This window comes from Eretmochelys imbricata, chromosome 21 (genome assembly GCF_965152235.1).
Source record: "Eretmochelys imbricata isolate rEreImb1 chromosome 21, rEreImb1.hap1, whole genome shotgun sequence".
In the NCBI taxonomy this organism is placed as follows: Eukaryota; Metazoa; Chordata; order Testudines; family Cheloniidae; genus Eretmochelys; species Eretmochelys imbricata.
The window spans coordinates 7,723,459-8,294,125 of record NC_135592.1 but is presented as its reverse complement, the minus strand read 5'-3'; the positions used below and the strand labels follow the sequence as shown (position 1 = coordinate 8,294,125).

The 570,667-nt window shown below is 49.4% G+C and overlaps 11 protein-coding genes and 2 non-coding genes across 23 annotated transcripts; 5 read left to right on the top strand and 8 right to left on the bottom strand.

Annotated features, from left to right (window-relative positions):
- Window positions 1-5,403: 5,403 nt before the first annotated feature.
- Window positions 5,404-31,851, top strand: ZC3H11A (zinc finger CCCH-type containing 11A). 3 transcript variants are annotated; one of them, XM_077839457.1, is made up of 17 exons: window positions 5,404-12,558; window positions 13,058-13,245; window positions 14,501-14,620; window positions 15,367-15,490; window positions 16,329-16,532; window positions 17,246-17,362; window positions 18,460-18,537; window positions 19,160-19,267; window positions 20,422-20,484; window positions 22,508-22,600; window positions 22,760-22,825; window positions 23,375-23,896; window positions 25,139-25,218; window positions 25,790-26,114; window positions 27,449-27,618; window positions 28,096-28,163; window positions 29,600-31,851. In XM_077839457.1, exons 2-17 carry the CDS (start codon window positions 13,192-13,194, stop codon window positions 29,856-29,858), a joined length of 2,451 nt encoding a protein of 816 aa, XP_077695583.1. In that variant the 5' UTR covers window positions 5,404-12,558; window positions 13,058-13,191; the 3' UTR covers window positions 29,859-31,851. The 3 variants fall into 3 exon arrangements, with proteins under 3 accessions (XP_077695583.1, XP_077695582.1, XP_077695581.1); XM_077839456.1 differs by having other exon boundaries at window positions 19,157-19,267; XM_077839455.1 differs by having other exon boundaries at window positions 5,407-12,558; window positions 18,460-18,540; window positions 19,157-19,267.
- A 625-nt stretch (window positions 31,852-32,476) lies between these two features.
- Window positions 32,477-39,412, top strand: SNRPE (small nuclear ribonucleoprotein polypeptide E). The gene is made up of 5 exons (XM_077839162.1): window positions 32,477-32,657; window positions 33,361-33,387; window positions 34,362-34,424; window positions 34,787-34,865; window positions 38,976-39,412. The coding sequence occupies exons 1-5, from the start codon at window positions 32,604-32,606 to the stop codon at window positions 39,029-39,031; spliced, it is 279 nt and encodes a 92-aa protein (XP_077695288.1). The 5' UTR covers window positions 32,477-32,603; the 3' UTR covers window positions 39,032-39,412.
- A 49,217-nt stretch (window positions 39,413-88,629) lies between these two features.
- On the top strand, window positions 88,630-129,404 carry SOX13 (SRY-box transcription factor 13). The gene is made up of 14 exons (XM_077839297.1): window positions 88,630-88,677; window positions 109,487-109,694; window positions 111,285-111,390; window positions 112,168-112,254; window positions 113,337-113,509; window positions 115,152-115,220; window positions 115,426-115,540; window positions 116,452-116,534; window positions 116,630-116,789; window positions 117,468-117,577; window positions 118,279-118,375; window positions 120,140-120,283; window positions 127,755-127,971; window positions 129,125-129,404. The coding sequence occupies exons 2-14, from the start codon at window positions 109,488-109,490 to the stop codon at window positions 129,402-129,404; spliced, it is 1,848 nt and encodes a 615-aa protein (XP_077695423.1). The 5' UTR covers window positions 88,630-88,677; window position 109,487.
- Window positions 129,405-148,124: 18,720 nt separating this feature from the next.
- On the bottom strand, window positions 148,125-166,696 carry ETNK2 (ethanolamine kinase 2). Its single transcript, XM_077839407.1, has 8 exons — window positions 166,496-166,696; window positions 160,868-161,127; window positions 159,580-159,717; window positions 154,260-154,402; window positions 154,039-154,122; window positions 152,518-152,693; window positions 148,932-149,005; window positions 148,125-148,197 (listed from the first exon to the last, which is right to left on the bottom strand). The coding sequence occupies exons 1-8, from the start codon at window positions 166,679-166,681 to the stop codon at window positions 148,125-148,127; spliced, it is 1,134 nt and encodes a 377-aa protein (XP_077695533.1). The 5' UTR covers window positions 166,682-166,696.
- A 9,462-nt stretch (window positions 166,697-176,158) lies between these two features.
- On the bottom strand, window positions 176,159-186,878 carry REN (renin). The gene is made up of 9 exons (XM_077839327.1): window positions 186,825-186,878; window positions 184,286-184,442; window positions 182,780-182,903; window positions 181,876-181,994; window positions 180,445-180,641; window positions 178,710-178,832; window positions 177,824-177,968; window positions 176,985-177,083; window positions 176,159-176,320 (listed from the first exon to the last, which is right to left on the bottom strand). Exons 1-9 carry the CDS (start codon window positions 186,875-186,877, stop codon window positions 176,159-176,161), a joined length of 1,179 nt encoding a protein of 392 aa, XP_077695453.1. The 5' UTR covers window position 186,878.
- Window positions 186,879-194,472: 7,594 nt separating this feature from the next.
- KISS1 (KiSS-1 metastasis suppressor) lies at window positions 194,473-212,485 on the bottom strand. Of its 6 annotated transcripts, none has more exons than XM_077839609.1 (6): window positions 212,194-212,485; window positions 210,798-210,889; window positions 209,213-209,494; window positions 208,660-208,723; window positions 198,213-198,332; window positions 194,473-197,198 (listed from the first exon to the last, which is right to left on the bottom strand). In XM_077839609.1, the coding sequence occupies exons 3-6, from the start codon at window positions 209,264-209,266 to the stop codon at window positions 196,888-196,890; spliced, it is 549 nt and encodes a 182-aa protein (XP_077695735.1). In that variant the 5' UTR covers window positions 209,267-209,494; window positions 210,798-210,889; window positions 212,194-212,485; the 3' UTR covers window positions 194,473-196,887. The 6 variants fall into 6 exon arrangements, with proteins under 6 accessions (XP_077695735.1, XP_077695734.1, XP_077695737.1 ...); XM_077839608.1 differs by having other exon boundaries at window positions 209,213-209,391; XM_077839611.1 differs by having other exon boundaries at window positions 212,236-212,485.
- A 7,730-nt stretch (window positions 212,486-220,215) lies between these two features.
- Window positions 220,216-354,858, bottom strand: PLEKHA6 (pleckstrin homology domain containing A6). The gene is made up of 25 exons (XM_077839350.1): window positions 354,756-354,858; window positions 353,955-354,031; window positions 352,257-352,314; window positions 262,270-262,356; window positions 261,753-261,867; window positions 260,738-260,842; window positions 260,153-260,225; window positions 258,621-258,721; window positions 253,316-253,467; window positions 252,458-252,943; window positions 251,145-251,655; window positions 241,524-241,592; window positions 239,992-240,072; window positions 239,140-239,289; window positions 237,689-237,784; window positions 235,348-235,459; window positions 234,555-234,694; window positions 229,498-229,627; window positions 228,169-228,278; window positions 227,158-227,340; window positions 226,211-226,375; window positions 225,568-225,701; window positions 224,990-225,132; window positions 222,954-223,077; window positions 220,216-220,343 (listed from the first exon to the last, which is right to left on the bottom strand). The coding sequence occupies exons 1-24, from the start codon at window positions 354,836-354,838 to the stop codon at window positions 222,962-222,964; spliced, it is 3,477 nt and encodes a 1,158-aa protein (XP_077695476.1). The 5' UTR covers window positions 354,839-354,858; the 3' UTR covers window positions 220,216-220,343; window positions 222,954-222,961.
- Window positions 354,859-369,174: 14,316 nt separating this feature from the next.
- Window positions 369,175-377,612, bottom strand: PPP1R15B (protein phosphatase 1 regulatory subunit 15B). 2 transcript variants are annotated; one of them, XR_013348537.1, is made up of 3 exons: window positions 376,476-377,612; window positions 375,910-376,005; window positions 369,409-369,544 (listed from the first exon to the last, which is right to left on the bottom strand). XR_013348537.1 is itself a non-coding variant. In XM_077839394.1 (2 exons), exons 1-2 carry the CDS (start codon window positions 377,458-377,460, stop codon window positions 369,338-369,340), a joined length of 1,758 nt encoding a protein of 585 aa, XP_077695520.1. In that variant the 5' UTR covers window positions 377,461-377,612; the 3' UTR covers window positions 369,175-369,337. The 2 variants fall into 2 exon arrangements, 1 of the variants encoding a protein (XP_077695520.1); XM_077839394.1 differs by having other exon boundaries at window positions 369,175-369,544; window positions 375,910-377,612.
- A 10,225-nt stretch (window positions 377,613-387,837) lies between these two features.
- Window positions 387,838-462,328, bottom strand: PIK3C2B (phosphatidylinositol-4-phosphate 3-kinase catalytic subunit type 2 beta). The gene is made up of 33 exons (XM_077839430.1): window positions 462,235-462,328; window positions 437,715-438,735; window positions 432,563-432,663; window positions 431,047-431,201; window positions 429,974-430,094; window positions 421,626-421,737; window positions 420,665-420,744; window positions 420,353-420,416; window positions 416,921-417,067; window positions 416,005-416,038; window positions 415,290-415,485; window positions 412,013-412,135; window positions 408,111-408,278; window positions 407,365-407,470; window positions 404,424-404,572; window positions 400,488-400,676; window positions 399,706-399,799; window positions 399,497-399,591; window positions 399,065-399,245; window positions 398,320-398,427; window positions 397,514-397,606; window positions 396,549-396,678; window positions 395,932-396,068; window positions 395,056-395,225; window positions 394,540-394,696; window positions 393,801-393,910; window positions 393,337-393,538; window positions 392,617-392,741; window positions 391,841-391,958; window positions 391,278-391,359; window positions 390,771-390,877; window positions 390,534-390,662; window positions 387,838-390,062 (listed from the first exon to the last, which is right to left on the bottom strand). The coding sequence occupies exons 2-33, from the start codon at window positions 438,645-438,647 to the stop codon at window positions 389,874-389,876; spliced, it is 4,905 nt and encodes a 1,634-aa protein (XP_077695556.1). The 5' UTR covers window positions 438,648-438,735; window positions 462,235-462,328; the 3' UTR covers window positions 387,838-389,873.
- Window positions 462,329-466,605: 4,277 nt separating this feature from the next.
- TRNAK-UUU (transfer RNA lysine (anticodon UUU)) lies at window positions 466,606-466,678 on the top strand. Its single transcript has one exon. It is a non-coding gene; the product is annotated as a tRNA-Lys (tRNA).
- Window positions 466,679-466,995: 317 nt separating this feature from the next.
- TRNAK-UUU (transfer RNA lysine (anticodon UUU)) lies at window positions 466,996-467,068 on the bottom strand. The gene has a single exon. It is a non-coding gene; the product is annotated as a tRNA-Lys (tRNA).
- A 1,791-nt stretch (window positions 467,069-468,859) lies between these two features.
- Window positions 468,860-503,380, top strand: MDM4 (MDM4 regulator of p53). 3 transcript variants are annotated; one of them, XR_013348570.1, is made up of 11 exons: window positions 468,860-468,995; window positions 477,275-477,381; window positions 481,902-481,976; window positions 485,180-485,313; window positions 487,726-487,775; window positions 491,262-491,329; window positions 492,109-492,208; window positions 493,651-493,811; window positions 494,481-494,593; window positions 495,166-495,246; window positions 497,108-497,160. XR_013348570.1 is itself a non-coding variant. In XM_077839604.1 (11 exons), exons 2-11 carry the CDS (start codon window positions 477,307-477,309, stop codon window positions 497,666-497,668), a joined length of 1,440 nt encoding a protein of 479 aa, XP_077695730.1. In that variant the 5' UTR covers window positions 468,860-468,995; window positions 477,275-477,306; the 3' UTR covers window positions 497,669-503,380. The 3 variants fall into 3 exon arrangements, 2 of the variants coding, with proteins under 2 accessions (XP_077695730.1, XP_077695729.1); XM_077839604.1 differs by having other exon boundaries at window positions 492,112-492,208; window positions 494,456-494,593; window positions 497,108-503,380; XM_077839603.1 differs by having other exon boundaries at window positions 494,456-494,593; window positions 497,108-503,380.
- Window positions 503,381-551,396: 48,016 nt separating this feature from the next.
- LRRN2 (leucine rich repeat neuronal 2) lies at window positions 551,397-553,571 on the bottom strand. Its single transcript, XM_077839398.1, has one exon. The coding sequence runs from the start codon at window positions 553,569-553,571 to the stop codon at window positions 551,397-551,399; it is 2,175 nt and encodes a 724-aa protein (XP_077695524.1).
- Between the last annotated feature and the right edge of the window lie 17,096 nt (window positions 553,572-570,667).

The window sequence follows — 570,667 nt, the reverse complement described above, 5'->3', positions numbered from 1 at the left end:
ATTTGGTCTCTCTCCATTTCTTTATCTTTCAGTCACACCTTTCCCTGCTGCTGACCTGGGGGCCTAACCGGTGGTGCTTTGTGTTGCCATGCGGAGGCCCAGCGTTAGTTTTTCTGACACAGCTGCTTGATACCTCAGCTGGTAGCTGTAGCGTGGCTACACTTTGGTTTGAGGGAAGAAGAATCTTCGATAGCTCATTAAAAAATAAGGCTGATGAGTATAAGGAAGGGAAACCTATCCCATATGGCTCATCTGTTTGCACTCACAGGGCTTCAGCAGTGGATGTCAAAATGGAGGAGCCCCTCCAATATATCCGCTGTAGAGAATAAAACAATCTTTCCCTCGGTTCCAGTGCTTCCTTTTGTATCGCAGAAAACAAGCTCTTGTTAGGACCAGGGCTTTCTCCTCTAGTGCAAGGCAACCAGTTTAAATGCATTGCTATTTTTGTCATGCCATGGGTGTGCATAAGCCGGGCTGGGTCTCAGAGCCAGGTAGGCTTGCAAGCCAAGTTAGAGGTCGTGCAGACATACAGGCACGGTTGGCATGCAGAAGGCTTATAGCATCACCCTAACTAAGGTGATTTTTTTTTTTCCACATAATGAAAATGTGTGGTGGGGTAGGAGAAAGGAAGCACAATGGGAGGAGTGAATGACCCATTATGTAGGGGTATAGCCAAGAACTGTTCAACAGCAGGTGGGATGCTACACCCACCTGTGCAGGTTGAAAGGCTGGCTCCATGCTCTGCCGCTTTGCTGCCTCGTCTGTCAGAGGAACGTGATGGGTTTTAAGGTTAGAAGGGGTCATTCTGATCATCCAGTCTGAGCTTGTGCAGAGACTCATTGGAAGGCAGGGCGGAAAAAGACTTCGAGAGGCCCTCTAGGCCAGCCCTGAGGCATAGTACCGATCTCTGCCAGTCCCGTTCTGATGCAGCAGCTGGGTTGCCTGGGGTGAATGAAATATCCCACAGCCCTCCAAGAAAAAGAGGAGATAACCCTCAGCATGTGGCTCAGGTTTCTGCTTACCAAGCAGGTTCCAAGAACCAAAGCTGTCAATTAGGTGCTGTGTGTGTGCTACAGTAATGTCCTGTGTTACTGTGAGCTCCTTGAATTGATGCCCTAAGATTCATGTATTTAGATTGCAGCTCACCATCCCCATAGGTAAGCCGCTTTCAAGACACCGAAAGGACAAAAATCAAAATATTAAGGAAACTGACAACGGTGTCAAGTCGCCAGTACTCCAACACTGATGAGCCATTAATGCAAGAGCACCAGATAATGGCCATAATATCCAGCTCCTATTTCCTGCCCATCTCCTCCCCAATCACTCATGAAAAGTTTCCTGCACCGTTGCAGTGTGTGTGCGCCCAAGAAGTTAACAAAGGCTCTGACAGGCAAGGGGCAAACGTACAGGGAGGTTGTGGAATCTCCATCATCGGAGATTTTTAAGAGTCCGCTAGACAAACACCTGTCAGGATGGTCTAGATAATATTTAGTCCTGCCAGGAGTGCAGGGGACGGGATTGGATGACTCTCGTAGTTCCCTCCAGTGCTCCGATTCTATGTTCCAAGTCCATCCCAGAGAAGGCCCTGCCAGCGCTGTTTAACGTGAAGTGGGTCCAGCTCAACTGCTCAGAGTCACAGCAGTTTCACACAGAGAGGGAGGCAGGCAGGCAGGTCCCAAGCCATGGATACAGTTGTTAACTAACAGCTTTCTCCAACGGCATGGAGTTCATTGAAAGCTCCTGCTCTATTTGGTGGCATCCCTGCCTTGTGAATCTCTGTCACACACTTTAAAAGCCCCCTGTCGCTAATCCAAACTATGGCAGCTACAGAAATATTCCAGTACTTTGCTCATCTGTCACCACAGATGGAAAGCATCGACCAGGGTGTCAAGTCTAATGGCTCCCAAGCTAGGATCTGTTGACCACCATTGGCTTGCAGAGCATTCACTGATGGTCCATGGAAATCTGTCTGGTCAGTAGTGCTGGCGGCTCCTCATTTCCTGCTGCTCCGATGCTTTAGAAGAAGCTAAAAAAACCCTAAACTTTCCCAAGGATACTTTCCCACACAAGCAGTTGTTCTGGTCACTGATGTTATTTGATCATCAGTGGGATGGGAAGTGGGCTGCGTGATTGTGAATGGGAGGGAATGTGTCCACAGGACACCCACCCTCTGTTAAGCTATGGTCTGTGCTACGCAAGTGTTTGAGAACACCATGGCATAGTAGCTGACTCCAGCATTGTTCTCTGGACAGTATTTTTCTAAAGCTTTGTCCGGTCTAGATTTAAATGCCCCAAGCCCTGGGGCTCCTGTCCTTTGGAAGAAAGCACCTTCGCTATGAGCATCACAAAGCACTTTAACAAACAGTAATGAATATAGCCAAGTATCACCCCTCATTATACAGATGGGGAAACTGAGAGACGTGAGATATCTAAGGACACGCCAGCCCATGAGAACAGAGCCCAGGAGTCCGGAATCCAAAGGCCTGATTCTCTACTGCCTTGCACCTTGTGGGATCCTTTTCACCTGCGCAAAGTGAGTGTGCAATGCTGCCACATCAGAATTGTCCACACTCATGTTCATTCGCCTCTTACTTTGCACAGGTGTAAATGACAACACAAGGTGCAAGGCAGTGGGGAGGGCTTCTAGGCCTGTGCCTTCACTATGAGACCATACTACCTGCCACAGTGGGAGGCTTTAGGGAGTTGGGGATGGTGGCTAACAGCAGGCAGGCAGCTGGACAGTCAACATCTCTTGGCAAAGTTCAGTGATGGCAACTGGACACCCAACAAGGTCTGAGCAAGATTGGGAGAGGGCGGGTGAGGAGTTAACTGGGGGTCAGGTAAGGTAGAGGTGGGGGAGCACAGTCACACTTGTGAACATGAGGGAAAGAAAGAGACAGGGAGCAAAATAAACCAACAGGTACCAGGAGCAAGTGAGAGGGGAGAGAAAAACAGAGTGGGGAAGCCAGCCAAGGAGAGGAGGGAGTTCCTGGCTATTCCCTCTGCTTGCTTGGGTTTGGAATTGCTGTCTGACAGTTTGGATTTGACCGTTAGAATAACCATATTTGCTCCCATTCTCCCCCCGCTCCTCTCCACACACAGAGTGAATGCTTATCAATTTCTTCCAGCAAGGGAGAAATGGATTGAAGGCTGGGGGATGTGGGAGTACCAAGGGGATGCACAGGCATGGACCCCACGAGAGGGGATGCTGTCTCAGCCAGGGGAGAGGGTGGCTGTTTTATCCAGCACCCCTGTCTCCTCTCCTCCCAGATCCCTTTCTCCTTCCTACATTTCAACCTCCCTTTTTCCTTTCCCTCCTTCATCCTTTGTTGCCTTTTCAGCCTCCTCCTTTGTCGTTTCCCCCTTTCATTCTCCTTCCCATTCCCTCTTTCCTTCTTCCTTTGCAATTTGGCTAATGATAGTTTGAATTAGCAAAAATATTTTTCCAGCTTAAATCCTGTTCTAGTAGTATCAGAACATCCATGTCTATTTGGATGTGCCTTTGCATCAAAGCTCTACAGGTGAAATCTGGGCCGAGTGAAGTCAACGTGGCGACATGCAAGAGTACTTTTATGGCTTTATAAATCTATACCAGTAAGGTACTGTAATTAAATTATTAACATATTGGGCAGTGCTTAGGAGCCCCAGTGATGGCCCAAGACTCCATTGTGCTAGGCACTGTACAAACACAGAACATAAAGATGGTCCCTGCCCCGAATACATGCTAGGAAATCACTCTTTTTCCACATACCATTATACAAGGCCCTGGTTTTCAGGAATGCTCCACATCCCCAACCCCATTTGCAGTCAGCAGGAACTTCGAGTGCTCAGCACCCGTGAAAGTCGGTCTATGACGTTTTTGTTGTTTGGGGGATCTTCTGGTGGGATGCCAGAGACGACACAAGACAATAATATTACTGCCAACCCCAAACATCTAAAAATCAGAGCTCAGCCTCCACTTCAGAATCATGAGATTTTTAAAATAATAATTGTTTGGGTCCTTGATATTTGTCTTCCCTTGTCTGAGCCTTTGGGGCTGAATATTTACAAGCTTTTCGCCACAAACACAAGGGCTAGAAACTTATGTTAAAAATAATCACATGACCCCAAGGGCTGGGGCTTTTGCAACACCGCCAGCTACGGAGACTCACCATCCAACGGTGAGAGGCAGCAATGGTGCAGCAATCGTCGTTAATTAAGGGCCACATTATTTTCAGAATGGAGGCTCAGTGCCCATTTAAAATGCACGCCCATTTCTGGATGCTGTCCATTGCAATTGCCCAGGCAGACTAAGTACAAACTGGGTCAGCGGCCTACTTTACAGAGCCCAGCATGCCATACTCCCAGGCAGCCTACAAGCCCCAGCATGCAATGCTCCAGCATCCCTGTCCCCGCTCCCCGACTGTGGGGCCTACCGATCCCAGCATGCACTGCGCCACGGTGTTCTGACCTAGGTCGTGGAGACTACATCCCCCAGCATGCATCGACGACGCCGTTTCGCCGGGGCCGCACTGCATGCTGGGAGTCGTTTGGCGAGGGCAGGCGCAGCCGCAGCCGCGCCGGCCGCCATGTTAGTTGCGGGCGGGTCGAGTGCCCGTATGTTGGTGTTGGGTGCCATCTTTGAGGCTGGCAGCGGCAGCGACGGCGGCGGCGGGTGGCCCGAGCTTTGCCCCCGGCCCGGAGACAGAGGCGCCAGCGGAGCGGAGGCGACCGCTCCTTGGGATTCGGTAAAGTCCCCGCTCGCCGGTAACTAGAGCCCGTTAATCGAACCCGGGCCGGGGGCGGCCCCTCACCAGCCCCCGGGGCTGAGGCCGGGCCCCCCCCCGCTCCCCGGCCCCGGGGAGCCTCCCCTGGCCGCCCCCTCCGCGCCTTTTCCTTCCCCGGGCCCAGGCCCCGCGCCCTGGGCCTTCACGGGGAGGAGGGGTCCCCTCGCTAGCCAGCCCGCGGCGGGGGAGCAGGGCCCCCCGAGAGAGCCGCTGGAGGGGGGAGCCGGCCTCCCGCCCCCACGGCCTGGGGCCAAGCGCCCTAGAGAGCCGCGGCGGGGGGGCCCCGACGCAGGGGTAAATCCACCCCCGCCCTGGAAAAGAGGGAGAGTCGGGGGAGACCGCCCCCACTTCCGGCTGAAATTGACGGATCCCTGGGTCCAGCTCCTGGGGCAGCCCTTAGGGAAAGCTGCAGAGGGAGTTTCCTCCTCTTCCCTCCTGTGCCAGGCCCCCTGGGACTGCCAGGGCTCTGTCCCTCTCCTGCCTTGGGCACGGTAGGTTTTGAGTGAAGAATATTCTCCCCCCCCCCCCCCCCCCCCCCCCGCTTCCCATCCCCAAGCGCCCTGTGGCCTCCTGGGATAGGAGAGTCCCTGGGTCAGCCCCAGATGTCAAGTGGAGCAAAGAGAAGATTCCAGTGCAGGTGGCTCCCTTTAGAACAAAAAGGTCTTCAGAGTTGAAAGGCCATGCTTCCCGTTTCTGGTGGGACTGACAAGGAGCCTGCCGTCAAGTCATAATTTTGCGGGCTGCACACAGCAGTGCCCCCAAAGGGCTTGAAATCAGGATCTAAACTAACTCTGGATGCACCCAGTAGCTGACTTAAATTCTTCTTTAGCTCGTTTAAAAACAAAACAAAACAAAAAACACAAAATCAGATTATTGGTGGTATTGGCCTTGGCTGTCTAAAACCAACCAAACCACAAAGCCCTTCCCATCAGCTTTGATTTTTAATTGAGAATGAAAATACGAAAATAGTGCCTCATACCATACCGATCAGTATGTGGACTCGGAAAATCATTCCCAAAACTGGTGCTTTGGGGTGCACGAGTGCACATTGCACTCGGGGATTGAGCTGTGCACCTTATTTTCAGAATAGACTGCTGTGTTATTTGATTATAAAAATGAAATATCCTGGGAAGAGTTAATTTTGAAACAAGGGAACTTGGAACTACAGCTATGGCATGCAATTAAGTTGGATGTGTATACAACCAGTTAGGCTTAATAGATGGTACTAAATTTGGGGCTGGATACCTGAGCATTTCAGGAAAAAGTTGGTGTAGAGGTACTTCCTTCTGTCCCTTTTCCTCTTAAAATAGTACCCGTTCAAGCAACTGGTTCAAGAGGAAGTTGACTGCTACAGACACTCAAGAAAAGATCACTTAAGTGGGCGGCAAGATCAGCTGTCAATATTTCCATGGTAAAATTACTCTCAGTTCTGGCATAAATTTTGGAAATAGAGAATGAGTGCGTATTCTTTCAGTGTGCCAGTCTCCCCTGTCTCCCCCAGCAGTAGATGCAGCAGTTTTAATAGTGCGGGCAGTCTGGAATTTATTCCCAGTGCCCATTCTGGCACTGACGATGATGATAAGGTGGTGGCAGAAGGGTTGGAGCAACCTGCCAAACATAAAGGAAAGAAGGGGTTGCGGACTAAGGGAAAGCCACGCCATAAAAAACTGGTGCTGTCTAAAAAGTTTGTTAAAGATCTGGGACCGGCAGGTGCTGCAGCTGCAGTAGTCATACCTGGTGCTTCTGAGCAAGATGGAGAGAGCTTCTTTATCGAGAGCAATACAGTAAGACGGGTTCTATTGCCTGGTACGAGAGCAAAGACTTCCATCGTGTGGAACTTCTTCCACGTTGATCCCCAGTACCCCTGTCGTGCCATCTGCAGCCTCTGTAAAAAAAGCGTGAGCCGTGGCAAGCCAGGCACCCACCTTGGCACGTCGACGCTTCAGCGGCATCTCCAAGCAAAGCATTCTGTGTACTGGGCCATGGCTAATAAAATAAGTGCTACTGGTGGAAGCAGCGCAGGGGAGGAGGAATATGCCTTTAATGTGCCTGTGTCCCCAATCTCCCCTGACAGCAGATTTAGCAGTTTGAGCAGCAATGGGAGTTTGGAATATATTCCCAGTGTTCACTTTCACAGCGACAGTGTGGAAGAGGCACTGAGCCAGTTTTCCAGCAAAAAAAGAAGAAAGAAAGGACTGCAGGTTCATGAGTTATACCCAGGAAAGCCAGAACTTTCCAAAAAATTTGCCAAAGATGTGGGTCCCACAGGTGCAACGACCGCAGCCAGTGCAGCCGCAGCAATAGTCGTTTCTGGTGCATCTGGAGAAGACAGAGAGAGTTTTCTCATTGAAAGCAATACGGTCAAACGTGTCCTGATGCCAGGAACCAGGACCAAGACGTCAGCCGTCTGGAACTTCTTCTACATTGATCCTCAGTATACCTGCAGGGCGGTTTGTAATGTCTGTAAAAAGAGTGTCAGCCGAGGCAGGCCAGGCACTCACCTGGGCACATCCACGCTGCAACGGCATCTGCAGGCCATGCATCCTGTACACTGGGCCATGGCCAACCAATGGAATGGCACTATTGGTAACGGTGTAGATGAGGAAACAGTAGAGGATTTTTCTGTTGGTCCTAGGGAGATGGACTTGTCACTTCTCTGTCCCAGAAGCTTTTCAAGCTATTTCTCGTCTCGGAGGGATAAACTTACAGCCAGTTACAGTTTAACATCTCAAGGCCTGGGTGTCCATGCGCCAACTTTATCTCCTAAGCCAGTGCTTGGTAAAAGAAAGGTCATAAGTCCCAACTTTGGGACTCCGCAAGACTCTCAAACAGCCACTACTGAGAAGAAAATTAAATACCACGAAATTCCAGTTGCACAGCAGATAAATAGGGCTATTACAGAATTGATTATTGAGGATATGCAACCCTACTCATTTTTTTCTACCCCTGCTTTTCAGAGATTCATGAAGATAGTGGCACCAGGCTATCAGCTGCCTTCTAGAACTTACTTTTCCACAAAGGCTGTGCCCCGCTTATATAATGTTGTGAGAGAAAAGGTTTTCATGGCTCTGGAGAAAGCTGAGTGCAAAAAAGTTCACTTAACCATTGACATGTGGACCCATGAACCAACCACGGACTATCTGACAGTGATGGCACATTGGGTGTCTTTTGAAATGCTGTTGTCTTCCTCTCACAGTACCAGCAAAACTCCCAGTTGTAGGAAGCAGGCAGCTCTTTGTGTAACTGGCTTTGCTAAAGATTATGCAGCAGCCAGTATTTTACAAGAACTAAATTACCAAATCGGTGTGTGGCTTTCCCCCAATTCCCTCACCCCTGGCTTCATAGTTTCTGACAACACTGCCAATGTTGTGCATGCAGTGAGAGATGGAGACTTTACCCAAGTGCCATGCTTTATTCATTGTTTAAGTTTAGTAATTCAGGACTTCCTCTGTGAGCACAAAAGCACGAGGAGCATGTTAGTAGCTGCTCGAGAGATTTGCCATCATTTTAATCATTCTGTCAAGGCCCGTCAAATTTTGCAGGAGTTCCAGCATGCAAACCATCTTCCGCAGCACAACTTGAAGCAGGAGGTAGCCACCCAGTGGACCTCCACCTTTTATATGCTGAGGCGACTTTTAGAGCAGCAGAAGGCAGTGCATGACTATTCCATGCAACACCATGTGGGGAGGGTGGATGGGGTCATCCTCACCTCATTTCAGTGGTGTCTGATGGCTCACGTGTGTGATATCCTTGAGCCGTTTGAAGAAGCCACTCAGGAAGTGAGCATGTGCACTGCAGGTCTTAGTCATGTACTGCCATTAGTTCGCCGCCTGCTTTTGACTCTGCAGAACATGCGAAAAGACTTTCAAATCAAAGGTGCCACTGTAGCTCTCGGGCTGGTGGATGACTTGTCTCTAAGGCTCGAAACTGACTCCCGACTGAGCGCTGTGCTCAGTTCTGAGCATTGTATCTTGGCCACTTTATTAGATCCCTGCTTTAAAGACAATTTAGAAGAATTCCTTCCTCAAGGTACTGACTTGATAAGCTATAAACAGATCCTTATTGAAGTAGTATCTGAGTATATGTGCACTTCGGTGGAGGGTTGCTCCTTGGAAGCTACAGAACTATCAGGCCATTCATCCCTTATAGGAACCGATCCTTGTGCTCTTCACCTTAAGGAAGATTACTCTGGTTCAAATCCCTTCAGTGGCTTCTCTTCGAGTGGTGCAGCTTTAATAGGCAAGAAGAGGCTGTTGTGCCCATCAGCTGCAGCAGTAGTAGAAGAGTACTTTCAAGATGAGTCTTCAGGGATAACAGTTAAAGATGACCCCCTGACTTACTGGCAGGGGAAACTGAGAAGATGGCCTGCATTAACCCGAGTAGCTATTCAGTATCTCAGCTGCCCACCCTGTAGTCTGCACTCTGAATGTGTCTTCAGCACAGCCAGACACCTCGTTTCAGAACACTCTGCTAGTCCAGGTTTTGACAATATTGAACAGTTAATGTTCCTTAAAATGAACTTAAAAACTATTAATTATGACTATTCCACTCTGGCCTTGGGCTTTGACACAGAGGATGAGATCACTCAGAGTAGCGAGGATGAGATGTTTTAGCCAGTGTTGGCAGCTTCAGTTTGTTCCGCGCTCTGGACCATTTGAAGTGCTGGGACTTGTGCTGCTATGTACTGTTCTTGTACGGTTGTTAATATCTAGCACTTCTTGTGCTTTCCATCTTAAGAGCATTTTACAACATCCTCCAAATGCCCCCATGAAGTAGGTAAATTAAGCATTATGTCCATTTTGTAGACCAGAAAACTGACACCTGACTTAGTGCGAAAAGTGGGATTAAAATTTGATCTTGTGTTCAGATTGTCCTAATCACATTGTCCTAATAAACACCACCTAGGTTTTTTAATATAAATATTAATGAAAATATTTTTTTAAATAAAAATAAATATACAAAAACAGGTCAATAATAAAGAGAGAGCAAAATAGGATTCATGCTTTAAAATCATAAAGAGCACGAGGTAGGTGTTTGTAGTTGATAAGCATGGTGCTGGCAGCACTCACTGAATAGTGCTCCTTAATGACACCTATTAAGGTATAAAGATGTTCCCTCTCTGGACTTCTCTCCCCCATAACCCCAGCATACTGTTGAAAGGCCATGGACTAATGCTGGCTGGCTAACTGAAAAGATGGATGAGTGACTTGCATAGTTTTTCAGTGTTGAGAAAGACAGGGCTCTAAAATGAACTGGGCAAATGTTTACTGTATTCTTGTCTTCCTTTAGTGAGGGTGAAGTGTGTGACCCCCGCCTCTTATTTCTTCTCGCTGGTCTCGAATGATTGTTTTGATATAACTAAGCTCCTGTACAAAATGAAATTACAATGCAAACCACAGCTCAATCTCAATGTGAACACCAGTGTAATTCTCGGGATTTGATTGGCTTTGAAGTTCTTAATCAATTTCTGATGCAAGCTTGCTGAGTGCGCCAGAGTTGTTCACTTATTTTAAGCTTTAAGGGGTTAGCTCAGTTGATTTTCTGTAATATTTAAATTGCTGTTCTAACTAAAGTTGTTTAAAACATTTTTTTTTTTTACATTTTTTTAAAGTCTAGTTTCTGTGTTAACATTTTTTCATTGTGGTGCTTGTATAGAACTGAGAGACCTGAGTTGCTTAGTGGTATAATTTCAGTGAGGCTAATTCAAACCCTGGACTGTGTGCAAAGTACTAAGTATGTGCCAAAGTATGGAAGGTAATATGCAAATGCATTGAAAGAAATAATCAAAAATAGCACGTTATCAGACAGACCAGGAGGCATTGTCCGTTACTTGCCAAGAAATAAGTTTTGGTTTATGTGGAGGCATTTCACACTTTGAAATTGCATTGAATTCTGGAGGATATTAGTGAAAGTGAATATGGCAAAACTTCCCTGTATCTAATGTATGTTAATTGCACACTGAGGGAACATTAGTGTAGTTAGATACAGGTAGACAAAAGTTACCTGGGATACAAAATCCAGTTGTAAAGGCAACAAAAGTCAAAAGTGAGTAATTATTTAGATACTAAGGGAAGGACAGAGATTGATTCTTACCTTTTTTTAATTCCCCTTGTTAAGAGTTTAAAACTGATAACTAATACAAGAACCCAACATTTCCTCTCATTTTTTAGATTTATGGAAACTCCCTCTCTTTTCTCCCCTCTCTTCTCCCCCCCTCCACCCAAAAAAAAAAAAAAAAATCCTGGAAAAATTCACTAGTGCATGAGAATAAAAGGTCTGATCTTTTATTATTAATTTGTAAGAACTATTTCATTCAATTTCTTCTAAGGTAGAATTGGAAGAGAATTACCAGAGAAATGTTTCAGTGTTTTTAATGTAGGCAGTGTTGTTGAAGTCGTGTCAGTCCCAGGATATTAGAGAGACAAAGTGGGTGAGGTCATATCTTTTATTGGACCAAATTCTCTCACCAACAGAAGCTGGTCCAAGAAAAGACATTACCTCACCCACCTTGTGTGTCTCAGCACTTTTAATGACACAGGAACTGGAATCTCTTACGTTTAGATCTAATGGTCAAAAAGGCAGGTTTTATGGCATTCAGTAAAAATAAGAAAACTGAAATGTCTCATTTCACAGTGAAATTAAACTGTTTGTGGTAACTGGAAACACCTTTAGGCTCCTTATGGTGTCAAAGTCATTGGCTGCTAAGAATTGGACCCAAGCCATCCTTTCAGACCTTTGCCATCTCACAGCGATGGATAATGGTGGATATATGTACCAGGGAACAGTATATGGTCACAAACCAGTAGTATTTGAAAAAATCAAATAAATTAAAATTGGCTTCCAAAAATCAAAATTAAAATATTTCCAAATTGTGTCTCATGCAGCTGTGCCTCTTCAAAACTGAGCGTTTCCCTGCTTCTTACAGCTTGCTGTATTCTAGAACTGCTGTGTTTCTGCACTTGATTGCAACTTTAAATATCTGATCAGAGCTACAAGTTGTTCTTTACAATATGGATATCAGACTATGCATACTTTGTATAAATATGGATATACTGTATGCATGTACATACATGTGTATATTTATGTGCCCAATCCAAACTTGCCCATATTATAAAGCATTGGCCTGAAAGTGTATTTGTGACACTTTTTATAACCCCTCAATTTTTGCTGTTTCCCCCAAATTGAGACACTTTATGATGCATTTATGATGTCACTTAAGTGACAAATAGCCCAAATATATCATTTTTATTACCACATTTGAATATATTGGTGTGTGTGTATAAACACATTTGTATATATGTATATACATATGTATGTTTATACATACAGGTATGTTTTTGCTATACAGGTAATAAAGATGGGGGAAGGTTTTTGTGTTTTCTTAATAGGTGAAGAAATCTTGAAGACCAGAAATTGGAACTTATTGAGTTTTAAATTAAAAAAAAAAAAAAAAAAATTTAAACTGTCCGGCTGTGGAAGATGGATCTTCATTTTTGCAGCCACTTTGACTCACAAGTTCATCTTTAAATGAACTGTTTTTTGAAGAGCTAACTAACCCTCGCTGTCTCCAGTCTGACAGAGAGTATTTGAATGGACTTGCTTCCTCCAGTAGTTGTAAGATGTTTAAAAGCACAGCCTGTGTCTGAATTGTGGATGAGATTTCCTTGGCAATGTGAGGAGAAAATTCTTTCTATCCCTTTATTATTAATTCATGGATTGAGTGTTGGTTCGGCCTACAGGAGAAATTAATTGGAAGTCTTTGAAGACCAACGTTCTTGCCGAGGTTATCCAGGTATGTTAAGCTATAGATGTCTAATTTCCCCTTGGTATAGCGTAGGGGTGGGGAGGGAGGGCTCATAACTGAAACTGTATTTTTTTTACTTATTATATTATATAATAATAATATTACTTATAACAATAGTTAATCATCCAGAGATATTTCCCAGACACAATTCATTCCTTCAGAGGTAGGCCTCCCATCCTGCACTTACCTCTGTATGGAGCACAGTTTGTTCTATGTGAATAATACTTTTTAATGTCAATAAGGACATAGAAAAATCATTATTTTATTTTAAACCACAGAGAAAACTCATGATTTGAAAGTACTTCAGAACTGGGGGTTTTTTTGTTTTGTTTTTTTTGGAACTGATCGGTTTCAAGGTAGTCAAGTTAACACTGTCCCTTCAAACTCATTAAATGGCATTGGTGCAAGAAAGAGGGAAAGTTACTTGTCACTTGATGATGATCTGATTTTTTTATTTTAAAATTCCCCTCAAACCACCTTCTCCAAGGTTACTTTTTAAAGAAGATTTCACTGATCACGTCTGAAGAAGAACGGGTGAAGCCCATTTTCACTAAGAGAGGAAGAAGTCTGTGCGGAGCAATAACCCTGATAACTTAAGCTTGTTCTAACAATCTGTCCAGCATGTCTAAACAAGGAGATGATTGCTACTTCTATTTCTATTCCACGTGTACCAAGGTAAGACAACTGAGATGAACAGAGTTTCTCAGATAATTTAATACATGTCTCATAGTTAGATTTGAAAGTAGAATCTATCCTGAAATGTCCTAGCTGGTTTCATATCCTGTTTTCCAGTCTTGTTTTATTACACCTACCCATCTGTTATGGAAAGCAATAAATTTCAAGGTAGAAAAATAATGCAAGGTCATCTGTGTAGAGAATTAATCTTTACCCCTCCTCCTGTTTTTATCAAGCAGTAATACTGATTAACACTTTTCAAACAGTTGGTTGCTAATCCCTACGAATTGCTTGTGATGTTGGCATTAACTCCTTGTAAAGATAGGTAAATCAAGACATGGAATTGAAGCAACTTGCCCAAGCTGTGGAGGGAGTCAATGTCAGTGATGGATTGGAACTCGAGCGCCTGACTCCTTCAGTCAGCTAAACCATTCTGCTTCTCTTTAGAGCTAACTATTGCTTATTGGGCCCAATGAACCAGCTATGAAAAAAAAATCCATATCCTATTGTGTCTACTCTGTATGCTGTTTCATTGTTAAATAAATAAGATCCAGAAGTTATAGACCTGACTAAGGCCAATGAACAGATGCAGAAACATTTGTGGCTTTTTTTGTGGCAGGAGGGGAGTTTCTATTTTTGCAATGGCATGCCGTTTTTCAAGAGCTGCAGGCATCGTGCTTGGCCCACCCCATGTTGATTGCTGCCTAATTTTTGAATTTCTTAATGTGGCACAAATAGCTCAATTTAAAATTTAACACTAATAACTATAGCTCTTAAGGATGATACAGTAAACAGAATTCTATCAAGTGTAAATGCAACAGTAAGATGGTTGAGGTTGGCTGTAGGGAATAGGGATGTAGATGTTAATCATTTTTGTGTGGGTTTTTTTTTTTATGAAGTGGTTATTGATTTATCTTGTTCTTGTATCGCATCCACAGTATATCCTGACTTGTTTCATCGTGGCCACCTCTAAAGTGTTTGTCTGATGTTAAGACAGTGGTTTAAAATAATGTCAGGAAGGACCTTTCAAAATGTTTCCATAGAATTAATTATTTCTGCCTTCCTGAGAATGCACATCTCATCCATTGCTCCGTTTCTTCTTCTTGATTCATCTGCCTTTCCATTCCCCCACACTAGGATCAGTTCAGTCACTGAGCCTTTTTCCTTCAGTCAGAAAGTCCCACTTTTACAGCTGTCTTTGTACCTGGGTTTTTCAGATTGCAACCTCTTATTTGCTTTTGTCCCATTTGCATAGGGGGATGGTTGTCCCTTTCGTCACTGTGAAGCTGCACTCGGAAACGAGACTGTCTGCACACTCTGGCAGGAAGGGCGCTGCTTCAGGAGTATCTGCAGATTTAGGCATATGGAGATTGATGTAAGTGTTCATTTTGCAAGTACGTTTTCAGACCGTGCTTTTTATCTGGTGCTCGTAATTTGCTTTGAATTAGAGTGATAATTTACAGTAGCAAGCAAAGAGCATAGAGTGGGTTCGCTTTTACGTATCAGTTTTGCCTGCTCTAAGCAACACTGGCCTCCACTGATCAAAGTAAAGGGATGAATTTTAAGAAAATTTAAGCTTGTTAGAAAAACAACTCCTTGCTGTGATACCTACTAGACGCTGGAATAGTCTCTTCAGTGGAAGTGGCAGTAGTCACATTGGTTGTATTAAAATTGCGGTGGCCCTAGCACTCGGGAATAATCCTGCACTGGCCCTTTGGGAGATGAACTAGATGTGATTAATGTGTCTTTTCCATCTCTGACTTCTCCAGTTTTCTACACAGTTTTTGTCAGGGGCTAGGATAGGCTGGAAAGCGGAGAAAGGAAAGAGGAAGTGTAGTGACAAACAGATGCAAAATTGTCATTTTCATAGTTTTTGTAAAGATTGTATATGTGCCCAGAGCACTAGATCGGATTTTTGTTTCAGTTATGAGGTGATGTCCTAATGGTATATTGAAATATTTTATCTTTATGACATGTTTGACCTGTGAACTGAAGTCATAATATTGCATTGTGATTGTTCTGTGAGAGTTCTGTGCCACTTGGATGCCATCTGATAACTGCATGACTCTGTAGCTTTTCCAAGGTGACTTTAATGTGGGTCTTTGTTTTGTCTGTCTGAAGAAAAAACGCAGTGAGATCCCTTGCTACTGGGAGAACCAGCCAGTTGGCTGTAAGAAATTAAATTGCGCTTTCCATCACAACAAGGGACGCTACGTTGATGGACTCTTCCTACCTCCAAGCAAAAGTGAGTTGTTTCATTTTTCTCCTTTGGCAATTCTTCCCAAATCCCTGAAGGCTTGTAGAATTGACCTCTGGACTTTTACTTGCACAGATATTTCCGAGTGCTCCTGCTATTGGTAGTTGAAAAACAAAGGCAGCTCAATTGTTCATGATAGAAATTAAAATCTGTAATGGTTTCAAATGGAACACTGGTCTGACCTAAAATGTCAAAAATACTTATTTAAAAACCAATGTCGAGACCACTGCATCAAATATTACATTATTTGCTTTATTAAAAAACAAATACTGTCTCTTGAGGTCGATATTAAAACTTGTTGGCCCAATAGTCAAAGTATCCCCCACCTTGGTCAGTTTTTCTTTGTGAGACAAGAAGCCTTGATATTATCAAAATATGAAGTAAATTTGTTACTTATATAGCAGCATCGGTGCTGTACAACAGGTGACTTGTACCAGCCAGCTGCTGATCCTGAGCACAAGAAATGGGCCTCCAGCTGTAGTCAAGGCTGAAATGAATAGCAGTGGAGATTTCACCCAATTTTTTTATGCTTAGCTGCTTCTCTCCCTTTTTTATTAATATTTTCCTTCTGTTTTAGGCTACCCTCATCTCACTCAACCTTTCAATAGGTGCGAAGAGATATAGCTTTGTGGGGCTGTAAAAATAATAGCCAAACATCCATGCTCTCTCACCTGGCATAGCCATACTGATCGGAGTCTCTTCTCTCATAATGAAGGAAAGTTCAGCATGGCTGGAAGTTTATATGCATTGAGGTTTTGAAGTGAATGAAGCGTTGGATTCAAGGTTTTAAATAGGCAATTTACAGGTGTTTCTACTGTTCTTCTAGCTGTGTTGCCAAGTATGACTGAGTGTGTAGAAGAGGAGGTGAAGGTGACCCAGATCTCGCTGCAGCAGAATAAACTGTCTGTCCAGTCCAACCCCTCCCCCCAGCTGCGGGGGGTGATGAAAGTGGAAAACTCTGAAAACGTCCCCAGCCCCACTCATCCTCCAGTCGTAATCAATGCTGCAGATGATGATGAAGATGATGATGGTGAGCAGATTTTAGCTCCTATATTTAAATAAATACATACAGCACTGATGCATTTGCTATGTCCTAGTAATCAACCTTCAGTTTACATGGTCAGTCCTGTGGTGTTTCTAGTCTAGCATTCTGCACTGGGCTATGGCCAATACCTGGAATATTGAAGGAAAGCTTTTCTAAACTCTTGTTGTACAAGGAAACAGGAAGGGAATTTCATCCTTAAGCACCATTCCCCTTATAAGCAATCTAGAAAGTAGCCTTGTCGAGTGATTAAGAGCTAGGAACTGAGTCACGAGACCTAGATCTTAGTTCTGACATGGCCATACTTGGGCAAGTCGCTTAGGCCAACTTTTTTTAAGTGGCCACTGTTTGAAGTCAGAGGGAGCTGTTGGGTGCTCAAGTTGAGCACCCAAAAACCCTGGCCATTTTGGCCTTAACCTCCCAATACCTCCACTTTTGCATAATGAAGAGAGTACTCACCCCTTAGATGAAATGTGCTGCGTAAGTGCATGGTCTGATATCTGAAAACACGAGATTTGGTTATTAGTTATTTGTATTACCATTGCACCTAGAAGCCCCAGTCATGAACCATGACTCCATTGTGCCAGCTGCTGTATGCAACCAGAACAAAAAGGTTCCTGGTTTCCCTGCCCCAAAGTGCACACAATCTTGTCCAATTCCTGATGCTAATTGTGTGTGAACTAACATTTTGTCCCTTTCAGATCAGCTTTCTGAAGAAGGAGATGAAACTAAAACACCTGTTCAGCAGCCAGCTACAGAAACCCATAATGGATTGCGGATAATTTCTACTCGGAAATCCAGTGCTAATTCAAAACAAGGTATTTAATGTTTATATTGCAGGAGCTCCTGAAGTTCACAGCCAGGTTGGCTCTTGGACCCCATTGTGTTAGGCGTTGGTCAAATGTAATAAATGACCACCCCTGTGGTTTGCCTGGCAAAATCCTTAATTCTAGCTATTGGCTGAGCTCCTTAGTAAGGTGATCCTTGGGTATCAGCCACTCTTCTGCGGTCACAAACAGGATAGCTCAGTCAATGCTTAGCTCATTCTTTTTTCAAATGCTTTTGGTTTATGTTGAGCAATCCCAGAAGCCATTTAAACAGGCAATGATAGCGTGACTTTTCAGGTTACCTTTTTAAAAATTCATCTCGGTAATCAATGCTTACATTAAATCTTGCTAGCTTTGGGAGCATATGGAGTGGTCCATGAGTTAACATGTAGGTCATCAGGCTAGACCACCTTATGTTGACTGGGTAACTCCACTGATTTCAGTGGAGTTATTCCTGATTTACACCAGTGTAAGATGGCGGAAGATCACTCCCTAAATCTTTAAATTACCATGCAGGTGTAGTTTTGAGGTTCTTACTCCTTAAACAGACATCACCAAGGAAGTTCTGTAGGGAAAGGGGGTATTTGTATGGTCATGCGGTAGCATCTTCTGACAGCTGAAGAAATATACTGCAGCTAGTTCAGAAAGCCGCATATTATGGAAGAACAGTGAGGTGAGGGGTGGAAATGGGAACACAGAATGCCTCTGGAAGGTGAGCATCTCTGTGACTTAGCTGTCACAGGAGACCAAAGGGGAGTTCAAAGCCTGGATTTCCCCACACTGTTTAAAAAAACAAACAAACAAAACCCTCTTAAAAGTAAGCCAAGTGACTAATAGCGTAGATGTTGGTAATTCTTAAAAATGCAGCTTCTGCTCTTTTGTGAGACCAAGCAACCTACAAACTATCCCAAATTCTGTGGCCATGAACATAAGGTTGTTTTTTTTCTTTCGTGTCTGTTTTTTCGTGATTTTTTTTTTTTAATTTATTTTTTGGAAAAAGCAGTAAATGCTAAGAAGCTTGGTCTGTATTCATAGATATGCACCATTGCTTTTACGTTTTGGGTTCATTCACAATTCTGCATTTTCAGATAACAGTTTGAATTTTGGAATAAAAACACTTGAAGAAATCAAGTCCAAAAAAATGAAGGAAAAATCACAAAAACAAGGTGGTGAGTTACTCTCCCTCCCTCCCAAATTCAGTGGCCCTCCTGTTTCAAGAGAGAGAACAGTTTTTCCTGCATGGGAAATGCACAAGTTGACTTGCAGGGTTTTTTGGTTGGGATAATCTATTGGGATAATTTTTACTTTCAGAAAAAATGGCTTAAAAATAGTTCAGGTGTTAAAAGCAGAATCCAGATGGCACAAGCTCTCTCGTATTAGTCAGGCCCTCTAAAGCAGGGAGTAAAGTCCAAATGAGAAGGGTACAAGAATATACTCTCATGCTGTTGTGCATTATGTATCTCTCCCCCCTGAAGCATCTGGATAGCTGGCCAAGCGTAGGCTAGGACTATTCTGTGCAGTCTTTTGTATTTACTCTTCTCTTTTGGCCCAGATATGCAACTGATTGAGTGTGAGGTCTGTTCATAAAGGTGTTTTTACACACCCTCAATTGCATGATCTGAGCCTTGATTTCAATTTGCATATAAAGTTTTTGTTGAAGTGATTTAAAATCAGTTTGCTGGGAATAAAGTAACTCTTGTCTGTTTTTCCTCATGTGGAAAGGGAGTGGCTTTTTATAAACTTTTTTCCCCGCTAACTTAATATATTTTTGTTTGCTCTGATCAGAAGGCCCCTCTGGAGTTTCCGTTTATCCACTCCAATCCCAGACCATTCCTGGTCCGGAAAAGGAAAACCTACGGACGGTGATCAGGACTGTAACCTTATCTGCAAAGCAAGGTGATGATAACTACTGCCTGCTTCCCTGGTTCCATTTTAGTGGTTCCTTAGACTGTAGTGTCGGTCCAGATGTCCTTGCTTTCTCTGGCCAACATGGTATTCATCTGCTACTGATGGTGCCGAAAGGTGTTTGAAGACTTTATTTAAAGCTTCAAAACTCATGGTTTTCTCCTGAGGGAAGAGTCCCTGGATATATCGAAAACCTCTGACAGTGCTGGTACTCAGTGAAGCATATAGATTTCTGATTTTTGCATCAGGACATTCAGCATCTGGGCATCACCATTAAAGGGTTACAGAGAAGTGCTCGAGCTCACCATAACAAGCCAGTGTTACCAAATGTGACCATGATGCTGCAAACACTTGAACATGTGCTTGACTTTACTCCCAACGGGTCTGCTGCTGTGAGTAGAGCTACATATGTGCTCAAGTATTTGCAGAATCAGGACAAGTGTTTGCACAAGGATATAGCTGCAGAACGGAATAGCAAAAGGAGAGAGAAATGAATGGGTGCAAACAGGAGACAACTGGAGAACCAATGAAAGGAATCAGCCACAGAGAAGCTCTGTGGCACTGGCGAGGGGGCCAGCACTAAACAAGCAGAGAAGGGCGTGGGTGGGAGGAGAGTGCGTTCATGAGGTAGTCTGGAGTAAGACAATGCGAGGTTCCATTTTTTTTTCAGAGAGAGACTCGCTGCTGTTTGATAGTTGTTATCCTAGTAAGGAATAAATCCTCAAAGTGTCTTGTAGACTAGAACCCGAATATGGAAGTTGTGCTCCCAAGAGGCATTTTGCTTGCTTCTAAGAGTAAAACTTAACTTTGTGAATACTTCTACTGTAGGAGAACCTCCCTAACCAGCTCAGTATGTAACTTGCACACTTGTTATCAGAGCCTTAATAGCAGAAAGCTGAAGCAAGATCTCATTCTATGATTTTTACTAAGTATACTACAGTACACTTACTAGTAAGTTTCCAAATTGTAATTCTCAAAATGTTTTATGATGCAATATTATTGCATTTTTGTTTCCTCGCTAATAGGCAAAATCTCATGATTTACAATAGGAGTCTATCACTTGTGTAAACTGGCGAGATTATTTTGTATCTATATATGTCTAGAGCTTTTTCCAAATTAAAGATGCTTATGTTTCACTGTTCAAGGTGAGGAGCCTCTAATTCGATTGAGTCTCTCGGAGAGACTGGGAAAACGGAAACCCTCCATAGGTAAGAACTCATAGGCTAGAGAAATAATGCTGGCTAGAGTCAGCTTCCTCTGCATAGCTCTTGTAATGCATTTAAGTTGAAATCTGCAACACCCATCTGCCATTACAGCTGTAAGGCTCCATGCAGCTCTGCTAATGTGGTTCAAAAAAATATTTTATAGAACAAAATAAAGGTATAGGAATTTAGTTTCAGGAAAAAATGAATATGTATGAGACTCCCGTTACCTGAATGCTAGTCTGTAACAGGGTGGCAGTTTCTACAGCCCTGCATAAGGTTGCAGACTAATTACTGCTGTGACTCATGCTGACAGGTGGGTCCTTAACTCCAACCAGGTTGGAAAGGGGATGGAGTGTCTCTCTGGAAAACGGAGAACAAGGGACTGGGACAGGTGAGGATTTGCAGGGAAACCCTAGGAACAGCCAAACTTGAAGAGAAAGCTTTTAGGATAAGGTTTATAGTTAGATATTTATCTGAGCAACCCTCAAGAAGGGGAATTTTTTTGACACTATGCAATGTGTATACTCTGAAGCAGTGTGGGTACTCTAGCTGCTTACATACTCTGCTTCTTTAACTTAAGTCAGAAGCCATCAAGTCATCTATTTGGTAATTCCTGAGCTTGTGGCTTCTTGTATGTTTTACCAGAGAGATACGGTGCCTCCAAAACACCAAAGCAGATATATCGCATTCACATATCCCCCAGGCTTGTGCAAATGTATTGTTCTAGTGCCCTTCTCCTTAAAGATGTCTGCGTTTCAGGTACTGTAGGACAGCGTTTCTCAAATGCAGCCAATGTGGCTACATGCAGCCACCAGGGGCTTTTCTTATGACCACAGCCTCCTGGGCAGTGACTGGCGATGGGGGTGGGGTGCAAAGCAGTGGTCCCTCCCCCAGGGCCATCAGCAGGGGTTTGGCACTATCCCCCCTGGAGCCACAAACGCCAGAGGAACAGGCAGCCGGTGTGAGTTCCCCACCTTCCGTGGGGCAGTGAGGCTTGGGGTTCAGCCCTGAGGTGGCAGGCGGCAGGCTCCAGTCATGGGGCTTTGGGCTTCAGCCCTGGACCCTGGCTGCAGGTGCCAGCCCTCGGCTCACCACCCCCCTACATCACTCCTGGCCCCCACTGCCTCCCCTGCCCCCTACCATTGCCCCTGGTCCCCACTGTCTCCCTACCCACCTCTTATCCAGGGCTTACTGGCTGAGTAAGTCTGCTGTGAAAATTTATATTTGTATGTTTGTTAATATCACTTTTCACAGACCCCCAGCTAGCTAGTAAGTCTGCTGTGGAAATTGATATTAACAAATATACAGATATTACCTTTTTCAGCAGCAGACTTACTAGCTAACAAGTCTTTTTAAAAAAGCAAACAAAAAGCAAAAGAAACAACAACAACAAAAGACAAGAATGTGCAAAACACCTTATTTGTGTTTCTATTCTGTGTAGGTCCAATAAAGAATAGAGACAACTGTACATTGTTTTTAATTATTGAGTCTGCAAAAAACCTCTATATACATAAACTACAATGACTTGAACATGTATATGTTCATATTTATTTGTTTTTCCTAAAGTTAAGTATTTTAGGAAAAATTGTCAGAACGCCCCCCCAGCAAAATTGGTGGCCGAACTCTGAGGCCACCAAAAATGTATTATGAGAACCCCTATAAGTTTGTGAAGTGCTTTAGAACTTTCTACCCTGAGAGTCCCCGTCTTGATTTGGCAGTTGCTTCATAAGGGAGTTTCTCAGAGAGCCTCTTACCCTCCTGACATCCTTATCTTCTGCTGCTTGGGTTTCAAAATGCTTCTTCCACTGAGAACCATTGTGCTATTTGGGAGCTACAACTTCGAAGTAGAAATAGCAGATATTAGCAGCTGGAAGATAAAAACAGAAAAAATTAAACTCTGTGAAAGGTAAAGAGAGGAGAGCTTCTAGGCGACTCCCCTGTCTTCAAGTCCTCCGATGGACAAGCTCTTGTTAATATGTTCAGATATTAGCTGTTGACTTTATTTCCACCATGTTTGGCTTTACAGATGAAAGTGGCCCTCCATTGAAGCGTAGCCTTGCTGAAAGGCTTGGAAAGAAGCTTGAATCTCTGGAGAAGACTGACAAAGCACCAAAGAGAGGTACTGCTGCTTAAAAAATCCTTGGGTTTGTTACATACAGACTTCCCTTTTGGTTCTTTTTATGTTAGAAGAAGCCTCTCAAGATAACTTTGAATTTCCTGGAACCATGTGAGAGACAAAGGAGCAGCCCACCTAACTGCTTTGTGTTTGTTCTTGCAGTTCAAGTCCCCAAATCTCTTAAGGAGAGGCTAGGATTGCCAGCTGAGCAGGCTAGCACGGAGACAGGTAACAGCTGTTTGCTAAAGCTGATGCTTCCCTTTTTCCTGGACCTGCCATTTCTCAGCAATCTACATTACCCTTCTCGTAGCCATTAGAACTCCTGTATCTGCCAGCGTGAGAGTTCTGGCTCTTGACAGCCAATTTGTTTCCACTTGTGCCTCAGCAAGCTTCTCTCACCTGTCTATAAGCAGAAGAGTTTGAAACGTGCTTGGAGACAAGTGAAATAGAAATTGGAAACCAAGAGATGGGATTGGAAATGCCAGTGGAGGTACAAGGTAGTGGTAGAATGGGGCAAATCTACCTCTGTGCTGCAGTCATCGCAGTAGTAATGGATTGTTTACAGAAAAGGGATCAGAGTGTGCCCTACAATTTGATATACATGCTTCCCTAAACCACGTTCACAAGTATAGGTTATGATTTGGTTTCCTTTCTCTTTGACACACTGAAAATCACAGTTTTTTGGGGGGCCCTAAATGGCTACTTAATTTTTTTTTCAATGCGCAGGTCAGTCTTCTCTTTAAATGTTTTGGGTTTTTCCTCTTTTGGTAACAACAGAGGGAGCTGCAAAACAAGCAGGTGAGATCCGTGTGAAAACACTAGAGGAAATCCGTCTTGAGAAAGCCAGCCAGAAACGGGGAGAACCTCAAACCAAACCTAAGACTGAAGAGTCTTGTAGAACAGAAGATCCTAATCCAAGGGTGAGACCCTCCCCAACAATTCGAATCAAAACCTTTTCTGAGGTCCTGGCTGAGAAAAAAAACAGGCAGTTGGGGGAGGAAGAGCAGCTAAAAATGGAGGAAAAGCTAAAAGCGGAGGAAAGCCCTACCAAGCCGAAGACTGAGAGTGAGACCAAGAAGCAGGACACCACAGCTCCATCTATAGCCAGCAAAGGGCAGCTGGAGCAGTCCACAGGCAAAGCCATGTCAATAGGGGAAGTGCGCATTAAAACATTGGAGGAGATCAAGCAGGAGAAAGCCCTGAGGATGCAGCAGAGTGGAGAGAACACCCTAAATACGCCACCGCAACCTGAGCTTACTCCCATCGGCAGGAGATTACTGCGCATTACAAAGCTGACAGGTAACAAATGCTTTGGCTATTCCTATAGTACAGCAGGTTTCCCTGTCTTTGCTAGTATTTTCAGTTGACTCAGAATTCACTCACTCCACTACATATTACAGCTAGAAGACTGTCAACGTCAAAAGTTAGGAAGTGCCAGAATCAGGATTGCCCATATCAACCTTACTTGCTGCTTTGTACATATGTAACTAAAGACTGTCATGCATATCACTTGTTATGTCTTCTATGGGGCTCCTGCCTCATTCAGTGAATGCGTAGTTATTTAACGTGGAGGACAAAATGCAATATTGAATGTGTGGCCTCAGGCCTCACACGCGGTACTGAATACAAAATTCATTCCCTCCTGGGAGTTTCTGTGATCCTCTCAAAATAATATTGGAGTCAGTGTTTCATGAACATTAATGTTCATGATCTTCACAACACCTTTGTGAGGTAGGGAGGTGTGTTTGTGTGGTTTTTTGGTTTTTTTTTACAGCACGGGAACTGAGGCACAGAAAGAGATTAAGGCCAAAATTGTCCACTAATTTTGGGTGCCCAACTTGAAATATCTAGGACTTGCTTTTTTTTTTTTTTTTGGAACACAACCACTTTGCATGTTCAAAGCACAATTCCACTGATGTCTGAGTGTTCAGCATTTTTGTGTCTCAAACCACAGGTGTCTCATATTGGGCACGCAGAAAATGGGGAACACACAATTAGTAGCCAGCTGTTAACACTAGTTTGAGTGAGGTGCCCAGCATCACACAGGAACTCTGTGGCAGAGGCAGGCATAGAATCCAGTTTACTAGGCCAGCATTCAACCACCTAACCATGAGACCATTCCTTTTTCATCCTACAGTCCTCTGCCTCATTCACTATACACTTTCCAACCTCTGCAACAAATAAGGCAGGGGTCCTACAGACAACAGCCTCATTCATTCATTCCCTGCATACAATACATCATGTACACTGTACAAAGCGTCTTTCGGATGTAACATTAAATGGGGGTCTCTTTGGGTCATCTCAGTGCTTGGTCAGCTGGAAATAAAAGTTCTCTGGTGTATAGCGCAACCCAAACCTCATGATTACAGTGTGTACAACTGAATGGAAGATTGCAGAGCTCAAGCTGCAGCCAAATTCTTCGTCTATTAAACTGGTGCGTTTGCCCCAAAAGGTTGGAAACCAATAGTGTGAAATGCTATTCAGGAGATCTGTGGTGTTTCAACTCTTGGAATTAACATGTGGGTTTGGGATGTTTTAAAGCACCTGGAAGAGAAGAAAAGAAGTTGGTGGAGTCAAGCGTTCCGCCCCTCAGTATTGGCCCAGCAGACAAGGCTGCAGAGGTGAGTCCCTGGAGAATATAGGAATCACTATGTGTCAAAAGTAATATTCACATTCTGTTTACCAGCACGACTTGGCACATACCTCCGATACAATGGGGGTGTCTATATTTTTCTGCACTGAAGTGCTGGAGATTAATCCAGAGTCCTGTCTTCTGTGATAGCATTTCAAGACAACATTGCAATGATCAAATGGCTTTGAATTTCTTGCTATTTAAACTTAGCAATGAATAAGAAGCCAGGACTTTGTAATCAGAGGTAATCTGTCTGAGGGCAGCACTGGCAACTTGTGTTTCCCTTGGGCTCCTACTAAGAATGGAATAGATTTCAGCTAGAGTCTTTTGCTTTGATCAGGGGACAACCCATGCTGGGACTTTGTAGCCTCTGTGGGCTGCACTTCTGTGAGGGTGTTTGTGAGGTGTTTGTGAACCTTGATGTAGGTTGCCAAAAGGCAGCCGACTGATATTAGGGTGGTGCGGAGCTCAGAGTCCTCTCCAGAGGAATTGCTGATTAGGTTTTTGTTATGAAGTCTCCCTAGATTTGTCTCATCTTGTTCCTCGCTTATTTTGTCTAGTTTTCAGATGAGAGTGCAAGCAACTCTATGGCTCAAATGAAGAGTTCTGAAGAAATCCTGAGGGAGAAGCGGCAGCTGAAGCCACGGCAGAAGGAGACGCTCCAGAAGGAAATACCTGCTGTGTCGTCCCCTGGAGAAGAAACAATTGAAGAGAAGAGCCCAGTGGCTGGAAGTCCTGAATCCACAGTGACACCTGGGGCAACTCGTCGGCTGACAAAGAGACTGACTGTGAAAGCAGAGGAAGCCGTGATGGAAAGTCCAGGAACGGAGGGTTCAGTACTGCCAGTGAAACAAGCAGCTCAGTCTCTGGAGCGAAAGGCTAAAGGTGAATGTCATTTTGTGTGGTATTTTCTGTAGCAGGGATTTAACTTTAAGTACCGATCACTTAATCGGTTCCCAAAATCACTCAGTTATTTTGCTCAATATTGTCAGGGAAAGATGACCAGTGTCGTCGTCTTTAGACTTTTCTCATCGCCACAAGTGCAGCACAGTATGATGCATATTTCGTTCGGTTGGCAAAATGGCCAGACGTGAGTCAGAAGAATGGAGTAGTAAAAGGAAACGCTGCCAGTCTGGAGTTAGATGCATTGGCACAGTAGTGTAACAAGTTGTGCAGATCCTTGCTGTGGGTGGGAGAGGAAGCCTACACAGAATGTGCCTGTTCTGTTTCCTCCCAGCTCCAGCCCGTGTTAACCCTTTCCTCTTCGAGAGCCCTAAATAACTAGAAAATGGCTTTCATTGTAAACACTGAAATTTCAGGAAAGTTACCCTAGAAAAGTGGTGGTGTTGCTTAGGATCTCGATGCTGTCCAGATTTTCTCTCTATTCTCCCCTTCATTTCTGATTGGTTTACTAATTCATTCCTGACTGTTGGGTAGTGTTGCTCAACGGCTCCTACATTCCACCCCAAAGATGGCTGTGTTAATGGAGGTGAAGGAATTTCTCTGGAATGAGTTACAGCTGATAAGATGAGACGCTGTAAGTCTATTAGCATTTTTACAGATTGCTGACTACATAAGAACATAACGGCCATACTGGATCAGACCAAAGGTCCATCTAGCCCAGTATCCTGTCTTCCGACAGGTTTCAGAGTAACAGCCGTGTTAGTCTGTATTCGCAAAAAGAAAAGGAGTACTTGTGGCACCTTAGAGACTAACCAGTTTATTTGAGCATGAGCTTTCGTGAGCTACAGCTCACTTCATCAGATACATACCGTGGAAACTGCAGCAGACTTTATATATATATATATAAAGTCTGCTGCAGTTTCCACGGTATGTATCTGATGAAGTGAGCTGTAGCTCACGAAAGCTCATGCTCAAATAAACTGGTTAGTCTCTAAGGTGCCACAAGTACTCCTTTTCTTTTTGTCTTCCGACAGTGGCCAATGCCAGGTGCCCCAGAGGGAATGAACAGTCTCTGGCAAACAGAGACTAGGGACAGCAGTCCTGCCCATCCTGGCTAATAGCCATTGATGGACCTATCCTCCATGAATTTATCTAGTTCTTTTTTGAATACATGTATTTGAACTACCTGCCAAAGGGTTAATTGGGGGTTACCAGGTGCTGTGCCTTATACTCATTGCTGGCTTTACAGAGGAGGAAGGAAACAGCAACAATCCTAGGAACCAATCAGCTTCAGTTCTTTTCCTTTTATGTTCCAGCCAAACCCAAGGTGAATGTGAAGCCATCAGGCGTAAAAACGATCTCCCCTGCAAAGCAGGCCCTGAAACGTAAGGTGGCTGAAAGTCATCCTTCTGCCATAGCAGCTGTGAAACCACTAAGCACCACCAGCAGTGACTTGAAGGAGCTCCCGGCTAAAAAAGCAGCTATGGTAAGGAAACTGGCTTACAAGCTGGACAGCCTATGGTGAAACCTGAACAGAAGTGTTTCACCCTGCCCCTAAGAGAGGATAGATATAGGGATGTCTTATCTCTCTTATGCAGTTCTGTCCAGATCTGAGTCCCTTACCATACCATGGGATGATTTTGATGTATCTTCCTCCATCTTTTATTAGATGAGTACCAGCACTTCTATAATGTTCTTAGTTAGATGCCTTCTCAGTGGACTGAACTACGTACCACTTACATGCATTCCAGAGTGGCTAGTCAACTACTGCTGAAGACTTCAGGCCCTTGATAGGCATCGAGTTTTATGCTTGCTTTGTCTGGGAAGGCCCAAATTTGTTTTGGCCTGGAGCTCAGGGATGATATGGCTGTGCAAGGATGGGGCAGGCATTATGCTGGAGAAAGGAAAACTGCTGAGAAATATTTTACTTTTGTACCTTAACTTTCACCTTGCTTTTTCCCAGACTACTGTTCTAGCCCTGCCAGAGGATAGTCCGGCCACTGTACCAGAGAGAGCAAAATCCAGAGACAGGTAATGTCTGCAACTTACTCCTGTTAGAAAAGGTTTTTGTCACTGGGGTTTCAGGAAACTTCAGTACAGTGTCTGCCTGACATTTGGGAAGATGAGTTTGAGGTCATCAATGTTATAATATACCTGTTAAGCGGTGCAACATACCCTGCTTTAATTTTCTAACTATTTAGCAGACTCTCCTTTGGATTATCTTTTAAAACATTTGAGTTGTTTTTGTTAACGTCAGTGAATTGGCATCACTTGCAATAGCATCTTTCTGGATTCCTGTGAGTCCTGAAAGAGGCGAGGGTGGCGTAGGAGTGGGATGAAGATAGGGGAAGACTTTCCTGCTGGCTCCTCCTCAAATACTAACTAGTGGCTGGCATTCTCTGTGACCAAATGCATGTCTCAGCAGAAGGCTCTGTAAGAGAAGAGGGATATTAGGTGAAGAAAATAACGCAGAGCTGGGTGAGACAAGTTTCTGCAGCACCTGGCCGAATCAGGGCTGACTAAAATCCACTCTGTCAGCTTCTTAGTGTCAAGAGCACCAAATTCATCCAAACGTGTGATGGAAAAAGTAAATAGTTGATATCCATTTTAACAAACAGTTCACAAAATTTATCCATTCACATTTTTATAGTCAGTTTAGTAAATTAGTGTAAGTGTATTGTCTTTGGAGGTAGAGCATTTGGGGATCTAGCAAAAAGATTGGTTTAATTCTCATGGTTGTGTCTAGGTCCCTAAACTAAGCCTGGATTTGTGCTGGACATGGCCCACCTTGATTATCATGCACATTGTAGGGAGAGTGGTCACTTTGGATGAGCTATTACCAGCAGGATAGTGAGTTTGTGTGTGTGTGTTTTTGGAGGGGGGTGAGGGGGTGAGAGAACCTGGATTTGTGCAGGAAATGGCCCACCTTGATTATCATGCACATTGTGTAGAGTTGTCACTTTGGATGGGCTATTACCAGCAGGAGAGTGAGTTTGTGTGGGGGGGGGGGTGGAGGGTGAGAGAACCTGGATTTGTGTTGGAAATGGCCCAACTTGATGATCACTTTAGATAAGCTATTACCAGCAGGACAGTGGAGTGGGAGGAGGTATTGTTTTATGATCTCTGTGTGTATATAAAGTCTGCTGCAGTTTCCACGGTATGCATCCGATGAAGTGAGCTGTAGCTCACGAAAGCTCATGCTCAAATAAATTGGTTAGTCTCTAAGGTGCCACAAGTACTCCTTTTCTTTTTTGCGAATACAGACTAACACGGCTGTTACTCTATAAACTGAGAATGTACCTGTAATATTATGTTGGACTCGGGGACAGCCACTGCTTAGTTACACAGCAATTCCAAAGGATTGGAGGTGTGGGGGGGGGTAACACTGCAGTAAGATAGGGTGTTTGGCAAAATAGATATTTTCAATTAAGGAATGTCTAATTGCTCTCTCTCTCTCTTCTCCCAAGCCCTGAGCTCCACATAGGAAGCCAAGCAGCCTCTGTGGCTCAATCAGAGATGACAAGCCCAACCTCTTCACAGGCAGCGGTAAAGACCCGCAGGCTGAGTTCCAACGCAGCTGGGAAAGCACCCTTGTCCGTAGAAGATGACTTTGAGAAGCTGATTTGGGAAATCTCTGGAGGCAAACTGGAAGCAGAGATTGATCTGGATGCAGGAAAAGATGAGGATGACCTCCTGCTTGAACTATCTGAAATGATTGACAGCTGAACCAGACTTATACTTATCTTTTAAAACAAAAAACATTTTAAACTCTATTTTGTTGGATACCCAAGATAAACCTTTTTCTTCTATATGAGGCTTTGCCACAAGTCTTCAAGTACACTTGAACTGGTAGAAATTGGTAATATCTGCACTCAATTGTCGTTAATTTCCCTGCCGGTTAGAGTTAACCTGTATACCCATCCTGTTACCATACGTGGCTATTTTGAATATGTGAAGACAAAGCACTTCACAGTTTCAGGCCAGAATGATCCTGGAGCCCATCTATAAAGCCTGGGGGTATAAACTTCTTCCACTGATTCAAGGCTGTGAAGGCTTTAAAAAAAAAAAAAAAAAAAAAGTTTTTCTCAGCAAGGTGTGCAAAACTCAGTGAGTGTGTTTCAAAGCTTTCTTTTGCTTTGTTTTCTTGAATGGCCTCGAATTACTATGTCAACTCTTGAGTTGTATTTGTCCTTATCTTCTTGTTTTAAGATTCTAGGGAAAATTAATGAAAAGGATAATTACTACAGTAATGTGGGCCAAACGTACTGCCAAAGGTGCGGGATTGGGTTAGTCCATCCAGCCTTACTTCCTTTTACTTATCAGGGACAATACAATATCAGTATGAAAAGCAGCAGCATACAGTACATGAAGACTGCCTTTCTCCCTTTGAATCCTACTGTACTAAATCTTGGGGGGTTGGTACTTTTTGTTGACTGAATAAGGTCCTGGGGCAAGTGGTGTAAGCCCTCATGGTCTGCTGCACATCAGTAAATTGAAAATGGGTCTTAAAAGTGCCTCTCATTTCCAAGAATCTCTTCCTTCTTCTGCTGACTTTTCTTCTACTGGAAAGCAGTAGCTGCTGGCACTGATGGGAAAACACTTTCAGCTTTCTTTGAACCCCAGTTCGCTGTATAGGCTTGTCTGATTTGATGTAGCACTATGCTGGAATTCAGCCAATAAGAAGCATTTGTCAAGTCAGGCAAGTCCTAGAAAAGTGTTCTACAGCGGTCAGAGCAAACTCTGTGTCCTCCCCTGTCCTGTGGATACCTTTCTTTCTTCTCACCCTTCATTTCTCTATAATTCCATCCTCCTCCTCCTCTGCCTGAACTAATCATTTAGGAAGTACATACCTGGGGTTGGGATGTTAGGAAAACTAGTCCTCTGTGCTTGACAGTCCATTTGCCTGAACTGTGTACATGGAATCTTGCTGTGACCCCGCAGTAAACGGTTGAGATTGGGGTGTATTGTGTTTCCCATCACCTATGTTCATTTTGACCATGAGTTTTTTATTTTTTTTTTTTTAATTTTCTTAAACTTTCAACAAGCTAGTCCCTTCTGACTTTGAGCTGTGAGGATATAGGTGTGGCAAGCTTCTGCTGCTGGCAGGCTTAAAAAAAAAGTTTAATTGTATTGTAAATATTTTGTCTTTGGAAGAAAACACGTACATGATTTGGTAATCCACTGTGATGTCTTAGTTCTTATAGGGAAGATTTGAACCAAAACCAATTTTTAAATTAAAAAGCCCACTCCTGAAAAAACTGCTGTTATAGTTCTAGGAGGGACACCACGCAGGAAGCTTCATCCCGAAGAAGCTGAAAAGCAACAACCCTCCATCCTGCTGAAGGACTTTTCACAATGAGACTTCAGGTTGCTTGTGCACAAATGGAAGCAACTTTCAGAGAGAGAGAGAGATGTATGAGAGATTGTGATCTAAAAAAATTTTCCCTGCTGCTTGTTATCTCCCTGTGTTTAAGCAGAATATTCCGTTCCATTGTCAGCTTTGTTCACTTCCTTCTCTGGATGAGAAGTCCTGTCTACGAAGGCCGAATTTTATGTATGCCATTACTTCTGTAAATATTTTATTCTCTCATTTTCTATTTAGTTTGTATTTAAGGCATTGTCTTATATGTAATCTGAACCATACATGTTCACCATGAGTTGGGCTGTTCATGAAAAACATTACTCTTGTTTTTAAATAAAGCTGATGTAGGAAGTCTTATTTCAGATGTTCTCTGTGTAGCTGGGTAAGATGCAGAGGTGGGCATTAGGCGCAAACAAAAGGATCTTTTGGTTTCTACAGCCAATAATTTCTTTAAAATGTTACCAGTAGGGGAAACAGTATGTCCCCGGGGTAGGGGGTGCAGAGAGGGTCAGCTTGCAAACAATGGAAGAGGCAGTGTGACTGTGTGGGGAATTCATAATACTTAACTCCTTTCATCTCAAAGCACTTCACAAAACTGGGAGACCTAGCAAGCGAAGAGACTTGCCTGAAGTAACAGCAGGTTGGGGCCAGAGCTGGGCCTCCACAGGGAGGGGGTGAAGCCACGTGGAAAGGGGGTAGCAGGCTCACCCCGGCACCCGCCTGGCCCCACGCCTGTGTTGCATGCACCCTGCAGGCTCTGGGCCCGTGCTCTCGGCAGGGGCTCTGCACAGCCAGCGCTGACCTCCCAGGCTGGGCTGCTGCGGGGCTCGTGCCCCCAGCCCGAGGACAGCAGGCGCCTCGAACCCAGCTCTCTGAGAGGGGGGAGCAGCAGAGGCGGGACGGAGAGTCCTCCAGCGTGCCAGAGTGGCCGGGAAAGAGTTCCCGGCGTTCCGCGGGCAGGCCCCGGCGGCTTCCGGTCTGCACCGGAAGTCTTTGAGCTGGGGCGGCGCGCGCGTGCGGGCTGTTGGGGGTAACGGTTTCTTCCGTCTCTCTCTCTCTCTCTCTCTCTCTTCCCCCCCCCACCGGTTGGCTGAGGCTCGCTCGCGGCCATGGCGTATCGCGGGCAGGGCCAGAAGGTGCAGAAGGTGATGGTGCAGCCCATCGTATCCTGCCGCGGGGGAAATGGGGCTGGGCGGGAGGGAATGAGGGGGCTGGGCGGGGAGGGGGAAGTGGGGGGGACTGTCGGGCGGGAGAGATTGAGAGGAAGGAGATGGGGGGGCTGGCGGGTTTGGAGTGGGGGGGGCGGAAGGGGGAGGAGATGGGGGACCGGCGGGGGGGAGTGAGGGGGCCGGAGAGGGAGAGGAGGTGGGGGGCTGACGGGAGGGAGAGGGGGGAGTGAGGGGGAGGAGGAGGAGATGGGGGGCTGGCGGGAGGGAGAGGAGAGGGAGGAGTGGCTGGGCGGGATAAGGAGGGGATGGGGGGCTGGCGGGGGGGAGTGGGGGGGCCAGGGAGGGGGAGGGGGGGTGCCGGATGGGGGCTGGCGGAAGTGAGGGGGCGGGGGGGGGCAGAGATCGAGTTTGCCATGCAGCCCCTCACACGGGCATTACGTGCTGGGGGGTCTAGTGCCTGGGGTGGGGCCTGGGTGTACTGGGAAGGGGCCACTCTTTATCAGAGTCCCAAGGGGGAATGGGTGTGTTCAATGCCAGCTGGACTTCTCCCCCTCCCCTCCAAGAAACAAACCATGACTTGCCTCAGAATAAGGTGCTCTTACAATGGGAACTTTGGTTATAACCAGATGAGTTGTTACAGTGACACATGTTGTGTTAGGAGCTGCTTCTGTGCTTTTCCTTAAGTGCTGTGTTACAGAACCTCATCTTCAGGTACCTGCAGAATGTAAGTAATGCTGTCTAACTATCAACTCCTTGTGTGATTGTAAATATGATCCAAAACATATGATCCAAACAAAAACAGGTGGTTTTAGCCATGGTCATGTTGCTGAGATTTATATCTGATACATCCTGTCTTTGGAGTGGGGAAGGATTCTTTCTTCCTTCCTTCTTCAGCAAGGAGCAGGGATTCATAAACTGATCAGTTTCTTCCATCTCTAACTAATAATAGTACTGATAATATTTGACTTATTAGCTCTTAAGGTTTTGGGGGTTTTTTTTGTACTGAATAGCTTCCTGCCACCGAACTGTATTGTGGGTCTAAGTTTAATATTTTGTTAGCGTGCCAAGAAATAGTAATGCATACTAAAGGTTTGATCCTAAGGTAAAGTGTACAGTGATGTGCTTGTGTGTAATAACCCTGGCAGCCCGACAGGATCTGAATACAGGTGTCAGGTTCAGGTTAGGTTGGGTATTATTTGTATAGCATACATTCAGGCGCAGCTCAGATCGGATAGGCTCTTATCACTGATTGTGCTGACTGCCCTAGACCATTGCAACCTCACCTAAACCCAGTGGGACCTGACTACAAGTGTTGGGTTCGGGTATGAAAACAATGAAATACTCTCGGGGTTGGGTTAAAATTGACTGTGATCTAGTTGGATTTGGGTCAGGCTTTAAAATTAGTCCTGAGCAGACTTCTACTATTGTTTACATTCTACAATTTATTCCTTTACATGTTCACAAATCCTCAATAATTGGAGAGAAAACATGCCTTTTTATTTATAAGATGTCTCAGGGCAACATTAAGTTCTAATTTGGGTCTTCTTACAGAAACCGCAAAGAATATTTTAAATAATGACTTACAATGGGGCAAACAGATAATAATATCCTGTATACCAATGAGTAACTGTTGCTTGGAGTACCTGTGCTAATAATGTGCTTTCTTATCTTTTCCTTCCCCCCTCCCCGATTTTGCAGAGGTCCAGGATTCAGGTGTGGCTCTATGAACAGGTGAACATGCGCATAGAAGGCTGTATCATTGTGAGTGTCATGTTATATGCACTTTGCATCATTCATTTGTTTTTCCAGTTCACAAGTCCCATTTTCAACTCCTTAGGAAAAAGTAGTACAGTGAAGGAATAACACGCCACACTCCCACCCTCCCACCCCCTGTTTTCCAAGCAGTCGTCTTACTTAGATCCATTTAATCATAGCATCATAGGACCAGAAGGGACCTCGAGAGGTCATCTAGGTCAGACCCTTGCACTCATGGCAGGACTAAGTATTATCTAGACCATTCCTGACAGGTGTTTTTCTGTGTCCCCTTAGTGAAAGCAGCTCCTACTGTTGAGGCTTGAGACCAGGCGATTTTGTTCACTAACCACTTTGTTGTTGGTTCTTAGGGTTTTGATGAATACATGAACCTGGTTCTGGATGATGCAGAGGAGATACACTCAAAAACAAAAGCAAGGAAACAGCTGGGTAAGTCTGCATGGGTTAAATGATTTATGGCACCAAGCTGCATATATGAACCATGTGTGTGGCAGCAATATAAAATGCAGAGCAAATGAATAGCTTTGACTGAAGGATAGTGAAACCCATTGGTGAATAGCAAATGAATAGCATTAGTTCTGCTGTAGGTTAACTGTGTTGGGATTAGAGAGCTGATGAATGTTCTATTCTGATTAGCTGTATGTCAGAATCCAGCACTTCTCAAAGAGTGAGTGAGTCCTAAAATGAATCTGAATCTTTAAAAAGGTGGTTTAATAAACAGCAGCTCTCTGCCTTCTCTTGGGTGTCAGGGTGGCTGGAGGAGGCCAATCTAAACTCCAGACTCCCATATCTATTTCTGTACTGTTGTATTAATTGGAGGTGTAATTTACCCTTCATGAAACACTGGAGCTAGGGGTGACCCAGTAAAATTAATAGGCAGCAGGTTTAAAACAAGTGAAAGGAAGTAGTTCTTCACACAATGCACAGTCAACCTGTGGAACTCATTGCCAAGGGATGTTGTGAAGGCCCAAAGTACAGCTGGGTTCAGAAAATAATTAGGTAAATTCATGGAGGATAGGTCCATCAATGGCTAGTAGCCCAGATGGTCAGGGACAAAATCCTATTTACTGGGTGTCCCTGAACCTCTGACTCCCAGAAGCTGAGACTGGACAGCTGGGGATGGATCACTCTATAATTGTCCTGTTCTGTTCATTCCCTCTGAAGCCTCTGGCATCAGCCACTGTCAGAAGGCTGGATATTGGGCTCCATGGACCATTGGTTTGACTTAGTATGGCCATTCTTATGTTTTTAATTCATTTAAATACAACAGTCCTAGTACCCTCCCCACACACTCAGTTGTGTCTACACAACAAATTAAAACCTATGTCTGGCCCGTGCAAGCTGACTTAGGCTCACAACGGCTCAAGCTGTGGGGCTGTTTCATTGCTGTGTAGGCTTCTGGGCCTGGGCTGGAGCCCAGGCTCTAAGACCCTGCGAGGTGGGATGGTCCCAGGGCTCAAGCTGGAGCCTGAGCCTGGACGTCTACACTGCAGTGAAACAGCCCCAAAGCCCTAGCCCTCTGAGCCCAAGGTGGCTGGCATGGGCCAGCCACAGGCGTCTAGTTACTGTGTAATGACAGGTTTCAGTGTAACAGCCGTGTTAGTCTGTATTCGCAAAAAGAAAAGGAGTACTTGTGGCACCTTAGAGACTAACCAATTTATTTGAGCATAAGCTTTCGTGAGCTACAGCTCACTTCGTCGGATGCATACTGTGGAAACTGCAGAAGACATTATATACACAGAGACCATGAAACAATACCTCCTCCCACCCCACTCTCCTGCTGGTAATAGCTTATCTAAAGTGATCACTCTCCTTACAATGTGTACGATAATCAAGTTGGGCCATTTCCAGCACAAATCCAGGTTTTCTCACCCTCCGCCCCCCCCCCCCCCCCCCACACACACACAAACTCACTCTCCTGCTGGTAATAGCCCATCCAAAGTGACCACTCTCTTTACAATGTGTATGATAATCAAGGTGGGCCATTTCCAGCACAAATCCAGGTTTTCTCACCCCCCTGTCCCCCTTTTCCAAAAACCACACACACAAACTCACTCTCCTGCTGGTAATAGTTCATCCCAAAGTGACCACTCTCCCTACAATGTGCATGATAATCAAGGTGGGCCGTTTCCAGCACAAATCCAGGTTTTCTCACACACACACCCCCACACACACACACACAAACTCATTCTCCTGCTGGTAATAGCTCATCCAAACTGACCACTCTCCTTACAATGTGTATGATAATCAAGGTGGGCCATTTCCAGCATAAATCCAAGTTTAACCAGAACGTCGGGGGGGGTAGGAAAAAACAAGGGGAAATAGGCTACCTTGCATAATGACTTAGCCACTCCCAGTCTCTATTTAAGCCTAAAGTAATAGTATCCAATTTGCAAATGAATTCCAATTCAGCAGTTTCTCGCTGGAGTCTGGATTTGAAGTTTTTTTGTTTTAAGATAGCGACCTTCATGTCTGTAATTGCGTGACCAGAGAGATTGAAGTGTTCTCCGACTGGTTTATGAATGTTATAATTCTTGACATCTGATTTGTGTCCATTTATTCTTTTACGTAGAGACTGTCCAGTTTGACCAATGTACATGGCAGAGGGGCATTGCTGGCACATGATGGCATATATCACATTGGTGGATGTGCAGGTGAACGAGCCTCTGATAGTGTGGCTGATGTGATTAGGCCCTGTGATGGTGCTCCCTGAATAGATATGTGGGCACAGTTGGCAACGGGCTTTGTTGCAAGGATAGATTCCTGGGTTAGTGGTTCTGTTGTGTGGTATGTGGTTGTGGGTGAGTATTTGCTTCAGGTTGGGGGGCTGTCTGTAGGCAAGGACTGGCCTGGCCAGGGGTAGGCAAGGACTGGCCTGGCCAGGGGTAGGCAAGGCCAGGCCAGTCCTTGCCTACAGACAGCCCCCCAACCTGAAGCAAATACTCACCCACAACCACATACCACACAACAGAACCACTAACCCAGGAATCTATCCTTGCAACAAAGCCCGTTGCCAACTGTGCCCACATATCTATTCAGGGGGCACCATCACAGGGCCTAATCACATCAGCCACACTATCAGAGGCTCGTTCACCTGCACATCCACCAATGTGATATGTGCCAGCAATGCCCCTCTGCCATGTACATTGGTCAAACTGGACAGTCTCTACGTAAAAGAATAAATGGACACAAATCAGATGTCAAGAATTATAACATTCATAAACCAGTCGGAGAACACTTCAATCTCTCTGGTCACGCAATTACAGACATGAAGGTCGCTATCTTAAAACAAAAAAACTTCAAATCCAGACTCCAGTGAGAAACTGCTGAATTGGAATTCATTTGCAAATTGGATACTATTACTTTAGGCTTAAATAGAGACTGGGAGTGGCTAAGTCATTATGCAAGGTAGCCTATTTTCCCTTGTTTTTTCCTCCCCCCCCCCCCCCCCCCCCCGACATTCTGGTTAAACTTGGATTTATGCTGGAAATGGCCCACCTTGATTATCATACACATTATAGGGAGAGTGGTCAGTTTGGATGAGCTATTACCAGCAGGAGAGTGCGTTTGTGTGTGTATGGCGGTGGGTGGTGAGAAAACCTGGATTTGTGCTGGAAATGGCCCACCTTGATTTTCATACACATTGTAAGGAGAGTGGTCACTTTGGATAAGCTATTACCAGCAGGAGAGTGAGTTTGTGTGTGTGGTTTTTGGAAAAGGGGGACGGGGGGTGAGAAAACCTGGATTTGTGCTGGAAACGGCCCACCTTGATTATCGTACACATTGTAAGGAGAGTGATCACTTTAGAATAAGCTATTACCAGCAGGAGAGTGGGGTGGGAGGAGGTATTGTTTCATGGTCTCTGTGTATATAATGTCTTCTGCAGTTTCCACAGTATGCATCCGATGAAGTGAGCTGTAGCTCACGAAAGCTTATGCTCAGATAAATTGGTTAGTCTCTAAGGTGCCACAAGTACTCCTTTTCTAGTTGCTGTGTAGACATACTACTGTCACCTTGCCCCATCACCCTTCTGAGTCAATACAGGAAACCCTTTTGCCGCTGCCATCCCCACCATGTTTGGATTTGGTATTCACCATTTGCCAAGTACCAAAGATAAACAGTGAATCTGAAAACGGTGGTGTCTTCCAATTCCCAGCCAGGATGGCTTTTATTATGATACACTCTGGTTTATTGTAAGGAAGCAGAGTACGGGGCTCAAGATAGTGCTGATACCCTGCAACGCAGCGAATTTCATATATCGGTCATATACTGTGGAGAGAGAATCACCATAGATTTATAGGCTTCATGCAGAGGGATAGTCTGACTATGTATTAGCTTAATTTACTGTACTGAAAGGAAACTTCTGATCTGTACTGCAGTCTTTCCCATGGTAAGTGTTAATAGAAAGAAGCACTATATAGGCACCAGGCAGACTTCTTTTTGAAAGGTTTTCTGCAACAAAATTTTCTGCAAGTTAGACATTGCATGACCTGAGGATAATCTCTCTAACTGCCATTTCCGTTCTCCTTTGTGTTGCAGGTCGGATCATGTTAAAGGGGGACAATATTACTCTTCTACAAAGTGTTTCTAACTAGAACTTGTCATTCAGAGGGTGGAATACACTAAAGAGAGTTCCGAACTAGAATTTTCACTCAATGTGCGGGGTGGACTAAACATTATTATAAACAAGAGTCACTGTGCTGGGAAAGTGGATGGTGTTTTGAAAATAAAAACTCCAAATGCACTTGATTTGAAAAGAGTAAAAACAGTAACTTCACTGGTGTCTTGAGTGTGAGCCAGTCTGGCAATTCTTCTTTGATAGTAACATTTTTTACATTGGAGAACCAATTAATGTCGGGGGTAATTTTTATGTTAACTGTGAACTTAAATTTATTTGATCTCATGCCTACATCCCTCCCTCACAGTTTTTGTTGGGGGAAAATATGTAATCTAAAATAAACCTTTTTTTCTTAAAATGGATCTGTTCAATTTCTGATAGGAAAAAAAAATCTTTGTTCTGGAACAATACCCATGCACCATCTGAATTGTTCAGTACAATACCAGAGCCACATGCAGTCTCCAGACTATAGAGATCCAGTAAAATTAGGATGGAATTTGTCTAGGAACTTAGCATTACTATTCTCTACCAACATATCTCAGTTGCGTGAAGAGAGCTTTTAACTGATAAAACAGTATAAAATTTCTTGAGAATCTATACAGAAGTACTTGTTGGTAAAGGATTATTTCTACAGTTAAGTATGTTAATATGCTGGGAAGGACTCCAGGAATTTAATCAAAGCATTTAGCAAACAATGCTCAATCCTCATACTTGCCAATGTAATTAAGTATTATCCTCGTATTTGAGTGGGGAAATTTAAGCAGAGAGGCTAAGTAGTTGACCCAAGATCACAGAGAGGGAGTCAGTGTCAGAGCCAGAATTAAAACTCGAGAGTTCCTGTGGTCAGGTCACTAAACAATTTGGAAATATCTGAGATGTTTGGGTTTTTAATATTTTCTTCAATTTTTAATTTGGGAGTAATGTGCTGTTTGTATGGGATCTCCTGGATGGTTTGCTCAGGGATCTGTGAGATGGATGCATTTTCTTTTATTCCTATATGCTTCCTGGCTTAGATACCACTATTAGACCCCTTCTGCTCCTTTTCCAATTAAAACAAAAGAAATGTAGTTGCAGCCATATGTGTAGATTTGATACCGCTTTGATGGAGGATGTCTTGGTGCTGTGAAGACACACGTCTTGATTTGAGGGCTACAGTAACAATCGTTTAGACTGGAGTAATTTAGTCAGCATTCAGTTTTCAAAACATAGTTTTGCATATAGCTATTATCCTGCAAACCAGTGAATTCAGAGAAATTCAGAAGAAAAAAAATCTCCCCTGTTCATGGAAATCTAACACATGCAGTTCAACAGTGGACAGTTAAAATACCTGTAATCTATTTTGGTCCAGTCTACGGAAGGGACCATTGGGAAAAAATGTTCTCCCTTTCAAGTTTAAAAAAAATAAAACCCACATATTTTTTGTTGTTGCTGCTGCTGTCAGCTACTTCTCTCTCTCTCTCTCTCTCTCTCTCTCATTATTCATCCCAGACATGCAGAAATACAGCAGCTCGGGCTTTTCTGGATTGTGTACAATTATTTGTCTATCTTGTTTGCATCTGAAAGAATTTAGATGCAGTTCCAGCGTAGGTAACCCGGTGCACTTTCACCCATTTCACTGAGCTATTCTGCAGAGAAATTGTAACACCTCTTACCAGGCTTAAAGCTATGATGATCGAATGGGACATGTTATCACAATATTGTAGCTGAAACAAAATCAGGCATACTACCTGCTAACAAAAGAATTGGTATTTTTGTATCCGTTTTCATGAGTTCCAAAGCGTTCTGCACAAACAGCAACAGAAAGGTACATGTCTTGTGCTGACACAAATGTTAGACCATCTGTGGATGAACGCAGTTAAACATTGCCAAGGACTACGTATGGAAGGCATAGAATAGTCACTGGGTTCCCCTGTGTCTGCTTTACGTGGATCCTCAAGATGCTCACTGAAGTTTTACAGAGCAGTAAATAACTACGGGATTCTCTCGATTAATAGTGATGGGGCTACAATTGCTGGGTATTTATGATACCTCACGGTGCCTGCAAATTCCACCTGATGAACTAGATGCAGGTGCAAAGGCAAATCATGGCCTTGAGATTCATCCTTATGCCTAAAATATTTCAGCTCCGTGTTTCTGAAGCAATACTTTTTCTCTCCAAATATGTGAGGAAAATGTCATAGAAGGATAAAAGGGCAGTGAGAAATGTGGAGATCAGAAAAGGATATTTACTAGAGGGGGGAGAGAGTAAAGATGCATGCCATGAGTCCAATGAACATAAGGTCAATGAAATAAAAAATGTCTCCGTGCTCATAAGGGGGTCTGTCCCTTTCCAGTTGCTGTTGCACAGATGTAGACTGGTAGGAGAAATAGCTCTCTGTTACCAGCCATGCTGTTTCCTGCTCCAAATCACACGTTTCAGGGTGCTCTCAACGCTGCATACAGCTCCTCCACTGCTTGATGCTATCAGACTGATCCTGTATGTTGAATTCATTTGCAGTCGTCCAATGATGAGTGGAAGGAAGTTTAGACTAACCATAAGGCATGTCATAGCTGATGTTAAACAGTCTACCAAAATAGACTGATTGTATTGTAAGTGAGCTGCAGGGGTAATTAGCAACTTCCTCAGAGGGAAGCTGTGAAAGATGCAGAAACCCTGTATTGGAGCATAAGCTTGTCTGCACATAGGGCAGGGACTAGCACAATGTGGATCTGGTCCGTGAGTGGGGCTTCTAAAGCACTAGTGAAATACTTACCTGTCGTTATGAATAGAGCACTGACTTCTCCCCATCTGTGAGAATGGTACAAGTCTTCACAATTGTACCTTGTTTTTTTCATTGTATGTTAATTCCAAACCCCTCTTCTAATCTTTTAAACCAAGAGCTGTACACAGCAACAGGGTGGTGTCTGTGTCACAGAGTACTAGATTGCGTGTCTGGGGTTCTGTGATTTATTTTTGGGTCTGCTAGCTCACTTGCTGATGACTTTGGGCAAGTCACGTCTCCATGTTGTGCCTCAGTTTCCCCCTCTCTAAAATAGAAGTCCATAGTACTTCCCTTCCTCGAGGGGTGGAGTGAGGTATAATTGTAAAGTGCTTTGAGCTCTTGTAGAAATGAATTGGGAGAATATCTATCTCCAAGTGAGATTGAGCTCTTGAGGGGAAAACCTGCAGGTTGAAACGTGGCCACAGTCTTGGACTACAGAGGGCGCTGCTGCCCCTAGCAACACCATCCACCACGATTGCAAAGTGTCATAAGCCTCTGCTGGAACATAGAGTTCTCCAGCATTCATACGGCTGTACTGGCTCCAAAACAACCTGGAAGAAAGATAAAGCTGGGCTGTAGAGTGGGGGACCGTTCTTATTCAGTACAATAGCCAACAAGCAGGCCTGCCTATTTCTCACCCCTGCACCTTCTACGATGCCTGTGTTCCCTGAGAACTGACATAGCCCTGCCTCAGAGTAGGAGGAAGAACGGAAGGGTCTGTTTTTGACTGAGCGAGTGGCAGGCAGAAGGAGTAAGGTAGAGTGAACTCTTACAATCGGGCTCTGTGTTTAGAGGGCGCCTTTTGCTTGGCTTTCCGCTCTCCTGAAACCTGTTGTGTTTGCTTTGCAAGCTGTGTTTTTCCGTAACGTGCAAATTCCTTTCCACCGAGCAGAGGTGGGTACAGACGCCTTCTGAGGAGGATGCACTGAGTGGTGGTAAGGTTCCTGAAATGTACAGTTAACCCTGAGTGTGGTGGGATTGAGGGATTATTGCAGTTGAATGCCCCACTGCATGGAGCAATTGCGGTGCTACAGAGCACACAAATCTCTAGGTAGAAAAGTGCTGGGAGTGGAATTTGTCAGAGAAACTTTTCTTGCCCCAGCCAGAGCTCACATGCTACACCAGGAGGTGTAGAAAAATCCAAGAGCCGACCTCAAACAGCCTGGTCCCTTTGTAGAAACAGCATTCCCAATCTTTATGTGTTGGAAGCAAATAGTTCAGCGCTAGGAATGTAGGTGGCCTGTTACAAGCTAATTGAGAGGTGGTCTCTGCCCCACGGAATTTAACATCTGAGACTACAGCATTGACTTTACAGAACAAATTACAGCCTGCTCCCGGCAACCTGGAGCCACATTTCCTACCAAACACTCGGGCAGTGTGTTTTTATTAAAGATGAAGGTGGCACAGGTTCAGGTTAAATGTGAGTGCCCTTGTTTTGTCCATGGCTATGGTCCTGTGTACTGAAGTAATGAAATCAAAAGCATTCCAACCCTTCCATTTCATGGTCTAAACTCGATTACCCTAACACGGACCGTTCCTTTAACGGGCTCTTGTTTGCAAGATCTTTGCTCCCTTCTGTGATTACAAGGGGCTTCGGTGGACAGACGGCATCTTCATTTAACAGACCTTCTTGTTCCCAATTTCTACTGCCCCCCTTAAATTTCTATTTAACCCCTTGACTCAGGGGAAGTTTGTTCCTTTTAGGAACATGGTTTCTGTGGAAAGCTCTGTGTTTTCATCTAGTATCTCTAGTGGCACTATACTTACGGTTCTTCGTTAAACGCTGCTTTTTTCCAAGAGACTCCACTGGGACAAACGTTTTCCTGCCCCAAGTAAGTCAGAATTAAATCTGTCTGCCATGGGATGGGGGGGGACGGCGTTGTCATTTGTGTGAAGCATAAGCTTTATTTTCGCACAGACTCTCAGTGGGTCATTCTTTGCCTAGATGGTTGTTTAAAGTGAGTTTCACTGTGGCTCTTTGATATGATCCCTGGATTTGCACAGAGGCTTTCGTATGTGGCTGAAAACAAACTCATGAGCCGTTTGGATGCTAAAAATCTCATTAGCATCAGCGGAAAGACTCAGGGTTGTTTCCTAGAGTAATTGCTTGTTGTCCATATGCTCATATTTGAAGCCAGGAAATGAATGCCGGAGCACCATGCCAGTGGGCTCTCTGGGTCAGAGTGCATGCGGTGGTGCTTGCAGTGGGCTCAACCCCAAGGCACAAAGGCAGAGGCTTTGTGTGGCTGGCTGGCTGCCTGCTGATCTTGGGTTAGCGCCACCATTTACACCGACAGCCGCCTTGGGAAGAAGAATCAATGGGTTTAGAAACTGGGTTGGCATCAGAAGGTCAGAAAGGATCCTGAAGAGTCTGGGCCAGTGCTCTGTGCAGCCGTCTGGCCCGTCCCAGCCATGATGCACGTTGCAATGATGATTCCTGAAAGCCCCATGTGTTGTGTCCTAGGGCCTGACTCATGCTGCTTTGCCTTGCTGCAAACCCAGAGGCCTGATTTCTGCTCCTAATATGGGCTCGTTGTCCCAAAGAAAGGGGCAGCGGCAGTCGTTAGTGACCCCACTCTGTGGCTGGATAGACCAGGGGACCTGGGTTAAACAGTAGGGAGAATAGGTCACTTTTCATCAAAACTATGGTAAATATCATGCCTGGGGAAGTTTACTGGGGCCTTTATGATGGCATTGGCCACTGTTTCCCCCTTTTCTTCTGTCAAGCCCCCGGCCCAAGCGCTCTGACTGCAGGATGCTAAAAGGCCAGATTCAGCAAAGTTTATTAGCACAGGCAACCTGCCCCGAAAGCTGGCCAGGATGGAAGGTGGACAGTGCAGTCTCCTTCTTGTGTCATGTACTTTGACATTCACACCCACCAGAGCAAAATTACCCTGGCTGCAGCATTTCTTGGGAAAACAAGTCAAGGGCATGTTGCTTCCTCTCAGCCACACCGGCAAGAAGAACGGCCGTGCCCTGCTCCGACGCTTCACGTTCACATAAGCCCTTTGACGCATGGATCAAATGTTAGTTCACTGAGCCTCCCAAGACCCGGCGGGGAGGTGAACGTTAACTCTAGCTTCCAAAAGAACCATGGAGCTACTGTGGGACTTGGCCCAAGGAGTGGTAGCAAGTCAGTGGCTGCACCTGACTCCCAGGCCCCTGCAAGGGTGGGACTCAAACTTGGGGGACCTCAGTCACCTGCTCTAGCCAAGAAACTTCATTCCCTCCCACAGCTTGGGCTTGAAGTCTGGAGTCCTAAGCGTCACCTGTACTGATCGCTCTCCTGCACTACCATGGGTGCTAACACCAGCTGATTCTTATAGCAGGGAGGCCATCTGGGCAGCAACAAAAATGGACTTCTGTGCCCACCGCAATTGCCTTTCCACTCAACATTTCTGACTCCCATCTACCTGGATGCTGTGGGACAGAGATGTGGTGAACCAAAGCTAGAACAAGAGACTGCAGTGCACTGTCTTAGGCCAATCTAGCCTTTTGTACGTGTCCTTTATTGTGTTCATGGAGGAGCACTAACCAGAGTCTCAAAAGTACCTAGCAACAAGCAGATGCCATGGGGACAAGTCCAGGTTTTCCAAACGCTCTGGAAAATTCTGCCCTTAACATCTGTTCTTCAGTTCCCCAAACCGTAAATATTTCTCTCTGCCCAGGGGCTTTCATAATGGTTGATAAAGAACTCGGAGGTCCTAGGCTAAAAAGTGCCGTGAGGAGCAGTGTATTCCTGTTACTCCAGCTTTGCTGCCGGCGGGTAACGCATTTGCTCTGTAAATAAATCAAAGCTTTCTAGGGCGGTCCACACTGCCCCCTCTGTGCTGCACAGACCTCTCCGTTTTACCTGTGCCAGGCCCCGGAGCTGCACCAGTGTCAGTGAGAAGGGAACTTTGGCTTCTCTGTTGTGTTTGCCCACTGAGAGCAGTGGCTATTGAACAGTACAAAGCTGGTGCTTTGGAACCGAGCTGAGCTGTGTCCTGCTCAGATGTCTCATGGGTAGTGGTGGCTACAGAACTGCTACCACTCTCTCCTTTCCTTCCAAATTTCGGGGCTCGTCCCCTGCAGCTGCTGCACCACGGAGCAGAGCTCTAGGCTACCCCTGCTTGCCCAGGTGCAGATGGCTGAGCGGGATTCATAAGGCATCATCGGCGGGTACCAGGCTCCTAGTGAAGATGGCCTTTTAAGTCAAGGTCGCAGCAGGCAGCAGCATCCGCTCGTCTTTCAAAGGCTTTATTCTTGATTGGGGCACATCACAGCATGTCTCAAAACACTCCCCCCGAACAGTGTCTCGGAGGCTTATCCCTTTATCATAAATCAGCAGCAGAGCTAATATTCATGTCTAGGAAGTGAGATCGTATCAGAGCCCCATGCTGGGCTTCGAACTGGGTGCGTGGTGAGGCATGCATGGGTTTGGAGTGTGAGGCAAAGGGGGGGACTGCGGCAGGAACTCTTTATCAGAGAGGAAACTGTACTGTACTTAAACAGGAGAGAGAGAGTTCTGTGTATATGCAGCACCTTTGCCACGACCATTAAAGAACATCTGCTACAGGGCACGCTCTGCCATCTCATGTTAGTACCCTGGGCCGATCGATGTGTTGCATTCATGCAATAGTGTCAATCACATACCGGCTAGCAAACAATTAACTAATGGCTCAGATCATACTCAACGTTCAGAGGACAGGGTAATTGAAGAAGACAAAATACCAGAGGTTCTGAAATATAAAGCTACCTGGCTGTGAACTGAAATTTCCCTTAAAAAAAATATTTTTTTAAGCTGACATGATGATTGACTCCTATCACGCTTTTCATTCATAGATCTTGATGTGCCTTACAAAAGTGATCAAGTATCACTAGCCCCATTTTAAAGGGGGGGAAACCGAGGCATGGAGCGAGAGGAAGGGATTTGCCCCAGGTCAACCAGTGAGTCAGTGGCAGGGTTAGAAGTCAGATGTCCTGACTCTGAGTGTCAGGTCTAGCCCCTTCCCCACACTGCATCCCTTAACTTCTGATCATACTAATTCTGAAGGAAATTCCTCCTTTGAAACTAGAGTTATAAGCAATTTTGAGGCAGATTCTGCCCTGATTTTCACCCCAATGACAGTGGGATTGCTGTGAATAATGGCAGAATTAGGGGCTTACTAATTTTCTTAGCTGAAAATGTGTTCCTTTCCTTTAAACAAACAAACCAATGTCTCTTTGTGTTTGTGGAGCACCTAGCGCAACAAGACCTGATCCGGATAGGCGTTGCTATAATATAAATGCTTAATAATAATACATTAGTAGAGGTTCTGCCCAGATGCAATGGGCTGACCACGCAGAAGTTACAGATCCTCTGGGACATTTCCATAAAGGTAGGGGCTTATGCTTGCTAACTGCTTTCCCAGGGAGAGAGGCACAGATGCGTATGGCTGTATGTGAACAGCATGCATAGCACAGTGGACACCACTATAAACCGGGCATTTGTCTCCAGCGGACACTCCTAAACTGGCTACGCTGTTTGCAGCGGCCCCCATGCTAAGTACAGAGACCAGCCCGGCAAACAGAAGTACTATGGCTGGAATTTTCAGAAAGGTTCAGCCCCCTGGGAACGCACTGAAACAAGTTGTTAGGTGTTTTTTCGGAAGAGCTCATTCAGCACATTGGCAAATTCAGACCCAGCTGTGGGGGCTGAGCTTTTTGGAAAAATCTGGCCCCAGGAGATGGTAAACAGTGACATTTTAAGGACACCCACCGGAGCTGTTGTGTTTGCTTGCAGAGTTGGATCCAGTTCGTAGAGCCAGCCAGACGTGATCCCCCAAACTTTTTGCTTTCTACGCAACACTGAGAATGTGAGGAAACCATACGGACACCATTTGGTTCCCAAGACCTGTATTTACTGACGTTAGACAAAGCTACAAGGCCTAGCTAGGTAAGTACACTGCTGCCCTGTTAGCTTCTGATGGCTTTTGCAATAGGAGACAGAGGCCCACTAGAGAATCCCAAATTATCTAATGGAGGGATACTGCCCCATTCCTATAGACTACACTAACCCCTAGGAGAAGCACATTCACATCTCTAAGGTTATTTTGGGGAACAAAGGTGGCAGGATCGGTCCCATGGGTCATAAACACGTCAGTTACAGCCTCCACCCTGCCAGATCAATCAGCAGGGCCTGGAAAGTCCAGCTTCCCTCCAACACCAGAGTGACCCTAGGGGCTTATTGTGCATGGCCTTTATTGTTGTTTCCTTCACAGCGCCCTCCTGTCTGTGTCGCTAGGGGGCTTCACTCTGCCCCTGGAGCCAGCCCCAGACACCTTCTCTCCAGCAATAGGTGGGCCTAGGTGTGTGGTGGGTGGAGCAATGATGCTAGCCCTACCTCAGGTCACTATATAGATGGGGTTTCAGGCTGTGCCTGCTCCCTAAGGGGGGGCCTACCTAAGCACTCCCAAACACATGCCTTCCTGTCTCCAGGCTTTGTGGGAGCATCTGCTCCCCACCCAAGGTAAGCGCAGGGGAGAGGACTCCCTGTGTTCTCATCTGTATCGTGATCCCAGTGCGAAGGGGCTGGTGCTGCAAGGTGCAGGGCGCTGTCTGCACTCATGGAAGTTAGTGGGGATGGAAGGTGGATGACCAGGCACCTAAGCAAGGTCCAGGGAAGGAGTCCAGGACTGAGAATCTGAACGTGCAGTTCCACATCTCAGCTCATTAGTGGGCAGCGAGTCACCGAAGAGCTGCTGTTTTGGCAGTGTGTGCGGTGGTGGGGGCTGGTGGCTTTTGTTTATGGCTGTGTTACCCAGCTCCTCTAAAAGGGCCCCTTGGCTGCAGTGGGGGATGGAGTACCTCGGGGGGTCTGTATGTGTGTTACCTGGAATGCCATGTATGTTCCAATCCGATGGGGCCTATTGTTGCCCGGAGTCTGTCTCTGAAGTGTGTGGGAGGCTGGGGGTATATGTTACAAGGCAAGGCAATGAGGCCATCCCAGGTTGATCGAGTTTCACGAGACCTGATGTTCCCTCTTCCCCCTCAAGTTTATAGATTCGCTGCTCTGTCCCCTCATCCTGCTTCTCACAGCCACGGCTGAGCGTCTCCCCTTCCCCTGCAGTTGTGACCAGGCTGATGGCAAAATGATGTCTGCGAGGAGGGCAGTTTTCTCTCACTGATTCGTAGGCCAGGAGGGATCCTGGTGATGATCAATCCAGGGCCATCCTGCTCGGGGGCTGCTGTACAGGATGAGAGGCAGTCCTCACTCTGTGATCGGCCCCCGCCTGTTCTGTTCTGTTCAGGTTTTTGTCCTCTGCTCATCACTGGAGTATCTTGAGTTCCTGGAGGGACTTTTGAGCCTTTCGGGGTGGCGACAGAAAATTGCTCCTGTGTTTATTTTCACCCCTTTGCATAGGGCTCAGGTTTTTACATAGGAGAGAGCAATGCAAATAGGCCCTCAGCTGGGGATGCTGTGCAAACAGGAGGCAAGCGACCAGGACCGTTTCCTCCTTTCCCCTCCTGGGTGAGGCTGGGGCTATAGATAGGGCAAAGGCCCCTTTCTGGGAGGTGCTTCAGGTGGGTTGGTCTTCAGCAGCTTTTGTACCAGATTAGAAGAGGCGCCAGGGGAAAACACTGAAGCAGGTGTAAGGGGACATAGTTCCACCAGAATCAACGGAGCTGCGCTGCTTTACATCTGCTGAGGGTAGCCTGGTGCCACCAGGAAACTCCTTCTATGGCAGAACTCCCTCTTTTCAGACCTTCCCGGACACAGGCTCCCTGGGGTAGCCCCAAGAGAGAGGCATCTGGTTTTCATGAGGGTCGCTGGGAGACCACAGTCAGACAGGCCTAGTCCAGCACCCTTCAGTGCAGCCAGTCCGATGCTGGGCACTTCCCTGAGACAGCTGATAGTGGCACGAGCAAGCTCAGTCGCAGGTCATTGGGGGGAAAGGATGGCCTTGTGGTGAAGGCACTGGACTGAGACTCAGGAGATCTGGATGCAGCGTGCGGCTCTGCCACAGCCTGCATGTGTGGGCTTGGGCAAGTCACTCCATCTCTCTGGGCCTCAGTTCCCCATATGTAAAATGCGGATAATGATCTGTTCAGCCCTTCTTTGTCTTAGCTGTGTAGAGCGCAAGCTCGCCAGGGCAGGGGCTGTCTCGCACTGTGTGTGGTAGGTGCTACAGCAGGGCAAAAAGACTATTATTATTTGGAGGAGGAGGGATGGAGAAGCCGGTATCACCGTAATGTACCCCACAGGGCCAGATTCTGATCCCCTTAGTTCCATGGCATAGTGCCTTACTTCTCAACGGCACTGCTCGAGGCTAAGGTACTAAATGCCCCATGTGGTAGGAGATCAAGATCTGGCCCTGGGGGGTGTATTGGGGCAATCTGTGCTTCTCAAACTCTCTTCCTCCAAATAATAATCAGCCTTTGTTCTTGCGCCATTCATCCAAGGGGCCCGGTGTGCTGCCCGAATGTGCTTAAAAGCTTCCTGTTTTACAGTGAGTTGGCAAAATCTCACACTAGCTGGGAGTCCTGATTCCCAGCCCCATTGCTTTAGTCACTAGGCTCTGATACTTCGCAGTAAGCGTGAAAAATAACTGCTCTCTCTCCTCTTTCTTTCCACCTGCTGTTTCTGCTGGCTCCATCTTTGCATCCATTTGTTCTCTTCCCAGCTGGGAGCATGAAGATGCTCAGGGCAAGTGCGAGGAGTGACCTCAAGTGCAAGCCAGCCGGGGTTCCCCTGGATGTTCGCTTGCTCTGAGTTACTCCTTACTTCCTGGTGTCGATGGGCCTGGGCACTTCCTTCCAAGCTGTTACCCGGCTTCCTGGGGAGCAGAGGCCTGGCAGGAATCTATTCAGGGCAGGAAATGAGTCTTTTTCACACGTCTGTTTCTTTACAGCTCATGGCAGGAGGCTCTGTGATCTTTAGGGACTGGGTTTGGGTTGTACGCAGAGGACCAGATTCTGCTCCTGGTCACGCAGGGTGTCTCCACCCCGCCCTGAGATCAAAGGTGTAATGAAGTGCAGAGTGCAGCCTGGACCCTCTGTTCCTCAGCGTTTCTGAAAGGTGCCCAAATCCCTTTCGCTTCCTGGCGGTCCCTTGGAAACTGCCAGCCCTGCTCCTGGAAGGGGTTAATCTCCTGCGGGCTGTGAGGGAACTGAAAGTGTCTCTATCACAGGGGTATCCAGTCCCCTCCTTTAACAGGCCTTCAATGCAAAGGGCACCATTTGCATGTCTGTGGGTGTTTGCTTTGGTGCCTGGCCAAACTCACTGCGGTGAGGGAGGTGGGGAGCGGACCCCCTGCCAGTCACCAAGGGTAAGGAACAAGCAGGAGCAATTTCAAAGGGGCTTCCGCCTTTTCTTTGGTCCCCACACTCATCGGCTGCAGTCTCCCCTGGTGGCAGAACCATTCCCTGGCTGGGGGTTAATTTGTGAGCAGCTGTTGGGGTGTCTCACCCTTGCTAGGAAGGAAGGATTTTGCAATGGGTGGGAGGGGACATAAGAATCTCACTCATTCACACTGCCATGGAATACCTGCCTTGGCAATGTGCCTGCCTCCTTATTCCGCATCCCCCTCACAGAGCCTGCCTGGCCCTCAGGAAACCTCCGTCTACCATGTGGCTGGGCTCTGCAGTGAAAGCAAACAATGGGATCCCCAGAGACGACAATGCTCCATTGTCCTTTGAAGCCATAACAATGAAACAATAGCCCACAGTCTGCTTCGTTCATTCCCGGGCCCACCCCCTTTGCAGCAACGCCCTGTATCCCTGCTGCTGTCTGTATTCGGGGGCTCATGCTGTCCCCATAGAACCTCCCAGGCTCTGATTTGTCCTGGATGCCCCGGCTGACACACATGCACCCCAATTGTAGCAAGATGTCCCTCAGAGGAGAAGGAAGCAGCCTCTAGCTGGTCTTTTATTGTGATGGTTTCATTACTAGCGATGGAAAAGTCCTATTAAGTAATCCCGTCCCTCCCCACCCTGGAGGACAATGGGGCGTTGTTGTCTCTGGGGCTGGCCATTGTTTGCTTTCACTGTAGCTGTGGTCCCTCGAGGGTTGCTGATGCCTCATGTTCTTGATGATGAGGGAGAGGCTGTTATAACACGGACTCTTCTCCCACATGCCTGCCGCCCTCTGTGGAGGGGCAAGCAAAGCCGGTGCTGGTGACAGAGCCACGGGAGAGGGGCAAGGGGACTTGGTAGGCAAGGGAGAGCAGGGATGGGGCTTTAGGGGGCACTGCTACAGCGCCGTGCGTGCTGAGGGAGTTTCACCAGGTCAGGTAGCTGGAGCAAAAAGTGCCAGAGGGCTTTAGAGCAGAAATTGTAGGGGAAAGATGCTCGTGGACTGCAAAACCCCCGGAGTCCCCCATCCCAGCACCGCAGCCTTACTCTGCGCTGCCAGGCCGTTCGTCCGGTTTGAAGCTGGACAGCCCTCTTTTCCCATGGTTTTGTCCCCTGTCCACTACTGAGACAACACCAGATGTGGTTTTGTCCGGGATGGCGGACGGGGGAAGCCGTTTTGAAGAGCACGCCGTGCCACCCCGGCCGGTCTGACCTTGCACGCACCATGTGTGTGAGGTCACACTGGTGGGGTGGGAGGAGAGAGAGAGAGAGAGACAGTTCCTGGGAGTACCAGAACATCCAGTATTCTGGGGATGTGGCAGTGACCACCCTCCCCCTACAAAGTCCCCAGGAGCCAGAGCTGCAGGGAATGCCATGCTGTGATTTTTGCTTCTTTCATCGCACAGGCGTGAATTCCCTTGAAACATGCCACCCGGGTTGCAGTTGCCCCATTGGCCCTGTCTGCAGGTCCCGTGCACCGCAGCAGGAATTTGAATGTGCCAAGCACCAGGAGGAGCTGGTACTGTTTCAGGCCCTATGGAAATGCAGAAAGAAGACGGGGATGGAGGGCAAACAACAATGAAAATCTGCCACAAGGAAATTTAACTAGGTCCCTGATTTTTGCTGTTGTTAAAATCCCTTCCCCACTGGGTCCTGGCTTGCATACAGAAGACTGTGATGATTCGGACCAAGAATCCATTTTATCCAGAGATAAGCATGGCCTGAAATCTGAGGCATCCCTGGTATCCAAGGGTCCAGGTGTCCCTGGCTGGCATCAGGGCTCCGTGGCACCATTCAGATCCAATCTCTATAAAGGGTCAAATCAAAGTCCTGGACCCAGGTTGGCCCAGTGGACAGAGCACTGGGCTGAGAATCCGACCTGGGTTCTGCTTCTGCCATTGAGCCTGCTGTTTAAGCTTGGGCAGGTCTCGGTGCTCAGTTCTGCCCTCCGCAGAATGTGGGAAATGCTAGCTGTCCCCTTCTGGGGTTCTGTGCGATCAACGGATGAAAATGACCATCTGAGAATTTCTGTGCAGCTGAGTGACCCCTGATTGGCTAAGAACTGTGCGCACTCCAGCTTGTCCTATCTTGTTGATCGGTGCTTCCCAAACAGTTGGTCCCGACCCACCAGAGGATTACGGGAAGGGTCTAGATGGGTCACTACTTCCAGGTGGATTAGTCCATCACTCACGGGGCCCTGGCTTAGGCAAACACACACTTCTTCCGACTCAGTGTAGGGGGTTGGATAGTGAGCCAGCCCTGTTCTCCCCCAGCAGCAGCCGCTCCTGTCCCACAGGGCTGGGCCCGGCTCCCTGCTTTGGGCGTTGTGCCCTGATGCACAGTGTCGCAGCGCTACTCAGATTTGGCCGGGCCGCCCCTCCATGTCTGTACAGCACCTTGCACAATATACCACCCTATTGATTGGCCAGTGGATGCTACCACATGATAAGTGTTTAAAACTTCTATGACTATTTATTCAATAACCTTCACCTTTAGGGAGGTTTGAATCCAGCTCCGTACATATAGGATTGCTGGATCTGGGACCCTGCTGATGGCTGGGTTGTGGTAGTCAGCTTCCCCACCATAGCTGACATCCAGGTGCCATGTTCCCCCAAAGTTTGGGAGGGTTCATATCTGCAGGAGGTGGGGCCAGGCCCCTCTCTTAGTACCTATCAGCAGCCAAACCCACCTGAATAGGTAATGAATGGAGGAGAGAAAAGAGCCCTGAGTACATTGTGTTTCCAATGGGCCGAGAACAATTGCTAAATACAAATCACACAGAGAATGGAGAGAGAGAGACAAAAGAGAGAACCCCAGCACAAAGGAGAGGAATGAAATGGCAAGTAAAGTCAAACAAAAAGGAGCCAGGCTGAGACAAAAGAAGGGAACAATATCCCCGAGGCAATCGGCTCCCGAACAATAGGGGCAGTGACAGCAGCACAAAGGCACCAGTGTTTGCAAGTAGACGTTATCTCACACAGCCACTGGCAGGCCTGGCCGCGGCGCTTCTATTTTCAGGGTTGCTTTTGTGCGGCGCTGAACAATATTCCTTGCATGGTTGCAGATATAAAGATGAGGGGGGTTTGGGTCGCTCTTCCCTGCCCAGTGCCAGCTCGGTTATAAAACCAGGCTCAGCCCTTCTGAGGACGGGGAAAGGGGGAGAATGTTTGGCTCAGCGTAGCTGGTTCCGTTTCTGTTCCGATGCCGTGGGGGGCCCAGTTTTGTCGGGTCAGGGGTGAGCATCTTTCAGTTCCTGGCCTGTTCTTTTCCTTTCGCCTGTCTGGACAGTGCTAGCGAGGTGGCTATAGAAACACAGCTACCCACAGTGTTAAGAGTTCCCTGGCGGGGATGGGGAATGGGCGAGCTGGCCTTGCCTGCATGGGAGATTTCAGCCAGGGGTAGCGAGCCGCTGTCATAACTATGCTGGTCGCACTCTGTTCTGGGTCAGTTCCAAACTGATGCCTCAGCCACTATCAAACCAATGCCTCGGGATAATGCCCTGTGCCCTCAGGGGTAGGAGGCACTCATCATAGTCAGTATTGAACCAAGGCTATGGCTAATATCGACCTCATGTTTCAGTAGGGTGCTGGAGCTTGTGGTGCCGTTAAGCTTCCCATCTGGAGGATGTTTAAAATGGAGGCCCTGACTAACTGTGGTCATTAAAGAGCCCGTGGCACTTTTTGCCAGTTTATGGGTGTTAACCCCAGTGTCCTGCCCAGATGCCAAGGAAGGGGATACTTTCTGCCTTCCGAAATTCCCTTCTCCTCACCTTGCAATTTCAGTTGGACATGGTATTATTTTTGACTTCCTGAGCTAAACCACTGTGTTCCTGTGCATTGCTACGCAGCTGCTGCATCCTTTCCCAGAGGTGGCTGTCGGGCAGCGATTGGTTTAAGCCAGTCAGTAGTTTCTGCTTTCTCCATCAGGCAGTTTGGAGACTCCTTTGGAATGAAAGGCGCTGCCCTTCTTGGCTCCGCTCCCCAAGCTGTACATTTGGCCGAGTGCAGCTTGTGGCCTGGAAAGCACACCTGGGCAAACCAGAATGGTGGCTTTCAAATGTTTACGTCTTCACTTGGTTGGCGCTGACGGGAGACGCCTCCCAAGTCCTGCTGGAGTCAGCCTTGCTACCGGCAGGCTTGGAAAAACTCCCTGCCTTTGTCCCTCAACTTGCCCCCTCGCCCCCCGCTGCTTCCTGGTCCGTTACATCTGCGCTTTGCAGCCTTTCAGGCTAGGCAGGCAGCGAGCTGTACCCATGGTGCAAACGTCACTCTCTTTGCTGCTAGCGCCTCCTTCTCCTTCCCTCTCTGGGGATTTGTTTCATCCGCCTCTTGTGTTTCGTCACAGGGCACTAGACTGGGACTCAGGACACCTGGGTTCTGTTCCTTGATCTCCCACAAAATTGTTCTTCTGTGGATCCCATAATGCCCCCCACTTTCTGCTTCGTGGATGTGACCCAGTCTATCACTATTTGGCAACAGCCGGCCTGTTTTGCTGCATATTAGGTTACAGTAGTGAAGTTTTCTCTTCTTTTATTCAACAAACAAGTAGCCAAGTCTCCAGGACTGAATCTGTGACCGGGCCCAGCCATGAAATAACGTTCCTACGTACACTCCAAATCATCCACTCCCCTTCTTGGACCTCACACGGGACCTTCTTGTGTCACTTTCCCTCCCCTGGCCCTTTTCATGATCATCCCACACTTTGAAAACCACAAGCCTTACATTGCATGAAACTAGGCTGCCACAAACTGGGGAGGTTTCATCAAGCTACTGTAAGTCATGCAGAAAAAACGTCACCTTGTGGAAAGAGAAGTCAGGGTGTTGAGAAGAGAATGCTATAGAAGCCCCATATCAGTACTGATCTCCTAAGACACCCAGCTTTAGCAGATGGGTTTAGCTTTCACTTGAAAGGCCTTATTTCTGATATTGATCGTGTTATCTGAAGGATACATCCTGTTGCTAAATTTGGCTGTTTTCTTAGTTCAACAGCTGCTGTTGCAGTAAGCTAAATGGAGTTTCAGTGGAGGTGGGTTTTGCATACTACGAACTAACGATGAATCCCTGATTTCACATTGCACTGGAGAACAGGTTTCAGAGTAACAGCCGTGTTAGAGAACCAAGACTTTCTAGAGATGCTGAAGTAAGTGGTGTTGCACCATGCCACTTCCTGCCCCATTTGTACTCACAGCATGACCAGACTTCAGGACAAAATGCTTTCATGGGAAAATATTTGGGACTTTAAATCAAAACAAACTAGCAGCTGTTCTTAAAGTGGAAAGTGGTTCTCTAAAAAAGACAGTGAGACACGAACAGTGCTGTCCATGTAAGGGCCTGATTATGATCTGAGCTAAACCAGTGTAAATCAGGAGTCATTCTACAGAAGGCATTGGAATCAGATCAGTGTGAAACTAGGGCACGGGGGAGGAGAACCAGGCCTATAAAACAGTATCACTTTAAGAGTCAAAATATTTTTTTCTACCAGTCAGCACTGCGAATTCTCCACTGAGAAGCAAGCTGGGTTCTTTCTGTCCTGTGCATCTTCCAAGCTCTCATAAATAAGAACCCATTCCCCCACCCCCCTTTTACAATGGTTGTTTGGGATAAGGGAATATGCTTGTTGGAGATGATTGCTTAGTTCAGGTTTCAGAGTAGCAACCATGTTAGTCTATATCCGCAAAAAGAAAAGGAGTACTTGTGGCACCTTAGAGACTAACAAATTTATTCAAGCATAAGCTTTCGTAACAAGCATATTTCCTTGTCCCAGACAACCACTGTAAAGGAGTTGTGGGGGAATGGGTTCTTATTTATTTATTCCTCCTCTATGATGGATAGGGAAAACCACTTTCTTTCTGCTTGTTTTTTACATGAGACATTCAGGTCTTACCTACTCAACAGACACTATGGAGGTCTAGAGAACTAGTGACATTACAAGAGTGAAAGTTGAGCAACTGAGATGGGAAGGGATTTGTGGGGAGACTTGTTAAAACTTCTTGTTGGTTGTTTACTTCAGTTAATACCCATTTAACGCCTTGACCAAATAACCTTTTAGATAAAGGATGTCTTTGTTAAAGATTTAACAGTGAAGGTGTGAGAGCTTGGAAGGTGCACAGGACAGAAAGAACCCAGCTTGCTTCTCAGTGGGGAATTCGCAGTGCTGACAGGTAGAAAAAAATATTTTGACTCTTAAAGTGATACTGTTTTTATAGGCCTGTAGCTCACAAAAGCTTATGCTCAAATAAATTTGTTAGTCTCTAAGGTGCCACAAGTCCTCCTTTTCGTTTTGCTTAGTTCAGGTTTCACTGGCTGTGTCAGTGTTCTGAATAGGTTTAATAAAAGAGATGACCTCACCCACCTTGTCTCACTAATATCCTGGGACCGACACGGCTACAATAACACTGCATGTATCTACATTTGCAAGTTAATTTGATCTTGTTCTACAAGCCATGGAGAGAGAGAATCTGGCTGTTTCTGATATTATTTTGCTAGGCAAGCACTCTGTGCTACAGTTAGCTAGTATTTAAATCCTCCCTAAGCCTTAATATAATAATAACAATAATAATAATTAGCAATAATACTCTGCACTTCTCTAATGCCTTGCATCTAAACAGTACGCATGCTAATTAATTAAAGCCAGGCAATCCTCATCTACCTTCCACAGTGAGGGAAAATCATTGCTAAATAAATTCTTAAGAAAGACCACAAAGGCAGGGAAATCCAGGCACTGAAACAAGACAAATGCGGATTTAAAGACAATCAGGACCAAGACCATGTGACACGAGAAGTGGACAAGGCAGGAGAAAAGATAAAAACCCAGGCAAATGGCAAAGGCAGGAAACAACCAAAAGCTTTAAAAAAAAAAAAAAAACGAAAGAAAGGAACCAAGATGAAGGGAGCAACAAAGGATCAAAGAGAGGAGTACCCAGAGGCTGAACAAAGACATCGGAACAAAGAGCGAGCTGGCACAAAGGACCAAAGAAGGGAGAACAAAGAATGGAGAACAAAGCAACTAAAAAGAAAACAAAGACGCTGGACAAGAAAAGCCCCTCTGTTAGAGCTGAGCTTTTGAAGGGGTCCCAGGACACGTGGGGCTGGGTGGGTGGGTTAGATGTGGGGGGATACACTGATTTATGTTGCGTTACTGGGTGAAAGGTGCTGTGGTGTCCAATGTGGGTGAGGAGAAGGGTTTGTTATGGGATGCGTTGGGAGTGGGAGCAGAGGACCCAGGAGCATTTGATTTGCTTTTGAATCAATAGGCCCAAACCAGAGCCCATGTGAATTTAGGGGGAAAGGCAGATCTATGTCGAGTCTCTATGGCTCTGCTTTTCTCTGGGCGCCTTTAGCTGCCTTCTAGACTGCTCTTGACGCCGAGGTGAATGACTCTGTGATCACATCCTTTGTCTGGCCCAAGCTGCTCACCGGATGTTTACAACTATCCAAAGAGTAGGTTGGCTTGGATCTGAGCTCAGAATTGCCCCCTTCTCTAGAGTAACCGTTTCCAGCCAGTTCTCTCTCCCCATCTCTTTCACGAAGATCACACCACTCACAGATCCAAAATGGTGGTGTTTCAACCACGCCTGCCTTCCACCCTGCCGAGTTCCTCATGCAAAGTTAATGCAGCCAACCCACCTGCCCCATTATGTTGAAAGGGGATCCCCAAGCCAGCTGGGGCTGAGCGTCCTGCTGATACAGCCCAACTAAGCCACGGGACGCATGAATGGCTCAGGTCCCCCTCTGGTCTGTTAGACTCTAGCGGGACCCACAGGATTTATGGACTTGCTGCAGGGACTGGCCTTGCCCTGCAGCAGAACAACTGGGGGGCAAATTTCTGCAAGGATTTCTTTCCATTTCACCCCTCCCAAGGGTTTTCTTTGGGGAATTCAAGGCCCTCTAGTCAGGTGTATTATTACCAGGTGAAAACCCATTCTTTCGCCTGGAGCTAAAGCACATTGTTATCTTTAACCGGGTGATAAGACAGTTTGGCCTCACCCATATGGGTCAGACCAAAACATTTTATCTTGTTTCAGCCAGAACAGATTTTTGACAATACTTAACTCATTTCTTTGGGCTGTCCAGAGAGGGGCAAAATGCTGTCACAATAAAAAGCATAAAGGAGCAGGGAAAGACCCCTTAAATCATCAAATCTACCTCTTTGCCATGGAGGGCTCTAGTCCCCTGATAGGGGACAGATCAGATATTCAAGATCTCGGTGGATCTTGTTCTAACCTGGGTTAATAATTTCATCTCTGGTTATTAAGACTAAGTCTACACTAGGAACTTCCGCAAGTATAATAACATTGGTTAAGAGTGTGATAAAAATGACATTTTTTAATACTGGCAAAACTCCTAGTGTAGATGCAGTTGTACCAAAAAACATTGCTTTTGCCAGCATAGGTTATTTTCCTTCGAGAATCGGTATGAGCAACACCATCAAAAGCCCATCTGCATCTACACTAGGAGGGTTTGCCAGGGTAGCTATACCAGCAGAACTCTTCTAGTGTAGCCCTGTCCTAAGGTCTGGACAGGCACATAACCCCAGTGAAATCCGTGTGGCCACAGTGTCTGATCCATCCAGAGCAGCTTTCAGAATCAGGGTCCAACAGACAGAATTCCTAAAACTCGCCTTCATTTCTCCCCATTGATGCTGTTGGTTTGCTTTACCTTGGTTTGCATTCTTGGGAGAGTGAAGCTAGCCTAATCAGTTTCACTTTCGGAGGGCCTGGGGGGGGCTAGCATGAATCTAAGGATACAGCCACTGTCTGGTTCTCCTGCACTTGCTAGCGCTGATGTCTGGGTTCCTAACACTGTGGGAACATTTACATTTTTAAAAAAAAACTGATGTAATTGGAAATGACAAACTAACCATGGAAACACTTCAGTTCGTAGTGGCCTAAATTTGTTCCCTATCAAGTCTAAATTTGGAACCAAATCTTCTTGACGGCATTAGTGTAACCCAGTGGTCAGTGTGTGTTATGTGTCCCACTCTGTATCTCTTCGTAGCAGATGTGAGTCTGTTGCAGCTCCTAGCCTACTACACAGCTTGGCCCATTAGCATAAGCTCTAGAGACTCATGCTTTTAGTTCTGGAGAGCTTTCACTCACCTCTCCCCCGCTCCCCGTGCCAGACGAGATGATTGCTGACTCATTACCTTTAAGGAAAACTAACAGCAACGAGCTCTTCTGATGCCAATGGCACCAGGGCATATCTGAACCACTCCATGGAAGTAGGTGGCGTTACACTGGTGGCTGTGACCACAGAATCTGGCCCAGACACATTTTGGTTGCTAATGGCCAAGGTTTTCCAGAGCGCCTGGTGATTTTTAGATGCTTCTGTTTCTGTGGGGTGCCCAAGCTGAGATGCCGCAAAGGGTGTTTTCACAGGTCAGGACCTTGGCAGTTTCTGCAAACTGGGCTCCTTTAAAGTATCTCTAGTAGGGCCCCCAAAATGGGAGGCACCCCTAATTCCTAGTCACTTTTGAAAATCCTGCCTACAAAGCATAGGTGATCCTCTGAGGTGCGTGACTTTGTCAAGAATTTGACTTTCTGTGGCAATCATTTGTATGTAATGCTAAGGAAGCCCTCCCTACCTCCAGGTGATGTATGGCTAAACAGTGTAGTGCTTGGTAGAAAAAGGATTATTATTTGATTGGTTCCTGCTGGTCTGCTAACCACATGTCGGGTGGGGGAGGGATAGCTCAGTGGTTTGAGCATTGGCCTGCTAAACCCAGGGTTGCGAGTTCAGTCCTTGAGGGGGGCTGTTTAGGGATCTGGGGTAAAAATTGGGGATTGGTCCTGCTTTGAGCAGGGGGTTGGACTAGATGACCTCCTGAGGTCTCTTCCAACCCTGTGATTCTGTGACTCGCTACAGGTTACCACCACTGGCAGGAAGGCGCTCACAGGTGACTGGAAATGACTCTTAAGTGGCATGTGTAAAATGCATCAATGAGAGGGGAAGTACTTTGCAGTGGTACCTTGTTCAGGGTGGCTTCCCAGACCTCACCCATTTCACCGCCGCCTGAGAGTTACATGGTGAGACCGAAGCCTACTGACATGCAGTGTGGGGAATGAGATGCTCCCATCTGGACTGAATGTGTGAACTCACCTGATGTAGGGCCTTTGTAAATGGCCCTGGGCTGCCCACGTCACATGCTCAAACAGAGGGGATGGGCTGAGGGCGTGGGAGGGTTGGTCCCATGGCATGTGGCACTAAGGAATTCTTCGCTACCCCATGGCAGCTGTAAAATTAGACGACCCCGGGGCTGCTTACATTTACCCCAAGGGCCACTTCTCAGCCCCCCAGGGCAGTCTGGAACTGAGACGGCCCAGAGGTGGCAGAAAGTCACTTTTCCGCCTCTTCCTCAAGCCGCACTTTCTAAACGGAGTCTCCAAAAGGTGCGGCACAGAATCGGACTCGTTACACCTCAGGAAGATGCTTCCAAGGAGATGATGCTGGCGATCTCAGGTTGAGTTCTTGTCGCGTAAAGGAACCCTTTACTCCCCCACCCGGCAGCAGATGTGTGTTACCGTTAACACGCACACAGAAAGTGCATATAAATCGCTCTTCAAATGATGGCAAAGATTAGATACAAACTAACATGAGCCAGAGAATTCTTCTTTATAGAATGCATCCGACGAAGTGAGCTGTCGCTCACAAAAGCTTATGCTCAGATAAATTTGTTAGTCTCTAAGGTGCCACAAGTCCTCCTTTTCTTCTTTATAGAGGTTACCCTGCTTTTAATTTAGTAGTTGTCTTAGGACTCTGAACGTGATGGGCCAAATGCATTCCTGGTGTAACTCTATTGCTTTCAGTTGGCTTGTACCAGGAATGAATGCGGGCTTGTGTGATCCTTCATACCATATGTGCTGCAAGATTTATATACAGTAGGGTGACACTGAATTTACAGACACTACAGTAGCGTTGTTTTACTATATTTAATATGTTACGTGTGTGTGTGTATACATTTTACACACCATATACTGTAATCTATTATATGAATGTGTAAGTTTCCAAATGCATCACTAGAAATGTATTCATATGGCTTTGATACGGCTCTTCTATGAGACTCTCTAAACTCTTTACAGAGAGCCAGAACATCATAATCTCTTCCCCCCAATGAGAAAGAAGTATCCTGTTTTACAGATGGGGAAACTGAGGCAGGGCTACGTTAATGGTCATGCACTAGTTTGGGGGCATTTGAGTATTTGAGGACTCAGTCTGAGACAACCAGGGCCTGATTTTCAGAGATGCTGAGCACCACCGAACCCGGTCAAAGTCAATGAGAGCTGGGATTGCTCAGCATCTCTGCAAATCAGGCCAACAGTGTTTCCATTTGGACACCTAAAAATTGAGACACCCAAAATGAGGGCCACTTTTGAACATTTTGTCCGTAGAGACCTGTCTAAGGTCACATATACAGTCAGTGGCCAAGCTGGGAAAAGAACCCAGGAGTCCTGAATCCCAGCCCCGAATTCTACCCAACAGAGCACACCCAATACAAACCTAGATTTGGTGCTGATTATTAATACTACTAGGCTAACTCCTGAAGATATTGCTAGCTTTTTTATCCGTCACTGATTTGGGTAAAGCTGCTGCTGAAGTCAGTTGGAGTTCTATAATAATAATAGCTAGCTCTTTTCTAAGGAGGTCAATATCATTATCCCCATTTTACAGGTGGGGAAGCTGAGGCATAGAGAGGTGAAGTGAGCTGTCCAGAAGGCAAGTCGCAGAGCTTCAAATTGAACCCAGGTCTCCAGAGTCCTAGTCCACTGTCCTATCCATGCCACGCAGACTGCAGAATCTGGTCTATGTAGATTAGAAACCCATTAGATTATAAAGTCCCCAGGGGTCAGGGCAGGAGAAGCAATGGAAGGGGCAGGAGAAACAATGGAAGCGCTATCAGTTGCTCACTTCATCTCTTTGCACTCAGTTTTGTTTCCAGGATTATGCATTGAAAGAAAGGGTAGCTAAAGCAATAAACAAAATCTGTGTGAGCTCCTCCTGGTCAGGGAATTCTGCTTCTGCTTCTGCAGCTTCCCCACAGTGGGTGAGGAACTAAGCCCATGCCCACTTCCAAACAATGGTTCACTTCCTCGCAGGAAGCAAGGTTTGAGTTCTTCTCGCCCTCTCAGACCAGTGACAAAAGGGCCAGGCCATTGTCTGAGCCATTCCCATGACTCAGTCAACTGTATCCTGAGATCTGGAGGCTGGAATATTGCAGCCGGCGCAAAGGGGAGATGCATTCATCAAGCTAGAAAGACGGTGTTAGGCTCCCTTGTGGGGGCTCGGGAAAAGGAAAGGAACTGGCTGTCTCTTTCCATCCATATCCCCTGCTCTGGAGACAGCAGAATCCTTGCCCCGCTAAACCTCCTCATCCCTCCTGATTGTCCCTGGTTCCTTCTGCTGTGTAAAACGGAACACTGAAATGAACCGGACTCCAGCTCAAAGCAGGGGGTCCAGTCCTACCTCCTTGCTCAGGCTAGATGCTGCTGATCCAAGAGTCAAAGACTAAGCAGAAGCTGGGTGACAGCTTCAGGCCTAATGGTATTTGATTTAATGAAGGAAGAAAATGTTTGCTCCAATATGTCCTATCTTACTCATGCAGACAGGTCTGCTGATTTCTAAGTAAGTAGAGCAAGGTTTGTCCCTGGTTCGAGGGACTACTTTGAAACAGAAGGTGGAAAAACATTCCAACAGGGAGCAGTCCTTAGCAGGGGTGTCAGTTCCTTTGGGTCCGGGGGCGGGGGGTAGTTGCTCCCCCACAGATCTTGGTGTCCCCCCTAACTTTTCATAGGTCTATACGCTCCACTTTTTGCCCCTGCCCCCAACTTTGCAGGATATGATATAACCATATATAAAGTTCTTTATGCCCTCCCTCCTCTGGCCTCTGAATTTTTCTAATCATGACACCACTGGTCCTTAGTTTCGCCCATGTATCTGAATCAGAGGGCATAACAAAGACTGCAGTCTGCTATTGAGAATCAGAGCCAATAAGGAGAGATTTCAGAGTAACAGCCGTGTTAGTCTGTATTCGCAAAAAGAAAAGGAGTACTTGTGGCACCTTAGAGACTAACCAATTTATTTGAGCATAAGCTTTCGTGAGCTACAGCTCACTGCATCCGATGAAGTGAGCTGTAGCTCACGAAAGCTTATGCTCAAATAAATTGGTTAGTCTCTAAGGTGCCACAAGTACTCCTTTTCTTTTTGCAATAAGGAGAGAGGCTCTTGCACAGAGAGGCTGCAACTACCTTGTAACATCAAGGACAGGAGCAAAACCTTAACCCAAGGCACAGTGAGTTGTGTACATCAATTCCCACATGGTGAGTGCCTGATCCAAAGCCTTTCCATTGACACAAAAGGGCTTTGGATGGGGCCCATGGTGTCCAGTGGGCTTTTGCCAAAATCTGAGGAAGGTGGAGGAGAAATGAACAGCGCTAAGAGCAGGAATGTGCTGCAAAATACCTGAAAATGCCATTAGGAGGGAATTTAGGGCCGGATTCTGATCTCACTCATGTTGGCTGGCAGTGCCACTTACTGGCTTCAATGGAGTTACTCCTGATTTACCCTGTAGTATGGGCGCCGGGAGTCAGATCCCTAGTGCGGAACTGATCAGCTTCTGTTTCCTGGGGCAGGCAGGGCAGACAGAGTCAGTGCTGGCTACACAGAACATCACCAAAAACACAAATCCTGCTTTCATCTGGAGCTCCCTGGACTGTTCCCTGTTGTCTGTTCCTCGTTCTGAGGCCTTGGCTACACACACAGGTTGCATGGCTGTAATTGTAGCCGGATAGTTAATACAATTAGGCTGCTGGTGAAAATATCCTTTGTGGGCACTGAGTCTCCATCCCTGTGCCTGTGCGGGGGGAGCCCGCACTCTCGGGGTGGGGGGATGTAGCCCTGCGCCTGCTCCTTGCATACCCTGCAGCTGTGTTTTTTGTCCCTGCTGCTGGGCCCCGCGCCAGCCCATTGGTTCTTGCTGATTCAGAGGCGCCTGCCACAACATCACTTGGTGCGTCCTCCCCCGACGATGCCCCACCCTGCCCCCTCCCTGGTGCCGCCAGATGTGGGGCTTTACCTGCCCAGCCTGGCATGCGTGCGGGCAGCAGGGTGGATGGCGGAGAGAGATTTGGAGGGGCTGATCCCTGTCCAGCTCTAGCCATGTGCCGCCTATGGGGTACAACTCTCTAGTGTGGATGTAGTTGTAGTGTATACCTGGCTAACTTATTCTGGTGCAGGAAGGGGAATAAACTATGTTGGTATAAGGCACCTTTTTACCCATATAACTGCATCCACACTAGGGGTTCCACTTATATAACGAGACTGGTGAGAAAAATCGCACCTCTCATTGGCATAGTTATACTGGCACACGATCTATGAACAGACCAGCTCTGACCCACGCAGGGAACGAGTCCGATCCTTGATAGCTCGTCCTTCTGTAAAGTGAGTGGGAGACACCATCAGCTCAGAACGGTAGCGCTTGACATTCCTCAGGCCTGAGTGTCGCCACCTCTCCATTTTTGCCAGGATCAGCTGTCTCGGGGAATCTGTAAGGATGCTCAGTACACACTACCAGCTGTCTAGTCTGCTGGGCTCAGATCCTCCCAATGTCCTGATGTTTTGTATCTCAGAGGAGGCATCCCTCCTTCTCCACACTCAAGGCACAGGGGCAGTGGAGGGCCAAGCCCTAGCATCCTTCCCTCTACCAACCCTTAGCCACTTCTTCAGTAAATCCAAGGGAGAGGGATTGAAGGGAAAGTGAAAGTATAGGGAGCGGACTTTGACTCCTCCCTTGGCCCTAGTTGTTGCTATGGAGACTGGAACAAAGCCTTTCTCAGCCCTCTTTTTGGATTGTCAATGGCTATTGTTCCTCCCTGGCCCCTTGGTTAATTGTTGTCTGTCCAATTTGTTCTTTTTGACTCTGGGTGGGTGTTTGGCCCCCCACCTCACCCGGCTTCCCCTTTCCCATCAAGGCAGGATCAAAGGAGTGATTGTTAAATGCTGGCAGGCTAAAGGCGATGGTGGAATTTGCAGGGCTGGCCCCCAAAAGGTGCAGGGGACTGTTAGAAACAAAAGCCAGAGGAATATTATGGGGGAGACACCCTTCAAAGAAAGGGTATTCCAGAACCAAACATTCCCAATGCCTTTACCTCTCGGGCCTTTTCTCCCAGCCTTGAACGCTTTTGGCTACAGCCAGCACTTGTTTGGTGACCCCCACTAGCACTGGGGTGGCCCCACTGATGGGACGTGGTGATTAAAAACTACAGCAGCGCCTGCTGGTGGAGCTGCCCAGTGGGACAAATACAGTCCCAGAGGGATGCAGTCAAAGTTACCTGCAAAGGATTTTGCAAAAGTTGCCTCGGTGCCCTTTTTTCTTCTTCATGATGGAACCAGAAGGCATGAAATATGTCTGATTTTTATGTGTTACCTGTCAGCTCTGTGTTCTTGGGGAACCAGGGCACAGTATCCAGCCTGTCTGACTCACGAAGGACACCCTCCACCCACCCACCCTCAGCCTCTGCTTGAGCCAAAACTGATCAGAAGAAAGACTTACAAAAAGCAATGAAAAGGCTGCGGGAGGCAACTAAACCCTTCTGGATTTTCAGGGTGACAGGATTAAGGAAACTCCCCTGGCCTCATTTGCATCAAAGATGGGACAGGGAGGCATCTCCATTAGCATACAGAATGGGAACAGAGATTCCAAGGCAAGAACCGCACTGAACTCTGGGACCAGAAAAGCAGGGAAGCACTGCATGATGGGGGATCTCTGCTCCAAATGTTAATAAACCCACGCCTGCACACATCCAGCTCAGTAGTTATCAGACCAATTCTAGTAATAAATCCTTTATTGGTATCCAAAATACTGAAGCTGCCTAACTGCATTGTGAGCTCCCTCGAAGGAACACTGCCTGTAGCCAGGAATGATCAGTTCCTATTGTCTAGCCTGAATAAAACAACTTTGGTATCCTCCCCTAAGCCATCAGTTTACACATAAACAAATCTAGTGTTCTCCCTTGAACCATTGTTGTTTCTCTACAAAAACCCCAACTCACGCTCAAGTAAGTGTTCTGATGCCTGGATCCAAAATCTGCATCAGTTCCACTGGGACTTCATCTTCTCCTGACTGATCGTGCTGGGGGCTCTGCCTGTTTCCAGCACTCTGGACCCTCAGCTACCACCACCACCACCTGGGAACCCCGCCCGGTTCAAGCTTCACAGAGTGGTGAGAACCCAGCTCTCTCTCTCTCTCTCTCTCTCTTTTTCCCTACTCTAGGTATCGCTTTCTAACCCTGACTTGTGATCAGGTATAGTTTTCTAAACCTGACTTTTGTAATTAAATTTAAGCTAGATTTAATATTGTAACTGTTTGGTTTGTTTGGCTCTCCTTGTATGGTTATTACCTAGCAATAAATAACTTTTATGGATGAGCTAGTTGCTTCCCTCCCTCTCTCTCTCTTTTGTGTTTTTGGCTTCCCCATTTGCTCTGCAGCAACGCTCCTCTTACCTAAGCTAAAGATCCCTGCACCACCCAAAAATCCTGTGGGGTTTGCTCATCAAGTGGGTTACGACCAGAACAATTTTCACATGAAAGTGGGGAGAGGGACGTGCTGAACCTGTGGCATAGGAGGGTGGCAGCTTGGAAGAGCTGTTCGACCTGGCCTGCTGAGTCCAGGGACATATAAGGGGTCAGCTTGGGAGTGCTGATTGACCCGGACCGCTCAGACGTGCTCTGTTAATGTGTGTGTGTGTGCGTTCATCTGATTCTGGGGCTGGAGGAACCCAGCCCTGGGGAACTTAGGTCCTGCCGGATAGCTCCATTGGAGGGAACTTACAGGAGGGGGAAATAGAGTGCCGTATGAAACCACAAGTGACGCAAGCAGTACATTGATAGAATTACAGAACTCCCCACCCCCCCAGAAGAGTAACCCTAAGAAATGAGCATACCCCAAAGCAACAGGCAAATCTGGTAATAGATATGCCTGTGTTTTTTAACTTTTGAAATGTTAGGACAGTCAAGTCTGCTCATCCATGGCTTGGCTAGAGGACTTGTTGGAGGTCTTGCGGGATGCTCTTTAATTGAAGGAATATACTGAATCATTAACAAAGACTTCTTTTATCCCAAATGTTAATTAGGCATTGATGTGAGGTGTCAAGAGAAACAAACAAAACCAAAGTTAGAAACACCCTGACTACAGTGGAGTTATTAGACTGTAAACTCTCCATGGCAAGGAGTGTCTCTGTTTGTGCGGTGCCAAGCACAATGGGATTTTGATTCTGAGTGAGGCCCCTGAGTGCTACTATGATAGAAGTTATTATTATTAACAATATTAAAGGGGCTTCCCAGAGCCTGGTGGGAAGGTAGCACAGTTTGTTGTGGTTGGAATTTTCAAAAGAACCCACTGAAATGGGATTTAGTTCTCAAACTGCCCTTGGCTCATCCCAGCTTTTCAGGTTAGCATGTCTAGTGCTGGGGAATGGTATTTGTTTGAAAGCAACGCAAGGAAAATTCTGCATGTTCAATTCCCCCCGCCCCATTCTGAATGAAATGAAAATTTTTGCAATTTCTGATAATCAGAAGTCCGGGGGGGGAGGGAGGGGAATAGGTTTGGATCAATCAAAATGTTTTGTTTAGATAAAATGTTTCATTCCAATTTCAACATTTTCATTATATATATAAACAAAAATTCTCAGGGAAAAGATTCTCTGCTCTGAAAAGGTCGAAACAGAATATTTTTGACATTAACAAATTTTTTTTCTTGATTTGCCCCCCTCCCCCCCATGAAATTTCATCAGCAACGACATGTTTCCGCACTTTGCATCCCTGTGGAAGCCGTGTTCGTTCCGCAGCGTGTTTTGTTTTGCACGAATTGGCATTTCCAGCACAAAAACGTTCAGTTGGAAAATTTCCAACCAGCTCTATTTGATAGCTCTGGAGATGGCAATCGAGCTAGAAAACAAGCAGCAGGAGTGTAGGCTTCCCCCACAGACAGGCCTCACCCCTGGCCTAGAGGGACCACCTCTGAGAGTCAGAGGGCAGTTCAGCCTGACCAATTTAATCCTTGGCGCCTTCGCTGAGCCTGAAAACAGTAAGAGCCATTTGTGGTGGTGTGTCCTGTGATGTGGATACCTGTGTGCTGCAAATGAGGCCCGTTTTGAACGGGCCACCCCACCGTCTTACAACGGTAACACAAGAGTGTTTTACTGGGTGCTGCTCTTTAGCCTGTTTTATCGACTCGGTGAGCAGAGTGATCTCTGCTGGCCTTGAAATCTATGTATCTGTGCACGCTTTACATCTGGCTAGGAGACAGAATTGGAGATTCTATGTTTTGGTATCTCGCTCTAAATAGACACTGCCTTTTAGCAGCAAGGCAATCCGATGAAGTGAGCTGTAGCTCACGAAAGCTTATGCTCAAATAAATTTGTAAGTCTCTAAGGTGCCACAAGTCCTCCTTTTCTTTTTGCGAATACAGGCTAACATGGCTGCTACTCTGAAACCGGAGTGTTACTGTGGTTGCTAATAGACTGGACAAAGGAACTAATTAGTCACTGGGGCTCTCACATGACAGATTCAGAAAGATGGGCTGTTTCTATAACTTTAACTAGACCAGGCATGTTCCAAGGAAGTTGAGCTCTGCTTTTGGGACTTCCCAGCTACCAGAATTATAATCTCTTGGGGAAAGTGCTCCAGATTCAAAATAGCTTTTCAATCCATCTCTGGGAATGAAAACATCCTCCTTGATGCTGGTGCAGAGGGAAGGCAGATGTGATTTCTGCTTTTGAAAGTCAGCAGGACGACATATTTGTTGTCACAAGAAATTTAAAAATTGGGCATTAGGACATGGGCCTGTCAACACGCGCATGCGGGAGCGTGGCCTGAACAGCAGCCCCCCAGCAGCAATGTGAACTGGAGATTCCCTCTGCGGCCTTACCCAGTGCATGAACAGGGCAAGACTTGGCTAAGTCCTAAATTTTAAATCTCTGATTGTCCCAAATTCTAATAGTAACTTTTGGGTGCCCAAGCAATAAATAACACCTAGTGTCTTTCAGCCATCTCAGACTGAGTAACACTGCTGCGTAACATCACCCCCATTTTACAGACGGGAAAACTGAGGCACAGAGAGGGGGGCCAGGACTTTTTCCAGATCATACAGCTGTCTGTTGAGAGGTTTTTACACCATGCCAACCCTCATGGGGCCTGAGAGCCTTTCCAGCAAGCCTGTGGCAGAATGGGGAATAGCACCCAGGGGCTTGATGCAGAAATTATTGGTTGAGATTTTCTGACCTGTGTTGTGCAGTCAGACTAGATGATCATATTTCATAACAGTCCTTTCTGGCCTTAAAAGCTAGGGATCTATGAACCTAGGTGTGCTGGTTTCCTGGCTGGTCTATGATCCACAGGCGCAAGCTGGTGTGCAGGATGGAGGGCCTCTTAAAGGCTCTTCCCCATCTGATTCTACCATGAAATCAAGATGGGAGGAGTGGGCAGGGATCCCCAGCTGTCTGCACGAGGGCAGCAGCCACACACGTCACATCTGGCCCAGGCCAGCTCCTGAAGCTTTACTCCATCGCAGTGTGACCCTGGAGTGCTTTGAGATGGTCCTTGCGGTCCTTGCGACAGGGGTGGGACGTACCTATCAGCTGATGAACTCGGTCTGGTACTACGGGACTGCACAAGTCTAAACAGAGCGGCTTACTGCACTGCATCCTAGACAGCTGCCCGACCTGGGAGAGGGTCGTGACACCTGGAAGGACGATCGCGGAGAAGCCATCAAGACTGTAATCTGGGCAAGCATGCCTCGTGGAGCACATGTTTCATGGACAGAGACCGGGGTTGTGCTCTGTGCAGGCGCCAGCCATTGCCACATATAAGCAGATATTAGGAGAGAGAAGCCAGGAGGGACTCTGCCCAGCCTGAAAGGCTGGCAACCCACAGCCAGGGTGAGCTCAGACTAGGGGAGGGGACACGTCAGGACTTTGAAAACAAAGACCTGTAAGTCTGGAGAGCTTTAAAAGTCTAGGGAGTATGGCTAAGCCTGTGTTGTGTTCCTTGCTTGCCGGCCACATTGTCTCTTCAGGGGTTAAACTAGAAGCCCAGCAGGACCACAGCCTAGGTGGGGCTCTGGGGAGCATGTGCAAGTGACCGGGCGACTGGGGGGGGGGGGCGCAGGTGCTGGTTGCGGGGTCTGGGGAGCCAGCACACGGGAGGACCCCCGACAAGAGGCCTAAGCCAGGCAAAGGGCGCCCTGGAGACCCAGAGCTAGCAGCAGCGACTCGATGCTACCCAGCCCCAGCCGGCTAAAGCACGGGGGCGGGGGTCGCCTTGTGGCAGACGAGCGAGGGTAGGGAGGGGCGCTTGGCCGCCGGTTGAAGTGGCTGGGAGTGGGGCCGGGGCAGGAGGAAGCCGGCTGGGGAGTTGCTAGCAGCCGGGCGCTGCCTGGAGAGGCAGAGGGCAGCCTGGCCCGGGACTGCTCCCGTTGCAAGCCCAGCCCAGCCCAGCCCCGGCGCGTGGGAGGGGGGATCCCTCGGCAGCTGGGGGCTGGCCGGCCGGCCGGGCTGTGCCTCCCCTTCTCCCTCCCTCCGCCGCGCTGGGGCAACTCCCCTCGCGGGGGCGGGGGCTGGCGCTGCACGGAGCCCGCAGCCGCCGCCGCGACCCGCACCGGCCGCCCGCAGCATCCCAGTGCGCCCGGCCCCGGGAGGGAGCCCGGCCCCAGCCGCCGCCGCCGCCTCCCCGCCCCGCCGGCCCCGCAGGGGGGCAGCCGAGAGAGGCGCCCGGCGCGGCGCAGCGCCCAAGCCGCGGGCGGGGGCTGCCCGAGGACGCAGCCCGGCAGAGTAGTAAGTGCCGCCCGCGTCCCAGGGGGGACCTCGGGGACCCCCAGCCCCGCTTCCGATCCCTGCCCCACTCCCCCCCCCCCGTGCACTGCCCCCCTTATCCCCCCCCGCCCCGCTTCTGACCCCTGCCCCCCTCCTCTCATCCCCCCCTCAGCCCCGCTTCTGATCCCTGCCCCACTCCCCCCCCCGGACCCGTGCAGTGCCCCCCTTATTCCCCCTCTGCTCCCCTCCTCTCATCCAGCCCCACTTCTGATCCCTGCCCCACTTCCCCCCCATGCACTGCCCCCCTTATCCCCCCCAGCCCCGCTTCTGACCCCTGTCCCCCTCCTCTCATCCCCCCCCCTCAGCCCCGCTTCTGATCCCTGCCCCACTTCCCCCCCCCCAGCCCCGTGCACTGCCCCCTTCCTTTCATCCACCTCCGCTTCTGACCCCTGCCCTCCTCCTCTCATCCCCCCCCAGCCCCGCTTCTGATCCCTGCCACAGTTCCCCCCCCCCCGGCCCCGTGCATTGCCCCCCTTATCCCACTCCACCCCCCTCCTCTCATCCCCCCAGCCCCGATTCTGACCCCTGCCCCACTTCCCCCCCCGCCCCATGTACTGCCCTTGTTATCCCCCCTCTGCCCCCTCCTCTCATCCCGCCCCCCCAGCCCCGCTTCTGACCCTGCTCCCTTCAAATTCCCCCCCAGCCCCGTGCATTGCCCCCTTCACCCCGCTTCTCCCCCTCCTCTCTCATCCACCCCCCAACCCCGCTTCTGACCCCTGCCCCACTTCTCCCCCCACCCGTGCACTGCCCCCCTTATCCCTCCTCCGCCCCCCTCCTCTTATCCCGCCCCCCAGCCCCGCCTCTGAATCCTACTCCCTTCAAATCCCATGGCCCGTGCGCTGCCCCCTTCTGCTCCCCTCCTTTCATCCCCCCCAGCCCCGCTTCTGACCCCTGCCCCACTTCTCCCCCCTGTGCACTGCCCCTCTTCTCCCCCTCCATTCCCCTCTTCTCACCCCCCCAGCCCCGCTTCTGATTCCTGCTCCCTTCAAATCCCCCCTCCTGCCCTGTGCACTGTCCCCTTCACCTCCCTCCATCCCCCCTTTACCTTCTGTCTCACCTCCCCCAGCCCTGCTTCTGACCCCTGCTCCCTTTAAATCCCCTGCCAGCCCCGTGCACTGCCCCCTTCACCCCCCTCCATCCCCCCTTTACCTTCTCTCTCACATACCCACACACCCCCATGGCCCCCCCCGTCCGCTTTGGGATCCCCCCCCCCCGCTGAGCCCTGCCAGCCCGTGTAACTTGCAGGGAGTTGGGCAGCTCTCAGGTTCAATGCACTGAGCTCCCATGCCCTGCAGGCACAAGGAGGGAGGGATTTTGCGGTTCTGACCCCTGCCCCTTTGCTTGCGGGGCTTTTATTTCCTTGTGCAAATCTTAACTTGATTCCTCCCCTCTTCCCAAACCTGCCAAGTCTCCCCCGCCTTTATGGGGGAGGGGGAGATCCACTTGTTTTGAATTAAACCTAAAACAGTTTAACAACAAAACAAAGCAAGTTTCTCCCTCCGGAAAGTCCACTGGTTGCAATAGTGTCCCCCAGTGTGCTTGGATCTTTAAGACACAAACAGATCCTAGGCTGGGGACTACATCAGAGCACTTGTATTAATCCTGGCAAGGAAGGCGTTAACCCCTGTATTCTCACTCTGCGCTCCCCCCTTTGCATAAAACCAGACTGTCAGGTTTTCTGTTGCTTCTCACATTTTTCTGTTTAGCCTGGCCTGGCCTTTCCTGTTCCGTAACTGGACATTATAAGGGCCTTGATTATTGCCAGGCGTCACTGGATTTAGTAGGTTACTGACTTAATGGTACAGGTCAGGTGTAAGGGATTCTGTGGGATGGGGTGAGAGCCCAGGGGAAGGGTTTGTGTGGGGCTCTACAATTGGGAAAAGAAGCAGACACTTTCTCCCCCTCTCCCCTCATGGCTTATTTATGACATTTCTCACTGAGCAGGGGCACCGTCTCGCCAGCCAGTCTGTGGGGCTCCGCAGTACAATGATTTCATAGTAAAATGGGCAATAGATTGGGTGACACTCTCCATAGACACAGGCACCAGCAGAGGTCACCACGCATGTGGTAAAATAAACAGGCAGACACGTATTGGCTAAGATGGTAAGGTGCAAGATGAGCTGGTAGCTGGAATCTCCCCCTTGGATGGAGTGATTTATTTTTTGCAATTATTTTAAAATTCTAAACGCCGCTTATTTCTTCCCTCCACCCTTCCACAAGGAAATGTCATGGTACATTTATGCAGCTTTTATTTACTAACATGCTGCATCTTTGGGGACTGCATATACCAGAATCCCAGTCATTGCTCCTATAGAAAGTGTAGCAGAGAGAGAGAGAGTCATACACAACTTGTAAATATCCCACCTGGTCCTTTAACTTGTTGTTTGTTGCTGGCTTTTTCATGTGTTTTTTCTTCCCAGTGATCGCATCAACTCAAAGGATTCCACAAAGGAAATATTTATACTGTGTGTTTAGAAGCAAGGAAGAGTGTTATGAAATCCGTGCAACAAAACTTGATTGCTGTGTGATGCGCTCAGATGTTTGGCTTTGTAAATAGTTTTTTTTTTTTCTTTAATAACAAAATTACAATAATAGGGCTACCAACAGAAAGGATTTTTAGTGCAATAAATGCTGAGCTGTGTCACTTTTTCTGGTACCTAAACTAAAACAAACCTAGCAATTTTAATATTATGATCTTCCTTTAGTGTGAATTATCATTAAGCCAGCATTTATGACCAGCTTGAAAGTGAGTTTCAGTACTTTAGAGGCCCAAATTCATTCCAAACCAGAAGGCCCTGTGTATTGGACAGGGACTACAGATGAAATCCTGACCCTACTGCAGTCAGTGGGACCAGGAGTCCCCCCATGCACATCTGTCCCCTTTGTCCTTATTCCAGTCTCTATATAACATATAGAGCACAACTGTTGGTACTATACAAATAATACATAAATAGTGTCAGAGGTGAATTGCAATAGTGCACTGGGGTGAATTTCACGCACCTTTTGGAATAGTGGTTAGGTAGCAAATTTAAAAAGACAGTTACGACCATCAGTTTTGGAGGTTAAGTAGACCAATTTTCACCTTGGATAGTGTATTTCACCCATACAGCACCCTCAAAGTGCTTTAGAGTTAAATAATTCAATAAAAAAGTTAAAATAATAGCGGTAGGAGAGAGAAATGAAGAGATGTATGGCTCAGGGAGAGGTGAGTGATAGGTTTTCATGTGAAATGTGCAAACAATTAGAAAGCTGGCTTATTTCCACCTCAGGCTAATAGCTTCCAATATTTTATGCTAATCAGGGATGCCACCCAGGAAAAACTTGCTGACAATAGTCACTTGTTGTTTAAGTCTCAGCTACATCTTCTAAGATACTTTAAGTACAGAAAACGTGATTTTGGATTATAGATTTTAAGGCCAATTATATCATCTAGTCTGGCCTCTGTATAACACACCTGAGAATTTCATCCAGTTAACCATGTATTATGCCCAGCTGCTTGTGTTTGTGACGCATGCAAATTCGTTGTAGTTCATTTTAACTTTTACACACTCCATCCTTTTGACCATCAACTTTTGTTTTAAAACATCAAAGCCTGTGAACCCATATTCCACTTCAAAAATACAGGTGAAGTCTGGAAAATGTAAGGGTAAGCAGGAGAGAGATGTTTCTAAGTGATCTTGCCCCTTTACAGAGATTTTTTTTTTACTGACCCTCCGTTTTCGATGTAGGTTTGTTTAATCTTTGTACTGAGAGTACATCTGCCGCGGGTTGAGAATCCAGAATCACTTTCTGTCATAGAAGAACTTCCCACTCCAGATCTGCCTTGGGAATCTGTTCTGTCCTTCTCAATGTTAGCTGGATACTCTTTGTAGATGGGTGGCAGTAGGGTTGGGGTGACCATGAAATTTCCTCCCTGTCAAACCAATTTCCTGAGGAGGAGGTGGTTTTTTGGACTGTTTTACTGAGTTTGTTCTGGCAATTTTAAAATCTCCCTCTCTGAAACAAATATCCCAACACAGTCTCTTAGCTTTATCCAGCCAAGTATCTCTGTCTGCGATGCTTTCTCCTTCTATGCTTGCCAAACCAAAGCACCCAAACAACCCCCTACAGAAAGCAGTCTTGACCAGCAAAAATAGCTTGACTTTAAATCACTCTGACTGACTGTCTATTATAAATGGATTTACATGTGCAGCTCTGACCAGTCTGGCATTTGGTAGCTGGTTAAACTGGAGCTGGCTTTTAAAATTGTTCCTCACTTGAGAGGTTTAATTTGTTCCTGGGGTACTGGAAAGGGCACTGCTGTGAGTGCAAAGTGTGTGGCGACGTAAGCACAGTAAATCTATTCTTTCAATGGGTTTATTTTTACATTTGCTATTTGTTCAAGAGGCCCCCAGAGCGCCTGCCTGAACTTGCCGTTTTCACACTCTGTCTGTGTGCTTCCTGGAATCAAGACTTGTTAGGCCGAGCGACAGTCACTAATATTAAAAACAGCTTGTGGGGAGAGGGGTGACTCAGGGAATTGGAAATGAGCTTCAGGGATTTTTAAGGTCTTAGGTTCTAGTCCAACCTGCTGGCCGTCTCCTGGCTGTGAACTGAGATTGTGGGTCTCAGTTTAGTTCCCTGCAGAGGTGTCACCATCACAATTGGCTCCTTGGAGTTGGTACACAGCAGAGGCCAAGGGCCTAATGTGCCATGGTGACTGGACTCCTCTCAGTCCTACATCCCCGTACCGTGGTAGAGGCCCATTAGTGTGGCAGCATGAGCCCCAAATGAGCTGGTCTTCGGTTGGGGGTGCAGAGCCCTTCTTGCTAGATCACTGCTGTTTGTAGAACCGTACAGTGTAGACAGGTGTCTTGAGAGTCAGTCTGTAGAACCGAAGGGCTGGAGGGCCAGCGATCTACAACACGGAACATAGACCGCTGACTCGGATATCCTGCGCTTGCCAGTGCAAAGCGGATTGAGACCTGCTTGGGCAGACTGCCGTGAGAGCACCTTCCTGTTGGCTTTAGGTCTTCAGGTTGTAAACACTAAATGTTGTTTTGGGGTTTGTGTGTACGGGTAACAGTGGATGTTGAAATAGCTGCTGTTACGCTGGAGACGGCATTTAACAAAAGGGTGCTGCTAGGAGCATGCACGCGTTGCTTGTAGAGCTCTGGTCTAGGTTTATGTCTTCCACCTCCGCGTCCACAAATGCTCAAATACATTGTTTTGGCATGGGAGGTGTATTTGCTGCTGCATTTTCTACAAAAAAATGTATTTAAAAAAACATTCAGAGATGAGCCGCATGATTGCTAACCCATTCCTCCATACACCACTATAGAAATCAGTTTATGAAAAGCTGGCATTATTCTTTGGTCGAGTGTGGACAGTATGCCGAGTGCAGTGCAGAACATACAGGAGGGACATAAATTATTACCGCCCCAGCAATGCAGTAAATTGTCACAATGCAATAAGTTATAGCACCATTCGCCCTTGGCCCTTCCCTTTGGGAAATATCCCCTGTGAGCTCAATAGGCTCTCTACTGCACACTGTAAAGCTGCCCCTGACGTCACTGAGAGCCGTGTACAAGTATTTCAGGCCAAATTTTGCCCCGCACTCTAATGAGCTTCTAATCATTGGATCCCCCTCAGGCTTGACTGAGAATCTCTTGGGTTTGGAGCACTGCTGTCAGTTTAAACAGGAGGGAAGTTGGCAGAGCCAGAGGCAGCCACTTTTGGAAGATTTTCTGTTATTTGGAAGCCCTTCTTCCCACTCTGCACTGAATCCACCTGCTCTAAGGCCATGTGTCCGATCCTGGAACGGGTCCAGTCCTACACAATGGCCTTTGGTCTGAATGAGTTCCACCAGATCAGTGATAAAGACGGGATAAAAATGGGCCAGGATTTGGCAGACAGAATGCGGCTGCTGCATTTTGCTCTGGCTCATCACAAAAGTGTCCCAGCCATTTGGGTGGGTCAGTTTAAAAAAAAAAAAAAAAAAAGAGCAGGAAACCTTATTTAATCTTGTGACTGTTGAAGTCAAAGGGACTTAAACTTGCTTAGAGTTAAGCATGTGCTTAAACTGTGCTCAGGCAGAGCCTGAAGCCCTCCAAACATTGAAACTAATACCCCAGACTTTGCCCAGTGCTTTTGCAGTGGTCTTAAGTAAACATTGTTTTCAAGTTGAAAGCTACTTCTGTTCTTCATATGAACATTGGGTAACTGCATTCTTTTTCGCTCCCTTTCAGTTCCTGCCACGATTTGCAGCCATATAGCTGAAGAATGCACATTGGGAGAAGTATCTGAAATTCTGCTTTTCCATAATGTAATGCTCCATTGCCATCTATGCTGGCTTTAGGCATGTGGCCATTACAAAAGATGCAGTCTAGTGCCTTCGCAGTCCAGGGCACCCCCCCCCCCCCCCCCCAAGGTTTCTTATCATAGAAGTGAGTGAGGTAAAATGGCTTATAATTAAAGCAGCCTTGAAAATTTGATGTGAGAATTTACTAGTCCAGGCACAAAATCTACTGGCCTGGCCTTTCATGATGATTTAGTGATGGTGGAAAAAACCCTACTAATACTTTACTTGCCGGAAAAGGAGACAGCAGCTGAGTTGAATTTTGCACAAGTGAGTTAAAGGGATGGTGGGTAGTGCAGATTCTGAAAGTGGTTTCTGGGGGCTCTGATTCACTTCGCCCTTACCCAGGTGAAAATGCTGAGTGATTCCATGGGGTTAATGGTATAAGTGAGAGGAGATTCGGGTCCTGTGGGGTTTTCTGTTTGTTTGTTTTTTAAAAGGTCTGCCAAACCCTTGTGTTAACAGAAATGTTTCAAGAAATTAGCAAAAATAGCTTCCTCGCTTTTGTTGTTGCTGTCGCATGTTTGGGTCGCTGCCCTTCCCTGAGGTTTGCTACCCAAATGGTTGCAGCCCTGTGTTAACATGCAAAAGACAGAAATCGAAACTGACTAGTAACAAGCGTCAGTCTAGTTCAGTGGTTCTCAAACTTTTGTACTGGTGACCCCTTTCACACAGCAAGCCTCTGCGTGTGACCCCCTTTATAAGTCAAAACCACATTTTTTTCATATTTAATACTATTATAAATGCTGGAGGTGAAGTGGGGTTTTGGGGTGGAGGCTGACCGCTCGCGACCCGCCCCCCTCCCCCGTAATAACCTTGTGACCCCTGGAGGGGTCACAACCCCCAGTTTGAGAACCCTTGGTCTAGTTAGTTTGGAGGATGTGGTGGTTAAAATGCCAGTGGCCAGTCTACCCTAGCCCTCTCCCTCTGGTGGAGCTATTGTGGGGATGACAGGTTTCAGAGTAGCAGCCGTGTTAGTCTGTATTCGCAAAAAGAAAAGGAGGACTTGTGGCACCTTAGAGACTAACCAATTTATTTGAGCATAAGCTTTCGTGAGTTACAGCTCACTTCATCGGATGATGGAATTTCATGACACAAAATCTAGTGTAGACAAGACTTCGCAAACCACCTTATTAACAGTGTTAGCACCGTTGTGGTCACATCTATTATTAACATTTATGTTGCGATAGTGCCAAGAGGCCAATGAGCATGAGACCCCTTGTGCTACGTGCTGTAAAGACAGAGAGTTAATAGCAGTCCCGACCTCAGTGAGCTTAAGCCTAGGCTTCTAGATGAGCAGATGTCAGCCCCTTTGCTTCTTGCTCCCTGCTTGTTCCAGATATCGGGGAGGTGAATGGAGTCGCAGACTACAGATTTAGTGTTAAATAGCAAAAAAAAAAGAAAGCCAAACCCAACCAAAGCACGCTTGGCTTGTAAACAGTGCCCTGGGATTGGCCAATTGACTGATCCTGGCTCAGGATTTGGGGGTTTTAATGATTTGCCCCTAATTGGAATTGGTAGAACAGAGGCTATGTCTACACGGCAAGCCGGGGATGTGACGACCCTGCTCGTGTACACTTACTTGGGCTAGCTGTCCTCGAGCTAGCATGGGTATAAATAGCAGCGTAGCCACAGAAGCACAGGTAGAAGCCGTGGAGGCACGGCTGAGCAGGGCCAAATGCACACCTGCCTGAAACTTGTGGGGAGGACTCGTCGTGGCTCAGCTGTGCCTCTGCTGACGGTATCCTGTGCTACCACATCTACACTGCTATTTATACTCAGCTGACCTGAGAACGTGTACGTGTGTAGGGGACTCGCACGCCTAGTCCGTAGTGTAGACATAGCCAGAAAAGTCTCCTTTGGAGTACTGCTTCTTCCCTGTGCTGCTCTTACCAGATCCTGCGCCCTTCAGGGCAGATGTTCTCTTTTTGCGATTTGTGTATGTACAGCTCCTAGCACAATGATTCCTGATCGGGGTTTTTTGGTGCTCCTGCAGTACAAAATAATGGTTAATAACACATTTGGAGTGGGCTTGGGGAGGCCTGGAATAATTTACTCTAATTCTGTGGGGTTTTGTGTGAAGTTCTCAGCGTTGCTGGTACATTAATCTTTGCTACATATACACTTTTGAACCCCCGTTTGCAGATTGTTGGGATGCAGAGAGAGATAGCAGCCTACGGACTACAATATAAATCAGTGGTTCTCAACCAGAGGTATGCATATCCCTGGGGGTACATCAACTCCTTATCTAGACATTTACCTAGTTTTACAAGAGGCTACGTTATTAGTGAAGTCAGGACAAACTAACGTTTCATACAGACAATGACTTGTTTATACTGTTCTCTATACTATCCACTGAAATGTAAGTGTAATAGTTATATTCCAATTGCTAATTACATGGTAAAAATGAGAAAGGAAGCCATTTTTCAGTACGAGTGTGCTGGGACACTTCTGTGTGTGATTTTTGTAAGCAAGTAGTTTCTAAGTGAGGTGAAACTTGGGGGTCTGCAAGACAAATCAGACTCCTGGAAGGGTTACAGTCGTCTGGAAAGGTTGAGAACCACTGATATAAATAACCAGTCAGACTTTGTCCTGGAGCTGTGTGGCAGACCAGGAAGTGGAACATCTTGGCCCAGTTCTTGCACCCGTCCTGATCCACAGTATACAAATCGCTCCCACTGAAGTCTGTGGGGGTTGCTCGCATCCTGTTGTTGGCAGGGTGGGGGAGAATTGAGCCAGAAAGCCCCATCCATCCTTGGCTTTGGGCACCTATTAAGCATGACCTTGACAGCAGCCAGCCCTGCTCATCCAAAGAAGCTCTGGCACAGTGGCACATATTTGCTCGAAATAGGAGCTGGTAGGATGTCTGCCCCTGTCACAGGTTACCCTAGTGAGTGTCCAGTGGACCAGTCCCCCTCTCCCCCTCTCCAGGAGACAACAGAGCCATCAGTGCTAGGCAGAGATTCCATTTACTTAACAGAATGGGACCAGCAGGGAGCCACGGGATGAGCCAGGCCTAGGAAGGAAGAGAAACATTTGGGTATGGGGGGAGGGGAGATAGAAGACGGAAGAGGCCAAGGTATGTGAGACTGAACAAAGAGCTTTGGGGTGATAAATGGCCATGGGAGCCCCCCTTGTTCTCTCTTTTTGAGGCCTGTTTGCCCTGCCAGAGTGCTATAAAGGGGCCTTAATGTCACTGAGAATCAGGCCCCTGGAGACTTATGCTATGTTGCCAACTCGCATGATTTTATCGCCTGTCTGGTGATATGTGATGGTTTTTAATTCCCCAGCTCCTGGAGTCATGTGATTTATGCGAGAGTCTCTGCTTTAATTTATGAAATGTCATTTTCTAGCCATTGTGGAGAAAGTCTGGAAAACATGATCCCTAGAGTCTCAAAAACAGGAGGACAAATAAATGAAACCAAGATGGGTTGATTTTTTAAGTCAAGCTCAAGATTCTTGAATGGCCCCACTCGTGATTTTTGAACGCTTGTGCTTGGCAGTGCGGGAATCCAGTGTTGTTCAATGCATGAAATCTCCTGCAGGACAGGTGGAATTTGAAAGCTGCAGGGCTGTATTCATTGGAGGGAGGGAGCATTGGGAAGATTTTGGGAAACTTCCATGGTGGGTGAGGCCACAGGTTGCAGGCAGTTTCTGTGGGTGTGGAGCATTTATTACGGGCATGCTGGAATGGAATGCCAGAGTTTCTCTTTTGTTAGACTAATAGAGACCTCTGGTCTATTATTGTACCTTGCTCTGATGGCAGAAAAGAGAGATCTCTTGGGGTGAGAGGTTTGTACATGAGCGTGCCTTAAGGCCTTGTCTATCTACCAGCAGACGTATGCCCATATAATTCTACTGCTGTAGTTACAGTGCTATTGTGCTGGGCTGTTGATGGAGGATAACAATTTGGACCTTTAACTAGAACCTTTCTGGTGTGGATCTCAAACTGCTTCATGGACAAGTTAGTCTCTCAGCCCCACTTGTAAATAACACGCTGATTTTACAGGGGTGAACTGAGGTGCACTGAAGGGAAGCAACTTGCCCATGGCTTCACTGGAAGCTTGTGACAGGACTGAGACTAGAATCCAGGTCTCCAGACTAGAATGCCAGTCCTGTGTCTTGAACCACAAGTCCATGCCCTTTCTTGCCTGTATATAAGCTCTGGAGGAGACACTGAAATGATTCTGATGGCTAGGACAGGCAGGAATGCAGTGTCTTGACTTTTAGAACGTATTACAAGAGCACTGTGGGCCCAGCGGGGTGGAGTGGGCAATAAACACAGACTGGTCTACAAAAATACAACCATGTCTGCTGGTCACACTTAAAGCAGTGTGTGTGTCTGTCCGTCCATCCCTTGAGGGCATGCCGGTGCTTCTCCTCCCAGGCCAGAGAGGGGTGTGTTTTGGGGTAGGGGGAACCCCAGAGTGATTGTTTGGTGGGGACAATATGGCATGCGATGGTGTGACGCCATTAAAGGTTTACAGCCTCCTTGACAACTGGTGCTAACTGTCTTTTTTTTTGTTTAGAAATCCTTGAGCTAGGAGGGAGGGGAGAGCAGGCGGTTTTCTCCTCTGCTTTTGATCGGCAGTGCCCGGGTAGAGCGCTCCCCTCCCCAGTGCAAGAGAGCGCTCTGCGGCTACAGCAGCCTGGCTAAAGCAAAAGGGAGAGAAACCTGGACTCAGGCGTTGATTCTTCAGCCTATCGCTGACTCTCTGTGTGTAAATGAAATGGACGTGCAGCGTGAGGTTGGAGCAGGAGGGGATGGCTCAGTGCTCTGAGCCTTGGGTTTTACATACCTCCCAGCCCTGGAAGGGCAGACCCCCATTCACTCCAATAGGCTTTGGATCAGGCCCTGGGGGCCAGCTGAAGAAGCGCTTAACACCCAGGGTTGGGGCCAGGTTTTCAGTAGAGCACTATACCCCATGTGCTGAGCTCTCCTGATAACCCAGCTCCGGGTGAGCTTGCCCTGGTCCTCATTTTCGGTGTGAAGCCTCGTGAAAGCCTGTGGTGCCCTATCCCAAGCAGCAACGACCTAGTCAATGGGGCCAACCCCTCTTGTGGAGCTTTCAGAGTGCAGCTCTTGTGGTGCGGCCCCGATCCCTCGTGGGGGGTCCCAGCTCAGTCCGGGTCAACACCAGCAGTGTTCTGAGCCCCTCTCTCAGACTGGGTCATGCAGAGAACAGCAGGCAGCTTGGCAGTTGGCCGCATTATGACTCTTGCGGCCAAGTGTGAATTTGTCAGGCCAGTGTTAAATGCCTTCACTTGCTCTCATCCTCCCTGCTCCGCCCTCGTTCCCTGCCCTCCCCCAAATAAACAACTGGTGTAAACATAGCTCTGTGTGTGTGTGTGTGTGTGTGTGTGTGTGTGTGTGTGGCAACTGTGCCTGCCCTCGGACTCCGCTTAGCCGGTCCCAAGGCGGGCATGCCAGGCCAAGGCAGGTGTAGGCAGGGGCTGCCAAGGCTCTTGGCTCAGAAGAACATGCTGCAGAACACGGGGATAAATAAGGACACACCGGGAGAATGGGGTGGCAGAGGGAACAGGTGCTTCAGGAGCTGGAGAGACACAAAGAGCCTCTTGTCTGTTGGCCAGAAGTGGAGAACAAAGCAAACGCTTCTCCCCGAGCTGGGGGACTGGCTGCTTGGAGCGGCTGCTTCCTCAGTTGAAAGTCTCTGCTTCTTTAGTGTTGCGCAGTAAATGAAATGAAACAGCCTGCTCCCCCCAACCTCCGAGGGCACTTTCCCAATTACCTCTGGCAAGAGGGGGCCCAGCCGGAGCAGAGACAGATAAGGATTAAAGGTCCTGTTCTCACCCCGGGCACTTGCTGCAGCTCCATTGAAGTGGACAGAACTATACGGATATGCACCAGCAGAAGAGCTGGCCTTGTTGAAATCAGTGGCAAAACTCCATACTAACTAGGTATTCTTTAGCTCCTCAGATGCAAGGGGAAAGGGGCTGTGTCTCAAGTGTGAGTCTGCAAGATCCATGCCTGGGACAATGCTAGCATCACTGCTCCTTAAAACCCCAACACCTTTGGGTCTTTGTTACGTGCTCAGATGCTTAAGTGACTCCTTGGGGCTAACAAAAGACGCTTCCTCCTCTTTTCCCCTCTTTCCCATGAGAGACAGTGTGAAAGTGAATGGATTCCTGCTGGGTCCAGTGCTTGCAGGTGATGGACAGGAGGCAGGGGGCCTCAGTGGGAGTTTCCTTTGGAAACATGAAAGCAAATGCCAAGAATACATTTAGAAAATGAAGGCAGAAGGGGGTGAGCTCTAAAAGGGTGAGATGCAGTGTTGGTGTTATCTCGGGCTGGATCCTTGTCATGCTTCCGTGAAGAGGAACATTTCTGCAGTGGCTTTAGTAGGCCTAGAAGGGATGGTGGCATGTTCTCCCCTCCTGATGTGAGATGCTCTGTTTACAGCGTCCCTGGATGGATGCAGCTATGCCCCTGTCGCAGTCGAGCTGTGCTGTGTTCCTTCGCGAGGATGAACAGGGCACAAGGCTCCTTTGAAAAGAGGGTTAGGCTCCCAGCTCGCTCTGAAATTCAGTTCCTTAGCCCTCAGCCTGGCCACGCTGTCCATGTGGGATGGCTGCTCGGGTGTGGAATGCCGTGGTCCACTTGAATAATTCTCCAGAGCTGCCGTCCGGCTCCTTCATGTGACGGTGGCAGGGAAATATGGACTGGTTCATAAAAACAGGGCTCTCCCACTAAGTATGGCTTAATTATTTGTAGAACAGCAGCAAGCACAACCTGCCAGGCACTGTACGCACCCCCGAGATAGCACAGTCCCTGCCTCAAAGAGCTTCCAATCTCGGAAGCTGGCAAGCAGAACTCTGCCCCGGCAGGTGCTGTGGATAGATCAGGTGGGGCGGGTTGAAGCTGGGGTGTCTCACTGACTGGTAGATGCCTGTCAAGTTGGTAGGCAATAGCACAGACTGAGTTTGGTTTTGTGACCATTTTAAAATAAGGTTTGAGTCTGAAGTGACTTCTTTAAGCTTTTGGGCATAGGAGTGGCGAAAGGGAGGTAGGGAGAGAGCACAGCCAGTGAGCATGGGCCGCTTCTGTGAAAGCCTCCCAAATACGGGGTTGGAGTCCACGTTTATTGTGGCTCACTTATATCCATTTCAGCTCACTTTACAAGTAAGAAGGTGTTTTTTTCCAAGTACAAACCCTGGAAGAGTAACTGGAGATCTGAGAGTTAAGCTGGGTTCTTTCATTCTCCTAAATCAGCAGCAGCAATAATGATTTCGTGGGCCAAATACTCCCCACAGTTAATCCTGCCCAACCTCGACATCCTCAGATTAGGCCCCCAGTGACACCTGTGTGACCCCCACCAGAGTCAGTTTGGGGGAATCAGGTGAAGCTAAAAGAAAAGGAGTACTTGTGGCACCTTAGAGACTAACAAATTTATTTGAGAATAAGCTTTCGTGAGCTACAGCTAATTGGAACTTAGGTAACTATCCTGTTAAGGCAAGAGAAGGAGCACTTTAGCTTGCCCTCTGCTAGCTGCTTTGGCTCTACAGGGCTGGCAGGAATAAAGCGTAGTGAAAAGGTGTTTATTTTTTGGATTGTCACTAGCTCTGGCTCTGATTATGCACAAGCAGACAGATCTGTTATGTAGGACAGTGCAATCTTTAAACATGTTTTTCTGAGTACAACTGCACTTGAAGCCAGTGGGTCTGGGAAGTCTTGCAATAAATGCCAGGGGATCTCTGATAGCTACAAGTGGTTAGAAGGGATGTTGGTTTTAAGTCTCAGTGGAAAGACGGCATATCCTTCTGTACAGTGACCCACTAACACAACCCTGGGGCATTGGTTCAATCCTGAATTGAAGGGAAGAGGGCCACCTACTGAGCCATCAGCACAAGGGGCCTGATTCTCCACTCTTACCCCGGTATAAATCAGGAGTAACTCCACTGCAGTGAATGGATTTACACTCTTAAGTGAGAGAGAAGTCTGGAGTAGTGGGAAGCCTTTGGCAGGTTTCATTTCCTTGAGAAAAGTTAAAGATTTTAACAGCAAATTGCCAAGCCGCTCCTGTCACACCAGCTAAAATCTGTCATTAAAATGTCACAGACCCATAGCAGCTGGGACGCAGCATTATATCTTTCAAACTGAATTTGTGCACAGCCATCTCAGAACGGTGGCATTTTCTGCTTACGGCAACTGTCGAAGATGAGCTTGGCTTTCAGGGTCTCTGTCTTGCTGCTTGTGGGTAAGTTGCCTAACACTCTGCTTTTTGAATTGCAGTTTGGGAATGTTTCCAGAGCTCTTTAAACCTTCCAAGGGGCTTTGCAAACCTGGCTACTTCTGGGGACAGCAGTGGTCCGAGTGCCATAAGGTAGGAAAAGGTGGAAGAGCATGCAAACAAATTTTCAGACAAAGCCCCTGGTTTTAGATGCCCAACTTGTGAAACCAACTTGGGTCTGGTTTTCAGAGGGTGCTCAGCTCTTGGGTAAAATCCAGCTCAAGGTGTAGGAAGTTGGGTGCCCAACAAATGGAGGTGTCAAAAAAACAGTGGCCGCTTCTGAAAAGAGTGGTCTTCCTGTCACATGAAATGGAAGCCGTGAAGTGTTGTGAAAAGGCTATCAGGAGGTTGATGATGGAGGTCACAAACTGACTTAGTGTGGTCTCAGCTATTGTCTTGCTGGTTCATGTACCCACTACTGTATGCATCTAAATTGTCCGCCTCGCGGCTCAAGAGGTAGAGCCAGGCATGGAAGAGGAGGGGCGGTGCAGGGCTGGGGAGGTGCATTGGCAAGAAAGGGTGTGAGCTTGTGTTCGGGAAGCTTGCACAGAAGTTACCCATGTTCAGTGGCTGTACTTGCTCCATACCTCACTTTCACCAGTCCTATGCCCAAATGCTTAAACAAGGAAAGAACAACAGGACCTTCTCTGGAGGAGAGCACTCCCCTTGAATATGACTGATGGTTGTCAATTGGTCTTGTAAGTTATATATGGGGGGGCCTGGCACTGCGCTCTAGACACCAGTTTAACTCCAGAGAGGAGAATCAAACCCACTGTCTCCTGCAGTCGAGCAAGGTTGACATGGGAGTGTTGACAGAGTCTTATAGTGCACATCTCAGCAGTGCCTACCCCACAAACCACAGCCGCACAAGCTGCCTTCATGCTGTGAGGAAAGTGTTCTGCCAGAGAGGTGGTGCCTGCTCTTTGTGGCTGCTGAAATGGCACTGGGTGTCAGGTGTTGCTCTACTGGGATCTCTCTCTGAGGTTCTCAGATGCCAGCAGCAGCAAGGAAGGGGCAGGGTTGTTTAAAGTGGTTTAAGAAGGGGATGTACAGTCTAACACGGGCTAACGGGAGGAAATTAAGCAAAAGAAAATTTGGGCTGCCTATCCTAATAGTGAAATCTGTTACATTGGTAGTAGATGTGTAGCACATTTCATCTCAGCCTCGTTAGGGCCAGATACCAGCTGGTGGTGTTCAGTGTAGAGTACCATCAACTTCAATGGAGCTATGAAGCCTTACAACAGTTATGGATCTGATCCCCGGAACTTCACAACATCCCAGTGAGGTAGGTGAATGATTTCCCCTTTGGGAAAATGAGTCACAGAAAGGGGAAGTGACTGGTCCAGGGTCATGCCACAGATTAGGGGCAGGTCCGGAAATGGAACCCAGAACTTCTGTCTCTGAGTTTGCTTCAACCACTGGCCCACGATGACTTTTGATGGAAAGTCTTCCAGTAGAAATGGTGGAAGGGTCATTGCTTGAGACACTTCAAAACTAGACAGGACACGAATAGCTTTGGAAACACTCCTGCCTTGGCTTTATGGACTGAGTGATTTTCTTGGTCTCTTCCAGTGATAACTTCTGCAATAGATTCAGGTCATTTGAGAGCAGAACTGAAATAGCAACGGTGTTTGGTTTATAGCCGTGCTGCAAACTTCACCTGATGTGGTGTCCCACGCAGCTGATTACTTGCAAAAAAGCAAGTAGAAATAGCTACCCCTTTCTGTCCTTAAAGGTATGAGGGAAGAGATGACGATCTACCCAAGATTAGTCTCTTTCCTCCAGTGCCCAGGGGAGGAGAAGGGTCTGATGTCTCGGCCCCTTTTTCAGATAGAAAAGTATTGTTTATGTATCGCTTGAGTCAAACAAGAACCTCGGTTTGTCTGGAAATGCTGAGTGTGTAGAATTGCGCACACACAAAATAATCAAGATTGTGCTTTTAGATAAGTCTGAGGGCTGCTTTCGGGTGGGGGTACAGGAAACAGTTGACGAAAACAAGGGTGGGCAATAATTGCTTTCAATCTTCCATTCTGCGCCTTCGTCACAGCGTTTCATTGTCAGAAGCCATTCACCTTTCAGGACCTTGCCGCAACTGTTAGGTAAGTTGTTTTTGTTTGTTGTTTGTCTTTTTCCTTCCGGCGGCCCAGACCCACTTCAGTTCTGTGGGATGCATGCGGTATTGTTCTGAGATTTTTAAAATTTCTTTCTTATAGATGATCAGCCAACTGTAAATTGATTAAACTTTCTGAGCAATGATGCCAGGTGAAAATGTCGGCAGAATTGCAGCTGGGGGAATATATAGGGAGGAAGAATTTTAAGTACATGTGAATTTTGGGGAAGCTCAAAGGCCAGATGATGTTCCCCAGCTGGTGTAAGCTGCAATAGCTCCCCTGAAAGTTCTTTAAGGCGGGGAATGTCATTTACTGTGTGTATGTTCAGTGCCTGGCACAGTGGGCTCTGCCTTGGCTGAGGTTCCAGGTGCTACTGCAATATAAATATTCAGCAATAATTAGAGCTAGGGAATTTCTTTTTCAATCTAACCATTTTTTGACCAAAAAAAGGATTTTTTTTTCAAACACCCCCCCCCCCCCCCAACTGTGTGGATTTTAAAAAAAGGCAAAAAACTTTGACAGAGAAAAAAGAAAGCTATGTCACTGGCTATGTATTTTCAGTTTTCCCCTCTCCTCTTCTTTTCCCTTGTAACTCCCCCGCACACACAGACTTTCCTGTTTTGCACTGAGGCTGGGAACGGGGCCAGGAGAACACAGTAACATGGGTTTTAAACATTTAAAAATGCATTTTTTTGTTTTTTTTCCATGAAAAACATTGGAAAATGTCAAAATTTTTCAAATAAACTTTCAATAACATGAACTCCCTCCCCCCAAAAAACCAAACCAAACCATTTTCCGACTAGGTCTAGTTATAATCATTGACGGTAAGGGAGCTACACCAGTTTACACAAGCTGAGCATCTGGCCCAAGGCGTTGGAAAGAACGAGGGGCTGAGAGAGAGAATTTTACAATTACACACACAGAATAGATTATTCATCTGTCCGTTCACATTTTAGAGTGTATAATTTACTTCAATTTTTAAATCTCTTCTCATTTAGTAATTCCTCCTCCCCCCCCCCAATTTTCCCCTCTCTACTTCCCAAGATTTTTCAGCTACATTTGATCATGACCCCCTTCCTTTCTGTAATTTTTTCACAATGGGGTGTGGAGAAAAAGACAGACTCTTTCTTCTATAGCCTAATGGCAGGAGAGTTACTACCCCAGTTAGCTCTTTAGCATAGGGTTTGGCAGTCCCTCTAGAATTCATCCATAGCATTTTGGGGTTTTCAATTGACAATTCTTTTTGGAAGAGCATACCTGGCTTTGGTGCGCTCTTCCCCTTCCCCCTCAAAGATTGATGGTGTTTCCGCTAAATACAGCTAACATACATGTCCCTAAAAACGAATGTAATCTGCGCTAATTAGAGGTTAGCTTTACTATATGGCAAGGTCGCACTTATAGTAAAGGGTTAATAAACAATTAATAGGTGTTATAAGCATGTTACAGACATGGGTAGTAAGCGTTACAACTGGTTATATCAGTTATAATCCATAGCTATAAGCAAACCATTGATCTGTTGGACGCTAGCCACTGAGTAACCATAAATTAAAACATCCTTATTCATGTACTAACTCTGCATAAATATACCCTTAATATAAAGAGTTATCTCTTGCCATTGTGTAAAAAGAAGTTGTAAATTTTTCACATAGCCTTCTCTTGGTAAAACATCTCTGGACATTTACTAAATCCAAAGTTGTCACTTGACCGATTTTGAGTGACGTCTTAAGTTCTTTTGGCCATGAAGCTGCCTTCGTAATGACAAGAAACAAGCTGCTTGTTTAATCGTAAAGCTAGGAGTTGGAAAAGACCAGTTAGGTCACCTCACTATATGTAGGTTTCAGAGTAGCTGCCATGTTAGTCTGTACATTTTATACAAAAAGAAAAGGAGGACTTGTGGCACCTTAGAGACTAAAATTTATTTGAGTATAAGCTTTCGTGAGCTACAGCTCGCTTCATCCGATGCATTCAGTGGAAAATACAGTGGGGAGATTTATATACACAGAGACCATGAAACAATGGGTGTTACCACGCGCACTGTAACGAGAGTGATCAGGTAAGGTGAGCTATTACCAGCAGGAGAATGGGGGTTCGGGGGGGAGAGGGGGAGGGACCTTTTGTCCTGATAATCAAGGTGGGCCATTTCCAGCAGTTGACAAGAACGTCTGAGGAACAGTGGGGGGGGGGGGGGAATAAACATGGGGAAATAGTTTTACTTTGTGTGATGACCCATCCACTCCCAGTCTTTATTCAAGCCTAAGTTAATTGTATCCAGTTTGCAAATTAATTCCAATTCAGCAGTCTCCCGTTGGAGTCTGTTTTTAAAGTTTTTTTTGTTGAAGAATTGCCACTTTTAGGTCTGTAATCGAGTGACCAAAGAGATTGAAGTGTTCTCCGACTGGTTTTTGAACATTATATTTCGTGACGTCTGATTTGTGTCCATTTATTCTTTTACGTAGAGACTGTCCAGTTTGGCCAATGTACATGGCAGAGGGGCATTGCTGGCACATGATGGCATATATCACATTGGTAGATGTGCAGGTGAACGAGCCTCTGATAGTGTGGCTGATGTGATTAGGCCCTATGATGGTGTCCCCTGAATAGATATATGGACACAGTTGGCAACGGGCTTTGTTGCAAGGATAGGTTCCTGGGTTAGTGGTTCTGTTGTGTGGTGTGTGGTTGCTGGTGAGTATTTGCTTCAGGTTGGGGGGCTGTCTGTAAGCAAGGACTGGCCTGTCTCCCAAGATCTGTGAGAGTGATGGGTCGTCCTTCAGGATAGGTTATAGATCCTTGATGATGCCATATAGGTTTTGCCTAGAGGGATTTTTTATGTTTTTGAATCTGATTACCCTGTAAGGTATTTACCATCCTGATTTTACAGAGGTGATTCTTTTACTTTTTCTTTAATTAAAATTCTTCTTTTAAGAACCTGATTGCTTTTCATTGTTCTTAAGATCCAAGGGTTTGGGTCTGTGTTCACCTATACAAATTGGTGAGGATTTTTATCAAGCCTTTCCCAGAAAAGGGGGTGTAGGGCTTGGGGGGATTTTTTGGGGGGGAGAGAGGGAGAGACGTTTCCAAATGCGCACTTCCTCTGTTGTTATTGTTAGACGCTTTGGTGGTAGCAGTGTCGAACCTAAGCTGGTAAGAATAAGCTTAGGGGGTCTTTCATGCAGGTCCCCACATCCGTACACTAGAGTTCAGAGTGGGGAAGGAAACTCAGAGTCAGCACAGGGCTGTTTCTTGTGGCATATTCCTCAGGGCATTGTCCAGTTTTAAATGACTCCAATGTGGAGCTTCATCACTTCCCTTATGAGATCATTCCACAGTTGAATAAATCTTAGTGTCAGGGAGCTTTACCTGATGTGAAGCCTAAATTTTCCTAAAACCTGTCCATCACTCAGTCCCAGTAAAGGAAAGTCTGGGTCCCACCTCTTCAGTCAGTGGAGCTGCGCCAATTTATACCAGTTGAGAGATCTGGCCTGTATGTGGATTTGCTTGAATTCTTCATACAGATTTTATAAAAACATTGCACAAGTGTGACACCAAAAATAGCTTGCTTTTTGTTTCTTGTCTTATGGCTCTTCTGTACAGGGAAACCTCGTGCAGCGAAGTCATTCTTGGCTACACAGGGAAGTTGGTGCGAAATAGCTAGGGTGTGAATTTAAAGCACAATAGATATTCCTCACCACCCTCCATGTGGATGATTTTATTCTGCGCCGAGGGCTTGATTACACAGGTTGCTCAGGAAAATTAATCTGAATTAAACAGAGATGTGAATTTAAAGTGGATTCATTGAACTGCCTTAAACCCCTGTGTGGGTGCTCTTATTTGGCATTGAAGTGACCTTAATTCAGTTTAGCTTAATTCATTTTTTAAATGAATTAAACATTCCTGAGGTTCCCTGTGTAGACAAGCCCTTATTCTAAGCCGGGGCTTCCATCTTTAAATAGCATCGCAGTTTCTGTATTGCCAACCCCGAACGTTCAAAAATCATGAGATTTTTTAAAATAATAAATAATGGGCTCATTTTATTTGCCTTCTGTTTTTTTCAGCCTCTCGGTCACACTTGCTTCATGTTTTCTAGCTTTTCTCTGCCACTACAAGGGCTAGAAACTTTAAAACAAAAAACAAAAAAACAAACCGCTGAGATTCTTATGCAATGCCTTGATTCCAGCAGCTGGGGCTCTAAGGAAAAACACTGATAATCGCAAGACTTGCGATAAAATTGAAAGAGTTGGTGACGCTGCAGTCACTAGATCTGAGTTCTGTGTAACTGGATCCCAATGTAAGTGAAATTCACATGCGTTACAATCCAGGATACGGATTGTAAAACAGTCACATGCGCTGTGTCAGGATCTGCTTCACTGCAATGAAAATCTGCATGGGGATGTTGGCTTAGGAAAGAATCTTGGTGGTTACCACCACCTAGGACCACAGTTCCCTCTAAGCTGTGCGTGTGTGAGCGTGCGCACACAGATCCTAAACCCTGCGCACACGGCGAAACACTGCGCGCACAAAAATGTGCACAGAAGACATTTTTTGTGCATGCGGCCTGTCAAAAATTAGAGGGAACTAGGACCCCAATACGCCATCCTGCTGAATGCTGGTAAAGCGCACGTGGAGTGGAAAATGGATTGTGGTTTGCATGGGCCAGCAATCTCCTCATTTAGGGTCCAGTCCTATAACATGCTGAGGGTGAAATCCCAGCCCCATTGAAATCAGTGACAAAACTCCCATTGACTTGAATGGGGCCACACATGCTGGGTGCCCTCCATTGCCACTGAAAGTAGATTCACTCTGCAGGAGGCGCTCCGAACTGGGACTGATTGAAAATGGCAGATACTTTCCTTGAAAAATGTGGAATGCAATGGGAAAAAATATGGTTTGTTCAAAATTTTTTTGAGAATTTTTTTGGGGGGAAATGACATTTTTTGCTTTGTTGTAACTTTCTATTTTGGGGGTGTTTTCTCCCCTTCTCTGGGGGGGGGGCGCGGAAAAAAGGAAAGAGGGAAAGCTGCAAAGAATGAAATGCAACACTACTTTTTCGAGTTGAAACGGAACAAAAATGTTCAAATTGAATCATTTGTTAAAATCGGGGGGAAAAATACATTCACGAAAATGTTCATTTCCTTCAAAGTTTTACAACAAAGCAATGCTTTTTGCCAACAAATTCATTTCCTTTTCACTGAAAATTGTTTTGTCAATTTTTTTCCAACCCGATCTCAGCACCTTCATGTAACCAGGCTTCTAAATTAGTAAATGGTGGCTTTCCAAAGGTGAAAGCAGGTAGATAGCATATGATGGAATAATGCCATTTATTCTAATTTTTCGTTGTTTAAACCCTAGTTTGTGGAATTTGTATCCTGAAAAAGAACCTTAAATGAGCTTGAACTTAATTGTGTGTGTCCACTGGTGACCGTCATTGGAGGTTTTAAAGAATAGGTTAGACAAATATCAGTCACAGATGGTCTAGGGTGTACTTAATCCTGTCTCAATGTGGGCGGATGGAGTAGATGACCTCTTGCGGTCCCTTCCAATTCTGCATTTCTGTGTTTCCCACCTTTCTCATTATTTACTATTTTCTTTGTGTTTAAAAAAAAAAAAAAAAAAAAAGGACCTGTCTTTTTACTGCAGAAGGAATAGATTCAGTGTCACATAGACAAGTGCACGGCGGATTGAAAAATGGTATTTCCTGCCAACCAAAAAAATTGCAGAATTTTTTGATGAAATGAGTGACCATGAAAATTGTGTTTCAAATTGAAAATTTCCCTGTAGACTCAAATTGGAAATGTGAGGGTTGTCCCGTCTGTTCTTTCCCTTTTCCCCCTCCTCCCTCCACCCCTGGCTCAGTGTAGTAAATGGAAAGCAAATTAAATGGACAAGGCGGGTTAGGTAATAACTTTTATTGGACCACCCTCTGTTGGTGAGAGAGACATGCTTATTCCATATTGCATCACAGAGTTGGGGAGGAAAGGTGGGTGCACACACTATTAATGTTTGAATTTGAGTAGGCAAGAGTGAGCTAAAATATTCCACACACCGGCTAGAAAAAAATGGCTTGCATATTCTAAGACATTATTTCTTCTCTTTAAGGGCCAGATTCTTCTGTATCACGATGGTGTGAGCCCAAGGGAAAAATCCTGAGCTGGTGTAAGCGATCTTAGCGCTGTGTAGCTATGACCATTTATACCATGGAACTGGGAGAATTTACAGCAGCTGAGGATCTGCCCAGGAGATTTCAGTGGAGTTAGTCTGGATTGACACTGGAGTAAGTGAGAGCAGTATTTGGCTCTAACTACCTAGTGATACTGATGATGGTGCAGAAGATGTCCCTGAGGGTATGTCTGCCCTGCAATACAAAATTGCTGTGTAAACGTTAGGGAGCGGTCTGGGTCCTGGGCTCTGAGACCCATCCCCCTTGTCAGAATCCGGACTCCAGCCCAAGTCCAAACATTGACGCTGCAATTTTTAGCCCTGCAAGCCCTAGTCAACTGACCCAGGTCAGCCAGGGCCATGCCAAGCGGATCTTTTATTGCAGTGCAGACAAACCCTAAGGCTTATTGGTCAGTCTTCTCACATCTTCTCCCAGCTCCTTTACCTCACATCTGTAGAAACCCCATAATTAATTTTTCTCCCTATACTGCAAACCCTTAATTTAATTTAGTGACTGACCTGGTTTTTTATCCTCCCCAGGTCTGTGATATTGATTAGGTCCCACCTCTGAATTATTTAATTGTTTCAATGTTGGCGTTGACCAAGGAGGCGTGTGTTGTCTTAGAAATACTAGGTAGATCTGAGGATTTTATACATAAAATCTGAACGTCACCGCTTTAGTTTACCCAGAGCGTTGACCAGTCTCCCAATGCTGTTTCGTAACAGAAACCCTCTGTTTCTTTTTTTCTGGTGTTTCAGTCTTGGCCTCTGAATGGGTGGGGGAAACTGTGCTCTTTTCCAAAGTGCATTCGAACATGCCACTGACTAAGTGATGGAAACAACACCTCCTCCCCCTTGAGAAGAGGCCAAGGGACTATTCCTTCCCATCAAAGTTTGTGACCCATGTCATCCTCATCGGGAGGAAGTACGTGGGCAAGTAAGGGAAACAGATTGACCTTGGGTGAATAAAGGGGTACATTACAATGGATGAGAAATGCAGATTCCTCCCTAAGTGGTTCTTAGAAAGGCTTATTAGAGAGGGAGGACGCCCCAATGGGTAGGGTGCTCACGGAAGACTTGAGAGACTGGGGTTGAGTTCTCGACTCAACCATAGATTTCCTGTGTGACTATGAGGAAGTCGCTTAGTCTAGCTGTGCCTTAGTTCCCCATCTGTGAAAGGGGGATATTGGTAGTGTCCTTCCTTACAGCAGTGTTATGAGGCCAAATACACTGAAGACTGTAAACCACTCAGATACTGCAGTAATAGAGGCTATGCAAGTACCTAGGACAAGTAGGCCATTCCATAGTAAGGCCACTTCTCGGGACAGGGCAGGAATGGCAGGGAGGTGTTGGGAGGAAGGTCCCCGAATACAGTCAGTGCATCTTCCTTAGTCCGTTTTCCCTTTAGTCTCTGTGACATTTGCACTGAAGCAAAGCATGGCTGTTTCCATCTGACCCTGTCGGAAAGTTTTAGCAGGTGCATGGGGGTGGCTGAAAGGGGACTCGTTGCTCACACGTTTTGGTATGATTCTGTTTCACCGGAGAGGAGAAGGGAGCCTGTTGCATTCAGGGAGTGAGGCCAGGGGGATGGCTCAGGCTGGAAATATGCAGGCTCTCTGGAACCGTGGGTTCAGATTCTGGCAGAATTTCCCCTTCTTGGGGAGATAACTGGCGCTCCGTGCAGGTTGTGGAGGTTTGGGAAAAGACCCGTCTGTTCTGTATGGTCCTTCCCAAGAGTCAGGTCCCAGCCAAAACTGCTCTTCCTTCCCTCGCTCAGGCTGCTGCACACAATACCATTCACACAGTTGCAAGGTACACTCTCCCATCCTGCTGGCTGCTGCCTCTCGTTGCTGTATCCACTGGTGCTGGGGCTCTGTCCTTCTACGGGCTGAAGTCCCCAGCATACTCACATGCTTGAAGCCAAGCATGCTGGATCGGGGCCCGAGTACTCAGCCCCTGGCAGGATCAGGCCTATATCTGTAAAGTGGTTTAGGATTTTTCAGGGTGGGAGGTTTTATGCAAAGAACAGCAGGTTTCCTAAGGCAGGTACAGGCAGAGAGCTCCCTAAAGTGCCAGCTGAGAAGAGACATGGATGCAGATCCCGAGCTGTAGGACCGCCCTGGGGGGGTCTTTTGAGCTAGGCAGCAGAACAACAGGTGGAGCTGGCAGTGAATATTTGCTCACTTGCCATTTTGGGGGGGCCTGCCAAATTCTTATTTGCCCTGGGCACCATCTTGCCAAAGGCAGGGCCTAGCTGGCTGCGAAGACGCAGTTGGCTGGTTCTCGCTGTACATGCTGAAACGCTACCATCGCTTCCCTACCTTCCTACTTCCCAGTGCTGAATTTGCAGCGTCTCCAGCAACCTCTTTACCTGGTGGCTTTTCATGAAAGCAAATGGGGTGGTTTTCCCTCCTGGATCACAGGTGCCAGTATAAGGTTTTAAATGCGAGGAGTCTGTGTGTGTTTTAAGGCTGAACGGTTCATTGCAGTGAAGGGTCCAGTTCCAGGTAAATAAATGCAAAAGGCTTCTATTGCTATAATACCCAGGGTTACAAAGATAATACATGAGCGTATGAGAGATTGCATCCGACAGAGAGGATAAAAGCCCTACTCCTCCTACCGACAGTGGGTAGAGATTTTCCCTTCCAATGGTGAAGGCCTGTGCTCTTGGAGTTGTAGGTTGGTTCTGTTCCTGATGTGTGTGGATTAGCTGACATGTGTGGTCCGTGTGTCCACTGTTCTGTTACAGAATAGGTTTTAGCATCTCTTTGAAGGTGAATGGGGGACTTCCATCCTGAGCGTGCAGGAAGGATGGGACTGTATGCTTTCATAGACTCTCTCCTGCTGCTTTAATCAAACGTACGCATGGTACGATATGGGAGTCCTCCAACGGCCAAAGCCGTGTTTGTAAATTGCCGTGGATGCAAACCAAAGGCTGTAGCCAGTTGCCCGAAGTCCCTGTGTCTCATTGTTGGCGCTGTGGACTGGAGCAGGTCAAAAAAAAAAGAAAAGAAAATATCTTTTGTGGATTTTTTTTTTTTTTTTTTTGTGAAATGCGTCCCTTTTTTTCCATTTCAAAATTTCAACTTTTGCACTTCACTGGCTGGCCCTACTTTACTCACTTTTCTGAATGCAACCCTGCTTCAGCAACAAAGTCAGACTGGGTTGTGACTCGGGGGTAGCCTTGCACCACAGTCTGGCTAAGGAATTATGCTCTGCTTTGCTGAGGTTTGGCTTGTGGGAGAGGGGAAATGATTCCATGAGGTTGTTGCTACTTGGGCCAAAATCTTGCAAAACCAGCTGATGAGCTTGCTGGGCTGTTGATTCTCAGTCTAAAGCTATTCTGGATGGGGTAGCCCCATGTCATCATCTCAGCCATCTCTGGTTACAATTACCCATTTATGCAATGTTCCTGTTCCCTCCCCATCCAACTCCTGCCTTCCATCACTGGATCACTGCAGTGACCCATGGAACGTGCTCTCCATTGTTTGAAGCTAACAAATGCTTCCCTAGATTCCAGCGACTGGCTGCAGACCAGTGCTGGAGGCAGCTAGCTTTGTCTGCGCTGTGTGTGTGTGTGTGTGTGTTGTGAGAGACAGCAGCCTCTGCTCAGTCACAGATGGATGGCCACAACCTGCTCTCTGGACAGATCTGTAGTCTGCCATCTATGACTTTTCTCAGTACGGAGTCTCCTGTTGATTGAAAATTAACCCCTGAGCATGCTTAGTAGTGGTTGGTGTATATTTCTGAATGGGCCTATCTATGTAATGTCCTACCAGGGTCCATAATTCAGTCTAGGTCTCAGGTCTATAAAACACAGAACCCTGCTTGCTAAGTCTTCTTTGAAGTCTCTGCTGTTTTCACCAAAGATTACAATTTACTCTAACCTTGCTAGAGATATAAGTACTGTACAGATAGATGGGTCTGTCCCAGGGAGTCTAAATTCAGAACTCAGAATTGCCAATCCCAAAAGTCAGGAGGTCACGTTCCCCGAAATCACAAGATTTATGTAAACATCATGAGATTTAATATGTACATGAACTTTGGGTTCTTTTTATTTGCCTTCTGCTGTTGGAGCATTTCTCTACAACCACGTGGCTAGAAACTTCCTTTTCCTTTAAATGAATATAATCACATGACTCGGGCAGCTGAGGATCTAAGCAAAACATTGCAAGACTTTCAATAAAATGACGGGTACTTCTCCAGAGTCCAGGGATGTTATATCCTCTCTGTGGGTGTGAGGAATGGGTGTCAGAGGGAAGCCGTCTATTCTTTTGCTTTTTAAGCCTCTCTGGGAGGAAACGATCGGAAAATGCCCCGAAAGGACATTCCAAGTCTAGCAGGAAAGCAGTAGGTTTGCCTGGCAGGAATGTGCTATTGTCTCCCCTTGTGGCTGGCAGGGATTCCTTGAGCTGTGTCTGGAAGAAGAAATGTATATGTGTTCTTATTTTTTCCTCTCTCTCCCCTGTCTCGAGGGTGCATGGAGGCTGCAGCTTTTGCAGTGTGCAACGACCGCTGGTATTTTACAGCCACCCCGTGGCGCTTAGTGTTAACTGTGCAGTGTGCAGATGGGGAGATGGGTTTAATGCAACGGGGAGGGTGAGGGAGATGGACGCTCAGGTTTTCACTGCCTGTGGTGACTGTCGTCCCGGTCTTCCATGGTAGAAGTTGCTGCTGGAGGGAGGATCCTGCAGTTACTGCGTTTATAGCCTGGTTGTCAGGATTGGCGGTGGGCTCATGTGAGGAGCTCACCAGGTACCCTGGTCAAATGCAGGAATATATTTGTATTTCTCTCTGCCTTGACACGTGCTAGCAAAAGTACCTTGCAAAAAAGTCCCTCCTATGTGAGGGCCAAGGTGCTTTGGCTGCTGGGCTGAAGCAGGGACTGCAGGCAGGGTGTCCATGGTAGCAATTCCCCAGCTGTGGAGCTTGCTCCTCGGGCTTTTTGATTTCCAAGGGCTCATCCTTGTGCCTGATGGTTTCCCCAGCAGGGCTCTCTCTAGAGCTGTGATTTTCCTCAGTGCTCTGCTACACCAAACCAGGATTTCAATTCGGGCCTGTCTCCAAGTGGGGGAGACTCTCAGATGAACACTGCAGCTCTGGGAAGGATCTGATAGATGTATTTTCTATCAGGAACTGGCACTTCCAAGTTGAGTGGTGTCAGGAATCAGGGGTCATAGGGGTGTCCAATCATTCATCATTTTCAATGCAAACCTGGGCTGAATTTGACCTGTGTCCGGAGGTAAGAAGTGCCTTTTCCCTATGCCAATGCCAATCCCCAGAGCCATTCGATTTCCCTACCTCCAGACGGTCGTTATGTATGGGGAACAGTTGCTATCACCTGGAAAGGGCTTGGTGTTGTGCTTTATCTAGGAATGACTGACTGCCCTTCTCCTGAAAGTGTTGATGCCTGGAGGAGCAACGGGCAAGACTAGGTAACTCTTCTGGTCCACTGGGTCTGGCAACTGTGGCCTTTCAGAGGAGAGTAAATACAGAACAAAGTAAGGTGAACGCATCCAGGGCCTGATGCATGAGCTTGTTGAATTCTCAAGGGCTGGTCTAAAACCCAGTGGAATCAAAGGCTATGTCTACATGGCCCCTCAGTTTGGACTTCGGGGGTTGAAAACAGGACTACATTAACATGAACTAGGTACTTTTAAGGTCACACCAGGAGCGTCCACTTGGGGCAGTCAAAGCCACAGCACGTCCACTCTCACTGTGGTTCACACCCCGTAGGCCGTGCAACGTCTACACGGCCCTGTCAGCCGTGTGGTGGAGCCATCTAGGCGTAGCCTTTGACCCCATTGGGTTTTGAATCAGGCTTTTAGACCATTTTAATAAATAACATGCTCTAAAGAGGATTTTCCCACCTGGCTCCACTTCCCCTAGCCAGCTCTTGCTTTGAACTTTTTTTTGCCTTTTTTTCTTTTTCTTCTTTTTTTGTATAATATTTTGCACGGTTAACCCCTTCCATCCCAGTCTCTTGCAGTGTGAATGACCAGCTCCTTTGCAGCGATAGGTAAGTAGTATCCCTTTCATTTGACATCAGAACAACGTGGCTCCCTTTTGGGCACCTGAATAAGAAGACCTATGCACGCTGGATGCTGAACGCCTCTGAAAATGTGGCCGCAGTTGCGGGCGCTGAGTTGGCAAATTAGGCCCTGACCTCTTTTTAAAACCAGGCTCCACATGATTTACCGAGAGGAGCCAGCATCAGAACAGAATCTGAGCATGCTGACTCCCGGACCTTCACTGTTCAGTCGGTCTCCACATCTTTGGCTGCTGCAAGAGCCCTTTCAAATCAAGTCCCCTTCGTGTCGGTTTAGCACCTAGCTGAGAGCACTACAGTTGCCAGAGAAGGGATTTATTTTTAACCTCAAACAATACTAGAACCAGTTGGCATAGCAGAGTATGTACTTGTCCTCTCTTTCTGAGACAAGGAGGGCTGGAATTGCCAGGGTAACAAATAGCTGTGATTGCCTCTAATTGGACCCTTTTTATTGCTCATCCTGTGCTTTGGCTGTTTGAGAGGGTTTGTTTGGATGTGGCTTTCTTCCCCCTCCCAACGCGCCCCCCCCCCTTTTTTTTTTAAAGCTGGGTTTCAAAAGGCTCAATGAGCGTTGTGCATTCCCTTCTGAGTTAGCTGCAGAAACGCCGGTGCATCGTTGGGGAAGCTGAACGTTGCTGGAATGTATTGTCCTGTGTGTGCGTGCGCCACTCTCTCGATGCATGCTGCAGCCAGAACCATGTTCGCTGCAGTAGGACTCAGACAAGCACTTGGGAGCATATCCTCTCTACTGCAGGGAGCGGAAGGGACCAACTGCTCTTCGACGCCTTGCTAGACTCTGTCCTTCATTCCGTCCCACCCATAGCACTTGGTGCAGGTGCGTAGTTGCCTTGACTGACCCCTCCTTGAACACATGTGGTTTGGAAGTCCCTCAGATGTTCCTGCATGTGCTGCCAAAGCACACAGCTTCTCCACGGAACATCCTCTTGGCAAGACCGCGTCGGACCTACCGGAGCTGGACGCTCAGAGCCCCTGTTTCTTTCATTGCCAGTTGTTTTTCCTGTGGGATAAATAATGGGAAACATTTGACCCATTTTACGTGTTAGGAGCAGCATTTGTCCCCGGGGTTCAGGGCTGTTGTATTTCCACTGTGAGGCACTCCTTGGCCAGCACACGGGATCTGTTGCATTTGGAGACCCTCCAACGGAAAGGTGCAATAGACATGGAAGTGTCCATTGAAGTTCTGTTATTACATTGTCCCACCCAACCGTGTTCCTCCTCCTCCTCAACAGGTTTTATTTTATGTCACTTTAGGGAGGACGCAGCTTAACTCCCTGCAATCGCAGGAAACTGATTGCATGGAGGACAGTCTCCCTGGTCTTATCACATGCTTCAGCTGAAGCGAGGCTAGAAATCACCCTCCAGTCTCTGCCTAGGTGTCTGGGGCAGAAATCTGGCGATTTCTATTCCTCACGCTGGTTTCATTATGTGCCTGTGAACAGGAACGAGAGAGTGTCTTGTAGCCAGCAGTAGGGTCAGCAGGACAATCAGCAAGAGTGAGTTTTACCCAGGGGATGAAGAAGGAGGGCAGCGATCGTGCACCACCCTGTTTTCCGTGCTGGAACAAGAACATCCTGGGCCTACTTCTAGCCAGGTCTGTATGAGGCCCCGTCCTGTGTAGCTGAGCCAAGCCGGTCTTAATGCAAGCAAGTTAACATTTGCTGACTAGTAACTACAGAGAGAAACTCCATATACGGCCACAGAGTAGCTTTGGTAAGGGCCTTGGCCCTAGTGAAGTTGCTACTCCCTGAATACAAGGCCTCCAAAAGTTCAGGTGGTGCCAGTCCAGGGGTGGATATTTTTAAAGAGTCTGCCCTGGCATTTTGAGCCATCCTGTTACGGAATAAACAGGAGAGATAGGATCAAGTTTTAGCCAGGAAGGGTGGCACAACCCAGGGGGAGAATTGCAGGATGTGCCATAAAGAAATAATAATTCAGAAAGAAAAGCCGCACAGCTACTGTTGGGAAATTTTGTCACCATCGCAAGATCTTTAAGTCCTTGGACTTATGGGGCCAGCTCCTTAGCCTAGCTCCACTGACGTCAACGAGCCAACAGCCTGAAGGGGAGAAATTCCCTAGGGAGTCAACACAGCAGGGCGATTTGAGACAGGCAGTTGCTGGGGGTCTCCCAAAGCTCTCCCACCACGGGGTTGCTCAGATCGTCTCTAGGAGGGTGCGGTGCTGCAGTGCAAGTGACGGCTGCATGAGCTGATGTGAAGCACCCGCTCTAGCCCTCTGCACTGAGCAGGAGTGAGTCACAAGGCCCAGCCGCGTGTCTGAGCTGACATGGGCTTAAACATGATCCTCACCGTGCTAAAGAGGGCTTTAGCCTCACACTCTCCACCTCATCTAATGAAGGCAGCCTGCTTATACCAGTGAAGGATCTGGTCCCATACATTGCTAGTGGATAAGTGTCCACATCACCCAAACAAACTCAGCCTTGGGACAGCTCTTCTTAGGATTCTCAGCAGGGTATCCAAGAACTACAAGCCATGTAGACCAAACTCTCCTCTACCCATCAGAGGTCATTCCTCCTAGGCCAAGCACCAAGCAAGCCATGGTTCGGGACATGCGTTAGGAGTGGAAGACTTCAGCCTTTCAGACTGGCATCTTTCCCTGATACTAAGTTCACTCAATTCTCCCTCCCCACCACAAAAAAGGAATCGTTAAAGGAGAAGATCTGTTACATGAAGACATTTTCCATGTGCCAAGCCAATTGTTCCTGTTCCCATTGTCTGCTGAACAGAAGAGCCTCTTGAGCAGAGTAGCTGAGACTGTTAGAAAAGGCCTGTTAGTGGAACAAGCCCTGTAACAAGATAACTGGGTTTCTTTTCTCTCTCTCTCTCTCTCTCTCTCTCTGTTCAGCAAACTGTATAATAAAAATACGAGGCCCTTTTCAAACAGACACTTATCAAAGTAACAAGCCTATTTTAAGAGTAAACTTCCAGTGGCTCAGAAAGGTTAAGTACAATGGAAATCTGACCTGCTGGCGGAATGGAACTTTCCTTTTGTGTGCTCTTTAAAAATGAATACATTTTCACTGCGCCACAAACCGATTGTTCCTGGTTTTCCCCATTGTCCAGGCGACAAGGCAGCCCTCTTACAGGGCTACATACCAGTGAGAAGGAGAGAGACCTATGACAAGAACAGGCTAGTCTTTATCTCCCCTCTCCCCTGCACAATGGGGTTGTGCATGGAACAGGTTTTTTTGCAGTAATAAGAGCTAGAATGAGACCCTGAATATTTTTTTTCCCCTTGCTCAGTTAATTTCCATTCCTGATCTGTTGTGAATCCACAGGGCAGATCGCCTAGATGGTCCCATCCCAGTTCTCTCAGGCCAACCGTTTTAGGTTAGTTAAGGTCTTCTGAAAATGAATTGGGGGGTGTGTGTGCGTGTGTGTGTGTGCATGTTTTTACGCACAAGAGAATGTCATGGGGGTGGGGAGATCAATGCTGGATTGACCGCCCTGGGGGTGGAATTTCTCAGCTGGACTGTGGCATCATGGGCCCTGGCAAAGCGAGCATCCACTGCCAGTGCAGCTCCTTCCTCAGCCCAGGGGGCCCTCCTGGGAACTTCTCCGGGCGTGGGAAAGTTTATTCTCATCTTCCTCCCCCCCACCCCGGAGCTATTATACCCATCCATGCTACTGCTGGGGAACTGAGGCACAAAGAGACTACGTGCCTTGCCCAAAAGCACACAGGAAGCCCATTGCAGCACAAGGCATTGAACCCAGCTCTCCCGAATCCCAGCTTAGCCCCCTAACCAAAGACCCATCCATCCTCCCGTGCAATGGGTGGCTTGCGGTTTAGCTGCAAGTGAACCCAAGGACCACTACAGGAAACGGGATTGAGTCGCGGGCTTCCATCAGTGCTGAGTGTGCCCGTGCAGTGTAGATCTGCCAGAGACTCGGCGGGGGTTATTAGTCTCAAAGTATATCATTTTTGCTGTGAGGCCTTCAGGATGTTTTCATCCGAGTCTCTTTCTCTGGTGAAAGGCTAAAGAACCAGGTCATGCACCGCACTAAATACCCTCTGACAGATGGTTGGGAGACCTCAAGTTCTCACTGAAACACTCACTTGCCCCATGCTAGGAGATACTGGCTTTGCACTTAGTGCCGATGTAAGGTAACCTGACTGGACCAGTGCATTGGCCATGCATGAGCAGAAAGCAAGGAAACCTCAGAGTTTGGATTCCTTTACCCATCCCTGGAATGCTCTCAGAGGCAGGGAGTGGTGTCTAGTGGTTAAAGTAGGGAAGGCAAGTTGGACTCCTGGCTTTTATTCCCTCACCCTTGCTGTGTGAACTTGGGCAAGTTGCTTAAATACCCACACTTCTCTGCCTTCGTTTTCCTATCTGTAAAACAGGAATAATACTAACAACTGTGTGGGAGGTGGACAGAGGATTTGAGGCTTAATTGAGCTGCTCTCAGAGCCAAAGAAGAAAAGAGCTAACTAATAATGTGCATTTAAATTGTACCTTTCTCCTCAAGGTCTCCAGAGTGACAGCTCAGTTGGAATGAAGCCCCCTCTGGGGTAGAAACCAACAGATGCCCAGTGTGCTCCACAACTGGGAAGTGGGAAGAATTTTCACCTGGAACGCTATGGCCAACCCCTACTCTCTCAGAAAATGCCATGGGATATTTAATGGCCACCGATGAATGAGTCTAACCTGAGAGACCACAATCATAGTCAGTTGCAGGGAAGTCAACATCGCTAATTTGTGGAAGGCTAAGAGCAAAGAGATGGTTTGGTCATAAGGAGTCTAGAGATTACCCAACCTGTGCAAGCCAACACCTGTGAACATGATCCAAAGTGGCTCGGAGAGGTAGAGATCTTCCCCCGACAGTAATGGTCTAGATGGGGTTTACCAAAGGCTAAAATCCTCCTCCGTTGAGCTGTCCTCAGATACATTCATTTTTGCCTTGGCTGAAGTCCATCAAATGTAATTGATGTGTTTTATCAGGGGCCCCTGTGTGGGGGCACTTGGTCAGTCTCCTGATCAGTCTCTCAGGACCTTCCTCTCCAACTCGCGGGGATGAGTCTGTTCAGTCTCTGGGGATGGGATGGGGTGGGAAAGCTGTGGGGCCAGAGAGAAGCAGGACTGTGCTGGGGATTAGAATTAAAAGATGTAGGTCTCCAACTGGAGTTACTGTACAAGCCAAAAGGAAACCCAATAGCCTGGAAAGCGCAATGATTTGTTCAGAGAAGGGCAGGGAACTGAGATAAAAAAGCCCTGCTAAGATCAGAAACTCTGGCGTGCACAGTGCCCCATTGTTGAGCTGTCACACTTCCCTTTACTTTATTGCTTTTGTCCAACACCCTATTGTTCCACTTCCTTTTGTCCCCTATTCAGAGCACTGGCTTTTCATTACCCAGCCGGCCTTGTTGTTTTCATTTCTTTTGTTTGAAGTTCCTGAGAGGAAGGTTTTATTTTCAGCGGTTTGATTAATTCACAGCTTGAGCTGGGCTTTGTTTGTTATGTAATTGCTGCCCTGCGCTTTTCCAGAGCCCCCAGAGCCTCGGCGCAGCCGCTGCTCTGGCCTCACTCCCCTCCTTCTCTGGCTTGAAATGGCCTGGAGCGTGCAGCATCGTTCCAGGTGCGTGTTCTTTCTATGGGGTCTTTGGGGGTCTCCATCAAGTCACGTTTTAGAACATAAAAATTGCCACTTCAGAGCATAACTAGCCCTCTGTCCAGCCCAGTGTCCCGCTACCTGCAGCACCAGAACAGACCCAACGGTCCGTCTGGTCTGGTATCCCTCCGCCTTCCACGCCACAACCGACCCAACGGTCCGTCTGGTCTGGTATCCCTCCGCCTCCCGCGCCACAACCGACCCAACGGTCCGTCTGGTCTGGTATCCCTCCGCCTCCCGCGCCACAACCGACGCAACGGTCCGTCTGGTCCGGTATCCCTCCGCCTTCCACGCCACAACCGACCCAACGGTCCGTCTGGTCTGGTATCCCTCCGCCTTCCACGCCACAACCGACCCAACGGTTCGTCTGGTCTGGTATCCCTCCGCCTGCCGCGCCACAACCGACCCAACGGTCCATCTGGTCTGGTATCCCTCCACCTGCTGCGCCACGACAGACCCAACGGTCCATCTGGTCTGGTATCCCTCCACCTGCCGCGCCACGACAGACCCAACGGTCCATCTGGTCTGGTATCCCTCCACCTGCCGCGCCACGACAGACCCAACGGTCCATCTGGTCTGGTATCCCTCCACCTGCCGCGCCACGACAGACCCAACGGTCCATTTAGTCCGGTATTCCTCCTCCTGCCATGGCACAAGACCCAGTGATCTGTCTAGCCTGGGATCCTGTCTCCAACAGTGGCCAATGTCAGGGAGAGTGTAAATCCCCTCCTTAATGCCTCTATATTTTCATTATTTCCCTCTGGAGGGAGTGGTGAGGGAAGGGGTAATTTTTTTCCTGGTCCCCTACCGCTGACTAATTCATGCTCTGGGGCATCAGGGCTGGTGGCTCTTATTAGGCAAATCCCTGCCAGAGCAGTTGTAGATGATCTCTTTCCCCATAGACATGTCTAGTCCTTTCTGGGACTTTGCCTCAGTAGAACCAGTGAGCACGGGGCTCGTACCTGGCTCGTGAGACGAGCCGTGGTCTATATCCTGGATTGTTGTATATTCACCTGGAAGCCTTGACTCTGGCACCACAAGCAGCTGCTACAGTGCAAATGGGTTTGCAAATAACATGGATGCTTTTTTTATCTCCCTTTAAATTGCAGGCACTTCCCAGGCACGGGTTCCCCTTTTGCCTTGACTCACTTTGATTTTTTTTTTTTTTTTTTTTAAATCCCTTGTAACGTTTAGTGGTTATTTCTGCTTCCTGACCCCCTGAGCAGAGCCACTTGCACAGGGTTCTCCTGGCGTCCTGCTTGCCAAGTGTTCCTCTGGAGAATCTGACCTTTTATAGTAAACTTGGATGAAGGGGGGCGGGGGTGTTAGCCTGGCTCCAGCCAAACTTCAGCGGATGGAAGTTAGGAAGAAATTTTCTTATTGGGCGGGCTGCTCTTCAACCTTACTTTGAAGCAGTTGGCACTGGCTAGTGGCAAAGACAGGAGACTGGGTGGGTTCGAGGGACCCTGGTCTGGGGACTCCTCAGAGAGGGAGGGAGAGAGACTTTTGTGGTAAAAGAAGCTTCTTCTAATTAATCTGGTTGAAATCCTGGCCTTGTTGAAGTCAGTGAGAGCTTTGCGATTGACTTGAGTGGGACTGGTATTTTACCTTCCCTTTTCAACAGGAAACATGTCTGACTTTGGCGTTTTGGAGACTTTTCTTGGTGCTGCCGTCTAGGGTAGTTGGGAGCCCCTTCTGTAGATGTCTGGCTTGTCTGGCCACAATACCATGAGCAAGGAGTTCCTCAAGTCTCCTGCAGGTTCAACATATCCTTAGGCATGTCACCTTGGGCCCAGTTCTTCAAAGGAGCTGAGCCCCTGCAGCTCCCATTGACTTCCACTGGAGTTATGGGCACCCAGCATCTTTTGAAAAGTTGGGCCCTTGACCTGTCCAGGCCTCATCTGGAATGTGGGGGTAAGAACAGTTGTCTTCTTCCTGGGGGTGTGCGTGTGGAAGGTAATGAGTTAATCTTCGTAGAGCATGTTGAAGCATTCTCAGGTACAGCTGGGGGGAAAGCGACTCTCTATATAACTGTGGGCAGCTCAGTGGCAGAGCTTGGGTGCAGAACCTGGGTCTCCTGACTCCTTGTATCCTGTCCTCTGACCAATATTGAATAGGAGCCAGAGCTCCCGGGCTCTGTTTTCAGCTTTGTCGATGACTTGTTGCACCTCAGATTGCTCATCTATGCAATGGGTACCGCTGTTCTTCTCACTCGTGCTCTGGAGGGTTGTGAGACTTCATAAAGTGGTGCAGGATCCTTTCCGGAAAGCGGCTAGGTAAATACAAAGTACAGTCGTTTCTTCAGGAGTTCACACGCTTGTTTTCGCCGCAAATCCCATGCCTCTATGCATTTTGGTTTTTACTAGACCAACATCACCGCATGGCATCACACGCAGGAGGGTGGTTGGGTTTGTTCTCCTGGGAGCTTCTGGTCTCTGGAGCCGGTATCCTCAGCAGGGAACATTAAGGAAACTACAAATAATGGGGTCTGCAAACGGCAGCAAAACTCAAGACCATTGTCCCACTCCTGGTGGCACAGCAAACCAGCCAGATGGAGTGAATCCAGTGGGTTCCCGTACTTGCTCCAGGGGGGTGACTGTGCTGCAGGGCTGTTGGAGGAATTGGGAGCAAAAGGGTGATGCAGTGCGGTCTGTTAGGAGCCAGAGGGAAGGAGTAATAGCTGTTACACCGTTGCATAGATGTCCCTCTGTGGGGACAAGCTTCCTGCCAACAGTGCTGAATGTGCATTTAAACAGTGCAGAGACCTAAGCTCTTGGAATGTGCAGGCTGGGAGGAAGGAGGCACTGACTGGTTTATTCCTGGGCTGTTCCCTCTTGAAACATGCTCCTAGCAGTTCTGTGTCCAGAACTTCGGTACCGTTGCTGAATGGCAAGCACAACCACTCTGGCCCCGTCACCACGCTGACCTCTCTCTCCTCCCCTAGGATGTCCATGAGGAACCCTGTTTCTCCCCACCTGGAACTCGATGGAGCTGGGAACATGGTGAACTGCACCATCAAGACGGAAGAGAAGACAGACAGCTGCCATGAGTCCCCCCAAGGAGGACCCACCAGCTCCGATCCCCACTCCAGCGATTTGCACGGAGTGCCGCTGTCACTGAGAGAGAGTGCTGAGCCCCGGACTCTTCCACAGGTTGGGCTAAGTCTCCTGGGTCCCTTCTCTCCTCATTGCCTACAGGCTCGGGCTCGGGTTCTCCCCTTTCCCACCCAACTCACAGGGCCCAATCCCAACCTGTTGTAAGCAGGTACAGTTGCATAGAGGCAAATTTGGTGCTGATTTATGAAGTCAATAGGATTCCTTGTGGTATATGTCTGTGCCTTGAATGCAGTTGCACCTGCTGACCCCAGGTCTGGCTATTGAATTCATCTGTCTAACCCAGGAATCTCTAATGCACTTATCACTCTGGTAACCAAGCTCCTTTGGCCTACCAAGTCTTCAAGCATACTAAGGGTATGTCAGAGGTGTGACAGTCTCCTGAGTTCCTGGCTAGCACCTAACCACTAAACCATCTTTCTTCCCACCTTTCTGCGCTGTCTGGCACTATGAGGTTACCCTTTCCTGCCAGTAGTTGGAGACAGAAGCCAACTTGTCCTCCTAGACTTGAGAGAGTAATGCCACATTGCAACCTAGACCCCACAGCCGTGCAGCAATGTGGTCTGTAGGTAAGAGAAAATGGTTGTTACCCTGTCCACTGCCTGCATTTAATCCTTATCCATAGGAAATAAAGCTGAAGTTTGAGGCTCCCCCAGGCTTTCTGCCCATTCCTGATATTATCGAGTCAGTCTTGGGATTTGAACAACGGCCTTCAGAACAGAGCCAGCAGCCCCAGAACAGATGTGCTGCCTTAGAAGCTGCTCCGGGTCCACTGGGGAAACCTGTGGCTATGCTTTAATTTTCCCTTTTTAATTGCTCTTGGGTGCTGAGCCACTCCCGCTTGCATAGCCTCAGACCCTGCTGCTTTCAATTCCTGCCTTCCCAGAGGCGGTCGCATTTGCAGCGAGGCATAGCAGTCTAAATAAAAAATTGAAAACGATTGCAAACAAGTGTTTGCAGCGTGAAAAGAATAAGTTACCTTCAGTGCATTAGAGGCTCATGGGGCTGGTGTCGGTCAGGATTAAGGAGTCTCCAGTTGAGAAGTGCTGTCTAGTGGTCAGAGCTCAGAGGCAGGCTGGGCTTTTCAAAGGAGCCCAGAGAAGTTAGGCACCCAATACCCATTGACTTCTCCTTGGAAATGCCAGCCAGCACTCCTAGGCTCTGTTCCTACCCCTCCTACTCTCCCAGGACCTGTTCAATAGCCCATTAAGGACAATGGGAGTCCTTCCATGCCATTATGTCAGGCCCTTCCCTAGAGACTGTGGGTAAGTTGCTTAACCTCTCCCATGGTTTCTCCATCTGTAAGCATCCTGCCTTTTTCGAAAGGTTGTGAAACTGCTTCTTTATAAAGTGCTTTGAGAGCCTCTGAGAGGGTCTATGTCAGGAGTGCGCAGGGATATTTCTTGGAAAGCGGAGCTCAGGATGGTATTTTATACCCTTCAGTGTATTTTCTCTCCTCCCTGCTTCATCCCATCACAGGAGCTACTGAGTCTGGTGCTCTGGCCTGTGTTACATAGGAGATTAGATGTTTGCGGTGGTCCAGTCTGTCCTTAGAACCTATGAATCTTATCCCTTTGGAGGTTTGTGGTGATAGGTGGGAAATTGGGAGTCACTTTTTGTACATTGCAGGAATCCCGGTCTCCTGTGAGCAATGCGTTAGATTCCAGGAGGTCTGCGTTTGAGCCTGCCGTCAGCAGCCAGGAAAAGTTAGATTTCAACAGAAACTTGAAAGAGGGTAAGAAGGGTTTCTGATCATCTGTCTCCATTGAAATCCCCCTGATCTACAGACAGCTTTATCCTGGTCCTATATTTTGGGGGTATCTTTTATTTTTCTAAAGTTTTGAAAGAGGCCTCCGGTATAAAAATAAACATACTTTGAACAAGATCCTGAACTGGTGATAAGCAGTGTAGCCTCATAGATAGGGCCCTGTCAAATTCACAGTCCATTTTGGTCAATGTTATGGTCATAGGATTTAAAAAATCTTAAATTTCATGATTTCAGAGATTTAAATCTGAAATTTCATGGTGGTGTAACTGCAGGGGTCCTGACCCAAAAGTGTGTGTGTGCGTGTGGGGGGGGGCGGGGGCTGGTGTCACAGGTTTATTGTAGGGGGGTTATGGTATTGCCACCCTTACTTCTGTGCTGCTGCTGGTACGGCGCTCCCTTCAGATCTGGGCACCTAGCCAGCAGCTGCCGCTCTCTGGCCACCCAGCTCTGAAGGCAGCACAGAAGTAAGGATGGAAATACTATGCCCCCGCTTCCCCCAATAACCTTGCGACACCCCCCTCCTGCAGCCCCCTTTGGGTTGTGACTCCCAGTTTGAGAAATGCTGGTCTCCGCTGTGAAATCTGTATAGTAGGATAAAAATACATAAAAGATCAGATTTCACGGTCCGTGAATTTGGTAGGGCCCTACTCATAGACAGTGATGACAATCAGTGGCCATGACTAAAATTGTTTCTCCTGCTTCTCCCTCTCTCTCTCCTCACCCTGTACACTCCTGTGGTGACAGTTATGCCAACCATTGAGAAGTTACTCTCCAGTGACTGGAAAGAAAGGCTTCTGGGTAGAAACACCATGGAATCCAAAGAGGTGAAAGGTGAGCAGTACAGTAACTACCATGCCCTCCTGGGCCCTTAACTTCCCATCTGCCCCCTGCCCTTTTTCTCCTTTGTCTTGTGTGTATGAATGTTACAGCAGGTTGGAAAGGGGGTATGAATGGGGGGCAAGTTTTGCCTACATCCTCCCTCCCCCACTTTTTGGTTTTGGTCAAAACTGGAAATATCAGTAACAATTTTCATCGGAATTTTGTAGAAAAGTTCTGACCAGTCCTAGTGAATATTCATCTGGTCTGAACTCGAATATGTGACTCACTGGAGTGCATGCTAAAGGGATGAAATACAATGCAACCCCTTCAATAAAGTATCTAGAGAATTTGTGGCCAAGTCCCAGCTAAGCTCTCTGCTGGCTCTAAGGCAAGGTTCTCAAACTTCATTGTACCGCAACCCCATTCTGACAACAAAAATTACATGACCGCAGGAGAGGGGGGGTCAAAGCCCAAGCCCACTGCCCTGACCGGGGAGGGGGGGGGGGTGTGCGCACGCGCAAAGCCAAAACCCAAGCCCAAGGCTTCAGCCCCAGGCAGGGGGCCTGTAACCTGAGCCCCGCAACCCAGAGCTGAAGCACTTGGGCTTCGGCCCCCGGTGGTGGGGCTCAGGCTTTGGCCCCGGGCTTCGGCCCTGGCCCCAGCAAGTCTAACGCCAGCCCTGGCGACCCCATTAAAACGGGGTCATGACCCACTTTGGGGTCCCGACCCACAGTTTGAGAGCGGCTGCTCTAAGGGTATGGCTGTGCCTCAGTTAGAGGTGTGACTGCAGCATGTATTGACCCCAGCGAGCTTTGATCTAGCTCGCTGGAATGACAGTCGTAGTGAAGCCGTGACAGCGTGGGCTAGCCACTCAAGTATATACCCAGGGTCCTGGGTGGGGCTATACATCTGGTGCTCCCCAGGTACCCAAGGTAGCCAGCTCACAGCTAGCTCAAGTATGTCTACATGTGCTCACACCTCTGACACCAGTGTAGACGTACCCTAAACCGTGTAGAATAATTGCGGTATCGTCTGTTCAGCCAGCCAGCCCTTGTTTACCCACCCTCCTCTGTTTGGTTACTTGCTTGGCCCAGGAACCCAGGAGAGCTTAGCGGAGAAGGAGCTGCAGTTGCTTGTCATGATCAACCAGCTCTCCACCTTGCGGGACCAGCTGCTGACGGCCCATTCGGAGCAGAAGAACATGGCAGCCATGCTGTTTGAGAAGCAGCAGCAGCAGATGGAGCTGGCTCGGCAGCAACAGGAGCAGGTATTTGGCCAGTGCTCTGGGGTATCTATTTCCCATGCCCTGTCTCCCATCTCAAGGGGTTAGTTTCAGAACCAGGGCAGGTAGCCCACATTGGTAGGGCTTCCCACAGTCTTGGCTCCACCTGAGCTGCACCTCAGAATTGGCTGGAGCACCAGGACCAAGCAGGGAATAAAATATAAAGCCAGGTGAACATCAGATTTTGGCAATTCCGGAGAGGGGGGCAGGGGGCCGGGATTGCGTCGGGACACGCTACGTGTTTTGTTTCCATTGTGACCATTTTAAAGCTTTCAAAATGAAATTGTTTTTTTTAATAAACTTAAAGAAATTCGGGAATGGAAAGTCGTTTCCAAACCGACAATTGAACTGTTTACAAAATGAGGAAACGTTTTTCCAAATTAAGGCTAAATGAAGCACCCAGGGGCTAGTGCAACAGTTAGTGTCAGGTCTGTGGCGCTTGATCCATTCCAGGGGATTAAGCTGCAGTGTTTCATGTTTTTTGAAATTAGATAAAAGCAAATTTCAGGTGGAAACTTGGGACGTGTGCCAGGACGGACAGTTTTGTGGGCAAGTCACTGGGTTGGGACTCAGGAGATTTGGCTTCAATTCCTGGCTCTGCCACAGTCTCCTTGCATGACCTCACGTGGGTCACTGCATCTCTCTGTGCCTCGGTTTCCCCATCTGTAAATGGGGTGATTAATCCTTCCTTTATCCCAGCTGTTGTGTCTCTTTTATTTCCTCCAGAGGGAAGTTCAAATATAACTTTTAAATGACTTAAGGCTCCTTTTTTTGTTTTCCCATGATTTAAAAAAAAACATTGTCATAATTCTGTCCTTTCAAGCTGGGATCATCTTGGCCCAGGGAGTCTTCCCGGGTGGAAGGTAGGGGACAATTTTTGAGGCTAACCCTAGGTACCAAACAGCTTGCTCCTGGATTTGGCTGGTGGTTGCCTTGTTCAGGTGATACAGGGCTTCTGGGGTAGCGAGGCAGGCTGAATCTATCAGTCAGGACGGAGAGCTTGCTGGGGTGGCAGTGGGGATGTTTCTCTTTCACCGTGGAAGAATCGTGACCACCATCTTGGTCATCAGTGGTTCCTTCCAGATCTAGACCTGGGGTGCCTCAGCTTGAGCTAAAGGCCCAAGGCCTTGTCTACACACTGACGTACCCCGATTGAGTTAAACCAGTGCGAATACCTGTGCGGACCCTCTCAGTGCAGTTGAAGAGCAGTGCGGTTTAGCTTAGTTTAAACCTGCTTGACTTAAGCTACCCAAATGAGAGCATCCAGGCAGCCAGTTCAGCACCGTTACGCCTTGAGTTAAGAGGCCCCTCGCTGGCAGCTGTAGCTTTACCCCACTCTGGGGATCACCACATGGGGATGGGGGACACATTCTAACCAGTGGGATGCTGGCAGTCCTGGGTGTATCCTCTCTTGAATCTGCCCGTCAGAGACGCCGAGCCCTCCATTGCCCTTATGTCCTTGGCATCTCCGCAGACCAGTTGTGTTTGTGGCTTGTTTTGCTAGGCCTCGGTGCGTTGCACCCCTCCCGTAGCCCCTCGGAGGCGAGCCCAGGCTAATGGCCCTTGGAAGGCTCGGTTAGCCGGCATTTTCCAGCCGCCGTATCATTGCTGTTTCCCCCCCCGACAGATTGCCAAGCAGCAGCAGCAGCTCATTCAGCAGCAGCACAAGATTAACCTGCTGCAGCAACAGATCCAGGTAAGGGGGAGCTTTCCCGCCCTGCCCCCCTTGTGCAGTCCGTACTCTGGTCCCCCTTCGAAGCGCTAATGTGCCCCCTCCTCTTCACCCCACGACCTCGGCTCCTGCCTGCATGGGAAACTCCTTTACCATTGCGAGTGGGGATTAGCCCCCCGCGGCCCAGCTGCCCTGTCCCGCAAAGGTGATTTGGTGTCTCTCTCTCCAGCAGGTCAATATGCCCTATGTGATGATTCCAGCCTTTCCTCCCAGCCACCAGCCTCTCCCTGTGACCTCAGACTCCCAGCTAGCACTTCCCATCCAGCCCATCCCTTGCAAGCCAGGTAAGGAAGGCAGAGGGGGTACAGTATTATGGGAATCAGGGCAGGGAAAACGACTGCAGTGAGCAGAAAGGGGGAGAGGTGGCTTTCAAAGGGTGGGGGAAGAGGTCTGGGTGGGAGCGTGGACTCCCCTCAGAAATACCCTCTACATAATCAGGACACTCTCCCTTTCCTGCCATTCCTCGGGCTGCGAACTCGGGGTTTGGAAGCTCAGGGAGAGCCAGGGAAAGTTGTCTAAGAAGCTGAGATGGGGTGGGGTGGTGGGGGAGATAGACCGTGACTTTTTTTGGCTGGTGGTAGGGAGGCAAATTGCTTTCCCTGGCAGGTTTCTGGTGATCTGACTGAGGTCACCTTGGCCCATCTCTGGCTGGCCATCCGGGTGGGAGTGAAACCACTCCTGAAAGCCCAGGCGGTGCGAGCCGGCTTTCCTGTTGTCACTGAATCTGGCTGCAGCGTCCTTGGTGCTGTGCAAGCCAACAGCTGAGCGCGGACTGGCTGCTGGATTAGCTGGTCCGGCCACCTCGCTGCCGGCGCTCTGTGGGGCCACTTGGGCAGGGTAGTGGCATGCAGAGAGTGGAACTCGCACTGCTGCTGCCCTTCCCCTCTCTAGGTCAGTTGGGACCTCTAGGTGCGACCGTAATAGAAATAATCGTAATATACTTGAATCCTTGCTATCCCGTGGGTCTGCACTTTGAACTAGCCCCGCTGGCAGGCTGGTTTCTAGCAGGGGTTAGCTCCCCCCATGCAAATCTCTCGTGCAGTGCCACGGTGCTGGGCTGGAAATCGGGGCCAGTTCCAGGCCCAGACAAGGCCTAAGTAGATCCCACCTGCCCTTTGCTTCTGGTAGCAGGCTGCGTGCGAAGTACCTGTTGTGACCTCATTGGCCAACTTCCCTCTCGCTGTCCTCTCTGCAGTGGAGTACCCCATTCAGTTGCTGCACAGCCCTCCCCCTCCGACACTGAAGAGACCCGCCGGCTCAGGCCACCTCCAGATGCAGGTACTGTCCTGAATCTGCCGTCCTCCTGGGGACCCAGCATGACCCAGGGACGTGCCTCACTCTTCCCTTCTCCCTGTCTCCTCCCCTCCACCCAGGAGTCTTCACAGCCACTGAACCTAACGGCCAAACCCAAAAGCTCTGAGCTCTCCAGTGCCTCCAGCTCACCCAGCTTGAAGATGATCAGCTGCCGGTCCCTCACTCCTAACCACGGGGTCACGAGAGACCTTCAGTCCAGCCCTCCCAGTCTGCCTCTGGGTAGGTACCCTCAGACGTGCTCTCTGCTGGGCGTCCCTTGCCTTCATCCCCAGCCTGCTCTGTCATTCGGGTGTGTTGCTTACAGAGGAAACACGCTCGCGGGATCCTAGTGGTTCTCCATCTCCCTCCTCCCCACGGGGAGAGAATCTCTCCCTAAAGACCAGGGGAGCTGGTCCATTGTTCAGGGACTTGCCTGCTCTGATGTTCAGGGCAGTTCTGGGGAAAGCAAGATGGGCGACTCTCTCTGGGAGAAACCGAGTTGTCTGTGCTGATGCTGGGAGATGGAAGGGTCTCTAGGCAGCCTTCTCAAACCCCACCCACCCAAAGAGAGATCCAGGGTGGAAGAAGAAATGTGCGCCATGCCCAGAGGAAGAAGAAAACCACCTACTGGGAAGAAGCACCCAGGCTGGAGGGCTCCCTGGGTGGAGTAGCTGGAGTCCTGGGTGGTGCGGATGGAATAGTGGGAGACCAAGCTTTCTGATTTGAACCCTCTGCTTCCCTTGCTCGATGCTAATAGGGAATGTGTCGGCAATGAGAAACTAGAGGCTCTAGATGTCTCTTAGCTAGATTCATGGCTCCGATGGCTGGGAGTAACCCCATTCGTTCTTGGGTGTACGGGGCCTATGCAAGGACAAGGTGCTGGCTGTGACGTGTTCTGCGCTGGGTGTTCATCCTCAGGATTTCTGGGAGAGGGGGACGCCATCACTAAAGCACTCCAGGATGCACGGCAACTCCTGCACTGCCATAGCGGGGTGACGGAGAGCTCTCTGAATAACCCCTACCGGAAGGTGAGTGACATTGGGACTGGCAGTGCCAAGAGGCTGGTCCCTGGTAGAAGGGGGAGATCTGAGAGGAGACAGCTCAGCGCAGAGCGACCAGGGGGAGGGTGTGAATGGATATAAAGGAGGGGGGGCTTAGGGGAAGAGCCCTATAGGATGTAATAGAAAATCTCTTTTCTATAGGTTCCTTCAGACTATCTTCTAGAATTGAATGGAGAATTGTCTCCAGGCTGTAGCATTCCGTAGGTTGGTTGAGAAACACCCTCTGGAGAAAGAACCTCATTCCTATGAAACCCTATTGAGGTTCCCAGGCATGTCTGCAGAGTGCTATTGGTTGTCTCTCTTGTTATACCATATAGGCCCCCTTTTCCATAAGGGCACTGCGGGTTGGGAGTGGAGCATCCTCCCCAGGTAGACAATGCTGAGTGTGGTGTATGCCGGAGACCCAGGGAGTGGATCTCAGGGATTGTGTACCACACACTAGAACCCAGGCAATCCTGTCCGAAACTCATCCCTGTGTTGTGCACATGGCTGAAGTCCTTGCCTGACAGTTGCCCAGTCAAGAGCTGCTGGCTGGATTGCCTGCCCATGAGACAAGGAAGTGCTGGACATGCTCCCATGGGGGATGGTTCACTGCCGGTCAGTCTGCCACCAGTGACCTTACTTGTGTTGGTAACTGGCCATAATTTCTGCTCTCCACGGGCCTGCAGGACCAAATGGGCTTGGATTCCTCGCCCATGAAGGAGCGGATGGAGGAGACGTGCATGCACAGACTGGACGAGTCCATGTTAACCTGCGATGTGGATGGTAAGGACACATTCTCTATGTGAGGCTTTCTCCAAAGTCAACTCTGGGCCTGATCATGAGAGATGCTAAGCACTTTGGACACCCACTGCAGTGGGGATTCCCTGGGGCTGGGCTGAATGGGAGAAAATGCTTCTCTTTTCTTCTGTTCTTCTCTTATTTTTTCCTTTTTCCATTCTTCCCCCACCCCTTCTTCTTTCTTGACCTGGCTACCTAGCCCCGTGTCTCTCTTCGGGTTGCGCTATATACGTTGAAATAAACAGCCAGAAGAGAATAGCAAAGACCTAATATAAGGGAAGTGCTTATTTGAGATGGGTAGGAGTTTCATTTGTGGTCACTTGGTTGATTTCCTGCAGCCCTGCTCTGCTGCCCCAGCTGATGGGGATGGTCAGTGTAACAGCTAAATTAGCACTTTTTGTATTGAAATGGCGCTGTTGATACAGAGTGAACATGTGATGCTCCGAGGCATAGGAAGCCATGAAGAGAGGTGGCAGGCAGCCAGGGAAGGCCACGCTAACCACTTGTGGCTGGGCCCATCCCCCAGAGGGCTCAGAAAGGGGAAGTAGAAACGTGGCATCTTGCACCATTGTGTAGTTCACTTAATTCCACTTTTATTTTGCTTGGTTTCATCTTCATTTAAAAAAAAAAAGTCAATTTTTGATCCTTTTGCTCAAATCCCGTTAGTTACTATGGAGACAATGATGTCATGGAAGTGGGTGGAGCTTCATGTCATCCACAAGGGTGGCATAAAGTCTTTGAGAAAAGGCTAGATTGAGGCGGGGACCATCAGGGAGCGGGTTATGGCTCCTTGATTCTGGGGGTGGTCTGCACCAAGGGATCTCTACGCCAACAGAGACTCAACGAACCACAGCTGCACCCTAGCGCCGCCAGCATGGCCCCTGTGCCCACTGGTGTGGGAGCTGCTCCTGGTGGGCTTATGATAGACAGGAGCCAGTCCCTGCCCTTCTCCTCAGCTGGCCAGGTACAGCCAAATCCTGGCTCTTGATTGGTCCAAAAGAGCCAGCGGGAGGGAAGGTAGCCTAAGGGATGGGCCATGGCTTGGGAAGGGTTCAAGGGTCTCTGGCCCCACAGGTGGGGCGGCCAAGTGCCTGTGCGTGGACTGACTTTGACTAATGCCAGTGATGGACTAAAAGTCCTGGCACGAGACGTGCACAGTACAGACGGGCTGTTCACGCTGCTCTCACCTCCGCCTCTGCTGTTCTAGTCAGGGACCCCTCCCCCAGTGCAGCTGAGGCCCCTCGGGGTCGATGCTAAGCCTTTCCTAAAGGTTAAAGGGGCTAAATGTCAACTAGGGACTGAGCTAAGACCCAGCCAGTCCCCTTAGGCCAGACTTCCCCAAAGCGCCTGTTAGCTTTGCGTGCCCCAGCTTCTGAGTGCCTGACAGGAGACACCCAGGGCCTGCTTTTCAGAACTGCTGACTCCAGTGAAAGTTCAGGGGAGCTGCAAGTGCTCAGCACCCCTGAAAAATCAGGCTCTTAAAGACAGGAGATTTATTTTTCCAGAGGATCTGAGAACTCACAACCCCAGGATTTGTCCAGTTGGGCTCCTAAAAATGGAGGCTCTCAAGGATTTGAGCCTCAGTCTCTGTGGTGAGAATCCAGTGCAGCATCAAGTGCCCCTTATTCTTATGTGTAAAACCCCCTTGCAGGGGAGACTCTTACCACCTTGGTCACCGTTTTGTATCTTGTGTTTGGTCCTCACTTTCCCTGTCTTTTAACTGGCTCTTCCTTGCTGTGCTCCTAACAGGCTCACGACACTTCCCCGAGTCCAGGAACAACAACCACATAAAGCGGCCCATGAATGCTTTCATGGTGTGGGCCAAGGATGAGAGGCGAAAGATTTTGCAGGCCTTCCCGGACATGCACAACTCCAGTATCAGCAAGATCCTGGGTAAATGTCCCGCGGGCAAGCGAGGGTGGGGTGGGCTTTCCGTGCTGGGCTACTCCCAATGATGTGGAATCTGCCGAGCTGTTTTGCTGACCCATGCAACCATCAGCCACTGCCTACTGCTAATGCCATGCACCCTACAGCTGGCCAAAGGGCTCTGAGCTAGGATGAAATGACAGAAGCAGCCCCCTCCTCTCTCCCAGGACAGCTTGTTGCAAGAGTCTGGATCCTCCAAACCGGTACATGGATGCACTGACCCAGCAAAGCAGCAGGGCCATAAAAACACACCATTCTGCACCAAGAGGAGGAAGGAAAGGCTGGTGCTGAATATCACTTCACTGGCCACAAGTGGCTAGGACCACTCTTTTGTGCGTCTCTCCCCAAAGTCAGCCTCTCCAGCAGCACGGTGCCCCTTGGCATCACATTGGGTCCTGGGGCTGTGCATTGTTTTTTGGAGGAAAGCATCAGATGTTGCCCCATTTTCTGCAGCACTTGGTGCTTTCCCTCAATGCCAACCATCAACCAGGCCTAAATGTGCTTAGCGTGTGAGCTCTGAGGATAAGAACCAGTGTGGTTCCTGGCTATGGAAAGAGGGGTTGGTAGTGAGGAGATAATCTTCAAAAGACAAGGCTATCTGTCCATCCTTATCTAATCTTTTCTGAGCTTGTCTAAGCATGTCTTAGCTGGGGTGAGAGGGAGATAAGACACCAGTGAGATGCACTGGTATCTGGTATGATTTGACTAGCTCATTCCCACAGCTCTAATGTGTCTCCACTAATCGTGCAGAGGAGAAAGCTTCCCTGGTGGAGAGGTCAGTGGTGGGACATGATGGAGAGCGGCAGGCTTTTGTTTCCCTGGTGTCCGAGCTGGAATCGGAATGGCAGGTGTTTGGGCAGCTAGGAGCTAGCTCACTTTGACAATGATCCCCGGTAAAGACCAGGATATTTCTTATAGCAGCTGGGCTTTCCCCGAGCCCCGTTCATTGATGGATTGTAACCTCAGTTCCACAGCCCGAATGTTCCCTCCAGGATGGATTTGATTTAAGTCACTACTAGTCAGGAAGGCTCAATTTAATCATGGATTTCTACATAAAAGTGCATTCTTGTTGGTTGTTCTAACCTTAATACATATTCTTCACAACTCAGAGACAGATGTAGGTTTCATTTTTAGAAGGTGCACACTACATTTTTAACGTGATTTATTTTGAAAACTTTTCAAATTAGTTTTACATCTATATCAGAAAATGAATGTTTGTTTTTTTTCATTTACCAAAGGTAATTGAAGCAGATAGTTCACTTCCCAATGATTTCATAAATATCTCCAATTCACCAGGTTAACATTAATATTTGGAGAATTTTCTTGCCATGTGTATTAGGAGGAGAACATCATCAGACAGACATTTTAAATTGTTTTATTTAACTAAAACAACAACGTTATGTATTCTGGATTCTTTTCTTCAACAGCAAACATATAATACTTTAACAAAACAAGTATATGAATTTTTGAATTTAATTAAACATTCCAGTTTTTTAAAATCAGGTTTGTTTTTGTTAAAATTGTTTTTAACTAACATAGTTACAAGAAATATTAAAAAAAAAAATTAAATTGACCATGTCAGCCAGGTCAACATGAGAATCTTAAAATATTGGCTTTTACAGCTAACTCAGTTGTCTTCACCTTCATTTTCCTGTTTGTTCATAATTTGGAAAAGAAAAACAAGCTTTCCTGCTTTTTCAGGTCCCAAACGATTTCTCAATTTGGAATGAATTAGTCCAAAGGAAGAAAATATTCTCTCTACACCAGCAAAAGAAGCTACTGCTGTTAAAAGTGAGATTATCACTTCAACAGTCTCTGAATCCAAGTGCTTAAGTGACTTCCACCAGTTCACTGGTGTGACTTTCTTTAAAACATCATCAGCAAACATATATTTCTTGAATGGGTCTTATTCCGAAACTGGGTCTCTTTTATGGCCTGCTGCCATTATAAGTTTTCCTTTCTAGTGAGAGAAGGGTATGGTAGATCTCAAATCAATGAAGGCTACACTCAAAAAGACCTCAAGATTTCTGGAATATGCTGCTCAAACAGTTACACTTTTGTTTCTACTGCCTGTCCCTCTCTTCTCACATTTATCTCCAGACTCCTTCTCCTTGTCCGGATCTATTCCGCCCTCAAGAATCTTCTATTCATTGAACTTTTTGAAATTTTGCACTTGTAGAGAGAGGTAAGGGGTTGGCTCTGTGTACACAAATTTGCAGAGGGACAATAGGATTGAGGTCTGTTATTTCTCACCTCTGTATATTATTTAATTAATTAATTAATTTAAAACCGTTTTGCTGTTAACACGCATGTTATCTCTGGAGACAAATCCAGTTTGAGAAGTGCAAAACTAATCATCTATGACAGTATCTTCTAGACTGAGCACTGAGTCCCATTGGGTAGATAGAAAGATTTACCTAAATACTCTGTATGGAAGACCCTGGAACCCCGTAAGATTGGGTCCCTAATCCATGAACTACTGGAACTCATTTACAAAACTTTTCTTAAACATTACATGAATATACTGTCTCATACTATAGAATTAGAATTTATAATCCCTATTCCATGATGAGATATCTTTGAGCTATAATGTATCTTAATTAAAACTATCTTTAGATAGATTTTTTCCTCAAAAAGCATTTTATCAAAAAAATCCGATTTAAATTAAAAAAAAAAAGATTTAAAAAAAAAAATCATTGATTTTTATCAACCCTGGTTCCCTCCTTCCCCCACTCTTCTTTCAGATGATCCTCAGTGTCGCAGGCTAGAAACCAGAACCCAGATCAAATCCTGGCTCAAGTCAGATGGGAGGCCAGGGGTCAGAGAACTGGCCATGCAAATGCAGCTGTAAAAGGAAGCCTCTTCCCTGGTGGTCTATGGCATGGGGCTCATGAAAGTAATGGACTAATAGTGCAAGCAAACTTCCCCCACCCAGCTCTGCCCGTGTACCTAATTCCCGATCTGCTCCAACCCCGTTAGTCCAGTCCTGAGTCCCCCGACCGCTCTGCCAGTGCATCTCCTTCCAGGCCAGCCAGACGTCTGCTACCCTGCCAATGCACCTGAACCCTGGCCAGCCATTTCCCTGCTGTGAAGCTGCAGAATGTCCCCTGGACTGAGACAACAGGGACAATTTTTGTGACGTGCATGTGGGAAATGTCCATGAGAGCGTAGTCTGATCCCACCAAATTCAGCGCACTTGTGGCATAAGCATGGTGTGACCCCCCCCCACTCCCCCGCCCCAAATAAATCCAGAGGTGAAGGGCAGGCGTGTTTACACCTGGCACTATGCGCTTCAGTTTTAATTCAAATAATATTCTGCAGTTACAGCACTTTTCATCGGAACATCTGAAAGCGCTTTTACATGCATTAAGCCTTACTCTGCCCTGTGAGACGTAAATTCTTCTAGCTCTGTTCCACAGAAGGGCAAAACTTCTCCAGCCTGCAGAGGGGCTGGGTGCTGCTATCTGATCCCGCTGAAGACAATGGGATCTCACAGCATTTAGCCCCTAAGTGACCTCCCCAAGATCATAACACTGTCCGAGCTGGGAAATAGAACCCAGGAGTCCTGACGCACAGTGATCTGCTCTGAACCACACTCTCCTCCCAGAGCTGGGAACAGAACCCAGGAGTCCTGACTCCCAGAGCCCTGCACCAACCAAGAGGTGACAGTAATAAGATTTTACCTTTCTAGAATATTATAATGACTCTCTCTACATGAGGGTTCAATCCTGAGCTTTTCCTGTCACTGTGTCTTGTTTTACAATTTTAAGTGTTGGGTGTAAATATTTCATATAGATTTTTATATCACAAGAGTGTCTGTCAGACCCTCACACCCTTTATTCTGCTCCGTGTATCAACGCCCCTGGACTAGCATTCTGCAAAGGCCTCCAACACACCTCACCATGCACCCCGCGCCGTGGTCTCATGTCGAATTGCTTTGTCCCAGCTTCAGTAGGCTTGCTATTTAAAGCCTCTGGTGTGGTCTCTGAGGAGTCCATCCAGACTGCTAGTAACAAGTGTGCATTAGCACAATGCAGGGGTTTGTGGGTTACCCTCAGAGCATGCTTTTAATTTGGTCTCTTGCTCCTTTTAGCAGCTCTGCAATGAACAAAGCTTCTCCCTCTGAAGAATCACTATGTTAGGATCTGATCTGTTACTTATGGCAACCCACAGCGTTTGGGGGGTGTCAGGAACAGCCACGTTGTGGTGTGCTGGCTGCTAATGTAATTATGTAGCTTTAAATAACTGGTGAGGTTCTTGTTTTGGCAGTCTGTATTCATTTCTGCACATTTAGCAGAGGTGGAGAACACTAGTGGTGGGTGTCTTTTTGTATCCAGAGGCATGGAGCTGGTACTTGCCCAATCTGTGGTTGTCCGTGTGTATCTTCCGGAGGCATGGCTGGTCCTGGCGATCTGTGCATAAGATACTTCTATGGGAGTGTCGCCCTGTTGGCTAGAACAGAGGAGTGGGAGTCCCGACTCCTGGGTTCTATTCCAGCTCATGCTCTGAATTGCTGTATGACCTGGGGCAAGTCCATTAACACCCCTGTGCCTCAATTCCACATTGGTATAATATTTCCCTACTGCACAGGGGTGTTGTCAGGTTTAAGTGCTTTGAGATCTTTGAGTAAAACATGCCATGCAGTTGGTCGGTAATCTGAACAAACATGACATGCGTTTGCAGGCATTTTACCCTAATGTACAGCGTGACAGACCGTCAGTGCTATGCTGTGTGCACAGCTAGGGGCTACTCCCAAAACACTTGTTCTCCTGCATATTTCATATCTGATCTATGCTGGATTCTCCCTTTCCCTATGCCATGTACAATATTTACATCGGTACAAAGGAATTGGATTGGAAAGCCCCTGGTTTGCACTTGTGTAAATAACTCTCCAGGCAACAGAGATCCGGACCCATTGTGTTTGAACCTTACTATTGCTTTTTGACGTGAAATGTAACAGCTGAGGCAGAGGTAGAGATGGTTTGAGTGTTTGCCAGCTGGCGGGTGCGTCGCTCCATCCACACATAACAAGTGGGACCGACTGGGATTGTGTGCCGTAGAACCTGGGTTCTGTCTCCTGTGAGTGGCTTAGCTCTCAGCTGGTTTTCGCTGCCTTGCAGCTGTGGATCGGTTAGACTGGACACACAATAGTCTTCCAGGGCAGTGTGAGGTTCATATGGCTGTACTAGAAGGGAGAGTTTCCGCTCCCCCAATCCCTGGCAGTTCTGGGAGTAGGGAGAGCTGGGTGTAGTGTAAAAGGCAGGAGAGAAAGGATGAGTCTGAGACTGTACTTTGCCAGGAGCGTGGGACCCCCTACGCTGACCGTATTCTTTAAACTTGGTCGCGGTGCAGCAGGTGAGATCTAAGCTCCTGTGCGGGCTAGCTGTGCATGTCTTTGTATTCACAGCATCCATGGCACGATGGACATGAAAGCATCTGGGACAAAGGGGAGGGCGAGAGAAGGGCCATCAGATGTAAGGTTTGACTTTGTCTAGCTCTGAGCAGGGGTCTGTCTTGTATCTGAACTGACCCACTTTTACCCTGAGGCCTGATCCAAAGGCCCCCGTTATTTTCTGGGGAGCAGGCCCCGTTCCCGTGACAAAAGTAAGGTGTTTCTCTCCTGCCCCTTCCCCAGGCTTGCTGGTTGAGTGTGACCTTCCCTTTCTGTCCGGCCTGCATTCTGTGCACCGCTCCCCTGTTTTCCCCGCCTGCTCTGGACCTTGGCAGGGATGACAACAAAGGTCAGCGAGCCCGGGGAATTCGAGTCACATGGCAGGACTGTCTATTTTAGCTGCAGCACCTGCTTGCCATACCTTTTGTGAGGGAAAAAGAATGAAAAGTCCAGGACGGAGAGGTGACGCAGAAAGGTCAGCGGCAGGGAAGGGCGGGGGGAGGCATTCTCTTTCACGACAGGTGGACTGGCTGTTAACAATGGCCTGGATAATCACATTTAAATGGGAGCAGGCTCCGTGGAATAGCCCTACATTCCTCTGTGCCCTTGATATCCTGTGTCCCCTGTGACTGCATTGTCTTGCTGCGGCTTGGCATACCTCTCAGCACCTGCCAATCAAAGACAATGTCCTGCACAAGTCACTTGAGTTGAGTGGCTCCTCTTTTTTTCAGATGTCGTTGTATGCAAATAACAGTTTCTTCCCCTGCCTCCATAACGTCTATTTGATTGTTAGCACAGTAGCTCCTAGACTGAGGCCTTGTCTACATGGGGAAATTGCATTGGTTTAATTTAAATTGGTTCAGTTACACCGGTGCAAAGTCCCGTGTGGACTCTCTTATTGTGGTTTAACTGAAGCTAGTTAGGAATGGGTTTAAGCTAAATGGAAAAACCCACTCTTAAGTGTCCACTTGGGAGTTAGACTGATATAACCACAGTATACTGGTATAACCAGCAAAACTTTCCCATGTAGACAAGACCTAAGTGATGTGCCCAAGGTCACAAGTGGAGGCTGTTGCAGAGCCAGGAATTGAACCCCCATCTCCTGAGTCTCCATCCAGTGCCTTAACCCTAATGGCAGCCTTCTCCAAAGAAGGATTTATTTATTTAATTTGGTTGGTTATCTAAACTCGGAACTTCCCAGGCAAACAGAGATGCTTTATTATAGACTGTTAATTTTACAGAGCTAGCAGTGTGCTAGGCACCTCACAGATGGGAAGTGCTGTGTGCATCCATTTTACAGATGCAGAAACTGAGGCAGTGGAAAATTATGACTTGCCTAAGGCTCTAGAAGGATTTGGGAATAGAACCCTGGGCTGTCTTGCTCCCAGACTACTGTTTGGACCACTAGCCATGGTGTTTTGAAGGAAAGGACTGATACTGTGGCAGGCTAAAGCATTGTGGCTCCTGGATTCTTTTCCAAGCTCTGACACAGACTCACTGTGCAGCCTTGGGCAAATCGCTTTCCCGAAGCTCTGTGGCTCAGTTTCCCTATATGTAAAATTGGGGATATGGACCTACCTTTGAAGAGGATTGGGGGGCTTCATTAATGTTTGTGAAGCATTGGGAGCACTCCTGGAGAATCGCTTATCTGGTGAGGCACTTTGTTGTTGCTCAGGCCCAGAGGTAGAGAGAAGAAAATATCCCCGCTGCTTCTGTTGCCACTCTGGGAGTTTGGGGAAGATTGTGAGAGTCCTTATCTAATGCCTTCCTCCCTCCATCCAGCCTGTTCAGCTTCAGGAGAGAGGGCTTTAAAGGTGTAACAGAATGTGCTGCAAAATCTGTGCTGCATCAAGTGGCAGGTAACTTGAGTGGATAACAGCCTACTACTGCTACCAGCTAACATGGTTATTCTTCCAGCTCAAATGTTAGAGGCATTGGAGGAGGACCTGGGTTTTGTCCCCAGTGATGGCCACGGATGGTGAGGAGTTTCAAAAGGCAAACATAACAGCTCAGTGAATCTCTCTACCTTGCATTCTCTCTTCCCAGGATCCCGGTGGAAATCGATGACGAACCAAGAGAAGCAGCCCTATTATGAGGAGCAGGCGCGGCTGAGCCGGCAGCACCTGGAGAAGTATCCCGACTACAAATACAAGCCGCGGCCAAAGCGCACCTGCATTGTGGAGGGGAAGCGGCTGCGCGTGGGCGAGTACAAGGCGCTGATGAGGAACAGACGGCAAGACACCAGGCAGGGCTACTTGATAGCGTGAGGCTCCATCTCTTTTGATCCCCGTATACCTGCATTTCCCCTTCCCCCCCACTGCCCTGAAAAAGTGCCTTTGTAGCTGCCAGCTGCTGAATTGCAAACAATGCTGGGGTGGAACACAGGGCATAACAGTGCTGCACAGAAGTTTAGACAGGAAGTGAAGAGCAGTACTGCATCCTGTTGAAATCGCAGTGCAGGTTAGATCAGCAGGACATGATTAGCAGTGTCAGTATATGTCCAGGGCAATGGGGAACCCTAGGATCTCCCAGTAGTCGTTGTGTTACATACCTTGGCCACTAAGAACTTATTTTGGGTGTAGTGAGGATGAAACCCCACATCCTGATGCCCTAGAAGCACCACTTCTGGTTGGAAAGGAGACTCTCCATTAGCTGTTAGCAGTTGCGGGTTCTATGACACACAGCTGAGCCCATCCAGTAAGGTGTAGTGGTGCACAGACATGCTAGCCAGTTTATTGCGCTGTATCTATCCATGTATACGGTAGCCGAGAGAAAGGTGGTTAATTCAATACTGCAAAGGGGCTGTGGGCCAGAAAGACCAGAAGGAAGAGAGAATCCCCAGTAAGGCTTGTCAATAATTTCCCCTCAAAACTGTTTTTAATGGAAAATAAGAGTTTTCAATTGCATGACATTTTTTATGAAAACTTTCTGCTTTCCGAGGAAAATTTTGGATTTTTCGTCTTGAAAACTGACGCATTTTGGTTCAAAAATGCCACTGGGGTGCCTCATGGGAGATGTAGTTCAGTTTCCCCCATGAGCTGGGCTCCTCAGCTGGAATACATCTCCCATGATTCAACTGCCTCCTTTCACCATGAGGAGAGACCAGGGTGCATCATGGCAGGTGTTGCCCAAACAGGGAGCCGAACCTATAGAAGAAAATGGGGTCATGAGACACCAGAACTGCAACTCCCATGAGACACCACGGCAGCCTTTCCTAATTGAAATATTTGTGTTTGGCCAAAATATTTCTGGTTTGGGGTTTTCCACTGAAAACTCTAATTTTCTGGAGAAAATTTCAACATGCCTTTTTTTTTTTACCCCTCATTTTCATTGGAATTTTCCAAGGGAGGGTGGGAGCCCCTTTCCCAACCAGCTCTAATGCCCAGGGACGGTGACTGTGATCTCCTGCTTTGCAGGCCCCAGGGTAGTCAGATGCAAGCCTCTTCATCAGATGCCCTGTACCAGAGGCCGGTGAGCATGCAGCTGATGCCACCGCTGGTGGAGCACTGCCTGCCCCGCAGCATGGACCCCAACATGCCGGTCATTGTCAACACACGCAGCCTCAAGTCGCAAGAGGGTGACGGCGGGGAGGACGGGCACTCGGTGGCGGATGGCGAGATGTACCGGTACAGCGAGGACGAGGACTCCGAGGGCGAGGACAAGAGCGACGGGGAGCTGGTGGTGCTCACAGACTGAGCAGAGCGCCAGGGCGGGGTGGGGTGCGCGTGTGTGAAGCGGGGAGCAGCAGCAGATTTTGCAGTGTTCCCCCGCCTGGGACTGGAACTGAAGACCTGACTGAGTGGGGAGGAGATGGGAATGGGGGCTTGGGGAGAACTGCCGTCACAGCATGGCTCCCTGATCTAGGAAGTGACTAGATTCAGGGGGTCGCTTGCGAACCCCTCTGCGTGCAGAGCTCTTTGCAGCTGGGCCGCCCTTGCCCCCCGAATGGCCTGGCATGCAGGGCTGTGCTGGATGTATATAGTGGTGTGCGGGGGACAACGGGAAGTGTGCATGCCAACGCACACAGCATGGGGGGAGCCTTGGCTCATTCGCCCACGCAGAAGGAAGAGGTTCCAGCTCTGCTGTATAATGCATTTACCCAAGCAGCAACGGGGATGGTGCTTGGCATGAGCTGACATCTGGATATTTCCTTGTGGCACAGAGGTGGGAGGTGCCTGGCCCCTCAGCATGGGGGCAGAGCAATCCCAAGGCTGTGTAAAAGCTAGCTAAAGCGGGAGGGGATGTAGCTCTAGGATGGCGGAGCTGTGAACGTGGGGAGCTACTGCACAGCGGATCCAGAAACTGCCCCTGTGGAATCCAGCTTTCTCCCTCCGGAGGTTGCAGGGGCATGGGTTAATGGCTCCCTGCCGGGCAGGCCTCTCGCCAGCATGAGCAGCAGGAAGTTTAAAGACGGGCTTGCGGGTGAGGTGCTGCAGGGTTAGTTGGATGTGGAGGAGTCCAGCTCCCCTTGGCTGAGCCATGTTGTGCGCGGAGAGCCAGGCCTGTGGGGGAGAAATCCCCGCACAGAGGAGATGCAGGTAGGGGTGGGCTTCCCTCCACTCCCTCTTATCCTTAGGCACCAAGGTCCATCCGGAGTCCCCCACTGCATTGGGGACGGGTGCTACCTCCTCCTGGCTCCCTGCTGGCTAAGGAACAAACCCACTTCATGGGAGCCCTCTCTCTAGGGCTGCAGATCCAGGCCCGCTTGGAGCATGGGGCTCAGAGCAGTTGGTGGAGGGTCCCAAGTGAGCTACAAACAGACCATATGGGAAACGCCTCCCGAGACTCTCCTGCCGTTAAGCTAACAGGACGCGTGGGGATGGGGGAAGAGGGCTGGAAAACTTAACCTGCCCCCAGCGTTACAAATGCATTTGCCTCTGGGCAGCCCTGGCTCTGCGAGGGTTAAATAAGGAAAGACCCCAGCGGCTGGGAAGACCTTTGTCCATTGTCTTCCCCCCGCCCCCCCATCCCGGGCCTGTGGTGCAGCCAGCTGAGGAGAATCCTCACCTGTTCGGGGCCCTGCCAGCTGCAACAGGAACAACACAGTTGCCACCATTCAGCCAGGCTCTCTGGGGCCTTTTCATTTCTCCAAAGCAAATGTCTGGGTGGAACACTTGTTCCTCATTCAGTCTGTGTGCCAGCCCACCCCGCCCTCGCCCCCCGCTCCTTTGCTCGGGCCTTTCTTTCTCTCGTTCCCCCCCCTTGGTCTCTGAACCCTGCCAGTAAATTCCCATGGAGCCATTTTTAGCTCTTGACTAGCATGAGTAAGAGCCAAGGTCTCAGAGGAGCCTTTTATCCTCCTGACAGCTCTGGCCCAGTTTGTAAATAAAGCTGCTGCCCGTTTCTTTGCAGTGGCATGGCAGGGCATTCTGCTGCAGAGGGCTCAGCTCCCGGCATGGGACGGGCACGGAGCCCCAGCCTGTCCCAGCGGCACGGCATTGGCTAACGGTGCCTGTAGCAGACTGGGACCCTCGGGTTGGGATTCCCCTGCGGCTCCCCCAGGTGAACCCCATTGGCTACCGGAGGGCCTGTGCTGCTCTTGCGGGTCTCCTACAGCTTTGCAGATCCGTCTGAGCCGATGCACTTTGCCAGCCACTGTTGCAACGGAGCATGCCAGCTGTGTTCTCTTCACCTCCCCAAGCAAATCCTCCTGGCTGGAGGTATGATACAGGCTATGCCTCAGGGCTGGAAACCAGGTCCCAGCATGGGACCCTGGCTCTCCCTGGTGGCAGGAGCTGAAACGGCATCCAAAACAAGCCAGCAGCCCACAGGCAGGGAGTTAGTCCTGGCTGGCAGGAAGGCGAGGTCCATTCTGACAGCTGGGATCCTGTCACCTGCAGAGTCCCTTCCCTAGCATGGCCCAGGCTGCAGTGGGAGGGAAGAGCCCCAGCAGCTCAGGTGGCCGCTAACAGCGAGAGCTGCTGGACGTCCCCCTGGCCTGCGCTGTGGATGGAGGCGAGGGGAGGTGGTCCTCTGCAGGTGCTTCTCTTCTCCGCCCCCTCTCTGATCTGGCTTTAATGCTGCTTGGCAAAGATTCCCCCTCAGGATCGTGTTATTGGAGGGGGGTTCTGCTTTACTTACACACCTCCGGACTCTGGCGCCCAAGCTGGTGGCTGCTAGAGTCGTACGGCCTGGGGCCTTGATAGGGAACACGCGGCCCCTGGAGAAGAGCTGCCCGAGATCACTTTGCTGTAACTGGTTGCCTTTATGGAGGGAGGCAGGCCCAGGCAGGCCTGGGTTAAATGGGGTGAGTCCCTGAATCTCCAGGGTAGACATGGCAACAACTGGCTGACCTGACTTGGCCGCTCGATCTTGTATCCAGCTTAAGAACTGTGCATCAGAGCCCCAGCTGGTCTAAATCAGCATAGCTGTATTGAAGCTGATGGACCTCTGCTGATTTACACAAGCTGAGGATCTGGCCCTCTTTCTTCTTCTTTTTCTTCTTCTCTCACCTGCTGCTGTCCTTATTTCAACTGCTGTCACCTATACGCAGCACTCCCTTTCTGGCCTGGGGCGTGGGCCCCTTTCCTGGCTTGGGCTTGGTTCCTCGCAACCTCGAATTTCTTGTGGTTTGTTTTGCTTGTTCCTTTGTCAGTGCAGCAACTTCCAGACAGGGGGCATCCCCAGGCTGAGAAAAGTGTCTCCTTCCTAAACTGCTGCACAAGTCAGCCATGCTGGGAGAAGGAGAGCTTCTCTAGAGTTCTCTCGTAACCCCCTGTAGTGATTTGGGGTCCCGTCACCCTGGTGTCCAGCCGAAGGTAGGCACAGCACAGGTTGCTCTGTCAGAAAGCGGCGCGTTTGTATGCGAGACAGAGAGCGTCTGAGTGAACAGTGGTCCCCAGATTCAGGGCAAAACCGAACTGAGGGGACGGGTGCGTGCGAGTAGGCTGAACCTCAGGATCCCCTCAAAGGCCCGGTGGCATATCTGCCCCAGCTGGTGCTGGCTTTTCCATGGCAGGGCTCAGCCCCTGTAAGGGTCCCTTTCTCCGTTATTTATTACACCTGCCCCTCCTGTGGTGTCCTTGACAAGCCCCTGGGGTCGAGGTTAGGGGGGCTAAGGGGGAAGGGACGGGAGGAAGGGGACTGGACAGGCAGGAATGCATTGGAAATAGGAATTATCCCCCGTTCTGTAAATCGGCCCCAGATGTGCCCAAGGAACCAGCTGTTTTTTGGTTTTTTTTATGACTGTAAATATAGATAGAGCTTTATTTTGTTAATAAGACGACGAGTAACTTAACCTGTATATTTCACATACTTGTTTACAACGGTGGGGTTTTTGTTTTTGTTTTTCCCCTCTTGGCTCAATAAAGAGGATGTTTTGGAGCAGAGATCTGGGCTGTTCTGCTTTGGGGAACAGATCACAGGGAGGGAGAGGGGTGCGGTTTCTCTTCCTCCCTCCCCGCCCCTCCTCATTCTCCTTCACTTTCGTCCTTCCTGATGCTTTTTCTTTCCTGGTGTGGCCTCTCTTGTCTTACTATCAGCACTCTCTTCATTGTGCCCCTCCACCCCTTGTCTAGATTGATCGTCAGCACCAGGATCAACCCCACCACCTTTGGCTGTCAAAGCACCTGTCTCGACTCCCTGAGCTCCACGGCTGACGTTGGCTGGCAAACATCCATGTGGTCCGGGACAGAGATCCCCATTGGGTCGGCATGGGTGACAGCATTGCGAAGTCCTGTCTGTAGTCTGTCTCCGCCTAACGATTCCTACCTCTTGCCTGCCTACCTCATTTTCCTTTTCTCCCACCCATCACTCTTGTATCAAGCCTCTGGCTGCAGGCTCAGCCGGCTGAGAAATGGGTGTCCTGCGGCCCCCTTGGTGCATGGCGGTGGGTTTCCGAGGGTGCCCTTGTGCTGATGAATCTGAGAGGAGTCTGCTCCAAATGTCGCCTGGGGTTAGATACTTTCCACTGCCCAGCATCTGGATGCGATGGCCCTATTGGGGGGCGGAGGGGGCTTCCATCCCCTGCACCCGATGCCTCATGCAGAGTAGCCGAGGAACCCACACGTTTTGTGCTGTGGCCCCCTTTGGACATTGATGTTGCTGTTCACCCAGAGGTTGTTAATAAACGGAACTGATCCTCGCGCTCTGCCCCCCGCCCGCACCGGGCGTGCCCCCCAGTTTGAAACCCAGGGCTGGGCGTGCAAGCCAAACGCTATGGCCCCCTGCCCTCTAGTGGCAAGGGGGGGAACTGCTGCTGTTTACGAAGTTTCACTTGTTTCTGCTTGTGAGTGGATGACTATAGAACACAATCTGGGTCTGAAAAATGAAAGCGAATGATAAGGAGGGGTGTCTGTGGGGGAAAGGCGTTACCCAGCGTTTAATTCCCTTGGGTGCTGGGGGTTATGTTCCTCTTGGTTTTCATATCACACCGTGGGGAATTAATCCAGCTGCTTCTCAGCCTGGTTGCTTTAAAGGTCTTTCTTTGGGGGTGAGAGACGGGGGGAAAGGTCTCCTTTCGGACTCACGAGCCACATGGCCGAGAAGAAGCAGCAGCTGAAGAGAAGTCGGTGTGAAATAACAGTGAGGAAAGGGGGGAGGGCACAGAGTCCCTGGGAAGGAGGGAGAGAATGCAGGACCTTGGTATAGAGTGAAGGGAGAATGGGGTCCCACATAATCCCAGGCAAGGGGGGGAACCCTGGTATGGCGGTAAGGGGTGTAGGGGCACACACAGCCCCTGGCTTGTGGGGAAGGTTAATGGGGAAGCCCACAGAGCCCCTGGTATGAGAGGAAGAATGGGGGGAGAGGGCAGTGGAGGGAGGTTGGGGAGATGTAAGGGGGTGGGAGGGATGCAGGGAACTTGCAAGGGAGAATAGCAGCCCTAGTTCACGCAAAGCACTACCCCCAGCCTGTGTGAGCTCCACAGGAGGTGTCGCTGTGAAACAATCTTCATATTAAAGGTTTTTACATGCAGATAGAGGTCTGTGGAAATTCTGGTCCCCTCGCAGAGTGGAGCGGAGTCACTGAGGGGTCTTTGCCCTCGCTGCTGACCTGTGAACCGGGTGTAGCAGGTCTTTATTTGGAAAGGAAGTAATTTGCAGAAAGGTGGTCCCTGCTCCTCACCCATCTCCGAAAGCCAGGGTGGCATAGCCACCTCTTCCTAAATAATATCTGCTGTTCTCAGTGGGGCCACCAGCTACACAAATTCAGCAGTGACCACTCTCCCAATTGTGGCTTGAGTCTCTGTTAGGGGAGACAGTGCACCCTGGTAGATAGTGCAGCGCACTGGGAGCCAGGAGAGCTGGGTCCTGTTCTTCTTTCTGCCGTTGGCCTGCTGGGTGACCTTGTGCAAGATTCACAAAGGGGACTTGTGAATTCACAGCCCTGAGCTGGCTCCCCAGGCCCTGAAGAGAGAGAGTGAGGCTCCTCGCAAAGGTATTCACAGAAAGCAGCAAGCTGCGCAGGGAGCCCCTGAGCTAAGCCAGCAAGAAAAAGGGAGGAGGGGCCTCAAAGGTGGTCAGGTGCCTAACGCTGGCCTAAGGAGAGCCACCGCCAGCCGCTGGGGATTCTCAGCTCCGAACGGGCTCTTGGAGTTCTGTGACTGACCCACCTGTGCCCTAGAAGCAGAGAGAGGCCCCCCCCCCTTGCTATTGCTACGTGCCCAGGATTTAGGCCACTTGCGTGAGAGGTGAGAGACATGTTTTCCAATGCCTGCTCTGGCTGATTTGCAGCAGGGATTTTGAACCTAGGTTTTCCACTTCTTGGGAGAATGCTCTAGCCCCCTGAGGACAGGGTATCGGGGTAGGCCTCTCCTGGGGAAACTTCCACTTTTTATAAATAATAAAAGATATTTTGGACCAGCGCGCAAGAGAGGGAGGCTCTAACCCAGTGGTTCGGGAGCTCTCTGGGGCTATGAACTAGTCAGCTTTCTTTCCTTGCCCCAATTCCCAGCATACAAAACGCCAGCTCCAAACCAGGGATTCAGAGGGTGTTCTACACTGGAGGAAAGGGGCCTGGCTGCTGGGATGAGGGGTGGAGCTGCCTGCCTCAAGAATTCAAACATCCCGCTATACTCTGGGCATGGTGGATGTGCTCTGAATACCTAGCGTGAGAGCCCTGACACCAAGAAGCTCAGTGGCACCAGGAAGGCAGCTTGACACACCCTTAGCAATAGGGCTTGGGAGGCAGTTAATCTCTCTGTCCCAACACATGTTTACTTGTTAAAGCTGTCCCACTGTGTATTAAACAGGAGAGATCAAGGGACGGGGAGTATCCTGAAGGTTGGTGGCTAGTACATGGCCCTAGTATGTAGGAGGCCTTGATTTGAGCTCTGCTCCAAATCAGGAATTCAGAGGTGGGGTTTCCCCTTTCAGGTGCGTGTCCTGAAGTGTGGGGTGGAGAGATGTGTGTGCATTAAAAACTCCTACGGTCAGCTCCAAGCACTTACCTGTGTGATGGGCTCCACCGGCAAAAAATGAACTCAAGAATTGGCAGCATCAAGACCTAGGTGGCTTCACACGTCTCTAGGCAGGGACTTGATCCTGACTCGGATACCTCACAGCTGAGAGGCCCCAGCTACTGGGCTGCAGAGTCAAACTGTTTCTCATGTTCTCTCTGGCCAATGTATATGTATGTTTGTTTAATACCAAGTGGAACACCTTCAACAGGAGAGATTGAGGGTGCCTTGCTCTGGGTTACCCTGGAGCCTTGTACTTAGAGCTCGGTGTGGAAAGGTAGAAGACCTGGTCCAAAGCAGGAATAAAAGCTTCCCACACCTCAGGTGAGGGGATCTGGCTGCAAAAAGTCTTAATGTCTCGCTCCCTTTTGAACAGGGCAGAAAACTCTGTGCACACACGTACACACCTAGCTTGAGAGTCCTGCTGGAGCTGAGCCATAGGCTACAGGCAGCGTTGCACACTCCTACGTATGGAAATTTAAATAGAGACGTGACCATGAGTGGAGGAGGGGCTGAGCTGTGGGTCCCCCAAAATAGCTAATCTGCAGCTATCTTTTGTGCAGGGTGGACGCACTCGGAACACGCACCCTGACTGTGAGAGCCCCACTAGGTCTTCAGCCCAGAGCAACTGGGCACAATCAGGACACACAACGAAACGGGGAGGGAACTGAAGTGGCCCGATCAATCTCATAGGCAAGGCAAGCACCTAAGCCATTCTCTCTGGCCCAATGCATAGCCAATTACTTACTGCACAGCGGAGCAGGAGCAGTTGCTGCCCCCTGGCGGATGCCCTAACCCACCCTGGGGGTAGAGTGTAGGAAGAGCACAGCTGCTTTCTTTCTGTCGCCCCCTGCATATTTCATTATTTACATACAACGTGGCACTGCTTTGCAAGGAAGATGGGTTCCCCGATAGGCTCGTGGTTAGGCTTTGCCGTGGGGGTGTGGGGACCCGGGGTGAGGCCCTGCTCCAAATTAGGGGCGTGCAGGTGGGCGTTTCCCAGCCAAGGCACATGTCCCATCCCTGGAGCTGTTTGGTGGAGGAGCAAAAAGCTGTATGGGGGTTCTATTTTGTGCCGGGCAGAAAAAGCTCTACAACTCCTACTAAGCTTGACAGTCCTGCCAGGGCTCAGGAACCAAGGTCTAATGGGGAAGCCTCACACGCGTGCAGAGAAATGAACACCAGGACTGGAACCTGAGGCTCAGCCAGCCCCGTTGAATGTGCAGACCACTGGCCTAGACCGGGAACGGCTGGAGTAGTCTCTCTGGCCCAGCACATAGTTGACTATGGCTACTAAGTGCAATAGCTTCAACAGGAAAGAGTGAGCCCCTTCAGCTAAGGACAAGCTCTGGCATGTGGGTTAAGGCACGGTGCTGGACTGTGAGAGCATCCCTGGTTCAAATCCCTGCTGCTGGAGTGGAGGGGTGCTTTCCTCCCAGGCCATAAGAGTGGCAGATGTGCCAGCTGCCAAAGTATTTTTACCAGACAACTGTATTTTGGGCACAGCAGACCCACTCTGAATCCACCTGCTCATCTGAGAGCCTCACTAGGTCCTGGCACTGAGCAAAGCAGCACCAATAGGAGACACACACAGAGCCATACTGGTTTGGGCAAGTCCCATAACCCTCTCCTTGCTTCACCTTGCCCCTGTGTAAGCTGGAAATAATACTGTTCACAAAGGGGTTGTAAGGCTTCATTATCAAATGTACTTGGCTTAAAGAGGCTGTGGCAGAGTGAAGCAGTGGTTCTGGGAAAGATCCGTGGCAGGCTGCTCCGGGGTAGGGGCGCTAACCTAGCTGGTGGGTAGTTCTACCCTGCGTCCCTAAGTCCCCGAGCCAGAGTCTCCGCTGGCATCAGTCAGCAGGATCCCAGTGCCATCAACAGAGCAACGCGGCTTGACACCAGCTGAGGAGTTGACCTGGTCTCTGCACATTCCCTTGCACGTGGCATTCGCCTTCAATTCACTCCCTGCCCCGTGCTTCATTGCTGGATGCTGTGTGTCAGACGACCAGGGCATGCTGCTCTCTCACGGGGGGTGGCTGCATTTCAGAAGCGGTGCGGTTGTTCCAGTGTACAGGGGCTGACCCTGCTCTCGCTGGAGTCCTCTGCAAAACTCCCATTGGCATCACTGGGGGGCAAAATAAGGGCTGAGGCTAAACTGAGGACGTGTGCTCCAGGGCCCTGCAGCATGGACGTTACATCACCTTGGACTCAGCAAAGAGGCGCCGCGAGATGGTGTTAGCCTCCCTTACTCACACCCACTTGCCCAGGTGTATCTTGCCTTCACCCCTTGCCCAACACCATTGAACTTGGCTCACAGCCTTTCACGCACTTTGGCAGCCATGGAGCGGAAAGGCACCATAAGACTGCGAGACATGACTGGTATTGAGGCTGCATGGAGCACTCCATGTCTAGGAACCCTCTAGTACCTAGTGCAGCAGGCAGGGTGGAGGGAGGGGGGGTGTATCTTTAGCAGAGCCTAAGGGACACAGGTGCATGTTAATGGGATTGGGTGCAGGGCCGTCCTTAGGATTTATGGGGCCCTATGCAGTGTTATTAAACTGGTGCCCCTATGCCCGACGGCAGCCCGGGCTCACAGGTGTCTTTTCGATAAGGGTGGGCTTTTGAAGGATTTATTTAAAAAAATGACATGGCTGAAGAGCCAAGCATTTAAGGTTAAAGATGCGTACTCAGCTCATACATCTAAAAAACCCAAAATCTATGGAAGGCTTTTTTTAAAGAGACGTGGTTTTTTATAATCGTCAGCAACACACGACTGAAATATTTTTAAAGCCATTTTTAAACTAAGGTCTTGTAGACTAACATGTTCTGAGTAAATATGACAGTAACACCCAACTGTTCGTGTCAGTAAATTCAGAAAGTGACAGTATATACTTGGGAGTTGGCAAATGCCTGTTAGATGGCTTCTTTACCACTTGAATGGCTCTTTAACAGTTTCAATGTTGACCTAATAGGACTGGCAGGTTGGAAGGCCTTTTCACTTTTAAGTACTAGATTCCCCTCTGAAGGAAGACTCACCAGGCTGCAGCAACCAGCTGTGGTGGGAGCCTGCAGGAAGGGTCAGAACAGGGATAGGAAGAGGCGGTGGGAGACACTAAGACCCACTGCTGTAGCTCGCTGACCTGCCTTGTGCCTTCCTGCTGAGTGGCATGTAAGGGCATCACCGCGGGGACGAGCCAAGCCGGGACATGGCTGCATCTCGCACACGTTGCCCCACCCATCACACCCAAGAAAGCCTGGCGCAGAATCAGGGAGCCGAATGCAGACTGTTCCCAGGAGGGGGAATGGGAGCCCTTAACACTGCACTGCACCAATGCTGCTGTTTATTGAAGTCCCGGTACAGCAAGTCCTGGTCGGCTCTAGGAACAGGAGGGGCCAAGAACTCTCTGGTTGTAACATCAGAACGTCGCAGGGCTCATAGATGTTGGAGATGGAAAAGCCCGGTTAGAGAGAGTGTAGGACTGTGCAATGAGTGCCAAGCCAGGTGCCCCCATTTACAGCACTTAATGCCGTTCCACGCTAGTTTGAACTCAAAATTTGGGGGTGGCAGTTTTGTATCACATGGTTAAAAACCCAGAGAAAACAGTCATCTCTTCATGCCCTGTGAAGCAAACCGGCTGGGTTTTGCCCAGCTCTGGAGATCTCCTAACGGGTGCCTCTAGAGGCAGGACAGTGGTTTTGCACAATCCTCCCCCCTTGGCTGGCTGGAATAGGAGCCCTGTAGCTTTAAAATCTTTTCTCTCCTGCAGGAAGGAATTGCACCTGGTGCTAGTCAATGGATTGGACCCTGCCAAGATGGAGCCTTAAGATTGCAGGACTAGCTAGAAAACAGTGAGCTGGGGCTTGCAGAGACTCTCAGCACAGTAGGTGCATGTTTGAGGGGGCTGGGCACTGTTAAAATGAGACCTGCTGGGTGCTGTACATATTTGAAAACCTTGCTCTGATTTAGGCCCTTAAATGGATGCTGAGCTCCTCTGAAAACCTGTCCCTGAGAGGGGATGCTGAGGTCTTGAAAATCTGGCCCTGGGAGGAATAATTAATAATAACAAAGACATAAATGAATTTCACATTTCTGTTGGAGCTGCATCCAGCCACCGTAGTCAGGATATTGGCCTGTTGTGTTAGGTGCTAGATTGAGTTTAGCTGGCATAGATTGGCATTGGCTCATTGAGTTCAATGGAGCTATGTTCATTTACACTAGGTGGGGACCTGGTTCATTCTAGTTCTGTTTGCTGGAGTGCTGGCTTTTTTTCCTACAGCTCTGGCCAGGCCTAGCCCCTAATTATTGCTCAGCACTGTTGTGAGGGATGGCAAGGGTTTGTGAAGGCGGAACCTCTATCCTCCCCTCCATCAGAGAAGCTGAAGCGAATAGATCTGACTAGCAACTTCATCTCCTGGGTGGGCGAGGACTCCTTCCGGCTGCTGAGCACCCTGCAAGAGCTCATCCTAGCTGAGAACAGGCTGACTGCGCTGCCCACATTGCCCAGCAGCATCGTGCGGCTCGATGCCCGGCTCAATAGGATCCAGAGCTCCGGTGTCAGACCTGAAGCCTTCAGGGTGAGTCTGTGCCCAGTGCCTGGTGGCCGCCCCAAGATTCCAAAAGGGGTCCCTAAATTTCACAGCTTCTTTTCCACCCTCCAAGAGGGCTGGGGGGTCTCTTGGGGTATGTCAAGTGAGTGTAGATGCTCAACCCCTAAGTTAACAAACTCAGGGTCTGCTAACTTGGGTTCTATAACCCTGAGCTTACTCTGCAGCAAAGACAGAAACTTTCAACTTTAGCTGTATTTCCTCCAGCTTTCACTTTCACCCCACTACAGGGTGCAACAGAACACGTGTCAAAACCCACCCATCCCTGTGTCTTTCTCGCCTAATCTCTGCTCTTTATTTCCCTTCTGCTTTGTCTCATCATTTAAACCCATTGTCTCCATAAATGAGATTGATTCAATTTCTCCTTCCTAACAAAGAGAGTGGACTTGAGCAGGGAACTCAGCCTAGGAGTCCTGTTAAAGTTCCTCTTTAATTAACCACTAATTGGACCAAAAGAAAAGTAGCCCCCAAAAGTTAGTGCTCAGTAGAAATCCTGATGAGCTTGGTTCAGTTCCTCTGTCTACCCCCTGAAAAGAGGGATTTCCATAAGGTGCTCATGGAAACTTTTCCTCTTGAAGCTGGTCCACTTTAACTCAATAGTAATTGGAACAAACGAAGACATTAAAGCAAGAAGCCCTCTATAGCCTAGTGGCGAGGGCTCTCTGCTGGGATACTGGAGTCCTTGGTTCAATTCACTCCTCCGGCTGCTAAGAGAGGTGCTGGTCAGTTGGGAGGGTGCTCACTTTTCCTCTTGAAGCTGGTCCACTTTAACTCAATAGTAATTGGGCCAAACGAAGACATTAAAGCAAGAAGCCCTCTATAGCCTAGTGGTGAGGGCTCTCTGCTGGGATGCTGGAGTCCTTGGTTCAATTCACTCCTCTGGCTGGTGAGAGGGGTGCTGGTCAGTTGGGAGGGTGCTTACTTTTCCTCTTGAAGCTGGTCCACTTTAACTCAATAGTAATTGGAACAAATGAAGACATTAAAGCAAGAAGCCCTCTATAGCCTAGTGGTGAGGGCTCTCTGCTGGGATACTGGAGTCCTTGGTTCAATTCACACTTCCGGCTGCTGAGAGAGGTGCTGGTCAGTTGGGAGGGTGCTCACTTTTCCTCTTGAAGCTGGTCCACTTTAACTCAATAGTAATTGGGCCAAACGAAGACATTAAAGCAAGAAGCCCTCTATAGCCTAGTGGTGAGGGCTCTCTGCTGGGATGCTGGAGGCCTTGGTTCAAGTCCCCAGGGCCTGAGATGGAAGAAATCTTTGAAGAGGGTGTTGCTGTCTGAGCAGCAGCTTTTACTTTAATATTTAGTGGCCACCAGCCCCGGCCCCAGCAAAAGCTGAATCACTCTTTCGCCCCCGCTGGTCGGACTCCCGCCTAGGCTGTAGGAGATCCCAGTTCCAATCCCTTCTCCGCGAAGGGACTGGAACGAGGAGCTCCTACATCCCAGGGACCACCCCTCCTCCCTCCACCCCCCGCCCTGCCCCACCCCCCTACCCCCACCTCCCCTCCACCCCCCTACCCCACCAACCCCACCTCCCCTCCACCCCCCTAAGAGGTGAGAGACCCCTGTTCAAGCCCCCTCCTTTTGCCTGGAAGACAAGGGCCTCCTGCAAAGGAGAGGGGACTTAAACAGAAATTTCCCATCTCACTGGTCACCTGGGAGATAGGATGTCCTCATTCCAACCCCTTCTTAAGGGGCAGAGGCAGGATTTGAACCAGAAATTTCAGGGATCTCCCACTTCCTAAGCAAGCACCCAACCACTGGGCTACAGAGTGATCCTAGCTCTCATAGCTCCCCAATTAATAGTTAAGTAAAGCGGACCAGTTCCAAGAGGAAAGCTTAAAGGTGCTCCCTCTTCAAAGGGCACCACATTTCCTGGCCTTCTGAGGGACTTGAACCCAGGTCTCTCACATTCCTGGTAGGCAGCCTAACCACTTGGCTAGAGACACCTTCTGATTTTCTCTTTGGCCTTGCTAATAGTTAAGTAAAGTGGAACAGTTTCAACAAGCAAACTAAAGGGAAGCTCTCTTCAGAGAGCAACTCAGCACCCAGAGGGCATTTGCAGCCACAGTGCTAGGAACACAAGGTGGGATTTGAACCTGCCTTGCAAAGGCCCCCAAGCCAACACCCAAGCCACCAGGCTAGGAAGGGATACAAGCCCCAGCCCTGTTTTCTATCTCTAGTCCCAGACAGAGTCAATTAGCAATGACTATAGAGTGGAACAGCTTCAACAGGAGAGCTTGAGAGGTTCTAACTAGTGGCTTCTCTATAGCCTTGTGTGAGGGCCTGTGCCTAGGGTGTAGGAGATGCTGGTTTGAGGCCGTGCTCTGACTCGGAGGTGGCAGCCTTCCCTGGTGAGTGTGCTGGCAGGCTGGTGCTGCTTGCTGTGGCCAGTCTAAGGCATAATCCCTTTTGTGTCAGGAAAAAAAGCTCTACACGCACTGCCAAGAGGGGAGAGCGCTGCCCAGCCTCCAGGAAGCCTCAACAACCTCACACACACGTCGCCAATTACCAAGGCAAGATTTAAACCTGTCACCGAACCAGCCCAACAGCGTGCTCACACCACAGGACTCGAGAGTCAACTGCTTGAGCAGCCTCGCTGGCCCAGGACAGCGGTAAGGATGGCTTCACCGTGGCACAGCTTCCAGAGCGGTAACTGAGGGATGTTGGTTAGGAATGACTCTCTAGCATGGGGCTAAGGCCTCTTTGTGGGAGTGCTGAGTTCAAATACCACCATCAGGGACAGGAAGGTGGGGCTCCTGTCCTGTTGGCTGACGAGCAGAGCATACTGCTGGGAGAGCTGCTGCCCACAAAATTTCAACTACACAACTATGTTTGGGGCCCAGAAGACAGTCTCTGAAGATCCCTTGTTTGAAGCACTCACTACTTCTGCCACATTCAGCACCCAAACCACTGCACTAGCAAGGGACTCAAATGCAGCTCGCCCCTTGCTCTCTCTGTTGCCCAATACAGATTGAATTTGTTATAAATATAAAGTGGATCAGCTGCAACAGGGGAGATTAAGAAACTCCAGCTGTGGGTTCCCCTGTAGCCTTGTGGTTAGGCTATGCATGAGGGGTGGGAGAGATGCTGGTTTGAGAGTGTGAGCCAGCTCTAGGATTTCATGGTGACCCTCCTAGGTGAGTGTCCCAGTCTCTGGGATGGGTAGAGCTGGGAGTAGTTTAAGGCCTGATCTATTTTGTGCTGGGCAGAAAAGGCTCTGGGCACACCTACTGAGAGCACTACAATGGTCCAACCTCAAGACCTGCTCATGAGGCAGCCAGCTTTGTACTCACATGCCTGTAGGTGCTGCAGCAAGGACCTGAACCCAACGCTGCCTTAGCCTAGCTGAGTGCCCACGTGGCTGGGCTAGAGACAACTGCTTGGTTTTGCTCTCTGGCCCAACACACAGTTAACTATGGCTACTAAGTGCAACAGCTTCAGCAGACATGACTGGGAGGCTCTGCTTAGAAAAGATTCTCTAGCCTGTTGGTTAAGACCCAGTGGTGGGACAAGGGTAGAGCCCTGTTCCCTTCTCAAGGAGTTCAAAGGGGGGGCGTCTATCCCTGTTGTCTGACCGGTGGAGTGTGCTGCTGTCTACAAAGTTTCTAATATGTGACCATAGCTTGTGCACATCAACTATTCTCGAAGGACACCTGACCAGTTTGAAAGGCTCACTAGCTCTTCAGACCTCAGCACCAGCCCGACACATGCACCCTCTGTACTGGAAACCTATGAAAGGAACCGGACTCGCCCTCCCATGACACCCCCACACCCGGGCTGCCGAAGAACTGGAACACACCTCCCTTTTTTCGCTCTCTGGCCCAATACCTATTTAATTATTTCAATACAACGTGCAACAACTTCACAAGGAACGGTTGAGAAAGTCCCACCATGGTTGGCTGGGCACCTGGGTTGTGGGAAGCCCAGGTTTGAGGTGCTGCTCACAAGCCAGCATTTGTTGGTGGCCTTCCTCAAAGTGTGGCTAGTTACTGGAGGTCTGGCAGCACTTGCTGTGTAAAGTCAAATGCACGCTCTATTTTGTACTGGAACAAAAACGCTTTGCAGAGACATTCCTAGCTTGAGAATCCTGCCAGCTGTGGAACTAAGGCCACAGGCAGCTTTCAGCTGAAACGAAGACAGGGACTTGAACCTGACATGCATACAGCTCAGCCAAATGCTTAGACCACAGCACTCAACTACTTAGGCTGGCCCCACACAGAGTTAACTAGGGCTACACAGTGGAGTAGCTTCAACAGAAGAGATTGGGAGACCTTAGCTAGGAAAGACTCTCTAGCATGTTGGTTAAGGCCTATGCGTGGGGTGTGGGAAAGCCTAGTTCAAGTCTATGCTCAGAAGGATGCAGTGGGGGGGCTTGTCCCTAACCAGGCAGGCTGGAGTGTGTTAGCTGGTGGAGTGTAAGTGTGACAGAAGTGCTGTCCACTAAAATATTTTTAATAACCTGCAACTCTATTTTGGCCACAGCAGACCCCCTTGGAGAACACAGCCCACGTTTGAGCCACTCAGCACCCAAGGGCGCACACAGCCACCAACATAGGAAGGATTGGAACCTGCTTCACTGACCCCCCAGGCAAACAATCTTTTACGTACTTGAAAACTGTTATGTCTCCCCCTTAGTCTTCTCTTCTCCAGACTAAACAAACTGAATTTTTTCAATCTTCCCTCATAGGTCGTGTTATAGTAGCTTATAGTAGCTTACAGTAGCTCCACCTAGGTTGTATTTCCCTAGTTTGTTTATGAGAAGGTCAGGTGAGAGAACGTCAGAAGCCTTACTAAGGTCAAGATAGACCACATCTGCCGCTTCCCCCCTATCCACAAGGCTGGTTACCCCATCAAAGAAAGCTATCAGGTTAGTTTGACAGGATTTGTTCTTGATGGGAGGAGATCCTTTCTCATGCTGGTTTTTCATGAGAGAGGGACGCTGACCTGCATGAGGCATCTCACTCCAGAAGTGGGTTCATGGCGGAGTCTCCTAAGCAGCCATAGACCCCTCCTGCCTGTCAGCCAGGCACCTGAGACCCAGAGGAGTGGGAACCAGGCCCCCACATGGTGTTGCAGATGGGGGCCCTAAGCGCAGCCCCTACCCTCTGTTATTAAAGAGCCTCCTTCCACTAAGATCCAGACAACAGCAGCGTTTTATTATCACCGTTTGAGACAACACCGGACATACTGGCTCTTGCAGGGTAAGGATGCGAGATTTGTTCTTCCGCGCTCGTTCTCCTGGCAGAAGGCACAGCTGTTTAACACCACGGGTAATTGCAGACACCAATCAGCCTAGATTTGAACCACAAGTATCGAAGGCAGGACAGAGCAGGGCAGGGGGACAACAGGCTGAACGGGCCCTACGCCAGCAGTCTGCGGCCGCCCTGACAACTTGAGCCAACGGTGGGAATGCAGCTGGAGTGCTCAGCCAGCCCGTGGGCCCGATGAAGGGAGCAGGGTTAACCCCTGCCAAACCAGCCACTAAGCAGCACATGGGACGCTGGCTTGGCATCCAACTGGGAGAAACATGCCTATTTTGCAATGCACACCCTCTCCCCCGGGTTATAGCACCCATTGTAGGCTCTGGTCTGCAGTAGGATCTGATATTGCCCTGGTTAACCCTCTGCCAGAATAAACGGGGTGCTCCCAGCTGCTGCACAAGACTCAAAGGATCAGCACTGGCCGCACAACTCCCCAGCAGTTGGAGCTGGGGGTGCGCTTCCCATCGCCCGTAGACATACCCGCTTTGGCTCTCACTGAGCTCCACATTCCTGATGCTTGCGCTGTCAGGGGTGGTCCCAGCCACCCGGGCAAAGCCGAGGTGCCCTCACTAGGACCTCCGGGCCCACTGCACAGCCAGGGCCATTGGTTCCGCCAGCGTGACCCCTGCTGCTGCCGTGATCCCTGTTGTGCTCTTCCCGCACGCCAGGGGCTTATGGCCCCTTTCTGCCAGCAAGGCCGGCATAAAGGTGCAGGGCACGAATGACTCAGGCACTGAGAACGTGTGTGTGTGGGGGGAATTAGCAGTCACAAGGAGAGTGCGGGGGTTGTACCTTTTCTATCTGCTTCTCCTGCAGACTCCTTACATGTCTCAGGGAGGCTGTGGGGTACAGCAGTCCCTGGGCTGGTGGAAACACTGTGAGGAGACCAGAGTGCGTGGCCCCATAGATCTGAGGCAAAAGAAAAAACTTGTGCAAAACCACACACCTAGGAAAGTATTTGCGGGGGGTCCAGTGGAAGCTGACTGCACAGCACCCCCACCCCAAACATACCATGTCCTGGGTAGTGTTAAAGGGAGATTCCAAGCCAGATTCGGGGATCTGGTTCTAGTGAGCTAAGCAAACTCCAGTTCCCAACGTGCTCCCCAAATTCAGGGAAAGTTCACATCTAAACTTAGCAGCTTGGGGCCAGCTGTGCTTTATAGCAAGTTACATGCTGTCCTCGCTGCCAGAGGAGTGTGCTGGATGGGGGAGGGGGAGGGAAGGGGTACGTGCAGCCTCGGCCACGTCTCCAGGACACCCAGCTGTGGGACAAGGCACCAGGTGAGCAGCCCTATTTGGGAAGAGAAGTTTATTTTGGGCACGCGGGACCATTCTTCATAGTCGGGATCTTCAACTCCTCCTCGGCATACTTAGGCAAACACAACGCTGAGTGGTGAGGGTGGAGAGGTCACTGCCAGCTGCTGTGACCTCTATGATTAAGGCCCCCCTTTTTCTCCCATGTGCCATGGCAGGGCCTAGCGGCAGACCCTTCTCCAGACCCTCTGACTGCAGACCTGTGCAGGCCACCTTGTGTAACCCCTAAGTGTGCATTCAGAAATAAAGGGGGAGGGGTCTAGAGCCAGCCCCTCACAGTGTGGGGCAGAAGGGAGTTGTGGGGGTGAGAGGCACAGAGTCAGCCCCATCCCCACCTGAGACAGGATTGACCGAGCAGAATTCCCCATACCCTGTGGAGGATGTGACACCAAACAGCAGCACGGTTTGTTTCAGTAAAGCACATACCTGCCGGGTCGCCCGGCCCAAGGAACACAGCTCCAATCTTAAGGCGATACTAATCTGCAAGACAGTCCCAAAATCTTTAAGTCCAGCTGAGCTCATGGCCTTCCTGAATGTCTCACGTTCCAGTCTTGGAACCAAGTGTCTTGCCAGCAGCCAAGGCCTGTCGTCATTCCCCGGAATGGCACCAACAGCAAAATCAACCATGGGGCTAAATCCAGAGATGGGATAACTGTGCTCCAGGGGCTTCGTTTAATCTTTGGCTTCCCAGAAAGTCTTCTTTCCCCTTCCCTCTCTAGACTATCTGCCCCCTCCACTAGCCAGTGGCTGACTGAGGTCTGAGGTCATGGCAGCAGCTGACTCGTGCAGGAGAAAATAACGGGGAATCTTGTGGCCCTGAAGCAGCCTTGAGACGTCATTTTGGCATCTCCAGGGCTGTCACCACAGACTTTGCCTTGAAGTACTGTTTAAATCTTAGCCTTGCATACCTGTGAAGAGAGACAGAGACAGATCTTACACAAGAGAGTGGGAACATCTGACTGCCTCCACCCTGTCAGTGCTACGGGGACTTCCCCTCACCTCCTTTCAAGGGTGAAGCCCAGGGCCTTGCTTACTCACGTCTGCTGCAATGAAGGAGAGGGGCGATTTAGGGTGTGGAATAATCTCCAAGGGGAAATGCTGGAATCCTGATTGCTTGAGCTGTTGGGTAAGGAGCTAGATGGGATTGGAGAGAGATGGTCTGCCTTCATTCTAGCAATTTCTGGTCCAAACTCTGCAGGAGATAACAGATCAAGGGGCAGCCCTGTCTTCCTGGGGCTCACTGCGTTCTCCTGTGCTTGCAGCAGAATGCTGATACACTGGGTGTCCGTAACACCGCGGCAATCTGGGGCTGGGCTACGTATCTGAAGAGCCTGCCGCAGCTCGGGCTAACAGAGGTGTGTCTTTTAGCCCAGGTTGGAGCGGCAATCCTGTTAGGATCCATGGGTCCCAGCGTCGATCCCTGCCGCGTTACACATCCCATCACACTGCACCTCCCCACGTGCTCTGTCTGGGTGCTGCAGTGACCCACGGATCCAACGAGGACCTCGGTGCTGATCACTGCAGCCAAAACAGGAGAGGAATTCATGCCAGCCTGGGTGCAGAAGTAGCGTGGCAGCCTGCTCGTGCCGTGGCAAAGGGGAAGCCCTACCCACCACCAGCCCTGCTGCAGGGACCTGCTCACCTGAAGAAGTTAAAGTCTATGGTGGAATATTTATCCTGGATCAGGGCCCAGCATGCCCAAAGGAAATGAGAGGCCTGCAACAGAGAGAAGAATCAGGAACCTGCCTAGAGCTTCCCATACCACTGCAGGACGATAAAGCCTTTCACATCACCCTCTTCTCCCAGCACTCAGGGCCAGATCCTCAGCTGGTTTAAGTCAGCTCCACTAGCTTCAATGAATCTATGCTGATTTGCAGTCAGCTGGGGATCTGGCCCATGAGCTTTTTAATGCTAATGAACAGTCAGCTCCTGTCTTATTAACGATTATCTGTGTGATGTTTTTATGGAGCAGGATCCCGTTGTGCTAGGTGCTGTACAAACACAGAACAAAAGGGCTGTCCCCGCCCCAAAGATCTTACAGTCATAAGTAAGCGAAATGTTATCCCCTTCCTTGCACGGGGTGGGGGGAAGGGGGTGTTACCACCTGGTCCCTCTGAGTGGGACAGCCTTGGGTTTGATCCATCCTTGGCTGGCAGCACCTGGGTCACAGCACCTCTAGGATGATCCCCTACCCCTGCATGTTTGAAATAGCAAGAGCATGTTCCGTAACGTGTCCACTGACAATTCTTCTCTAAATGTTTCGGAGTTAAAATACAGGCAACTAGCTCCACAAGCCCTCGGCTTCCTTATCACGATGGATAGGTCTGAAGTTGTTTACTGCCTGGCTCTCAGCTAAGGTAAATTCCCCTCTAGCTGCTCGGTTCAAAGGTTGCTGTAGCAGCTCCAACAGGGTCATTGCTCTCTCTGGAGATTTTATGTAAGTAACCTTGGCAAAGTCAGATTTCCTTGTATTCCAGGGCTCAGCGGGCTCTGGCCCAGGTTCAGGCCAACAGGTCACTGCAGTCTTTGCTCACCTGTTGTTAGTACCCCACTGACCTACAGTCAAAGCGCATCACTCTTTATTTTGGCCTCCTGTCTCATGGAAGATGTGGCCACCTCTCTTCTCCAGCTTATGAGCAGGTGGCTACCAGTGCAAAAACTTCTTCCTTGAGCTCTCCCAGTCTTGCTGCCATAGAGGACAGAAACTCCGGTCCTCAGAAACTATAGGCCAGAACATTTCTCAGCTGGTGTAAGTCAGTGCAGCTCCGTTGACTTCACCTGTTTGTACCAGCTGAGAATCTGGCTCTAAATTTCCAGGGCTCCACATGCCCCATACATCCTGCCCCATGTGCACGGCTGACAGCCAGTTTTCTGGGATTCTTGCTGTCCGGCAGAGGATGCACAAGATAATGGCTAACAGGGCACCACCGTCTGTCCATCAGCCAGGCAACCTGAGACCACCCAGTCAGATGTGTCTTTATGCTCACCGAGAAAGAGCTCAGAGCCAGATTTTCAAGTGGCTAACCCCAACGTGCAGGTCTCTCTCAAAAACCTGGCCGCTTATTTTGGTGTCTAAATGGGTTCGTAGCCCTTTGAGAAATCTCAAAGTGACACAGAGTCTTGGATCCCATGTAAGCTCTGCTACTTGTGGGATAGCTCCTCAAGCAGGGCAGGGGGAAGAGAGGAAGCCACCCACTGCCTGGCCTGATTTCCTCCACTGCCCCTCCTCAGTGGCAGGAGAAGAGCTGTAATTCAACCCAGAGCCTGATTGTGGCTTCTGGGGGGCCTGCTCTTTCTCGCAACTCTGCAAACCATAAAGCAAGCCCACAGGTTCATGGGCCAGTGTTGCCAACTCCTGTGGTTTTAACAGCACTTTTGTGATAGCTGGTGGGTTTCTTAAAACCCCATCAAGAGACTGCATGGGAATGTCGGCTTTCACTTAAAAGAGAGAAAGGGTGTGGGTGTGTGTGTGTGTGTGGTTGCAGAGGAAAAACTTGAAAAGGTGACCTGCTTGTCAAAGCCATTCTCATGATTTCTGGAGTGCCTGAGGCTGGCGATGCTGTTAACCCCTGAACAACAGGTACCTACGAGTTGTAAATGTTACACAAGGTGGAAGGCAGTAGAGAACCACGATGGCTGGAGGGAAAAGCGATCAGGGAAGGGCCTCTGGCTGCTCCATCCAGTGCTCTCCCCCACTGAGCACTCTGCTCAAAGTCAGTGGTGGCATTAGGTCTGGATTCCTGAGGAATTAAGTGGCACTCAGAGCTCTTGGCCATCTGACTCCTAGAGAGGATCTGCCTTATTGTCGGAGGAACTTAATAACGTGAAGGACTTCCAGCTAGGCAGGCAGACTCTGCTGATGTACATTGGACCAGGCCTCTAACGGCTCTGAACGTACCACTCCGCCTAAGTCTTCAAATAAACAAACAAAAAAACAAAAACAAAAAAAACCAACACGTGCTCAACCTACTGAGCTCTTTAGCAAGATCTGATCCATCACATCTGTTCCCTCTCTGCTTCCACAGCAGTTCCCTTCCCTCCGCTGGAGAACTTTAATTCTAGGGCTTCTTGCATCTCCCTCTAAAGAATCTGGTGCTGGCCATGGAACCATAGAATCATAGACTATCAGGGTTGAAAGGGACCTCGGGAGGTCATCTAGTCCAACCCCCAACTAAATCATCCCAGCCAGGGCTTTGTCAAGCCTGACCTTAAAAACTTCTAAGGAAGGAGACTCCACCACCTCCCTAGGAAACCCATTCCAGTGCTTCACCACCCTCCTAGTGAAAAAGTTTTTCCTAATATCCAACCTAAACCTCCCCCACTGCAACTTGAGACCATTACTCCTCATTCTGTCATCTGCTACCACTGAGAACAGTCTAGATCCATCCTCTTTGGAACCCCCTTTCAGGTAGTTGAAAGCAGCTATCAAATCCCCCCTCATTCTTCTCTTCCGCAGACTAAACAATCCCAGTTCCCTTGGCCTCTCCTCATAAGTCATGTGCTCCAGCCCCTTAATCATTTTTGTTGCCCTCCACTGGACGCTTTCCAATTTTTCCACATCCTTCTTGTAGTTTGGGGCCCAAAACTGGACACAGTACTCCAGACGAGGCCTCACCAATGTCGAATAGAGGGGAACGATCACGTCCCTCGATCTGCTGGCAATGACCCTACATATACATCCCAAAATGCCATTGGCCTTCTTGGCAACAAGAGCACACTGTTGACTCATATCCAGCTTCTCGTCCACTGTAACCCCTAGGTCCTTTTCTGCAGAACTGCTGCCGAGCTACTGCTCCTGGACCATTACTCTAGTCAGGTACGGCAATTCCTATGTTCCTTTCATGAACGGTGGAGCTCCAGGACCATGAGGACGGAGTTGGTTCACTCCTGGGCCTGGGGCTGCAGCGATGTTAAACGCAGAGCGGACACACAGGCACAGTGAAGAATTTCAGTGTCTTTGAGCCACTGGACCAGCTCCTATTTCCTCTCCCTGTCCACTCCCGTAACTGAATCCCAGAGTGCATTTCAGGGCAGATTAACTCTCCCACCCAAGAGCCCTGGGTCTTGCCTGTCAGAGAAGAACATGCTCCAGTGGATGGTAAATATACCTCTTCTATTCCCCAACAATCAATTCTCCCGTGGGTTCAGTATATTCGGAACCCCCGCCCCAGCGCGCATCACTTGGTCAGCCCTGCCTCCTCCCACCGCCCCGCCGGGCGCCCACTCACTAAAGCAAACTGGTTCGCTTGCACGTAGAGGGTCTCCAGCTCCTGGTCAGAGATGACTCCCCCTCCGCTTCCCTGGTTCTCCCGGCTCAGTTGCTTGTAGGCTTGCAGGTAATGCCTCAGCCACTGCAGCTGGGTGTCTCTGCTGGGATATAGGCTGTAATCCACCTCGTTCACGCCTGCAAACAGAAGCTAGCAATTAGGAGGACTGGAGGCGGACAAGGAGAACAAGGCAGCTCCTCTAGGGCAAAGTGCTGATGAAGATGGGCTCTCCCAGGCCATGAGCCACAGCCCATTGAAGTCAGTGGGAATCTTTCAACTGCTGTTGGACCAGCCCCTGGGAGAAAAACACTATGTAAGTCCAGGGCCATTCTAGTGGAAGACAAGGTATTTCCCCAGAGCTAGGGATGGGGTGCAAGTACACTGATCCTATCTACTTGTTACAAGATCCTGTTAGCAAGTGGGTCCTATCCGTCCCTCTCTGGTGCTGGGATTTTGGCCCTGAAGTTACAATCTAAATGTAATTTCCCTCTCCAGAGCACACGAGCTGATTCCTAATCTTCCCTGTGCTCCATGTGAATTTTACTCCTAGAAGTTCTTCAGAGGCTTTAAAATAATTTGGGATGATCTCTGAGAAAGGCCACTGAATTAGGAAACAACAGGGAGCCACGATATATACCAAGCCCCTCTTCCCCCTAGATCTAGTCCAGCCCATGAGCACCTTGTCATGCATGAGCCTGGATTCGATCTCTTTTACTGTTTGCTCTCAGCAGTGGCGCGCAGAAGGGGACTTAAAAGTTTCAGTGTGGGTTTGTGCTTCAGGCTGCAATAATCCTGCTTAAGTCTTCAAGGTAAAAATTACTGGTACATCTACAACCCCTTTTGTCTTCCAAGTGCAAGGAGTAACTTCCTGTAGCCTCCTCTGGCGAGGAACGTGGCAGCTATTCATTCAACCACGTGCAGCAACGCTGCTCGGAAGTTTAGGGCTGGGAGAGAAGCCAACAGAGACCACATTGGGAAATCGGGTAGGCAGAACAGAATGACCCAGGCACTCTGATGTTATTGCCATGGCAACTTTAATGCCCACAAGTGGCCAGGAGCTCAGTTTTAGGTCTCATTTGAAAGATGCCGGCAACTCCACCGGCATAATCCCCCCGAACGTGGCTCTTGACTCAGTAGTCACTTGAAGGGAGAAGGACCAAACACTGAATCACCCACAACACTTCCTCCAAATCCTCTTAGAGGTTTCCACGCCCAGTGCTGACCTGGTCCAACCCTACTTAGCTTGTGAGAGCTGAAGGCTACACAGTACAAGCTGAAATGGCTATCGACATGCATAAATATTACCTGCACTCGGGGCTACACATGGGGAGAGGAAGGAATATTTCCTACAGTTACTTACATTAATGAAATATCCTCATCAGTTACCCTGTAAGTAAACATGGCCAAAGGGAAACATTCCACCAAACTGGGGGGCCCAGCTTTCAGGCTAGGGAAAGAAGGGGGCGGGGGAGCTTGACTCACCTGCAAATTCATTAAAGTGGTTCCCAATGTCGAAAGCCTGGTAATTGTAACCAGCGTATTCGTAGTCTATGAACCGCACGTGACCTGTGGAAGGCAAAACGGGGAGCGGTTAGAGTAGACGCCTCTGGTTCTTCAAGCATCCTTGTACCCCTTGGAAGCCACCATCAGGGGAAGGGACACGTGTGCAAAGCTCGTGTGCACTGGACAGGAATGGAACAAACCTTCGGTCTCGTTGTAGATGATGTTTTTGCACAGCAAGTCATTATGGCACAGCACAATGGGAGAGCCCAGCTGGGAGAGAGATTCCTTCAGCCAGGCAACCTCTTGCTCCAGCACCTCCAGACTGGGCACTTCCTGATGGAACCTAGGGGAGAAAAGGATGTGAGGTCATGTCCATGCACAGTAAGCTTCTTTTCAAATGTGGGTTATTTTTTTAAATAATGCAAAGCTCAGTAACATTCAATAACTGGAGAGAGAGAGAGAGCGCGCGCGGGCAGATCTCCTAGGGCAGCACAGTCTTGGAGAATCACATCGCATGGGTACTTGGTCCAGCAAAAACCTCTTTGTTCACTGGAAGATCAATGGGGACTAAACACCAGGCTGGGAGCCATGCACTTTCAAGTTCTGATACTCAGCAGCGGTGAATGGCTTGACAGTCCTGGAGATTGGGATCCTCTACTTAGCCTCAGAGCAGGGACAAATCAAGCAGCAGAAGCTTCCCCATGTTATCCTATCAACGTGCCTCCATGGTGATGTGGATGGACTCTCTCTAGGCGGAAAAAGGATAATTCTATCTCCGTGCCCCGCTGACTCTTTAGCCTCTAGGTGGAGTTTGCTAACAAGTGAGCTCAATTGCACTGGTGGTTTTGGTGATGTAAAACCCTGTCCCACAGGGAACTAGACCAAGACTCAAACCCGTCTCACATATAGGGCACAAACCAGCAACAATCAGATCAGTCAAATCAGGAGCAGAAGACTCTCATTGCAATTCGCCTTCAAAGGGTCCGTGTGGATCAAAATGATGGTTCAGTTCCCCGAGCTCCCAGGCCCAGAGCCACAAGGACAACGGGATTTTTCAAGACCCCACAGTGACACATGTTGTACTAATAACCTCAAGCAACCCGGTGATTCCAAAAAAATGAACTAGTTAATAATTAAATCTAACTGGCCATTTAATGCACTCTGTGTGCCACCTAGTTCATTCACCTTCACTGTTTATGGGTACTGATGGCGTCCAAGTAGGTGGATCCTGACGCAGGTTGAGACTTCCTCTAGATCCACCCACCTGGAATGGATTAAATCTCCCTCGAGGCCTTGTCTGCACTGGACATTAGATGGACTGGTTTTAAACGTGCATTGTCTGGATCACCGAAAAACAGCTTTAGGCCTATGATGGTTTTAAAGCCAGTGTCCTGGAGCTACAAGGGCCCCTGGTTTAACCCCTATTTACCCTGAACTAGGTGTAAAATCAGCCCATGTAATTGGGATCAATGCCCAGTGTAAGTGGGGCTCAGGTCCCAGTTTAATCCCAGCTGGGGTGATTTTCCTGGGAGTTATTACTGCTAGTAACAGAGGAATCCTAGTCATGGCCCAGGACCCCACTGTGCTAGGCGCAGTACAGACACAGAACAACAAGACAGTCCCTGCCCCAGAGAGCTTACAATCAAAGTTGTCTCCACTTTGATCGCTCCAAAGTCTTTGTCTGTGACACAGCGAAGGTCTCTCCAAGGCAACTCAGAGCAAAGGCTGGGCAGCGTAATCGGAGAGTTAAGTGTTGAGAGAGATCTCCCATTTCAACCAGGTTCATTCTCCCGTGCGGTCTCGTCTATACTGGGAAGTCTGCTTGTCGGTGGGCCCAGATACAAAAATTGGCCAATCTTGTAGAGTAGACAGACCATAGCTATATTTAGACCATGTTTCCCTGTTGCGTTATGGAAGGGCCCACCTTGGTTTGCTCCTTAACATGAAAAATTTCAAACCTTGCTGTAATTGTGTCAGCTGCTCCGCTGACAAACGCCACCCCACGTTACGTCTAGAGCTCTGCCACACTCAGCAGTTCAGTTCTGATGTTCACCTTTCTTTCCTTGCATTTTTAGCTCACGTGTTTTGCCTTCCCTGCAGTTTGGGGATTCAAACAAGCCCCCAAACGCACCCAAAGCCCTCAAAATTTTGTCTTGTTTCAGGTCAGAGTCTCAGAGTTACATGGTTTCAACCCAAAACTTGGCCTGGTTTTGCCCAATCCCTGGACTGGCCTGACTCCCCGGAGCTAAGCTGAATGTTTTACTGACCTCTCTGAATCTTTGGACAAACCTGTTGTGAATTGTAGGTTTGTGACAAACCCCAGCAAGGGCTTTGCCTGTTGCCTGGTTTTTTCACTCTGGTTTTGCCCAGTTCCAGTTAAGTTCAGTGTGGAGGGCTTTAACCTAGCTTCACCGGGGGAAGGAGACCAAAGCCCTGAGGTAAGTGGGGAAGTGGGATACTGGGAGGAAGCACGAGCAGGAGAGCGCAAGAGGGGACGGCTCCTGCCTCATACTGAGAAAGCGGGACAAACAGCAAGTTATCTCAAGTGCCTATACACGAGTGCAAGAAGCCTGGGAAACAAGCAGGGAGAACTGCAAGTCCTGGAACAGTCAAGGAATTATGACGTGATTGGAATAACACAGACTTGGTGGGATAACTCACGTGACTGGAGCACTGTCATGGATGGATATAAACTGTTCAGGAAGGACAGGTAGGGCAGAAAAGGTGGAGGACTTGCATGGTATGTAAGGGAGCAGTATGACTGCTCAGAGCTCCGGTATGAAACTGCAGAAAAACCCGAGAGTCTCTGGATTAAGTTTAGAAGTGTGAGCAACAAGGGTGATGTCGTGGTGGGAGTCTGCTATAGACCACCTGACCAGGGGGATGAGGAGGACGAGGCTTTCTTCCGGCAACTCACGGAAGTTACTAGATCGCAGGCCCTGGTTCTCATGGGAGACTTCAATCACCCTGATATCTGCTGGGAGAGCAATACAGCGGTGCACAGACAATCCAGGAAGTTTTGGGAAGTGTAGGGGACAATTTCCTGGTGCAAGTGCTGGAGGAACCAACTGGGGCAGAGCTCTTCTTGACCTGCTGCTCACAAACCGGGAAGAATTAGTAGGGCAAGCAAAAGTGGATGGGAACCTGGGAGGCAGTGACCATGAGATGGTCGAGTTCAGGATCCTGACACAGGGAAGAAAGGAGAGCAGCAGAATATGGACCCAGGACTTCAGAAAAGCAGACTTTGACAACCTCAGGGAACTGATGGGCAGGATCCCCTGGGAGAATAACATGACGGGGAAAGGAGTCCAGGAGAGCTGGCTTTATTTTAAAGAATCCTTATTGAGGTTACAGGGACAAACCATCCCGATGTGTAGAAAGAATAGTAAATATGGGAGGCAACCAGCTTGGCTTAACAGTGAAATCCTTGCTGATCTTAAACACAAAAAAGAAGCTTACAAGAAGTGGAAGATTGGACAAATGACCAGAGAGGAGTATAAAAATATTGCTCGGGCATGCAGGAGTGAAATCAGAAAGGCCAAATCACACTTGGAGTTGCAGCTAGCAAGAAATATTAAGAGTAACAAGAAGGGTTTCTTCAGGTATGTTAGCAACAAGAAGAAAGTCAAGGAAAGTGTGGGCCCCTTACTGAATGAGGGAGGCAACCTAGTGACAAAGGATGTGGAAAAAGCTAATGTACTCAATGCTTTTTTTGCCCGTCTTCACAAGGTCAGCTCCCAGACTACTGCACTGGGCAGCACAGCATGGGGAGGAGACCACCAACCCTCTGTGGAGAAAGAAGTGGTTCAGGATGATTTAGAAAAGCTGGACGAGCACAAGTCCATGGGGCCGGATGTGTTGCATCCGAGAGTGCTAAAGGAGTTGGCGGCTGTGATTGCAGAGCCATTGGCCATTATCTTTGAAAATTCATGGCAATCGGGGGAGGTCCCGGACGACTGGAAAAAAGCTTAGGTCGTGCCCATCTTTAAAAAAGGGAAGGAGGAGGATCCAGGGAACTACAGGCCAGTCAGCCTCACCTCAGTCCCTGGAAAAATCATGGAGCAGGTCCTCAAGGAATCAATTCTGAAGCACTTAGAGGAGAGGAAAGTGATCAGGACCAGTCAGCATGGATTCACCAAGGGCAAGTCATGCCTGACTAATCTAATAGCCTTCTATGACGAGATAACTGGCTCTGTGGATGAGGGGAAAGGAGTGGACGTGTTATTCCTTGACTTTAGCAAAGCTTTTGATACAGTCTCCCACAGTATTCTTGCCAGCAAGTTAATGAAGTATGGGCTGGATGAATGGACTATAAGGTGGATAGAAAGCTGGCTAGATTGTCGAGCTCAACGGGTAGTGATCAATGGCTCCATGTCTAGTTGGCAGCCGGTATCAAGTGGAGTGCCCCAAGGGTCGGTCCTCGGGCCGGTTTTGTTCAATATCTTCATTAATGATCTGGAGGATGGCATGGATTGCACCCTCAGCAAGTTTGCAGATGACACTAAACTGGGAGGAGTGGTAGATACGCTGGAGGATAGGGATAGGATACAGAAGGACCTAGACAAATTAGAGGATTGAGCCAAAACAAATCTGATGAGGTTCAACAAGGACAAGTGCAGAGTCCTGCACTTAGGATGGAAGAATCCCATTCACCGCTACAGACTAGGGACCGAATGGCTAGCCAGCAGTTCTGCAGAAAAGGACCTAGGGGTTACAGTGGATGAGAAGCTGGAGTCAACAGTGTGCTGTTGTTGTTAAGAAGGCCAATGGCATTTTGGGATGTATAAGTAGGGGCATTGCCAGCAGATCGAGGGACGTGATCGTTCCCCTCTATTCGACATTGGTGAGGCCTCATCTGGAGTACTGTGTCCAGTTTTGGGCCCCACACTACAAGAAGGATGTGGAAAAATTGGAAAGCGTCCAGCGGAGGGCAACAAAAATGATTAAGGGTCTGGAGCACATGACTTAGGAGGAGAGGCTGAGGGAACTGTGATTATTTAGTCTGCAGAAGAGAAGAGTAAGGGGGGGATTTGATAGCTGCTTTCAACTATCTGAAGGGGGGTTCCAAAGAGGATGGAGCTTGGCTGTTCTCAGTGGGAGCAGATGACAAAACAAGGAGTAATGGTCTCAAGTTGCAGTGGGGGAGGTTTAGGTTGGATATTAGGAAAAACTTTTTCACTAGGAGGGTGGTGAAACACTGGAATGTGTTACCTAGGGGGGTGGTGGAATCTCTTTCCTTTGAGGTTTTTAAGGTCAGGCTTGACAAAGCCCTGGCTGGGATGATTTAGTTGGGGATTGGTCCTGCTTTGAGCAGGGGTTGGACTAGATGACCTCCTGAGGTCTCTTCCAACCCTGATATTCTATGATTCTATGTCACTTACCCTTCCCACAACTGCCTGGCTGCATTGCCTGAACCCATACGCAGGACTAGAGATGAGCCCAGTGCAGCTGGCTAGAACTGCGTGGATACAGGATGCCCTTAGCAGGAGTCTTGTTGCTGGGTTCTCTCTCTCTCTTTACCTGGGGTTGGATGCCTTGGTGATGAGATCAGTTTTCATGATGGTGAGGTACTTGTGTATCTTGTGCCACAGGCTGGGTTTGGGGAGGCTCCCGTTGGCGTGAATTGCGTGCATTTTGGCCATTTCCCAGGCTATCAACCTATAACAAATCACACGGGCAGCGATAATAGGTGGCTACACTTCGAGATTCTGCCAATGGGAAATGCTCAGCACCTTCTGTCAGCCACACCCCAGGGACATCAAGTTGGGCACCCACAAAACCAGCGCCCACTGTTAAAAATTCAGGCTGAAAGTGTCTAAATTCTCTCTCCATTTTAGCAGCGTGACTTCCAAAAGCTTCAAGGTACCATCTCAAAAATCTCCAAACTCACTGGGCCAAATTCTCTGCTGGTATAAGTCTCTGGAGAAATGCCAATTTCAGCATTGCCAACCTCAATGATTCAAAAATCATGGGATATTTTTAAAAAATCATCTTGTGATTTTCAAGCCAAATTTTTGTTGTTGTTGTTCCTGTGATTTGCTCTCTGGTTTCTGAGCCCTCAGGTTGCAATTGCATCATGTTTTCAAGTTCTTCACAACAACCCTGAGGGTTACAAGTTACTTCTTTTTAAATGAAACCTGAGATTCTGATGTGATCACTTGATTCCAGCAGCTGGGGCTTCAATCAGTACACCCCAAATTACGAGACTTGTGAGAAAACCAGGAGAGTTGGCAATACTGCTGGCATTTACACGAGCAGGGAATCTGGTTGGCGACTGCAGTTACCAGAGAATGCTGCCGTCCTGGTTCTATCTAGGCAAATGGTATGGGAGACTTCGGGGGAACGGCCTCTGTGGGGCTTGCAATGGCTGTGCGCACTACGCATCTGCCGGACGAAAGGCCAGTCTGCAAGAGAAAGGCAACACCCACCCCCCTGCCAGCAGCTGCCTCTGGTTGCTGGGAGAAAGGATGCCCTATGCTGCCTCCCACCCAAGTTCCTGCTAGCAGCCCAATACGGGGCATTGCAGAGGTGTCAGGAACCTATTCCCTGATCTGGCTTGGCTTGGAGATTGGTCCTGCTTTTGAGCAGGGGGTTGGCCTAGATGACCTCCTGAGGTCCCTTCCAACCCTGATCTTCTATGATTCTATGATTCTCCCAAACGTCACTCCCTGCATGCAGCACCCTAAGACCGATAGCAGAATCAGGCCCATAGCAATCCACCCAAGTGCCTTTCCCCTCCCAAGGCAGGGCCACGGAGGAAGGAAACGTGGCACAAACTACACACACACACACACACACACACACTCACCTGAAGATTTGCGGCTGCCGCACATGCTCAGGTTCCAGCGCCATCCCCTGCATGAACTCGTAACACAAGCCGTTTTGGAAGGTGCAGTAGAGGTTGGGGGCGCAGCCGTGGGCTCGCAGCACCTGGAAATTCTTCAGCTCATTTTCCCTGTCCACAAAGAGCTCCGTCTTCCGGCCGTAGACCCGCACCAGGACCGCGTCCGCCATCCCCTCGTCCACGTAGCAGGCCATGAGCTTGTTGGTGATGCCATCGGTGAAGAGCTGGCGAGGGAGGGACAGAGGGAGAGGGTCAGGGCGTGGTGTGGGGAAAAGCAGCCAGGCCTTAGGGGCCATTAACAAGTGTGTGCGCAGGGGAATGCCCTGTGGGAAGGGGAAAAAGAGACACTAATGTAGAATCCGAACAGCCCCGAGTGTAAAAGGAAAAAGGTTGGCACAGGAGTCTGTCCATGGTACTTATCTGGCTGCCACAACCGTTACATGTGAGTGGCTCACACTCCAATGGATTTGACCTAGGCAGGCAGTGTGGTCTAGTGGACAGAGCACTCCACCTGCCTTCAAGTCCCAGCTCAATGCCCAGCCTGCTTGGGCAAGGAACTGCCCAGTTCTCCCATCTGTGAAAGGGGATAACGAAACCGATCTCCATGGGAAAGTGCTCCGAGATCTGATGAAATGCACTATATAAAAGCTAGCCATTGCTATCACCATCCTCACAGCACCCCGGCGAGGCGGGGCTATTATTTCCATTGTACAGATGGGCAACTGAGGCCCAGAGAGCTAAGGGACTTGCCCAAGGTTGCACAGGGGTCTGTGGTGAAGCAGGGAATTGAGTCCCAGGCAACCACCCTCTCTCTCTTTGCCACTGTCGCCAGTCAAAATGCTGACTAGGGAACAGCACAGACACTTGGAACGGAGTCCTAGCCAGGTCACCAGCCTTTGGCTCAGGATGGAGGTTGTGACTCAGGGCACATGGGCTGAGGCTGTTAAATGCGCAGCGTGGCGCAATATTATTTGAACAGTGTCCGAGTTGCACTAGGCACTTTACAAGGACAGATTGCAAGATACCGGGTCTGATTCTCCCCCGCCTTGCAACTTGGGTCATTGCTGGAGCCGTTCTGTTTTGTGCCCTCTGGGTGCTGCTTGTGAATGAATGTGTGCACCTGTGCACGGTCCCTGCCAAAAGAGGCTGCAGTAAGATGTGGGGGGAACAGAGAACAGGAAAGGGACAAGGTGAGGAAAGAAGGGGTCTCAGCAGCACCACTGCATGGAACCGCATGGTTTAATTAAGAGCTTGGTTATGATCAGCGGGCACTCTCTCTGGAGACCTTTCTTGTCGGTTCGCCTCAGGAGACGCACCAGTCACAAGACAACGTACGTTTGGGAGGTCTCGACAGCATCCCAAACATGGGCCTGTCTTGCACTCCTCATACGGCCCAGGCTTATAAGTGGAGCTTGGAGATTTAGTAGCAAAGCATGACACTGGGTTAAGTTACAAACCTGACACTCAATCCCAGTTCAATAGGGGCGCTCAGCAGGGTTTCGAACCGGGGTGGGGTGGGGGAGGGGGCTGTGATAAGTTCTCAGCTAGCTGGAGGCGCTAGGCACCAGGCACAGCTGGGTGGTTTGGGCTGTTTTCCGGCTGGCAACTCAAGAGAGCTAAAAGAACCGTTCCACCTTGAGGTGTTGAGGGCCGCGGCTCAGGCCTCTGTAGGTTCTGAGCTGCCCCGCGGGCAGAATCCCTGAACTGGCACAGAGCCTCAAGCACAAAACACAGCGAGGAGCAAATGAAACAAACCAACCAACCGCAGGGATCATTGACAGCGCTGAGATCATTGACAGCGGGGATGTCTCTGCTGGGGATGCCTCTGTCACTAATCTGATGGCTCCTCACAGATGGAAAGAGGGTTTTGTTCGGGCTTCTCCTTAACTTGGCTGGATGCCCGGATACACAGAGTCTTCTCCCCTTCCCCCGTCCTCTCCAACTCAATGACCCTTCTTCCTGCAGATCTCTCCCTCTATGCTCCTGTCTATGCTCTCTCTTGGGAAGCAGAGGAAACGCACAGAGGTGTGGATTGATGGGGAAGGGAGGCCATTCCAGATGGTCTGGGGACGGCAAGAAATATTGGCCTGATTCCCCTCTCATTTACTCCAGCGTGAGTGAGGAGTAACTCCACGGAAGTCAAAGGAGCCAACGAGATGGGGGCGAAGCAGAACCCTTAGCCCCGGGTTAAGTCGAGATTAATGCTGTTTCCAAGGGCCACTTTTCTCCTCTTCGATTTTTTAAAAGTTGGGAGAATCTGACGCTTGTGGAAAGAAGCGAGGGGCTGCTAGCTCCGGCTGCAAGCCAGTGCTGAGCAAGGCGCCCCCGCAAAGGCAATCCTTGCCATCCACCGAGCCATCCTGCTGTGGGAAATGCAGGCTTGGATCCTTGGGCCTTTCAGAAGGCAGATCTGGTGCTGCCTGGGAGTGCAATGGGACGGGCAGAGTCAGACTGGAGCAGGACCTGTGACACAATGTGCTGATGAGACAGTGGCACTGAGGGTGCAATCCGATGGGGCTTGTTTTGCCTGGGCGGGCAGTGCCCAGCATTATGGCCTGATGCACAGGGGAGGGATGCCACGCCCAAAGCAGGCATTGCTCAGGCTACCCGCTGTTGCAGAACCGGCAGCACCAAGGACACAGCCTAGTGCCGTACCGCCCAAGCTGATGCTACCTTTGTCCAGCACTGCCCGGGACATGATCTGAAGCTTTAGTAGCTTCGCTGTAGGTGACAATATGCTTTTCCCCTATAAGTAAAAAGGAAACTGATTTGAGCTTCACAGGCCAGAGAGAAGTAAATACCATAAGACTCATATTTCCTTAAAGTCTTCGCCCTCAGCCTCTCCCTGTCCTCCTCCTTTCAGATCCAATGGGCCAAATCCTCAGCTGGTACAAACCAGCATAGTTCCATTGATATCACTGGAACTATCCAGATTTACACCAGCTAAGGGTGGGACCCACTGAAACTAGCCCCCTGCACATGGAATAGAATAGCCCCAGGTTACGTGAGGGCAAGAACAGGAATTTCCTGTGGACAGGTCCCACTCCCCCAGCAGTTCTAGCTCAGCAGCCCCTTCCTCTTCTGCAAACTGAACTCTGCCTCAGTTCTTCTCCATTTTCGGATCTGAAGTCCATTCAGATCTTTCCTGTGGGTGTGAATTGGACTGTTGGTATTGATCCTGCTGGCATTCCATGACGTTCATTTCAGCACTGCTGATGACCTGCGTACCCAGCATCTCACAGCTCCTCCAGCTTCCAGGAACAAGGGCAGCTGCTCAAGAGACCACCTGAGACGTTCCCGGAAGTGTCAACTGCAGAGTGAATGTGACACACACACACACATCTCTGCCTATTCAGACATCCTCACAGACATTCTTCACCCCAAAGTGCTCCCGTGCATCTGCTGTCTCTTTCATTGGATGGTAACTCCATGAGTATTTAAGCAGGGGCCTTTCTGTGTTGCCAACACAGCCTTAAAGATACTGGAATGCAGAGCATAGATCTCCAACCTGCTGCAGTCCAGACAGGGCTTCAGCGTTGAAAGTATTGTGCTGGCTCTCCTTATCACATCTACGGTGAGAGAGAAGCAGGCACCCCTCTGATAGTATGCGATCAAGCTTGCTTACAATGCCCTGAAGCTCTCCAGCATAGAATCATAGGAGTGGAAGGGACCTCGAGAGGTCATCTAGTCCAGTCCCCTGCAGGGAGATGCTTTCTGCTTAGTGGCAGAACTAGGGGATGCGCTGATGGTGGGGCCAGATCCTTGGAGACCACTGCAGTTGGGCATAACCTAGTGCAACCTGTAGGCTCCTTTTACTTGCACTGGGGGGGGCTGGACAATCTTCAGCTGGCCCCAGAATTGTGTGTGGGCATGGGGGGGGGGGCAGGGGGCGTACAGCCACCTTTACCCAGCTTTCCTGGATCCTACACCGAGCAGACCTTGGCCACTCTAAAGACTTAGCCTTTAACATCTGCAGTGGTGCACAGTACCTAAGAGGCTGGCACTGACATCATGGAGCTAGGCAGGGTAAATCAGCGTCACCCCATCACGATGCTGATACGTACCAGCTAAGGATCTGCTCCAATTCTCTCTTTAATAAAAAAAATGGTCTTTTTGAAAAAAATTTTTTTAAAAAGAAAGTCTCTCTCCCCATGTTTAAAAAAAACAAAAACAAATATAAAGTAACATCAGCTGGGGCTACGATTTAAGGCTTCCCCTTAGGCTTACACAAGTAAGATCTGCTGTTCAACACAACATCAACGCATGGATACAAGACGGCTGACAAGAGTCTTATTACGAACGCTTTGTATTATAGGTAGCAGTTAGAGGGCTCAGCTGAGACCGGGGCTCAAGGGGCTGTACAAACACATGACAGACAGTCCCTGCCCTGAAGAGATCACAGCCTTAACTCAAGAGTCTCCTGTCTATTAGCAGCTGCCCTGGCACAGATATTTTGACACAGCTTCTTGTATTTAAATGACTCTGGGCTACTAATATATTACTAAAGATGCTCCAGGCACACTGGAAATAAGCGCACGGGCTTGTCTGAGTGCTAGATTACATCGATACTGTACTAGTACTGTGCCCTCGCTGCCCAGCTACAGAACATTTTCATGCAGGGATCTCAAAGCACTTTACAAATACTGATGAGCTAAGCTAGGCAATGTGTCATTACCATCCCTATAAAAACAACAAGGAATCTGGTGGCACCTTAAAGACAGGCAGATTTATTTGGCCATAAGCTTTTGTGGGTAAAAACCCCACTTCTTCAGGTGCCTATTACCATCCCTATTTTACAGATGGGGAAACCGAGGCACAGAGCAGCAAAGCCAGTTAGTGGCACAACCAGGAACAGATTCTTGGAGTCCCAGTGCCTGGTCTCTGGCTTTAAGGATCGATGCCTCTGCCTGGGGAGAACCAGGATTCATAGATCACAGAATCACAGGACTGGAAGGGCCCTCGAGAGGTCATCTAGCCCAGCCCCCTGCACCCACAGCAGGCCCAGGTATTCTCCAGACCACTGCTTCTCCCGCTATCTGAGGTGGGGGGGCTGGCAATGCTCTTCCCACTGTGCGGGCAGACCGGCAGCCGATGGCCCGCGGACCACCACTTGGAGGAGCGCTGGCCTCCAGCGTCCCTGGCAGGTGCCCGTCTAACCTGCTCTTAAAAATCTCCAACGTGCAACAGGCATTTCAGAGTTCTGCAGGGAACATGAATCCGCCCAGTCACTCCTCAGCTCTTCGCGGCCACCCTTGCGCCCCTGGGACCGCCCGGGGGGGGGCTGCGAAAAGGTGCCCGGCAACATCCCCCGGCGAGGGAGGAAAGACCCGGAGCAGGTCACTGGGCGCAAACCTCGCCCCTTCCAGGGGCTTGTCTAGCTCCAGAGCCCAGGCGAACTTGCACCGCCCCCGGGGTGCTGCGGGAGGCGGCTGCCCAGACCAGATCTCGCCCCAGCAAGCGGTTTCCCTTCCGCCTGCCTGGGCGAGAGCCATGGAAACCGGGCTGGCCGGGAGCGGCGGCGGCGGCGGGGGGCAGCCGGTCCAGCCCGGCCCCTCGCAGCCCCCGGGAGGGGACGGGACGCTCGCCCCGTACCTTGGTTTTCACGCGCTCCGGCGCCCACTGCGGTCTCAGCTCGCGGATCAGCCGCAGCGCGCCGGGCCGGACGTTGTCTTCGTCCACCGCGATGCCCAGGCAGCGCACGGCCGGCTGGCCCCGGCGGCCGGGCAGCCCGGCGTGGGGGGCGGCGGCGGCGGCGGCGGCCGAGAGCTTCTCCTCCATGGCCCACGTGCGGCGCGGGCAGACCCGCGGCCTCTGCCGGGCCGGAGCGGCAGGCGGGGAGCGGGCACCGGCGACTCCACCCCCGCTAGCCGCGGAGCGCTGGGGCAGCGGCCCATGGGCAGGGGCTGGAGAGGGGCTGGGCGGGGAGGAGCCGCCGCCGCCGCCGCCGGGAACCCATGAGTCAGCCCCGCCGCCGCCGCCGCCGCCCCTCCGTGCCCAGCCCGGCGCTCGGGCCGGCCACCATTGTGATGTCACCGGGGTCCCCCGGCGCCGCCATCCCGCCCCGGGGCGGGCCCCCTGCGCGGCTCGGCCGGGACGAGCAGCCGGGGAGCCGCTCCGCCCGCGTCCCGCCGGCCCTGCGCACTGCGGAGGGGCCGCTCCGCTCCGGGCAGGTGCGCCGGGGCCGGGCGCAGGCTGAGCCTGGCAGGGGGAGCCCCCCCCGGGGCAGCGCTGGTGCTGCAGGCCGTGGGCAGGACTGTGGGGGCGGCCCAGAGGGGTCTGGGCTCGCGGGCGCAGCCCCCGGGGTTGGACACCAAAGCGCAGCCCCTCGCAGGTATTTCCCCAGGGGCTTGTTGTTCAGTGGGCGGGAGCCCTGGGCCTGCTTTGAAAAGGTCACCGCACAAACCTGCGGCCCCTCCAGGCTTACTCTGGGCCCTGCCCCCTGGGGAAGGCTCCCTGGCCCAGTGAGGGCCAGTCTTAGGAACAGGAACTTTTAGGACAGTTGAAGATTCAAGGCAGGGAAGGTGGCATCTCACTGCTATTTAGGGCAGGGCGACCAGAGAGCAAGTATGAAAACTCAGGGGGTAGGGGGAACAGGTGCCTATATAAGCAAAAGCCCTGAATATCTGGACTGTCCCTGTAAAATGGGGGCATCTGGTCACCCTAATTTAGGAATTCGTCTCCTTTGCCCCTGCTCTCTGCTGCGTGTTGGCGTGGTCCGGATTGGCCTGATTATCCAAGGAAAGTATGGATATGGGGTAAGAGAGCCCTCTCCAAAGCACTCAGACAACAGTTAGAGCTGGCTAAATGGGACAGGTTTCAGAGTAACAGCCGGGTTAGTCTGTATTCGCAAAAAGAAAAGGAGGACTTGTGGCACCTTAGAGACTAACCAATTTATTTGAGCATAAGCTTTCGTGAGCTACAGCTCACTTCATCGGATGCATACTTATGATGCATACTTAGTATGCATCCGATGAAGTGAGCTGTAGCTCACAAAAGCTTATGCTCAGATAAATTGGTTAGTCTCTAAGGTGCCACAAGTCCTCCTTTTCTTTTTGCTAAATGGGACACAGTCCGTCAGGAAAGTCACTTTACCCTCAGGAAGCTGAGTCCCCCTCCGCCAGCCTATAAATAGAAGGGGAGCTGTCACTTTAATAGGACGGTCATAATTGCTCCTGCCATTGTGCTAGGCTGAGTGTGGCCTAATTGCCTTGTCCAGTGCAATCAGAAGTGTGAATGCTCATCAGTTGCCAGTCCCCAGGGGCTCCCGGCCAGTGCTCTCTGCCTGTTGCAGAGTGGTCGCCAGGAAGTGGGCCTGTCAATTACTGAGGCCTAAGGCTCTGAGGGGGCTGTTTCGTTACCACAGGACGGTTCAGAAGGACTTTGTTGAAATGGGAAGGCTGTTTTAGGAGACACCTTTGAATCTACTGACCTATATCCCCTTTAAGTAATGTTAATAGATTACAGCTGCAAGCTATAGCCAGAAACAGCCATGGGGCATAGGTATGAAGCTTCTTAGCTGAGGCTGAAATATACCAGTGAAGGATGGAGAAGCAGATCAGTCATTTATTGAATATACTGGGCCTGCTTCTCCACTCTCCAACCCAGGAGTAACTCTCCCAAAGTCAAAAGAAAAGGAGGACTTGTGGCACCTTAGAGACTAACCAATTTATTTGAGCATGAGCTCCCAAAGTCCTCCCCTCTCCCCTGCCATGACCCTCGGGGACTGGGGGAACAGAAATGGGGTAGGGCTGGCCAAACTGGGGGGGAGCTAGATGCTGTCCAGCACCTCTGTGCCTCCCAAATGATGTAAAGAAGTGAGAATGCGGCCCAGGAGCTGGCCTGTGGTCTGCCCATTAAAAACACCACCCCACCCTTTCCTAGCAGGGTTCTGCAGCCTGTCCAGGACACACTCCAGCCCTAGGATCTAGCTTTATTAAGAGGTTGCCATAAGCACAACGCACACCTTAGTACACACCACAGCACTTAACACAGGAGCCCACCAGCATGGGGAAACGGAGCAGGAGGTACCCCTGTACCATGCAGGTACCTATCCTTTGGGGGATGCAAGCTTTTCCACACAAATCTACTGAGCTGTAAAACACATCTGCCGCTGGTTCCCTGTGCTCTCAGGAGTTAAGCTGGCCCCTAGCACCACCCCTTTTTGCTCCTCAGGGGTTACCTGATCCCACTCCCTACCCTCCCTTACTGCTGCACAGAGGCTGCTATTTAATGAAAGCCGCCCTGTGAATTGAATGGCAAGAAGTGTCATTAAACTAGAGAAGCGTTTTTCCCTTGGATTTAGCTGGAGCCTGAAAGTTGGAGATCGCAGTCGGAGAACTATCTTACGACACATGACTTATGAGGAGAGGCTGAGGGAACTGGGATTGTTTAGTCTGCAGAAGAGAAGAATGAGGGGGGATTTGATAGCTGTTTTCAACTACCTGAGAGGTGGTTCCAGAGAGGATGGTTCTAGACTATTCTCAGTGGTAGATGAGGACAGGACAAGGAGTAGTGGTCTCAAGTTGCAGTGGGGGAGGTTTAGGTTGGATATTAGGAAAAACTTTTTCACTAGGAGGGTGGTGAAACACTGGAATGCGTTACCTAGGGAGGTGGTGGAATCTCCTTCCTTAGAAGTTTTTAAGGTCAGGCTTGACAAAGCCCTGGCTGGGATGATTTAATTGGGGATTGGTCCTTCTTTGAGCAGGGGGTTGGACTAGATGACCTCCTGAGGTCCCTTCCAACCCTGATATTCTATGATTCTATGAACTATCCCACGTCCCAACTGTGTACGCAGGCAATGCCGATAGTTCAATGAGCAGCTGATGAGGGGGACACAGTGCACAGACTAGGATTAGGAGCTTCCAGTAGATGTTTGTGCTTGTCACTCAGCGCGGGTGCGTCTTGGCTCCGCTCCAAGCTCAGACTTCTCTCCCGCAACACACAAATGTTGCTCTGTAGTCGTCCGTATGGTTGAGTGGAGGGAGATATTAAAAGGACACCTTCCCTTTGTCTCCCCTCGGGAGACGGAAGTGAGGCCTCGTTGGACATGCACCATAGAGACATTCCCCCCCCGAAAGTTAGTGTTAAAACCCAAACAGACATGTCCAGAGGATACAACCAGGGCTCCTAAAAAGACCTAAAGCACCTCGCTGTAAGCAACTGGTAGGTAAAGGCTGTTACCTGTGGTTATTTTTTAGGAAAATGTGTTGCCCTTTTAGACACCGCACAACTGCCTGCAAAGCTCTTTACAAACATTCTACAGCCCTCCTACAAGCATTGGCTCCTGAAAAGCAAAGCCAGGTATTTTAGTCCAGCCTTTCACACCTACGATCTATGTTCTTCATCACCAGAGCATTCAAGTGTCTCGCATGAATTTACCCCTCTGGGGCACGGAAGCAGCATCCTCTTTTAACAAATGGAGAATTGAGGCACAGATCAGTTTGCAGAATTTCACCTCCCGCATAGACGTCGTGGTGTTGTTATTTGTACCATGTAGAAGCCCAGGTCGTGGACCAGGCCCCCATTGCACTAGGCGCCGTACAAACACAGAAACAAAGAGACAGATTGCCTCAGAGCGTTTACGATCGAAGTAGTGACTAATCTTTCGTACCTACCTGGGTATTGCTAACTCTATAGCTGTGAATGAAAGCATGCTGCTTTGCGACAAAAACGAACACGAACAAGCTGACAAAAGCATGTACGGCTAAACGTCTTGACCCAATTATTTAAACGGATACTGTCTGTAAACATAACAGCAATCTGAAATGGGAGAAAGCAGGCAGCATTAATGTAAGATTTTAGCATTGGGCAATCACTAGTTTTGTTTCTATACATACATGCACAGACGCTTATGTAGCAGTCGTCGTCTTTGTCCTCACTGGGGACTGAACCTGGGACACAGGCCGGGCTCAGCTCCCTGGGAAGAGCCGGACCTTCAAACCTACAGAGGGTATTGTTTAACGCTGTCCCCGTGTCCATGCTATGAAAGGGAGGTAAGTAGGGGCCTCTTTGGAGTGCTCCAGGGTCAAGCTGGGAGGAAGCACAGGTGTACTCTATGCTGCTGCCCCCACACAGATGGCTTGGGCTTTGGGGGAGTCTAGAACCCCTTCTCCAGTGCTGGAGGTAATGTGGGGAAGGAGGGGAGCAGTGCAGGGAAGGGGAACGTCAGAGCTCACTTCCGCTGCTGAGCACAGCAGTCGTGGGGAGGAATTGTGACCCCCCCACACACACACACACTATGCTGCTACCTCCCCCACACTCTCTCCTCATATTGCTCCCCACTCTCCTGTCTCCCCATCTTCTGACCCCCCCGACTACCACACATCCCCCCCACTGCTCCAACTCCTCACTCTGACTTCCTTACTCTCTGCTCTCCAATCTCTCACCCATTCCTTGAGTACTCCCCCACGCTCAAGACTTGCCCTTGGACTCTTCTGGGGGGGAGGGGGCAAGGCTGATCACCCCCAACTTTGTACTTCAGGAAACGGCCATGGCTCCCAATCTAGGGGGAAGCCTTTTAGGGGGCCTGAGCTCCAGCCCAGCCCTCCACAGGCTGAGTGGGGGGAAGCCATGCCCTCCAGTAGAAGGGGTCCCCTGTGAAGGAGGCCCCCCCATATGGCATGGGCCTGCTGAGGCCCCACCCCCTGTTTGCAGGGGTTCCCTTGCTGTTTGGACCAGACCATATATGGTAGGATCCTCCCTCCCAAGGAACCCCTCTCTCAAGGATAGAATAGGAAAGGTTTTCCTTAAGCCTTTAATTCAAACCACCTTTTAAATAGAGCTCGTTAACCCATGCCAGTCCCTGGGTGCATACCTTTACACTGGGTTAGCAGGGTGTGTATGTAGGGCAGCCTCTCATACTCTGTGAGGGGATTGTATAGCCTACTTCAAGCCTGCGGCTCCGTTTAATTCTTCTCCAGATACTTGGATGTTGTTCCTCTTGGCTAGAGAAGTGATGTGCCCTGCCTGGAATCACATGCCCCGGGGACGGGGACGGCCGAGCTGCGTCTAGACTAGAGCTCGGTCTCCTGCTGCCGCTCCGTGACCTCATGCTCCACTTCCTGGTGGGTTATCCCCGGCAGGCCGCCCCCGGGGAATCACGATGTCAGCATGAGGCCAGGAGAGCATCTATTTATTAGTGGAAAAGGGCACAGAGGCAGCTGCTATTACACTATTGCCCATTCTTCCAGAAGCAGACACACCCCAGAACTTCCCCCCAGAGGCACTGCTTGAAACCCTCTCTGAGCAGCCCCATCTCTTGGGGTTGGTCTGCGGGCGCACCAAGAAACACCGCCTACCCTCTGCCAGCATAGCAACTGGTATAACACTCTATTCAACTCCACGGGGTCCCTGAGTGACTGCCACAGACCCCTGTTTAATGCCTATAGACTCCTACTTGTTTCATTCCCGTCAAATTCTTTAGCTTAGGCTCATGGGAGGAGCTTGAGCAGGTTAGTGCCCCCTTTCCCCTCCCAGGCACATCCGTTCCCTGACCCAAAGAGTTTCTCTCTCATCTATTTAGCTTGTAAAGGGTGGGAGAGAAGTCTTATCTCCATGAACCAGGGCACAGAGAGATTAACAGTCAGATTTTCAAAAGAGCCCAGGGCGTTGGGTGCTGTACATCTGACACTGCGCCCCTTTGAAAATCGGGCCCTGGCTGACGTACGTGAGGTCACACTGTGTGTCTGGCAGAGCCGGGAATTGAACTCGGGGCTCCCTCTGAGCAGCCCGGCCCTCAGGCAGGAGACCTTTCTTTTGCTCTAGCCCCGTGTTTCTCAGTTGCTGCATTGCGATCCCCGGGGGTGTAACAAAAACCAGCCTGAGGGGTTGTGAGAGGTTGAAAATATGAATACAGTCCAAAGCAAAGCAAATCTCGCTCCCCACTCTCCGCAGCCCCGCGCTCTTCACGGCCACGTATTTTCAGTCAAACTCTGGAAACGCACACACAAAATGCAGTTATGTAGGCACGAGCATTCAAGAAGGAATACATTGTTTTCATTTCAACAGGACTAACTTTTTAATGATTTGGATTTTGGCCACATATACTAAATATCCGTAGTGTGTTTAGATTCACTGATGGAGTATTTTGTGGTTGCCTTTTCTTATATTGTACATACACTGAGGGTCTGTCTACACTGCAGCTAGGAGTAAAGAGAAGGAGAAGCTACCATGAGTCTGTCCACCTCCCAGCTCAGGTGGACAGACTCATGGTAGCTTCACTCAAGCTAACACGCCAAAAATCGCAGAGTGGCTAGTGGCTCACAGGTGGCATTACGAGCTAGCCACCTGAACTCAGACAGAGAGAGTTGGGCAGGCTTTGACTCCAGCAGCTAGCCTGTGCCATCTCCCAGCTGCAGTATCGACATACACGTTGTGTCTGTTATGGTAAACCCGGATAAAGAAACACTTGTTATGCTCTTAAATCCGTTTGCTTTCTCTTGCATCTGCAATAACAAACAACATCAGTTCAGAGTCCTTGTTGCTTTGAGCCTTTGTTTAATACAAAAGGTCATGGAGTAGGCAGGATTAACACAAGCTATAAATATATCATTAAACTACACATGAATTGTTTTTCTACCACTCAAAACCAAACAAACAGCATGGAAAAGTTTGACAAAACACTGAGCTGTTCCTGGCAGGCAGCCATCGGCAACCTGGTAGCATCCCCAGTGTTCTGTCCACTAGTAAGTTGACTGTTAATACTTTTAACTTAAGACTGTTACCTTAAAGTGTGCCCCTGCTCTGAGAAAAATTTCTACAAATGACACTCTGGAGATCCAGGTCTGTTGTGCAGATTTGGATTTCCAGATCAAATACACTCAGTTTAAAAGATTTTTAAAAAAAGGTTTGTTGTACCCCCATTTATACTCCGTCCAACTCCACTGGAGGTAGAGGAGTTGACCTTGCCCCTTGCTCCCTTAACTGAAAGCTACCTGCGCTCACCCTGGGATCTGAAAAGCAAGCTGGTTCCATTTGGCTCATGAATTATGAAACCCTGGCTAGTGCCAAATAAAATTCTGCCCTGAACTATCCCTCTGTATCCTCCTCCTCCTCAGCAATGGAGTTGCACAGGTGGTGGTGTAACGGAGGGCAGATTAACGTTGCTGTCAGCGATGCGTAAGCCAGAGGACAGTTCGGCTCCCTCTCCTGCAGCAGCACTAGCTTTGCAGGTCTAATAGGATCTGCAAGACAAGATCCAACTGCATGTGCAACGGGGCAGTGGGGGTGGGGAGGAAAGGAATTCACCATTGCCCCGCACCTTGGGCAGTCATTTACACCAGATCAGAATAGCAGTGTGTTGCAGGGGGGAGGGTCAGTCAAACCCAGGGAGTTGATTGGTTGAGTAGGAAGGAACCACTTTTTACACGGTCACTTTTCAGAACGGAAGCCCACTTTAAAGTCTGAAAAGGTTGTAAGGATTTAGGGCACCTTCCTGGAACTGACTGTCCAGTGCCAGCACGGGGGGAATAGAGGCCTCCAACCTTCCACCTGATTTCCAGGGCCTGCTGGGTTTTAAGGTTCCAACTTTTTGGATCCCTGCAAGCACTTCCAGAGAGCCAGGCACCAATCTGAGAGGTGCAGCTTCAAGGGAGTATTTCACAGAGCTCTTCCCTTTAATCCTGGCAGTGCCGTTAAGCATCAGCACACTAAAGGTGACCCACTAAGGGGGAATAAAATGAGCTTTTGCCCTTTTTTTAGGTTGGAAAAAGGAAGCTTGAAAGATTTTTCTTTTAAAGGCTTTTTTTCGTTCGCTTGATATTTTCAAGGGAACATTTCAGGAATGCAGAGTCTGGTTCTATTGGGTTTTGTCAGAGGGGTTCTGGGATGGGTGCTTTCCCAGCCCTTACTTCAAAGGTTCTCAAACTGGGATAGACGAACCGCTGTGGAGACTTGCTGGTGGTTTATGGAGAGCTGGCTGATTTATGGTGCCCAGCTCCTCCGCCTCATTTCTCCTGCTAAATTGCATCAGCAGCCAGCTAAAAATCTATTTAAGCCTTTCCGGTTATCGCTCTTCCATCTCAGCAATCGCCACAGGGCTGCTACGTGACGGCAAATGGAAGGGGAGACTGTGGAAGAGAGAGGTGTCTCTATCAAGATGTGGTCCCTTCACGACCATCTGAGCATCTTTCTGCCTTAAGGGTTTGCTGCCCCGTCCTCCTCATGAACAAAAAGAGCTTCTCTCTCAAACATCTGCACTAGGCATGAACAAAAAGGAGCAAGAGCAACAAAAATGCATTCTGAGGCATCTGGAATGAAAAAAAATCACATAGCCTCCCAATTAAGATTGGATGTCTCCTTCTAAAAACATATTCTCTGCTCAAATTCTCAGATATGGGCTCGAGGGAGGAATTTCTGGGAAATTCTCTGGCCTGTGTTATGCAGGAGGTCAGATCACAAAGGTCTCTTCTGGCCTTAAAAAACAACAACAAAGAAACAAAACTATGGATCCATCAGGTTTCACTTTCCTGGAGTCTGATGTCATACTCCTACCTGTTCTCCAGTCATCCATATGGTCTGTCAGGGGAGAGAAAATCTGAAATGCTAATGTAAATAAACAACCTGGGGCGGGGGACGGGAGGAAATATCCCCCTTAAAAACACCACCTCGGTTTTATATTAAAAATAGACTTTTTTTGGTAGGTCACCTTTCCAAAACATTCTTATCACTGTGCCAATAAGGTCCTAATTTTTCAGAAGAGCTCAGGGCCCAATTTCCAAGCACTTAGTACGCCCAATTAGGGCCAGATCTTCTAAAGTTCTCAGCTCTCATTTAGGCACCTAGGTAGAGGTCAAATTCACCCAAATATACCGTATTACACCCATAGAAAATTCGGGCCTATGGGAAAGCGTCTCTCTCAGCTGACTCATAGGGTAGGAAAGTAGCAGTAAGTCCAGCTGTGGCAAAAAGAGGCTCAAAACAGATTGGAAAAATAAAAGTTGAAGTGATGAGACCCAGTCCCTGGGGAAGAGGAGATCAGTGCCTGCGTGATGGGGACAGTGGAGTGGAGGAGTCCTGGAGCAAAGAGGGTTAATTCTGAGGCTTATCACTGAAGTGTAGCATTGATTTTCAAAGTGGACTAATAAGGGGGTTTTACTTAAATATAGACAGAATGTGTTTTCTGTGCCTTTAAGGAACTACTCCGCTAAGCTATTTTCTTTCACAGTTTAAAATGCTTCTCCTTGGCAGTCTTGTGTTTCTTCTCCAAACCGATACCCTCTCTCCTCTCCCCCACACCCCTCTCCCCCACTCCTGCTGTCAGAGGGAGGTGGCGAAGCCGATCCGGTTGCTCCGCCGGTCGAATTCAGTGTAGTATTGCCCGATGAAGCTGGCTCCCAGAATCCAGAGGGGGCCGGTTGGAGGAGGAATGTCCAGACCTGCGAATGCCACAGTGCAGATGTCCTCTCCATATTGGGATTGCTATGAAAGGAAAGAGACCCAGCTCATGAGGAGAGAGACGCCAGGGGGAGAGAATCCTGCCCTGGATTGGAATTTGTTTCCCTAGATCCTGAAATGCCCCAGGTGACTGCCTCCTCCCGGTTGCTACTTAGCTCCACAACTCTCCCAGGAATCTGGTCCACACTTCAGTTTATGCTTTCCAGCCAGGCCTGCTCCAGATTTCTGCTCCCCACCTCAGGTCCTGCCCCGCACACCAGATTCTCCTGCTTCACTCTGAGATTTTGCTGTGAACATGAGAAATTACCCAAAGAGAGTTTGTGTTTTGTAAAAGCAGGGGGTGGGGTTTGGAGTCAGGTCCTAGTTTATCCAGACACCTCCACAAACTTCGTGAGCTTTGAAAAAACTAGTTCCGGTTTAGGCTTATCTTTATTCCTAGGTGTGTTATGGGTACAATATACAGGGCATAAGTCTGGAGTCCACGGCTGATGAAATTCAAAATAACAGCTCTGAACCAGATAAAGAACACAACTGGGGAACTGCCTGCAGTGATCTCTTACTAAACCCTTCTCTGCCCTTAACACGATCACACATGTTCTTTAGTGGGCATCACCTAGAAATCCCTTGTCAGGAGCAGCAGTTGCCTTATCCACTCCCACCGCCAGGAATAACAAGACAGGCGTCTCACCTGGAGGACGTAGGCCGAGCCACTGAGTGCGTAGACCTTCCCGCCAAGGTGGAAGGAGATATCGGGCAGCAGGTGGACTTTGTCACAGTCAACAATATACTGGAGCAGAGGAAGGAAGGAGAAGGCGATTAGGTCCTATAGAGGTGGTCTCCTGGGGTTCAGAGAAGGATGGTCCAGCAAAGAATCTACTGTAGGCACAAGTAGCCTCAGCTAGAGGCTGTTGCAACTCATTTGATAAAGCAGACCCATGCTAGCAACAGAGACTGAACAGTGTGGGGGCATCCCATATCACCCCCCTCCCACCTCACTGCTCATTTGGGCTTCTTGGACTACCTCACTCGGTCTCCCAAAGAGGTGCAACCACACAGAACAAGCTGGAAGGAGATCAAGAGCGCGTTAACAAGACAGTAAAAACCTGGGGGCCAGGGATCCTGTTCTGCCTCCCTCTGCCTGGGGTTGTGACTATGCTCCCAAAAGGAATCTCTCTCCTTATCCACCCCTGGCCAGCCTTAACGCACATGGAGTCTTTGACCCCTGGCTTCATAAAGGAGAAGTCATCAACACACTCCATCTGCTCCTGCACCGCTGGGAGAGGATGAGATGACCTGTCTCTGCCAGTGGGAATGGCCAGTGCTACCCCATGGTCTGGAAGAACAGGGGCCCTGTCACAGCCAAGTAGAGGCAAGCTGAGTACTCTCCCCTGGGAATCAATTGTAATCTCATCCCTATCATCCCTAGCACCTGCCCTAGTTCCCAGGTCGGGACCTAATGAAGCTGGCTGCTTGGTCACATGCCAACCAGCGAGCAGATGGACAGGAGCGAAGGGTGGGTTTGCTCACCCCTCCTTCCGCCAGCTCCGTTGCCTGGATGGCTTTCATCAGCACAGCTATGGAGCCTGCTGGGCCGGTGATGTAAGAAGCCCCCGTGTCGATGGCCACCGAACAACCTTCTTTGCAGAACAACGTTTCAGCACCGACAGACACCCTAGGGAGTGAAGGAAAGAGCTCTGACTTTCCCCTAACCTCTCCCTCCCGACAGCACTCCGGTCACCTCTGCCCTTTAATACCAAGGTCAACAGGAGCCTTAGAAATTACATTCATCTAGGTACCTCCCTCTCTCTGCTTGCCCCTCCAATCAGCACCAACTCTTTCCCTCCCAGTCCATTTCCTTCCACCTCCCTTCACATCCTTCTGCTAGGTGCTGACGTACATCTGCTCTGACCCTTCCAACAGACCCAAGCGCTCTTCTTGGGCCCTGACCCCATCAGTCTGCTAGCTCCTACACATTCCTCCCAGCCCCAACCCTGTAACACACACAGTTCAGGGTCAGGAACCCCAGGGCATGGGGCGGCTTGTGTGCACGTGCGTGCTGAATGGGTTCTTGCCCTGCGTTGCCAATGACTCTGTGTCTCCTTGGACAAGTCACACCCAGTGTCTCAGTCTCCCTGCCTGTGAACTGGGCTTACCGACCTCTCAGGACTGGACCGTGGGGTAATCCTCTCATGTTGAACACAAGGAGGGCTACACACGGACTCAGCACTATTCTTGTTAACCTTTGGGATCCAATGTTACTTGTCCCCCAGCACTTTTTGCAGGCATTAGAGGGGTTAACCCCAGTGATCCAGCCTGATTCCAGCCTTGATAACTCTATCGTGCCTCCCCAAATCCCTCCCCACCTCGGAGGGAGGGAGCTATGTAAGGCCTAGGTGTGCTCCCTGCTACTGACCCCTTCATGCTGATCTGCCAGTAGCCGTTCTTGTTGACATTCAGGTAGTGGAAATCCCCAGTGTAGTAGGCTGGATCACTTCCTCCAAGGATAATTTCCCCTCCGGGTTTCAGAAGAGAGTTCCTAGGACATAAAACACAACAGAGTAACTTCCTATCTTGTCCCTTCTCTAGGTCTCCACTCCAGAAAGGCAGGGGATGGGGAAACCCCATAAGGACCAAGACATGATGCCTTGCAGATTTCCCATGTGCTAGATGAATCGAGTGAGGGGAGTTAGCGGGCATGGTGACTAGCATCTGGGAGGTGGCTCCAGCATGCAGAAAGCTCTGTTTAGAGGCTTCTTGAGAATCTCAAGTTCACACCTAGCAAAGCTGCCACCAGGCTGCTTGTGCAAGGCTGTGCTTTAGAGGCCGAAGAGTGTTCCAGCAAGTGTAATTGACCTTGTGTCAGTGGCCCAATAAGTGCAGAGGGAGCTCATACTAACCAGTACTGGGCTGCTAAAGGGAGTCATTTTTTGGTATGTTTCTGGCAGAGCTAGCAGAGTTTACCGCCCAGAACCGGGGTGCAAGGGTGATTGTTAGTGTGGTGATGCCTTGAGAGGGTTTGTGTTTGATCATCTTCTTACTTCGAAGCTCTGCAAAGAAAGAGAAATCTAATAAAACAAGGGTCCTAGGGAGATTTTGCCTTCAGGAGCTCTGCATACCAGCTGGCCAGATCCGTAGCTGGTGCAAGCTGGCCTTGAGCTACACTCATTTACACCAGCTGAGGATTTGGCCTAGGACTGCAGACCAAGGACTTTGGGAAAGGAGTCATTAGGCTCTGTCCATCACTGACAATCGCACCTTTATTAGGGAGCACGAGATCCACAGGTTTCGCTTCACATTCTGATTTCTGGATTTGTTTCTCATTATTTTTTGTCTCTTGAATTTAGTTTTACTGCTCATAAAAGCCAGGAAGTGACAGCACCAGTGTGGGCTGGGCACTGTGCAGATGGCTTCCCCCAAGGCACGCTTCCAAAAGCCTTTCCCTAAAGCTGGCTGGGAAGCGGGGTCGATGCCACACACATTGTTGCTGGAAATGGAGACATTTTTATTTCCATCAATATTTTTCCTCAAAAGTTTTCGGAGTTTCATTGAAAAACCGACTTCTCCTCCGCCCATTTTCACCTGCGGAAAACCCAAACAATTTCGGTTTGGGGGTTTTCCAGTTTTTCACAAGAACCTGAACATTTTTGGGGGGTCCCAAATGGGTATTTCTTACAGAAAAATTATTTTTTTCACAAAAAAGTCATTTTCCACCAAAACATGTTTTGAATGACAATTTTTGACCAGGTCTGCCTTTCACTCTGACCTGCAACACCCTGGTTATTCCAGTAATGGGTCCCCAACACAACTGTGCCCTGCCTTTCAATCTTGGTCCACAGCCCCTCTTCCTACTATTCCAGTCCTTGGCACCTGAGCTCTGCCCTGTGCCCTTCCATCCTGGCCCATAGCTCCCCGCTTCTTCAGTTCCAAGGCTGCACCCCAACCCTGCCAACCTTCCGCCTCTTCTGTTTCTTGGACAATGAAGGCCATGCTAAACAAGGCCATAATTCTGAACCCAGACAACTTTTATACTCATTGCTCTTGCAGCAGTGAACCCCGGGGACCCCCACCACACTATACAAGACTAATAGACTCATGCAGCGCTCCCAGTTCCTCTGTGGTACGGGCTGCTTGCTCCTAGCGACACCCACCTACTGTAGTAGACGGAGAACACATCCTCCTTCAGGACCTGCTGGGAGAGGATCCGGTCAAACACTGGGGTGATGCCATCGATTGCCTGGCTGGGGTACCCCATGCCCAGCACCCCATCAAACCTGGCAAAGATGAAGGGGAAGGCAGGCAGCGCCGTGGCTTCAGCAAAAACTTGGATGATGGGGATATCAGCCACCTGGGGAGAGGAGAGTATGAGACAGTGCAGATCAGTGGAGCGTACAAGGGGGTCTGGTGCTCTTTTCTTTGGTGCACAAATATCGTGCACTCGGGTATTCTGCATGTTGCTCATTTAAACACTCAAGAGGGCTGGTAGCACATAGGATCCTGATTCATCCATGCGCCGGTGCAGAGCCCAGCTCAGGGACCAAGGGATAAGCAGCGAAGCTCCCTGATCCTGGGGTTTTCAGGGGCTGCTGCAGTCTGCAGTGCGGGTTAGAGCTGCCACAGGGGCTGCTCTAACCTGTGCACACCTGTCCACAGCCACTGTGAACCACTGCAGAAGCTGCCCTGCCCCCCATCCACCCCAAACACTCCTGCTGCTCAAGGGACTGCAAGCGAATGGAGATCATCCCTCTCAAAAGCCTGATTTTCATGCTGAGCCCCACAACTCCCACTGACCTCTGAGGGGAGTTGGTGGTGCTCAACCAGGCTCCAGATCACAGCAGGTGGAGCCACAAAAACCCTGGCTTCTCCTGTATTTTGGGGGAAAGCTGGACAGGCTCCTCGCCCTGTGTAACTTAACAATGCCTGTGGTGACATGAGTTTAAACAAAACCCACTACACTCTTCGCTTTGGACATTCCAGTGTTGCCAGCTCTCTCGATTTTTTCAGGACCCTTCCCATTCTTGGCATGGTTCTTAAAGCACGAAACTCCAGGAATCCAGTGATTATGGGAGAATCTCTGCTTTCATTTACAGGGAAAAGGAAGGGTTTGTCCACGTGAACACTTAGCTTGAGGCAAGATGAGGTGTAAATCGACCCCTCTGTAGCCTGCCGCACACTAACTGTCCGTGTGGACGCTGCTGCCGTGCACTCAAAGTGCTGTAATCTACTTTGCTCTACCCAGCTTTGGAACGTGGTTGTCTGGCGTGTCCATGTTCCAGGACACACAGCTGGCTTGACTGATGGGGGAAGCAATCCTGTCAGTCTGTAAAGTGCTTTGGGATCTTTGCAGATGAAAGGTGTGACAGAAATCCACTGAGTCAATGGGCCAGATCCCCAGCTGGTGCAATGGGTATGTCTACACTGAAGTCAATGGTGCTCTACTGAGTGGAAGATTTGACCTATACCGGGGGGGAGGGGAGGGGGGTTATGGCCTGATACAAAGCTTAGTGGAGTCAATGGGTGTCTTTCCATTGACTTCAATGGGCTTTGGAGTTTATCCTTAGCATGGCTTTGCCAGCACTTACCATGACAACGTCCTGGCTGAGGAAGCCTTTCACGCTTCCTGATCCATACTGGATAGCAAAGCCCGTTCCGTTCTCCAGGTACGTGCGTGATTTGGAAGAGTCGTAGCGGTTGTGAGACACTGGGGATACATTAGAAAGGAGGGTGGCGGGAGTTAAAGTCAATCAGCATGACAGGCTGGTGCTATCTGCTTCCATCGCTATAGTATGTGAGTGCCTCACGAAGGTTAATTAATTCCTCCACCCCCTGCAATGCAGGGGAGAATTATCCCCTTTTTACAGCAAGAACCTGAGCCAAAGCCCATCCAAGTCAATGGGAGTATTTCAACTGACTTCAGTGGGCTTTGGATCAGGCTCAGAGGGATGAAGGGACTTCCCCAAGGTCACACAGGGGGTCAGTGTCAGAGTGGGGAATAGATGCCCAGATCTCCGTTTCCCTTCATCACAAGCTCAGACTGCCTCCACAGGTGCTTGTGGTTTCCGGCAGTTTTCCCACATTCCCAACTCCCTGAGATCTGTTCTGAGATGTCATTCAAGTCCTTTCCTCCCATCAACCATGCTCTCTCCTGCTATGATCACGTATATGCTCCCACCAAGCGGCTGAGTCCAGAACCCTTCTCTGCATCGTGACACATACAGTCCCACCTGGAAGTAGTATTTCCCTATCATTTCACATGCACGTTGAGGTGTGAGTGTGCACTTTTGTTACACCATAGGCTTCTTCCATACTCCCTACTCGGGTCCTATGCAACCTTCCTACTGAAAATGATACAGGCTGATTGCAGGAGCCACAAGAAGTGGGGTCTAATTCTGCTCTCAATCCATTGACTCAAATGGAGTCAGTCCTGATTTGCACAAGCCCAGAATCTGGCCCCTGACAGTGGGCATGAGACGCTCCAGGGCTCACCGCAGGCGCTGTAGAGTGGAGAGCATCTGTAGGAAGGCACCCAAAGGTTGGCCGAGCCCGTGTCAAAGACCACTTTGAAGGTCTGCGCTGGTGTGCCAATGCTGATCTCGCCAAAGTACTGGGTCTGGAGAATACACGACAGGAGGAGCATTAGAACTGAATGTGAGCCCTGGCAATCCTGATTTGTGCTGGAGAGAGCATTATTCTTAGGAGAAATGACCTGCATTCCCATCGATGCACCCTAAGCGTAACAAGAGCCCCATCAGAGGGCCTCAAAGCCATTAGCAAGCTTTAATGCTTAAGTCACTCCCTGCAAGCCTGGTCGTGAGGTATCATCATCCCCATTTGGGCAATGGGAGACCTGCTCCTTCTCCACCACAGACATGCTGGGGGACCTTGGGCAAGGCACTTAGGCCCAGATTATTAAAGGGATTTAGGCTGAGCATTGCCAGGCCTGAGCAATTTCCAAAACCGATGTAGGCACTTCAGAGCCCATGTCCCATTGACTTGCAAACAGCCTGAGTCCCTTTTGAAAATGGGACTTTAGCCATCTAAATCGCTTAAGCCGGGCATCACCGAGACTGAAACAGGGCTAGGCCCCCGTGTCTCTGAACAGCTCCCCCTCCACCCCCATAAAATACTACTCCACTACCACTCGGGGGAAACAGGGGGGTGAGGATAAACTCATTCAGTGTTGTGAAGCACTCAGATACATTGGCAACGGGGACGGTCTAAGCACCTAAGACAGGGCGGTATTACATGCGTGTAAATGGAGATGCACTGGGTACGTTTACACAGCCCATGGCAGCAAGCCTCTGAGCCCAGGCCGACAGACTCGGGCTCGCAGGGGTTGCGCTACCCTGCTAAAAGGAGCTGTGTCAACTTTGCAGCTCAGTCCTGAAGCCTAGGGAAGGGGGTGGGCCCGACACACAATTTAAGAATGCTGCCCACACAGCTGGTTTTAGCACTGTAGCGGGAGCCCTGCGAGCCCCAGTCTGTGGACCCGGGCTCAGAGGTACCTGTAGAGGTGAAGAGACCTGCCCAACATCACCCAGCGAGTCAGAAGCAGAAACAATGAGCCCCGACTCCGGCTCTAAACACTAGACCATGCTGCCCCCCGACAGCAGTCTTATTTAAGTGGTGTCAGGGTGACACAAGATTGTTCCTGCCCCGAAGAGGTCTCTGTATTTCACGGTCCTGTCTGTTTCCCTCAGTGCTTCCGTGTAAATGGTAACGAACCTTTGGAACATGGCAGATTCTCCGTCACTTGAAGTCTTTTAATCAAGTCCAGATGTCATTCTAAAAGACATACTATAGCTCGGCCAGAAGTTATCGGCTCCCTGCGTGGCAATAGCTTTGTCAGTAGAGAGTGCTACGTCCACGCTATGGGGATTGTACCGCTTTAACGACAGCAGGACAGATAAAGCAGTACAACTCTTGTGTTGACAAGCCCGTAGGCCCGGAAGGAGACCTGGGGATGGGTCCTGAAGCAATAGGGGAACTCACGTCCAGGTAGTTGGTGAGGATGGTGGGGGCCGTCCCGTTCCGAGGGCCTGCGACACCGGCGTACTTATTCTGCTTCAGGGCAGGGAAGACATCCGACACTTTCACACCCATCTCCTGCAAGCTCTGACGGATTGAGGGCATTTTCTTTAGTGGGATCCTATACATTGGGGGAAGAAGGAAAAATGCCAGGGGCTTAGGGTGACGGTTGCAAGGTGCCTGGAGTGAGCAGCAAGATAAGATGCCGGATAGCTTGTCAGATTTCCTCTGCATCTCAGGGAAGACGGGGCCAGACCCCAGCTGGGGTCATATAAGTCAAAGGAGGCAACGCCGACAGCAGTTGAGGAGCTGACCCGTTACGCACAAACACTTGAAAATCCCCATGTTCCTGTTCTTTAATCTGGGCCCGATTCTGCTCTGATGCTGGTGTAAATCAGGAGTGACTCCACTGAAGTCAGCCAAGCAACTCCACTGCAGAACTGGTCTGAGAACAGAATCGGGCCTGTAGAAAGCCACGCTGGGCGAGAGACCCGGCGTTCCTCTAGGCTAAGCCACGGCAGCTGGCCTGGCGAATGCAACTCAGTTACTCTAGGTGGCAGCAGACACCTGGCTCAGAATGGCAGATCTGCCAGCCTGACTGGAGTCTGGAGCTCACAGGCTGCCCCAAACTGCCCCTCTTATCCCAGTGGAAGATGAAGCAGCTCGGTGGCCGGCACAATCAGCACAGAGCTATGGAAACGTATCCCCAGATGACCGGTTGCTGCTCACGCCTAAGGCCAGTCACAGCTGAGTAGAGCAAAACGACTGCATGAGGCCAGATCCCATGCTCACGGGGCCAAGGATGCAGGAGACTATTATATTCTATGGACACTGCAGAGGGAGTTTAAGGAGGTGGAATTTGGCCAGGGCACGGTAGTTCCTCCCCTCTGCAGTTGCAGAATATGCCACTGGACCTTTCAGACCCTCATGCGGTCACTCGGGTTGCTGGACTTCAGTCTCATGCTGCACCCCTGAGTGCTGTATCAGAGCATTGGTGTAGCACTGACTCCGAGGGGAGACCGCTCCTTACGGAGTCCCAGCAGCTGGTGGGCTGCACCCCTATGGGATGGGACAGGATCACAATACAGGGTATCAGTTGCCACGAATAGCTTTATAAAGTCACTTTTCTTTTCCCTCCTTTATTTTATTTTAAGCTTTATTTTAGCCAGTTGAAAAGTCGAATGAAATATTGTTTCGGGTTGAACAAAATGTTTTGTTTAGATTTTGAGCATTTTATAAAATAAAAGGGAAAGAAATTTGGAAATGAAAAGTGGTTTCAAACAAAAAATAATCAAAACCTTTCAATTGTTTCAGAATTTGCAGAGTTTTCCCTCCTGCCCAACATAAACAATTTGGCAAAAACCAACACGAATGTGGGAAGCGTTTCCATGACTCCAAGTTTGCATTTTTTGCCAAAAAAAGAATTCAACCGAAAAATATCACCTGCTCTACGAGAGGAGGACCCAAGCAGCCAAATTCAGGTCCCGCCTTTCCCAAAGCTCAGAAGCAATGGGGTCCAGTGTTCCAGTCTAGGACCAACCCTTGGGTGACCAATTCACTAATACCCCCCCTCACCTCATCGTTGGGCCCTGAGGCAAGGTCCCAATAAGCGTTTACAAGGCAAAAAAAATTACTTGGTTCTCAGAGACCTGACTCAGGTTCTTATTTTGTCAGTAAGAGACGTCTCCTAAGGGGCAACAAAGCCTCCAACTTGCCATTCCAGTGAAGTTTCTGCCCCAGAGACTCTCTACCAGGAGTGGAGAATGCTCTGTCCTGGCCCTGCAGCCATCACCCAGGGGTAGGAACTTCTCCCACAACCCCTTCAAAGGCCTAACTTAAATTGTGCGGGACGGATCCTCATCTCATTTGCACTGGGGAAATCTGGAGTCACTCCGTTAGTCTCAGTGGCATTACTCTGAATTTATACCAGTGTAAATGAGATCTGAATCTGCCTGGAGAAATGCATTTAGAAACAGAGGAAGCCCTTGCTGTGCGCTACCTGTCCTTCTCTGAGTGACATGGCAGAGGTTGGCAATCGCTGGTGGGGTCTCTAAGTAGGCAAACGGGCCAAAATAGTTGTAAATGCTCGGGCTGCTCTGGAGACACAAAGCAGAAATAAACCCAGCTCAGCTGGCTAAGGACAGCACAGCCTCTGCTTCACCCGTTCCACAGCTAATCTAAGACTTAAATTAAAACCCTTCGTCTTCCCCTCTTCATTTTTAAAAATAGAGACACTGCTGACCAATGCAACCTCCCCAAGGGACCAAGAGCGAAGCAAGCCCAGACCCGTTGAGTGAACTTTTAAAAAGTGAGGGCCAGATCCTCAGCTGGTGTAAATCAGCATCGTTCCATGGAAGTCAACAGAGCTGCATTGATTTACACCAGCTGAAGATCTGGGCCTCTGTCATCAGTTACAGCCAAAGTGAAAAGAAACATGCAAGAGAGATTAACACACACACACACACTCCATCCCTTAGGCCTTTAGTAACATACAGAACGTTACCTTTGGAAAGCATCAATTGAAGAGCAGAAGAGTCCTGCACCCCAGGTAGCCATCGCAAAGATCAGAAAGTGCTGCATTCTTCTAATTTGCTCCATTTGCATGGACCCCCCTCTCTCTCCACTGCTATAACCTTTCTCTAGGACAGCAGATTCCTGCTTGCATCAAAGGAGAGGAAAAACTCATTGTGTTTTTATAGCCAAACCTTCTGCATCTGTTTAGGTTTGTGCTCAATGCGGATTGGAGGAAGACTGGGGGATAAGAAATCCTGCAAATGGGGACGCTCCATAGGTACACAGATTTTGGAGCTGAGCTTGACCTCACTTCCTGGCAAAGGGCAGTTTGGATGACACACACACACACACACACAAACACACACACAGAATGCGGTGTACATCCCAATAATGCAGATCAAATCTCTTCAGGTATACTACGGCAAAAGATTTAATAAAAGGATTTAAAAAATAAAATTTCTCCATGTAGCTAACCTGTGCTCTTTTAATTTATTAGCATTTCCAGAGTCATCTCAAAGTATTTAATAACACTTGGCATCTACACCACATGGGCCAGACCGTCAGCTGGCGTAAATCAGGCTAGCTCTATGGAAATCCATAGAATGAGGGTGAATTGGCCCCAGCTGAGCCCATAATAATGCCGTTCATTCTCGGAACTTGATAGACTTTGCAAAAGTGGGTGAATTTTATCCTCCCCAAGGCCTGGACAGGCGGAGTGATTCGCCCAAAAGTTGCACAGCTGGGAATAGAACCCAGGGAACTTGGTCCCAGTCCCCTCTGTTTTGACCACTAGCTCATGCTATCTCCACTGAAGCCCTGAGGCAGGATCTTCAGCTGATGTAAATCAGCACAGCCCCACTGACGTCAATGCAGAAGTGCCCAATTACACTACTCAAGGATCTGACCTGTCCGGTTGTCCTGCACAAGTCATGTAGGGAAAGGCTAATACTGTGGTTGCATCTCCTAACTCCATACTGAGGCACCAGTGTGAGTGGCCTGACTTAACGCTGAAACGAATGAGAGCTGTGGGCGCTCTGCAGCTCTGAAAAACTCGGGTGCCTGGCTTCAAGCAGTCAAGTAAACATGGAGGCCAACTCTATTTTGGACAAGAGAAATTGAGTCCCCTACCTTCTGGCAGGTGCCATTGCCCAGTGACACACAGCCACAGGCCTGTTCTTGAGTGGAGTACAGGAGACATAAGATGGGCCTTAAAGGGTCAGCAAAGGGGTTGGGTTTCTTTAATTGACTCTGTATTTATTTTCCCACAGGCTGCCTTGGACGCAGCCCTGATGAGCAGGGATTTTCCCAAACCCAGCTGTTTCACTCCCCTCCCCACAGGTTAAAGGGCACTGAGGGGCTGGCACACAGGTCAGACTACGTAAGAGCTCTGACTGTGTGTGGCAATCCAGTAAATAACGCAGGGTGGGAAGCGCTGGTTCAAATGAAATGTTGTGGCTTTGGTGCGATTCCTGCCAAGCCCAGGGAATCAGGCTGAAACCCTGGTCTCCCAATGAGCAGCAGAGCACTCCCTTTAGCTATCAGGCAAGGCATCAAAGCAAAGCATCCTTTCAAATGATCAAAATCTGGGACCCCGCTGGAAGCAGTGGTCACTGTCACATGCTAGCCAACACGTGGACCCGATTCCCCGCTGCCTTGTTCATTGTGGAGTCATTTACCCCTGTGCACAGCTGCTCCCAGAACAGAACACTTTGCCCAGGTGTAATCAAAAGATGAAAAAATAACACAGTGGAGATCTGGGAGCAGCTGATGCAAATCGGGATAGTTCCACGGCTTCACATATGCCAGCCAAGAATCTGGGCCTCACAACTCGATCCATCACCACCTTGCACTGTCATTTGCACCAATGCCAAGTTAATGCTGAATGCCACCAAATCAGAATGGTTGTGTTACGTCACCACTTTGCACTGGTGTAAATGATCGGGTGAGGTTCAAGGATGAATTGAGTTCTCCGTGGTCTTGTGAAAAGGGCTGGGGGTTAACCTATCCAATATTAACAAAGCCCAGACCAGCTTCTTTTTAAAGTTACATCTATGAGACAGTTGCATGCAACCAGCTAATAGGGTCACCAGAATGCAAGTGTGAAAATGGGGACACTTTTCTTTTTCGGGGGTGGGAGGGTATAGTTGCATATATAAGACAACGCCCCTAACATTGGGACGTCTGATCACGCTACCAGCAAAACACACAGGCCACGATTTAAAATGAATAACTCCATCCATAACTCATAGCGCAAGCTTCGCCAGATGGAATCTGTTTAGGCATTATTAGCATTCTTTGCAGAAGATACAGTGCTGGTCAACTCGTTTAAACTGGCATAATTGAAGCTAGGCTGATTTATTCTCATGGGGCATTTCCCCCATTGTGTGTAGAAAACTCAGTCTCACACATCAGCAAACGAGCCAATGGTCCAGTGCAAGCTGAAGTCAATAGGAATCTTTGTATTGACTTCAAGAGGCCTTGGATAAGGCCCTCGGAGCATTCAGCCAGGGGAACGATCTCAATGGCTCAGAGACCGCAGTGGGAAATTACTTGGAAGGCAATAAAAATGTTTTCTCAAGGAACCTGGTTACATAACGGCCCATGCCATGAAATAACTAGCTAAACAAACAAACCAATGCATTCCTAGTTCAAACAGCATGTTGGTTTGGAACGCAGCTGTTGCACTCTGCCAGCAGTGCCCGAGGAAGGGAAAGACTTGAAGAACATCTGAGAAGAGGACTCCAGATCCCCCATCCACCCTTAACACTGGAGACCACGCTTAGAGGTGTGAAACATCTCTGGGACAAAGAGAAAAGGAGGACTTGTGGCACCTTAGAGACTAACATTTATTTGAGCATAAGCTTTCGTGAACTACAGACTAACACAGCTGCTACTCTGAAACCTGTCATCTCTGGGACAGGGTCCAAACTTCCTATCTCCGTAACAGGCTGATCCTAATTCCAAGATGAAAACTCGCCAAACGCCAGGGTTTGCAATCCGGACCCAAAAATCAAATTCGTCCAAATATCAGGGCTCGAAATCTGGATTCAGATCCACACCTCCCCGGGGTCAGGGCTTTGGATTAGGCCTTCAGACCCAACCAGTGAACAGAGACAAGGGGAAGCTCTGAACACAGATCTGGGGCCTAGAGCTGGGAGTTTGGTTCAGGCTAAGCATAGAGCAGAGATGATATGCTGGGCCCTATGTCAGCTGCGGAAACGAATACTGAAAAGAGCAGTTGGAGCAGATTCTGTGCCTGGCCCCCGCCTCAATCTGCCACCATTAATGCAAATTCCCCTAGGGTACCAACACAGCATAGGCTCATTGTGAGCAGCCCTCTTCTGCCGGCCCCCCTCACCAGCCCCAGTGCAGGGGGTTATGTTGGGGTGAGACATACAGGGTGGGCCTACAGGGATCCGGGGCGCTACTGGGATGTGTTGCTGTAAATGAGAGCGGCTGGGGTCTGCTGGGGCTGCAGCCCAGAATCTGGCAGACAGACAACTGGTGCACAGTCCGCTCATCCTCAGATCTGTGCCTCCAGCCCTCAAGCACACAGTCAGAGCCAGCGTGTTTAGATGCTCCCTGGATGCAGTTTGTTCTGACTTGGCAGCTTGTTTCTGGCCCCACAGCTAAATCCGCCCCCCCAGTGAAACTGGCCCCTGGGGACTTTCCCTTGTAATGCTGGTTCTGCTCCATGTCCCCGCATGCTCGGGGAAGGCAACTGTTCATTCTCATCTTTGCGCCTTTGCTTTGCATGGCCCAGCGGGGTCATGGCTGAGCTACCTCTGTCCCATGAGCCAGTCCTGCCTGTCGTCATTTCCCATAGAGGGACTCGGAGACTCCGTCCCTCTGGGACCAGGGGCTCCGGGATGCGTCACACCAAGGAACCTGGTGCCCTCTGAGCTGGCTGCTCAGAGGAAAGGGTCACAAACCACCAGCCTCCTGCTTGCGTTTCTGAGCTGTGTACGGGGGCAGCAGGAACATGAGAAATAGCTGGGCCAGGAGCCGGCAGATATAAATCCCCTTCCAGGGCATCCCGCGGGCTTTGTTTACATAGCAGAGCTGAGTTTCCTAGAGGAGAGGCTTTCACAATGAAGGGTTCCACTTAAATTGATGGCTCCTGGAAGGGAAGAGGGTCTCATGGTCAGGACACAAGACTGGGAGCAAGGGGCCTGGGGACATATTCCAGCTCTGCTTTAGGCCCTGAGCGAGTCATGGGGGGGCCACATTGCCAGGAGCACCTGGCCCCATCTGGGGCCTGGATCCCATTCTGGATGGGCTTCTGCGGGGCTGAGGGGGAAGCACGTTATGAGGCTGGACTTGTGCCTTAACCTCTGGCCATGTCTGGGGGGATTTGGCTCTTGTCATAAAAGCAGCGGGGGTGGGGAGCATTGGGGCCTTTAATCTCCGTCACCCATCTGTAGAGGAAGAATAATACTCTCCTGACCTGGCGTGCAAAGGGGAAGGGGCATGGGTCTCAATTCAGTGATGCGTGAGGCCACGTCAACGCTACTGGAGGCATGGCAGCGTCGTCATGGCACTGTGGCCGTGCTTCTACGAGGCCGTAGTGTAGACGCAGACTCCAGCCCCGGAAGAGGTTTCCCCATCTCTGTAGGAACTCCCCCTCCCCGAGCACGAGTCGCTAGGTCAACAGAAGGAGGGCTTACTCACTCTGCGCAGGAAATGTGGCTCTTGGAGATGCGTGGCGCGCCCATAGGGACTCTTCTCCATGCCTTCTTCTGTAGACCCACCCAGCACAGTGCTTGTGGGCGTGGAGTTTTCACACCCCAGCGCCGGAGCTACGTTGACCTAAGTTTCAAGCATAGAGCAGGCCTCGGAATCCATGCGAGAGGCTCAGAGGGCAAGTTCTGCCAAAATGCAGAGAATATTGTAGCTGGAGGAAGAGCGACCATACTCCACAGCTGGATCGTGGGAATAGCCCTTTGCCCCCCTACAGCATCCTGCATCTGAGGAACTCAACACCATGAATGAATTAAGCTTCATCCTGTAAGGGAGGTGAGCGCTATGATCGCCTTTTACAGGTGGGGAAACTGAGGCAGAGAGTGAGGCAGTGACTTGCCCAGAGTCACACACAGCAACAAAGCGGCAAGAATCGAACCCTGGAGTCCTGGCTTCCAATCCCTTGCTCTCACCACTAGACAGCTGCCTTCCAGTGGGATCGGGATGGAGTGGCTAAAGAGAACCTGCTAGTGGAATAAAGCAGCATGATTGAGGAGATCAGCTGATCAGGTGCCCCCAATTGGTAGGAAAGTCCCAGAAGCTCTGTGACAGCCCACCCTTCCCCCACTCTGCCCTGGATTGCATTTAACTCAGGTGCCCCCCTTGGGAAGGCTCCCCTGGCACCTGCCCATCACTTGTGCATGTGGACTGCCAGCAGCGCTCCTCCAAGGCCCAAGTAGCTCCCGGGGCCCTGAGCGCTTTCAAGGACACGAGTCACGTCTCCCCCATCCTGTCCCAGCTGTTCAAGAACCTCCCCTGTCCTTTACCTGGTCCCAGGCCAGCTGGGACAGCTGCTCTCATACTCACCACAGCCCCTCAAGGAATTTTTCAATCACCTTGTCCGGTGGCCCAGAGCCTCGCCTGCGAGATTAGCAGCTGGGGCCGGAGGCAGAACTGAAAAGGCCCATCCAGGGCTTTTATTACCCGCTCAGGGCTGGCATTGTGTGAGGGCTACAGGAACCCAGGAGCCTTGATTAGCAAATTAATGAGCATAACGAGCCAGTGGCTGGGCTCAGATGAAGGGAGGGGAGAGACAAGCTGGGAGGGCCAGATTCTGGGCTGTGTCTCACCAAAGAGGAGCAGGACAGATGTAGCTTTATGCCTCCTGGATTCTGGGATGCTCTAACTTACAGCAGAGCCCTCCAGCTGCTGGTGGGGAAGGCCAAATCCCCTGAGCACAGAGCACTCTGGTCATCACCCTTGCAGTCCCCAGACACCCCTGCGCTACATGCTGTGAGGTGGGGCAGCGTAGGGCCATGGGAACCAGCTCTAGGCTGCTCCTGAGCCGGGGGATTCATCCCGGAACTGCTGTGGCCCGTCTTTGCCACCAGCACAGTGTCAAAGGGCTGGAACCGGCATTGACTCACTGTCCACGCAGTACAGTCCACAGTGGCGAGTGCAGGAGCTGGATTCTCCTCTCCTTTACCGAAGTGTAAGTCGAAAGTAACTCCATGGTAGCAGAGGTGTAAATGCAGTGAGTGGGAAGGGAATGGGGCCCTGCGACAGGCCCAGATGGAAGAGGGCTTTGCCCCGGTCTGGCTGAGCAAAGGACAGACTGGGAATCTGTCCTTTGCGTGTTTCAAATTTAAACGTAGCAAGGATCATCTGTAGCCTTCCAGGCCCTAAGGGGGGGCTCTGCCTTCACGCCCTGAGCTCGGCTGCAGCAGAGGACATTGGGAGGGTTGCAGCAGGGGAAGCTCAGAGCAGGTTTTCCTTAAAGCAGCTGCAGCCAGTTCAGAGTTCTGGTGCAGCCCCTCTGTTGGGGGCTCAGCTGCTAGGGAGGAGCCCCAAAGCCAGTTGACCGACTCCCTGGGAATACCCCCGAGCTCAGGGTGGCCTACGCTGCCCCAAAGCAGCCGGGGGTGTGTGTGTGTGTCTGGGGAGACTCTTCTGCAGTTTAATCAGACCTTACCACTCGGCCGATTTTCCTGACTCTCAGCCAGTTTGCCTTTGCTCAGTATTACCCCTCACTTCTTCCTTGGACAGCGATTCTGCTACAGTCCCTGTGCGATAATGGTAGCTGCTGGGTGCTGGAGCACACCAAACCCTAAGGCAGCAGTAGCATGCCAGGTACGTCACAGCTCTGACAGGGCTTTCAGGTGCTAGCCCGGGGGGTCCCAAGAACCACGCAGACACATGGCTAAGGGAAAGGGCACTTTGCTCGGGCTGGCAGGAGAGGGAAAGGTTGCAGATGCCTTAGGTCCAGTGGCTTAAACGGTTACAGTCCAAAGTGAGCTATAGCGGTTCCTGGTTGAGTCCCGGGGGCAGGCCAATGGAGAGGCAAAGCTCCTCAGGGCTAGTCCCTGGGGTGCCCTCTCCAGTCCAGTCTCTGTGCAAGCAGGCATCCAGGCCAGGATCACTTAGTGGTGTCTCTCTCACTGGGGCCCCTCTGCACTGGCTCCCTACCCAGTCGTCACTGCTCCCCGTAAAGTCCCGCACAGATTTTCACCCAGCTGTAACATCTGGTAGCTGCAGCCTGTTCCACACGCGGCTCTGCACAGAGCTCCTGGGAATTCCTCTCCGTGTGCGGCTTCTCTGCACCTCCGGGCTAGCCACGTGGCCACTGCCTCCCAAAAGTGCCTCCTGCCGGAGTCCTTCCTCCGCTGTACAGTGGGGAAGGTTCCAACAGGAGTGGTCTCCTGCTTAGCAGGTTCATCACACATGTATCCAGCCATCGTGGTGCTGTAGGAGTACTCAAGTCTCCCCACCCTGCCCGTCTGTTTGCAAAGCACGTTGCACAGCCCTGATGGCTGGAGGATATTTTAGTTGGCTGCGTCTTTGCTCCCTTTGCCCCGGGCATCGCAGCTCTTGCTGATCAAGACGCTACTTTTTATAAAATGCCTAACGTGCTGCTGATAGCGCCCTGAGGGGAGAAGATTTGACAACACACAGAGGAGGAAGATAGAGCTGCCTTTATTGAACCATGTCAGAGAATCACAGGCACCCACAGAAAAACTCGGATGACAAGAGGTGACTTCTAAAACAGCCTTTCCCCCTTCTTGCTTCCCAAAAGCTTAGCAAACGGTACAATCAAGTGTCCACCTGGGGACTTATTTACAGCGGACCTTATCCCTAGAATCCTTACTCAGAGTATCCTCAGGCATCACTCAGTGAGTAGAGCCCAAGTAAGGATCAGGTTCAATAATAGGTCTGCGAGAATTGCTGGGACACTGACTAATGCCAAGGGTCACAACACGTTTCACCCAAGAGCGCGTGAGTATTTAAATGCCAAAGGCTTGGTAGCCAGGATGGGCCCATTGCAGTTCTCAGTGACTTCAGCTGACTCCGTTTTGTGTGCTCAGCACCCCTGGAAATCAGAGCCAACATGAGGGAACAACGAAGGGGGAAGAAGAATTTCAATCCTTCATCCCTCTATACTGGAGGGTTCAGAGATTCTTGAGCTGAGAGCTCCCATCCCAGCAAATGTGGAGCCTGGTTCCGCATTCCTTGTGGACTTCAATGGGAGTTTGGAGCGCACCTGATCCACGCTAGGCAAGTGCACCGTGAGCAGGCTCCATGTAACTATTATTTATGAAGCTCTGATTACGTGCTTTGAGATCCAGAAGGCCCAGGTTTGCTGCCAACGTCACACCCAAGGGCACTGCATTATATGAGCAATTGCTGTGGTTGCTACAGGGACATTACACAACTGCAGCTGGGAGAAGAAGAGGTCCATGAGATTGGGTGTTGCTTAAAAGGGAGGTGAATGAGGGGGGCATGGTAAAAGTATATTCAATAATGAATAGTAGGGAGATGGGGAGCTTTGATCCTTCCTGCTCCATTACACAAGAACAAGGGGCCAGTCAATCAAATTCTAAAGGGATTAAAGGAAACAAACACTTGAACACAACACGCAGTTGGACTCCGGAACTCATTGCCACAGGGTGTGGCCAAAAATGAGCAAGATTTAAAAAGAATATCCAGAGTTATAATTGAGGCTAACAATTTTGGAAGGGACATTAAACCTCATGCCTAAGGGCTTAAGCCAATCTCCTCTCAACTATTAGAGACCTAATATGTGGGGCAGATTATTCCACATTAGCCTGTGGCAAGATTTCTTATACCTTCCTCTGAGGCATCAGAGACAGCGTACTGAGCTAGATGGACCCTGGTCTGATTCAGTCTGGCAATCCCTGTGTTTCTACAAACAGGGCGGGAAGTGGTCTGCAGAATCGCAAATGGGATGGGATGTGACGCAACCAGGAGTCACTCTTTCTCTTCTAAGATGTGGGCCACGCAATGGAAAATTTTGAGACTCCCAGAAGGTGTGGACTGGTTCATATACAGGGGATGATGGGGGCTAGTCAACCAACCAGACACCTGAATACCATGTGTGCATCAAAGGGGGAATGTGTGCAAAAGCATGCTGCACATTCAGGGCTGGAAGCGGGCTCCACAATGGAACATCTAAACCAAGTCCCCCTGTGGGCCCTCCCGTTGGTATGTATGGACCTGGTTCGATTTCACTATCCAAATGTGAGATCTGGGTGACCCACAGGGGTCCTTCCTCTGTTGAAAACGCCATGCTCAGAATGCTACAGGACTGGCGAGCTTCCTGCGTCGCTGTTCCTCAGAATCAGGCCCTGTGCGAGGACTGAGAGAGAAAGAGGCCCTGGGGGTCTTAGCAGATCAGGCTCTTGGGCAAGGATGTCCCTACACTTGAGCCTTTACAGAAACTACCCATGCAGCACCATCTATACCAATTTGATTCTGACTTCAGCCTTGCGGTCACATATGCCTCTGGGGCCAACATTTTCAGCAGTGCCCTCTGATTTGAAGATCCTCCATTTTTTAAGTGCCCAAACTCATAAGATCGGCCAGACTGGGTCAGACCAAAGGTCCATCTAGCCCAGTATGCTGTCTTCTGACAGTGGCCGATGCCATGGGCTTCAGAGGGAATGAACAGAACAGGGAATCACCAAGTGATCCATCCCCTGTCACCCATCCCCAGCTTCTGGCAAACAGAGGCTAGCAACACTTATGACGATTTGGGGCTGGTTTTCGCAGATGTGGCGCACCCCACAAATCAAACTGAAGTCAATGGGAACTGTGAGTGCTTGGCCCCCTTAGAAAATCAGGCCTGAGGTATCTCAGATTGACTCCCTCCCGCCAAACAGAAACTCTCCCAATCCCTCTGGAAAGTTATGGCCGTGCTGCATATCAGCCCCCCCCATCCCCCTCCAACCCACCCCATGCCTTCCTCCTGCACCCTTAGGACAGAAAGCAGAGAATGCTGGAGAATCCATCATAAAGCTACACTTGCCGCAATTGATCCCCCCACCCTCACCCCCAGCTCCAGCTGCTCCTTGGTGTCACAATATTTTCACCTTGGCTTCCCCGATGGCCGCTTGCCTCTTGCCATATCTCAAGCCGAATGTGTTCCAGTTGTAGGCGGAGAGATCTTTCTCCTGCTCCATGAGCGGCGAGCCCTGGGGGACAGAGACGGCTCTGCTCCTGGCCGGATGGATCCCTTGCCCCAGCTGGACCTGGCTCTCCTCCTGAGGCTTGCACAGCAGGGGCAGCACGGATTTCGGTTCTGCCTTCCCAGGGCTGGGCTTGCTTTCTGAGCAAGGAATGGCTTGATCCCCGTGGGCCGGGCTGGCCAGGTGTTTGAAATGGTCACCTACAGAGACAGGCGCAGACAGAGGTGATGAGGGAAAGTGGTCAGCGTCAGACACACCAGTGGCAAAGTCTTTGGGGCAGGGTCTGTCTTTTTGTTCTGCGTCTGCACTGCACCCAGCACATGAGGTCCTGGTGCATGACTGGGGCTCCTATGCACCACTGCAATCCAAACAACTAATAGTAAAGAATTCACTGGCTGCCTCTCGTTGTCCAGGGCCTGCCATAATCTTACCCCCACATTTCCCCCAACTCCCTCTCTTTGCCTCCTCTCCATCCTGCTCCCCACGTTCACCCGCCAAGCTTTGGAAATTTAGCAATGTGTTCGGTGCTGTACAGACCTACAGTCTCTGTCCCCAAGAGCTCACAGGCACTTGAATATGGATTCTATTGTCAAAAGAGCTCTGCATCCAATATGCCGAGCACTTCGGAAAAACCGGGCCCCAACTGTGGGAGCGCTGAGCATTTGAAAATCTCGCCCTGAGCTCTTCTGAAAATGCAGCCCTCGGGGATTTGTTTTTCGGGGGGGGGGAGGGGACTGAGCACCTGCAGCTCCCCGTGCCTTTCACTTGAGCTGTGGGTGCTTAGCACCTCTGAAAATCAGATTAATTTAGACTGAGGGCAGCCTGAACAGTTACACCTGACCAAATAAAAACATTTTTAATTTTTAAAAACATGGAAGCTGTTTGGGGCAGGGACTGTCTTTCTGTTCTGTGTTTGTACAGCCCCTGGCACAATGGGCTCCTGGCCTCAAGGCATCAATTAACAACCAGCAGTGCTTAATTTGTAATGAAAGTGGTGCCCGGGCTCAAGCAATTTTTGTACTTTCATAACTGGACAGGCCCCGAGGTGCCGGGGCTCAGCACCGCCAGGCCCCGAGGTGCCGGGGCTCTGCACCGCCAGGCCCCGAGGTGCCGGGGCTCTGCACCAAGCTCACACAACCTCTTTGGGAGACGTGACCCTTTTGATTCCAAGGGAGTGGCTCTCAATGCAGGATCTCCACGAGCAGACGCACTACCTGTGTGTCGAGGGCTCCAGAGGGGGAGATATCTTTCTGTGGGTTCCCCGAACAGAGCATTGGAGAAGAAGAGAAGCAGGAGCATGGAGCTCAAGGGATTCATCCCGGGCTGGCCCAGACCTGAATTATCAGACAAAGGGGAAGAGAACACAGAGGAAGGAAGAAGAAAACAACAACAATTGGTCAGATGGTTTCCAGTCTCCAGGAACGTTCTGCTCTTTAAACAGAGCTCTTTAAAAGGAGAGTCTCTGGGCTATAGCCTGCTCTCGGTGACACAGATACAAACCCGGGGTGGCTTTGTGCTCTGCAGTGGAATCACTGCAGTGTCACTCTGCTGGAAATAGCAAGCTCAGCTGAGTAAAATTGAAAATGGCTCCCCCTTTTGCAGGGAATTGTGAGTAGACTATAGAGTTGAGTCCAAGATGCAAGGCATTCAGACACCCTTCATCCCCCCTCCCCATCCCCGCCCCATCTGTCTCCCACCAAAATTGCTGCTCCCCTGCACAAAGCGAAGCACACGATGCACGGGACATGCGTGTGGGATCGGCGCCTTACAGAGGGTTTTTGATGGGATACAAAGCAAAACAGGGACAAAGGTGGCAGGACGGCCACCCCCCTCCCTTTCATCCACCTGCCAGCAGCTACAGGAGCGGCGATAAAAGCTACAGGGAGTGGCTAACAGTGTACGGAGCCTTTGAACAAGGGGATCAATATGGTCAGATGAAAGATTTGCTCAGCAAGCAAGCCCAGCCAAAGACGCATCAAAAAACACCCCCGTCCCTGCAGGTGGGAGTCAGTGATGCAGCAGAGTAATGCCAAAGGCAGCTACAAAGGGCTCCCTGCTGAAACGAGAGGTGGCCAGGAGAGAGGAGGAAAAGGAGATGGTGAAGTCCCTTGGGACATACCAGGCTTAGGCTGGTGGGGGCCGAAGCTGCTTTTGGAAATGGGACTTACACACTTTTGAGACCTTTACCATGACGCCTTTTATGTCTAGGCCACGAATTTGGATCCTGCCTGTCTCTCTTAAGCTGAGGTACTTGTCTGGCCCCCATATTGGTAGGATCTGAACGTCTCGCAGTCTTTTATTTCCATGTTACTGAGGGAGAACTGAGGCAGAGAGAGACCAAGGGCGCCCAGGGAGTGGCAGAGCTGGGCATGGCACCTGGATGCCCCACGTTCCAAGGCAGCCCCCTAACCACAGGGACGTCCTTCTTTCCGTCAGCAGCTGTTGGGGCTCTTCAGTGGCCCATACGAGCCGACAGCCCTATCTCAGCCCTGTTCCTTCAATTAACCGCATAGACACGTCATCACTGCCGGCTCCCATTCACTGGCAGCATCAACAAGGTAGCAACGCAGCCCGCGGGCTGGAATGGAACACGGGCCTGAATTCTCTCACTGGCAAGGGACGCCTGCTGCTCAGAATTGAGGCTCGTTCCTGGGGGGGTGGGGGAAGCTTGCATTGCTGTACCTGTTCTGTAGCTGATGAACTTCTGGGCCTGACTCTCAGAAGCACCGAGCACCCAGAGCCCTACGTGAGGCCAGCGGGAGCTGCTGGTGAATTGGCACCTCTGAAAAATCAGGCCTGTTCGGTCTGTTTCTTATGCTCTCCCATCTGTCTGTCTCCGACTGTCATCTCACCTTCGACTGTGAGCTTCCTGGAGCATCCCTGGACTATCCTTTTGTTCTGTGTTTATCCAGCACCAAGTACAATGGGTCCTGGGCCAGGACTGGGTTTCTAGGCGCTACTGCCATCATAAAGAGAAGGAGGACTTGTGGCACCTTAGAGACTAACCAATTTATTTGAGCATGAGCTTTCGTGAGCTACAGCTCACTTCATCGGATGCATGCAGTGGAAAATACAATAGGGAGATTTTATATACACAGAAAACATGAAACAATGGGTAGCTCACCTTACCTGATCACTCTGGTTACAGTGTGTATGGTAACACCCATTATTTCATGTTCTCTGTGTATATAAATCTCCCCACTGTATTTTCCACTGAATGCATCCGATGAAGTGAGCTGTAGCTCACGAAAGCTTATGCTCAAATAAATTGGTTAGTCTCTAAGGTGCCACAAGTCCTCCTTTTCTTTTTGTGGATACAGACTAACACGGCTGCTACTCTGAAACCTGTCATCATAAATAAAGAGACTCATCTCCAGGGCTGCCAATCCCACACTCTTTGTTGGCAATAAGGACCCTTAACTAAACTGCACAAAGAATTCTCGTGGGTCCTTGGACCCTTCACTGTGCTCTGTTAGTGGAGTTAATGTGCTTATCTTAAGGAGTCCCCAAGTTTACTGCATCAGGCTAACACTGCAATTTCTCCTGGTTGATTGAGACACTTTGGTCTGTCACCTGCTACGGATCACAGCAACCGGCTGATATTTTATTTCCGTATCTCTCTAAACAGAGCAGCCTATCTGGAACGAACAGGGCTGCTCACCCTTTTCGTTTGCTCCCTTGCATCTTACAAGACGTCAAATGGGCTTTTAATCAATTCCAGGAAACTGTCCCTATCTTCTAAAGAAAAAGGACGCTGCATTCCCTCAAAGTGCACATGCTCCCTTTTAACGCAGGGCAGATCCGAACACTCAAAAAAAAGAGCCTTGATACACAGGGTAATTAGGACATGCAGGAACATCCTAAAATTAGATTGAATGATTCTTATTCCTTTCTAGGTCTTTGGAGTTCTTGAGAAAACATAAGAAACACAGGCTTATGTGATCATTTTTCCACTTAGCAACATACACGCACACACGACTGTAAATGTGGAGAAATTTGTTGGACTGACAGTCCCTGCAAAATTCCTCTTCGAGCTACTTTAAATATTTGAGGTATAAGAGCAAGTGGTCATGCAGATAAGGGAGACATTAAAGGGTGAAATCTTGGCCTCACTGAAGTCAGTGGGAGTTTTGCCATTGACTTCTACGGAGCCAGGATTCCACCCAAAGTGTTTAGTTTAGCCCCAAATTGCTCCTCATGGCAGGGTCCAAAAGCAATTCCATGCTCTTGGGGCAAAGCCAGGGCAGGAACAGGAGCCAGAAGCCCAAAACTCGGCCCCCAGCTCATTGTAGCCTGGTCTACACTGGGGACATTTTGAAAAATTCCCATTTTTGCTAACACCAATTCATATCTATCAGTGGTAGCAACGTAGGGAGTCACCTGCTGCTACCAGTGTTTTAAGTTCCATTTTGACTAGCCTGATTTTGAACACGGTTAGACAACACGGTGTTTCAAATGCTGGCGGGAGCCTGGGCTATGTTCATGCTCAGTGTTGCTTCCCCCGGTGCAACAGAACTGGTGTTAGCAGCAGTCTTGGGTGATTTTGAGGAGAGTTGCTTCCCTTCTCTGTGCCTCAGTTTCCCCATCTGTACAATGGTGCGGAAAACCATTTCGCTGTCTGGGAAAACCCTAGTGATCAAACAGTGTCTAACTCCTCGAGAGCTTGGGGTCCTTTCACTACCAAAGCACAAAGCATGGTCATATTCTATTTGATGACGATGAGGATGAGGATGAGTTTGACCATTTAAAATCTGTCTCTTTCCTTGACCAAAATTCAACATACCCTTCCCCGCAAAACAGGACATTTGGGTTTTAATTTTAAAAAGTTTTCATGAAAAGCGAACCCAAATTTTCATCAGGGGAGAAATGAAAAATGAACCACAGCTTAGTTCTTATGAGATCTTATCCTCCACTTACCTCTGCTGCTCTTGGACCTTCGTGTGCAAAGTGTGGGAGGCAACTGATGAGACACTTCTCCCCACTCTGGTTCCTTACAAAGAAGCTGCCCTGGCTGGCTGGATCTCTCTCATCTTCAGTATAAACCTCTCCCCCTTATTATAGGGGCTAGTTGTGATGTCAGCAAGGCTTGGACCCACCTCTGCTTTCCCCCCACCCTCCCAGCCATTTCACTTCAGAAAATTGCCACTTTTCTTCTTCTCTTGATTGCTTATTGCTGTGACATTCAGTTTTACTATACAGCACTTTAAACAAGAGAACGCAACTTGCCTCTCTCTGGGCAGGATCATCAGCTGGTATAAACTGGCCTAATTCTATTGATTTCAACAAGGCTACACTGATTTAGATTAGCTGGGGATCTGGCTCCCCACCCCCCCCAAACTCTTTTCCTTTTCACTCAGGGTACATCTGTACTACAGAGGCTATACCAATGTACCTATACTGGCATAACTTCCTGGTTTGCAGAATGTCACAACGGGCTGTTCCAGCAATTTCCAAGCCTTCTTCCCCAAACGTGTGTCAAGTCAGAAGAGGCGTCGACACTCACTCACCCTGCTTTGCAAAGCTCCGGTTTCTGCATTCTGCAGCCAAACAACGGTTGGGTGGAAAATGCCCGAACAGCTTCACTCCCCATGTTATTCTCAGAGCTGGACAGCCCCGGGATGCCAGAGAGCATGGCTGCAGCCAGCAGTGGCAGGAGCTAAGAGGCTTCAAACTAAAGTTTGTTATTTAAAGAAATCTATGGGATAAAGAGACATGGGCTAAAATTCACCAGTTCAGAGTGCCGGCTCAGCACTTAGGCATCACTTTCATCCTCAAAATAGGGTGGAAATGGCCTTAGCACTGACAGGGCCACAGGAAGCAAAGCAAAGAACCTACAGTGACCTCCAAGTAAGGAGATGGAAGCTCCATTGTGGATGGCCTTGCTGTTAAACAATATGCTCCCACAAACCAATACCATTTGCCATGGCCTGCCGACTCCCAGGACGGTCTCCAGAGGGCCTAGATCACAATGAGTTGCATCAGTCAAGGTCCCTCATGTATTTTCTCCTTCTTTCTCAAGGAGATGCACCTAACGAATACGAGCCGTTTTAACAGGGCACGCGGGGGGAACAGCAAGCTCTAGTGAGAGGCTCCCAAGGAAGCCAGCTGAGCTGCCCATAACCTGACGCTCCCATCACACCAGGCCCAAGGCTTCCCTGGGAATGGCCATGGAGGAATTCAGCAGCTAGCTCAGTTTCATAGAGATATTGCACAGCTATAGAACCACAGAGACGTGCTGCTCCGTTGGTCACTGGGCGAGGGGCAAGTCTAGTAGCCCATACCCAGGGCTTACTCGGGCAAGTCCTGGGAGTTGACCCTGGATATGAAGCTGCTGTCAGTGCTGCAGAGGGCCAGTGGTGTGGAGCACTGGGGATTCAGGAGGGACCCACCGCACAGAGGCGATGACAAGTGGCCAGGGAGTGGGAGTTGCCCACCTCTGTGTGCCCTGCTCTTGCCAATGACAGGTCAAGTTGATGTGACGGTCACCTGCAGGAAGGGAGCCAGCAGGATTGGCTTTGTGGCCTCCTTAGAACTAGGGTAGCTAAGAATGTGCCCTCGAGGGCGAGAGATGGGAGAGCGCGTGCTCCTTTTGCCCTCCATGGCACCTTGCCAAAAGAGGGCTGTTAAGTGCCCCTGCTTGCTTCAATATTCAGCTGCCTCTTTGCTGAGACAGCCCTAGGGTTGCTATTGTTTCTGATGGAGATGCCCGGCCAGCAGGAACCGGCCTGAGACCCAACACACTCATTCCACACCGGGGCCACCAAACAGCGCTCTGAGATGTAGCTGCTTTTCTGTCCCTATGCAACAAGGCTGGGCTTGAACTGGGGGTGCTGCGGAGCTTCCTAGCCCATGACCTTGCACTTCGTACCCTGCTGGCCCCCACCGCAGCGCTTCGTGCAATCCGCCCCCCCCCCGCCCCGTGCTGGGCGACACAGGGCTTGTGCAGCCCTTTGCATAAGAACAGGGTGGGAGGGGGAATGACCAGAGTGTTCAGTGCTCTGGCTTTTCGGGCGGCAGAACAGCCAACAGGCACCCAGGCAAGGGCTTAAGACAAGGCTGAGCCCAAAGTCAGCGAGAACATTCGACTAAGGATGCGATCTTGTGATCACCGCTGCGTTAGAATGCAAGGTAACGGGGCCAGATTCTCAGCTGTTGTATGTCGGCATCACTCCATTAACTTCCAACGGATCCGCGCAGAATTACACCAGCGGCAGATCTGGCCTTGTTCCGGCAGCAGCTTAGCGCTCTGCCTGTCCTTTCCCCCATGCACCACTGTCTGTGGAACCTGCCTCATAGAAGACAAGATGGGTTCACTCCTCCTGCTTCCCCATGTGTCCTCAGCCAGATTCGTGGCCTCCAGCTTCCATGCGGGCTCCGGAGAGGCCCCATTGTTTCTGAAGTCCTTTAGTACTTAATCATAGCATCCGCAGCCAGCGGTGGATTGAAAAGAACATGCCCTACTTCTCAATACATCAGCCATGAGCTATCGGCTTGGCATCTGGGCTTCCAATACAGTACATTCCTCCTCGCTCAGCTTTCTCCTGTTTGGCAGCAGAATGGTCTTTAAAAAATGAGAGATAATTATCGGAAGTAATCATCGGTCTACGGCTGTGTTCTCTCCCCCGCAACCACCTGCTCACCCCTCTGCAGCTCTTTATTAATTAATGGCCCCAAATCTCATTTGGTTTCTCATGGTCATTGCACACGAAAAGGGTAATTTACTCTCCCTGGATCGGGTCATGAAATGTTAATGGGGCTTAACAGGAGTTTTCATAACTTCCCCTGTCCTCTCTCAGAGCGGCTGCATGCTAAGGGGCAGATTCTGTGCTGTGCCCCGTGGGAAGAGCAGTCCAGGCAGGGGGAGCTCCAGGGTAGCTTTATAACTCCGTGGTACCTCCCAGATCCTAGGCTGCTCCAGAGACGTGCAGGTGACCTCTGCAGTAAGTTAGAGCAGCCCTTGGCCTTTAAGGCCTCCTTGCATGGCTGCCTGATGGCTGTTCTGCAGCCCAGAAGAGATGGAGCACAGAGCTCTCTGATCATTCCCCGGCGGCTTTTGCCGCGCCCCTAAGCTATGTCACTCCTGCACTGGGAGAATTCCCCAACATGCTGCAGTGGGGTGCAGAATCCGGCCTCAAGGAGCTGGCGCCATCAGTGGGTTGGCCCAGGGAATGAGACTTCACCTTATTTCGTACTGAATGCCACAACGCCCTTTAAGAGCCTGATCCTGTACAGTTTAATGTGATGAGGAACTTTTGCCACTGACTTCGATGGGAGCAAACTCTGGTTCAGAAAGGCGCCTTGAGCTTTTACAAAAGGCACAATGTAAGCAGTTGGACTGCTCGGTCAGAGAATGTAGCTCACTGTTTCACAGCTAAGACTCAGAGCCCGGAGAGGAACATTATCGTACTCAGCAATTTGAGCACCTGCTGCATAGTGATTTTTAAAATATTACAAAACCAGGATTAAAACCATAGCATCAGAATGTGTCTCTTGTACCAGATCTTTCCCATTTATAGGAATGAGACAGGGTCTGAGGTGCTCATTGGCCTTGCAGGACTCAATGTTCCCTAGACACTCTGCATTGCTTCCCATCTCACCCCGGAGGCATCAGACATGACCCTTGTTTTTAGCTTTGAGCTTAAACACCCACTGAAATCTGGCAGCTTCTTTCCAAGTTCCTGTTTCATTTTTGTTTCTGTCAGAGCCCTTCAAGGGCTGGGAAAGCCTGTTTCCCACCTCTTCCTGACCCTCTCCAGGAAAAAGCACAACAATAAAACTCCCCCATTAAAAAGAACAAGAAGAGCTTTTAATAAGGTATTTTGTCCAGAGTGATTCCTGAGAGCTACACATACAGGGTATGTCTACACTGCGGCCAGGAGGTGTGACTGCAGCATGTGTAGACATACCTGAACTGGTTTTGATCTAGCGGACGTGAGCTAAAGGAATAAGTCCTCTCCCTCCAAGCTGTAGTAGGCTCCTACTCTGTATGGAGCAGCCATCAGAATGGGGACATATTAACACTCTGAGCAATGTGTTAACAGCAGCATGTCCTTCTAATGGGACAAGGATGCAATGTTATCTCAGATGTGCTTTTTAATCTACATACAATTTCACTCTCATGAGGACCTGACAAAAGAGTAAATCAACAACTTGCACAACCATCTGGCTTGGGAAATTCAGTCATTCCAGCGTAGCTCATGGGAAGGTGAGAATCTCCGCCAGATCTGTCTGACTGAGAGCAATTTGGATTTTGGGGTCAATTGGTAGCAGGATCTGTTGGCTCCAAGCTTCTTCCGTCACACAATAAAAGAGCATGTCCAGTCCAGGTGGCTCTTGGCTTGGAGAGACTGCAGATTAGTGTCTGTGCAATGACAGCCAGCTGCCCAGGGATCCGGGTGTCTATAGCAGGTGACCTTATCTCCACTAACTGTTGGAAACTCTTCCAGGTCACACCAAAGAGCTGGCGTCTCCTAGTTTCTGGAATAGCTGCAACAATGACAATTCATTAGCAGCAGTAATAAACTCCAGCGTGCTGTACAATGGGCTGAACATAACGGTGACTCTTGCATTGCAGCACAACTGTGCCTGTATTTCCCTTAGAGATTCAGCAAGGGCACCCACGGGCAGGCTTCCGGCTTCCCAGCTTGTTGCCTTTCTTGGGTGGAGCCCTGCGTCTCTCCCTTCTGACTGAGGTATTCCCAGGCTGAGCGGTTCCCTGCCTTCACTGTGCTATTCCCAGGAAAAGACAGACTGCTTAAGCAGAACTCCTTGCTTCCTCTTCAGACACTAGAACAGTGTATCTGCCAGCAGGTAAGCTACCATACAGCTCATGATGCAAGCTGATTTATCCTTAAGGTGAAAGCATTACAGAGAAAATTTATTAAAAACAAAAAGGAACCAACATACATGCTAATAAGCTTCTCAGAGATCACTCCAACGGGCTCTGGTGGCTAATTTGTCCTTCAAAACCCCATAAAGAGGGGCTCCTCTGTGGTCACAAGTTCAATTCAGCCTCAATTCAGAACTCGCACATTCAGGTAAAGTTTAGTCCATCTATTATACAGTTTAAGGGTCTTTGATCTCAAGTTTCCAGGAGCAAGTAACCACTAGAAAGGGGCGGGGGGGGGGGGGGGAAGAGTCTTGCTCCCCAGGACATAGCTTCAAAAAGCTGGTTTCCTAGGGGAGAATTTGCATTTCCTTCCTCTCAAATACTTTCCAGGATAGCCACATCAGAGAGATTGTCCTCCAAAGGCCTTTGAAGTTCCTAATACTTTCAGAGATTTAATTGGTCAGGCTTCTAGAGAATCCCACAATAATCCAGGCACAACTGCATTTTGAAGAAATGGACCACAAAGGTATTGAACTTAATTCAATAATGTTTGTCCAGGACAGTGTCAGTCTCTCCCAGACTTGCCCCAGGACATAGAATCATAGAATCATAGAATATCAGGGTTGGAAGGGACCTCAGGAGGTCATCTAGTCCAACCCCCTGCTCAAAGCAGGACCAATCCCCAATTAAATCATCCCAGCCAGGGCTTTGTCAAGCCTGACCTTAAAAACTTCTAAGGAAGGAGATTCAACCACCTCCCTAGGTAACGCATTCCAGTGTTTCACCACCCTCCTAGTGAAAAAGTTTTTCCTAATATCCAACCTAAACCTCCCCCACTGCAACTTGAGACCATTACTCCTTGTCCTGTCATCTTGTACCACTGAGAATAGTCTAGAACCATCCTCTTTGGAACCACCTCTCAGGTAGTTGAAAGCAGCTATCAAAGTTGGTTGGCATTGTAACAAGGAATGACCAGTTGAAGTCCTGATGCTATTTGCTATTGAGTACAATCCGTCTCCTCAGCAACTCTGTATTCACAGTTTAAGACTTTTTTCTACACAGAAGATACAGTCCAGACCTCTGGCAAACAGATACACATTGTTGCCTATGAATTAGTGCTGGTCAAAACTGTTCCTGTTGGTGACATTTCAACAAAAATTGTCAAATATTTTTCACAATTTTTTGACCAATTCTAATATCAATGAGAGTCTAGAGTTGAATGTGGACAAGGCAAAAACTATGGTGATATGCAAGGATCCTGGGAAAACACGCAAGATTCCAGCGAGTGACACACTTGTACAACACGTGAGAAATTACTGTTACTTAGGAAGCATCATTGCAGAAGACGGAAGATCAGCTAACGAAGTCGGCAGCAGAATAGCAGGAGAAAAAGAGACGTTCTGGAAGAATTAACATCGGATGAGAAGGAACATCAAATCTGAAGACTTTTTAAAATCCCAACTCTTAAAAACTTGCACTTGGTCTGTGTTAAATTATGTCTGAGAAACACAGACATTCAAACAATTCAAGTGTAACTGAGGGCAGAAATGAAACTGCCTCTTTTGACCAGATTTTCCTCTCCCTTTCACCTGTAAATCGGGAGTGACTCATTTGAAATCACATCAAACGAGATGTGAAGCCAGTGTGAGAGGAGAATGGGCCAAATTCTCAGGAGGTGTAAATCTGTGAAGCTTTGGAAATGTCAATAAAGATCTGTTGATTTACACCAGTTCAGAATTTGGTCCAGTATCCTTACTGGGATCTTCTGCCAGTACCTTGCAAAACCAAAGCCCCCAACTCTGCATGAAATCCAACCCCAAAGCCCTGCTTACCTTGCTCAGCAGTGGAATATTTCCCAAAGCTCCCAGAAATCCAAAGATGACTGGGAAAAAATTCCTGGAGCAAAACAAAGATCATTGTTAATCACTTGGTGGAAGCTGAGGAAGGCTGATTTAGGGTCGGGGAAGGATTTTCCCCATGATCTATAACTGGGTAAAGTAAACCCAGGTCTAAAAAGTTCCTGTGAGCTTTCACTAGCTGGGAAATATTGTCCCATCCAGCTGCTTGCCAGGTTTTCCCTGTTGTTGCCAGCACACAAGCGGCCATGTGCATTTGGTATGGATATGGGGCCTGGTAGAATTTCTTTTGGCTCACAGTGTTTGAAATCAGAGCCTTGCAAACAACAGGGGAGTTGATCCTGTGACATTTGTGTGGCTTTCTGGGGAGCTTTGGATGCTTGCTAAGGAATTCCTTAGGGGAATGAGAATGGGGTTTCCTTGATAGCCTCTTGCACCCACAATGCTCCACACCTATGGAGTTTTGCCAGTTACCCTAGCAAGGCTATTGGCAAAGGCCAAAACTAAAGGCATTTAGAGAACAAGTCACCTGAAGAGGGTAATGAAGCCATAGGTCTCCAGCAACATGCCCAGAAGAGGCCATCTCAGGAGCACAATGAGAATGCCTCCCAGGAAGAAGCTGGTGCCCTTTAGCTTTTCCTTCTGGAAGAAGAAGCTGAAAGTCCTTCTCAGTCCGATGATGATGGCCAAGCCAGAAAGGAACAGGAGCTAAGCGGAGGAAATGGAGTTGCACAGGACTTGTTAGAGGACAGAAGGTCTACACATTCCCTTCATTCATTCCTAGTCGGGCGTCGACTTTAGCTCCTCTTTCCTGTGTGCATCAAAGAGAACCCTTGTCTATCCCATCAGCTGACATGGGCATCCCCCTCTCCCATCACCCAGGCACCATCCATCAAGTTAACGCAGCAGCCTACTTGCCTGCTTTTGCAATCCATGTAACCCTTACAAAGGACAATGCATATAAGCCACAGAAGGCTTAGTTCCACCATAGCAGCTCCAGGAGAAAGCCGCTGTAATAAAGCAGTAAGGCAACAGGCTTGCATTTCTGGCCTAAGTCCCACACAACAGAAATGCAGTAGATAAGAGAATGAAGGGCTAAATTCTGCTCTCAGTTATAATAATACCTAGGTCTTACACAGCACTTTGCATTCGTAGATATCAAAGGAGGTCAGTATCATTACCCCACTGTAGTTGTTACAGTTTCACCAGTAGAGCCCCACTAGGATTGCACTGACTGCGGTAGAATTCCGATGCCAGCTGATCCCCTCAGTGTTAGAAGGAAACATCTCTGATATATCATGAGAATGAAACCGTGTTCGTGTTATAGGGCTCGTCTATGTGGAGAGTTATTCCAGAATAGCTATTCCTCATTAACTCTTCCTAATTCATGCCATGCACTGATGCTCTTATCCCAGAGTAAGAGTGCCTTATTTCAAATTAGTTTAATCCACTCTGGAAATGGATTAAACTACTTTGGAATAAAAGCATCCATCCATGGAGTTAATCAGGAATAGATAATCCACTTTAAATTTACACCCTACCTGAATCTGAATGAACTTCCACGTGTAGACAAGCCCTTAGTTCTTTTTATTTGTAAATTCAAGACAACTTTTAGAAGGACTTTAGTGCCTGGGAGGAGAGGTGCTGGGCTGACTTCCCTGGAGACTGAACTGCTCGGTTTACCGCCCACAGGTATGGGCTGCACCATACGAGAGTCCCCCACACCATGTGTCTCAACCCTGATTGGGAAGGAGCATCCCCCATAGGGAGATAAGAGTTTAGTCTCCATGTGATTAGATTCTTGGCTTCTCTTTCAAGGTTGCCTACAAGGGGATCAGTTAGCACCAGTTGTGGTGAGTGTAAGGATGGGGACACCAGTACAGCTGGACTGAAACCCAGCAAGTTTATGTCACTCAAACCTGAGTGGGATTTGAACAGAGACTAGCCCTGTTCCTCTCATAATAGGAAGCTGTACAGGGCCAAAGGGCTAGCACGCTTCACCATGGGAGCCGTGACTGTTTGCAGAGGGTTTGTGGTGTCTGGGCCCCTGTCCTAGTGCTATATTTTGCCCTCAGGAGTGGCAAGGAAGGGGGTCAAGGTTTTGAGGTACTCACATTTCCAAAGGCCAGCAGTACTGAGTCAAAGTACAAGAGCACCCCAAAAAAGATGAAAAATAGGCCAAAGCCCACAAGACCGACACCAATCTCTGCAACAGATGGAGGGTCAGCAATTAGGAGCACAGCAGCCAGATGTAGTTACTACGAAGGAAGTGTTGGATGGTGCCAGTTTAGGTCACCAAATCCTCCCCTGTGGTTCCTCTTTGCATCACCACCTCAGCAAGGAAGTTTAATTTGTGGGTTGCGTCAAATATTTAGAAACACGTCAAGACAATTTCTATCTATTGTAGGTTTTTGAGAGCTCACCCATCACCCTGGCCTCGGAGCACCTCTCTCCCCACATGTATCTAGGGAGAAGGAGACAGTCTGATGTTAAACCAGCTGGAACTAGGAAAATGGTTTCCTGAAAAGATGTGAAGTGGTTTCTATATGGCAGGGGTCACCTCCTAATCCCCACCCTCTTCAAAATGGAGCTGATCCAAAGCTCTGGACTCACTAAGTCTTCCCATTGCCTCGAGTGGGCTTTGGGTCAGGCCCAGGGCTCTCCAACTTATTTATCAGCCAAACAGTAGCTAAGGATGGGATGTCGTGGGGGTTTAGAGCAATGAGAAGCTGATCTGAAAACCCAGGAGGCACCAGCAAACCTTGTGTGTGTCAGGGCATGAGTTACTCACTTATTGTCTTCTGCAGGGAGATTTGGCGCTCACTAACAGTGCTGAGAGAAGGGCAGGTTCAGCAAACCTCCAACACACCCAGCTCTGCCAATGGCTCTCACCCATAACCCCCCTCTGCAATTCCAGTCCTGAACTCCCCACACACCCCCCGAGCTATGCCAATGCCCCATAGTCCTGACCCACAGCCCCCTCCCTCTGCTATTCCAGGCCTGAGCTCTCCCCAAACACCCCCACCTGTGCCAATGCCCCATAGTCCTGACCCACAGCCCCCTCCCTCTGCTATTCCAGGCCTGAGCTCTCCCCAAACACCCCTACCTGTGCCAATGCCCCATAGTCCTGACCCACAGCCCCCCCCCCCCGCTATTCCAGGCCTGAGCTCCCCCCAAACACCCCCACCTGTGCCAATGCCCCATAGTCCTGACCCACAGCCCCCCCCCCTCTGCTATTCCAGGCCTGAGCTCCCCCCAAACACCCCCACCTGTGCCAATGCCCCATAGTCCTGACCCACAGACCCCCTCTGCTATTCCAGGCCTGAGCTCCCCCCAAACACCCCCACCTGTGCCAATGCCCCATAGTCCTGACCCACAGACCCCCTCTGCTATTCCAGTCCTGAGCTCTCCCCCACTAGCTCTGCCAGCGCCTCTCCATCCTGACCCACAGCCCACTGCTATGCCAGTCCTGGGCTCCCCCACTCCAAACCTCAAGAACTGCCAGCTCACCCTTGATCTACACCCCCCGGCCTTGGCATCGTAGACCCAGACCTCATCTGAGCAGACGCTGCCAGTTGTGGTGAGTTAGGGGTTCTGCAGAGCCGCGAAATCCATGTTTCCCTCTTCTGTGGAATGGTGTTTCTGTGGTGTTGACAAACAGCCATCAAGGTTTGCAGGGACAGTACCAGACTCAGGGTCTTTGGGGCAGGGGCAGGACAGTAGTTCAGTTTGCCTCTGACACTCCCTGATCTGCTGTGACCGGTGCTGACAGAGCAACCTCCAGCTCCAGCCCAGACTTGGCTCTGAGCTCCGGCCGTGGCAGCATTGCACACTGGACGGAGCAGATAAGCCCCAGCCTCTGAGCCAGGCTGTTCTCCAGGTTCACCGAGTATCACTGATGAGTTAACAACCAACCCCCCTGAGGCTGCCTCCCTTACTCACTCTGAAACTCCGTGAGAGACACCATCTTTCCTGGCATAAGCCTGGAGTGAAACAAGGTGTGTGTGGAGAGGGGTGTGGTGGGGAGGGGGGCGGACCCACAGCTTCCACGAGCTCCCAACCGGTGACCCTTGGAAAGGTCTTTAATCCCTACCTCATCATGCTGCAAATCATTAACTCCCCAGCAGTGGCAATCACCTTAAAAGGCCCAGCTGTAAATGTGGTGCTCATCACCGTTAGGTCCCCGCTCTGAAACCAGCACCGGCCTGTGGTCACTTACCCGGAGCGTCTTCTGCATAAAGTACCCCAGGGGATTCTGCCACCACTGTTACCTGGGAGAGCAGAGTTCTGTATTGCCCCCCTCTGTTGTTCCTACTTCCCAGAGACCTCTATTAATGGCCCATTCTTGCCTAGCAAGGGCCTGATTCGAATCTGACCTACACCATTGTAAATTGGGACGAAAGAAGAGAATTTGCAAGGCCTGAGTCTCCCCTGCTTTGTATTGTTTTTAGTGCCTAGGAGCTCTAACTGTGGTCCTGCTTTGAGCAAGGGATTGGACTCGATGACCTCCTGAGGTCTCTTCCAACCTTAATATTCTATGATTCTGTGTGCTAGGCACTGTACAGACAGAACAAAAAGACAGCCTCCGCCCCAGAGAGCTGACGCTTCTCCGGGACCGGGCTTGTGCTTCTGAGCCACATAAGCTTTGCTGCCTCTAATTCTAATTAGCATGTGGCTAATTTCTTTTCCACCAGAAAACTGCCCCATTGCCAGACCCCAAATCTGCTACCAATTGATCCAAGGAGCAGCAATGTCTACCTCATGCACACATCCCGCTGGGTTAAACCTTACCCCGTGACTCAGCTGTGGCAGGATTCTCTATTCTACTGCACAGCCTTGCTCCAGAACAGAGCGCGCTCATTCCATATGCAAGTCCCCGTTTGAATAGCAAGTGGAGAATCTTTATTGTGCGAGGCTAAGTACACAGCCAGGCACATCTGTTGCCATCTGTCTGATGCAGGGAGCGTGCTCTGGCGTGCCGTACACCTGATTCACCAGACATGGGCTCCAGCCATCCACATGCAGGATGGATCATTTGTGAGAATTTAATTATTCATCAGCAATTGGTCTCTTTTTCTGTCTGTGAAACATTCGCAAGGAGGTTGGGAAATGCTCAGACGCGTTTGCTATTCACAATTGTCCCTCTATAGGTCTATTTCTGCCCCATGTACTCACATTGAGCAGTCCCATCCCACCCTACTGCTTTCTGGAGTTGGGTTGTACCCTCAGAGCATCCCGATGAGTATGGATTTGCTCCCCACTGAACCTGTAGTTAGCTCTTACCCTTCAAGAATCCCCATTAAGCCATGGATTGCATACTCACCTTTTCATTATTAATTGCCTCTCATGGGCAGCAGAGTTGGAACTCCCCTGCTTGAGTTTCCCTCTTTGGAAATGATGCTGGAGCCAAGGGACTTGTGGGATTTGCTCTGGAGTTTCCACAAAGGATAGTGGGAGTTTGGCCTCTCCTCCCATAGTTCCCTCGGGTGGCCATCTGGATTCCCACAAGGTCCTTCAAAATCACCCAGAAGGCATTGCTACGGAGCTGTGTACGTGGAACTCTAGGATAACCATCCCAGAGGGCAGTGCAGCTGAGCTGGTGTAGAAGTGGGATATAGTCTTCAATTACATGGTCATATACTATTTTTCCCATAGGGCCCCTCTTTGGAGTCTTTGGAGAATTTACCTGCCAAACTCGAACATATCTCTATCTCCACTGAGCATGTGTGAACTGAGATTTTCAGAGGCTCATAACTTGGGCAAATTTGGGTGAAATTTCACATGGATGGTAAAAGACACATCCCCTGCTCCATGGCGACCTGCACCCCAAATTTCAAGTCCTTCATTCAAAGTATGGTGGTGCTAGAATTTTGTTTTTAAAACATTGGCAAAGCAATGTATTCCCCCCTAGCCTCATTCCTTGAAATGGCCAAACTCTTTAAGCTGAAACTTTAAAACAATAATCAGCTTGGGGTAGACAGTCATTATGAAAAATTTCAGCCTGAATGGTTAGTTTGGCAAAGCTATACTCAACTCAGACAAGGTCTTACAACAGATATTATGATCTGTTCCAATGATAATAAAGGACCCACAACTCAAGTCAACATCAACGGAAGCTGCAGCACCTCTGAAAATCGGTCCCCTAAATATATCCAAGCATGTCCGTCCCCTAGCTATAGTCGCAAGAAGGACAAGCTCAACAAATGATCTATTTACAAACCAGCAATTTTTATTTTATACAAACTTGCAAAGTACAAATGCATTTTTTTTCCTTGTGTGAGATTGGATCTTTTAGTAGCTACATCTAAAACAAACGCTGTTGGGAAAATTACAAAGCAAACTACCACTGATTTAATTACTGGGAAGATTGGTGTGAAGAATTCAAGCTGCTGAAATGTGACAGCCATTTGACCATGGTCTCTTCGATCTAATGTTATAGTAGTTGTCATCTAAGGTCACTTTTATACAGAAAGAAAGACACCAACATCACATTGTTTCTTGGATAGTTTTATTTGCCTAACACTAGCAAAAATCAATTTTTTGCCACTCCTCCCACCCCACGCCCCCAAAATAATGTGCATAAATAGATCTTTTTTTGATGCAAACAGGTTTTTTTTGTTTTGTTTTGTTTTTTTAACAAGAGTCGCTGGTATATGAAGGTGTTATGAAAAAATAACCAAAATAAAATTAAAAATTAAAATAATTAAAAAAAGTTCCACAATACTGCAATATTGTGATCCTCAGCCATGCCACCAAGAACTCACAACTTGTAACTTAGGAAACTCTTAAAGTGACAGTAGCAGGGATTGGTCACAGACACTACGTTGTTATTCGCTTAGTGGGGAGGTTTCCTCGCTGTCCCCTCTACATCTGCTAGGTCATGCCTTAATGCCAGGAAGGTTCTTCTAGGAGCTCCCTGTGTCCTTCGTGGGAATCCCTATACCTTTCAAGGATGCTTACCAGTGGGGTTGCCTTGCTCCCCCACCCCTTCCCTTAAATGTACAATACCCTCCCCTAGGAACCATGTTGTTGGAGCTGAGATGCAGGAGAGCCCTCTTCATGATGGGAGACTGGACTGACTGGAGAGTCAAGGGGGAGCCCGTTTGGGGGCTGACACACTGGTGGGAATTCCAGGTTATCTCTTGGTTCCATCCATGACGCAAAGGCCACTAATGTCAGTGAGAGTCTTTCCATTGATGTTGGTGGGTTTTCAATTGGGCCGCTAGAAACAATCCTCCTAACCATCCACCTCTCTCCTGCCTCTGCTCAGCTCCTGCACCCCAGTTTGGTCCTGGGGGTTCTCCTACCTTGGCTGCATTTTTCTCAGTTCAGCCACCCCATTTTACGTCTGGGGACACATCCACCATGCAGAGACCATCCTCCCCGGGGGCCTATGCCCTTGGGTATACATTTCGGGTGTGTTGGTGAGGTTAGCAGCTAGGCTACCGATAGCCCTCTGCACTAGTCACACCATCACAGAGAAACCATTCACAAAAACAAAAGGGAGGTAAAAATGTAACATTGAAACTCAAGTTTAAAAATTCCACATACAGTCACAAGGATCCATGATTGACAGCTGTGTACCAGCAAGACATCCTCTGCAATCCCCAATAGGGTACAGTCCTATATGTCTTCACATACTGTGCCTCGTGGACCAGCTTTTCAGCATCTGCAAATCAGCCTCGCTCTAATGACTTCAGAACTATGCCAGTTTACACCAGCTGAGGACCTGGCCGTATACAGAGCACTACCTATTCAGTAACAGGGAAATAAATGCATCATTTCTCAAAACTTACAGTTTTTATATTTTATTTTAAATAAATTTGCTTTTAATAAAAGCAGAAAATATATATATGTATATTTAAATAGGTCTTTTTTTTTTCTGATGAACTGGCAAAGAATCTCCATTTGTAACTTTCCAGCGGGGCTGATGCCAACAGCCCAGCAGAAAGAGAGAGAAAGTTAGCATAAAACAGTACCACCCGGAAAAGGAGAGAAAAACAAATATATATATATATATTATATAAATGTATAATTTCCATAAAACATATATTAAGGCATGTATAGCAAAATAAAGGGCCAGCTTCATGAGCTAACAGGGGCTGTTTGGGATTCCATTATGGGAGCAGGACTGTTTTATCCCCAGGGATGTTCTATGTATTGCTAAAAGAAAAAGAAAAAGAAAAAGAAAGAAAGATTGATTCATAGATCTGATTCTGGGGAAAGTTCTGTCTCCTGGGACGTTTTGTGTATTGCCAAAATTAAAAATAGATAGACAGATAATCTAGGGAGATGCTAGATAGATCCCATTGGGCAGAGAGGATCTGTTTCCTTGGATTTTATGTGTATTGCCAAACTAGAAAGAAAAATTGATTCCCAGGCTACAGCAGGCAGGCAGCCAGCTCCCATTTCACTCAACTGGTGGCATGGCTGGGAAGAAGTAGAAATCTTGTTAGATGCTGAGCATCTGCACCCTCTCTAGATTTCAGCTGGAGATGTGGGTTCTCAGCACCAATCAGGATCAGGCCAATGGAGAAAGAAAGCTAAGCAATAGATTGAGCTTGATTGCGCATCTACATCACATTGCCTTTTTCAGAACTATCCCCTGGAGTTTCAAGTGCTGGGACAAGACAGTTCTTCATCCATGTAGTGAATTGACAAAGCCCCAGTCTCTAGTATAAGGTACAGAGCTTGATTGTCCACTCCTACGCTCTGCTCTGAATTCAGTTTGTCTTCATTTGAGTTAATCCTGACTTGCACCAGTGTAGGTAAAAGCAGAATCAGGTGCAGAAGTCCAATACTGACCGATGTTAGAACAGGGCATCTAACTGTATTGGAAAGTCCATAGGAAGAGGGGCTCTTGTCAGAGGAGCTCAGATAATATTCACAGCAACACTGGGACAGCTTGACACTTGGGGCTTTTCTATTTCAGGTCAGTATCCTTACACCAGATCATTTTGCATACAGCCAGCAACATTTCACAGCTTTGCGCTTGAAAAAGTAGATTTTGGAGTGCAAAAGCAAGCCCATATTGAACCCAGATTGGTCTTGTTTTTGAGCGTAGGCCTCAATTTCTGATCTGGGAATTTTAAAATTCCATTCTATCAAAAAACTGAAATTTCAAAAGAATTCATCTCCCACTTAAGCACCAAAATAAGTGGCCAGATTTTCAGTGCTGTTTTGAAAATCTGCCCATCAATATCACAGAGGGAGCTGCTGGGTGTGGGCACTTTTTAAAAAATCTTGCCCGTGTTTAGATGCCTAAATGCGAGCTGAGTACTTGCAAATCCACTCCGTGGTGGAAAATATATTTGCATCTGCATACAGCCCTAATTTTGAGAAGGGACAAGGAAACCAACTTGGATAGATATAAGAAACCTCCTTCCTCCAAACCATTGCTTGAACTGAGCTGAGGTCTAGATGGACCTTCTCACTTCCCGTTGGGAAGCAGCAGTGCTGAAATAATGCTAGATTCTGCAGACCCCGATGGTTCAGGTAGTTCTGACAAGCTTCAGAAGAACCGACAATCTCTTGGATGCTTCTCTGAACTATGTCTCTTCCATCACCCCCGATACGTCCCCCTGCGATGATGATTCTCTCAATGTATTCAGAAAACTATGAAGCCACATCTGGAAGAGCAGGCTTATCTCATAAGGTACTGCAGGAACGGAGAACGTGGAAGAGAGACCATGCAGCAGTGACTCAGCACCATGCACACCTGATCTCAGTCACTCCAAAAAGTCAGAGGAACTATTCTAGCTCGCTGTTCTTCAGGAGAAAAGAACTTCTGGGGCATGCTTGTCTCAGCGCAGTGAGTTAGGAGTGTCAGTTGCCTGCGTGCCGTTCCAGATGCAAATATAGCAGGGAGCCATAGAAGTTAGAGATGGGTATCTCGCCCCTTTCCCTAAGCCCAGAGCAGGATTATTCTCTATGCAGGGATTGCCAGACCAGGGGGCCATCCAGTGCAATATCCCAAGTCTCCAGTAGCAGCTGCTTCAGAGAAAGGTGCAACAACCCTGCAGTGGGCGATTATGTAATCACCTGTCCATGGGGAAGCTTCTCCCTTGTCCCATCCATAAGAAGTTGGCTTCTAGCCTGAAAACAGAAGGGATTAGGTCCCCTCCCAGCTATGCTCCTATTCCCTTGGGCCTCACAGCTCTGGTGTCCCCTCCATTTTGGGGGCAAGGCAGTGCTTTCCAGATGGAGGCAAGAGACAGTGACAGCATCGACATAGTACCTGCCAAAACCACTGCAGGGAAAGCCCCTCTAGGTCCACTCTAGGCCATTCAGAATTAGATACCAAGGGTTAGATGGGGCACTCAGATCCAAGGTGATAAGATGCCCTAGAAATGCCATAGACAGCGAGACAGTGCTGTTCCTTCAGCCATTTCTCCAGTATTTTGCCCAACCTAGTATTAAGTATGTGGGCAGCAACCCTCGATTTCACCCCACTCCCATCCCCATAAAAATGCAAGAAATGAGCATTGCACTGGGTAAAACAAAACTCTGAGGAAGGGCACCTGTTGCTACCATCCAGAACCTGCTCTGGTCCAAGAAAAAAAAATATCCTGAAGCCTGTCCCCCTTTCTCCTCATTGTCTCTATGTGCAAACAGATCCCTCCTGGCCTCAGAAAGCATCAAGACTTCGCCTGGTCACCAACACCAGCCACTTGGGCTCTCCTAGCCCCGTCCCCCTGTATCGTTCAGCTAATTCCCTTACTACATGTCCGCATACATTGCACAGACCTGCTGTTCCACACCACCCTTCGCCCTGGGAGGGGAAACACTAGTATTTCACAGATATAGCTATATCCTAATTTTGCAGATCCCATCACCTCTCCCATTTTCTGCCCAGGAGCCTTTTCCCTCCTTGGCTCCTGTTTCCATCTGTCCATCCCAGATGCCCACTCCTTCCCTCCGTGGATGCTCATGCGTGTGAGTGGAGAAATGCGGCTGGGCACAGGTGGCTAGCTCCAGAGATTAAAGATGCTAGTAGCCGTTCCAGACCAGGGCCTGGGGAGGTGGAAGGTGCACAGAGAATGGAAATAGGGTGCTCACGTCAGTGGAGGGCAAGAGCAAGCTCCAACTGCAGCGACGGCTCGGTCCCCATGCAAAAGCCCCTTCAGGACACGAGCTTTGGGAGACAAATATTTCAGTGCAGGAAGCAAAGGGAAAACGCCCCAGCCTCCAGTGCGACGCCATCCCCTCCGTGAGATATTCCGGCCATGGAACAGACTGGTGGGTAGCTGTCAGATCCCCTGCCCTGAAGTTCACGCCGGCTGTGGAGTGGGCCCATCTCCCAGACTGCAATACATCTCACACAAAACATCCATCATTGCAGGAGCAGTGATTTACCAGCGCCTCTCTGCCGCTCTGTGCTCCAGCGGGCAGCCCACCCATGGCACTTCCTCCCAGGATGGTACACGGCCAGTTGGGGGGACCAGTGCAAGGATAAGGCTCCCGTGTTCTCTTGGCGACAGGTGCCGACGCACACCATCTTCGTCCTGGACGATCTCACCGTTGGTTAGCGGCAGGGGTTCGGGGAGAACCAAAAGCGATGAGCGGGGAAAGATTTGGTTGTCGAGTCGGGACGCACATGTTTGTGTGTTAAAACGTGGCTCCGTGGAACTTCACGGCGTTCACAGCAGCCAGGGCTTGTGCTGGAGGGAAGAGAGGAGAGGGGAGAAGGAGTCAGAAAGCCGAGCCCTCCACCCACCGGGAAGCGTGGCAGAACTGCACCTGCATCACGCCCCAGGGCAGGAACGCTCAGGAGCGAATGGGATTTTTGTCCACTCTTGAAAAAAATAAATGACCCTTGTTAGGCCTGGTCTGTACTGAGGATTCAACCCAGATACAGTCACCTCAAATGCTGCACAAGTGCAAAGCCAGGGTAAACAGAGGGATGCCCCAATCTCCACCCGTGCAAACCAGGGGGCTCTGCACCCCTGCAAACCACACTGCGCTGGGGTGAACTGTATCTATGCCAGGGGTGTGCAGTGCTGCTGCTCCACCAATGGCTAAAATCCCAGGGCAGAAAAGGCCGTTGTTCGGTAACTGGCCACTTTCACCAAAAAGAATTAGGGACATTTTGGAGGCACTCTAGTGCTGGTGACAGGAGCTGGGCCAACAGCCATGGAAAACAGGCTCCACTATTCATCCGCAGACCAAGTCCAGCACAAGCAGCCTTTCCGCCTGCACTGCCCTGCTGATGGGCCTCGGCCCAGCCCCGGAGGGCTGTCCCCCAGGGATGGGAGGAGAATTCCGTTTCCATGGCCATTTAGTCCCTAGCATCTCTGCTGAGGCTGCTGACAAAGCAGTGCCAGCGTGGTGCTGTGTGTCCACTAGAACCTGCACTGAGAGCCACCAATCTCATCTCACGCAGGCCAACACACAGCCACCAGATTGTAACAGCTTCCAGTGACTCACTACTGACCTGGCCTGGATTTGAACCTGCTACCTAGAGGCAAAGGGTTTCTGGAGCTCATGCTCATCCTGTTTCCTTGGTTTATGGCCATCATTCCCAATGTCGGTTATTTACATGGCTTTGTCTATGCAGTGAACGGAACCAGTCTCTCTCGGTGCAGGATGTGTCGTTTTTCTTGCCTGTTTTCTCCTCTAATTTGCACCCTTGGATTTCAGCTGGGGTCACTTCTAATTTACAGTGGATCTAAGTGAGGCGAGAATTTGGCCCACAACATCAGCTTATTCCATTCAATGCATGGCCAAAGTAGGCTATAAGGAATGGCTTTGGCGTAGCCAGGACCCACTTAGTCCTGGAATGGGCAGAAACCACATGCTCCCATCCAGCTGCATTCTACCAAGTAACCGAACCCTTAGTACAACTTAGCTACACCATTAGCTTTTCCTTTGTGCCCAGAAATCCTGGAAAAGACTCTTGATCCTGAAGAGGGATGGGGCCAGCTCCTCCACCGGTGGAAAGCAGTGTAGCACGGTGGATAAAAATGAATGATTTTAAAAATGGACTTTTTTAAAATTTAAATCAATTTTAAAAAAATTTAAATTCAATACATCATTCTTTTTAAAAATAAATGTATTTAAAATTAAAAGTGAAATTATGACAACCTACATTCAGGCCTAAACTTACTATAGACGATTCAAATAATTTAAATTTACTTAAAAAAATATAATATTCAAGCAGTGCATGTTTACTGCCGAAGTTTTAGAGAAAGTCAAAGCACTGAACTGGTCAAAGTCACTGGCTAAGCAGCTGGAACCTGACGTGCAAAACTAGCTTTTGACAGCACTAGTCTCTTCTCCAGGTGCAGAGAGTATTTTCTTCAGTTCAGTTTATTCAGTTCAATGACTACGCATTCAAAGCCGAGAAATCAACGAGGAATTGAAACAACATGCAACATTGCTCTCCTCTTCCAGCTGTGACTGAAAACAAGGTGTAAGAGGATCAGATCTACTAATTCTAAAATCATGATGGACAGGGTGACCAGAAGCAATCAGGGCTATTCACTAACTACAGATGATGCTTCCTTTGTTTATCAAAACATGTTTTGCATTTAAAATTGATTTATTCAACTTTTATTCCTTATGTATTCAGCACATTTAAGGTACTTTTATTTAACTAATTAAAACATTTTAAAATGTTCTTCTTGTGGCTTTTAAATTGAATTCTAATTTTCATCCAATTAGGTTGGCACAAATCATGAGTAAAAATGAATCATAATCTAGTACATAAGAAATGCATCATTCCCATTTCCTAACATCATAAAAAGCTACAATTCAGAATAAACATATGGTAAGCAATATAACTGTTTAAATAAATGTGTATGGACATAGTGTAACATCCTGGTTAGCAAAAAGAAGTACCAAATTGTACCAACCAATGAGAATCAACTTTATAATAAGTAAATAACTGAAAAGTATAAATGCAAAACAAAAATTAAAATTGGTTATTTAAATCAAGGCTTGTTGATTTTAAATCACTGTGATTTAAATCAATCCACCCTGCAGGGCAGTTCTATTGACTTTAGTGGAGCTATGCCAGTTTATCCTAGTGGAGGATCTGACCCAGGAACTCGAAACAAGGTCCGGGACCCTCAGTGTTTCAAGTTCTAAGCCCCTTGTGCTCGTTCCATGGGAAGAGACTGGGCTAACGTGGCAGAGGAGAGTGTTAGCTTGGTGAGAAGCAATGTATGAATGGATGGGAAGAGGAGACTCTTGAATGAGGTTCTTCCCATCGCCCCAGGACGCTGAGATGTACACAGGATGAGATGAAGTACAATAGAAAAGGTGCTTACTTCATGGCTCAAACACGCATAAAATGGCTGCTGTCGACGACCCGGGATGACTCAGACGAGAGGGGGTTTGTCGGTGGAGTCGGGGAGGCTGGGGAAGTGGGAGGACTCGGGGTGGCACATTGAGCTGGAAACAAGAAATGGAAAAGGACGTGAAGAACACAGCGCTGCAGCCGGCAAGGAGAGAAAGGAAACAAAGCATGGAGCAAATTCCAGAGGAAGGCAGAGAGGTTAGAGACGACAGGGGAATATAAAAAAGGAAGGGAAGCGAGGTCAGAAACAACAGAGACACACAAATGGTTCCCCCCCAGCACGCACACATGAGCTCCATGCTGGGATCCTCATGGACTAAGGCAAAGATGGGAGGCAGTGCCTGTCTGCAGGGAGACGGGCATGGGCCACAGCATGACACCCCCTCGCCAGTACAGCCTCCCACAACGCACTGCACACACCAGGGCTCAGGCGTTTCCTAGTCTACTCCAGAGCTGGGGCGAGACAGTGCAAAGCTTTTGACCAGAAAAGGATGGATTAATTTTGTGACAAGTTTTGCGAAAAACGTAGTTTTGACATTTTTTGACAGAGAAAAAGGGTTATATTTTTTCATAAGACTTCCCCCCAGACGCATCCCTTTCTTCAGCTGGTTCCCCTGCAGAACGCCACAGTTCCATCGAAGATCCTGGGAAACAGGCCCTTCCAGAGAGATGCCCAACCCAACCCGCACCTTCCAACATACACCATATTCTAGTCTGGTCTAGCGACATACACAGCTCCCATTACTGTAGTATCTGAGTGCCCCACATTATCCCCACAGCATTCCTGTCAGGAAGGGCGGCGCTACCCTCACCACTGGGCCATCCTCCCTCTCTCCACGCACAACCCCCTCCATCCAATATCGCTCATCAGCTCCATGTGCATTGGAGGCTGTCCCATCTTCCCAGCTGGTTTTTGCCACGAGGAATGATTCTTCACCAGCTGGCTAGCCCAGAAGCTGGGATCTCCAGGCACAGGTGTGCTGCCGCGGCAAGAGCTGAGGGTTTGCCGCTTCCCAAAGGTTCATGGTTGAATAGCACCAATGCAAAATAAGATGGGTCAGCCCAGGGAGGACAGGTGCAGACCACCAAAAGCACTGAGAGTATAAATCTGGTGTGACTCCACTGACATCAACAGGCCAGATCCTCCTCTGGTATATAGTGGTACAGCTTCCTTGACTTCAGTGATTTACACCAGTGGAGGATCTGGCCCCCTAGAGTTTCACTGCTGTAAGTGAAAGGAGAACAAGACTGTTGACTCTCTATTCTCTGCCCTTGTCTGTTCATGATGACGCCCGTTGAAGTTCACAGAAGTACGATGCATGACCAAGGACAGCAATGAGAGTCAGAGCTCCACTATTTACCCCAGCTGCGGATTTGGCCCATTACATGCGTGCACATTGTATGAATACGCCCGAGTCTGCTCCTACATGCGTGTCATTTCACTGACTTCAGTGGCGTTATTCCTGATTTACACAGGTGAGAGAGGAGAGTCACACCTGTGGTTATTACTGGAATTGCCGGGGTAAGTCGACGGGATTGATCGGCCAGGGCGCTAATTCACTTTTACACTGGTGTAACTCCACTGATTTCAGTACAGGAAAATGGAATAGCCCAGTGGTGGATCTGTCTCTGTGGGCCAGATTCTTACCTGGCGCAAATTGGCATAGCTCTATCAAAATTATAGGAGTTACCCCAATTTATACCAGCTGAGGATCTTGGCCTATATACCTATCTGTCTTATTTCTAAAGGCCCTTTCGCTGTATCTAGCCTTTTGCCTACACCCCGCTGCTGCCAGGTGCATTGCCTGGTCATCCTCAACACTCATTTTACCCTGAGTTCAGTCTTCTGCCCTTAAGGCCGATAAATCCATGATGATTAGGAATTGTCCATGTCATAAGTACCTCCCAGCTTTGATCTGCCCCTCCTTGATTGAGGCATCCAAGGCATCTCCTGTGCCTCATATTTTTACCATGAAACTGCAGTTCTTCGCCTCCCTAGTGCCTTACCGGAGAGCATGCGGCCCAGCCTGGAGGCTTCTGTAGCCAAGGTGCAGGATATCTCTATCCTCTTCTCCTGCTCCTGGAGCTGGGTTTCTGCATCCTGGGGCACGTCCACCTCTCCCTCGCTTAGAGGGACCACATTCTGCAAGCTGCGGCAGAGAGAGTTCGGTGTTACTGTCCCAGTGCCCCTGGAGCGATGGCCCGGCCCGAACTACAGGGCATGCTTGCAAGGATGCAGGATATGGCTGGGCAGAACGACAGGGTGAGCAGGTAGAAGGTTAGGTAGAAGAGATGAATGGGTAGAGGGGAGGTGGGTGAATGCATGAGTGGAATGGCAGATAGCTGGGTGGCTGGATGGGCGAGGAGTTTAATGAGTTAGTGGGCGACTGAATAGATGAATCAGGAGGCTCCATGAACAGATAGCTGAATGGATTTGCAGGTGCACGAAGGGAGGGTGGACAGACAAACAGCGGCTGTAGTGGATGGGTGGAAGGTCAGACACGGGCACGAGAGAAAGGGTACGATGGAGGAGGTGGCGGTGTGGCCCAGCCGGTGCTGAAATGGGCACAGAACAGTACCATCACCTGGATTTGGCAATGAGCGTCTTTATCCTTTCCACTTTCTTCTGCTTCTCCTTCATCTCTTCGGGGCTTAGGGGGGTGTCCGGTTCCAGCTCAATGTACCGCTCCGGAATGAGGACCTTGTCTGGGGTAGAGAGCTAGGAGGAGGCAAAGGCAGGTTTTAAGTCCGGGGTCTGAAGTCAACATGAGCATTCTGTAACTGCATGCATAGGGGAGAGCACCGCAGCCAGCCTCGGTCCCTTCTCCAGCGCCCAGTCCCTCCTTCAGGGCTCACCCAGCCTGTTCCAGCACTCGTATATCACCTGTTCCTGCTCCAGCAACTCTCTGTAATCCAGAACCAGCACAACACTCATCCCTGGCCCAGAGCCCACATGACACTCACCCTACACTGCATTCTTCTCTGCCCAGTGCCCAGCCCTGGTATCTGCTCCAGCCCCCAGGCCCAGGAGATGGGACGTAAGAGCCTGGGCAACACGAACGCCAAGAGGGACCTGTCCCTTCAGCCCAGGCCCCATTTTCTCCCGCCTGCCCTGGGCCCACGTCACCTCAGAGGAGCTGTCTCCCCGCACCATGCACACGGTCTCCATAGCAACCTGCCCCCATTGCCATCCCTCAGGTGTGTTGCGCCAGTGGGGCCAGGCCTCACCTCCTTACTGATGTCAACGTCATAGTGCTGGGGCTCCAGCTCCATCTTGCGTAGCCGGGCGATCTCCTCCCTCGGCGTCTCGTAGACTTTGCCGGAGTCCTCGGTGCGTAGCGCTGCCTCCAGGTCGGAGATGTCCACCTCGTGGATGCTGCGGTGTCGGCGCACCTGGAATGGGCCCCAGAGCTGCCACCTAAGAGCCAGGTCGGTCCCCCAGCAGGGTCATGCCCCTGCTCGCTCACAAATGCAAGAGGTGGCTCTGTCTCGCTGGCCTTTTCCCCTCCTCTTCCTCCCCCACTCCTCCAGAAACCCCAGGGTTTGTTCTGTCCGTCCATCTGTGCCCATCACCATAGCTTCAGAGCAACACCCACACCTACCTTCCCTGGGTAAGCACTTCCCTATGTCCCCATCTCTCACATCCTTCAAGCACCCCACCTTGGGCCCCACCGGCTCTGACTTCATGCCCCCAAACATCTGACTGCTGACCCATGGCAGGCCCCAGCCTTAGTAATAATTGTACCATCTGGTTCTTCTGCAGCACTTTCCATGAGAACATCTCAAGGTGCTTTTCAGAGAAAGAGCCCCAATTCACAGATGGGAAAACTGAGGCATGGGGAGGGGAAGTGACTCGCCCACCCAGTGGACCAGTGGCAAAGCTGGCAAGAGAACCAGGTGTCCCAAGTCCCAGTTCAGTGCTCTGGCCACTAGACCACACTGCCTCCAGGCAAATCCAAACAGGGCCTTTCGGTCAGGGGAGGACTTGCAGTCCCGGATCTGAAAACCCTCTTTCTGGGAGACAGCAGGGACTAACCCACGCCAAGGGAGCTGGCCCAGAAACCCCAGAGGAGCCTGGGGACTGGACAAGCTCAGGGATGTCATTCAGAGGAAGGCCTGTGGCATAAATGCAAATTCCACCCCCAAACCTCACGACTGACATGGGAAGACCGTACCACTTTGTATGACGCGGGTGCCTTCGTGCTGGGAGCGTCTGGCTGCTGATTGGCCGGGAGCTGCAAACTCCGCCTTTTTTCCTTCATGGATCCACTTTGGTGGCGTTTCATTCGATCGATCTGCTCCTCCACGCTCATTTTTGCCTTCATCTCATTGGAGAACACGGCGCTTTTTGGCCTCTCCTGGGGAGAATCCCAAAAGCCCCACGGTTACAGAAGGGCCTTAACATGGGTTGGTACCCTAGTGTCCCCCAGTAGTGGGTTCAGATGTGCTGCTCTCAACTTGCTGTCTAAGGGAAAGGCTTCTACGCTAGACAATTAGCATCTCAGCAGCTGTTCCTGGGAAACTCAGGGTGGGAAGAACACGGGGGGCTGGACTGAAGAGCATCAGTTGGAGCAGAGGAGTGCAGGGCTGGGCTAGCAGGGGGCCGTGGGTTGGGATTGAAGGGCACTGGCAGAGTGGTGCGTACTGGTGAAGGTGGGAGGGCAGGTCAGGAGAGAAGCGCCGTGGGTGGGACAGTGGCATGGAGAAGCCTCGGCTCGGCTGTGGGGCAGCCAGGGAGGTGCAGACAGTCACTGAATTGGAGCTCAGACATTCAGACCAAGGTCAATAGCCGGGGGGAGGATTCCCAGGCCTTGCAGGGGCAGGCAGAGGCTAATCCGGTTAGTGAAGCCAGGGGGTTCTCCACAGGTGGTATTTCCTGCTAAAAGCTTCAAATGCCACCTCCTTGTGCCAACACAGCTCCTGTGCCCCTCTCCTGAATGCTCCAGGGAAGCTGGCAAATGGGCTGTGAGCCCGACACCTCCTATGGGCTTCCTTTATCTTATCCCACTCTCTTCCACCTTTGCACCAGTCCCACCTCCCCACAGCCCATTCCAGCACCCTGTACAGTCTCCCATCTCCTACCCCAGCCCTGATCCACACCCCTGCATCCCCTCCATTTCCTCCCAGGTCCCTGCACCCCATCCCAGGATCCCCAGTGACATGCAAAGCCGAGAGCCGCAGCCTACCCCGGAGGTCAGTCCATTGGCCATGTTGCTGGTGCTCCTCCTGACCACGCCTGAAGTGGGAGCCAAGTCCTCATCGGTGGGAGACTTGGTCCTCGGGGGAACGATACCAACTGGGGAGAAGCAGAAGAGAAGATAAATGCTTGAACCCAAATCAGCTGGCTGCTCACGGCACTGCAGGCCCAGAGGGTGGCTCCAGGGCCCCATGCTGGTTTGGGACATGGCAACAGCTCTCCTGAGCTGCAGGTTGCCTGGGTGGTTCACTGCTCCTTGCCCTCTCTCTACACTGCTCATCTTTGCTGGGTGCAGAGGATATGCTCCCACAGCCGCTGGTGGGGGGTGGCTACGTACTCACTGTGTACTCCGGGGAGTGTTACCGGGCCACTCGGCACTGGGAATGCGTAAGGATGCATGGCCAATCCCTCATACCTTTCCCCTGAGTGTCTCACAGCCCCAGCACCCCAAGAGAATATTATTAACCCCATTTTACAGTGAGGGGAAACTGAGGCATGGAGCCAGAATCACAGAATATCAGGGTTGGAAGGGACCTCAGGAGGTCATCTAGTCCAACCCCCTGCTCAAAGCAGGACCAATCCCCAATTTTTGCCCCAGATCCCTAAATGGCCCCCTCAAGGATTGAACTCATAACCCTGGGTTTAGCAGGCCAATGCTCAAACCACTGAGCTATCCCTCCCCACAAAGTAACATAGCCAGTCAGTGGCAGAGCCAGAAATAGAACCCAGGAGTCCTATCCTCCAACTGCCTGCTGGGATTACTAGATCAATGCAATCATACTGTGTGCTTCATATGGAGCATGCAGAGGAAGGGCTGGGGAGCTGATCTGTTAATGCACCAAAGAGCCCCCAGACAGCAGATGACATGGAGGCGCAGAGCCTCCTAACCCCACTGAAGGAGTATCCCCAGCTGCAGAGGGACCTCGGCATCCTGGGGGCCTAGTGACAAGACCCTGACTCTCCCAGGTGTAATAGCCTCTACCCAGAGGGGCAGGAGGAAATATTAGGGTAATAGTCTCCTCCCAACTCACTCCCTCTCTTTCGGTAGCATGCTCCACTGGGCGCAAGCAGATGGCCCCAGCGAGCTCTGAACCCAGCTTACTGCGTCCTCTTAAATTGTGCTCTGCGCTCATAAGGTACCATGGATTTTGATAAGGAGATCCCCAGACCCAAAATCCAAGAGATGAAGCCTCCCTCAGGGGCCACCCAAAGCTTCTGCTGGCCAGTGCCTCCAGCCCTGATCTCCCCTTCTTGGACGTTATTTATGGTGACAGAGGAGCTGCTGCCCCCACTGAGATGGCGAGGCCATGGGAGGTACCTTTGTTGAGAGCCGCTTGCTTCTCAGCATCTGGCTCTTGCCTCGTCTGCGTGAGCCTGGCCTCTGTGGGTGGGATGGGGGCGGAGCTCCGATGAGCATCTTGCTTCTTCTGCTCAAAGCTGGACTTGGACTGCGGAAAGAGAGTGGATTCGCTGGTGAGCAGCTGACCTGCTCAGGAGGAGCTGTTGGCAGGGCAGCTGGGGAGACACCCTGCCTTCAGACCTCTGCCACTCATTAGCCGGGGGACAGCGGACGTAAAGGACACACACACCGAAAAGACCAAAACACACACACACACGCACACGAACGAAATAGCAATCGGGAGAGGCACTTAGGCAGGTTTTCATTTTGATCAACATCCTTCGCCCCTCAGCCCAGACACGCTCAAAGCACGAGATCCAATCGTCTGGACAGAGAGAAAGGCAAAATCCAGGCTGGGCTTGGAGCTGCAGAGCCATAACCAGGCATGGTCTGGGACACCCCTTTCGCCAAAGTGTTGAAGGCTGGGGCTACGGGTAGATCGGGGTACGCTGTCCTGGCTTTGCCCCATCTCTCGGCAGGATCGTTACTGAACTAGTTTGTGCAGGACATTTTGCTCACCTTGTGAAATATGAGACACCTTTGCCCCATGGTCAGACCCTTTGCTATTTTTCTTTTGGGTTTGGGAATGTGGAAGTAGTCTCCTGGGATCTGACCCAAAGCCCTTTGAAGTCAATGGAAAGATTCCCGCTGATTTCCACGGGCCGTGATCATCAGCCCGAGGTTGCTGACAGACAGCCTGAACTAACTCTCGTTAAAGTCTGTGGAAAGGCTCCCACTAACTCCAGCGGGATTTGGGTTGGGCTGCTGAGCTCCAGGCCCCACACCTTAACCACAGGGAAGGTTAACCAAAGCTTATGTTTGTGTTGATCCATGAACTAGAGGTGGGAGATGCTCAAGTGATTTGGGCTCCTCAGGTTGGACGAGCCAGCAACTCTGGATCCTGCTCCCCAGTCTCTGAAGTTCATGAGTCTGCAAAGCAGGGACAGGAGGCTGCACGGATGAGCCATGTAAATCAGGTTCTGGCCACTACACCCTGAAGAGCAGCCGGGGCCTGGAGAAGGGTTCCTCTGTAGGTCTATTCCTCTATCCTCCTTCCCACAATGTCTGCAATGAACCTGCTCAAGTTCATCTTCCTCCTGCTTCCATTTCAGCTCAGACAACATTCCCTGTGGACAAGATCTGCTACAGTGTGTCAATGAATACAGCAGGAATGGGGGAGTGGGCAAGGTAGGCCATGGGTGTAGATGACATGGGATGGGTTGGAAGAATGAGCCAGCAGGGGTTGCAACCATTACATCAGCCACTTGCACTGAATCCCCTCCTACCCTCAGCCCCAGCTTGGCACCTCCTTGCAGCTCATCTCCTTTCCAAGGGCCTCAGTCGGCTTCATGAGGGTCAGTTAAGCCTCGGAGCGGCCAGCATTCATAACGAGCGCATCTCAGAACATTGTCATCAAAAAACTCCCCAAATGAAAAAGGCTTCTTGACCGAAACAACCATTTTTTTGGAACATTTTCATTTTGGTCAAATCTTTTTCCTTTTTCAATGAAACATTTTGACCAAAAAGAAAAACAATTTCAAGGAAAAAATTCCAAGTGAAAATTTTAAAAAATTGAATTTCATTTTGGTGGGAATTTTTTTTAAAAAATTCTCTTTTTTTCTATGGGAGGATAACAAAAAAGTTTAAAAATAGGTTATTCCTTAATTCCTCTCTCTTTCTTTAAAAACAAAACAAACCCACCCCCTTCTTTACTTCAGTGGGGGAGGGAGGGAGAAAGTTTAAAAAGTGGGATTTATCCCCCCCAACTAAACAAAACAATTTTTAATAAAAAAAAAATTCCAGAAAATTTCAGGAAAAGTTTCAAACGAAATGGAAACATTGTTTCCTTTCAAATATTTGTACAAAATATTCTTATCTTTTCCAGCCAGCTCTATTATTACCCCATTAGACGCGACTGGCCCCAACATACACAGCGAGCCAATGACAGAGCTGGGGACAGAACTCAAGAGTCCGGGATCCCCCACAGTCCACTGTGGTTCTTATTTAAGAATCCCCTTTCATGACATAAAAGGCTGAAGCCACAAGAAACATTAAATATTGCAAAGACATCCTGTGATAAAATTAAATAGGCCACATTTATCCCCTGGCTTCAACGGGCTCACGCCAGTAAATATTCCTGCCCAATATTTCCATGGCAAGGCAAATTCTCAAATAACTTTGCCTTGGGTAAACTGCACCCTTCCCAAAAAAGAGACTGCACATGCAACCAGGGAACTGTTTGCATGTTTTCAACAGCTGACTGCAAGCTCAGATAGCTGTTTGCACGCATAGCCACCTATTTTACATGTGCAGCTGCATGCGGGTCAAGTCTGCATGTGCAAAAAGTTGTCTTCCTGCCCGTTTGCATTTATACATGCAACCTCTGTATGCACAAATCACCTATCTGCACTCACAATTAACTAGCTCGTTCATGCTGTTACTTGATGGTGCATGTGCATTGTACTGCATGCCCAAGTATCCATCCACACACACTAGCATGCCTTTCGCACATGTGAGATCACTTGGCTGCATGAATGCTTGTGCTTTTTTTGTGCGAGTGAGTATTTCGAATTTTACACGTGGGTATAAATCAGGAGTAACGCACCCGAACTTAATGCAGTTATGCTGGCGTGAGATCAGAATCAGGCCCTGTACAATTAGTTCGCTACAGCCGAGTGCTTGTTTGCAGATGACAACTGGAAGTGCAATTATCCAGGCTGGAGTAAAGAAAGCCAGAGGGAGAATGGAAGAGAAAAGCAAACAGGAACCAGGCTGCTCAGCATGTGACGCTGCACATTTGAGTCTCCCCTCCTACTGGTGTCAGTCAGAAATAAATTGGCTACTCACATCAATGGTGTTACATTGGACCAAGCAAGAATCACAGTGAGGCCAGCAAGAGGCCCTGGAATTCTCCCTCTATCCCGCTGTGTGGTGGGCTCATAATGGTTGCATCCCTGCACCCAGGCTTTTACAGCATCCTAGTGACTGGCATAGTATCCCCTTTTCCACACTGAGACGAGACTGGCTTTAAGGGTGTTTCAGAGTATTTGCCTTTGAGCATCAGTCACCTCAGTTCAAATGGATCCAGCAGCAGTTTAGCTTAACGGCCTTACCAGAAACAGGCTTGAGTGCCCTCTCTGGGCAAAGTTTTATGGACCATTGATTTCCCTGAACAGTAAGAATACTCTGCTCTTGCATGGCGAGTGTCACTATGCACTGATCTCAAAGGAGGGCATCATTACCCCTGTTGGGCATATGGGGAAACCGAGGCACAGAGTAAGGCAGTGATTTGCTCATGGTCAGTTGCACAGCTGGGAATAGATCCTGGGTCCAGGCCAGTGCCCTATTCTTTAGACAATGCTGCCTGCCAATAAGCCATTAAGGGGACAGAGCTCACTAAGTTCCCCAAAGGGGGAGGGATTCTAGTTACAGTGCCCACCTTAAAATGCCTGCATACATCTAGAATTCAATACAAGTATTTCCTGTTTGACAGGGCCTGGCTGCAGAGAGGGCTCAAGCATGGCCTCTGACCCTGGGAAAGCCCCTGCCCGTGCTGGGGGTCCGGATGCCCGGAGTGTGCCATGCTTCTCCAGCTTGACCGAGGGCAGTCACGGAGCTAAGCCCCTCTCTGTCTGTTCCCTGGGGCAGCTTGCTCCCCATACCTCTCCAGCGTTTGCTGCTGTAGGGAGAGGGTCAGCTCTGCTTTGCCCCCTCCCAGCTATCCCCGTGGCTCTCCCCTTAGCTGGCTTCGGTTCCCAGTGGGGAATGGGGATACTGTGTGCTGCTGGATGCCGAGGTCCGCTCTGGAGGCGCTTGGATACCTGTCCCCTCTTCGCCTCGCCGCTTTGCTGCCAGGAAGGGGAGTTAGGGTACGGCCAGAAGCGGCTCTCGCTAGGGAGTGGAGGAACAGTTGGAGGAGACTCCAGAGGGACATACGATTTGGGCAGGGGAGGTCGAGGCGGGCCTGGTTCCTGGGGCAGAGAGGAAGCCAGAGTGTTAGGCGCAACAGCAGAAAAACTGAGAGAATAGGAAGGAAAAGACAGTTAGCAAGAGACTGAGACAAACAAAGGCACAGCCCAGGGCGAGGGCAGCTGGAGCCCAGACAGTACCGCTGGTCCCTCCCCATCCAGGGTGAGCACTCGCTCTGGGACCCAGCAATTCCAACTCGCCCCATTAGCCTAGGGCCCAGACCCACACATCCAGCACCCCCTGCTATGTCACAGCTCTCAACAGAGGGACCACTTACCTGGATGTCATGTGTTTATGCCAATGGGAGCCTGGCAGAGTAACCCCACCTGCTGCTGTGAATGCGCCCCCAGGAGAAAGGACAAGTAGGTCCACTTACCCAGCCCTGGCCATTCTTCCCATTTTCTGAGGCTGGGCGCTTGCCCTTTGGTTCAGCTTCACAGTGAATCTTTGGTACCAGCTGGGCAGACAGCAGCAAATGAGAAGCCCCACAAAACAAGCCGAACCACAGAGCAGAGCATAACTCTCTGGCTTAGGTTTGAGTTTCTCCCTCTCTACCTAGAAAATGTCCAACGTGCCCAACACCGTGGCATCTAGGCACTGTTGTGGTTTTGTCTGATGGGCTCCAACGAAAGCCAGACTCAAACCCAAACTAGGAGAGTAGAGCACAATGGGCTGAACTAAAACCCTGGTTCTCCACGCCCCAGGACTTCAGAGCATCCGGACCCAAGTCTGCACCCAAAATGTGCATGTCCCACCCTCCCCCAATCTTCCCAAGGGGCCAAACCAAAGCCCCAGGTCCAAATCCACCTTCACTTTGCCCCTGACTTGTGCAGCCTGATCCCAGCTCTAGTTAGAACCCACAGTTCACGCCGTTCTCCCGGGCCATCGGATGAGAAAGCCGGGAGCGCCACCTGCTGGTGCAAAGAGAATCTCAAGAGGAGAAAAGCCACAGACACTTCCTGCCCAGGGCTACTATTCTAGCCCCACGCAACAGCGGCTCCACTCACCTCGCTTGCCCCTTGCTTGGTGGGCGACCCCTGTGAGCCTGACACAAGGGAGAAAGGGCTCAGTGGGCTAGTGAGGCTGGCTGAGCTCAAGGGGCTAGCGGGGCTGTTGGAGCTGTAGGTTCCCGAGGGGCCAGCGGCCACTGTGGAGAAACAAGAGAGGAGAGAGCGGAAGTGAGCGTGCAGCTCATTCACACTGAGCAAGGGGGGGATGGCACAGCAGGGAAGGGGCCAATGAACCAGGGCCCGGGGCTTCTGAGCTGCATTCAACGCCAGGCCAGAGGCCAATGTGCCCAGGGTGGTCGTTGCACGGTCTTCTCTCTCTCCTGGACTTATCAAGAGCAAGCAGCAGACACCTTCAGGCAGAAGCAGCAGAGGGACCTCCAGAGAACCGGCAGGGATGTCTAGAGAGGTGTGTGATGTACAGAAACTACAGGTACCTGCCATAGGGACCCTGCCAGATACCATGGCCACCGGCGGGACTGCGTTTAATGCGGCACTGGGGCTGCAACCCACATCCTTTTGCTCCAAAAAAAAAAACTCACAGAGCCCTTGCTGTCAGATTCTCCATTAGCCTTAGGGCTCCTGCCCTCTGCGGGCTGCAGCCACAGGACAGCGACGTGATGGCAGAGCCGGGATGTGGCATTCTGAGCCAATACAAAGCAGTGTGACTGTGTGAACAGGGAGGACGACAGGTGCATTGAGACACCCGGGCAGCCAGCGGCCTCTAGCTCTGCGGCCAGGGAAAGGGAGGGAGTGGCAGGCCCATGCCGGGTAGGGAGGAGTCAGCGCTCACCTCTGTGTTTGGCCGTGTCCGTGCCCCGGGAGGGGTTGTTCTTCCTCAGCCCCTCCATCACGTCCTGGATGCGCCAGATCTCCTTCTGGATTTGCCGGTTGAGCATTTCGTTCTGGAAGGGCCGAGGTGCGGCGAGTCAGAGCAGCTGGCAGGCGCCGCACCGCACTTCGCAGCCAGCCACCCCGAGCCACAGGGGCGTGGCACGGCCCAGCTAACCTGCCCTCTGAGGCGAGGTCTATGTGACAGCCACAACAGCTGCCTAGCAACGGAGCTGCAGCTGTGCCACTGTACCGTGGGTGCTTGCTACAGCAATGGAAGAGGTTTTCCTGTCGCCGTAGTTAATCTACCCCGCCGAGAAGCTGTAGCAGGGGGAATTTGTCCGTCCACCTAGTGTTGTCTATACTGGGGCTTAGGTTGGCTTGACAACCTCTTTCAGGGGTGTGAATTTTTACACCCCCCGAGCAAAGTAGCTAGGCGACTTAAGTGTTGGATGCAGGCCAGGCCTGGCTGACCCTGTGTCCCTGTGTCTCTGTGCTCGTCGCCCGACAGTAAAAATACCCAGCACCTCCTCCCGCCCACTAATACCGTAGCACCAACCCGTGGGGCCTTCACTCTGAGTTCACTCCGAGGGAGCTCCCAGTGCCATCACTGAGGGGGGTGTCTGAGCAAGGAGCGGGACCTGCAGGGATTTGGCCCCAGGAGTCACTGGAAGGTGGCATGAGCAAGGACTGAATAATGAGGGGCTTTGCAGGGGAAGCTGGCCCCAGCATGACTGGAGCACACAATAGGCTCGTTCACCAGGGCACTGGCAAGGCAGGCCAGGACTACCGACCTCTCCCTCCCACCGTCTGGTGTCACAGACAAAGGGGGCCTGCACCAGAACACTGCCTCAGAATCAGTCACCTGCTCGGAAAATGAACAGCTAGGGTGGGATCCACAAAGGTATTTCGGCATTTAACTCCCACTGAAATCAATGGGAGTTAGGCACCTCAATCCCCACCTCAATGTTTATCTTGCAAAGATTCCTCCATGCTGCTGCCAGGGCATTTCTATAGCAGCAGGTGACAATTATCCTGTGAATTCATCCCTCCTGGTAACCCTGGGCCTTTCCCGAGAGCAGCGTATTAATGAGAGCTTCGTTACAGAACAGCAGAGGGTAAGTGCCGTCTAGTGGCGTGAGTCCTGGGGCACTTAGAACTCCTGTGCTGTAATCCCAGCTCTGCCACTGACTGGCTCAGTGGTCTTAAGCGAGTCGCGTTTTTGCTGTGCCTTGCCTTCCCCCTCGGCCACATGGGGATAACACTGCTTACCCAGCGGGGCAGCTGCGAAGACGGGCTGGGTAATATTGGCATGGCGCTCTGTTTAAGTGTTATATCACAGCAACTGCTACCTTAGAACGAGGGACGTTAATGCCCAGTTTACCTTGGCTCCATCTCTGAAGCAGACAGACCCCAATAAATACGTTATTGGAACGGAAGAGTGAGTAATTACCCACAGAGGCAGAGCTTGCTTAATACAGAGGTAAAGGCGAAGCTTGAAGAGGCTGAGCTAGGATTATATCCCAGTCGAGTTTAGTTTTCAAAGGAGCAGGGTTTAGTCTAGGATGACTGACATGGTTCAAGCAGAAGGAAGGAAGGTTACTGGGCTGGCTTTAGAAAGATAGTTTTGGATGGGGTGTACTTTGACCCTGCTTTGGGCAGATCCTGTTGAATTTCTATCCCCATGTCATTAGTCAATCCCAAGTCATTTTTAGGGGTCAAATTCTGCTCAATGTTACATAGTGTGATTATGGAGTAATGAGTATTGAATTCAATGGAATTACTCTGGATTTATGAGAACTTGACTCTATTTTCAGAACCATGTGTGCAAATGACTGTGCGTAAACTCCACGCGGATTTGCGTTCCTAATTTGCACAGGCAGTTATTGAGCTTGTACATGTAATCCCAGTAATTGCACGACCACTTGTGCATCTAACTGGCCATTTACTGCACAAATAGCATGGCACAGTCATGATAATTGTGCACACAAAAACACGTGCTTGTTTTTGCACATGAAGGTTTCTGAAAAGCAGGTCCTGAAGTTGTGACTTAAACCCAAAGAACTCCAAGTGATGGGCTCTTAGGGCTAGAATTTACTCTTATTTACACCAATTTTACAGAGGAGAACTCTACTGACCTCAATGGAGTTACTCCTGATTTACATCAGAGCAGAATCAGGCCCCAGTGAACTGGTCTAGCTGCCCAGAATGGCTGAGATCTCCATTTCCATGCACCCCGCCAGATCCCAGACTGCTTGGATTCACTAGCACTGGCCTGAAAGGGCACGGTCCCATTCTCTCACCTGGATATCCAAGTTCAGCTGTTCCCACAGGTCATCGTGCAGGGCTGACACCTCGCCCTCCAAGTTCTCATACTCTATGGTGCTGTTGGCCAAGGCCTGTAGGAATTTCCAAACATTTCCATCAGAAAATCAATTAGTCTGTCTGTGTCCATGGCGGGCACAGGGAATATATGCCAGCACACAGCCCTCACCAGCCTGCCAGAGCCAGGATGGGCTGCTAAGAGGGGGGTCCCCACCTTGGAGAAAGAGGCACTTGGGCAGCGGGTGGGCCCTGGCATGCGTGTAGTAGCAAGGGGCTGAGTATGGGGCTAGGATACAGTCAGCAAGGCCATAGCCCATACCCTCTGCGAGCGGATGCTCAACTCATTCTCCAGGGACAAGCTTACTCCTCGTACATTTCCACCTAGGGAAAGGCATCCTTTGTTTTAGCTGTCTGTTGGAAATACCAGGCCTGGCTGTGAATGGCATTGAGCCAGGGGGCATATCAGGGGAAGGCAACAGAAAATGGTTTGGGGGATTTGTTCACAGGGAACAGCAGACAGTGGGGGAGGTGATCCATGGAGAGATGGTGGCAATAGTGGATTAGGCAGGATGTAATGACAGGTGTCATCTGTACAGAATGACCCCCTGGGTAGACAGGGAATTGTGGCCATCTCTTATCTGCAGTTACTTGGGAGCTGGCAGGACCGGTGCTGGAAGCAAAGGGAAGCAAGTGATGACTGTATTGCATCATTAGGGATCAGGGGTTGGAAGGCAAAACAGGAGTGCAGAAAAGCAAGGAATGCAAACTGCAAGTGGGAACCCAAAATATTGCTCCCTGGCATGCACCCCCCAACTCGGCGCTGGAGGGGTTAATAGTTTTTGTCCCTGTACGAGATGCTTTGGCTCGTCTCAGTTCCCAGTGGGATGATGGGATTTGCCCCCCCCCCTTTTTAATGAAAGAAAAAGAGAAGGGGGTGATGCACAGACAAAGGAGAGGAAAGCGGAGAAGAGATTTATCCCCCCAGGCTGAGGTGGTAGAGACATTCCCCCCTCCAGCACCAGCAAGGTCCATGCTTGCTGCCTGCCAAGTGGGCAGCATGCAGACACCAGGATCTATGCCGGGGCAGCTGCTCCCCTCAGAAGCAGAACAGTGGGGGTGCATGGCACTGCGTGAGTTAAAATTGCACGGCACTTTGCGGCCCAGGGAACATGGGCCTCTTCCTGCATCCCATCCTCCCCAAAGTTAAGAAGTACCCAAGCGTGTAGTGCCCCATCCAACCCATTGATATAGTGCAAGGCCTCTCTAGTGACTTGAGGACCACTGGCCCTTACCATGTCATTTTTTCACTTTCAGGCAGGGCACAGGGGAAATTGAAGCACTGGGCCAGTTTGGGTCCCCATGACACCCTCAGAAGGAGGAGGGGACCCCAGCAGTCTCATGGACCGGCAGGTAGAGGAGAGTCTGTTACCGTGCTGGCCTGGGACAGCTCCACCCGGATGTTGATCAGCTGGTTCTGGAGGGATTCCTTCTTGTGCAGCAGCTTCTCAGGGTAGGCTGGCTGGCTCCCGAACATCTCCAGTTCTTGGTGGGTCCCCATCAGGGCGCTCTCAAGACTCTCCTAATGGTAGGGAAAGATGGTAATTAAACCCTCATCACCTCCCTCCCCTCGTACGCGCAAAGCACTCGGCGTTGGCAAGCCCGGAGGTTGGCATCTGAAAGGGCCATTTTTGCAGCAGAATGGTCTGTGGGTAACCATGCTCCCGTCTTGATCAATACCAGCGGGTAAGCATATCTGGCTGACCTGGGGATGGGGCTGCAGGCAGCCAGCAATGCCCAGCCCTGCAAGCAGGGAGGTTGGTCATCACAGGGTTAAGGCACTAGCCTGGGACTCAGGAGATCTGGGTTCATTTCCCAGCCCTGCCTCAGTCTCCCTGTGACCTCAGGCAAGTCACTTGGCCCCTCTGCGCCTCCATTCCCTATCTGCAACGTGGGCAGAACACCTGCCCTCTTGCCAGGTGGTGTCAGGAGTGGACCGTAATTACCATATGAGGCACTCTGTCACTACCGTGATGGGGGCCAGGTGAGAACTGAAAGCTGCTAGCACTGTGTAACTGCCCGGGCAGAAATACCCACCCTGGCGGGAGGCCTGTGCATGCTTCATCCACCCACCATGGGGGATGGCGTAGGGATCCCTGCTAACAGCTACAACCCTGCTACTGGTGAAGTGTTCACCAACAGAAGACACGGCTAGCCCCAGCACCTGGGTGCCCCCACGGTGGTAGGAACCAGCCTGCTCCAGTCCCCTCCCTCAGCCACTTACCTTCTCCGCTCGGAGCTGCTGCACCAGCCTGTCCTGCTCCCTCACCACCTTGTTTTGCTCACACAGTTTTCCCAGTAGCTTCTGTCCTCAGGCAAGGAAAGAAAAGGGGAAGGTGGGGAGAATGAAGAGCAAGGGCCACTGGGGTCCAAGGTGTAAAGGTGCATGGGGACATCAGATCAGGCACAAAGCTGGCCTAGCCAGTAACAACCACTTCCAGGCTCTGGGTTGCAATGCTGCCTGGTATGTGTGAAGCTTCCCCATTCCTGTCTTGAGATCACTTTGGGCAAACAAGGGAGAGGCCTGGGTATTTTAATAGCATTTGATCAGCTGGAAACTAAGGCAGTTTAGGGCAGGTTGGAAGGCTGGGGCTTCCCCACTCCACGCATCTCCCCACGCCCCAGGGTGCTGTATGACCTCTGCACCTCTGATTATTGATCGGCCAATGTACCACCCGTCTGAGGCCCGACTGCGGGGAGTCCACCGCAACAGGGAGTGATGAGCCGCAAAGGGATGGGGATTGCACCTCTTCCCAGCCCCATTCCCCTGGAGCCCTTCAGCGTGGAAGCCCTTCCTTGGCTTTTACCATGGGCCTCAGAGCCCTGATGCCAAGCCAGCTGTGGATAATTGACAGGAGAGAGGAGATAGGGTCTGTTCTGCCATTGTGCCATGGTGCACAGTTAAGGATGGAGAAGGCTCATTATGGTGGATCAGCGAGTCTGTTATCTTCACCTGGGCAGGGCACAGATCCAAACTCTGATTCCACTCAGGTCAGTGGCTCCCAGTGATTTGATTGGGAAGAGGATTTGGCACCCAGTCCACCTGACAGCAGTTTAGCACCTGATACATCTTCTATGACGCTAGCTTATAGCCCAGAGACTCTACAGTATCTCATTTCTAGTCTTCATTCAGTGGGCCTCTTCCCCTTTTCCCCAGCTCAGAAGCAGATGGGTCAGTCACACTTGGCAGCACAGAAAATGAGAAGTCAGTAGGATCCACTGGGTTTCCTAGGAACTGAGTTTCATTTCCAAGGTGACTTATCAGGCCACAGATATAGGGCAAGACCCCTCTAGCAATTAGAGGGGCCACTGTCTATTTACCACGTCATTGTGTCACAGGTGGGCAGGGTACAGGGGAAATCCCTTTGGGATCTGCACAGTGGGGACCTGCAGCAACCTGCCATCTTCCAGGGGACATTTACTACGCAAATACCCACGCAGGTCACACACAAGCCCAGCAGACAGGAAGCACACACAATTACACAGCACGAGCGATTCACGCACAGCAGGAGGGAGGGAGGCAGTGGAAAGGAAGCTGAGAACTAGAGAGGACAAGCAAGCAACACGAGTGAGCGACAGAAATGATACTGATCGTGCCCGCGTCTTTCTAGCTCTGCTCTGAGAGAGGATGTTCGTCCAATGATAAATAGCCTCACAGAAAGAGGCAGGGGAAGGCATAGCTGCTGCGGGGCGGAGGATGGGTGGGTGACAGCAGGGGGGCAGGGCGGACAAGCAAGCAGAGAGCGTGGATCTTACATCAGTGTCTTGCTCGCTTATCTTGTAGGCGTGCAGAGTCTCTCTGTAGGCCTCTGGGAAGGGAGACACCTGCAACAACAGGAACCAGTCACTGCTGCTCCCTCCTGCGGGGAGCACATCACGACAAGCCTCTTGGGAGAGCTGAAGTGGCTGCTGGAGCCCTTGGTGAGAAAGGTTTCCAGCCCAACCGTCCCCCTTTCCCTACCGATCGAGTCCTCTTTCCCCACAACACTTAGCATGGGGTGCAATGATGAGGGGTGAAGGGCGTGCACGTGCAGTGCATTGGCCTTCAGTGATTAGAAGGATGACCCAGTTCCCCAGAGTCAGGCCAGTGATGGGCTCTGATGGTGACTTAGAAATGCCTCCTCAGTATACAGTTAGTCCTGGAGAAGCCAAGAAAGCACGCACTTCCATGTACAAACCAAGAGAGAACTGCCAAGCAAATGCTCCTTTCCCAGCCACTTCAGCAAAGGATTTCCAATATTTAACCACATCTGGGGCCTGGATTTGTAAACAGGTTAGACGCGGCCTTGTGAACAATGGTAATTAGCCACCTGCACGTGCAGTTACCCCGTTTCCATTCACAGCCAGAGGAGCTTGGTGTGCAAATCGGTGTGGTGCCTTTGTGGGTGCCATCGTGCACGAAATTGCTTTCACAATGTGCCTCAGTTTCTCAGAACGAAGCTGTTCTAGATGAGCGGGGGCTCCTCAAAACGCGAGAGCTCTAAAGAAAGGCCGGGCCTTGCCTGCCCTTGTAACATAGGAGGGTGCTGGAGTGCACGTGTGCTTAGGAGGAGCTAAAGACTCAGCATGTAGCTTACAAGAGGCAAGAAGAAATAGCTGAATAAGGTCCCAGAGTGCCCCTTTCATGGCAGGCTGAGACAAGCTGATCGTCACCGGAGTGGTGGGCTAAGGGGTAGCGACCAACAGCAGACCAAAAGAAACAGCTGCTGCAGTCACTAGGGGACACTGCACCGACATTCCCCACTGAGGGCTTACTTTCAGTGAGATGCTGGTGTTAGGCTCTTTATTTGGGGTCCTTCTATTTTAGCTCCCCAACTTTTTACTCCAACCATTTTACAGATGGGAAAACTAAGGCAGAGAGCTAAAGGCACAACATTTTAAAAAATGGCCACTCATTTTGGGTGCCTCAAGCTTTGGGTGTCCAACTAGAGACATTATGGGCCTGATTTGCACAAGGTGCTGAGCACCCACCATTTCCACTGACTTCAACTGATTGGTGGGTGCTAGCACCTCTGAAACGCTGGCCTATGGTGTCTCAAGTGGGGCACCAAAGTCAGTGGGCACGTCTGAAAACGTTTACTCTAAAGAACTTTTCCTTCCCTTGGAAAACTAGAGTAATGGTGATTCCCCAGGGCGACGCACAGGATGCACGGAGACCTCAAATCAGTGTCTAAGAGGTGAAAGGTCTACAATAAGAGCATGGGATTATTACTGTGATATGGCAAGGGACCACCACGACAACCCACAGCTGCAAATAGGTCCTGACCCTATGCTGAGCTCAGCATTCTGCAGGATTTGGCCCAAGGGACCCTGCTGTCTCAGAGCAGGACAGGAGAGCCAGTGAGAGACTTCTTTTGTGTTCCAGGCTTGTATTCAATCCTCCATGACTGCACCATCCGTCCCAGCCGGGGGCATGTTCCATTTACACACCGGATACAAACTTCTTCACTTTTCCATCCATAGCTATCCCTTCCTCAGTGCGATACAGCCCAACATGCCCAACAACCCACCTAGCGAGACAACCAGGAGGTTACACTGAACAGAACAGCCCAGGGGTCCAGTACAAGAAGGCAGAGCTAGCTCTACGTACATTGACCAACGCCCTGCCTAAGGTCCTGCCTGACCACTGCTATGTCCATCAACGGCCCACTGTGTTCTGTACAAACGTCTGGAAAATATACATCGGAAACATTCAGCAAAAGTGAGTTCGGTTAACACAGATGGCAGATCTATGAATGAGACTTTGAAAACATGAATGGGTGACGCTAAGCTTTCCTTGATGTGACTTTTATGAATGGGCCCTGGTTGGCGTGTGTTTGCAGTTTGGAATTACAGGAGGAAAGAATAATACTACTTAGTTCTTATATGTACTTTCTGTATACAAAGCACTGTGCAGAAGTAACATGCTTGCTGTGTGTGTCACATCCCTCCTCTGGTGGCTCAGAAAAGATAAAAGCCTATTTCTGCTCCCAGCTAATGGGGTTGCTCTTGCAGCTCAAAGGACAGAGGATTGTGCTTTGGAGATGAAGACCCTGGGTTATTATTATTTGTATTATTGTTGTGCACCGTAGCCCCAATCATGGCCCAGGACTCCACTGCGCTAGGTGCTGTACAAAGAGAACAAAAAGACAGTGCCTGCCCCAAAGTCTAAACCTGCTGATACCCAGTGGTGGTGGGGTCTTTAACTAATTAATTCTCATAGACACATAAAGTATTTATCACCTTCATTTCACAGATGGGAGCTGCAAGGCAGAGAGAGGGTAAGTGTCTCTCCCGAGGCTGCCCAGGGAGTTGATGGGAGAGGGGGATTAGAACTCAGGACTTCCTATGTCCCTTCAGACGGTAGGTTTTGGAATGGCTTATGGATGTCCCAGCAAAGCTTGTGATGGAGCCATCGCAGGCGGGTGAGGCATTGCAATGAGCTGAGATGGGGGTGGCGCATTCCCGAATGAACTGCGTGTGTGGGAGGAAGCTGGACGATGGGTCTGCCATGCAAAAGCAGCTGGAATGGCACTATCGATGGCAGAGCTGCTGTGGTGTCTTACTTGCATGTACAGCTGGGCCCTAGGGGAGGAGTTCTCCACCATTCTGTTCACCATACTGATCAAAGTTTCGCTCTCACTCATCTGCGACAGACAAGGAAGGAAATTTCAGACGTCAGAAGAGACATGGATTCTCCCTCGGTTCCAGCATTAACGGTCATGACATAGTACGGGGTGATCTTCGGCGTCGGTTAGGGAGGCTTTGGACAGGGCTCTTCAGGCCTCATGCTGCAAGGTGCTGAGTGCCACCAATTCTGCTGGAAGCCGACAGGGGCCGGGATCAAACAGGACCTCACAGGAGGTGCTCAGCCCCGTGCAGGGTTGGCACATCTGGGGCATTGCTGCCCAGTTTCTATGAAGTCAGCTTGGCTCCCTGCCTGGCCACCTGTCAAAGCTCTGGAGACACGGCGAAAACCTTCATGGGTCAGAAGTGAGCTGGTCTGGAAGGCCACCCTACTGTCCACAGAGAGGCAAGCCTGGCACCAGCCACAGTCCTGGGGGATAGACCAAAGGGCATGTGTCCCGCAGGGTCACTAAAATTCCCTTGCTCTCACAAAGTGATGAGAAGCAGCGGTTCTGCTCTACAAAGACAGGAGGCTGCAGGCGTACTTCCTTCCCCATGCTGTGAACCTCATGCCCCCCATGGCTGCACAAGACTTCATGGTCTGCAGCTATTCCTTGCACCATGAGAAGACTGACTCCCCAAGGTCCTCAACAGAGGGGGAGCCCAGGGACTTTCTCTCCAAGAACCTTGAGCTAAGGAAGGAACTAGAGTTCTCCTTTCACTGCTGAGCTGAATGCTCCCAGAGAAGAGTTACATCGGAACTCGGGAGCAGGGTCTGACCTCACAGCAGCCCATGGCTCTAGTTCCAAAGATCAGGATCAGTTGCTTTGTTTCCATTAACATCTACGCTACTGCGACAGTATTATTGCAGTGCTGGAGAGGCTGCACAGGGTTACAAGGCACGTGAACGACGGGGAATCTTTCAGGGTCTCTTGGTAAGGAAAGCCTGTGTTGTATCACACGTATGTCACTAACTTCTCCCACCCCGTCGCTCACTGTCCGTGGTCTGCCTGGGGGCGAGATGGCACGTTGGGTGGTGCTGCAGAAGGAAGCGTCCTGCCCTCGGAGCTGGAGTTCGCTCTATGTTGCAGTGTTTGCTATGCCCCAGGCCTTGCATGAATGGAGAGTTGAGATGTGCGAGGCAGAAACGAGCCTTTGCACCCTGCTACATGGAAACTAACTCAGTCACTGAGACACACCGACTGAATCCAAGAGAGTCAGATCTCAACGCTGGATCTATTTAGGAGTAGCTGAAAGGAATTTTAGGCCTAAAATTCAGCCTGTCAAGAATCATAGAATATCAGGGTTGGAAGGGACCTCAGGAGGTCATCTAGTCCAACCCACTGCTCAAAGCAGGACTAATCCCGAATTTTTGCCCCAGATCCCTAAATGGCCCCCTCAAGGATTGAACTCACAACCCTGGATTTAGCAAGCCAATGCTCAAACCACTGAGCTATCCCTCCCCCCAAGAGTGTTATTATCTGGGGAGCAAGAGTCTCAGGATTCTACATATTCCTTTAAAAAAATTAAAAAAAAAAACAGTCTTAATTGTGAAATAAAAAGATAAACAAAGACACCATTTATGTCAGACCTACATATTAAAAATTGGGTTCTAATGTGCCCTCTGCTGGTCTGAGCATATTAATGAATAAACACTGCCCCCAGAATGATGCTGGTAACACGTAGATAGGGGATATCTTGATGATCCCACTGAATAGAATAAAAGGAAGCAAAAGCACATGCACCAGATTCTTTAAGACGACATTCTTACAGTTGTTCATAACAACCCCTTGGAAACTTAACATTGAAATCTCTTATCTTGCTGGGTTTCCCCCCTCTTCCTAGGGCGAGGATAACCTGGTTCGTTATTGCAGGGCTGTGCAAACTGCTTTGTTCAAGTGACTGGCAGCTTGGTAGACTCCAGTTTGCAAGTGTAGTGTTTCACCCACCAGTTTGTGACTGACTGTCGGGCTACCCACCACATAGGCGTGTATTGTGGGAAGATTGCACAAGATAGCTTATTATTGTAGGGTTGGTCATTAGTACTTGGCTACTGGGATTTATTTCCTTTTTAAAATTATAAACAGCACTAATGTTTTTGTTTGTTTTGGTGGATGGGATCCACATGTAATCAGCATTGCGAACAACCAGACAAACACCACAATTAGGAGATCTAATTCTGCACCATGAAATCTTGCCATTGTCCCTTTCCTTTCATGCTCCACCAGTAACCACACAGGGTTAGGGGTCAGTTTAGCACAAAAAGGGCCAGATCCTCAACTGATGTCACTGGGCATAGCTGTAGAGAAGCCAATGGCGCTGCGTCAGCAAACACTAGCTGAGGATCATGTTTAAGATGTTCCGTTCCGGCTTCCCGGACAAACAGGGAATGAGAAAATAAAGAAGCAAACAGTGCTTTAAAGGGACTCTTGATTAGTCTCTCCAAAGGGCAGCAGGGAAGGAGGAGACAGAAGGCCTTTGAGGGAGCATTTTCAAAGAACTCAGAGAGGAAACCCTGCTGCTGATGGCTGTGAAATAATCTAAAGAGCTTTTTATTTTACTGCCTTCTCCTCGCTCATCTCTGGCTCTGCTCCAAGCCAGCCAGACACACCTCGGGGAGTACCCTACCAATGGGCATATATGACTCTGGCTCTGGAGCAGCTTCCCTATTGAAAATACAGACTTCTGCAGGCAAACATCAGGCTGCAGCACTTGCCTGGGGAATTTCTTTTTCTTTCCCTTTTTAATCTCACGCCTCGTCTGTAATTTTCATCTCAATGCTCCTGCAGATGTTCCCCAAAAGGCTTTCCTACTCCTAGGACGATGTGGAGTTTACAACCTGCCTCAAACACACCCTCGCATGCAGTGGAGGGTTGGCTTGGGGGATGCTTGTCCAGGGCAGTTCTTGTATCAGAACCGCATGATGCTTCCACAAGACCTGCATCAAGTCTCTCACCTATGAGAGGGAACTGGTTTTTATGCTATTGAATTTCTTAACAATTATCTCCAATTTCTGCTGGGCCCTGAATCTGCTGGGTCCTGGCTGTCCCCTCCTCATGGTATCGTGTGCGAAAACAGTCTGCTGCCGCATCCCAGAAAACTACCTGCCTCCCACCCCCAGCACTCCATGATCTGCCACCTCCGTACACTCAATCAGACTCAGCGTAAGCAGATGCACGGCTCCCGGAGAATTCACTGCACCATATTCAGTGGTGACCCAGAGCAGGTGGAGAACCTGAGCACCAGTTTCTGCTCCCCTTCCTTCCACTGAGTCATGCTGTACCAATCGACAGGCTCCCAGAAGAGTAAGGAACTCGGATGAGTGAGGTGGGATGGAATCTGGTCCCACATTAGCATAATCTGTGCTGGTCTGCTGCCAGATTCTGCTCTCACTTACGCTGGTGCAAATCAGGAATGAGCCCACTGGAATCAGTACAGTTTTATTAGTGACACATGGGTGTGCGAGGAGAATCCAGGCCCCAGACTGGTGAAATTTACATTTACATACGCACCCATTTTCTGATCCAATCACATCTGGACAGGCCACGTTCTCCTCCCACTCGCCCCAGCCAATCTCCAGTGACCCAACCCAAGTTACTCCTGATTCGCACCAGCGTGAAGGGGCATTCAATAAACACATATTCATTGCACCGCTGACTCTGGTGTGGTACCTTGCAGTCATTTGACGCACAGAAGGCATTTGTCCAGCCAAGTGATGGGTGACCCTGGAGAAGGGAAGAATGGAGGAAGCAAACCAAAGATGGCTTATGCTGCCGGGCTGCCAAGAAAGGCTGCAGAATGGATGTTCAGGGAAGGGGCAGGGAATGACACTGTACTGAAGGCAGAGGGGACATGGCGCAGTGACGGAGGCAGGAGGGGACATGAGCAGCGTGACGTTCGCGGCCAGCTCTGCCTACCTGCTGGTCCAAATATTCTAGGTTTCTTTGCAACTGAAGGTCTAAAAGTTCATCCTATCAGGAGCCAACAGACATGCAGCAAAAACGGAAACACAAACAAACACACAAAGAAGAAGCAAAGCGGTTAGGTGAAGGCTGCAGAAAGGCAAAGAGCTCTCGGGCTGGGAGGCCAAGTACTGCCTCCTGCGGCGAAGCAGCCCCGAACACAGGACTGGCGGTGTGTGCTTTAGCACGAGCAGCCTTTTCAAGAGCTCTGTCTGTGCTCCTGGCAGGGGCTCCTGCTGGGAGCGTCCTCACAGCCCGTGCTCCTGCTCCATTCCCTAGAGCGCCTCCTGCTGGGTCGGGCTGGGACTGCAGTGAATGCTCCCCTACAGCCAATGCTCCTTCCCCATTTCCCAGAGCACCTCCGGCAGGGAGAGGCTGGGTTCAAAGCAGCTAGGAGCTCCCCGACAGCCAGCATTGCATCGCCTTCTGCTAGGAGAGGCTGGGTCTGCAGCAGCTGGGAGCTTCCACACGGCTAGGGCTCCTGCATTATTGCCATTAGTGCCTCTTGCTCCATGTGAGGGGAGCTGGCAGAGCCAGCAGCTCCTCTAACGAGCTGCCACACCCCACTGCTCGTTGCTTTCCCTGCCCCTTTGCCCTGCAGCATGGGAAGTTGGGAATGGAGCTTTTTGACATGGTTCCTGGATCGGCTCAATGGAATCAATGGCAGCAGGATTCCAGTCACACCTTTCCAGCTCAGCCACATGCATTTACCGATCAGACTGAAACCCTGTGTGCATAGCTAGGCAACAAGACAGGAGTAGTGAGGGGGAGAAGCTGCGTGCAGCAGGGGTGTGCGGCTCAAGTCCGTTCCGTGAGGCGTCTAAATCCCGGTCTGGGGTCTACCCACTGCTCCCCAGTTAAAAGATCAGGTCAGAAAGATCAAGGCCCTGGCACAGAGCAGTTAAGTCCCAGGCTGGAGGTTCCAGCCCAGTCAAGTGGATTCTGGCTGCTGCCCCCTGACCTATTATAAGACCCAAATCAAAAAGCAAAGCTAAGGCTGGTTGGGAAAAGAAAAGCAGCTATTGAAGCCAAAACTGGGGAATGGAAGAGAAAGAGGAAATGGAGGGCTCGATCCATCCTTCGCATCCACACCCCCCTTCCCCAACCCCCCGGCTGAAAGCCCTACAGCAAGGTGATAGGATACCGGGATTTCCAAACATTTGTGCACCTTCGTTACCCCTTGAGGGGCGTCAGAGTGATGAGTCCTAGGGTAGGCAAGTACCCCCAGGGTAACACATGCCCACCTTCCAATACCCTCCGCTCCACAGTGAGTACGCCACTCTGCAGTGGACAAGGTGGGGAAAGGTGGGAGCGCATTTCCATATGGTGTTCACTGGACCCAGCCCCGAATGGCACCCCCGCTGCCAGATGGTGCATCCCCTTCAAATCTTTGCAAAGGACTCAGAGCAGATCGGTTTCCTCCTCAGTCTTCCGAGAATGGATGCACCCCACTACCCAGCCTCCCGCCCCGCGGATGAGAAGTCAGTCTAGTCTGAGTCCCAGCTATGCTCCCTGCACATCCAGGCAGCAGGACTCACAGGGTGTCCGGTGCAATGAATAGAGAGGAAAGGGAAATACACCCCAGCTGCCACACATGTCCCTTGGCTGGACACACTCGCGATCTCAGGAAGCTCTAAACTTCCGGCCCCACGCCAGCAAAGCAGGCATCTCAGTATCACTTCCTTTATCCCTGACTCCAGCAGCTCCCGTGAGCTCCGCTGGCTAGAAACCAGCTCAGGAGAGACAAGGTCAGCAACAAAACGCCCGGACACCGACAGCACATACCATTTTGTCGTGGACTGTAGGGGACGCCGGGTAGTTGTAGGGATACATTCCCGCAGGGACAGGCCTCCTGTCACCCAGATAATCATACTAAGAAAAGAAGAGACCCCCCCCCACAAGACATGTGAGATGTTTATACCACTCCACAAACTGACTGTGGTCGCTCACACTGTGCAGTTGGATCTCAGCTCGCTCAGTTTAAATTATGCCCATTTTAGGGATGGAGAAGCTGAGGTAGTGAGCTTGCATGCCCAAGATCACACAGTGAGCCACTCGCAGAGATGGGAGCAGAACCCAACTCACTTGGCTCCAAGTTGTTTGCCTTATGGACAGCTCCCACTCCTTAGGAGGAGATTTTCTAGTGGGGAAGGGGGCAGGAAAGGAAAAAGGGTTCTGGCTACAAGTGGGTCTGAGTTCAGACACAGATCCCAGGTCTACAGTACGGGGGTGTTTGGATCCAGGTTTTGGGTCGGGCCCATCTCTAGCTCTGGCTGCACAACAGCTCAGCCAGTGTTCCCTTGCGCTGTCACAGCTCCGAGACCCCTGCGCTTACTGTCAGGGAAACCCAGAGGGGGCTCCTCAAGCCACTAATGGCTCAGATAACAGAATTACCCTGTGCCCCTGAGAGCATTGCCATCTCTCCCCGCTGTATCCCCTGCCCTGGCACGCTAACACAGGCTTGCCCTCTTTGCTCATCTTACGAGGAGAAGCAGGAAGGAAACAAACACAAATAACCTTGCAGGGTATCTTCACGGGGAGGCAGAGGAGGTAGGCCAGGAGGAAGCTCTGAAGGCCAGCGCCCTGGTCTAAGGACATCTGGCACAAGCAGAGCAGTCATGAAGGAGAGAAACTAACTCCCCCACCCTGAGCCAGGGACAGTGCAAGCGGGGGTGCAAGTTGAGCTTGCAATCTGGACCTGCAGACCATTGTTATTCCAGACCTGGGCTCCCCCCATCCAGCTCTGCGAATGCCCCTCGATCCTGACCTGCAGTCCCCCTTGCTGTTCCTCTAAAGGGCAGGCATTTACCTTTGGGGAACTGACCGATCGCCTCATCATGTAGGCCGTGGGGTCAGCATAGATCTCCTCGCTCCTGGATGGCATCCTCTCAAAGCGGGTGCTGGGCGACCTGACCGGGGAGTACATCCTAGCCCTGTTGTAGGTGCCCTGGCTGGGCGAACGGGGCACGGACCTGGAGCGGGGCTGAAGGGACATCCTCCGCAGGGAGTCTGACGCAGCATCCATCTCGTCGTAATAAACGGGCTGCCGGCCAGAGCCGGGGATCCAGATGGGGACGTCCTGCCTGCCGTAACCTGGGTGCTCCTTCCACTCACGCAGCTGGTAGGGGCCTCCATTGCGGAAGGAGTGGCGCTTGTCCTCCACAGCCCACTGTGGGCTCACCCGCTCGTAGGCGGGCATGGAGCAGATGCTGTCGGGGCGCACGCCGGGTGGGTAGTACTGGTAATCCTCAGGGTACTGGGGCGAGTAAGGGGCGTAGTAGTCAGGGACCCTTCGAGACATCGGGAAAAACCTGGTGGGGCTACAACCCCGCAAGGAAGGAAGGAAGGAAGGAAGAGAGAGAATCGTAAAACCTGGATCCAGCGCCTCAACGCCATCTGGCTCTGCAGGCTTTTCCCCATGGGAAAGCCACGACCTCGGACTGCGCTGACGGGCCAGTGCCCACCTGCCACCTGCTAGCAGGGCAGATCTTGCGAGGGATGCCCAAGGTGCTGAGCAGTGCGGCATCCCCTGCCAGCGATGGGGCAGACCTCTGGACCCCATCCGGAGGGCAATCTGCTAGAACTCTGACACGGCGCTGCTCCCCACTGCACCAGCCTTTGGATCTCAGAGCAGGGGCCCACACAGCCGCCTTAAGAAACTAACTGGAGTCAGTGTAGGTCCTGGAAGACCTTAGGCCACGACTTTCCCCTCTGCCTAGCCACCTCCCCTGGGCATGGCTGGCACACAGCTGCTCCCCTATGCCGGTGGGCAGGCTGCAGCAGCGAGTTAGGCTTTGTGATCACTTCTACGTCTGGCCCCCTTTGCTTATGCTGCTGCTCCCCACACTCCAAACTCACTGCCCTCTAGTCCCAGTCCTGGGGGGCAGGCCTATTGGTTTGCAAGGCCCAGCAGCACGTAGTTTGGTGCTGGCACTGGGGTACCACTTGGGATGGAGGTTTCCTGGCCCTCCCCCCGTCCCTGTGGATGGAGAACAGGACGGGGAACGCTCCCCACCCATCAGCTGGGAAGGATGGGAATGCTGCTCAGCCAGGGAGAGGAGAATATCTGCAGCCCTTTCCCTTATGTTAACCCCAGCACGGCACACCATGCAGCCCTCTCACCTCCTCAGCTCCTCTGGCGGGGCAGCCCCCCGGCGCAGGTTCACCCACTGCTGCAGCTGCGTCATGGAGCTCTTCCTCTGGGCGATCTTCTCCGGGTTGGTGCGTGGCACAAAGCCCTGCCGGTGCACCACGCTCTCCCCATCCTGCGGCGGGTAGGCGGCGCTGCCGGGGCGGCTGGGGGAAGAGTACTGCCAGCCGTTGGGCTGCGTGGACCTCTCCACCCCCGCCGGAAACCGTGGGGCTTCAGGGTAAGGGCTGCTGGGCTCAGATGGCATCTCCTGGCCCACAATACCATTGGCTTTCACCAGGGGTTCCTTCTTGCTGTCGATCCTTTCTGGCTTCCTTTCAATCTTCTCTGAACCACGCCCGTCACCCTCCCCTCTGGTCTTGGCTTCCAGGTCTGCTTTGGGGTGCTCCCGGTGAGCGGTGGTCCGGTGGTGGTGGTGCTTGCTGGGGGGGATGTTCTCAGAGTCCGTCTTCTCACGCCTGCCAGGCACAGAAACGCAGAGCGTCACCTCCTGCTGGACAGCAACCCTGGGCCCAAATCATCCCAGAACAGCGGGGCCGATCCAGTCCCTGCACCCCTAGTGGATGGTTACTGACCCTCTTGGCTCTGACGTTCCCCAAATTGCTGCACACCCTGCATGCTCCAAAGGACTTCAGTTTTCTAGCCACTGTCCCTCCAAGTGCTGAAAGGACCACATAGTTAATGGCCACTTCCCCTCATCTCCAAAGGGACCCCAAGTTACCTAGCAACTGTGCCCCCAAGTTAATAGCCACTGTATCCTCCAGTGTGCCCCCCAACTTGAGCCAGGACACCCTCCCCCCAATTCTCTAAAGAGACCCAGAGTCTTTGGCCACTGTTGCACAGCGTATGGGGCCTGTCGTGCTGACCTTTGGGGGGGTGGGATCTGCACCCGGGCAGCCTCGCCCATGGCTTGGATCCAGGACTCCTGCTCTTCGGTGTTCTCGGCGCTGAAGAAGTAGGTTCGGATGCCGGCGTGCTCGGCCTGGGGAGAGAGGGACTGCGTGTGACGCCCCAGTGCCTCCTCCACCCAGCACACGGTCACCTACAGGGAGGGAGAGAAGCACAGACACAGAGGAAGAAGAGAGAAGTCAGTCGTCCAGCTGAGGGCGCCTGGAATCGTAGGCAAAGCCATGACAGCTCTCCCCCAGGGCCAAGTCCACCACACGCCCCGCCACAGGGTCAGAGAGATGGACACAGACGCAACAAATCATCAGGTCCGTCCCCCGGCCAGTCGGGTGAAAATGACCCAATGCCCTGGGACATCGGGAGAGGTCAGATTTGGGTAACATGCCATCGCTAGGGGTCTCCCGACAGCCCATTCGAGCAAGACACACAAAGCAAATGCAAGGCTCTTTCTCTTGGATTCACTGACTCAGGAAGACCCATATCTAGTGATGGGCAGGATCTGGACAGGTTCAGATGAGCACCATCTTATCATAAGCTCTCCCCATACCCTGAGATGTGAAAAACCGCAGCAGAATGGGCCCCCTCTGGGAATTCCTGGCATGGAACCCTTATTAAAAATAAAATACTACAGCACTCTGCAGTACTGATCCCAAGCAGGACAGCTTGTTCCAGGGATGCTGCAAGGCTTGGGGCAGTCACTGCACAATACCGGAGCACTGATTTAACAAGAGTTCACAATTCTGACCCTGACCAGGAATAGTGAGGAGAACATTTTTAGGACTTCTGGTTTCTGGCTTGGACCAGGGGCAGAACTGGACAGAGAAACCCACCTCCATATGCTCCTGATCCCTTCCGAAGGGTGGAGTCCAGCTCTGCACATCACTGTTACCGCTCCCTAGTCTTGTCACTACTCCCACCCTGCACCAGAGCAGGATCTGCTAGTTATCACAGCATACAAATAAAGGCTCTACCCTGGGGCAGGCACAGGTAAATCCTGAACTGGAGGAAGATGTCCCACCAGGAATGGATTTATCCAGGCTCATCCAGCTCACAACTTCAACTATAGACGGGCCTGAATCAAAACCTCCCCGATTGAAACAGCTGATCATCAAGGAAGTTCAGATCCAGGAAGTGGCAAGATGCTACACTGAGCCAAACTCCAGATCCAAATGCTCTTTGCAAATATGGATGCAAATCTTGCAGGTTGGCCACTGATGTCAGTGCATGTCCCCTACATGGATGTTCAGAGCTCAAAAAGGAGATGACTGGCAATGGTAAGATAAGAACAGAGCTGGTCAAAATATTCTCACTGGTTCCCTGGGTTTCCCCTTCCCTCCTCACCAACCCCAAAGACTGAAAACCACAGTTTTGACATTTGTTTTGCCAAAAAACCCCAAATATTCCAACAAAATGGAAAATTCTTCCTTATGTTCGAACCCGTCCCCCCTGGGGCAATATGTAGCTTTTTTTGACCAACTGCTGTTACTAGTCAAGGGCTCCCAGCCCCAGAGGAATCTTTCCTGCCAGGCTCATACAAACCTCGGTCTTTCCACCAAGTTCCCTATACTGGGAAGGTCTAAGCATGCGAGCCGCAAGAGAGAGAGATAAACCCCAGTGTTTCGTCCCCCTTCGTCGGGTGGGGGTGAATAAGGCATGCTGGGCAATCTGTGACCGGCCGCATCCCTTCTCTTTCTGGCATGCATTTGGAAATGGAAGGAGCATACTACCTATGTGGTGGCTGTGTGCTGGCATTGCAGACAGGCACTTGGAAGAAACCTCCTCTCCAGGGGGGAGATCCTCACGTGGAAGAAAGGAGGAAACACAGAGAACAGGTCAAACCACCCAGCAGAGAATTCAACCGGGAGATGCATCAGGCAGGCAGAGCATGGCAGGAGCAGCACCGTCACCAAAGAAGGGCAGATGGAGGGTAGCCGAGGGCATGGTCAGCGCTGGGTTAGCCTGTCTGTTTAGCTGACCAGTTTAGTTCTAAGGCACTAGCCATTCGAGTCCCTAAGCCCCGTACAGAATTAAGAAATATCGGCGTCCATAAGAAAAATGGTTCTCTGTGCAGCGCTGTTTGGAAAATGTCAGTTTACTCCAATTTGAAACACTGATGTTTTTATCCAAATTTCCCATGAAAACGTCCAGTTTTTCAGTGAAAAACAAAATAAAAAAGCTTTTCAGGCTTTTTTGGGAAGGAGAAAAAAAATGGTTTTCAGTAAAAAAAAAGTCACCCAAACACATGTGGGTCAAAATTTTTCTTTTGCAACGAAAAATGGCGTTTTGGGGTCAGAGAATTGTATGTCGATGGGAACCTTGCACCCAGCTCCAGTGGAAAGGGGTACGTGAGTGTAAGCACGCTCCATGAGTGGCACCAAGGCTCAGCACAGTCCCTAGGAACCAGACAAGCTCTAGAGAGGCGCTCCAGTGATGCGCTGAGGTTAATTTTGCCCTCAGTGCTGGCATCCGCCAGGCCCCAAATCCTGCCCCGCTTCACCAGAGACTTTGTTGAATCAGGGCCTAGGCACGTGCTTGAGTCCTATTGCAGTCAATGGGACGTAAGCATGTGCTTTGCCCAAGTGGCACCTTCCAGCCGCTGCAGCTCCACAGAAGCCAAAGGGACGGCACAGAGTAAGTGGGGGCACAAACCAGCTACTAAGTGCTTCTCTGACCTCCCCCAAACCCTGGCCTGGGTCAGGAAGGAGGCGGCTGAGGAGAGTAATAAAAAATGATAAAGCCTTAAATCTCTCATTTTTCCCTTGGCTGACGTTGGGTCTGAGCCGCGTTTTCTCTAACCCGGGCTCCCTCTGTTCCCCTGAAGGGGTTAACCTGACTGGCAGCGAGTTCAGGAGGCAGGATCCATTCTTTATTAATGACCCAAACATTCCCAGGACTTGCCAGTTCTTGAAGGCTCCTTCCCTTGCTCTCTTCTTTTATTGCCACTGATAGGACAGGGAGACTGGAGCTCAGGCTCTGGAGGGCGGAGCAGACCTTTCGCCCTGTGCTGAATGTTGCAATATAAGGTTTGGAGCAGGAGTGAATGTGCAAACAATATGCCAGTGATGCGCACCCAAAAATGCCTCAGAATAAAAACAAAATAGAGGGGTGGGCGTAGCACGGCCCAGGCGGGAGAGAATCAAGGTTGTGTGTGTAGCATTGCCCCCAGCTGCAGAGAATCCAGACTCTGTGTGCGTCTCTGTCCCCAGCTGGAGAGAATCAAGGCACTGTGCGTGCAAGCACTCTGCGTAGGAGTGTGTTTTTGTGACTTGCGGATTTTTGTTTCTGTGTGTACGTTTGCGTGCATCAGTGGGCGAGCCGGGTTTTCTTTGAGCGAGAGCGGAGCGTAAAACGTGTGCAAGTGAGTGGGTGTTTGTGTGCGGGAGTATGTTTGTGTGTGTGTGTTCACACGCGAGGTGTGTTTGGTCTGTGTGCTCGTGCAAGTGTGAATATGCCTATGTACAAGTGTGAAAAAAAATTAAGCCTCTGAGTCTGTGCTTGGCCCATGGGTTGGATGCAAACTTCAATGTGCATATGTGAAGGTACAGGTTATTCTAGTCTAGGTGAGTTGCACGTGTACCACGTGTACAACGGTGCTTGTGCGTGTATGAGCGTGCGTGCGTAACACGAAGTGTTCTTGGGAGGATGAAACCAAACGGCTCCTTTGGCCCACAGCGCAGCAGGAATTTCACAGCTTCAGTCGCTGCTCCACCGCAGCTGCGTCCCTCAGCACAGAAGTTTGACAAGTAGAAACTAATTACGTGCTAAACCATGACAATTTATTGCCGTGTGTGTGTGAGAGAGTGTGTGTGTGAGAGAGTGTGTGAACACTCGTCTCAACTAGTTGAGAAGGGAGATGGGGGAAGCCCTCCTGCACATAGCAACGCTGGCTTACGTATGTTTGTTGTTTTTATTGAAATGGGAGAGTAATTCAAAACAGGGGGAACGGCTGAGCAGAAGTCTTGTGAAAACCCTCTCATGACACCACAGCTGTCAGCTAAGAAGGAGAAGCCCCTCCTTGGCATTGGGTTACTAGCACGCTTTGATCACCTCCGGCTAGGAGCAATTCACTCTTGTGCAGCAGGCTCACACACTTAAACCCATGTGGTTGACACAAGGCTTCCAGTTAGAGGCAGTGTGGCCTAGTGACTAGAGCACTGGACTGGACATCAGGAGACCTGGGTTCTGTTCTTGGCTCTGCCACAGGCCTGCTGGATGACCTTGGGCAAGTCACTTGCCTTCCGTGTGCCTCAGTTACCCCATCTGTACAACAGGGGTAATGATCCTGACCTCCTTCGTAAAGTGCTTTGAGAGCTATGGTGTAAAGCACTCGGTGGTGTTATTATTGTGCTGCTTTCTGCACAGGGGTCAATTTCACCCCGTATTAGCAGCAAGACTGCTAAGCACCCTCAACGCCCACTGAAGGCAGTAGGGGCTGAAGGCACTCACCATCACACAGGCTCTAACCCAGTCTGGATCTGCACGCCAGCTCCTCCACCCATCTCTCTTACGGACAGAGGGACAGCCTCAGAGGAGGAAGAAGCAGCAGGATTCCTCCTACAATCCAAGCCCCCTACCCAAATCATGGGGCAGTTTGGTTTGGATCTGGTCTTTGCTTTCTGGCTAAACGTTATTGGACAGGAAACCTAGAGACCCAATTCCCCTCTGCTTTACCTCTCATGTGGTCCTCTTCACATCTGAGCAAAGCAGGTGGCTCAGAGTGGGGGTGCCATATGCCCCCCACCCCGCTTGGTGCAGGTGTGGCCAGGGACAAAAGGGGCAGGGCTGGGTCACGCCCGAGAAGGCTAAAAGAACTGGACCCCTTAATCCTGCTCTGAGCATGGTGAGAGGACACAGCGGAAGTTCTCTCTGGGGCAGAGCTTCCACCGCCACTACTCCTAGTGGTGTGTCAAGGACCCCATTTTGCAGCAGGCAACCAGGTCACTAATGCCCGTTCTTCCCCTTCAGGTACATGCCTGTCTTTAGCGACCGTCCACAGCAGCTCTCACCTCCCCCAAGCGCCGGTCACCACAGGCAGCGGAGAGCACAAGCTAAGAGACCTCTGAGCGTTGCTGTTACCAGACAGCCTACGTCCGGCCCTACCAGGCAGCTAGGTTCTCGGAAGAGAGGGTCACACTACAAACTGCGGGACCATTTGTGGCCTCCGGGAACCGGGCCAACGAATGGGAGCGCAATGCTGCCCCCGAGACGCCGTCACGGTCACACACTGACCTTGAAGGTATGTTTCCTGCTGATGTTGTCCGACGGCTGGATGGCCGCCACCCGGAAGCTGAGGAGAGGGATGCTGCCCAAGATGCTGTCCTCCTTCTCATCTGCATTGACCCAGGGGGAGAAATGGGAGTTAGATAAGGAGAGGGGAGTTCCCCTCCTTAGGCCGGTTTGGAGATGCCAAGTGGTTAACAAGACCTGTCTCCCCTTTAAAGCTGGAGAGCGAGGAGAGAGGGAAGTGGCCGAGGTGCCTCTGACTAGGAATGCATCCCTCCCTTCTCCTGCTGAAATGGGAGCTGGGCTCCTGAGAGCGACCACAGCCCAGGGCGCTGAGAACGCCGCACCTGGACTGGAGCCAGCCTACCTGTGGAAGCCGGCTTCCTCCCTGTCGCATTTGCCCATCTGTTGTTCTCTTCTTGCCCCTCCCCACCGCCCCCGCAAAAACCTATCAGTGTCAGCTCACAATACAGGCTGGTTAATTATTCATGCCCGCCCTCCAGACCTGCTGCCAGGGATTAGGCCGAGCCAGCGGCCTGCTGGAAAGCGAAGGTTGCAAAAGGTGTGGGCTGTGTGAAGGGGTGAATCTCCATACCGAGGGGTGTTCCAGCCCGAATGAGGCCAGGGCTGGGTGGGGAGAAGGTTGGGGACTGATTTGGCACCCAAATTCAGGACTGGCTTCCGTCACTCCTTTATGGCATGGGGCGGCTGTTTCCCATGGACCTGGAGCTGCTGTATGGTCCCTCATGCCTTCTTTGTTTCTTGGCACCATTGATAACAGTTGCTCGAAAAGCCAACCTGGCCCTAGGAGGTCCAGGCAAAAGGGTGACGGGTTTGTCTGCGGATGTTAATCATTTACACAGGGATGCTGGATTCGGAGTCTTGAGCATTCAGAACCGGGGCATGCCAAGAGCAGCACCTCTGGAATTCAGACCCACAGCTCCCCACAGAGAGAGGCAGGGTTAGCTTCTGGTCTCCTTTGGGCCAGGTGAGTAAGGGAACAGCTGAATTTGTACCAAGCACGATCCCTTGCACAGTGTTTAACCAGAAGGCCGTGCAACCTTCCCCCCCACCTTGAATACTATAAGAGAAAAGGCTACAGAAAAACAAACCTAAGGATGCATGGACGAAGCTACCTTCCGCAGCATTCACCCCTGGGAGCACCTTGTACAATCTCTCTCCGAGCCCTGTCCTGCGAGGTGCTAACTGTATATGGCTCCCATTGAGGGGGAAGATGCTCGGCACTCCCTCAGCTCCTCGTAATAGCAGAGCCTTCCCTTTGAAGAGGAGGGTTTTAACTCCTCCTCTGACTGGCCGCACCCCTCTCCCTGCAGCCACCTGCTCGGTGGGACTCACTCTGCATCAAACAAACTGGGTTTCTTCCCTGGCGCTGGACTCTGAGATCCCACCCCAGCTGCCCAGATTGAACCCTGGCCACCTGGCTTTGGGGCTGTGAGTGCACCAGGAGCTGCCACAGCCCTGCCCCATCAGGACTGGGCCCATGGGAAGGCTCTTTAGACCTCGGCCCCACCACATACCTTTGTAATAGAAGAGGCAGCGATCCACCAGCACAAACCAGCGCTTATTCCACTGCTTCACGCCAGAACTGGCCTGCAAGAGAGGCACGAGTGAGAGGGCGCCCCAGACCTGTAGCTGCTTGTAAAGCAGAGAGAGGGGAAAGTGGGGGAAGCAGCAGCATCTTGTGCATCACAGGGAGAGCTTGGGATGAGCTCCATTGAGGAGAGGGCGCAGGGTGGCAGAGAGCCCAGCTGCACGGCTTGCAGGAGCCATTGCGAGAGGGATTTACTGGGGAGAGGTGCAGGCCAGATGAGGCAGGCACCCAGCAGCAGCGCTCCCTGCTGTCACAGCCAGATCCTGGGGATGCACCGGAGAGAGGTTGGGACAGATAGAGGGCAGCCCGCCCTGCATAACACCTCATGCTTTTACATGGAGACCCTCCGGGGCGGGGGGAGTTTGGCAGGTGCCTAGAATGGGCACCCAAGAGCCATGCCCCATGCAGTCCCACACCAGTCCTAGTGCAGCATGGGGCCTAGGGTCACCACATCGTCCCAACAGAGGAAGGTGGCACTGCGAGATGCCTGGCTCAGCCAGGGGAATGCTACCTGCTTGAACAGCCAGCCGCTTTTGGTCACCGTGGCACTGGGGTTCCGCTTCATGGAGTTGGAGCGTTTCCCAAAGGCGATCCCCTTCCGGGAAGGGCGCGAGGCCTTTGGAGAAGGAGAGAGGAGGCTCTCAGAATGCACCGGCTTTAGCAGGCTGTGGAACAGCCTCTCCCAGGGGTGGCAGCAGCAGCTGTTGGGGGCGTTTGCTTTTCAGGCAAACCCACGGGGAATAGTAAGACCCAGCCATGCAGCTCACTGAGCATGCGGCTGAGGGATGCCATGCAATGCTGCCATCTGGCGAGCGAGGGAGAGCCGCATCTTACCGCCAGTGCACCTACCACATCACCCCTGGGGAAATCTCAGCCTTTTATCTACTTGTCCCAGGCTTGCAATTGCTTCCTTCTTGCAACCAGCTCCCAGCTCGGCCTATCTTTTCCATACTGCAAAATAGGGTTGGATCCTAATCGCTGTCTTTACTTTGCTGATGCTCTGATCCCAGCCAGCTACTTCCCCTTGGTTTGGAAGGAGCATGACAATCACCTCGCTGCTATGCCGCATTTTTCATTCCCACATCTCAAAGAACCTCACAAAGGTGAGTCAGTATCATTGGCCCCATTTTACAGAGGGGAAAACTGAGGCACAGAGCAGGGAAGCCACTTGGCCGAAAGCAGAGGGTCTGTGGCAGAGCTGAGAAATGAACCTAGATCTCCTGAGTGCCAGTCCAGTGCCTAAACACCCATCTCCCTCCCTGAATGCCTTTTGTGCGGGCTGGGGGCTTCTGGTCGCCCACAGCGACTCCAGCAGGCCAAATACATCTGCTTACCAGCAGGCATCCGCCAGGGCAGGTGTGCTTGGTTACCCCCAGCCCATTAAGCAAGAAGAAAGGCCCTTTCAGATGTCCAGAGGCAATGAGAACATTAGGTGTAAGGGGCAGCTTAGATCCAGCTGACTAGTGGCATGGTTGGGAATAGATTCCTAGGGTCCCAGGCCAGTGCCCAGTGTTCCATGAACACACCCTGCCGTTTGGTCGCTCCTGAGGCATCTCTGACACCATGGTGTGGTTGGATGATTCGCTGCTGATGGTCGCCGGTCGCTTCCCACCTGCTTTGCTGGACATGTCCACTGTAGAGCTGCCATCAAGACAGAGAGGGAAGGGAGAGAAAGAAGCTTATTAGCGATCTCTGCAAGGACGGCCTAAGCGCCTGCCCCATACGTAAGACAGACTGATACACTTACGGTGCTTGCCTATATGCACAGGGCTGGAGCCGAAGCTAATTGCAACCAGCAGAGGGTCCTTCCATTGACTTCCACAGATGAGGCCCATGCTGTGCAAACACACAGACTACACATACATACATAGCAAAGTAAGGCTGTCCCTCATCTCACAGCAAAGCCCCTACTCCCTACCATGCCTGACCCGTAGATCCCCTGCTGTGGTCTTTGCTCTCAATATTTCCTTGGTATTATTAGTTCTTTTCTCCTCTGGTTCACTCACTCACACTCACACACACACCATTCTAAAGCAAACCTACTTCTGTAAGTGTAAGTCAAATCTTGCGTTTTCTTCTGGGATGTGTCCAGTCACGGGATGCAGGAACGTGTTCCGTCTTTCATTGTGGCTGGAAAACACAGAGGAGAATTTGCAGGAATTAAGCGGCTTTGGAGTGAATGGAGTGGCTGAGCTATGGTTAAGCATCACGGCCCTTCTTTTGCTTCGTATACCAGTTCAAAACGCTGAAAATTGCTGCTTCAGGATATTACGGAGGCAAATAACTGAAGGCTTGACTGTGCCTAGCCTACGGCTTGTTTCTGACACGGCTCATGAATGAATTTCAACTCACTAAGGGTGGAAGCAACATTTGCAGTGACTCTACACTAGTAAAAATGATCCGGGTTTACCAAGCCACATGCTTCAGGGCATATGTTTATCACCAGATGGGGTCAGGAAGGATTCCCCTCCTCTACCATAGAGTATGTATACAAGGTCACCTCCTCCAAATGTACCTATTGGCATTGTACCAATAGGTACATTTTGAGGAGGTGACCTTGTATACATATCCCTGAAACTTCCTGCACTGCCCACTGCTGGAGATGGGTTGCCAGCCTAGGTGGCAACTGGTCTCTTCTTGTCTAGCTGGTCTCATGACTAAGAATGAGTGAACCTTGGGTAGTTTGAGGTGGATAGAACCTCAGTATGTTTTGGGGATTTGTAAAATTAATTCATGTCTAGGAGATGCAGGAACTTGAAACATTGGTGGGTTGTGGGGGTGGGGGAGAAGGAGAGGGTTTGGTGATTCAGTTATAACTGCCCCCTCCCATCTTTCAGCCCGGTTATTTATTAGGGACAGAAGAATCTGTCTGCCCCACAAGCTGGACAGAACACAAGCCGTGCTAGTCCCAGTCATGTGCCCATTTCAGCCCTAAATTCTTGGGCTTTGTGGTTGTAATTTCAACTCCGCCCTAGGTGTATGCCAATAAGAGGTGACTACTACTTTAAGACAAGGTGGGATTGTACGCAGGAGGCTTGGCAAACCAGCTGGACCATCTTTGTGGGTGAAGAGAGACAAGGTCAGGGCAGAGTGTGGAGATAAAAACACATGGTAAAGCCCACCTAGCAGCTGCCAGTAGGCCTGGCCGACATATGGTGCCGGGAGACGGAGTTCATCCATGCACAATGCTCTCCCTCTCCTCTTCTCACTGAGCAATGATGCCACAAAGGCAGATCCTCCTCAGGCCAGTATCCACAGTACATCCACTTTCCCAGGTACACGACCAGATGGATGGAAGCGTGTATGCCACATTTGCACAGACCCGGCACACAAAACCAGACTAGCATTAGCCCCTTCACTGCCAGCTAGTCCATGTTTGAATCCCACAGGCTGTTTCCTATGGAGCATCCATTTGGATGAGCGGCATGTATTGGAAGAGAAGCTTTCACAGGTGTCAATAGACGGGACTAATGAATAGCCCCCTAGTGGCATTCACTTGTTAAAACAACCTATTACGTCTCAGTCTTCAGGGGGGTTTCCTCCCTATTAATTTTCCTGTGTGACGCAGCCACGTGTTCTAACAGCCAAAGAAACAGCAAGCCCGTTGGTGTACATTGTTACAAGGCACCGATGTACATAATGCAGCACGGACAGGGTTATGCAGGCACTTGTAAATAAAGAATGAGTGACACGCCCAAAGCCACACCGATATCGCCAGTCGGCCCCTGGAAAGACCTGGCTTTCCCGTGGTTCTTTACCGGCTCCAGATCCTCGCTATCGGCGTGGCAGTCAGTACCCATAGCAATCACCCTGCGCTGTTATCACACAGCACTTTTCAGACCTGGATCTCAAAGCCCCTTACAGAGATGGGTTGATATTAGTCGTCCCATTTTATGATCAAGAAATGGAGGCACAGAGCGGTTAAAAGGGACTGATTTTCAGAGGGACTGAGCTGCCGCAGCTCTTACAGACTTTATCTGAATTCATTTGCACGCTGCAAGGGTCAGATCCAGACACCCTCACACAGAACAGGACTTTCCTCCTTGAGTGTTGTATTGGAATGACTCAGACCACATGTGGAGTACAGCATTACTGATCATGAGTGAGGGTATCAGCATCTGCACTAAATCCACAGTCAGTCCGCGGCAACTGGGAATAAAATCCAGGAGTCCTGGCTCCTTGTCCTCTGCTCTAACCAGTAGACTACACCAGCTCCCAACTAACTGTTGTCAAACCCAGTCTGTGGGACCAGTGGCTACTGGATGCACAGGCCCATATCTTGCTCCCAAGCCCTCTGATTTCCACAGCCCTGAGCATAGGGCTTCACTACAGAGACAAGACTCTCTGCCTCACATTTTGTCTGAGACTGACCAGGAGAGAACATTCTCTGCCAGTGATTGGCACCCACACTTGCAGGAACAAATTGGATTTCTCCATTCCAGACAATAGGCACAGTCTTCCCAGGTATGGCAGCAGTCTGAATCCCCTGGGGGAGCTCTGCAAGTGGGATTTAAAGGAGCGGGCTGTGGCTACTGGCTTTGGCTGCAGGGAGAAGCAGATGAGATGCCAGCTTGCAACTAGGGCAGAAAACGGGCACAATAACACCAGAGCAAACATCTGTTTACCTTTGTCCCCCTTCTACGCGCCGCTCACAGACGTTAAGAACAGATCCGCTCTTTCACGAAGGATCTGAATGGAGGTAGAACCCCAGATCATGTGCAGATGCCGGCAGAGGGCTCCAAAGCAGCACAAGCCACATGACTTCATCCAACAGCCTGGTAGCCACAACAGGGCACGAAGAGCCACTTGCAAAAGCTGATGGATTTGCAACACTTAATGAATGGCAAATTGCAGCAGATTCTCCCTTTGCTAATCCACACGCTGCATAATTTGCACAACAAATTTCATCTGCACTTCCCAGCAGAGCTTGCGGAATGGAGAGCCGAAGGGAGGTCTCTGATTGCTGAGACCTTATTAGCTTTACAGGACATATCACAGGACACCGACTGCGACATGATGAGTTATTAACATAAGACTGAACTACTGCTGTCCAACTAAATTAGCGCGGTAATGTTCTCCGACACGCTGGCTGTAAGTGGGGAAAACTCAACGCTGGTGTAACTCCACTTGGCCTGCTGTTTTTTCACTTACCCCTTTATTCGGAAAAGAGTCATTCACAATATTAATGGCCCTGCACCCCTCCTAAATGCAAATTAGTGAGATTAGACTGCACGTGGGAAGTCTGTTTATAATTAGAGATGGCATTGCGTCACTAAGAGCTTGATTCTGCCATGCGTGTGAGTAGAACCTTGTGCCTTAAGCAGCCCCAAGGAAACCAATGGCCTGATCCTACTCTCAGAGTCAATGGAAGCCTTTCACTGACGTTAATGGTGGTTGGATTGAGCCCTGAATTAAAATCACAAAAGATGTACCAGATTAACTATACCAGTGTAGTTAAAACAATCTAACCTCCCTAGTACAGTTACACTGATATAAAATCTTAGAGCTTATTCCTGTAGAGGAAGGGGAATACGTTGCACTGATATAAAGCACCTTTTTACTGGTATAACTGTGTCCACATTATGGGTTGAACTGGCAGAGCTATTTCGGTAAACGACCCCATCCAGACTATTATATCAGCATAAAAACGAAGCAGATTACAGAATTGTATTCAGTTCCTAACACCCCTAAAAAGGGCGCGACTTTCAAGATCAGCGGTTCTGGGCGCGGCTGACTTGCAACGTTTGAATCAGAATTTGCTCAGCAGACCCAGCGTTCTGGCGAGGCCCCAGTTCCATTTCCAAAGCTTTGCTCCCTGTTTCCTGCAGGCCAGATAACTGATTTGATTGTGGGCCTGTTCAGAAATTGCTTTCAGTGGGTAAGAAAATCCAGCCGTTAATTTAAATTAAAGCATTTACAAAGTGAAAACGCGACCACTGCCAAGTGCGGTTACGTGAACAAAACTCAAAGTCAACAAATTAAGGAGCAGAAAACCCGGCAGTTTCGGCAAAGCCCCCAAACCACTAGCATATATCCAAAAACAGAGGGACCTAGACAAATTAGAGGATTGGCCCAAAAGAAATCTGATGAGGTTCAAAAAGGACAAGTGTAGAGTCCTGCACTTAGGACGGAACAATCCCATGCACCGCTACAGACTAGGGACCGAATGGCTTGGCAGCAGCTCTGCAGAAAAGGACCTAGGGGTTACAGTGGATGAGAAGCTGGATATGAGTCAACAGTGTGCCCTTGTTGCCAAGAAGGCCAATGCATTTTGGGATGTATAAGTAGGGGCATTGCCAGCAGATTGAGGGACGTGATCGTTCCCCTCTATTCGACATTGGTGAGGCCTCATCTGGAGTACTATGTCCAGTTTTGGGCCCCACACTACAAGAAGGATGTGGAAAAATTGGAGAGAGTCCAGCGGAGGGCAACAAAAATGATTAGGGGACTGGAACACATGACTTATGAGGAGAGGCTGAGGGAACTGGGATTGTTTAGTCTGCAGAAGAGAAGAATGAGGGGGGATTTGATAGCTGCTTTCAACTACCTGAAAGGGGGTTCCAAAGAGGATGGATCTAGACTGTTCTCAGTGGTGGCAGATGACAGAACAAGGAGTAATGGTCTCAAGTTGCAGTGAGGGAGGTTTAGGTTGGATATCAGGAAACACTATTTCACTAGGAGGGTGGTGAAACACTGGAATGTGTTACCTAGGGAGGTGGTGAAATCTCCTTCCTTAGAAGTTTTTAAGGTCAGGCTTGACAAAGCCCTGGCTGGGATGATTTAGTTGGGGATTGGTCCTGCTTTGAGCAGGGGGTTGGACTAGATGACCCCCTGAGGTCCCTTCCAACCCTGATCTGCTAGTCTATGATTCTATGAAAAACGCTTTAAACTGGCTAATTGCCCTGTTATGTTATAAAAACGCAGGCAGCACTAATGCCAGGGGCCTTGGGTATGCGAGGAAAACCAGCCACCAGAGGTGCAGCTCCAAGGGTTGTAGTAATCTATTTAGCTAAGGTACTTAGACTGTACACTGACTGGGGGCAGAGACGTCTCTTTGCTCTGTGTTTGTACAGCACCCAGCACAATGGCAGCCTGCGCCATGACCAGGGACCCTAGGCTCTCCTGTAGGACACAAATAATTTTGTCCCCCCTCCCCATTACCGTACTATCTGAGCACCTCACAATCTTTAATGTATGCATCCTCCCTACACCCCTGGGAGGTCGGGCACGGCTATCATCCCCATTGTACAGATGGGAAACTGAGGCACAGAGAGAGAGAGACTAAGTGACTTGTCCAAGGTCACTCACAGATTCTGTGTCAGAGCAGTGGCTAAATCCTAGGCTAGTGCCCTAACCATTGGACCCTAATGTAGACAGAACTCAGGCGCTTTTACCACTGTGGTGTCTAACCCTAAATGCCCAGTACAGTTTCCACTGGTCAAGAGTTATGGGTCCCTAATTTCCTAGTATGGATGGAGCCAGCCAGGGTCTGAGTCCTCTCTGCCTCATACCTTTGTAGCCATTTGCACCTGTGTACAGTGAATACAAACCAGGGCAACTTTGCATGTAGATGCTCAACTTGGTTTAAACCTGGTTTATAGTGATTTAGCTTGTACCTTACATCAGCTAAACCAACATAAGCCAGATTTAAACCAATATGAGGAATATCCACACACAAATTTGCACCAGTTTAACATCACACTTTCATTTAATCCAGTGCAACTCCCACATGCGGACAAACTCCAAGTTGCGACTGATTGAAAACAGCAGCATTTTATACTCCACTCAGGTGTGGATGGTTGCGGGAAGTCCAAAGCAGTGGAGGATGACTCAGCCCGCAAGCTCCTCCTCATTCCAGTAGAGACAGGATGAAAAACACCTTCCACACATTCAGTTAGTGGGCCTGATTTGCCACTCACTAAAATCAAGGGGAATTTTCCCCAAGGACTTCGCTGACTTTTGAGTCAGGCCTTTGACTGCCAGGTTGGAGAACCCCAGTGATGAGCAGGTTTCAGGTGCAGCCTGTGTTACAACCCTGGGTCTCTCCTCACTTTGGTGAGTTAGAAGTCAAGATTAAGGCACAAATACCAGTTCAGTACCAGCTTTGCTTGATCCTGTTCAATGGCTGTTTGCAATGTTCTTCAAGGGCACAGAGAATGGCTGCAATATAAATTACCTCCCCTCCAGCTCCCATCGTCCTAGGAAGACACCGGCTACCTGCACACGGCTGTCTGCGTATAACATGGCCCCCCAGCCTCACAGAATCTGAGCACTGACATGCAGCACAGCTGGGCACCAGGCCACTGTGCACTGAATGCCCACCTATGAAGTCTCCATGCAAACAGCCAGACTCTGCATAGAGTCAGCAAAACGGTGAAAGTTGGAGCAAGAAAAATAGCTACCACGACCGCTCATCCCTCCACCCAGCCACTTGCAAGTTTCACCTGAATGTCTGAGATAAGGCCAGGGTTAGAGGATATTAAAATGTTTGCTGGTAGGAATCCTGCTAAAAGGAGGGCTTCCTGCTTAGCACCATTACTGCCCAAACCCCAGTACCCTTGGCCAATACTATTTCTCTTTCAGTTGCTTCCTTCCCTCCTCGGTTAGCTTAAAGGGCTTTTGTTAGCATGCGCCCCTGGTGAAAGAGGGGGGAAATCTCATTCTCCAAACTGGGCCAGCCGTATTATTATTTTTATAAATAAGGAAGCTGATTTAACAAAGAAATTGACACCATTAAATAACCCCACTTCCTTACTGCTACTTTTCTAACTAGATCTGATGGGCAGGGGAGGGGGGCTGTGTTTTGGTTGCTCTTGGTTGCACCTGGTTTTAAAAATAATCTCATAAACACCAGTGACTTTAGAAGGATCACAATGGCATTACATAGGCAGGCGAGAAAAGTCCCTTCTGCCCCACTCTAGCTTGCAGGGAATGTCCATTCAAGGGGAAGCACCTTTTGCTATAGCAAGCGTTTCTGCACCCAGGAGCTGAGATCCTGGAGGACCCCATTCGCAAAGCTGACGTTCCCAGTGCTGCCGGAATTAGCGTCTGTGGACGGGGCTCAACCATACGGTTCTTAGCCTGCCTGCAGCTTTTGGTCAGAGGTTCATTCATTCTGCCAGCCGGCAGCAGGTTTCTCTTTATCCTCGGGCACAGTTCCCCCACCCCAGCTTCCATCCTTGGTAGCTCCGTGCAGCTCCTCCTGGCACTCATTCAATTGCCTCCTTCCATCCCACCCACCACCCTCTCCTCCAGCTTCCCAGGCCCCCTCCAAAGCAAAGTCACTTCCTCAGAACCTCCTTAAATAATTCCTCTCCTGGCAGCTGCCTTGCCTGACCCGGCTGTATAAACTCCTGAGTTAAGCATCTCCTCTGAAGCACTGCAATGCAGCAATTACTGACCAAGCTGAAGTTCCCTCATCCACTTCATGACACACAGACACACACACAAAGCCCCCCATAGGCGACGAACCGGGCCTGCCTTCCTGGCCTGCTTCCTCTTCCCCCCGCCAGCCCTGCTGTTATCACCAGGTGAGCCCTACCTGACCCGACGGTCTGCCCGGAACTTTAGCATCGTGACAGGTCCCCTTGCCAAGCTCAGTAGGGATCCCCAGCTACAACCATCCCGTGGGAGAGAGGTAAGTCTTCCTGCCACTCCAGTGGCTCTTCTATTGCACTAGGCAATATACCGTGGGGGATGATCCTGCACTGGCAGGGAGACAGAGTGGGTGATCTAATAAGCTTTCCATCCTTATCTTCAACTTGTCCGATTCCCTTGAGTTCCACGCTGGTTGCATTTGCTTCCCGCTCCTTCTCTCTCCCCTTTATTCCTGGGCACACGCGGGGAGAGAGAGGCACCCGTTCTCTCTAGGCAGCGGGGTCTATTCTGGCCCCGTCCAGGCTCATCATTCAAAGCGAACGACGCTTGCAGCCTCGCGTGTTGGAGCAGCTAGCAGGCATGCCGAGCATGGAGTGAGAAGAAAAAAAAATAGATCCCCAGCACGGCTCCCCAAGGAGAGAAAGGTGAAGGGCAGAGACACGGCTGCACACTCATGCGGCAGGTGCAGACAGAGGAGGATTTATGCTGCAGCCTGGCCGTACCCACTTGGGCATAAGGGAGCAGCTCTTTGCCAAGCTGAAGGTGAAAAGCGGAGGGTGCTGGGTTTTCTTGAGACACAAACACTCGGCTACCCTGACCCCTCCCGGGGAATTATTCGTATCCCGCGCTGGAGAAATCTGCAGCTCAACAAGGGAAGGAGCATACTACAGGAATGGGAGTGATTAGACAGACAGACTGACCGACCGACCTCTGTCAACAGAGTAAATTGCAGACACACTGAGCAGACATTTACTGCTAACCTGGGTCATGGCACAGGATTTATTAAACTGGGCCCACCCCCTGCTGCTCTTTTTTACAGTCGCTCATCTTCAGAGAGTTCTAGTGTGGCCTTATATTCCTCCCTGCACTTAGTCACTATTGCTTCTTCCTAGGCGAAGGCCCAGCGGTCTCCTTTTAGGAAGGGAGTGTGGCCTGAGAGTCAGGACTCCTGGGTTCCATTCCTGACCAGACTGCCCTCTAGAGTAAGAGCTAGCACAGGGGGCTGAGAGGCAGAAAAGCTGGTTTCTCCTGACGGTGGGACTGATTGCAAGAATGCTTCCCTTGTTCCCAGAGCGGGGTCGTTAGGGTTTATAAAGCCCTGTGCAACCCCAGATTTAAAGGGGAAAGCACTGGAGGCCGGGGGCGGCATCACTGACACAGCAAACCACTCTCCCCCTTAGGCCAACGCTTTAAAAAACACATTTCAGTCCATCCCGATTGTTAGCATTAGACGCTGGGGTGGGGAGGAGGGCCGGGGGGAATGAAGCAGTGACATTTAAAGGAAACCTCCAAACAAGGAAGTAGAGCTTGGGATACCAGCTGGCTTATATCACACAGTATTTCGCTCCCCCTTGCCAGGATCGCAGCAGTACAGCCAGCCCGGGGCTGCAAGCACCTTGGCACGCTACCGCCGCAGAGCTCTGGGGAGGCGCGACGTATCCAAAGGGTGTCACGAGTAGCTGACGAATCGGCACTTCTGCTACCATCGCATCATTCCGCTGGGTAATTCCAAAAGGCCGTCGCTTCCCGGAAGCCCTTAAAACCGAGCCAGCATCCCGAGGGGACAGGCGACAGCCCATGCGGCAACGCTAAGCTTCCCGCTCCACCACTTGGGCAGGGAGACAAAGACTCTCAGGCCAGAAGGGACCATTATGATCATCTAGTCAGACCTGCTGCGTGACCCAGGCCAATGGGAGGACAGGCAGGCCTGGAGGATGGATGCTCATCCCTCTTGTTGCTCTATAATATGCTGCATCTGTGTAGACAGTTGATAGAAAGACCACCACTTATGGACACATGCGGATGTGTAGCATTGTGTGTGAATCAGTTAATTCACTGCCTCTGGTTGCTGGTGTGCAGCTCCTGACACTTCCAAGCTGGAGGGAGCAACATTTGTTCCTTCCAAGGAGCTGCCTCTGGACAACACAGGTGTCCTGCCCTCCTTGGCTGCAGTGAGAGTGGCAGCCTGAGGGGGAACCTTTAAGATGGGGGTAGGGGATGTGGAGTGATCTGACCGGACTTCCCACCACCACACATGTACGTGTGCTTGGATGTGACTCCATGTTACAGGGGTTCCCTGAACTTTAGCTGGAGACAGCTCATTCTGGGCCTGGGGCCCTCACACGGAGGAGTTAATCCTAAACAAATGAGCTGGGCTCTAAACACACAGCGGGTTCCTCATCCATCCCTGGCATGAATCAGGTGTAACCTCCTGGAAGTCCGTGGAGAGAAGGGTCAGGCCCCAAAACACCCACACATTAGCCCCAGCCCCATTCGTCACAGAATTTTTAATTCCTGGCGTACGCTTCTAGTCACTGATCATCAGACTGACCGTCTAGCTTCAGTTCATCCTGACAGCAGCCAACTTTGTTAATTCCGTTGGGGATTCAGCCCCATTCACAGCTGGATGCATAACACAGAAACCCCACACAGGCTCCTCTGAGCCCTGAAAGTGTCTGCACTGAGATCACGCAGCTGTGCTCGAGGAAGGCGCTGTCCCCTCTCCTCGCAGCAGTTACCAGATGAGTTGGACGCAGGAGATAACTCCTCCCCTGGGCCCTGCCGAGAGTGGTCCCAGCAGAGCTAGGCAGGGGAAATGCTGCCTAGTGCTTAGAGCAGGGCTGTGTTATCCGCAGGGAAGAAGGAGCCAATGAATGATTTGCCCAAGGCCACGCACTGAGTCGGGGCAGAGCCAGGATTAGAATTAGGGAAAGCCTGGCTCCTCTGCCTGTGCTCAGGCCGCTGGGCCTCACCCTCTCCAGCGCATCCCTCTGGCTTATGGCAGCAGTGGGAGAAGTTTGGATATTCAAGGCACGTACCGATTACGTTACTCATCTCAGTGAGGTGGGAAGGGAATTTGAGAGGGCGGGGGATAGAAAGCGGGGAGTAACAACTCCCTGGGGGAGGAAACTCTGGGTGAGATCAGGGTGCTGCACTGATTGCCCTAATGCTGGGGCATAATACAGGCTGCCAGTTAAGAAGGGTTTCTGGGGGCACAGCAACGGGTACAGGGAGAGCCTCTCGCCTCCCCAGCAGCAGGGACCCGAGTGTCAGGTTAACCACCAGTGCTTGGCAGCTGGGCCAGCAATGGAGGAAATGCCACAGAGGTCACTGTCGAAATTATTGCCTCTGCATCCTCCCTGGTTTTACGCCAGGCTTTAGGAGGAGAGGGGCAGCCTGTCCTTAGCTCCTCGATCCTCTCTCCTTCTCTAAATCACACGCAGCGGCCATTTCATGCATAAGCACCATCAATCAAAGTCAATAAGGGACAGAGCTGAGTACCTATAAAACTCCCCACACATGATACGCATATCGCCCCATCTGCTTTGTGGCCTCGGACAAGGGGAGGTGTCCCCCACAAAGCAGTTGTCTGTTTCCTAATCAGTGCCGCTCGCCTCTGGAACATCCTGATAACTAGCCAGTTTCACAGGCCCATAAATGTCTCTTGTATTTTACTTCTCCAGTTATAATTTGTTGTATCAAAGGAGCACCAAGACCCCCCACAGAAGATTGAGGCCCCATTGTGCTAGGCGGTACATATACGTATACAGCAGAACCTCAGAGTTACAAACACCAGAGTTAGGAACTCACGGGCCAACCACACACCTCATTTGGAACCGGAAGTACGCAATCAGGCAGCAGCAGAGACCAAAAAAGCCCCAAAATATAGTACAGTACTGTGCTAAACTACTAAAAATAAAGGGAAAGTTGGAAAAAAGATTTGACAAGGTAAGGAAACTGTTTCTGGGTTTGTTTCATTTAAATTAAGATGGTTAAAAGCGGCATTTTTCTTCTGCAGATTAAAGTTCCGGAGCTGTATTAAGTCAATGTTCAGTTGTAAATTCTGAAAGAACAATGATAACATTTTGTTCTGAGTTATGAATAACCTCCATTCCTGAGGTGTTCGTAATTCTGAGGTTCTACTGTAGTGAGAGCCTCTGCCCCAAATAGCTGAGAGTCAAAATAGACAAGACAAAGGATGGGAGAAAGGAAATATTATTACCCTAACTTTATAGAAGGGGGAGGGAGAAGTGAGGCACAGAGAAATTAAGTGACTTGCTCAAGGTCACACAGATTGGACCCAGCTCTCCTGAGTCCCAGCCCACAAGACCATCCTGCTCTGAACAGACTAGAATCATCTTACACGTATGGTACACAGCGCCTTTCACTTGAGATGCATTCCCTGCTCTGAAAAGTGTACCAGCACCTCTGAAATGCAGCCACCTCTGGGGGGTGTGAGAGAGAGAAACCAACCAGGAGAAACATGGACCCAGTGCAGCAGGACAAACCGCCTGTCATCATCACTAAAACAGCTCTGCTTAGGCTTTGGTGTTAAGGGTCTTATTTTTAAGGTTAAAGCACGGTGGAATCTATACTAGGCCAGGGTGAAGCGTGCCCCACTGCTCAGTCACTGATGCCATCCCCCTCAAAGTCCCCCATCTACTAGTGACCTGGGCCCACCCTCTTTAGGTTGTGAAATCTACCAGGGTCTCACCCAACAGATGCCAAGGGTGCAGTTTATCTCCTATGCGTCACCCAGCCTGGGCAGTAAAACCAGAACGGTTACTTTCCTAGTCAGTTTCAGTGGGCAGCAGCATTGTGTATTTAATGATCATTTGACAGAGCTGAGTACACAGTGGATCGCCAGAAGCTTACGCTCCTTGGAGCGCCACCCGTTTTCGTTAATAACCATAACATCCTTATCACGATCCCACCCACAGCTGGGAGTGCACAGTCCCTGCTGACTGGCTGACGCAAGCCATGGTACTTTCAAAACACACTGCCCCAGCACTCAGAAACACCGCCCATAGATAATGAGGTGCACTGCTCGGCTCTGCCCAGGGAGACGCTCTGCTCCCTCTCTAGTGCATTTACACAACTGCCCAGTGAGAGGAGGGGAGGTATATTAGGTCTCAGCTTTCCTGATTTCTTTTCAACTCATCTCTGCCTCTGGTGACTCATCTCTGTCTCTGGCTATTAGTCACGATGGACAAGGATGGTGTCCCTAGCCTCTGCTTGCCAGAAGCTGGGAATGAGCAACAGGGGATGGATCACTTGATGATTACCGGTTTGTTCCCTTTGGGGCATCTGCCATTGGCCACTGTCGGAAGACAGGATACTGGGCTAGATGGACCTTTGGTCTGACCCACTATGGCTGTTCTTATGTTCTTGTAGACCAAGGTAACTTACTATGGCAACTTCCCAACATCATCATCTCCTTAGCTGCAAATCAATGACAACCCTTCACTGTTGTATTACCCCCTACGTAAGTATCTCTTCTATGCACCACACAGGCCTTCATAAAAATCCCCTCCGTGCAAAACTGTTCAGAAATATCCCCCCTCTGTGCAGGGTAACCTCCATAAACAGAGTCAGCCTAAGGCCATGGCGGCTGGAACTGTGTCAACAGCAGTGGAGAAGAGCTTAACCCTAAGAACAAAGAACCTCAGCACAAGATAAAAGGAAGTTTCTGCAGTGGAGCTGGAATTTAGGAACAAACATCCATGCATGGCCTTGTACCCCAAGTCAGTGCTAACACACTGGCAATGGTGTGACGAACAGGAATCCCCCTTCGGTGCCCAGTCTGCCCCCTCCACCTCCGGTTTGTGATGGACAGAACAAGAGCAGTCGTGCTTCCAGCAGCTTTGTGGAAATATGTGGTGGGCCTCCGGAAACGGGTCAGAACCAGCAGCCTGGATTTAAGCTCTCCCAAACCTTGGGAAGTTTCAGATCTAGATCCAGGCCTGAACTACTTGGTGACGAGTGGGTCTAGCTGTGCTCTCTATATACAACCCAGTTCGTTTCAGGGTTATTAAAACCGACACGTGGGGGTACGTACGCATGCATGCACCCGGAGTCCTGCACACAAGATCAGCTCAGTGCAGTTCCATACGTCAGCGCCTCTAACTTTAGTGTACAAATGCCCTAAAAAGGAAGTTCAGCAGGAAGGGGTGGCCCTACCCAGGCTTCCTACTACAGCTGCCAGAAAAATGCAAATTCTTTTTCCATGGGGAATTTTGAACATATTTCATTTTTATTCAAATTTCCCATGGTTTCCCCCCCCCAGTTTTTGAAAACTGACTATTTTAACTGAATATTCAAATTTGTTTTTCCTCAAAAAAACCCAAATATTTAATTGAAAATGAAAAAAAAAGTTTTCTACACAACCATTTTTCAAAGAAATTATGTTTCCACAGATACATTTTGACCAGCTCTACCCTCAGACTCATCCTCCACTTGTATCTTCATGAGATGTCTGAGATGGCATTAACGTAAGAACAGCCCTACTGGGTCAGACCAAAGGTCCCTCCAGCCCAGTGTCCTGTCTTCTGGCAGTGGCCAGGTGCCCCAGAGGGAATGAACAGACCAGGGAATCATCCAGTGATCCATCCCCTCTCACCCATTTCCAGCTTCTGACAAACGGAGGCTGGGGACACCATCCCTGCCCATCCTGGCTAATAGCCACTGGTGGACCTATCCTCCATGAACTTATCTAGTTCTTTTTTGAGCCCTCTTATAGTCTTGGCTTTCACAACATCCTCTGGCAAAGAGTTCCACAGACTGACTGTGCATTGTGTAAAGAAATACTTCCTTTTGTTTGTTTTAAACCTGCTGCCTGTTAATTTCATTTGGTGGCCCCTAGTTCTTGTGTTATGAGAAGGAGTCAATAACACTTCCTTATTTACTTTCTCCACAGCAGTCATGATTTTATAGACCTGTATCATATCCCCCCTTACCTTCTCTTTTCCTAGCTGAAAAGTCCCAGTCTTATTAATCTCTCCTCATACGGAAGCTGTTCCATACCCCTTATCATTTTTGCTGCCCTTTTCTGATTCCAATATATCTTTTTTGAGATGGGAGACCACATCTGCACGCAGTATTTAAGATGCGGGTGTACCATGGATTTACATAGAGGCAATATGATATTTTCTGTCTTCTTATTTATCCCTTTCTTAATGATTCCCAACATTCTGTTCGCTTTTTTAACTGCCGCTGCACATTGGACAGGATGTTAGTCTCACGATACATGGAAGAGCCCTAGGGTGACTACAGGGTCCTTTTTCAGTCAGTGGAGGCCACTGATGGATTTAAAGTACCTGTAAGCCAAGCCCTGGATCAGACCCGAAGTTAAACAGAGCAAAGGGTTACCCGTGAGTCTCCATTCAAGTTTTCCCCAGCTGTGCCTAATTTGACCAGCTTGTGTTGTGTTCGGGTGGCATTGTTCCTAACTCAGATACTGTGCCTTATGCTCCCCATCACCATTAATAAAGGTCTCAGTCACAGTGTTAGTCAGCCACCAATTCAAGATCTGCTTGGCAATATTAGTTACCAGCCCCACCGGTGACCAATGAACGGGCAGGGGGTGGTATGATTCCCCCGCCCCCCCCCGACCTCCACCTTCCTGCCCTTGTGGCAAGCAGGCACCGGTTTTAGTCTCACCCCAGGGAAAGAGTTAATCTGCCAAAGGCTGGGGATATTTGAATACAGGCAGGCGGAACAGACAGTTCCCGAGCAATGGCGGAGAGTCATGCTGCACGCAAGTCAGAGCCCAGGCAGCAGTGGATAAGGACTGTACTGCACCCTGGTCAATATGAGGGTAGCACACACAGTGAGCGTGAGCAAGGACTGCCCTGCACGCGAGTCAGCTCCAGGGTAGCAGACGCAACCACCTGGGCTGCATCCTGCCACGGATCTCTAGAGATGCAGCAGGGTACCCGCTGGCAGTCTCGTCTTCCCTCCATGCAATATTCATAGGCTCAGTTGTCGATGCATCAACATTACACGCATCCCTCTGGCCAGCTCTCCACCAGCCATCTGGGGCGTGGTTTCATTTCTTTGGCACGGGGCCTCGCCCCAGTTCCTGCAAACAGTTGTTTTCCTTGATTTTATTTTTTTGATTCTTCCCTCCCCCCTCCACGTGAACCACAAGCAGGGCCTAAGGGCAGGGCAATTTGTGAGCAGGCCATTCTTGGCAGGAGCTCTGCCGTGTCCCTCTCACCTCCACGCAGCCATGTTGAGATGCTTTCTGAACAAAGCTATGGCTCAGAGCCAGCCAATGCAATACCCCAAGGCTCAGCAAGCGGCTGGACTGGCTTCCAGCGAGGCCTGGGTGCAGTCACCTATGCCCCTGCCTTCCTCGCTGAATCACAGCCAGCCCCACCCCCCCCAAGCACACCCCAGCCTCACCTGCCTCGGGCTAATTGGCAGCTGCTGCCCGCAGTTTACAAAGTGACTCAGGCTCCTCTTTAATTACACTGGAAGCAGGGGAGGTGGGCACCAGCCACATGGCTCACTTCTGTGCTTCTCTTCCCTTCTCTGCAACGGTCAGATCTCTGTAACCTAATGGGCAGAACACACACCGCCCAGCAGTGACCTGGCGGGCATCTGCGTCCCAGGGCATGGTGGGGTGTGCACCGAGCCACGGCCAATGGCCTCAGTGTAGGCCCTGCTGGAAACGTAACCCTTCAGGGTGACCCCCAATGCTCTCATTTTGGACAGGTTACAGTAAATCACAAGGCTGGCACCCACCTGTGGATATACAGGAAACCAACCCAAAAATCAGGCTTCCTGGGACAGAGACCGCGGGGTGAAGCTCGCTCTAATGATTATCCAGTGACTACGCTCATGATGACCTTACAACATCTTTCACCTGAAGGATCCTAAGCCGGATGCCCATGTCTCTGAAGCCACAGGGGCTCTGCATGTAAGGCCATTGCAGGCTCTGGTTTTTAAGTGGGTCTCTTCATAGCAGCCAACATTTTCAACGGTGGCCACCGGTTCTGCCTCCTGTGGGCACTCGGCACCCCTGAAAATCCGGCTAAGGCGGCTCAAGGTGCACACGCTCACAAACTGAAAAGCCAGTGGCCACTTTGGAAAGCCTGACTGAGGGTTCGTTTCCCCACCACTGAGATGCAGCCTCGTGTCTGGGTTGAGACAGGACAGCTGTTTACCTATCTCCCAGGAATACTGGGATTAGCCAGTTAACCAAACTGTATACCCAGAAGCCAGCTTGGGAGAGGAAATGAAGAGAACCCCTGCCCCTCCCCGGCCTATTGAAACCCCAACGGGGAATTCAGGTACAGAATTTAACTCTGCCTACTTTACACATCAGCTTGACTAACGCAGCGTCCAAACCCCATGTATAAGACGACATGCAATTACCATGACAAGATGTCATTACAAAGGAGGCAGTGAAGGCCTGGAAGAGGAGGTGATCGCACCCAATGGTGGAGTGGAATGACCCTCTCCCCCACCCCCATGAAAGACACTAGCTCCCCACCCCCTTGCTTGAGATAGTTTCCATTTCTCCCTGCAAAGGGGTTGGCCGGAGAGAGGGCCACCCGTGTGAGCCACCGCCGCTAAAAATACACAGTGATTCAGGTCCAACAGGCCTATGCCCACAGGGCTGCAGCAGGGGGTTTCCCCTTCGTTACACAATCGGTTCCTTGACTTTGGCTGGTTACATTCACAGAGCGGGCACCAGCCGTGTTGCCATCCACGGGGATGCAGCGCCTTCGATAAGCGAGCACCGGCCCAGGGCAAGACTCACCCAAGCTGTTCTGAGCCACAGCAAACCAGCTTGTGGCATTGGCATGGCCACAGCTGTTTGCTTGCCAGCCTTTGGGTGGAAACTGGAAATCTGTGGAGGGCACTGGGCAGGCAGGGAGTGCCAAGCATGCGAGGTGCGGGGGGCACTGGACATCCCAGACACTGGCTCTAGCATTGGAGGGTATATGTTTAGTACACACCTCCAGATCAATGCAAGGGGATGCTTCCTCATGCATTTGCCTTCAGCCCTAGAGCTGGCTAGACTTCATCCTAGGGTACGGTCTCTCTGGGGCTCATGCGCCACGAGAGAACGCGCCCGGATGTCGCACTGAGAGCGAAATGCAGCCACCACATCCCTCACTGTTGGCCGGGACTGATGTGGTTAACCACCCTGATTCACACACACACACACACGCCCCCCATGTGTGGGATACACAGGCTAATGGAAACCATCTCCCCGAGCCCCTGCCCTTGCTGGAGCATCTGGGATTCCTGCAGGCCCGAGGTAATGGTCAGACTGGTGGGGCCTTCATGAAAGGGGAGGAAAAAAAAAAATCCAGCCCGGCCTGGGCCTCCCCTCTGCACTGAGCCGTTTGGGTGCTGAGCTCTCAACCCAGGCCAGACTGGAAAGGGAGATGGGAACTGGGATGTGAGGGAGGGGGAACCCGACACAACCACCCCTTCCCCCAGTTGTCTCACCTGTCAGAGCCCACAGTACAGATCCCCCCCCCAGAGCCTGCTTCCATTTTCGCTGGAGAGGAGCCGGGGGCTCCAATGAAATCCCACCAGCATCTGCACTAGGTTTATATGAAAGCACAACCCTGTCTGCTCCAGCACCCCAACCAAATCTAAACTCAGATGCTTCCATTCTGCCCCGCCCCACCCCAGCTGTTTCAGATGGAAGCTACTCCTCCCCTCTCTTTCCCACCCTCTCCAAAGCCCTGTTGCTCATGCAGAACGGGCTACCTCCTCATCCCCACCCCAGAGACAGCTGCATTTCAGCGGCAGGCACAGCGACGGGTACGAGCACTTTGAGGCAGCAGGGACCACGCATGTCAGCAGGGGCTGAGGATTAACTGGGCTGTCGTTGGAGGAAAGTCAACATTTGGCCAACAATTTGCCGTAACCTTTTCAAAAGCGAAGAATAAAATGATTTGTCTAGAGATTTTGCACATGTTCTTAGACACGGCTCTGGGGCAAGGAGCCAGGCTGCTCTAAACCTAGGGGGCTGGCGTGGCTGCAGTCCAAACCAGTCCTTGGCCGCCTCCTTTGTTTTCCTATCCCTTCTTTCACCTCTCCCCCTCCCCCAAATCCATATCACTCTCTTCCGATTAAGGCATTGCTGGAGCCTTTGGAAGCACTTTCTGCTGAGGAAGCAATTTGCTGCAATGCGTTTGGGACCGGAGGGGAGGGCAGCAATTGAACAAAGTAGCCTGGGTCTAACTTGCGTTCTCAGCACCGGGCCGTCACCTCGTGACTATGCGGGCACCTGCTACCCAGCGTCGCTCAGACTGCAGCGGACACTTGGATGTCCTCGGTTTTGTCAAAAAACAAACCAACCCACCTCACCGGAGACGTTGGCGTATCAGGCTGAATTCTGAGCACACTTGCCAAGTCCTGATTGAAAAGCCTCTCCACAATGGTACAGTTTAGCATGGACGTGACACTAGGCATCCACTTGTTGTTTGTACAGCACCTAGCACCACCTGCCTTGGATCTAGGACTGGGTCCCCCCGGCCCTGCTGCCATACAAATAATAATCAGCCACACATATCAAAATGGGAGATAAGTATTGTTACCCCCCATTGTGGAAAGTGAGTAAGGACACCTGGGCTGTAAATGCAGGGTAGCCATAGCTCATGCTTCCTGATGTAACTACAAGCTGCCCCGAACAGCTACGAATTCCTTGCATGCTTTGGCCCCACAGCACCGTAGGCTAGTGCTGTCAGATTGCCTCAGCTAATTAACTCTAGTGCTGTCAGATTGCCTCAGCTAATTAACCTAGGTCAGGTTGGTTCAGTCTGTGGATGGGAGACCTGCAAGGACAGCCAATGCAGAATGCTAGGTGAGTTCTTCGCTGCAGGTACAGCAAATGAAAACCCAAAAGCTGCTGCCCACTTGTGGCCGGTGAAGATCTGGAAGTTGCGGCAAATGTGGATCCCTGCAAGGCAGGAACTTAGGTCAGTCTCTCCCTGTGTTTTACAGATGGAGAAAACGAGGTAGAGAGCAGGGATGTACCTTGCCCAAGGCCACCCAGCGAGTGAGTGGCAGAGGCAGGTCTGCTGAGTCCCAAACCTGAGCTCTAGCTACTACACCCTCCTGCCTTGTGAAACTCTCCATCCCTGGGAACAGCAGCCACATTGAAAGCACTGCCTAGAGAGAGAGATTTTCAGGGCCTGACTTTCAAAGGAGCTGAGCGCCCAAAGCTCCCATTCACTTCAAGGAGAGCTGCAGGCCCTCAGCCCCTCCGAGAATCCAGCCCCTAAGCATCGAGCTACGTTCCAAACTGCCATTGTTTTAAACTCCCACCTCCACCGAACCCCAGACCCAGCAGCCTCCCTCTGCTGGCTACCAATCCAGAAGGCATCTATCTACACGGCAGCTGCCTCCAGCCCGTCAGACAAAGGGACACAGCGGGTCGGAGGCAGATAGAGAGAGGGGAAAAAAAGAAAGGAAACATTCTCTCCTCCAGCGGCACGTCTGTGCCCAGATAAACCAGGCAGGAGCACAAAGGGGAGGCTTTGTCTGGGGCCGAGGAGCCAGAGGAATCAATCAGCACACAGCAAGGAGGGAGAAGGAGAGTAGCGGCGCTTTGGAAGGATTTATTATTTTCCCCAAATAATAATAAACCGGCCGTTGATTTTTTTTTCCCCCACTGGCTGTTGAGTTTCTTCCCCTACGAGCATTTTACCCCCTGCCTGGCTTGCTCCTTATCAGCCAGCCTTGCCAAGTGAGGGCAGCTTATCGGAGAGTACCAATCAAGCCCTGCAGTTGAGGGCTGTGGCTTGGAGAAAACACATAGCCACTCGACTTGCCTTTCCCCATCTGTGGGCTGCAACCTCCCGGGGTGGTGGGCAGAGGGGTGTTGTAGTCCTGCAGTCCAGCCTCCTGCTGGGTCAGTCGCATCAGATGGGATTCTGTTCTCAAAGGCCAAAAATCTGTGGGCCACTGCCCAGCTGGGAGCTCCACTGATTTATACCAGCTGGGGATCTGGCCGTAGCTAGCTTCCGGGTTTTCCTGTGCCACCTAACCCCATGTTGTCTCAGTGCTTCAAAGTTACCCATGAGCACGTCTGACTCGGGGCCTTAGAGGAGGAAATGAAAAAAGAAAAAGAAGTGGGACGGGGAGCAAAGGGGCTGCAGAAGGCCAAGGAGTGAGGAAATGGAGGAAAGTCCCACAGCTGAACCAGCCAGCCGGTCGATCCTCTACCCCCCACTTGCCCTCCCACCAATACAGCTCAAGTTCAAAGCCTGAGCTGCCAGCATTTTGGATGGGGAGCTCTTTGGGGCATGGCCTGTCATTTCCTCTGCCTACCGCGGTGCCCAGAACAATGGGGCCCCGGACCTGAGTAGCCTCCAGGCATTGGCCCAATATCAGTGTTATAAGATAACCATGAGGAACTACAGGTCTTAAAATGCCAGCCCTGAGCCGATTCCCAGGTTAGAAGGTGCTGAGCTCTTTTAAAAATGTGCCCTGGATGGAGGGTGCTGAGCATTTGAAGACTGAGTCCCAGGTGTGGAGTTGCACCCGGGGGTTTCTTACAAAAATGTATAAAGCTGATCAGCAGACCCACTCCCCACCCCTGGGTGTGGATCATTCTCTAATCACATTAGGGAACGGGGGGACTTTTCCTGCCTCAGGCAGTGGTTTCTCCTCTTTCCCCTGCCACTCAGCGGAGCAGCATTTTCCTCTCTGCACTCAATCAGCCAAGGTAGAAACTAAGAGCTTGCTGTGTTGCATGTTCACCACCTCCACTGTATCATCAGTAGATCTCAAAGCACTTTGCAAAGGAGGTCAGTATCATTATCCCCATTTTAGAGATGGGGAAACTGAGGCACAGGACATGACTTGCCCAAGGTCACCTAACGGCTCAGCAGCAGAGCTGGGAAGAGAATCCACAGCCCATGTCCCCCTCCAGTGCCCTCTCCACTAGGCTCATCGAGCAGACAGCCTGCAGAGCAGAGTCCCCAGCCGGGTATGCTCACACAGGACTGCATATTCTCACGCAGTGTAGGGCTCAAATGCAAGCAAGCCCATAAACTTGCAGGCTCCTTGGGAATCTCGCCACCCGCTCTGGACCTAACATGGTCACTAAGCAGTGCAGAGGCTGGGGCTCCTTCCCTTGAGAATCCAATAGCACCTGACCTTCATCAGAAGTCTGTATCCCCTTTGGGAACAACCGTAGTGTGGCATCGTGTGACACCAGGCAACCTGAGCAGTTTACCATAGATACAGGAATGACTACGCTAGCCACTGAAAGGCAGCCACCTCTGGGGTGGAGTGCAAAAGTAACGCTACGTAATGGTTTAGGGCACGAAGAGAAGGATACCGTGTCCAAATGAAACTGCAGGGGGAATTAGGGAAGCAGAAGGTAATGACCTAATCTGGGATTTGGCCAGGGCACTGCCTACACCCGTGCATGCAGCCAGGGGCAATTTAATGCCTAGGCAAGTCAGGATCATGGATCAGAATGATGCCTTGAATATCACAGCCCCTCTGACCACCAAGCTGGGGCACTGGTTTGTTTTGGAAGAAAGCCCCATCACACCCACACCACTTCTGGCAGCAACTTGGCGCTGTAGTCTAGGGGATACAAGGAAACCCCAGCCACAGGGGGCCGGACTGAATCGGCAGCATGGACGGATAACGCTGAGCCTTCGGTGGCTTTATGTGAGCCCCTTGTGGAACAGGGAAGAGAAAATCAAACCAAGTGGGAATTGACACTCCTGCTTCTGTTCTGGCTCAGCAAAGGGCCCATGTGGCTCCCAGACTGGTGCTCGTGGCCCTGAGGAATGGAGACTGGCCCAGGTGTTGACAGATTGGAGGGGAATTTTAAACATCTCCATCCGCCAGGATTGAACAGTGGAAGGTAAAGGGGAAAAGAGAGAAAGACACATACACTGTTATGCTCGCTGACGGCCATCCGACAGGAGCAAGAGAGGACCCTGCACTAGAGGGAGAAATGACCCCAGGATGACCATTGTGTTCAGGAGAGGAAGAGCCGGACTGGCAGCCCGTGAGTCCAGGGCAACAGCTGAGCTCCAGGCCCCTCTGCTCCCCCCGCCGGGTGAACCTAGCATCTGAGATCAGAACCACGGCATGATCTCATCATGCTGGTGACAGGGCAGCAGGGAGGGGAGGACCCAAGTGAATAATTCACCAGGGCTCAAGACTCACATCTACAGATGAGCAAAGCTTCCCCCTCCCCAATGCATAACGATGATCACTTGCCTGTGACCAAGCTCAAGGGCAACTGTCTGGAAAGAGACTCGTATTAAAGGGCACCAGGCAGGGGGACAGAGGCTTTAACATGGCTTGATGCCGTGACCAACTGGCCCTCTGCCCCAGAGGGAACCTTCAGCCTAGGACAGTCCAACGGAGCCAGACTGAGGGGGCTCCATGTGGCTAGAGGCATCCCAGCTCGGATTTTCCCCAGCTCTCGGGAATGAAAGGAGTTAGCTCTCAAAGCCTGCCCACGAGGGCACCACCCTGAGAAGAGAGAAATGGGGGAATCCTGAGTTGGATTTGACCTCCCTGGACATTAGTTCCAGGTATCCTCCCATGGGCTCTGCTCAGATTCCTCTGCCTACCCATAATGGACACGTTGGGCATAATCCTCAGGAGAGGACCTGGAACTTGGGCACCACGCCCTCCTGGAATGGACTCCCTGAACTCCTACCCCTCATGGGGTACAACCGTCTTCTCCCCATCCCACCCAGCAGCGTCACAAAGGCTGGCCGTTCTGGGGACATGGCGCTGCACCTGCGGGAGACACAACTGGCCGGGGCTGTGGGATCCGCTCCAGAGCAGGTTTTCCCAGAGTCAAGCAGGGTGGGAGAGGGAGCTGGTTACGGACAGGTCTAGAGAACTGACAGACCGGCTTGAAATCCCCGCCCCCCCCCCCCTTCGCTATCTCTCCGACTTGGCCAGGCCCTGGCATGTATTTTTCTTTTGTCTGCTCTCCTCACTCAGACCTGCTGGCCTGGCAGAAGGCAGAGAGTGGCAGGCTGGGCGCTGCACGGGGAGAGACCCCTTTGCTTTGCAAGGGGCTCCAGATGCTGGGGTGGGAGGGAGCCCCAAGGCATGCATGCTTGGGGAATCACTCCCGAGATGTCAGGCTGCCTCTGCATTAGTTTGAGAACATGGGGACTTTCCAGAGAACACTGCGTTCCTGGCAAACAAACAGCACCTGACTGCGTGAAGAACCGGCCCTTTTACCACTACCCAGCTCTGAAACAGACAGCAAGGAGGTAGCACTGGGTGCTTCTATTTCTATCTCCCTGGCAGTCCCAGCTTCACCACAGCCTGGAGATCCTTTGGCAGCTTGAGAAACAAGCCGAGGGAAGGAAATAGAATCGGGTCAGCCCCCAGGCTGGCTCAGGAGAAAGGCTCTGCTGGGGGGGCACTGAGCCTGAAGCCTAGTGGAGGAGGGGTCCAGAGATGCATAGGTGGGTGCAGTAGGGGAGAGACCACAGTGGCTCTGGGCAGAGCCCTGCCACGCAACCCAAACCCGGTGGGATCAGACTGCAAGTGCCGGGTTCGGGAGGGAAAACAACTCTCTCAGGTCAAGTTGGGTCACCGCTGAAGGCCTTCTCCTGCCTGTGGGGTCGGCGTGGTGGTGGCTGCGTGGCCCGCTCCTGCCAGGCACCGCCACTGAGCGTGCATGGCGAGGCATTGCAGCACCTCTCACTGCACCGTACAGCACCGTGCACAGTGCAGCTGGGGGCGGCGGCCGGTGGGAGTGGGGCCACGCAGCTGCCATCACGCCCACCCTACAGACAAGAGGTAGGATCAAGCCAGAAAATGACTCGGCCCTCTCCGGCGCAGGTCGGGTCAGGTGTGCGCTAGGGCCTGGCTCAAGCACCGCGGCACAACACGGGCATCCCCTCTGCGTCCAGTCAGCCACGAGGGAAGCTCAGAGCTGAGGGCGCTGGCCACGCACCGCCACCCCCACCACGGGCCTGACGGGACTTTGGAAACTCATCATTGCAGGATGGATCTGCTGAAGCTGGAGCTGCCCTGGGCATTCCAGAATGCTTGGCTCCCCTCCAAGCCCCAGCCTCCTGCTCCTGTGCTAGGCTCCAGCCTCCTTGGTGGTCTGCTCGGCCCCATGGTTAACCAGGTTGTTTTTCTTTTCACGGGTAGAACAGAAACTGCTTAAGTCCAAAAAATTCCCCTCTCTGTTTTCAATTGTCCAATGCAAACAACTGCAAGCTACCAACCCTGGGGTCGCAGAGGGAACTCCCGGAGAGCAGGCTAGAGGCACACAGCTAGGCTGGAACATCCCAAACCCTTCGTCCTCCCCCTCACTGGGGACAGGGACCTTCGCAGATTCCACCACGTGCATTTCAGTGAAGCAGCTGGGACCTCCCGGATTTCAACGGGAAACAGCCGCAGCAAGAAGAGGCCACGCTGGATGGATGGACTGCTAGTTCCCTGCTTTGGGGATGGCTCACTGAGGGGCTAGGGAAGGCAGGTACAACCCCAGAGCGTGTGTCACTGGCAGCCAGACACTGGTCTCTGGGCTTGCTCCGTGTCTCAGAGAGGAGACCCTAGTGTTCCTGGCTGCTAGGCTCGTCTCTCCCAGCAGTGCCGTCCACTGCACAGAAAAGCCTGAATTAAGTGCTCACCCAAGGGGCCAGCGAAAAAATCACTTGTGGAGCAGAGGTTGCTCTTTAAGCACTGGTTGAAAGAAATTGCACTGGGAGCCTTGGGGATGCTTTAAAGTGGTTGCTCCCAGACCCTGAGCTGCCTGTCAGAGGCAAGACCACTGTGCATGCTTAATGGGACCCCACCCTGCACAGAGTAAACACTAGAGTCTGCAGGGAAGGATCCTATAGCTCAGGCCAGTCAGTTTAGACAGACTCCAGCAGCACCTCGCTACCATCACTCTCGCGCTCTAGATTTACAGCTCAGGGTATTACCCCTCTGCCCTGCCTGGCTGTTTTTACAGCATCTTCTTTCAAATCAACCAGGTGGAGAACAAGGAGCCGCACCCCCTACGCCATGTGCTCCGGATGCTGTTCCCCGCACAGGTTCCTGCGGAATTTGTGGCAGGGACATACCTCCCTGAGCAGTGATCTCTTCCCCACTCCCCCTGCAGACAAGGGGTTGGAAGGGGAAGGAGGGTGCTGGGGGTGGGGGGGAAGGTGCTGAGGTTTGCACTGTGTGCCCCACACTATCGAGTTGTGCACTGACTCCCTTGCACACCCACCTCCCTGCCCCACTCCTCCAGTGCCGCCACATCCCCTCTCTGGATTCCCAGCCCCAAGCCTCGGTGGTTTTCATGCTGCTGAAAAACGTTTTTCCTTAAAACCCACAAGCCGGTCATTATCATCAATCATTAACAGCCACCTAAGCTGCGAGAGGTCTTTAACCCCTTCGCTGCCCCACGCCAGCAGGGCTGCCCAATGCTCCCACACTGCTAACGGCCAGGCAAGCCTTGCATTTGTTACAGCGGGCCTGTGCTTCTGGCACCATCCAGACCCGACCATAACACGGCGCTTACCTGAGGAGTGCCCCCACCTTCCACGTGGCCAAGCTCAGCTCCAGCTCCTCCCCACCCCAGGCCTCCCTCCTGGCATTGGGGCAGCCGTGAAAGCCAGGGCAGTCATGCACCAGCGTTTCGGCCCATCCAGTGAGCTTACGCTTGCTGGGCCGGCTGGGAGAGACCTAGGCAACATGGGGACTGTCTGAAGTAATGGACAGGCACAAGAGCAGACATGGTCATGCCCAGGTTCCCGGGAGGAGATGGAGGGTGTCAAGGTGGTCTCTGCTAGCTATGGCTTTTGCTTGCCAGCTTCCACTGGCATATGCCCTCTCTTGTCCAGAGGGCTAAACTCCAGCCTTCCTGTTCCATGGAGTATTTATATAGGACCCCCAGGGCCAGAGTTCCAAGGGCACAGCACCCAGATTTTCCAAAGAGCTCAGCACCCAACATGCACCCGGTGGGGCTCTCAGCAGCTCCTTCCACCCCCTCCCCTTTTTCTTCAGCTTCAGAGATCCTGCCAGTCCAGCAGCCTGAGCCCCCAACCTGCCCTGCCTCCAACCCCTTCCTCCGACCCCGGGCACCACGCCCTCCGCTTCCTGCTCACCTAGCAGCCAGCCCAGCCAGAACAAAGGCACGCCAGAGGCTGAGCCCAGACCCGCCTTATCTTACCTCCCGTCTTGGCTCCTCTAGTCAACATCTCCCGGCTGGGCTGTGTGCACTGAACAGAGTCTTAAAGGAACAGCACCTGCAATGCCCCAGCCGCCGTTAGGAACCACCTGCGAGGCCTAGAGTGGAGCGAGCGCTCAGCTGGATGCTGGACCAGCCCTTCCCCACAGTGACCCTGCTGGCCTCTACAGAATTTAATGCCTGGCATAATGACAGGATTCAGAGTAGCAGCCATATTAGTCTGTATCTGCAAAAAGAAAAGGAGGTCTTATGGCACCTTAGAGACTAACCAATTTATTTGAGCATAAGCTTTCGTGAGCTACAGCTGAATGCATCCAATGAAGTGAGCTGCAGCTCACGAAAGCTTATGCTCAAATAAATTGGTTAGTCTCTAAGGTGCCACAAGCCCTCCTTTTCTTTTTACAGAATTTAAAGCTTTCATTTCAAAGTTAAAAAATGTTTCTGGCCATGGGGTCGTGGAGGAAACTTCCCAGACATGCCGTGCCCCCGCCCCCCAGGCTGCCTGCCTGAAGTGTGAAACAATAGCTCTGAGCTGCCCACATTCCACTCAAGGAGGTGTTGACGCTGAAACCTAATGATGACAGTTAAACACATGGACTGTGTCACGGCTGATCATTTTACCTGAAACACCCAACTGCTCTGTGATTCTGGGAGGCTCTTGAGCTCCCCACTTCCCGCCTCCCCTCAGTCTGACCCCTGCCACCCATGTCCCCACACCATCACCTCAGGCAGAGCAAACTGACTCTCCTAAGCCCACTGTCAGGAGGTATATGTGTGAGGGCATCCCGATGGCATATGGTCACACAACAACTCCATTATTTCATACCATCTGTGGGCCTGTTCCCATAATGACTGCTGAGCACCTGCCCCATGGACCCCACTGGGCTTTCCCTCGAAAGGAGGTGATGGGAGGAGACCACCAAGTCCAAGCTATGAAGACAGACTGACCGACCTTCGGGGTCATGAGATATGGAACCACTTGCCTCATGGTAGCAGGTTCAAAACCAACTCGGACCGACAGCAACACTGCAGGAAGGCTGATTGGTGGCTCTATGAGCTTGGTGGGTCTCAGCCCAGCTTCTAGCAGGCAGGCACCCGGATCGCACCTGGCTCCCATCAGCCCCTTCACAGGCACCATCCGCAGAGAGGCCCAGAGCTGAACTGAGTGGCTCTCTCCACCTCAGAGCTGGTCTCACGTTGGATCTGCGCATAGCTGGGAGACGCTGGGCCAGCCTCCAGACCCGTCGAGCCGGATTCTCTCCTGACAGAAGCTAGGTGGCTCGGTAGCAATTTCAGTGTCCTACATGGTGATACTGAGGGTGTAGGGGTGGAAGGGAGGGGGTGGGGGAACCTCGCACAGAAAAGATGACTGAATTGCCCCTTGGGGCATGGTGCCATGAGCCGGGGAAGCCCAAGGGTCCGCTTGGGGGAAGCTCCTCACCCTGCCCTGGGTTACCGAGCAGGTGCTAGCAACATCGGCTCCTCCTCAAAGAGAAGGCAAACACGGGGCGCCCTTTGGAGCACATGGTCCCCTGGTGCTTGGCTGGCAGCAGCACAAGCCCACGGAGCGCAGTCCACACCTCCGCGCTTTGCTGCTCTGCTCCCGCATCGGACACATGCTGTCCGGCACGCCTCAAAAGCTCTCCCCCAGCAAGGCCTCAGCCACCCCCTTTGGCCTGGCCGGGCATAATGGCAGCTTCACTGGCACCCCCACGATGGCTGCCCTCAGCCCAGCAGCTCCCCCCCACGCCGGGGGTCCGTCGCCAGCTCGGATCAGGACTGATGACGCCTCGGCCTCAGCACCGGCGGCTGTGCCCAGCAGAGAGGCCTTTTCTGCCCAGGGCTGGAGCAGCGGCGGGGCTGGGACTGAGGGGCATTGGCAGAGCTGCAGGGGAGGGGAGACCCAGGCAGAGCAGGGGGTGGCAGGTCAGGAATGGGATGCATTTGGCAGCACTACATGCGAAGTGAGGACCCAGGACTGGAACTGCAGGGAGGCTCCAAATCAGGCGGGAGGTGCTCTGGCCTGTGGGGAAGGAGCCCTGGGCTGGAACACCATGGCATGCTGCCCGTCAGGAGGACGTGCAGTCAGCGGCAGAACGGCGGCGTGGGTGAATCTTGCATGCCCTCTGCCTAACTCGAGCCACGGCTTTCCATCCCCCACTTGGACAAGCACAGAAATGTAAAAGCAGTCAAAGGCTATTCTGGCAGGCAAAGCTGCAGCTGGATGCTGTTACCCCGCTCCCTGCCTCGGACACTAACGCTGCTCCTCTCATCCCCAGCCCCACACGCTCCTCCAGCTGGAAACAAAACAGCAGCCCGCAAATCCCACTTGCATGTGTCCGATCAGCTCCTGGCCAGGAGCCCGGCCAAAAACCCCACACTGGAGAGGCAAAAGGACAAAGAACGCCTGAGTGTAAACACGGCCGGAAGGGCGGGGAGAGTTACCCAACCTCTCTGGACAGAGCAGGCCTGCAGCAAGAAGAGACGCTCTCCTCCAGAAAGGAGCTGCCCTAACAAGAGGCCCCCTCTGATGCAACATCAGAAGGCAAGGGCTTCTCTGGCCACACACAGATTCTGGGGTTGAGGACACCTGGGAGGATTTAGGTGCTGACTCTCCTCTTGTCAATCAGGAGCAACTCCAGTGTGGGGGGCCAATCCGGCCTTTCACTTGCAAGGAGCAATGCAATGCGGCTTATTCCAGCATCAGCTGAGCTGAGGACACCATTGCACACAGTGAGAGAGTCTCTGCCTCAACCAGTTTACAATAGACTACACAGACAAAGGGCACTACGGATGCCGAGAGACTAAGTCCCACAAGGAGTCTGTCGCAGAGCCAGGAATTGAACCCAGCTCTCCTGAGGCCCACGACAATGCCTCGGCCACAAGTCTGCCCTCCCTTTCCTACTCTTGGAGCATTTGCTAGAACTATATTATTTGCCACCTCATATTGTGCCCATCATTCTGACCCAGCTCCCTGCCTCCCCCTGGGCAGTAGCCAACAGCCACCGCTTGCGAGGACGACAGAAACTCTTCCAGAATACACTTGAGCCATGCAATGCAGGGGGTAGGGGGAAAATTCCTTCCACACTCACCCCCTGCAAACAGCCAGCTTAGCCATGAAGTAGGAGATTTCATTACCAGGAGCCTGTAATGACAGGAGCAGTCAGAGAAGGAAGAGACCGATTAGCTCATTGGCTCCCTTTGGATCTTAGCCTGCACTATCTACAAAGGTGATTAATGGCTGTAACATTAGCCAACCCTGTTTAACATCCAGCTGCAGGATTTGGCTCCCTCTCCCGCAGGGCCGTACGACAGAGTCAGAAGTAGGACGAGTTCCCAAGGGTCCTGCTCAGTTGTCACTTGGGGAGCTTGCAAGCAGAACTCCCAGCTATCTGCCTTGGATATTTACCTGGCCCCTCATTACGGTCGTGACTGAGCAGCTCACGACCATGAATGTATCTAGCCTCACAGCACCCAGTGAGGTAAGAAGTATTATCTCCATTGCACAGATGGGGAACTGAGCCACAGAGAGGTTAAGTGACTTGCCCCTGGTCACACATTATACCACTGAGACACTGGTACTTTAAGGGGCTAGAGGTTTATTATTGTAGGATGAAGGGGTTAGTTAATCCCACAGGAATATAATGCTCCCCGCCTCCCCCTCAGGAGCCTTGGCCAGGCTTGGGAAGATGTTGAATTATTAACCTCAAAACTATGCAGTTGTTCCCTGTAACCTAGGAAGCCTGGCTCTGCAATTGGAGATTAAAACCCCCTGGTGTTAGCATGACTGCATGTGTTTACATGTACGTGCCAGGGTGTAGGAGTGCGAGTGTGCATGCGTGTTGTGTGCACTGGTGTGTGTGCACATGCAGGCATGACGTGAATGACCGTGTGCAAGAGCCTCTGGAGGGGAAGGTGAATGAGGTGGACCAGCGAGTGGCGACCCCGAAATCAGTCCCTTTGCTAGTGCAGCTGGTGCCAGCCCTGAGCAGCAGGAGACGGCCTGGGGGTACATCATCAGGTGGTAGGATCCCAGTTCCTGTGACTCACAAGATCCAGCTAGGGTTGCCAATTTTGGCTGGAAGGTTGTGTCACATGACGTAATCTTTCAGTCAAGATTAATCTTTAAATTCCTGGAGACCGCAGGACAATCCTGGAGGGATGGCAACTCTAGATGCAGCAGGCAACTAGCTTTACAGCTCTGGGCCAGGGAGCACCTTCCCACAGAGAGGGAGGCACCTGGGGCTCCGTCTGGTCTCCTCACTGCTCCAGCACTCCACTTTTTAACCGAGGTGGAATCAAAAATCAAAGCTCCCCAGCTCCCTGCTGCTTGGAAAGCCCAGCCCCTCACATTCCATCTCCAGCCATGAACACAGTGGCCAGGCTTTGACCTTCACAGCGCGGCTGATGTGTGCATTGCTGAAATATCCTGGCTTCTACTTATCCCCCACCCGCCCCTTTCCTGTTCGGCGGCCCCTTCGCCAAGGCAAACGCCCTGAGCACATCTGGCTCGGTCGGATCAGAGGCAGCTAACGAGTCCCACTGCAACTGGAATCACAGCCTGTGATTGCAAAAAACGACAGGCCCGGCTGTCTCCCAAATGAGCGCCAGGCTCTCTCTCCCCTTCGCCTCCGAGATCTGGAGCATTCTCCAGGCCTGCTGGCTGCTGCTGCACAGGGAGAGACAGGGACCAGCAAGGCAAGAACAAAAGACATTAAAAAAACAAAACATAAAAAGCAACACCAGTTCCATTGTGGCTCTGGACTCCAACCCTGTCCATTTGCTCTGCTTGGGGTTACTTTAATAACAGTACTTGATCTCTTTTCATCCCTGGATCTCAAAGCGCTTTACAAAAGGTGGAAAAGGGTCATTATTCCCATTTTATAGACTGGGGAAACCGAGGCAGACAGGTGACGTGACATGCTCCAAGTCACACAGGAAGGCAGTGGCAGGGTTGCAAACGAAACCCAGATCTCTGGACTCCCCATCTTGTGCTTTATCCACTGCACCATGGTGCAGCCAGAGCTTTGAGATACACTACAGAGACTGGCTCATCCCTGGCCTCCGCATTCCACATAGTTCAACCCTAAACCTAAACCTAAGTGGATCTTTTCAAGCACTAGCTACAACAGCCAACCTCTGCCGGGGCCCAGGATATACATTTGGATTGATCTATGGCTTGCTAGAGACAGCAGACATGATACTTGCATCTGGATCTGAACGGCCCCCACATTAGAGGCTGTTTGAGTATTTCTGACCTCTCCTCCCTCCCCTCCACTATTCCTGACATTCATCCACTGGGTCTGGCCTCTCCGCGCATGTGACCATGTTAAACACCTTCCATACCTGGAAAACAAAACGGTAGTAGTGTTGGCGGGAAGAGGGGAAAGAGATGGGAGACTGGCCCATCAGTTTCAAACCAAGCATTTCAAGACTTCTGCTGGCTTTGAAATTATTCTTCCCATTGTATGGATGGGGAAAACAGAGCTAAAGAGAAGGTTTAGAGAACCCAGGAGTCCTTGCTCTAAGCACTAGGCTACATGCCACTCAGAACGGTCTAAATTCCTGAGTAGCTACCTAAGAGACAGAGCAAGAACTCTCCCAAAATATTTATACTCAAACTAGGATGCCACCAGAGGGTGACTAGCTCATGGCTTTGACATCACAGCTGCAACCTTTCACTTCCTGAAATCATAAGAAATGCCCGGGACAACTTTTTGCAGCAGCATTTCAAAAACCAATAGGGTAGCACCAGGGGCATGAACTTCACCTCCGCCCGACAATCACTGGCTGAATGGGCCAACAACCCCAGCATCCCGGCTGTCCAACTATCGTGAACAAAAATCTCAGAGCTCTGCTGTTATCGTTACCCTAATATCATCTGTACCCTTTAGCATATGGAGGTAGGCTTCTAATTCACACCTGTCTAGGTAGCATCTCACACAGTATAATGCGGTTTTGCACGTTGAGAATGCTTCGTGAACCACCGCCACCGAAATGCAGCTACCTCTGGGGTGGAAGGTGGCAGCCAGCTAGCATGCAGCAGAACAATACATGTAAAGGGAAACATTTTGGCCAAGGCCATCTGAACAAAACCCCTGCTCATCTATAAAGTGCCTCTGGATCTTTGAGGTCTGGGTAGAGCAAGCAGGAGTTCAAGTTCTTGCTGGGAAAAACCCTTCCATGCCACATTGGACTCAAGCTTTGGTTGAGGGGCTCATTCAGACCTGCAGGGATTTGAACCTGTGGCTATAAGGAGGGTTTCCCTTTAGGGGGCAGGGGGCATCCGGGGCTCAGCCCAGCATTTTAAAATGATCAGGCACATTATAGCTCAGAGAGCCATAACCAGGGCCCCAGTGACCAAAGATCACCCGAGGTCTGTTCTCCGGCCCTAGGGGCTCCCCACTATGGAACCACAGCCCCAGTGAGATACCTTTATTTATTGCTGATGTAAGAGCCTCGTTGGTGACAAGAAGCCTCCTGGAAGCTCTTAGAAGGGAAGTGAATTACCCAGTACCTGGCTGACAAGAACAGGGCTCGCCTTCCCTCTGCTACCAGCAGCCATCACAGCGGGCCTCTTGGTAACTCCATTACATGCCCCGGCTCCTGCTAATCGAACAGCAAATCTGAATGATGGAACCATCACTTGAAATTTCAGCCCCGTCTCCATGTGCTAGACAGCTTCATCGTCCCCCTGCACTCAAGGTCTGTGCCTTTAAGATACTGGAGCTGGGCTAGCTTCACCCCACCTGCTATCTATCCTTGGCTCTAACCAGGTGCTTCTTGTTCCTAAGGCAACAGACCCTCAGCCCAGTTAGCTCCCTGGAACATTTCTTGTTAATTTCATCACATGCTGTATATGCCCTGGCTGAAAGGCAGCATCTGCCTCTTGTCCCTAGAGGCTGCAACCCCCCGAGACACCTGGTTACTATAAGATCTCACCCTCAAACCGGCGGATATTACATAAGAACAGCCATACTAGGTCAGCCCAGTTCTGTATCCTGTCTACTGACAGTGGCCAGTGCCAGATGCTTCACAGGGAATGAACAGAACAGGGCAATTATCGAGTGATCCATACCCTGTCATCCAGTCCCAGCTTCTGGCAGTCGGAGATTTAGGGACACCCGGAGCATGGGGTTGCATCCCTGACCATCTTGGCTAACAGCCACTAATGGACCTTTCCTCCATGAATTTATCTAATTCTTTTTTTAATCCAGTTATACTTTTGGCCTTCACAACATCCCAAGGCAATGAGTTCCACAGGTTGACCATGCACTGTGTGAAGTACTTCCTTTTGTTTTAAACATGCTGCCTATTAATTTTACCAAGTGACCTTTACTTCTTGTGTTATATAAAATGGTAGATGTCATGTCTCTATTCATTTTCTCCATTCATTATTTTATAGACTTTTTAGTCATCTGTTTTCTAAACTGAACAGTCACAGTATAGACTGTTTTTAGTCTCTCCTTGTATGGAAGCTGTTCCATCCCCTAATCAATTTTGTTGCCCTTTTCTGCACCTTTTCCATTTCTAATATATCTTTTTTGAGATTGAGCAGCCAGGCCTGTATGCAGTATTCAGGGTGTAGGCATACCATGGATTTATATACTGGCAGTATTATATTTTCTATTTTAGTAGCTATCCCTTTCCTAATGGATCCTACCATTCTGTTACGACAAACCATTTCGCAGTTTTGTCCCATCCTTCACCATCTTGGGTGGGCTCATGGCACCTGAGCTGCACAAAGCTACACAAAGCGCCACTGTCCTCTGTCCTACTACTCACTAGAAGGGAACAAGAAAGAACCAAAGTGAAGTCTCCTCGCCAACATCTGCACTGAACTGGACACAGCAGCCATCTCTTCTTTACAGGTAAGCAGAATCCTTCCAAAATTTAAAAAGGTGCAGTACAGAGAACACAAAGGCATAACAATTGTGTGGCTAAAACACTACACTTTGTGTCAGGGACTGTACAGAACAATACTGAAAGCTGTACTGTAGCACTTTAACTGAAGAGTTCAAGCACAAGGTGAAGGACATTAAAATAATTCATAATAATTACCCAATTCGCTTTTCATCGGTAGAACTCAAAGTGCTTTAAAAAGCAGGTCAGTATCATGATCCCTATTTTACAAATGAGGAAACTGAGGCACAGGGCAAGGAAATGACTTGCCCAAGGTCTGCCCTCTGTCTGTTTATTTTCCCTGTCCTGGGCACACAAAAAAGAGGTCAGCCCTGGGGGTTCAGGCAGAGACAATCCAGCAGATTGGATTGTACAATTTCCTAGGAGAGACATTCCTCATGGCAGCTGGCAGGTTTCCACTACTCTTTGTCATATCTTTCATTAGCACCCTGTTAGGTCTCGGGGTCGAAATGTTCCTGCCTCTGTTAGTGATCTGTATGTGTGCAGGTATATACCTACGTGCTCTATAAATAAAAATATCCATTGTTAATAGAGATAGAAATCCTTGGAGGAGAGAAGGAGCAGTAGATTTCCAGTTGCCCTCATCGCCCTCTGACAGCATCATTCAGCTGCTGGGGCATTCCACCGCCCTGATCTCCTGCCGGTTTTGTCCTTCTTGGCAGAGCTGGGCCCCGCACTCAGTCCAAGAGCAGGAAGCATCTCTCTTTGAAAAGCTCAGGACTATGCCATCGTTTGTTCATGTGCAGCTGGAACCGTTGTCAGTCTGACAACCATTTCCTCACTGGACGCTGAATCCTTCTCTCTGTTCCCCCGAGACACACTGCGCTGCATGGGAGCAGGGACAGGTCAGGATCTAGCCAGAGGATCACAGGGGAGAAACCCCACTCTTCTTGGAGCACATCATCTATCCATGGGCAATGCAGAGGCTGTTGCAGCTTTGCTTGGCTTCTTCTTCGGTCTGCGGCCTGGCTAGGTCTCAGATTGTTTTTGCCTGAGGCCCGGGTGATTTCTCAGCTGTTGTGGCTGCTCTGTGAAGCATCCTCACACAGTCAGGTAATGACAGGATCTGCAGATTCCATGCATACCTGGCCTGTCCATCCTGCTGTTGCATTGAGCTCGTTACCTGTCAGCACTGCAGCAACACAGATAGGGATGAGGCAAACTAAAGGCATCTAAATAACTGACAAGAGTGTGTGTGGGTGTTCGCACGCACCTCTGCCCTCTAAAGAATAAACTGACAGAAATCAGACGTCAAGAATTATAACATTGAAAAACCAGTCGGAGAACACTTCAATCTCTCTGGTCACTCGATTACAGACCTAAAAGTCGCAATATTACAACAAAAAAAACTTCAAAAACAGACTCCAACAAGAGACTGCTGAATTGCAATTAATTTGCAAACTGGGCACCGTTACATTAGGCTTGAATAGAGCCTGGGAGTTGCTGTGTCATTACACAAAGTAAAACTATTTCCCCATGTTTATATTCCCCCCTGTACTGTTCCTCACACGTTCTTGTCAACTGCTGGAAATGACCCAACTTGATTATCACTACAAAAGGGTTTTTTTTCTCTCCTGCTTATGGTAACACCCATTGTTCCATGTTCTCTGTGTATATAAAATCTCCCCACTGTATTTTCCACTGCATGCATCCCATGAAGTGGGCTGTAGCTCACGAAAGCTTATGCTCTAGTAAACTGTTAGTCTCCATTAGCAATTGGAGTCCTCCTTTTCTTTTTAGCCTTTTTCCAGTCCTCCAGGACTTCCCCGGATCACCATGAGTTTTCAAAGATAATGGACAATGGCTCCGCAATCACATCCGCCAACTCCTTTAGCACTCTCGGATGCAACGCATCCAGCCCCATGGACTTGTGCACGTCCAGCTTTTCTAAATAGTCCCAAACCACTTCTTTCTCCACAGAGGGCTGGTCACCTCCTCCCCATGCTGTGCTGCCCAGTGCAGTAGTCTGGGAGCTGACCTTGTTCGTGAAGACAGAGGCAAAAAAAGCACTGAGTACATTAGCTTTTTCCACATCCTCTGTCACTAGGTTGCCTCCCTCATTCAGTAAGGGGCCCACACTTTCCTTGACTTTCTTCTTGTTGCCAACATACCTGAAGAAACCCTTCTTGTTACTCTTAACATCTCTTGCTAGCTGCAACTCCAGATGTGATTTGGCTTTCCTGATTTCACTCCTGCATGCCCGAGCAATATTTTTATACTCTTCCCTGGCAGCGAGGTTCCTAGATTGGCCATCAAATTCTCCCCACAACCAGGTTCTATTGGTAACACAATGGTTTCCTGTACATGGCTGTCTCTCTCTCTCTCTCTCTCTCACACACACACACTTACTTATTTGTGGGGAGGTTCTCACAGTTTTGACTCTGGTCATCTGGTTTCGTGGACACTGAACAACTTGCAATGGATTCTGTAACATGGCCACACAGACACACTGGGTGTGCAAGTTCAACACGTGCATACAACTCACACTGACTGCAATGGAAGTGGTGAGCATGTATTTGAGGGTAGAAGTGGGCCCAGAATACTTCAAGTAGCAATTCTAATTATGAGACTTAGTGCAAGAAGGGGCTGGTGGACTCTGAAACCCAGAATTCGTAGCAGCAAGCTGGATGTGTCTGTGTTTTGAGTGAAAGAATAATAAAGCATGGTGGATTATTATCAGCATACTCTACTCCAGTGCATTTCACGGGCTGTATAGTGATAGAACATTCCGTATAATGATAGATTGAGCTCCCTGAGCCTATTCACCTTAATAAAACGAAGGTTGAAGAGTGACTTGATCACAGTCTGTACATACTTTCATAGGGAACAAATATTTGATAATGGGCTCATGAGTATAGCAGACAAAAAGAGCCAACAGCTGGAAGTCGAAGCTAGACAAATTCAGACTGGACATAAGGTATATATGTTTTTAACAGTGAGGGTAATTAACCATTGGAACAGCTTACTAAGGGTTGTGCTGGATATGCCATCACTGGCAGTTCTTAAATTAAGATTGGATGTTTTTCTAGAAGACCGGCTCGAATTCAATCAGGAATTATTTCAGTGACGTTCTGTGGCCTGTGCTATACAGGAGGTCAGACTACATTCCGGCCTTAGAATCTATGAACTATGTAACTGTGACATGTAGTGCCAGGACATACAGAAAGCAGCCATGTTTGTCCCCAGAGCTGTTGCAGCTTATTACAAAGGAGATGCAACACACTGTACGCTCTCTCTCTCTCTCTCTCAGGGAGACATTACTGTTGTTTTTCCTTGCAGCCACTTTCTGAAATCTGAACTTAAGAGTTCAAAAATCAGGACTCTAGCCCCACCAAAAATGAGAAGATTTGCTCAAAAATCTGGAGGTTGAAAAAATAACGTATTTTGGGTTCCTTTATTGGCCTTTTAGTGCTGGAACATTTTGGGGTCACATTTTTAAAGATTTTCTCTGCAACCACAAGAGCTAAAAAACAGACTTTAAAAAAACAGAGCTCCTCAGCTAATAACCTGATTCCAACAGCTGGGGATTTAAGAAAAATACCAAATATTGTGAGACTCATAATAAAATCATGAGAGTTGCTAACATACAAGGACTACAATTTCCATACATAAAAAAAGAAATAAGCATACCAGGAGTCTTCAATAAACCAGATGCACTGTACACAGCAACCAAACAAACCCCCAGCATCGCTTTACCCAAAGTGCAAGGAGACAGCATTTAAATCGAGAGAGAGGCATCACTAAACACATCTTTTGAATGCTGGGATCTGATTGGCTAAAGACTATTAATCACATGACCTTGGAATTTCATAACATTCCACGCATATTTACTGCAAGTGGACTAGTTCTGTGAATGAAAACAAGGCGTTCCCCTCCTCGGCCTTTTGGCCCATCCCCAGCACTGGGTGCTTCATGCTCATATAAATAGCTCAGCCCATTTTTGCAGAGACTGAAGGGGTTGGACGAGCACCACTATGACCTCAGCACTTTGTTTTTTAAGAAAGAAGAGCCTGAAAAATACTCCCTCTTCCTGAGTTTTAAAGGCACCAGGCCATGGTCTCGCCCTCACCCTGCAAGTTTTACCCTGCCTGGATCCCTCCTGGATTTCAGCTCATTTCCTCCTACGCACCACCCAATCATCTCTGCTGAGTGTTTTCTTAGAGCATGACTTCATGTCTCCTTCCACACAGCTCATCTCTCCACCCTCACACCTGCTCAGCCTTCCAGAGTCAACCTGTTCTCCGACGCTGCCTGCTCCCAATGCTAGCAACTGATCTCTTCTTTTTGTGTGGCATTGTAACAAATCTGAGACTGCTAGGCATGTTAGCTGCTGGGCTATGCCCCAGGGCAGTTGGAACTTCATGGCAGCAGCAGGGATAATAATTCAGGCCCTCCTACTCCAAAAGCACAGAACTTCACAGCTTGAATCAAAGGTGACTCTTTTTGGGTGTATAGGGGATACGCGACACAGCTGAGCCATTCCAGTCTCATCCCCTAGAGGACTGTGTTGCACACACTGGTCAGTTACGGTATTTCTCTTGGGGACAGATAACTGATACCTTCCCTTCCTCTGTGTTTGTAAGATGCTCTTTGCCCCTACAGCCATCGGTCCCAAAGTTTGAACTCCAGGGATGGACATCAGTGTCCCTAGAGGAAAGCCCTATGCTCTGGAATTTACTCCCTCTTCTGGTCCAGAGCCAGAGCACGGCTGCTGTTAAGAGTGCAGTGCACTTTGGCTTCGTCTACACTGGGGTATTTAGCCACAAGTGTAAACCTCTAGTGTAGATGCACCGCACCAATGTGGTTTGCAGTCATGGTAAGTTGCACCATTGCAAGCTGTATCTTACACCAATGCAGCGTCTACACTAGAGGTTTCCATTGATGTAGCTACAAGCGTGGCTAAAAGCCCCTAGTGTGGACAAGACCTATAGCCAGAGTGCATTTATCCTGCGCATGGCCAGGGATGGTAGACGTTGGATAATAATAATAGTACAGAGGAAGGACAGTCTAGCTTCAGACTTGGGAAGAACTGGGTCTCCCACAATTCCTTGCTCTGCCACAGACTTCCTGTGTGATGTTGGACAAGTCACTTTGCCTCTCTGTGCCTCAGTTCCCCATCAGAGCACTGCTCTACATCAGAAGGGTGTTAAAGAGTGTGAGGTGCTCAGTTACTACGGTGATGAAAACCATATAAGTACCTTAGACAAATAGGATGGTTTCGATTTGGGCCACTTCACTTCAATTTCTGCAAGGAGCACAGCTACCCTACCAATGGATGCAGGATAAATAAGCAGCCTGGAATAATTATACTGAGCCAGTAGCTCTCCTAGCTGGTCATTAAACACTCTCAGTGCCCCAAGGCTTGGAGCACTGGGCCTCAAACCGGTCATTAAAAGAAGCGTCAGGGCCAGATCAGCAATTTACTTGCTGCCTTCGGTGCAGAGACATTGCACGGACAGTTTGTGGGCCTGACTTTATAGCTATCACTGGTCTGCCATGCCCTTTGATCACAGAAGCTGTGACTGTACAGGGTTTAACACCAGGCAGCAGCATGATAGAGAGTTAGGTGGGTGCAAAGGGGACAGGGTGTAGCTGGGACTGAGATGTACAGTGCCCTGTGAATCATGGGCATCTCCCCAACACCCAATCAGACTCGAATTAGTGCCTAGAACCTACCACCGCCACGCAAGCAAGCGCTGGATCACCAGCAGAGAGATTCTACAGCAGCTTAAAAGCACGCAGGCTTGAGAGGTCCGGAGAAATTGAGGCTGCAGGTGCTCAGCACCTCTCAGGACTGGGCCCTTATGGTTTGCCAGGCCCATGCAAAATCATGGAGGCTTTCAAAGGGAGATTCCCAATTCACAGTCACGCTTGTCACTCTTCCGACTCATCACCCCCCTGCGAGATGAGCCAGGATCGTTATCCCCATTTTACAGTAGGGGAAACTGAGGCACAGAACGGGGGAGTAACTTGCTGTTGGATCACACAGTGGAAGTGCTGGAAATAAAAGCGGGATTTTCACCTACAAAGGCAGGGGGCACATGTCCGGGCACAGCACCAGGAACCAGGAAGCTGTTGCCTCCTCTGGCTGTGGAGGGAGTTGGGAGGTCACTTCCCCTCAGTGTGTTTCCGTAGAATGGGGACAAGGATACAGCCCTAATTCATGGACACGTGGGAGGTTGGGAGGACTGAGCATGTGCGCATGCAGGGGTCTCCTTTAGCTCAAGTGCTGCAACTCTGAAGGTCCTGCATTCACATCCTGCTTACCTCCCATGCACGGGGTGGGGGACACCATGTGCTCATCTTCCTCAAGATCACCAGTGCCATCCTCACAGCTATACTCAAGGAGAACCCACCGGACGCGATGCAGGAAGCTGGGGTGGCATTCTCTGGCCTGTGTTATGCATCAGATTGGGGATTGTCCTGTCCCTTCTGACCTCAAAACCTAGTCATTGTCCTAACGCCCATGGCCCTGCTCTGCCCCCATACCACCACCAAGTAAAAGAGGAAACAGGCTGGAAAGAGATGCCTGCTTGTGTCCAACCTGAATCAGCATCCGCAGACCTGTCTGGCTGTGATTTTAAGTTTGGTTTGAAGATCTAACCCCCTGTGCATGCCTAAGGTTAGCGGTTATGGGCAGCTTTAATGATTAGGCCTTCTAACAGTTCTAACAGTCCTGGGGCCGAGCAGCCCTTTAAATGACTGGAAGTACTAGGAAGAAAAACCACCACCTAGCTGCATTCCTCACCTAATTATCATAATCAGAGCAGAGCTGGGGGTACCGGGGGGGGGGGAGGTGGGGGGGAGACGACGACTTCCTGCTGCCAGAAATAGGCAAGGGCCCTGCAAACCCACCTGTGGCATGGGAGGGAAGTCCACTGTTGGCAAACAAGCCCCAGCCTGGAGAGCCAATTGGTTGCAGAGAGGGAGGAGAACAGAAGGAAGAAAAAAGAAAAGAAAAAGAAAAGAAAAAAAAAGGCGGCAGCCTCTTTCAAAACCCAGGGCCGCCCCTTGTTTTCTGGAGGTGTTATGATTCAAATGGCACCAGTCACACATCACGGGCTGGCTCACTGAGAGCTGACACAACCAGGCAAGGTAAGTGGCAGTTGCTGCCCTCATCATCTTGATGGCACCTGGAGATAAGAGACCAGACGCTGCCCTAATGGGTTGCTTGCCTTGGGGCACAGTGGCCACTGCCTCCCTAGAGGCAGGTTTCCTGCTTGCCAGTGACCAAAGACATCTCCTGCATGAAGTCAGGTCTTGCCAAACCCCTAGAAAGAACTGCTGTAGCCTAGCATTCGTCACACTGCAGCGTTGCCGCATGCACCAGGCGTCTGCACCAGCGTGGCTATGCCAGGGGCTGGAATTGGGGCAAACCTGGTGTGCAGCCAAGGCCCTAGCCAGCCCCGAGTTCCCAGGGCATGCTGACGGTGGGAGGGGGCTAGTAAGAAAACAAAGTGGATCGGAGAGTCGGGCTTGCACTAGAGTCACGCAAGGCTTCGGCAACAAACCCCAGCAGCCTTGCGGATGGCGCCCTGGCTTTGATGCGGCTCCAAGAGGCACGGTGGCTGAGTGGTTAAGGCGCTTGACAGCATTCCTGAAGGTTGTGAATTTGAGTCTGACGTGATCTCACACTGAAAGGTCACCTCCAGTTCACCTAGCTGCAAAACGGGTACCTGGTCCATCAGGTTAGGCCAATCAAAGGTGGTCGGACACGATGCTGGCCACATCATTGCCTTGTGTATCATTGGCTATGAAACTAATGTGTCTTAACCTTGTCAGCCCGATGAGCCAGACTGAAACCAGATTTGGGGAAGGACAAGCACAGTATGTGGATGGGAATTAAAAACTGGGACAGAGGTTCCCCTCCCTGCACTACTTGACGCTGGCCCTTCGAGGTTCTCGGAGAGGGGAGGGCAGACATGTTTCTCCCCCGCACCCTCCCTGAGTCTTCATGGCCAATGTTCCAGGCCATTCTCAAAACTGAAATCAAACCAACCTGCTGCATTGCAAGAAATAAAGGATTTTTCCTAATGGAAACACTGATCCCAGCGGCAATGGGGAATGTAGCACTGCGGGATCTGCCAGCTGATATTCGACGCTTCGGAGGGAAGCAAACCCTTCCGCATCGGGCCATGCTGGGCCCAATGGGGTACAATTCCTTCCTGCCCCCTGCAGCGATGGATGGACAGGAGGCTGGATTTGTCCTTCGCTTCCCCAGGCAGGAGTGTTAGTAGCAGTCAGGACATTTTCGAGCCCAACAAGGCGAGCATCTCAGTCATCTCCGTGGCCAGGGAATTAGTGCACTTCATACCTACTCTGCCTAAGCAAGAGGAGAAAGAAGCAGCTACAGGTGGGATTTTTGGAAGCACTTAGCATTGGCCTAGCTCTGCCCCATTGACTTCAATGAGCGTTTTGCCAATGACTCCAACAGGAGTGGAGTGCTATAGGAGATCCCATGCTCCACATATACACCCCAGTCTCTGGGTGGCTAACACAGGTTATCAACCCTCAGCCTCACCTTCCCCTAGGGAGTCTCCCTTATAAAGAGATACTGCTCACCACGATTTCTTGTCTGAGCAGTGTGGCCTATTGGATAGAACACTGGACTGGAACTCAGGAGACATATTCCTAACTCTGACCTGCTGGGTCAGCTCAGGCATATCACTTCCCTGCTCCGTGCCTCAGTTTCCCCATCTGTGAAACTGGGATAATGACGCGGACCTCTTTTGTAAAGTGTTATGAAATCTACTGCTGGGAAAGTGCCATATAAGAGCTTGGCATTAAGGTTCAATTTCTAAGCAGTCATTAAAGGGTTAAATCAATGATCAATAGAGGTTTTCATAAACAGTAATCAATTCTTAGATGTCAGTGTGTTGTCTATAACTGTCTTCTGACGTGCTTACAACCATCTCGCATATATGCTACTCGTGTCTGCAACATGCCCATAGTAGGGGGTTCATCGTTTATTAACCCTTTATACCAGAGGTTCCATTTCTAAAGGGTTTAGAAAGCAGAAACAACAGAGTACAGCAAGGCACACCACACTGCAGTCTCTGCTATAAGCGGTACACATTTGTACAAGGGCTAGTCAGAAATTTTGCCTAAATGTGTTTTGGTTTTTTTGCCCCAAAATGCCAATTCATCAAAACCAAAACTGTTTGCAAAACCGGGCGTGGTTCAACAAGACACCTGCTTTGAAAAACGTTGGTAAAAAGAGTTTAGAGATTGTCGAAACATCCTGTTTCTAACACTGAACTGGAAAGTTTTTGGGGGCGGGGGTTGAGTGAAATGACTTTTCATTTAGAAATTTTCATAATTTACACTGAAAGGTTAAAAAAAAAGGTTGAAATTGAAATGAAATGTTTCAATTGACATGAACCAAAAACACTGAGGATCTCGGTTTGCAAAAATTGTCAGGATTTTGACTTTCCCTTCTGATTTGGGACAGGAGAGTTTTTTGAAATGTCAAAAATTCTCATGGGACGGGAAAACCATTTCTTGGCCAGCCCTAATTTGGATGGTTACAGTGGAGAACTGCATTCCCAGAGTATTTATAAAGTATCATGTAACCGCCCACCTTGTCTGGGTTACAGGAAAACATGAAGGCTACGTTTATTTTGCCGGAGGGAGGCAGGTTCTGGGCAATTAAACTTTGATCTTGGGGTTTGTGCCATCACTAAAACTTCAAGTTGGAACAATGATGGAAAACTGTAAGCTCTTTGGGGCAGGGTCTGTCTTTTTGTCCTGTGTTTGTACAGTGTCTAGCGCATCGGAGTCCTGGACCATGACTGGAGCTCCTAGGGGCTACCGCAAGACGAATCATGTATATATTAAAGCAGGCCAACACAAGGACCTAGGAACAACAGAGTTCTAGTCCAGGTTTCAACACAGACTTGGTACGAAGCCTTGGGCAAGTCACTTCCCTCTTCTGCACTTCAGTTTTCCTAGCCTGTAAAATGGAGGGGCCAGTCCTGAACGGCACCATGGGCTGGGAGTACTGTTTAATGTTTACAAGGTGCAGCCGCTAGATTTGCTTGCAAAGCCCAGTATCCTGCTGCTTTGTATAAGACCAGGGGGAGAGAAGGAGGAGTTATCAAATGGATTGGGAACAGCTCCTGGCTGTATGGGGGAAACCATTCTAACCGGATGGTTGGAACTGACCAGCTAGCCACATAGCCCGCAATTTATTAACAGAGGGAACACCAGGCTGCTTCAAGGAGTGAGGCTGGGGACTGTGCCCTGGGGTTGCCCCTCCAGTGGCTGCAGATGGCCAGCCTCCAGAGCCTATCCAGTGTCAGTTCAAAAGGCAGACGACTGGACAGTCTGACAGCTCAAAATGGCTTGATCATATGTACATGCGCGTGTCTTTCATACAGGTCTGTCTTTTTACACACCCACTTCCTCCTTTGTGAGGCACTGAAAAGACTTCACAAAGAATAATCAAAGCTGTCAATAAAGGCTGGATCTCTCTCTTATACCAGAGCCCGACTTGAACTGTTCTGCCAAGAGATCTCAGCCGTATCTGTGTTTCTCTCTGGATTTATTGCCTGACTTTGCTCACCGGGCTCGGACAGTAGAACATCCTTTTCAGAGCAAGCCGACAGCCCTTCACAAACCACAGTCTGTCTGCAGCCCCTACAGCACAATGTGCCCACAGCCCAGCCACCCGCCCCATGGCATGGTCAATTACCCTAGAGAAATTGACCCTTCCTGGGCCATAAGCCACTGAACACTCTGGAGCAGAGACAGGAACCAATTTCTGCTCAACACATCTCAGGCAGTGTAAAGTTAATGCTTTATGCATACATATGTTCACCTCCCGCCCTATAGTGCATAACTCTACTCATTCTTTCAGAGACGCCAGCCTTATTAGGCACTTCCTACACCTTTCATTTATCTCAGTCCCACGATGAAGTGGTTTAACCCGTTGGAGACCTAACTATAAACTCCACAAAGCAGAGACTTTATATAGCTAAAGCCCCATGCACTTCTAATCCCCACAAACAGCAGGGTTCATTGCAAGTCAGGTGAATGTCAGTCCAAACACCAGGGTAAGTAGTAAAATCTTTTAGCTTGCACCGACATGGCATTCGGTGTAACTTACACTCTGAGGCAGCAGAAAGGGGGTGTGAGACAAAACAGCTTGTCTCTCCCTCCCTTCCCCCTGCCCTCCATTTCTGAGCACAAGTCTGAATTTGGTAAAGAGCCGCCGATCTATATCGTGGGCCAATCCAAAATCCCGGGTCCACAAACTTTGGCATGTTCGAAATCCGGAGGCAACTCTACGTGCCGGGAAATGCTCTCTTGCAGCCATCTTTTGAGGGGGAATCCCAGACAAGGCACATCCTTTCCGAACCCCAGCCCGCAGCAGACTGCACTGTAACCATGTAACGGTCTTCACACCACCCTTTGCCAGAGGCACGGGAACTAGGGGTGCTGCCACACCCCCTGGCTTGAAGTGGTTTCCATCTTATACAGCGTTTACAGTTTGGTTCAATGGCTCTCAGCCCCCCAACTATACAAACTGTTCCAGCACCACTGCCCTTTACAAACACCTAGGAAAACATTTCCCCCACGCTTCTGTCTGACAGCAGATCCTCTTTGTGCTAGATTGACCCCCAGGACATTCCCTGTCACCCCCATACCCTGCTGCAAAGTCAGGGCAGCCATGGGAACCAGACACCCAGATTTACCTCGACTCCAGAGACTGCCACGTCTGCCGATGCCAAGGAATGAGAGGGCTAAAAATCCAACCTGTGGCTCCAATGTGGAGGGACTGGAGGCAGAGCTGGGAAAGCAAGGGAAGCTCCCGGTAGAAGGGGAAAGGGGGGAAAAAGGGAAGGGAAAGAAGTGGCAACAACTTCTCTCCTTGTCCTGGTAGGGCTGTCTGTGAGAAAGGACCGTCCCAATGCTGGAGGGGCTGATAAGCGAGGTTTGAAATCTGAAACTGCAGGTTGGCTCAGTCATATATAAACACACACACACACACACACACACACACCCATTCATTCTGCTCTCACGCCACCCCTGCACGCTTCCTTGGTAACATCAGGCAGCCCTCTAGCTGTACCACTGGAAAATAGGCGCTCAATGAAATTCACAGGGGGCGGGGGCAGAGAGAGACCTGTCAAAAAAAGCAGTCCGCCCCCGTGTCTTCTCAGGATCAGTTCTGGAAGAAAAGCTGCTCAGAGAACAAAATCAAAACCTGACATCCGTTTTCTCCAATGCCGTTGAGGGAACCGATCTGTTTTATATCCCCTGGAGGACAGCTCTGATTCCACAGCCTGCCAGGCAGGGGGGTGGGAACCATTTGTACAGTGGGGGTGCTGAGAGTCATTGAACCAAAACTAAACCCTGCATATGACGGAAACCACTTCAAGCCACCATGCTGCCAGCATAGAAACATCCTGCTCTTGATTGCAAAGCGGTTTGCGAAGGAGGGCAAGGCTCACCAACCCCATTTCACAGACAGGAGACCCAAGACACAGAAGTGACTCACCCACGGCCACGGTCACCCAATGGCAGAGCTGCAAACAGAACCCAGGGCTCCGGAGTCCTGTTTTAAGGAACAGCAGCTAGTGTGTTTACTCCAGCACATTTCTGACCTGCACAGCTGTCATGTTTACTAATATCAACACCACCACCGGGCACTTCCATCAAACAGAGCATTGAAGTCCAGACCAAACATTATTAACTCACCCATGCAACGCTGCAATGTGATGGCATCGCCACCCCCATTTTCCAGAAGGGGAAATTGAGGCACAGTGAGATTTTTTTTTTTTTAATGGCCTACTGCTAAGCGTGAAATCCTGACCCTATGAAACCGAGCAGAGGATCTGTGTCATTGATCTCCACAGGGCCAGAATCCAGAGATCTCAAAGCACATTGGAAAGGAAAGTCAGTATCATCGCTGCTATTTTACAGGTGAGGAAACGGAGTTGCAAAAAGGGGAAGTGACTTGCCCAAGGTCACATGAGGTCAGTGGCAGAGATGGGAATAAGATACAGGTCTTCCAACTCCCAGGAACTATCCCAGGAGGGAACTATCCAGTGCTCTAGCTGCTGGATAGAGCTGCCTCTCTCAGGCAATGAAATAGTATCTATACTGTATGATACACTGTATGCATTTATATGTACTAATATTACATTACTTAGGGCATATTGTCTTATCGCCATTTCAGAGCCTGACCGGGCGAGACCACTGCAAGACGGGACCCCAAATGAAGTGACTCACAAAGGGCTTGTGAGCTCGGCGCTGGCTCTCAGACTGCAATGAAAGCTCCTGGACAATCATAGTGCCTCTTTTTAAGACAGGACCTTCAGTCTGCAAACTGCACAGCAGCTGGCCCAGATACACGGCATGGCGTCAGGTTGACCGGTGCTCCATTCCGAAGCGCCACTGAGCTCATCTGACGTGGCTTTTCAGCCCAACAGCAGATTCGCCTCGCTCCCCAGCCTGTGGCCAGTATCCGACAGGGTTTTCCGGTAATCCAGTATTTCTAAAAACAAACATTCACCGGTGCTGGAGGGAACTCTCCTGTAGTGTCAGGAGAGGAAAAGAACTACCTAACCTATGAGCCGGACTTTCCCAGCTCTGAGTTCTACAGCCCAAACCCTGCTGCCATCAAAATCAACGGCCTTGAGGTCAGTGGGATCCAAATTCAGTCCCATGCTACCTTATTCTTTCTGAGATTATTTACAGGGTCCAAATGGTGCTGCTGTGATCATTCTGTTAAAAGGAGATTCCAGGATCCTGAGAGCCTGGGAAGTCCATAAGCATGTTAAATGCACCAACCAAATGAAACAGGATTTCAGAGCCAAACCTGCATCTCCAAGAGGGGCAGGTGGTCAGAGCTTTGGCCAAACCACACCAGGCTGGAGTCATCACAATAATATTACCTAGCTCTTACGTAGCACTTTTCACCCATAGATCCCAAAGCATTTGACAAACCTGGTCAGTATTATTATCCCCATTTTATGCCTGGGAAACTCAGGGCACAAGGAGATGAAGTGACTTGCCCAAGGTTACTGCTGATGTGCCATCATATGACCCAGAGCTGTTCGGTGACCACAGAGAGAATTAAGCAAGATAAACAAAGGCATTTTGATACCCAAAGTAGAGAGCTAACGCTGTCGACCAAGACACCCTGCAAGATTTCCTCATGCCAATGTTATAACGATCCTCACTCACTTCCACTGAAAGAAATGAATTGAGCAAAACCAAGACACTCACAAGGGAGGCTCATTTCATGGGGAGCTCACCCTGCCTGGCCTCTTGGCACAGTTAGGAAACCTACTGACTTTGACGGTCACCTCCCCTGTTTTCAAAACGCTGTGCTCACCTATGTCCCACAGCTGGAACAGCTGTACACCTGGGCTCCTATGCTGAACAGCGAATACTGGACTGTGCCTAGTGCCTTTCATTAGACAGTTCAAATTAGGGAGCGAGGAAGGATGGGCTTGGAGCTATGGCACTGGATGGAGGATCTAGGTTCGTTCTCTCTCCAGACCTCAGGTCCCCATCTCTGAAATGGGGGGGTTGGTCTCCTATATTTCAATTTGTGCAGGGACTGTCTCTTGCTAGGTGTCTGTGCGGCGTGTAGTGAAGTGAGGTAGGCCTCCCAGGAGCTACTGTGACACACACACTAAACACAACTGCAACATTGCTTATGAGCAACAGATGCCAACGCTGGGCTGAGAAGAACCCTGTTGGACTGGCCTGAGCTGCCTGGGGAGTAGACACCCATCCGAGACATTCACAGGACTCCCCCAAGCCACCTGGCTGGTTACTCGGCTCGATGACAGCTAATGTCTCGCAAAGGAAAAAGAGACACGCCAATCCTTAATTAACTGCATCAGCTGGATAAACTCCACCTTGCCACGCCAAATAGCTTGGCCCGCTGCCCAGTCTGGCCCCTTCCCAGCCTCTCCTTTAAGAGGAGAGGGCAGTAGGGAGGACACTACATCCATATGGACAGATATACATTCACTCTGGAGCTCACCTCTGTTCCCGTCGCTTGCAGGGCAGCAGGCAGTCGCTACCTCAGTTGGTTTAGCCCTTGGAAGGGTGAGGTAAATTTTACTTTCCCCCCCCACCCCCCTGGCCCCCCCTGTTGGCCTCCTTTATCCAGAAAGTCTTTACTAAAATTCTGCCAAATTGGAAGGGGGTTTGGAGGATTTCTGTGTCTTGGTTGGCGTCCCCAAATGCTGTTAAATTATCCCTGCTGCCGGGGGCTTATCCCTGGGGCTCGTAAAAATACCTTGGGAAAGCAAATTTGCCCTTGGAGTGGACCAGATTGCATCAAGCATGGTATAGACCAAACTGCCTCAAGCATCAGGTATTTTCATTGCAGCTGATCATGACCCCAGCTGATCATAGGTCTGCAAGAGCAATATAGTCAGTATAGTTCGGCAGGAACAGGCATATCCGAACTGGAGTGGCAGGGGGTGCTGCACATCAGTCTAGAGATGCTTTGGCCATGCTTGTCCAGGGACCCAGGTGGGGGCTGCCGATCAGGAATAAAAGCCAAAGAGGGAACAAGCATGGAATCTTATCACTGACTGGAACGGGAAGAGATCGGCTGATCTAGGGACACAAGGAGGAGTGTTCAGATGGTTAGTATCTGGTCAGGCAGAATTAGCCCAGCTTCAAGGGACATCTGGGCCTGGTTTGTAAGGCTGCCACTCATTTGCTGTGGGACCCTACCAATTTTGAATCAGCTGCCTCCAACCCTGATGCCTAGATGCTGGGGGCATTAAGAAAGCTGTAGCTCGAATGAGGGCTGCAGGCCATTTCCCTGCAGTAGCCGAACTCAGCTCCAGACTTCTGAGCAATGCTTGCTATAGGATGTACAGTACCAGGTACATGGGAGAGTACTGGAGTGGGACAGCACCAGAGAGGAGCCGTATCCCCTCTCCCCGACACGTCCCGAATGTGCTGTGCGATGCAGAAAGGCTGCATTTGTGACGCAACGGTGCTCATGGCACAACATCCAGATGTGACGAGTCGGGGCCCAGACGGTAAACACAAGGTGGAAGCCCTAGAGTGAACCCAAGGCTGCCCCTATCTCCTGCAGCCTCAGGCAGGAATGCCCAACGATAATGTAGGCATTATGAGGGATAAGATAAGGGCCCGTCAGGCTACACACTATCAAGCACCCCTCCTAAAAGGGATCTAAGGAAGCTAACTTGTCTGCAAAAGTTTCCCCAAGGCCGAGAGTTGGCATGCAAGGTCTCGACCTCCAGGAGTGGGATTCCAAGGAGAGTCGAGGGGGGTTTAAAGCCGTTTAAATTATGTCACTCATTATTTAGGCAGTGTCTGGACAGGGAGATGAGAAGGATTTTAATTGATTCATGGTCAGAGTCTCTCCCTTCCACACCCCGTTCCACACATGGAAGTCGCCTTTTGGTTTTGGTTTTTCGCATGTGAGAGAGAGGAAATCAAGGTCTTATACTTGCCCCACACATAAACAGGCCTCCAGTCCCATTAGTCCCCTGGATTTCATTCCAAGTTGTTGCTTGCCGCTCCACAGCACTGGAGCGTGTTGGAGTGACACGTCCCTGCCGAGCACCTACCGGCTACCTCCCAGGCTGCACATCGGGACATGTCCCACATCAACAGCCAACTGCCAAGGGGTTTGTGGCAGACAGCTCTCCTCATCCAGACACCAAACAAGCTGTTCCCAGGGCTGGCAAAGAGAGGAAAGCGGAGGCTAACAGAGTTAGTGAGCTCGCCTTTCCCTAGAGACGCCGGCTGGAATCTGGCTTGGCAATGTGAGTCCAGTCTAGTTCCATGCAGAACTGGTGGTTTGTGTCACAGAGCATAGCAGGCTGAACAAACAGCCACACCGGGCCTTTCTGCATGTAGCCCCTTCAAGCCAAAGGCCTCCAAACGCCCTCCCGTATGAATGGATTTAGCCTCACAGCTTCTCCAGGGAGGCAGGACATCGTTGTCATCACCATTTACACACAAGGAGAGCGCGTGTTAGCTGACTCGCCCAAGGCCCCAAAGTGAATCAATGTCAGAGCTGGAATCCAGAACTCCTGACTGCCAGTCCCGTTATTTAACCAGTAGGCCTTCCCCATCTGGTCCCTGCTCAGGAGAGGACCAGGAGGGGTGGGATGACAGGGAGAGCAGCACATTAGGATTGAGGGGCATTGGCAGAGCCAAGAACTGGGATCAGGAGGGTTGCTGTGTGTCAGGACAAAGGTGCATTGGCGGAGCTGGGGAGAGGTACATCTGGAATAAGAGGTTAGAACGGAGAAGCACTGGCAGGGCTGAGTCAAGGAAGCTTGTACAGCACCTGTTTGCTCTACCCCTGGCTCCAGCTCCCACTGTCAATCCCTCACTTTGATGCACTTTAAAGAATTCATTACATTCACACTCCAGCAGTTGCTTGTTGTTTCCAAATAGGACAATCTATTTGATTCAGAAAACACCAAAGCAAACAATTTGTCTCACACAAGCTGGCAGCCGATTCCCCTTGACAGGAAGAGAGCGCGGCGTGCACCTCAGGGAGGTAGGAATGGAAAACAAGGATGCATTAGACTTACAAAACCCGGAACAGCTCATCATTGCTGTTCAGCCAACCTGAAAAGATACACAGTGCTAGGGAAAATGAACATGGTGAATGTGGGAGCAGGGGCATGCAGAGTGCAGCGGCCCAACCTCACCATGCACAGATGGACTGTGAGCAAGAGAGATGACCAAAGACACCACCCCAGCCATCCATGGCCCCTCCTCTCCAGCCTACAATTTGCCACCCAGCAAACCCACTCAGGTATCTTATCTCCAGCAGTGGCCAAGAGCTGATGCTGCAGAGGAAGGAGAACTGCCCTCCCCAGAAGGCACCAGATCCCTTAATCCTTACCCAAGACACACTCCCTCCCTCATCCTCCCCTCTTCAGTGCCGTCTCCCCTCTGCTGTTAGTTGTCTCCTTGTACTCTGCCCCACGTGCACCAGGGGCTGTGTTAAAATGACTGACAATCCCACTCTCTACTGGGCAGCAGTGACAGCTGTGATGGTGACTTGGGTGTTAGTGGCATGCTCATCTGGCAGTCTTAGCGCTGAACGGCATTGCAGGGGCCTCAGGCATTGGTGCACCTTGGCCCCTCTTCTTCTCTGCCTGTGGCACATAGGCTAGGCTGCTGTGGGCTGAACTACTTGGCTCTTTTTTGGTTGCTGGATTTAGCGTGTGGGTGCTGGTGGCTAGTGATGTATACAGGAGGCCAGACTGGGATGATCTGGGGGTCCCGTCTAGCCTTAAATGCTAGGATTCCGTGAACCCCCATCCTATAGGCATGGGCGCGCAGCTCTGCCATTCTGCATCAGGCTATGACAAGCATCAGAATCAGACCAGTCCAGGCTGTAGGGATGTGGGGGTGGCTTGGCAAGGCCTGGCATTCGGGGCAGCCTGCAGGCAAATACCAAGGCATGTTGGGACAGAGGCAGCCTCAGCCAAGCAGGGCCCTGGGACCGCAGAGGAGAAACAGAGAGACAGTACAAGTGATGGGGGAGAGAGACCGAAGAGGCTTTGGCTAGGGAACGTTACAGTGTTTGACGAAGAGTACTCAGGGGTGATGGACCCAAGCCAACATGGGCCCGCTGGGATGGGGCCAGATAAGAGAGAGGGACACCCTATTGTGGCTAATGAGCCAGATACAGGGTCTGTCTAGATTAGAGACATGTCTTGATGGAGATTCAAAGGTGTGGCTTTTGGGGGTGGGGGGGGGGTAGCCAACCCATGCTAACACTCCTGTGTAGACTCTGGCAGGGGGCTAAGATGGTCAAGCTGAAATCTAGACTTCCTCCCTCGGGATCACCACCGCCAGCTAACAAGCGTTAGTATTACTTGCCCTGTCTACACTAGGGTTTGACATTGGGAAGGCAGGTACTTGGCAAGGTCTGCCCATGCCCCTTGACCCTGCCCCGCAGCCCCCTTGCTGTTCCAGTCCCGGGCTCCCACACACACAACTGCCAGAGCAGCAGAGCCACCCGGGCGCCGAGCAAGGAGAAAAGGCATCGGGTTCCCTAGCAACCACTGGCAGGCTCTTAAACAAATCACTCCGCTGTTTATTACACATGCTCCTGCCGCCTGCCAGTCAGCCACAAACCAGCACTCCCCTGCCTGGCAGCCCTCCCGCCACAGGCTCTGCCTACGCTAAACTATGGGCCACACCCTCAGCAGGTGTGAACTGGCCTAGCTCCACCACAGTCCCCTGTCTACTGCAGGTGCCCTGTCTACACTAGGGCTCCCATCATCCCTGCCACGTGTGCCGCTGAACCAGCTCAGTGGTGACAAAATGTACACTCGTTATCCCTAGCCTGATTCTTGCTTGCATATTTATACCTGCCTCTGGAAATTTCCACTACATGCATCCGACAAAGTGGGTATTCACCCACGAAAGCTTATGCTCCAATACGTCTGTTAGTCTATAAGGTGCCACAGGACTCTTTGCCGCTTTTACAGATCCAGACTAACCCAGCTACCCCTCTGATACTTGACAAAATGTACACTGAACCTTAGGACAATGCTTTCCCCCAGCAGCAGAAATACTGGGGGGAGAGGAGGGAGAATGGCCTTGCGATTTGACTGCGCCTTCAGGATGGCCAAGAACTCCAGCCTTGCAATGTCCTGGGCACCACTGATTCTTCGGCTCACTGCTAGTGCTGGCCTGGCGCTGCGATGCTGCTGTGCCAGTCATCAGGTCTCGCCACTTGAGCAGAGCAATTCCGGGCTTCTCCGTCTGCACACAGGTGGCCTCTAATGACTGGCACAGGAATGCTAAGCAGGCATGAACTAGCAATGCAGAAACCATGAGTTTGGCACCCTCGTCCTGGGTATGAGGTAGCCCCATCCTCTTGAATTGCGTGGGTGGGGAGGGGGGGAAAGGGAAAAAAACAAGTTAGCCTCTAAGTGCCTATCCCAGCCTATAAATAAACTGAACTCTCAGTACTGGGCTCCGGGGATTCTGCCATCCCCTGTCCTGAATAGCAGTTTGTAAAGTTGAGATTAAAAGGAGAAACGGCGGAAAACTCCCCCAAAGCTTCTAAAGAGGGAGGTGGGGCTGGGACAGAAGGAACCAGCCAAATCGGGTCACATTTCAGCCGACCCTTCCTCCAGCTCTCATGCCTTTGACAGAACACGTGTTCTTCTTGATGGAGTCCATACCAGTGCAGGGTCCCCAGTCAATCCAGTGCTGCAGCTTCTGTGTGCATGGAGCTCTCCAGCAGCAGTGACTGGCCTATCACAGGAACACAGGGACTGTCTGGGGACCATCGGCTTTGGATAGGCAGGACGCTCACCCAGCTGGTCACAGTTTGGGCTCTCTTGAGTGCCTGCTCAGCAGCAGGTGCAGGGTTCCCCGCCACTCGCCTGGGGAGATAGGCAGCCCCAGGAAGGGCAGGTGCGAGGGAGGAATGTGCCTCTCACCTCGTGTCACCCACTGGCAGATTTACGGCTCCTGGTTCCCACCGGAATGCAGGCTAGTGAAGGCAAGAGATTTTTGTTCCAGGGCAGCTGTCCCCGCGGGCTGCATAATCCACGTGTCCGCATGCATGCCCGTGTGTGTGTTCAAAAATCCATGCGCGTGCTGGTATGCAAGTGTGTACGGCACAGGATTGCTGAGGGGAGAGTGAGGTGCCGGTGTAGGTGCGTGCCTGGAGAGGCCACATGGGAGCCATGTGCTACTCTCTGTTACACCAACATACATTTGGGTGACCAAATAGCAAGTCTGAAAAACCAGGCTCCTATATAAGACAAAGCCCCCAATATTGGGACATCTGCTCACCCGAATGTAAATCCCAAGCTGTTCCAACAAGTTTCATTGACCCAGGCCTGCTCCCCAGGTGTTACTCCAGATTTACACCCGTGTAACAGAACAGGATTGAGCCCTGGTTGTGTAAAACACACTAAGCGTGGCTTCAAAGCACTGTACAGGCTTTCGCTAATTCTACTTCACACTGTCAGGTAGGTGAGAGTCATTATCCCCACTGGGGAAACCGAGGCACAGAAAGGCCTTGCCCAATGTCACACAGCACATCAGCAGCAGAGTAGAGATTAAAACCAGGCAGCATCTATTTCCAAGTCCTAGACTGCTGCTATCTCTGTGTGCTGGGGAGAGAGCATGCAGTCTAATGGTTAGAGCACAGGAGTCAGGAGAAATGGGCTTGATTCCCCACAGAGCTACTGCCTCACTGTCCCTTGCTTTCTCCACCTGTAAAATGGGGCTACCCCCTTTGCAAGCCTCTTTATAGCCCTTTTCCACAGGGTCCCAGAAGCACATGGTGTCATTGGTTGGAGGGCAGGGAGAACGCAGGTACATAAAACTGCTATTTACAGCTTTGCCTGAGTTACACACTGATGAATGCCATTTAAGGGGCTGGGATTCAGCCAACAAGCCTTCCCCTGGCGTGCCCATGTAGGGTGGGGCAGCGGCCCGTGACCTTTGGGCTGGGAACAGCTCGCTCCTTCTACTTGAACATGGCCCCCAGAGTTCTTCCCCGACTGGACAGGGGCTTGGGCGGCCGAACGTTCCCAGGGGAAATGAGAACGGCGCGTCTGAGGAGATTTCTAATGGGCCCTGGAGGCTGAGGGAGCCGGTGCCAGCAGGGAGTGAAAGGGAGTGTCGATGGAGGGATCTGGCTCACAGCCCCGGCTGCCCCAGTTTCTGTAGCTGGAACCTCCCAGATGTAATGGCGATTCCTCCCCAAAGGGCTGACGTCTCTGCTCTCCAACTTCCCCGCCAGACCTCTGCTGTATCTCTAGCTCCTCAACCTCTCCCGGTATCCCACAGCAGCGACCATCAGTAGGGCGAACCCAGGTGAAGAGAAGGGATGAGCCTTGGTTTGTTCATGGGGGACCACTCCTGGCAGTGTCGAAACACACACACACACACACACAGGCGTTCCAACCAGCCATCTTTGGCTGGCAAGGATAAGTGTGATGCACAGGCTCATGAGAACAAGGAGGAAAAGGGCCCCTTTCGGGACATCCTATTCCAGAGCTCACTGTCAGCCCCCCATCCACCAGCAAAGAGAAGAACAGCACTGTACTTCTCCATACGTACTGGTCAGGTGCGTAGACTATGCAGAAGAGGGTGTGTGCAACCAGCTACCAGGCTACAGGACTCTGCTGGGGTGCAGGGTTCTTCTGCTGCCTCAGCCCTGCAGCCAGATCAGGGAGGTTTCATTAAGTCCAGCAGGACACAAAAGGCTGAGGGCCTTTCTCTGCCAGACAGACAGAGGGAAAGGCAGGAAGCCCAGTAGAGAAATGCCCTTTACGTTGCACGTATAATCCTGCCATAGGGATTTGTCACCTCATTTGAGACTAATTATTAAATATTTCTGTTACAATAGCACCCAAAGGTCCCGATCAGGCTCTGAAACTGGTTGTGCCAGGCACCTGGAGAGACAGTCTCCACCCCAGGGAATTTATCAACCAGAAGCAAAAAAGCAGAATGGCCATGTGGGCCAGGAACTGGACTGGGACTCAGGAGGTCTGAAAGTTTCAAAGCCTGGCTCTGCCAACAGATTTCCTCACTTCTTCTCTTTGTACCTCAGCTCCCCATCTGTAAAATGATCCTTCCTTTCCCCCCAGTCCTGTCTGCCTTGTCGATTTAGAGCATAAGCTCTTTGGGGCAGGAACAGTCTCTTAAAATGGGTACGGACAGCACCTAGCGCAAGGGGCTCCCGATCTCAGTTGGAGCCTCTAGCTGCTGCGAGACAAATAAACCAAAATCACAGAGGCCAGGCAGGGGCCGAGTGGTCAGACTATACCCTATCTCCTGCATGTGGCACATGCGGGGAATGTGTGGCATGGGGACTCCCCCCACTCACACGGAATGATGTAAAGAAGGAAATTGCACAGTTAGCCCCCATATGAACAGCAAGGAATAGACTTGCACCTCCCTGCCCGGCAGAGGCTCTTACTGTTTGGCAAGAGAATGAGAGGTGGCAGCTTTGATGAGCGGCACAGCCCTGCCTTAATAATAGCGAGCATTTACCCAGCGCTTGGCACTGGCTGACTGCTCTACTGTCTAATGCTGCCTTTCTCTGCCACATAATTAACCCTGTGCGGCATCAATGAGTGTTTGCTCAGTGGATGCACAGAAAGGCAGCACTGGATAGATACGGCCTGTATCTAAACCCACGGACTCCAGGGACGCTGCCCTTCTGAGCGTCTGCTACCTGCACGGCTCCATTCCCCCCCTCGCTGCACCGTTAATGGTATGAGAAGCTTGAAATAGACCAGGCTATGGGCACGCTGCAAAAACCACTTCTCCTGGAACGGGTCAGGGGATAAGGCCGAGGCTTTTGTTCCCAATGGAGGGGGCTATAGGGGCTGGTTTGATGTACTGGTTGACTGAGTTGATTCACGAGTCTCACGCAATTGTTTTTTGCTGTGGGACTGTCATCAGGTGCAGCCGTATGTTTACTTGTTCGGGTGCCTGGAGCTTTCAGTATGGGCGTTTTGGATGGTTATCTCCATGAACAAACAACAATAAAAATAATACAGGGCTGTGTGTGTTCAAAGCACAGCCGAGACATGCCTCTCTCCACCATGCCTCTTTTGCCTGAGGGGAAAACAGATACAGACCAGACTGGTCCAGGGTCAGTGGCAGAACCCGGATTCTAGCTGCCAGGGTTCTCAATGCCCAGCCCTGTGCTCTGTCCACTGTCTGTTGAGATATTAAAAGGAGGCCCCTCAAAAACCCACAGCCAACATGAACCAGTGTCTCAGCCTCCACCAGGCTGTTTCCTCCACCTGTTTTTAAGTGGATGAAGCACTGAATACACGGGGAGCATCTCAGGGAGGAGATGCCCCAGTGACTGCATTGAGCCAGTAAACCAATCCACCAGCGATCCCCAAGCACCCAGGAAGGGTCTTTCCTGCCATCACAGCCTTGAGGTCCCTGTGGCTGCTCCGAAGCAGAGCTCGGCTCACAGTGGGGAGCTGGGCCCCTGGTAACAGAATGGGCCTGTTCACTGAAGAGATCCACCATCTGCCCTGGATTCAACCATCTGACTGCTGATAGGGCCAGGGAGCATCCTCCTTTGCACCCCCAGAGCCGACTGGGAAGCAGGGGTTACGGTAGCCCCTGCTGCTGCTTCAGCTGGCCATGGCAAGGCAGAGCTCTGCACCCCAGCTTCTCAGTCCATTTCTCACTAGGCGAGCGTCCCCAACCCCCAAAACCAACATCCTGCTTGCCCCCCCGCCTTTGTCTGCAAAGCCAGCAGAGAGGCCAAAGGCTGAACCAGTCAAGAGGCAGAAGTGCCCCCTCCCACCCAAGTCAGGATGGGGGCACATTGCTCGGCGGCATGCAGGACACTTGCCTAGGCTCTGTCTGTCCCCTATAGATCATCAGAAGGCACCAGCTTCCCAGGGTGTCAGCCCAGCACCCTTCACTGTAGGGCTCAGCTGTGCAGCCACTGACCAGGGACAAAGGGAGCCATGCAGGAGGTAACTGGAGGCATCAATCGGTCTCCTCCCAAGGGACCCCAGTCAATCAGCTAAATGCCCTGGTCTGCTCTAGAAAATCCCATTTTGTTGCCCCAGGCAAAAAAGAACAAACAAGGATGTTCGTGTGCAGCCCAATCCCCCCGACAGGGGCCATCGAACCTACAGTTCATGCTGGGGCTGACTCCTGGAGCCACTGACGGGGAGCCAGAGAAACTGACAGCGGCAATTCCTAAAGCAGGCCAGCACCAGCTACTCCAGCGCTCAGCTAGGCTGCGGTCTCGCAGCCACGGGCAGAAGCGTCCGTCTCTCTGAGGTAGGGATGCTCTGAATTGAACGGGAAGGCGACACTAACAGCGCAGCTCAGGACCCCACACGCGCGACATACAGGATGGAAACATGGCCTCGAGTATGAACCGATTCCAAAGCCTCAGACCTAAGCCCAGAGGAGCAGAGCGCCAGGGAACACGCAGGTAACAACTGAACTTTAACCGCATAAGTAACATTCCTAGTGGCTCCAATTCGTCACAAATACTGATAACGGCAGGGCTGGAGGCTCGCACAAGCCTGTTCCTAGAGAAGCAGAGCCCTCGGCGCAAAGGAAGCCAGAGGTTTTTATCTCTCTGCACAAGGACACTCCGAAGAAGAACCACCACTGGCGATTAAAGAGTAGCTACATCTTCTAGAGTCAGCCCTTTATCGAAACAGCACCAGGAGCAGAGGACTGACCTACTGCAGGGAGTGAAAGAAAGATGCCAGAAAAAGGCATTTGTCTTCTCTGTTATGAAGGGTTCAGTTTTAAAGCGTGAATGACCTTGCACTGCACAATAAGCCACCCCCTGGATTCACATTCAAAGGCACTTTTCATACATTTTGAAAGATTGGCTGTGAATAAAGAGCTTTTTCTACAGACATTCAGGAAGGAAGCATCACCTAGTGGTTGGAGCAAGGGGGCCAGGAGCCAGCACTCCAGAGTTCTCTTCTCTGCTTTGTCACTGACTCACTTGTCTGATCTTGGGCAAGTGACTGCTCCTCTCTGCCTCAGTTTCTCTACTAATAAAATGATATCATCTTTGCTTCCATCACCAGTGTGATGTGAAGATAAATTAATGTTTGCAATATGCTCTAAGACCTTCTGTTGGAAGGTTAAAGTATTAGTATGGCCACCGTTTCCCTTTGGATAATGGGCTTGGATCAGTCAGCAGCGTGTCTGCTTGCTAGGTCCCTGCTCTTGGATTTGAATGACGACGATAGCCACTTATTACAGTTCAAAGTGGCACAGAGTAGCCTCCCGACCCAGTTCCCTGGGGCCAGTGTGGGTGCAGAAGATCCATTCGCACCACAAATCTGACCAGTTGCTGCAATCACGTGCAGAGTGAACAAAGCCATTTGCAGCAGTAGGTTGGTTTCCTAAAGAAGATGGGGTGAGAGCAAAGCTTTGACAGGCAGCTGTCCTGCAGCACTCAGCGGAGGAAGCGCTCTGGGATCTGTGCTGCGTTCAGCATGCGTGCGGCTGTTGAACAGAAAGAGTGAACCAGAAAACCTGCCTTAATTAACCCACGCTAATTACATGCCGGCACTGCTCACTGACACTTTCCTCCCACTTCTGAATTAATCCAGGCCACCGCGTCAGGCTTCTCTGACCATTTACGTTTCCTTGCGAACCCAATTTTAAAAGACCAGGCTACAGAGCTAACGAAGGGACAGATCCCTGTACAGCAGGGTCACTCCTAGTGCCTGGAGGGTGTAAGAGACTCAGTCCTACGGGACCGTAGTTTGTGCCCTCTCTGGATTCCAGTCCGGAACCGTGCTCTCAAGCCCTGGTCATTTATCTCAGCATACCCGGGGTGGGGCTTTCAAATAATCCTGACACGGGCCCATGTCCCACTTTCAAAGACACTGGGTGAGCCTGGGGCTGCAAGTGAGGGACACGGACCACCAAAGCCAGGTGCAAGGGAGGTAAGTGCTGTGTAAGCTCCACTCACACAGCTGTCTCTATCAATGCACCTCCGTTCTAACCTGCTGCCCGCCCTGCTCTTCCAGTCCTGCCCTGGGCTTCTCTTTTGCAATGACTTGCCAGTGATACCAGACTGTTCAGGGCAGGTATTGCCAAACAGCCACAAGAAACTAGGTTATTCCACCTGGGCCCTAAGAAAAGACACAGCAAGCCTGTTCTCCAGAGCTGACAGGCCAGTGCGGTACCTTTCTCTGCCACCCATACGGTCTCCCAGCACCTCAAGAAGCCCCCCTATGTCCAGCCGCTCCCCTGCTCGCCTCTGCCTTGGGGGGCGGGGCGCAGGGGCGGGCTTGTTAATTGTTAGCCCGCTTTCACTCTGCGCTAAGGTACCATGGGAATCACAGGTCCAAACCACACAGTGGGGTGGAGGGGGGAGTTAACGGGCAGCAGGGGAGTCTCAAAAAGCAGAGCAGATGGAAGCCACATCGGGGACGTGGGAGCAAGGTGCTCAGAAGTTGATCTGTACCCCGCCATTCTTAGGGCCGCTCCCTCCCTCGCCCGTCTCCACCTCCCTCTGCTCCTTCCTGAGAAGGGACACCTACCTACGTGGGAATCTTCTGCAGGCTCCCTCCCCAGTCCCCAAGGATGGCTTTGGGGAAAGCAAGGACTTCATATGCATATGTAGATTAGTCTCTCTAATTGGCATATGTGTGGGATATTTCTTCCACCTTTGCTCTCTTATTTTGTCCTGTCCTCTGGCTGCTGCCCTCCACCCCAGAAATGGCTGCATTTGAACAGTGCTGCACAGATGTAGTTTACAAAGCACTCTGGGATAAAAGGAACATGTTACCACCTAGCTCCCACCCCCCTTTCCTGACCCACACTGAAGATATAGGTAAATCCAGTGGGGGGGGGGGGAGGGGTGCTACTGCAATCATGTGACCATAGCTGCCTAATTCACGGTCAGGCACCACCAGCAAATTTCATCCAGGAGCTTAAAAAAAAGGATAGCATGTCCAAACATGACCAGTTCTATTGGGCTGAGACACACGTGACGGAAACAAACAAGGCCTACACACACAAGCGATGGAATGAAACTAGGAAGGCTGAGAAATTCAATCTGATACATTTCTATTAACACCCCAAGTCCTGGCACCGCAGGGGCTCGGATAGCATCCGTTAAAAAAAAAAAAAAGTGTCAATGTTAAATACAAGTCCCATCTGGATCCTGGATTTGGGATTTCATCCAGCAGAGGTCATTTGAAAAGGAAAATGTTAATGCCTGCCCACGGACCGGGCTATGGGTAAATGTTACGCTCTATGCCACTGTAATTTACCATGGCTAAATACATGCCGGGCAATTTCAGCACCCCAATAGGTCTTCAGACATGGAGCTAAAGGGGTATGCCTGCAAGCAGGCTGTTGTATTTGCTGGAGCAAGGTACAGAGATATACACACACACACGCACGCACGCGATTACTCAGGCCTGATCTAAATAGAGATGTTTTACCAGTAGATCTATTTTGGTTAGGGGTATGATTTTTTATTGATCGGATTGTAGCCGTATAACCTCAGAGAACTGATGTAGCAGAAAGGTGCCTTAAACCAGGATAGTTTATTGCCATATTGGAGGAGCTGAAATAAGCTCTTGTAGACCACTGTAATTGTGTCCACCCAGGGGGAGGTGGGAGGAAATTGTACTGCTTTAATTATACCATTACAACTTGTGTGGGTAGACAAGCCTTTAGATAGTACATCACATTGTGTCAGCTAAGAGAAGGGCTAAATCTGCTCAGGAATAGTTTCACCACTTACGTAGGTTTCGTTTTTTTATTCCTCTTCCAAAGCCAAATTAAAACAAAACCAAACACGCAAAACTGTGAGCATGGGCGGGGATGCGGGGGGAGACACACTCACAAACAACAAGATCGTGGGCGGAAGAGACAAAAATGAGTTGCAACAAAAGCTAATTCCACATCTCTCCATTCAACTCCGCCAGACTCTGGAGAACAGCCCTGGCACTTTGCACCTGCTATCGGATTAAGCCTGGTCATGCCCACATCCCTGCATAGTCGGTTCATCTTATTCTCCTTTTCCCCATTTCACAGAGGAACGAAGATGGCAAGCTTTTCTCAGGGCCACGGAGCAGGAACAGAACCCAGGAGTCCTGCCTCCCAGTCCCCTGTTCCAACCATTGGACTACACTGTTCACTGAGCAGCTGGGCAATATCCGATCACCTCCCTCCTCCAGTGACCAACTCCCAGCGTGCCATTAACAGGCAACACATGGGTTGTGCCATCCGGTTGGGGGCAGGGGACAGAGAATATTTGACATGCCACGCTGTTTGGCTTAGTCAGCCTGATCAGCCGCACAGCAGGGAGTCCTCCAGACCCAGAGCACAATGTCCTTCTGGGACAGAGGAGAAGGGAAGGAATTAATGCCAGACTGCCAACCCAAAACCCAGGCTGGTCTCCCCTCATGAGCCAGAGCTGAACAGAGGTCGCTCACCGTGGTGAGGAGGCTAGAGACTTCTTGCAGCAGGTGACCCAGCTGCTGATTAATCAGACAGGATGGGCTGTCAAGAGGAATAAGCCCGGGCAGCCCCACCTCAATGCAACTGACGTTTACAGCCTGTTCCAGCTAACGAGTGGGTCAGGGCACCGCATACCTTCCTCCCTCCCCTCCTACCATGCCAGCCTGCCAACCAGGTGGGGGGGGGGAGGCACTGCCTTCCGAGCGACTGCCCAGCGCAATTGCTCTCAAGAATGGCTTGTGGTGCAGCAAGCCCCTCTCCCAGCGTCAGAGCGCCACCCAGAGCATAACCCAAGTAATAAAATACAGATGGCACGAGTCTGTCAGGTTCACAGGTTTGCGGAAAGACGGGCCGGGGTTAAGGCACTGGGCTGGGACTCAGGAGATTTGAGTTCAGTGCCTATGTGACTTTGGGCCAGTCACTTGATCTCTCTGGGCCTCAGTTCCCCCTCTGAGAGATGGGGCTGATAATACTCCATTTGTTGACATGCCTATTTGGGATGGGAACTATCTACAGTGCTTGGTGCAAAGAGGCCCTGATCTCAGCTGTGGTCTCCAGGGGATACAAGAAAACAAATATTCATCATTATGCCAGGGTAATTCAAAGTCACCCCAAAAGGAAAGAACATGCAGAACATCACCGACACAGCTCCACAAGGCTGAGCCAGCCAAATTCAGCATCCTGGTGTCACATACGTCCCTGTGGTGACTTCCCTACGTGGCCGTGAATCGGCTGCTGGACATAGGGCCCCCTCAACGGGAAAGGGGTCTGCTTTTAAAGGCAGAATTGGAAAGGCACAGGCACCGACAGCCACTACATGGGGCTGGCTGCCAAAACACTCCCATTCACACCGCCTCCCCCTCTGCCAATGGCCCTGAATCCCTTTCCCCTGGACATTTAAAGGCATTCCTCCTTGCAACATGGCCGGCATGGAGATGGGGGTGCAGAGGAACGGGGGGAGGGGGGTGCAAGCAGTGATGCCAGTCCCATGCAGGGGGGCGAGGGGAGGCAGGGCTCGGGCGAGCAGTGACACCAGCCCCAGCCTTTGGGAAATATGGTCACCCTATGCAGTATGTGCATTGCTGGTCACCCAAGCCCTACCTGCCCCCCATGCAGGGAAGGGGGCTCGGGCAAGCCCCGTGCAGGGTACTGTTTTCCCTTTGGGAAATACTGTCGCCCTACTTGGAAGCGAACAAGAGAAGACGCTTCCTGCATTCCTGACACAAGCCTCAGGTAGAAAACTGCCCTCAAAGGAGGGCAGCTGGGAGCGTAAGAATCCCCGCCATGCCCCTGGACAGAGATGACTGATCACCCTAACCGAGCCCCCATGCTACAGCGGACGTGGCCAAGGTCATGCTGATAATAGATAGCAGCTACGAGGGAGCAAGGGACTTCGTTAAGACGAGGGCGAGATGAAGAATGCTAGCACTGACATCTGATTAAAAACAAAAAGTTACATCCCCATCAAACCACAGCAAAACAAAATTCTTTCCGCCCCTCCAGGAACTCATCACTCAGATTGCAACTGAGTGTTGGAGCCCAGAGGTCCCAGCGTTTGCGCACAGCTCTTGAAAGCCTGATCTCCCTGGCGAGATGGGGAGCAGACGGCAGTCAGAGCTGGGATTCCAATTAGACCCAGATAAAGGTCACTACAGCTGCAGATTTAGGGGGGGGAAACCCACCACCGCACACTACCTTAATTTACACTAATATAGCCGTTGCAAAGGATCCTCTGCACAAAACCAGCTAGCGGGAAGCCAGGTTATAAACTACACCCTACCTATAGATAGGAAGATTAGCCTTGTGCTTTGGATTCCGACTGGGAGTCGGGAGATTTAGGTTCAATCCCTTCTGTGCCACAGACTCCCTGTGTGACCCTGGACCTATCACTTAGTCCCTCTGTACACCAGTCCTCTACCTACAGCATTGGCAACCTCAAGCATTCAAAAGGCAGCCAGGCCTCTAAAATTATGAGATTGGCTTAAAACTCATGAGATTTTAAATTGTAGATTGGGTGGGGGGTCTTTTTATTTGCCTTCTGAGTGCATTTGTGTTGCACTTCTAACCTATTCTCCACACACGAGGGCTAGACACTTACGTTGTTATAAAACGAGAGCTGAGATTCTCACCTAATCCCCTGACTCCGGGAGCTGGGGCTTGAAGAAAAAACCCAAATATTGCAAAACATGCAACAACAATTACAAGAGTTGGCAATAGTGCATCTAAAATGGGGAGAACACTCCTTCCTTTGTCTGTCACGTCTATGTAGATTGTACGCTCTTTGGGATCGGGACAGTCTCGTACTCTGAATATGTACAGCACCTAGCACAATGAGGCCCTGTAGGATGATGTGACAAAGCACCAGGCTCCCGTTTGAGGAGTTGATCAGTATGAAGTTCCCATCTGTCAACTTCAATTAATGGCCAGAGAAACACTGACCAGAACAAGTTTGTGTGTGGGGATAAGTCTCTCCCCCTCCGATGGGGGCGCATGGTCACCAGTGGAATGCTCTAATGTATATAGAAAAGCTATCACCATCATATTGCTGACATTGCCTACACTAAGGATTTCAGCCATTCACACCCTACACCAGTGGAGAACCTTTGGGGCAGCCCCCCAAAACTTCTATATGGGGCAGTCTGCAACAGTGGGGCTTCACCCTGCTTGAACCCCACGTAAGCTGCAAACCCCGGTTCACCCTGCCTGTGCCAGACATTTGGGTTGTTTGGCCACCAGTGGCAGTAAGTGGGGCAAATCGCCAGCACAGACAAGGCTTCAGCACAGCTTCCTGAGACAGGGGCATGGAAATTGGAGTTAGAAGCTAGCCAAAGGGGGAGAGAATCAGGCACCAAGCCCACATCAGAGCAAAACCCTGAGCACCACCCAATATAGGATAAAAACAGCATAAACCCCCCAGAAAGCGATGTAGCTGCTCAGCTGGGCCTGCAGAAGGGAAACTGGCCCTTTGCCCGGCTACGGAATCACAAAGAGAGCCGGGAAACGAGCAAGCAGGCAATCCATGGGCCAGCTTCACAGTTGGTGTCAATAACCAGAGCTCCGCCAATTTCACTGGAGCCGGGCCCGTTCATGCCAGATGATCTGCCCCCAGATTTCCAGGGTGTAACTGGAAGATTCAGAAATGGAGAACCTGCCAGTGTTCAGATTGTGAGAGCCAGCCGGAGCCGGAGCCAAGAATATCATCATCCATGATGCAGCTGTCTCCTACCATTACTCGTGTCCAGGTACACACTGGAGGTCTTGCATCACCTTTGGCAAACACTCACTGTTGTGGGTCACCCACAGTCATTCACTCTCTTGCTCTCCCTCTCTTACCCCCACACACCCCTTAGCTTCTTGGGTCCCCACAGACCTTCCCCAGAGCAGACTTTGCTGTACTGAGAAACATTTGTCCAGCTGCTATTAAGCAGGGGTGAGCAGGTCTCAGGGTGGAGAGGTGCCTGAAATGAGGCCACAAGAGAATATCAGAAGCAGGAAGCCTGCCAAACAATCATTAGGGCCACTGCATGTTGAAGGTGCTAAAAAGCACTCAAGGAAGACAAGACACTGCAGAGCAGCTAAATGAACGTTTTGTATCAATCTTCACTGCAGAGAATGAGAGGGAGATTTTCACACCTAAGCCATTCTTTGTAGGTGACAAATCGGAGGAACTGTCCCCGACTGAGGTGCCAAGAAAGGTGGTTTTGGAACAAATTGATAAATTAAACAGTAATCAGTCACCAGAACCTGATGGTCTTTGCCCAAGACTTCTGAAGAAACTTAGATATGAAACTGCAGAACTACTAACTGTGATATGTAACCTGTCACTTAAATCAGCCTCTGTACCAGATGACTGGAGGAAAGCCAATGTAACGTCGATTTTTTTAAAAGGCTCTAGAGGTGATCCTGGCAATTACAGGCCAGTAAGCCTAACTTTAGTACCAGGCAAACTGGTTGAAACTGTAGTCAATAACAGAATTTTCAGACACATAGATTAACACAATTCGTAAGGGAAGAGTCAACACAGCTTTTGTAAAGAGAAATCGTGCCTCACCAATCTATTAGAATTCTTTGAGGGGGTCAACAAACATGTGGACAAGGGTGACCCAGTGGATATAGTGTAGTTGAACTTTCAGAAAGTCTTTGACAAGGTCCCACACCAAAGGTTCTTAAGCAGAGTAAGCAGTCATGGGATAGGAGAGAAGCAGTCATAGATGAGTAACTGATAGGATATAAAAGATAGGAAACAAAGGATAGGAATAAATAATCAGTTTTCAGAATGGAAAGAGGTAAATAGCGGGGGTGCTCCAAGGATCTGCATGGGGACCCATGCTGTTCAACATATTCATAAATAATCTGGAAAAGGGGTAAACAATAAGGTAGCAACATTTACAGATGATACCAAATTACTCATGATAGTTAAATCCAAAGCTGACTGAATAGTTAAAGGAATCTCACAAAAGTGGGTGACTGGGCAATGAAATGGCAGATGAAATTCAATGTTAGTAAGTACACAGAAATGCACATTGGAAAAAATAATCCCAACTATACATACGAAATGATGGGTTCTAAATTAACTGTCCCTACTCAAGAAAGATCTTGGAATCATCGTGAACAGTTGTCTGAAAACACTTGCTCGATGTGCAGCAGCAAAGAGAATGTTAGGAACCATTAGGAAAGGGACAGAGATAATGCAGAAAATATCATATTGACATATATAAATCCATAATATGCCCACACCTTGAATACTGCATGCAGTTCTGGTCACCCCATCTCAAAAAAAACATATCTAAGAATTGGAAAAGGTACAGAGATGGGCAAGAAAAATGACTGGGTTATGGAACAGCTTCCATATGAGGAGAGATTAAAGAGACGGACAGTTCATCTTAGAAAACAGACGACTATGGAGGATATGATAGAGATCTATAAAATCATGACAGTTAAGAAAGTGTTATTTACCCTTTCACATAACAGGGGACGAAATAATGGGCAGTGTTAACAGCTTGCGCGCGCCTTGGGCCTCATGCATGGGGCTGTTATGCCATGGAGAACAGACCAACCAGAGGGCTTTGCACTTAACGAGTGGAGAAAGGCAGAGATCTCAGTTTAAAAGAAAGGCTATAGCTAGCAAGGGTCAGACGTGCCCACACAGCCCCCTCGGCCTCAAGCCAAACTCCTTCGACAATAGGACCCCGCCCCAGGAAATACTCTGGGCAACCAGAAAGAACAGAGACTTGAAATAGGAGCGCTGGTCTCTAGAAATCCTTCCTTTGGAATCCACGGCTCAGACTCCTTTCCCCACAGCCCCTGACTTGGGCTCAGAACAGGTCAAGACAAGTTAAAGCCGATTGAGCTAATCCGTCACTTTCTTACACCCGGCCGAGGATTACGTGGAGGTTGGTTTTATTTTCCAATGTGCCTCCCACCGTCAAACCCTAGGCCTGTCCCCACTGCACAGCTGGATCTCAAGTAAAATCCAAGGGCTGCACAGAGACCACTACCACGGCTCTTCATCTGGGGACCTCAAAGCCTTTTACAACGAGCAATCACTTAGCTCCTCCAATGGCCTTGTGAATTAGCCCCTTTTTGCAGGAGTGGAAATTGAGGCATGGAGAGGGACTCAGTGAAGGTCACACTGAGTCAGTGGCAGAGCTGCGAATAGGACCCAGGAGTCCTGGGCTCCCCATACCCTGTTTTTCCCCTGAAGTTTTTGCCCTGCAGTGATCGTGCATGTTGATGGAAAAAAGCGCTCTGGGTGCTGAACAATCACAAAAACAATTTCTTATTCATTAATAAAAAAGCTTTTTTTTTTTTTTTTAAATTAACCCTTGAATGGGAGGGGAAAAAAAAAAGCATCCCATGAAAAGCCAGCTGGCAGTTTCTGTCCAGCTCTGCTGCTGAGCCCCTGGCTCTCCTAACTTCACCCAGAGCCGGGGGACAGCGTAGTAAAGCCCTAGGGACAGGCAGATTGTATGCACGCGTGTGCACATTTTCACCTCATTGTGCAGGGCTGCCTTTTCCCCTAGCCTCTCCGTCCCCAGGACCTCATCCAAAGACAAGTGAAGTCAATGGAAAGATTCCCATAGACTTTGGATCAGGCCCTGTGTATACAGAGATGCTTGGTCTGCTGCAGTCCACAGTCACTTGCTATGACAGGATATTGGGAGAGGCGTGCTGGGCACCCCCCAGACCCCCAGGGGCATCACCCATCTTCCCCCAGCCCATGAGGCAAGACTGTCTCAAGCCCAGCGTGGGCAGCAATGGGAGGAGGGGGGAAGAAGAGAGAAGTCTCCAGACTCCCTGTGCCACCCCTTCCCTAAACCTCCATCTGTGCTCCAGCACCCCTGTAAAGGAGACCGCAGACAGCACAGAACCCCAGCAGCGAGAACCCGACGGCCCATGGCAAGGGACACACAGCAAGGGATCCCAGCTGAATGCTACTGCCACCCCACGCAACCCCAGGAAAATCAACTGCCTCCACCACCCTCCCCAGCTAACGCCAGCCCTGATACACATCTGATCTGGTTGTGCACGGACACATTCCCGCAAGCACAATCCAACAGGTCCCACAGTGGCTTCTGCACAGGCTTAGAAGAGCTGTGGGATGAGAGCTCAGACCACACCGCCTGCCCCTCCCCAGCAGCACCTGTACTGGAAGAGCCGAGAAAGCCGTTGGAGGCAAACTGGGGGTGCACTGTAATTAGCTCTCACCAGCTCCACCACTCACCCAGCCCCTGGGACTGCTCCGTAGCCAGAGGGGGTGGGCCCCCTGCCTGTTCTTAAATAAGATACTGTGTCACCTCTCAAAGTCAGGAGGCACCTGGGTTAAGATTTTCTCACATTGACTCCCCATATGCTGCGTCTCTTTTCGCAGCTCAGCGGGGGGTTGTTGAGACCAGTAAGAGACTAAGGGACAATCTGGAACGGAGAACATTCCCAATTGGGTGGGGTTTTCTATCCGTTTTCTGTAACCGCCTGGGATTTTCTGCCCCCTCTCACCATTCACAGTCAGCATTCGTGCCCCCCTCTTGCTTTTTCCTGCTCTCTGGCAGAGGACCATTCGCCCCAGGAACCAGCAGGCTACCCCCCACCAGGGTCCTCTTGCAAACATCCAGAACATGCCCTGCTCCCCTTCCCAATGAGGGCGAGTGGGCTGCAGACTGAATCTGTGGGCAAGTCATCTGTGGTACCAGACAGCCGGCCCTCCCCCCCAGAGCACCCAGATAAAGCACGCCAGAACAATGCTCTTCCGGACATGCGGCCTGGCACTGAGAACGACAGATGAGAGAATCAGTCCCAAAATCAGCAGCAGGCCGCTGCCGGCTGGGGAGAGCAAGTGGAACCGGTATAGCAGGGCTGGCAGTGTCATGCCCCCCGCCCCCCCCCCCAAATCCCCGGTACAGGAATATGGGTGCTGTCCGGCTAGTCTTGGCTTTGCAACTCCTCCATGCTTGGATGTCACTCCCAACGGGAGCTCGGTAACACTGCGAGCCTAGCTGTGTACACGCCTTGCAGCGGCTGACTTCAAACCTCTTCATCGTCCATTCCGATCCACGGGGACGCCTCCCACAGCCGGCCTAGCTAGCCAGAACCAGCGGGCACCACCAGAGCCAGCATGTTTTTGAGGCTGACTGGCCTGAGCCTGCAGGCACGGTCAGCTGCCAGTGAAGTCACCGTGCAGAGGGAGCTCAGCAGCCTGCATGATCAGCCCCTACGCGTGGGGGAGGGAACGGAGGGCAGCAGTTCTGCGCTGCCCTCAATTCGTCTGGGCGGCCCAGGCCCCGACCTTCCCTTCCCTTCCCTTGAGCGCTAATGGCTGGGCGCCCCCCCGAGCGGGGCTCAGGTGGAGACTTGGATCCATGGCTGCTTTGAGCCGGGCGCCATTTCTGCACCACCAGCGCTGCGGCTGCTGAACTGTCGAGGGTTACATAATTAGCCCGGGAAAGCGAGTGCTGACCCTGAAGGAGGAACAAGAGCCTCTTGCTGTTTGGCAGCAGCTCCTGTCCCTGCTCGCCCGGGAAAGCCACAGAAGGAAAAAGGAGGAGGGGGGCCTGAGTTTGGATAGCCAAGGAAGGTGCAGGGCAGCCCAGAGACAGTATACGGGGGCGGGGGCTCGCCCAGCCTGGCTCTCCCATGAAAACGCTCCGTGCGCCCCCGTGGCCTGAATGAGCCACCCAAACGAGCCTCCTTTCCCTTCTCGACCTAGGCTCTTCTTTGGCTTCCCCCGCTGCACTCTCGGAGCCCGCACCCTCCTGAGGGAGGGAGGGAGGCATAGGCTCTGTTTCACAGCAGGGGCACTGTCAAGGCGCTCGTCGACACATGGAGTTATTCCTGACGATCTCCTTGGGGTGGACTCTCTAGTCTGGACTAGGCCTGCCTTGTTCCGGGTCCATGGCTTACGCTAACTCGGGACAACTCTCATTCCACAGGAACGGCCACACTTGACGTTTAAACGCTACCTTGAAAACCACGGGGAAGTGGGGAAAGCCACAGGGGAGCCAACCCAAAGTACTGGGGACCTGCCAATTTAAAAGCAGCAGCAGCTGGAGTTGGGCAGGGAGGGCGGAGGATTGGTACCAAGAGGAATCCTGCAGGGGCAGCCCTGAGGAAGCCAGGGCAGACTACACCCTGGGTACCACCAGCTCAGAAGGAAGCGAGCTGGGAGGCTGGCTCTGCGTGAGAGGGGGAGGAACCAGGCTGTTTAGCAACAAAACAGGGTGTTTGTCGACATGGAGCACCGGTTGCCAGCTTCCCACAAAAGCCGTCTCATTATCCCCTAATTATTGCCTTGGCAGCTCCTGCAATTAACGCCTGCTTGAGTGGCTGCTGTAGGGGGAAATAAAGGGTTAGAGAGACATTACAGTCAATCAGGCCGCTGGAGGGTTGATCAGAGCCCAGACCACCAAACTCCTGTGCTACGGGGCCCTGGGGGCAATGGAGGAGAACCCAGAGGCATGTGGCCCCTACCTGAGATGGCTCAGGCCTAGCAGAGGTAACCAGGAGTCTCTTGGACCGAACCCCACAGAGAGTCACCCACTTCCAGCTTCCCTGATGTCATGGAGACCAAAATGCTCTTCCTCTCTTTGGGGTTTGGGGGGGATGCAGTAGAACTTCACCCCCTTGGCTGGGAGGATTCCCACCTGCCAGAAGCTGCCTTTTCCATTGCAAATCAAACAAGGAGGGACAAAAGCTTTGATTTTCCTGCAAATGGGGCATTTTTCACCACTTCACACTCCCCGAACCCCGGACCGTCAGGAATGGTTCTGCATTGCTCAGGAGAGAGGAAGACTGGCAGCTAGGCAGCAGCAGACTCCGGGAAGTGGGGATTTCATTACATGAGAAGCTTGTGTTGCTTCCAGCAAAGGATCTCAAAACGCTTTGCAGACACTGATAAATGGAGTTGCATACATCCCTGTAAGGTGGGTCTTATCCTCAGTGTACCGATGGGGAAACTGAGGCACAGAAGACTTGACAGTGCCAAAAGGGGCCTTAACAAATTGGGGCAGATTAGAATCCACATTTCCTGACTCCCAGTGTCTTAATGGTGACTGGTCAAGGGGATGTGAGAGAGAGCAGAACGCTTCAGTGTCCGTTTGCTTCACTCTGATGTATGAAGGTTGCATCGAAAAGGTATTTTCCCCAAAAGTCCTTCCCCCCGCCACTTAGAAATACCAAGACTCTCAAGTCTCCCTGGTTTAAAATGAAGGTCGCCTTGGATGACCCAGAAATAGGGAGTGGGAGGTCTCTTCCCTTCTTTGGGGGATTAGGGTGTCAAATCTTTATCAAAGAGCTTTTATCTTTGTCGATTTTAAGACCAGAAGGCACCCTTATGATCTAGTCTGACCTCCTGCATAACACTGACCAGAGAATCTCCCCCGGTGATTCCCGCATCCAGCAGAATTGTCTCCTGACTCTTTGAAAGGTCTTTGGGTTTAACAGAAAAAGAGAAAAATGCCTACAAAGTGTTACACAACCCAAGTACAATTTGCTTCCTCTCTTAAGTAAGTTAGCTTTCCCTGCCTTGTATCCCCAACATCAAAACACTCCTAGGTCTTTACTCTACTGGAGTTTCCCATGAAAAACAGGTTTTGACAAGAGCTGATTTTCTAGTGTAAAACCAAGTTCCAAGCATCTCTATGCATCACAAAGGGCTCAAGCTGATTTCCCCCCCACCCTTCTACCTCCCAGCTGCAGGTCACCTCTAGCCACAAGTATTGTCCTTCCTTCAGCTCACTCCAGAAACTGCTCCACCCTGCACGCTGATGAACCCTGCTCAACAAGAGACAGACTCATCCCACCGCCACTCTGACTGCAACGCACAGAACCAGGGCTGCATATCAAACAGCTGCAGCCAGAGCCCTGCTGGAAGAGAGGGAGACGCTTTGGAGGGAGCTGTACCCATGGGCTAGGTTCGCTGTGGCCAAGCAGCAGGAGACAGGAACAGCCCTCTGAAGAGCTGGCTGGGCATGCCGGGGGACGCTGTCTAGCAATCTTCTTCTTCTGCCCAGCCCTGGCTTGTGGGGCAAAAACACCAGGTGCAGGAGCAGAGGTGACTCTGTCTAGTACAGCAGTTCTCAACCAGGGGTCAGAGGCCCCCTGGGGGGCCACGAGCAGGTTTCAGGCGGTCTGCCAAATAGGGCTGGCATTAGACTCATTGGGGCCCACCACTGCCCTGAGCCCCACCACCTGGGGCTGAAGCCAAAGCTTGAGCAGCTTAGCCTTGCAGTGCCCCCCATGGCATGGGCCCCCATGCAATTGCCCTGCTTGCTACCCACGAATGCCAGCCCTGGCTTTTTTATGGCACAGCTGGGCTGTGGAGTTTTTATAGCATGTTGGGGGGTGGGGGGTTAAAAAAGAAAAAAGTTGAGAACCCCTAGTCTAGTACACTGGCAGTATGATGGACCCCTCCAATAGATGTCGTGTCCTTTTTATTAATTAATTAATTATTATTATTACCACCTTTCTCGATTCTAATCCTTCGAGGTGCTCTCCGGTCACATGTTCCAGCTTTGCTATGCAGCTGAGGGCTTGCAACTTTCATTAAAACAAAACACAATCCCCCCCCCCACCCACACACACACCATTTTCCCACCAGGAGCTGCAACTTTAAGAAATACCCTGACTACCGAGAGAGCTGGCAACGTTGCAGAGAAAAGGAACCCACCAGCCACAGTGATGGCAGGGGGAAGTGACAGGTAAGGGGGAGTGATTTCCCCCCATATGCAAAGCACAAGATATTTATTTGAAATACAGATTATTTTATTTCAGATTAAGGAAAACAAAGTCAAGCGGGAGAGACAACAAGCGAGCAGCGACTGCCTCTAACATTCCATATCTGGAAGGCAACACAAGAGAGAACTGGGGTGGCCGCAGGTAGAAGAAATTCCTCCCACGCCTAAAAGATACCCTGCACAGAAAGCTTAATGACGCCTCTCCTTTAGTTTCCCAGCTCCCACACAGAACAGGGGCGTTGGTAGGAGAGGAAACAGCAAGGCAAAAATCCTGCAGGGCTACTAAGGGTTAACCAAACCTCACCAACCACCAGGGAGGATTAGGCCGTAATGCACATGTCTGGATGGTGTTTGCACTGAATTCTATTCCAACTGACATAAGGTCTGGGCTGGAGATTGAGCAGGGCTCTGGGATCGGTCTGGCCACCGCCCAGGAGACAGGAGGGCGTGCAAACACGCACACAACCCTCTCCAAACCACTACCAGGGAAAACAGGAGACGCTGGCACTGAGCAGCACTGCAGGATGCTAGCGGGAGGGAGCCACTGAGCAGTGAGGGGCTCAGCAAGCCAGCTGCTAAGACCGTGCCCGCACGGCCCAATGCCTTTGCCCTATGCCAGTCGAGGACAGAGGCTAGGCAGCACTGACAATTGCCTGCCATGGGATTTGACAAAGCAGTTCATTGGCAAAGGGCTTGCCAGGCACTGACAGCCCATGAAGAAGCCATGGGCCTGGATTTCTCCATCAAGAATGGGGACCCGCTCCACTGGGATGTGGCATGCACCGCTAGGAGATGGCAGCATGCATCCCCAGCAAGTGAGCCCCCAGACACAGGCACGTCCAGCACCATCTCCTTAGAACTCAGGCGCCGCCCAACCCTTGCACCCCTCTTCTCTCGTACAAGATCTCTGCCTGGACAATCTCCTCTGGCCGCAACGGCGCCGGCTCCCAGCTCTGTCTCCAGAGGGCATGATTCACTGAACGCCAGGCTCATCCCCTCTCTGGCGCTCCAGCCTCAGAGAATCTCACCGTTAGCCCTTCCTTCTTCCTCCCCAGCTTCTCCAAGGCCAATTACTGCTACCCTCTGGTTTCCATGGGAACTCCACAGGCAAAGCTGGCTCCCCAGCAAGGTCAAAGATTACCCAGCGTGGATGCCGAAATGCAGCCGCGTGTGCAGCTGCTGGAGGCATAGTCCCATTCCAGAGATAAAGCCTAAAGCCCAGTGCACCTCCACCCCCATCTCACCTGCCCCCCCGTCCTTTGGGAAGAAAGGGATGCAGGGCCCTACGGAGCCCAAAATTGGCGCTGTATCTTTATCACAAACCTGCTTCCCTTTCTGGACCAGAGAGCTAGCGAGGCCATAGACACACGCGGGCCAAAAAGGACAGCACCCTCGGGACCTGCTGGGTTGAGCGCTGCAATGGACGGATGAGGCAGGAGGGGCTCATTTGGGGAAGCAGCTGAACATTCGGGTACACTCGTTAGGTGAGACTTAAAATGGGGCCACGTGTCTCCCTACATACAACACCCGGCGCTTTTAAACAACGCCTCCCACCGACTTCGGGGGAACCGTCCCCCGCGCAAACAGGTTTGGGCTGAGGTCTCAGAGGGTGGCTACTGTAACCCAGCCAGTTCACCCTGCCCGACTCGTTAATCAGCCCAGCTGGATGGGCCACCCTTCGCACGGACCGCATATGGTTACCAGACATGCAAGAATTTTAATATCTCTGCCCTTCTCACCAGGAGTTCCAGAGTTTACTGGGTTCTGGGAGACCAAATTTTTTCAACCTTAAGTGCCTACAGTTATACCTCTAACGAAGAGGCCTAATGGCAAAGGTTCTGAGCACCCTATTTCCGAACAGAGTCAAAACTTCTGAGAACGAGAAGTGTCAGGCCGTTGATTACAGCGTCTAACGCTCTTTCAGCCTCTCTGTGCCCCCGTGTTTCCATCTGTAAGACGTGGGTGAGAACACTGGCCTGCTTTCATTCATTACTGACTGTAAAGTACTTTGAGGTCCTCAGACAAAAGGCACCACAGAAGCCTACTGCAGGCAGCTGAGTAGCGTGCGTGAGGGCTTGTCTATAAGGAGAGTTAGTGCACGGCCAGTCAGGGCCTCAGTCCGCAGCACGCCAAGACTTTTACTGCACGGTTGCAGCGTCCACATAGTGAGCTACTGCACAGCAAGCTGGTGGACTACACCCTACACACTGAGTAGACAAGCCCTTTGAAAGATATATATACACTCCCTCCCCCCACTGCTATCTACTGGAGAAAATCAGAATAGTTGACCTGTGTATCATACACTCCATACTGCAAACACCTAAGGGAGAGTCTCCTTTAGCTCAGGGGCCTGTGCTTTTGTAATCAGAGGGTCTAGATTGGCCCTGGGAATGAAGCTCTGAATAGTTATGGTTGTCAGCAGATTGAACACTGTCCAGGTCCCAGGTGCTGCAGATTTGTTGAAAACCATTATTATTGGGTTTTAAGGGCTTGGCAGGCTGCCTCCTGCTGGAATTGCAACTGCTTGACAGCTCCATTCCCCATGTGGCTCATTCTGTCCTAATTTGCCATTTCTCAAGGTGGCAAAAAACACACTCCAAGACATTCAGAGTGATGGGAGAGTGGGAAGAAAAGGACCAGAAGAGCAGCTGCAGCTTCCCCTCCAAAGAGGCACTGCTCCCCCGCCTCTGGGCTGTGCACAGCAGCCCGGAAGAGCTGTCCACGCGGGTGCTCTGACAGCAATAAGCCTGGCTGGGGAAACAGGAGGTAATTAATTCAGATGTGTGTGTGTGGATGTGAAGAAGAAGGGGAAAAAAAGCCATCTCCCTCCTCCCGAGGGGCTCGTTCCGCCTTCACTCCAGCCAAGTGCTAGAAAGCCAATATGGTCTTATTAATTCCAGGCTGCAGAGCAACATGCAGTGCCTGATAATGTCCTTGTTCCAAAGGAAACTGTTTCCTCTGGTAAAAATAAATCCCCTGTCCAAGGAGCCCTCCCCCACTCGAGGATACTTTCTAAGGCCGCTTCAGCCACTTGTGATGTTTAAGTTTCCTGGGTAGCGCTGCCAGCCGTGCCGCCCTACATCTCCTCCTGTACCTACGAGTGTGCCTCCCTGGAGACCTCTCAGGCTGGATTTCAGAACACAAGGACCCCTTGTGTGAACAAGGAAACATCCTTCCAGGGAACCTCCCAGGAACAACGCCTGCCTCTTCTCCCCTCTCTGCTGGAGCATTTCAGTGAGGATCTGCCACTCTCGGTTTCACTTCCGACTCCCAGATCTGTGCAGATTACACAGCCATCACAGTAGCCATCTGGCAAAGGGGTAAGCTGTGCCCAGCATGGCCTTGAGGGATAACAGGCTTGGAGTATTCACGATGGGAGGATGTCATTAACGTCATTCAGGGATCAGATGAGGCCAGGTCAGGGGTTGCTGGGCACCGTTCCAAGTGAAAGGTACTTGGTGTGTTTTTTATTGGACCAGTGAATTAGTTTATTTACACTGGACTTCAGACCAACAAAGTCCTTACACGTGAACCTAAGACAGCTCCTACAATGCACCTCCCATCTGACCTGCCCATCTCTAGTCCAGCTCTAGAGTATGCCCACCCTCAGCTCCTTTGATGCACCTTATTCTTGCTCTCGATTTATTCCTGTGCCCTCCCACAGCTGTGGATACACCTCACTCCTGACCTGCAAATCCCGCCTCTCCCCCAGTACTGCCCTCACCCCCACCAGAGCTCTGCCAATGCACCTCAACCCCAGAGCTGCAGCCTCCCCCTGCTACTCCAGTTCTGGGCTTCACCTGAACAGAGAAACAGCCTGTCATGCAGAGTTGTGTGAAGAGCTGTACAATGCCCACTCGGGTTTCTCTAATTCCTCCCAGGCATGGGTGCGAATGAGCTGCTGGCATTTTGTCGAGCCCCACTTCAAAGAAGTCTAGATACCACCAGAGTGTCTACACAAAGACTCCCACCACTGTGAGCACAGATGGAGCCATACTAGTGGGAGAATCCTGCGGGCAAGCAAGGCCTAGGAGCTAGAATGAGACACACACAATTCCTGCTGACTTAGGCCCCTATGAGTCTCTGGAAGAGACAGTGAATGTAACTCTTTCTGCCACTGTGGCATCTTTTAAGGGCACAGCCTTTTGCTTTGCTGACCGAGATGCTCTTTTTATTCATCTGTTTCAAACACCATAACCCACAGCACCTGGAGCAAGCTCTGTGCAGCGGGGATGGGCACACATGCAGAGTTCTTTCAGCTCCCAACTAAAACCTTCCAACGCATCATCAAGGATCTACAACCTATCCTGAAGGACAACCCATCACTCTCACAGATCTTGGGAGACAGGCCAGTCCTTGCCTACAGACAGCCCCCCAACCTGAAGCAAATACTCACCAGCAACCAGACACCACACAACAGAATCACTAACCCAGGAACCCATCCTTGCAACAAAGCCCATTGCCAACTGTGTCCACATATCTATTCAGGGGACACCATCATAGGGCTTAATCACATCAGCCACACTACCAGAGGCTCATTGACCTGCACATCTACCAATGTGATATATGCCATCATGTGCCAGCAATGCCCCTCTGCCATGTACATTGGTCAAACTGGACACTCTCTACGTAAAAGAATAAATGGACACAAATCAGATGTCAAGAATTATAATGTTCAAAAACCAGTCGGAGAACACTTCAGTCTCTCTGGTCACTCAATTACAGACCTAAAAGTGGCAATTCTTCAACAAAAAACTTCAAAAACAGACTCCAACGAGAAACTGCTGAATTGGAATTAATTTGCAAACTGGATACAATTAACCTAGGCTTGAATAGAGACTGGGAGTGGATGGGTCATTACACAAAGTAAAACTATTTCCCCATGTTTACTTCTCCCCCCACCCCCCACTGTTCCTCAGATGTTCTTGTCAACTGCTGGAAATGGCCCACCTTGATTATCACTACAAAAGATCCCCCACCCCCGCTGGTAATAGCTCATCTTAAGTGATCACTCTCATTATAGTGTGTATGGTAACACCCATTGTTTCATGTTCTCTAGGTATATAAATCTCCGCACTGTATTTTCCACTGAAGGCATCAGATGAAGTGAGCTGTACTTCACGAAAGCTTATGCTCAAATAAATTTGTTAGTGTCTAAGGTGCAACAAGTCCTCCTTCTCTTTATGCAGAGTTCTGGGATCTGACTCTCCCTAGGTCAGGGGTCTGTGGATGTACATGTGTAAGAGGAAAAAGAAAAGGAGTACTTTATGCATCCGATGAAGCAAGCTGTAGCTCACGAAAGCTTATGCTCAAATAAATTGGTTAGTCTCTAAAGTGCCACAAGTCCGCCTTTTCTTTTTGCGAATACAGACTAACACAGCTGCTACTCTGAAACATGTGTAAGAGGAGGGGCACACACTGGTCTAAGTTTTAACCATCTCATCTGCAGTGACAAACCCTTCAAGGCCACGCGTGGCTCCCCAATTCCGTGGAAATCTCCAGTTCCCAGTACGACACCTGAAAGAGTCAGAGGTTCTGCTCCTCAACAAGAATTGCTTCTCAGTCATCTTCCAAGCCTGTGTTTCTAAGGCCCTTCCTGCTGGACACGGCAGCTGCAAGCCACAGCCAGGAAACATAGAGCACTCTTCTCCTGCCCCTCAGGAGGGAATACTCTGCTCTCTCCATTGCCGACTCACCCTGAGCAGGGGGAACATGGCTGTTGGGACCAGCCGGAACATTCCTGCCACTAACGAGGGCAGGAGAGAAGAAGTGACCTCAGTGATGAGGGGGATGCTTGAATCTCATTACCAGCACAAGACAAATGAAAGACTCATCACTGAGTGAATTCATGCAGATTTATTCACACCTGGGGCAGAGACATCTTGGGATCGGTCAATGCCCACACCTGAAATGCCACCGTGTAAATGCACAGTATTCTGATTGCCTGTCTGCCCAGGGGAGACGGTGTCAGCTCCTAATGCCCCCTGCCCCAGAGGGGCCAAGAAAGCAAAGGGTGAACCGAGCCACATAGCTACTTCTGAGAGGCTGCCGTTAAGGAGGGGGGATCTCCCTTGGGGCTGGGGGTAGGGATGTCTGGTAGAAAAGAACAGAGCTAGCCCAGAAGAGAAAGAGGAGATTGGAGTGCTGGGTATAAGAAACTATTTGGAAAGAGAAGATGTGCCAAGTAGTAGGAAGTTAAGAGGCCTGGCAAAGGCTGCCCCACTCACCTAGTTTTAATTCTGCTGGTCTTGGATTTGTTTTGTATTAGAGAGGGTAACAATTCACCAGCCCATGCACCAGCATTCAGAGGCCCCCTCCACAGAGCATCCCAGACTCCACTATTGCATGGGAGCTTTCCTCTGGTCCTGCCCCAGGTGGGGAAGGGACTTTGATCCCTCCCGCTCCCATGATGCATCTCTAATCTTCGTTTCACTTGGACTAAACAGAATCACGAAGGGCAACGGGATGCTCGGGGGATTCAGAGATGGAGAATTTTACCTTAAGGCCCAGTTGTTGGCCAGTAGGGGGGACTACATGAAGAGAATTTGCTGGGTTCAGTCCAACTCCGAGCAGATATGACCACAGTGGAGACAAGCCACCCACCACCCAACAGTCCCATTGTGAGCAAGCTTAGAAGAGGACTGTCTGCGCCATGGGGGGCTGAATTCCCCTTTCACCCATCGAGCAAGTGCCACCAGGCCAGGGATGAGGCACAGCAGCAGGGTGAGGCTCACCTGTACCATGCCTGCTCTGGGGACGGAGAGGCAGGTACTCTCCAGAACGGTCAAGCCAGCTCCTCACACCAGCATTAAGTTCACAAAGCAAAACTACACCACAATGTAATAGACTTGATGATGCATGCAAAATCAGCCCAGGTGATGAATCAGAACATGTTCCTTGAGGTTTAACAGCAACATACTAAGGCATCACTTGAATGACAGGCTCATAACAATCAGCCAGGATTTATTCGTTCAGCCCCTGCGTAGTAGAACACCTGCATGCACTGGCTAGTTGAGTGCATTTGGGATCTTTAATAACAAATACACATAAATAAGTATTGACCATGGCTCCTGGCAGAAGAGGAATGTGCTTGTTTTCTGGTAGAGACACCAACAATTGGAAGTCCCAGAGACAGGCTGGGATTTCCTTTAAGTGTCAGACAACATCTCAGACGACATCGATCGTGGTCTGTTTAGGCTGCAGCCTAAGCAAAAGATCTCTCCAGATCTGAGACTAGACCCAACAATGCACGGCTGCTAGGGAAGATATGGGTTCGGCCTATTACAAACAAATCGTTAGGCATAGAGGCCTTTCTGTATGTCACTAGACTGTACAATGTGGCCATTTTGGACTTCAGAGGGGCAGCAGGCATAGAACCCAGATCCTCCTGTTCCCAAAGCCCAGGCCTCTGTCGACTGGGCTAAAGGAGAGTCTCCAACCACACTATACTAGTAGGACATGCAGTTGAGTATGTCCAGGTCCATTCAGTAGAGCACAATGACAATATCTATTACATTTATACTTCCCCTTTTTTTACTGAGAGGTCTCTCAAGTACACACATGCAGGAATCACTTCTCCAGCACTGAAATGCAGCCATGGCTGGTGCAGAGCATGACAGTTGTTGCTGGCACAGATGCATCACACAAAAACACAAGGTGATGAAGAATTCTGTATCGAACTGAAACTGCAGGGGAAATTTAGTTTGGCAGAATGTAGCAATCCACACTGGAATTTGGCCAAGACAATGGGTCCCCCCAGCCCCCAATGAAATATGCCAGGGATCTTTACTGAACATACTGGTCAGGGCTCAGTTTTGCCTGGCACCTTCTCCAGCAACATAGCACCTCTGGGGCATTGGCTACAGGACTGTCTTAGAGGGGAGACTGCCACATTCTCAATCACCACCAGCACTCCCTCAGGACAGTGCACTGATTCCAGTTAGCCCGTCCAAGCAGCATCCTGCAATGGAAGCACATTGTAGTCTAAGGGTCAGAGAACAGGACCAGGAAGTCAAGTTCTAACCTCAGCTCTGCCACATCACTTTCCCTCTGTGCCTCACTTTCCCCACCTGGAAAATGAAGAGCCCCAAAACCACAACAGATCCCCCCCTTACCTCACAGATGTGGTGTTCCTCCAATCTCACCTGATGCGTTCTCCCTCTCTCACCATATCCCAGGCCCCCCCTCTGAATGTGCTCTGTCCCTTTGAACACTGTTGCCTCATGCCTACAGACCTTCTTTCCTCCAAGAGGACATACACTCAGAAAGCCATTTGTGCAAAGGCAGGGCCCACCCCTGGCTGCTTAGATCCCCTTTCCCTTAAGAAGGGCTCAGGTCCCCAGCACTGGTGGGATGCCAAAAACCAACTGATACAAACTGACAAGCTCATCAGGGTGTCACCGCAACAGGGACGCGAGATCACTACAGCCTCATGAGAGCTTGTCAAAGCCCCCTCTATGGACATTCGTCCACTCACACGCTATAAACATACACCCAGGCATGCACCACAAACGCATACAGAGCAGGGGAGCCTCTTGCTGCCCATGAAGCCGGCCGACACACACTGCCCCCAGGAGCATGCACTGGCTGGCACATTCAGCCCTGGTTGTGGCAGCAAAGCTCAGTAATATTCATGGCACAGCGCAGCAAGACGGCTGTCCATACAGAAACTGGGGGGGGGAAGGGGGGGGGATGCAATTCAAGTGCAGGCTGCAATAGACCAGGAATCTGGCATCTAGAAGCCTCCTTGCCAGGCAGATTCCCTGCACTGGAGGAGGGGAGCTCTGCGCTTGAAACATTTATCCTTCACCCTGGATATAATTAGCATCCTCACAGCCTCCATGATCCAGGCACCTGCCAGGGAAGCAGCCCAGGTCGGGCGCCGTGGTGAAAGCGGTTGCCAGCACAAGACTGTGCATGATGTCAGCTATTTGAGGCATTAAACAAGGACTCACCGTGCTGCCGCTCCGCATCCCTCCTTGCCGTGTGGCTAGATCCCAAGCCATGGTGACCCTTCCTTGCAACTTCCTCCGGCCAGATCCCCTTCTCCTTCCCTGCAGAGCTCCCTGGGGAATGGAAGCCGCTGTCTCTCTCCCCCCCACCCACTCAGATCCCCCCTCCCTCCCTTGCTAGTCACTCATCTCTGTCTCCAGACAGTCACCGGGCTCAGCTCGGCAAGAAGATGCTGCTGCGGAATCCGGCATCCTTCCCTGGGAGCCGGAGCTGGGCATGCTCCATGCGCTCCCGAGGGTACTTAAAGGTCACGTGATGCCTGAGCTGTCATTTCGAGCAAGAAGTAAGTAGTAGGGGAGCAGGATTAACTCTGTCCTGATCCTAGGAAGAGCAGTGACAGCAGCCCCCCACAGCTGGGTGACCCCTTACAACCTGGCAGGCCACGCAGTTTAATCATTACTGTCACCCGCATGGAAAGGTGGCTAACGTAGGGGATGGGGCCATGCCAGGACCACTGAGCGGTTCCCAATCCTGCAGCCTTGACTCCCATGAGTAACCCCGCCGCTGTCAGGGAGGCAACTCAACAGAGTAAATGCACCAGGATCCACCCCTGTACAGTGGGGCTGGGTGTGGATTTTTTGGCTAACCCTTTGGGGTTTTTTGCTGCAAATGGTTTTGGTTAAAACCAAAACTGTTCATGACACAGGGTCAATTTCTACGAATCTCCCGTCTGGAAGAGAGCTTTGAAATGGTCACCATGCCCCATGCCGACATTTTTGAACAGGAAAGTTTCAGTTTTTCGAGTCAAAATGACTTTTTCATTTAGAAATTTGAGTCAATGAAGACTTAAAGAGATGAAGAAGAAGAATCATAGAATCTCAGGGTTGGAAGGGACTTCAGGAGGTCATCCAGTCCAACCCCCTGCTCAAAGCAGGACCAATCTCCACAACCCATTTCAACTGAAGCGAACTCAACAACCTTTTGGTTGGCAAAATTTGAGGTTTCAACTTTTCAGCCCAATTCGGGATGGGAAGCATATGTCAATCTTGAAAATGTTCACAGGAGAGGAAAACGGCTTCCTGCCCCACTCTCCAGTACATCACCCAAGGCATGCAGTGCCAACTCTCACCAGTGCAGGATGGGCATCAGACAGTGTCTTGTTCAACCTAGCTTTATTCATGCCATGTGACTGGGCACCACTCCTTCCCCTGGGAAACAATTCCCAGCTGGAAAGGTCTCACTACGGGGGTGTCTGTACTTGGATTCTTACAGTGGATTTTTCAATAGCACTCAGCCCTGGCTTAACTCAGCTCCCATTAAGTCAGTGGGAGGTTTACTACCTATCTCTGGTACTTATCTGCCCCCCATTGCTGTAGTATCTGGACATATTTAGTGTATTTATCCACACAACACCCCTCTGAGGCAAGGCATGGCTATTATCCCCATTGTACAGATAGGGAACTGAGGCACAGAGAGACCAAGTGACTGTCCCATGGCCACACACGGGGTCTGTGGCAGAGCAGGGAATTAAACCCACATCTCCCAAGTGCTAGGCTAGTGCCCTAACCACTGGGCCATCCTCTTATCAACTCCAATGGCCTAACCCCGTGGACAATGCTGAGTGCTTCTGAAATCCTGTACATATCCATGATCTAACCTGTGTTACTATAACAGCATTATAGAGCCTAGGCTGCAGCTTAGGGTTAAAACACTGCTGGGGCAAATGTTTGCATGTTGTCCACATTCACTTCCGTCCCAGTGTTCCCAATTACAGCCCCAGCAGCAGCAGGGAACACGATCGGGGGGTTGTTTGAAGACTTAGCTGCCCCGGGGAAGCAGCTGCCCACAGCCACCTTGGGTTTGACTTGTGGTTGCTGGGAAAGGCTCTCTAAGGAGCACAGCCCTTGAGCATCTGGATGTCCAATTATTGATGCAGCATGGACGTCAGCATGAAGGGGAACTGGTAACAGGCTGATAGGAGGGAAGAGAAGCAGTGAGACAGACAGACAGACAGACTCGTCCTCAGCAGCCAGCAGACAGACACTCTACAGCTAACTTTCAGCACAACCCTGAATGGGCACAGGCCTCTTTAAGACACTGATTAACCAGACTGTCTGGCCACAGCTGTTCATTGTTGTCCCGTTTGAGCAATAAGAACCTCACGGTACCTTGCTGAGCAGAAGGGTGAGACACCAAGATCCTGGCGCTCAGGGATCAGAGCCAGAGATTTTCTGAGCAACAGCGGGCAGGCGGAGAGTTCTTAACTGAAGAGGGTCCCTTGCTGGTGCAGGGGCCTGGCACACAGCACTGCTCTGGTTCTCCTTGCCCTGCCGGGGACCACAACATTAAGAGAAGTCACCATGCTGGGGGGAGGCGGGGGGAGAGAGGCTATTCTCTCCCCCCTCCAGCAGTGCAGGACTCTCTGGCACTGGAGCAGAGCCAGAGATGTGGCTGGCACAGGGTGGGGGAGGGTCACAGGTTCTCTGAAAAGAAAAACACCCTTGATCCTCTAATCCATGTTAGCCGGAAGCTTTAGGGGCTGAGAGGGGATTGGCTTTCACTGAATTCCCTACCCCACATCTCCAAACCCCTCCCTCACCGGTGATGGGCTGAGGACCCAGGTTAACCCCCTCCCTGCCAGGCTTGTAGGGCTAAGGTGACCTTGGACCAACAGCACTGCTAATGAATAGCTACGTAGGTGCAGGGCCAGCACCATCTGGGGGCACGAGGCCTTCCAGCCCGAGTCAACAGACTAGGGCTAGCAGGGCTCATGCTCGCGCTCTAAAACAGCTGTGTAGAGTAGACAACGCTTTGAAGTCGCATCTCAGGCTGCAGGGAGCTCAGGCCCTGAAGCCTAGGGAAGGGCGGGCTTCAGAGCTCCAGCCACAGCTTCAAATACAGCTAATTTTAGAGAGCCAGCTGAGCCTTAGCCTTTCATCCTGGGTCAACAGACTCACTCCAACATCCTGTGTGGGCACCTCTTTCGCAGTCCCTTCCCCTGTTCCATCGGTCTCTCTCTTCCCCCTCCACCCAGCTCGCCCATCGCTGACCTCTGACAACCGCAGGCCCCACAGCCCCACCGTAAATTTGGCCTTGTCCTGCAGCCCTCTCCCCCACTGCCAAAATGCCCTGCTCCCCACCCCACAGCCCAGAGATTTCTAGGGGCCCAAAAGCCAGCACTAGGAGAAGGTCAAGGGCAAACGCAATTGGCGAGGCAGGCTGTCCTTAAGGAGGTGAAAGTTACACCACAGCCAGGCCCAAAGGAGGAAAAGAGATATGCCAGCACAAGAGACCAGGGGAACCTCACGAGCACCCTTGCATCGGCACCTGGGGCTGGAGGGGCAGGGGGCTTGGCACAGCTCCTGACAAGAGTCAGCCCTCAGCTGGGGGCTGTTTCAATCCCTTACCCCTCACCACAGTGGGAGAAGCCGTGGCCCACAGGCCGGTGGTCAGTTCTAGAGCCCCTGTGCCTAGAGCCCCTGCTTCCTGCTCTGGGCACAAAAGGGCCCTTCTTTTTCAGGGCACAATTCTGATGAACAGAGCGAGGCGAGGCAGCAAGAGAGGAAAGCGCTTTCTCCTTGCCGCCTCCGTGCTGGGGAGAGGAGTCCAAGCCCCCAGCCAGCACGGAAAGCAACAGCCAACGCTCCCTTCCTCCCCAGAGGGCCAGGCTGACCGAGGGGCTGGAGCAGACAGGGCAGGGAGCGATTTCACAGAGCCAGTCACACTAAAATGGTGGCTAAGGAGGACCAATCTAGTAGCCCTGATGCTAAGCTGTGTTCTCTTACCACCCACCACCCTCCCCCGCATCACACTGGCACCAAAGGACACTCAAGCAAGACTCTGCCCACCACGCATTTTACCATGGAGGGTTGCGCCTCACGTGTGTGGAAATGTGAAGGGACACACACACACAAAAACAGACCTCTAAAGCTGCCCGTTGTACATTTCCTGCACACTTTGGCACCACCTTGTGGGAAGCTGTTGCAAATGCGGCCACACCACCAGCACCTTGCATGGCGGAGCACTTTGCAGGGAATATGCAGATAGTATGGAGAGCAGCAGGCAAACAGACAGGAGGGGTGGCAGAGGAGGAAGCTCTAGCCAAGGCACCTGGGCAAACCCTCTGCTTACAGCTTATTATTTGGTAGCTCCTAGGAGCCCAATCAAGGCTCAGGGCTCAGCTGCACTGCGTGCTACACAAGCAAGTAACAGAAGACAGTCGTTGCCTAGAGAGAGTACGATCTAGGCCGCTAATCAGCCACCTTAGGATTTTTGATCTCTCAAGGTATTTATTGCACCCAGTGCTGTGGCCTCTTCAGATTCTGTGATGTCACTCTGCAAAGCAGATAGCACCATGGTGTAGAGATCTCCTCTGAAACGCCAGCCACAAAGCAAGCTGGAACTCTGCTTAGTGCCTTGGCAGAAAGGAAGGCTGAACCAAGTGGCCCAGGAGCCATAATCCTCCCATCTGGGGCGTCAGCATCCTTTCCACAGCAGCCCACTGCAGAGTTACAGACAAGATGGCCCCGATTTAAGGCAGGAAGTGAATCAGAGAGAAAGCACCACTGCTCCCCCCAAAAAAATCGTTGAGGGAAAAGTCCTATAGAATGCAACAGGGAAGAAGGCAACAGGGTTCTAGGAAGGGTACAGTAGGGCCAGATCCTTAGCTGGTGGAAATCAAAGGAGTTGTGCTAATTTACTTAGGGTGCAAGCTTTTGGGCAGTACTGTCCCTTTGCCCTGTGTTTATACAGTGCCTAGCACCATGGGGTCCTTGGCCAAGCCTGCCGCAATACAAATAATCAACAATCGTTTCCATCTGCTGGGGATCCGGCCCATAGAACCGGAGAGCCTGACCAGGGTTTGGTTTAAAACCGTGCTGTAGCAGCGACAGCGTTCTGTATTTGGTTCTCTAGGAGGATCCAAAAAGGCTTGAGAAAGTTCTTACTCAGCAAGACTTTTCCCTAAGAGAAGAGCCTATTTTCATGCAAATAGGGCTGGATACCGGATGGTCTGGGCTGGTTGGTTTTGCCCGCGATGTTGCAGAGTCCTCTGAAGTCCCTGCTAGAAGTGTCTGCATCTAAAATACCAGTGTGGCACAGGGGGCTCTCGTCCATGCACGGGAACCAACCCTAAATGTGGTCCCCAGTTTCTCCTGGCACAAGGTCTCTCAGCAGATGCTGAGAGCGACCCAATGGGGAACCTCCCAGCTTGTGTATCTAAGATCAAAGCTGGTGCTGCACCAGCCCTGTCTCCTGGACAGAGGGTCAGCAGGGGGTGTCTGCTTCTGATGCAGCCTCTCCAGAAGAGGGGATCCTTCCTGTGGGAAAGGATGGCATGCGGGGTGGGCGGGAAATTCAGCTATCCATGGATGTGCCTGGTTGCAGAGCCTATGACCCGAGTCATCCCACCAGCCAGAGCGTAAGCTCAGCCTATGGCTGGGCAGGCTATAGAAACTTTAGGACAGATCCTCAGCTCCTGTCAATGGAGCTACACCAATTTACCCTCTATGTGGATTTGGTAGGAGGTGTGGGAGGAGTTTGCACTGAGGAACGAAAGATATGAGACAACGCCAATCACAGCAGGCCTCGTCTACAGATCCCGTCATCCATGCAGCAAGTTGGAACCCAGCCAAAGTAGTGAGTGGGCTGGACCTGACAGGATGAAGACAGGTTGGAATTAGCCACTGGGACCACAGCCAGTGTTAGCTACTGAAAAGACCACACCGGGGTCTGGGAGAGCTGTGGGCAGTGCCCAATTGGAGGAGCGCCAAGCCCCATCCCTCCTCAACAACAACTGGCAGGAGTCCTGGCTCCAGCAAAGCTCCTGTTTAAGAGATATGCAACCCCTAAGCATGATGGGAGGATTTTGCTGATTGCAGCAGGTCATTTAGGCCTCTGAAAGGCATTGTCTGGGTATACAAGGACAAGGCACCGCATGCTGCTATCAAGCTTCTACCTAGTTTCCGACAGTGCTAACACAGGTTCCACTCCACGGCTTGTAGCAACACTGGGAGCTCTGCCACCGATGAGGTTTTGGCTGCTACCCTCCTTTTCAGCATTGTCCTTTAGTCCCACTGAGGGCAGGTGCAACTGACTCAGTGCTGCCGGAGCAATGCGTGATCTGAAGATAGCAATTGTCCACCCAACTCCACACCCCCACCCACTCACCCTCCACCAGCACAGCGGCGTCTGAAGCAATCCTACCCGCAGCATAGCTGCATACTGTGCACAAGGAGCTATCAAATGTTATAGCAGCGTCAGCCCCACTTGCCCTTCCAACATTTCAGTAATTACCCAATAGTTCTGTCCTCCCAGTTTATACCCACTCCCCCAGCCCAGAAAACAGCTAAAGGCATTTGCTGGGGGTGGGGGGGAGTAGCTCCTAAAGTTAGCAAACAGCAAGAAACAACAATAAAAACCTTCCCACTTACTTGATAAAATATATGGCCCCCTGGCATGTGGTGCCTGTCTCCCAGCCTTTGGGCAAGTCTGAAAAGATACAACAGCAAAAGCAGACGTCATTCATCTGTTCAAGAGCGGAACTCCCTGTTGCAGGATATTACAGATGCAATTTTTAGCTTATTACCTTTCAAGAAAGCACTCATTTGAATAAGAATATCTTATGCAGTTACATTAGGCAAGCTCAAAATTATTCCAGGATACCAGCTTTTGGGGCACAAACTGATTGCCAGCTAAGCTCAGAGGAGCTTCCCTCACGTGAGGTAGTATTGCACAGTTACCTGCAATCTTTCCAGTCTCCCACCCATCATTGGTCACTGTTGAGAAAAGGGAGGGACCAGAGAGACAATGAGCTAGTTCTAGGGAGGCAGCAGGTGGGGTACCGGAATAGAAGGGCCACTGAGTCAGTTCCAGTCTGACAACTCTGTCTGTTCCCGAGTTACAAACCCATTACTATGCACCTGGAATGCGGCATCTCAGGAAATTTCAGCTGAAAGTGACCCGTCTTGACACCCTCCCTCCCAACCCATGCGGAGTCAGAAATTACAACCCATGTTGTTTTTAGCTCTTCCCCTATGGTTTTACGAGGGTCTGGCTGAAGCACACAGAGGACAGCAGCACAGAACTAGATTGTGGGACAATTCGCTTGTTCAGACGCTCACAGCATTTCCAAGGGCCTAGTGATTTGAGCCCCTGCCTCAAATGTGAGGCCCCGTAAAGAGATCCAATTTTCAGAGAGAGCTGAGCACCCGCCCTTGGGAAATTAGGCTCCTTACAGGCCTTTCAAGTCAGGCCCAGTTATGTTCCCTGCATGTGTGCTGTGAAGTTACATAAAAACAAATACTCTTGCCAGAAGGTTGTAATGTAACATGACTTGATTTCTTAGAATTCAGAAGAATAACACAAAGAACCCCAAATCAGAGACACACAAAGCAGGCTGCACCCTAAAACTGAGAGGCACAACTGACCCCCAACTTACTGGCTGCAAACTGACACCTGCTCCCAGGCTTCACTGCAGGGGCCCCCTAGCATGCAAGCAGGGCCAGGGAACCCTTCCCCCCAACCTCCACATTCAAAGAGATAACTTGCAACTCCCACAATCCTCAGTACATCACAGCTCACCCACTCCCATTCTGAAACCCTTTGGGTGTGTGCAGAGAGACAAATTCAGTGTCCCTGAATTGGAGTAGAACGTTGCAGACCACTGGAAGCGGAACAGTTTGTTAAGCTAGTTTAGTTTTCACCGCTGAGGCTACAAGAGGATTTCCAGTATTTCACTCAGCTTGGTATAACTCTTATTTCTAGCCAGTTTTGCTCTCTGGCTCCCTCTCACAGCAATCCAATGCTAGCATGTCTGGGTTCTCAGCAATACAAGGAATCAACCCCCCTTTTCAACACTGTTAGAGACAAACACTGCTAAAACTAGCCGACATTTCACATTGGCTCTTGAAAGAGGTTGATAGTATTGGCGTAAGGAGCAAAATGTATTAACCCCTTCATCTCTGGATTGTTTACAAGATAGCTCTAGAAAAGATCCTCTAACACTGACAGCTGCAGGATGTTCTATTAACTGTGCAGAGGGGGAAGGGGAAACACATGTGACCAGGAGAGCAGCTGCAGTCTTGACAACACAGTCGGCCATTGGCAGTTTTAGCAGGCTTGTTCCTTACCTCTGCTGGCAAAGTGCCCACTCTGGATGGGGGATCCGGTGCCTGGGTGCACCCAGCTGGTAGATTTTGTCTCATCGCTGTGAGGGACAACAACAGAAAGTCAGAACATGCACTTGACTCTGGGGAGGACTCCTATCCTGGCTTCCCAAATACATCACACCTGTCTGGAGGAGCGGGGTAGGTGCTCGCCCTGCTGCCTGCAGAGGGGAGCTTTACAAGGGCCCTTTTCTATCCCTTTTCTGGAGGTCCCTAGTAGCATGAATGGGAAGCAGAAGGGAGAAGGTGAAGATCAGGGATAGGGCTGGTCTACAGCTTCCTCAAAGGGCTTGCCAGACAGCAGATCCTATCAGTGGCTGCACTATGGAGGGGCTCCACTCCTTCCAATAGTTGTGCCAGGCTCCAGGGCACGAGAGAAGGAGTATCAGCCAGGTCACCCCTGAACTCCTCCCAGGCAGTGAAATAAAAGGGGGGGAAGGGAATGAGGAATAACAATGCCTGAGGTCTGTGTAGGGTCAGGTGTGGAGGCATCAAGGGGACTAGTAAGAACTGGGGGTAAACCCCTAACTCCCACAGCCCCCAGTAATTGTTACTCCCTACACTTGGCCACAATCCCCCTCTTCTTCTCTGTGCCATTCCTTCTGCCTTGTCCCCCTCTCCCACAGCTCTTCTGCCAAGCCCCCTTTCCCACCACTGTCCAGACACCACCTGCTCAGAACATGCACTAAATTGTAGAGGGGGGAGATGAAAAACACACACACACACACTGCAAGTAGGAAAACAAAGAAAGCCAGCTGAACATACTTGATGAAGAAGACTCGCCCGCCTCCACACACTCCATACGTCCACCTGCCAGGCAGGTCCAGCCAGTCAATGTCATCAGCCATGGAGCCCCTCTGCTGCAGGACACCAGCAGATGGAGAGAAATCCAAAGCCACCCAACTCAGAAGTCAGCCACTCCCACCTGAGTGCTCCTTGCAAGGCAGGGCTGGAGGGGAGAGAAGGCTGGCTGCTGCTTAGTACCTAGAGAAACCCTCTACAGCCAGTTCCACCAGGAGACAAACACTTGTTTAGTTCAGACCTTCCAGCGAGATTCTGTTTGCTGCAAACAGCCGCGAGGGGTGGGGGGACCCATAAATTTAACCCTGTCAGAGGCAACCTGCTGATTTGCCCATGACCTGGAGCACACAGGACATTCCTGCAGCACCAGCTCGCTGCATGACTCTTAGGGCTAGTGCATAGCCACTTCCTTCACTGCCTACTTTATTTAATTACTATCAATTAACTCGTGAGTAGTTATGACATCTTCACTCCCTTCTCCTGTTAACTTTAAACACTGTCAAATTCTTCTGCTCTTCAGATCTCAAAGCCAAGTGGAGGCAGTATGCAGGGATCGTGGTTACTATTCACAGTAGTATCTGGGCTGTCCAACAGGTATTCGCTCTCGCTCTTCACAGCCTCTTTTAAAGGGGATAGGTGGAGTTTGGGTGGCACCTCTTACAGGGCTGGGGAGACTGGAAACAAGGTGATCCCAAGTGGCTGCACGTCTGCAGTACTTTTCAAAACCCCTGATGGCAGTAGGGGGAAGATTCATTTTGAAACATTGTCTGAAAAAGATAATGCAACAAATGAAGGACTCTCTCTCCACATGAGTGGGACTGGACAGGGCTGAGCTCCCTGCTCAAACTGTGGGGAATGGAGCTTGCCTAAAGCCTGGGAGAGGGACATTTCAATAGCTCTTTGAATGACTGGGAGCGACAAACATGTCTGATAAGTCACACTGTAGCACTGAAGAAATGGATGAGCTTGGTTTTGATTTAGAGTCAGTCCTTGAGTGATGGTTTTGCACGACAGAGGTGCCACCATGTTGGTGGATTGGCTAGGCTAATGTTGGTCGTGAGAAGAAGGATGGCATTACGGTTAAGGTGCTACCCTGGGAGATCTGGGTTCAATGCCTGGTTCCGTGTGACCTTTCGTAAGTCACTTAGGCCTCACTACATCAACCACCTATGCGTAGCAGTCCTGTTGAAATTAATTCCATTACTCATGAGCCTAAAGTTAAGCGTGTGATTGGGGCTTTAATCTCTCTGGGCCTAAGTTCCCCATCGTTAAAATAGGAATACTACTACTTCATTTGTCCCACCCTATGACGGCAAGAGTGAAATCCCGGCCCCATTGACTTCACCCTAAATTCTTTGGAGGGCAGGGACGGTCTCTTACTGTGCGGCTGTACCACACCTGGCACAATGGGGTCAGGGTCTCGGCCGCATACCATAACAGAAATAACAAACAGGGAGCCTTCCAACCCAGATGCTTTCAGATTTGTAGGCAAGGTACTACAGTAATATAAATAGTGAATAATCGTAATAAACAGCTAAGGATTGGTGCTTAGAGCTGGTGCACAAAGGGACAGCGCGTACTGTCACTTTTGGCAGACACTTCTAATGGACAGACTCCTAGAACCACAGCAGCAGGGGTGACTCAGCCGTGGCTTCTTTTGATCCTGGGATCTGGAACATGTGGTTTCAGGCCAGGAACAGATTCTGTGATCTGTTTGGCCAAGTTAAATAGTTTCAGCCTTTTTCAATAGATGAGGAGGGAACAACAGAGTTGGCTTGGGGACAGGGATTGGGGTTTTGAGCTGGTTTAAGTTTAAAAAAAAGAAAGGTTTTAAAAGTCAAATGTCACAAGAGATCTGTTCATAAGATGCCCTAATCCTAGGTGAGGTGCTGTGAGGTTAAAAAAAAAAAAATCACATTTTTCAATCCCAAACTTCTTTTCCCACCCTTGAGCCTGCAAACCTACACATCCGTAACTTTACTTATGGGAGCAGCCTCATTAACTGTAACAGGGCTCCCCACATGTGCAAGGGCCCACTTGTGCTTAAGGGTTTGCAGGCTCTCTAATGCCCTACTCCTGCAAACTGCTCTGGACAAGTAAAACCTCTGTGCCCATGATTCACCCTATTTAAGTTAACAGGGCTCTATCTGGGCATAGGGGTTTGCCCTAATGGCATGGCTTCCTGGATCAAGGGCCAAACTCAAACTCATTGACTTCCTGGATCAAGGAGATGACAGGAAGAAGCAGGGCCCATCACTACTCACTGTGCAGTTGCAGGATCCTGAACCAGATCCTCATCCTGCAAACACTGGTTCACAGACCTAACACTAAACATGGTGTGAAGTCCCACTGAGTTCAATGGAACTGTTAGAAGTTAAACACAAGCACAAGGGTTTGCAGGATCAGGGAACATGTGGTATACGCTCATTTGATCTTAAAAAGAGTCTCTTCCTTCCCAGGGTAATTCTCCCGGGTAAGCTGATTCTCCCCCCACCCTGTGGCTCCTTTTCCCTATGTACTCGGGGGAAATGCCTATGGCAATTAAGAACTTGCTAGTCCAATATTACCATAAGGAACCAGCATGAGCTGTTCCAGACTCCAGGGTAAATAATATGTGGATTTTTGGAGAGATTTAATACTCTCCTTGCCAAGAATCCAGAGCTGCACCAGGCTCTGTCCTGTCAGGTGAATAAATCAACTTTTGTTACTTTCCACAAGAGATTTTTTCCCTTCTTTATTTCTTAATCCAATGGAAACTCAAGGGGAAAATACCAGCAGGGTGTTGGGTTTTTTAAAAACCTTCCTTAAACATTCCTTCACCAAAAATACACATCTTAGGAAGTGAACAGGCACACAGATGCACCATACAAACTACTGTTGTGGTAAGACTTTGCACTTGTCTGCAGCATGTCCACTGAGGCTTTCAAAGCACTTTGCAGATCTACATCCATCAAACATCACAACCGGCCTTGGTGGTAGGTCCGATTACTGCCCTTTTGACAGATGGAGAAATCAAGGCACAGAGAGGTGAAGAAACTTCCCAGAACATCTTGAGAAGAGAACCCAGGAGTCCCCATTCCACTTTTTCTCAGAGAGCTTCATCAATGGGCTCCCAGCTAAAAAGATCCAGATCTGTTAAGACTATGACACAAATGCAGGAAAACTCAGGAGATACAGAGAAAAGCTGAGTTAACTCACACACTGCCTGTCAGCTTTCCTGGCATAGGCTGGTGTGTGTTGCAACCTTGACATTGCAGTACTAAAGGTGTCATTACAGTACTAAAAGGAGGGTGTAGGGAAGAATGCATGAATTACATTAATAGTAGGGCACGTCAGGGTGAGGTGCAGTCTGAAAAGGAGGAGACTTGCCAAGCATCCCTGTGCATAAGGAGGAGCGCAGTCAATCACAGCTTATTTTTAAAAGAAAGGATGGGAGCTCAGAAATGACGTTCTGCCAATTAGTTGCTATCTGTCAGCTGGTGAGAAGTCCAGTCTGTACGGCGCTGTTTCTGTGCTGAGGCCGCTTCCCAGCCAAGCGTACTTGGTGCAGTCCAGTTCTGGTTTAGGGGCTGGAGCCAGCTCAGCACTGTAATGAGGTTTGTAATACAAGTGGCTAGACTGACCACTGATTACCTCTAGATAATGCTAAAAGCCTTTGCTTGCAGAGATTGTGAATAGCAGTGCGATGTGTGTGGCTCAGTTTAAAAAAGGAAAGGGGGGCAATGCAATCTACTCATTCTAGGTCACTCTTTTAGGTCAAAGTACGTTGAAAAGGACTGTGATAGGTGGAGCACTGATGCTATACACACACAGGTACAGCTTAATGGTTGAAGAGTTAAGTAGGAAATTCCTCCCGTCCTTGGAACCACAAATTCAAACTGTCAGGGCAAACTTAGCCCTTCATCCTTCTGAGGCAGATAAATCAAATGCTCTGAGGTTTATTTTATGCAGATCTTTCATCTGGGACCTTATCTACTAAGATTCCAGGAATGTTAAAGATGTACAGGATTTCGTTCTGTATGGGAAGGAGCCACGCCACTGCCTTTGGCCCACGTTCCCCTATCTATGCTGTGCTACTGGCTAGTCAACCCCAGAAATGCATAAAGCACTTGGAGCTCCTTGCAGACGAACGTGTAGACATAAAATATATCCAGGCTGTCAACTATATGAATGCATAGCAATACATACATACATATACACACACATTTAACAAAGGGTACTGACTATTTATTTCTATTAAGATAAAATCCATATTATATCAGTAACGCTCTCAGCAGTGTATGGTGGCCATAATATAACACACACCTCAGACTACCCTTGCTCACAGTAACCCCGGATGGAGTTCACATTTCTTAATAGTGTCAGAAAGACTATGCTGATTAGAGGAATAAGTCACAACCAGGCACCTATTTATAATCTGCACTTCAATAAAGGAATTCTGGCACCACCTTCTGGACAAAAGATTTTCTTCTCCGAATGAAAATTCTACACCAGAACTAGTTTGTCAGGAAGACATTTTCAAGCAGTCCAACGGAATGTATCGATAAGGTGTTTATAAGGGGTCTAGCGCATCTCAGTAATATACTATTAATTGTACAATAGGATTAAGCCCAGGGAATGGGCCCAATTCCCGCCTAAATAATAATTCTTCCTACCTAATTTCAAGTGAATCTACACTTGCAATTTATTTCACCATGACCACCTCTCTCCCTTAAAAAAATCACTCTTGATTTCTGCTATGCAGTTTGGTTACTCTGTTCAACCTCAGAGATACGGCTCATTCAACTGCCTATGCAATTAAACTACTCTACAGTGCTTGAAACATGTTGGGGACCATTGAGGATAAGGAGGAGGTAAATTTAAATCACGGGTAAGTTAGCTGAAAGGTCATATCATGTAATGGACAATATAGGAGTCCATGAATTATAGTTAATAGAGCAGGGAATAGAGAGTCAGGAAACTTGATTCTAGAGCGAGTTTTGCCACCACCTTGCTTTATGACTTGGGTAAGTTATTTGCCCAGCTTGGCTTCCCCATCTGTAACATGGGGACAATGATATTCACCCTCTTTGAGATCTTTGGATGGTAAGTTCTAGCTAAATGGAAAGTATAATTATTCCATACTCCTGTCTGCATTGTTAAGGACTTAAAATTTAATATGTTGAGGAGCGTCACAGCTGCAAGTTTTGCTGTAAAGCCCGCAGTTGATCCTGCTGTGCTTTGCTAATAGCTGTAGAATACTAACCACAGGGAGAAAACGTAGGCTGGCAGGATGGAGTCCACAGAACTGCATTCCAAGCAGATGTCCAACAGCCTTATATTGGCAAGTATTACCACCACGCATGATGATTAAGTAACACTTTCTAGGTTTGTTCTAATCTCTCTCCATCCCTGTATTTACACAATGCTTGTCACCATGGCATTTGGGAGCCTCCACAAGTTGTGATGCTCCACAAGGATAACACTGTAAACCTGTTCTCCCACCCAGAGCCTCACAGTACAAATCCCAATCCCTAGCATTTCTCTGACTCTAATACAAATTCTATCTTTTCTCTGGGAGAAGAGTGGGCTTGAGCCTGAGATTTGGCCAACAAACTCATTGCTGAGAAGCAATCTTCTTAAAACCGAAAATTTAAAATAAGCAGCCCTGGTCACTGAGACATAGTAAAATGACACGAAGTATAAATACAGTGGAAGCCTCTTATCCTCTCCCTGCTCCCTGCCCCCAGAAAGCTTCATTCTGTGAAATTTCATTGGAACAGATTGCAACCTGTTCATTAAGATGCATTACAACATAGGACTTTCATCCAATTTCTCTATACACAGGTTTCAGAGTAGCAGCCGTGTTAGTCTGTATTCACAAAAAGAAAAGGAGGACTTGTGGCATCTTAGAGACTAACCAATTTATTTGAGCATAAGCTTTCGTGAGCTACAGCTCATTTCATCGGATGCATAAAGTGGAAAATGCAGTGAGGATGTTTTATACACACGGACCATGAAAAAATGGGTGTTTATCACTTCAAAAGGTTTTCTCTCCCTCCACCCCACTCTCCTGCTGGTAACAGCTTATCTATTACAGGGTCAGTGTTTTCACTATAAGAGGGCTCTAGTCTGTATAATTGTGTTTTTGTGCAGTTCCTCAACTAAACAATAACTACATTTTAACAGACGCTTAGTTCTGGGTTCAGTTTCCAGCTGCTACAAACTTTGTGTGTGACCATAAACAAATTGCTTAATCTCTGTGCCTCATGTCTGCTCCACACACAGAAGCTGCATCCATTTAACTAAAATTCGTTTGCAAACAGATTTAAACTGGCACAAACATGTCACATGTGGACACACCTTTGCTTATTTTGTCTTTACAACAGACATAGCAGATTTACCAACAAGTTAAACTGCTTAACTTGCTGAACTGCTGAAACAGTTGTACATCGATAAGTGTATTCTGCTAGGGGCGTGCACAGGTTTAACAAAATCAATTTTAAAAACCGAGATCTCTTTATACTGGTGCAAGTTTGTGTGTCAACAGGGCCTCAGTTCCCCATCAATAAAATGAGGATAATACTCCTTTCTCCCATCCTTAGCTAAATACACAAGACATGCTTATAAACTGTTCAGGACAGAGACTCTCTTACTGTATGTATGTACAGAATCAAGCACAATTGGACCCTGACCTTGGCTGGGGCTTTGCGTGCAACCTTAATACAAACAGATATTCTATAGGAACTTCTATGTACAACTTAATACAAATAGATATTTTATAGGAAAAATAGGAACTTCTATAGGCATTAAATCCCTCAATTAAAGGAACACTAATTTAAATGACCTCTCTGAAACTGTTCCACAAACTATTGCAGCATCTAACATTACTATAATTGAAATTTTAGACATTAGACAGCATTCTGCATACAGCTGGTTTTCCCCTAGCTTTGTGTCTTTTCTACACAGCTATAGCGGACAGAAAAAGAGTGTTGAACGCAAGATGTCCTCAAACAACCGGGCCAACTGGAAAGTAGCAATTGTTTTTGTTACCAACAGACCTGTCATTACGTGCTGTAGCATCAGGCAGCACTAACAGATGGATGCCTGCTACTAATAGTTTCTTGTGCTTCTTTCCCCCAAGGGAAATGGCCAGCATTTATAAGGTTGGGTTTTTGTTTTTTTTTTTAAATGTTGTCTCCCCATTGGTGAAACCACCAACCAGCCAAGAGCTGATGTAACCTGAGCTCCTTTCACAGTAACAGCTGATCAGTTCTACAGCATGGATAAAAGGTGCGAATGGAACTTTTCCTGAATTCCACTCATTAGGATCCAGTCATTGTGCAGTGTCCCTTCCTCCATCCACATGGTGGATTTTCTGAGGAAACCTGTTCTTTGGTAGGGCAAAACTATCTCCATGTAGTAATATCAAGCAATGCATAAATGGAATTTGGTGTTGATAGAGTGAACGGTAACAATAGCAGCTAGCATATTTACTCCGTGTGTCAATTATTCATAGCTGTTTAACTTGTCAGTAGTTACTCCTGTTAGGCCTGTGGAGATGATACAGAACTAGAGGACAGCAAAAGAAATTGTGCGCTGATACAGAACTAGAGGACAGCAAAAGAAATTGTGCGCTGCCTAATGTATCAGCTAAATTCAAAGTGCAGACTCTTTAGTACTAGTAGAATAAAAAGCAAAAAGTTACCAACAAGATTTTCACATTCCAGCTTGCAGCTAGATGTGCTGGCAGACAGGAGAAAAAAATAAAGTTTTTGACTCGTGAACCAATTAAAGGCTATGTTCAACTAAATAAGGTACCCTAGAGTGTTGATTTTTATTCATTATCTGCACCATAAGACAGACCTTAGAGCCATTTGAGAAAGGGGTTAAAACAGCTTTTCAGAAACACATTTATTGTCAGAATATGTGGAGACAATAGCTTTTGGACATTTGATAAGCTATTTGTGATTAACTCAGGTATTATTTCCAAGGATTTCCACAAGCTGAGCAGGATCTCTCTCACTGCCTAAGAATGATAATTTTCCCTCTAAGCCATTGTTATGGAAACAAGTGTGGCAATCTTGGTTCAAGAGAGATCAGGGAGAGCTGTGGGCTCAGACTCAGGTGCATTTTCTATGCTGCGAGGGGGGAAAACAGTGATACCCCACAGTAATGCCTGGCCCTAGCCAACATCATTAATTCCTCATATTTGTTGCTACTGACTTGATATTGAAAATTGAGTCAAATTTCAAATCTACAGTCTACTGAAACACTGCCTCTAGAACCACCATTGAAAGGTCCATTATCCAAAAGCACCAAGCCCCCCTGAAACAGTCACAATGGCAGTCTGCTGTTAGAAATGGTCAGCCAATTGAGCAGTGCAATTGTCTGAATGTCCATCAAGACTTTATACTGAAGGTTCCATTGTCAGCAGACTGCATGGCCTGGAGGGAAAGCACCAACAGCAGCAGACATTAGCTCCAAGCAGGCCATGTTTACTAAAAACAGAGGCACTCAAAGAATAGAACGGACCACGAGATGGCAAGGAAGCGCAGAGCACCATCTGCCTACTTAAAGCTCCAGTTTACACAGACCTGCCCCATCTCCCTATTCACATCTGCCAATTCTCCGATAACTGAAAAGTGCACAAAGCAGATTAAAATGGTTATTACACCCATACAGCTGCAACAGCAGCAAATACTAATCTGCACTATTAAGAATTTGCTTACCAAGAGACATTACATATCAATAGATTATGCTTTCAACAGGAAGAGCAATGAAGTAACTGATAACGCAAGACATCTTGAAACAGTTTTCACTTGTACTGTAATACCATGTTCCTGCTTTGCCAGGCTTGTCCAATGCCAGGCACTGAAATCTGCTTCCTCAATTTATTTCTACTCTTTGGTTTTGCATTTCCCTCATAAAGCATTCCAAATGAGTATTATTACTCTTTGAATGAATCAGCGAGGGCTCACTTCCCTCTTTATAGGAGATAATGCAAAAATGGTAGTTATTTGAAGCCTTTAATACAAACATCGGAAACAGTCATATTAATCCTTCAGATAATTTATTTTACTAATTAGCATAAACCCAACTTTTTTTTTAAACCACTCCTCTCAGCAAATTTTTCAGACCTACTATCTTTAGCATCCTATGATGTTGCTTCTTTAAAACAATTTGATCCTTCCTATGCTATATTGACCAATTGTGCATTCTATATTCAAGATGGGAACCTCTTAATTCAATTGACTTAACAACGCTTCCATTCACTAAATAGTAGAAGTCCCAAATCTGATGCATGATTTACACGGTAGTTGCATCACCTGATTTTGTGCATTCTATTCTGCTGCCAACAGTGACCTCTGTTGCCCTTTTAAGAAAACAGCTGTTGTACAGTTGTGATTTTTGCACTGCCACCTTCATAAACACTTACCTAAAAAGCATATTGTACATTTGAATACAGCATTTCATTGTGGTGCATCATGCCCCTTTCCTCCCTTCCCCCCCAAATACATTTTCATAACATTGTCAACTCGCTCCCATTTTATGTGTAACAAAATATTTTTCCTTGATCTACAAGAAATTTGGAATCATGAGCACGTTTGCATAAAATGGATACACCATCTTTTGGAAGGGGAAAAGAAATCAGTGACATGGGCTGGTACTAGCATGGATTAGGTCTCCACTGAATTTAGCCACCCTCTGGATCTGTGCGCCTGCTGTTCTGTACCAATCACCACACATTCATGGTCTATTACAGCCGTTGAAACACATACAGAAGAAAATGAAAAATTTAGACAGTGATGCCAGAAAGCAACACATGGAAAACATAAGTGATTCTAATTTAAAGCAGCATTAGATGTTTAGCTCATGAAACAAAACAAGTAATAAATTCCATGGAAGGAGGGGGGGAGAGCAAGTCTTTTTCGGAAGATCCCGAGATACTTTAGACTAACCAATTTATTTGAGCATAAGCTTATGCTCAAATAAATTGGTTAGTCTCTAAGGTGCCACAAGTACTCCTTTTCTTTTTGCGAATACAGACTAACACGACTGTTACTCTGAAACATGAGATACTTTATATATATTCACTTCACTATTAAAACACAACAGCTGTTTAACAGCATAATACTACATATCTTGACGAGAGAAGTATGTATACTACATCCAGTGTCAACTACAAGGGGAATTTCAGCAGACAAAATGTATTATCCAAATAGAAATCTGATCAAGATTAAAACCCTACTGTTCCAAAAAGGGACACAAGATCTTGACTGCATGTAGCCTGGACCCTAAACTTTATATTTTGGCCAAAAGGTAGACATTTCAGCTACAGAGTATCCCTTACCACCACGCAGAGCTATTGGGTCAGAGTGAAGAGTGACAACTTCTGAATCACCAATGTCACTTTTACATCACTTTGTTTTCCTTAAGATCTCTCCAACCTCTGATCAAGCCCATAGCAGCTTAGTTTAAGAAATAACAGCACAAAACTGCTCACATATCAAATAAAACAAGCTTGTTAAAGGAAAACAAAGCACTGTATTTCTCTTTTACAACAGCTGCACATCAAAATTCTATACACATTTATAGTTTTTACTGGACCACAGCTACTGTCTGAAACAAGGGTACAAGTTACATATAGATGTTTAGCAGACTGTTTGCAGTTCCACCCCTCATACCTCATGTAATACCCTTCAAAGACAAACAACTTGGCACTATCTTGCAAATATCTTTATTTCAATTTACACATTAGTTCTGAATAATTTTATTATATACAGAAATATAACATTAGATATAAAAACCCAACAAATTGGATACAATCAAATCAATTAAAATCTGTATAAATCCAATTTAGAAGGTTGTCAGGCTTCTAACTTCACCTCTCTAAAATTATATAAAAATAAAATCTGATAATTACAGCTTTGATTTAAAGTTCAAAATTAACAGGTGTTCTTTAGTGAAACACTTATACATACAAAAAACAGCCTTCCACATCCTTCATTACTATTTTAAGATATGTTGTAGAGAAAGGAAAGAGAATAGATAACTAAAATTGGTTTGCTTTTGTTTAGGGATTTTATTTTTGGATTTCTATGGCTGAGAGGTTAGTGCCAGAATCCCCCTCTTTTCATTTTGCACCTAATGCTTTGAAGGGGACAGCAATTTAGTTCGAAGTGCTTACCTATGCAGATATGTACCTCAATGAAAACTATGTTTATTGCTATGATGAAGATGTATGGAAAAGATTGAGATGCTGTCAGGTTGAAAATTAAGCAGATTCCTTACATTAAAAACTGACAGAATTTTAGTCTAATTTTACTTAATTAGGGACAATGAAAACCCACTAGTCAGCTTCACTTTTGAGCTCCTTTCTAGTTCTTTCCCCATTGAGTCAATATTTATATTCCTATAATGCTGTCTTTCACATGATCTCACAACACTAACAAATACTAATGAATTAAAACCTCACACAACCCTTTGAGGCAAGGGAGCATTCTTAATTTTACAGAGAAATCAAGGCAAAAAAGTGACTTGTCCGAACCTAGAGGGAGACTGGCAGAGCTGAGAAAAGAATGGGATCTCGTGTGCTTTAACCACAAGACCATCCTTCCTCTCACTATCACACTGTTTGGCTTGCAAGCACTGTAGGGAAACTGGTGGTTTAAGAGTTGTTGCCATTGGAATTTTTTTTTTAAATCATGGAAGCAGTTCTACTAGCTTTATGTTTTGTAAGTTTTTACATAACCCAATTTTGGGTTTAAATTTGACCTGAGATCATTTCTTAAATTGCTAGAAGCTGAAATGCCAAAAAAGATTCAAGAGGATTTCACCAGGACACACTAATTTAAGACAATTTGCAGGAAAAGGCAATCCAATTCATGCTTGCTTAATAGGGATTAAAAAAACCCCGAACAAGGTTGGTGTATAGTTTCTGTATAGCCAATTTTATGGCTATTCAAGTTTATCAGACAAGCTCTACAATAAAGTAGACCTTTAATTTTACAGGAAGACAGTATATCTTACTGTCTTTTTGAGCAATATTCAACTTCATTCAAATAAAGAAAGATTACTAGTTTAAAAGAATAAATAGCTTCCGATTGAAATCGTAAACTTAGAACGTGACTAAAGAATGCATTTTTCTTCAATTGGAGACATCTTAACTGTCAGTTTCCATGTATATGGTTTTATACTATCCGTTAAGTGGAGGTGCTGAGGCAGGGTGGTATTAATACTTGTTTTCTGTAAAGAACGTATGTACTTGGATGTAGCTTTAGAGCTTGACGAGTTGGTTCAAAAGGCCAAGAACCTGATGTAGAATTCCGCTTTTCACTGTCCTTTGCAGGTCAACTGCCACAAGCTGTTAAAGTGAAAACTAAAGCATAACCGGCAGATGCCTGCCCATGATACAGTCTAGGCTCAGACTGTCACCCTCAACATCAGTACATGTACTACATGTTGCATATGCTGATCAGGGTAACAGAGCTTTCCAGAGCTCTGAAAGAACCTGGACCTACTGCACAACTAGCTTTGATAAGTACCAGGCAAGAATTTTATATTTAGAAAACACAAGAACAGCAGCACTGGTAGTTTTCAGCTCTCCTGAAATCCAGCTTTAGTTCAAAATATTTAAATACATACATTATCAAAGGTGTTATGTAACAAAGAAAAAACCTGATAAGCAAAACTGAATTCTTGAGAAGGAGACCAAGCACTGTTAACTAATACAATTAGCAGGAAAAATAAAAAAAGAAGTTGAGAAAAAGACAACTGAACTGCAGCAACTACCAATTCAAACTTTAAATCAGAACTGTAATCATTGGGTTTTGAACCCTATAAATATTTCAGATTCTTGTTTTTTCAAAAGTGCAAAATTCCAACTTAATAGCCACTCTTCTCCTACATATGGCAGACAGAGGCACACAGAGACACAGCAGAGAGGGAAGCAGGGTATCCCTTCTCCCTCCTGGGCTTCCCGTGGACTGGGGGGGGATAGGGGTGGGTGGCATGCGCCACACAAGTCTTTGAACCACCGCCTTCCCTGGGCCGCAAAGCTCACAGAGCGCGCTAGGTACCCAGCTCCTGGTTGAGGGAAACTGCTCCAATCCCTCTGGGGTGCTCTCCCTTGCCGCTTCCGACCTATGGGGTAGGCAGGCAGTGATGGACGGCATACGGAGTGCTGCCCGGCACCCACCAGCCAGCTCTGCGTGACCTCAGGGGGCATCGTCCCAGAAGGCCCGCTGAGAAAGTGCTGCTGTGGCCTTGCCCTCTCCCAGGGATCCAGGGTTTCACTCTGTTCCCAGCATGACTGGGAGGTGGACATGACTGGGGCCACTGACTTTTTCCCTCCCCTCGTGCACCATCCCGGCCACACACCTGCATTGAGTTCCACCTCCCCCGGTCCAGGGTCAGTTGCCCACCCCGGTCCTGTCGCTCCCCACGCACCCCATTAATGACCCTTCATTAAGTTCACCTATGGAAACCTTGTTACAACTTTTACTTCCCCTAGATAGTCAAGTTTGACCATCTTCTCGGTACTCCACCATAGCCATGACCGACCCTAGCAGGGCCGATCCGAGGACCTCACTAAACCATCCAATCGGTTGTAGCGACGGACAGTGTGTACAAAAGGCATTTATGGACTGGATTTTACCTGAACAGTTGAGATACAAACTGCTTTCAGAGCAATACAATTACACCACTCTTATTCTTCAAGTTGACCAAGGTATTTTTTGTTTCCATGTCAAAACTGGACATAATTAGGTATATTTTATTGGCTGAACATTAAATTTGGAAGCAGTATTAAAGTTATGCTTAGCTCCCTGTTATAGGAACAGTAGGGTAGCAGGGCTACCAAATTTAGGGGGCTAGAAAACATCAAACCTTTTGTAGTACACCTCTACCCAGATATAATGCGGTCCTCAGAAGCCAAAAAATCTTACCGCATTATAGGCGAAACTGCATTATATCAAACTTGCTTTGGCCTCGAGCATTTCCATTATTAATAGTCACTTCCCACCCCCTGACTGGCCCCTCAGAACCCCCGACCCATCCAAGCCCCCGCTCCTTGTCCCCTGATTGACCCCTCCAGAGAACCCCCCCAAGACCCCAACCCCTATCTAAGCCCCCCTGCTCCTTGTCCCCAATCACCCCCTCCAGAAACCCCCCCATCTCTAATCACCCCCAGGACCCCAGCCTCACCCAACCCCCCTGCTCCCTGTTCCGACTGCCCCACCCCCATCCACACCTCTGCCCCTGACAGGCCCCCCGGGACTCCATGCCCTATCCAATGCCCCTATTCCCCATCCCCTGACCGCCCTGCCCCCAGAACCTCCGAACCATCCAACCTCCCCCACATCTCCCTGCCCCCTGACCGCCCCCCGAGACCCTCTGCCCCTTATCCAACCCCTCGGCCCCGGCCCGGCCGCCTTAACACGCCGCTCAGAGCTGCATGTCAGAGCCAGATACGCGGACGTGCCGATCCGCCAGAGTGCGCAGCCCTGCCCTCCAGAGCGCTGCTTTACTGCGCTATATCTGAATTCATGTTATATTGTGTCGTGTTATATCTGGGTAGGGGTGTATATTTCCTGGAGTCTATTAAATATCCTCTGTCTATGTTCTATGGTTAAGCAGTATCCAATAGCATCTTCTGTTTCTTGAATTCGTTTCTGGAACCTGCATCCATCCCGTGCAAGTTCTTCCCAGGGTCCTTTCCGATCTTCTTCACTGCTTACATAATACTCAGTAACTTCTTCAAGGAATGTTACCTATAAGAGATAAGATATTTATTAAAGCAGGAGTGCTCCACCTTTTTCTGAGGCCCTCCCCCCAACATGCTATAAAAACCTCCATGGCCCATATGTGCCACAACTGTTTTTCTGCATATAAAAACCAGGACCAGCATTAGGGGGTAGCAAGCAGGGCAACTGATCAGGGCCCCATGCCACCCGGGGCCCGTAAAGCTAAGTCGCTCAGGTTTGGGCTTCAGCTCCTTGTGGTGGGGCTTTGGATTTCTACCCTCGGCCCCAGCAAGTCTAATGGTGGCCCTACTTGGTGGACCCCCCTGAAACCTGCTTGTGGGCCCCCAGGGCGCTCCGGACCCCTGGTTGAGAGCCACTGTATTAAAGCACTGGACAATCATTTACGCAAAGCAATCTCATTCTTAATTAGTATTTGCAGTTACTGTTACCATATTTTGCCATGAGGGCTCTTAAATTAAGAACTGTTCCAAAAAACCTACTGAAAACATAATTCAATGTTGACTGACTTGTGCAGCGTGGTCTTTACACTAACATTGGACTATGACAACACAAGCCTGTTTTTAAATCGGTGTATTTTAGTTTCTCTTTACAAAGGTAAAAACAGGATAACTTAGTTCCTGAAGGTTACTTAAGTTGTGTACTGTTCTGAATAGACTGTATGGGTACTAAAGTGTAAACAAGAAGCCCCACATCAATATAGAGAAGAGGATGTCATACAGTTTTTAAAATTAAGGAAGCGGCACTCTTATTGCTACATGGCTAGGACAACACAGATCAGTTATTTAGGACTCTCAGCAAATTCAGCATGTCTATTTAAATACCACGAACAGAGTTTTGAAATTACAGTAATGGTATTTTCAAATGTCACAACCCTAAGCTTCATGATGCAGCAAATAAGTATATCTTTAAAGCTATGACCAAACCTTTGACAGGCATGCTACTAAAACAGAGGCAGTGTCCCCTTCCATAATGGTTATACAACATTTTCATTATATTTAAAATTCAAACAAAATATTTCGAATCATAGTATTAGCTCACCACCTAGCCAAATACTATTTTAAAGATTTAACTACTGTATTATCCTTCTGATCTTAGCTATTAATAGGCTAAAATGAATGCCATACTGTACTTTAAACTCAACATACAGTATCTAATTATGTACCTCTTCGTTTTGCTATGGTCAGTCTTTCAGATGCAATTTAAACCTGAAGCCCTGACTCTTTGTCATTAAAGATCCCATAGCAATATTCAGAACAAGTGTATTAATTCCAATTTCTTGGAAACACTCCACTTTGAACAATCAGCCCTGATCTACACTACAAACTTATGTCAGTATAACTACATTACTCAGGTGTTGCAAATCCACATCCCCAAGTGAAACAGTTATACTGACCTAACTCCCAATGCAGACAATGCTACAATAACGGAAGGGCTTCTCCCATGGACTTAGTTACCGCCTCTCAGGCAGGTGCAGTACCCATGCCAATGGGAGAAGCTCTAGGCGCCGCAGCTGTGTCACTGCAGTGCTGTAAGTGTAGACAGGCCCTTATACTCTGCAAAACATTCTCACTGAGAAGCTGTTCTTTGCATCTCTCTCCTCCCCCTCCGTCCCCCAAAAATGTATGACTGACATAGCTACTATGGAATCCTTCAAGAGAAAAAGAGCTTCTATAATTTAACAAAAAGGCAAAACCTTTGGTGCCAACATCTAGACAAAGGCATTTCCAATGCAAATGGATTCTGTACTCAAATAAAACCACAAGAGGGGCAATGTGAGTCTGTCAGAAGTTTAACTTAAGCTGTATAAACTTGCTTAATTTTTTTTTTAAAGCTAGCCACTCAGCCAAGAAGCACTTCATTTGCAACCTCAAAGTCATCCAAGAAGCACTTCATTTGCAACCTCAAAGTCATCCAGCTTTTTGTCAATTGCAAGTTAAAGTAATGTAAATGCAGAAATTGCCTAGAATAATTTTTTGTACCTCTTAAAATTACATACTTCGTACCAGGAACAGCCATCAGTGACAGCCTCCAGCATAGCTACACTACGGAGTTATCCCAGTTCAAACAGGCAAAGAGGCTATATGCACTTGTGTTCTTATCCCTGCTTGAAACAGGAGTAAAGCACACTGGTGCAGGCTGCAGCTTTGCCTTACACTGGGCATTTACTCCGGTGGTGCCAAAGATTGAAATCCCCAGTGTGCACAAGCCTTAGTTTTACACTTCCTCAAGGCTACTTCCAGGAGGTTTCAGTTACCATTGCCACCCTCACCCCACACCGGTGTACACTTTGAGCACTGGCAGTGAGGAAGATAAAGCTTCTATGTAGTGACCTACTGGGCTATTTATCAAAGGGATCATACAATGACTGATCAAAAAGAGTCATCATAGTCTTAAAACTAGTCCAGAAAACTCCGTTTTAGCTTTAATTCCCCATTGGAAGTCAAATCTTTAGTTAATTCAACATAGTGTGTTAATAACAGATACCCTGTTCCCCTATAAATTAAAGGGTCTTCAAGTTTTTAAAACCTGAACAGGAAAATGAACACAATGTTGTATGTTAAATTATTCAAGGTGATTTGCACAATTTGCACAAGGTGATTTGTCTAAAACCCTCTGGCACTTTTTAGCAATCTTTGGGTAATAGACCAGCCATACCTAATTAAATATCTGCTTTCAAATAAACTGGATAGTTACATCAGCCTGTCCCTTTGTGGCCTACTAATTTCATCCCCTTTACATCAGTCTACGACACGCCCTTGGGTACAATTATCAACTTTTGTAATATCAAGCTAGATATTGCATACAGATCATTGTTCATTCACTGTGTTACTAGGAAGGATTACGTAAAAGGTTTGAAAATTGTTTGAAAATTACTATATCTAAATTACCACTGCAAACAAGTGAAATAGGTAAGGTGGTCCTAAAAATTCAAGTTTCATGCACTCCAATAACATTTTTAAAAGCCTTCATCTGACATGCAGCAAGATACTGAAGATAAAAGAATAAGTACAGGAACCTTTATATAAGTGCACTATGTGGCTCTTTAGAATGCCTACACAAAGACAAAAAAATAAAGTATAATCGAAGAACAGAAAGTAAATATCTACTTGGAGTTAATTTGCACATAACTACACTGACATTAAACTAAAAGTTGCTACTATATGAAAACATTCCAGCTGCAATATCCACTAGCCACTTTGTATGTGTATGCGCTATGTAGTATACGTGCATACTCTTTAAAACTAAACCCTTCAGGTGAGGATTCCGATCTTTGTCTAACATACTGTCCATTATAAAGTGTTAAGTATACTTTCAACATTACACGAAGTGCACTTTGCACGAAATGGTTGCCTCTAAAATGAGTCACTTTCTAGAATCTTTTTTCAGTCTCATGTCTTCACTGTTTCCACAAAACAGAATGAAAAGCTATTCAGTGTTAAATTTGCATTAAGTTTTTAATGTTAATTTGCTGCTGCAACTCAGCTAATTTTTTTAAAATGCAGTTACACCTAATTTGAAGAGTTTCAAATTATGAAGTGGGACTTTACAGTGAAATCCTAAGAGCTGGACTTTTGACATATACACATGTACCCCAAGTGACTGTAGGGAAGTTCATCTTCACAGCAATTCATTAGTGCCTGCCCCAGGTCAGCTGACTGTCAAATTGCTATGTAAGCCTTCAGGCTCAGAGAGGAGCCAGAGCTTTGGGACCCGAGATGACCCCTGCCAAGCCACAGTTAGCCACAGCCCTGCCTTGGGTCTTTTATTCGAGTGTTGACATATCATTAGGGGGCGCTCCTTCAAACTCACCTTTGAGCTATGGCTCAGAAAATGCGAAGGCTGATCTAGATGGCTCTACTCTTTTAAAGGAATAGGACTCAATCTGATCAGAGAGCAGTTATGTGCTATAGGCCCTCTAATCCTTCGCTTCATCTTCAAAAGTATACTAGAAATGGACACAGGTCGAGCTACTTTCTGCTAAATAGCGGAAATGCTAAATTCCGATAATCATGGTAAAGGCTAACTTAGATATACATATAGTTTTAGGCTCAAACAGCCATAGTTTATATATTCCATCCCAGCAGCAGGAAAGGGTGGGGTCAACAGCATCCAAAGAAAACTATCAACCTCAAGCTCCCATCTCCCAGCAAGTTTGCTGTTGCAAAAATTCTGCTATTGTCAGGGGAAAGAAACCTAAGAATAGAAATATAATTTCTAAAATAAAGATTTTAAAGTAGAGATGTTAAAAACAAACTAAAATAAGACAAGCAGTAGCACCTGATGCTAGGTGAGTCAGGAAGTACAAAATGCCACTCCCTGACCTAGCAGAAGTTAAAAATACAACCATCATAAGATGGTGAGGGAGAGAAGATTGGAGATGTAGTTCTCCCTAGTCAAACCTCAGGGAGGTGCTCATAAGGGAAATGCTCTCCTTTCTCCTATAAGGAAAAGCTGGCAAACTACTTCAAATCACAATCTGATCAGATCATGTCTGGAAGAAAAGGTACTTGGAATGACAGGTGAAGGACTGGGAAATTGGGCTGTTCATGAAGCTGCAGGGCACAAGCCTTGAAAATCAGAATGCCCCCAAGCCAGGCTCTCAAAGTAATCACAAAATGGCCATACACTATGACCACTACAAAAACAGATTTTACTTGTTTCATCTATTTTGATAAGCTGTTACAGTATCATGGAACTCAATCTTACAAACCCTTATATGGGGTTTGCAAAATTTGACACCATTTTACAATATGCTTGTAAAGGGACTCAATCTATACTAGCCTAAAAGTAATGGTTAACTTTTTAGACAGCTATTTAAGCTAAATCCTAGTACACAAGATCAACATCCATCTAGCAAGCCAACTCCTCAGAGACTTGGTAGCAAAACCAGGGAACCCATACACAGATCTCCATACTTGTCTATTTGTATTTACAAGTATGGTGTTAAAATATTTTAACTAATTCCTTGGATTACTATAAGAATACTTCAATCTCACTAGTAAGAATTGTTGCTATCATTTAAACTCAATAGAAGTGTTACGATGCATTTTTAAAAGACTCAGACTGTTTGGAAAGTCTCTATAAGAACTAAGTTCTTGACTTCTGTTACCAAGTGTTAAGAAAAAAGGTACTTCCTCCCCCCCACCCCTTGCTGGTAATAGCTCACCTTACCTGATCATTCTCATTACAGTGTGTATGCTAACACCCATTGTTTCATGTTCTCTGTGTTTATAAATCTCCCCACTGTATTTTCCACTGAATGTATCCGATGAACTGAGCTGTAGCTCACGAAAGCTTATGCTCAAATAAATTGGTTAGTCTCTAAGGTGCCACAAGTACTCCTTTTCTTTTTATAGTATTAAACAGTTTCCTCTCACTGCACGAGAAGTATGATTAAAATGACTATGTGCTCTTACACAAACTAGTCTAAAAGTAACTTGGCTACAATCTGAAGAGATAATTTCTGGATAATTTATAAAATGCAAATAAGGGCCTGACACAAATACAAACATTTGTATGTCACATTAATTTTTTTTGTTAAGAAAAGATTAAAAGAAAACAAGGAATCTTTACTAAATCCTTAATGCTTCCTGATACTGCCAGAAGAAAAATAAAAACAAAAACAGTAGACAGTGTCAGAAAGCAGAAAGTACAAGGAAACCCTGCTTTAAAATGAAAGTTAAATTCCAGAACTCAGAGGATTACGGAAACAAAACTTTGTTAACTCACATCATACCAACACATCAAGTTTTTGATAAAATGGCAAACAACAATGTACACTCAAATATTAATTGAACAATTAGCTTCTAAGCTTGTTGGGGGGAGGGATCATCTCTTGCTATGGGTAAAAGTCCTGCCACCAATGACTTCAAAGGGCCAGAATATCTCCTTATGTGTTCACCTACTGTCCTAACCAATGGACCCCTGATCCTGAGTGAGGTGCCTAGGCACTAAAGCAGAACCTCAGTTAGGAACACCAACTGACTGCTCAACCACACACTTCATTTGGAACTGGAAGTACACAACCAGGCAGCAGCAGAGACCAAAAAAGCATATACAGTACAGTACTGTGTTACACAGAAGCTAGTAACAAAATAAAGGGAAAGTTTAAAAAAGATTTGACAAGGTAAGAACACTTTGTGCTTGTTCATTAAATTAAGATGTAAAAAGCACCATTTTTCTTCAGCATAGTAAAGTTTCAAAGCTGTATTAAGTCAATGTTCAGTTGTAAACTTTTGAAAGAATAACGTTTTGTTCAGAGGTATGAACATTTCAGAGTTATGAATAACCTCCACTCCAAAGATGTTCTTAACTTTAAGGTTCAACTGTACCACAATACCAGTACATAAGTACATGAATATGAAATATACCTTTTTTCTCTTGGTACTTGTATGTTTCTCTCCAAAAAGAATGCCATGCTGCACAATATCTGAGACCCCACAGTTATGGTTCTCCAGCAGCTGCACCTGACAGGTGAATAAGAGATTGCACTGAGAGCTGACCATACACAGCCCTGATGCTCCTTCTAAGTCATGCTTCCCTTTCTTTTTTGCAGTTTGAAATGGTGCCTTGAAATTGAAGGGGTTATAGGGATCATCTGAGTTACAGAATGAGTTCCAAAGTTTCAAATTATCTTCCTCATCTGCACTATTACACTCCCATTCATCATCCTCTTCAGAACTGAGGGCAGGAGAGCCAGGAAGGCTTTCAGCCCATGAAGAATCCTCCTCTACATATGACTCACCAGACAAAACCTTCTCTGAATTATTAACAGCAGTTCGAATAGCAGCTGTAAAGTTCTGAGGATTGTAAGGATCCAAACTGCAGAAGGAGTTCCAGAGGTGCTGGCTCTCACTATCCTGGCTAGTTGAGTCTGAATCTGAGAGGGACCCCTCGCTATCAAACCCATCATCATCCCCATCCCAGTCTTCCTCACCCTCTGAACTTTCCTCTCCACTGGAACTGCCCCTGATAATGTAGTCTATCAGTTTGTTAGCACAGGCAGGCCTGGATGACACTGGCAGGTCTTGCTCTATATCAGAATCCTCATCTTCATCCTCTTCCGAGATGGGCGCTTCCTCAGTTGCCTCCTTCTCAGGACGCCATACTTCCTGTTCTAGGGGGCTGTCTCCAGCTTGCCCCACTATGTTGTGCTCAGGCAGTTCCTCAGGGCCTCTCAGCATCCCAGCCTCTTGGCTGTTACCCCTGTGTTGCTGTTCCTCCTCCAGGCTGTGGTAGCCATGGTCCGGGTCAGGCACGGCCAAGCAATTAGTCGCCAGCTGCTGCTGCTGGAGAAACTCCAAGCGCTTGGTGCGGAGGTGCTGGATTTCTGGCAGCCCCTCCCGCGATGGGGGTCCTCGCCAGCCGTCCGCGGGAAGCTCGGCGCTCAAGGGCTGGGGCAGGTGGCTTTTGTCGGTGCAGCAAGCTTGGCCGTAGCCGGACCCCAGACTGCCGCCGGGGCCCAGCATGTAGGAGACCAGGTCCACTTGCCGGACGCTGAGCGGGGCCAGGCCGCTCCGCACCAGCCCAGCTCCCCACAGCGGCTGGGCAGGCTCCAGGCTACTCTTCCGGCGCATCTCCGGGGCGCCGTGCAGATGCCCGTCGGCCCAACTCAGTGAGGCGCTGGCCTCGGACAGCAGCAGAAGATTCGCGGCCTGAGATGCCCCCGCGGGAGGCTCCCCCGCCGCGGGGCACAGGGCGCTGCTCAGGCCCTGGCCGGGCAGCAGCCGCTGGAGGAGACCGGGCAGCGGGGAAAGCAGCTGCGAGAAGAGCCGCAGCCAGGAGAAGGGGGCGCTGAGCTGGGGCTGGGCCGCAACGTCAGGAGCCGGGGGACAGGGGCCGAGCTTCAGCCAGGTGAGTCCTAACCGGGAGCTGGCCTGGCCGAGCCCGGGGCTCGCCTGCTCCCGCTTCCTCGGCTCCATAGCGGGGCTCCTCAGCGCTCCCTGCGGCCCGGCCGCTTCTCCGGCGCCGGAATCCAGCTGCTGCCTGCGGAAGCTCGGGATCTCCTAGCGGCGTTGCAGTCTCCTCTCGGGCAGGGCTCCATAGTGCAGCGGGCCGGCAGTCCCCTCAGGCCCGCGGCGGCACCATAGAGCCCAGCCCGCCCGCGGACCCAGGCCAGCCCGGCCGGCCGCCTCGCCTAAAGGAGCGAGAGCAAAATGGCGTCGGAGCCGCGAGAGCGACGGTTAAACCGCCCACCCGGCGCGAGACCCACACGAGCCTGTGAGGCGCGCGCCCGCGGCCAACTCCCATTGACCTGACAGGGCTCAGGCTGTCGCAAGGGGAGAGTGGGCGGGGCCGTCCCGCAACATCCGGGCAACTGCGTCAGCGCCCCCGGCCTGTGATTGGTTCCCTGCTGGATTGCAACCGCCCTCCCGAGCTGCTGCCAGCTCGACTTACCGCCCGCACCCAGCCTGGAGAATTGCATCAGCCACGGAGGAGAAAGGGGGAAGAGCGCATGCGCTGCCCAGCCACCGCCTGTCACGCAAGGCCTTGCGGAGCCTGTTGCACGGCAGCGCCCCCTCTGGACACCCTGCGGGAACTGCACCCCTACTGCTGTCCTACCTCCAGCGCCTCCTGGCCGCATCCCAGATTTCCTCCCCCCCACACTCCAGCTCCCTCTGGTTCCCCGGGGGCTGCTCTGCAAACTACCAGCTCCCCTGTACCTTCCCCCCGGCTCTACAGCGCCCCTTTGCCTTGGGGGCAACAGGGATGGCGAGGCACTGCTGTGGCGCTGACCACTCCTGCTCCGGGCCCAGCTTGGCTTCTCCTAGGCAGGGCCCTGTCCCACTGAGCTGAGGTTCCCTGCGCTCCTGGGAACCTCCCTTAAAAAGCAGGGCCTGGCAGTCAACATCCCATCCCCAGCTGCAGGCTCCAGAGCGAGGACTGGGGTTCCTTCCCCTGCAGCCACTAATGGGGGCTGCAGGTAGCTGCTGCTGTAGGCAGGGTCTTCCTATATGTTCACCCCCTATGTTCCCCTGAGCCCAGGTTTCCAAGGCCCTTGCTACCCTCAACTCCCTGACCTCCATACTGGCAGCTACCCCATTGGCTTACCCCTGCAGGGGCTTCTCCACCTGGACCATGGATTTAATACTTCATGGAGAGTATTATTTCATTTCCGCAGGCCTTCGTCTTGCTGCCACCCTACTAGATGTCTAGCAAAGCCCCAGCTGCAATAGGGATCAGCTAGTACGTTTCAGCAGCTCTGCCTTAGAGGATATGGCAGTGGAGCAAAACATTGGTGGTAGGAGTGGGTGGGTACCTTTCCTACATCTTGTTGCAGTATCCTTGATCTCATGGAGGGGCAGCCACACAGGCTGGGAAACACTGTCCTAGAGGCTGCACTGCAGAACAGACTGGTAAACAGAATCTGCATTGTGTCCCGCAATCCATTCTGCACTCTCAGTTTAGAGATTCCAAATGATGAGACATTCCTCTTCTTCTTTCTTGGGGAGTTTGTTCCAGAGCCAATGAGGCCATTATTCCTAATATCCATCTTAAATTTTCCTTTTAATTTTATCGCATTTCTAATTACACCCCCTGTACTGTCCTGGTATCTTAGTGTTTTGCAGCTCCTCTTAGACTTATGAGAACCTCCACCTGAAACCCATGTTCTGCAGTTTGGCCAGGCTGTCTTAATTTAGTCCTTTTAATCTTTTATCGTGAGTCTACTGACTCCTTTATTTTTAGACGTGGCTAAGAGGCAAAGAACAATTATGAAACAAAATAGAAAGTGTGGGGGGAAAAGCCTGTGGTAGGTACCGTTATCAGCTGGCATAGGGTGAGGCTGCTCTGCAAACAGTGATAAGAGGCTGGTAACCACATTATCAAAGGGCATATTCATCAAGGTCACGGAGATTAGGGTGAGCAAGTTGCCAAAGGTCCACTCCACTCACCCTTTTAGGACATAGCTGGTTAAAAGTAAAAGTGAAGAAATCTGGGAAAGGAGCAGATAACTTCATTGCAGCTTATTTAATTGGCTATTTGGTTTATCATAGGCATCCTAAGACACCCTATTGCAGTCTTATGCAAACCAGAAAATATTGTATACAAGGATAAACTGTTCAGTGAAGCACCAGGAGACTTTGGTTCCAACGGGCAGAGGCTGCAGATGTTAAAGGGCAAATTTTTAATAGAAAGAGTGACATTGAGACATCTCTGAGCTTGAGGAAGAAATGGGAAGCGTGGAACTGATTGGGTGCATGAAGATCTTTTTCACATGAGAAGATATGCAGCAGAAACTGCAAATGGTAATCAGAGACTTAAGGATGAATGTGGACTAATAATAATAATAATTAATAATAATAATGTCCTGCTCTTATCTAGCACTTTTCAGCAGTAGATCTCAAAGTGTTTTACAAAGGACATCAATATTGTTATTCCCATTTTACAGATAGGGAAACTGAGGCATGGAGCCGTTAAGTGATTTGCCTGAGGACACTCAGCGGGCCAGCTCTCCCTAGTCTTAAGCCTACTGATTAGAACAGGGGAGTAGAGATTAGGATCACTGGGTTCTGTTCACCACTGCTAGTTGTTCTTGCACCATCCATTGAGGTCCACAGTGTAGTCAGTCATTGACTGTATGTGTGTTCTCTCTGCATGCGCAGGCCAGTTAGCCTATACAGCAGGCTCTGATCGAATGGCCCAAAAGACCACAGACTCTGTTTCTGTAACGAGGGCACTTGGCCAGGTTCATTGGCCATGAAGTATGGTCCTAGCTCCCCGGATCAGTGTCTACAATTACACTACGACATGTATGCCTGTGACAATGGATGTGGCTCAGTGAATGGGGAGACTTTCCATTCTCCCCGGCCCTTGGCGGGACAAAGACACGGACCCTGTGACCCCTCTTTTATAAAGCGATACAAACGAGTTACATATTGCCCCTCTGCCTCGTACATGTAGGTTCAGTGAAAACATCTCTATTCATCATCCTGACCTTGTCTTTTAGAGGGGTCATTGTTTCCTTGTATCATCTTCAGAGCGTTCGTTTACACTATAACCCTGTATCGGAGTGTTCTGGCACCAATTGTTTTTAGTCCTTTATGGTGGGACAGGGAATATTAGTCCCGGGACGATGATTGAGGAATGTAGTTTTATGTTTGAGCCTTGGGGGCACCCCCAAATAATTAAAATATATGGATATTTTATAGTTTTTTATATATTTTATTTTAAAATATTTGCAGTATATATAGGTATATATGTATAGCCTGTATGTGTACGTACGACACCACCTCATATCCAAGCATATCAATCCTTTTCCAATCTGGTGTTGTAGTCTGGCCCTTTTACTTCGCTACTTAGCAACACACTCCTATTAGGGCAATTACAGTTACCACCTGTATCATTATTAGTGGTAGGCTGAGTATTTTGAAATACTGGGTTAGGCATTATTACAATGTGTCCCACAGTGCTATGTATATGAGAAGTAAAACAGAAATTGGTAGTAGTGACATTACAAATGAGGCCTTTATATATAAATTTCTTGTAATTAGTTACTACACAGTACTGCCCATCCATGTTACAGGTTACCCTTACTGCTGGTTGTCACCCTCTGGTAAGCTTCGCTGCGCAAAAAAAGGAACAGCTAGCTTCTCTGTCCCATTGGTTGCATTGCTCTGTGACACACCAGTAGGTGACATGGATGCAGTTTGTTCCTAAAGATGCTGTCTTCCAGCTAACTTGAATGGATAGTAGCCAATTTATCAAATATTGCTGTGTCAGGTCCTAGTATCCGGACAATGAACAAGATTGTTTTGAATAACATTTGCCTCAGTTAGGATGCGGTGTCACTGACCCCAAGTTGTGACGAGTACTAACGGGATTTGCCTACACAATTCGTAGTTACTACAAAACGTAATTTCTTTACCAATTTGTTTTTTTTCCCTTGTCTTGTTGTTTGCTGCCATTAGTTTGTTAATTTTTACCTGTGTGTTGGTGAAACGGTTTAGCAATGTTATGCACACCGTGAATGGTGTACAACAATAATAGTTGCTTTTACGCAGTAGCCAAATTCATCCATATTTTGATGCTAAAGATTTAAAATCACTGACACATGAATCCACTTTGCTTAATATACAGTTTAAGTAACAGATAGACATGGTCCAGCTAGTGGTTTTTAGCTGATTGCCTACTTAATAGTCCATATACGGTAAACTGAGGTGTACTTGACCAGTCTGTTATTTATAAAGTACTTCATTTTTCTTTTCTTGATGCTTGGGGTTTTCTTCCGTGTGTACTGATATCTTCTAGTGTCTTCAGGGTGTGGTATCTTCTGGTGGCTTTGGTCTGTGGGATGCAACCTTAAACAGCTTAAATTAGTTAACATCATAATGTTTTGATTGCTTGTTTACATTTCTCTTGTTTTCAGTAACCCAAATTTAATACACAGATTAACTTTGTTTACAATGTAATAGGGACCAAGTGTTTTATAACACAAGCTATACTTTTGCAATTGTTGTATAGACGTTCATTTTCACTTGTGGGGCATCACTAATATTTTATACTAAATAAAATGTTTAACTGCTAAAATAGATGCTTACAATTTTCTAGGAGAGGGTGTATTGCTTTCCCCTGCTGAGCACTCTGTTGTAGCAAAAGAGTTAGTAAGAGAATTTTTACCCAAGCTTTTTAGAGTTAATTTGCTTGTGATACCAGTTCCACTTTTGCTAATTGTTTAGAAACACAAACTTTAATAAACACTCCTTTCCTTTAACATAACATAAAAGAGAATAAAAATGAAACCAAAATGAATTTTAAATACAAGTCTATGCAAATACCTGGAGGCTATTAGACTTTCATGACACTTGTGTTTGGGAGACAAAGATGAAAACCTGTTGAAATTGTTTGGTTAGCTTTATGCATAAACTGTTATTTTTAAACAAACATTCTTATAACTATATTTAAAAGTGAAAACAAGTTTATAAAAACCCAAACAAGAAATTGACATTTTGTTAATATTACCGTTACCTTAATGTTGTGGTTTCCCCTTACAATTTTTCTTTAAATTAAAAAAAACCCAAAACTTTGTGATTCATAAAAGAGATTTTTTTTTGGGAGGAGGGTGCAATTGCATTATTTGTTAAGGCAGAAATGTATGTTCATATCTTCAAAACTGAGACCTTTTGAACTTTGCAAAAAATAATAATTGGTGTTAATAATATTATGTTTATATCCCAACCACAATATTAAAATAGTGTGGCACTACTTCTATTAAAAAGAAGTATAACTGACTTTCATTGCAACAAAATAAAAACAAACAAAAAAAAGTAATTATGTGACACACACAACGTACATCACAGGACAACATATGTGACATACTGTACAGGACAAACTTACAATTAAAAGCAAATGGCACCAGAATTCTATTTATAACTATACAAGATAAGGCATTAAAACTTCAGTTACTAAAGCAATGCAGTTTAAAAATCAGACAAGTAAACAGAAGGGTTAAACATTTAAATAAGCAAGTTATTATCTTTTTATTGAATCTTTTAATAAAAATTGGTTACAAATTCATATTGTTATTTCCCCCCCTTTGTTGTATTAATTTAGTAACGTCAGGCATTTTCCTTTATTTTTCATTACTTTATTTAAAAACTCTGCTATATGGAAATAAGGAAAGCCCATGTTTCAAATAGCCGACAGTGGTTAGGATTAGAAGCGGAGTCGGAATTTCTGTTGCTAGGCAACCATATATTTAGGAAAGTTAGGAGTATTTCCAGCTGTTGCATTCCTGAAGGGTAGAAATAATTAATGTATTGGATTTATTGAAAGGTTTGACCTTGTTTTCTCTTTGCTTGTTTGCTGTTTTTGTTTTGTTTGCAGTTGCTTTATCTTTTTGGAGGTTCTGTAGAAACTGTAACTTTTAAAACAAAGAGGGAGACCAGGAGTGAGGAGAGGCAGGGAAAAGCGGGGGAAGAGCAGCCTAGGAAGGGAGGGATACCTGAGCCAAGAGAGATTAAGTCTATCAAGTTATCTGAAAGTACAGGCAGCAGCTGCAGTGAGTTTAGCAAACTGAGAAAGGATATAAAGGAAAACTTAACCAGTATGTACAAATATTTGAGAAATAAGGTTATATTATTAGCTCTGAGCAAAGAGTAGGGCTCCATGGGTTAAAGCAATTGGCAACCCGCACTCCTTGTTTTTATCCTGGCTCTAAGAGGAGAGATGGGGTCATTACTTACTCTTGTGAAACCTGAATTTGTTCCCCCAGTGTCTGTTGCTTTTGTCTGCACGCCAGATGGGTTGCAGGAGCACCCTTGTATGCTACAGTTAATTGTTTTTGGGCAACTTCATGTGTTAACACATCAATTCTAGCTGTTAAATCACTCAATCTCAGTTTTTCACTTTGAAATCCTTTATTCACTCCCCTGAGATTAAGTCACAACTCCTGTCTCCTAATGTGCTCTGTGAATTGTTCCATTTTTCCCTTTATCTGATTTACCAATCCAGTGAGAGTATTATTTGCTACTTCTCCCTCCCGTGCACTTACTTTTCCCATTGTGACAGGCACCAGTCTAGGTCTCTGTTTCAGTTTTACCAGAATCTGGCTTGTATCGTACGGTAGTGGTTCCAATGTGGTGGTCCCTGTTTCATTTTTTAATTTTGCTAGGGCCACCTTTTTCCATTTCTGTCCCCATTCTTCAGGCACTATATAGGTACCTGAAGCCCGTTGTTGACTACCAGTATTTATAACAAGGGACGCACTTCTCTTTGTTGCAGATTCTTTACAGCTGTTCCCAGTGGTTTAGTCTGTTCCTGTGCTTGCGGTCTCTGGCCTGCTTGCCACCCTGCTAGGAGAGTGGGAGCATTCCAGGGCTCTGTGGCTTCTCTTGCTTCTTTTAACTCTATCTTTGTTTCTGTTATTTGGCCTGCCAATTTTATGGTGTGTTGTCTTAACCATTTAACAGCCAAGGCTATAGTTTGCAATATTCTACATTTCTTACACTTGTTTTTCAAGGCTACAGTCTCTGCCCTAGCCTTACAGATTCCATTCCATGTTTCTTCCCCACTAGCTTTTTAAAATTCATATGGACCTCCTTTGCTGGCAACCCAGTGCAGCGTCCATACCTTATTAAACTCTATAAGGATTTGCAAGGAGGGATTAAGGGAGTTCCCTAGCTCGTAGCTTTCTGCCAGGTTAGATTGTGATTCCTACAGAGGACGGCTCACTTACATATCAGATCAGCGGTCAGGGTCACCAGTCTAGTCAGTCATTGCCTGCATTTGGGTTCTCCCTGCGTGCTTTACTGGCTCAGGCCAGATAGTTCGTACAGCAGGCTCCAGTCGAACTGCCCAAAAGACCACAGACTCTGTTTCTGTAGTGAAGGTACTCGGCCAGGTTTATTGGCCACAAAGCATAATCCCTGCTCCCCGGATCAGTGTCTACAGTTATACTAGGACATGTATGCCCATGACAATGGATGCAGCTCAGTGAATGGCAGGACTTTCCATTCCCCCCTTGTTCGGACAAAGACACAGACCCTGTGACCCCTCTTTTATACACTGATACGAACAAGTTACTTATTGCCCCTCGGAGGTGATTAGTTACCACCCTTTATCCTGTACATGTAAGTTAGATCAAAACATCTATAGTCATCACTTTGTCAGCCTGACATTATCTTTAAGAGGGGTCAGTGTGTCCTTGTATCGTCTTTGGAGAGTGCGTTCACACATAACCCTGTATGTTCTGGTGCTACCCTCCTGGAATGGGTTTATGTGAATATGTTGGGTTTTTGCAACTCCAGCCCTATTCTTGCCAACTTCATGTATGCGGCAGGGCCTGACTTCTGCTCACAGCTTGACTTTTGCTCACTTTGCTTTATATTGGCACGGCCTACTTTAGTTCAGGCCTTAGGCCTTTCATCAAGCCCCTTATACAAGGCCTTATGTCTTAGGCTCGTTCTTTCTACACACAGTATCAATAGAGTCCACTAATTTTGGGTGGCCAAATTATTTTTGGAGGTACCAACCATATGCAGCTCCCGCTGACTTGAGCTGGACTAGTGGGTGCTCAGCATCTCTGAAAATCAGGCCGAAGCCGTCTCACATTGAGCACCTAGAAATTAAGGTACCAAACTGAGTGACTGCTTTTGAAAATTTAGGCCTGAAAGACTCTCTGCCTCGGTTTCCCTGTTTATAAAACAAAGGATGATACTTATTTATAGCTCAGGTGTGTGATAAAGCAGCTACAGCTCCACAGGTGAAAGGTGCCGAGAGTTGGTTCTCGTTAGCTCTTCCTCTTAAGCTTCTGGTGTATTTTCAAGGACCAAGCTGTCACTGCTGAAAGAACATTACGTATCTGCACTAATGGAGAGACTGCCCTGCTACTCCTACGGAAAGAATAGTCTCTTTGTTCATCCTCCCACAGACATAGTCAAATATATATTACTATAATTTCCCCACTAAAACTCATACTGACGGGGATGACGTTTAATTTTTGTTAGTTAGCAAACTGAAAGACAGGCAGTTACAATGAAAATTCCAATACTGACACAAGAAGTCCCGGTGGACAGGAAATAGCCAGTTAATTTCCTTATTTTACCAAATAAGTGACCAGCCAGAGCATTAATAATCCTCGTGTCAGCTGTAATGTAGGGAGCGGCTAATGTTGAGCCGTGTGTTCATTAAAATTGTAACTGGTAATTAAGAAATTCTACCCTTCAAAATATTCATTTAGTAAGGGTGAGGCATTCAGGTCACTCCAAAGCCAGCATTTAGCAATAGGTGGGCTGGAGAACATCATTAACCCAGCAATCATTGTTTCTTAGGTGTGCGAGGAGAAAAAAAGACCCAATTAAACTATTACATTGTGTTCTCTGTTTGCTCAGCGTCTTTCAGCTCCTTGCATGTAAGCGCACGCTTTGTAATCCACATTGCTCCGCTCTGCTAGTGGCACTCTCTGCTGAATCACAGACATAACCTGACCAGGCCTTAGACTCAGCCTGAGGTGCAGGATTAATTTAAACCTTGTTTTTTTCCTGACAGATGAAGGCGTAGGAGGATGGAGAGTTGGTGTGGAAGTACACCATGAGGCCTTGAGCTTCTAAGGGTTAATTTGCTGTCTCACTTCCCTCAAAGGGTTAAATCTGTTAGCAGTATCTTGCCGTTCACACTCCTGCAAGCCCAACCCAAGGAACAGCCATCCTCAGCCCCAGCCTCCCTGCAGCAGCTAACATGCATCCCGGCCTGGCATCATGGTAACAGCAAAAGGTTCCTCCGCATTCCAGTTACGCATGGGAGCATGCTGTAGCTATGACTGATGCAGCCCCTCGGCAGTTGTAATTACAGGTGGTAGTTTAAGAACTAAGTATGTTTGTAACGTGGATTGTGTGTTGCTGTAGCAACAGCATCGGACAATAATAAAGCCGCTTCAGTAAGCGCGGAAGCCTGTGCTGGCCTTTCCATTCTCCACCCAGCACGCTCACAAGGAATGGATACTGTGAGCGAACTCCCATTTCTCCATGAGTGGTTTACTTTTTCCTCCTCTGCTCCGTGCCCTATGTTAGGTTTTCATCTTCTCTCTTTTAATATGAAAAGGAGTACTTGTGGCACCTTAGAGACTAACCAATTTATTTGAGCATGAGCTTTCGTGAGCTCAAATAAATTGGTTAGTCTCTAAGGTGCCACAAGTACTCCTTTTCTTTTTGCGAATACAGACTAACACGGCTGTTACTCTGAAACCTATCTTTTAATATGGTTTCTTTAGACACCTTTTATATTTTGATTTAGCGTTAGTGAGCACTGGTTTGACAACTAAGGGGACTGGAATCCTCTCTTTATGACAGGCAAAACAGCCCCAGGGCAAGATCCCATTTCCGGGCCCCATCAGTGTGCCTCAACTCTGACTTAGAGGGATGAAAAGGGGCCTTCAGTCCTTGGCCTCTCTGCTGAGATTGCAAGCAAGAGAGCGAACAGCAATGGCAGTTCTGTGATAGGGTCCTCTCCCTAGGAAAGTGGGCTGAGATCCACCAAAATCATTTCGCAAAGGCAAGTAGGTAGCCATCCCTTGGTATCTAGTTTCATTCACTACTGAGCTGGTCGGGATTTGATGTCATAGAGGCAAAAGGCTCCCTACCTCATTCCCGTTCTCCAGCGTGTCCCAGAAACACAGAGATACGGTGTCTGCCCCCCCTTCGCCGGGCTGGAGTGCAGTACAGCCCCTTTCACAGAGAAGCAGCCTCACCGGCGTGATTCTGAAATGCCGAGATTGCTGCTCAGTGGGCAGGTCCACCCTTGTGACACTGGCTTTGGGGATTCATGAGGCCACACGTTCTTCCATTGTATTTCATTTCCTTTTATTTTAATGCCACTATTTTACAACCGAGCGAGATGCAGGTATCTGAAAGGTGCCTCTTCAGGAGCCCGAACTGCACCCCAACACAGATTGTGGGGGAAAGAGCGTTGACTGAAGAACTTGGCTATATTTGAGGACATCTCCTTAATGCACCTCTCCCAAACCCACCGGTGGAGGTTCAGAGATGCCACCGCCCGACACATCTGCAACTAGTGAATACCATGGCATGGAGGGGGGGATCCTTTCCTCAACCCCAGCTTATTTAAACCCATTCACCTACTAGATACAATATTTAAAACTTTTAATATAAAGATAAGTTCATATTCTCGATCCTGAGAAATGTTTCATCTGTTTACGGAATTCTCACTGTAAACAAAGCACCATTGACACCTCGGGGGGGAGGGAGAGAAGAGGGGACAGGGGAGTGAGACAGCTGCTTGGGGTGGGAGGCGCCTGAGCCCTTGAACTCTGCAGTTTAGGGCAACCCCACTATTCTGCCTGCCCCATGGACGGAGCCCTCTCCCCTCTCTGACACCAAGTGGAAACAGGCATCCTTTAAAATCATTTTTACAATGGGAATTAGATCTTTAAAAACCAAAAAAGGTTAAGAAGGGGGTATTTCCTTTCCCCTCTACACAGACACACACAATATGAATGTAACAAAAACAAAAAATCATATCTTCTACAAATGTTTCTCTCCCCTGAAAGGCTGACGAGAGGAAGAGCAGAGCCTCTCTGCTCTTTGCGTGACCACCAGTGGCTCCTTCTCCTCCAGGCATGGAAAAGTCTCAGTAGAAATGGCATCGTGCTCAATACCAGCTTAATTCTTTAGCTGATCAGTGAGCAAGCCCCACCCTTCCCAGAGGGGCAGATTGGCATTGCACAAGCCCCACCCCATTTGGTACAAAGTGGTGGAGCTCCAAGTGACCAGCTCCTTCATGTGGAATCTCAAGCTCCGAGGAACAATTTCCAGAAGTCACCTGAATGAGGGATTAGATCATCTCCCGCTTCCAAGATTTGACTGCCTCCACCCCTAAGACTTAGCCCAGCCCAGCCCCTCGCAAAGTCTCCGCTGCTGCTTCTCCCTTGGAACAATTCAATCTAGTGAGCAGGGGACCGGGGGGGGGGGGGGAAAGAAAAACATGGACAGCCAAGTATGGTAAAAGTCATGCTTCTGAATGTCCAACATCGCCACAAGGCCAGAGTAAAGGGCCTTGGGGAGTGAAGCGCAGCTGGAATTGAAGTGAATATTGCTGGCATTTTTTCAGGGGGCAGGGGAGATAATCAACCGTGACAGTCATTCCCCAGGAGCAAGGTTCACAGACTTGCATGCTCTCTGGCGGGAATCCAGAACAGAAGGCTCTACACATTCACAAATTATACAGCTCTCCTTTGGAAGCAAATTCTCTGAGATGGACAGAGGAGGCAGCTTGGATCCTAGCATACCACCTCCTAAACCAGAGACAAGGAGGGCTTATCTGCTGCTTGTGGCCTTTAGGTCCCCCCCGCCCCCAGAAGTTCCTATGGATATATACATTCTTTTAAAACAAACTCCCTAGGGACAGTCCAATAAGAACCTTACTGATGAAGTATCTCTCCTCCCTCCACACCCACAGGTCTCTTCTCATCAAAGCCTCATGTCCCATCTGGACACAAATTACTTTTCATTATTTTTTAAAAATAAAAATCTCAAAGAAAAAAAAAAGTGTCCCCGATATTCCCCCCTCCCTCATTGTTGCTCCCTTGACACAAGGTAAACTTAAAAAAAAAAAAAAAATGACTGCAGCCTTTTCAAGTCACAATAGGATTTCCTATTGCGATGTTGAGTTCCCAGTTTCTACAGGGAAAACGTAACAAAAAACCACCCCCAAAAATGAACACCTTCATCTGCAGAGAGAGGGTTTGTCTCTAGCTCCTGCTTGCAGAAAACAAAATCCATCTGGATCCAGGATACAACTCCTGGGACTCGCGCCCATTCCCACGGCCTAGCACTGCAGGGCTGACGTGGTTCCAAAGACACTGCCACTGCTGTTGCTCTCCTCACATGGTCCCTTGGCTCCTGGAGCCCAGCTCAAACCAGCCCATCTTCTCTTGGGTCAGGTCCAGGTCCCGTAGCTTAATGCAGACCTCCCCGAGAAGGATGTTCTCCCAGAAGCTCTCCTCGCTCAGGACGCTCAGGCGCAGTTCCCGCTGCTGAAGGTCTCCTCTGGGAATCCCGTCGTAGACGAGCTGCAAGACAGAGAATGGGGAAGGCCCTTACCGGTCCGAACGCGGTACCTTGGCAGCCTGGAGAAGGAAGTTCTCGGTTACGGAATGGGGAGTCCCTACTGTTGCCCCATTACTGTGCTGCAACCATGCTCTGGAGGGAGAGTGTAGCTCAGTCTCCATGAGCCATTCAGTGCTTGGCCTCTCCGCTGAGAGGACCAAATAGGAGATGGGCCCTTTTCCCTGGAAACTGGTCTGAGACACCAGCTCATTTGACAAGCTGCTGAACGTTCCTCAGTCAGCAGCGATTTTTGATCCCTACTGACCCAAGCAATCCAGCCAGTGCACTAGTAGTGGCAGGCAACTGGAGTCCACCCTCGTCCGGGAAAGATGATAAAGATTCACTTAGCTGGCCCTAGATCTAACCTAACCCCATCACAGCTGAATGCTCTTTCCATGAGCCCTATATGAGGGTCAAAGGGAATTGGACGGTACCATTTCATTGTAAGTGGGGTTGCAGGTTTTCCGAGCCACTTTGGTTTTTCTCTTGGTGGTTTTCTGGGGGTCAGGCAAGAGATAGATCTTGACGTAAGGGTCAGGGTCATTCCCATCCTGGAGAGGCTGCTACAAGAGGGAGAGACCAAAAAAAACCCCCAGTCATTTCCACGGCACCAGGATACAGACAGAGCCTGCGCAGCAGCCATGGCTGCTGCTGGGATTACAGGCACCTACCAGGCCTCGGATGTGCATCACCATGATGAAGAGCTTGTTGTTCTTGTAAGAAACGGAGAGCTTCACCTCCCCTCCCACCTTCCCGATGGGCCGAGACCACGTGGCATCTGGAAAGAGGCAAAGGACAGAGATAGGGCGCAGTGCCTACCAGCACAGGGGGTGAGCTACAGAGGCCAGCACAGGTTAGAAACCAAGCAGCGACACAGCGGTGCAGCAGCAATTCAAAACCACATGCCAGCTTCTTAGGAAGAAGCGTAAAAGTCGTGCTTCTAAATACCCAACATCGCCACAATGGAATCCCCTGGAGGGGCTGTTTTTCCTTTAGGTAACCACTACTTTGACCCTCATTCTCCTGCTCCATCAAGGGGTCAGGAAGGAATCTACCGCTGTGGTTTAGTACAGCATAGTACAGGTACATTGCGTGGGTGTGTTACACCTTCCCTTTGACACGCCTGATATTGGCCTCCATACCAGACTAGATGGACCATATACAATGAATAGTGATACCTGCGGGCTTTGGAGCTGGATTGGTGCCTGCAGCCTTCTCATCCCGCGGGAGTGGTTGGAAGAACGTATACACAAGATCACACTGCAAGGCAAGAATAGCACAAGTCTGGCTTGTATTACACAACAGAGGTAACAGGCTCTTTTCTCCATCCGTAAGCATGTTCCGCAAACTTCAAAGCAAGATATGTAACGCCACCATCAGTTATTAATATAGCACCTTCCATCCTCCAGAATCTCAAGCCACAGGAACAACTCACCACTTCGATGGCGTGTCTGATCTTCAAATAACTTTACAAACTGGAATTAAGTTAAGACTTGCAAGCTCCCTGGGATCAAAGCTCATGTTCCTGTCCCCGTTTTACAGATGGGGAAACCGAGGCACAGAGAGACATGACTTGCCCACTTCTCACTAACACAGTCTGGAAAAGGGCCCAGGAATCCTTTCCCTTAGTCACTTGCTATACTCACTAGATAAGTTCTAGAAGGGAGTGTTATCTATTAAGCCGTGTATGCTAGATCCCTTCTCCACCGTAGACTGAGAGGCGCTGAGAAGAGAATCTTACCTCAGCCACCTCTGGGGCTGAGTGGATCAGATGCCAGATGTAGCCATTCAGCTCCTCTTTCCTCCTGTCGGCCATTGCCTCGCCTCGTGACCGGCCGATCACAAACCTACTGGGAAAACTGACCAGTTGTGTGGGTGTAGGCGAGAGAGAGAGAGAACAGTTAGCAAGTCCCCAGTCGAGGGCAGCAGAATGCACTGCTGAAGCAGTAGTACCCCTAAGTCATCTGCTCTTGCCAGAGGCAGCCAGTGTTGCACTGAGGCACATCACACCACAATGGTGCCGAGTCGATTAGATTCTGTTGCTGAGAAACAGAGGACTTTCCGGGCCAATCTGGACAGGTGCTGCCAGCAAAAACTGGAGGATGGGTGGGCAGGGAATACTGGCAGGGTGGGAGGGCCCTAAAGCCAAGGATAGCTGGATCCTGACAGGTGTCTCTCAGCACCAAGAGAATCAAGAAGGGCTCAGTCTGGGTGGGTGCTGTCTGGAGCCAGGGACAGCTGTAGTGGGCTGAGTCAAGTTACAGTGGTCTGGGAAAGCCAGGAAGCAGCATAGGGGAAAAAAAACAAAAACAAAAACAAAAAACCACGGGGAGACTTGTCATCGTGGGTGCTGCCTGGAGGCAGGCAAAGCCCATGAGGGAGGTGCATCCCCTCCTCCCAGCATGCACCAGCCCAGAGATGAACCAAGCCCCAAACCAGCTGCAGAACACAGCCCCTTTTCTCTGGGGGTGGGACAAGAAGTGGAGCTGAGGAAGAGAGGAGGGGCAGCAGGGCTACCTGGGCAGGTGGGAGGAGGGAAAGATGAGGCGTAGCTTGTTGTGCAGCTCCTGGAACTCCTCAAAGGTACGCTGGACATAGGTGACCTCGCAGGGGCTCTCCCGCTGCACCTTCACAACGTACGTCTGCAAGACAGGGAGGCAGAGCCTGTTACCGCTGGCATGCCTGCGTCTGATCTAACTTATTACCAGGACAGATCGGGAGTAGCCCAACTGACATCCAGATTAGCTCAGAATCAGACCCACCATGCATGCACTGAAATGCAAGAAGTTTGAAAATCAGACAGAGGTTAAATGGTTTCTTCTGGCATCACTTCAGACCCTGTTAAAAGCTGGGGAAAGTTTTCAGGAACATGCGTCTGAAGGGAGGCAGACATTCAAGTCAAGTCACCTTTGAAGGCCTCATGGAAGGGTAAGTGGAGAGACCTGGGTTCTAATGAAATCATACATGTAAGGGCAGCCATCCACTGAGAGGTCCCACATTTCCCTTCCTCCAGAGGACTGGGTTTGCCCCCTCTAAACCACTAAATGTTCCTAGTGAGGCCAGAATCAGGAACCGCTGCAGCAGCCTTAATTTGGTTTGTCTCTCTGCCCCTAGGACTCCACTGAATGGCAGTAGACCGGGCCTTCCTCCAAACCCACCCCCCAGCACAGAATCCCTCTCCCAGATCTCTCATCTCCCCCGGCACGTATCCGGAAGAAGCAGAGCTGCAGTGCTCACATAGCCTTTGCTGGGGTTGAAGACTTTCTCATGGCGGCAAAGGAAGACGTCGCGGATCCGGCCGGCTGTCTTGAGTGTGTGCATGCGGGGGGCGAAGGAAAGCACAGGGCGGGTGTCCGAGCCTGTGAACTTCATTTGCGCCAGGTTGTGGATGAAGAAGTTGAGCTTGGTGGCCACGCTGCCCAGGCTAGATTCGATCAACCTGCAATGAGGGAGGGCAGCGTCACAGTGAGAGAGGGGGGACGCCATCCTGGGCCAAAGGCAGCTGCCATTCTTGGCACCCCGGCCCCTAAACTCTCCTGAGTGCACAAAGGCCCCTCAACCAGGGATGCTGAGACACAAAGAGCTGGGCTCCTTTCCTAGGAGTGGGGTGTACAGCCACTGAAGGCCCTTCCATCTCTCCCTGGTGGCAGAGGGGCGCCCCCTTCCCCACCTGTCGCCCAGCACCAGGTGCACTCTTTTACCTGGTGAAATAGGTGGTGGCATCAGCCTCGGAGTCCTGCGGCCGCAGGGCGTCGTAGACATACTTGAGGTCCTCGAGGTCGGAGAGCTCCGGGATACCACAGGACAGCATCTGGGGAGCAGGGCAGCCAGGTCAGTGCCAGGCGCCCAGAGGTGGGGAAGGAGCAGGGAGAGAGAGATGGACCAGCCGATCCTGGGGCCTCTATGCTAAACACGGCCCAGGTGCGGGTCAAGATGGCCTGTCCAGCATCCCCACTGAAGTCTCCTTCAGTGGAGAGGGACGGGGGCCTTCTCCCCATCACTCACATCCACGCCCCATAAGATGTACTTAGCGAGCCCAGCCCAGCGCTGGGTGTGTCTGCCTGGATCCAAGTCACTCATGTGGGTGAGGACAGCGGCATGAGTTCCGTATGATCAGGCAGTCATTGCCGCACTTCAGACAGCTGGAGGGGTGCTTGCATGACACTAAGCACATGCCTCCCCCCAAGGGTGGAGCATGCTGCTTTCATAGCGCTGTCAGATGGGACCCAAGAGCCCAGGGTAGGGGGCAGAACCCGAGAGGCCAAGGGGCAGCTGTAGACTCAGAGGAGGAAGGGAATTTCCCCAGCACTGAGGGTGGGAGGCATCTCAAGGCATGGGCACGGAGGGTGGCCTGCTCTTTGGAGATCCTTTGGTAATGAGGCCCAGCGAGAGCAAAGCCGCCGCAGTGCCTGGACCAGGGCAACCCTCCCGTGTTCTCACCAGGCCTAGCAGGTTGAGGAAGAGGTGGGTATGCTTGCGGATCAGGTTGTACGCCTGGCAGCAGAGATCCACAAAGTCATGGAAGCGGCTGGAGGGCTTGTCACCACCATTAATAACATAGGCCATGTCCGAGGTGAAGACGAACGGGGCCCGGTCCCTGCACCAGAGAAAGAGACACGCATGCCCAGATCAGCACAGGGTGTGGAGCAGAGGGGTCGACCATGGGAAATGGAACAGATAGCCACTCCAGTCTGTCCTGCATCCGACAAAAGACACCCTGATCCAGCTGGGAACAGCCAGGCTCCCTGACAGCCGCACAGCAGACCTTCCAAACCACTGTATCCACAGTACAAACTGTAGCCCTGTAGTCTCACAGAAACATGGCCATCCCCAGCACAACAGCTGCAGGGAGAAGATATCTGGTAAAGGGAGCCAGGGCTAAGTTCTGCTCCAGCGTGCAATACAATGGGATTGTAGGTATCACCCCTCTGCCAGGCGCCTGTGGGTGACACCCACCTTTTGATGTTGCCAAACATCTGGGCATGGCCCAGGAACCTGCCGAAGTCGATGTGGAACATGTGGCCGGTGGTTTTGAGCATGATGTTGTCGTTGTGCCGGTCGCAGATCCCCAGCACATAGGTGGCCACGCAGCACCCAGCACATGAGTAGATGAAGTTCTCCACTGCCTGGGAGAGGGAGAAGGGGTTAAAGCAGGTGAGAGGGGAAGAGAGGGAGAGAGACTTCAAAAAGGAATTGAGAGGAAGGGGAGAGAGCATGGGAATGTTTAGTCCCTCACTCTCAGGAGCAAGCTTGGTCCGTGAGGTGGAGGGGGGCACTTAATGCTGCTCAGCTCCCCCACCCGCCTTCACCAGGAACTTGTTTTAAGTAACAAAGCATTAAAAAAAACAAAAAAACCTTTGCACTCTTGCTGTAGGTCCTACATATAAACAAACCTGTGGGTACAGAATCACAGAAACGCAGGGCTGGAAGGGACCTCAAAAAGCCATCGAGTTCAGGCCCCTGCACCAAGTCAGGACCAAGTATATCTAGACCATCCGTCCAGCTTGTCCTTAGATGCAGGCACAATCCAGGAGCACAGGTGCATCTGGCTGGCTTGCTTTATGCAAAAGGTCAAGATCAAGTTCACTTACCAAAGGGCCTAAACAAAGCCCAGCGCCATGCCCGAGCCGGGCTCAGGGTGCATCTGTCGGCCATTGTTTATGTGGAGGGCTTACAAGAAGTTAAGCATATTGGAAGGTGCATTCGTTTGTGCATCATCCCAAACTGCAGAGGCTATTTGCCTCCCTCGGACCCCTGCTCCCTTCCCTACAGAGGGATTTGTACGACCCCTTTCCATTCCAAAGTCACCCCGCTGCACTCCCACGTCACTACCTTCTCGTACTCATCCTCCGTGGGGTTGTGCTTCTGCAGCCAGTCTGCCAGGGGGCGATCCTTGAAGGAGCCCGTCACCCCATGCTCCACCTGGATCTTGCGCAGAGTCTCTGCGTTGGGGATCATCTCCACCATGCCTGGAAGGGGAGGCAGCAGGTACCAGGGTCAGCACCCAGAATCGCCACTCACTCTGTCCGTCCAAACCCTCCCCCTGCCCCGGGTGGCACAGAGAGATCCCAGCCTGGGTCCCCAAGGTCTCAGCAGCCCTCTGAGAGGTCAGCGTTCGGGGCCAGCCGTCACCAATCTGCATGCCTTCATTTGAGAGCCTGACTTGAGGCACTTCGGGCCTGATTTGCAGAAGGGCTGAATGTCTGCAGCTGCACGGACCAAAATCCGCCTCTGAAAATCGGGCCGTAAGAGTCTTCCGCGGCATCTCCCTCTGGTGGCAGCACAGAGACACCCAAAGGGACAGTTGCTGGGTTCGAGCACTGTTCATCCTGGCTCTGCAGCCGCTGGATTCCCGACAGTGTCCCCATGCCGAGAGCATCACAGCCCCAGAGGAGCAGCAACTTCCTGGGAGGGAAGCGGGAGACAGTCACACCCGGGCTCCGACTTACCCCGGCCCCGGCCAGTGGAGAAGCAGCGGAAGATGACCATGCGCATGTCCAGCCCCTCCTGCACCCAGATCTTATTCATAATCCGGATCATCTGCAGCGTCAGCATGTCCTGCCGGAGGTCGTCTCCACACTGGCAGTCACAGGAGGGAAGTTGCATGGTCACAACTGGCGTGTTTCCATGAAGGCAACAGCTCACTGTTCCCTCTCTGGGGTTCCCTCTCCCAGGAGCGATCTCGCACCCTCCCCACAGAGGCTCTTCTCAGATTTAGAGAGGGCACTGCCAGCTCTGCCCCTGCCCAGCAAAGCCTTCCCAAACCCCACGATTCATGAATGCAGGACCAGTCTCTTCCACCATGAGTCTGGGGCTAAGGGGGTTCACTTTTTTCGGGGACAGATGCGATTCTGTGGGAGCTGAGCAAGTGGGAACATCAGGGAGAGGTGCCAACAGTCAGGTCCAGATTGTGGAATAGGGAAGGGGTGGAAGCCTCCTCACTTGGGACACTGAAAGCGGGACTGAGCACCAGCCTGGGGGAATAGATTGTAGGGAACGACACTGCCCATGAGCTACATGATCCAACTGGCTTTTTAAACCTTCTGTGGCAGGGACTTTGTGGGTGAAGAACTAGACTCAAGTGCCTTCCATTGACGGTATCCAGAGGGCGCCCCCCATCTTGCTATTTAGTGAGGGCATTTCTCGGGGAACTAGGTTTGTCACGCAGCCATGGCTTGCGGTGGAGCTGGTTCCCATCACAGTTCGGAGACCTTTGCTCACTTTTTGCTTGGTCTCACAGCTGCTGCAGGGACGGGAGCAGCCAGAGAGGAGGACGTGCCCTACTGGCTACTACTCTGCAATGAACTCCTCCGCACTTTGACCCAGAAGCCTCAGCAATGGCTGTTTGATCAGAACCGCGTGCCAGAAGTGCAGGCACAGAGCCAACCGGATAAGCAGCGGCAGCAGGGCTCACCTTAAAGATCACGCGGATGTTCTCCCCGAGGGCATCCACGTTCTGGAAGGAGAGCTTCAGGGGCACGGCGTTGGAGTTGAAATAGGAGCAGTCCTGCCGCCAGGGAGGGAAGGAGGAGACTGTCAGAAAGAACCAGAGCTACCTAGGGATATGAACATTGCTGCAGCCCTGAGCATCCTAGGGTTATGATCTCAGTCTGCCGGGGGACACAGGCTCCCACTGGTCCATTGCCTGTCAGTAGGACAGCAGCATCGATCAACCTGCCCGCTGCAGGGATCACCACCGCTGGGCCCTGGCTATCTGTGATGCGTAGAGCCACCAGGCCCAACACTCGGGCCAGAGGATTTATGCACTAGCCAGTCACCAGGCTTCTCTCTGCCTCGCTCATGCAAGGTCCTTGGAGGCATTTGACTCACGTCCCCAAACCCACACCGAGGTTCAGCTAGATTGGCACTGCAGCTCGGGGGAGGCAGAGAGCTGGACACACCGCACTGAGGCAGGCGCAGGTGGGTGCATGGGGATGGGGTGCAGATCAGGAGACAATCTGGAACGTTGGGGCAGGTGGAGAGGAGACACAGGGCTGGTGGTCAGGAGCACATGGGTCTGAGGTACGCGGGCAGATACTGGTGCTCTTTGCGGGGTACATAGATTAGGGGGAAGAGCTGATGGATGGACAGTGCAAAAGGTCTTCTCATTAGAATCCGTTGTCTTGGAATTCTGTGCCTCTGGGGGAATTAGCCCTACCACAGCAGGTGGACCAGCAGCCCGGGTCCTGATTCCCTTCTCACCCCGGCTCAGTCACTCACCCTGGGCACGATCCCCTTCACCAACAGGCTGGGGCTAAGCGGCAGGCGGCAGGAGCCATTGGCGCTGAAGAACTGTTTCACATGGACCAGCCCGTCTCGGAGAATGGCCTGCCGGAGACGTGGGGAGGGGTGAGTCACAGCCTTGCATGCACATCCCTGCCAGCATGCCAGCCCTGCCAGCAACCCACTCCAGCATCAATGCCCCCCGGAGGGATCGACTGGCTGAGGGGGAGCTGCAGCTCTGCAATCCCTTTGCAACGGCAGCTTCTCACTCTCCAGCTGCAATGCGGATGCACCATGCCTGGGAACCCTGCTTTGCGCAGTGACCCCTGAAGGAGCGGCGCTAGGCAGGCCTGCCTAGTCACCCTCAACTGGAGGGAGGTGCCCGTGACCTCAAGGAATTATGGGTGAGGAGGCTGGGGGAGCCTCGGCACATGTGTGGAGTATGGAAGGCCCCTCAGTGGGGGATGGGAGTTGGAGGAAAAGGGGGAACAACGCTCCTATCCCATGACCCTTCAGCAACTCCGGAAGGGTGGGGCTGCAGCCAGCACTCCTACATGGCTCCCGACAGCGCCTCCCACTGGGCGAGGTGGGAACTGGGGCAGCTGGGAGGTCCCCTGACAGCCAGCGCTCTTGGCCTGCTCCCTGCAGACAGAGGAGTGCTGTCCGTAAGCAAAGCAAGCAGCTTTCAGTCGGACCCCCCTGCCGCTCATGCCCCTCCCAGAGGTACAGGCTAAGCACCAACCTGTCGCGAGGACGGAGCGGCCTCCCGAACCTGCTGGGCCAGCTTGGCCAAGGTGTTGACCAGGCAGCACTGCCGGTCGAACTCCTCTCTCAGGCCTTTGCCACAGCAGCAGAGCAGGGCCGCCAGCAGGTACTGGTAGCGGATGCTGAACTGGGAGTCCTTGAGTCCGTCCTTCAGCAGCCTGGGGGAAGAGGGCAGCATGGAGATGTCAGGACAAGGGGCCCCCAACCCCTCTCATTCCTACTTTCTCCAGTGCAGGAACTCCAGGGTGGGGAGCTGGGGCTTGTACCTCACAGGCTAAGAGGGGGACAAGTCATGGCTGGTGATGTTAAATGGTGGGATGCCCACTCCCCAGGCACCTCCCATCACTTGGGCAGGCCCCAGCTGAGCACAGACCCCTCCCAAAGGCTGCAGCACCCACACCAACATTACCAGAAGAAGTAGTGGGTGATTCTCAGGTCACAGATGGCTCGCTTCATAAGGAACCGCACCAGGGGGCTGTCGAGGTAGCACTCATACTTCAGGGCCTGGGAGGGGAGAAGCAAGGACATTTCTCCATCAGCAGGCAGGACAGTCGGACGGGCCTGGCCCTAACCATAGGCCATGCTGTGCACATTGGGCCGAATGACTCAGTGACTCACCTGCACCAGCTGCGGCAGGTAATCCAGCAGCTCTGCATCCGACATGGAGTCGATCCAGTGTACAGCTGTCCTCCTCACTTCCTGATCCGGGAACCTACAGCCACAAGCCCCGCATCACTGGGAGGAGGTCACAGCAGGCTCTCTCCAGAGGAACCCAGCCCACCTGCCTGCAGACGAGACCGCTGGGGTCCCTGCAGAGGGTCTGCTGCTGCCATCACAGCCTCTCATAGGCGCATTGTGGGGAAAGCACAGCCGCAGCCTCCCAGGCAAACCACATCATCCCACTGGGAATGCCACAAAACATGGGAACGGAGATGCTTGGCCCGTCTCCAGAAAGTCTCCTGGTCCTCTTATCCACCCTCTTATTTTCTGGGAGGGTTCCTGTTGGATCGGTCCCCCAGCTCCCCTACTGTGCTCACGACCAGGCAGTGGGTCGTGGCTGCCATATGACAGAGAACACTAGTAGGCAGTCGCCAGTCTGTGTCCACCTCCCCCATGCCCAACCTGTGGGCAAAGATTCTAAACCCATGTGCTAGATATGCCCAGCCCGCGCCCCACGTCCCCCCAAGCCCCATTCCTCCCCCTCCCCTCCAGCCTGACACAGCACAGCTTTAGGACTGTTTGGGGTTCAGATGTTCACAGGATGTGGCTGCATCTTAATGCGGCGACTGGCTGACAGGCAGAAGCCACAGCCCTCAGTGAGTGGCGGGGCGAGGGAAAGGAGGGATCTCTGCCCGCTGCACCTCTGCCCCCCGGGACGGATTCCCCAGGCAGTGGCTTACGTTGCATGCAAGAGCCCGAGGGCATCTTGGTGGTGCATGTAAGTCCATTGCTTCAGCAGGGCGTAGATGTCAGGCAGGCAGGCCCACTCCCAGCTGGGGGCACTGGTGAGCAACAGAGGCAGCGATCCAGGCTGTTCGTGGCAGAAATAGCGCTTCTCCCACAGTCTCTTCCGGTCGGCGTCCGTCAGCCTAGGGCAGCAAAGGTCACAAGACACAGACCTCAGTCCCCTGGGAGAGCAGTGTGTTTCCATCCCGGCTGGACGTCCCGGGGCCCTGAGGCCTGGAGCGGGGGAGTCAATTGCCCAGGGTCAAAGTGCCCGGGAGACAGGGCTTGACACTGGTGTTACTGGGAACAGAGTCTGGCTCTAGGAATCTCAGGAGCGGGACAAGAAATAAAAGGGTCAGTGCTCTGAGTGGCCACAAGAGAGCAGGAAAGTCAACCCTGGGACAGCCACTTTGGCTCCTGTTACTCGGGCTGGGTAGGGCTGCCTAAGAGGAGACCTGCAGCTTGTCGCTTTCACCTATGGAAACTGGTCCTATAAAAGATATTCCCTCACCCACCTTGTCTCTCTACTGTCCTGAGACGCATGCGGCTTAGTGGCTTCTGAATCAATCCCGTTTTCTGAGGAAGGCAGCTGGATCAAGTCCTGATCAAGCAGCATAAACCCTTTCACCTCAAGCCTGAGAGATCCAGGGGGTCAGCTGGCTGGGCAGAGGCAAGTGACATGGATTCCTCCGGACACATCTCAGCTGATTTTCAGCTTGCATTGAAATTGAGGAAGGTGAGACAAGGGGAATTTCAAACCCCCTCTGTTCTCTCCCCCTGAAAATCTGATCAGCAGGGTAGCAGCCTGGAGCCTCCGGGCTGCACACGATTTTCCATTCCAGTGACTGCAGGGAGTGACAATCCCTCACTCCTGGGCCTGGATCTTACAGAAGCACTAGTGCATTGTGGCCCCGGTGAAATGAGTTGGGCAGGTCTCAACTTAAGGTGTATCTCCACTACAATCATGGGGTGCGCTTGCAGCTCTCGTAGATTTACCTGAGCTAGATTCGATCTAGCTCGGGTCCCGGAGCAGTGAAGCTGCAGCAGCGTGTGCTTTAGCCACCTGAGTAATTTTCCGGCTGCAGGCAGGATTGTACAGACCGTGCCGCTGCGGCTTCAGCGCTCTGTTACCCAAGCTAGCTGGTAGACATAACCTGCATGCCTAGTGGACATTTCTCCATATCACAGACCAGTGCACAGTCCAATGTGACTGGCAGCTCCGGAGAGCTAAGAGCGGCAAGAGGGCAGGCTGGGGGCTGGCACTGAGGTGCATCGGCAGAGCCCTGTAGGGGGGAACTCAGGGCTGCAGATCGGTACTGAGGGGCATCAGCAGAGCTGGGGGTGTGGGAAACCGACCCTCCCAGCTCCCAGGCCTGGGTCCATTCCCAGACACTCCCTTTCACGATGACTCCAGAGCTCGCCCCAAACAAACAAAGGCAAAGGAAAGCGAATGCACTGCCTGCGTAGGAGAAGGTGGGAACGACCCACCCTGGCAATGAACCTGCGAGCTGTGGAGCAGGCGGGCCGGGCACTGCCCTCCCAGAGCACAATGCCAGGAAGGGCTGGGTGCCTTCTGCCGGTTCCCAGCACTGCGCCCTGTTCCTCTAGGAAGTGTCCCGTTTCAAGCCAACAGCTGCAGCGTGTGTGGGGTGACCACGTGGCCTGGATCAGCTGGCAAAGGAACAGGGACAGCAAGGCCCCTTATTCCCATTCGGTCCGAGACTGGAGCATACCTGGCTGGCAGCATTCCGGCCAGCAGGAGTGGGCTCGGATGCCTCATGTCCAGCCCTCCAGCTGTTCTCTGCTGAGCCTCTGTCTGTCTCTTCTGCCAGAGGGGGAGCACCCAATGCCACCTGGAGTCAGGACTCCGGGGGTGTTTTGCAGGGGATGGGGCGGGAAGTGCAGCCTGTGGGTTTGGGACCCAGCTCCACAGCCCCAGCTGGGAGTGACGAAGATGGAGGATTGAGCTGGGCCATGCTTGCCCACTTCTGGCTTTTTATTGCTCTTCTGGACCCAGCTGCTCTGGGAAGTTCGTCCCTGCACTAAGGCCCAATCCACCCCACAGCTGGGGAACGGGGTGCAGGTAGAACAGTCTCTGCAGAACTTAATTCCTCACCCTCCTACTTCTCTCTCCCAAGACAATTGTCTCGGTCTCCTCCTCCCAGCACCAATATCAAGTTCTGCTGCCTCTTCCCCTCTAATGTCTCCAACCCCCCCCACCCCAGCTGCTCCCAGCTCCCTAGTCTCTCGCTTGCCTCCCCCGCCCACCTCTCCCGGGCCTTGCTTAGCCCAGAAGCTCTGTGAGCACCCCTCTGTTCGCAGAGCACCCGGCACAGCGATGGTCATAAGGACCATTCCGAAGAAGAAGAAGAAGAACGCCGAAGCAGACGCTGTGCCCAGCACAGGAGCAGCTGGCAGAGAGTTTGTTGCCTGTGGGTGCCAGCAGGAGGCGTGTGGCTGTGGGGCAGATATCGCACTTGGCAACCGGGATGTGCCTGTGTTCTGGATTTGGCCTTAGGGGGTGGAGCTATTGTAAAGGGCACACAAAGGCAGGGGCAGGAGCCAGGGGTACATGCCTACAGGAGGCTGTGGGGAGGGAGCAAGGATGCAGAATGGCCCCTGAGCTTGGGGAAGAGTCAGCTCCCCAAAACCACAGGGATTGGGGGGAGCAGGAGAGATGAGATGGGGTTGGGCGGGGGGGTGCCAGGCCTCTGTGGTGCTTAGAGATGGAGAACTGGAGGAGAAGGAGGGAGAGGTGGGCCAGGTGCCATATGAGACAGGGGCTGTAATGAACCTTAGATTGGGGGTGGACCTCCCCGCTTCAGCAGGCACATGCGGGGCAGCCTGGCAGGAGGTGTGGACGCCCTGTGGAGCCATGTGTGGGGATGACTGACAGAGGGAGAACGTTGCTGGCTCTTCCCAGCCTGGCTCCAAGACACTGGGCCCTACCAGGTCCCCTGGGACCTTTCCATTTCCCACGGTCCATTAAAGAAGAGGTACAGATACTGCCCCCCCCCCTCCCTGCTCTGCTGGTCGGGATCATGCCCTAGGAGTGAGCTGCCTTGCGGGTGGCCAGCGACACCCGATCCTTCCTGTTTATAGACATGTCTGTGATGCAGAGGCGTGGGCCTCTGGGCGGGGGCGGGGGGGGAAGCGGGGTGAGGAGGAGAGATGGCTGGAGACACCTTCCTTGTACACACGTCTGGAGAAGGCAGTTTCTTCCCTCTCAGCCATCTGCCAGAGCACGAGGCTGGGCCGCTCCAGGGAAGGACAGGTGAACAGCCTGCGAACAGCTGCCTTCAGACAGGGAGAATGGGGGGCAGCCGCACACGCGGAAGCATCAAACCTGATCCCTGACCCTCAGCCCTCGCCACTCGCGAGGGAGCTTCCCAGCAACTTGTGTGGTTCTCAGGACCAGCACTGCCAGTAGTGGGGCCCCAGCCTGCCAGAGATGAGGGTCAGGTCCTCACATGACTCCCCTCTGGTCCTGCTGCTGACAGGCAGCACATGTGTGCAGGGCAGGGGTGGGGGTGGGAAAGAGTGTGGGATCGGGCTGGCCTGAGAGTCACAAACCTGCCTGGCCACAGACCCTGATCCAAAGGCTATTAAGGCAGAGGGAGCTTTTCTGTTGCCTTCAACTTCTCGATCAGGACCCAAGAGACCCCTCCTCCCACAGACAGACTTCTGAGGACAAAACCCAGTGGAGATCCACCCACCCCAGCGGGCCCCCCAGTCATGGATATCCACGTGTGACTGCTTCGTTGTGCAGTGCCGCGAGCTACAGTCCCCGGCAGCTGAGCTGGAGACACCATCTCGGCTGAGGTCTCGCCTCCCCATATGTCATCCCTGTGGAGTGTGCGTCCCCCCACCACGCGGGCACGGCCTCTCACCAGTACAACGATTCCTTCTGCATCACCTCCTTCAGCTTGCGCTGGTCCTCCTCGCCCAAGCTGCGGAACTCGTACTTGGGGCTGAACTCGGCAGCCGGTGGGCTTGTGAACTTCACGTTGAAGGCAGAGGCTGGGAAATCGATCTGCAGGTCGGGAGGAAGAGCAGGTCAGAGGTCACCCAGAAGGCTCTGTTAAGATGCTGCTGCCCTCCTCAAGGGCACCTGGGACACTTGGGATGCTCTTGCCTCATATTACTGACCCCAAGGCACATGGTTTTTCTCAGGATACCTGCATCCCCCACCCCATGTTACTGCTCCCCCACGGCAGGTGGGATTCTGGGAAGGCCGACACCCCCTCGCCCTGTGCTTCTGCTTTGAAGCAGATGCCCAGGCTTCCTGCAGCCCCATGTGCTGTGCAATTGCTATGTATTCTCTCAACTGGCCATTGCAACGCTCATTACTGAGGCTGTGAAACTCATCACACATGGGGCCCTCCCAGAGGGGAACGTGAAGCCGACAGGGGTGGGATTGCCCTTACGCCCGCCTCACTGCCAGGCCCTACTGACCCAGTGAGCCACGAACTGGGAAGTGTTGGGAAACTTCCAGGCCAGGTGCACGAAGGGCCATTAGGAATAAGGACCTGTGAGAAAAGAGACACACCGCTCACTCCACTCTGCGCAGTCTCTCAGTCTGGAGCCCAGTTAGCCAGGCCAGCTGACTCGGTCCCTGCCACTCCCAGCATTCCCTACTCTGGATCCAACAGAGCAACTGCTTCCTCTCCCCTGCATGTTCTGGATGCCACAGGCGGGTGAGGGGCACACAAGGACGCACAGCCGGCTGTCCCCATCTGATTGGCGTGACCAGACACAGAGTCCCAGCTGCATGACTAGTGACTGGCTGGTGCAGTGAGATGGAGGACCAGTCCTCTCACCCCTCTGCTGTGCTAAGACATTGCCCTGGATTTGAGGGGTGTGTATACCCCAGAATGTGAGCCAGTTAATTGCAACTATATTATGTGCATTCAGCCACCCTGAAGTAATGAAACAGAACACCACATAGTGAAGAGTTAATTTGGAGACAAGCTCTCAGAAGCAAGGTCATATCGAGCTGGCAGTTTCTATTCATCAGAATAGGAGGAGGGGACAGACAAGTAAACAACTGAGACTCAAAACCTTGGTGGTTGGAAAACCTCTATTCTAGATGCCTCTGAGATGAAAAGTTTATTGAAAGTTAGAAAAGTGACGACATAGTAGGAGTCATTATGACCTGTGCGTTTTGTAGACGTTAGTTATAAAAGATTAGTGAATAGAGTCTACTTGGGAGCAGTCCTCTGAAGCCATCTTGAGAGACATTTTCCCTGACACCCTTTTTCCCCGGGGGGTGAGCAACTGGCCACTGCGAACCTGCTGTTAATTACTTGAGACCGTTCCGGATGTTCTAAACCTATTGCTTATGTCTGTGTGTGCTTAAGTCTAATGAACTGCCGTGAAAACACACTGACTTGCATGAATCTTATCAAAGGGAAGTGCTGTGTTCCTGTTGATTTATTCCTTACACCGCCTGGAGTGAAATAGTTACGTTGCCCCTGTTGGGGGTTCTGAAAACCCCAGGTAACACTGCCATTGCCTGTTGGGCTCGGTCAGGTTAAGGAGAGGCTCCTGCTGGGGGATCCTCTCCTTCCTGGCCTGGAAGAGTTTGGGGGAAGAGTCCCACTTTCACAGCTGGGCCATCGTCTGCTGTGGCTCTAACACATTCCCTTCTTGCACTGAACGCTGGTTCACCCCAAGACCAAGCTGGGACAAACTGGGCCAGTTTCCATTCTGATCCTTCCTCAGGGAGGAAGAGGTGGTCAAGCTTCCCCGGCCCTGGAAAGCTGCAGCCTCACCCTGCCATTCCTCCTATCTGCAAGAGGAGCCGACGGGGCAGAGCAGGAACATGCTACAGCCAAGGCAGGTACCTTCACCGACAGGTCACGCAGGACCCTCTACCCACCCACCCAGCTGCCCCATTTTCAGTTGAAACTGTGATGGATTTGTCAATGGCTTTGGGGAAGCCCCAGTGGCTTGGACACTGAAGCAGGAGAGAGAGGAAAGACCGGAGCCGTAAGGACAAACAGAGCAGAGAGAAGGCAGGGCCGAGCGCTGTTTGCACTGCAATCCTCCCCCTTTAAGGCCAGCCCCAGCAACCCACAGGGAGGAGATTCTCAATCCATCCCAGCTGGAATATTGGTCTTCCAAAGCTGCCTCCTTCCCCTCTGCTCCGGGCCACAGCTGGCGCCTTGTGTGCGGGGCTGGTTTTGCCGCTGAGCACTCAGCCGAATCCTCGCCAGCACTCACAGGAAAGAGAGAAAGAGAGGCACAGCCGAGGGTGGAGGGAATGCAGACACGAGCTGGAGGGGGGGAAGAAGAAAGGAAACAGCCCAGGGGAAAATACAGAGCATCTATGGACCTGCCAAGAGGGTTTTTTTCCGCCCCCCCACGGATGACGAGCTATTAGGTTGGCAGCTCCTATCACAGGTGACATAGTTATGTTTTGTATCTGACTATTGACTTGGCAGAAGCCCAGAGCATAGCATCCACTTCCTAGCCCACTCTGTGATTGGGCCACCACCTCCAGGTCCCTGACCAGGCCTTTGGGACGAGCAAAGAAGAGACCAGCCCCCACAGCATCCACCCCAGGTTTCACACCGAGCCCAGCGCATGTTGGGACAGGAGTTTTCAAGAGTGGCCAGAGATGGGAGGATGCCCAGCTTGAGACCCCTTGGGCCTGGTTTGCAGAGGAGAGTGCTGAGCCCTGCCAGCTCTACCTGATTTCAATGCCCAGCTGCCTCCGAGAACCAGGCCCAGGGCGGCTCTAGCTGAGTCCCCCAAAACTGAGGGATCCAAAACCCAGAGTCCCATTTGGAAGATTTTTGGCCCAGAGAGTCAGACACTCACCTGCAGGATAACGCTGTCGGGCTGGTTGAAGTTGGGGGCACTCGACCTGGCACTGGAGTTGTCCTGAGTTGCTGGCCACAAGCCCAGGAGCTTCCGCCCACACGTCAAGACCCTGGAGAAAGGAAGGGGATAGGGTGTTATGACCTTCCCTAGCAGAGAAAAGTATAGCACCATCCAATGGCTGGAAGTTGAAGCTAGACAATGCAGATGGGAAATAAGGTGTACATTTTAAACAATTTACCAAGGGCTGGGGTGGATTCTCCATCACCGGCAATTTTTAAATCGATATTGGATGTTCTTCTGAATGACTTCCTCTAGGAATTATTGTGGGGCAGGTCTCTGGCCTGGGTTACACAGGAAGTCAGACTAGATAATGACAGTGGTCCCTTCTGGCCTTTGCATCTATGAATCTAGAGCCTTGGGCATTAGAACCTGCTTTGTTGAGGCTAAGAACAAGGAGAGGACCCAGGGGACAGTGGTTTCCTGAGTACGGGTGGCTTCATTGCAGAGCCCCTCCAGGATGGGAGCAGCCCATAGTGGGTTGGGTTTGACAGCTGCTGCCAGGCTCAGCAACAAGCCTGACACAAGGGCCAACTCAGCGACCTTGGTGCCAGGCAGGTGGGGCTCTGGCACCAGGAGATCCCCTGGGTTTGGTATCCCAGCTGAGTCGGTGCATTCGGTAAACACCCTCCAACATATCCTTTGTGCCCAGCCCCTTGCCCAGGGGATGGGGACAGGGAGGGTGCACGTACTGCCTGAAGTTGAAGAGCGGGGTGGTGACCCAGCCCAGAGCCTCAGGGACCCGCCGCTGCTTGTTGGTCTCAGAGGAGCTCCCCGGAGGCGGGATGGGCACAGCATAGAGCGTGGCGCTCAGCAGCGTCTCCCGCGGTAGCCGGTTCACTTGGATCGGAAAGCAGATCCTAGAAGAAATCACCCGGGGAGCTGCGAGTCAGAGCCTTGGCTTCACAGCCAGGGGATCCCTCTTCTCATAGTCAAGGGGCTCATTGTGCGTTATATCAGCATACTGCTCCTGGTAGCGCATCCCAGCCTAGTGCAGGCAGACAGTCGCCTTAGCTCCACTCAAGCGAATGTGCTAAAAATACCCAGTGGGTCCATGGTGGCATGGGCAGCAATGCAGGCTAGCCAGCCGAGTACAAACCCACCTGGCCCCCTGGGTACGTACTTCAGTGTGCAAGCTCGAGCAGAGCGAATGCATCTGTCTACCCAGGCTGGGAAGCACCCCCCCCAGCTGCTGTGCCCTCAGCCACACCAGGCTCTCCAGAGAGGGAGCTGCCTTTCCCCAGTCTGGACAGGGCTTGCACTACAGTGAACTGCTACAGATTGTAGGGCCCAACCCTAAGACTGCAGAGCAACCTCTGCAGCCACTGAAATTCAGGGGCGTTCGGGCATCGGTGCCTCTTGGTACTGAACCCAGGGGCTGGTGAGGGAATTTCCAGCCCCCGCTCAGAACCAGAGACGCCAGATCTGACAGAGTGGTTTCCCCACTATGTATCTAGGTGCTTATACGCTGCCTCCCGCCCCATTACGGTCATGTCTGAGCACCTCATACCAATGCACAGGTCAGGCCCCCAGCTGGTTGAAGTCACTGCAGCGCCATTGACTTGAATTGAGCTGTGCTAGTTCACACCAGCTGATGATGGCCCGATGTACCGATCCTCACAACACGCCTGGGATCTCCATTGTGCAGACAGGGAAACTGAGGCAGGGAGTGGGGCTGAGACCTGCCCCAGGTCATACAAGAGATCCCGACTCCTGATCCTAGGCTAGCCCAACAGAGGTTGCCCTCAGGAACAGGACCCACCAGTGGAAGGAGTGGGTTCTAGAAGAGCTTTGAAGTAACATGGAGATGAGGCAGGGTGGAAGGCAGATCTGTTCGGAGAGAGCACGGCTGCTCTCCCACTGTTCACTGGGACATTGGGGATCAGAGACACTCCTGCCTGATCAGCATTGCTCCTCAGCACTGCACGGGGAAGGGCAACAGCGAGAACTGCCATGAAAGCTAGAGCAACAGGCCAACAGCTACACATGCTGCTGTCAGGGGAGAGAACCCTGCCAACCCTTTACCTAAGAGAAGGGATCGGTTTAGGAGCATTCAATCCACCCCCTGCAAGGGGGGAGTGTTGGGAGGGAGATGGCCATGGATCCTGTGCAGGAAGCAGCTGGGTGGCCATGGTCCCTACTACCTCTTTGGTCTATAGAGGGAAGAAGGGGGTGAGTTCCCCCTCTATAGAGGATTCCTTTAGATCCTGCAGGGGATGGGGAAGAGCCTAGAATGAGCTCAGTTGATCTTCTATAGGGGAAGCCCCGCAGGCCCTACCAGAAAGGGCTGATCACTATAGATACCCCATAGGCATCAATGGAGGGGGCAAACGTATTCTATAAGGCAGCTCTGCCAGCCGACCTGTCTTGTCAGATTGCATGCTGGTGGATTTCACCTGGTCCTAGGGGACTGAGACAACAGCTCTGGGGAGCTTTCTTCACACCGGGGCTCAGAGGATCACATTTTACTTCTCCCCAATCCCTCCCCTTCTTTCCTCCCCCATCCTGTTCCCATGCCAAAGTCTGGTGGGGCCACCACCTGCAGGACTGGACACACCACCCTCTGGAGTCTGCCAGTGCTGCTCCAAAGCTTCCCAGTAAGGGGGATAGGGTGGGGGGAGAGGACACAGACACACACACACTAACCTCAACCCAGCTTGTTTGCCCAGCCCATGCAGTCACCTTAAAGGGCGGTGGCCCCCAGGGGTCCTGGAGCCAATCCTGCAGGGCTAGCAGAGCCCAGGGGTGTGCCAGACCAAAGCAGTATCATAGCTACCAAGAGGGCAATGCTGGCTGAAGCAGCTGACTCCCATGGCTGAGGTCCCTCGTGCAGCCAGCAAAGGGGACTCAGGGAGGTGGCTCAGAGCCCAGCCCATGCAACCTGGGCGTTAACCCCTCTGAACATGCAGTTTTCAGGGGGCAAAGAGCCACACAAAGGGAGTCATCTAATAACACCGCTCCGTGCCGGCACTGCTGTGTCTCTCTCCCTGGGTCCTTCTCAGGGGATGGGCTCCTTCTAAAATTAGCCCTTTCCCCTCCCCTTTGTGGGCTTAGTACACATGCCCTCTCAGCTGCTAGGGCTATTTTTAGATCAGATCCCCTTTCCCTGGAGTAGCTAGAGCCCCCAGAACAAACAGCCCCTGCACACAGGGTTAAAGGAGAAGACCCACCAGCAAGAGGTGAAGCAGGGAGCGCTTAGTTCTACCAGGGGATCTGACACCCCTCAGAAGTTATTTCACCAGGACCTCAGACGCTCCCACTGGCTTTATCTTAAAATTCTACATACTACATCTGCTTAGTCCCTGCAGGGCTTGTCTTCTGAATCACCCTGGATGCCAGTGCAAAAAGCCGGCACTGCGTTAGGTCATGCTTAGACATGCTGGCAGGTGGGTCCAATTAGCTCCAACCAGGCTATAACTGGGGCCAGGAGTGTCTCTGGGAGCTAGGAGTAAGAAGGAGGAGAGGCAGGGGATGATATACCAACTGACCGTGCAGGGGAGTCCCTGGAATAGCCGGGCTTTGGGAGGAAGCTGAAGCTCATGCTGTGTTAGAGTCACCAGTAGAGAACACCCCAGGGTTGGGGGTGGGTGGTGTAGATACTAAGGGCCACATTTTTCCAAAAATCTTACCATATAATCTGGCCACAAGGGTCCCAAAGGGAGCTGCTGGGTGCTGAGCCCTGGGACACCTGGCCCTGAGCTCTTTGGCAAAGCTGCACGCTCTCTGTGCGCTCTGCTGAGGGTGGGGTTGGCACTCGCCCCTGTTGTTCCAGAGCTGCATTTACCCCAACAGCAAGGAGTTGGGCTGACTATCGTCAGCCAGCAATGGTTCCAGAAGAGCCCCAGGGGTGATGACTGTATTGTAGAGATGGTGCTTGTCTACCGGGGGAACTGTGGTGGTATAATTATACAGCTGTGATTATACCAGTGTTGCTCCTGGCGAGGACTATACAGTCCAACTGTAGCAGTAGAATTAGACTGATATCATTTTGCTGGTAACTTTCCCCCTATAGACAAGCTCATGGAACAAAACCTTGTTCCCCTGGGCTTCTGGTTTTCCAGACCAGACCAGGGTGCAGTGTGGTACAGGGTCCATTTCCTCAGAAGCCCCTGAGTTCCGGGGGAACAAGTGGTTGGTATATGACTTGGGTTTGACCCACCCCACGGCTATCTCCCTGGGTACTCATTACAAAGCTTCTGGTGCTCTAATTCACCGGCAGCATTTCCCTCCAACAGAGGGTTTAAGCCCCAAGTGCTGTTCATGTTTCCTGCTGTGAGGACACCTGAAATGCCATCGCTCCCTGGCAGGGAGTGTTACAAGGGAACTCTGTGAATCCAGTTCTCATTCCCCTGTGAGATCTGGTGGGGCACTGAGCAAGAATGGAGGGTTCTCCCTAGCTTCCCCTTCTCCCCATCTCATTCCACGGGTTCAGCTCTGCCTCTGCCATAATTGCCTAGCCATCCGCATTCAGTCCTTGGCAGACTGCATCCAGCCCCCCTTCAACAGGACACCCGGCCTGTTGGGTGTCCCTCTTCTCCCCTCCCCACCGGAGGCCAAGGGAAGCAGGTCAGAGCTAAGCAGGGAGCTGCCTTACTGCTGGTCCCAGATGATGAGGTGGAAGAGGTACTTGTACACATGAGCCTTTCTGGTCTGCAGGGGGCTGCAGAGCTCCTTGCCGCCATGGGTGAGGGAGCAGGAGAGGTAAAAGTCTTCGTAACTGCAACAGGAGAAAATAAAGTGGAGAGATAAAGACATGCCTGCAACTTATAGCAAAGAAACAAAGGGGCCTCATCTCCGCTTTTCTCCAGTCACTGTGAGTGCGTCTACATGGACAACTGGTGCACTGTAAGCTGGGTGTGAATCTACAGCACATTAGCCTGCCACGCACTAACAGGCCATGTGGACCCTGCTACCGCACACTAAAAGTTCCATAGTGCACATTGACCTGCTCCCATTTCCATCTCCCTCTCCTCCAATTCCTCATCTCTTCCTTCCTTCTCTCCTCCCTGCCCCTTTCCCTCCTCCCGTCTCCTAGCGGTACCCAAAGCAGGAGCAGTGTGCGGGGGGAATGGCTTGGTTGATTCCAAATCCAGCAGGTGACAGGTAAACCGAAGCCTTTCAAATGCACCTGACCTCTTTCTAGGGGCCCCAATGGGATTGGACAAGCCATGGACTGAGCTCAGACGAAGATTCAGAGATCTGGATAAGTCTCCCTCCAGACTCGATTCCCCACTACCATGCACCTCGGGTCTGTAAAATGCTACCAGGTCAGACTTTCTCCACTCACTTGCATTGCTGTAGGGTTTGGTGCTTGCTTTGCATAGGGGTAAGTGATACCATCAGCTATGAGGCAAGGGGAGAACCAGGCCTTGGATCCTTAGCCCAGCTCTGGGGCCAAATTCTCAGCTGGTGCAATGCTCCATGGAAATCAGTGGCCCCAGAATATGGTCCGTGGGTCCATGAAACTAGGCTCAGAGATCTGGGGAGGACAGCTTCCCTCACCAGATTTCTGGAGCCTACCCAGAAGGGTCAGCAATGCTGCCCGGGGGTCCCCTGTTGTGGTCTGCGGCTGGAATCCAGAGGCGCGGGCACCTCCATGATAACGCAAGACACTGGGGAGGGGTGACACTAGACAAACATTTCTCAGATTTGGGTGGCCAGCAAGGCTGGAATTTCAGGCCAAGGTTCGTGGCAATCTTACTGTAATCCAAACTGGTTCATCTGCCCTGAGATCAGATGCACGACTCTCCCCAGAGGAGGCAGCTAAATCTGAGCACAAACTCCATGTCTCCTCTTAGCCCATTCCCCTCCCCAGAACATTTCAGCGCAGGGTGGAGGATTTTATCCCCTTTTCTCCACCGCCTCTCCAGATCAGCCATGGGATCTTTCTCCCAGGCTGTTATCCCTATGGGAAAGGGGTGGGAAGCTACCGAGAGAAGGCCCAACTCCTTCCACACAGCCAGATTGACATATGCCACTGAATGCCATCACATGGGGGTCTCCCAGAAGGACACGGCCATGTGACAGGTGCCGAGCGTGGATCCAGGGAGGGCCATGGGGTAACAAAGGTCAGAGGATGCCTGGATTTCCCAGGCTACTTCCTTTGTTCGGAGTCAGTCACCAACTGGAATACATTAAGGACGGGACAAAGGCGAGGGGTCCCTGGAGGGGCGGCTGCTACGACTGCTGCTGCCTCCTACCCCCGATGCCACCCCCCTTCGCAGGCTCGTGTTGCTGGAGCTGCAGAGCTCTGTAAGGCGGCCAGCCATAGCCAGGAGCGTGGTTTACCAATGGGCATCCTCCCTACGTTGGGTGAAACACACATATCTAAGCCCAGGCAGCTAACAAAGGAGCATCCCCTTCACCCCCCCTCAGCCCTCCCCACACACCACACACGTCTCATTGTCCCCTTATCCAGCCAGGATAAAAAGCCCAGGCAGCCATTGGCCGCCAGGGCCCAAGCCCTCGCTGAGAACGGGCCCATCTGTCACGGCCTGTAGGGCTGCAGCAGGCAGGAGCTGGGGGGAGCCTGCTGCAATGAGCTCTCCCAGCGCATTCCAGCGCAGCCTGCGCAAATGGGGCTGGGCTGGGCTACGGAGAGCGCTGCAGAGCTCAGCTGCACCGGGCCCCCGCGCCGGCACCACTCGCTCTCCGCAGCCTCTTTCAAGCCCCGCTCTCTGACTCCTCTCCCTGCGGCAAGAGGGAATGCTCAGCTGCCCTCCCGCCCTGCCAGCGCTTCCTCTAGCACCCACCAGCATGGCACCAACGGGCTGAATTTCCGGGGCCTCTGGCCTCCCAAGTTTTGATCCGGCCAGGGCCCATATTCCTGGCGTATTCTGTATTATCATTATGGGCCATGCAGGTAGGGAAGGGAAGGTCTCTTTTTGCTTCTAGATTATGGCAGGGATGAGACAACCATTCAGTGAACTAACTAACAGCTGTTGCAGCCTTTCCAGCTAGGAACGAACCCCTCAGCCAGCTCCAATTCTGTCTCTGACCTGTCTATCCCCAGGAGCCCACTGGCTCTGATACACCCCTCATCAGGGCGCTCTCTGCAGCCCTGCCAGGGCCGTGAGGGATGGACTATGAGCCGATATAGGCCTTTACCAGCTCTGAATTCTATGGTCCACTGCAGTACCCAGGGCCAAGACACCCACCTGTGCATTCCCTGCAGGAATCCAGCTGGAGCTCTGTACACATCTCACCACACAGGGGTGAGAGTAACATGGCATGGAAGGGCTGGGGGGAGGGGGTAGACATACATTATATGTTCACTGCAGCCAGGTATCCACATGACTCAGTAATGCCTAAGCTGGGTGTGGAACAGAGCCCATCAGTAGTGCTTCTGGTCCTAAGAGTGGCCTTTGCCAGAAGGTCCAGAGGAAGTTGTGCTAACCTCTGGCGTGAGATACCCATACTCCACCACAAAGGGAGATATCTCCCTGACCTCAGCTAGTGACGCCCTGGAACATGAGGACCGAGTGTCCTCGTAAAGGATGCTAAAAGCCTGTCATGCCGCCCCAGCTCATGTCTTGTCCCCTCCCAGCCCTGCTGCAGACTCTTCCCAATGCTGCCTGTAGGATCCCGGCCCAGAGGAGGCGAGAGGGCGACAGGGATCGGGGGCAATCAGCCCAGATGCTCTTTGTCAGACTAAGGCAGGGCAGAGAGCCTTAGAATGAGGGCAGGATTCCTTACACTGAACATGCCTTTGAACTCTGGGGAGAGTCCCCATGGGCTAGGTGGCCGCAGAGCAGACGGAGTGAAGGGGTATCCTGAGATGTCACTGCAGACAAGGAGCCAGGCGCCAGGACAGGGATCTACCCCAATCAGCCGTCACCGCCCAGCAGGGACACGCGGCTAAGCCCTCGTACCTTGCTGCCCAGGTGATAGGGATGCGGTGCGTGGCGTAGACAGTGAAGGAGAGGGGACAGGTGAGGAGACAGGCCTCCTGGCTCAGGTGGTGCTTCCTGTTTCCATGCACTGCCGTCTGGAAGTCGGCGTTGAAAGTGTTGCAGTAAAGCTCCACCAGATCCAAGATGGCAGCCGTCAAGGTCTCCACGACCTTCTCTGTAAGGGAGCGCAGATGAGGCATGAAACAGGGATGCTCTGGAAGGCTGCCTCCCCTCGCCCCCCATCTTCCCTTCCTCCATGCTGGGCCTTGGTCTCCAGTAGTGCCAGCCCATGATGAAAGCTGCGGTTGCCTCTATCCTGCTACAGATGGCCATGCCCTACTCACACCCTGCACAGTGACCTGCCTAGGGGCTCAAGCACATTGTGGGACGCTTTAGGGGGCTGATTAAGTTATTTCAAGCCAATGGGACTCTGCATGTGGATCTTTTTCAGGGGGAACAAACCGGGGGTGTAAAACCCCTGGAAACTGAAGAAAAAGAGGAAAGCTTATGTTCTAAGCTTTTTCTCTGGAAACAGAGAAAAAGTGATAAATCCCCTCCCTCAAAAGGCCATTTTTCCATCTAAAAAAGTTTTTTTTTTTTTTTAAAGATTGTCCCACTCTAAATAGGGGGAAAGGGTCTGCAGATCAAAAGCACCAAGAACTCTGCAACAGAATGAGCGGAGAAGAGAAATTACCCCGATTTTCCCTCACGGTCAGAACGTTTGGATCCTGTCGAGGAAAAAGAAACCAGAAAAGCAATGTTAAGGTTATTCCAGTGCCCTCAGACACAGCTGGAACCAATTGTCCAAGCCAGCTACTTTATGTAACAGCCTCCCAGAGCCTATCCATTCCCTGCCACTCAAGCTGCAGCAAGCAAGGAAATACAACAAAGGCAGTTGCACGGTCTTGGCTGTTCAGGAATTTTACATGTGGTATGCTGGCAAGAGGGGGATAAAAACGGATGAAAAGGGGCCAGATTCCCTTCATTTGCACCCACTATGCTACCTAAATGTGAATAGATGCCCTCTCCAGTCTGGGAAGCTGGGTTCTCACATATGGGCTCTTCACTGTTAGATTAACCAGCTCTTGGGAGTCCTTAAAATGAGACCGGATCTCTGCCTAGGAGATACAGTCCAGTTCAGGGGCGAGCTTCAAGGCTCAGAGTTTTGTAGCAGGGAAGAATGACATCTGCAGTGGAGGGAACCACTAGGTGACACTCTCTGGCCTTGGGCTACACAAGAGGTCAGGGGGATCCTGATCACTAGCTCATGGTAGCCTATCACAGCCTTGCTGGCTTTGAAATCTATGGGCCCTATCCAGTGTCCACTGAAGGACTCCCTCTGACTTTGGATCAAGCCCTATGAAGCCAGCCCATGGAAGGACTGCTCCCCACTGTCCTGTCTGTTATGTAGGGCTTGGCCAGACTCAAGAGACGAGGCTCACACCCTTCCCCAGGGAGATTATTCCACAGCCTAGAAAGATCTCCCCAGCCAGAAGCTCCCCCCGGCTCACATACACCGCTAATGCTCAGCCTCAGTTTCCCTTTAATTTCACCCCTTTCCTCCAAGCTCAGCCCCCGTGCTGAGGAGCTTCTGGGTCCTGGCTTCTTACCTTCTGGATTTTGGGCTGCATGCGAGAAGGGCAGGCTGGCAGCTGGTTCAGGGCTCCAGTGATTTCCTGAGACTCCACAGCAGCCAGGGCATTGCAAATGGCCATGACGGACTGGATCACCCGGTCGGCTTTCAGCTGAAAGTCTCCCTGGAAGGGAAGGCAGGAAGAGGCTTACTGCACAGTGTGGCGACGCAGCCAGATGGCTTCACCTGACCACCATTGCTGAGGTATGCTGACATGACAGCTATCTTAAGGACGTACAGCAAGGGCCATAAGGAGATCCACTGGGACTCTGGCCCAAGGACGCCGGCGTTTTAGCCACCTCTGTTCCACCACAGCACATTCTATCTGACTCCGGGATAGCATCCAGCCAGTCGCAGCTCTACCCCGGCTCAGGCATCCTGGGAGAGACAGACCTCTCTCTCTCTTGGGCCAGGTGAGTGGTGGTAAGGAGGCTGAGCGCAGAGGGATTATGCCTGAGATAAAGCAGCAGCCCAGGAGGAAGGGAGTGGATGGAAAGCCGAGGAGTTCCGGGTCTGGACCTGCCCAGAAGAGGTGGAGAGGAGGGTCCCATGGCAAATTGCTGCCCATGCTTCTGCATCCCAGCTACCAAAAACAGAGTTGGGGTGGGGGGAATGAGACCCTTTCCGATCTCTGCACTGTGCTGTCCCCCGTTTCTGTACCCCCTCCACCCTCGGGAGGTACATGTAGCCAGAAGGTGCCAGGAGAGGGCATGGCGAAAGAGGAGACTCTGTGGCACCTAAAGAAAGTCACATGCAACAGGAGGTGGTGGGAATAATGTTCTGTAGGTACCCATCTGCACCTGCATTCTCGTGTACCCTCCAACAGGACACCCCAAAAGGAAAGACACAGCCACTGCAGAGCAAGTTCCCAGGCCAGTATCTGTTGCCTCGCGGTTCATCGTACGTCCTTGAGTCTCTGCAGACCTGGCTTTCCTGGTTGGGAGCAGGCCTGCTGCTAAGCAGGCAGGATCCTGGCACCTTCGACGTGTGGGTTTGGCGATGGGAGAGCACCATCGGCTCCACAGAATCCCACAGGAGCTTGAGGCTCTTCCTCGCCTGGTCACATGCGAGAGATCCAGTGGCCATACCTCATCAGCTAAGCAAGGCTATGGCTCGTTCCCCAGGTCCCAATGTCACAGGGAGGTGGGACTCTCAGCACTCTTTAATCAGTTTGGCTTGAGACTTGATTCTCAGGACTGATTTTGGACTGGGTAGGGAGCGGATACCTACACTTATTGAAATGGAGGTGGCATGGTCTAACACTGAGGTTCCCAAGCTGAGCACTATGGACACTCATGATGCTGCCAGTTCCACTCCCTTATATGTAACTCTAGCCAGGACACCTCAAACCATGGAGCTGGAGTTGCCACTAGGGCTGCTGCTGTCCATGCTATGACAAAGTTTGGGAATCCTTGGTCTAGTGCACCAAGCTGGGAGCCAGGAGACCTGGCTTCCGCCCATGGCCCTCAAGTGTGACTCTGAGCGGGTCACTTCACTGGTCTGTGCCTCGGTTTCCCCATCTGTAAAAATGGCGATAATGGCCTCTACCCTCCTTTGCCAAGCACTTTGAGATCCACACATGAAAGGTGCATATAGAGCAAGTGCCTGGTCTTCTTATCAGTTAAAGACTGTGTAAATATTAATGACCAAGAATAAAGGGTCAGCTTTTGTTTTGGATCACAGTAATTATACACATTCTATAGCTCCTTCCGTCATGGGATCTCAAAGCACTTTACAATCATTAATGACTTAACTCTCACAGCCATCCCAGCAGGTAGGTAAGTTCTATCTTCATCTTATAGATGGGGAACCAAGACACAGGGAGGTGAAACGACTTGCCTGAGGGGAGTCAGTGGCAAAAACATAAAAGAACCCAGGAGTCCTGACGCTCAGTTCTCTGCTCTAACCCCTAGGTGGGGATCACTCTTCTAGACTTATTTCAGCCTCCTGTGTCTGCGAAGCTGGGCTGGAAAACTGGTGAGCACTGGCTCTGATGAGGAATCCCTGACTGCAATGAGGAAGTAGAGAGTCAACACAATGTGAAATAAGGCGGACAAGGTTCAGGTTCAGGATCAGGTCAGCAATCCTTTTACAGGCGTGGCCATGCCTAGTGAAAACAAGAGAGGTTTATTGGCCCTAGGGTTTAGCAGGAAAAACCTGCATGTGGGTGACTGGCAGACATGCACCGGGTCCCAGAGGACAGGACTGAAAATGAAGTAACTAAGTAACCGCCCCCACCCCAAAAACAGAAAGCCCCATGCGACCTTCATTACAGGAATCAGCATTCCCTAGTGGTCAGAGCAAAGGACTGGAAGTCAGGAGATCTGGGCTCTGGCCCCACTCCCTTGAGCCAGTCTCTTCCCATCTCCGTAGAACGGGGAGAACACTGACCCACATATGGAGGGTGCTCTGAGATCTGTACATGAAACGTGCTATGGAGTGGCAAAGTATTGTTAGAAGCACTAAGACTGGCATTGTGGAGTCCAATCACACTCTCAACTCTGGTCTTCACACACAAATTGCACTGGATTAACTAATGGTGTGGTTTTAAACTGATTTAGTTAAGCTGTTGCAACTGTGTGTGTGGATATTCTGAAACCAGATCTACTCTACAAACTTTTCCTGGCACCACTATGTTGGTCAGGGGTGGGAGAAGATGTGGTCTGTGACTGACACAGCTGTGCAATTTTGCTGGTATAAGCTCTATCCACACTGGGGTCTGGTCTACACTTAAAATATAGGTCAACATAACTATATGGGTCAGGGGGACACAGCTATGCTGACGGAAGAACACTTGTGTCAACCTAACTACCATCGTTCAGGGAGGTGGAGTTCCTACAGTGACGGAAAAACTCCTGTCGGCAGTGTCACAGAGTAGGGTTATGCTGGCATAGCTATGGCTGTAGCTATGAGTCCCTAGAGTGCAGACATGGCCTAGGAGCGCTTTGCCGGTATATTATACTGATGTAGCTATACCAGCAAAGTCTTCCAAGCCTGGACCTGAGTTTAGATCAGTTTAAGAGTGGTTTGTTTTGCTTTAGCTTAACTACAATAAACCCCATTAAGCAGAAATGTGTGTCCACACAGCCGTGTGCATGGATTCAATGAAATCAGATTAAAAACGCATTTAAATTAAGCAGGTGCAACTTTCTCACGTAGACAAGGCTCAGTTTACAAGTGCAAGCAAAACTGCTATACGCCAGGTGGAATCTAATAAGCTTGTCCACACTGGGGTTTGCACTGGCTCTGCTAAAATTGTTTATACAGCTGATTTAAGTTAAACTGGAGCAACTTCTGTGTATAGACAAGCCCAGTCATGCCCCTCACTCCCAACTGTTAAATTGCTGCACTCTGTACCGGCGTGGGTCCAAGTACAGGGCCCATCCTGTCCCAGGCAAGCCACACTCACCTCGGCTGCTAGGAAGGTGTCAACCTCATTGTGGAAGGTGTCGAAGAGGAGACTCAGGGCCTGCCTGGATTGGAGGAGATAGGTGAGAGCGATGGAGGTGCCTCTGCACCATTTCTCACCGGACAGCCCATCCCTCTCACGCAAACGGCATGCAAATGTTTGCAAAAAAAAATAAAAAAAGTGCAAGTGCCTTGCTGCCTGGATCCATTTATTTCCCTCCACCCTCCTGCTCAGCACCCCCCCATCCACACCCCTCCGCACCCCCAATGGGAGCTGTACACCTCACATCACCACCTCTCTCTTCCTCTTTACCTGCTGATGGTCTGCTTGATTGGCCTCTCCTGCAGGTGAATGTAGTGGTTGAGCGTGGAAGGGCTCTGGTCATCGTTCACCTATAGGAGCAAGAGACCTGTTAGGTGCATCTGATCTGCTAGCGTTAACCCCTCCTGGTCAGGGATGCTGGCTGTACCTAGTAGCACTCTCTGCTGATACTTGAAAGACTCTGGCTGACATCTGCAAAGTCACTGAAGTCATTTGAGATACCAACTTCCCATTGAAAAGTAAGTATCTTTGAAGATCTCAGCCGCGAGCTCCATGTCCGTTGAGACGCGTGTAGGGGCTCTTGGGTTCGGTGGGATCACTGAGGAGGGCCAACGGGTTCTAGCCGAGAGTGTTGTGATTAAATTAACATAAGGGACAACCTATGCTGACAATAATCGGGGAACGTTTCCTGACATCGAGATCTGCAGGGCTGTGGAGTAGTACCCCCAGAGCCCCGTTGCTTGGTACATTTAGAACTAGCAGGGGGCAGATGCAAGGAACAATCTCACACTTGGCAGGGGATAGACTAGATGTATCGAATGGGTCTTTTCCATCTCTTACATTCATGGTTTCCTCTGTAGAGCCATGCCTAGCAAATCTCTCTGCATTTGGGAAGGATTCAAGGATGAATTGCTGGAGCTTAGAAGCTGTCCCAAAGGAAGCCCTGGTTGCAGTGGGAAAGGCAGGGAGTAGGGAACTTTTAGCTGGTGGTGGGCAGGGGTCGAGGTGGCAAGCAGCCGCAGAACTGAACCTGCTGGAAGGGAACTGGCGAGGCAGCAATTCGCAGGGCGTCACAGTCATAGCCTTGTCCCCCCAAATCAGCAACCCGGGGATAGCTGGTGACCCTCCCCACCCCTGCCCTGACAGCAGTGGAGATCAATGCAACAAGCAGTGGCAACAGCATGCATCAGTTCAGTGCGTTCTCAGTTCCCCCTTGAGAGCAGCTGCTCACCGTCCTGGCAAGGTCACTGCGCACTGCCTTCCTCTTCATCAGCTGCAGCCGGATGTCAATGTCAAACTTCCTGCAGTGCTGGATGTATTCGTGGCTGCCCAGGGCGTGTTTGCTGGAAGGATGAACAGAAAAAAGACAGCTGTGATCCGAGGCCCCACTCCAACCTGTGGCACAGGCTTCAGAAGGGAAAGGCCTGGAAATTCAAGACCTCCGCTTTGATAAGGATCTTCCGGGCCTCTAGCAGATGGAGCATAGCACTGGGGAGCAGGAGGGGCTGGGTTTTAACTCCAGCCCTGCCAATGCCTGGCTGGCTAAACCTGGGCAAGTCACTCCACCCCCCTCCACACACACCCAGTGCCTCAGTTCCCTCCCCCACCACTTTAAACCAGATGTTATGGGGATTAGTTAGTAAGTTCTAGAAAGTTGTTATTGAGGCACTTGCCCTCTCAGCTCCTCACCCACTGAAAAATGGGCCATCACTCAAGAGTGCCGTGCTGAGAGGGTGAAAAGGGGAGATTCCCCAGTTAATATACACCATGGGGATGCAGCAGGGGTGAAGAAGAACCTGGCTACCAGGGTGTCTTGGCCTCATTCTTGGTTACACATGGGCAGCCAAGGGACGCACAGCATAAATAAGAGCAGCCCGGAGCTTGCACTAACTTACCGTGGGGGCTGGGCAAAGCCCTACAAGACAGAAAGCCCAAGTGGCGACTGTCACGTACAAACTCAGTAAAGACCAAACTCAGGTAGAACCAAACTCTGGCTCCAGCCTGGCCTGGCTGTAGGGCCTTATCTGGAAGCGACAGGAGCTGAAGTGCTCTGGCGGCAGCTTGCGATACAGAATCTCTCTCTGTCAGCTGCAGCAGAGGATCGCTTAGCACGGCTTTCACTGGTGCCCCCCGAAAGCAGAGTGCCAGGTGCCCAGGGAAGGGGAGACAGAGTTAAAACACCTGCAAGCTCACGGACAGGATGGCCTGGAAATAGCAGGGTGTAGGAAGGAATGTGGAGTAGGAGAGATGGGAGCACATGGGGGCAGTGCAGGTACAGACCAAGGTGGGGCTGGGGACAGCATGCTGGGAGGTGAAAATATGGCACTCAGAGAACAGGGAACAGAGCTACAGATGGGATGGGAACAGGAGGATGGTGTCTCAGCTCCTTTCAAAGCTTTACGCTGAGGCTTTCAGAGATGCCCAGGGAACATGGATGCCCAGTTCCTATTAAAATGAATGGGAACCAGAGACCGAGCTGGGCCGGGCCCTTGCCTCAAACTCCTCTGACAGAGGGAACAATGCAGGAGTGGGGGGAAACTGCAGCAGGAAGCCCTGCCTCTCCCAGGCTGCTCCAGCAGGAATGGCTGGTTCTTATCTCAGCACAGCCTGCATCCTGACCTGCACCCCACACACAGCTGGTACAACTGCCATAACATAACCAGGCAAGATCAGAAGTGGGGAAGAGGTGGGACTTTGAGGTGGTGAGACAAAGTGCACAGTGATATCACAACCCCATGGAGGGGGGTTGCGAGTGGAGTCGCTGGGGCAGAAGTGCCCAGACTCTGGTCCTAGTAAGAGGATTTTTAATTCAGGTTCTCTGATTTTCTCCACATCCTCAGCACTTCCAACACACCTCTTGCCTGCACTTTGCCCTACAACAATAGATCATTGGTTGATTCTGTTTTCACCAAAAAGGTTAGCGGAGATCAGATAACTAACATCAGTGTAAATGGGGTAGGATCTGAGTCTAAAATCGGGAAAGAACAAGTTAAGAATTACTTAGACAAGTTAGATGTCTTCAAGTCAGCAGGGCCTTGTGAAATACATCCTAGAATACTTAAGGAACTGGCTAAAGAGATCTTGGAGCCATAAGAGATTATCTCTGAGAACTCGTGGTGGACAGGAGAGATCCCAGAGGACCTGAAAAGGGCAAATATGCTACCTAGCTATAAAAAGGAGAATAAGGCCAAGCCAGGGAATTATAGACCAGTCAGCTTAACTTTGCTGCCCAGAAAGATAATGGAGCAAATAATCAAACAATCAATTTGTAAGCATCTAAAAGATAATATGGTGATAAGTAACAGTCAATATGGATTTGTCAAGAACAAATCATGTCAAACCAACCTAATTTCCTTCTTTAACGGGGTAACAAGCCTTGTGGATAGGAGAGAAGCAGTACATGTGATATATCTCAATTTTAGTAAGTCTTTTGATACTGTCTCACATGACCTTCTCATAAACAAACTAGGGAAATACAACCTAGATGAAACTATTGTAAGGTTCCAACTGGCTGGAAAACCATACTCAGAGAGCAGTTGTCAATGGTTCACAGGCAAGCTGGAAGGACATATCTGTGCTAGGTCTGGTTCTAGCATCAATGATTTGGATAATGGCATAGGGAGTACACTTATAAAGTTTGTGGGCTATACCAAGCTGGGAGGGGTTGCAAATGCTTTTGAGGACTGAATTAGAATTCAAAAAGGTCTTGACAAACTCGAGGAATGATCTGAAATAAACAGGATGAAAATCAACAAGGACAAATGCAAAGTACTCCGCTTATGAAGGAATAATCAATTGCACAAATACAAAATGGGAAATGGCAAATGAAGAATCCAGAAGAGTACTAATAAAGAGTACTGCAGAAAAGGATGTGGGGGTGATTGTGGATCAAAAACTAAATATGAGTCAACAGTGTAACGCTATTGCAGAAAAAGTGAATGTCATTCTGGGCTGTATTAGCAGGAGTGTTGTAAGCAAGACACGAGAAGTAATTCTTCCTCTCTGCTCAGTCCTCATAAGGCCTCCACTGGAGTGCTGTGTCCCGTTCTGGGCACCACACTTTGGGAAAGATGTGGACAAATTGGACAAAGTCAAGAGGTGAGCAACAAAATGATTAAAGGTCTAGAAAACATGATTTATGAGGAAAGACTGAAAAAATTGAATTTGATGAGTCGGGAGAAGAGAAGATTGAGGGGGGGACATGATAGCAGTCTTCAAGTACGTAAAAGGTTGTTATAAAGAGGAGGGTGATAAATTGTTCTCCTTACTGAGAACAATCCACTGAGGACTGGATAACAAGTGATGGGCTTAAATTGCAGCAAAGGAGATTTAGGTTAGACCATCAAAAAAACTTCCTAACAGTCAGGGTAGTTAAACACTGGAACAGATAGATTGCCTAGGGAGGCTGTGGAATCTCTGTCCTTGGAGGTTTTTAAGAGCAGGTTAGACAAACACCTGTCAGGCATGGGCTAGATAATACTTAGTGCTGCCTCGTTGTAGGGGACTGGACACCCTGGTAACTGGTATGTGTGTGTGTGTGTGGTTTTGTGAACAGCTTGTTAATTAACTGCAGACCCATCGGGGGAGCTAGCACATTGGTAGCACACTGGGTTCTGGTTTGTGTGTTATTATTTCAACAACAGGTTGTTGATGATAAAAAAAAATAGAAACTAGTTAGGAAGGAAGGGCGGTCCAGTGGTTCGGGCATGACCCTGGGACTCTATAGATGGTGGGTCAATACCAAGCTCTGCCACTGATTCCCTATGTGACTTTGGGCAAGTCACTTAGCCTCTTTGTGCCTCCGTTCCCCACCTATAGAAAAGGCATGATAACCCTGCCCTACCTCACAGGGGCAGGACAAATACACTGAAGATTATGAAGTGCTCAGATGCTATACTAATGGGGCTCATAAAAGAACTTTAGATAGATAGTTACGTAGTAGCGTAGGACCAGAAATAGTCACAGGCTCTGCATGTTTGCAGCGGCCTGACGAGAAATCTGCCATCTAATCTAGGCATTTTTGGGGCATCCGGCATGGTAACTAGGTATGGATTTAAGCACAGCCCATATCTAGCATAGTGAAGGGGCTAATGGTTATGGGGCCTTTCGGTTCAGTATCACTGACTCCAACTGAGCACCGGTGAGTGCTGACGGGAGTGAAGTGAGTTTGCTGAGTCTCAGTCAGCCTGGTGCCTCCTTCACACAAGCCACTATTGAAAGTGGCAAAGTTTGAACAGGCCGTGGAGAAGGAGTTCCCCTCTCATCTCTCCGGATCAGGGGCAAAGGACGTTGGCGACGACAGAGCAGGGGAAGCTTATGTTATATCTGCTGGAGAAGGGACTTCAGTCTTCAGCTAGGCACCCTTCCCCCCCACTGAACACTGCGGGCTCTATGTGCCTTTTGTCTACACCAATACATCTCCACTGACTTTAGTGGACTTGCTCCTGCTTTGCACTGGGCGTGAGTGAGAGAAGAATCGAGCCCAGAGATTCCAGAAACTGACGTGTCAGTGTAGGATGTTTTCTGATTGCTGAGCAGCCTGTTTGGCCAAAACAGCTAGGGGAGGCTTTGAGCACTCCTGATGTCTACTGCATTTTAGAGAAGGGGGGGCGGGGGGATCAGAAACAATGTGGCTTTGTTCATGGGCCTTCCTCCAAGGTCTTTCCAGGAGACCAGTGAGACAGACCACAGCATTCCCACCCCAGCTCATTATGGACCTTTCATTGTGTGTGGGGGGGGGGAGGGGGGAAGATGGGGAACATCTTTGCTCTATCCCCAAGACTGCTGTTCCCTGCCAAGAGGGGACACAGCCCATAGCAAAGACGAGCCGCGTCGTTGCCAAATGTGTGCAAAGACTCGCAGTGATGAGCCGGGCATGTCGATTAGATAGCTGGAAAAAAGGACATATTTGTATTACTCTAGCCCCAACATGCCTGGGCCGAGATCGGCTCCCCACGGTGCTAGGTGCTGTAAATACACATAAGATACAGTCCCTGTCTTGAAGAGGTCACAATCTAAACAGACAATAGGCAGGAGAAAGAAAATATTACAACCTCTTTTATAGATAGGGAACTGAAGCACAGAAAGGGATGAAGTGACTTGCCCAAGGTTACACAGGGTGTGAGTCTGTGGCAGAGCCAGGATTGGAATCCCACTCTCCTGAGTTCCAGCTCAGTGCCTTAACCACAAGACCAGCCTTCCTCCCTCCCTGAAGCAAACCTGACATCAGACACCCTCTTGTGCCTGTGCAAAAGTTTTCAACATTGCCTTTCTCTGCCACCCTCTGCAATCAGTTTGTGCTTTGGATGCAAGGATGAGAGAAAAGCTGTCTTCTCTTTTTGTAACAGTACACCAGATTCTTTTAAGAAGAAAAAAAAGCCCCAGAGGAGCCTGCAGATGACAAGTCGGGAGCATCATTCCCTCATCTGATGTAAATTACTTTTTCAGAGGGAGGCTGCTTCTGGTTAAGGCTCATTATACACAAAGGAAGACAATTTTTCTGCTGACGCTGACAGCATCAGTAGAAAAAGCCCAGCAGCTAATGAGGGGAATTTGCAGCTTGTCTTGGTCCCTTAACTCCGAGGCTGGAATGATCTTGTCAGTTCTCAACTGGCAGAGTTTTCCCCTCAAGGCTGCCCACACTCTGCCTGGAGAGAGGCATTTCCAGCAATCCACTGCAGTTGCAATGGCAATCATCCGAAGAGATTTTCTATATAGGTCATATTTCTATTTGCTTTGGTAAATATGGCTATTTAATATATATGGTTTGCACACGGCCCTTTCTAAAATACACACACACACACACACACACACACACAATCATAGATATTGGGCTGATTCCTCAGCCACGCACGAGCTCGGGGCTGATGGAAAACAGGGCAAAGGTGATTCTAAGACAAAGGGCTGCTTTAAAGGGCTGGAGCAACTAGGGCCATTCTGCCAGCCGGGCAAGATTTGCTGGCGCACAAGGAGCACGGCCTCACCCTGTGCCCAATCCTAATCACACCCTTTCTGCAGAGGGCAGGGAATGGCTGGAATGGAGCCAACCAGGAGATGCCCCTGCACAAGGAGACTTCTCCACTGCCCCTTTAGGGCCTAATTCTGTGGCCAGTCAAGTCAATAGCAAAGCTCCCAATGACTTTGTTGAAGCAGAGTCAGATCCTTAGGGCAGCTTGTTCTGGTTTATTGTATGTAATTACCAAGAGATACTTTATTTGCCCATACGGCCATGTATGTTACATCAATATGATTTTGCACCCAGAGAACGCCTTTCATCCTAAGGAGCTTTACAGGTAGCTTATCTACAGAAAAAAACTTCCTCCACCCATGAAATGCAGCAACCTCTGGGGTGGAAGCAATGTCAAAAAGCAGGGAGGGGAAGTTTGTATCAGGGCAAACAGCTGCAATTACAAAAAGCACCAGGCGATCTTTAATGCCCATGTGCAGCAGTCAAGGACCTCAGTAGTACTCAACCCTTCTACCTGGGAAGGCTGAAAGGCTGAGCAGCCCCTGCTGGGGCTAAAACCTGTGGTTTCAGGGAGTCTAGTAATGCCAAACCTGACTTTGCTCTCAAAGCCATTTACATACAGACTCATCCCTCCATTACTGCAGAGAAAGCCAGTCTGTGGTTAAAGCTACGGTACAGCCTGCCAGGGCTGCAGAGGAACAGGAAATAGCCCTGAGACTAGAAAGCTTTTATTGCTTTCCATGCTGGACAGCAAACTGGTCTGGGTGGTTTATTCCCTTGGATCTGGTCTCCTGCACGCTCCAAGCCATCCTCTGCTGAGGACTCCATGTGGTTTAAAAGTCTGTTCACTGACAGCCCAGCCAGGATAATAGGGGGTTTCACTTGCCAGCTCGCATTCTCCGGCATCATTACTAGGCCACAAGCTCTGAAGAAGCAAAACTAAAGCCACCTTTAAAGTCCCACCAACTATGAGTAACTCCATCATGGAGAGACTGACACTTAATGGTTATGAATGACAAGAGGGGTGACCTCAGTCACTGGCCAGCCAGTGCTCCAGTGTCCCCCTGAGCATCCTTGTTTTGCAAAATAAGAGTTAGCAAAGGAAAAAGCCAAAGTGGGGGACCGCAGATGGCTCAGGGGCAAGGAGGCTTTCACTACCAGCTCAGGCTGGTACCTGCAGGCTGTTTGGTGGCCCATGCGAAATCAAGAAGGTGGGTCTCAGTCTAGTTCCCAAAGGATACGTGTCCACATCACAAAAACTAGCCACTAGAACTAACTAGCTACCCCAAGAAGGACAGAACGGGCCATGGAGACTGAACGAAATCTCTTCCCTCCTAGACGTGGTCCCACCAGGTGAGACACGTCACAGGGCAGCATGGGAAATCTTGCATTCACACTTGTCCTGTGGCTACGCAGAGGATGTCAGTCACCGTGGCACCTTTCCCCACAGGATTATTTATTACCTGTGTTGCTGTAGCACCTGGGAAACCCAGTCATGGACCAGGCCCCATTGTGCTAGGTGCTGTAAAAATACAGAACAGAGACGGTCCCTGCCCAAAGAACTTACAATCTCTTTGTTCCTCAGTCCCCACTGGTTCCCCCTTTCGTTTTACCTCAGACCCACCCCTACACTTTATTTGTCCATATGTTTTGCTGGCCTCTATTTTTTTGTGGGCCCTCATCTCTAATGAAGAGGGAAGCTTTGGGGTCGTTTCAGGTGTCCCAGGCCTTCCATAAAGGTTAAACAGGCTCGCACCACAGCTGGGCAAACATATTCCATTAAAATTTCCCCTCCAAGGATTCTTCTTCTTTAAACAAAAAGTTGCATTTTGTTTGACATTTTTCAGCTTCCTAACTGGGAGGAAGCACCAGCACATTTGGGGGTTTTCATCATAAAAGCAAAACATTGTCAGCAGGAAAATTTGGCAAAACCAAACCTTTTTCAAAATCCCCTTCCCCCTCCAAATTTCTTTGTACCCTGTTCAGCTGGCTCCAGCTGGCAGCCCTTTGCCAGCCACTTAAAAATAAATACCAAAAATTAAGCTCTCAACTTGATTGCCTGCCCCAGCCACTTTGCGGAGTATCATCAGGATTTTTATAAGTATTTCAAGAGCTTTTCTTGGCCACTCTCATATTCTCCAAACATGAGCTCCCCAGCGCATGGGGTCAAGCGGAGTTACTTATATCCTGCAGCAGGAGGATAAGGCTCTTGCCTTTCTTGGCAGGAGAGTCTCCAGTGATGTCGGGAGGCAGGAAACGGAATAATCCAGGGGACTCCTGACTTGTGTTCTGATAAACCAGCTGTCGCACAGCCCCGACCCGTTCAGGTGACGCGCTGCCCCAGGGAAAGTGGGAGGGGCTGGGCCCAAGAGCAACCACAGGGCTTGTCATGTGAACATGCAAAGGAGCATGAAAGGAAGGACAAACGAAAGAGGGGACAGAGGAAGATGTTTGGAGGCTCGCTCCCCTTTCCCTGCCCCTAGCACAGCAAGGATTCGACAGCTCTCCACCACCCACCGCTCCCCCGGACACCAGGGAGTGTTCTGGTTGCACCAGGGCAGGCTCGCTGAGGTCCCTATGTGCGGCCGGCTGGCCACCGCTTGCTCACTCACTTTTGCAAGAACTCTTCCAGGCCGCAGAGCTTGAGCACGAAGTCGTCCACATCAATGCCGAGCAGCTCGTCGTACGTGTAGCACAGTGTCTGGTAGATGAGCAGGTCCACCGTGGAGGAGCCTGTGGGGGTGGGGAGGGAACAAACCCAGCAGGGCGAGAGCCTCAGGCCACGATTCTCTGGGGCTCCCCATCCCACCCGCTTCTCTCTGATCAGTGACCGAGACTCTGCTCCCCACAATCCCTCTCTGCGCCTGGCTGGAGGTGGAGTCACGCGAGGAAGTGCACGCTGCCTCCACGGTGCCCCGTTCCTGCCTGGCAAGACACCAGGCAGCGTCTAACCCATGCGGCGAGCCACCGCCTAGGGCAGTGGTTCTCAGCCTATTTACCATTGTGAACTGCATATGCAGCTCTCTGTGTGTTATGTGGGCCACATCCACACAATATATATAATACTCGTATGGCCCTGAAGGTGTCACATGGGCCGCAGCTGCGTGCTGATTGGGCCACAAGCAGCCCATCCAAGTCAGTGGAGACACTCCTGTTAACTTCAATGGGCTTCGGATCAGCCCTGTAATTGAAGGCTTATCTGCCTTAGTCGCATCCAAGCAACCACATCCAAAAGAGGACCAAAGACCTTGGTGCACATGCAGTGATGGAGAGTAAAAACGAGCTGAGACATCTGCACCTGGATCTCAACCCCCCTCTGGCCTTCTTGGACTCAGCATTTGGTGCTGTCCATCACAGGGTTTTGAGAAATTCAGAACCCAGGGTTTAGATGTGGGGGCCCCATCTCTAGCACATATCTGCCCATGGGAGCAACACAGACACGCTCTCCTCTGGGAGAGGAGCCACTGTCACCAGGATCATGTCTGTCCCATAGGAGCTGGAAGATGAATTTGTAGGACAAGGCAGAAGACTCCACTGCTTTAGCTGCTAATGGCAGCCATCTCAGCCCCCTCGTTGCTGTGGGGACCGGCGGAGGTGTGGGTTTCTCGCCACACGAGGATACCGTGTTCACAGGTGGACACGGGGTCAGCATAGCACCATACTGAGCACCCAAGCAGGGACTTACAGTCACAGGTGAAAGTGAGCGGTTCCTGCACACTGTCACACACCACGGTCACCTTCAGGCTGATGCCGTGGCCCAGGTGCTCAGAACTGAGGTTGACCGTGCTCCAGACAAAGCCGGTGAGGGAATAGTCCTTGGTGCTATAGCCGGATCTCAAGCTGCAGGCAGAAGAGGAGTTAGAGATCCCTGCCCCATCCCACAAAGGGCTTTATCCCTCACTGTGTGGTGGATTCTTCCAATCCTCTCTCCCCCTTTCCATAGAGGCACCAGAGGACTCTCTCCTGGCCTCTTCTCCTCCCTTTACAACCCAGCTCCAAGCGATCTCACTGGCTCACAGGGCCAACACCAGTGACTCCCACCATCTACCGCTCTCTCTCCAACTCGCCTCCCTCCACGCAGTCCTGCATCTCGGCCTGACTTTTCGATGTCTCCTCGCGGGTGTCTCATGGCCAGCCTGAGCTTGACCTGGCCCAAAATGAGCTCCATCTCCTCGGGCCCATGCCAGCTAAGTCCTCCTGCTCCCCTCTTTCTCTGTCACCATCAGCACCACCTTCCTCCAAGTGGTTCAGGCCTGTAGCTTGGGAGGGGTGTGTCTTGGACTCCACCCTCTCTCTCTAGCTGAGATACCTGCCTCTATCACCTGTTTTTCATTTCTCCCATGAGCCATTGTGCATCCTTGCAAGCCACCCCTTATGCATGGAACACCCTCTCCAAACTAATCTGCAAAGCCACCTCCCACTCCAGAACTGAGGCTGCAACACCTCTGGGAAATTGCCGGTTGGCAATGACTAAGCTACACAGGTGGCCAGCAGGGATCACCGATATCATACTTAATATTGACTTGAAACCAACTGATAGTGCAGCTAGCCAGACAGCAGGCCTCTGTTTGCTTGCCTTGGTGCATTCAGCTCCTTATGTCGGGAAACCATCCACCTAAGAGAGTCCTAAGTTGTCTTAGTTCCCCCTCTTGCTTCCCCCTCCTTCCCTCACCCACATGCGTCAATCTCCCTTGTTAGGGAGGAGAGCCCTGAATGTTAAGAAGATATTTACCATCTCCCCATGCTGTCCCTCTATAAAGCTCTCCCAGCCCCAAAGTGTTGAAGAGAACGGAAAGGGGCATCCTTATGCTGTCTCCCCGAATGCCTCTTTTATAGCTTTCAAACACCACTAGGCGCCACCCCCACCCTCCTCCCCTGCGCCGCTCTGCACAGAATTGTGCCAAGGATTCCAATCAGGGCCCAGCACAAATGGGCTTGTTGTTTCATCATTCGCACCCCGGGAATGACCCTTCCCCGGCGCCACTGCTTAGCTACCACGCAGCACAAACAGCAGAGACAACAAAAAGCATGTCTTCCTTCTCCCACGATTAATTAAGCCACAGTAATTAAATCCCCAGGGCATTTCAGCCACCCGTGCACTGATGGACCTCTGAGTTATGGCCTGTGCTGTAGGACAGGTTAACTCATGGAGACCCCAGAAAGACGGCTTGAACACGTCTCAATCCCTCCCAGGTACTTACACATCTAGCATGTGGCAGAAAGCAGCCACCTCTTCATCCCTCTCCTCGGAGACCTCAAACAGCTCATAGCCATTAGCTAAGGAGTGCGGTCGGGAGGCAACCTAACAGGGAAAGAGAGCAAGTGATAAAGAGATAGTAGCAACAAGACTCCAGCCAGTGGAGTGGAAGGGCTCCAATTTCCCACTCCGCTGAGCTCATTTCCAAGTCACTGTGGGATGCTTCTTATTCCCTTCCCCCCCCCCCCACCCCCGTAACATGCATAGGCGATGTCTTCACAGCAGTCTACCCTCAAGTTGGGTGACAAAGACATGGTTCCTCTCCCTTTCGCTGGATCCAGTTGTGAGAGACGCAAAGATTTCTGGGTGCGCATCCCATGGTTCATGGGGGAGGGATAGCTCAGTGGTTTGAGCATTGGCCTGCTAAACCCAGGGTTGTGAGTTCAATCCTTGAGGGGGCCATTTGGGATCTGGGGCAAAAATTGGGGATTGGTCCTGCTTTGAGCAGGGGTTTGGACTAGATGACCTCCTGAGGTCTCTTCCAACCCTGATAGTCTATGACAGCTCACTTGGTCACTCTGGGCTTGCTTTTGCTGAGCATTGTGGGACAACCTGGCTGGCCCCATGAGGGATTGCGGGCAAAAGTGGTAGAGGCCTGGGAAATTCATCTCCCAGCCAGACACAAGCTGGTGTGGTGTTACCGCCACTGTTGCCGAGACTGTTCCTCTCTGAGCATCGCTGTTACAAACTGAAGAGAGGGGCTAATGCATTTCATGGAAATTCCTAGGGATTTCTCCTTTGACTAGGGAGCAAGGTAAGATGCAGCATGCCAAGGAGGAGTACAGTAATTAGAGTGGGTTGAAATGTTTTCATGGTATAATTTTTTTAAAAAATGGCTTTCCAACCAAAATTAAAGTTTCTGCAGGAAATTTTCATTTGCATTGAAATTCTAGGGTTTTTTCCAGTAAAAAAGTATTCCCTCACTCATCCCTTTTCCCCCTGGTCACCCCAATTTTCCAGTGGAAACAAAAGTGACTGGGGAGGAGGGGAACTGAAAAGTGCTCCCATTCACATATATTCTAGGGGCAAAGTGGAGCAAGAAATGGAGTCAGGACTCTTGGATTCTATTCCTGACAATAATTTGGGTACAGCATTTAGGGTGGATTTTCAAATGTGCCTGTCAGTTTCGGGTGCCCAGCTGGAGACACATTGGCCTGAATTGAAGAGGTGCTAAGTACCCGTTGCTCCCACTGACTTCATTGCAGGTCCATCACCTCTGAAAATCAGGCCCCAGTTCGCTCATGTTAGGCACCCAAAAACTGAGGGCACTTCAAAATTTAGGCTTATAGGCCTTGGCCAAGCTCCCACAGTAAGTCAGTGGCCGAGCTGAGCGGGGAACCCAGGAGCTCAGGAATGCCTGTCTTTCAGTTTTGCTACAAGACTATGCTCCCACCCGCAGGCTTTGGAGATGATCAGCTGGAGGATGCTAGAGAAATGCAGAATGTTATTACTACTGAACACAGAGAACATCTACTACATGGAGTTATGTAGCTAACACACAAGAGGCTAGATCCTCAGACCTCACAAATGCCCCTGTGCGTTACTGGATCAGCACAGAGGGGATTAAAAGCTGCCTTTCCTTAGGGGAATCTTCAGCTGGCCTAGGACCGGCACCCCAGTATTCCTGGCCAGCGGATGGAGATGCTCTCTGCTGGCATAAGTTAGAACAGTTCTCAAGCTACTCTCACTTGTGCTGCAAGGCAGTTTAGTCTCCAGCAGCCCAACCGGCTGGGAAAGGGCAAGTTGCCTGGCACAAAGCCACCAATGGCCTTCCAAGTGCCATAGAGCCTTGGGCTGGGCTTTACACTGCAGGTATAAGCCTATGAAGTAAGCAGTTCATCCCACCCTGTGCACCAGAACAGTGAATGCTACAAGTGGCTTCACAATTATTTTCACGGTCGTGTTAATACAAAGACAGAGAAGGGGAAGAGAATCAGAGTCACAGCAACTAGGGATAGAAAAGCTCTGGCAGGTCCCATCTGACCAGTGGAGAACAGTTCCTCACGAGCATTTTCAGCACAACGGCTAGTCATAGATTCATAGAGTCCAAGGCCAGAAAGGACCACTGTGATCATCCAGTCTGACCTCCTGTATAACACAGGCAAGAGAACTGCCCCTAAATCATTCCTTTGAACCAGAGCAGATCTTTTCGTCTACTTGTAAAAGAGCCAAGCAATGAGGCTTCCCCCGCTTTCCTAGTGGTGACTGTTCCACAGTCCCATATTAGTATTTGTACTATTGTAAAGCCTAGCAGCCCCAACTAAGATCAGAGCCCCTTTACGCTAGGCGCTGTACATACACATAGTAAGAGACAGTCCCTACTTTCAAGAACTTATCATCTAAATAGACAAGATGGGGGAACGAGGCAAAGTGATTTGCCCAGGGTGATGCAGCAAGGCAGAGGCAGGAACAGACCACAAATAGCCTGGTGCCCTCCCCTCTGGACTACGTGGCCTCTCCGTAGAAACAAAGCACATCCAAACATCAAAAGCTAACGAAGAAAATTCCTGGTGCTTCGAACCATGAACCAAGAGGACCATCCCCCAAAGGGGTATCAGTTCCAGCAGGGGCCCCCATTCCCCTACCACCTGTTTAAAATCTCTCTCTCCCTCCCTCCTGAATGCCAGCTGGGCATGCAGCAGCCTGTCGAGTGCCACGCTCAGTCTCACGCCGTGTGTGCGTGTGTGTGCACGGGTCTCAGAGCCTCGCTTGCTCTTTCTGAGCAAACAATGGGCTCGCTGTCAGAGCAATTAACCCGCCAAATAGCGAAAGAGAGGGAGAGAAAGGGAGAGAACACAACCGCCGCTAAAGACAATTTTAATACTCTTTCATGATTAGTTTCTGGCTCCGATTAAACAGAGAGTGACTTACATAACCCCCACGAGCGGCCCCCAGCTGCATCTTTCACTGACTGAGGAGAGAGGGATCCTGCAAGATTTAACAGGGAAGACGACTTCACTTATATTTATATCCCTTGAGTCCTGGAGGCATGGTCCTCTGCATCACATCTGAGAAGGATCCTCACCCGCCCCCGCCCCCCCGGCACACACATATTCCCTGATTAGCTGCTGCCTGCTGATACCCTGTGCTGGGGTGTGGAGGGGATATCCCCAGCCACAGAGTCTTGGGAAGGAATGTGCTGCAGCCCCCTTTCCAGCAGGAATCCAGCTAGGACAGCACTGGGAAGGGCCCGGGAATATAAATATTTTAAAGGGGATGGCAGGGGAAGAAAGCAAGGTTGGATCTGAAGGATATTTTAGTACCCTCCTCCACCCCTGGCAGGAAAGCAGTCACACTGCTGCTTACAAGGAGACTCCAGTCTCTTTCCTGAGGATCTTGTGACATTTCACAAGCTGTTAGCCTCACTACCGGGAAGAGCAGATAGAGCTGTCAGGGCTGGAGATGCAGATCCTGCCTGGCTGGGGAAGGCTTTTGCTGGACACCACGTTTAGCTTGGACTTTCCCCTGGACCTTATAAATAGCACAAACAGTTGTAATCTTCAGGGCCACAGTTCAAGGAAGGACCTAGAGGCCTGTGTCACAACAGGCCACTGACCAGCAGCAATGTACGGGCAGTGCCAAAGTGCCCCGGTCAGAAGCTTTGTTTGTTGGGGTAGCAACCCAAATCAATAGGGATGGATTCCCGAATGATCCTGGGTAGATTTTAAAAGGCATTGTAGGTCTGGGTGCTAGAGACCTGCAGCTGAGTCTTAAAATCAAGGTTCTGAACCCTGGTGGTCAATGGCCCATCAAGGCCCCATGGCAATTTTGCAACAATAAGGATCCCGGCATTCTGTGACAAAAGGTTTATCACCACTGGGCATGGTGTACCTGGTGGGGGGAAGAGCAGGTACAGATGGGGGAAAAGGACTCTCAGACCAGACTCTCCCCTAGACCAGTGCTTGTCAAACTGCGGCGTGCGGAGCACTTTGCTCAGGATCTGCAAAGACCCAGCTGATCACAAGGTGCCAGTTCCTCATCCTTCTTTCCAGCTGCCATAAGTACAGGAACGCTTTCCCCCTATTGCTTTCTGATGCCAGCAATGGCTGTAGTTGCCCCAGGGAAGTTATGCAAGTGGGAATAGCAGGGGAAGTGGGTGATGGGAGGGGAAGGAATCATGAGACCATCCCTTGGTTTAGCTGCAGTTCACACTAGGGAAGAGTTTGAGAAGCCTTGCCTAGTCCCACAAATTCACTTGGTGGCTGTGGCCACACCCAGAACTGCACAGTGAGGCCCAGACGTTGCCTGAACTGAAAGGAGAGAGGGAATTGAGGCTTGGGAAGAGGGGAATGTGCACGAGGTCTCCAGCATCCGGGCGGATCATTTCATAGCAATATCACAACCAGCTGCTGTCACAGGATTTGCATTTCTTCTCCCCTGCTGCTACAAGAGGCTGATCAGCCTCATGATCCAGCACCTCTTGGGCAATGTGTTTTCAGGAAGGAGATCTTATTGACGCCCCCAGGGAAAGGGGCCTGAGCCAGTGCACAGACATCCTTAATAAAGATGCGTAAACAACACATTGGACAACACAGAATGACACCGGGAGCCAGAGTCAAGCTGGTTTCCCTACAGTAGTCAGGGGACAAAGAGAGGGGAGAGAGAGAGACACACACACAGATTATTTGCATGCAGAGAAAAGCCTGACGAGGTCAGGCTGTCTCTGTGCAAGGCCACATCCCGGCTCCTCTGGTATGCATCACTTTCCTGGCTCTTGCTGCCTTGCTGTCATTACGTCTGCTCCCTGGCTATCTATTCTAGCAGACCATCCTCCAGCAGCAGGCCTGGCCTCAGCTGTGCACAGTGCTAGTTCACAGGCATGCCATGAACCCTGCCCTGCTAAGCCAGCAACTTCTTCCCCCATTGACCCCTGCAAAGGGAGCCCGATCAAATCTCACCTCAGACTCAGGTGCACAATGCAGTGAAGACAACCCTGTGAGGCCACTAATGGAGGTGTAACCCACTCCCAGTTGAATCCTAGAGGTCAAGTTTAGAAAGGGCAGTTGTGAATGGGTAGGAGCAGCCTAGGATTGGGGTGGGATTCACACCTGCTTGTCTCAGCCAAGCCTCTAAGGAGAAAGCCAAAAGCCTCTTACCGGATCCACCGAGATCCTGCGGTTCTTGTTGGGCGCCACGTTCTTCCGGTTGCCGAATTTAGAGACGTAGGTCCTGGGAGGGACTTGGGGTGGCATGGTCTTGCTCCGAGCCACTGGCTTTCCAGTGGTCTCCTTCTCAAAGATGCTCCTGCCTTCCTTCCAGCCCCAGGTGGCCTCTCTCGAAAGATCGGTGTCATACGTGGACTTCAGGTTGAGGCGGGTGATGGCGTCATTGATGCCGTCGTAGTCCATGGCGCCGTAGGGGTCTTCCTCCGAAATCCTGCGGGCCAGCAGCTTTCCATCAGCCAGCTCGTGGGCCGAGGAGAACATGTTGATGTCTCTGGGCTGGGGCCCTTTGTAGGACAGTGAGGAGCTTTTGAGGGAAGAGTGATTCACCTCAGAGGAGCTCCAGATGGAGAGGCGAGGGGGCAGTGGGGGAGGGGAGAGCTTCTTGGGGGACCCATCTTGGCCCGTGGTCCCGTTGAGTGGCTCGCTGAGGAAGTGTTCCCCTGAGCCATCAAAGATGTACAAGTAGTCACTGGCAAGAGGGCCCTTCAGCCAAGGCTGGTTCTCCGGCTCAGGTGGCAGGACAGATGAGGTAGTGTTGTTGGTCCCAGGAGCTCTCGAGCTCCCTTGAACTGAGAGGGAGTTGTAGTTGAGGGTGGGATCCGAGCCAGAGAGACCTCGCATTAATTTGATGCTGTGGCAGTCATTCCTGACAGCGGGTTTGTTATAATCCAGAGCCGGGTCATCCCAGGAAATGAGGGAGCGGTCAGTGTTTTGCTTGGCCTGATTCTCCTCCTTGTCCTGCCTCAGGCGGGACAGAGCGTCATACTCCATCTGCAGGGCTTCAGCCAGAGCCAGCTCCTTCGGGCTGATCCCCACTGACTCCAAAGACTTCCAGTGCTCTCCATTGCCTCTGGTCGCAGACATCTCTCAGGGGAACAAGTGCCAGGGACCAGCTGCTACTTCCTGCTGGGCTCAGGGGTTAGGAACAAAGACATACTGCACCACCAGTGACCTGCAGGAGAGAGCAACAAAGACAGGGTCAGCGTACCAGCACACTGGCTGCTGCTTCACCGAAGGCTTCGCTATAATAAGGATCTCACGTTTATATAGAGCCTGACTTTGAGAAGTACTAACCACAACTCTGATTAGAGACAAGGGGACAGCCAGGTACCCAGCACTTCTGGAAATCAAGCCCCTGTAGTCTTGGAACCTATAGCGTTGACCTGCCCCGTGGCAGTAAGGGAATTAAGCAGAATCTCAGGGTTACTTAATGGCACTCACTTCCCCTTGCCTCCTAAAGTGCTGTCCAGATTAACTGATCCCACAAACCATAGTGGTGATTCTAGATGGAGGGATTGCTGAGTGGAGGAGAGGCCTAATGCATTCTAACCCTCAAACACTGGGGGTTGATAACTTTGACTCAGACAGAAGTATTATTGCTTATCCACTGCAAATGGATTTCCATCTCCGCTGCAAGCTCCTTGGGGCAGGATCGATCCATGACTCTGCACAGTGCCCAGCATGAGGCGGCCCTGATCTCAGGCTGTGCGTTATTCCATTGTGAGTTCTCTCGATGTAAAATCCTACCGTGGGGACAAGGCACACATAGTTTTTGCCTCACCGAAGGTAGCTGAGGCCAACTCCAGACGGAGGGTATAGGGGTGGCTTCAACTAGCTACATCGAGGTAAAAACTACCAGAGCCCTGGTCTCCTTTACCTGGATGTAAAAACACACCTGTTGTGCAGTGAAGACTTGGCCCCCACGCATTCCCCCCATACAAATAATGATGAAATGGCTGAGTAGAAGGCTACCTGAGCATCTTAGATAATCACGGATCTCCCACAGTTACAGAAACCCGCTACAATGGAAGGGAAACGTAACAAGGCCACAGGAGATTCTGGGTTGGCAGGGTTTCTATTAGTCATTATAATCGATGTACAATGTGGGCCTGAATTACCCCTGCGTCACCCTGTACATTGCTACCAAGTCACAATGGCCACTCAGGGAATCCTGTCCTGTAACTTTAGACTTAACCTCAACCCTTCAGCCTGGGGGAAATCTCATGGCTGAGATTGTTCAAAACCACCTGTGGGATCTGGACACTCAGTTCCCAGTTGTACTCAGTGCCACTTTTTTTAAGGGCAGGTTGAATGATCTCAGCTCGTTGGCTCCGTATTGGCTGGAATGTACCTAGCACACTTGCGGCGCTCTGTGTCAACCAAGACTAATCAAAGCCCGTCGCTAATGCAGGCTGCTCCCAAGTGTGCTGAGCAGTTTGCACGAGGTGCTCCTTGGATCGCAGAGCCTTGAAAACACAAGTTACTTTCCCAAGTTCAGATGTGAAAGAAGGAGGCGAAAGAGCCGGGGGGGAAGTCAGATGAAAACCACCTTCCTCCTTCTTGGCCCCAGCCCAAAACATCTAAACCACAGTGACCACAGAACTCTATAGCACAGAGCCAGATTCCCCTTTTCCTCCAACTGATCTGATGCCCTGGAACTCTGGTCTCAGAAGTGCAGACCGCTGAGGTCTCTGCTGGCCAACACGACATTGCTCAGAGGAAGGATATTTCACCTCCTCTTCCCTTCTTAGCAAAATAAATAACTACATGGATGTTAAACAGCAGAATGGAGTGAGACCAAACCTCGGGAGACACAGGCGTCCGGCTTTTTTAATCCCTGGAGCTGACGGCCAGGTCAGTATTTTCACTCTCCAGTCAAGGGAGTCTAGCTCTTGATTTCCATAAGGGGAAAGGCAGAGGATCATTAACAGAGAGACTACTATGAAATAGAGCTGCTCTTTATCCACACTCTCACAGCTCTGCAAGGAACAGCATTTGTGGGTAGGTTAGTACAGTTTGAAAAGGGAGAGTTGGATATTTTTCCCTTTATCCTGATTTCTGGGGCACGGGGAGAAGCAGATAATACATTACAACTGGGAGAGAGAGAGAGTGAATGTGAGTGAGAGAGAGAGAGAGAGAGAGAGAGAGTGTGTGCCCACACAACTTCTACTGGATGGAATCAGAGATGCTCAATTGTGTGTCATACACCTTACACTGCTGCTAGCTAACAGAGATTCTCCTTTTGCGAAAGCAGTAGGCCCTGTACTTTTGGAACAGGAGATCTGAATTCTGTCTCCACTGCTTCCATGAAGATGTAGAGTACATGGACAATTAGGACCTGTTACACTATTTTGTCATGGATTATAGGAAACCATATCACTGAAAGCTCTGAGCCTCTGGATGAGTCACTCCAGCGAATAAAATCCGTGCACATATTATGCCCCTTTTCATGGCTAACCATCACTTTCATGGCTGGGTGTGCCAGTGAGTCACAGGATGGTCACTCCGCGCCCCACCCAATGGGACCTGGATAGTTGGATGGTAACATGGGATGGGCACGTTCTGATGGGAGAGCATTCCCCTGTGTGTCACCCTGTCCCTGCCACACCACTCCAGCACCTTTCCGAGGACATGGTGATGGAACCACTGGAAGGTGGAGGTGCTCATTATGGGGTGAGAGAGCGCTGCAAGTCATTTGAAAAGAGACCAATCCCTGACCACTTTGGAGACAGACAGACAGTCTTCTTATTGCAATGTGCCCATCAGAAGCCTGGGAACAATACTGAGTTTTCATTCTACATCACTATCATCCAAGTTTTAACTACATCCCATTTCTGCTGCATATAAATTGGCCCGCAGTATACCACCACAGCAATGAGTTTCATTTTGGAGGTGCTAATTAGCCCAGCATAGAGGGAATGTAGCACCTACAGCTTCCCCAATTGCAAGCCCAGCAGGTCCCCATCTCCAAATCCATGGTTCCGTAGTATGGAAGACACTTTCTCACAGCTACATACCCCATAGGATTGATGTTTTGTTCCCTGGGTACCTCAGGGTCATGAGGAAAAATTTTCTTGAAAATCTCATTGCAGCGTAATTCAGTAAAATCAAATACCAGCGGCTCCACTTCAGAGGGCAAAGGCCTGTTCCGGGCTCGCGCACATAAAAATGTACATGCAATTCCACACACACATCAGGCAACAGAGCCGACAGGCAGGTAGGGCATTAGGCACCTGAGCCACTTGCATGTGCAATCTTGCTAATTGCATGCACATGTCTTGCACCTGGACCTCAGCTTTCCATTGCTGCAAATGTGGCCCACCCTCTGAAAGAGAAGAGGGCAGCATCATGGAGTCACAGTGTCAGTTCCTTTCAGGCGGATGGGGTTTCTAGGAGGAACAGAAGCCCAATTCTCCTTTCACTTCCAGTAGGTGTAACTACATTGACTTCAGTGGAGTTACTCATGATTTAAGAAGAGAATCAGGCTCAAGGGATCCAACGGTCCAGTGCAGGATGCCCTTCTCAATGAGAGGGGTCCGCTCCCGAGCCTGCTCCCCAGTAGCCAACCAGAGCGCCACACACTTTAACATGAACAGACTGCGTTGAGAAAAGGGGCTGGCTGCCATCTGCATCGGAAACAAAGCGGCCATCGTTCTGTGGGTGCCAAGCTCGGAGCGTCTGAATAGGAGGCAGTAACACAGCACCGCTCCCTCTACCCAGAGAAACCCAGCCAGCCAGCGATTAGCAGCAATGGGAAGAGGGGGCCAAACGTCAGCAGGAAACAAAACCAACAAAAAATATAAAGCAGTGACTGAAATGATCTCACACCCTGCGTCAGACGGGGAGGACGAGGTTAGGAGAGGTCTCCCTCTGGACGCACCAGTACAGCGGTGAAGTCACATCTTGGAAATACTCCTCTTAGAGCTCCTGAAAAGCAACCAGAGGTGGAGGAGGGGAAATCTGGCAATGGCAGCGACCATATGCCCAAGGTATCAGGGATACGTGGGAGCAGTCCGGGGACATGGTCTGAATTTCAGGCGCTGCAAACTCTGGTCAGGGGGAAGCTTGGAATGAAGAGTTGCAGCAAAGAAAGTGGAATGGGTGTGGGGGTGGGGGGGAGAACCCGTCCTGGTGGCAGCTCAGTGTCGTCTGTGCTGTCCTATGAGGCAGGCGGGTGCACCGAGATGAGAGAAGAAGAGAAGGAGAGAAGGGCTATAAAGAGAGGGAGAAAGAAAAGGAAGAGCATGTGCAGACTCCCAGGTAAAATACACACACCCACCCTCATTCCCCTTCCTGGACCCTGCTTCTCAGTGCCCTGCGACGGACGCAGACTGAGCAAAGCAGCTTCCTGGGCACGTACCTAAGCCTTCCCTGGGTGGCAGACAAGCCTGCCCTGTCCCCACAAGATCCCTTGCTGTGGTGAGTGACACTCCAGCAGGATTTCCACTGAGTTATCGGTGGCCAGCCGGCACCGCGCTGAGCTGACCCCGGGTGGTCAGCCTTCCCTGTGGCCTAAACAAAGAAGCCCACAGACACATGACTACAGCATGAGAGGCGCCAACGATGCTGTGAAGCCCTGCCTGGGCTGCCGTTCGCAGTTCACTCCTACTGTGAGGACAGCTAAGGGGTGCCGAGGGGCATTCAGCCACCGCAACTGTCATTTATCTAGAGTGCGGGTACTGCGAGCCTCCCTGACATGCGGGGCCTGTCCTGTGCGGCTCAGCCCTGAGCCGGAAGGACCCCCGCAGGGTGTCAGAGTGGAGTTCAGTTTCCACAGCCTGCCCAGGCCTGTGGTAACGCCATGCCACTGAAGAAGTCTATCAAAATCAGGCGGGTAATGAGAACCGATGACAACAGCGATATTGAAACCCCAACACCTTTGCCAGCGTGGGAGTGGGCTACACAGGCGAAGTGAGCTAGTCAGTGACACAGAGCTAGGCACCGCCTGCTCCTGACGGAGGGCTTGTTTCCCAACACACAAGCGCTAGATTATCCCATCGCTGCATGAGTTTCAGAGAGTCTGTTTGTTCCCTCTGCCGCCCACGTGCCAGAGTCCTTTCTTTCCATAACGTGCCGCTGAGTGCAGAGCTGCTCAGACATTTTCTGTCATATTGTTTTTAAATGGAAAACGGCTTTTCCACAAAACAAAAGTTCACTATGAAAATTTTCCATTTCGGTTGCCAATTTGGGGAGAGAGGGGGTTGTCAAAAAACCGAAATCACAGATTTCTAGATGCCAAGGCCAGCAGGGACCGTTGTGGTCATCTAGTCTCACCTCCTGCAGGACACAGGCCAGAGACCTGCCCCACAATAATACCAAGAGCAGAACTTTTAGAAAAACCTCCAATCTTGATTTAAAAATTGCCGGCGAGGGAGAATCCACCACAACTCTTTGTAAATTGTTTCAGTGGTTAATTACTCTCCCCGTTAAAAATGTATGCCTTATTTCCAGTCTGAACATGTCTAGCTTCCATTTCCCGCCACTGGCTCATGTTGTACTTTCCTCTACTAGATCGAAGGGCCCATTATGAAATATTTGTTCCCCAGGCAGATAGTCATAGACTAATCAAGTCACTCCTTAAATCTTCTTTTTGTTAAACTAAACTGATTGAGCCTTTGAGGCCATCACTGTAAGGCAGGTTTTCTTAATCATTCTCATGGCTCTTCTCTGACCCCTCTTCAGTTTATCAACCTCCTTCTTCACTTGTGGGCACCAGAACTGGACACAGGAGTCCAGCTGCCAACTCTGGAATACGGAACATTCTGGAGCTTTGGCAACTGAAACGTTTTCAATTTTATAGCGAAGAACAATTCGGCCTTTTGAGTTTTTGGGTGAAAACCTGAAAAAAATTCAAAGAAAAATGTTGACCCAAAAAAGTCTGTTTTGTCCCTGTTTTTCACAGGAAAATAACATCTTCTCAGCCAACTGTAGTTGAACATTTCTGAAACAGTAAGCGGTCCAGGCTCAGAAGTGTCAGATGAGCAGCCAGGAGTCTGGATGCTGATCTGAATAAGAGATGGGCAAAACTCCATCAGCTTTCGCTATCAGTTGTATCCTGGGTGAGTGGGGAGGTAAAGGAACCTTCATAATTGGTGTGTAGCAGAGAGGGAGATGTTACACTATCAGCAGGGCTGAGCCCTGGCACCTCTAGGCTTGGCAGTTCAGAGCCCCGGCACCTCTGGGCTTGCAGCATCAGTTATGAATGTAAAAAAATGACTTGAGCCCCAGCACCTAATTGCATGAGCCCTGGCACCTCTTTCCTTACAAATCGAGCACTGACTACAGGTAGTCTCTTCATGCAAATAGTTGTAGAGCTGTCAGGTAAGGGCTCCTGGAGGACGAGCATGATCTCATTACACACGCGGCCCGCCCTCCTCCCAGGCTGTGGGGTGGCACCAATCAGGCACATATGCTACAGGCGAAGTACAGTGTGAATGACTATGCAGGGGACAGTGGGATACAGTGGTCAGAAAGTCGGGGCTAAAACCTGCCTGGAGCGGTCCTCTGAGTCACAGCCAGGTGCAGCGATGAACTGCCTGCACTTCGACTTGGTGTTGAAGCAGGGGAGAGAACAGCAACCCCTCGAGAAACCCACTTGAAATCATAGAGCTAGACCATGCCACATGCAGAATAAACTTCCTCCTGCAGCCAGTAACCTGGCCATGAAGAGGATCGTGTGGGATGTGACATAACCAAGACCATACCCCCCAGCTCCTCAGACTCCAGTGGCTTTCTACGGATGCCTTCTTAAAATAGTTTGTGTAGCAGCTTTCCTCCGCTGCCGAGTCATAAGCAAATGCAGAGCCGGGTTAGTAAGATCAGTGTAAGAGTGTCTGCCGCTCTGTGAGAGGAGCCCTGTATAAAGCGACATGCGCATGCGTGTGGGCAACAGCAGAGGATAAAGGGAACTGAAAAGCCACACAAAAAACTGTTCTAACACCATCTGTGTTCTGGTTGCCTCAGCATCTTTCCTGGTCACCCTCCAGACCGCAGCTAAAGCAGTGCTTAGTATTTATCTGAAGACGCCCGGCACAAGCCCAGCAGTATGGGACAAATCTGGGGGGACTGATCCAAAGCCCACTGCACTCAGTGGAAAAAACTCCCAGTGGCTTCATTGGCCTTCAGATCAGGTCCAGTGAGATCTCACAAAAAGAATCAAGAGAGGAGACATTGCTGAAAGAAGCAAGGTGGGTTCAACCCAGTCACACCTGCCCTCACAGCAGAAACATATGGCCCCCTCTCCTGTTTCATACATTGCTCTGGGGCAGAGCTAGTTGGGAATTTTTTTGACAACACGTTTTTCATCCGAAAATGCTGATTCATCAAAACCGAAACTTTTCACAGGAAAGGGTCAGTTCTGGTGAATTTTTTGACTTGAAAATGTTTTTGCAAAACATTTTGAAATTGTCCAAGTGTTTCAGTCTGGAATTATTTAGTTCAAAAAGGGATTGTTTTGAGCAAGTCCCCTGGCTTGTGTTCTTCAGGGAATCTGACGAGATGATGACACCAGTCCCTCCAGGCCCTGGAATCTGTGAATATAATGAAAAAGTCCAGCCTTCTGGTTCCAAATGACTTTTTGTTTTGAAATTTAAGGTAATCATAACATCCAAAAAATCTAAATAAAAAGTTATCGAATAAAATGAAACATTTCAAAATTACAGAAACATTTCTACGGACCCAAACTGAAGGGTTTGGGGTTGTTGTTTTTTTCCAATTGGTTAGTCTCTAAGGTGCCACAAGTACTCCTTTTCTTTTTGTGAATACAGACTAACACGGCTGCTACTCTGAAACCTGTCTTTTTCCAGATTTCCAAAGCACAGACAGCAGAATGAAGTATTTGAGGGCTGCTTTCAAAAGCCAACCATGAGCCGGTGAAATTCACCCCTGCACAGAGGGCCAGAGTGAGGCCTAAGAACCAGTAAAGTGTTCAGCATAGTGGTGCTTCAGTCTTGTGCGAGCAAAGCCCTCTGCATAGGGGTAGATCTCATCGTTTAAAAGAAGGTGGCCCTAGATAGGCTTCCATTAGACATGGGAGCTGGCTCCTCCTCCACTAACTCCCCTGCTTGCCCCCCATGGAAAGCCAATGCCTTAGAGATTCAAGCAAGTTCTGCACTGCCGAAGTGATGGGCTAGAAAATCTAATAGGTCTTTTTCCACCTCCCATTTCCATTTGTTCTCTCCAAGTCTCAGCTCTGCTGAAAAAGCCTGTCATTTGCCTTGCTTATTCTTTGCCAGTTAGGCAAGCATCCGTCTGCATTTCCATTAGAAACTCTCTCTCCTCCCAAAAAGCTATTTAAAAAATTACATAGGTCTGAAATCTGGCTGGTGAGGTCTCAGCCTAGGAGTGAAAGGAGCTGGAACCAAACTGCAAAGGAACAGAGAAGAACAACTTTTTCCTCCATAAAAGAAAATAACAATAAAAGACTAGATTTCTGACTTTGAATTTCCTAGCATTTGTCAGGGTCACGTCAGATCTAGGAGAGTCTTTAAATCAACACTTTCTGTGCCCCCTCCCAAAGAATTGCTCCCCAGTGCTTGCATATTACCATGCAGGCCTGTGGCCTGGCTGAGAAGGGATAGGTACTTAGGGTGAAATTCACTCCTGTGCACTGAAATCCCTCCCACGCCTTATGGTTAAAGTTTAACCCCATTTCCTTCTCGGCATCCGGCAGCTCAGAGCCAAGCCCAGCGACTACATTTGAATCTCATATCAGCAGCACAAGCACAGCGTTACTGAGATGCCCCATGAGGGTCTAGTCCTAAACTTTCTCTGACGAAAGACTACTGGGAGATAAAGACAAACTAGCCCATGCTGCTATCCAACTCTTCACATGAACAAAGCATGTTGCAAATGTTCATTAAGATGGTGTGGGACAAACCAAGCCTGTTAACAGGAGCAAGGCCCTGAGCCCACAAAGCATAGCAATGAGGGGTCAGATTGGGCTTCAGTAGAATTACTTGCATGCTTAAAATTAAGCGCACGCCCAAGTGCTTTGCAAGTTCAGCATCTTAGGACCCCGGTCGAAGGTCTCCAAATTTAGTGTTGCCAACTCTCATGATTTTATCATGACTCCTGCAATAGTTGGTATTTCTCTTAAATCCTCAGTGCCTGGAGTCATGTGATTTAGGTGAGACTCTCAGCTATCATTTAGGGGAAAAGGGAGCTCCTAGCCCTCCTGGTTGTGAGGAAGATCTTGAAAACATGAACCCTAAAGGCTCAAAGCCCAGAAGGCCAATAAAAAGAGCTTAAAATGCACTTTCCTGTGTAACCATGAGAGAATGGCCAATGGCATTTTTGAAGAGACCCACAGGTAGATTTAACCCCTGGAGAGATACATGGTTAAACAGATCAGGCTCAGGAAAAGGGAGAGGAATGGGAGACTTTAGTGTGGGGTTTCAAAATCCCATCTTTCAAGGCCTGGATTTTGGTGGTTTTCAACAGCAGCATTGAGTCTGAAAACAAACATATGGGATTTTAATTGAACAATGACAATTAACGATTACAATAAACGATTGAACGATAACAATAAAACCCTTCTGAAAAATTGTAAAACATGTTTACGTTGATTTGGGTTTTAAACATTTTGAATCAAATCCAGTCCTGGTGTGAACTAGTGCAACTCCAGGGACATTAATGGAGTTCTGTTCATTTGTATCTAGGATGAATTTGGCCGTTCATGTTTAGAATTCATATTGCAATTCAAATGCAATTGCTCTGGGCCACCGGGGTGGTGGGGGTGATGGGGAGGAATTACTCATTGGAGCTTTAAACTAAGTCTATCATAGCTTGTCGGCATGCAGAAGTTATACCGCTTCAACTACGCTGGTGTAGTTAAAGCAATACAATTCCCTGAGCGTGGATGCAATTCTACTGGCATAAAAAAGCGTTTACCAGTATAGCTTATTCCTGTACAGGAAGCGGAATGAGCTATGCTGGTATGAGGCATCTTTCTAATCGTGTAGCGGCGTCCTCCCTAGGGGCTGTACTGATAACTATTCCAGTTAAAAAACTAACTAACTAACTAAATAAAAATCATCCTCGCTAATAGTTCTACCAGTACAAAATCTGTATAGAGAGCAGGTGTAAGGCTCTTTGTTATGCTATAAAAGGCAGTTGTTTGTTAAGTACCAGCTGATTATGAAGAATAACATGTTTACTGAGGTTTCGAAGCTACTGAACATGTATATTTATGAGCGGGTTGTTAAACTGGAATGAACCGGTGTCACTTACAATTCCTTGATTGAGTGCAATACAAAATAGCACATAACAAACATTCCACTCAGCACTGGGGCACCATCACGCTAGGACCAGTCCGTGCCCGGAAGAGCTTACAGCTAATTTCCCCAGTTATACAATGGGGATATTGATACTAACGTGCTTTGAGATCTATGGATGAAAAATGCTTGGTAAGCAGTAGGTATTATTATTATTTCATATACAATAACTGAAACACACCTAAGTGCTGGGCCGATAACCATACCTGGTACCCTTCGGACGAAGCGCACCTGCTGCCAGGCTAGAAAAGTGCGGGCTTGATCCCCATCTCATTTGAGTCAACGGGAAAAAACAACCAACCCTTTCACTGATTTTAATAGAGAAGGATCGAGACCTAAGTGTTTGACGGTTTTTTGCCCAAGGGAAGGGAAATTTCATTTCCAGCACCAGCCTCTGCTGAACACGACAACAGGTTGAGAAGCAAAAACCAAGGGCACTGAAAGCAAAGTGGATGCTGCTGCCGAAGTGCAGTTAATGGGGACTTTTCCTTTCCAGCCCAAGGGATCCCCGAAATATGAAAACTCTGTCTGCCAGTCAGAGAATACAAACTCAGCCCTCCCATCTGGCCCACTACAGGCCTGCCACAGAATGCACAGGGCAGGGATACGTTTATTATTACTGGCCTTTCTATTACAAGTGAACTTCCCCCAACAGGGCTGCTACATAAATAGGACCTGATTAAGTGATCCAATGAAGTCTTTCCATTATCAACATCAACAAGCTTTGGATCAGGCCCATAACGTTGCCATGCTGGATCAGGCCCATGATTCATGCAGTCCAGTATCTGCCTCTGATAGTGCCCAGCACCAGCTGTTCATGAAACCTCTTCATGGAGCATTAGGGAATAGACTGCCCAGATGACAGGTTTCAGAGTAGCAGCCGTGTTAGCCTGTATTTGCAAAAAGAAAAGGAGAACTTGTGGCACCTTAGAGACTAACCAATTTATTTGAGCATAAGCTTTCGTGCATCCGATGAAGTGAGCTGTAGCTCACGAAAGCTTATGCTCAAATAAATTGGTTAGTCTCTAAGATGCCACAAGTCCTCCTTTTCTTCTTACTGCCCAGATGGGAAGTTTCTTCCTGACCCCACTCAGTTAGTGGTCAGTTTAGCCCTGAAGCATGAGGATATCTATTTTTTATCCTATCCAGTGCAACTGGGGAGGTTGCTATTATTGGTAGAAATGTCTAATCCAGGGAGCGGAGACCATACCATGTGATTTAGGCAGCGAATAGCGACTCCGAGACTGAAACCCATCAGCATGAACCATTTGTGGCGTCAAAATCAAGTGGTTAGATTTTCCAAAGAGTGCAGCCCTCAGCAGCCCGCATTGTTCTCGCTGTGCATGGGTCAGGGGGTGGGTGGATTCTCCATTGTCCTCGGCGGGAGCTGCTGGGGGCTGAGCCCTGTTGAAAACCTGACCCTAAGTCTGTTTGTAGGTAATTAGCGAATGGAGCAAGGGGCTGCGGAATTGTCTAATGAGCTGTTCGCTGCTCATGGTTCACCCAGATCTACAGCAATGTTTGGCCACCCAGCGCCGCGTCACAGGGGACCATCCAGACCCCACCCCCATCCCCTTGCGTGCAGATGGATTCCTCCTAGCACACATGATACTGTAAATTAACAGACAGATACCTTCAAGGGTTGACCAAGGGCATAGGCAGAGGGGCTTGGTGGGGAGGCAGTGAGGCAGACAGAACCATGCTGAAAATCTAACGGGGCGGGGGGGGGAAGAAAGGCCCAGCCCCCTTTTCTCTTTGCTATGCATGGCTGAACTGATTGCTTTGCACAGCTGGTGTGATGCACAAGGAGGCAGCCCTATGGCTTGGAGCAGCAGACCTTTCAGACACATGGAGGGGAAAGTTCACCACCACACACCCCACTCCTCTCTCTCTCTTTCTCTCTCTGTCTCACACACACACACACACACACACACACACACACACACACACGCTCCAACAGGAGCATTTCCTTTCTACATCTTGGGTGTCTCAGAAGAGTCAGTCCTCTCCCACATATCCTGCAAAGAGATTTACAGAGAAATCATTTCATGCTGATTAAAGGTCCCAGATCTGCAGCCCTGGGTACTGACATCCTCTAGACCAGTGGCTCTCAACCTTTCCAGATGACTGTACCCCTTTCTGGAGTCTGATTTGTCTTGCGTACCTCCAAGTTTCACCTCACATAAAAACTACTTGCTTACAAAATCAGACATAAAAATACAAAAGTGTCACAGCACACTAGTACTGAAAAATTGCTGACTTGCTCATTTTTACCATGTAATTACAAAATAAATCAACTGGAATATAAATATTGTACTTACATTGCAGTGTATAGTATACAGAGCAGTATAAACAAGTCATTGTCTGTATGAAATGTTCGTTTGTACTGACTTTGCTAATGCTTTTTATGTAGCCTGGCAAATACCTAGATGAGGAGTTGATGTACCCCCGGAAGACCTCTGTGTACCCCAGGGGTACACTTACCCCTGGTTGAGAACCATTGCTTAGCTATCCTCAGGTACAGCACAGATGGCTGCAAGGCAAACTTCCCCCACACCGCCTTCTGCCAATACGCCTGCGCCTTGCACTGCCGGGGAAAATGACCAAGAGGGACGTGCTCCCTCCGCGGCCAGCAGTCATGGCAGTGGCTTTGGTTCCATAATGTACTTATTAGAAATTCAGGGGCAGGGGGGTTGTGAAGATGGGAATTGGACCGACACCTGCAAAGCTGATTCCAGATGGCTCACCCCACAGTTATCCGATGGAAATAATTTTGCTTGCCACCAACATGATCCTGGATTCAAACCAGCGACCTACTGGTAAATGGTTCTAAATCCCCATCACCAAAGTCCAGAATCACCCCATTTCTTTAGACCTATGGCCTGTTCGACGTTCACTTTGATTTTCCTCTCATGCTCCCTTTCGCTATCAATCAGCCCAACCAGGAGCCACTTTCCCCCCTCATAGTTGCTGTCTGTGGTTGGAATGTGGGTGCATCGTAACAAAGCATTAGGAGCTGTTATCCCACCAAAGATATTGTGTTCACGCTCTCTATTTCAGGACTTTCTATTCCCCCCCCACCTATAGTATCCAAGCGCATGGGGCCAGGTCAATGGCAGGTACAATTTTAAAAGGACTGGAGAGACACTTTTGTTCTCTTTCAGCCTTTCTTTACACCCTGCTAGCTGCACCTGCTGCATTAGTGATCCCATTGTATGCCATGGCATGTCTGCCTTCCAGTGGGGATTACGGAGATGCCACGGGGGGGGAAAGGGGCCGGGGGGGGCAACACATAGCTGCGTCCCTGGAATAGCAGCAAAGCCAGAAGGGCAGAGGTGGGATCGCAACCGGAGTGACATTATCCGGTTTACCAAGCAACCCAGCTCCTGGTCAGACAGCACAGAACCAGGGAGGCTGAGTTTAACCCTGTCCAAAGAGATGAGCATCAGAGGGGGTGGGGGATGAGGATGGGTGTCACCCATCTGGTACAGAGACATGCATCTGCACACGTTAAGGGTTAAACCAGCCCAAATGCGAACAGCCTGCTGTGTGCCCTCTCCGCTCCGCTCCCAGCAGCTGAGCACCACCTGCTCCACTCCAGGGAGGGACAAGGGAAACCAAGCAGAAAATTGTGCAAAAATCTGTGGGAATTCACAGCAGAGTGAACTCTCTAGCGAGTCCCCACCCCTCTTGCTCAGCCCTGGAGCAGATGCAGCACATACAGCGGATGGAGGCTCTGGTGTAGGGACTGGGAGACGATGCTCATGTTGGCTTAGCTAGGAAGGGGGAGTCAATGCAGGCACATCTGCCTGGAGAGAGCCCCTGGATGCTTGCAGAGCGATGTGCAACGTGGGCTTTCCCCTCTCCCACAGCTGCTGTTCAGAGGCAGAAACGTTTGAAGCATCTGAGAAGGCATCAAACATCCAAGGTCAAGGAGGCAGAGCAGGCCCCGGAGGGAGGCCTGTGGGAGTCAGGGAGATGGAGGCTATGCCTATAAAGAGGGGACAATTCACACCCGTTTATAACCAGACAGAGGGAGGAGCAAGCCTGAAAAAGGTGAAGTCCAGTGCCTTTTCCATCAGGCTCCAGCTTCCAGCTATCCTACAACACCCACCTGAACTGCATCCGCGCAGCCTCATTCCCAGCCAGCAGCTTGGAGCTGGCGGCATTCTGCCTTGACTACTGCATCTATAAGGGTCATTCCCAGGGCAGGCCTCTCGCAGGCAGTATGGCCCAGTGGATAGAGCACCAGGCTGGGAGGCAGGAGAGCTACATTCTAGTCCCAGCTCTGCCACTTGCTCACTTTGTGATCTTGGACAAGTCACTTCACCTCTCGGTACCTAACCTGTGACGTTGCGCGCGTGTGTAGAGGGAATGCTTCCTTGGTCTGGCTCATCTATCTAGATTGTAAGCTGTTCAGAACAGGGACTGCCTCTTACTGTGTGCATGTACAGCACCTTGCACAATGGGGTTCCAGTCTCTAGAGTCTCTTGTAATATGAATAACTGGAGAATGGCGAAGGAGCAGAGCAAGCAGGAACACAACGCCTCTCCACCAGCCAGAGAACCCTGACATGGGATAGAGACTCAGAGTTAGTGATGGGGCTGTAAGCCAAAGAGCAGCTCCAAACTCCCTCCAAGGTGGAGGGCATTTAGATTCACAACCATCTGTACCCAACGTGAAGGACCCAGCTAAACCTGCTGGGATTTGCTCCTTTAGCATAGGCAGCATTTCCCATACCTTCCTGCTCCGGATCTGATTCAGCATCTCTGTGGCTTGGGAATGCGAGATAACCTTAGGTTCACGTGGAACAGACACTAGTAGTCATATTATTTGTATTACAGGAGTGGCGTAGCACGTAAAGACCCCACCTGAGAACAGGGCCCCAGTGTGCTAGGCACTGCACAAATGCATAGTAAGAAGCAGTCCCTGTCCCACAGCTTAGAATCAAAGTAGACACAGGCTGGGAGAAAAGAAGGGTAATTCTCCCCATTCTGCAAATGGGGAACTGAAGCAAAGGCTAACTGGTCATACAGACAGAGCCAGGAAGTGACCACAGATTTCCTGAGACCTAGCCTGGTGCCTTAAGCATAGATCAAGGCGAAGCCCTGTGGGAAAAGCCACAGGACAGGGACAGCACCTTGAGAGGGGGATCTGACTTGTACAGAGCAGTCTGCTACAGCCAGAGCAGCTAGGGTGACCAGACAACAAATGTGAAAAATCGGGACACGGCGTGGGGGATAATAGGAGCCTATATAAGAAAAAGACCCAAAAATTGGGATTGTCCCTATAAAATCGGGACATCTGAACACCTTAGGAGCAGCTCACAGACCTCCTGCCGGAATGTCCCCTCAAGCAAGGAAATAAACAAATAAATAGCAGGAGCTTTCAAGGAAGAGATGTATCCAGGCCCGTAGGGTTTAGCACCTCAGTGCCCAGGTGGCCTTTGCTTACATACTCCCTGCATTTCATCTGCAACCGAGAGTGGGATGCATGTATTGGTAGGGTGACCAGATGTCCCGTTTTTAAGGGATAGTCCCGTTTTCGGGGACTTTTTCTTATATAGACACCTATTACCCCCCACCCCTGGTCCTGTTTTTTCACAGTTGCTATCTGGTCACCCTATGTATTGGTAACACATGGAAAAGTTGCACCTCTGGCTCAAAAAGAGGTGTACTGTGAGGGTGGGGTGGGAGGGAGAGAGACAGAGGGAGTCGGGGAGGGGGGCAGGAAGGTGAGAGGAAATGAAGGCCTGATCCAAAACCCATGGAAGGCAAAAGAAAAATTTCCATTGATGGGCTTTGGGTCAGGCCCTGAATGGGGAGAGCAAAGAGAGGGAGTCTAAGGAACATCCAGTGTAAGGAATGATTTGAACTACATGAAGGGGGCCCCGGACAATAACAACAACATCTGGAGGACTTGGGGGTGGAGCTGGTCAAAAATTCTCCATCCGAATACTGAACAGAAAATGGCTTTTGCAACAAAAAGGAGAATTTCACCCTAAAAATTGTCCATTCTTGGGTTTTCACTGACATTTTTCAAGTCTTTCAGTTTTTTTAAAAAACAAAAACCCAAATATAGAAACATTTCCGCTTCTGGCAACCAAAATTTTAAACAAAGAATACAAATCAGTTTTCAATGAAAACACCAAAATGTGAGAGAAAAATGTCAGTGGAGAGGAAAGAATTTTCCTTTCGGTCCAGATTTTTGGCAGCAAAAAAGAAATTCCAAGCAGCTCTCCTCCCAACAAATTGTACACTCCTGACCACCCCTCGGGGTCAGCTACACCCCAGAACGTCTCAGTGGTAAGCCCCTGTTCAAAACTGGGTCAGAGATGGGCCTGCCTGCAGCTGGTTGTTGCCAACGGGCTTCGCTACACAGAGCTATTTCTCTGAGATGAGCACCGTTACACTGAAAACGCATAGGGTGGCTGTTGGTACGTACAACAGAACTTAGATTTTGCAAACCCCAATGACCAGTTGTACAAACCATTTTTCCCCAGTTGGTGTGTGGGGCCCATGTTACTGGACAGTGCTCTGGCTTCAATTATTCTGACTGTGTCCACTGATCAATGAATGCATGATTGCAGATTTCTAATGGCCCTGCCCAGCACAATCCCTCTCCAACAGTGAAACTAACAGGATCTGCAACAGGGCCACCTGTCTCATGTCAGTTTCTATCAGAGCTATTTAAACAGCACTGATCACTGCAGCTATCTAGGTGCTAATTGCCAGTGTGGCAACATCTCTCTGTGGACTGCAGGAAACCTTCTGAATCGATGAATTACGACAACATTTCAGAGGCTCACGTGAGTGTGGAATAGATCCAGCCTTAGCAGCCATCCCCTGACCCACCCGTGTCCCTGACACCTTTTCCCTCTGCCCTACATACTCTGGCCTACTTTTCAAAAGTGACCAGGGATTTTCAGGGCCCCACTTGTGACACCTTATAACAGACCTGATTTGCAGAGGGCAGGTGCTCAGCACCTTGAAAATCAGGCTCCTTTAAATGGTCTCAGGTGGAGCACCCAAAATCACTAGCTGCCCTTTGGAAATCTTGGCCCATGGCTTTAGACTCCCTGCCATGAGCCGGAGGCCTTTGTGTGCTATCCGGCAAGGTGTAAAGCTCCCTCTGAAGCCACGAGGCATTGTGAGTGCTGACATCGAGCAGGATCAGACCTTTCCGTTGGGAACTGTACTATGCTAAAGCAATCCAGATATTCTCCTGCATTGCGCTATATATGTACACTGACGGGAAGGTGCCCGGGGAATAGAGAGCAGTTTGCCTCCAATCTGGAGCATTATGTGTTTCTTCCTCTTTAAGGCACGATGTTTCCTATTAATAGCGGTGCTGAGTCCAATTCAGTCCGAGGCCCTCTGGATCAGGCAGGCAGGATGTGGAGCTGCTGATGACACAGGCTCTTCCATCTTTTCTCTACGCATTTCCACCCTCGGGAGGAAATCCTGCTGCGGGAAGGTGGGTAGCTGGTGAGGACAGGACGGGAAACCCCTGAGCGATGGATAGACAGAGATGGGAGGCTTCCAGCACATCTGGATTGGACTCTGCATCGCCCAGTGGCCTTGCAACTGAGCAGCTCCCTGTGATCAAAGCCAAACAAGCCTGAAAGCAGAAGTGAGGGGCAATTGTGACTAGGCAGGTGGAGCAGGGTTTATATTTATATATAGCCCCACGTTCGGTCCAAGTCTCCCACCTCTGCTGTGGTGAGGGTCCATCATATGGTTTAGGTCAGTCACTCAGGGGAGACCCTACTAAGTTCTAACTACGAGGTCTCTCAATTTTGTAGCACAGATGGGGGCTTATGCCACCTACCACTGTAACTAATAGAAGATACAACTTCCGGGCCCCATCGCTGGAAGGCTTTCAGTCAAGACAAGACTCCTTTCTCAAAAATCATGCTCTAGCTCAATCACAAGGTATGGGCTGGATGTGGGAGTCACTGCAGGAAGTTCTCTGGTCTGGGTTATGCGGGAAGTCAGACTAGATTATCAGAAAGATCCCTTCTGGCCTTCAAACCTATAACTCTAGACAGAGGGCCATCTCACCTACTGTTCGGTGGGCTGGGGGGCTTCTTGGGAATGTTGGATGTTCTGCCCACCCACTCAGCCCCGGTAAGGTCAGTTCTGCGCTGCACAGGTGCAGAATGCTGCACAGACAGGTGCAAGGTGCAATGTGCTGAGCAGGATGGGAAGCAAGGGGGAACCTAATCTTGCATTAGGGAGATGCTGCTGCATAGCGATCAGGTTACTGCAGCCTAGGAGAGAGTGCTGAGGAGGGGACCATTTGCCAAGCCCCTCATTAGTACGATGGGGATCAGGCGAAGCCCATTTCCCTCTGAACCTCCCTTCCCCCCAGTTTGACTCTGCACCCTTGCAAGGAAGGGAGCAAGTGCAAAAGAGGAGCCGTGACTTCACCTTAACTTACATAGCCTCCATTTACACTGGGGTACATCAGCCCCAGGAGCCTTGTGGCACATCGTGCAAACGTGACACGTCAAGACCTCAAAGGTGTCCAATCTGTCATGGGGCAGGCCTGGCTAGAATCAGCAGAAACGGGGCCTTCTCCCCCTTTCCACATTTTCTATACATTGGTGGTCTCTCATCTCTGTCCTCAAGTGCGCTGGTGCTGCAATGACACTTGGTGTCTGAAAGCCCACGATAAGCCAGAACCTTCTGCAACGCACCCACTTCCATTTCCTGTGCAAGGGTTTCAGTTTGGTTTGTAGCTCCACGGCATATGTCAATTCATACAGCTGGGGAAGGCCCCTTCCCTCGACCGTGGCCTCAGGCAAAGGGCACATCCAGGGGGCAGAGGCTCAAAAGAGCTCTGGGCCAGATTCTCAAGTGATCAGCACTCAAAATCAGATTGGGATTTTCAAGACAGTTCAGCTGCGATTGTGATATGTATGGACAGATTGTCAGAGGAGCTCAGCACGTTGGCTGCTGGGTTCTGATACATCAATAGTCACCCTTACCCCTAATTACTCTTAATAAATCAGATCTACGTGTGGCTGTCTGCACACATACACATACCCCAATGGTATTTCCACTCTCTGCAGCCCTCAGCAGTCTTGTATCCCTTCTCAGAGCCCCTCTGGATTTTGACAGAGCCGAGTCCTTGAATGTTCAGGAGGTGCTTAGGACAGAAAGGCTATTAGCCATTGAACTGTAAACAGCTCCCAAGCAGTTGCATTAGCTATCTGGGCTACACCCCCCTCCAGAAGCATGTTTACATAGCTGATCCAGCACCACACGGTAACAGGTGCCGATTAAGAACAGGCATCCAGGAAGAGCCAGAAGAGCTCACCTGACACAAGCAGCAGCTGCAAACTGGGTGCACCTTGCAGGCCTGCTCCCTCCCCTACAAGGGGTTTGAAACCTTGGCAGCTCTGAGCAAGACAGGACTGACTCATGCCTGGACTCTGGTGCACTTGCAGTTACTGACTCTGCCAGTACTAGGCCCTGGGGACAGCGTTTACTGTCTGCTGCTGGGAATGAGGCTACTCAGACTCGGTGCTGTAGGATAGATGGAACCTGCAGCCCACAAGGTGAAGGCTGGTGCTTTATGCTTCTCAGGCCTGCTCCTCCCTCTCCCTGAGCACAAATGAGAGTGAATTCTCTCCTCTTTATAAACATAATCTCTATCTCCCTGGCTCCCCTCTGGAGCTCGCTGTGCCTCCTTGCCTTTGGATGTCTGATCCTTTCCTACACACTTCTAGCAAGGACGATGTATCCTGTGAAGGAGCTTGCATTGGAAGTCACTATCTGGTGGATCCTCCTGGATCACCCCTGTAAGGTGAATCTACAGCTGCAGTCCTTATGCAGGTGGAGTTCTTTCTCCCCAGATAAAGCATCCCACAACCCTTGAAGAAAAAGGTACTTGCAAAATCTCGCCCCACCCCCCAGTAACACAAGCCCATTGCCAATGAAATGATTGTTTTATCCTCTCTGCCTGGGTTATAGAGTCACCTCACAGAGCAGCGTGTGGCATCCCACGGAGGAACTACCGCTGGGCAGCACTGAAAGTGATGTAGGAGTTGGCCAGTACTCCTTCCTTCCCTCTCTGCCCCCCCACCCCCGCCCCTCTCCAAGTTTCTGCAAATACCATCGCCCCTCTGCAGCCCTGGGGAAAGGCCTGTGCGGTTAGCACGGTGCCAGGGTAAGGGCCTGGGAAAGGGAATTTCGAAGCTGGGTGGCACAGCTAGACCCAGACAGATCTAGTCACGGCAAGAGTGTGAGAAAAATCAGCTGAAGCCAAGTTTAAACCACAGTTACAGAGACAGTCCCTTCAGCTGTTCTCCAATCTCCATTTCCTGCTTGTACAGCGCTAGTCAACCTCTCCCTGGCACATTCATTCTTGCAGCAGAAATCAGCTGGAGAATGCTCAACAATTAAACCATTCATGATTCTCTTGGGTTTGATGGTGGCTGCAGGGGCAAGGACCCTGCACAATCCCCACATGCCTTCAGACATCCCAGGCCTAAGTCAGACCGAGCAACCTGGCCAAGGGCTGGACACACATTGTTATGCATCAGCAATGCTGCACCAAGTGCAGGCCAAACGGAGCTGCTAGAAACCAATCAGGGGGTCGCTCTCCTTTCATTTACACCAGTGACTCCATGGCTTTGATGCAGCTACACCCGATTGACATCAAGGGTAAATAAGAGGAAAATCCACCTTCCGGTCTGTAAGTGGGACCATCTCCTAACACTTTCAGGCCCACTCTGTGTATAACAGTGAGGATTTTCATCTCAGTTTCAAACTGGTTACTCCTGATCAAGACTGGTGTAAGTGAGAGGAGAGCAGGCCTAGAGGGACTCTGTATTATGTGTGCACACACAGGGCCAGATGCACTGATGCTGACATAGGTAAATTACAGGGGGCTTCATCCCAAAGGAGGGCAGGACCCTACTACCCCCAGCCTCTGGGCTTCTGCCAGGGAGATCCTTAGCTCACAGCTGGTGCCCCATAGAACCCTGCCTATCCCACCAGGGGAGGCTGCTGAGATGGTACATTGCATTAACATACTCCATGCTCCCCATAAGGAGGGTGAGGCTGCCTGGCTATCTACTGTTACAGCCCCCACCCCTACCCCTACCTGCTGCCCCAGGAACTCTGCACAACACCCTGGGAGTATCTGGCCCACTACATGTATGGAGCTGATGGGAGCACACCTTACAGTGACACACACACACAAATGTATCCATTACCGGTATTCAGATTATACACACAAACTTGATCTATTTATCTATAAACATATGACGGGGGGGTCTGTTCTACTGGCTGCCCACAGAAGTACAAGGCCAAAGGCAGACACTTTTAGGACCCAGAAGCTCTGCTGATGTTCTCCCTGATCCCATTTTGCCTTTTGTTTAACATTATCCATTCACAGTAAGGTGGCTAATGAGTGTTCATCTGCCCTGTTATATTGGTGGGGCTAGAAAGCCTGGTTTGCCAATCACATTTTTTCTCTCTTGAATAGCTACACTGCGGTTGATATTAAAAAGCAAGGTTGTATTTATCGGATCACACTGATATCAGCTTGCTATAGCATAGCTCATGCAAACAGTTAAGCGCATGCTTACCTTTCTGCACATGAATAGCCCCATTAAACCCTGGTGCTTACCATTAAGCATATACATAAGAATTTGCAAGAGCAGGGCCTAGGATATTCCTTTCCAAAAGCAGGAAAACATCACAGTTTACTGTGACATGATCAATAAAATGACAAGTGCCTTCTTTTTAAAAATGCAATATCTAACACACACATACACACATTCCTTCCCCAGGCTAAGAACAGGAGCCCTGTCGAGCAGCACAAGGAATCTGATCTATGCCCCTTGTGAGTTAGGAGAAACACATATATACACCCTGCTCCAACCCAGCAGAAATCTGGAGCAGCAGGGGGAGTTTGACATCATGGAATAGAACAGAAAATCTAGAGCTTGATCTCTCTACCACTAAGATCTTTGCTGACAGGCAACTTTATAATTTGATGCAGATTGCTGTATTGTCTGGCTAATAAAAATAATGCAACTTTTTCAGGCTGACTGTACACTTAATGGTCAAGTTCCAACATTTTGTTTTCATTCGATTCGATTATTTAGTGCACTATCCAGCTCTCCCAAAATCCTGTTTTATTTTGCTATTATTTTTAGGGTTTACAGTTCGGGGGGGAGAGTGGGGAGAGGCTGGGCTTGATTTTTTTGGACTGCACACAGGAAATGAATCACAATAACTCTGTATATGATCCAATTTAGCACCAAAACTTTCTCTTAATAGGGCAGGTATGATTTTTTTTACGAGGAAAAAAGCAAGAGTGTCTCTTTCATTATGGATTTTGCTATGCTGATTATCATTTTAACCAGGCTTACAGTAGGATCCATATACATTACAGATAAAGCAGTCTATACATACAATGCATAAATAAGTTCCTTATGTCTCCCTTAAATGTAATATACAAACAGTCTTGTCACGCAACAGGGGACCAGAATGAAAATAAACACAGAAACGAGTGTCGTTAACCAATGGGAGACTTCAAGAAGGAATGGAACTCTACAAGTTCCCTACTGGGGGCCGAATTCCCCTGGTGTTTGCACATCACCTTTTAAAAAATATAATCACATACAGGAACAGATCCCAAATCCTAAACCTCTTTCAAGGCCGCCATGCACTTTCCCACTCCTTGGAGGCTTGTTTTATTGCTTGCAAATAGGAAAAAGAAAAATCTTAACAAAGGGGGAAACATTTTCTCAATCCTGCCAACTGGAAAAGTCACAGCAGAGGGGAAGATACCAGGATCCGCTCTGCTTTGTTGTGAAATGTATTTATTTTTTGTGGCCCGGTCTCCCTTCTTTCTGCTGGGAGCAAAAAGAGCCTTGGAAGGAGGCTGGAATGCAAAACAAATGTCTCCAAGGAGATCCTGGCCATTTAGTCACATGTTAAATCCACTGAAAGACCCGCTCCCCGCTACTCCAAAAGGGGAAGGGTGGGGGGGAGATTAAAATAAAAACCGGTTTCACTTATTTGAAATAACCATCTCAGAACGCCCTGCAGCTAGGAAAGGAGGTTAAAATAAACCAGGGATTTGCCTTGCACCCCCACAAACATTCCCCTGCAGCCCCCCTCCTCCAGCAACCTGCTACCGACTTCTGGCTTTTGCTGCTACATTATATCCAGGGCTGGGACTGCAGTGGAAGAACCTTTTCCTTCTCCCTGTATTGTTGCACCTTCAATGTTTCCATTTTTTCAAACGGGAAATTCCTTCCCCATGTTAATCCCAGGCTCTGCCTAATCAATGTCAAACAGCTCCGAGTCAATTTCACGTCCCCCCTCCAACCCAGTTCCACTCCCGAGAGCAGCCGCTGGTCAGTTTCTTACCTGATGTTCGCACTGCGATTTCCTGGGCTGTGAAAATAGTGCACGTGTATTATTTTGTGTGCTCCCTCTTACTCTTCCTCCCTCTGGGTCTTTCACACACACACACACCCCTCTTCCTCCTGTGGATGGTTCTTCCAAAAATCCTCAGTGTGATCAGAATAGATGCTTGTGCATCTGTGGGACAGATAAAATCAAAGGAGTAAATGCAGAAAAGCGTCCCTCCTCGGATGGTAGATGGCAGGAAGGGGTGAAGCCATCAGACTGCAAAATCCCCACAGAGCAAAGCGAACTAGGCACAGAAAGAGAGAGAGAAAGCGATGCAGCCAGGGGAAGACAATAGAGAAGAGGAGAAGAAAAGGGATGTGCCATCTCCTGGAGACCTCAAGCATTGCACCCCTGAAAGCTTGCTTTGAAAGAGCCAGCCACAAGCACACTGATTGCTCTCTGAAGCAACCAAAGGCAAATCAGCTCCCTAAACCCAGTGCCTCCCTTCCTCTTTCCCACCCCCTTCTCCATGGGTAATAGGGGTCTTAGATTCGTCAACCCCAGAGTTAAAAAAATCATGAATCTGGTCTCAAAAATTATGAGAATAGTTTGCAAATCTTTTTTCTTTTTTTTAAGTTTTGGGTTCATTTTATTTGTTTCTGAGCCCTCAGAGTGCACTTGGGTCATATCCATTAAACTTAATTTTTTTTTAAATAAAAGCTGAGATTCTCACCTATTCACATGAATCCAGGAACTAGGGCTTTAAGAAAAACACCGAATATTGTGAGACTCATGACAAAATAGTGAGAGTTGGCAACGCTGTGGAGTGTACTTTCTATTGCATTCTGTACAGGTTCTTATATTGCCCACATCACGGTAGTATCTGAGCACCTTCCATTATGTGACATGACTAAGAGCTCTCAGTTTGTTCTGTATTTCAGCAGTAACCATGCACAGGATCCTGCCTTGTGACACAAATCTGTGCTTTTAGTGGGGTACATGATTTTGCAACATGAATAACACATTGTGGGTTGCTGTCTCTCAGGAACAAACTATGATGTCCCTATATTTAACATGCACTTGTCCTTTGTTTCACTGACACACAGGTGACCATCCCAGAGGTACGATGGAAGTTCTGTCTTTTCCCCTGAGGCTTGGAGAATTACAACATTTTTAGAGTCCAAACTACCATGCTAATTTTCAAAGTGCTTCCCACTGATGAGGTGTTAGAGACTACAATAAATATCTGTAATTTCATATAATAAAAGTATTGTCCAGTTCTAGCTGAATGGTACCCATGGGGCAAAACTGCCAACCTCAGTCTCAGCAGCAAGGCCAAGAACATGGAGACCCAACTTTGCCATTCAGAGCTAGAGAGGGTCCCCAGGTTTGGGGAGCCTAGAAGCACATGACAGAGAAGTGTGGAGGACACCGGCCTTGAAGCTGCTTGTGCCGGACATGCTGTGTGTATTACTAAGAGATGGGCCTTACTCCAGGGCTGTCAATCTGGGACCTTTCACCAGAAATTAATTTTAAAAATATATATTTCAAACATCAGGAATTAAACTCACCCTATGAGATCATAACAAATTGGACATTTATTCCACTGAGCTCACCACCAGGCCAGCTGAGGTTACTGTCACAAGCCCCTTTGATTTATGGGCTGGTTGGGGTCAGCACATCACCATCTGGTTATTCCAAGCGCCTTGCTCCTCCTCCAGTCTCCCAAGACACCTTCCCACACTCAGCTCATCATCTGTGCTGCCTCTGTACCGCCGTGTGTTTGATTTTGTCCCCCCTCCTGTGTTGCAATGGCCTGATTTTCAAAGGCACCGGCAGCTCTCATTGACTGCAGTGGAGTTTGTGGTGGCTCAGTACTTTTAAAACTTGGGCCACTCTCCTAGTTAGACTATAAAATTGTTGGAACCTTGGCTCAGATTTTCAAAAATGCTCAGCACCCAAAAGTGGGACCAGATTCTCCAAAGACCACAGCTCCCAGTTGGGCATCTAAATGGGAGATTCTGAGAAGGGCACAGTACCCTGAGTTGTTGTTCTGAGTGGGAGCTGCTGAGCCCTTTTGGAAATCTGTTCACTAGATTTAGATTCCTAACTGGGAGCTGAGCATTTTTGCAAATCTGTCGCCTTGTCTTTTTAAGCACTTGGTCAAACACCATGTTAACCCTACAGCACTTTGGGGATTAACAATAATGACGGATTCTTCACATAGGAAAGAATCTTTCATGAACTAACCAGCCCTGCAGCAGAGTTTTGCCTCACAAAGGCCAGTTACAGACAGTTCTAAAAGGTTTGGGAGAAAACCAAATCATAGAAGCCCCATAGTGAATGTCATAATTTTATACCCCGGACCTTGCACCCAACGTTAAGGTTTGCACATCAAGTTGTTGCCTTAGTGACTTTTTCAATAAAAGGTGTTTACTTCCATGCAGCTAATAATCCAAAAAATTTGCTGGTAAAATCTGCCCCCCAATGGAGAAAGATAACAATTGCATTGGAGGAAAAAAATGCAAATGTTGGAAGAGTAGCACTTACTCGACTTGACTTTAGCCCTTTAGCCTTTTAGCTTGACTTTAGCCCTCCCACTACACCACACTGAAGCTGATTAGTTATAGCATGGTGCTGTTAAAGCTCCCTAGGTCAGTATTCTTATTGCTGAGGCCAGAGATGCTAGAGACATCAGACCCATTAGAAATGGTCTAGTTACTCATCCTTTCCCCAGGATGGGATGGTTTTCTGCAGTTTATTTCCTAGCACTTTATCCAGAATAATTTGAAATATCCCAAATGATGTGGCTTCCACTCCTACCCTCAGGGAAATGATGCCTCTGTGTAACAGATCTCTTCTTTCACATATTCAGTCTAATTTTTCCTTTGCTTGATTCCATTCCTTCTGCCAGGCTCCCTGTGATAGCCCTATTTGGCCTGGAGGAGGCCAGCCAAAAACAAAGGAGAATTATTCCAGCTAATGTTCCTGTTGTCCACATACCATGTCCCCTTTTGTTAATTTCCTGATGCACAGCTCACTACCCACCCCAGTCCTGGATTCCTGATCCTGGGAGTTTTGGAGAGGAAAAGTGCTGTATACATATAAAGCATCAGTATAACTACAATGATACTAAACATCCATGACTCACTTGATTGGATTCCAGGCAAAGGCATCTCACTGTGTTCCCTTGCACCTCACAGTAACCCTGTCCAACCCTCCTAATCTGAGCCCTCCAAACCCAAGGGCATTCCAGCTGGCCAGCTCTCCCCTGCCTTTACTGATGCTTCATGATTTAATCACACGAAAAATAAACTCCTTTCCCTAGCTGCCAGGCCCCATCCTTTCTCCTTAAATAGAACCAATTGCTGGATTAAGAGACAGATCTGTATAATCATCAGCTGTATATTGATGCTTTACAATTATATAGCACTTCTCATCCCCAAGGCTCCCAGGGTCAGGCACCAAGGACTGGGGTGGGTGGGGAGCAGTGCATCAGGATATTAACAAAAGGGGACAGGTTATACAGATGACAAGAATGGCCAGCTATAAAAGTTAAAGCAGACAAAGACTTCTGGGAGAGATTAAAAAAACTCACGTTTCAGGCTTTAAACCAATCTTTATAAGGGATTAGGGAGATCTTTTCCTGGGATTATCCTGCATCTGCCACTGCAGGGTTTCTTACACCTTCTTCTAGAGCAGTTGGTGCTGGCTACTGTTGGAGATGGGATCCTGGGCTAGACAGCCCCTGGACTGAGCTGAGATGGTCATTCCTAGGTGCAAAAAGAAAAGGCGGACTTGTGGCACCTTAGAGACTAACCAATTTATTTGAGCATAAGCTTTTGTGAGCTACGGCTCACTTCATCGGATGCATTCCGATGAACTAACCATGCATCCGATGAAGTGAGCTGTAGCTCACAAAAGCTTATGCTCAAATAAATGTGTTAGTCTCTAAGGTGCCACAAATCCTCCTTTTCTTTTTGCGAATACAGCCTAACAGGGCTGCGATGCTGAAATCTGATTCCGAGGTGCCTAGACCCACTTATTTTCAGTGGGCATGAAATTGCAGAAGAGGCTAGAATTGCCATACTAATATTAATTCATTGTGAGCACCAATTTTCACAGTCCCCGCACTGTGCAACTTTAGATCCCCATCTTGCCAGGCCCAGCCAGAGTCTTACTTCTTTCCAAAGGGGGGCAAACCAGGTGGGTGCAAGGATCCCTCCAAACAAGGCATTGCAGGCTCAGGGCCCCCAGGCCTCTCCCTGGCCAGTCTAGCCATTAAGCAGTGCCCCGGGGTGGAATCCCTGGAGCGGCTGGGGCCAAGGCAGAGCTGCGTTTGCCAAGTCCCATGTATACAGCAGAAAAAGCCCTCTCTACAAGAGCGCCCGGATAGCTCAGTCGGCAGAGCATCAGACTTTTAATCTGAGGGTCCAGGGTTCAAGTCCCTGTTCGGGCGCAGAAGCTTTTTCAGGAGGGGGGGGCCGTGGAAGCTGCTTGGGACGGGAGCGGGGGGCCGGACTCCAAGTGCTGCGTTTTTAAAAGCCCCCCCCCAAAGTCTTTTTACCGAGCGCGCGCCTGCGTCACCCCCCTGCACGAGCCCGGCGCTGCTCCTCCCACCCCCCCCCCCCGCGGGGAGTCGAGCCGGGCCCGGGGGAGGGGGCTTTGCAGCGGCTGCTGCGGGGGGAACAACCTAGTCGAAGGCGGAACAGGGGGGAAAGAGACTGAAAGATGAAGGAAGACTAAAAAAAAAAAAAAAAAAAAATTCGGAGTATTCGCCCGAACAGGGACTTGAACCCTGGACCCTCAGATTAAAAGTCTGATGCTCTGCCGACTGAGCTATCCGGGCTCCTGGCGTCAAGCAGCCACTGGGAGAGCTAAGAGCGCTGAGCCGCAGGCGGGGCGGAGCCAGGAAGCGGCGGCTCCTCTCGCTGGGCGCAGCCCGTGGCAGGGGCGGGCCCGGCGCTGCGCCGGGCGGGGGAGAAAGCGGGGCGCGAGCAGCCGCTGTGCAAAGCGGGGCGGGGCAGAACTGCCCCTGGCAGAGCCTGCGCCGGAGGGCGAGCCCTGGCTCCAGGAGGGGCCCCGCTGCATCACGGAAAATGCCTTTGCGAGCCTCCAGCTCGTCGGCGGTGCCGCACGTGGGCTGTGAGCCCCGAGGCCTCTCTGTGTGTCGGGCGTGTGGTCAGGGCAGATTGCTCATCGTCCGAACAGACTTGAAGGGCTTGGCGCAGACAGGACAAGTTTGGTGTCCACACAGGGTGTGGTGGCACATTTTGGGACATTGCATTGCCCAGTGACCGTGTGGGGCACAGATCACACCCTGGGGGTGCCCTGCATTGCCCAGTGACCGTGTGGGACACAGATCACACCCTGGGGGTGCCCTGCACTGCCCAGTGACCGTGTGGGGCACAGATCACACCCTGGGGGTGCCCTGCATTGCTCAGTGACCGTGTGGGGCACAGATCACACCCTGGGGGTGCCCTGCATTGCCCAGTGACCGTGTGGGGCACAGATCACACCCTGGGGGTGCCCTGCACTGCCCAGTGACCGTGTGGGGCACAGATCACACCCTGGGGGTGCCTTGCATTGCCCAGTGACCGTGTGGGACACAGATCACACCCTGGGGGTGCCTTGCATTGCCCAATGACCGTGTGGGGCACAGATCACACCCTGGGGGTGCCCTGCATTGCTCAGTGACCGTGTGGGGCACAGATCATACCCTGGGGGTGCCCTGCACTGCCCAGTGACCGTGTGGGGCACAGATCACACCCTGGGGGTGCCTTGCATTGCCCAGTGACCGTGTGGGGCACAGATCACACCCTGGGGGTGCCCTGCACTGCCCAGTGACCGTGTGGGGCACAGATCACACCCTGGGGGTGCCCTGCACTGCCCAGTGACCGTGTGGGGCACAGATCACACCCTGGGGGTGCCCTGCACTGCCCAGTGACCTTGTGGGGCACAGATCACACCCTGGGGGTGCCCTGCATTGCTCAGTGACCGTGTGGGGCACAGATCATACCCTGGGGGTGCCCTGCACTGCCCAGTGACCGTGTGGGGCACAGATCACACCCTGGGGGTGCCCTGCACTGCCCAGTGACCTTGTGGGGCACAGATCACACCCTGGGGGTGCCCTGCATTGCTCAGTGACCGTGTGGGGCACAGATCATACCCTGGGGGTGCCCTGCACTGCCCAGTGACCGTGTGGGGCACAGATCACACCCTGGGGGTGCCCTGCACTGCCCAGTGACCGTGTGGGGCGCAGATCACACCCTGGGGGTGCCTTGCATTGCCCAGTGACCGTGTGGGGCACAGATCACACCCTGGGGGTGCCTTGCTTTGCACAGTGGCTGTGCAGACACAGATCCCTGCACATACTGCAGGGCGGGGTGCACTGCTTAAGTTTTGCCCAGTTCTGGTGGTTGTTTTCCTTCCTCCAGCTCGGTTTCTGCCCCAGTGCCCTCGCCCCCTCACGGTCCTCCAGCAGGGCTGGGACACTCCCTCTCCCCCCGCCCCCTCCATCTCTATGGTAGCCTCCTCGCTAGCCGAGCTTCCCCGACGCCTCCTTTCTAGGCCTGGCTTCCGGTGCTCTCTATGGTCGCAGTCCATCCAGGAGGACTCTCCCCACGCAGTCCCTGCGGAAGTGGCCGCGCCGCCATGTTGGCTGGGAGGGGAAGTGGAGGCCTGGACCCCCACTAAGATGGAGGAGAGGAGCCAAGTGGGGGCCTAGGGCCCCCTCAGGCCGAAGGGCGAGCTGGGGCCCATGGAGCAGCGCTAGGGTGAGCCCGGGGACCTGCCTGGAGGGGCGGGGAGGCCCTGAGGCCTGGGCCCTGCCCCCAGCCTGCTGGCTTGGGGGTCAGAGGGCATAGCCTGGGGCGGGGGGCCGAAGGGGTCAGGGCAGCAGGGGGATGTGGAGGCAGCAGGGCAGGGGGCAGCAGGCAGCAGCGTGCGGGGGGAGGCGGGGATATCCGCCTGCGGGGCAGGCCCTGCTGCGGGGATAGGTGCACGCAGGGGATGCAGGTTGTGGGCAAGGCCAGGGCAGTGGGAGTGGGAGGCAGTGTAGGGGCTGGATTACCTGTCTGGCTGTCGAGACACCTTGCAGAGGGCACTGGCGGGAGCAGAGCCTCGCACAGCTGCTGCTATTGAAAAGTTTTAAAGTTGTGGGCTTTCGCTTTGATGTATTTCTGCTCCACATTGTATGTGTGTTGGGTGGGTGGGTGTGTGTGTGTAGGTCCGTCCATTCATGTAAAAGAAAAATCTCCCCTCTGGCCGGACTCATCCTTGTTCCGAGAGCGAGCACATTCATGTTTGGGCTGCCGTGGTTTCGCGTTAGACAGCTGTGGGTGGCACAGTGCTGCTGTTTGACGTTTGTTTTGCAGTGATGATCCACTCAGTGCGACTTCGTAAAAATAGAGCCCGGGCCAGGAGAGCTGCAGTTGTGCCATTCAGAAATTAGTGTGTGTTTCTGAACACTTAAAATATTTATACGGTTAGATTCCTTTTCCAGCAATCAGTTTTAGGGAGCTCTGACAGTTGCCTGACGATGCATGGTTTGCTGTTAGCTGATGTTTGCTATACCTGGTCCATCAATAAAAGGAGCACTTGGCAAGTGTTTCTGTGGTTACCGTTTTCTCTTTTTTTCCCTTTTTTCCCCTAAGTTGTCACATGCCTAACAGTTACCTAAAGCATGACTTGGTACCTTTGACAGCCTTTGGAGGAACTGCTGATAGGAGCATGTTACTGCCCGATTAGGAGGGAAAATTAAGGCGGGGGCGCGCGCAGATTTGTACGTCATCGGATGCGCCGTAATTTTGACGTTGGATACTGGCACGCCTGCCCAGAAATGAACGCTGGCAAAAGCCCATCTGTAGTTTAGGAACTAGCCACTCTGCTAAGTGCAACTTAAAAACAAGGAAGCATTTTAGGAAGGGATTAGTAAGGATTTAAAAAATGAGACCGAAAAGCATGCAGTTTCGTAACTATCTTGTAAAGTGTGTGTGTCCGTTTTTAAAGTGTGCTTTTTTGCGCTTCCTGGAGTGTTGTCTATATCTTCCAAAATGATCAACAGAAACAGTTACTGCCAACCTAGTGCCGAGTTTTTGAAAACATGTTATGCTCATCGGGCTTATTTAAAAGCTATATTAAAATGAGCTGTATTGCAAGTGTCTGGTTAATTGTGACTTGGGTTGATGAAGCAGCTCTAAATACATCAGATTGAGTTTAATGGAAGAAAAATGTGAAGTTCAGATCTTTTTCGGAAAGGGAGTTGGGGCAGATAGGAGAGGGAAGTAGGGAGTGTGATGTTAAATGAGGATGAGATCTAGACAGATCTGAAGTCCTTTTTGTATCTGTGAGAGTGAAGTGTAGTTACTATATTGTGTAGATTTTAGGCTAATTTTGTTTGTGCTAGCATTCATTAGTGTTTCAATGTTGTATTACTGGCTGTGCAGCCCCAAGGTCACTGGGTGGCAGGTCAGGACTACTTATCTCTTGAGAACTCTGTGGATTAGGGTTCAAGACCTTTGGTCCCTGATGCCCACCTTGTCTCACTAATATGCTGGCTATAGTGAGTCAAGTTCACTTGTATATTGATAAGCATTTAAACTGCCCGTTTGGCGTAGCAGTTGTAGAAATGCTAATGCAGAGATGGTTCCGCTGGCATTTTAGCCTCTTTAGTCTTAGACCTGGTTGGAGCAGGGTTAGACGGTGACTGTCCTGCAATAGAGCTGCCCCGACTGAAGCTGCATGGGTGGAAGTTGAACTGGGGGAATTCTTAGTAAAAATTTCTGGTCTAGACAGCGTGAGTGACCATGTTTTGGAAGTGTGTGTGTGGAGTTAAACTGGCAGACAGATATATAGCAGAGCCTGGTCATAATGAAAGCTGGTATTAAAACACTGTTCTAGAAGTGGAACAAAGGTATCTATTTGTAGTATGTAAACTTCTGCTCTAATACGCCTGTATCTGCTTACAGTCAAGTTCTCCATGACTTCAGTTTATGGGGATTCCCTTTCCTATGTCACTGCTGCTGGAACATATGTGGTTCTCAGCCTCAGTTGCTTTTTCAGTGTCTATTAAATGACTAGTAGAATGCATCTGGCACAGCACTGGTTACATCAGTTACAAAGCTATACCTGTTAAGATATGTGACGTGTGATACAAATTTAATCACTTTAATATGCACACCTGATAAAAGAAAGACCTATTTTTAAAATCTAGATTTTCTACTCATTTTAAATTTCTGTTTGGAAATCTCAGTGATTATTGAAACGTTTTGTATAAGAGATACTATACAAAACAGATCTCCAAATGCTTTAGAGTTATACTGTTATGGTCATAAATAATATGACCTCCTGAGGTCCCTTCCAACCCTGATATTCTATGAATCGCAAAAGGAGAGAAATTAAGAGCCATAGGGCAAGGAAGAAGTGATTTTGGGGACATGTTCCTCTGAGCATCTTTTGAAAGATACTAGAAAAATAACCCCAGAGCAAATAGAAATGTTAATGTCAGGCACAGAAAACCACCTCTATTTTGTAGCTGCAAAAACCCTCATCTAAAACGTGACTTGTAAAAGTGAAAGAAATGGGGATAATCTTAGCATGCCTTGTTTTCCATCCCCCAAAATGGAGGAAGCATGATGTAGTGTTTAAAGCACAGGACTGTAAGTCAGAGAGACCACTAGTCTGTTCCTGTTTGCTCTGCCACTGACTAGCTGTGTGACCTCTGTCAAGTCAAGTCAGTGGGTCAACATCAATTTAAAAATCACTGGTTTCAGAGTAACAGCCGTGTTAGTCTGTATTCGCAAAAAGAAAAGGAGTACTTGTGGCACCTTAGAGACTAACCAATTTATTTGAGCATGAGCTTTCGTGAGCTATAGCTCACTTCATCGGATGCATACCGTGGAAACTGCAGCAGACTTTATATATACACAGAGAATATGAAACAATATCTCCTCCCACCCCACTGTCCTGCTGGTAATAGCTATTCCACGGTATGCATCCGATGAAGTGAGCTATAGCTCACGAAAGCTCATGCTCAAATAAATTGGTTAGTCTCTAAGGTGCCACAAGTACTCCTTTTCTTTTTAAAAATCACTGTTCACTTGGATGAGAGTGTGGGGGGAAACTATTTACTGTTGTTGCAAGTATGAAGGTTGTGTGGTCTAGTGCAGTGTTTCTCAATTCTTTGATACCAGGGACTGGCTTGCTGCCTTCCTAAACTGGTCAGGGAGATCTCAGGGGCTGGGGCTGGTCCACCAACCGGTTGTTGAGAAATACTGTCTAGTGGACAGAGCACTGAGCAGGGAGTCAGGACACCTGGGTTCTACTCCCAGCTTGGCCACTTACCTGCCTTATGCTGACAGCGAGCAAGTCACTTCCCCTCTGTGTCTCTTTCCTCCCAACCTTGTCCCTTTGTCTGTTTAGATTGAAAATAGTTCAGGGCAGGGACTGTCTGTTTTTTTTTGTCTGTACAGCACCTGGCACAATGGGGTTCTGCTCTCAGTTGGGGCTTTTAGAAGCTACTATAAATACGAATAATAACTTCAAAACCATGATCTTGCAATGGCTTCCTGCGAGTGAACCCCTTGCCTATGCAAAAGTTCCACTGACTTCATATATATGTACTTTGTATATATGAAGTTGGGTGTCAAAAGTTATTTTACAGGCTGTAATCAGGGTGTTCTAGGGACGATAGGGACAAGCAAAAATATAGCCTAAATGAGAAACCCATCACCAATTCATATTAAGGTACAGTAATAAATATGATCAATTTCTTCAGCGTATAGATGCCTTTGGTTTAGGACAGAGAAAAAAGCAGATCTTTGCTGATACTACTTGCATAAATTTAGTCCCTACAGGTCCCTGCTTGTCTTGTAGAAGAAGGTGTTCCGAGAATACAGTGGTGGGTGGGTTATACAATCAAAGACTATGGTACCATCTATTTTTTTTTCCCTTTGACTGTCTGAATCCAAATCAGTTTACTAGGATTTCTGTTGTTCATCAAGTAGTGTAGAGACTCAAAGGACTTACAGAAAGTAATCACTCACAGCCCTGTCCTTTCAAAGGGGAAAAAAAAGCCCATTAGGATAGGATTACTGCAAACATGTTTGTCTACAGTAGATTTCTAGATGTATCACCAGTGACAAATACTGTGTCGGTGGTGGTTGATTTAGGAAGATTTGCAGAGCCGTTTGCCAGTGCTTCAGTTTTTATTTTTTTTAATTGGAATAATCAACTTGAAAATAAATCTAGATTTCCCTCTTCCTCCCCCCCCCCCCAAAAACCGGTTTTGCAATAAAAGAATGTTGCATCATTTTTTGCGAATCTTAATTATTAATTATCAGAGGCGTAGCCGTGTTAGTCTGCATCCACAAAAACAATGACAGGTTTCAGAGTAGCAGTCGTGTTAGTCTGTATTCGCAAAAAGAAAAGGAGTACTAGTGGCACCTTAGAGATTAACCAATTTATTTGAGCATAAGCTTTCGTGAGCTACAGCTCACTTCATTGGATGCATTCAGTGGAAAATAGAGTGAGGAGATTTATATACACACAGAACATATACACACAGAACATGAAAAAATGGGTGTTACCCCTCAGACAGAGACAAACACCTACAAGATCTCTATCAAGCATTCTTACAACTACAGTACCCACCTGCTGAAGTGAAGAAACAAATTGACAGAGCCAGAAGAGTACCCAGAAGTCACCTACTACAGGACAGGCCCAACAAAGATAATAACAGAACGCCACTAGCCATCACCTTCAGCCCCCAACTAAAACTTCTCCAACGCATCATCAAGGATCTACAACCTATCCTGAAGGACGATCCATCGGTCTCACAAATCTTAGGAGACAGGCCAGTCCTTGCCTACAGACAGCCCCCCAACCTGAAGCAAATACTCACCAGCAACCGCACACCACACAACAGAGCCACTAACCCAAGAACGTATCCTTGCAACAAAGCCCGTTGCCAACTGTGTCCACATATCTATTCAGGGGATACCATCATAGGGCCTAATCACATCAGCCACACTATCAGAGGCTTGTTCACCTGCACATCTACCAATATGATATATGCCATCATGTGCCAGCAATGCCCCTCTGCCATGTACGTTGGTCAGACTGTACAGTCTCTACATAAAAGAATAAATGGACACAAATCAGATGTCAAGGATTATAACATTCATAAACCAGTCGGAGAACACTTCAGTCTCTCTGGTCACTCGATTACAGACCTAAAGGTCGCAATATTACAACAAAAAAACTTCAAAAACAGACTCCAACGAGAGACTGCTGAATTGGAATTAATTTGCAAACTGGATACAATTAACTTAGGCTTGAATAGAGACTGGGAGTGGATGTGTCATTACACAAAGTAAAACTATTTCCCTATGTTTATTCCGCCCCCCCCACCCCCCACTGTTCCTCAGACGTTCCTGTTAACTGCTGGAAATGGCCCACCTTGATTATCACTACAAAAGGTTCCCCCGCCCTTGCTCTCCTGCTGGTAATAGCTCATCTTAAGTGATCACTCTCCTTACAGTGTGTATGATAACACCCATTTTTTCATGTTCTGTGTGTATATAAATCTCACTGTATTTTCCATTGAATGCATCCGATGAAGTGAGCTGTAGCTCATGAAAGCTTATGCTCAAATAAATCGGTTAGTCTCTAAGGTGCCACTAGTACTCCTTTTCTAAAAACAATGAATCCAGTGGCACCTTAAAGACTAACAGATTTATTTATATCCAAATAAATCTGTTAGTCTTTAACGTGCCACCGGACTCCTTGTTGTTTTAATTATTGTTGTCTATCAAAGATTAGCTTTGTTTGGTTTTTTATTGGCAGTCCTTCATGTGTCTTGATAAACTCAAAATCCCTACCATGTGGCAGATATATCATGACTTTAAAAGACTTCTGCAAACGAAGCCCTGACTCCTTAAAGGAGATTTTTTTTTTTTTTAAATGGCAGATCTGAATTTACCTTACAGTACTTTAAAAAAAATTAAATCAAATAAGTCTTAAATGCAGTGTCACTGCCTGTGTTACGGTAAGTAATATATTACATAACTCTTGTGCAATAAAATCTGTCTCTTCACGGTTCTTGGAGGAATGTCATAAATCTTCGTCAAAGCAAAGAATAAAAAGCATGCAACTCTAAATGAGAGTAGGACAGCAAAAATTAATTTAAAGTCACATAGGTTATACAAAATGAAAGACCATATTGTTGCATAACTTTATATCAGTGCTGTACCACTTGAAGCCCTTGAGGGTACATTGTGGCTGGGTAGAGTAGAAAAGCTTACCCTCTCTCCTCCAAATGCCTGTAATCTGGTACCATATTCTGCAGTCATCTTACAAAGATGTGTGTACAAGAGCAGATAAAGCAGCGTTTTTAGTGTGTATTAGTACCTTACAGGAAAAGTCTCACCTGCACAGCTAAAATCTATTACTAGAGCCCTGCACGGATACAAATTTTCTGTCTGCATCTGATCCTCAATTTGGCAAAAATGACCCTCTGATATCCGCAAATTGGCAGGGCTTTAGATATAAAATTTGAATCTGCATCCATTCACAATCCGCAAAAATGGTCAGTGCCTATCTGCATCCACGGATATCTGGGGATTTGCAGGGCTCTATCTATTATGTTGGTAGGGTGGAGTGACAAGTGTTTGGTTTTGTGGACGGCACAGGTTTTAAAATGGTGTTCCTGAATCGGATTCATCAAAATATTATCGGATGGCAAGACATTAAATTTCGAGAGTTTAGGTGTCTTTGCACTTGCAGATAGATGCCTTTCAACCATGGTACTCAGCAGCTGGATGTGAACACTTAAGCACTGACCTAGCATTGTCTACAGGGTTGTGGATTTTTCACACCACTGAACTGGGTCAAGTTAACTTTTTAGTGTAGACCAGGCCAAAGGGTATGTGCCTCCACTGCAGAGTGAGGCTGTGTCTATATGTACAGTCTTGTGAAGACGCTCTATGCCCGTTGGTGTTGAAAAAACAAACACAAAAAAAACACCTCTGCGAGCGGCATAAGCTATGTCAGCAGGAGAAGCGTTGAGTATGGACTAGGACTCAGGAGACCAGGTGTGTCTGTGACCTTGGACAGTTGCTTCTTGCTGGTGTCTCCGTCTGTAAAGGATAATAATCCTAACTGTGCCTAAACAGATGGGCTGTCAGAGAGTCTAACTTCATAGCTCCATACATGTCTGAAGGCACCAAAAAAGGGAACAGTCTTCCCATCCCAGGTTTCTTTAGCATCTGTGCAATATAGAACTTGTTTAGAACTTGGGTGTCGTTTGGAGTGAGGGAGATGGGGGCTCCAATGATCTTTGGGGCTCTTTAAGTTGATCCCATCAATTTGAAGGGTGGGCGTTTAATCACTAGCATTTAGTTCTTCCACCCACTGTGTACCTGCCCTTGCTGACTCATGAAGCTGCTATTGTCTGTAAGGCTTTCCAGTGGGGTAAAACTGTGACTGAGCTGTTACAGTCCATTCTGACTCATTAAGAACTTGCCTCAACATGTCACAGAAGACTCTGTGTCTTTGAACAGGCAGGTCACAACAGAAAGAAGAACTGTCTGGGATTTGCAGATGAGCGTGGGAATATTTTATCCTAGCATTCGTCTCCCAGTGAGCAAGATTTTTCTAGAGCATCGTGAAGGTGGGGGGAGGGGTGGGAGTGTCACCAGTGCAGATCAGCCTGAGATGGTTAGTGAACAGAAATTGTAAATTTCATAAAAGCAAATTGAAGACATGCTTCTTGGTTGCTGAAGGATTTCTGCCCCAGCTGCTCTGAGAAGGCTGCCTGTTCAGCAGCTAGGTTTAACTTACCTAGGAGAGAATTGGTTTTGGATCGCTCAGGTTATTGGCAAACTATAAAACAATTGCATGGGCGGATGCAGTAACTTTAGATTTTTTATGCTACATTTTAGGATGTACATGCGGGGAAGATGGATTTCCTAAAGCTTCTAAGAAACGGAAGTGGTTAAACTCAGGACCTGCTGCTTCTGACTTGCTACTAAACATAACCTTGTTGTTGTTTTAGTTTATACTGTAGACAGCTATTTCACTGCCAAAATGACATCTTCGACCTCTGAACAGTATCCAGCATCTGAGAATGCCTGCAGAATCGCACTTGGACAAGCTAATCAGGTAATCTCCCCTTCCCACTCTACCCTCCCCCTGTCACACACTCTTGGCTTTCCTCTCTCCTTGTTAAAAATAAGGCCAGTGAAGCCATACTAGAGCAGCTTTGACTTCGAGGCATGTGGCCTCTCGTACAGGTTGGAATGAATAGTCTTCCATCTTGTCAGTGGTTTGTGAACATTAACTAGCAGTGCTGCTGGTATGGATGATAAATCGGTAACATTGGACTGACATTTGAAACAGTGGGGGAAAAGTGAGGTGGGTTAAACTGGCCACACAGGAAAGTGCATAATGTTTGTATTTCCAGGCTTCATACCTTATTTAGGCTATGTCTACATTAGCAAGCTTACAGCGGCACAACTGTACCAGTGCAGCTATGCTGCTGTAAGATCTCTTGTGTAGCCGCTCAATGTCCACAGGAGAGAGCTCTCCCGTCAACATAATTAATCCACCCTCAACGAGTGGCGGTAGCTATGTCTGCAGGAGCTTCTCCTGCCGACATAGCACCGTGTGCACTAGCGTTTATGCCGGCACAATGTCCCTAACCTCTGTTTGCCAGAAGCTGGGAATGAGCGACGGGGGGATGGATCATTTGATAGTTACCTGTTCTGTTCATTCCCTCTAGGGCACCTGGCACTGGCCACTGTCAGAAGACAGGATACTGGGCTGGATGGACCTTTGGCCTGACCCAGTAGGGTCGTTCTTATAATTTATGTTGCTCAGGGGAGTGGGCTGTTCGTACCTCTGAGCAACATAAGTGGTAGTGTAGACCTAGCCTTACACGGGACCACACAGAGTTCCTTTTTAAAAACTCTGGACTACATGGAACTGTTTAAATTATGCAGTTCCTCAGAATATGAAAAGACACTCATCTGTGTGACCTAGTTTATAAAGCCAATAACATCTCTCTCTCTTGGAGCTACCTTGAGTGAACACTGAACATGTGCTGTTCCCCATACCAATCTTTTCCCAGGGCATTGGTGGAATGAGTGCCAATATGTCATAGCCTTACTGCTTTAGGAAAGCTATCCAAAGCCAGCGTGGCCATTCTTTAGCATTGAGTGTGGGAATCTGGAAAACTGGCACTGCATCAACATGTTGGCTGCCAGTCAAAGAGAAAAATCTGCAGTGTGAGTTATGGCGAGAAAAATGCAGTCTACAAACCATGATGAGTGGGTTCTCCAAGACAGAAATGTTTCATTGGTAAGAGCATGTGTCTGGCTGGGGGTGGGGAGTGTAAAATTAAAAGGCTCTGAAGGGACTCAAACTCCCCTATTTACTTAATTTATAAATGGTAAAATCCATCTGAGTCCCATGCAGAATTGATTAACATGCTTCTTTATTCACCTCATTCGACTGAAAAAATTGTAAATAAATAAGCAGACTTTGATGTTAGTACAGAAATATTGGCTGCCTACACCCATTATCTTGGGGAATATGGAATGAACGAACATTCTCGTCTCCAATTTGGCTTCATTGTGGTAGCTAAGGTGCTATTTTAAATATTCAAATTAATTTAGGCAATTTTTTTTAAACACAGAAAGGGGAGGGTGAGGAGATAGTTATTGAAAATGAAGAAAAATCCATGCCAGTGGTCTTTAGCTTGGAGAAGTAAAACTGTCTTGTACTTGCATTAATTGTGCTCATAAGAACATTGTATATATACTGGCACACGCTTTTACTTTCATTGAGCTTAATTTGTTATGTCCTAGCAAAATGGCTGGTGTTGGAAAGAAGAATTGTGGCATGAGTTTGGACATTCTTTGCTCCGTTTGATTTGGTCTTAAAAAATTAAAGGTTTTTTTAAGAGTGAATTTAGCAATGATAAGGATGTGGGAGTAGATAGCTCAGATTAGTTTAAGGCGAAGATAAATACATTCTTAGAATTTGAAAACAGTGTGCACAATGGGATGAATTCCTGCCTGAGTATTGTCTGGCAGCTGAGTTCTTGACCAATTAGTTGGTGACAGATAATAAAGCTCCTCTTACCTCAGGCAGGAGCTTGGTGGTTCCAACTCTCCCTGGAGGCTAGGGTGTAGAATTTTGAGTTGTCCTCTTCCCCCTCCTTTCAGGAACCGAGGGCTTTTTGCAATTGCATGTATATAGGGAGAGATCTGAGCTATCTAGACACAGCTGAGCCCACCTTTGCTGGAGAGAAGATATAAAGGGCCAGGTTTCAGAGTAGCAGCCGTGTTAGTCTGTATTAGCAAAAAGAAAAGGCGTACTTGTGGCGCCTTAGAGACTAACCAATTTATTTGAGCATAAGCTTTCGTGAGCTACAGCTCACTTCATCGGATGCATGAAGTGAGCTGTAGCTCACGAAAGCTTAGGCTCAAATAAATTGGTTAGTCTCTAAGGTGCCACAGGTACACCTTTTCTTTTTATAAAGGGCCAGTTACAGCAGGAAAGAGGTTCAGAGGCGTGCTTCAATAGAACAAGCCTCTGATAAGTGTTCTGAGAACAGTAAAGAGTGTTGTGTACAAAAACCCTTCCCACCACACGGCCAGCGGAAGCATCTCGCTGCTTGTATTCTAACCAGTGAATGATCTCTTACCCATCCGTAGTGTGGAATAGAGCATGTGTGTACAGTGAGTACGGAGAGCTCATACCTACTTCTATATGCTTATGGAATAGCAAGATGCCACTAATGAAAGGACTGGACTGGATCATTGGTTCTCTTAATCCATAAATCCTGTTTTCTTTCAAAAATAACATTAGCCTGACAGAATCATTGCTTCCAGCTGATTTATTTGAGCAGAAATAATTAGAAATAATTAGGCCAGGCTAGAAAAAGCTGTTCCCTGCCACTGTTTTTCAGAACTTTTGTTTTTCCAGCCTTATGAAGCAATTTCAGAAGTGGCAGGTGAAATTGTCCACAGTCTTCTAAAGACTTTACTCGTAGTTGCTGTAGCATTATTGTAGCCCTAATTGGGTTTTGTTAACGCTGAAATGAGAAGGGGACAGGGAGAAGAAAGCTCTGACAGACAGAGCTAAAATTGTGAAAGCTGCAGCTTACATGCTGAGGGCCAGGTTCTGAGTGCAAATACGTTGCCACTGTCTCCCTGAACACACAGATGACGTTTTCTTTGGAGATGCAGCAATATGTAGTGTTTATCCAACATCAGGATTTTGTCCTAAAGTTAATCAATGTATGTTCAGAAAAATGCCACTGCTTTTGCATATATCCCTCCCAAAACACGCCACATTTTAAATCCATCCCCTCTGGCCTTCTGGTATTAAGTCCTGAAGGATGCAAGAGGCAAATGGGGGAAAGGTTTAATGTAGCAATATTGATTGTATTTTTAAAACACCATAACATTCAGTTACTAATTTGAGCAATCAGGCTGGGGCACCTTGATGGTTTTGTGGAGAACGATACCAGTCTATGCCGTGGCATATCTCCCTAGGATGTTACTCTTTCAGGATTTGTGCGGATGGACTTGAGTAGGGCAGTTGGGGACTGATAACTATTTAAAACTTGCCACTGCTTTTTTTTTGTAACGTTCGTACTACATTAGCTGTCTCGTCTGCTATTGAGATTTGCTCAGGTGTATAGTGTGGAAGTAACCAAAGGGAAACTACCATGAAGTTGCTTCATGTTCACACTTCTTGTGTGAGTGTGTGCCCATGACCAGAGAGCCCCACTACAAGACCTATTAATACAAAATCCATAACTCTGGTGAGAGATTGGGTGGAAGTTTGGGGTCCATGGGGAGTGCAGGATCAGTCCTTTAATGCTACTTAAAATAAACTTTTATATGCTGCGTCCTCTTCTTGTAATTTTTTTCTCTATTCACAAGTTTTTAATAGCCAAACATCACCTATGGGCTGTGCAGAAGGGACCTATTCTGTTCTTCCCATTCAGTGAGCCAGATTTAAACCTGGTCTAATTGAAGTTAGTGGTATGGCCATTGCATTATCCCTCACATGTCTAGCTAGTCAGCCTCTAGGATTCCCGTCACCTATGGACTAATTATCCAGTCCTTGCTCACATGACCAATACCATGCAAGTTAATGGCACAGTGCAGATGACTAAGGTCTGCCGGATTGGGCCTCCTACTTTGCTGGCTGTGCTCATCTTGTATTAGGATCAATATGGTAGAGAAGTTTCACTGACTGACTTTTAATTCTGACTAGTGAAGCATACTACTATTACAGATCCTGATCCTGCAATAAGCTCTGCTTGGGTCGGCCCATATTTATTTCAGCAGGGCTCTGAACAGACACAAGGGTCCATCTGCACAAAGCTCATTGCCCCAGACAGGATTGTCTTCTCTTCAAGCATATCTCAAATGCAGGTCATGAGTCCTTGGGAGGGTACCTCAAAGACTAGCGATGTCCCCCTTGGCCAACAACTCACTCTAGAACCACTTGTCTGGACTTGCTATAATGATTGTATGACCGTCTTGCCATGAGATGTACCCCCAGCATTTATTAGCTACATAACAGATGCCCACGGACACAGTTCTTCTCAGAAGCTCACCACATTATGTAGCCAATCCAAAACTATGTGTTCTGTATTTTAGGTACAACCGAAACTGCCACTCCTGAAGATTCTGCAAGCAGCAGGTGCACAAGGTGAAACCTTCACATTGAAGGAGGTGAGTCCAGGACTCTACTTTGATGGTTAAACCAAGAAAGGAGCTGTAATAATGGCCAGTTAACAGATGATTAATGTGCCACCTTGTGAATTTTATATCCAGGACCTTGAAGATGGAAAATTATTTTATTATGAATTACTTGTGTTAAGATAGTGCCTAGGGGCCCCAATCATGGACCAGGGCCCCATTGTTCTAGATACTGTATAAACACAATCTCTATTAGCAAAAAGAAAAGGAGTACTTGTGGCACCTTAGAGACTAACAAATTTATTTGAGTCTCTTAGGTGCCACAAATACTCCTTTCCTTTTGCAAATACAGACTAAAACAGCTGCTACTCTGAAATCTCTATTAGGTTAGAGATAACCCTGAGGCTATGTATAAAATACACGAGTAGCTAAAATGCACTGGATTAGGAATTGGGAGAGCTGGGTTTTCTTAGTAGTTCTGCCACAGATTTGTGTTGTGGTCAGGATCTCCTCACTGAGTCCTCGTTCCTGCAAGCTGATTGGTGGGAGTGTAGCCTCACTGAAGTCAGTGGGGCTTCACTGGGACCCGTTCACGTAAATCATCTTGCAGGATTGGGACCATAGGGCCTGGAAATCAGTGGGCACAGAATCGGGTCCTTGAACTCCTGTGCCTTAGTGCCTCTATCAGTAAAATAGGGCTACTTTATTATATGGGGATATGGAGACTTTTGTGAGCATAATGGCTCAGATCCTCAAAAGTATTTAGGCTCCTAATTCCTATTGAAATCAGTGGGAGTTAGGTGCCTTAATACCTTTGTGGATCTGGGTCAAAGTGCTTTGAGATCCTCTGATGGAATCCCTATAAGAGTGCAAAATATGAATTTAAATTATTATATATCTTGAGAATCCAGAAACAGCGTTAGGAGAGATGTAATGGATAGCTGCACTCTTGTGAGATTGTCAGAAATGCTTTGCAATTGTTTTATTATCATTCATTGCTTGAAAGTTCTTAAATTGTACTTCAGTTGATATTTTCTCTTAAGTTTCTTTTGAAAGGTCTTGTCAGCTAAACCTAAGACACGCTGTGAATTCATTTAAGATTAAAATGCAAAATGTATACAAGATTTAAAAAATGACACTGTCTGTGATTTACAGGGGTATCCTGTCAGCAAAGAATTAAATGCGGCCGTTTTTCATTATGAATGTGTCACATACTCCCGCAGAGCTGTGTGACTTATTTTAAACTCTTATGCATTTAAACAACTTATTTAGAGTCTAAATTTTTTTGCAAAAACAAGTTGAATGCTTTGAATGAGGGGGGGAGGGGTGTTTCAATATTAAATGCAGCCAGCTTCAGTACACAGTAGTCAGTCCTTTTGAGTGAATAGAAGTACTGTTAGCAAGTTCTTCGGTTGCATTTATCTTTGTTCAGGTGAGCCCTCTTTTGCTTCTAGTCAGGTGTCTAGTCCTGCTTGTGTTATGCATAAACAATTAGCTGTTTACCTCTTGGAGTCTAATGTGAGTTCACCTAACTATCCTCTTTGTCACCAGTTCTGTGGCCTTAGTCCTCAAGAGACATTTTCTATAGCAGAGAAATCATTTTCTCCCCACACTTCTGTGTGGTTCTAATGCAAAGCATCTTGCATCTGTGATCTTTGCTCTCTACCTGTGCCAAGCAAGTGGTCTTCTCCCACTTAACTTCAGCCTTCCTTCATGTTGTCACCATATTTTCTTGCCCTCCCACTTTGGAGAGAGGACAGTTGAAGACACACTTTGGTGGTTACAGAGAAGTACCAACTCTGTAGCATGGGTCTGCTGCATTGCCACTAGAGAACAATCTTAGGGTCCTTCTGAATAGCTGTTGTTACTGTGTAGGATGTCGGCTGAGCCTTTGACCCAGCCAGCTGGGTTCCATTTGGCTGAGAAGGAGCCTTTGCATAGATTATAAATAACTTCAACCTTGTCATGGTCCCTGCTGTAATCTGAGACTGCAAAGAGGTTTCTGTTTTGTTTGCTGACACTTTAAGTGGCTGGGATTAATGAAGGCAAGGCAATAGGTAAAATCTTTCCATTTAATTCAATACTGAAGTTGGAGTTCTTGTAAATTGGCCAAGACTACGCTTCCCTTTTTTGATGGATCACATGGAACCTAGTGCTTTGATTAAATGCCAGAGCCAAATAAACTGTACTTGAAGTTACCAGAATATTGGTTTTTATCTAGTGCAGAAAACAGCATCTCATTTTGGGAAACTCTGTGGCACCATCTCATTAGAGATTTTGATGGTGCAGAGGGAAAATGGGGAATAGAATGTGATCTTTACTTGTGTTTTATAGATTGTATTTCTTGAAACATTCAGAAGGGCCTCTCCTCAGTAGAACTTGCCAAGAGACTGTGGCCAAACTTTTTTTTTAAAAAAACCTGCTTGGATCATGAACCTGGCTCAGATAATAACCAAAGTACACCCTGATACATAGAACAAGTGTAGCCTACTGGTTTACTGGGATTTGGGAAATCTGGATTCAAGTCCTGTCTCTACCACTGACTCACTGTCTGTGTCACATTGTCGCATTGTCACATCACCTCTCTGTGCCTCGGTTTCCTCATTTGTAGAAGTGTCAATATCTCCAGTGCTTGAGATGTATGGATGGAAGGCTCTGTAGAAGGGTGACGTCTGTCCTAGATAAAGAGGTGGTTCTTCACTGGCACTGTGTCACGTCAGCTAAAGGAAGTGTAAAGTGGGAGAAGGAAATGGAACACAAAGCCCTGGAGTCCTTGCTGGTTTAGGGAGTGAGCCAGTATGACATTGTACACCCACTGTGGGAAAGAGACTGAGAGGCTTTCCCCATCGGACCGTCTGAACTGGAACCATAAACCCACTGAACATTAAATCCCACCAAATGAGGGTAGACCCATCCCCACCATTGTATCCACTCACTATACTCGACATACAGAACGTAGCCGTTGTATGGATAACTTACCCCATATCTCAATGTCTGTACTCTGACCGGTTAAACTTTTACCCCCAGTCGGGGAGATTGCAAATTATTATGTAATCCTTGCTCCACCAGCTCCTATATCAAATTTTACACCCCTTGATAATCTGTACCTTATCCCCTGACAACCAGAAACTTCTATGCTTGAACTCTGTACCGTTTCTTATTTCAACATTGTCTCAATAAAATTATTAAATCTGTTCAACTGCAGATGTAACTAATACTGTCTTACATACCCACAGGTCATGCATTATCTGGGACAGTATATAATGGTGAGGCAGCTATATGATAAGCGGCAGCAGCACATGGTGTATTGTGGAGGGGATCAGCTGGGAGAATTGCTGGGACTGGAGAGCTTCTCTGTGAAAGATCCAAGGTAGGAAGAGATGCGGCTTTGCAATGTGCTCACTGGGGGGGTGGTTCACCGTAATTAGGTATTGCTGAGGCAGGGGACCCAGCTACAACATTGTTCCTTTCTGTGATGTAGATGGGACCTCGATGGTCCACCAGCGTATTGTTAGTGCTCTTGAGTGTCATTTGGCATGCCTGTATTTGATTGTAAGGAACAATTCTGCACTGTCTGGGTGGTGGACTAGTTGGTGTAACAGGTCTTTCTGGCTCTAACTTCTGTAATTCCCAGTCCCTTGTTTCTCAGTTCAGCAGGGGCTTGGATTGCTGTGGAGGCGATATCTTCCGCTTCTCTGGATGTAGGGGAGAGGGCTCAAGTTTCATGGTCACAATCTCTCAGGATTTTACTGAAGGGAAACTTTACTTTGCCGTGCTTGTTCGTTTGCAGAGATATTGGTGTGTTTTGTCAAAGGCTTTGCCTGTTCTTTGCCACCCCAGCATCTCTGACCTTTTGAAGGCCTAATGCTAAACTTGTGGCATGAATTCATTTCTGTGACGGGATCCCCGGGGTGCAACCCCACACCTAGCTAGATTGGATGAATGCTCGCAGAGCCTCTCCTGAATCAAACAGAGAAGGGCACAAGCCAAATCCCCCAGCTCCCAGCCTTGTACCTCAGGAATATACTGTCTTGCACTGCTCAAGACGAACTGTGCAAATTTAATTGGTTCACCACTTCATCCATGGAAAGTGGATATACACCAGCCTTTGTAAATCTGAGCAGATTTACCAAATACTTTAGGCAAACTTACTGGTAAAGATAAACAGTAACACAAGTTTATTTACTACAAAAGAGATACGTTATAAGTGATAGGCAAAACATCAGAGTTAGTTACCAAAATATAAGCATGCAGTCTAAACTCTCAACCCTATTAGACTGGGCAACATCTAGATTAAGCAGTTTTTCTCACCCCACTGGATATTGCAGTTCATAGTATGCAGGTTTCACCCTTGAAACCTGGGCCAATCTCCTCTGTTAGCGTCTTCAGTCTTCTCAGTGTCCTTGTTGCTAGTTGCAGCATAGGTGGGAGGGAGGAGAAAAGGCGATGCATGGGGCCACTATGTTCTGTTTTATACCTTAGGGTATGTCTACACTTACATTTTATAGTGCTCTAATGTGCTGGCTCAGGGGTGTGAAAAATCACCCCCCTGAGTGCAGCAAGTTTGAGCGCTTTAAAGCGCCAGTGTAGACAGGCTGAGAGCGCTGGGAGCTAATCTCCTCGTGAAAGTGGATTACCAGGAGCACTGGGAGAGCTCTCTCCCAGCGCTTGCACGCAACCACAATCGCACTTCAAATCGCTGCCGTGGGAGCGTTCCCACAGCAGCACTTTGAAGTTTCCAGTGTAGACATACCCTAAGTCCATGTGCTTGGAGAACACAAGTCCAGGCATGTCTGGGGGCATTGCTGAGTCACCAGGCGAGGTTGAGCAATTGGCCTGGTGTCGCCTTGTGCAAATGAGTCATTGCATTGTAGCTCCCTTGCTGGACAATGGCTGTTGATGGTTGTTCGAAACCCGCCCGGGCGTTGGTTACTTTTCCTTGCTGTTGTCTCTGGGGAGCTGCTGATTCCCCAATTTACAGCATGTTTTAGTGACACCATACAACACAATCTAATAACTTCATATGCACTAATGAAATACATATTGAGATGGGTTATGATCTGCTGAAAGTCATTGGTCTTTCTCCTGATACCTCAAATGGCATGCTTTTATATGCAGTATTACAATTTATATATCAATGAGGAATATGGGGATTACAGGATACACCAGTGAGGTATAGAGTGTCTCAATTTCTGTGCTAGCAAAATGACTGATGTAAGACAGCAGACTACTACTGGGGTTGATAGATTACAACTGCTTAAGCGAGAACTCTTGAATTCAAAAGACCAATATCTTGATATGAAAACAAATGGCCAAGAAGAGGTTATCTTTCAGGTAACTCCAACAGTCTTCTAAAGGGGAGAAGTGGCTAGGGGAGGGGAAAAGGCAGTGTGTTTTTTCACAGTGATTATATCAGATGATATATATTATATCAGATGAAGGCCTGCTGTATACCATGGGCGAATCTGGGCCCGTAATGTTTTCCCCACCTTGGGAGCTCTGCCAGAGGGGGGCATCTTTAAATTACGGTTCATAAGAGTTACGTTAGGAGAAGCTGTTTCAGTACTTCCCTTATCGTGCCTTCCCCTGGCCAGTATTGCTCATTTAGAGAGCTGCACTGGCTGCGAGCAAGGAGGTTCTTGCTGCTTTCTGCTGTTGCATAGTGGCTGGAATGGAGAGGATGTTAGGAGGCATGGGGCAACTGGGAGAACAATGTAGTGATGAGGAAAGGCTATCATATTTTTTGCTGTGGTTGCACTCACGAGTCCTCTTTTTCTTGCAGCCCAGTTTATGACATGCTGAAAAGGAACCTGACTTCTGTTACTATTACAGGTAGGTTTGTCCTAGTACAGCCAAGTGCATTCAGTACAATGTTAATGTAATTTGGGTAAGTAATGATATGTAGGAAAGAGAAATGTTCCTGGAGTGGAAAACTGCTTGTGGAGGCTTTGAGGGGACACACTCTGAGAATACATTCAAGTCACATGTGTGTCTGCAAACAGTTCACGTGGTTGGAAACCAATTAGCCCTTTGCCTGACTTGCCAGTGTATGGCTGGAGCTACACCTCAAAAAGTAGAAGACAGTTTACATCCAGAGGCACATCCTGGAAACTGACAGGGTTAAATGCTAGGTGTGAGTGAACTGGCTTGGCTAAAAATACCCCACTGAAACCTTTGCTCATCTCTCAACCTTTGCTAAGCTACAAAATGTTGAGTGATCTCCACCTGGCTCCTGACTATCGCTTGCGTCTATACATTGTGATCTTAGTTAGGACTACGCATAGAGGTGTTGGAAATCTGACATGATGACCTATTCCCTTAAATAATCCAGTCCAGTGTCAGAGGTCTGAATACCTGACTTACCCGCTCAACATCACAGTTACTCTGTCAGCACATGGGGAAAGCTGTCAAATCCATCCACATAAAAAGAAATTCAGTCACAAGTTGAAACAAATGTTGTTGTTGTTAACCTAGTCCCTTGTGTTTGTTTTCCCCCATGTCACAATCTACCATTCAATTAGTACAGCTGTTAGCATCTACTCAGTAGAGAATTCATACTGAGATAAAAGGAGTACTTGTGGCATCTTAGAGACTAACCAATTTATTTGAGCATAAGCTTTCGTGAGCTACAGCTCATTTCATCGGATGCATACTGTGGAAAGTGTAGAAGATCTTTTTAAATACACACAAAGCATGAAACAATACCTCCTCCCACCCCACTCTCCTGCTGGTAATAGCTTATCTAAAGTGATCACTCTCCTTACTATCATACACATTGTAAGGAGAGTGATCACTTTAGATAAGCTATTACCAGCAGGAGAGTGGGGTGGGAGGAGGTATTTTTTCATGCTTTGTGTGTATTTAAAAAGATCTTCTACACTTTCCACAGTATGCATCCGATGAAATGAGCTGTAGCTCACGAAAGCTTATGCTCAAATAAATTGGTTAGTCTCTAAGATTCCACAAGTACTTCTTTTCTTTTTGCGAATATAGACTAACACAGCTGTTACTCTGAAACCTGTCATACTGAAATAGCAAGCATGTGAATCGTGAGCAAGGTGCATTGTTAGAATTGTGAGGTCACATGCCATACTTCCTAAGGCTCTAAGCAGTTTAATACCCATGACACAGTTTTCAGAGGGGCCTAGTCTATTTTTTGCACTAACGAGTAGTGGTGCATGCAAATTTAGAGGCCATTTCAGAAACTGTGGCCAAATGCTGTGTAGTTTTCCGCTTTTCAGACCTGGTTAGTGTGCATCAGTGCTTCTGGAGATCACCCATTCCTGTCTGTAATGGAGAACCTGCCTGAGCACTGTCTTGTCTAACCACCTACCTGTATCTGCAGAATAACTGTGTGAGTGCTACTTTCTATGGTGGTGATTCCCTGGCTTACTCACAAGCAGCATATGTGGAAAGTAAAGAACCCTAGGGAAACATTTTCTCCTGCTAGCAACCTCCCCTCTGCTAGAGGTGTGTGCGTGCGTTTGTGTGGGTGAGCTTGCATTTGTTCATTCCGGTCATGGTGTAACTATTTTTAAACTTGCCAAAGGAAATAATGTTCCTTAAGAGAGTAGGTCACCAAGTTATACCAGTGTGTGTGTGTGTGTGTGTGTGTGTGTGAGGGGGGGGGGAACAAAACGAAACAAGCTTGGCAGACAGATCCCTTATTTTGTACACCCAGTCGTGAATTCACAAGTGTCTAGGAAGGGTGCTGGTGGATTTATTTAATTTTTTCTTAGAACAGGGCAACTGGAAATAGGATTCCATTGCCTGTCACACTTCATAGCCTCTCATACTTCATGTTCGGGGAGAGCAAACAATATTCACTGGCCAGATTTCTGCTTCTCAGTGCCTCACTCTGCAAATTATTGAGGCTACTTCTATAAAGTGCACTTATAGAAGGAAAAGTGACTGTGGGATAAGAACATATCTCCTTAACACCTAGCTGTCATGTAGTACTTTTCATCAGTAGATCTCCGTATTCAGCCTAACTGGTCCCTGAGTCATACAACATCTACTTTAGGCTATCTGCTTTCTTTAAATTTTACGTTCAGTGTTTTTATTTATGTTGGCAGAGAAATTTTCCAGTATGAAAGGTGTTTTTCCAACCATTGTAAGAATAGTGTGTTCTATATATAATATGTTCAGACAGAGTTAGACTTCATCATAAAGCCATTCTTCCTCTTCTAACACTGTGGAGCCAAAGCAAATATGGATGAGTGAGTTGAAGTCTCTTTTGCTTCAGGCAACATCAGCTAATCTCTCATTTCAGATACTTTACTGCTGATGATGATGGAAGAGGCAGAAGAAAATGGCTGGATTTTCAGATTTGCTTTGTTGGGCATTAGAAAAATCAACCGTGGGCTTGTAAATAGAGTATATTTGATAGGGACGTGAGTGGGAGAGAATATGGGATCCAGCAGTGTCGTTTTACAGTCACTTTTCTATCTGTAACTGCACTTCACTGTGTCTTCCTGTTTGTGTTGTGAAGTACAACAGGCATAGAAACCCAATCCTGCTCTCCTAGAAGTCAGCGTTGCCATGGAATTAAAAGGGAGCGGGAGCGGTCCCTATGAGCCATTCCGCTCATTTAGCCTTTTCTAAAATACGGGTCTTCGGTTTAGTTACAATCATTTTTGTTAACCTGGTTGCTTTGGCTTTTAGCTTAGACTGTAAGGTTTTTGGGGGGCGGGGGAGTTTTGATTAACCTTTGGTGCCTGTGTATTTGTCTGCATTAAGTTGTATTGAGGACATGTACACTGACTGTGAATACCGAGGGAGGAGTCTGCCAGGATGTGGACCTTCCCCTATTTGGTCTGGTTTCTTCTTTCTTCAAAATGACATCTCCCCACAGCTAGTCTCTGTGGCCAGTGACAGAGAGTGTATCCGTCAGGCATTTCCCTCGTGGCCTTGTTTTTCAGCATGGAGCTGCTCTAGGCTCCATGCTGGAGTCACCACCTCTGCTGCTGCATTGAGCTTCCCTGCCTACAACCTGGCAGCTTGCAGAGGGAGGGCAGGCCATGTGCGGGGTGTCAGGATTCTTACCTGCAATGAGGTGTAAGGTCTCCCAGTGGCCACAGACACTTCCTACTCCCTAGTCCAGTGCCCTCATAATAAGAACAAAGAAATAAGCAGTCCCCCTGTAATAGCCATCTGGGAATTGGCCAGCTGCCTAAGCAACTAGAATCCTTTCTTCTGTAAAGTGCTACACACCTGTCTGCCAAGCCTGGCTCGTTGGTTGCTTGCTGAGGGCCCTCTGTGTTGTGAGAATGGTTATTACCAGGGAAGGTTTTTTCTTTTGTTTTACTTGCCATATAGATGCTGCACAGACTCTTGCTCTCGCAAAGGATCAGAGCGTCGATAATCCAAGCCAAGACCAGCTGAAGGTAAACCCACTGCCTGGTGGTTTCTTTTGTTGTACAGAGCGGCCCCTTCTCTGTACCTGTGCATGGTGGACTGCCAGAACTTTTTACTGCTTGACTGGTAGGTCTTCGCCTTCCTTAAAAGTTCTTGGGAGTCCACAGACCAGGGACAGAGTGACCCTTCTCTGTTCTCTTCATAACAGAGTTCCAATCTCTGGGCGCGTTTCTCTGGGATGTAACACTTCCTGTCCTCAGTCCCTCCAGCTTGCACTGTGTTTGGATTTTTTTTGTGAGTGTGTGTGTGTTGTTTTGTTTCTCCCATTCTTCAAACAACAGATTGAACTTCCTAAAAGCGTAAACTGGTTTTGCTCAGTGGGATCATTTTCGAAAGCTTCCAGGCAGAATCTGAAAACCTGGGAAAAATCTTTGTCTAGTCCTAACTTGTTTTGGGCATATACATGGGGAATAATACAGTTTGGTATGGGAAGTGCCTATGCAGTCTGGAGTGTGGGGGTGGTGGGGGATGAATATCACAATATTACTGCATTAAAGATGGCAACTTTTGGTTTCTTGCCAATCTTGAGATTTTTCCTGGGTTGAAAGTACTCCTCGTGTGCTGATAATAAATCCATAGCAGCCTTCTGGAAAGGTTAATACTGTGTGTTGTGCTCAAAAAACTTTTATTCTTCTATGGAACTCCTTGGTGTTGCACTGCAGCTGGTGACTCAGAGTGGAAGTGCTACATCCCCTTGTCCCTATAAGCTCTGATGGGCTAATGGGTGTCTTTTCTGCCTTCCTTCAAGCAGACTAGCACAGGGAGAAGCTCTGACACTGAGGGAATAGAGGACAAAAGTGGTGCTCCTGCTTTGTCTACCTCACAGCTCAACTATGGAAACTACGAAGGTGAGTGCAGGTTGTTTCCACATTGAGGGGCAAGCACAAGCCCACCTACACATTTGTGAATACTGCACATGGTGCTCTGGATGGGAGGAGCCGATCAGAGTAGGATGCTGGGAGAGTAATAAAAATCCTATTGTGGAAAGTAATCTTCCAAAGTCATGATTTTATGTGCAAAGATTTAGAGAACCATAAATAGCTGCCGTAGGTATTGCATAATGTACACGCTTTTTAGCCCGGATACTTGGCCTCATAAATAAACAAACACTTGGAGGAAATGGCAGGTTAACACCAAACAGGACATCTATCACTAAGCAACGCCACCAGAAATCTTACAGGGGTATTTTAAATGCTGAAATTATGTTTGTATCAATTTATCTTCCATGGGGACTTTGTCTTCTAATTAATTGGAATACAGACCGAGCTGTCTGCAGTCAGTACCCGCAACCCTATCAGAGAACTGAATAACAATAGTGTTAAGTTTTGCTGTATTTTTCATCCATCCTCATAACTAGAAAATTCCTCTCTTGAAATTTGTTTTAATGTCTCTTGGGGCTTTCTTGCTAGTTCAGTGGCATGCGTATTATGGGATATGGAGGGTTTGTTTCTTTTTGCTCATTACTCCCAACTCCACCCTGATATCAAAGGGTCTGATGTTCAAAAACTGGCTCCTCTGTTCGCAGGTTCAATTATTAGTTAGTCCAAATGAGGATGGGTAGATATTTACCTGATTGCACGTAGAGGTGGTCCTTGTCTGTGCCTTCAAAACGGCAGGCCTGAATAAAGAGCTGGAGTGAACGTTCTTTGGAAATGAGGCCCCCATGTGTTTGAGAACAAAGGTTGAATTCTGTGGGCTAAAGTGAGACAAGGAGTGAGAAGACTGACAGATTTCCTTCATTTTGAAGAGTTTCTGGCTGGGAGCCTTCTCATGGAATCAAGGAGCACTCATTTCTGGAAACTGGGGCCAAATCCAAACCTGGTGTGACCAGATTTAACTCATCAGTTTAAGTGTCAGTGTGCCCAGTTTATCGAAAGCTGAATTTGTCCCCAGTGTATTGTACGAGTTTTATTTGTGCACCAGGTTTCACAAGCATGTCCCTGTAGGGAGTGTCACTTCGAATCTGCAGTGTAGTGGTGGTGTTCAAGGGGATGGTCAAGGGAATCAACAGGGCTGTACTCCGTGTCCATGTGCACATATGCGCAACCTGTAAATAATGCACATGACTGCTCTGCTAAGCAACGTGAGCATCCAAAAGTACAGGAGGTGCAACATGCCAGTGTGATGCTGTAATAAATACAGCCAAAGGCTTGTTAACCTAGCTCAGGCAGAAAGGTATGGAATTAAAGATTCTGTAATACACAATGTATTAGACTTGGATGGTTCTGCTTTGCTGGTGCCACAAGCTGCATATGCCTGTCATGACCTAGATTCTACTTGGCTTTTGCAGACAAAGACTTAATAGAAAACCTCTCAAAAAGCAAGAAGCCCAAACTGGATCTGGTATTTGAGGAGTGGGATGTAGCTGGCCTTCCATGGTGGTTTTTAGGAAATCTGAGAAACAACTACAAGTCCAGAAGTAACGGGTCAACAGACATACAGACCAACCAGGTAAATGGATACTTTAAACAGCTAAAAATGCAGTGTATTCTCTTCCTATCCACTCTTGTGTGGGTCAAGTAAATATTCCTGTAGTCATTTTTTTCCCCACAGTTCAGAGTCTGTCCAAGACCTGCAACTTCTCCCTTCTTTCTACCCAGTTAAAAGTCTTTTCATGAATGCAAGGTTTGCTTTGGTATGTCTGGACAAAATGTCCCCGCTCCCCAATGTTTTCTTCTCCATGCCAAAGTGTTGACTGTATTTCAGTGGTGCCGTGTGCATATATCCTGTGAAGGTCATTGGGATCCTTTGGGATAAAAGTCACTAATATATAATGAAGATATATGTAGCATGCTGGCTAGCCTGTGTCAACTGTTAACAAGGGGACTGAATTGTAGAGCTGGTCAGAAAATGGACACTTCTGAAAATGTGTCTCCATTTTTCAGCGTGTTCTACTGCATTGCTTGTCACCCCAAGAGTCACTGAGAGAGTTTGAGTGGGGAGAAGTCTGGTATAAAAGAAGAGGAGAGCATGCATTAGGGCTGCAGTTATGCCCCCTCTCTCCTGTTGAGAGCACTGGAGTTCCGTATACCCACACCTGTTGAATCACTAATATCCCAATGCATGCATATTTTTCCCCATCTCCTTTCTACTAGGACATAGACACTGCCATTGTTTCAGATACTACTGATGACTTGTGGTTCCTCAATGAATCTGCGTCTGATCAATTCAATGTTGCTGTCAAAGTGGAGACGGTGGACTGTGAAGAAGTGGGGAAAGAGAGTGAGAAAAAGGTATCTCCTAGTGATACACAGTATGGCTGTGTTAGCTGATCTAATTTATGTTGCAAACCTTTGCCATTCATTTCTCTTCTCCTGTTCTGCTTCTGTATTGGGAACAGGCAGTCCAATGACCAGCCAACTTTGTAAGCCTTCCTTACTAAAGGAACCCCCCTCAATAGTCTCTTGATGGGATGTCCATTAGAACCATTTTTCTCAGAAGCTATCAGCTGTTGGGAGTCCTGCATCTCTGCTTGTTTTGACCCATTGAAGTCATTTTTGAAGGCACACAATCAGCTGAAAATCACACTTCTGAATTTTTTCTCTACCATTACTAGAGCCATTACTTTAAGATTCAGCACTGAAAAATATTTTTCTTGTGCTTTTTTGCGAAAACTTTGTGCACAGTCAGTTTAATGGTTTAGGCCTGATCCTGCAAACTTTGTCGATGATCAGCAGGACCGGTCACATGAGTAAAGTTACCCACATGCATGTTTGAAGGATGAAGAAAAATCCACAAATACATTTTTAGAAAAGTCATTAGTGAGTTTTGCATACAATTCTAATAACTTATTTACTCTTCCTAGTTGATTGAGGTTACGTGTACTGATGACCTTGAGGATTCTCAGTGCCTAAGTGACGACACAGATGTAGAAGCTGCCTCTGAGGTATTCATCTTTAGCTCAGCATCCCATGCTCTGAGTGTGCTGTGCCAGCTTGTCTGACTAAAATGTACGCTATTTGTTGTGCTAGGAGAATGTTTACTATATCCCTTTCAAAAGCCATGATAAGTGCTCTGTAGCAAAAAAGTACATTCCCTTTGCTTGGTCACCTGTATGAAGTTTAGGGGTGTCTCTCAGTCCAGTTTGCTTTGAAAAGGTGTCGGTTTAAATACTGACATCAGGATTGGCACAAAATGGCCAGCCTGAAGAGTAGTCAAGCATTGAATGGGCCATGGAGACGGAACACACCACTCACAACAGAACAGTTCCTTCGCATGCAGGTTTAGGCAGTGTTGCTGGGCAGTGTGGAAGAGTTTGCACCTGCCTGTGCTGTAGCTGTTCCCTGGCTAGATGATTCAGGGCTTTCTTCTGTGTTATGCTACGGCCTCTTTACGCAGCCAGAATTGTGTAAATGGGAATCGGGCCCTCAGTGTCTGGCGCTGTCAAGCCAGCACTAAATTAATTAGAATGAAAAAAAAAAAACCTGGTTTTGTTATGAGAGATGAAAAATGTAAATATGGATGTGTTTGCACACTGTTCTAGGGCCAAGTCTGTATTGCAGTCTGAAAGGAAATCTGGGATATTATCCTTGATGAAAATTCAGAAGTATAAACTAAGCCCCCGGTAACCAGGGAAATAGCCAGATCAGAGTTAGTCATATCAGAAAACATGCTGCTGAAATATTCTGTATTCCAATCAGAGTTCCACTGTATCCTGAGAGCTCCAAACCAGCTACTAAACTGCTGGTTGCTTCAAGGTGGTCCCCAGGATGGAGAGAGAATCCAATTGTCACTCTAATCTGTTTTAGTTACAAACATGGCTCCTGTCACGGTAGCATCTGGGTGCCTCACCATCTTTAGTGTATTTATCCTCTACACCCCATGAAGGTAGGGCAATGCTGTTATCACCATGTTACAGATGGGGACCTGAGGCAGAGAGGGATGAAGTGACTTGTGCAGGGTGACAAAAGGTGTTTGTGGTGGAGCAGGAATTGAACCTGGGTCACCCCACAGCCTACTTAGCACTTGAACTACAGATCCAGCCTTCTTCCGCATTTCGCCCTTCGGTTTCTGAACAATGTGGAAAAGAATTGTACCTTTTGACTCTTCTCCAAGAGGCATCCTTCCTAGTGTATCTTAACTGACACCAGATCTATGTTCTATCATCTGTGCTCTTTTTTCCCCAGTCCTTGCAGGCTCTCTTTTGAGGGTTTTGCTGTATGTCAAAAAAAAATATGTCACACTGTTCCTTGCAGCTGGCAGAGCCAAAAAAATTTTGAGCACACTTTTCTAGACTGTGCTGGCTTGACAAATCTGATTGTCCCTGGCATAGGACAGCAGAATTATAGCTCTAAACTTGAGTAGCTATTGCCCTTGGAATATAGGGTAATCAAGTAAGCCACTATCAATTGTGTAGATCCACTAGATGCTAAATAATTAATGATTCTGAGAAATACACTTCTAACAAATTCAAGGAGCTATTTACCCTTGAATTTAGAGTGGGGCACTTAAATTTCAATAAACTGCACAGAATGAGAACTTTACTTTCCTCCAAAGATATGAAAGTTGAGAGGTGGGAAAAGACAAAGTAAACTCTTAAGCGGAGGGCGTGAGTCTGTAGGTGCTATGAGCACGGTGAAATATTTCTTAGGCTCTCTAAGTTGCCACTGTGTATCATGCATCTGGGAGCCTTGACACACTGCCATTTTGGTGACTCTTCTTTGCTGCTTCCCGCACATAAAGGAAAGCAGCCTTAGCAAGAATGCACTGACTTGCTCTTGTTTTTGTCTACTCCGTTCATTCTTCAGGACTGCTGGCAATGCACCAAATGCAAGAAGTTTAACTCTCCAGTCAAACGGTACTGTTACCGCTGTTGGGCCTTACGGAAGGACTGGTACTCTGATTGCCCCAAACTAGCTCATTCTCTCTCTCTGTCCACCATTGATACTATTCAAGGCAAAAAGGATGATGAGGGAATCGATGTCCCAGACTGCAGAAGGACCGTGTCTGCTCCAGTTTGCCGACCCAAAGATCTGTACACAGAGGAATGTGAGTCACATGTAGACCCTGGCAGCTCCATGGAGTCCCTGGGTTTGGCAGAAGAATGCAAGGGCAAGGACCAGGAGCCACAGATGCATTTTGGTGAACACAAAAAGGAGGAAAAAGTAGAATGCCAAGAGAATATAAAAAATTTGTTGAATCCCTGCCTTCTATGCCAGAAGAGGCCGCGGGATGGGAATATTGTCCATGGAAGGTCTGCTCACCTAGTGGCTTGCTTCAAATGTGCAAAAATGTTGAAGAAAGGGAGATTGCCATGTCCAGTGTGCAAGAAACAGATCCAGATGGTGATCAGAATCTTCATGGGATAGCGTGCTGCTGCAAGGTGCTTCAGGGATTTAAATGGTCGCTTGTCAGGGGACAGCTGCCACAAGGTTTACGTTGGTGTCTATGGTGCTGCAAGGGAGGCTAACCACGTAACTCAGCTAAAGAACAGGGGTCCCAAACTGACAAAGGAAGTTGCGGAATCCCAGTAATGAAATTAAACAATGTTCAGTTTTTAGTGTCAGTTTACGTTCCTGGGGCCTGACTGATCTGCCCCGGATTTTAGAATTTCTGAATCCTTTTCTTTCCAAGGTCTAGAGATGATGATTTCACCCGGATGGTCTTGTTTTCATAACTGATCCTTGCAGAAGCCAGATGGTTAATGAATAAGTATGTAACTCTGGTTGATTGTATGCTCTGCAGTAAGCTAAACTCTGTGCAGTGCCTCAAAATAGAAAACACAGGGCGGGAAGAGCGTGTGTCTGTGTGTACATGTATGTAGGCTGAATTCTCCAAGGATCAGTTCTCAGAAGAGTAATGGTAAACGGGGGTTACAAGACTTCTGACTCTCTGCAGTATTTTGTAAGATCAGGTTGAGAGACTCCCCAAAATCCTTAATGAAAAACAAACCTCCCCAGCGTTTAATCAATATGTAAACCACCCTGTATGATTTAGCAATCATGCAACAGCAAGGTGTCATGTCTTGCTTTCTTACTGGATCCCTTTTAATTAAGATATAGAGTTGGGGGCCAGTTCCTTGGCTGCTGTCAATCGGCAAAGCTCAGTCAACTCCATGCTAATTGACACCAGCTGAGGATTTGGCCCTTAGGTGAGGTGTGCGCTTGCAACAGTTGTGCGTGTATATGTGAGCATTCTAATGCTCATAATTAGCTCCTCACACCAACAACTGTTTTAACTGCATACCTGCCTTTTTTAAGCTGGCTGATCATTTGAGAAACGTCTCTATTTAAAGTGCTGGAGAGATTTACTAATGACTAATGTGCAATTTTGAAAAATAAGGTCGTCTTAGTATGCCACCTGACAGCTGGTTTATCTAAGGAACTCTGTTGTGTGGTGTTGGTCACATTTGGACCCTCTTAAATTTGATGTAGTTTCTTACAGGTTTTAACGCTTCTCAGAATCCTTCTGCGGTATTCTTATCTGCACAGTGCAATAGAGGGTCCATCGGCCATTAGAACTCAGCTAGAATTTGTAGTTTTAAACTGTTGTTAAATTCTTTCTTAAAGAGCACATCCTAGTATCTGCCCAGATCTTTCTCAACCCCCATCTGCAGGAAGGAGCTCCAGGGGTTGGAAATCTGTGAAGACTGCCTCATGGAGAGCATCGTCTATTGTCCCTTGTGGAGGTTGGTCAGGGTTTGCCCACATGGAGATGGCTGTGGGGTGCCTGTCCTCAAGCCTGGGGGATCTGTAGGGGAACAGGGTCATTCACATTCCACTGGACCCAAACTACCAGAGACTCCCGCCTGCAGCCACAGCTACCCTGGGGACCCCTTAGGGTTAGAGTAACTTCCACTGGGCAGGTGGAGAATCACTGTGCAGCACAGACCTTGGACCATGTGCAGAGGCATCTGCAGGACGCAAAGGGAAGAGACTGTGCTATGGAAGCACACGATGTTACCAAGTGCAGGGTCTCCTTCAGGTTAGATCATTCCCCAATAGATCTATGCAGATCAGTTGGCTGTAAAGCAGGTATATAGCCCTTCTCCTGCTGCACTTTCCCTTCTCTCCTGCAGAGCCAGAGCCACAAATACAGCTCACTGTGTAGAGTGAATTTACTTACCCCCGTCCCTCCTCAAAACACACACTCCTTTTAGCACCTTTGTTTTATTTCCCACTTATTTTAAATAAATAAAACCCTAGAAAAATAAAGATGGCCAACACCTGTTAGGTCCCATTTAGCTCAGCACTCCTTGGCCATCACAGGTTTGCTCTCAACAATCTGTTATCCAAGGCTTTGTCCAGGCCTGTTTAAAATAACTCTAGGGTGGACTCTGTCACTTCTCTGTTTTAAATACCAAGAAATGTGCATTTGGTGTAGCATCTCAATACACTGGGAAGCCATAGTTCTGTGTCCATAGAATACACATTGAAGGGCTGCGTCTTCTGCTGTGAAGACTATGCTCTCCTCCAAGAGGTGGATTATTTGATCTGGCAGGTGTTTACCCTCTAACTGTTAAGATCCACATACCTGCCTTCTGCTGTAAAGTGTCTATCCAGTGCAAGTTGGGTGGGGATTCCTATTACTTGGGTCACCTAGACTGCCCTGTCTCTAGCATGTGGTTTGGGGAAGATTTTGCCTCCCCCTTCTGAACCATCACTGCCAGTCATTGCAGCTTGTGCTGTACATCATAGCCTTATTGCCCAGAGTTCCTGAGGGTGTACAGTTCAACTGGGCCTGAAGAGCTGCGGGAGGCTTTACATATTCACAAAGAACTGTAGTTTCCTCTCTAGCGACATTCCTTTTTGATCTAGTATTTTTATTGTAGTCTCTCTAACTCCCTTCATCTCCCTGGTAGAGAGACAAAGCAGGTACAGGCCTCCCACAAGGTTCCTTAGAGCAGCGCTTAGCACACTGCTGCTGAAGCAGCTCTATCTCCAAAGTTTCAAATGGGAAGGGAAGAGAGAATATATAGCATTGATTGATCAGTACCCTCTTAGCTATGTTGTATGCAGAGAGGGCAGTGGCTCTCCTCTGGTTTAATCTTGACCTTGGGAGGAGAAGAGGGGAACAGATCTCTTTTCCATGGTTATAATCCAGGCTTTTCCTCTCTCGCTGTTGATTTGTGGCTTTTAGTTAGAAAGTGCTTCTACTTGGCATAGACTGACCAGCACAGTGCCAGTCCTGGATGTACTAGCTGACTAGCAGTGCATCGGGAGCTATGAGTGAGCAAGTCTAAGCAGAAATGGGAACCATTCCAGGCCACTAAATACTTGATACTCTTTCAGGTGGTTCGCAAAGCAACTTTTTCCTTCCTTTTTTCACTCCCTCTCAAGTCAAAAACCCAGTCTTTACCATGTGTTCAACCCATTCGTAACAAGCCAGCCATGCGTCTGCATCTGCCAGGGAAGGTCACAAAACCCAGCAGCACCAAAACCACGTTGAGTTTATTCTTCTTCTGTAGGGACATCGGAGGAGATGGGATGTGTGGGATCAGAGCTATCACTGCCAAAAGCACACCAAACCTGTTGGTGATTCTGCCGCTGTATTGACTTGATGTTGTTTTACTGTGTGATGATTACTGTGTCTGTTTTTGTTTGCTGTACATGTACAAATGGAATGAGTTTTGTTTTTAAATCACAAGTTAAGCTGCAGTGCACCAAATTGCAGTTTCACAATATTGTTTTGCAAACAGGCCAGATCACCGACTGGTGTAAATCAGCATAGCTCTAGTGAAGTCAGTGGCGTTATGCTGACTTACACCGTTGGGGGTTCTGGCCCCATATCTGAAGCACACTTGTTACTGTCTTGCTGAAGGGTCACTAAAATGAAGCTGACGCACCTTTGCCTTCCTTTGGGCCGTTGAAGATTCAGCAGGGTTTCCTTACAATAGTATAGAAGTGGGAACTGTTGGTTACCAGCTAGCTGCCTTCCTTTCTTTCGATGTTTGTATGCTCGGCAAGGTGGATGCTTGGACGTAAACTTGAAAGCACATCTTCTGGACACTGTGAATTTTGTTTGCCCGGGTGCCTCGAAAAAAGTGCATTTTGTTAAGAGTTCTGTTTGAATAGTTTTCAGACCCAACATGTTGTGAAGTGTGTAGTCCATGTTGATCAAAAAAGCCTGAAAGTACAATGTATTGGGTCAGGTGGGGATATAATATCCTTACTGAAACCCTATGAAGATGTGTAATATATACAAAGCTTGAGATACTTGCCTCTACTCAGTGGCTAAGAGTTATAAGGAGTCTAAGCGGAAATCCCCCTGTGTCAAAGGAAAGCCACAATGAACATTAGACAGCTTGGAGATTTATTTTTATTATGTAGCAAATATAAAAGTGGTATTTCAGAAGCATCAGCTTCTTTTTCTTACCAGTATAACTATCTTGCTTAAGGATATGATTTTTCCCCCCTGAAATAGTTATACTGTTGTAATGCCTCGTGTCGATGCAGGTATACCGGTATAAAGGTACCGTAGTCCGATGTAGCTTATTCCCCTTCCCATAGATGCTTACACCAGTGTAACGGTGTCCACACTAGGGGTACATCTTCACTACCAACGTCAAAGTGCTGCCGCAGCACCAGCGCTGGGAGAGAGAAGAAACCACCCCCACGAGGGGAGTAGCTACCACGGCTCCCAGCGCTGGGGCACTGTCTACACTGCCACGTTACAGCGCTGAAACTTGCAGCGCTCAGGGAGGTGTCTTTTCACACCCCTGAGCGAGAAAGTTTCAGCGCTGTAAAGTGGCCATGTAGACAAGGCCTAAGAGGGTTGTACAGCTATATGTCTTAATAGTTAGAGTGGTACAACCTTTCTGTATAGACAAGCCCTAATTCAATCAGAGCTGCCGTTTTATTGACATTTCCCAACAGGAAGTATGTTCTCATGCCTTAGTTGCAGAGACAGGACCCAAAGTATTTCAATAAAATACCTAGCTCTTGTATAGCTCTTTTGATCTGTAGATCTGAATGCCCGTTACAAATGAAGTCAGCATTTTACAGATGGGAAGCTAATACAGGCACCAGAAAATTAACCACCTAAATCCAGAATTAGGCACCTTAATTCAGTGCCCTGATTTTTCGGAGCGGCTGAACACCTGGATCTCTTGTTCACTTGAGTGTCAGTTGTGAGCTACTCAACATCTCTGAAATTCTGACTGTTTATAGCGGTGCCCCCTTTTGGAGCCCAGGTTGGAAAGGGTTGGCCAGGGAGGACAGCTGAACGTATGAGAAGCAGTACAGTTGCCTGAGGTCCTGTTACTAAAAGATAATTGGTGGATGTTACGCATGTTAAACGACTGTTGATACATTTTAAAATAACACAGCTGCTTTGAAAATGACTCCTGCTTCCATACATCCCGTGTCCCAAATGGTCATTCAGCTTTCAAGGTGGCAGCTTCCTCGTTCATTCTTAACTCTTTGTATTCAGACAGTTTACAAATTATTTGTGATGACCTTTCTCTCTAATAATATAGGGTGACCAGATGTCCTGATTTTACAGGGTCAGTCCTGATATTTCGGGCTTTTTCTTATGTAGGCATCTATTACCCCCCACCCGCTGTCCTGATTTTTCACATTTGCTGTCTGGTCACCCTGTAATAATACTTAATAAAGTGCTATAAGAGCTAAGGTGCTGTGCAAGCAGGAATCCTTCCAACACCCCTGTGTACCTATCTGAGAAAGTGCTTGAAGATGTCTGAAATATTGTGTAGGTAGCAGGAATGTTTTATGCTCTTGAATAACAATAGAAAGACCAATTCCCTTCCACAAAAGGTAATTTCTTACTAAATCCCCTAAGCACCCTTCCCCTGTTTTGCACCTAAATATATTTTCATCCAGGAAAAGTGAAATATCTATGGAATACATGCTCCCTACTTGTAACATAAAGCTCACCAAAATACTTCTATTTATATTTGCACTATTTTACAATGCTTTGATTGGAGTAAATTCATGACTTGTTTGTTTCCCATGCAAAATATAATTGACATTTGAAATCTTGTGATAGGGAAACTTAGAAGGTTTAGTTTTTAATTTGTACTGTGTTTCAGCAAAGCTTAAATAAAACCTTTGTTACCAGTATAGCAACCTCATTTATTTCACTTTGTGTGTGTACATGTGCAGCTTAACAGATCAATAGGAAATCCTCTGCAGCTCAAGACCCTCTTTCATATGAGTAACTTATTTGCTTGTGACTGTAGGAGACTGAATGAGAAGATCTTGGAAACAATTGGACTGGACTAGAGCAAAGTATAGAAAAAGTACTCTGAGACTTTCTATTGCCTTGTATGGTACAGAGTACCATTTAGGTAACTGAGGTGATTATGGCTGGTTAGGGCAGGAGGTATGGGCCAGATTCACATCTCAAATTGGTGATTTTGTTGAATACTGTGGGGTTAGACCAGATTTATAGCAGTGTAACTCAGATCAGAGTCTGGTCCCGAACCTTCTGTGACAGAATGGAATGGGGAGAGAGTTTTGCCTAACCTGAGATGTTAGGAGTGCTGTCCCTTTGTAAATGGGTGGGCATGGAGGAAGCTTAGGTATCTGAAAAGAAACATACTCCTCTGTAGAACATGGCAATGTAAATTTCACCTAACTAGGTATCGGGAGCTGCTTGCTAGAGCTACTCAGTCATAGTGTTAGGAAATCTCAGCTGCCAACTGTGCAAAGCTGGCGTCACTGAGGTACGTGGGTATGTACCTGTGGAGTGTTTACATTGGCATGAGTAAAATTTAACTGTTTGTGGGACATGCAGTCCACTTGATTAGGGTTATCTCCTATTCCTGTGAGTGTCACTCGGTAAAACGATAAAGACACTGGTAGCTGTAATGTCGGTTTAGTAGAGAGACAAGGGAGGGGTGAGGTAACATTTTATTGGACCACCTTCTGTTGGGGAGAGAGACAAGCTTTCAAAAAGAGCTTGTGTAGCTCGAAAGCTTCTCTCTCAACAACAGAAGTTGGACCAATAAAAGATGTTAACCCCCCCCCCCCTCGTCTTTCTAATAACCTGGGATGGACACGGCTATAACAGCACCACTGTGCTTTTATTGTGACATGATTATGATTTGTGGTAGCATCCCTGCTGTACTTTTCCAGACATTCAGGAAAAGACAGTCGCTGTTGGAGGAGCTCAGTCTAAGTACAGGCAAACAGGTGTCAAGGAAGGGGAAAAGCAAGAGGGACTCTACACAAATTAACCAGATGCATTAGATAGATATAAAATATTCTCAACTACATGTGTTATATGTGTCAGAAACTCATGGGGGTGATTTATCACTAGTCACTGGCCGAGAAGGAGATGCAGCTTCATAATAAACAGCAGATGGAATGCTCCCTAAGAAAAATAAATAAATAAATGCAACCGGTGTTGGTGAAAGGTGGCGGAATAAAAGAACTGGAGACTGAGTTCTTTAGCCATAGCACAAGGATGGGGCAGTGGAAGCTTGCCCACCTCATACCGTGCTCTGTCCTCTCTTAAAAGGACCACTTCCTGGGGGTAAAATTATTGTTCAGATGCCACACTGCCATTTAGTCATTGACCATTGCCAGGAAGGGAGCTCTGCAGTGATGCTTCGCTAGCAAATACTTGTTGGTTAACACCTGGGCTATGACCACCAACCATTTCAGGTGCCAAACAGCTGTCGGAGAGCAGTAATTGTGCTCACAAACTAGCGATTTACATGGGAGAGCCTCCGGATCTCCATACGCAGTCTACTTGCACGGTCTTCTACCTAAGGCAGCTTTTTCTGCACTCTGCCAAGAATTTCATAAGCCTGGGCTTGCAGCGTAAAGCAGGACCTTCAGTGGGAAGATAAAAACCCAAGCTCTGCAGGGGGCCTTCCTGCCTATCTCCGGAGAACTTCTCACAGCCCCATGTGCATGTCTGGTCAAGAGAAATTGTCATTTTACAGGCTGGCAGAAACTTCTCAGATCTTTCTTACATGCCCCCCGCGCACACACTCCCCCCGCAGCATTGCTGGCACCTGTACACAGAGGGTGGGACGCTGCTCTTACCCTGTATGCAGAGCTGCCATTGACATTTCTGCATGCGGGTTCCGGTCGGTGTGTGATAAAAGAGAATGGACCCATCCTTAAGTAGAATTGCCCTTCCCATCTGCTGTTGCTTCTGCACCTCTCTTCACCAGGCGAATCACATTGGACAACTAACCACTTCTCCTGGGTGCCTGCGTTGTGTTCTCTTGCCCCTTCACTCTGCCATTGCTGTGGACCCTACATACCTGCCACCAGTGGCCTCTGTCACTTGTAAACAATATCCTGAATAGTTCTTAGCATACCTGGTTCCCCTAGCTCCGTCAGCTTTCCCTGACGAGGAGCTGTGCAGCAGCACGCTCACCTCGTGTCTACAGCTGTCCAGATGTTTAGAGCAGCCTGGCCAGAGGCAGGTAGAATCGATTTCAGAGAACTTGCGTCAATTCTGTTCCCCATAAGCTATGTTCTGCTGGTGAGATTTCCCTTCCCCTTCTCTACCTGCCCCTGGTTGAATAGCAGCTGTCTGTCACCAGAGAGCTCCGCAGGCAAAACAAATCTTCTGTTTAAAATGAAGCTAGAAAATGTATTGGAGCGAAATGGAATTGTTCACCCTTCCATCTGATTTCTGGAGAGGAGGACTTGTCAAGTAGATACATCCAGTTCCTGTCAATGTGCTCACATCCTGTTAAGAGCAGCCGAACAACTGGCATCTGATCCTCTTTACAGACAGGGCCATGATACTTTCCTTTTGGGAGAGGTTGCTATTTGGCATTTTAGCAAACGAGAAGGGGAGCTTTTCTTGCATAGTGTGGTGTAGCACGTCAAGGACTGGGACTCGGGAGACCTCAGTCCAATTCCTGCATCTGCTTCTGCTCTGTGCCTCTTGCTTACCCTCCCATCCTTTGTCGATCTTGTCTGTTTACATTGCAAGCTCTTTGGGGAAAGAAACTGTGTTGTACTATACATGTGTACAGTACCTGGCACAAAGTGTCCCTGATCAGTTTTGGACCCTCTAATTTAATACAAATAACGTTTCACAGCAACGGCGTCGTGCAGGAAAGCTCACTTAAAACTGGTGGAAACCTGCTTTTAGATACATTGGTGAAAAGCCAGTCGCTCCATTGCAGTCAGTGGATTTGCTCCTGATCACCCCTGGCACTGTCTGTGCCAGAATATTGTTGAAAAGGCACATGCTGACACGATGCATGCACTGCTATCCACTCAGCAATTTATAATGCCATTGAAAGCTGACCTCAAGCCTCTTTCTCTGCACTGACACCCAAGTGTTTCCAAGCCCTTGTAAGCTTACACCAGTTTGGGCTTCTTACAGCCAGATCGTCCACTCAGTGAAACGGGTGGCAAAACTCCCGTTGCTCTTCATGGGCGCCTTTGGCTCCTTTCTGCTCTTTCATACAGGTATATAGATAGGTCAATGCAGTGCAGAGTCTAGGTTCTCCCTTGTCTTTGGACTGACTACTGCTGCAGGAAAGCTGGCTGGCTGGCATGCCAGGTTGAAGCGAACTGGGGAGGGGACCGTGCTACAGCCCTATTGCAATCTCCACCATGGAAGTCTCCAGAGGAAAGCAGGCGGGAAAGGGAAGGAAGAGACTGCGTGGTACTCTCCTTTCCCCAGTTTACTGACTCCCCCTCCAAAGCAGGGACGAGATGTGAATGAGAAAGGCCATCACTCCCTGTGTCTCATCTACCCAGGAAAGGTGACCAATGCTTTGAGACCTGAAAGCCCCCAAATTTCGATTTTGTTTCCAAAACAACAACAAGACCTAAGTTCAATAGGAATGTTTTGTTTAATTCTAATTAATTCAGTTATAGGGGTGGCATTTAAATCTTTCCCAGCAGAATTTGCAACCCCTACATTAAAAGTAAGTAAACAAAAGCAGCTATTATTTGTATTGTGGTAGCACCCAGAGAACTCAGCTGAGCTCAGGCTCCGTTGTGCTGGGCACTGCAGAGACACGTAGTAAGAGACCGTCCCTCCCCTGAAGAGCTTGCACGCTAATCAGACAAGACAGGCAGAGCAGGCACAGAGAGATTAAGTGACTTGTCTAAAGTCACACCAGCAGTCTGTGGCAGAGCCAGGAATCAAATACCTAGATGACGTGCACTGGACTGGGGCTCAGATCTGTTCCTGGCCCTGCCAAGGGCATGCTGTGTTACTTTGGGCAAGTCATTTACCCTCTGTGCCTCGGTTTCCCCTGTAAAATGGGGATGATGATACTCCTTTGGAAAGCATTTGAGATCTGATGAAAAGCGTGGTATAAAAGCTAGGCATTGCTATTTGCTAAATCCTAATCCACAACCTTAATCACAAAACCATCCTGCCTTTCTAGCCTAGAAGAAAAATTGACTAATCTGTTTTCAGTGGCCAGCTGGAGTGAAATGTGAACACCCTGCTGTAATAATGCAGTCTACACTAGATTTTTAGAACAATTGCAATAAGGTAAGGTGAGGCTGACTTGAGGATGGTTTCAGAATCCAGCTTTTGATGCAATGAGCTGAAAATTCCCCTTCAGATGTTAGTATTTGACAATGGGAAGAGTTCCTTCAGCTGCTAAAGAGAAGCCTAGATTAACCTTCCGTTTGGTGTTGGAGCATAACTGTATCCCAGCAGCATTTTCATAAAGATTTGGGATGCCCAACGTGTGGCTAACTGGTGACCTCCTTCTGTAACAGCAGCAGGTGCTGAAAGCTAATCAGCTGGCCAACTCCCAACAAGTAATGTCTATTTATCTGACAGGGTAGATTCAGGGATGAGCAAGGGTGGTGGTGTGCATTTAGTTTTGATGTTAAAAATTAAACAAATGTAGTGTGGCCTTCAGGATCCTGGCAGGTTTCTAAGGTGTCACTCAGTTTTGCAAGGTTTGAGGCCAAATTCCAAGTCGGAGTATGGTCTTGGGGTTGAGGTACTGAACTGGGATTTGGGTATAATTCCCAGCTCTGCTACAGACTTCCTGTCTGAGCTTGGGCAAGTTGCTTTGGCCAATATTTTCAGGACGGCTGAAGAACCACAGCTGGAGCCACATTTTCAAAAGAAAACATCACTGTGAGTGCTGGGCAGGTCTGACAATCTGGCTTTCATTTAGGTGCCTGAATGGGAACTGAGCTCTTTTTGAAAATTGGGCCACAATTGCAGGTCGTGAGCCCTTGAAAATCTGGCCTTTACACTCTCTGGGGCAGGATCTCAGTTCACTCCTCTGGAAAACGGAGATCATTTTTCCTTTATCCTGCCAATACTAAGCTCTTTAGGGCAGGGACTGTCTCTTATTATGTTCATTTACAATGCCTACTGTAACCCAGTCCTGCTCTCAGTTGGAGCAACTAGGTACTGCAATAGAAATACATAACTCCATTGTGCCTGCTTGCTCCATGCCTGAATGTTCTTTTGAGTTTCCCAGTTTTCGGGCATTCATTGCAATCGATCAAGTCCAGTTGCAAGGCCATGCAGCTCTCCAGTGGTTTAAGTAAACAGTGGGTGTGGCACAGAGGGCAAGGGACGTGTTCAGTGACCAAATGCTTCAGGTTAGCAAAATGCACTTCTGAAAACTTCTGCCTCCTGTTGTATTTCATGCTCCCAGCTGGCAGCTCCAATGACAGCTGTGTGGTTGATGTTGGCCCCACCCCTCTCTGCATTTTTCTTGGTTCTGGTGTCCACAAAACACCCCATTTTAGATCTAAAGTAATTTACTAACTGCACTGAAGTCTATGGGTGATGTTTACATTTGCATTAACGGACAGCAAATCTCCCTATAGATGCTGAAACAAGAGAGGAAGGTTGTTGTGTTTGTCTAATCTTAGCCTGCAACACAAACCCAGATCCCAAACAATGCCAGAGCCAGGCACCCTTAGGAATAGAAGCTGAAGCAGCACAATTGCTTAGGGTTTTAGCAGCGGGCTGGAAGGTGCAACAAGCAAAAAATGAGGTACAACTGCTGCCCTAGTGACGTGCTAATTGGAGATCAGTTAGTTTATAGCACTCTCCTTTCTATCACAAGCCCATCCCCACTGACCTTTTCTAATCCACCGGTGAAGGATTTTAATTGTAGCCAAAGCCCCAGGCAAAAATTGTCTCCTGCAATACACTTGGTGGGAAGCTGCAAGCTGATATTATTGTTTGTATTCCAGTGACCCCCAAGTGAGATCAGGTCCCATTGTGCTGGGCACTGTCAGACACACAGTCCCCACCCCAAAGAGTTTAAAAGAGAAACAGAAAAGACAGCCAGAGGAGGGACTATTATTAGTCCTTGCATTTTTTGGGTCTTCATTACAAGCCAAATTCTGTAGTTCTTAGCCAAAGTGCCACTGAATTCAATTATGACTACTGCTATTACCAGCAGAGATCAGGGCCCTGTGGTGCTAGGTGCTGTACTGCTTCCAGCAGTTGACAGGAACGTCTGAGGAACAGTGGGGGGATGGAGGGGGGAAATAAACTCAGACGTTCTTGTCAACTGCTGAAAATGGCCCACCTTGATTATCACTACAAAAGGTCGTGTCCCCCCCCCCCGCCCCCGCCGCTCTCCTGCTGGTAATAGCTCACCTTAAGTGATCACTCTCGTTACAGTGTGTATGGTAACACTCATTGTTTCATGTTCTCTATGTATATAAATCTCTCCACTGTATTTTCCACTGAATACATCCGATGAAGTGAGCTGTAGCTCACGAAAGCTTATGCTCAAATAAATTTGTTAGTCTCTAAGGTGCCACAAATACTCCTTTTCTTATATCGCTATGCTCCTTGGAGTCTCAAGGGCAAGGTTTCCGGGGTATAAGCAAGAGATCCCCAGTGTTTAGCCTGGGTTAGCCCAAACGAATATGTAGAGCTTGCTTATTACGGAAACCTCTGTTACCTTTTGAAACTTACGACTAACTCATCTGTGTGTGTGTATGTTTATCTGCTTTAACTTAGTAAATAACATTCTTATTTCCTTTTCTTATTTCATAAATCTTTAGCTAGTTTGTTATAGGATTGGCTACAAGCATTGTCTTTGGTGTGAGATTGACGATTTGTGCCCTGCCTCTTAGCAGTCTGCCCTGAGGTTGGTCCTCACAGTCTTAAGCCACGACAGGGTGGCTTGACAGTGACGAAGGAGCAAAGGGTGACTCTGAGGCAGTCCGGAAAGTGGGGCCCCGTCACTCCCACTCTCCTTTCCCTTGACAATTGCAAGCTACCCCTCCTGGTTTCCAAAACTTCCCCTGCTCTGTCTCTAGGGGTGGAGCCGAGAGCTGGAGTCATACTGCAGTCTCACGGATTTCAGTGGGCACTCCAGGCCCTTGCTGCTAGCAGGGCAATCCCCAGGTGCCCCCTAACTTGTCCTCAGTCTCCTCGTCTAACTCTTACCTCCCAGCAGCAGCTCTTAGGGAATCAGTTTATTCCTGTCTTTGCTGGCAGCAGGATGTTTTATTTATCTCCTCCGTGACTTTATCAGGATTGAATGTTCTACAGGTGCCACGTTCATACATCTTCTCCCCCTCCGATCTCGGTAGTGTAATGACTGTGTCCAGATTAAATATTTACCATCTCGTCTGTACTCACTCGCTTCCCTGTTCCATTCCTCTTTTAATTAAAGATTTACTACGTGGGCATTGGGACTTCTTCTGGACCTTCAAACCAGCCTCCCTTGTTAGTTTTTTTTAAGTGCTTTGTTATCCTAGCTCTGGCGGAGCAATCTGTAAATTAGGTCTGAAAAACCTCACACACTTATACCGCCTTGATAAATCGATGCAGCGCTGAGGCAGGGAGTGTTTGGATAACGCATAGCAGCAGCAGCCGTGTGCTGCCAAGACAGGGATCCTAGCATGGATCTGTGGTGGGGCTTTGCTTTCCAGAACACACACATCTGTCTGTGATTCCAGCCAGGGTTTGTGGGTTGGGAGGGCAGATCATCATCCAAGGAGTCCAGGAGCGGACGTGGGGCCAGATTTTCCAAAGAACTCATCTCTCATTTAGGCATCTAAACAAGTGGCTGGATGATTGGAGACCCAGCACGTTGGACACAGAACAGATCTGAAAACCTGCTCATCAGTGTCACAGCGGGAGCTGCTGGGTGCAGCGTGCTTCACGTCTCTGGCCACCTTCGTCAAGCCAGAAAGAGTCGAGGGTGCTTGGTCACTCGATTATCTTTTTGTTTATGTTTCCACTCCTGCTCAGGATCTCTCCCATGTTAAAGGCCTTGTGATCCAAAAGCCAAGTTCCACTCATCGGTGCAGCAAGACACTAGCTAAGAATTGTGCCCCTCGTAGTGCAACGGAGGCTTCACGGCTGGAAACCCCACAAGCTCAGTTGTTCGGGGATGCCTGTGGATTTTGTTGGGAGTGAAGGAGGGTGGGCTCAGCAGGGGAGCCATGCGCCACCCTCTATCCAGAGGCCAAAAATGGCTTAAAGGAGCCGCTAGTGCTGGGAAAGGCGGCCTGGTTTGTCCTCCGCCGTTTGTTTGTTTGATTTTATTTGAGGCCTCAAAGCAAGCTCCCTCAAATCCAAATGCCGAGAAAGTCTGACCCTAAATCTCACAGCGTGGGCCCAGCGCCACACTGGGCTGAGCCAAAGCCTGGCTCCAAACACCCATGAGCTGTGGGGGACCACCATAGCTTGGGAAAACCTCTGCTAACACCCAGCCCCTCACCCCAAGAAGGACTAAGGGACAAGGAGACCTTTTCTCCTTGCATTGCCTGTGCCAGTCATTCCACTTGGCCAGAAGGTGGCACTGTTGCCCCAAGCACCGCTTGGCATGGCAGCATGACCATGGCAACTGAAAACACTTCTCCCATCCCTTTATCTGAATAATGTCATGGGTTGAGGGAAGCGCAGTCCTGGGGGTCGTTCGTTCTTGTCTCTGGGCTGCTCCCCAGGGGGCTTGCGCCATGGTGGCTGCATGTGGGGCAGCGGAAGTCACCCTCCAGGGATATGGCTGTTAAAAGAAAGTCAGTTATCTGGCTGCTGAATCTTGCCCATATTCTCAGGGTTTAGCTGATCGCCATATTTGAGGTCGGGAAGGAGTTTTCCTCCAGGGCAGATTGGCAGAGGCCCTGGAGGTTTTTTGCCTTCCTCTGTAGCATGGGGCACAGGTCACTTGCTGGAGGATTCTCTGCTCCTTGAAGTCTTTAAATCATGTTTTGAGGACTTCAATAGCTCAGATATAGGTGAGAGGTTTTTCGCAGGAGTGGGTGGGTGAGATTCTGTGGCCTGCGTTGTGCAGGAGGTCAGACTAGATGATCATAATGGTCCCTTCTGACCTTAATATCTATGAATCTATGAATCGCTTCTAATTGGGCTTGGGGCCCCCTCAGTCTCCATCCACCCAGCCCCCAGCAGCACATCCCCCCAGAACCCTCACAAGTGGGGTGTTCCCCTGGGGATCTGCCAACTGCCTTGCTTTCCTCCTGTATCCTAGCCCAGGATACAGGCTGATCTGCATGGGGGGCAACCAGTCACATGGAGCCCCCCGCTGCCTGGCAGAGCCCTGCACAAAGGCCAAGGATGCACCTAGCAGTATAAAAACTTTATGCTGTTTGTTCCCACAGCTACAGTTTTTCTGTTACTTCCCAGGAGCTACATGCTCAAGGTTGCACAAGGCATCTGGTGGAGCTGGGAATATAACTCAGGTCTTCTATACCGCAAGCCTACACCTCCCTCCCCAGGCTGTGACTAGATTAGATGGGACCCCATGCAGAGACCAGCAGCTACACTCTGAATTGACAGGAGATGCCAGTTCAAAACCAGTGCAATTGCTACCCCTCCTCCCTTCCCAGCCTCTGCTAAGTAGCCAGTCCTGCACCCATGCCCTTGGAGTACTTTGCAGAGAGCTAGAGCTCTGTCCCTCAGAAAGGGCTGCCTGCAGCAGTGTTCCAGTAAAAGGTGTGTGAAATGGGTTTAGATCAAAGAAAACCTGGCCTGGACCTTCACCTATAAACTTAAACAGGAGACACATTGCTTTTTTTCATATTGCTGCCCTTCTGTGCTTCCTGGTTCTGTCTGCGATCCGGGGCTGCAGGCCCCAGCAGGGCTAGGCTTACAATTTTCATGGCTCCGTGCTGCCAGAGGTGGGGATGTGGATTGTGAATGGACTCCTACCTCCAGTCCCACCAGCACAGGGAACACTGGGCTGTGAGTCCCTCCTCCCTTCAGGCTCAGGAAGGGCAGGCTGGGCTACCGGCTGCTGAGTCTACCAGGACAGCAGGGCCAGAAATTGCCCAAGAGCGCTGCCCGCACTGATATTTCTACAGTTCTCGGGAAATCAGATGAGTCGGTGCTGCCATCTGGGTGCTCTGCTGCACCCTGTCTTGTGAACTCTTCCCAACCCTCAGTTGTCAATTTAAAACATCAGATTCTCTGATTTCAGTTGACAAAAAAGAAAAATGTGTGAGTTTTCAGTTTTGTTTGTATTTGTTTATTTTATGATGAAGACTCGACATTTTTCCTGGAAATTTTTTGGTGAAAATGAAAAATGTTCCATCCTCATCTAAAATTTTCAAAGGCAAAACCAATAATTTTCCATCCATCTCTGTTGCCTACTGGAGAAAGGTCCACTGCACAAGATACTGAAATAGCCTTCAACTTAGGGAACATAATCGCTGGTACACCATCGATAGTATTTCTATAACATATCATCCGTCCAGCCATACTATATTTGTATAACAGCCTGAATAATCACTAAAACGAAGAGCAAGGCAAACGAGGGTGACCATTTCAGCTTTATTCGACAAAACACTGACAGAAGTCCCTACTGTGATGTCTAAGCATTGAGAAGTCATGGCAGCTTATTCTCACTGACTCAGCCCGGTGTTTTCACAGCCCCAGAGCCAGGCGCCCAGTTCAAGGTTTGCTTGGCTTATTTATGTCTTCTCCACTCACTGTAAATGGGAATACAATCTATGCTTCCATCAGGGTCAGTATAATTATCCCCTGATGTCCTGATACAGCAGATTAAAAGGGCACATCAGTAATTCAGGCAGGAGAGGGCTTAAGGGCCTGATCCTGCACAGTATCAAACACCTCTTGGAAAGATGCTGAGGCCATTTCAGCTCCCCAAGCGCTGCAATTTACAGGAGGCATGCAGCACATTGCAGGATCGGGCCCTATGTGCCCATGTATTTGGTCACAGAAATGTGTCTAAAGAAGCAGCGGCTATAGTTAAAGTCTTGCTGATTAAAAGGCTGCTGTCCAAGTTTAAAAAAAACCCACAAAACAGTTAATCCATCCACCCATCTTCCTTCCATGTTTTATTAGATCAGTGCTCCATTGCACTAGGCACATACACATAGATGCAATCCCTGACTCAAAGAGCTTACAATCTAAATAGACAGGATTGTAAGGAACATGGAGAGGTGACGTGATTTGCCCAAAGTTGTCCAGGAAATAAATTGCAGAGCCAGGATTAGAACGCAGGTGTCCTGACTCCAGTCCAGTGCATTAGCCCCTCTAAATCCACCACTGACTCACTTTGGGACTGTTCCTAGAGTGATTTATATCTGTAAGTAGGTAATTAATAAATATGGTGCTGGTAGATGCCATTCAACGATATATAGTATGTGTGACGCTGGCAGACCAGATGCCAGCTCATGCCAAGGTCCCCATGCCTCAATTGAACATGGAAAAAATACACAGCTGGAGTGAGTCTAACTCACCTGTGTGTTAATATTGTTAAAATAGGTATTAGGATTACAAGCATGTGTTTAGACTTTATTGAACGCATGTGAGTTGCTGCGTGCATTAATCTCACTTAGAACAACATCTGTATCCCATATTGTAAGCACTTGTAGTGAAAGCCTCTGTGACTGTGTAAACCACCAGACAGGAGAGAGACATTAACTAGTGTGAAGTGCCGGTCTCCAACAGAAGGTGTTATGACTGCCCAACAGTGAAGGTCCATCGACACCAAACAGACTATTGTGGGGCATGGAAGAGGAGAAAAGACCTTTGTTCCTCTGCTCTTCCCCACTGCCCCCATAGAGATGAGTCATACTAGTGGATTCCTCCCATCAGCTGAATTTGCCAATCAGAGCACACAGGATAAGGGGAATAAAAACCCCACACAGAAGGAACTGAGTACCTCTGTGCTTCTTGGACTCTGGAGGGCAAGGTTTCTAGGTATAAGCATGAGATTCCAATCTGCTTAGCCTGGGTTAGTCCTAAGGCACATAGAGAATGTGCTTATGGTAGAAGCTTCTATTACTTTTGAAACTTAAGATTGTGATTCATTTGTGTATCTATGTTTACCTGCTTTAACCTTGTAAATATAACTCTGTTTCCTTTTCCTATTAATAAATCTTTAGATCCTTATCTTTGGAGTGAGCTCTAAGGTGGAACCGACCTGGGGTAAGTGACTGGTCTTTTGGGACTGCGAGTAACCTGAATATTGCTGTGATTCTGGGTGTAAGGGACCATCTATTGCAAAGGCACACTCATCTGGGTGGCGAGAGAGATTGGAGTACCCAAGGGGACTATCTGTGACTATCCATGTTTAAGCTGTTTTAGTGCCTGAGGAGTTTACACTGGACACTTGGGTAGTGAAATCTAAGTATACAACTTGCAACCAATCTGGGGTTTGTGCCCTGGTTCCTAACAGTTTGCCCTTAGGTTGGGGCTCAAGCTCTTGAGTCCCTGTAGGCAGCTTGACGGTATAGTTCCTGGGTTTTGTTGGATCAATAAACTGTCTAGTTGTGTACTATAAATGGCTTCCTCTGTGCGGCTCTTAACAGGGACCTTGGGCAAGTGATGTAGCTTTTCAATTACCCCATCTGTAAAATGACAGTGATGCTTGACTGCGTCATGGGGGAAGGAGATTATGAGACTTCAACAATGATTGCAAAGTAACGTAGGCTCTTAGCATGAAAGTTGCTACCTAAGTGCACAGCGTACATATTACCCAGGTACCTCATTCCCCAGCATTCCTCATGTCCCCAACACATGGCTCATGTACAGAGTTGCCAACCCCAAGCATTCCAAAAACATGAGTGAGGCCTCAAATAATCACGAGACTGGTTGGAAATTCATGAGATTTTTAAAAGAATACAGGATCTTTATGCCTTCTGAAGCTTTAAGGGGTCGCGTATTTCAAACTTTTCCCCATAAGCAAGAAGTCTAGAAATTTACTTTTGTTCTTAAATGAAAGATGAGATTCTGGGGTATTCACGACTCCAGGAACTGGGGATTTAAGAAAAACACCAAATATCCCAAGTCATTCTATCCCATTTCCCCTTCCCCCTTCGGCCCTTTTGTGCATCTCCCTCCCTCCCTAACAACATCCGAGAGTTTCCATCCTGGTCTTCCTCCAGGATTGGGTCAAATCAGAGAGCTGCCAAAGTCCCAAGAGAAGCTCAGTGCGAGCGGAGGAGGAGAGCCCCTCCCGATGACTGATGCTGCTGACACTGGCTGATGGACCAAGAGGCAGGCGCTGTCTCTTTTTACTAAATTAGAAATGCAGCACATATGGATCAGCAGCTGTAGAGGTGTCTCCGGAGAACTTCCATGCTATTAGGATTAATCAAATGTAAATAGAAAGAAGGGTTGTTTTTTTTTCCTCCCTCCTCACTGCACTTCCATTCTTCTCCCTATGCTTCTTCTTGGTCAGGATTGGCATTGAAGCATTCCTCCTTGGATGCATTCTCACCACCGTGCTGGCTAGGGCACTCTCTATCAGCAGGTCCACCTTGCTCTGAGGGCCCTCGGTGCCTGAGGGTCTTCAAGGGTCTGTGGGCTTCAGAGAGGGAGGGTGATCTTCTGGGTAAGTCACAGGTCTGGGACTCAGAAGAGCTGGATTTAATTCCCGGCTCCTCCAAAAAAACCCGCCTCCCTGTGTGATCTTGAGGAAGGCACAGGACTGGAAGGGACCCCCTGAATCACAGGCAGCCCTGTCATAGAATCCCATTCATAAACTGAGCAAGCTCCTTCAAACTAGTTAGATTGTGCTGCTTAACTTCTCTGCCTGATGAGAATACGGCTTCCTTTGTACATCTTGTCTGTCTAGAATGATAAGCTCTTACGGCAGGAGTTCACGGTGCGTATGCAGAGCCCACAGCATGACTGGGCTCTGATCTCAGCTGGACCCCAAGGCCACTACTGCAGTATAAACCACCACCGGGCCTGGGTTCAGTTCCTGAATGTGGCCCTGATTTCTTGTGTGAGAATTTGATCATCTCATGCATTGATGCATGGGCCCGGCCTCTTTGAGAAAGAATAGCAATGAGGCAGCTTTACACAAAACCACGAACGCTCCACGTCCTCGCCTTAATATTTGTAATTAGCAAACTTTTTGGAGTTTTTTTTGGATCAATATTTTATTAGGTAGGAAGCAGGGGTAATTCTTGCTTATGGCATCTTTTCTCCGTGTGACTGCAGCCTGGACTGTTGGGAATAATTAACTTTTTGATAGTTGCCTTTAGTGAACTAATGAATCTTTAATGCTAGCTGGGAATTGGGCAATGGAAATCTAGTCAACGACCTCAAAACTTAAAGGAAAAGGAGGGGAGGAGGGAGAGAGAAGTGGGGGAAACCTGTAAGGGGGAGGTGGTTTGGGGCTAAGAAGTACAGTAATGGAATTCAACTGAGACTGCTCTGGTGATGAGAAATGTTAATATACAAATGAAAACAAGTCCTGATGATGAACAACAAGGGAGCTGACTGTCGAGTGGTTATATGCATTCTCATCTCTTTCTTGCGTTAATTAATCATAATTAATAACACTATAAATGAATAATAATTTAGTAATAAGGCATGGATTGCTCGGCTGAGAACCAATATGATAGATTAGAACTGGTGTGAATGAGTCAGTAGGGGGTATCTTCCCTCTGAATCAGTACTGATCCCAATGTCCCAGTGCTGGCCTTGGGGGCTCGCTACTACTGGAGGTTTCAAACCAAGGTGCTAGGCACTGCACAAGGCCAAGCACACAATAAAAGACAGTCTGTGCTCCAAAGAACTCACACCCTTTGGTTAAAGGGAAGACTTTGGGGCCCCTGTGGGTAAAACTGACACAATGGAAACACTAGATTTTCCAAAGAAGAAATTCAGGGTGCTGACGTCCCTGGTCTGGGCTTGTAAACATTTGATTATTTTTGTCCAAGTTGCAACAAAAACCTCAATTTTTGAAACCTGCCACATTTTTGTCATCTCCTGACACCAGACACAATAGCAGAAGCTCAATACAGCAGGACAGCATCTTCCACAAAGAGTCCCCAGGTATCTTGCAGTTTAAAGACCAGTAACAAGCAACATCCAGCATAAACCTTCCCTCTTCCCCCCCCCCCCCCCCCCCCGTGCCTTTGTCATTGTGATTTAAGAACTGTAACGGATTTGGCTTTCCAAATTTCAATGGGAAGACGATTCTATAGCCACCAGGCATCCCTGTGGATAAAAAACAAAACAAAGCAAAGCTCGCTCTGAGGGTTTGGATTGCAAACTGCCTTTGAATCTGCTAGTGCAACATTTAATTTAAGAACCTGTTGGGAAGGCAGGTATGGTGCCCTGCTGAGCCAGGAAGAAGTGGAAATGGTAGCGAAATTGTGTTTACTGGTGTCCTGATCCAAATTATAAAACATCCAAGCCAGCAACCTAAATATGACCCATTGTCCCCTTTCGCTGTGGGGTGAAGCAGAGGGTGTTGGCTGAATGGAAGGGGTTTTGATCACAGATTAAGTCAGTGCTGCATTAAAGGCATAGTCACTACAGGCCCGTGCCTAGGGCCCCAGTTCGTGGAGTCATGTGATGAGATGAGAATCTCAGCTTTCATTAAAAAAAAAAAAAAAGTAAATTTCCAGCCCTCATAGTCAGGAAGAAAAGCTTGAAAGTGTACCCGAGTGTAACCAATGCCTGAGTCTGAAACAGCAGCTCCTAGAGGGGTGAGCTGTCCTGTGCATTTCAGGGGAGTATGAACTCCAAACTCTCACTGTTCCGGGGGAGTCGGGGGGCCTCCACACACCAGCAGAGGGTGTGAATGGAGCCTTTCACCTCTGGGTGGCTGGTTTGAATTCAGTCCAGGTCGGCAAAGACCAAAAGTTGTTACTGTCTGATAGCTCTTCAGTTGCCCCTTTCCAGAAAAAAACTGGGGCCCCCAGTCCAGCTGTAGTGGACAGGCGCCCCACGAAGACCCTTCCAATTAGCACTGATCAACCCACCCTGCTGGCAGGCTCAACAGTGACCGAAAGGGCTGCAGAGACAGACCTCCCCCTCAGCCATAGAGGTGGCTCTCCTAGGGGAGGGCTGAAGCACAAGGTGGCAGAGCACAGTTTGTCCTGCGGGTGCCCATGCCGTGTCTGCTCTGTGGATACAGAGGCCTTCAGTCTCCAGGGCTGTCAGGCTGGAAGCTTTCGCCAGAGGAGGAAGCTCGATGGAGATGTGGAAGGAGGGTTTCTCTGTGGCTGTGGGGCATATTTCCTTTCTCCCCTAAAACCATGTGTCTGGGCAGAATTTGGCTGGGTAACATCCAGTAATTCCCTAGATTCTTTTTGGAACAGGGGGCTTTGTCCAGTGCTGTCTGCCAGCTGTCCCCTTCCAATTGCCTTTCCATAGGCTTTAAGGCCAGAAGGGTCCATGAGATCCCCTCATCTGATCTCCTGTATGACACAGGCCATTACATGTCCCCCGGTTACCCTAATATTGAGCGGAATGATTTCAAATAGACTAAAGCGTTCCAGGCCACAGACTACACCGTGATGTGCCACAGGCAGAGAACAGGCGGGACCAAAGTGCCACCAATGCCTTAGGGTCCTGGAATGGCAGGGAATTGATTAGGTGGGATATGCCCAGATGCGAGCAAGACACACTAGCCAGACATCTAGAAAGAGGATTCTCCCAGCCACCTCAGAGCGCTCGGCCACCCTGCCCAGTGCCCCATCTCCAGCTGTGGCCAATCTCTGATGCTTCAGAGGAAGACCCCCGCCACTCCTAAACACATCTGGCCAACTGCATCGGAAGAAAAAATTCCTGCCTCACCCCTGCAGGTACATGGCTGAAGCCCTGAAGCATGAGTGTTGATAATACTTATTGTCTCAGTGCAGAGCTGCAAACCTTATGAGCAGGTTGAGGACAAGGCAGGCAATCCTGTTCCCTACCATGGCCCTTTGATTTGTCTGGTTTTGCATTCTTTGCTCCCTGTAATGAGTTGAGCTTTGTTCTTTCATAGCCCTCCCCCTTCCCTTCCTTCTTGTTTGCTGAGAGGTGGGTGTGGGTGTGTGTTCGGACCCTGCGGGGATCAATTAGGGTGGAATCTTTCATCAGTGCTAAATACACTTGAAAAACTGAAAAAGGGGTCAGTGTTTCCTCAAAACTGCTTGGGGCACATTCCAGTCCTTCTCTGTTAGCCTAGTGAATGGGTTAATTATAGATGGGAGAGTTGTTACAGAAGAACTGCCCCTCCCCACCTACATGCCCTTCCTGTAGGGCCAAACATCAAATGCCAGGATGCTTCGGATCTTGCTGTCCTGTTTTTCTGGGTTATATTTCATGTTTACAGAAGCCTCTGCACTTCCAGGTTCCAATTGCAACTGGAAACCCTAAAACCCTACCCCCAGGAAGGGCTGTTATTATGATTGTTTATATATATTGCAGTAGCACCAGGAGGACATGGGCCCATTGTGCTAGGCACTGTACGCTCATATATTCATGAGACGGTCCCTGTTCCGATGGCATTACCCGCCCCAAGTGGCAGCCGATGCGGAGCAATGCAGGATCTTTCCGATTTGGGCCCACTGGCCATAGGTCACTGAGAAACCCAACAACTCTCCACAAGGGCTGCGAGGGGGGAAGCAGGATCAGGGAGACTGAGAAGGGGAGCGGCTCAAGGAAGTTGGGAAGAAGATTTCCCTGATAGATTCTTAGATTTTTAAGGCCAGAAGAGACAATTGTGATGATCTACTCTGACCTCCCGTATAACCCCAGCTAGGAAACCTCCCACTGTGATCCCTGCATCCAGCCCAATAACTTGGAGGTGAGCTAGAACATCTGCCTTAGAAATCACATGCTCTTGATGTAGAGTTTTCAAGTGAGGAAGAATTCACCACGACCCTGGAAGCTGTTCCAACGGTTAATTACCCTCACTGATACAAATATTTTATTTCCAGTTTGAACTTTGCCAACTTCATCTTCCAGCTGTCAGATCTCATTCTGCCTGTGCATGGTAGATTAGCGAGCCCGCTAGTAACAGATAGCTTCTCTTGGTAGGTAATAATTACAGGTCGCCTCATAGATCCAGGCCCCATTTGGCCTTAGGCCACTAGAGTCCTAGAAATCTTTTCCAGAAGATAAGATCTTGCTAGATTTCCACTCTAGCTTTGCATACCCAAGGGATTAAGAGACACTTAAACGTGCAGCTCCTTATCTGAACCTACAAAATGGTATGATTCTGTTCAGGGATGAATACACTTTTATTCTTCTTTATTCTCCCCAATACCCCAGGGTTTTGCTTTTTGCAAGGTGCCAATCATTTAGCAAATGCCAAACCCCCTCTCTTTCCCCCACAGCAGATGTCTCTCCTAGTTTGTCAGCAGTGGAATGGCTGTCAGAGATCTACATTATTTATCCATTCTGTAACATTTACTGGGATTTAGTGTTTAATAACTGTCACTCCAATATATCTTTTCTTAATCCCCTCAGATCTGGCACTGTAGCAATTTTAAATATTTATCAACGCAGTTTGTGTGTTCACTGTTCAGGTTGCAATTTTCTTGTAATTAAAGATTTACAAGACACTGCTCAAGATTTAGAAAGGATTGGTGAAGATCAAAGCTGTTTAGTATTCGTGCTGGAAGTCACCAGCTTCCTGGAGGTATTAGGTAGGACCTGAGAGTTCTCCCTACGCATGTAACAGCTCAGATCCCACTAGGGCAGACAGCTTGTTTATTTTTGCCTTTGCTTTTTCTTAATCTTTTTATGCCCAGCCTTGCTCTTTTCGTGGACATTTATTTGGAGTGGGAACTCATGACAGCAGAGCTGAGCTCATACACTATGCACAGTTCTCCTGATACACCTCACTCCTGCCCGACAGTTCTCCTGATACACCTCACTCCTGCCACGGCAACTCAGGTCCCAACCTTGCTATTCCAGTTCAAGGATTCCCCCCCAGCTCTATCAGTGCCCCTTAATCTTGACCTGTGGCACTCCCTTGTCAGCCAGTGGGCTAGAACACTCTCCAGGAACCCGATTCCTGTCCCCTTTCTTCAGGACCCAAGTTTTATTTCTTCAGAATAAAATTATTTAATGCTCGTTCAGCATTTCAATTGTCTCCTTTCCCCCTGATCCCAGGTCCCTCTGCAGGTGCCTGTCTAATTCCTACAGTGGCGCTTTTAAACCTTTTTTCATTTACAGACTGCTTAAAAATTTCAAATGGAGGTGCAGACCCCTTTGGAAGTCTTAGACCTAATCTGCGACCTCCAAGGGTACACTGACCACAGGTTGAATACCACTGCTCTCCAGGATGACATTCCACAGCCTGTCTGCCTGGGAGTCAAGACAAACCTCTCTGATCTCTTCTCCTTCCTTAGCCTGCTGCTCCCTGCAAGATTATCCGTTATAAACCATCTATCTGGAAATCACATATAAACTGAGTTCTCTTTCCCCTGCCCTACAGTCTCCGGCAGAAACCTTCCTGGGTTGCTCCCTACAGCTCTCACTGGCAACCGAGCTACTTGTTGGCTTTTATGGGGACCACATGATCTCCAAGCCATCCCTAGCCTTAGCATCAGCTGGGCGGCAACTGATTAGTCACAGGTAGGGCTGGACTCAACTCCCCTTAAAGGGCCAACCTCCGTGTGACACTCCTGCTCTCCCAGGGGTGCAGGATGGCATGGTGGTGGAAACATGGCACTATGCCCTGCTCAGCACAGCTGCAATCCCAATAGCAGGTAAGCTTCATTTCCTGGAGAGGCGAGTGCTCTGCACCTTTGGAAACCAAGCTGGACATGAAGAATACTTGTGCAATTGTAGATGCAGGGTGTTACAGGCATGCTAGGGAATTGCAAGGCTGGGGCAGTCAGCCTAATGCACACCCTTTGCAAGGGATAACACAGAGGGGTGGGCAGAGGGATTTTTGTGGCAGTGACAGCCTATGCAGTGAGAACAGTGCCTTAATTAAATGGTTGTCCCTTTCAGATAAAGCTCATCTGCATATTGGATTGACTCTGACCCTTGTTCCCATTAGCGCTGAACCGGGTCTCTGGAAAGGCCAGGATGCCAGGCTGGGAGAACCATGAGGTCAGATTGTTCTACCCAGATAGCTCTTATCCCTCACTCGACAGAGCCAAAGCCAATCAATTGTGAGGTGCTTTCAAGAAGCAGCCCTGTTTACTTTGCCTCCTCTGAGTTCTGTATTCCACGTCAGTTTCCATTGCCTCAGTGCTGCGTGCACAATTGTTATTGTGTTATTGTTATCTGCTCTTAGCCCAGCGGAAGAATCTGTCCTATCTCGGGGCCTCTCCCTCTGCCCCTCCACCCCCACAAACATGATACAGTTCTGTGGTGACCTAGAATCCTATTTTCAATGTCTCCGACTCAAGGAATATTTCCAACACACCTCTGAACAACATACTAATCCACAGAGACCTCCCTACCAACACTACAAAAAGAAGGATTCTGGGTGGACTCCTCCTGAAGGTCAAAACAACAGACTGGACTTCTACATAGAGTGCTTCCACCGACGTGCCCGGGCTGAAATTGTGGAAAAGCAGCATCACTTGCTCCATAACCTCAGCCGTGTAGAACACAATGCCATCCACAGCCTCAGAAACAACTCTGACATCATAATCAAAAAGGCTGACAAAGGAGGTGCTGTCGTCATCATGAATAGGTTGGAATATGAACAAGAGGCTGCTAGGCAGCTCTCCAACACCACTTTCTACAAGCCGTTACCCTCTGATCCCACTGAGGGTTACCAAAAGAAACTACACCATTTGCTCAAGAAACTCCCTGAAAAAGCACAAGAACAAATCCACACAGACACACCCCTGGAACCCTGACCTGGGGTATTCTATCTGCTACCCAAGATCCATAAACCTGTAAATCCTGGATGCCCCATCATCTCAGGCATTGGCACCCTGACAGCAGGATTGTCTGGCTTTGTAGACTCCCTCCTCAGGCCCTATGCTACCAGCACTCCCAGCTATCTTCGAGACACCACTGACTTCCTGAGGAAACTACAATCCATCGGTGATCTTCCTGAAAACACCATCCTGGCCACTATGGATGTAGAAGCCCTCTACACCAACATTCCACACACAGATGGACTACAAGCCATCAGGAACACTATCCCCGATAATGTCACGGCAAACCTGGTGGCTGAACTTCGTGACTTTGTCCTCACCCATAACTATTTCACATTTGGGGACAATGTATACCTTCAAACCAGCGGCACTGCTATGGGTACCTGCATGGCCCCACAGTATGCCAACATTTTTATAGCTGACTTAGAACAACGTTTCCTCAGCTCTCGTCCCCTAACGCCCCTACTCTACTTGCACTATATTGCTGACATCTTCATCATCTGGACTTATGGAAAAGAAGTCCTTGAGGAATTCCACCATGATTTCAACAATTTCCATCCCACCATCAACCTCAGCCTGGACCAGTCCACACAAGAGATCCACTTCCTGGACACTATGATGCTAATAAGCGATAGTCACATAAACACCACCCTATACTGGAAACCTACTGATCTCTATTCCTACCTGCATGCCTCCAGCTTTCACCCAGATCACACCACACGATCCATCGTCTACAGCCAAGCTCTACGATACAACCGCATTTGCTCCAACCCCTCAGACAGAGACAAACACCTACAAGATCTCTATCAAGCGTTCTTACAACTACAGTACCCACCTGCCGAAGTGAAGAAACAGATTGACAGAGCCAGAAGAGTACCCAGAAGTCACGTACGACAGGACAGGCCCAACAAAAAAAATAACAGAACGCCACTAGCCGTCACCTTCAGCCCCTAACTAAAACCTCTCCAACGCATCATCAAGGATCTACAACCTATCTTGAAGGATGACCCATCACTCTCACAAATCTTGGGAGACAGGCCAGTCCTTGCTTACAGACAGCCCCCCAACCTGAAGCAAATATTCACCAACAACCACATACCACACAACAGAACCACTAACCCAGGAACCTATCCTTGCAACAAAGCCCGTTGCCAACTGTGTCCACATATCTATTCAGGGGACACCATCATAGGGGCCTAAACACATCAGCCTCACTATCAGAGGCTTATTCACCTGCACATCTACCAATGTGATATATGTCATCATGTGCCAGCAATGCTCCTCTGCCATGTACATTGGTCAAACTGGACAGTCTCTACGTAAAAGAATAAATGGACACAAATCAGACGTCAAGAATTATAACATTCATAAACCAGTCTGAGAACACTTCAATCTCTCTGGTCACTCGATTACAGACCTAAAAGTCGCAATATTACAACAAAAAGACTTCAAAAACAGACTCCAACGAGAGACTGCTGAATTGGAATTAATTTGCAAACTGGATACAATTAACTTAGGCTTGAATAGAGACTGGGAGTGGATGGGTCATTACACAAAATAAAACTATTTCCCCATGTTTATTCCCCCTTCTCCCCCCTCCCCCCACTGTTCCTCAGATGTTCTTGTCAACTGCTGGAAATGGCCCACCTTGATTATCACTACAAAAGCTTCTCCCCTCTCCCCCCCTCCCGCTCTCCTGCTGGCATTAGCTCACTGTAAGTGATCACTCTCCTTACAGTGTGTATGATAACACCCATTGTTTCATGTTCTCTGTGTATATAAATCTCTCCACTGTATTTTCCACTTCATGCATCCGATGAAGTGAGCTGTACCTCATGAAAGCTTATGCTCAAATAAATTTGTTAGTCTCTAAGGTGCCACAAGTCCTCCTTTTCTTCTTACAATTGTTATTGTGTATTAATATTCAATTCTCATCAGCACAAATGCAGCCCTTCTTTTCTTTTCTTTTCTTTTCTTTTCTTTTCTTTTCTTTTCTTTTCTTTTCTTTTTCTTTTGCTGCATGCAAATCTGAAACCGATTTTTCTCCTAATTAAGATGGAACATGGTTCCAGAATAACATGGCAGCAGGGAGATTATAAAAAGGTCCCAGGTTTTTCCACGTGACCGGCTAAAAGATGTGAGCGGACTCAGAGATGGAATCTGCGGCGCAGCACGTTTGCTTGCAAGAGGTTTCTGAAATATAACCACAGCCTGTTCCTTTCTCCTGGTCATCTTTCAGCAAATGAGAAATCTTGCTGCATGCCGGGCTATGAATCCATGGAGAGGCAAGCGCACAAACGATCCCCTACCGGCAAGGAGAAGCTTTGAACTTGTGACCCTCAAAGATCTTGGGGGAGCCTTTAGTAGGCTGGAGGTGTCAAATGCTGTGTCCTGGCCGAAGTCTAGGGTGAGAAACAATATTGGCTTCTTTTGGTCCTATTTTACACTGTCTGTTGGAAGATCTCAAAGCACCGTAACAGCATCTGCGAATCTAGCATTCCTGAGATGTAGCTGGAACCCAAAGCAGTGAAGTGTCTGGCCCAAAAAAGTCTATAGCAGAGCAATGAATAGAACTGAGATCTCCTGACCTTCAGCCCTCTGCCACAGCTACGCTGCTTATTTTCCTCCCCGAGAAGGAAGTCTGCTGGACAATGGGCTGTATTTCAATGCAGCTGTATATTGGCATAACTCGGCTGATTTCACTGATTTTATTCTTATTGTTTGTATTTCCGCAGCACCTCATCGTGAACAAAGACCCTATTGTGCGAGGCACTGTTGTGACCCAGGATCCTCCTAGGAGGCCCCTAGGGGGTGCCTCGGGGTTACGTGGATCTCCTTCATCTGGTATTTACATTGTCATTCACAAAAGGAATGTTATGTGAGGTCTCTAATAAAACCCTGGGCCACGCTGGTCATTGATATCATTGCGAAACGCACATACGGCTGTTGTGTATGTACACCAAAAATTTTGTTCTAAAGGTCGGTGTCTAGGGACAAGGCCCCAAGAAAGGTGAAAAACAGGTTTTCTTTCACCCAGGAAATGTTTATCTATCTGTTTACATGTAAATTAAGTATTGTCCAGTTCACAATGGGTCTCCTCTCACCAGTCTGAACTGAATGCTAATGAAGGACTGTGAAAACTTCAGAGAAAGAAAAGAAACCAGAGGAACTAAAGAGTGGGAGCCCAGAGAGACTATTTTGACATGCACATCAAAGGGTTTTTTTGGGGAGAAGGAAGATGCCGTGTCATCTTTCACCTAGGAAGTAAACGGACCATGAATTTGCTTCATGAAAGAGGAGTCTCAACCAGGCTGAAGAGAACTTCGGGTGAGACACTTTGTTAGACAGGAGAGGAACTTGTTAATGAAGTTTAGTCTCTAGGAAGCGTGGTATGATTTTGTTTTACATGTAACCATTTGTTTCCAATATTCTTACTCACTACCACTTGAATGTCTGCTCTATGGTAATAAACTTATTCTTGTCTTCATTATAAATATATCGGAGTGCCATGGGGTTCAGCAAAATATTGACCCAGAGTGGTGCCTGACAAGCTGGTGTGTGCTGGTTCTTTGGGAACAGCAGGCCTGGTTATTCTGTGACTGTTGAGTAGAACAGAGGCCAGGCATTCAAAAGGGCACTCCAAGGACTTAGGCGTTAGTGTGTGCCTATGGCTAACCTACAGAGAGAGAGCAAGGCCCGTGGGGCCTGGAGGACAGTGCTTGTGTTGCCAGAGGCTGGGGGTTTCAGGGAGATGATTGACAGCAGGCACACACAGGACTTCCTCTCGCTAAGGGCAGGTGGTGCAGAGGGTGCCTCACAACCCTGGGGGTCCCTGGGGAGTGTGACAGCTGTATCAGCAGAGAAGAAAAAGACAGCCTGTGCCCCCAAAGAGTTTACAGTCTAAATATAATACAAGAGAGAACAGACAGACACAGACAGATGGGGCAGTATCCGGAAACAGTGCGCCAATGCTGTTGCCAGAGAGGCACATGTCAGCCTCTCGTTGGTGTGCATTGCAAGACACCCTGGTATCATGGCGTGAAGGATGTCCAGGAGCTTGTGTGATTCTTCCTAGACTCATCAGCAGGAATCTCCAGCATGTTAGCTATTCTGCATAACAAGTCCTGGAATGGCCTGTAGTCATTTGGGGTGGATGTAGATGACTCGGGGACTACAGCCTCATCCAGGCTGTGAGCCAGGGCAGGAAGATCCTCTACTTGGGATTCTTCATCAGAACTCTGAATCATCTGCTCTGTTGGAGCACACTGAGCTGGTTGCAAAGCTCCCTTCTGAGGTGAGGAAGAGGATCTTGCCCAGGCCTGGGAAGCAGACACTCGTCTTCTGGCATGGTGCATCTCCCACTGGGCCCACTAAGGCCAGGGATATTGATAGGCATGAGAGGAGAGTGGCCAAAGGCAGGAGGGAGGAATACCAGGGAGAAGTGTCCCTCTTTGAGCTTCTATACCTAGGGTAATGAAACTCAGCTCTTGACTTCCCCTTAGGTGTAAATTGGCCTGGATACCTGACCCCAGGGAGCACACGGATGATACCAACCTACTGCCCTCTCAGGAGGAGGGTGCATAAGAGGAGTTGTACCAGCTGGTGTGCTGAGAACACCTTCCAAATGTGCTGTGATTGATATTACTCATGTCCTCGGTTCCGGGGTTGGAGCAGCCATCAGTACTGGAAGAGGCACCTTCTCCACTGCAAATGAGCAGCTGGCATTGGTAGTAGGGTAGACAGCGCCAGACATATTGGCACCAGACGCTTCAGTGCTGAGAGGTTGGTACCAGGCAATTTATGTGGTGCCAGAGGGTCCGGGGCTTGTGCTACTCTTAACCTCTGAATCTCAAGAGGTTTTGTGGCTCGCAGAGAAAAGACCTGGTGAAGGAGACCTTCTCCTTGTGAACTCGATGCTCTTTCTTCCCCCATCACCCAAGATTTTATCAGATAAGGAGGTTGCATTTTTGGCAGCAAGAACGTCAGCCCACAGGAAGAGGCGCCAATAGGAAGCGCTTTTAGAGGAGGTGTGCTCCAAAGTTTCTGCCCCTTAGATGTTGTAATGAGGCTCACTCTGTATTATAGTAACACCCTGCTAAACAACAAGATCTGATGACTATAGTCCTGCATAATGTCTCTTTAACCAAGGCTAACTGTTGTAATGATTGTTTTGTTTCTGATATTTACATGGCAAGGATTTGTAAACTTGTTAAAACATCCTAAATAAAATAAATAGTTCACAAACAGACAAAAAGAAAAAGAAGACGATGAGCCAACTTCCTGTCCTAGGCACCCAGAATCTGAGGGATGCATTGATCCCTCCAAAAGAAACCTTTGGAAATAAACTCCCTAGCTTTCTGGGTTCTCTCAGAAAAAGATTTAGAGATGGCACATCCCTCTGGAATGTGCCTCTCACCCCAGCCACAGCAAGCGTCTGGATACCAGTCTGGTATAAAGGGCCATTTTTGAAGCCTGGAGTCGAGCCTGGTACCGGGAGGAACTCACAGACAAAACAGAGAAGCAAGTTTCCTTGCAAAACTATCAAAAATCACCAACACTAACCCTGATCACCAACTTTCTGTGAAGGACCTAGCTAGGCACACAGTGAAGAATAGGCTGCACAGTGCGCGAAGAACCTGGGACACGGCAAAGGTCTGACTTGTAGCCACAGGCACTGAGAAGGAACTGAAGGTCCATTGGGGTCACCTGCCCTTTATACCTTTAGTCAGAGGCTTCACTCGGGGCACAGATGCAGCCACAATGGATGCTGCTGGCCAAAAAAAAGCTGAACTCTAGTGCATGGGGATGCATTCACCCTGACAATGGAATTTACACACTCAAAGAAGAACCCATTTCATTCTAGCTTTTTTGTGTTTGTCTGAATCCTTCTGGGGGCGTCTGTCCCTGCCATATTGCCAGCTGGCATGCGGAGCCCAGCAGCAGCCCGGCAGCCCTTGCCGGCCCGCGGTGATTGTACCACTGGGGTGGAACATTGCTTCCTTTCACCGTGATTCCATTTCCCCGGGATCTTGCTGCAGATCATATGCTGCCTGGGCTGCTCCCGCACTCCGGCTCTGCTCTGGGCACCCAAAAGGGAAGCAAAGCTTGGATCACACAGAGAGGCAGCTCATCAGCACTCAGGGCATGTGCTTGGCAGAGAAATAAACATGGCCCTGACGAGATGAGCAGTTACAGCTGCCGGGAAAGAGCAGGTGACACTTTGGTCACACGCGTTCTAACCACCACCTGGATTAGGCCTGGCAGGGCCTTGGTCTAGTGCCACAAAGGTTTCGTTGCCTGTCTCAGGGTGGGAAAGATCATTGCTATCTTTGCTGTCATCATTGCTATCTATTGCTATCATCTCTGGAAGGGAGAGCTTAACGGCCTCTGCATCAGGACGGCTACACCCTCTCTTCTCTTGTGACACACATTCAAGACCCACAGGGAAGGACCCTTTGTCCTTCCATGGTAGCGGAGCCAAACTCCATGCAGCCGAACTCTTTGCAGCTGCTAAGGATCCTGTGGCACTTTCTGTGAGATCAGGAGGCTTGTTCTGGGGCGCTTGGGCGGAAATCTCCCCCCTCGTCTCTGTGCCAGTTTGCCAGTGTAGTGTTGTCTTGCCCCCCACCCCAGAGATGGCCGGGATAAGTTTTTCCTCTGTGTGTGTAAAGCCCTTTTAAGATTAAAGTTGCTCTGTAAGCGGAAGCTTTATTCTTACCATACAGTGGACTGTCTCATTTTCATGTCTCTCAGAGCTATATTTGAGGCAGACTAGATGGAAGTAAGTCCTTCTTGGCCAGGATCTTCCTTTGTTGGAAGTGCCAGGGCAGGGGAGGGTGGTGGGAGAGAGAATCCAGATTCTGTTCTGGCTTTGCGGCTGCATGTCCTAGGGCAAGCCACTTCCTCTCAATGTGTCTCAGTTTCCCCGTCTGTAAAGAGTGGTTGATCATCTTTACTTACCTCCCAGGGGAGCAGTGAGGCTAAATCCAAGGTTGCAAAGTGCTACCGACCCCTGTATACAGGTGTAAGGCTGGTGATCAGGAGGAACCACTACTTGTCATAGAGAAGAAAGGTGGCCTTGTGGTTAAGGCACTGGTTTGGGACTCAGGAGGTCTGGCTCCAAATCCTGACTCTGCCACAAGCTCCCTGTCACCTAATCTCCCTGTGCCCCAGCTCCCATGGGGATGATAATCCTCTTTTTCTCCCACTCTCTCTGGTCTGTTTAGATTGTAAGCTTTCAGGGTAGGCGCTATCACTGTGTGTATGTACAGCGTGTATGTACAGCACCATGCACCAGCGGGCCTGTAGGCGCTGCTGTCATACCAATAGCAATGCAGTGTGACTAGCTAAACCCCTGGGAAGAGGCCCATCTTGTCTCTGTGCCTGGCTGTTGGCTTTCTGGATGGTTTATGATCCCGCTCAGCCCAGAGGGGGAGTTTGTCCATCAGCTCCTCCACTGTCCCATTTGAAAACCCTGGCCATCCACAGCAGTATTCAGCAGTGTCTGGCTGATGGCTGAACATGGAGCTCTACCCTTTGGAGACCGTTAGTCGAAAGGTACAAGCTGGAGCTGTCACTGCAGACAGCTGGAGCTGCCTGCTTGCAAAAGATCACTACCCTTCTCTCCCTTTCGCTTCCATCCTGGGCCTTTCTCCCTCCTGACGTAAGTTCCATCCTTCCCCTCTCTGACATCTCAGATGCCTTCCCCAGCTAAGCCAGACACTGCCCAGTCAGCCTGCTGAAAGCTGCATTGTGCTTCTGCCTTCCCCGAGAAGGGGCTGGGGCCGGGGCAGTGGCTGGGAAATCACTAGACGATGGGGCTAATGATCTAATTGTGGCCATCAAGGCTCCTCCTGGTGACCCAGAGAACAAAATGCTCCAAGATCCAATCAGCACAGGGATGAGCTCTAGTCTATTCTCTGCATCCCTTTGCTCACCAGCAGGTCTTTACACCCAGGTTCCAACTAGCCAGGTTCATAATTGTTTTGTTGATCCTGTCCGCGATGCACACAGTACTGACTGTATCCCTAGAGTCCTGTCCCAGTGTGCACTGGGCTCAGCATACGAGGATGGATTCTCTGCTTGTTCCTGAGTCTTGGCCAGTAACCACTCCCTCACCATACATGTCCATCTGTCTGTCTGTCAAGGTGTGTATAACTTGGCTGGGCTGCCCTCAGGATGTTCCAGGGCCTGCAGAATGAAGGGCTCTGAGAACCAACAGGAAGGAAGGGTTCAGCCAGAGAGAAGGTGCCAGATGTCCCGCTAAAATCTTACAGCCACCAAGTCAGGTGCTTGCTAAAGCACAGAGGCTTGATCTTGTGTGGATTTTACTGTGTTCCTTCCGAGCTGCTCTGATCCACTTTAAACTGGTGATTCCCTGATAGGAAATACCGCCACTTCCCAGCGTGGTGACACTCCCATGATTTATACTTCAGGGGCCCTGGCATCCTCTGCTAGGGAATGGGCTTTCCTGTCCTGGTCTGACAGAGCCGGAGATTGGTGACTGTCAGGGCACCCTCTACAACTCATCTGGTTATTCAGACTTTGCTTGATGAGCGTCTGTCTGCTGCTTCTGTGGCCCCTATCACTATGCCACCTAAGCACCCGACAAAGATCCCTGGGCTTATCCTCACAACCGCACTCTGCGCATGGGGAGAAGGAGAAATAGAGAGGTGAGGTGGGTGGCCCAAGGACACAGAGCGAGTCTGTGGCAGAGCTGGGGATAAAACCCAGATCTCCCACTTTTCAGCCAAGTGTCTTAAATCAAAAAAAGAAAAGGAGGTCTTATGGCACCTTAGAGACTAACACATTTATTTGAGCATAATCTTTCGTGAGCATCGGAATGCATCCGATGAAGTGAGCTGTAGCTCACGAAAGCTCATGCTCAAATAAATGTGTTAGTCTCTAAGGTGCCATAAGTTCTCCTTTTCTTTTTGCGAATACAGACTAACACGGCTGCTACTCTGAAACCTACCATTAAATCAAAAAGACCGCTCGAGGGCTGGGGAGTCCCCGCTTGTCATGCACTGGCATCTGTTCTGTCCAGCTACGGCCTCTCATTTAGTCTTAAAAGCCTTTGTTTGCCCCTTCCCCCCCTCCCCACACCCACAACGGTATCCAGGCCCCCTGCCCGACGGAGCCTTTCAGTAGCTCATCAGAACACACCGCAGGCACTATGTTCTCAATCAAAATGGATTATTCCATTAAAGCAAGTCGTCCCCCGCATCCCCCCCTCCCCCCCCACTCGTTTTAGAACATTCTAAGCTACGCTTTAAATTCAAATTGCAGACATTCTCTTGAAAGGTCACCGGGCAGGGCTGGGTTTGCACTGCTGTTGTATTATGTTGCTGTTGTTCCTGTCCAGAGATCATATTAAATGCTACACCACAGCACAGGTAATATTCCTCATCGCCTGATAGAACGTTAGCATTGCGGAAGGGAGCAAGGGCTACAAAAATAATCTCAGAACCGCTGTACCATGCGGGAGCCTGCAAGTGCTCGTCTGTCTGCAGTGGGGCATGTCACATCCTGGGCTGAGTTCTTTTTCTTACCCTCCTGAGCACAGGAAGCCCAGCTCCGAGTCCCCCAGCATACAGAACAGCCCAATGGGGCGTTTGATGAACAGGAGAAAGTTGATGAGTCAACTGACAGCGTTTGCACGGGGCCAAGACCGATGTGATTCGAAATGTGTAAAGTGGTTTAATCGCAAATCAGGACTCGGGAAGGATTATTCATCCCATGCCCCAGACAGCTTGGAAATTGACCCTGTGCTGCTTTCCTAGCCCTGGCGCTTTTCAATAAGCATGATTTAAAAGTAAATTGCCCACTTGAATACAGTAGAAACCACTTAATTGGTACAAGCTGGGTGAGGCCTATTGTTCCAGTGGAGAGGGGATATAATTTTAGCTTTGAATTCTGAAAAGACCTAGAAGGAAATAAATGAATTAAAACAATTCCTCCCTGATTTCCAACTCCATCTCGTTCTCTGGTAATTGCTGTACTGAAAGGCCAGAGCTCAGAAATGTTTATCTCCTGGCCTGAGCATGGAAATGAAAGGAGCAGAGGGGTTCAGGAACACCTGGGTTCTCATCCCAGTTCTGGCACTAACTGGCTGTGTGACCAAGGGAAGTCACAGAACCTCTCTGTTCCTCAGTCTCCCGACCTGTGCAATGGAGATAATAATCATGAGATGGGGGAGGGGGCGGATCAGGTAAGGTTTCTAAAGCACTTTGGAGAAGACAAGTTCTATATATGCTCTGATACATAGCTATCACACAGCACAGTATGGGGAGGTGAGCAGCCCTCAGTGGTGAAAGAACAGGTTAAGGACTATTTAGAAAAGCTGGACATGCACAAGTCCATGGGTCCAGGTCTAATGCATCCGAGGGAGCTGAATGAGTTGGCTGATGTGATTGCAGAGCCATTGGCCATTATCTTTGAAAACTCGTGGTGATTAGGGGAGGTCCCGGATGATTGGAAAAAGGCAAATGTAGTGCCCATTTTTAAAAAAGGGAAGAAGGAGAATCCAGGGAACTACAGACCGGTCAGCCTCACCTCAGTCCCTGAAAAAATCATGGAGCAGGTCCTCAAGGACTCCATTTTGAAGCACTTGGAGGAGAGGAAGGTGATCAGGAACAGTCAACATGGATTTACCAAGGGCAAGTCATGCCTGACCAACCTGATTGCCTTCTATGATGAGATAATTGGCTTTGTGGATAAGGGGAAAGCGGTGAACTGAATATATCTTGACTTTAGCAAAGCTTTTGATATGGTCTCCCACAGTATTCTTGCCAGCAAGTTAAAAAAGTATGGATTGGATGAATGGACTATAAGGTGGATAGAAAGCTTGCTAGATCATCAGGCTCAATGGGTAGTGATCAACGGCTCAATGTCTAGATGGCAGCCGGTATCAAGTGAAATGCCCCAGGGGTCGATTCTGGGGCTGATTTTGTTCAACATCTTGATTAATGATCTGGATGATGGGATGGATTGCACCCTCAGCAAGTTCGTGGATGACACTAAGCTGCAGGGAGAGGTAGATATGCTGGAGGGTAGGAATAGGGTCCCATGTGACCTAGACAAATAGGAGGATTGGGCCAAAAGAAATCTGATGAGGTTCAACAGGGAGAAGTGCAGAGTCTTGCACTTAGGACGGAAGAATCCCAGGCACTGCTACAGGCTGCGGACCGAATGGCTAAGTGGCAGTTCTGCAGAAAGGACCTGGGGATTACAGTGGACGAGAAGCTGGATATGAGTCAACAAGGGCACACTGTTGCCAAGAAGGCTAATGGCACATTGGGCTGCATTAGTAGGAGCATTGCCGGCAGATCAAGGGAAGTGATTATTCCCCTCTATTCAGCACTGGCGAGGCCCCATCTGGAGTACTGCGTCCAGTTTTGGGCCCCCCACTACAGGACGGATGTGGACAAATTGGAGAGAGTCCACGGAGGACAACAAAAATTATTAGGGGACTGGAGCACATGGCTTATGAGGAGAGGCTGAGGGAACTGGGCTTATTTAGTCTGCAGAAGAAAAAAGTGAGGGGGGATTTGATAGTCGCCTTCAACTACCTGAAGGGGGGTTCCAAAGAGGATGGAGCTCGGCTGTTCTCAGTGGTGGCACATCACAGAACAAGGAGCCCTGGTGTCAAGTTGCAGTGGGTCTAGGTTGTATATTAAGAAAAACTATTTCACTAGGAGGGTGGTGAAGCACTGGACTGGGTTACCTAGGGAGGTGGTGGAATCTCCATCCTTATTGGTTTTTAAGGCCCAGCTTGACAAAGCCCTGGCTGGGATGATTTATTTGGGGTTGGTCCTGCTTTGATCAGGAGATTGGACTAGTTGACCTCCTGAGGTCTCTTCCAACCCTAATCTTCTATGATTCTATAAAGCTGTCTAGGATTTTGTAATGTACCCACTTCATAATAACATCGTCACGCACACGGAAAACACTGCCAATGTTTCACAAATACGTCTGCAGTTTGAATGTGTACTTTAGAGACAAAGGGGTGCCTGCTTTAGTTCTAATTTAATCAGACTAATTGTGATTAATAAATATGTACCTGCAATGAGTTGTTCTGAGATCTGGAAAGTCTCCCTGTAAGGCTTGAATGGAGCCCAGATACCATGGTGATAAGCCAGATAAAGGGTTGTAATAATGAATGAATCCATGTGACAGACACAGAGTGCATTAAATCAATGGAATGAATGCCAGCTAATGGTATCAAAGAATGTGACCTGCCCATCGGTGCCCCATTTTCCCCCACCCAGAGCGGTGGGGACAAGAGCAGAGAAAAGGTCCTGGCTTCTAAAGAGTGTCATTGTCAGCAAGGTCTCCATCCCTGAAGCTATTCGTGTTGTTTGTGTGATAGCTGAGCCTTGATGCCCCAACTGAGCTCTGGGCCACACAGACACACTGTACATCTCATTGAAGTCAGCCCCAGGCAGGGGGTGTAGAGTTGACCTTGACTAGCCACACTGAAGTACAAAGGGCTTGGGCCGCTTGTCTCCCCTGGGATTTGCCATGGTGATAGCTATAGCAGGGGCAGCACAGGTGTGGCTTCGCCGGGCAGAGTCTGCACCCACTGTTTCCAGGAGTGTTTGCATTAGCCACGCCACTGCCCGTGGCTGCACGACTGTTTCTCACTATATCTCACCCAGCTTGTGTACGCGAGCTGGGGAATTCCACCCCCGCGCTCGCAGTGTAGAGGTAGCCTTAGCATGCAGGACCCCCCAACATTTCAGCAGCGCTCAGTCCAATTACCTAAAACCCCAGCCAGTGCCATTGGGGGATCCAGGTCACACCATTTTGGAAAAAGGACGGCAGAAAGTTCGGGTGGGTAAGTCACTTCCTTGGCCACGCTTTGTCATGCTGCACCCTGATGGTTCATCTCACAGGCCACCTTCTCCTCTGACACCCCTTCCTCTGCCCCATGGACTCACAAGCCAGCAGATGAGGTGCTCTTTAGCTGGCACTGAGATAAAGAGATTCCCTTGCAGTATAGAGAAGACAGGACTCAGCTGTGAATGAGAAGGGGATTCTTTAGCGAGGCTGCTGGACACAAGACAGCCCCTGTGGTTCTCTCTGGCCCTTTAGTGTCCTTACACAGGGCCTCCCTATGACCTGGCCACCATTAGGCTCCCATGGGATGAAGTGCTGGATCTTTCACCCAAAAGGGCTTCTTTGCAAAGGAGCTACTCCTCTGCAAAGAGATAAATGTAAGAGCCCAGACTTTCAGCCCCCTTACAGTGACACCGGGCTGCTGCCTGCAGGCACTTCCGGATGCATCAGTGAGTGGCAACCTGCCTCCAGTGCTCGCAGCTCTTTCAGCCTATGAAACCCAAAGCAATCCACCTGCAGAGTGGAGCATCTGCCTGCAGCCTACTCTAGTTAAACCCCAGGGCGCCAGCAGGTCTTGGAGCTCATCAGGCAGACAGCTCCCCATCTGATCTAACGTGCCTAGGAAACACGTCTCTAATGAATTCTGTTACATTGCACTCGGATGTTCTTAGATCACTGGGGATTTTTTTGAATCCTCCAACCCCTTAAGCCTGAACTGCAAAGTTGAACACACTGATGTACCTTAGTCACGGCTACAGTCACAGCAAGTGTTCTAGCCGCATGCCTCATTCCAGACGGCAGCATGTCCCGCTATGCCAGACCTCTCCCCACTTCATTTGTTACCATGATGTATGAAGAAAAGGAGGACTTGTGGCACCTTAGAGACTAACAAATTTATTAGAGTCTCTAAGGTGCCACAAGTCCTCCTTTTCTTTTTACGGATACAGACTAACACGGCTGCTACTCTGAAACCTCTCATGATGTATTAGTTGTGTTTTGGTAGCACAAAAATCCCCCCAGCTGAGATCCAGGCCTCATGGTGCTAGGTGCTGTGCGTATGCTTAGTGAGACACAGTCCCTGCCCTGAAGAGCTTGCGATCTAAACAGACCAGACAGACCAAGGGTGGATGGAAAGGACAGAGTCTTAGCCTCATTTTATAGATGGAGAACTGAGATCTAAAGAGATTAAAGGCCCTGACTGAGCAAAGCACTTAAGCATAGGTTTAACTCTAAGGACGTGAGTAATCCCATCCCTGTTCAGCAAAGCACTTCTTTTGGGTAAAGTGTATATCCTTCTTTGAAGGCAGAATGGTAGAAACACACTACTCTCAGGAGAGGCAGTATAACCCAGTGGGTAGGGCACTGGACTGGCAGTCCAGAGACTTGGGTGCTATCCTTAGCTCTACCACTGACCTTGGGCAAATCTCTTTCCCCCCCTCTTTGCCCTTTGTCTCCTCTTATTATGTGTCCGTACAGTGCCCAGTGCAATGGGGCACCAATCTTGATTGGGGCTTTTGGATGCTTCTATAATGCCAGTAATAAGATTCTTGCAAAAGAAGAACACAGCCCTGGGTTCATTCCAAAAACATTTTTATTAGGTGCTTAAAATAGAATCTGGCACACAATGTTCTCAACTGGATTTGTCAAGAAGCTAAGTTGCATATGAAATCCACAATGCTGTTTACACCGAGAAAGAGGGGAAGAAAGAGCAGAAGGAGCGGTAGCAATTGCTTCACTGTTATTCCTAAAGCAAATAGAAGTAAAACAGGAATGAGGGGCAGGGTGGGAGGTGGACAAAAAGCCAGGAAGGACTGTGGTTTATGGGAAAGAAACCACAACACAGGTGTTAAACCTGATTGGGGCAGGATGAGGGGAGAAGTATTTTAAACAAGCCTTTTCATTGCAAATGAAAACTCAGGGTGTAATAGTAAAAAGAAAAGGAGGACTTGTGGTACCTTAGAGACTAACCAATTTATTTGAGTATAAGCTTTCGTGAGCTACAGCAAGTGAGCTGTAGCTCACGAAAGCTTATGCTCAAATAAATTGGTTAGTCTCTAAGGTGCCACCAGTACTCCTTTTCTTTTTGCGAATACAGACTAACACGGCTGTTACTCTGAAACCGGTGTAATAGTACATACTCATTCTTTGCCCTTTGATAGTCACCTTCAAATAGATCTTTCGCCCTTACTCCCATTAGTATTCCCTTAAGTGAGACTCAATGGAACCCAAAGACTATCCCTCCTTATGTTCATAGATTTGTAGATTTCAAGGCCAAAAGGGACCATTCTGTTATCTAGTCTAACCTCCTGCATAGCACAGGCCAGAGAACCTCATCCAGTAAAATTCCTGCATCAAGCCCAATAACTTGTGGTTGAACTAGCCTCTAGAAAAGCAGATGTAGAATTGCAAGTGATGGAGAATCCCCCACACCTTTGGGGAAGCCATTGCAATAGTTAATTATCCTGCCTGTTAAAAAGTTGCTCTTTGTTTCCAGTTTGAATTTCTCTAGCTTCATCTTCCAGCCACTGGCTCTTGTTTTGCCTTTGTCCTCCGGATGAAAGGGCCCTCACATATAGAGTCATCCTAGGTCAGACACTCACCTAAAAATCTCCCCCTTTTTGAAGCATCTTCAACCATTATTCTGTGCTGCAAGCCTCATTCTCCCAAATAAATGAGCAGCAGACTGCAAAGGTAAAACTTGATTGAGCAATTTTCTGTTCATTCAGTGTTTCAATGGGTGGATGCTTTCCCTCCATGAGGGACTGACCTTGAAATGAATTTAAGATGCTCTTAAGAGTTTGCTGTGCCTAAACTTTTCTCTGCATTAAGTATAGCCCCTGGCTAATGTCATGTCAGAATGGGAAATGCCTTCAGGAAACGGGTGTAGCTTTATCTTCATGGGGAATATAGTTCAACCAGTTCCACTCTCAACTTCAGATGCTTCTGACTAGCGGTACACTGGGGAGAGCAGGGGTAATTGGTAATATACTAGCTTTGGTTATGTGAATGATATCAGCCTCTACTGGACAGCCCACAGGGAAGATAAAGGACCTACTACTACTTTCCACTTGGGGAGCTCTTCCAGTTTAAGTGGGTAGAGGCTATTGTTTCGGGACCAGGATGTTAAGGAGTGGGGCATAGGTGGTCTGGCCTAGTGGCCAGAGCAGGAGTCAAGTCTAGTGGGCAGAGCGGGTGTCCAGCTGGGGAATGGAATCGAGGGTCAGCACCAGAGCCAACTGCTGATTACCAGAGTCAGAGCCAGGAATTGAAGCTGAGGGTTGCATACCAAATGCCAAAGCCAGGACTGATATGGCTGGAAGCGAGGTGTAAGGGCAGGAACTGGAAGAGAGACAAGGATCAGGCATGGAGCAGGAGCATGGTGGGAACCAGGAGCAAAGGCCCTGGTGAGGCAGGAGAGGATTAGGAATCAGGAAGAGAGTTGGGTGAAGGCACAATCAGGGTCCAATGCAGCAGCAGCAACGGGGAATCATTTAGTTGCTCAGATGAATTCCTGTGCCTCCTTCTGGCTTAAATAGCATGGGTGGACTAGTTGGTGAAGCTGGGCAATCTTCCAATCAGCACTCCCATGGGTGGTGTCTTGGCTGACGCTCACCAAGTTTCAGCAGTCATTGGGTGGAGGCCAGGATGCAACAGCTGTCTGAGAACTCCCAGGCCCGGATTTGAGAGCTGGGATGTCAGACAGGGTTCCAATCTCAGCTCCGCAGCTGGGTCTGCCTCCTGCACCACATCCGAGAGTTGACCACCACTCCAGAGCAGTTGGATATTTCTGTGACAATGAACCCCAGATATCAAACCTTCACTTGTTTCCCAAAATGTGGGCAAGCTCAGATCCTGGCTCTGGGGAACTCTGGGCATTCAGCATGGAACCCCAAATACCAGCATGCATGAACTTGGGGCATGTAGGTCCCGCTGCAGCTGGGAACTTGGCAGCTTGGGCCTATCTCTACTGATGACTTGTGTGTAACATAGGACGTAGGTTGGAATTAACTGGTGGCCTGTTGCACAGGGGGAATTTCATCTGTTAAATAATAACTTATTCCATGACTAGCCCTAATGAAACCAGTGGGACTATTCTCATACTCAGTGTAAAGGTGGCAGAATATGTCACACAGCCTGTCGCATGCTATGTATTCCCTCGGAGTGTCTAGACTCAGAAGGTGTACTGAAAAGGTTTAATTTAAATTGGTTTCTAAACCAGTTTAGTTCAAAACCCTGTATAGACACTCTAATTTTGGTTCAAAAGTGGTTTATGTCAGTTTTATTGAAACCTGTTCCTAACTGATTTAAGCTAAATCAATATGAGCCAGGTTTAGATCAGCTTAAGGGTGTCCACCCAGCCCTTTTCACTGGTTTAACTAAAACGATTTTAAATTACACCTTTAGTTAAACCAGGGTGACTTTGAATATAGACAGTTTTTCAAAATAGCTCATTTCCCATTTAAATAGAGAGGTAACATTTTCAAAAGTGCCTAAATCCCATTTTCAAAAGCGATAGCCACTCAAAGAGCCTAAATCTCATTGAAAGTCAGTGGGACTTTGGCTCTGAAGTGCCTAGGTCAGAGACACTTTTGAAAATGTTTTCAGATTAGCTCAGCATCCAATATGCTGGGGTCTCCAGCAAATCCAGCCACTTAGCTAGGTGCCTAAATGAATACTGAGCTCTTTGAAAATCTGGCCCAAGTTTCCTATTGCAGGAAATGCAGCTTGAATGTAATCATGAAAGGATCCTTAGCAAATATATAATCTATTAAATTGACCAAGACTAATTCTTTACCATAGAAGACAGCCTTTCTGCACGCTGCTCAAATGCCATTCATTTTAGACCCAAAGGTACATTCCATTCCACACATATTTGGGGGTCTCCTCACACATCAGAAATAAAGGATCATGAAATGAGGTCGCTGAGTCATTTGCACTAGATGACTGTATCCCACTGCATTCTGAGTTCCCTGCAGGAATCATAGTATGTGTCTCCCTAATTTCGGATCCTCATCACACATTGTGTCCCGCCTTAAAGGTCCCGGTGTGCTGAGGGCTATACCTCTCCATTTAGTGGCCATAAAGGCCCTGATTCAGCAAAGTGTTTCAGCACAGGTTTAATTTTAAGCCTATGTTTAAGTTTCATTAAGTCAGTGTTGGTGAATTTTTTGATGGAGAGGGATGATTTCATGGAATCATAGAGATGGAGGGTTGGAAGGGACCACGAGAGGTTATCTAGTCCAGGACCAAGTAAACCTAGACCATCCCTGACAGATGCTTGTCCAATCTGGTCTTTAAAACCTCCAAGAACAGGGATTCTACAACCTCCCTTGGTAACCTGTTCCAGTGCTTAACTATCCTTAGAGTTAGAAAGCTTTTCCTAATATCTAACATAAATCTCCAGTGCTGCAGATTAAGCCAGTTACTTCTTGTCCTACCTTTGGTGGACATGAGAACAGTTGATTATTGTCCTCTTTATAACAGCCCTTAACATACTTGAAAACTCTCATTAGGTCTCTGCTCAGTTTCTTTTCTCAAGACTAAACATGCTCAGTTTTTTAATCTTTCCTCACAGGTCAGGGTTTCTAAACCTTTGATCATTTTTGTTGCTCGCCTCTGGACTCTCCCCAATTTGTCCACATTGTTCTTAAAGCGTGGCCCCAAAACTTGACACAGTACTCCAGCTGAGGCCTCGCTAGGGCTGAGTACAGCAGAACAACCCATATCTCACATATGACACTCCTGTTAATACAGCCAAGAATGATATTAGCCCTTTCTAGCAACTGCATCACACTCTCGCATCATTTTGCTGGAATATGTAGTTTGCGGAGTTGGAACTCAAATCTGCAGTGTGTTACCTCTATGAATGGCCTGGAATAGTGTTGATTTTAAGCTGTAGCTGGGGATAAAAAGCTGATTTGAGGCAGAGGGGCATATATGCCCAAAGTGTGGCCAATAAAGTCCTAAAATAGTCTCCCAGTAACCTCAGGGTGACAAGGACAAAGCTGATCAAGGGCAGGATTATACTGCTGGTAAATCCACGCTATTTATATTCACTGAGTCAGAGGCAAGAGACAAGTACAAGCAACTATTAGGGCTGTGTGCATTTCTTTTCAATTGCATTTCTTTCCAGTGCATTTTTATGTGTGTTTGGGGCACTTTGGAAAGTTGCCAACATTCCTTTCGGTGTTTGAATGCCCTCACCGCAGAGCTTGGCTCCAAATCCAGATCTGAAGTTTGCAAGAGGCGGAGGCGGGAAGGAGGTAGAAGAGCTAATGTTCCAGTTTGGATCATGTTATAGGGACTGGGACCAAGCCACAAAGCTGAGGTCTGAACTACCCCTAGGGTGACCAGACGGCAAGTGTGAAAAATCAGGACAAAGGTTGGGGGGTGATAGGCACCTATATAAGACAAAGCCCCAAATATCAGGACTGTCCCTATAAAATCGGGACAGCTGGTCACCCTAACTACCCCCAAGATCCAAGGGGTTTTGATCTGGCATTCCTATCCGGGCAATCCTGCTGTGTTAGCTCAGAAGCCAATGGGCTTTTCAAAGGAAGGTGAGGAATACCAGGGGAACCTATCAATGAAAAGCCATTTTTCTTTCTCTCCATGAGAGGACATCCTGAGGTGACTTATTCCTGGCAGTCAAAAAATTACCCCTCATACATCTGCACAACTGTTTCATTCGCACGATCCAGCCTCCGATGGGATGGGAACCCATAAGTCCCAATCACGAGGCCCTATAAAACTTTGCATCTGTTGTAATTCACAGAGCAAGGTTCATTCTTGGACTAGTCCTTCCTGATTAGTAATATTATCACTGTGGCACCTTCCAGGCAATGATTTGTGTAGGCAGAGCTGGGTCGTTTTTATGGCCAGTTCAGAGAGTTCGGCTTATTCAGTTTTCTCTCGTGCATAGACTAGTTGGAAAGAATTTTCTCAGGCTCCCCTGCCAAGCTCAGCGTGTGTGAGCTTTGACTCCATCAGACCCTGGAGTGGGTTTACTGGGATGAGCTCAGTGGGTTTCCAGGATGGAAGCCCAGGGCTGGAACTAGTATGTGTTGCAGGTCAGGAATGAGGAGCATCAGCAGACAGTGTGGGGGAATGAGGACTAGAATAGAAGAGGGGGCTGCAGGTGGGAACTGAGGTGCATTAGCAGAGCAAGGAAAGGGGGGCAGAACTGATAGAGCAGGAAGGCGAAAGGGCGTCCACAGAGCATGCACAGCCTGCTCACGTGATAAGCGATTACGTTACGTAGGGGGCTAAAATGCTGCTCCTCTGAAAAACATTTGGAATGGTGGCGCTCGTGCCACGCTCCGGAATTGCTGCAGAGATAATAGTGCTTTACCCAAACCCCGTTGCATTTGTACGTTTTCCCATTCCAATCAGAGAGAGCTCTGTATTTAAATAGATGCTCCTCCCTTGTAATCAGGCTGTCGCCTCTTGCATCAGTCAGAAAGACCGGGACTGTTTGCTTTGGAAGGGAGGAGAGAGAATGGCAGAGAGCTATGCAAAATGAACAGGGGAGAGCAAGGCAGGCTGGTGCCCTTGTTTATGCCATCAGCGTATACAAGAACAATAAGCCACTCTGTCATTTCAGAAAGGAACACATTACAAGCAGCAAAAGGAAAATGCATTTGGAAGCAAGGTAAAAACAGACAGTGGAAATAGCAGCCATGTGTGTATCTGTGTGTGATGTTACTGAAGCAAACAACTTAAGTTGCAAAAAAGAGACTGGACATTTAAGGTGACATTTACCTTTGTGCACAGAAATTAGTACAAGGCACGTAAGCCCTTCAAAAGAGGGCTTAAGTGGTGCAAAGGTTTCAAGCTGGCCCTCTGCACAGGAGTGAATTTCACTGCGGGTGAATATCTTCTACAGTTACATTAGCTAGGGTAAAAATTAGGCAGGGGTATGGCTGCAGAGAACACATTACCAACTAGAGGTCAGGAAGTAATCCCATCTCCTTCCCAATCATACCATTCTTCACCATGAAATGAATGTTGTGGGGTTTAATAGTTTCCTCTTTAGCATTTAGCCGTGGCCTTTGTCAGAGTAAAGATCCCAGAGCAGATGAAGAATTGGCCCCTTAAAGTTCCATAGGAGGCAGGATACAGGACTAGGTCAGCTGTTATCAATTTGTTCCAGTCTATGTGACTAGCTGAACCATTCTATACTAATATAGTTTGGCTCTCTCCGCATTGGCTGGTCAAACCGTATAAGAAAGAAACCCTATATTTAAGCACGGTTGCTGAATTTGGTTGTACAGCCAGGATAGACAGGGTCCATGGTACTATTTAGCTAGCATGATGGTCAGGGAAAACAATCACTGGTTATGGAAACTATGAGAATCAGACCATCATCACAATAATAAATAGTGTATTCCACACAGTGCTCTTCAGATGAGGATCTCAAAGCATTTTAGAAGGGAGGGGTTAGTATCATTGTCCCCACTTCAGAGAGGCTGGAATTGAGGCACAGAGAAGCAGAGGTCAACGTTTTCTGAAGTGCCCATTCATTTTGGAGGCCCACCTGGAAACCCCTGGGACCAGATTATCCAAAGAGCTCAGGCACCAAAATTCTGTAAGGGGCCAGCTTTTCGTAAGAGCTCAGGGCTTGATGGCTGCTGAGCTCTTTTGAAAATTTTGACCCTAGGATGTGATTTTCATAGGCACCGAGCCATGGCAGGTCAGCATTTCTGCAAATCAACCCCAAATACTTTCAGTTTGGGCTGCCAAATGACCGAGGCCCACCAAATCAGCAGCCACTTTTGAAAATGTGGGGCTAAGTGACTTGCCCAAGGTCAGGAAGTGAGTCAGTGGTAGACAAGAACAGAACTCAGGCTTCCCAACTCCCAGTGCCCTGCTCTAACTACTGTTTAAATGCAGCTGTAGCCAGCACAGCTGGGTTTTAGCTAGTACAGTTGCGATACCAGAGCAGACAGGAGTGGGGAAAAGGAAGCATCCATAAAGGAGAGAACAATTCAATGTGTCAGTGCTGGCAATCAGAGTGGTGTATTTTTGTATTAATTATATTCTGAAGCTCTGTAAGTATCACTGTGATTCCCAAAGTCAGCTGAAGGCAACTGAGAAAATAGAAGAAGAAATAAACAAGTAGAATCTTCTGCCTGCAGGAATTAGTTGTAGGTTAAAATAAACAAACCAAGCAGCTGTTGAAACCTCACCTCCGGTCTCAGTGTAACATTAGCAGTAATGATAGTAATGATCACAGATGTCCTTTCCCTACACCTACAAAATTACAGCCTTTAAAAGGGCTGTGTGTTTGTTTTGCTTGAGGGTTAGCTTCGTTTCTGCCACGCGTAGGAACAAGATCATCTCAAATGGAGAGAGATGAAAATATGGCCCCGTGACTGATTAATAAGGGAGCTTTTTATATAACTGGGAGGAATGGAATTAAATCAAAGACACGCCTTCTCCTGGGAAATTTACAGGCTAATATTCCCAACTGATCTCACACTGATCCAGCTAAACCAGTGGGGATTTTTTTGTAAATTTCCCCAGTGTAAAGAACGGCAGAAGAGAAAGGATAGTTAGGCCCCGACCCTCCAAATACTTGACTTTACATACGTGAGTAGTTCCATCCAAGGCACTTGGGATCCTATAGAATCTCCAGAGTGGCTTCCATTCAGCGAAGTACTTAAGCACATACTTAGCTTTCAGCCTGTCCCATTGAAGATAATGGCAAATCTTCAATGGGTCCCAAGCACAGTGATTAAGTACTTTGCTGATTAGTGCTGGTTGGCTGAATTGTGGCTGGTAAGAACTATCTTATGGAATAATGGATCAGAGAAGGCTGCAGCAAAAGCTTCTGCTCCATAGGGAATTATCATGCATTCGTCTTTAGATTTAATAACCTTGTCAAAGCCCTAGGCCTAGTCTACACTAGGAAATGTTTGCTGGTATAGTTATACCAGTACCACTAGACCAGAAAATCCCTCCTAGTGTAGACCAAGTTTATACCAGCCAAAGAGTGCTTTTGCCACTATAATGCACCCAGTTCCCAAACAAAATTAGCTATGCAGGCAAAACCATTTTTTGTCCCCAGTATAACCGTGTCTACACTAGGGCTTTTGCCAGCATAGAAATGTCATAAAAATAACCACACCCCTAGCTGACATTGCTATACTAGCAAAAGTTTTAAGTGCTGACCTGGCCCTAGAGCACGGAAGTGTTCCAGTGTGATTTGCCCTGGTGTCAATCTTGCCGGGGTTGCCCTTTGCCCTGGTGGCTAACATTCCAATGTTAATCAGGCCTTGCAATTCCCACGTGAGATGTGCGAGCTCCAGTTTCATCCAGTTCGGACAAGCTTGCAGGCTCTTTCCCTGGTTTTGGGAATTAAACTGTTCTCTACTTTTTCAGCATTTTTATTTCAGCCAGCAAGAGGCAACCCCCATGCAGTGGTGTCAGCCCAGGGAGCAGGGGCGTGCTTTGCCTGGGATGAGTTATTCTGGCATCGCACTGAAGGCACCTGCTCACTGCTCCCAGCTGGGACAGGGACTCAGTAATTGTTATGTTTGTACGCCTGGTGGGGACAATCTTTTATTCTGATGTTTGAAGCAGAACAACATTGCCAGTCCCAGCTGGGAATGAGGATCCAGGAAACAAAACTCCTAACTTTAAAGCAGAGACAGAGTCAAGCTGTAAACCTCCCATCTGGATTTGAAACCCTCCAGAGTTCAGGGCAGGGGAGAGGTACTGGGATGTGGGGTTGGAGCACAACTCTGCACGGAAGAGTAGAGGTCTGAGGTTAGGCAGGTCACAGAGGACTGGGCCATGGAATCCCACACTTGAAGTTGTCTACACAGGCTGCATCAATCGCATAATTTCTTCAGTGTTCTTCCACCATGTCAAATAGTCCTTCTAGCTTTAAGTGTTAAGGACATTGCATTGCAGCACAACATCAGACAGGTCTGTAGGTGGGCTGTCTTGCTTTGGGGAGGATGTGCCATTTTCTTGTGCGTTTCTCCCAAGTTCTGACTGGGAGAGCGGCATGTCCATTTTTTAAAGGGGAGTCATTTTCCAGCTGCTGTTTATCCAAGGAATAGTTCAGCCACTATGAAGAGTGCAACTTCACCAACACACCTTATCTCCAGCCTGGAGCAACCTCCTCTGGACTTGAGAGGAAAGTTCAGGCTCTATGGCCCAGTCAATCCTTGGTGTCTCTGCTAAGGTGGCCAGTTAGCGCCAGTTACGGGGTGACGGGTTTTTCATCAAGAGATGGTGGTAGTGTCTTGACAGCTCCATTTGAGGGGCTTCTTTCCTGTGAATGAGGGGGTTGGGGGAGAGAGAGAACAGAATATCAGGGTATTCTAAAGCAGGGATGGCTTTAAACGGGTGGCTTAAGGCATCCAACAGCCTCCCTGTAACTGCAGGGCAAGGACAGAGCTGGAAGGGCTGCTGGCATGTGTTGCTGGTGGACTTGCAGGAACAAGCAATGTCTGCTCCTTTATCAAGGCAAGCAGGGCACGGTGCCCTCATTGATTTGTGCATCTTAACATTCATGAAGATGTCCATGCAAATTAGCCAGGGCTCGCTCAGCAATGGTTGTGCATCCCCCAAAATTGACCGTCACCGATGGTGCTTGCGGAGTAGAGGGGTCAGCTGTGTGTGTGAGTGAAAGAGAACAAGACACACACACACTCATAGTGGCTTCTTTTCATTGCTCTCCTTGCCGTTCACCTCAACAGGGCTAGCAAACTGTAGAGGCTGGGACTTCACATCCCAGGCCATTTAAATTTTTAATGAAAGCCTCTCTCAGACACCCCCCCTACTCCCCGCCCAATGCAAAAGGTATCTGTCTGCCATTATCCCTAGGCTGGGCTCAGAAGAACCAGGAGGGGAATCTCTCTTCATCTTTGTTTTATTTCTTCTCTCTGATCAACTCAGAGCCCCTCCCAAAGGGGGGGAAGGCATGATTATGTTTGCAGACGCTCTAGCAAAGCTTAGCTGTGTACACTTTGGTCTCTGGGTCTTATTTATTTGCTGGTACCTCATGTTTTGTTTCAGGTGATTACAGCTAACCTGGCTGAAATTTTCCCTCTGGCACTGTCCCTTATAATTGAGGGAACAGATTTGGTTCTGGAGGAAAGAAAGGGAATTATTATCCTAGCAAGAGACAGCTATAGCACCGCCAAGGGCTGGGCAACTTTCCTCTGCAAAGCTCTTTTGATGCCTTCAGTCCTGACCTGTAGCTTGCTGTTATTAGTGCAGGGCTCTCACACACACACTATTCTGCCAGTGCGCCCTGCTCTTGACCTCCAGCAGTCCCTGCGATTCCAGACCTGGCCTTTTCCTAAGAAAAGGTTGCCAACCATGCCAAATTATGCAGCGATTTTTTTTATGTGGATACACATCTGCTAGATCTAGATGGAGATTTTTCTCCCTATGCCATTGTACCACGTCAGAAAACTGTACATGATTATGGTAGAGCTTTTCTTAATGTTTGCAATGGGCACCATGTGCCCCACAGTGGATGGGGAGCATTGTGTGGAGCAGGGAGTATTATGTGGAGTGACTGGTCAAAGGGCCTGCTCCACAACCCATGGATTTCAAAAGGCTTTGGTCCTACCTGAATTTGCTGCTGTCAGAGCACGGATGATGGCAGGTCATTTCGGAGATGGTGATGAGGGCACATCGGATCAGCCCATGCATGTGTCTTGTTCAAATTGCTCCTCATCTCCCAATGCCTTTTAACCTGGAACTCTCAGTACACCAGGGCACCATCGGCGCTGGTCTCAGATCTCAGATAGCCAACTCATTTGTCTTCTGTCTCCTTACAACCACCATTTTGCCCAGATTTTGAAAGATAAAGCAATGGTCATAACCATGAACATTATACTTCCTGGCGGGAAAATTGTTTTGTCATGTATTTACACTGACCCTTTTCTGGTGGCTTCTTTCTATCACTCTCTTTCTAGCTATCCATCTCTTTCTCCCTCAGCCAACTCACCTGTCCTTCCTTTCTCTTTCCATGTGGTTCCCCCTCCCACCCAATTAAAGGCTTCTTAGAAATTTAAAAGTAAACAAATGAGTTTTTAAAATAAAAACATCCATACACCACTAGCGAAGGGAAGCTGACTCTCCCAAGCTCACTGATTTGAAATTCTACAGACAGCATCATCCCTTGGTTTGGCATAATTAGAAACAGAAGGGGCAGGGGGAGAGACTCATGCTGTCCACCGGTATGTTTCATTTGCAATTTTAATTGCTTATCAGAGAAAGAGAGGTGATGACAGCATTGGAGACCAGAATATTTATTCCCCTCGCACCCATAAAGCCTCTTCTCACTTTCATCTCCTGGGATGTTTCAAGTTATGCAGTGGGACATGTGCAGAGAGCAAAGTGCAGCTATTTGGAAGTAAGACACTCTGTTTCTGGAACCTCTGTCACATCAAAGATTTCACCTTTCCATACCTCCCCGCTCCCCCCTTTGTCTCTGCAACAATGTTTTTCTAGCACGAACCCTTCACGCTATAGACCAGTGTACAAAGGTTTTTTGTTTCTTTTTTTTTTACAAAAACAGAAAAGCAAGAATTTCCTCTTTTTTTTTTTGTAACATTATCCACAAAAGTTTACAAAATAGCCTTGAAATCAAGCTCTGGGGTTATGGGATCCAATAGGCTTTTCACGGCAGAATCCAGCCGGAGTCACGAAGACGTCACTAGCCAGTTAAGAGATACAGCAGCATCCTTGTTTTCTTAGCCCAACTGTCATCTTCCCCCCCTCCTCACTCTGTTCCTTGAGGTGGTTGTGGGTGAGCGAATAAGGGGGCTGGCAGGTTTGAGTCGTGGTTACCTATGGCTGTACACACAAAAAAAGTCCCAAAGGGAAAGGCCTTTGTGTATTTCTAAGACAGGGACCACCCAGACAGCAGACTAACAGCTGGGCTGCTGGGGGCTTGGTGTCATCTGTGGTTCTACAGTATGGCTGTTCTTGCTCGTGCTCTCTGCTCTGGGCATTGCCTTTCATTGTCCCTGTCTGTGCTGAAGATTCACTCAAGAACCTTTCCCCCAGTAACAGCAGGTTGTCTGTAAGAGAAACAATCTGTTTGGCCAAATGTTGATCGGTGATTTGGATGGGGCATGGGGGCAGAGGGGCACCGCAAGGCCTGGATGTTGGTCATGTCCCTCTCCACTTGCCACGCTGCTTTGTTTGTCAGTCAAGTCTTCTTTTTATTTTTGGCAAAAAATAGTTTCACGTGCCTTCTCCCCGACCCCCGAAACCGCCACCACAACTCCACGCTCCTCCAAAGAGTCGACCTTCAAGAGTCCAGTGGCGTTGCTTGCACCTCCACGGCTAGGAGCTTCTCCCCAGGCCTCCCTTGATCCCAGTGTTTGACGAAAGGAGGGTAGACCACGCGCACCGAAGAGGAGCCTGGGTTCCATGGCAGGCAGTGCAGGAGCAGCTTCCCAGGGCTCCCAGGCTGCGGCCTGTAAGAACCAAAGCCATAGTGGCCAACCAGGATGGCTGAGAGCAGTAAGATGCAGAGGGCCAGCACTGTCAAGACACTCTGCCTGCTCTCCAGGTACTGGTAGCCATAGCCAGCCTCTTTAGTCCTGGCATTCACACAGGCCACCTTGGACTGCAAGTTTAGGAAGGCCACATGAAGGCAGGCCCAGTACTCTGTGCCCTGGTGGAGCCTGGTGATGTTATACAGGTGGGTGCCCGCAGGGATCCTGGCCACGTTGGTCACATCCAAACTGGAGCTGAAGGAGAAGCTGGACCAGGTGAGATTGGAGGAGACCGTGTTGAGGTGGGGCTTCCAGGTGACAAGGATATGGTAAGCCTGGACTTCCTTCACCAGGAGCTCCAGGTTGTCCACGCTGAGAGGGAAGGAGCTGTTGACCATCAGGCTGACACTCTTGGTGTCGGCACCGATGAGGTTATGGGCCACGCAGGTATAGAGCCCGGCCTCCTGTGCAGTTATCTTGTGAATTTCCAGTGTCCCTTCAGGGTGCACCTTGTACCTGCTGTCCTCCAAGTAAGGGATCAGCTTGACCCCAGACGGTGTGACCCAGTAGATCTCTGGTTCTGGTTCTGCCAGGGCCCTACAATGTAGTGAGATGTTCTCACTGTCTGCCACCTCCAAGTGGGAGGGGAAACTCTTGGTGGAGATGAGAGGCAGGCACCGGTCAGTCATTTCCCGGAAGGGGACATCCCGGATGTGCCTCCTCTTCAGGTCTGGGGGATCAGCACACAGCGTGGACTGGGGCTCAATGAAGCGGATATGGTTCTCAGTGCTGTTGACCCAGCGGATGACGCAGTCACAGCGGATAGGGTTGCTGTGGATGCTGATCTCCTGTAGGTTGGGCAGGGACTCTACCGTCTGCTTATGCAAGGCACTTAGGGCGTTGTTGTTGAGCATCAGGGTCTCCATTTGGGGCAGGTGATGGAAAGCTCTGGGGTGGATGAAAGACAGCTTGGGATTGTTGGTCACGTCCAGTTTGGTCAGCTCGGGGAGGTTGATCAAGGCAAACTTGTCTATGGAAACCAGCTCCTCCATGTTGTTAAGTCCCAGCTCCTTGAGGTGTAGCATATTTGTGAAGTCACTTTGCCTGATCCTCTGCAAAGGGTTTTTGTTCAGATCCAGGAACTTAAGGCCAGGGACTTGCTGCAGTGCCCGCTTGGGGACATTCACCAGCTTGTTGTCGTAGAAAGACAGACTCTCCAGGCTTCTCAGCCCTTCCAGGGCAAAATCTGAAATCTCCCTCAGGTTCATCCCAGCCAGAACCAAGCTCCTCAGGTTTAACAGAGGCCTGAAGTTCATATCCAAAATAGCATCCACCTTGTTGCCTCCGATCATGAGGATCTCCAGGTTGGGGAGCACCTGGAACCAGCGGCTGTCAACTGTCCTCAAGAGATTAGAGTTGAGGTGGAGTCGAAGGAGGTTACTGAGGCCTGAAAAGGCCCGTGGGGAAATCCTACGCAGCTGGTTGTGGTTCAGATACAGCTCCTGGAGGTTGGCCAGGCCAGAGAAGCTGTTATCGGACAACTCGGCCAGCTGGTTCTCTTCAAGGTGGAGGCTCAGCATCTGGGGCATGTTCTTCAGACTGAAGTCCCAGATGTCGGAGAAGCTGTTCTGCGACAGGTCGAGCTCTGTCAAGTTTTTCAGATAGTCCAGCTCACTCTGGTCCACCCTGGCGATGCGGTTGCTTTGCAAAAGCAGGGTCTGTGTCCCCTCTGGCAAGCGCTCGGGCACTGTGGAGATGAGCAAGTCATTGCAGTCCACGGTAGCGGCCTCCCTGTACACAGACCTGGGTGTGTACCAGGGTCTGATCTGACACACACACTGCAGTGGGCATTTCACCTTCCAGGGCACTATGGGGACGGCTGTGGCAGTTGCCACACAGATGAGAAGCAAGTTCATTTGAAAGTGTCTCATTTTCAACTGGCAAGACCAACTTCCTTCCAGGGCAAAAACTTTCACAGGGCACATCCAGAACTTGGCACGGGGAGAGATAGAGGTGGAAATAGGACCGCCCCCCACACAGAAAACCCCTGCCCCAAGCCTCTTCCACCATTCACGGGTGTTCACAGCAGCGTTATTGTTCCTGTTGAAGGCTGTACAGCTCGGCCTTCCCCGTAGAAGAGGTCATAATGTGCTGGGTGGAGCTTGCTCCTTTAATCGGAATTTCTCCTTTTCTTCCTCCCAAGGTGATTTATTTTTTCACTCTGCTGCATTTTTGAGGTTTCCTCTCAAAGTCGTTCCTGAAAGAGCCCAAGGAACAGGTCACATTAGAGGAGAACTGCACAAGTGGCAAACAAAGCAAGACAGAGCAATATAGATTAATCCAGCACCAGCAGTAATGAGAGGAGTGTTGGTCTTGTGGTCAGGAGCTCTGGCTTCAGCTACAGACTCCTTTTGTGACAAGTTATTTAATCGCTCTGTGCCTTACCAGCTATAAAATGAGGCTGATGATATTTCCTTTCTCCCATCCTTTGTCTGTCTATTTAGGTTGTGAACTCCCTGGGGCAGGGATTGTCTCTTACTGTCTGAATGTACAGCACCTTGCACAATGGGGCCGTGCTCTCAGAGGCCTCTAGATTCTACTGTAATATAAATAACAATAACCCATTTCTTTATCTGGCTTAATTGAAAACTAGAGAGAGGTCAAACCAAGACCTCGGAACCCAGCATCCTCTGGTCTTCCAGATCCTGTTCCAGACTTGGTGCCTGACCCCCAGAATGAACCAAGCCTCTGGATCTCCATGCCTCCTTAACTTTGTGAACCTTTAAACCTAGCTGTGAATGTTCCCATCCCGGGCCCGTCTCTGCGCAAAACTAAGGGATTAAAATGAAGCCAAGGGATCTCAGAATCAGTGTCTCCAATTAGGGCAAATTGTGAGTGTGTTATATTAGTAAAATAATCCAAGCATTTTGGAAGGGATGTTAACCCGCAAGCTTCAAGGCATAAACCATCTAATGGGGCCAGGAATTAACATCCCCTGCGCGCTAGTTATCCCATCATCCTAAAGGATTTCTGGCATTTTTCTCTGAAGCAGCTGGTACTGGCTACTGCCAGAGACAAGATATTGGGCTAGATAGGCCCTGGGTCTGATCCAGTTTGGCAATCCCTATGTGTGGCACAGTTCGTGCAGGTTTTTACAAGGGGTTGAAAGAATCAATGTGTCTGTGGTGGTATTCAGTGATCACTCCATGCTTAAGGTGTTTGCAAAAGCTCTGCTTTACTCTGTGCCCAGTACCAGCCGGCTGTGCATAACAAGAGCTGCCCAGCGCCCTGCCCAGACTCTGTCTGGGAAGCTCAGCCCTTAAAGGCACAGTCCCTAATACCACAGCTGAGGAATAAGCTGGGAGTCACATGAAAGCGATAGGTGACCACAGAGATGGAGTCAGGTATTGGGGAGCCACACAGGGAAGAAGGCCAATGGCATTTTGGGATGTATACGTAGGGGTATTGCCAGCAGATCGAGGGACGTGATCATTCCCCTCTATTCAACATTGGTGAGGCCTCATCTGGAGTACTGTGTCCAGTTTTGGGCCCCACACTACAAGAAGGATGTGGAAAAATTGGAAAACGTCCAGCGGAGGGCAACAAAAATGATTAGGGGACTGGAACACATGACTTATGAGGAGAGGCTGAGGGAACTGGGATTGTTTAGTCTGCGGAAGAGAAGAATGAGGGGGGATTTGATAGCTGCTTTCAACTACCTGAAAGAGGGTTCCAAAGAGGATGGCTCTAGACTGTTCTCAGTGGTAGCTGATGACAGAACAAGGAGTAATGGTCTCAAGTTGCAGTGGGGCAGGTTTAGGTTGGATATTAGGAAAAGCTTTTTCACTAGGAGAGTGATGAAACACTGGAATGTGTTACTTAGGGAGGTGGTGGAATCTCCTTCCTTAGATATTTTTAAGGTCAGGCTTGACAAAGCCCTGGCTGGGATGATTTAGTTGGATTGGTCCTGCTTTGAGCAGGGGGTTGGACTAGATGACCTCCTGAGGTCCCTTCCAACCCTGATATTCTATGATTCTATGAGGGACTGAATTCTTGATCACAGCAAAAAAGTCTACTGGCATGAAACCAAAGGTAGAAGAATCTCCACAGAGAGTGACCAAGAGATTCCTTTGTTCATTCTCTCTCCCTGTAGAGAAAAAATCGGAAGCCTAAATATTATCACAGCAGTCACCTCTTTTGCGAGGGGGAAGATTAGGGTATATGCCTCCAATGTACACAAACTTTTCAGAGTACAGGCTGCAGGCAAACCTTCAGATACTCCATTAGAAGAATGCAACTAATGTGGAGGGTAGCTCCAGGAACATTTTAATCAAACACTCCTCCTGGTGCAGAGAGACATATTTTCCTTTGAAAAGTCTTGTTTCCCATCAACTACCCACCTGCATCTCTACAGCACTGCTGTGATTATTCTTGGGCTCCCTAAGGCTCTCCCATGGAAAGGGAGAATGTGGGTGAGCCACGTTGTGATGGTGGATTGCCATGAAAGAGTCAATGTTTGCTATCGGTTACGGGGCAGTGGTGGTCTACGACACGCCAACTATTTCCTGTTCTAAATATCCTGGGGAAATGGGGGTGAATCTAGGACCTTAAAATCTAAGAGTCTCAACCACTGGAGCTAAAATGCCAAGCCTGTGAGCTGGAAGCAGTAGTAGCTCTTCGATCTCTTGTGTGTAATAGCCAGAGCCCAAAGGCCCATACTCTTAGTGCAGGTCGCACATGGAGTTCTGCTGTCTTTGCCTTTGAAGATGCATCCCCAGAACAGATCATCTGGGGCAAAGCCTTGGTGCTCCGGGCTCTCTCTCTGGTCCCCAGACAATGTTCTTTACTCACAGCCAAGAGGAAGGAATGCTCCACCCAACGCTGACAGAGTGAGTCTGCTGTGAGCACAGAGGCCAAGACGGCACTGGAGCTGGGGTTTGACCCATGTTCTCCTGTCTCTTTGGCCTGCAGGTTTCCATCAAGACCTGGTTTGGGTTTGGTGGACCCTGGCACCACCTCCTCTTGCTCACAGGATGGGGTTTGTTTGGACCCTCTGCAGTGCTGCCAAGTCTTGCGATGTTTGATGGTTTTCTTAAAGCCCCAGCTCGCTTGTAATGAATACGTTATTGAGGCTGCTGGACACAGACCGACTCTGTGACTCTCTCTGGCTCCCCAATCTATACAAAGAACCATGCTATGTGCTCCCAATACCAAACAGGGGAACGGCATCTGGTGGTGCCAGGAACCTCATGCCAGCGGCAGTCTTTTCTGAAGGCATCGTCTGTGCAGGGTGAGATATCTTGGGCTTTGGGTTTGGAGGAGATTTTTGCCCATGTCATCTGTCAGCTTCACCTCCCCAACTGATGTGCCGTTCGCTCGGTAAGGCAGAGTTCATTAGCGCCTCGGAGGTGCAGCTCTGAGCCAGATGGATTTTTACAAGCTGCTGTCCCTGACAGCCTGCCAGAGCCTCACTCCGCTCCTGCAGTCTGTTTACAGGGAGGTTGGGTCCAGGGCCCAAGTGGAGACAGGTATGTCAGTGAGTATTGAGCAGTATGGCATGACAGGGAATGGGTAAGATGAGCAGTAGGAGGGTTGGCAGGGACTAGCCCTGTTCTCACAGTGCTCTCCACAGCTCTTCTAGCAGATGGGAAAGGGAAAGCCAGAGGAGAGAAGCAGAAAAGGGGAATGAGAGAAGGGAGGATGATCTGGTGGCTAAGGGTTCGTCTACACAGCAAAAATAAAACAAACCAAGGCAGCAAGTCTCAGAGCAGGGTCAACTGACCCGGGCTTGTGCTACGGGACTGAAAATAGCCACGTAAACATTCCTGCTGGGCTGGAGCCCAGGCTCTGAAACCCAATGATGGGGGACGATCTTGGAGCGTGGGATCCAGGCTGAACATCTACACTGCCATTGTTAGCCCTGCTGCATGAGCCTGCTGGGCTCTGAGACTCACTGCCAAGGGTCTTTTTGCTGTGTAGATGTACCCCAAGGCACAGAGCTGGGGCTGGGGAGGTCTGCATTCAGTTCCCAGCAGCCACAGACTCCCTTCCCCAGACACTGGGCAAATTCTTTCCCTTCTTTATCACTGTGAAATGGGGTAATGATTCTTCCCTCCCATGTGAGGATGCTGTGAGGATAAATCTAACATCTGGGAGGCGTTCAGATATGACAGTAATGGGGTCACCTAAGTACCAAGATAAAGGAAAAAGAGATTCATAGAAATAGTAAATTCAAAATGCTTTGAGGTCCTAGGATGAAAGGTGCAAAATATCGTTACATGGTAGAATTGTTCCTACAGCCGGGATGTCCAGATCGCATTCTGTACAGGATGCTGACTCCAACCTGAGACCATGTTACAAACCTAGAGCTAGGTACCTTTCTGGGAGGGCCACCTAACCTTCCACCAGTTTTGGTGTCCCCTGCAAACTGGGTCACGGTTGGATTTACACCCAAGAAAAACCCCAAACAGAGAAAGTATGGTGAAGAGAGGGGTTTGCACTTTTGAGTCAAGTTGCTCAAAGAAACATGGGAACCGTTGAGTGTCCTGCACCAGCCTACAGCGACCCAGTGGAGGGGTAGCAGCTCCATTGCATATCAGTGCTTCACAGGCTCCAGTTTGAGAAGCATTAGTCTATAAGGAGCTTGCATCTGACCGTTCCCACACTACAGGGAATTGAACTTTCCTCTGCAATAGGTGGGACAGCCAAACCGGGCATTCTTCTGCACCACCAGCCTTTCATTGTTTCCTTAGCCGGCGGGAGTGTGACAGCTGCATATGCCCTGCGAATCCTTAGAGGGTGAGACCTCACAGCCTTTCTATTCCCCGTTTCCTGGGGCCTGGACTCTCCACTTGGTTATTTAGGCTACTCACTCCTTGCCATTGATTTTCCTGCAGGTAGCTGCTGTGGGAATGGAGAGCTCTGGCTGTGAGCCAGTGGCTACAGCAGGACTCTGTACTATTCTTTGTCAGAGTATTAACGTACTAAGAGAGTAGGTGAGATATGACTGCGGCGATGCCTGACAGACACAAACACTAGAAAGGAATAAAGGGAAGACAGTGTCCGAGTAGCAGAGACATTCCAGGTTCCTGACCTCCTAAGGGGCTCAGGTGTTCATGCAAGCAGATGACAATATTTTCGACTATATTTTCGACTATATTTTCAACTCCTATTATTTCCCCCAGTTATCAGGTACTACAGTGATGAGCAGTGTATAGAAACCTTTGTAGAACAAACTAGTACGTTCCTATCAAATACACCGTGCATGCATGAAACCTGTAAGCAACCATTTAGGAAATACAGCATAGAAGGGCAAGAGATGTACAATCTGGATCCAGATCTGGTTTCTGTAACCCACCCCTTCACACTTTGGGTGATGGAGAGCGGTTCAGATCTGGGGGGAGTTGGGCATGGGCTTCTCTAAAACTCACTCACATGATTGCAAGATGTGCCTGTTTTCACAGGGTTTGAAATGCCGTTGTGGTATATTACTGTATCTCCCTGTCTCCGTACAAACTGACACCTTTGTTATGGGCTTGATCCAGTGTTGACTTCAGTGGGCATTGGGCCAGGCCTGATCTATCTGTGCATTCGTACCATGTGCCAAAGCACCTTATGAAATTATTAAAACCGTACGTAGGTCTTACAATCAGTCCTTAGTTTCCTCTTCTATTCCCAAACTCTGGGGGCAAGTAGGATCACCTACACCTTCACTGCTCTTATCCTTCTCATCATGTACCCAAGGGGAACTTTTTCTTAAAAAAGGAAACCCCAGGCCTTTAAGTTTGCTGCGAGCAATCACAATCCCGTGTGTTCCTCACTCTCCAAACACAGATTCCCAACTTGCTGCCAAGGAGTTGGCATGTGGATGTCTCCACCAGACACCTCCTGCACTATCAAGTACTTGAACTATCACTGGGGAGCTTTGGGAATGCAGTTCTCTTGTCATTGCTACATCACCCCTTGCATGGGAAGTACCTTGTGTGACATACCATACCACATATTTTAAGTACCTAAAAATTAGGCATACTAGATAGCTCAGGCAAACTGTGGTGGTCTGTAAAGCCAGTGTTTGGGGCAAGGACTGTCTCTCACTCAGTGTATATACAGAACCTAGCACAACGGGGCTTTGATCCTGGATGGGGCCTCTAGGTGCTACCATAGTGCTTTGAACAAGCAGTGGAATAAATTGCCTAGGGAGGTTGTGAAATCTCCAACATTGGAGATTTTTAAGAGCAGGTTAGACAAACCCCTGTCACTAATGGCCTAGATAATACTTAGTCCTGCCATGAGTGCAGGGGACTGGACTAGATGACCTCTCGAGATCCCTTCCAGTCCTATGAGTCTATAATATAAATAAATAATAACGAAAGAGTGCTACAAAACAGAAACCAATCTCAAAAGAGTTCACCAGCCATGGATTAGTCCCCGGTCCCTTTTCTAAACACCTCTTTTCTTTAGCTTCTCCATTAAGTCAAATTGCTAAATCCATAACGTGAATTGACCAGGCCATATGCTGTGTTGGTGCTAATGATGAGTGACAGACAGGGAATCACTAATAACGAGTGGTAGGCAGAGGATGAACAACAATGAGTGATAGATGTCATTTTGAAGGTTTGATTGCTACAGAGTTTAGCTTCTTTGCAGGGAAGCTGTCCATATGAGATTTCTTTGGGTGTGAGAGACATCCCCACCAACTCCTCCTACAAGAGTTCAGCTGTGCCGAGAGGGCTTCCCTCAGGGTTTGTCTGGAGAAATGCCATGTTCTAGGAGACTCATTTTTCTGTCCAGGAATGGAAATGATACGATTTCCCCATCCCTAATAGAGCTCAACCCCTATGCCCCACTGGGATCCCAGACAGAGATGACTTTGCCCCAGGACTGTCAGAGATTCTACTGAAGAGAAGACCTAGCTGCCTCTAGAATGGACTGATTACACCAAGCGTCGAGAGTTTTTCAATAACATTTCCCTGGGAGGAGCGGGACCCACCCCTTCACTGTCTTAATTTAACCACGGCCCCCAATCCTGCAGTGAGCTTCTCTTTGCAGACTCCTGCACCTGCCCAGAGCCCTGCTGCCACTGTCACCAAAGAGGGGTCCAGCCGCCTGTATTTCCTATTCTGTCAGTTCTTACATCATGCTCACCACCATCGTATCAAGGAGATGCTCTAGACCATCCGCACGTGCCAGCTATTGTTTTCAGGAGCACTCCCTGCAAAGCCCTGTCACATCCGCTCTTTTTCCGCCTCTCTTGGTTGTCTGAGAAACGCGTGTGTTGGAAGGGGGAAAACAAAGGAATCAAACGCAGCACCTCGCTTCTCTTTGCCCTGGAGCTACCCCAAGTGAAGAAGGGGAGAATTTTTGTGAGAGCCTCTGATGGAAAGCATTGGCCCTGCTCAGAAAGCGAAAGAAAAACACCTATTTCATCTTGAGGCAATGTGGGGATGAAAGAGAGTTGTAGCTAAACTAAAGCAACGCCATTTCACTAGCCCCTGTATCAACAGTTCTCAGCTACCCCTACTACTAACCACAGTCCCTAAGCTCCAGCTGCTGGGAGGCGTCTCTTTTTAAAGGCATCTGACTGGTTGCTCCGAAGCGATCCCAGGTGTGGCCCATTCTCCCTCTAGTCAGAAGCTCCAACTGGGTTTTTCAGTGGTTATCCAATGTTCCTGTGTAGGAGCAGGACAATTATTAACCCGCTCTGTGCTGGATGTGATCCTGGCCCCTGCATCTTGCTCTAGTCCCCATTCGTCTTCCAGACTAATGAATGTTGGGGTTTTTACGTCAAAATAATGTGGCTCTTTTCTCATTAAAAGAGAAATACAAACAGTTTCCAATCTTAACTAAACTGATATAAGCCACTCATGGGTTTGCATCACTTTAGAAAATCCAGTGCAAGGGCTATCAGTGCAACCTTCTCATGTAGACAAGCCCGTAGTTCTTTAACTCAAGCTGGAGAGACGCATGCTTTATCTCTGGGAATCCTGGGCTCAGGCCTTGATGACAGCCAAGATGAGGGTTGTTACATGTACGCAGCAGCTAATGCATTGTGGGTGCTATCTGTAACAATCTGACCATCTCCTTTTCCTCCATATTTTGTGGTTTCAGAGAAAACAGGACCCAGAACCAAAACCAACCTCAGTCTTTGATCAGGGGCGGTGAGTTATATGGGGCCCGTGGTGCCCGTGCTCCAGCAAATTTAGGGCCCGGGGGCCTGGCTCCACCAATGTCCGGGGCTGGGTCTCTCCCCCAGCCCCGCCTGCCACTCCACATGCCTCCCCCAGAGTGTCCCCCAGCCCCACCTGCTACCCCCGTGTGCCTCCCCTGGAGCGTCCCTGCCTCCGCCCTGGGCTGCGGGTGGCTGCCCTGCCACTCTGCGCTGCGCTCCCTCGCCGGCCGCGGCTGGCTACCAAAGGGAGCGACGCCGGCAGCAGGCTGAGGTGGCAGTGGAGCCGCTGTCTGCAGAGGGAGGAGGCGCACACAGTCACCAGGCACATACTCCCCCCGCCTCCCCCCCAGCACCCACCCCAGGAGAGGCAAGGGGGCTTCCTGGACCGGAGAGGGGCCTGGCCCCAAGGAGCACATGCAGGGATGGTGCCTGGTGACTGTGCTGCTGCGGGGGACGGGGCTGGGGGGACTTGGAGTCCTCCTCTCTGGCCCCAGCCCCAGGGCATCCTGACTGCACCCCAACCCTCAGCCCCAGCCCTGAGCCCCCTTCTGCAATGTGAACCCCGCAGCCCTCACCGCCGCACCCCAACCCTCAGCCCCAGCCCTGAGCCCCCTTCTGCAATGTGAACCCCGCAGCCCTCACTGCCACACCCCAACCCTCTGCCCTAGCCCTGAGCCCCTCCCACACCCCAAACCCCTCATCCCCAGCCAGAGCCCTGACCCCCCCACACCCCAAGCCTCTGCCCTAGCCCTGAACCCCTCCCACACCCCAAACCCCTCATCCCCTGCCCCAGCCAGAGCCCTCACCCCTCACACCCCAACCCTCTGCCCTACCCCTGAGCCCCTCCCACACCCCAAACCCCTCATCCCCAGCCAGAGCCCTGACCCCCCCCACACCCCAAGCCTCTGCTCTAGCCCTGAACCCCTCCCACACCCCAAACCCCTCATCCCCCGCCCCAGCCAGAGCCCTCACCCCTCACACCCCAACCCTCTGCCCTACCCCTGAGCCCCTCCCACACCTCAAACCCCTCATCCCCACCCCAGAGCCCTCACCTCCAGCCAGAGCCCTCGTCCCCCCACATTGTGTAATATAGGGAAACTGTTAAACGCTTATTGTTTCCAGTCCATTTTTAGATTATTTTAAAAAATATTTATCAGCTTACAAGGCGGGGGGTGTGTGTGTGGCAGGACTCGGACCCATCCTGGACACCACCAAAAATTATACAAACCTACTGCCCCTGTCTTCGATTTGACCAACAGTGTTACAAAACAAATCATACCCATTCCTGTGGCTTTTCCGCATCTCAGAAAATCTCACGCTCCAGAAAACAAAGCAAACAGGAGCAAGAAGGGAGGTTTCTCCAAAGGCTGCCATGGTTTACAGATCCTCAACTCTCCCTATAAAAGTCTTCCAAGCAAAGTTTATTTTGCATTGACTCACTCTGGTCTCTGCACCAGAACTGACCCTGCTTGTCTGCTGCGAGGGCATCAGCTTTTCAGCTGTCTCCCACAAAAGCAGCATTAAAGGAGGAGAAGGCTGTATTGATTTTTACATCTTTCCTTATGGACCCTCATTTTTCTTTTAAAACCCATGGGCACTTCTGCTGCTGTAAATCGCTCAGGCCATTGAAAATACTCTAGAATTCTTTCCTCTTTACTATAATAATATTGAAGAACTATTTTATTTCTTCAAGGTCGTGAAAAGGGACCCAGGAAAAGCACCTCGCTTCAGCTTCCGGCCTATGGCGTCAAAATCCTTTCTGTTGAGACCATTTCTGGCTCAGTACTTGATGTTAGATTATTTATTTTTTTAAATTACTTTTCACATGGCATGTAATTAGACTGTCGAACTCATTGCCACAGGGTGTCATGGAGGTCAAGAATTTAGCCAGAGTCAAAAAAGAGATTGGCTGTTTATATGGATAACAAAAACATATAGGGTTATGACAGTGAATGCTAAAACTTCACTTGGAGTATTACATTTTGCATATTAAACCTCATGCTTCAGGATTTAAATCATTTTCTAACTAGTAGAGATTAGGATGAGACCTAACATGGGGGTATAATTTCTTCTTAACTCTGCAACATGCTTTCATCAGACACAGCAGATGAGAGCAAGTGTTCACACTAGCAGTGTTGTTAAGCTCTTTAGTGGCATGCCTGTTTATTTAGTGAGATGATTGTCGAAGTGTTTAACACTTTACCAGGAACTCTGGATGATAACAGCTCACCTTAAGTGATCACTCTGGTTACAGTTTTCAGAGTAACAGCCGTGTTAGTCTATATTCGCAAAAAGAAAAGGAGTACTTGTGGCACCTTAGAGACTAACCAATTTATTTGAGCATGAGCTTTCGTGAGCTACAGCTCGCTTCATCGGATGCATACCGTGGAAACTGCAGCAGACTTTATATATACACAGACAATATGAAACAATACCTCCTCCCACCCCACTGTCCTGCTGGTAATAGCTTATCTAAAGTGATCATCAGGTTAGGCCATTTCCAGCACAAATCCAGGTTTTCTCACCCTCCACCCCCCCACACAAATTCATTCTCCTGCTGGTGATAGCCCATCCAAAGTGACAACTCTCTACACAATGTGCATGATAATCAAGTTAGGCCATTTCCTGCACAAATCCAGGTTCTCTCATGGTAACACCCATTGTTTCATGTTCTGTGTGTATATAAATCTCCCTACTGTATTTTCCACTGAATGCATCCGATGAAGTGAGCTGTAGCTCACAAAAGCTTATGCTCAAATAAATTGGTTAGTCTCTAAGGTGCCACAAGTCCTCCTTTTCTTTTTGCGAATACAGACTAACACGGCTGCTACTCTGAAACTCATCTTGTTATGTTGCCCAGCCAGGAGAGCAGGATGCAACACACACTGTGCATATGGATTGCAAGGGCATTTTCTTTTTTTCTGACTTTCTTTCTCCTCCCCTGTGCTGTCTTCCTATTTGAATGCATGGAGGGGGACATTAAGAGTCCACAGCATAGGACCATAGGCAGCTCTTTCTCCCATTGTTCTCCCACTTGTCCCTGGTCTTTAAAGCCCAAACATGTGAGGGATTGTTAACCACTTGAGGCCATATTTCTCCCCTTTGTTGAGTGCCGTGGAGAAGGTGGTCTTGGTAAAGCTCTAGCGAAAGCTGTCTCTGTAGACTATAAAGCATTAGGCCATGGGGATTCATGGCCTTGCTCTCTCGCCTGCCCTAAATTGATCGGATAAACACTTGTTTAGCAGCTCTGGCAGGAAAAGCTTATAAGCCATTAGGCTTTTATCATCTGTAAACCTGCTAGGTTCCCCACCTCCCTGTGACAGAGCAAAGCAGAAGGGCTGCCTCCACCCCACCGTACTGGGGCAGCACTGATTCTAGGCAGCACTTCCCAGGGAGCTTGGTTAAAGGTTGTGGCGTGGGTCCAGGCAGTTGCACCAGCAATGTCTGGGCCAGACTAGCTTGGACTCCGTAGGGTTTCAAAATACCACCCATTATCTCCAACTCCCCTTGTAGATTCTCCTTCGCTGCCCCCTCTACACTGCCAGACTGTGCGCTGTTCAAGAGCTGTTGTGGCATGGCTAGGAGCTGCCGGCATTTCTGTGCTGAGAGGAGTGATGTCCGCATGGCAGATGACAGGTCCTATTAGAATAGAAGGTTAACGTTCTCTTCCCATGGCACTGGGCTCCGCTCCGCTCTTCCCGCTCCCTCTCACCGGATGTTAGCGTCCCTCAGGCTTGGATCGCAGCAAGGCAGTAGTGGCAGATGATGTGGCATGGTCACTCTCCCCACAAAAACAACATACGGAAGCTCCGAGCCTCCCTGCGAGCAGGGTTTGTCTGTCTCCTGGGCCTGTCCAAACTGCTGTCAGCAATGAGCAGGGGATTCTGAATAGGAGAGGTGCTGGCTAGAAAGCAAGCTGAGCACCCATATCAACTGCAGGCAGAATCTGGAGAGAGCACGGTTCCATTATGCAGTGTAGACGAGCCCTAAGTGTGCTTAAACCCTGTCCCCATTCAGTGCTAAAGCCTGGGACATGTAGCCTGGGTACAGGACACTGTTCTGAGTCTCCAGGCCCCTCTGCCTGCCGAGCACAGGCCCCTCTGCAGGGCTTACTGCAATCTGGAGGGGGCAGGATCCACAGAGATGGGTGTGTCTTTGGCATCAGCTCTTCATCCCACCTCGGCCTCCGTGGGCCCTGGCTAAGAACACCTGAGCAGCCCCTCTGCTGTCCCAGCCTGGCCCTGCCCAGGACTGGCCATGCTGGGGTGGAGCTCTCCTATGTAGAAATAAGTGGCATGGTGCCCCTCAGGATTTGGACCCATAGAAACCGGGTGCCCCTTTCAAGTGTTTACTGTACAGCAAAGGAAACTTGCGGGAACCTGCTAATCTCCACCCTTCCTGCCTCTTCCTCTGTCAGTTCTTGGCTTATGCTGCAGGAACTCAGCAAGAGCAGCCGGGTACCAGTCACATTGCAGCTCTGAGCAGGGATTGACCACCCCACGCCCGCGTTGTGCTGGCTGCTACAGCATCGCCTCCCCTTGCACGGGGCTGAGGCCTCGCAAACATACGGCTGATGTAATCGAGTTGAACTCTAATAAACTTTAGTCCCCCTGAGAGGAGATAAACCACAGGAAAGGGAGAGGGCGGGAGGGGGAAAGGGAGAAAGACCTCAGCAAAGTGCACACGATGCACTTGTGCTCCTTTTGACAAACTTCCTTTTAAGGGCTCCTGCTGGGCTGTTCAGAGCACGATAATCCCATTAAACTGCCAGGTGTTTTTTTCCCTTTGATCTTCCCACTTTCCTCACTGCTGCCACTTTCAGAGGCGTCTGCCTGAAAAGAGATGCTTCCTCCATCATGCTCAGAGCAGGAAGGGTGGAGGGTGTAGAGAGATTCTGGGTGAGAGGGAGGATAATTGATGGCGAAGGAAGCGGGAGGCAGTTGCAGGTGGGGATGGGTGGCGTGCAGCATGATAGAAGGTGCGTGACAAGGGTGGCCAGGCTCACTGCTGGGCCCCATATCCATTAAGCACAGCGGAGCTAGCAGGCAGGCGCATACAGATCCCTGATCTTGAGGCTGCTTCTGCGCTAGCCTCGGCTCCAGTGCTCTTTAGAGCAGCCTCAAGGCTACTCTAAAGTACAGTGACTAGTAACCACACCAAAGGGGTGGGGATTGCTGGAGTTCATCCTGTTCCTGCCAGTCCCCTTCCTGCTCCTCCTCACACACCCCTACACTGTGCCCAGGAGAGGGGAGGATTGCATAGGAAGCTACATCAGCTGAGGACTGCCCCCTCCCGTGCGGATAATAACCCTTCCTTTCTCTGGCTCGTTTAGAGGACGTCTACACGGAAAATGCTACAGTTGCAATGCTGCAGCTGCCGAGCTGTAGCGCTTCCGTGTAGACACGCTCTACGTCGATGGGAGGGGATCTCAGAATCTGAACATAGCGCAAGGTTTCCATACTATTCCCGTCCCCGTCACCCATCAATGTAACAGGAACTCGCCCGTTGTTCACGCTCTCTGCCTTGGGAAAATGGGGTCCAGGGAGATTAATTCCTTAGCTGAAATACAGCTGCGATGGGTGGTAGAGGGGGATGGGGAGGGAACCTGCTGGTTGTCATTTATTCGTTACGCAGCCTAGAATGAAGTGTTCCTCATTACTTCTTAATTAGGAACTGAAGATGCCTGTAGGTAGCATGCAAATCATTTACTGTTTTATTGCACTGTGCCAAAGTGTGGCTGCAGGGAGGAAGGGGAAGCGACTCTGAAGTGGGAAGAGCCACCCGAGACGCTCGTGTTTGAGTTGTAATGTCTCCCTATCGCTGATGTGTTTAGCTGGGCACAGTAGGGGAATAATCTCAGCAAATGGAGACGCTGATGTTGGAAGTCTGTGGATGTAAGAAGCGAGTTTGCGTGGTTCTCTTTATTCCTAAGGCTGGGAAGCAAGCAGAAGTCAGCAGCGCTAATTTCTTGTTAACTGCTTTTCCCACCTGTAGATCTCAAAGCACTTTGCAAAGGTGGGTATTATTATCCCACGGCTGCAGAGAAGGCAATGCCCCACCATAGTGTTGCCAACAGCCCCTTCTATTAATGTGGAGTCCAGGCCAGAATTTAGGGCGTGACATTAGGCAGCACAAGCTGTGTCAACCAGTCTGGGCATCAGAGAGAACCACATTTATACCCGTTACAATGCAGCCCTGTCTCTTCTCTACCACAAGAGAAACAAAAAGAAAAGGAGTACTTGTGGCACCTTAGAGACTAACCAATTTATTTGAGCATGAGCTTTCGTGAGCTACAGCTCACCGATGAAGTGAGCTGTAGCTCACGAAAGCTCATGCTCAAATAAATTGGTTAGTCTCTAAGGTGCCACAAGTACTCCTTTTCTTTTTGCGAATACAGACTAACACGGCTGTTACTCTGAAAGAGAAACAAAGTGACTTGCCCAAGTAGCAAAGCTGGTCATTTAAAGTAAAGATGTAACTTTACCTCCTAGAATTTAGGCCAGCTCCAGGTCCAGTCCCAGCACTGCGTCTTGTGGGTGAGACGTAAAGCCAACATCTTAGCCACTTGTAGTCACTGATTAGTCCAACTCTGTCTTCTGCGGGGTTCTTGCACCTTCCTTTATAGCAGCTGGTGTTGGCTACTGTCAGAAATGGGATCATGGACTAGATAAACCCCAAATCTGACCCAGCCTGGCAATCCCTATGTTCTTACTGAGGATCCATGGATTTTTTTCACAAGGGTGGGGATTGTTAAACCTGCTGTTCTCTCTGGATCCCAGGGTATTAACTGATTTCCTCCTCCAATTCTAACGGGATATAATATTCCTCTTCATTCCCTGTCCTTAACTCTCAGCATACATTTTTAAGCTGCTGTGAGGTTCCTTCCCAGAACTGACTGCATTTGCAGTGGCTTGCAAAGACGATGCCTGCAAAGCTGTCAGGTGTTTTGGGAGGAAAGGAGCTATAGAAATGCAAGATATTAGGCTCTGATCTAGCTCCCATTCCAGTCAATGGAAAGACTCTAATGGGAGCTGGATCAGACCCCCTCCCCCCCCCCCCCCGCCGCCCCCGCTGGCTAGGGGATAGCCGATAGGGCACTTGCTTCTTAGCTTTCCCGAAGTGCGCATGCTCACTGCATGATGCCTGCGGTCTGTTACTGCTTGTTTTCAGGGAGTTGTGGGCTCAGAATGTGGGTTTTAAGAGGCTTTTTTTTTTATGATTGTTATCTTCAGTTCAAATGACTGGCCCTACAGGGCTGCTTGCTGGAGTCTGTAAGAAAGACAAGCGCTTGCTGTGTGACTGGGAATTCAATGTCTGAGCCACGTGACACCTGCTGGAACTGCGGAGGCCTGCCACGCCAAGGAGTCAGTCAGCACTTGGCAATTTACGGCTTCAGACCTTGCTCCCTTTAGCTGACAGCAGCTGAGATGCAGCCCTCCTGTTGCCAATGACTTCAGGAGATCACCACCGACATGCCTGAGCAATGGGGTCTGTCCTCACCTGTAGCCCATAGAAGCATCACTAGCAACGCCAGAGCTGCATGAAAGAAAGTGGCCTCCCCACTCTGCCCCCCCACGGTACCTCCTTCTGAGACGTACCCAGGGGTGTCCTGCAAAGCACTCCCTGGCCCATAGAGCCAATAGAACCCTGAGCATCTTGGACTCAAATGAATGTTCCCCCCTTTCTTTCGGAGGCATATTGAGGGGAGGTGCTAAAACTGGATGGCAGTGCCTTCCCTGCAACTGGGCTACTTCTGTTGCTGCTGCTTTCCTGCTCTGTTTGGAGCCAGAGATTTTAATTTCCTGGATTTCTGTACTCCATTTATTTTGCTCCTCGGCCGTTTTCCCTTCCTGTATGGAACCTGCCAGTGGCCCAGGCAACTGGTGTGCAAAGTAAAGCTGCAGGAGCCAGCAGCAGCTTTCTTTCTAAATAACAGAGCCAGGGCGACCAGGGCATCTGAGACAAATGCCCACAGAAGTCAGTGGAAAGATTCTCATTGATTTCAGAGGGCTTTGGGTGCACCCCCTCAGGCCCAACACGGCCCACAGAGATCTACAACATGGCAACATGTGGCTACCTTGATATTATTTGCATGTGACAAAATGAACAAGATTCTTGCCCAGGCAGAACAGTTGAGCTACAGACAATGCACTGGACTGGTTGGTCTCCATGTGTAGTTTAATGAGTCCTTTAGTCTGTTGGGCCACAGTTGTTCGCATACCCGGAGGATGGCTGTTTTTATTACACCACTGCTGTAGCCCTTCAGTGTAGACACGCCAGCGGTGGGAGGGGTTCTCCTGCCGTTGTAATTAATCCAACTCCCCTATAGGCCATAGCTAGGTCAACAGAAGAATTCTTCAGTCAACCTAGCACTGTCTACACCGGGGGTTACGCTGGCTTAACTGTGTCGCTCAAGGGGTTGGATTTTTGATTTCACTGATTAGTGTAAACCTGGTCTTAGTTCCTTACTCTCCACACATTGAGAGAGTGCAAAGAACATGCATGGGATAGGCAAGAGTGTCCTTAACTAGGCATGATGGTCCTTTCATGTTTCTAAGACCTGCTCAACATGACAAAGTTAGGGTGACCCAGCTACGTCGCTCAGAGGCATGAAAAATCCACACCCTGGAACAACGCAGTTAAGCTGACCTAACCCCCCGGTGTAGGCAGCACCAGGTTGAAGGATGAATTCTTCTCTTAACCTAGCTATCGCCTCCTGGGGAGGTGGATTACTTATGCCAATATGATAACCCCTCCTGTTTGCCTAGATAGCATCTACACTGAAGCTCTACAGCTGTGCAGCTTCAAGTGTAGACAAACCCTTTAGATATTCCTTTTATTAGACATTGGATAATTGATGCATCATCTTTGTGTGATCCATGCACTTTAATCACTATGGGTCTTTCCCGCAAA

What these genes read in the sequence shown, in the direction of transcription:
- ZC3H11A (XM_077839455.1), top strand. Translation starts at nt 13,192, where the DNA reads ATGTCTAAACAAGGAGATGATTGCTACTTCTATTTCTATTCCACGTGT. An exon ending in TTAGGCATATGGAGATTGAT is followed by an intron (nt 14,621 to 15,366) that starts GTAAGTGTTCAT and finishes GTCTGTCTGAAG; the next exon opens with AAAAAACGCAGTGAGATCCC. An exon ending in TGATGATGAAGATGATGATG is followed by an intron (nt 16,533 to 17,245) that starts GTGAGCAGATTT and finishes TGTCCCTTTCAG; the next exon opens with ATCAGCTTTCTGAAGAAGGA.
- SNRPE (XM_077839162.1), top strand. Translation starts at nt 32,604, where the DNA reads ATGGCGTATCGCGGGCAGGGCCAGAAGGTGCAGAAGGTGATGGTGCAG. An exon ending in AGGTGATGGTGCAGCCCATC is followed by an intron (nt 32,658 to 33,360) that starts GTATCCTGCCGC and finishes GCTGTGTTACAG; the next exon opens with AACCTCATCTTCAGGTACCT. An exon ending in GCATAGAAGGCTGTATCATT is followed by an intron (nt 34,425 to 34,786) that starts GTGAGTGTCATG and finishes GTTGGTTCTTAG; the next exon opens with GGTTTTGATGAATACATGAA.
- SOX13 (XM_077839297.1), top strand. Translation starts at nt 109,488, where the DNA reads ATGTCCATGAGGAACCCTGTTTCTCCCCACCTGGAACTCGATGGAGCT. An exon ending in CTCGGCAGCAACAGGAGCAG is followed by an intron (nt 113,510 to 115,151) that starts GTATTTGGCCAG and finishes CCCCCCCGACAG; the next exon opens with ATTGCCAAGCAGCAGCAGCA. An exon ending in AGGCAGGGCTACTTGATAGC is followed by an intron (nt 127,972 to 129,124) that starts GTGAGGCTCCAT and finishes CCTGCTTTGCAG; the next exon opens with GCCCCAGGGTAGTCAGATGC.
- ETNK2 (XM_077839407.1), bottom strand. Translation starts at nt 166,681, where the DNA reads ATGGAGGAGAAGCTCTCGGCCGCCGCCGCCGCCGCCGCCCCCCACGCC. An exon ending in ACCAAGGCATCCAACCCCAG is followed by an intron (nt 154,403 to 159,579) that starts GTAAAGAGAGAG and finishes TTTCTCCCCTAG; the next exon opens with GTTCCATCAGGAAGTGCCCA. An exon ending in CATCTACAACGAGACCGAAG is followed by an intron (nt 154,123 to 154,259) that starts GTTTGTTCCATT and finishes TGCCTTCCACAG; the next exon opens with GTCACGTGCGGTTCATAGAC.
- REN (XM_077839327.1), bottom strand. Translation starts at nt 186,877, where the DNA reads ATGGCTACCTGGGGTGCAGGACTCTTCTGCTCTTCAATTGATGCTTTC. An exon ending in TCCACTCTACAGCGCCTGCG is followed by an intron (nt 181,995 to 182,779) that starts GTGAGCCCTGGA and finishes ATGTATCCCCAG; the next exon opens with TGTCTCACAACCGCTACGAC. An exon ending in GCTCGGCCTACGTCCTCCAG is followed by an intron (nt 176,321 to 176,984) that starts GTGAGACGCCTG and finishes TTCCTTTCATAG; the next exon opens with CAATCCCAATATGGAGAGGA.
- KISS1 (XM_077839609.1), bottom strand. Translation starts at nt 209,266, where the DNA reads ATGGCCTCTTCTGGGCATGTTGCTGGAGACCTATGGCTTCATTACCCT. An exon ending in ATATTCCACTGCTGAGCAAG is followed by an intron (nt 198,333 to 208,659) that starts GTAAGCAGGGCT and finishes CTGATAATTCAG; the next exon opens with GTCTGGGCCAGCCCGGGATG. An exon ending in CTGGAGCCCTCGACACACAG is followed by an intron (nt 197,199 to 198,212) that starts GTAGTGCGTCTG and finishes CTGTCTCTGTAG; the next exon opens with GTGACCATTTCAAACACCTG.
- PLEKHA6 (XM_077839350.1), bottom strand. Translation starts at nt 354,838, where the DNA reads ATGGCTGATGACATTGACTGGCTGGACCTGCCTGGCAGGTGGACGTAT. An exon ending in GGGCGAGTCTTCTTCATCAA is followed by an intron (nt 354,032 to 354,755) that starts GTATGTTCAGCT and finishes TGTCCCTCACAG; the next exon opens with CGATGAGACAAAATCTACCA. An exon ending in ACGTTGACATCAGTAAGGAG is followed by an intron (nt 225,702 to 226,210) that starts GTGAGGCCTGGC and finishes GCCTCCTCCTAG; the next exon opens with CTCTCTACCCCAGACAAGGT.
- PPP1R15B (XM_077839394.1), bottom strand. Translation starts at nt 377,460, where the DNA reads ATGGAGCCGAGGAAGCGGGAGCAGGCGAGCCCCGGGCTCGGCCAGGCC. An exon ending in CAAGTACCAAGAGAAAAAAG is followed by an intron (nt 369,545 to 375,909) that starts GTATATTTCATA and finishes TATCTCTTATAG; the next exon opens with GTAACATTCCTTGAAGAAGT.
- PIK3C2B (XM_077839430.1), bottom strand. Translation starts at nt 438,647, where the DNA reads ATGTCTGCGACCAGAGGCAATGGAGAGCACTGGAAGTCTTTGGAGTCA. An exon ending in GCAGGATCTCGGTGGATCCG is followed by an intron (nt 432,664 to 437,714) that starts GTAAGAGGCTTT and finishes TTTCCCTGTTAG; the next exon opens with GTTGCCTCCCGACCGCACTC. An exon ending in CTCGGGCTCTTGCATGCAAC is followed by an intron (nt 399,800 to 400,487) that starts GTAAGCCACTGC and finishes TTGTGGCTGTAG; the next exon opens with GTTCCCGGATCAGGAAGTGA.
- MDM4 (XM_077839603.1), top strand. Translation starts at nt 477,307, where the DNA reads ATGACATCTTCGACCTCTGAACAGTATCCAGCATCTGAGAATGCCTGC. An exon ending in GACTTCTGTTACTATTACAG is followed by an intron (nt 487,776 to 491,261) that starts GTAGGTTTGTCC and finishes CTTGCCATATAG; the next exon opens with ATGCTGCACAGACTCTTGCT. An exon ending in CAACTATGGAAACTACGAAG is followed by an intron (nt 492,209 to 493,650) that starts GTGAGTGCAGGT and finishes TGGCTTTTGCAG; the next exon opens with ACAAAGACTTAATAGAAAAC.
- LRRN2 (XM_077839398.1), bottom strand. Translation starts at nt 553,571, where the DNA reads ATGTGCCCTGTGAAAGTTTTTGCCCTGGAAGGAAGTTGGTCTTGCCAG.